Source organism: Dermacentor andersoni, chromosome 8 (genome assembly GCF_023375885.2).
Source record: "Dermacentor andersoni chromosome 8, qqDerAnde1_hic_scaffold, whole genome shotgun sequence".
NCBI lineage: Eukaryota > Metazoa > Arthropoda > Arachnida > Ixodida > Ixodidae > Dermacentor > Dermacentor andersoni.
In genome coordinates, this window is record NC_092821.1 from 39,819,320 (window position 1) to 40,396,035 (window position 576,716).

Here is a 576,716-nt window from a genome sequence, read left to right on the forward strand (position 1 = left end):
TCTTGAAACACTTAACAGAATTCGCGGAAGCAAACAATTTAATCTATTCAAACCAGCACGGTTTTCGAAACGGTTTATCAACAGTCACCCAACTCGAGGAAACCCTTCACGACTTAACTCAAAACATTAATGAGCAACTACAGGTAGGCATAATCTTTATGGATTTCTCTAAAGCGTTTGATCGTGTTACCCATGTTAAATTGCTTCACAAACTTAACCGCCTACTTGGTAACGGCCCTGTTGTTGGTTGGGTCAATGACTTTCTGTCAAACCGCTCCCAATACGTAGAATACAATGATCACCTTTCTGATGCTGTCCCAGTTTTGTCCGGCGTTCCCCAGGGCTCAGTTCTGGCCCCACTTCTGTTCTTATTATACATAGATGATATAACCAACCAAGTCGACGTCACCATTCGCCTCTTTGTAGACGACTGCATTCTTGATCATACTGTGCGTAACCACGAAGATCAAGCAAAACTGAACAATTCCCTAAATAAAGTAGTGCAGTGGTGTGCAGACTGGCAAATCGTGATAAATTCCGATAGAACTGTCTGCATGTCGGTCACAAACAAAAAAATCAAGTCTGCAGTTCCCGAACGGTTTCAATGGCACTATTCTACAAAGCGTCACCCAGTATAAATACTTAGGCGTAATCATATCATCCGACCTCAGCTGGAACTCGCACATACAGTACGTAGCTAAAAAAGCCTTGAACAAAACTGTTCTACTTCAAACGCACCTTATCCCATTCCACCAGCCAGACAAAGCTTGCTTACGTCAGCCTTATCAGACCGGCACTCGAATACGCCAACATAGTATGGTTTACACATTCCAAAAAACCACATTCATACGCTGGAACGCATACAAAGAAAAAGCTGCCCGATTTATCTATAACCGTTTTAAACGCACAGATTCACCAACCGAACTTCTTTCTCGCGCAGGCCTCGCTACCCTAGAAATTCGAGCCAAGGTTCAACGATTGAAGTTCCTATACTTGGTATTACACAGTGCGCTGAAATTGGATCCCGCCACTTTTCTAAAGTACAAGCTCACTAGACCGACTCGGCATAAACACGCTTTCACGCTGGAGCAATTTCTTTGTAACAACAATACTTACTTCATTTCATTTTTCCCGCGAGCTGTGCGAGAGTGGAACTGCTTAAACCCTGCTATTACTGCCCAGCCCACGCTAGAAACATTTACCAATCATCTGGAAGAAGCAATCACAACTTAGTCTTTTAGTTATTTTTTTTTTCTCTTCTGCAAGATCAATTGTGTGAAGACCAGTGCGTTACTCAATAAATGAAAGCGTCCATGTTTTTCTATGCTAACTCCTTGTTTGCTCAGTGTTTGCTATCATTGTACTTTCTTGATGACCATATGCCCACTCCTGTAATAATCCTAATCGGGATTGACAGTATTGTGAAATAAATAAATAAATAAATAAATAAACGAGTACTCATGTCAGTACTCCCCTCTTAAGAAGCATCGTCCCGATGCTACAAGAGCGAAAGCAAGAACAAAAGCATGCATAATAAAACAAAACAAAAAACAATAACAAAGAAACTAATCCCCTAAGTACGTCAGCGGGCGTAGAAAGGCTTAAGACACAACACGTGGATGACTCCACGTCGTGCGCAGAGCTGCTGTGATTGCGAAATGCCGTCTGGCACGACGTCATTGTACAGTGCGCCAGTACGTCGGATGATTTGTCGGTTTCGAAATAGCGTTTCTCGCTAAGTTCTCGCCAGCGTATCGAAGTCCATATCCCATTACCATCTCTGGGCCGGTACTCCATGTCACATTGTGGTGCACAGATGGGTGAGCTGTAGGTCTTCCTCGCGCTGGAGATAGGTGGCGACGCCGAGATTCTCTTCGTCGGTGAAGAGCGGCAGAATAGTGCCGATACTCGTTGTCGGGCTCTTGCCGTAAACCAGCTTGAACGACACGATCTGCGTTATTTTCTGCTTCGCCGTGTTGTAAGCGAAGGTCATGTACGGCCGGGCGGTATCCCACGTCTTGTCCTCGAGGTCGACGTACACTGCAAGCATGTACGCGAGGGTCGTGTCCAGCCGCTCCGTAAGACCGTTCCTCTTCGGGAGGCAGGCAGTTGTGCTCCTGTGGTTTGTCTGGCTGTACTGAAGTACGGCTTCAGTAAGCTGAGCTGTGAAAGTCGTTCCTCTCAGAGTAATTAGGACTTCTGACAGACAATGTCGTAGCAGAATGTTCTCGACAAAACATATGGCCACTTGCGCTGCACTACCTTCAGGCAAGGCTTTCGTTTCGGCTAAGCGAGTAAGGTAATTGGTGGCCATGCCGATTCACGTGTTTCTGAAAGTTGACGTCGGAAAGGGTCCAGCACATCCATGCCGATCTGCTGAAACGGTTAGGATGCGCGATCTGGTGAAAAGTGTTTCTCCAGGACTTACCCGCAGTTCCGTAAGAAAAACGAAGATAATCCGCCCCTCAGTGCCCTCGGGAGAACTCGTTTGAACTCAGTGCAGCTAAATAGGCATCCCCGTCTTTGTCATCTTGGGGAGGCGGGTCCACTTGAGCGCGAAAGAGGGACTCGGCATCAATATGACTTCATCCGGAGTTGTAGCTTATGATATAATACTCTTGTAGTGTGAGGCTCCACCACGCCACGCGTCCTGAAGCGTCCCTCAAGTTCGCTAGCCAGCACAACGCCTGATGCACGCTGATGACTTCGAATCACCTTCCATACAGATAAGGGCGCAATTTGAGACAGTGGTGTACAGCAAGCTATGGCACAGAAAATAACGAAGAAGCACAAGCCTTTTCTTTAATCTCCAAAGCGCGTTCTTTAACTTGCTAGAAACACTAATTTTGCGTTTGCCAACCTAACAAATACCCATACCACACGCGTGATGTTGATGTCACTAACAGCGTACGACCATAAGTTTCTCAATGCCATTGTATTTCTGTCGTTGCTGCTGGCGCGTACCTTATGACATTAAACGTCACAAAGGCGATAGCTGTTGTGACCCGGTTAACTTTTTGCCAATACCAATACAATAAAACAGTTAAATATGCAGCAAATGTTTAATAAATGGCGTGCGAAACATTATTAGACATATTTTACGTAGTTTACTTCAGCAATGTCATTGTTGCGCCCGGCCGTAAACTGTTTGTAGCTGAGGCTAGCTGAACCGCCAATTCATGGCGTTGGCAAAGCATTAAAATTGGATAAATGGCACTTTCAGATTCAAAGCTTTATTAAAATAAATTGTGGGGTTTTACGTGCCAAAGACACTTCCGTATTATAAGGCAAGCTGTAGTGGAGGACTCCGGAAATTTCTACCACCTGAAAATCTTTAACGTGTACCTAAATGTAAGTACACGGGTGTTTTTGAATTTCGCCTCCATCGAAATGCGGTGGCCATGCCCGGGATTCGATCCCACGACCTCGTGCTCGGCAGCCCAACACCACAGCCACTGAGCAGCCATGGCGGGTGCTTCAAAGCTTTATAGCAGCGATCATGAGGACTTTGACCGTGTGCCCCAGTTTTATCTCGCGTATGTGCTTCTTTAAGGTAAACATTGCCCAGAAATTCGAAGGCTTCGCTACGAGGCCAGTAAGGCACGGAGTCGCCGTTGTCCAATCGAACAGTATCTCCGGGCTAACTGGCTCACGATTTGTGCTGTAGCAGTGGGTTCATTTGACGCTGTGCCCAGGCAGCGGTGGCGGTTTCCGGGGAACTCGCGTTGGTTTGAGGACACATTTGCTTAGTGGGGTGAAGCCATCCTTAAAAGATCATTCCGCGCCTCCCAGGCCACGTACAGGTACATTATGGATGCCTGCCACACAGATTTGCCGAGACAAACTCAATTTCTGTCGGGAAAAGGGTCTGTATCGCGCTTTTCCAGCTTTCCTCGAAAGCAGAAGATCAGACAGTTGGTGAGATGTTTGGTGTGGGACGCTCCAAAGGAAACATCATGTATAAGGACTTTTATGCTGCTGCCCTTCGTAAGCTTGCATCGGTGTGGCTAAATATGTTGCTGCCCATCGAAATGGGTAAGCACATTCCCAAATTCTTCGCTGCGAGTGGATATCCGCAAGGATTTGGGGCTTTGGATAGCTGCTACTTCCCAGTGTGCCCTACGCAGGACCAAGCCAACGATTCTCAGGAGTACAAAGGCTGGGAGCTAAAAAAATGCTGTTTCCAGGCTGTCGCTTTCGCACATTACAATGCCTAGAATCCGACTTGTTCACTGGTCTATTTTTATAAGTATTTATAAGTGTTCGCCATTCCATATTTAAGCTCATGAGTACCTTGAACAGTAGTATAGTAGCCTGCATTATTGCAATTGTTGCGCATGACGCGCCAATAAGGGCAAGCAATTGCCAGCTATAATACAAGTGGGTGGGCTCTCAGAGTTTGACAATATTCTCGCTCAATACAGTCCATTTCTATGTCCTCTTGACAGCATTAAACTCTGCCGTGTTTCTCTTCCAGGTATACCATCATACTGCTTGCACTGGTTGACCACCACTATCGCATCCGCTATGTTAGCATTAAGTCACTAGGGCCGTGTATAACTCTTACCTCTACAACCGCTACAACTTGCACAAACTCATCGAAGGTGATCTTTTCAACGGCCGAAAGCTTTTATTAAGGGAGTGCAAGTGCCGCCTACCATTCTCTGCGACCAGGCCCAATGTCCAAACCTGCCCAGAGGGCCGGCAGGTTTCTGCTGGTTTCCCTCTGTGCAAACCTGCAGAAACCATACGCAAATGCTTCACCTGACACACCCGAAGGTGCGTTAAATTACAACATTCCTAAAACCAGAAGGATTGTTTAAACTCATTTGGCCGTTTGGGGGATGCGTTTCGCTTCGCCTTAAGGATCATAGAATGCACTATTCCTAACACGACAATGGTGATCAATGCACGCTGTGTGCTCCACAATGTTTGTGAAGGGTTAGGAGACCTGGTAGAATTGCAATGTGAACAAGAACGAGCTGCCGCATATGTGCAGTATGAGCAGCCACAGCACACCACATAAGCTCAAGCTAGCAATAGTCGTGCTGTTAAGGCTGCTCTGCGAAATATTTCTTCAAAGAAAGTGAGTAAACAATCGATAGTCCCACATTTTTAGAGGACGATTGTCAATCGTGAATTTTTGTTGTTTTGCCAGGCTAGAATAAATTTCTTCAAATGCCTTTCTTTGCCGTCTTGTGATCTGCAATAGACAATTTTCAAGCTTTATTTCTCGTGTCCACTGTTTTTATGCACTTATTGACCCACGAAAGACGAAGTGAAGGATGCATTACTCTGACCAGTTGAATAATGCTTGTTTTCGATGTGCAAATGAATTATGAAAGAAATCACTGACAAATGTCGCGTTTTAATAAAAGGTATAACCGATATTATTGCACACGTATTATATAAGACCACTTACAAATATCACACTTTCATAAAAATATCACAGATATTATCGCACGTGAACTATGAAAAATCATTTAATGATGTCACTTGAACAAAAAAATATCAAATATCGCTTTTATGAGCATGCTTACTTTTTAAACGAAAAAAGGTCCTCAAAATGTCACGGAGCTCCCGCTCCCTTTTCGCCCATTCTTCTTGAAAGGGAAGCTCCCCCTCCTGTCGTTCCTGATCATATTTAAGCACCTGCCCCCATACACATCTGAGGGACCGTTGCTCTGATATCAAATAACTTACGTCGCTGTTTTTTGCAGCACAGCATTTTCGCTTTTCTGCTCTTGGCTGCCGTCGTCGAAGTCCTGGCGTGGTGCGCCCTTCGCTGTTGTTCAGCCTTGCAATAGGAGGAGATAAGGGACTGCTTGCCAGTGGTTCCTCCGTCATGGTTGGTACATCTGGCTGTGGTACAGCCCAGTCAATCTCACACTGGCTGGTCAGACCGTCGACCGACACAGAGTCGCCTGTTTCCATGCTGTGAATTATCAACATAGTGTCGTGAAAGCAGAAATCACTGACATTAGAGCACACAGCTTTCTTAGCAAGAGATTAAAAATAACACGAAAGTTTTGCATAAACTGAAACTTTCGGGAAAAGTTTCGCTATGCATGTATGTAGAAAACTGCCATATTTCTCGATGCCCTCACTTGGCTAACTGTTGGTGCCTGGCAGTTGGTTTCAATCACGAGCTCCGAGTTGCTCGACGGAAGGTATCCCAGGAGACTATCGATTTTACTAGTAGTATGTTCCACAATAATGGATTTAGCGCAATTAACCGGATCACAGAAAGCGGCAAACGTAAACACAGGGTGAGCACTTTAGGGGGAATTGTCACGTGGTTGGTGGTGAGAGTACTGACAATTAGTGTTACCGTCTAAGCAGGGCGGTTGGGCATGAATGGTTAATGCATGCACTGCTACTTCTTTTCGTGATATGAATTCTCTAACAGACTTCAGCAGAACGATTTAATGTAAGAAAAACACTAGTTCGCACCTACAAAAAGCCGAATGTGCGTCGTACTGGAACTGACAGGCAGATTACAATGCGTGTTTACTGCAAAGACACGAAGCAAAGGTTTGCGAAGGAAACACTTACCTGTATTTCCGGCGAAGATTTTGAATTTTCGAACCCACTTGCATTTTTGTTTAAATTACGCCTTGTTCTGCCAGTGCTGCTCTTATGGCTACATGAACTTTGCCATTGCATCTGTGGTTTCGCGGCTAGCCTAGGTTCTGTTCCCATCAATTCATAACAGATTTCGCCTCGCCGTCGGTCCAGTTTGCGCGGTTCTTGTTCCCGTCCGTTTTCACAGACACACGCAAAAAAAACGCCTGCGAACAATTTTTTGCACGAAATGTGTTGCTGCCGGAGCACGTGTTGCAGAATGGCATATAAGTAAACGAAGCTCTTGCTTTGCTTTTTACTGGGGTTTACTTGACTATTTACTGGATCTAAAATGACATAAATAGCAACATTTCTCGTCGCGGCAAGATTGCCTGCTGATGTCTGCGATAATATTGAGCTCCTTAAGAAAGTGAAGAATATATTACGTGTTTTCATGTACAAGTTTGCTTAATATCCTCAGAATGTGATCACTACTACCAAGGCGCGCACATTGGAAACGAGAGTACGCATCTTATGGCCAAGTGAGTTGTAATAAGGGTAAGAACGCACTACGCCTCGGAAAAAGAGCTCTTTTTAAAAGAACGTGAGAAATATTTTAATTGTTCTTCCCTAGGAATTAATTTAAACTCGTCAGAATGCAGAGACATTGGGAACGAGAGAACGCATTCCATGGCCCATTGAGTTACGAGAACACACTACGTCGCTTGTGGCATTAAGCTTGAACGCCACAAAGCATGTCCGTGTGGCACCCTGCGTATGGCAATAAAGTTTAATGCATTGGCGAGCTCATTTCATTTTCTGTAACCGTGTAGCACAAGTATAACGGTTAACGTTGAATAATTGCCTTTGGACTAGCATACCAAATACTGCGACCTAGATTTGAGAATAGGCTAACAAATGCCACACTAGGTAAAAAAGAAGAGGCAGGTGGGCCAGTTGGCATGGCATTATTTGCACAGTAGCAAAGAAGCAAATGGACGACTTAAGGGACAGGCAGGACACAGCTCAGATACCTTGACAAGCACAAAAGCTTTCTTTGTAGGTGCTCTTGTAATCCTTTCGAGCGTTTTCTCGCGTTAGCTGATGCAAGTGTATAGGCAGAATACTTATTCTTGTCATTACATTGGCCTCCAAATTTCAGAATGAAATTACAAATTGATGCCCATTATAGTTGGCCGCTATAACCATGAGGAGGCGTTAGTGTGGCGAGCGGATCACAAATGAAAACGCAATTAATTTAATTCTTATATGTTCGAGCGAGTAGCATGACATGATTGTGAGGCACGCTGCAGGGGGGTGTTCTGGAATACTTTTAACAAGCTGCGGCTCTCTATACACGTAAATGTAACTACACAACAAATAACGGCGTGTTTCTGTGGAGGGAAAATGCTACGTCTTGCTCAGTTCACGCTCTATCACGACGGTGAATTGGGAAGACGCAAGCAAACGTCCACATCAGCAGACGCCTTGTTCAAAGCTTTGAAAACAGCCCAGAAATATGTATGGTTACATATAACACGCAAAATATCAATTACAATGCGTTTCCAGCCCATGAGGATTAAATATTGGAGTGGTTATTCTTGCATTCCTGATCAGGAAAACTTAGGCAAAACAAAAAAGACAACGCACGCAGGAAAGAGACAGAGAGAGAGAGAGTAAGAACTTTACTGAACATAAATAAAGTAAGGCACGGTGGTTGGAGCACCTATAACAGGGCCCCACTGGCTCGAGCGACTCGCTGGGCTTGGTCCAGAAGAACCAACTGGCTCGAAGAAGAGATAAAGACAGTCATAAAGGTTGGCACAGTAATTCCACTTCTATATACCTAGGTGGTTGTAGTGGAAATACGTGTGCAGAAGCGGAAACGCATTTGATTATATATGGGTGCACGCAGTGGCTCTGTCTCACGTAGACCTTCAGCCGTCATTTCTAAATTAGAAAGGAACGAAATTCATCTGCGCGAAATACTGTCTTCTTCACCTCTTCCTAGTCGCAGCATCATTAACACAGGTCTATAGAATAGAAGGAAACCAAAAATTTCATTCAGGATTATATATATTTCTCTAAAAACGCAATCTTATTAGGTATCTTTAGCCACCCTCTTGAAAGGAGAATGCGTGGTGCAGAATATAGTTGTTTCACAGCAGAAAAAAAAAAAAAAAAGAGGCACCCGGAAATGCGCCCCTGGTTTATGGAAACAGCCGTACGCTACATGATCTGCGTGATGCTGATGAATGCAGCCGTGTCCGCATAACGGCCAGTGAACATATCCACCCTTGCGGGTTACATTTCGAAACTAGCGAATTAGGCATCCGGGTGAACTCCCCAGGCGATACAACCCGAACACTACCCGCTAATGGGTTCGGGAGCGCCTGTACCCAAATTTTTTTTTTTTTTCGCTGGGTGCGAGCGGTGGGTTTCGAACTGTCCACCTACCACTGCCGTGGCAGCCGCCCTACACACTCGGCCACGACTGCGGTGAAGGCAAGCCTTCGAAATAGGCTATTTATTTTTGAACTCGTCTTGCATCACCATTCGTTTTTTTTTCTTGTTTTCTAAAGTGGAGCTGAAGCCTACTTTGTGCATTACAACCGCGTTCTGTAGCGAACTCGTTTTATAATGTTACAGTCAACACGACTATAGGAATCGGCAGTAGGAAATCAAAGCATGCGGCCGGGTGACCACCCACATAGAACGACGGGGCTGTTCCGTCGACTGTGCACGAACGTCGCGACTCGCTTCAGCCGATAAGCCTCGTGAGCGTGTATGGCGCAAGTTATCCTTCCTTAACGGCGTGCTTTAAGCATGGTTTCACGTAGCTGGCAAAGGCAGTGTTGAAAAGCGAAGCCGAACCGAAAGCAGCGAGCGTAATACTTGACCACGACGGCCGCTCCATCCACTGTCCCCTGGCGCCAGTCGCAACTGCTGCGAGCCTATGCGCGTGGTCCTACATCAGGTTTCACATTCTGACAACAAAACAATGGAGTGTTTACGTTTATTTGTTTCGTCTTCCTGGCTCCGCGCGCATTTCCGCATTATTATTAGGGCGTGTCGAGCTTTATTGGTTATCAAAATTTTCTGCTAGACTGAGCCTAAGTTTGACTCAGTCTAGTTCTCACCACTTAGGAAATTTAAATGAAAACTTTAAATCGAAGCGCTGAAACCAGCTATATGCTGGCTTTATTAGCATCCTTGGTGCACTAGATAATTCGCAGAATTTACATAAGGCTGCTGTGCGGTGATCGTGAGCTGCGAGAACGGCGTAGGAAATTTAGGTGTTAGATGAATAGTGTCGGCGTTATTTGTGCATTTCCTCATCCTTCTCCATGCATGCTTGTTATCCCCAATTGAGGCCTTCGTGGTGAGTGCCACACATACTGAAATAAAGGTGACCTGTCACCTGTCATGGGGAAAAGGTACGTAAGTAATATAAAATTACTAATTCTCTGCAGTCACAAATGGACAGGAAGCAAAAAGCAACCTTCTGTGTCTGTTTACAATTCTTCCTTTTGTGACAACCAGCGCAATTCACACGACGTTATCAAGCTTCTTATAATGCATGTTTGCTTGTTGGGGTCTTGCTCCTAAATTCAAACTTATAAGCTTGTCATTCTTCCTCCGCATGCATTCTGCTAGCGTGAGACAGATATTGTCGCCGCAGAAACGGGAGCCGCGCTGTATTTCAACCATAAAGTAATATAGTAAACATAAAGAGTGGACACTCCCATAGGCGCCTGCGGCCAACTTTAAACCACCTTACACTTCATAAAGTGCTGCCACGCGTAGAATAATGCGGCCTCCTCCTCGCGCGCTCTGGCCGAGGCGGAGGCCGCGTCGCTATTGGCCTAATAGCATCACGTGGGCCCTCGCGCCGTGCATCAGCGCCATTTTTGCTCGAGAAGCGTTTACGGAGTGGCCAGGAGGACATGTTAGCGCCGTTGCTACGCTCGAGCAGTGTAGGCGGCGCCACGGTCGAGGAGGGAGCGTGAAAGAGAGGAGAAACAAGGAGGAGTGAAGGCGGATGAGGAAAGTGTCGCTACTTTACGAAGTTTAAGGGGTTTTAGCCGACTTAGGCTCTCCGTGCACCTAGTGGAATCAGCTAAACGCAGCAGCCTCCAACATGCTCGCGCATGCCGCAGAATCTCGGAGGTCCTAATTTCAGTTTAATTTCTTTTATTTTTTATGTTACCCATAACGTTGCTTAACTCGAGTGAATTCATGCAGGCGCTTCTTCCGCTGTTTATATGTTGGGACAACGTGACGACGAGCGCTCAAAGGTGTTTCACTTCATGCTAGTTTCATTTAATTTCATATATCGTGTTTCAAGCAGTAACTTGGCGCAACAATCATGCCAACTGTTGAAGAAGTAGAACTTTAACGCTTATGATATTGCACGTTTAGTAACTCACGCCAAAAAGTGTATCGTAAATAAATGTGCCATTTTCCTAAATATAAATAAACTTCCTGCATAGTCAAGAACACGAATACTGTAGACACCAATTTATTGCAGCAAGAGTGCAAGAGACAGATACCTGAAAACAGGATGAGTCAGCGAAATCCAAACAATACGGGTGTCACACGGCGCACTTTTAAATGCGATCAAGCCCAATCCAATTTGAATTTCTCGGTCGCGATTAGTTCTTTTGGCAAGCTGGGTCACGGAGCCAATAGTAGTCGAGAATTTCGATCCCGATCGGACTTGATCGCGATCGAAAGTGGTCCTGCGACACCGATATAATGGAGAATATATAGTCAAACATTAATGACACGATGGCAATAACTTTGCACAAGTAAAACACACAGAAGACGTGTTGATACTATCGAGATAATGAAGAAAAACTGGATATACATGCCAGCAATATTTTTGTTCAAATAGGATTGTTTTAGAAGGGAAAAAAATCTGACGCTTGTACTTCTCCGAAGGAGGGTGAATTAAGGTAGCAAAATTATGTGGATGGTTGCGTGCCAAAATAAAATGGCTGCAAAAATAATTAAGCATGCACCAACATCCTCATCTCGAATGTGTAAGCCAGTGCGGCCGTCATTAAACAGCTGCAATTAAGAGCTTTGTGTTGGGGTTCTTCACCTGCTGTCTTCGAGGCCTCGCAATCTTCTGATACTTGGAATTTTGCCCGTGAGTATGCATGATGTCCTTTGGCTGTACAGTGTATCTTGAGGAAATAGTGGATATTACTGCAATACGTAGAACGACAGACAGAAGGTAAGCAATACTGGAGGCTTCAAAACTTTTGAATGTAGACGCTACGTTCATTCCTGTAAGCAATACAGGAGCCTACAAATCAATGGGAGTGCTGCGTTCCTTCATGTCATGCGTATTTTTTGGTGAACGAAGCACTGCTATAAATGCTGAAAACAAGGAATTTTCTACGGTAACAGCCTCATACACTATTAAAACATTAACACACGAATATTCAGTCTAATGCAGAACAGCCAACAATGCTCGAGCGAACATACCCTCCTACAGAGATTGAGGTTAGGTCCTCAATTCGATTTTGTGGTGATAGGGCTTGTGGAAAAAAAAAGCCTCTGCGCAGCAGGACTTCACTGAGAAACTCATGCACTACTCCTTCAAGGATTTGGTCCACGTAACGCTGTCCAGTCCGTGTGGGATCGAAGATGGGACCAGTTATAGCACCGGCGTAAATTCTGATCCACACATTGAACGACCAGTGCTACTGGTGCCGAGTGCGCTTTACCCAGTGTGGATTGCAGTAACTCCAGTAGTGTTCATTATGCAAATTTACTTATGCCATATATGCTAGAACATCTGCGCACAGGCTATGACCGAAAGGTGGTGTGCTCCGCTGCTGTTTCTAGAAGCTGTCGGTTTGTCTCAGCTTTTCGCAATTTCTGATGATATCGATGCGTTTGGTCTACCACCACACTTGCATGACTGATATACATTTGCGGCCTTCCTTTTGTTGCAATTTGCAGCTCCCAAAGCAAAGATCATGTTTTCCTTCTGGTCATTAGGGAAAGACACAGCGAGTTGGAGAAATAAAATTCACCTCTATGTCTTTGTACTAACGTTGTCAATTCGCTTTTATGGTGATAGGGTTTGTGGCAAAATAGAATCTGTCCACTTTGCCTACGCTAAGACAACAGCTACCACAGCTTGTTTTCAACTAACACCAAACGCCAGGTGTTACTTCAGCCGGGGCGCGGCCGATAAGGAACTAGCTCGATCAGGATGTTTTTCTTTATTTCCTCAATTCGTTCTGGCTAACTGAAAGGGAGCTTGTTCGAGGGTGTAACTTCATGATGCTGGTTGCAGAGCAGTTACGTAGTATTTTGCATATTTCTCGAGGTTTATTTATCAGTCGGAAAAAGCTAGTGCGCAATGAGTACGTCGCTGAAAATACCGCGAGTAGATGTCCCTTGGTTGTGCCTACAAATGCCTGTTTGGCACTTTCATATTTCGGATAGCACGTCACCAGTTAGATAATTGACTACAATTACCAAATTAAATATCAGTAATGAGAACACCACTGACCGCTACTCCCCTGTACCGGAAACAATATGCACAAGATGTTCTTCTAGCATTGCAATTTCTATTTTTTAATTCCCGCATGATAGTTAATTGGGACATCCGGTATATATCTATGACATCTGCGTGCAAGTGACGATGTTTTCATTCCTAATAAATGAGCTTCCTTGAAACGCTTCATTCAAACCCCTGTGTTGAGTGATAGCAGCAGGAAAATAAAGCATAACTGCGAGTCGGCCTAGTCGGAACAGATTCATCGGAAAACTTTTTGTGCCCTAAGGAACAGGGACGAAGAATAGATCCTATTCTTCATCCCTGTTTGTTTGCGCACGTTTGCGCAAGTTTTAAGAGGAAAATAAACAAGTCCGCAGTAGAGGTTAGTAAAACGCGATTGGAGGTTTGGTGGCCGAAAAGTAGGGAGACCACAAGCAACGGAGGCGTACAGTAGAGGTACCGCAAGTTTCATGCTGGGGATTCTTTGTGTGTCTGTGTGTGCGTGTGTGTGTGTGTGTTTGTGTGTGTGGGGGGGGGTGTCAAAATGATAGCTACATTAGGCAAAATAATAAAAGCTTCGTGGTACAACCGACCTCCCCGCTTGAAAGCGACGCTCATAGCATCCATCCATCAGGCCGCTCGTGTTCTCTGCAGAGCAGTGCATGGCGCAGTACACAAGATCGTTTCTACGAGACCGCCGGTGCACGCACACGCAGGCGGCAGATTTCCCTGGTGGCAATGGATGCTATATGAATCAGTAGCCAGACTAAAGCGCTATGGCCGCTTCCTTTTGGTGCTGCTCCGCTTTTCAAGAGTGCCTTTGTGAAATGTTTAATTTGATACGCCGTTTATAAATATACACGTACCTAAGGATTTACTCAAAGGGATTTGCCGAAAGCACGTGCACACAACTCATTTGGTCGAAACGGGTTCCCACGTTTTTGCATACCCGTCTTGTGAAATGCTTGGTCGCTTGGCTGAATCCTTTCATATCTTAGTGGGAATAGTCGTCATCGTACTTATCGCAACTCTTATCATCAACTTTGCCATGCCCTACATGCCCTACGGGAACCCAGTTTCGAACTGCAACCCCGATGGGTGGATATTCTCACTGACCGTAATGCGGACACGGCTGCGAGATGCAGCTTGTGTTGCGCACGTCTGTTCGTCGCTTCCGTTGACGTGGAGTTTGACGGTGTCTCTTTTTTATCTTAATTAGCGTCAAGCGACTATATTCGGTGTCAGTAATTTGCTTCTCGATTAATATATATATAAAGAGTCGCAATGAGAATACGCTAGTGCGATAGCATACGCTTTAGTCGTCTTCTGCTATTCTACGGACACACACCGCTTTACTCGTGTTTCGATTCTAGTGTACTTGGACGACTCAACTACATGTGAAGTAGTTCTTGCTATCGGTTTCACCCGCCGTCGTGGCGAGCAGCTTTGGCGTTGCGCTGATAAGCCCGAGTGCGCGGGACAAATCGCCGCAGCTGCGGCCGCATTTCGTATGGCGATAAATACGAAAACGACCGTATACCGTTTATTAAGGCGGAGGCTTTTAGTGGCTCATTGTCAAGGTCGTCTGTTGTTAACAGAAACTGTCACAGCTTTCCGACCTCCTGATTCGTCTCCTCTGTGTCGTGACGTCACTGTCGTCAAGTGCAGGTGTCGGGGTGGTCCGGCACCCCGCGGGATGACTCATCACATCGCCACGCGTGGCGGCCGTGTGTTCGATGGGGTGCCCTGACGTCCCTGTCGTCAGGCGCTTGAGGTGGCCTCCCGATTTGGTGCTGTGTGGCCTGACCACACTGTCGCTAGGCGCGCGTGGTGACCATCTGCTTGGCTGTGGTGTACACCTTGTAGTGTATATTGTGAACCGACTACCGGTGAAACGGTGATTACGTGCAGCTATACTTGGCGTCTCATCGTGGAGAACACAATTAGCCGCATAGCGAACTAGCCATGGATGTGGTTGATAATTGTGGAGGCTGTTCGACGCGGCGTCACTTTAATTCCGGCTGCAGAGTTCTACTTTAGTCTTTAGATTTGTCCTGTTGCAGTGTTCTACTTTAGTCTTTAGATTTGTCCTGTTGCTCTTCCTTTCCTCTTTCTTTTTTCCTCCCCTCCTTCCTATCTTCCATTTCTGTGTTGCTGTCACCTCCCTTCAGAAGAGTAGGCAGGCGTTGTGCCCCTTCCGGTGGCAGTTGCCAACCTGCTCCTCGCTTTCCCTTCCCTGTTAACTGTGTATATGTGTTCGAAACAAATAATAATAATAATAATAATGTGGTGTGGCGGCGGCGGTGGCGGCAGTTTACTTTGCAGTACCGTGTGGGAAGAATGCCTCGTCTCGCCAAACCAGTGTCTCCCAGCACGCGACGTGTGGCAGCCGCTGAACGCAAGCGGTGCTCAAGAGAGGCTGAGAGTATACGACGCATGCATCAGGGTGCGAGGCCCGTCCGACACCACAGAGTCAAGGGACGTGACGGGCCAACGCAAGAGAGGCAATGCGTTTGAAGCGACTCGCTGCATATCCGGGTACCAAGGCGAATGAAGCTCGGAAGCGCCGTGACTACCATCTAGCCGCGGCAAGACCAGAAATTAGGAGTCAATCGAGCGAAGTGGATGATGAGGATGGCCAACTATACCCCGACACCGCCATGGAAGACGCGTCTCCTCCTGGTCTACAAACGGCGCTGCAACAGTTCCAGGCGGCTACTTTAACAGACACTTCGTCCAGAACGACGTTGTAGGCATTTAATAAACAAACAAACATTCACATAACAGTGTAGGAGTTGTGTGCCTCCGTGATGTTTCCAACGCAAAAAATCGCCATTGGCAATGGTGTAAGGCTTCCTCCGTTTCACACTTTATTCCCGAAAATGTGTCTTCCGTTTTTTTTTTCTTCTACGTTGAAGAACCTCAGGTGGTGAGAGCTCATCCGGTGTCCTCCACTTTGGCGTGACTCGTAATCGTCTAAACCTTATGAAATGTAAAAATGCAGGCTCTTCTTTATTTGTTTCGAGAATTCGTCGTTTCCAAATGACGAATCTTCGTTTCTGTTCGAATCTATGGGACAACAGCACCTAGAAAAGTCCCGAGTATCTGACACTTATGCAAGTGAGTGCACTTCCGAATACTTTTGCTGCACAAGAGACGCGGCATTACGTAGTGACTCGAGTCCTTGATGGAACTTACGAGAGAGATGACTTTTACTAAATGTTCCCGTCTCATCTTTTAAAGATGTCTAGCTTTCAGTAGCCTTTCTTCCAGTTTTCGATTCAATTGAGGCGAGGTATTCTGCCAAAATTATTCATCTGTAAGCATTCATCCCCATCATTGCACAACAATGCCATGTCTTTGCAAACAATAGCTTGCTGAGACATTCGTCCTTGATCCACTCTAACAGTCATCCAAGTCTGCAGCTTCGATGCTTCGTTTAAGGACGAAGTGCATGGCATTGGAGAGAATGTGTCTTCCTGCCTGACCTCTTTCTTGATAGATTGTTTTCCTCCTGTGGAGAATCATGGTAGCTTGGATGTTTTTAAAAATATTTGCCAAATTATTCACGTATGCTTCCAGCAGTCTTTGTTAACACAATACCACCATGACTGCTGGAATCTGCACTGAAATAAATGCTTTTCATAGTCAAAGACAGACATATAGAGAGTGGATGCAGTCGAAATGTTTCGCAGTTAGCCGATTTACCACGTGAATATGATGCAGTATAGGACGCCCATACCTCAGACTAACCTGTTCTCTTGCTGTGTTGAAATTACGTGTTCAGCTGAATATATTGGATGCTATCTTGTAAGTTTACTACAATACTGCAAGGATGATTGTGGGCCCATAATTTTTGTCAAATCTTAAATGTCTCCGTTCATATGCAGCGGGAGAATATTGGCATATTTGAAAGCTCTGGTGTAGTCAAGTTGTGAGGCATCGCATATAAAGGGTTGCAAATTCTTTGAATCACAATATCCCCTGTATCAACAATGCAATTAATTGCAACAAAACAATCTAAAAAGAACGATTAGGCAACAGTGACTAGACCATCAAGGTTTAACAAAATTACGTAGTTCAATAATAATTCAGCTACATACACAATGGTGTTCAATGCTATTCACAGCTTACGCGGATTATTAAGCCGTAAAGCAATATTAGTGCGTCAGTATTAAAATTAAAATTACAGAAATAATATTATACGAGGGCGAATCACAAAGTTTCTGCCCCTAATTTTTATTAACCAATACGTGGTACACATACAGGTAATCATCAATATACGTACTATTCTACAAGCCTCACGCAATTTTTCCACATAGTGCCCGCACCGGTTCAGACATTTGCGCCATCGCAGCACCAAATTTTAGATGCCCCTGTGGTCAGTCAGCGACGTATGTGGCCTTCTCGAACGCTCATTGTCATGCGAGTGACCACGGTGAAGCAATGGACATTCGTCCATTGCTTCGTAGAAAACTTATGACACGTCGTTGCTCGTATCCCGTGGACTTGTGAAGCACAACCGCGATATATAAGCGTTGAACCATAAACGAAAGACGGCCGTCAACTAAACACTCAAAGTGTCCCAATGCTATGGTTGAAGCCGACAAGAAGCGAGAGCTGACGCGAGGCTAACTCTCAAACACAGTTCGCCGATGGTCGCGGGCCCCCAATGAAGTGCGTTTATAATAATTTGATTATACCTGCAATTCAGCGGTATAACAGTATGTGAACAATCTTTTCACACAGAGAAAGGGGGGGGGGGGGGTGACAGAATGCCACAGCACTTGCTTTGAACTAGGTGTTCTACGGTGCTCGCTGCACTTCGTGTTGCGGTTCACAGCAACACCCAGAACTTCATTGACAGCGTAGACAAGGTAACTGGAATCATCGTAAGGCTGCGCTTTTGTACAATTCCCGATAGGTCCTTGCAGAAGCGGACGCATCTTGGTGGTAGGGCGTCGTGTTTTGTGGCTTATTTTATGTTAGTTTTTAGCTTTCGCACAGGGTGCAGTTTGGCTTGATCGTTGGCTTCATAGGCGGCGCTTTGGATTAACATTGCGGTCTGCTTACAACTGGCACCTCGAAGCTGTTTCTTGCTTTGATGCTGCAAGTCTCGCTGAGGAACTTGTTCTCTCCCAAGATTCTCGCTGGGTTTAGGAATATAATGGATTCTCATCCGAGTGGATCCTTGCTGGAGTTGGGAGGCTTGGCTGATGATATACGTACATAGAGGCCAGCACCCCAATGGTAATGGCTTGCTTAGAGCCGGTGAATATGTCAATAGTGTCTGGCGACCAGTCTCTTCGGGTTCAGTGGCCTAATGCTTCCGCACTTGCGCACCGCTCGACCGCTGCGGTTAGCCAGCATGTTTTTGTAAGGTTGAATGACTGATTCTCCGATTCTAAAGTTCCCCTGTGATGGACCCTGGTTATCTCAGATGGTAGATCGGCTGCACCGGAAATGCCGTGGCCCCGGGTTCGTGTCCCGGACGCGCATTTACATTCGCTCGCCTGTGCAGCCGGTCGACTGCAGCGCCGCCCCCGCGGCGCCAACGGGAACTATATATCTAGGTAACTTTTCGCCCTAGGGGAGTCGCGGTCCCTAGTCGTCGTGTAAAAAACGCACCTAGCTCCTGAAATGCCCTAGTCGCCATGCGCGCGCGCGCGGGGCCCATAGAAATATGCGCTAGCGCAAGGTTTGTGCCAACTCGCCGGAGCAGACAAGCAACAGGGTGGGAGGTTCATTGCGCGTGCACGCAAGCAGCACGACCACGAACGAAGCGATACAAGGTGGAACAGCGGGTTTTACGGCAATCGAAGCTGTGTGTGTGTGTGTGTGTGTGTGTGTGTGTGTGTGACGCGCTTGGTGTGTGCAAAGAGCAATTAAATTGCGTGTGTGACGAATGTGCATGCGCACGATAGCACGTCCACGAACGAAGGTGGAACATCGCGTTTTGGCGTTTGGTGTGCGCAGAGTAATCGAGTTGCGTGTGTGACGCGTTTGTTCGCGCAAACAGCACGACCACGAAAGAAGCGATGCAAGGTGGAACAGCGCGCGTGTTGCACAATCGAGTTGTGTGTGTGCGTGTGTGTGACGGTGTTTGTGATGCGCAAACAGCACGACGACGATCGTCTTCTAAAACTGCGCCAGAGCAAACCGATTGTTGAGTACTACATACGTATTGCGCGGGCGTTAAAACTAGAGAAACACGGGATTGCGACGCGACCAGCCGCAGTGTATAGGACTGTACGTACGTACGTACGTTTTTGTAATGTGGTCAATCTTAAAAGGACGATGGCATTTCTGCCCCGGCGGAGAAGTGGGAAATCGTGATTAAATTTGGCTGATCATTGTCAAAAGCAAAGGCTTACCCTTAATTAGGGGTTATCCCCTACCTTCTACTGAAACTGCAGCCACTAGTAGTCTTCATGCACTATTGTAATCATGACACCATACGACGATACCCCCTGACGTGGGACCCAGACTACTGGAGAGCTGGTTGATCAAGCTTGCTCAATAAACTTGACCTTTTGTTCTTTGATTATGCTACAGTGCTAGAGCGTAGTTTCTTGCTATTAGTAAACAGGCAAGACAACAAAGCATTGCTACTCTACTCCTGTTGTGGCTCTTCAGTCAATGACACTAGAGGGGAAAGGAATCGAGATCCAAGCCAAGGGGCAAATTGTTTTTAGTCAGTCTTAAACACCCTTAACTGAATGCTTTAAATGCCTGTGTAGTTGATACCTTGTCTAGTGGAACTTCTTGCCATCCCCAAAATGTGCATAGCACCAGAGGTATAGTTTGACAGCTGTAAGCAGTGCACTTAAGGGAGTGCAGTACCTGTATTGAAGCTTGGGAGTATGTTCATATTTCTCATCTTTAGTGTGGCAAGAACTTGTAATCCGCCCTCAAGTTCTGCTGGAGCACAAGCTACTGTTGCTCTTTTGTGCAGCTAGTGTCAGCAGACAAGCTTGCAGTATTGCTAGGCAGAAAAGCACTTAGACTTCACGACCATCCGAGTCATAAATAAATAAGTGCATGGCTAGAAGTTGTAAATTGCAACAGTTCAAATGCCATTGAGCATAGTTGCGCTATTGCAATGTATCCTTCGGAGCATTGTACGAGCCATGGTAGTTCCCACATTGTGTTGAAGTGCCACACCAGTGACATATGATAATGATGCTAGTGTGATCCAGTGTGGCTGTACTTTGTTCTATAAAAACTTTTCATGTGTTTTAGATTATATTTAGCGCAGTATCTGAAAGGTTATGCGCAGAAGATGATAGTTGACCTTGCGAAGCCATTCTTTCTATACAGTCCTTCACTTTCCATCAAGTTCAGCAAATCATTGAAGCCCGAAAATAACACATTTAATATTGGTACTCAGATTGAACAGTTTCAGTTCTATGTGTATGTTTCAGAGAACTGGACCAAACATCAAGAATGAAAATTAAGCTACCTATTGATGCTGTAGCTTTAGGCTCTGCAGGAACCATTTATCTGCAGCACCCAACTTATCCCGTATTTGACAGATCATGATAGATGTGTGAAGAAGCACGAGTGTTATGCAGAACAGTTTTCAAGAGGTAATGAACCTCTACCATATAATTCATAAATAACTGGAAGGCTTCTACTAAGGAAATGTTCATGCTCTGCACTGTAACATTGACAAGTCCCTCCCTAAGATAAGGTGATAAAGAGAGCTGGTTTTATGAATCTGTTGTATTTCCACAATTTTAACATGGTATAAGTGAGGCCCAAGGCATAAATGGGACTGCGTGCTGTTCTGTATGCGTGCTGCGCTTATTGTACAGATCAATAGTAGCCAATCAATAGCCATTTTATTGAAGATGCAAACTGGATCATATCCTAGGGCCAACTCACTGTCAATGAAAACTGTTATACTGGCTTCCAGCACTGTTTATTGATCATGGACTTCTTTTTGAGGTGCGATTGAAGTCCCTCAATGTCTTAAACTATGAATTGCAACTCGGAGAACGTGTCCATTCATTAGGACCACACTTTTTGTATTTAGCTCATTATTGTAAACAGCTTCATAATGAGAGGAACCTCAGACGAAATGCTTATTTTTTCCTGGCATCCTTCTTCTGCCTTCTTTGTAAGCACTAACTATGGATATGTAAACAAGGTAATCTTGCATTTATCCTGCCTACAAGTGCCTCTTTTGACATTCATGCCTGTATTGCCTTTTCAGTGCCACTGAAAAGGCAATACTGGCCACTGAACAGTATTGAATGTGAACAGTAATGACGAAAGCATTGTGCCGAAATATGCAAGGTGATCAGGAAATGTAAAATGAGTCATACACCCTACTGTAGCAAACTGTTAGAGAAAACCCATGCAGGTTTCTCGGAAAGTCTTCACAAACCTACCACATGCTTCAGACTGCTCCTGTGATTCAGATGTCTGCGATAAGAGGTAAAAGTAGGTTCTCACGGGCCCATCTATTCTCTAGTTCATAAAGTCTTCATTCTAGAGAGAGCCTCACCATGCCGTAACACGAACCCCCGTATTCATAAATGCATCTTAACTTGAAGCCCATGCTTGTTGACTCGATTTAAATGACGCCTGTCGTGAACACACCAAAAGAAACGCAATGAGCATCTTGGGTGCGTTCACACCATGCGTCATTTATATCAACTCAAGCATGAGCTTCAAGATGTATTGCTGAATACGGCGGTAAGACTTGATAAAGGTTGCTATTAATTATTTGTCCAATATTTCAGTTTTCTCATCAAGAATATTTAGCTTTTTCTGAATGCTACCAATTTTTGCTTCATTCTCTTTTTCACCACATGTGCTTCATGGCAATCTCTTTCATCTTTCCGTCCCTTCTCCTTTCCCATGCTGTTGGCCAACGTGCAGGTGTCGTCTATGCGCTAGACAGTTACGATGTGGTCAGCAGGCTTTGGATTTCTCTGTCAACCAATTTCTCTCTTTGCTTTTGTGATCAAGTCCGCCTGACCCTTAGATTACTGTATACAATGAAAACAAAGCCTTTTTTTTCATGAAATGGGCAAGCACTTGCATCTCTTGCAAAGGATCTTCCAGATAAGGTTTCTCGTTCCTGCAATCACACTGAACATACACGTCCATCATAATTTTATGTATCTAAAACGCACCGCCAGAAAGAGTAACAAAAAGCAGCTATATTTTCAGATAACACTTGTGGCTAAGCAAGCAAACCAAGACCAATTATGGATGGTCTCCATTTTTTTTTCAACATGCAAGGAGCATTGTGCACACCTCTGAAGCATTAAGGCAGCACGTATGAGCCATGATGCTTCAATGGCTCCCATGTCTGATCACCCAAAAGAAGGCAGGCCAAACATAAAATTTGTTTTTTGGAAATTCCGTTTATTATAGCTAAAATTTTTTCTTGAAAACACAAAAAGTAGTCTTCATTTCAAGACTGTGCAGCGCCTGGCTGTATTTTGCAGAGCATGAAAACATGAAAATATACTAAATTGAAATGGCAACAACAAAGAAACACTGGCTTCCATATTCTGGAATGCAGAAGAGAGTGACACTGTACATGGTAATCCAAAGTATGGACCCAACTTGGTCGTAGCATACATGGTCTGTGCTGATGTAACTTTAATTAGAACTGAAGTGTGGCATCCACTACTCGCATGTGTCGTCAAAGGCCATTTCATGTCGCCACACTTTCTTTATCCGCTACCTGAAAAGATTACATTACACCATGAAGATGACAAAGCTCACATGCATTAAAGGAAAATTGGTTGGCTATCTTGTCTCCCATACAACTCCGCCAAATACCTGCAATTAGTGTAGTATTGCTAGTTCCTTGCACTGTTTCCCATAACATCTTTGTTGAAGGTACTGGGTAACAATATCTCAATCACTTTACAAACTGTGGAGATTATTGTTAATTTTTAAAGCGAACAGCTTTATTTGCCTCTCGACAGCACATGGCATAATTTGTTTAATGTAAAAGGTTGAAGCAATTCATCGGCATGTGCTTCACAATGTGCCTTGCAAAGATTCCTAATTAACAAATATACTGTTTCGAGAGTTTTCATTTCAGTTTGCTGACACAATGACAAGAGACAGGAGGGAAGCTATGAAGCTGCTTGTCTCTCCACATCAAAAGCCATCACCTATAGACTCTTCTAAAGATGTACGTCTCAAAATCTGGCTACTCCTTGACCAATCTGTGCAAAAATGTTAAATACGTGAGTCAGAAGTTATGTCAATCAGGCTGCTGCCACTCAAAGGGCAAAGCTCCTTGAAACAGCAAAGCTCAAAAAAGAAGGAAAGAAGAGCACGTGTGAATGTTTCATGCTTTATAATGTAGAATAAAGATTTCACCAACGCCAGGAATGACACGCATCAGTGCCAGTGGGAACATCGTCTTGAGAATGGCTCCTTGATTTGGATTACATATTTCAACCAACAATTCTGCTGTATTGATTTACAGGTTGTATTTATGAAATCAGCAGCAATTCTGCTCGTACAGTTTGAGAAATACGCCAAAATTGATGCATGGTTCTTTCACATAAGAATTTGAAGGATAAATTCTAGGAAGCGTTACAAAGGCAGAAAGAGTGTTCGAAGGTGTCAGAATGAGGGCCATGGAATGAGGTCCTTGACTAACCGAACAGTGCCGCTGCTGCAGACATTTTAAGCATGAAATGCTTTTAGCTCCTGTTGTCAGCCACCTTCAATGAACCAAAAGCCAGAGCCATTATCCTGGCACTCAAACTAGCTCATCCGGGCAAACAGTCAAGACTGCAATACATATGCTAGTTACTTCTCAAACATGTTACAAAACATATTGCTTCTGAGTTCTAAATATTTGCTCACAATATCACTCAAGCTGTAGCTTCTAGTACGCTGAAGTTTTATTTGTCACTTCTAATAGCGACGTTCAGCGGCAGATACAAGGCAATGTACACTTGATTGTCATTTTTTGGCACTGAGACACAGTTGCTTGTCCTCTTTTCAATGCCAGCAGTCCGCGAGGTCCATGGCACATATGGTGGACCGAGACGAGACTTGCAATGGGGTTCCGTCTTTGACAGGAAACTTGCTTCCATATGGACCAGTGTACAGTTGCGTGATGCAGTGGGGTGGGGTGTGCCGTTGTGAATGTGCGCTACACTCATTTTAAGATTGTGGCTAGTATCATCTACAATCAATCTGCTTTGTCGGCAGCCATTTCATGCTTACATCTAATCTCGATTACAGGAGAGCCAGTATTTTTTAGCGTCACCAGAACAGCCTGAAAATGCTCATACAAAATTCTCCAAAGAGTGCAAGCGCTTCCGAGCTTTTTTAGTCTGTACATTCCAGCTATCTGAAATGAATCCAAGAAAGTAGTGGATGTTAAGGATATGATCATAGAGCTATGGCATATTACTTCGAGGTAGATGAAGTGGTACACGAAGGTGTCCAGTGTATTCTATTTCAGTGATAACATCATAGTGAACTGTTGGATAGTGTTCAGGAGAGATGCCGCGCTAGTGCGGCCACCATCAAGTGCAATCAAAACGTGGCTTTGCTGTTGTTCAAAGCAGATATTGCATTCGCCCTACAGTAGAAAGGAAACGAAGCAACACCTTCAAGAAGGCAGTCCCCAAACAGCGAAAAAAAAAAAAAGGTTGGAGGACACTTAAGCTGCGCCTTTAAGAGTGGAACACGATAGCATTAAAAGAGCCCTGGCTGCTTCTCACGCTTCCGGGCAGCTGCAGCTTACGCTTCTGTAATGTTTCCCTGGAAATGCTGGTGGCAAACGCTATGCACGAAGGCGAGCTTTCTGGGGCGTGCCACTCCTAAGACAGACCTGAAATGGCAGCTGGAAAAGGGGTTTGTGTTTGAGTTTCCGCACAACAGAATTATGTTTTCTCGCATATTCAAATTACAATCCAACGCTATCATGTCTCAAAGTTGTGTGCAAGTCACACTTTACTAATTTTTGACACATCCTACTTTTAGAATTTTAATTAGTTCAGTAACGCCTATATGCCACGTGGAGGGCCTGCATGAATCGGGATGCATGGTTCGGGATTAATTTTCTCTTATAGAAAAAGTCGCCAAGTGCTGGATTTTCAGTGACACGGGGCCCTGAATGCTATGGCTGTTAATACTATTGTGAATGAGTTCCAGGCCAACAGCACATGTGCCATGCACAAAAAAAAAAGCAGATGCACGTGGGCACTTCCCAAACATTCTTTTACAATAAAAGCAGAGGAAAAACCTTCGCTGCTAAGGCATCAGATGAGTAATGTGTAAAACATGCAATATAAAGCTTAACTGTACACTCGACAACGACTACATTGTAACGTAGATTGGAGACAGAGTCTTGCAAAATATACGCTTCTCTTTAATGGCGGGCCAGAACAAGAGCGTGCAGCTTACGCACTTCATCGTCTTTAGTGGCACCGACCTTTGCGCGCGCCGTCCTGCGGTGCGGGAGCCCCACATCTTTGTGTCAATTGCCTCCCATGAGAAGAGCGACCGTCTCGGTTGCGTCAAAAAGTTCTTTCAGCTACATAAGAAATGGAGCTCCTCAGGTGCATCTCAGCATTCAGGTATGCGCATAGTATGGTTTCATGCGCACTACACGAACAACTTCAGCGGGAGGACGACGACGGAGTGAACTGGGGTCAGAACTGCAGGGGACCACTTCGTAGGTCACGTCACTGAGGCGGCGTGTAACCTTGTAGGGACCAAAATACCGGCGGATCAACTTTTCTGAGAGTCCACGGTGGCGGACGGGCGTCCAGACCCACACGCAGCCGCCGGTATTCTAATGGATGTCGCGTCGACCCTGGTTGTGTCGAAGGGTGGCGGTATGCTGTTGGCTCCGGATACGATGCCGAGCAAGCTGGCGTGCCTCTTCAGCTCTTTGTACGAACTCTTCTACGTGTTCGCTGGTCAGGCTATTATCAGCCATAGGTAGCATGGCGTCAAGTGTTGACCTGACGTGGCGCCCATATACAAGTTTAAACAGCGTAAACTGTGTAGTCTCCTGCACAGCAGCGTTATACGCGAAAGTCACATAGGGTAAGATCGCATCCCACGTCTTGTGCTCTACGTCGACATACGTGGAGAGCATATCAGCCAGTGTTCTCTTCAAACGTTCCATTAATCTATTGGTTTGAGGGTGATATGCATTGTTCGTGCGGTGAGAGCTATGCATCAGCTGGAGAACATCCTGCATAAGTTCTGCTGTAAATGCTGTACCGTGGTCAGTGATGAGAACAGACGGTGCACCATGTCGTAGGACGATGTGGCGTACAAAGAATTTGGCCACTTCATATAAATTTACTTGCGAAATAGCTTCGGTTTCGGTGTACCAGGTTAAGTAGTCGGTAGCGACGACTATTCATTTGTAGCGCGAAGAGGTCACTGGGAATGGCCCAAGTAGATCCCTTCCTATTTGTTGGAACGGTGCTTGAGGAAGGTCCACAGGATGGAGAAAGCCAGTCGGTTTAACTGGTGCTTTCTTGCGGCGCTGACAATCATGGCAGGTCTTCATGTACCGTTGCACAGAAGAATAAAGCCGGGGCCAGTAATACTTCTGTCGTATCCTTGCCTAAAGTCTTGGCGAATCCCAGGTGTCCCGCGCATGGCTCATGATGGCAGGCTCGCAATATGTCGTGGCGTAGCGCCGATGGCACGACAAGGAGGTACGTATTGGGGCCGCTTCCGCCATTTTTCCTGTAAAGGACGTTGTTGTGCAAGTAGTATGATGATAAGCCACGCATGAGCAAGCAGGGTAAAACACCTTCAACTCCTTGGAGGTGTTCGATCCGCGGCAGCAGCTCAGCGTCAGTATGCTGGTGCTCAGCCATCTTTATGGCGTCGATAACTAATGCGGCGACAAATGGCAAGTCATGGTCAGGGTCCAATGAGGTCGTAGGGAGTGGTGCACGTGACAAACAGTCAGCGTCACTGTGCTTCCTGCCAGATCAGTAGACAACTGTAATATCATACTCTTGCAAGCGAAGGCTCCAATGGGCTAGTTTGCCTGAAGGATCCTTGAGGTTGGCAAGCCAGCACAGGGCGTGGTTGATCGCTGACAGCGTTAAAGGGTCTACCGTACAAGTAGGGTCGGAATTTACCAATTGGCCACACAACCGCTAAGCATTCTTTTTCAGTAGTTGAGTAGTTTTTCTCAGCCTTGGTGAGACTGCGGCTTGCATAAACAACGGGGCGTTCCGCACCAGCTTGCCACTGCACAAGCGCCGAGACTCGCATTGCTGGCATCAGTATGGATTTCAGTGTCAGCGTCTTCGTTGAAATGACCAAGTATCGGGGCCTCTTGCAAACGCTTGCGCAATTCATTGAACGACTGCTGCTGCTCGTCCGCCCAAATGAAAGGCGCATCATCGCATGTAAGCCATGTCAGAGGCTCAGCAATTCTCGAGAAGCCCTTGACGAAGCGCCCATAATATGCGCACAAACTAAGGAAGCGTTGGACAGCCTTCTTGTCTGTGGGTGGTGAAAACTCAGCAACGGCAGCTAACTTGTCAGGGTCTGGTCGGACGCCCTGAGGACCAACGACATGGCCAAAAAATTTGAGCTCTTGGAACCCGAAGTAGCATTTTTCAGGCTTGATGGTGAGGCCGGCAGTATGGATCGTAGTGAGGACACCCTCGAGTCATGCGAAATGTTCGTCAAACGTGCTGAAGAACACAATGACATCGTCCAAGTATACGAGGTAGGTTTGCCATTTGAGTTCAGCAAGCACGGTATCCATCGTCCGCTGAAAGGTGGCAGGTGCGGAACAGAGACCGAAGGGGAGAACTTTGAACTCATAAAGCCCATCAGGTGTCACAAATGCTGTTTTTTCATGACCCTGTTCATCAACTTCGATTTGCCAATATCCTGATTTAAGATCCAACGAAGAAAAAAACTTGGCATGTTGTAGACGATCCAATGCGTCGTCGATGCGTGGCAATGAATAAACATCACACTTGGTGACGCGGTTAAACTTTCTGTAATCTCCACAGAAGCATAGTGTGTTGTCTTTCTTTCTAACACTACAGGGGAGGCGGACGGGCTGGTGGATGGCTGGATCATATCGTCTTGGAGCATCTCTTTCACCTGATGCTTGATCGCTTCCCTTTCCACTGGAGACCCTCTGTAAGGATGCTGACGGACAGGACGTGCAGACTCGTCCGTAATAATGCGGTGCTTTGTGATGGACTTGCGCCGCACTTTGGATGACGTTGAAAAACAGTCCACGAATTCATTCGCGAGACTCAGTAGACGGTCTTTCTGATGGTCTGGCTGAGCGGCGTTAACGTGAATCCGTTCTTTTAGGTTGGGGAACCCAGATTACTGACACTATGCGGTTTCCAATGTGGCAATGTCAGTAACGTTAGTGATTTCGTGAAGAAATGAGCTCAGTTCAGCCATGTCGCTCCTCGTGGTACATGCCGATACTCGTTGCTAAAGTTTGTTAGCAAAACAACTGAACATTTGTTTTGCACCTGAAGAAGCCCCTGGCTATACAAATGTGGTGCTCAAGAAGCAGAGGCATGTTTGCCTCAGCAATTCCTTCGGCAGCGTCCTCCATGTCGCATTGGACAAGGGTAAGCACGCTGCTCTTGGGTGGCAACATGATGTGATCGTCAGTTACGCGAAGCGCGATGTCACGGTCGTCATTACTGTTCACTATGACTCGCGTAGTAGTGAAGCTGACTCTAGACTCTTGCAGGTTGATAATGGCACCGTTCGCCTGAAGGAAATCCATGCCGAGTATAAGGTCCTTTGAACATTCAGGAAGATTGACGAAGTCGCCGATGTACGTGAAGCCCCGAATGTTGACTCGTGCCTTGCACCGGTCCATTGGAGTTATGAGATGCCCTCCTGCAGTACGAATCTGAGTTTCGGTCCATTGCGTTGAAACTTTGTTCAGTATCCGCGCGAGATTCTGGCTCATAACAGACGTGTCTGCACCCGTGTCGATTAACGCCATGACCTCGTGCTCATCTGTGGTAACTGGTACGTCGCAGGATACTGACACGGAACTACAGTGCTTTCTCTGTGTCTAAATTACGTCATATAGCGGTCGTTGCAGTGGAGGATCTTCAGAGTTCGCAACATCAGCGACATCACCTCCGCAGGTCGCTGGACTCAGTTTTCCCAGGAGGCTGGGCTGAGTGAGCGACGTCTCGTTGCTCTCAGCTTGGATAGGGGCTGGGAGACCTGTTTCGGGCAGGTGACGGTGACCGGGGTTCCCGGAATCGTGGGGCAAACGAGGTCCAGGCATCCGCGAGGTATGCTTCAATCTCCAGGGCGCATTTACCATTGCGCGGGCACGGCACATTCAGTGAAAATTCACGGAGCCCAGCTCGTTGGTAGAGACACGCCCTGTAGAGGTGATCGGCTTCACCGCAATGAAAACACAAGGGCCTCCGGTCTGCGGAGCGCCATACGTCGCTCTTGTGAGGTGGGTGTGTTTCATCCATGAATGGCGTGCAACGAGGCGAGTGGCTTGTTCAACGGCGCGCACACCAAGAAGGTCCAGGACGTCGCTCACATCGCGAAAAATCGGGGACAACGAACTTCGTGCAGCTTCCGTATACGAAATGCGAGGTTGTGGCTGCCGTACCTTGTGCTGTGGGGTCTCGCTTCGCTCTGGGACTTAGACAGCCTGCCTGATTTCCTCCCGGACGACCTCAGCCAGAGCAGGTCGCTGTACCGATGCTGGAGCCACCTGAAGCTTTTGAAGCTCTTCCCGAATGATAAGCCTAATGAGCTCCCACAAGGCATTGATATTGTCCAGGGATATAGCGAGAGAGTCACGCGATAGGGTCGACACGTCGCGGTTCTGCCTTGTTCGCTGCTGCAGTGCCTTTTCCATCGACACGGCTTCCGCGAGAAACTCTGCAACAATATTTCGTGGGTTGCGAATTAGGGCACCGAATAACTCTTGCTCGACACTGCGCATCAAATTCCTTAGCTTCTTTTCTTCCGGCATGGACGGATCCGCGTGTCGGAAAAGTCGGCAGATATCTTTGAGAAACATTGCGACGCTTTCACTCAGCCTCTGTACTCTCGCCTGAATTGCAGATTCAGCTCGCTCCTTGTGATCGAGGCTGGCGTATGTGCCGATTAGCTGCCGTCGGAATTCGTCCCATGTCGATAGGGCCCTGCCTCACGGTTCTCAAACCAGGTCCGTGCATAGTCCTTGAGGGCAAAGTAGGCGTTGCGTAGCTTGCGCTCTGTAGTCCAGCTGTTGAATTCTGCGACACGCTCAATGTGATCGAGCCAGTCCTCTACATCCTCAAAGGTGTCCCCATGGAAGGACGTGGGGATTCGCGGCTGGTTCAGGACGACCTCGGTCGGGGCGGTCGAGAAAGAAGGTGGAACCAATGTATTCATCCTTCTGACTTGATTGCGTAGAGGCTCGTGCTCAGGCGGCAGCCCTTGAAGTCGGCAGCTTTCTGTACCTGCACAGGAGTGAGCTCGACCAGTCTTCGTACTGGGCTTGTAGACGGTGTTCGATCTGGGAGTGGTAGCACGTACCCCACACCTCCACCAGAAAAAATGTAATGTAGATTGGAGACGGAGTTTTGCAAAATGTATGCTTCTCTTTAATGGCGGGGCAGAACAAGAGCGTGCAGCTTACGCACTTCATCGTCTTTCGTGGCGCCGACCTTTGCGCGCGCTGTTCTGCAGTGCAGGAGCCCCGCACCTTTGTGTCAATATGCACAAATTGCACGCAGAATTTTCGTCGACTTGGGGTGAAGGTCGCTTTCCGAGTTCTGCCTGGTGTTGTCTACAGGCGACAAACGCATTGGTGAAGAAGCTTACACAAACATTTTTCGTTGTCCTTCACTGTCTTTAGTCTCTGTGTATTTTCTACATATCCACCAAACCTAAATGTTTTCCTTAGGGTTTTTCATGTTTCATCCCTAACAGTTAGTGCCCATTACAGTGTTGAAGATGTTTGCATGCTTTTTTCTTCTACGCAAAGCACTTGAAGAAGAGCCATCCTGTCAGCCACCTAGGTCTACTCCTTTTGCTCAACTACATTTTTTAGCCCAATGATGAGAAAGACTTCTCTAGCATACCTGAAGGTCATGAAGAAGTAGAACAGGATTACCGGCTGCGTGAGATATTTGAAGACATACTAATGATTTTTTTTTCAGACAAGATTCGAAACATGAGTTCCAAATTTATTAGCTTTTTTTTACCATTTTTCATAAGGCTATTGAGTAAAACCATCTTCATCCTCAATTACTGACTGAATTCATCTTTGATAGCAGCAACATTCTTGTATCATATAGCGTGTGTTGATGTTGGGCAGTACTTCCACAATAACAGCCTTTAGGGAGTTTTTATCCATGTCTCCTTCCCAGTAACCCCCACCATACATAGTGGCATGCAGATTGAAGTATTTGGAATTAGGGATGCTACATCGAGGTTGATGTGGCTTCAGAAATTTACCACCGGACACTCGTGAGCCATGCAGATGTTGTGGAAGCAAATAAATTATATAGGGTGGTGCCTAATGACATTGTGCCCAAAAAGCTTTACTATGTCACCTGGGGCTGCTTGGCTAAGGCCATAATTGGCTTTTGAGGGTTCTCACTCGTATCACCCCCTACCTCCTGGAGGAACTCAACCACTTGAATGGCACCTTGCCACAGGCATCAGTTATTTGTTTTTGTCACAGATGATAATTAGACACGATTTCTTGTCTCACCCTGAAAACAATGTGGTTCGTGACATTTCGAGAAGGTGGTGACCTCCAAGTTACTGTGGTCAGTGTGTAAGGCGACTAGCACAACATAAAGTTCCATCTCGTGCATCAGGCAGAATGCTACTATTTCCAAATAAATTTGCTAAATAAGTCACAGTGGTGATTGTGAAGCTGAAGTAGAGTGCTTAGACAGGACAGATTGAGAATGTTAATGGTTGTGGAGATTCAAAGCCGCATCCTCAAATACTTTGCGCAGCTTGCATGACAATGTTGAAACTGGAGCCTGTGTCCTGTGCACTAATATTTCACTGTTTTGTATGGCTACCTTTATAGAAGACGAAAGCCAAACTTCTCCAGGTTTAAGACTGGTTTTACGACAGCTATGACAGAGCCAACTCCTTGGTGCACGCTTATGGTAGTGGTGACGAAGCCATCAGGAGCACTCCACACTTTTATGGATTACACAAAAACTGAACAAGCAAGCCCTATGAGCATCATATCCAATTCCTGCAGTAGAGCATACGCTTCAGATACTACTAGTCACAGCTTGGTGTATGAAAACTTGATGCCCAAATTCAGGGTTTTGGCAAATCCCTGAGAAATTACAGAAAGTTCTTGACCACCTTTACAGCACCGTTCCGTTGGTTTCGCTTTAACTGCTCATGCGATATGGTATCTGGTATGCCCCAGACCAAACACAATGGTATATGAATGATATTCATCCAGAACTTATATGTGTTACTTGTCATATGGTCGAGGTTATCAGATGGTGCTCAACTAAACAGCAACACAACAAACTCTGCAGTACATTTGAGGGCACCGACTGTGTAAGAGCTGCCATCCACAAAGAGAAATGTAAGTTTGACATCACAATAATATCCTACTTGGGGCACATGAACGAAAACAAGCTCAAATCTGTCACAGACATGCCAAGACCATCCTCCAGAACTACTGCTGCTAATGGGCATGACCACCTATCTAGGTTTATTCGCTCCTAACATGACAAACAATACACCCATTGTCCAGCATGCTGTTTTCAAAGCATGGTTTGTCTGGAACCCACACAGGTTCCAGAATTCTCAAAATGGAAAGAAATACTTTCTTCAGATCCAGTGCTTGGCTGGTGCTCCTCAAAATGAGAGACCAGCTGCTAATCACAGCTGATGCTTTGTGCTGTGGTCTAGTTGCAGTGCTCAGCCAAAAGCGAGACGATGGGCAACATGTTACTAGATACGCCTCAAGATATATTGCAGAGACAGAATGCCTGGCTATACCCAGATATAGAAAGAAGTGCTTTCTTTCTTGCAAGCTCGAGATAAATTCTATAAATGGGACAACAATCTGTTTCCCAATTTATAAAGTCTGCACATGATTGATGCATTACGAGGCATAATGTACACCTTAGGCAAAGACTTTCCCGCAGCTGATGCACTGTGAAGTTCTCATGTGAAGGAGAATAACAGGCACCACAAGGGCCTACCAAGATTGAAGGCTATGCATGATGCCTCTTCCCACCTTCTTTACAAGAACTGAAGAAAGAACAAGTGCTAGATTAATGCTGCTGCCAACTTTGCATTTTCACTCGAAAGAGCTGGACAAGGTGTTGCAAACTCTGAAAGAATTCTGGCTTTGCAAGGACAATGTAGTCCAAGACATGTTGATATTTTGGCAATAAAACCATCGCGCCCAAGAAGCTACAGGAGCTTACCCACCCAGCACTTCTGACTTGAAGGCCACTTTGGAATCAATAAATGCCTAGCAAGACGACAAAGTACTGCATCATAAATACATACAAACAGCAAATGTCTTCAAGTCATGTCGTACATGCTAGCACCACAGGGCTAAGAGAAGGGTGACACTCCTGCAATTGGGATTCTGAGAAAAGCTGTTACAGAAGTTCACTATGGACATATTTTCTATTGGAGGGGTGTGGTGGCTCATCGTCACAAAATACTAGTAAGGGTATCCTGAGCTAGTACTGGCTAGTTTGACAGGACCTGTGGTTGCGACTCAATGCCTCTTTGTTTTCACAAGGCGTGCAATAGTGTAGTGGTCGTGAACCGCAACAAACTGTAGCTTGCAAAAGGGCGCAGCTCACTGTTTGCAGAATTCATAAGAATTCCAACAAATGGCGTGCAGTCCACGCTACCAACAGCGCAATGATCTCACAGAAGCCACCGTAAACTTATCCAAGAACTCCCTTGAGACGTCAGGTGATGCCTACAAGACACACGATTATAGACTGAGCCTTCTGAAGAATAGCTCCTCGCTAGTGCGAATGCTTACGAGCCAAAGGCTTAGGACTACACTTCCAGCTACTGCAGACAGCTTCTTTCCACAACTCCCGGACCGGAGGAAAATGAAAGTGCATGAGCAAGAGTGCTGGCAGAAACAGAAAACTTACTCTGATGTTGGGCATGGCATACAAGATCTACCCAATTTGTATCCAGACATTAATGTCCGAGTAGTTGACCTGGAAAATGCAGGCACACTTCAGCAGCCAGGAGATAAGTCCAGGTGATAGTGGATAGACACGGAAAAGAAGACGATTCATCTCAAACAGGACACAACGAGTGCCACTGCCTCTGGCTGCATAATCAAGGATTCGATGAAAGTTCGGCTGGTCAGGCATGGAAACAAAAAAAAAACTTGATCTAATACATAATAGTCACACGACTATTATTTGCCGAGCATGCGCAGGAACATAGTCACAAGATTGACTGGGACAATGCCACTGTTGTTGCCAAAGAAAAGAACATGTCATCCCGGCGGCTGCTAGAATCGCTAATCGTTCAATTGACGCCAGCTACGATGAACCGGACACCAGGGACTATGCCTGCCATTTACGCATGTTCATTATGTCACGTGCTGGCTACATAAGTGACGATTTCCTGTCCAACTCAGTGAACGAGGAACCCGTGTGTAGTTCCAAAACGTCGGGTTATACATCAGACTTGGTCAGAAGAACACAAGCAGCCACACGACTGTACCAAAGAGGTTCCGTTTTGTAGAGATCCTGGGCATCGACACCATAGAAGTGGACAATGCATCACACCAGCTAAGCAGTAAGCAACATGACCCTTCTTATACAGGGAAGGATGTGCTACAAAGATGCTCGTACTACTGTAACGCTAATGTGCATGCTTGTAGAAAATGATCACAATAAAAAACTCACCTCTTGCCTTGTGCTTAATGTTGAGGCTACCATTCTGAATCACAATTACTTCATCCCACCTAGCTAACAGTTTGTCAAATCTCAACGAGGTTTTAATGAGAATCTTGCCTCGACTACCCGAAACGCCAGTCTGTGTAGTAGTGTTACACAGTGTTGGGTTTAAATCTGCCATAATCGCAAATCCGAATGAACTTGCCCACATTTCAGTTATTCTGCAAAAGTATTTGGGATCACTTCGTTGCTTCTATATGCACGAGGCAATCACAGCTGTGAAACACATTTAGGTCGTACTGAAGATGTCAAAGACCATGTAACATATGTGCTGAAAGGAGCAATGACAACATACGACAGATGCCATTCAGATGAGCATTGCTGTGCCAGTCGAAATTGCTGCTTTGACAATGGCTAAACTTGAGACAGAATACCATGAGGCAAAGTGAAAAGAGAACAAAGGTGCATTTTTCAGCTACATCACCTCATTGCTCCAATGCCCATGCATTTGATAATTCATTCATACAATGCGACGGCCTAGGCAAAGCCACGTTTGGATGAACCAGTGTCTGCTTTTAAACATCACAAAATTCCCCTTTTTCACGCACTAACGAACAACTGGCAGGTTTGAAGATTTACGAGTGTCAAGAAATATTGAATCTGTCATTCATGTGTTTACACTTTGTCTCATTATCTTCGTATGATCAAGTGTATGCTTGAAAGCGCAGACACTACTGCTGGCTTGCTAGCTAAACGCACTTTCAAGTGGCAGCTGGTGATAGAAATCTTCGAGCATTTGTCTATAAACACGATCGCGTAGATTTCGCGGTATGCTCATGCGCTTTCAGTGCAACGCACTGCGTGACACCTGCCTGTCAGGCCGAGCAGGAGAGCGCCAAGGGACGAAACACCAAATTGTTCATTTGGCACTGTAAATACGTATGTCTCTATTATAGTGTGCCTGTATATACACTTCGACGACGGTAATGATGCCACCGCTTGCAACAGACGGCCAATTTAAAGAATGTGTCACAGCGTTCGCTTTCCATGTGTACAATCTAACACGGCGAGTCTCTTTTTTTCATGCGGAAGCAGCCTTCTGGATCTAAAAACATTGATATCGCGAGCGCAACAGAACAAACGGGCGGTAGTGCGCATGAGGTGAAAATCGTAGTCCGCAAAATATGGGCTATAAATAACGGCTCAAACACGTTACAGATGGGTGTCAATTTAAGGCGTGCAGTGCATTTAAAGCGTACTTTCAGCGAGAACTTCAAGCGGCGTGAAAAATGCTGCCTAAGCATGCATAAATAACACACAAAAATTATGTACGTCCCAGATGAGTTGAAAGTGGTCGCGAACAGCTACCTTACCTGTCTATGTGAATGACAGGTGCAGCCTCTGAGCTTCTATACGATCCCTATTCGGTATTGTATTGGGTACAAGAAAGAGTGATTACGCGGAAATATAAGGAACAGCTGGGGATAACCAAAAAAGCTGAGATGTACCATTGAAGCTCCCATGCTACGCACACATCCAATTGACAGGAAGCCGCCATGGCACATTTTGACTACCGGAAATAGGTGGCGCTTAGAGCCTTAGAATTTGAGTTGCATGAAAGAATGTTGAAACAGTTTTTCGTTTGAAATATTCTACGTCTTGCTTATTTTAATTGCCAGTTTTTGTTTTCGTCCCTTGTCCAGAGAATCGCCAACAAAAAGCACAATTTACAAACTGTTTATTATCACGAATAGCAGCGAGAACCGAAACCGAAACCAGGGCGACGCGCTCGTTGCGGGTACAGTTTTATTAACCTTGATCAATGCCTCGATGATAGTGCGCCTAAGCCAGCACATGCGTACAAAGGCGATGGATGCTACATTCATGAGAACAATATCTCGACATCGGTCAATGCTGCGTAACATAAGCTTGCAGTTGTAGTTTTCACACATTTTTTACACATGGTACGCTTCGGTTCTTTTCGGATTTACTCTGCGACACATTTCAAACTGTGCCACTACGCACATGCCAACATTTCGTCACAATTTCTTTAAAGCGGCATTTCGTTCATCGAGTACACCGATAAAACATGCGTGGAAACGCTTTCGAGCACCTGTCTCAGCAATCCCAGCCGCCCTCCGCCCCCCCTCCCCTTTTTTTTCTATACCGCCGCTAATTAATGCACGTATGAGTTAACCTCCACATACAAATCACTCGTGGCGTGTCCCTTATTCACTCCGAATTAAAAGTCGGTGCTGTAAACTTACGTGCGTACAGTGCTATACATCGCGGCTAGTCGCGTCGCAATCCCGTGTTTCTCTAGGTTTAACGCCCGTTCAATACCTATGTAGAATCCAACAATCGGTTTGCTCTGGCGCAGTTAGAAGACGATCGTCGTCGTGCTCTTTGCACACCACAAACGCACCACGCACACACACACAACTAGATTGCGCAAAACGCGCTGTTCCACCTTGCATCGCTTCGTTCGTGGTCGTGCTGTTTGCGCGAACGAACGCGTCACACACGCAACTCGATTGCTGTTTGCGCACGCCAAAACGCGATGTTCCATCTTCGTTCGTGGTCGTGCTATTTGAGCACACACATTCGTCACACGCGCAACTAAACTGATCTTTGCACACACCAAGCGCGTCACACACACACAACTTCAATTGCCGTAAAACGCGCTGTTCCACCTTGTACCGCTTCGTTCGTGGTCGTGCTGCTTGCGTGCACGCACAATGAACCGCCTACCCTGCTACTCCGGCGAGTTGGCACAAACAATACTACCACATACTATCTGCGCTATGGTATATTTCTATGGGCCCCGCGTGCGCGCGCATGGGGACTAGGGCGTTTCAGGAGCTAGGTGCGTTTTTTACACGACACTTAGGGACCTACGCTCCCCTAGGGCGAAAAGTTACCTAGATATATAGTTCTCGTTGGTGCCGCGGGGGCGGCGCTGCAGTCGACCGGCTGCACAGGCGAGCGAATGTAAATGCGCGTCCCGGACCAGGACGCATTTTTTCTTCAACTGCAAGGCTTTTCTTTCGAGGAATCAATATGGGTTTCCACTGTAGCAATTAGCTACGTTTGGATGGATGTCTCATTTGCCGTTAACTACTTCTCTCCACCTAGCGGGATTCTGCAGAACTATTACGTAAAATAAAGTAGGAGTCACATAGGGAGCTGTTACCTGCGCAATACCGTTTAATGTAAGAATACGCCTACTTGCCTATATTTCAAGGAAGTACAATGCATCTCAGTGGGACTCCATAAAGTGACATTACGATTTGATCTAATGCATGATATATCTCTCTGCAACAGGTGCGGCTCACGACAAGGCTAGATGTTATTGCACATTTTCTTGACAAACCGCGCCTCCAGATTGCCTGCAAGGTACAGAAAGCAACAATTTGTGCAGCCAAATCCGAAGTTCCATTCCGAATACTATTATCCAGAGCAAAGAGCACATGAAAATTCCATGAATCTTGTACCAACAACGTGCGAAGTCTCACAGAATCAGTTTACAAAGCACTTCACGCACCCACGCAGATAACACCTGTGCTTCAAAGGCTGACAAGTAGTACCCGATGCTGATCAGATCAAATTAACAGGTTGTCAGAAGCACTAGTGCTTTCATCGTTCCTCTACGACCTACAGTGCTTGCCGAAAACGCCAAATGAGCTCAACAAAACTGACAATGTCAAGAAAACCTATATTCGCATCGCCACGAGACTGCCAAAGTCGGCCAACGTCAAAAATCTCTATGGTAGAAGTCTACTGCAGGTCTCCCATTAAGCGATTCAGCTGCACCTGCGCTACAAGTCAAAAATGAGTGCCTCAAACTGGCTCACGCGTAAAAGCCATCGGAAACGATATAGGTCCCTGTAATGACGGCGTTCCTCAAATCCTGCTCTCTAAAGCGTTATGGGAAGATCTGCAACATCTTGCTCAGTTCAAGCCCTATCTCTACGGTGAAATGCACAGACGAATGCAAGTGCCCACATAAGCAGACGCCTTGTTTACAGCTTCCAAACAAGCTCACAAATATATATATATATATACATATAACCCTCAGAATTTGAATTATTGCGTGGTTGCCAGGTGATGAGGACTAAATATTGGGCTCGTTCGTACTCCTGATGACATAACCTTAGGCATAAAAAATGGAAGCACGGATGGGGAAAACATGAAGACAAGTGAGGAAGGCTGGCGCAGAAATCATACTTCTACATGCCTACTTGATTGTCGTGGGAGCATGTGTGCCGTAAAAATAAACGCATTTCAGAATTCAACGGTGCCGGAACGCACGGTGTCGCACGTATACCTTCAGCCGTAATTTCTAAATCATAAAGGAATCGAGATGAGGAGCACGAAGTAGCTTTTTCTTCCCATCTTGCAAGCCGTAGCAATAGTGCTGGAGTGCTCCAAAACCTCCAGGAGGGGTGAAACCATTTGTTTGCGAGCTCTGCATTCTTCAGAAGGAGCCGGCGTCACCCACACTTGACTTACGCTCTCATCGAGCGAATCGCTTATCAAAGGTAAGCCAACGACATGACATCACCTGACAAAGCCCTATGGCGCTTACGCCTCGTGCGCATCCGGTAATACAGTCGGTAATACAGCCTACGTTTACTGAAACTCCGGACAAGCGAAATCTCTCGATTGTCGCAACCTTTTGTCGTACACTCCCAAATATAACTTCCCTTCACTTAGTCGACTATCATGCACACGGCGAACGTCGAACCTGTTCCACCTCGAAACGCCTCTACTGCCACTGTGTATATTGAGCACAATCTGTACATTGTTCATCGCTCTTGCACCTTGCTATGAAGATATCATATTTGAGCGGCTCTTTCTCTCTCGTAGGAATGCCGTTCTCGACTGCGATCAATCTGAACTTGGGCTCCGTCCGCTGCGGGATGAGCCCTTCAGCTACGCTCATCAGCCTCTAAGGAAACTGGTCAAGGCTTTTCTGGAACATCCTCAGTTAGCGCCCGTTTGTTTAAACGCAGTCTTTAGTGACCTTTCGACTCGACGACATTTCCACCGTCGGCGATTTCCATCTCGGAGAACCCGTATGCTAGCGCGCACCGCCCCACATTCCTAGTCTATCTTCAAGCGAAATAACACCCGAACTATTCTGAGTCCAACAGTGCGGTCGAACGCTAATCCTTGGTTAAATACACCATTAGGCCCCATAAGCCGCCTGCCATTAGCTCCGAGTGGACGAAGTATCGCTTGTGAGGAACGCCTCAAGCCTTACGTTGATGTCCTTGTGTATACCGCTTAGGCAATCTGGACAGCTGCCTATCTTTCGGCGGGAGCATGAGGAGGGTACGCAAACTCTGCTTCTGTTGTGCGCGCGAGATGACGTTATTTCAAACAGTCGGCTTGCGGGGAAGTAGCGCGTACCAAGCCATCATCCTACTAAGATCGGCCTCACACGCTTCCCTTTACACCCACATCATAAAGGGGCAAAGGCCTCTCACCCACCCTTAAATTGGAACTCACAGAGAGCAGCACGACAATAACGGCAAAGGTGGAGATTCATTTAGGTAATTATGTAATTACTAGTGCAATCAAGGCAGTTTTCGGGTGTATAATCATAACGCAAGCTACGAGGCAGAGCAACCATACATCACCCTAGGTTGAAAGTTGTAATCGCTGAAGGACAGCAGTAATCAGCTACCGTTCCACATAATGTTTTAAGGGACGCGAATAAGGAAAGATTGGCTAAATAACGAAACGCCTTACGCAAATAAAGAAAAAATAACTCGAATATTTATTTCTTAAAACTAGGAATTCAGAATAAATTAAAGGAAAATGTTCAATAGTGATTCCCCCTGCCTCGTGCGTTCTATCAGGGAATGGAGCACTATTTATCCACAACCGCTGTTCTTGTGCAGCTAATGCATTAGAGAGTGGCGTCCCTGGATATAAACGGAAACTTTCATATGTGTTGCTTTCCATTATTTTTGAACAAGAGCGCATATTGGACAAGTAAAATAGTGAATTCTCGAAAGTAACGTCAAAAAATATTTCAAAATTAGGTCTATAGAATTAAATCAAAACATTCATTCACCAGTAAATATTTCAGCAAAAGCATTTTTTTATTACCTAAATTTAGCTACAGCTTCGAAAGGAAAATTAGTGACGCAGACTATAACAGTTTGACAGCAGAAAAGAATAGGCCCCCGGAATTGTGCGGCTGGGAAACGCGAACAGCCGTGCGCTACACAGTCTGCGTGATGGTGATTAGTGCAGCCGTGTCCGCATTACGGCCAGGGAACGTATCCACCCTTCAGGGTTACATGTCGAAACTAGGGAAGTCAGCAGCCGGGTGCACTCCCCAGGCGATACACCCCAAACACTACCCGGCGCCGGGTTCGGGAGCGCCTGTACCCATATCTTTTTTTATCGGTGGGTGCCGGCGGTGGGTTTCGAACAGTCCACCTACCGCAGCCGTCGCGGACGCCTTGCTCACTCAGCCACGACTGCGGTGAAGGCCATCCCTCGAAAAAAGCTATTTATCTTTGAATCTGTCTCGCATCAGCATTCGCTTTTTCTTCTTTTTGAAAATACAAATGAAGCCTACATTTGGCGCAGTACAACCTCATTCTATAGCGAGCTCGTTTATAATCTTACAAACAACACGACTGTTAGAACTGGCAGCAAGAGATAAAAGCGTGTAGCCTGGTTACCACCCACATATAATGACGGTGCTGTTCCATTCATTGTGCTCAAATGTGATGACTCGATTACGCCGATAAGCAGCGCGAGCATGCGTTGCGCAAGTTCTGGTTCCTTAGCGGCGTGCTTTAAGCATGGTTTCGCGTAGCTGACAAAGCCAGCGTAGAAAAGCGAAGCAGAAACCGAAGGAAGCGACCGTAGTACATTAGCAAGACGGCCTATGTGTACGTTGACTCTGGCGGCAGACGCCACTGCTGCGTGCCTATACGCGTGCTCGAATATTCAGGTTTCGTATTATGACATCAAAACAATGGAGGCACTAAATGTATTTGGTTGGTCTTCCTAGATCGAGGTGAATTTCCATAGTAGTATTATTGCGTCTCGAGACCTATGCTTTATCAAAAATGTCTCCTATAGTGAAGCTCCATTTGCCTATAATTCTGGCAACTGTGTACATTCAAATAAAAGCTTAGATGCGGCTGGAAGCGCTGAAACAGGCTATATGGGTGTTTTATGGGCATCCTGAATAGACTACATAATTAGCAGAGGTTACATAAGGATGATGCTTATTTATTCACAATACTGTCTGTATTTTACGGCATCAAAGCAGGAGGGCATTAACACTACAATGCTATGACCACAACTTCACTTTACTTTTACAGGTGGCATATGAAAACAGTACTTATTTTTAAGCAAAGAATAACAAGGCTAGCTACACGAAAACAGGACAATAGACCAAACTATGCACCACAAAAAATACGCACACCTAGAAAGCAGCAAACTGGCTTTCTGCTTGAAAATACTGCTTTCAGTTTTCTTGGTGAAATCCACAAAAGATATTTTGTTAGTAACGGATGGGTCTAAGCGATTCCGTTCACTGACTGTCAGGGAAAGAAAATGATGTTTGAAGTAAACGTGGGCGCTGCCAGCGGTTACAACGGCCTCAAAGTAGAGGCTCGATGAAGAGCGGCACGTATGTACACATTGCCACGCACTCCGTGACACGAGTCTCTTCGATGGTTGTTTTTGAACCCTCTTCCACTAGCATAGCAGTCCAATGCGCTGCTCACTGAACCGCGGACTACTCAGGGATACGGTAGGCGGAAAATGGTTAGAGACGCACAAACATGTGCGGACACGTGCATACATGCAACATACATAGCCTCCGCAAAGGGCGTCAAGTACGCTAATTAGGATTGCTAACGGAATAAAATGGGCTGGTTTTCGGCGATACCGGGATTTATATCCAGTAACCCCCACATACAAAGCGGACGTTGTGCAACTAGGCGATCGTTGCGTTATAAAGGAATCTGGCGGTTTCATGCTGGAAACCTACCACCCGAAGACTGCTACTTAAGTCTACTAAAGCGCCATCGCAGTTTGTCCTTCTTACGTATTGCAGCCGCGACGTTTCTAGGGCTAATAGTATCTACATTTATAATGATAAGACCGAAGACAACACAGAAACTAATTGAAGAGTTTTATGGCACGGGGGCACGCAGAGTGAGCGGCAGCAGAGGCGCAGAAATAAATATATTCCTACCAGAGTATAGCAGAGGACGAAGGCGAGTCCCGCTCCCTAGATAATAGGAGCGCTGTTCCCAGCGCCTTCATCGTTCCCGCACGAGGCCAATCTATTTGAAACGCTTTTTGTCCCGAAGTGGTAACAGTTATTATTATTGTTTCTTAGCGTAGTTTCTGCGCTTATTCAGGGATGTTCTACAAATATTTGTTCGGGTTCAGTTTGGGTCTTGGATATCGTCATTCAGTTCGAGTTTGAATTCGCAACGTGGTTAAAAAAAAAAACGGTTTCCACGCAGATGGGCCCGTTTTCTAGTAAACTCGTGGCGCAGATGACTTCTGGTGAATACGTCGCTTTTCTTTACTTCAAATAGCATGCTGACAGAAAGAAAGAATGAATAACAGAGCAACCAATATCAATTAGTGATGTACCAACCGGCCGAAGTCAAAACTTTATTTTAGTCTGCACAAGCCGCGCAGCAGCATCTCGCTTTGGTCCATAATCAATGACAACACTACTTGCATCTGGCAACCTGCTGTTTGCTCAACCATTTATCTTTATTGAAATGGTATACCAAAAAAACTGAAAACTCAAATAGAGACACAGTGCTGTGCCTTCGTCAGCTTGATGGTCGTTGCGCGCGCTTTGGAGCTATATCTCCAGTTATGCAGTACAACCTAGCCCACCAGACCGTTGTTTTGAGAACTGTTATTTCGCATTAGAAAGCTTCCTAGCTTACCAGACGTCCAGTTGTGAACGGCATTACATGCGCCTTACTTTCCTTGTACGCGAAATTTACATTTCAAGTTTTTTGGAAATGGGAAAACTTATGCTATTCTACTCGATGGCAAAATGTAATTTTTCCCGAACATTCTTAGCTGTTTAGGCCTAGAAAGACGAATATTTCAATACAGCAATTGTGTTACAGTGGTGTTCTCTAATATCTACAACGGAGAATCAGAAAGTGTTTGCCCCCACTTATTTTAGCGAAATTACGATTGTAAATTCGAAATAACCACATACCACAAAAGGCACACAACTCCGACACTGTTATGTGAATGTTTGTTTATTAAATGCCTGCAACGTCGTTCTGGAGGAAGTGTCTGTTAAAGTAGTTTGTGGCCGCCTGGAACTGTTGCAGCGCCGTTTGTAGACCAGGAGGAGACGCGTCTTCCATGGCGGTGTCTGGGTGTAGTTGGCCATCCTCATCGTCCACTTCACTCTATTGACTCCTACTTGCTCGGCTTGCCGCGGCAAGATGGCGGTCACTGAGCTTCCGAGCTTCATTTGCCTTGGTACCTGGAGATGCAGCGAGTCGCCTCAAACGCATTGCTTCTCTTGCGTTGGCCCGTCGCGTCCCTTGACTCTGTGGTGTCGGACGCGCCTCGCCACCCTGATGCATGCGTTGTATACGCTCAGCCTCTTTTGAGCACCGCTTGCGCCTACCCGTCAATCCAGTGGATTGATTTTTTTTTTTATTGCGATAAAAACTTGCCCTTGAGGCATAATTCTTGGTGCGTATATGTGTATTATATGTATGCTGTGGGGCCTGTGTTGTGTATGAATTGAAGCAGTGTTTTTTGGAATCTGTTGTCGTGTATCCAGCGGTCATAGCTGGTTGTCACACTGTAGCGGAGGCCGGCTTGCAGTAGGAGACGCGAGAGTTCAGATTTTAAACCAGTAAATGTCCATATTAGGTGGTATGCATCTGCTTCCATCACAGGAACGGAACAGTATGGACGCGTAGCACCCAGTGATAAATGCGACCAGTCCCACCTTGAGATAACAGCCGGTGTAAGGGCCACCCTGGCCCGAAGCCTCCTAAGCACAACTTCCTCCGCCCTAGTAAGGTGAAAGGGGAGGGAGCAGACACACGGTGGGATAGGAGCGCGTGTGTCCTGCCGGAGAAAATTTTTACGGGCTTGGAGCGACTTAAGGGGTTAAGGTGCGAGGGGAATAGGCGGAAGATCAGGATTAGGAGGGCAGTGTGCCTGCTGGTCAGCAGCAATGTTGTGAGGGTTCACTGAATGGCCTTGAATCCAGTGCACATTGACGCAAGTAGCTGTTTACTAATCATAGTGTGTATTGTCTCGCAGATTTCCATCGCCTTATCAACCTTCTTGAGTTCCTGAATAGCCGCTAAAGAATCAGTGGAGATATCTAGTTGCTTGATGGTAGGCAGTTTAGATGTGGCATCTTGCACAGCGTCGTTGATGGTTTGAAGTTCCATTACTAGAGCGCTGGCTTCCGTAAATAAATAGCGCTGGTGACCGCTGATGAAATTATGCGTAGTACTCAGGAATTATGTCCTTCCGCCGGCTGGGAGAATGGCAGCATCCGTATAGACTTTGCAGGTGTTAGCGCATGATGCATCGACAATATTGTGTTCGTCAATAATACCTGTTGTGTTGCGGCGTCGTAACATTGTTGGCTTATTAGTTGTGATGCTGGTTAATTCCCAGGGAGGCATTGGATAGGGCTGATTGTCAATCCGAGAGCCGCGTTGAAAATGAGCATGCAACGCAGCAACAGCCAGAATAAGTTTCTTTTTTATTTCACGTGCTTTTTCACGTTGCAAAATTAGCTCTGCAATTGTGTTGAGCTGGGCATGTTCCTTTAAGGTTGGTATCGGAGTGATGCGGGGCAGTGCTGTGATTGTGCGCCTAGCATCGCGATTAATCGTCTCCAACTGTGCCAGCTGTGCCAATGTCAGCCGTTGAAATTGTGCCTGATATAAAATTCGTGGCTGCAAGACTGCACGCACCAACCGTCCAGCTACATCAGCACGAGCTCCAGTTGCTTTTGCTGCAATGCGACGAATAAGGTGAAGGGTTTTTGTCGAACTCTCTCTGGTTTTACGGAACCAGTGTGCACCGCTGCCGGAGTGGTGAATGTCGAGACCCAGTATGCGGACCTCAGAAGCCTCAGCGATTGTCACTGCGCCGAGTCTAAATGTAAAGGGCTGCTGCGTGATTCTAGTGCGGCCTTTCTTGTTGGTCACCACAACATAGCTTGATTTTTGGGCGGAAATGACCAACCCTGCTTTCTGAGCGTAGTTGTTCAGAACATCAAGGGCTTCTTGAAACTGTTGAGTTTGTCTGGATATATCTTCATGCACGGACCACAAAGTGACGTCATCCGCATAGATTAAGAACCTCACGTCTGGAATCCGATGCAGTTGCCAGGCTAGAGGTATTAGAGCAACGTTGAAGAGAAGAGGAGCCAAAACCGAACCTTGTGGGACTCCTCTGTTCGATGTGAAGTATCTTTCTTGCCTTCCATCTACTCTAATCGCAAATGTGCGATACTGAAGGAATGAGTAGATGAATCTTATCACCCGCGGTGGAAGTCCCAGGTCGATACGGTTGGCTATAATGATTTCATGGTCTATATTGTCATAATCTTTCGTTATGTCTGTTGCTACTACCGTGCGCACAGCGTGACTGTGTGGTGAAACCTGTAAAACATCGTCTGATAAGATAGAAAGTCCGTCTTCAGTTCCCAAGTAACAACGGAATCCAATTTGAGCAGGATGATATTTACTGTTGCGTTCAAGCCACCAGGAAACACGTGTGGCCAGCATCTTTTCAGCGAGCTTGCAGACAGTTGAGGTTAGTGAAATTGGGCGTAAAGACTGCAGGCTATTTGGAGACTTTCCCAGTTTCGGAATCGCGACAACAATTGAATGCTTCCAATCAGGTGGAACGTTTCCAGTCTCCCATACTTTAATAATAGCCTGAAGAAGTGCGTCGAGAGCTGCTCCTTCCATGTTCTTGAAAACCTCATAAGGAATACCATCGCGACCAGGCGTTGTTCGTTGCTTCGAAGTTTCAATCGCCGCTATCAGTTCGGCCATGCTGAAAGGGCTGGTTATTTCGGATTTCAAAGTTGTGTCAGACTCATCAATTTCGGGGCAGTTTATAGGTGACGCTTCATCGTATTCCGGGAAAAACACTCTAGCAGCGTGTTCTGCAAATTGATGTGGAGAACTCTGCATCACTAACCTAACGCTCGATGCAAGGTCAGGTTGCTTATGACCGCGTTCCATTGACCGGAACGTACGCCAAAGTGCTCTGTTTCCAATGCCCGATCCAAGATTCTCGCACCACTCATACCATCATCGTCGAGAAAGGTGCTTTTCGTGCCGACGCACCTTCGCCGCTATATGGTTAGCACGTGCACGGCTACCTGGTGCATCGGGATTCCTCGACGCATACACTTCTGCCTGACGTCGCTTTGCCCAAAGTTGCAAAAGGGCGAGGTCCGGTTGAGGTTGTTCCTCGTCAACTGTGGTTGCTGTGGTGTTCCTCCGTAGCAGTTCTTGCAAAGCGGGAATAATTTCTGAGGGCTCTGAGGGTACTCTATCAATCGATGATTCCTGAAACTTATCCCAATGCGTGACTGTTACTCGTCGTCGAATAGTCTTTATGCACATTCCGTGCAAACCAATCATTATTGGCATATGATCACTGCCCCATGTATCTGGTTCCACCCGCCACTGCGGCATTCCAGGACCCAACCACCACGTGAGGTATGGAGCGTTTGTTCTAGATAGTGCGGGTACAGCACAGGTAGCTACAGTGTGATGGTTCAACGGTGTAAAGGTGGCATCGCTCATGATATTTTTAACTTGATATCCTCTTCGGGAGTTGTACTTGTACCCCCATTCTGTGTGTGGGGCATTGAAGTCTCCACCCACGAGAATAGGAATTCCCGGGTACGTAGACCGTAGATGGGCTATCCACCCCAAGTTCAAACGTGTGCGCTGTGGTCTGGCGTAGAAAGACACTGGAATGACAGGAGTCTTGACTGGTCGTGTCAGGACCCCGACAACTTCTTGACTACCATTACACCATGGCTCCAGATCAATCACTGTGGGAGCAATATGCGATGGTATATAAACTGCAGCTTTTCCAGGAGCTGAAGCCATTCAGTGGATTGATTGCTTAAGGTGAAATGCCATGGCCGAGAAAATCCTGAGCTTCAACTCCGAAAATGTACTCATGGGGCTTTATAACCAGGCCGTGTCCACCCAGTCTATCAAATGACAGGCGAAGGTGCTTTTTCTGTTGTTTGTCTGCGTGAGTTGCAACGAGAACGTCCTCAAGGTAGGCGGAAATGAACGGGAGTACCCCCGTAATCTCGCCTATGAACTTTTGAAAAGTTCGGTTCCTATTCTTCAAACCGTAAGACACACGGACAAGGTTCAGTAGGCCAAACGAAGTAGTCACTTCTGTCTTCGGAGGGTCGCAGGGGTCTACAGGAATTTGGTAGTACGGACTTGTCAAATCGATCTTGCTGTATATTTTTGTGCTTGCACCAAAAGCGCCGAAATCATGTATGAGGGGAACGGGATATAGATACAGAGTAGTGATGGCATTCAAAGCGGTTAACTGTTTCCTCCAGGCGCGAGAGTAGGTCTCCTAGCTCTCAGTCTTCACCAGCGGTGATAGGTAGCTGTGCCGCAGACGAGCAGTCGTATATGCGGTCAGCGAGTGCAGGTCGCCGATCCGCACTTATCTCGTCCGAACTCGCCCGTACCATGCGCGCGGACTGTGAGAGGCGTTGCAAGAACAGCTCGCTCAAAATTGGAAGCTGGCTCTTATTTGTGTAGTGCTAGTGACACCTTAATGGTCGAGCACGCGTATAGGCACGCATCTGTTGCATCTGGGGCCAGGGCAAATATACAGATCGGCCGTCATGCTAATGTTCCTATGTCGCTTCCTTGCGTTTCTGCTTTGCTTTTCTACGCTACCTTTGTCAGCTACGCGAAACCATGCTTAAGGCACGCCGTTCAGGAACCAGAACCTGCGCAACGCACGCTCGTGCAGTTTATCGGCGGAAGCGAGTCGTCACATTTGAGCACAATCGATGGAACAGCCCCGTCATTATATATGGGTGGTCACCAGGCTACCTGCTGTTACCTCTTACTTCCAGTTCTTATAGTCGTGTTGTTTGTAAGGTTGTAAACGAGCTCGCTACTGAATGCGGTTGTACTGCACCAAATGTAGGCTTCATTTGTATTTTTAAAGAGAAGAAAAAGCGAACGGTGATGCGAGACAAATTCAAAGATAAAATGCTTTTTTCAAGGTACTGCCTTCACCGCAGTCGTGGCCTAGTGTACAGGGCGTCCGGCCCGGCTGCGGTAGGTGGACAGTTCGAAACGCACCGCCGTCACCCACCGATAAAAAGATGGGTACAGGCGCTCCCGAACCCGGCTTCCGGGTAGTGTTTGGGGTGCATCGCCTGGGGAGTGCACCCGGCTGCCGACTTTACTAGTTTCGACACGTAACCCTCAAGGGTGGATACGTTCTCTGGCCGTAATGCGGACACGGCTGCACTAATCACCATCACGCAGATTGTGTAGCGGCCGGCTGTTCGCGTGACCCAGGCGCACAATTCCGGGCACCTTTTTTTTTCTGCTGTCAAACTGTAATAGTCTGCGTCACTAATTCTATTTTTAAAACTGTAGCCAAAGATACGTAATAAAAATACGCTTTTGCAGAAATATTTGTTGCTGAATTAACGTTTTGGTTTCCTTCTATTATATAGACGTGAAATTTGAACTATTTCTTGATGTTACTTTCGCGAATTCCTTATGTTACCTGTATAATATGCGCTCCTGTTCGAATATAATGGAAAGCAACACATATGAAAGTCTCTGTTTATATCCAGGGAAGCCACTCTCTAATGCAGTAGGTGCACGAGAGCCGCGGTTGTGGTGAAGTGGCGCCATTTCCAGATAGAACAAACGAGGTAGGGGGAATTACTATTGAACATTTTCCTCTAATTTATTCTGGATTCCTAGTTTTAAGAAATGAATATTCGGGTTATTTTTTTTCTTTATTTGTGTAAGGCGTTTCGCTATTTAGCACATCTTTCCATATTCGCGCCCCTTAAAACATCATGTGGAACGGAAGCTCATTACCGCGGTCCTTCAGCGATTACAACCTACAACCTAATGTCATCTGTGGTAGCTCTGCCTCGTAGCTTGCGTTATAATTATGCACCCGAAAACTGCCTGGATTGCATTATTAATAACCTCAGCACCTAAATGAATCTCCACCTTTGCCGTTATTGGCGTCCTGCTCCCTATAAGCTCTAATTTTAGGGCGGGTGAGAGGCCTGTGCCCCGTATGATGTGGGTGTAAAGGGAAGCGTGTGAGGTCAGTCTTAGTAGGATGATGGCTTGGTACGCGCTACTTTCCTGCAAGCCGACTGTTTGAAATAACGTCATCTCGCGCGCACAACAAAAAGAGAGCTTGCGTACCCTCCTCATGCTCCCGCGGAAAGATAGGCAGCTGTCCTGATTACTTAAGCGATTAACACCAGGAGATCAACGTAAGGCTTGAGGCGCTCCTCACAAACGATACCTCGTCCACGGCGGAGCGTAGTGGCAGGCAGCTTATGTGGCTTAATGATGTATTTAACCAAGCCTTGGCGTTCGACCGCACCATTGGACTCATCATAGTTTGGGTGTTACTTTACTTGAAGATCGACTAGGAATGTGGGGCGGTGCGCGTTAGCATACGATTTCTCCGATATGGAAATCTCCGACGGTGGAAATGTCGTCGAGTCGAAAGACGATGAGCAAAACGTGAACAAGGTGAATGCAGGAGCCAACGTTTCGAGAAGTGGACTTGTCTTCTTCAAGGCGACTTATGCTTTCCTCGCCACAGTACATATAGGTGGGGTTCTTCTAAACGGGAGAGGGTGTTAGGCGGGAGGATGCGGAAACGAGCGAAAATGTGTTAGCGTGTCGAATTGAGAGTAAAGGAACGCTGTGTACAAGGTCAAAGCCAGGGCACCCCCCCCCCCCCCCCCCCAACACCGGTCTGTCAACGCACGCGCGTTAACCGGCGTGTCAAGGGCGTCTGACACGCCGGCTGACAAAAAAAAAGGGGGGGGGGATACGCCAAGAAATCAAATTAAGTGTTGTTGACTATAGCTTGAACTTCAGCATAGCGAATAGATTCTAGAGCTCCCTTTGAAACGTTTATGCATATTGGTTGCAATGTCTTGAACTTTTGGATATGATTCTTTGTATTTTCTTTCTCGTTCAGAACGGAAATTTGACTGTAAGATGTAGGGTTTAAGTTCATCAAAGTTATGACCTGGTTGGTTGAAATGCTCGGCGACGGCTTTGGGAAGCTTTCTAGCTGTGTCCACGCGATGTCCGTTTATTATGACGTTTATTGATTGTCCTGTTTGACCGATATATTGTTTCTTGCAGAAGGAACATTCAAGCATATAAATCACATCCAAACTTGTACAAGTGAAGCTAGATTTGACTTCATGTGTATAACTATTTGCGGTGCCTTTAATTTTGATATCACTTTGAAGGTGCCTGCAGGTTTTGCACCTAGGGCGACAACATGCTTTTATTACGGGGGAATGCTGTTGGCTGACTTTTGCGTGCACTAACATGTCGTTAAAGTTCTTTTTTCGGCGATAGGTAGCCCTGGGTACACCCCGGAACGCTTTTCGCAGACGCTCGTTGCTTGATAATATTGGGTGGTATTTTCTTAGGATGTTGTTTATGTTTGGGAGTGCATTAGAATATTTTGTTATAAAGGCCGGTGGTCTGTCAGATTCTAATGTGGGCTGTCTCTTAGCCAATTGCGACTGTCTCTCGAATCTTGACGGAGCATCATAAACTCTATCTAGAGCAACTTGGGGATAGTTCTTCTCTGCTAGCGTTGTTTTAAGGTCATTTAGGTGGTGGGTATAATCGTGGTCTTCGCTGCAGATTCTTCTTATCCGTTTCGGTTGTCCGACAAAAATTCCTTGCTTGCAATGTCTTGGGTGATGACTGTTGTAGTCTAAATATTGCTGGCTATCTGTAGGCTTCCGGTAAACTGTCGTTCTCAGTTTTTCGTTTTCTATGTAGACCGTCATGTCCAGGAAGTTGATCTGGCTAGGAGAGTGGTGAGCAGTAAATTTAATACTCGGGTGAAAGCGATTGAAATGGCTAATTACGTCGGTTAAGGTGCTTGTGCCGTGTTCCCATATTATAATTATGTCGTCAATGTAACGAAGATAGGTGTGGGGTTTTAAAGGGTAGGATTTCAACAGGTCTGCTTCAAGCTGTCCCATGAAAATGTACGCATACGTGGGAGCGAATGGCATACGCATGCTAGTGCCGAAACTTTGCAGGTAGTGAATAGAATCGAATTAGTTGAGCGTGAGAACTAATCTATGGAGCGATAAGTAAACTTCAGGGGATTGATTTCGAGGGATCTAGAAACGGCTTCAATTCCTTCACTCATCGGAATGTTGGTGTAAAGGGCAGAAACATCCAAAGTGACTAGAATAGCGCGGTCGGAAAGGTCGGATCGTGGCAAATCATGTCCATTGGTTGCTCAAAAAATCCTCTCTCGTCGCGGTACGCGGGGCAGTCTAGCAATATGTGCTCCATTGTCTCTAAGTTGCCACAGTTATCACAGTAGGGGTTAGTGGTAAGCCCTATGCGGTACAGATAATTGATTGTGTATGCCAGGTTCAGTCGAAAACGATGGTACAATGTCGCTAATTGTCGGGGAAGTGGTCGTGGAATTTTCGGTCTCATTTCTGGGTCAATATAACGCAGGAAGTTATCTTGGTGAAGCAGCAGATTCCAGATGCGGCCTTTTTCGTGATTGGCAAAATTTTGCCATGTTTTAAGCTGCGGCTTTTCTAAAAAACGTTGCTTTGAAATTGCGGTATTGGAGTCCCTTTCGGGCAGCTTCATCCGCTTTTTTCATTTTCCGAAATACCCGCATGGCCAGGTATCCACTGGAACTAGATGCAATGCCCAGCCATCTTAGCCTTGTGGTGAAGATAAGCAACGTCAAATGCTGCAGGTTGGTTATTACGAAGCTTGTGTCTGTTCCACATACCTTGTAGGGCTCCTTTTGAATCCGTAAAAATCACCCATGTCTTTGGCGGCTGCTGTCGAAATACATACCGCCACGTGTAGGTAGTGGGTCCAGGGCAAGAGTAGGCGAGCTCAAAAGAACAAAGACCGCACGCCTTCCCTGCTCGCGAGCCAACCACGGCGAACGCGCTTTCCAAGAGCGTGTCCATGATCTTATCACGTTGTCAGAAACGTGGTACCACCAAAACTCGGCTGTTTGGCAACCTCCGAACTACAGATGATTCACGCTGTCTAGGACGATTGCACGTGGGGGTGGAGTTAGTCTTCTGGTTCGAGATGGACTAGTAGTGCAGAGTATAGAAGATTTCTGTACTGTGACCGAAGATTATGAGGTACCTTAAGTTATATGCTTAAAGTTATTGGTTACTGTATGGTATAAGCCGCCTGATGGCGACATTGAGCGTTTTCTTTTTCTGTTCCTTGAAAACTTCTTTACTTATATCTCTAATAATCACTATGAAGGTATTTGGGATGGCGACTTTAATATTGACCTACTTGAATTAGCCCCCTTGTGTCGTCAGTTTAAGCTCTTACTACATTCCTACAGTTTTTCAAATGTTATCTCGGTGAGAACAAGAGTGACCGGCCACACAGCCACCTGTATTGCTATACATATATATATATATATATATATATATATATATATATATAGTTGCAAAGACGATCCAAGACCGGGCCAAAGCCACCGTGCAATCACCCCCAACGCAAATGCAAGGGTTGACGAGCTGATTAGACAAGAACGGATGATAAGCGTCGATGAACTGGCAGAGCGTGTGAACATATCCAGCTTTCCTGGACACGTACCAACTAGCGCCCCAAGCGGCCCCGGCACGAAGCTAGCGCGTTTTCAATGGAACGAGCGGGTTTTTCGCGAATAACAAAAGCTGCAGGTCGATTATCAAAAAACGCAGGTGACAGACGTGTTCTGGAAGACAATCCACACGAGCCAAATGCAGTGATCACTCTATGGCACGTAAGAATTTTGTTCCCACAGCGGTTAAAGATTTAGCAATGGAAGCCTATGGAAACGATGAAAATTTGTACTCCATTTTCGAGGCAAGAACCGTGGCTGTGATTACACTACGGCTTCTATCGTAATACGCAGTGCAGCGTATGTAGTCCGGAGACTCAGCTTTCGATTGATGCCTAGCTCGACTCTCCACACATGGCGTAACACTGTTCCCAAAAGCGTCTTTTGTAACACTGTCGTGAAAATTCATGTGGTATCTATAAAAAGATGTTCGTACCACTGCGCGAACCCTCGGAAGCCGTGGCCGAGCGGTAGAATTGCGCGCACCTTTAGTCACGCTTCGCGGTGGCCGCGGTTCGATTCTCGCTTCGGACTTTTTTTTTTAGCCGCATAGGACCTAGTTTTGTAGTCTCTCACTAGATGGCGGAAACACAAAACCCAGCATTTGCTTTCGGTTCTGGTTTTTCAGCGGCGCAGTTTTTTTTTTATAGCCGCATAGGACTTAGTTTTATAGTCTCCCACCAGATGGAAAAAACACAAAACTCATGATTTGCTTTCGGTTCTGGTTTTCCAGTCGTTCTCTTGAAATATTATGTTTTCTATTTTTCCTTCCTAAAACACAGCAATGTCGTGTTCATTTGTTAAGTCATCGCATTTATGAAGGTTTTATTCATTGGACATCATAACTAGAAGCTTGCGCAAAGATTTGTGCTATGCAAAAAAAAAAAAATATTTCGTGCTTTGTAGCGTGGAACCAGGGAGAACAAAATGGCCATTCTTATTGCGTCCTTCTTGAAGGTGCGTTTTCTTCGACTTTCCCCTGTCCTTAATGGCACATACTCCGAGCGAATGAGGTCCACCTGGGCCACAATGCCACCCGGTGGCCAGTGCCATTCCTATGCAACATTCATGCGGAACAAAGTGTCTGCTAAGCTGAGTCGCTGCCCGAACGTTAATTATTTCTAAAGATTCATCCAATTAAGAAATGCACCAAATAGGAGAAGATGTGCAGCGTGTGGATTAATAGCTACTGGTAATGTGTTCCCTACAGCCAAGTGGTATGAATCCGTAGGTGTGGCCGTAAAAAAATAATTTGAATAAATGTCCCGTGCTGTGTCTGCCCCGGTCGCTCTACAGAGAAGCTAGCTTGGCTAGCCGTCAGTATTTAGGATCAACATATGGCGTCGCTCGTTCGGTGCAGTTGCTTTTAATGCGAAGCATTCTTTGGTGAGTGCCCCAGTGATCTGGTAGCAAAATCGTGCGAAATCGTGTCTGTAACGCCAAAAAACTTGACGCATTTCCCATATAAATACATAGGTCGTTATAAAAAGGGGTGGGGTGGCCAACTTGAAATTGGAAGTGGCGTCAGCATAAATTTGGCCGTGATGCAGGGATTGGTCAAGTTGAATGTGGTAGTGATATGGGATTGGCCCAACATAAATTTGGGGTGAAATGGTAGTGAGCCAAGCTGAATTTGAGGCTGATATGGGGGTGGCTCAACCTAAATTTGAGGTGATATAGGGGTGGGTAAGCCTAAGTTTGGGGGAATATGGGGGGTGGGCCATCCTGGATTTGGGGAGGATACGGGGGTGGGAGGACCTAAATTTGGGAGGGATATGGGGGGGTGGGCCACCCTAACCATGGGGCTGATATGGGGCTGGGCGAAGCTGAATCGGGTGTGATACGGGGGTGGGCTAACCTAAATGTGGCAGTGATTTGCGGTGGGCCATCCTAAATTTGAGGTGATAGAGGGGTGGGCTAGGCTAAGTTTGGGGCTGATATGGGGGTGGGCGAACCTGGATTTGGGGATGATATGGGGGTGGGCCAACCTAAATTCTGGGCTGACATGGGGACAGGCTAACCTAACCATGGGGGTGATGCGCGGCTGGGCCAAGCTGAATTGGAGGGTGATATATGGGTGGACTAACCTTAGTTGGTGGGCGATTTGCGGTGGGCCATCCTAAATTTGAGGTGATCGAGGGGTGGGCCAGCGTTAGTTTGGGGCGGATATGGGGGTGGGCCAACCTCGAGTTGCAGGTGGTATTGGAGTGGGCCAACTTAAATTTGGTGGTGTTGTGGAGGCGGGCCAATCTGTATTTGGGGGTGATATGGGATTGGTCCTACCTAAATGTGGGAGCAATCTCGGGGTCGGCCAATATGAATTTGGGGGCGATATGGGGGTGGGCCAACCTAAATTTTGGGGTGCGTCGGCTCGAAATTTGGAGGACGATTTATGGAAATTCGTCCGTGGACCAACTTGAAAATTAGGGGTGGCCCAATTGAAATTCGGGGTTGAGCCAGCTTGAAGTTTAAGGCTGGGCAAAAAGAAAATCGGGCGTGGCCGACTTTAAACTTGAGGGTGGGCCAATTTAAATTTGAGGGTGTGCCAACTTGAAATTTGGGGATGGGCCTACTTAATGTTTGGGATGGGCCAATTGAAAGTTGGGGGCCTGTTTACGAATAGTTAGACAACACCAGTGGTGTTTCTGCATATTTTTCATCATCGCAAAGTACGTATATCAATAATTGTTACCTATATCCCTCAAGGTGAGCTACCACTCGAGCCTTCCCAGCCCACTGAGCTAATGATGTCACGGGAGTGCTCTCATCGTAACGACTGCGACGTTCAATGTGGAGATCCACAAAAACAAATCGCAGACCGAGCTAACCATTTTCACACCAATGACACCGCTAACACTACTCGCTCGTGCTAGACGCAACACAAGCTTACAACGATCATAATTCAACTTTCAATCGCACCTAGTCGACACGTTCTCAGTGCAGAATTTCGTCAATCATCTGAATAGAAACCATGCTGGATGTTTTACTGTTATGTTGGGCCGTTTTTTCGAAAGCCTTCTCCCACAAAGACAATACATCTTTGAGATTGACGAGGCAAGCTAGTACATAACTCATACGAAGCGAACGTATAAAGGGTTATAGTGATTTCTCAAAAAATATGTTAGGTAAATAAGATTTCAGATAGTATTATTTCGACCGGGCATGACAACGATTTCTTCCCGCCTGTCAAAGCGCTTTCACCGAAGACCTAATCATTTTGCTCAAACTCGTTGCCCCAATACTACATGTGCTGAATGTACAAAAGTGCGGTGCGTGGTCACAGCTTCAAAGCCAGTCTATTTTGTGTACTGTTGTTGTTATTGTAGTAATGTGGAGTTTTCCTCTTCATAAGAGCAGAAAAAGAAAAAAAAATAGTACATATAGGAGCTGAGCGCAAAGTACATCGGAAGATCTGAAACCAGCAATTATTTTTAATTTGCGGGTTGGTCTTCTCTGCTGGTAGATCGCTGTCCGATCACTTCAACAAATTTTGTTTGTGTGCAACAGCAGCAAAAACAAAGATACTACCATTTCATTGCTAGGAGCTTTATGCCATTCACACGCACAATAAGGACCCCAGATAATTGACACTATCAGTTCATAAACTGATATTGTTTTGCTAATTTCAGTGTAGCGTGGTGTCTGCGAACGGAGTATTTTCTTAGTATCAGTACAGTGTTAGCAGTGAGAAGCAGTTCGGTCTATCATCTCCGTGAGGCCATACTAGCCATTGTAGCGCTTTACTCTAGGCGAAGTGCTAAAAACTTGGTGTGCTTCGTCCTTTCCGCAAGTCGTCCATCCATTCTGTTATGGTGGCCATCAACGTTGCGTCCGTCAGGCCTCCTCCTCATTTTAGCTTCACCATCGCGAGAGTGGGCAGAGAAAGAAAGCTTTCTTCATAATCAGCCCCAGCGGGGTTCCAACACTCGTAACTGCTGCAATTTGCATTAAGTGGCTGGGCATGCTAACTACATCCTTAGTTTCACAATGGCTAGCGCGCGCAGAAAAAGTAGAGCTGTGGTCGCTATCACTACCACGAACCCATGTCAATGCAGATGTAAATACGTGGAGGGGCTGGGCATGCTAACTTCTGCGCTACGACCTGCCGCCGCCACCTCAGATTTTCTATGCATACCTGCTTCTGGTTTCTATCGCACACGCATGCAGGACAAACGCGGATAAGTAATTGGATTAGATTGGGAAAACGTTTATTGAGCCTGCAGTAAAGCGCGAAGGCGCGCTTCGGACGTGGCCTACGTCGTGTTGTAATCGTACCGCTGGCACGAGTTGTTGGGGTCTCGGTGCTGACGCCCGTTATTGCCAATGGGTCGCAAGCCCCAAGGGTAGCGTTGGCCTGGCGGCCTGGGGCACTGGAAGCATCCGAAGGTCCCGGCAAAGCATGAGAAGACTGGTAACAGAACAACTTGTTTATTCTAACATAGCAAAAGAGCGGCCGGTCAGTTCGACCGAAGTGGAGAGACGGGAGAGCACGTAACTCAACAGTACAAATCGGAGCCTCTCTCCTGGCGTCCGGGGGCAGCTGCTCTTATACCCTCGGCGTCGCGGTCCAAAAGAGAAGGTCACGGGATGAAGGTCACGGGATGAAGGTCACGGGACGGCGGAGCATGACCCCACGACGGCGCGAACTGTCGGGCCGAGAGACCTGCTGAACCGAGTGTAGTGACGCATCGCCAACCCTCACACACGACGGCGCGAACGGTTGAGCCGAGACACCTCCAGGCTCCTCATTCGGGGAACTCCGCTCCCCGGCTGCCGCGCTTTGACAAGTGAGGGCACACACACACACACGCACACACGAAGACACGTGGCACTGAAACACGCCTGGACACGCTTGGCGGGTAGGCGTTGCGGCGGCGTCGAACGGGCCAAAATGTCCGCCGTTTTGAACAAAGCCCCGGCGTCCGTTGCATCCGCGCCGGCATTACCGCGCGTTGTAGGCGAAACGTAACAGACCGCCCCGCCGGGGGAAGGAGATCCCGAAGGTCAGGGGACTGCATCCGCTGTCCGGAGGGATGTCGCTCGATGATGCTCATAACCGAAGTTGGGCGTCCTTGGCGTTTCTTGAGCGCAGCGCATAGAGAAGGCCTCGTTCTCACGTTCAGGTGCACACAGGACACTGCAAGGTGACTTCGGGAGAGTTGACATTTTTGTTCTCGTTTCCGGCAAGCGTTAGAACCACGCCAAAAGTCAACCGCTCAGTCAGCAAGCACGGCACAACCCTCACTAAGCCCTGCCAGGCTCTTTCCCCCTTTTTACTGCTGCCTAGTTCCTTACAGTAGTTTAGCAGCACTCAGAACGCGTCCACAAATCGGAAAATTGCACTAGAAAGCACATCATCACTTTGAAACACTACACAAAAGCAATAAGTTAAAAATCCTGCCTCAGGAAGAAAAACATCAGTAACAAGCAATTTTGAGGCTGATTCTCACGTTAGGGGCTTCGACTTAAGCCATCGGCGTTACCGTTGAGACTCCCCTTTTTGTAACGCACCTCAAAGGAATATTGTTGCAAAGCGAGGCTCCAGCGCAGGAGGCGGCCATTTTTGGGAGAGATGGTCTGCAGCCATTGGAGAGGGCAGTGATCCGTCTCAATGATAAACCTCGAGCCAGCTAGGTAACATGACAATTTCTGAACGGCCCACACGATACACGCACACTCTTTCTCGGTGGCGCTATACGCCTGCTCACGACTGGTCAGCTTACGACTAGCATACAGGACGGGGTGTTCTACTTCTCCATTTTCCCGTTGGCACAGTACAACGCCCATGCCTCGCTCACTAGCATCACACTGAACAACGAACCCTTTTGTGTAGTCGGGCGATCGTAGCACAGGCTGGCTTGTTAGGGCGCTTTTTAGGGCGCTAAAAGCTCTTTCCTTCGTCTCATCCCAGACGACTGTTTGCGGCTCTGTCTTTTTTAGAGCATCCGTCAAGGGAGCCGCGATATCAGAGTACCTGGGGATGTACCTCTGATAGTAGCCGGCGACACCTAAGAACGACCGAATATCGGTCTTCGTGCGCGGTTGCGGGAAGTCTCGCACAGCGGCCACCTTTATTTCAGAGGGGCGGCGACGACCTCGACCAATCACGTGTCCGAGGTAGACAACCTCGGCCTGTGCTAACTGGCACTTGGGAGCCTTGACTGTCAAGCCCGCATCGCGCAAGCGGGTTAGCACTGCCCGCAAGTGCGCCATATGCTCAGGCCAGGATGCGGAGAATATCGCTACGTCGTCTAGATACGGTAAAGCGAATTCTTGCTGTCCCCGCAACACTTTATCCATGAGGCTTGAAAAGCAGTATGGCGCGTTCTTCAAACCAAAACTCAAAACTTTAGGACGGAATGTCCCCATTGGTGAAATGAACGCCGCATACCTACTAGCCTCTTCTGTAAGTGGAACCTGCCAATAACCCCTGACAAGATCTAGGGTGGAAATAAACTGAGCGCTACTCACTCTCTCAAGGCGCTCCTCGATGTTAGGGATCGGATAAATTTGATCCTTAGTGATGGAATTAAGCCTGCGGTAGTCGACGCAAGGACGAGGTTCCTTGCCCGGTACCTCAACTAAAATCAAAGGGGAGGTATAATCACTCTCACCCGCTTCAATAACACCGAGCTGTAGCATTTTCTTTACCTCAGCCTCCATAATATCGCTCTGGCGGGGTGACACCCGGTACGCCTTGGATCGTACTGGCTCTGGGGAGGTAAGTTCTATGTCATGAGTAAGGACAGAAGTCCTACCAGGCCTCTCAGAGAACAGACCTTGAAACTCTTGTAAGAGCTGGTGTAGTTCTGTTTTCTGCTCAGGCGACAGCGATGCTTTACTTATTAAGTCACTAATGACTTGATCGGTGTCTTTCCTGTTCGTCACTGAGCCTAGTCCCGGAAGCTCGACCGGAAGCTCTTCTAAATTTCCCGCATCGGGAATTTCCTCTCCAGTATCTGGTGCCTTTAACGCTACAGGCTCAATTTTATCCCGTTCGGGCGTGCTCTGACTACCAGCTTGCTGCGCCTCTGACCCTTTCTCATCGTTCAACAACGTCGGCCCCGCAACTACCGCCTTTGCAGCGAGCTCCCGAACCTTCGATCTGGTTAAGGCCTGAACGCTAGCCTCACCAAACAAAAGCCCCTTCTCGCGCAGGAGGTGATCGGACCTGTTCGAAAATAGGTACGGGTACTGGGGGGGCAGCATAGATGACACTGCGGCCTCCGTCTCAAGTGCTCCGAAAGGTCCTTCAATAAGCACTTTTGCTACCGGCAGACACACGCTATGAGCTTCCACTGCTTGCTTGATCCATGCGCACTCGCCCGTGAACATATCGGGTTCTACGTAAGAGGGGTGAACGACATCCATCGTAGCTGCGGAATCGCGAAGCACTCAGCACTCTTTCCCGTTCACGAGGAGGTCTCGCATGTAAGGCTCGAGAAGCTTGATGTTCTCGTCAGTGCTGCCTAATGAAAAAAACACGACTTTTGGTTTTGTTTCTGGGCACTGCGCCGAAAAGTGACCCGGCTTCTGGCACGTATAACACAGGCGCGCTTGCCTCGCCTCGAACCGCTTTCTGCGTTCGGCTTCGGCTGCCGCCGTCTCCTTACGTTCGGTCGGACACTGCGCCGAAAAGTGACCCGGCTTCTGGCACGTATAACAAACGCGCGCTTGCCTCATCTCGAACCGCTTTCTGCGTTCGGCTTCGGTTGCCGCCGTCTCCGTACGTTCGGTCGGACTGCTTTCACTCGCATCCGCACTACGTGTATCCCCCTTTGCTCTCATGGGTGTGAACTTCGGCCTCTCAAACTTGGAGCCAAATTCACCCTTTTGACCGTCCTTAGCTCCACGAGCCCGACGCGTCACAAACTCCTCGGCTAACTCAGCGGCTCTAGCCACCGTACTAACGTCTGGCCTATCTAAGACCCAGTACCGCACGTTCTCAGGTAACCGACTATAAAACTGTTCTAGCCCGAAACACTGCAGAACTTTCTCGTGGTCACCAAACGCCTTCTCTTCTTTGAGCCACTCCTGCATGTTTGACATAAGCCTGTAGGCAAACTCTGTATACGACTCACTTTTGCCTTTCTCATTTTCCCGAAACTTCCGACGGAACGCCTCCGCTGACAGCCGGTACTTTTTTAGCAGACTCGATTTCACTTTGTCGAAATCCTCTGCCTCCTCTCTCTCCAAGCGAGCGACTACGTCGGCCGCCTCGCCGGGTAGCAAAGTGAGCAAGCGCTGTGGCCACGTTTCCCGAGAGAACCCCTGCTTCTCGCACGTTCGCTCAAAGTTAACCAGGAACAAACCAATGTCCTCTCCAAGCTTAAACGGACGCATCAGGTCAGTCATTTTGAACAATACTCGTTCTCCTGCACCGTGTGCCTGACTTCCATTACGAGCGCGTTCCATCTCTAACTCGAGACGCTTCATTTCCAAAGCGTGTTCGCGCTCTTCTTTTTCTTTCTGTTCTTTTCGTTCACGCTCCTGTCTCTCTTTCTGTTCTTTAAGTTCGCGCTCCTGTCTTTTTGCCGTCTCCCTCTCCTCAATGGTCTCAAGGCATTCCGACAGCTCGTCATCCTCAGCTTCTAACTCAAGAATAGCCCTTAGCAGTTCTGGTTTTCTGAGTTTGTCTGAGACATCCAGACCCAACTCTCTCGCAAGCTCCAGCAATTTCGGTTTGCGCAACGACTTCAAATCCATGGCTGCTCTGAATGCTGCTTTCTCTACTGCCTACTATTGTCTTGCCGCAAACTAACCCGGTAGCAACGACAACCACAATTACCAGCTCTGTTTCTAACACTAACAAAAGCCTGGCAAAACTCAGAAGAAGAAAGTCCCGCACTCACCAAACCTCGCAGCCAAGAATTCAGCGCAGTCGTTCCGCTGCAGGCAACCAGTCATCACACAGGGCTCGTTGCACTGCTCCCGGATGGTCGTTGTGCTGCTCAGCATACAGTCAACCGCATCTCTTCGCTGCTGGCCTCCGTTGTCGCGATCTCACCGCTGGCAACCAGATGTTGTAATCGTACCGCTGGCACGAGTTGTTGGGGTCTCGGTGCTGACGCCCGTTATTGCCAATGGGTCGCAAGCCCCAAGGGTAGCGTTGGCCTGGCGGCCTGGGGCACTGGAAGCATCCGAAGGTCCCGGCAAAGCATGAGAAGACTGGTAACAGAACAACTTGTTTATTCTAACATAGCAAAAGAGCGGCCGGTCAGTTCGACCGAAGTGGAGAGACGGGAGAGCACGTAACTCAACAGTACAAATCGGAGCCTCTCTCCTGGCGTCCGGGGGCAGCTGCTCTTATACCCTCGGCGTCGCGGTCCAAAAGAGAAGGTCACGGGATGAAGGTCACGGGATGAAGGTCACGGGACGGCGGAGCATGACCCCACGACGGCGCGAACTGTCGGGCCGAGAGACCTGCTGAACCGAGTGTAGTGACGCATCGCCAACCCTCACACACGACGGCGCGAACGGTTGAGCCGAGAGACCTCCAGGCTCCTCATTTGGGGAACTCCGCTCCCCGGCTGCCGCGCTTTGACAAGTGAGGGCACACACACACACACGCACACACGAAGACACGTGGCACTGAAACACGCCTGGACACGCTTGGCGGGTAGGCGTTGCGGCGGCGTCGAACGGGCCAAAATGTCCGCCGTTTTGAACAAAGCCCCGGCGTCCGTTGCATCCGCGCCGGCATTACCGCGCGTTGTAGGCGAAACGTAACAGTCGTCATCGTGGCGGTGTTCGGAATGGCCGTACGGGGTGGCAACGTGCCAGCTTTCAGCCCGCAGCACGTGTTCCAATCCCACCAGACGGGGCGCACTTCAGAGAACTGCGGATGACCGGCAGCCACGTGGCGCGCGGTCAACTAAGGAATGTGGTACTCGGCTGCGCCACCCGAGACAAAGCAGAGTTCTACGTAGCCCTCTGACGTCGGCTCCGGACCCTTTTCCCCTGTGCGTGTGTGCGGCACGTGTTTGTGAGCCCTCCGCCAGAAGGGCTGGTCCACGGGGACATCGAACGGTGACGTCGAATGATGACGTCGAACTATGACGTCGAGCGGAGAGCTTATAAGCAGCGTTTACCGGCTGCTAGAGCGTGCTCGCCGTCGGGAGGTGAGTGCTCGTTGTCATGCTAGAAATGTACTAGTGACCTGTGTGCTCGTAAGCTGTTTGCTGTATGATAGTCTTGCGGGCTCCATATGGGAGTAGCGCTAAACTGCCAATGTATCTTGCTTAAAATGGTAAATAAATCCTGCTTGCCTAGTCCTGTCGCCACAAGGTCCTCCCTACATCTACGACTGCCAACTCTTACAGAGGGTGCTCTGCGAGGATCCCCGCTCGCCGTTGCCGGCTCGCCAGGCTCCTGCCTAGCCATCGCCTCGATGACCTGCTGGACGGCATGTAGTTGTTTTTCTTGGTCTTCGCTCCACGTTGCTTCCTCAAGCTGCGGCGGTATATGTCCTGAGTTAGCTTGGCTTGGATGTTTGGAGCAATCCCATAGCATGCGCTCGAATGTGGCCTTCTCCCTGCAGCACGCTCTGCACTTGTCATGGGGGTGCGATTCTGGGTACATCCTATGCAATAGCACCGGGCTTGGAAGTGTTCTCGTTTGCAGTTACCTGAACAGCACGGCCTGCGAACTGCTCAGCCCTTTGCAGGGCGGCGGGAGAAGTCTACGGGCCAGCCGAAAGCCTTGGTCAGTTCGTTATAGGTGGTCATCCGGTCTTTGGCGCTGAAACACAGCGGGCAGCCATTGCCTTGGGTGCGGTCGGTTAATCCTCGCGCTCGGGCGTGTGTCGTTTCGTTGCGATTGGCATGCTTCTCCGACGCTTGTCCTGCGTGCTCCGGGAACCACTTGATTCGAGTCCTCTTGTCGCGGTATGCCTGTCGGCGCAGGACGCGTGCCGACATTGGGGCAATTCTTCCTTTGGCGTAGTTCTTCACCACCTGTCTGAAGTCGCTGAGGATCATGTGGCATTCTCGGGCTACGATGGCCAGGGCTATGGTTATTTCTTCTGCTTCCTCCACTTGCTTGCTCGATGTGCTGGCAGTCGACCGCACGGAGTCGACCACCGCGATCGCGAAGCAGTTGCGGCCGGCATATTCGGCTGCATCCACGTATCTGGCACCGGTGTCTTCCGCGTGCAGGTCCGTCAGTGCCTTGGCTATAGCGCGTCTTCTGCCTTCGTTGAATTCCGGGTGAATGTTCTTCGGCAAGGGGTCAACCCGCACGTTTCTTCGTACGTGGTCGGGGACGGGGCATTTTGGTCCCTGCTGTTCGTGATAACCGATGCCTAGACTGCACAGGATCTTTCTGCCGGCCTTTGTTGATGACAATTTTTCAAACTGAGCGGCTCTTTGCACTTCGACGATCTCGTCGAGCGTGTTGTGTATGCCCAGCTGGAGGAGACGTTTCGTGTTGGTAGTTTCAGGTAGACCAAGGGGTGTCTTGTAAGCCTTCCGGATTAGGATGTCTAGCTTGTTCTTTTCGCTTTTCACGCACTTGTGGAAGGCTGCCACGTACACTGGCAGACTACGAAGGAGTGTATAAGCCTGATGAAGTTTTCCTCCTTCATGACTCCCTTCTTGGTGGTAACGCGCTTGAGCAGTCTGCTGGCATTGGACGCCTCACCCATGATGCGGGTGATGGTGTCTCCGTTCCTGCCGAGCGCTTCGATCGTCATGCCCAGGACTCGGATCTTGCTGACCGTCGGTATTGTGTTACCATCCCTGGTGCGGATCTTCAGCTTTTCGGGTTTCCTTTGCTTCTTGATTCTGTGCGTTTTGATCGGTTGGTAAAGCAGGAGCTCCAACTTACTTGGGGAGCAACGCAGTCCCGTACCTTCCAAGCTTTCTTCGACCGTGTCGACTGCCGTCTGTGGCGTGAATTTTGTGCGGGCATCACTGCCCCCGTCCACCCACAGCGTAATGTCGTCCGCGTATATCGTGTGCTTCAGTCCTTCAAAGTGGCATAGTCTTTTGGCAACTTGAATCATAAGATTAAATAGCATGGGTGAGATGACGGAGCCTTGGGAAGTGCCCTGGCTCCCTAATGTCTTCTCGTCCGTCTTCAGGTCGCCGGGTCTGAGCTCCGCCATCTGCCGGTGAGGAAGCCTTTGAAATATTCGTACGACCTCTCGCCTAGGTTGAGATGCGATACCTTCGCGAGGATGGCAGAGTGCGTAACCTTGTCGAATGCGCTTTCTAGGTGGAGCCCGAGGACGGCTTTGGTGTCCCTGGTTTCGCCGTCGATGACCTGATGTTTGTTAAGTAAAACATCTCAGTGCCCTCCCACTCTGTGAAGAAAGATGACCAGCAAAGCTGTCTATGTGGGCCCCTTAATGGCGAACTGCACCTCCGCCGTATGTCGGCACCGCGTTGCACTGTCTTCGGGATCGGCCCACGTATGGGGAGTGCTTAATGCCTGCTTCACCTCCGCCGCTCGTCGGCCTGGCATGGCGTTACGTTCGGGATCAGCCCACGTATGGGGAGAGCTGAACGCTTGCTGCACCTCTGCTGCGGGTGAGGCCGGTATTACGCTATCTTCGGGATTTTGCTCTATACGCGGACGCGATAGTGGGGAAAGTAGCCCTTAAGAGGAACCTTTAGCTCTGGTGGTCCTATAGAAATACATGCGAAAGGAGAATTCGTTTTTCTCCACAACCACTGCATCAAATTTTACAAGGTTTGTTGCACTTAGAAGAAATACTTAAAATCTAGTGACTGTTGGTTTAGAATGTTTTATTTAGGTCATCATTTGTTTATTCAAAATTGGCAAAAATCACAAATTTTCAGAAAACGAAACCAACTTTACAACTCTGTCTTTCGGCAATCAAAACTGATATCACAATTCTGTACATTGCATCTAACAGCACATCTAAAGCGGACAAAATTGATATATTACGCATGAATCTAAAAAAAAATTAGCAATGTGGAAATACAGCTTTTCCACAACCCTTGTTCACAACGTAACGACTTCACGTAAGATATAAATCGGCATATTGGATTTGTCCGCTTTGAATTGTCTAAAGGATTCTGTTTACATAACCGCGATATCAGTTCTTGATGTGGAGTTATTAATTTGTAAACTTCGTGCTTCTGTATATTTCGCCCTTTCGAATTTTTGAAAATCTTTTACCAGAATTCAAGCCCTAAATAGAAATTCCGCTTCCAATAGTCACTAGAATTTACCTTTCTCTCCCGAATCCAGCAAAATTTATTAAAATCGGCCCAGGGGTTATCTCAGAAAATCGTTTCGGCGTTTTACATTTTGTGAATAGGCCACGTCGGAGTTGGGCCCTAGTGAAAGCATACTCTTAACGACTTCGTTGTAAAAAAAAAGCCGTCAATATCGCCGCCTCAGATTTTGTCATGATGGCACCGCCACCATCGGCACGGCTCCGTGAGCAGCTACCAAGCTGTTCACTTTCGTTATCTTCCTTCCCTCGGCGGCAGTGCACTGTCTTGATGCCGACGACACGCTAAATCTGCACCATCATTCCGCCATGCATCTCTTCTGCGAACAAGCAAGCTTTCGGCGGCACACGTTCACTGCCGTATTGACATTAAAACTTTAAAATGCTTGCCTTCGAGAAAGCAGCGTGAATAAAAATGGAACGCGACTATGTGACCATGGGGAACATGTTCACGGGGCCATACTATTGATGACAGCATCACAAAAGGCTAGATGTGGTCAGGTTGACTTTACAGGTTTGGAAGGAATGACTGACGGGCTAGTTGCTTCATTATCACATAAACAACAGCTCCTAATGTTAGCGCAGTTTGTGTGTGGTTCCCCCTGTGTGTGTCCCGTCGTGAAGTGCTGTTCTTTCTTTGACTTTACAGATGTTCTTTTTCTGCGTCAGTTACGTCTTCCAAGAGTGTTTACTTGGAAAATTTTTGTTCGCATTGCTCTTACAGAAGCATGTTTAGTCGAACTTCTTTCGCTTGGCTGCATAATCTCGAGGACGGGCTCCAAACTGCTCATTTTCTTTAGCCACGTAAAATCCATTACTGAAAATTTAATCAACGTAGCTTTGTTAATTACGCAAACAACTTCTCAACTTACTCCGCATCTAGAGGTTACCAATCTGAACACTTGAATGATAAAATGATGTTAACATTGTTTGCATCATTCGAATAGTTTTGTTTCGTGCAGTTAAAAGCAGCCGGCATATTGATGGTGCTGTATATAGGCTTCTTATAAAGTAAGTGTGGAAGTTTGGACAGCTTATCTTGGCACAAATCAACTTCATGAGCATAATTAAGCACATGACCCAACCTTGCACGTCTGTCTTTACAACCGATTCTCATACATTATACAAGAAGCACCTCAGCGCTACGGTACATCCCACAAGGTGTGCGAGAACACTGCGCGCTCCCGATTAGGTTTCTGAGCGTTGGTGGCATCAGACTCGGTTTCCTGGCATCATAAGGAATAAAAACAGCTTCCTGGAGGAAAGCATTGGGTACATTTTCAGCACTTTGTAACATATGGATCAGCACGGATATGTACGTTAGAACGAAAAGTACTGAAATATTAAGGTGAGGGTTTCGCTGCATGTATTTTGGCTGTCTAATGTTAAGATCTATAGAAAAAAATGCTTTAATTTTGTGACAATTAATGCTGACATGAAATATGAGCTCCGACACAGTACCCGTGGTGGAACTGGCCCCTGGAATACAGGGCTACATTAAACCACGATATGCTGGTTTGATAAATACCATTAATTGTAAAGTGGTTCACTCTTGACTTTCCTGTATGTCAATCGGCGCCGCTGTGCAGTGTTGGGGGCCCTTTTTATACCACCAGCACTATGTTTCAGCTAATATTGAAAGCAACTCTATTCTTTCTTCTAGGGGGGGGGGGGGGGGGGGGCTTTTTTAGCGTCTAACCACAGTTCCAAAGTTATCAGTTAGCTCAAGATGCGCCTGCATGTGTTTCTAATGTCCAATATGTTGGCACGAATTCAATAGCGAAAGAGCGCTATCTTATCAGATTGCGCGCGTGAAGCGAATACTGGCGTACATTCTCCATCACATTTGCCGACCCGAGATTGCGCTGCAATGTACGAGCATTCCAATCTGACGAACCGACGCCTTGATCCGTAGATCGGAATCAGAGGAAGCACTTTGCGCGTAGCCATCGGTATCTTTGAGTGTTATTTTCTTTTCCAGCGCAAGCTCATCTTATAATGAGTAACATTCGTGACTGACTATTTTGGAAGTGCTTTGTTCTTGACATTTCTACAACGTGAGAGTATAGAGGTGCTCCATCTTTATTGAGAGAATACTGGGAAATGAACTAGGCTTTTTCTTGCGTCTGCGTTTACACATTTACCGCACCAATTTATTTTCCATAACTTACGTTTTAATTTAGGGGGCTGTAAAGCACAGCAACCTTTTATAATAGGATGTTTTAATAACACAAAAAATTTAAATGCTTATTAGTCGGCTTTCACTTCATGGTAAGGAATTTCAATAAAGATCTACTTACGATAATTAAAAGCCTATCCGTTTGACAACGTTTCATCTCAGTTCCCCTTTGCAAGGTGATACAGACTTGCAGATTGTTCGTATTGGGCACCATCGACATATGTCCAACCGCCAAACAAAGGGTTATTCCGAATGTTTCATTTCAGGAAGGCGTGTTACCCTCCTGTCTTTCATTCCCGTTCGCAAACACGCATAAGACGAAAGTGCTGCGTGAAGACCGTCGTTAGTCCAAGCCAACTAGCTACCTTAACTCACCTCGCCTATATCGCTGTCATTTAGGCGTAGATAAGAAATATTATTATTTTAAACTGACGCATCACGAATCCAAAAAGAGCTGCGCGCGACCAGCCCAGCTAAGTTTCTTTCATTTCGTACATCGTCGTAGCGGCTAATAGTAGCTCACGAAGCAGAGCACTGAGTGTGGATACGGCAGAGAAGGTGTTCTATATAATGTCTCGTCAGCCACTGAGAATTGCCCGCCGTGCTACTGGCCATTCCTAGAAAATTGTATATGTGACGCCCAGCCATTTGGAACACGGCAACTTTGTTTTGCGATGGGAGAGTCCAGGTGAGAGAAAGTGTGGTTATGGAGATAAAGACAAGCTATTTTCTGCAGTAACTTAGGCATGCATGGATGAATGCCTTTATTTATTGAGAAAAAGGAGGAGCAAGCATCAGTGGAAGCACGTCTCAGCAGATTGGGAAAGAACAGGGGGACAAAGTGAAAAAGATGCATGGGGCCCGGGTGGCAGGCGAAGTCGCAGCTTAGAGGCGAGAGAATATAAGCAAGAGTTGGCGAAACCAGTTGAATTCCAGTGTAGATGTGTGATGTGCCGAGTAAATGATTGGAGTCACCGCCCAGCATCCGTCCTTTGCGGCAGTCTAGGCTCCCACCGTTCTTGGTAACAAACCTTTACTGAAAACCAATCTTCGCAATTACTTATTCATCAGCCATGCCTAGCCACGTATTCCTTAGTGGCAGGGTCTGTGGATTACAACTACGCTGTCCCGACAAGTTACGACCATAACGTGGCGCTTGCGGTTACGGATGCCATACTCGTGACTCTTACTGTACTACTACTATACTGCGCGAATACTATAAACATGGGTTTACTGCACAAGTTAGTGAACAGACATTTTAGAACCGCGTTTTTCGCCTTACATACGCCCAACGCAAGCACCATTGTAGCATGTCACGGTGTGAGTCCCTTCAAGACAGAGACGCGAACGCAAACATAAGAACGTGTTAGAAGACAGGGTCTTGGGCCTCGTGCCAAACAAATCCAAGCCAACAATATGATAACAATCATGCCGTCGTTTCTATGCAAAGAGGTTGTGTATTTAAACTTCTGGAGTGACAGTCCAATCCGCCACCTACAGGAGCGCGTGAAGCCGCCGGGGGCCACATTGTTAGAGGAAAAGGAGTGCGGCCACAGTACGTGGCTGCGGTATACGCGCGACGCAACCTGTGCTTGCGGTTCTGCGATGAAAAAATAAAATTAAACCCCTTTAGGAAGTATATCAGTCCGCCATTTTGTGTCGCAGTTGTCAAAAATAAAACGTCATGGTGGTGGGTGCCTTGTGTTCTGTGTACATTATTGTTACGAGGAGTTGCGAAGAAATGGTTTTATTTACAGGAGAATTGGACGATGATGGTAGCGTGATCGTAGCGAAGCCCGGCCTCTCTAACTCCCCGTTTTCTTCGTCCTCTCTTTCTTCTCTTCTTGTCCGTGCCTTTCGTATCTGTTACATTTTCCCGCAAGCAGACGAAGCCCGTGGGGCGAGTCAGGATGTACAAGCAGGGTAGAAAGGCTTCAGGCGAGCAATATGAGTCAGCTGAGTTCTGCTTGATGGCCGACCACTGCACAGGAGGCGAGCTATGACGTAAGTGAGTTCGCTCAGGCGGTCCACAACTAAAATGGGCCTGAATATTGTGACAAGAACTTTTGGCACAATCCACGCTTGCGTTGCGGTGTCCAAAGGAGGAATAAGTCACCTTTTTGCAGCGATACTTGTACGTGACGGTCGTCGTATCGCTCTTTCGAACGACTTTGCGAAGCCAGAGTACGAAGACGAGCTTATTCGACGCGCTTGTTCGGCGAGACACAAAGTCTTCGATACAGGATCATCACTGTGCAGAACGAAGGGTAAGAAAGTGTCCAGAGGGCTTCGCGGTAACCTTGCATACAGGAGATAAAATGGGCTATAGTTCGTGGTTTCGTGCTTCGCCGTGTTGTATGCATAAGTGATGAAGGGCAGCACGTCGTCCCAGTTCTTATGATTGGAGGAGACGTACATGGAAAGCATGTTAGTCAGCGTTATGTTTGTCCTTTCAACGCGGCCATTGGTCTGTGGATGATACGGCGTGGAATGACGGAACTGTGAAGTGCACAAACGAAGTAACTCTTCAATGGCATCAGCCGTGAACTGGCGACCACGGTCGCTGATGATGACACGTGGTGGGCCATGACGAAGGACCACGGAACGGAGCAGGAAGGCCGCCACGCAAGCAGCGGTGGAAGACGGTATGGCTGCAGTTCCTGCATACCGTGTAAGATGGTCTACGCAGACAATTATCCAGTGGTTCCTGTTGTTAGATAACGGGAATGGACCCAAAAGGTCAATGCCTACTTGCTCGAACGGCGTACTGGGCGGTGTCAATGGCCGAAGGGGACCCGGGGCTGCGGTGGTCGGTCGCTTGTGACGTTGGCACGTTTCACAACTAGCGACATAGCGCTTGGTTGTTTCGTACATAATTGGCCAGTAAAAGCGCTCCTGCGTGCGGTGCAGCGTTCGTACGAAGCCGAAATGGCCGGATGTCACATCGTCATGCATGGCGCGTAGAACGTCGGAGCGGAGACTCTCGGGGACAAGAAGCAGAAAACACGCTCCATGCCCGGAGTAATGAGTTTTGTACAGCAATTTATCACGGGCAGTAAAGCGACCGCTGCCTTTAGAAGTACGGGCGGCGACAAAAAGCGGATCAAGGGTAACATCTTCCCGTTGTTCTCGCTGAAAGTCTGCCGCGTCAGGGAACGTAGGAGTAACAGCAGCGAGACAGTCGTCAAAATTCTCAGCATCGCAGTCGGTAGTCGCAAGAGGAATCCGAGAGAGGCAGTCTGCGCCAGCGTGACGACGGCCACTCTTGTACGATACCACAAAGTCGTATTCCTGGAGGCGCAGCGCCCAACGTGCGAGGCGACCAGAGGGATCACGCAAACCGACCAGCCAGCATAAAGAATGATGGTCATCGATAATCTTGAATGGTCTACCGTAAAGATAACATCGAAACTTTTGTACGGCGAAAACGGCTGCCAGGCATTCCTGCTCCGTAACCGTATATTTGCGTCCAGATATGCTCAGACAACGGCTGGCATATGCGACAACATGTTCTGCGCCACTGTGACGTTGTACAAGCACCGCTCCTATCCCGATTCCACTCGCATCAGTGTGAACTTCAGTCGGGCAAGATGGATCGAAGTGACGCAAGAGGAGTGCTGACGTTAGTATAAACTTCAGTTGAGAGAATGATGCGTCACACTCTGGTGTCCAATTGAAGGATGCATTTTGTCGCAAAATACTTGTCAACGGGTAAACGATGTCGGCAAACCGGAGAAGAAAACGACGAAAATACGAACATAGGCCAATGAATGAGCGGAGTTCTCGTGCTGACTGCGGTGGCTTGAAGGAGCTCACTGCTTCAATCTTACGAGGATCGGGTCTGACGCCATCCTTGTCGACTAAGTGTCCCAGGACCAGTGTTTGACGTTCGCCGAACCGACACTTTTTTGAGTTTAGGACCAGTCCAGCTTTCTCAATGCAGTCGAGAACGAGGCTGAGGTGTTCGTTATGTTCTTCAAACGTGCGGCCAAAGATTACAACATCGCCGAGGTAACACATGCATATCTCCCACTTTAGACCACGTAGTACTGTGTTCATGAATCTTTCACAGGTGGCAGGAGCATTAAAAAGGCCAAAAGGCATAACATTAAATTCGAATAGGCCATCTGGAGTCACGAAAGCGATCTTTTCCTTGTTGGCAGGGTCCATAGGTATTTGCCACTACCCCGATCGCAAATCAAGTGTTGAGAAGTAAGAAGCAGCGTGTAAGCAATCAATGACGTCATCGATTCGCGGTAGTGGATAGACATCCTTCTTCGTCACTGCGTTTAGATGTCTGTAATCCACGCAGAATCTCCAGGAGCCATCTTTTTTTCGGACCAGGATTACTGGGGCTGCCCATGGACTAGATGACTCTTGAACGACACCTTTGTTCACCATCTCCTTGACTTGCTCGGCAATAACTTTGCGCTCGGACGATGGCACTCGGTAAGGCTTCTGGCGGATGGGGTGTGCTGAGCCGGTATCTATTCTGTGACGACCGCGGGACGACGGTAAATGAAGGGGTGCATCTCCATGCGTGAAGTCGAATGCGGCCTCATGCCTGGCAAGGACTTGTACCAGTGCTTGCCGTTCCGATGTACCGAGAGCCTTGCTGATCATGCCAAGCATTAGCTCTTCAGAATGGCGATTATCGCAAGGAAAGCAAGCTGTAGAGACGTCCGTAGTTAGTGCCGCTATTGAACTACATGCGGCTTCATCGAAAAGAGAGATTTTCATACCGCGAGGAAGGACAACCGGCGTGGCGGAACAGTTCAGCGCCCACAATGTGGCGACTCCTTTCGTCATTCACACGACAGAGCAGGGCACAAGTATATTTTTTTAGCACAGTTTATGCGGAGAGGCCTAACTACAATGTCAACACAATCAGCGTCAACAGTAGTTGTAGGAACACGAACGGGCGTCAGGCACCACGATGGTACAATCACTTCATCAAGAACACTGAGTGTGTCTGTGTCCCCGTCTTCACCACCCAAGCTTTGTTCGGAATGTGCTGATATAAATAACTTGTTCAATGAGATTGCGCCACAACCACAGTCCACGGAAGCGCCGCACTGTTCAAGAAAATCGATACCAAGAATAACGTCGTGCGAACAACGAGAAAGAACAAGGAATTCCGACACAAACACTTTCCCAGCCAACAAAACACTCACAGCACAAACACCAAGGGGATGAAGCCACTCGCCGCCTACTCCACGAAAGGTAATACCGTCGTTCCAAGAAAATATAACTTTGTGGCCTAGCCGGTTTTTGAAAGCGAGGCTCATCACAGACACAGTCGCCCCAGTATCAACTAACGCCATGGTCGGTATTCCGTTAATCGAGACATTCACTGTGTTTTTGAACATCACAACAGGCAGAGGTATTTCTTGCAAAGACTGTCCGGCGACCACACATCCACTGGCCGCGGATGCTAGTTTCCCGGGGGCGGTGAGGAAGAACGGCGCCGAGGGGACGGAGAGCGACGGGGACGGCTATTTGGTGGCGTCAAACTCCGCTCAGATGCTGGCGAATCACTGCGTCTGGTCTCGTGTGAGAAGTGATCCCTTGGAAGCAAATCGGTCATCCGCAGGTCATATGAAGTACGGGTTCTGAGTGGCGAGAACATCGATGGTGTCCTACGTGATTGACGGGCTTGGCGACAATACCGAGCTATATGGCCTGTGGAACCGCAGTTGCAGCACACGGGAGGGTCGCGGTTCACAGCGTCTTCCTCGAAACGAATGGTAGACGGCTGCGGGCGGCGAGAAAGTTCGTGGTCATGTGGATAACCTGTCTCTGCTGCTTGCTGAAATCCGTTATATCTTTCATAAGTCGCGTCGTGGTAGTAGGGTCGGTGCTGTTCTTGTCGTGGCCTGACAGAAGTCGCACGGCCTCGGGGGTAAAAACGCAGCTGCTCTCGTTGTGGCCGAGCGTCATAAGTAGGGCCTCTGTCGTAGAGACGCGACTGCTGTCGGGGCGTGAGTTCATAATCCTCAGTGCCCCTTGCCGCAGGATACGGGGAGAAGGATGCCACGTTTGGCTCAAAATCTAGGGGTAGGCGGAAGCTATGAGTGCCTGGATGTGTTACTTGCGCGTGCAGGCTGAGTTCTTCCCGAACTATTTGTCGGATGGTTGATTCAAGATCAAGGGGCTGGTTGCTGTCCACGCTTGCAACTGTCGTTACATTGGCTAGCCTGCCAAACTTCGGCGTTATGCGCCTCGACTTTAGTTGCTTGAAAGTGCAACAGTGCCGAATGATGTCAGCGACGGAAGCCAGGCTGTCTTTTGCGATGAGGAAATTGTAAACATCCTTGGCAATTCCTTTTAGGATGTGCCCGACTTTGTCTTCCTCGGACATTCCAGAGTCCACCATCCTACACAGTTTTATTACTGCCTCAATGTAGGTCGTGCAGGTTTTGCCTGGTACTTGCGCACGTTGCAGTAGCGTCTGTTCTGCCCTTTTCTGTTTGGTCGCGGAGTCGCCGAATCGCTCTTTGATTTCCGAAACAAATTTTCCCCATGTTGTGAATGTTTCCTCGTGGTTGTCGAACCACACCAACGCAGTATCCGTTAGAAAGAACACGACGTTCGAAAGCTGAGAAGCGCTGTTCCACCTGTTGGCGGCACTCACCCGGTGATAATGGATGAGCCATTCCTCGACGTCTTCGTCCGATCTTCAGGCGAAGGGACGCGCATCTCTCAGTTGCAGAACAGAACTTGTCGGGGCAGCAGTTGGAATGGGCCGTTGTTCTTCTGCGTCGTGGGACATGTTCAGCTCCGGTGAATTCGGTGGGAGTGCAGCAAGGCGACGGCTCCGTCGAAGAACTTGTGGTTCAGCCTCCGTCTACGGGTGTCGATTACGCAGCACCTTCCACCACAACTGTTACGAGGAGTTGCGAAGAAATGGTTCTATTTACAGGAGAATTGGACGATGATGGTAGCGTGATCGTAGCGCAGCCCGGCCTCTCTAACTCCTCGTTTTCTTCGTTCTCTCTTTCTTCTCTTCTTGTCCGTGCCTTTCGTATCTGTTACAATATGTTGCGAGAACTGAAAAAACAGTCGCTTCCTGTTTTCGTCATTGAGTAACCTGCCGCGTGCATCGGCACTGTGAAGCCCTTTCGTCGATACGTGGTGCCGGCCCGTATTGACACAATGACATGACCTCGAAATGTAGTATCCTTATGCCACTCCTTAAAAAGATCACCATTTGTGTAAATCAGCGTTTTTGGTTGAAACCAAGAAAACAAGAAAAAAATATTCAACGGTAGGTATCATTTTTTCCGGCATTTGAGTTCTAGCTGAAAAGAGTCGGTGAAAGCAAATTTACAATAAAGCTAAGGCGGCCCACAATCTGCACAGAGCCACAAGCCTACATGCGCTCCAATGAGAATAACTTGCCAAAGTTAAGGTCATGTGTCAGCTGGCCGCTCAAGCAATCTTTACTTTTCTTTCGTTTCTGCATCCATTCTGCCTGCGTCTGCGGCAAAAACGTGAAGTGGGATGGTGGTGGTGGTGGTGGTGGTGAATTGTAGCAGCAGGCAGCTTTAGCCTGGCGAACAAGTCCGGCAATTGCTCCAGGCAGATAGATAAACAGAAATTGGTGGAGGCAGGTGGTAGCGTAATGGTTAGCGAAATGCTCTATCTTGCATTTCCCAAATGCGAGATGGAGCATTTGGGAGATGGGCTCGAATCTCGGTGGTTTGTTTGTGAAGACAGCTTTCTGTGCTCTCTGGTGACTGCGAAGCTCAGAATGAGGGGGCATCCTGACGACAACGGTCGCCGTCAACGTAACAGAATAAGCGGGCGTGCAAGGTCACGCCTAAAGCCGAAAGCACATTCAGAGGAAATACACTATACTCTTGCCGACAAAAAAAAAAAAAAAAAAAAAACGTGATGAGTAACGAGCGGTGTTGAGAGAGGCTGTAGACGGATAATGTCACCATAGACAGGACAACGCTCCAATCCCGGTGCTCAGCGGAAATATACGTCGACAGTGTGTCAACTAGCGTGTAATTGATACTTCATTAAGGTAGTTGCGTGTTTGTGTTGTGCCTAGCAGGAGCGAGTAGCGTAAGAGATGACGCTGGAGAGAAGGCGGTGAGCGAAGTCCGCGAAAAGTAATTGAGGATAGCCATATTGAACGTCGACGCCATGTTGAATAAAGCCTGCGACTTCAGTTGCTCAGCCGCCAGAAAGGCTTGTGTCGTAGCATACCGCTGGGCGTATTTGGTAATCACAGCGATAAACACACATTTTGCGGAAGTAAACAGAGGTAAGGGACGTAGTGAGTTGGCCGCCCTTTTCGAGCTCTGGCATAGTTTGAAAAATGAATGTGGCGAAGTATGACGCACAAAATAGTATATGTCAACCCAAACGAATCAGCGTGGTTATACTTGCGCGACACGCCATTTTTTCATTCTACGGAGTAAAGAAGCTAGCCTAATCGTGAGAAGAACTTTGGGGCAGCCTTTCTTCAGTCGGCACACATTGTTAACGTCCGAACATCGCACAGCGTCTACTAGAGACGCCGTCGTGGACGGATTTTGATTTTCCACTATCGAATTCGTTAAGGTGCACACAATTATTTCACTAGCGACATTGCAATGCGCACTCATGGGCTACCGCCGCAGCTGCAAATCTAGATGTGCTTAAGCATTAAGACATATACATGGATAAGTTGGTTTTTCACCTTAACACAAAAGTCACGATACAAGAGTTGAGCAAACTGTTCCTGTGTCGTCGCAGGGTGTGAGACCGGGCTAGTTGGTATTCCATGCTAAAGTGACTAGCGCAAGAGTGGACACGGGACACTAGAGGCAACAAGGATAAGCGCAAACATCCAACTGGGCGCTTGTCCTTGTAGCGTCTTTAGTGTTCCCTGTCCACTCTTGCACTAGTCACTTCAGTTTGTGTCGTCGTCCGTTAGCATGCTATAGCCGAAGCTGTTCGCAATATTACGTCTCCATTTACTGGCCACCAGGCCAGGTACACCATTGGGTACGACACATACAGTACTTGCAGTTAGTTTCCAAAGTAGTCTCCTATGGCGGTTGTCCACGTGCGTGAAGCAAGAACGATATTTAAAATTATTGTGCAGTAATATATGCGGGATTTGTGTGTTCTCCACATTCTCTACCATGTTGCCGTTCCGCCTTTATTATATAGCCGCAATGTAGACTAGCAGCTATGGAACGCCATAAAGGCTATCCACATACTCAAAGACCTCGCGCACAACTCCTGTCGCTTAATTGTATTCAAGAGTTGTGCGACTGCCCAGGATATCCCCAACGAATGTTACATAACACATTATGAGGTTTTACTTGCCAAAACCACGATTTCATTATGAGGCACGCCGTAGTGGAGGATTCCAGAATAATTTAGACCACTTCGGATTTTTTAACGTGTGCCTAACCCTAAGTACGCGGGTTTTCGCATTTCACACCCATTGAAATACCGCTGCCATGGTTGGGATTCCACTCGAGACCTCGTAATTAGCAGCCGAACCCAATAAAAGCTAAGCAACTGTGGAGGGGAAGGAATGTTGGCAGTAGGAGGAAGGTGACAGCCGGAAGGTGAGACAATTTGTTCCAATCCTCATTGCGCGAAAATCGGTACCATCTGTCGAAGAATGACACCGTAGAATGAACTGTATTCAATGAGTGAAAAAATTATGCGAATGCTATGTATGTGCGAATCGATGTAAGCAAAGCTTTCTGCGTTTGTTGTCATTGTCATGCGTAATCTCCACAGAGTAGACAGACACTCTCTAATGAAATGCTGTCAATGTTTGCCTGATTACGCCTGTCATTGTGATGCAAATAAACGGGCGCCTTCAACTCTTTTTCTCAGAAATAAACGCTGAATGAAATGCTGACGTGATCCTAAACAAGATCAACAAGCGCCGTAGTGCTCGATCTTACGACGGCCATATTCGTAAGCTTATATTCTTGATTTTTTTTTTTTTTTTTGGGGGGGGGGGCGTTATGCTCTTGTACCCTAGAAATGTCCGTCGGACGTCTCTGATGTGCTCGTTTTTATTCTCAAGTACGCAATGAAAACTCTCATCGCTGCAAGTTCGTGATGTATTGGTGGCAGGCCACCATGGCGTGTCGCGCAAGTATAACCACGCTGATTCGTTTGGGTTGACATATACTATTTTGTGCGTCATACTTCGCCACATTCATTTTTCAAACTATGCCAGAGCTCGAAAAGGGCGGCCAACTCACTACGTCCCTTACCTCTGTTTACTTCCGCAAAATGTGTGTTTATCGCTGTGATTACCAAATACGCCCAGCGGTATGCTACGACACAAGCCTTTCTGGCGGCTGAGCAACTGAAGTCGCAGGCTTTATTCAACATGGCGTCGACGTTCAATATGGCTATCCTCAATTACTTTTCGCGGACTTCGCTCACCGCCTTCTCTCCAGCGTCATCTCTTACGCTACTCGCTCCTGCTAGACACAACACAAACACGCAACTACCTTAATGAAGTATCAATTACACGCTAGTTGACACACTGTCGACGTATATTTCCGCTGAGCACCGGGATTGGAGCGTTGTCCTGTCTATGGTGACATTATCCGTCTACAGCCTCTCTCAACACCGCTCGTTACTCATCACGTTTTTTTTTTTTTTTTTTTTTTTGTCGGCAAGAGTATAGTGTATTTCCTCTGAATGTGCTTTCGGCTTTAGGCGTGACCTTGCACGCCCGCTTATTCTGTTACGTTGACGGCGACCGTTGTCGTCAGGATGCCCCCTCATTCTGAGCTTCGCAGTCACCAGAGAGCACAGAAAGCTGTCTTCACAAACAAACCACCGAGATTCGAGCCCATCTCCCAAATGCTCCATCTCGCATTTGGGAAATGCAAGATAGAGCATTTCGCTAACCATTACGCTACCACCTGCCTCCACCAATTTCTGTTTATCTATCTGCCTGGAGCAATTGCCGGACTTGTTCGCCAGGCTAAAGCTGCCTGCTGCTACAATTCACCACCACCACCACCACCACCATCCCACTTCACGTTTTTGCCGCAGACGCAGGCAGAATGGATGCAGAAACGAAAGAAAAGTAAAGATTGCTTGAGCGGCCAGCTGACACATGACCTTAACTTTGGCAAGTTATTCTCATTGGAGCGCATGTAGGCTTGCGGCTCTGTGCAGATTGTGGGCCGCCTTAGCTTTATTGTAAATTTGCTTTCACCGACTCTTTTCAGCTAGAACTCAAATGCCGGAAAAAATGATACCTACCGTTGAATATTTTTTTCTTGTTTTCTTGGTTTCAACCAAAAACGCTGATTTACACAAATGGTGATCTTTTTAAGGAGTGGCATAAGGATACTACATTTCGAGGTCATGTCATTGTGTCAATACGGGCCGGCACCACGTATCGACGAAAGGGCTTCACAGTGCCGATGCACGCGGCAGGTTACTCAATGACGAAAACAGGAAGCGACTGTTTTTTCAGTTCTCGCAACATATTGTAACAGATACGAAAGGCACGGACAAGAAGAGAAGAAAGAGAGAACGAAGAAAACGAGGAGTTAGAGAGGCCGGGCTGCGCTACGATCACGCTACCATCATCGTCCAATTCTCCTGTAAATAGAACCATTTCTTCGCAACTCCTCGTAACAGTTGTGGTGGAAGGTGCTGCGTAATCGACACCCGTAGACGGAGGCTGAACCACAAGTTCTTCGACGGAGCCGTCGCCTTGCTGCACTCCCACCGAATTCACCGGAGCTGAACATGTCCCACGACGCAGAAGAACAACGGCCCATTCCAACTGCTGCCCCGACAAGTTCTGTTCTGCAACTGAGAGATGCGCGTCCCTTCGCCTGAAGATCGGACGAAGACGTCGAGGAATGGCTCATCCATTATCACCGGGTGAGTGCCGCCAACAGGTGGAACAGCGCTTCTCAGCTTTCGAACGTCGTGTTCTTTCTAACGGATACTGCGTTGGTGTGGTTCGACAACCACGAGGAAACATTCACAACATGGGGAAAATTTGTTTCGGAAATCAAAGAGCGATTCGGCGACTCCGCGACCAAACAGAAAAGGGCAGAACAGACGCTACTGCAACGTGCGCAAGTACCAGGCAAAACCTGCACGACCTACATTGAGGCAGTAATAAAACTGTGTAGGATGGTGGACTCTGGAATGTCCGAGGAAGACAAAGTCGGGCACATCCTAAAAGGAATTGCCAAGGATGTTTACAATTTCCTCATCGCAAAAGACAGCCTGGCTTCCGTCGCTGACATCATTCGGCACTGTTGCACTTTCAAGCAACTAAAGTCGAGGCGCATAACGCCGAAGTTTGGCAGGCTAGCCAATGTAACGACAGTTGCAAGCGTGGACAGCAACCAGCCCCTTGATCTTGAATCAACCATCCGACAAATAGTTCGGGAAGAACTCAGCCTGCACGCGCAAGTAACACATCCAGGCACTCATAGCTTCCGCCTACCCCTAGATTTTGAGCCAAACGTGGCATCCTTCTCCCCGTATCCTGCGGCAAGGGGCACTGAGGATTATGAACTCACGCCCCGACAGCAGTCGCGTCTCTACGACAGAGGCCCTACTTATGACGCTCGGCCACAACGAGAGCAGCTGCGTTTTTACCCCCGAGGCCGTGCGACTTCTGTCAGGCCACGACAAGAACAGCACCGACCCTACTACCACGACGCGACTTATGAAAGATATAACGGATTTCAGCAAGCAGCAGAGACAGGTTATCCACATGACCACGAACTTTCTCGCCGCCCGCAGCCGTCTACCATTCGTTTCGAGGAAGACGCTGTGAACCGCGACCCTCCCGTGTGCTGCAACTGCGGTTCCACAGGCCATATAGCTCGGTATTGTCGCCAAGCCCGTCAATCACGTAGGACACCATCGATGTTCTCGCCACTCAGAACCCGTACTTCATATGACCTGCGGATGACCGATTTGCTTCCAAGGGATCACTTCTCACACGAGACCAGACGCAGTGATTCGCCAGCATCTGAGCGGAGTTTGACGCCACCAAATAGCCGTCCCCGTCGCTCTCCGTCCCCTCGGCGCCGTTCTTCCTCACCGCCCCCGGGAAACTAGCATGCGCGGCCAGTGGATGTGTGGTCGCCGGACAGTCTTTGCAAGAAATACCTCTGCCTGTTGTGATGTTCAAAAACACAGTGAATGTCTCGATTAACGGAATACCGACCATGGCGTTAGTTGATACTGGGGCGACTGTGTCTGTGATGAGCCTCGCTTTCAAAAACCGGCTAGGCCACAAAGTTATATTTTCTTGGAACGACGGTATTACCTTTCGTGGAGTAGGCGGCGAGTGGCTTCATCCCCTTGGTGTTTCATCCCCTTCATCCCCTTCATCCCCTTCATCCCCTTGGCTGTGAGTGTTTTGTTGGCTGGGAAAGTGTTTGTGTCGGAATTCCTTGTTCTTTCTCGTTGTTCGCACGACGTTATTCTTGGTATCGATTTTCTTGAACAGTGCGGCGCTTCCGTGGACTGTGGTTGTGGCGCAATCTCATTGAACAAGTTATTTATATCAGCACATTCCGAACAAAGCTTGGGTGGTGAAGACGGGGACACAGACACACTCAGTGTTCTTGATGAAGTGATTGTACCATCGTGGTGCCTGACGCCCGTTCGTGTTCCTACAACTACTGTTGACGCTGATTGTGTTGACATTGTAGTTAGGCCTCTCCGCATAAACTGTGCTAAAAAAATATACTTGTGCCCTGCTCTGTCGTGTGAATGACGAAAGGAGTCGCCACATTGTGGGCGCTGAACTGTTCCGCCACGCCGGTTGTCCTTCCTCGCGGTATGAAAATCTCTCTTTTCGATGAAGCCGCATGTAGTTCAATAGCGGCACTAACTACGGACGTCTCTACAGCTTGCTTTCCTTGCGATAATCGCCATTCTGAAGAGCTAATGCTTGGCATGATCAGCAAGGCTCTCGGTACATCGGAACGACAAGCACTGGTACAAGTCCTTGCCAGGCATGAGGCCGCATTCGACTTCACGCATGGAGATGCACCCCTTCATTTACCGTCGTCCCGCGGTCGTCACAGAATAGATACCGGCTCAGCACACCCCATCCGCCAGAAGCCTTACCGAGTGCCATCGTCCGAGCGCAAAGTTATTGCCGAGCAAGTCAAGGAGATGGTGAACAAAGGTGTCGTTCAAGAGTCATCTAGTCCATGGGCAGCCCCAGTAATCCTGGTCCGAAAAAAAGATGGCTCCTGGAGATTCTGCGTGGATTACAGACATCTAAACGCAGTGACGAAGAAGGATGTCTATCCACTACCGCGAATCGATGACGTCATTGATTGCTTACACGCTGCTTCTTACTTCTCAACACTTGATTTGCGATCGGGGTAGTGGCAAATACCTATGGACCCTGCCAACAAGGAAAAGATCGCTTTCGTGACTCCAAATGGCCTATTCGAATTTAATGTTATGCCTTTTGGCCTTTTTAATGCTCCTGCCACCTGTGAAAGATTCATGAACACAGTACTACGTGGTCTAAAGTGGGAGATATGCATGTGTTACCTCGGCGATGTTGTAATCTTTGGCCGCACGTTTGAAGAACATAACGAACACCTCAGCCTCGTTCTCGACTGCATTGAGAAAGCTGGACTGGTCCTAAACTCAAAAAAGTGTCGGTTCGGCGAACGTCAAACACTGGTCCTGGGACACTTAGTCGACAAGGATGGCGTCAGACCCGATCCTCGTAAGATTGAAGCAGTGAGCTCCTTCAAGCCACCGCAGTCAGCACGAGAACTCCGCTCATTCATTGGCCTATGTTCGTATTTTCGTCGTTTTCTTCCCCGGTTTGCCGACATCGTTTACCCGTTGACAAGTATTTTGCGACAAAATGCATCCTTCAATTGGACACCAGAGTGTGACGCATCATTCTCTCAACTGAAGTTTATACTAACGTCAGCACTCCTCTTGCGTCACTTCGATCCATCTTGCCCGACTGAAGTTCACACTGATGCGAGTGGAATCGGGATAGGAGCGGTGCTTGTACAACGTCACAGTGGCGCAGAACATGTTGTCGCATATGCCAGCCGTTGTCTGAGCATATCTGGACGCAAATATACGGTTACGGAGCAGGAATGCCTGGCAGCCGTTTTCGCCGTACAAAAGTTTCGATGTTATCTTTACGGTAGACCATTCAAGATTATCGATGACCATCATTCTTTATGCTGGCTGGTCGGTTTGCGTGATCCCTCTGGTCGCCTCGCACGTTGGGCGCTGCGCCTCCAGGAATACGACTTTGTGGTATCGTACAAGAGTGGCCGTCGTCACGCTGGCGCAGACTGCCTCTCTCGGATTCCTCTTGCGACTACCGACTGCGATGCTGAGAATTTTGACGACTGTCTCGCTGCTGTTACTCCTACGTTCCCTGACGCGGCAGACTTTCAGTGAGAACAACGGGATGATGTTAACCTTGATCCGCTTTTTGTCGCCGCCCGTACTTCTAAAGGCAGCGGTCGCTTTACTGCCCGTGATAAATTGCTGTACAAAACTCATTACTCCGGGCATGGAGCGTGTTTTCTGAGAACGCATCAGGATATATTAAGAAAAACACAACGCCACCGCATTTATAAGCAAACATCAACATCGCCGGAAAGAAATATTGTAAAGTCCAAAGAAAAACCAATAATGTTAATACGAATTGGTGGCATTTCGTGAGCGAATTCGATATTAAATCTTAGTTATGTCGGGTTCTCTGCCAATGTCTGTTGATAAGGCGTTCCATTCAGTTATTATGCTAGGTGCGAACCAATATGCATAATGGGATGACCGACAGTTAATGTCTATGTCTTTATACGGATGGTGACGACACGGAAAAGTAACTGGTGGGGACTGAAGGAATTCATATTGAAGTGAAAGATGGTGATAAAACTAATGGAAAAGTGATAGGTGAGAAATTTTATGGTGAAGTTCTCAGTTTTCAAGCTCAGTTTCATTCTTTGAAAAAGTGACGCTGGTGTAACCTGAATTATATGAAAAAAAAATGAATCCGGCAGCACGGTTTTGCAAGGCTTTGAAGTTAATTACGATATCAGTTTGTCGGCATCCACAATGACAGGCGAGTATTCTAGTTTAGGACATTTAAATCTGGTGAAGCTAGCTTTTTTATATCCATTCTCGCTTCTTCAAAATTACGTTTCAGAAGTCCTAGTGTACTGTTAGCATAGGCAAGGTGAAGAATAATATGACTATTCCACAATAGGTTTGACTGAAAATTGATAGCAATGTACTTGTAAGTTGTGGTGGGTTCTAGAGCGCTATTATCAATGGTCGGAATTCGTGGCATATTGTTGGTAGACATACTTTAAGTTTTGGAAATAATAATTGTATTAACCAATTTGGACACGAATGCACATATCATCTCTAGGTTAAATGGTAGTAATTCGCTATCAGTTTTATATGGTACACGTCAATAAAGTACACAACCATCTGCGAGCAGTGTGATTTTTGACATCCCACAACTGTGCAAATCAATATTATAGATTATAAAAATAAATGTCTAAGTAAATTCCCTCGTGAAACTCCAGACGTAAAGTCAGCCTAAAATAAGCAACAATTACTAACTGACGTAAACTCAATTGCAGAGAGACAATCGGTGACTTATGCAATTAAATTACGATGAGTGTTAAGTTGCCAAACTTTAGGTAACAACCTATAGTGCGAAAGCCATTAAATTTACAGGAAAAATCTAAAAATAATAAATCAACTTGGAACCCAGGCTCTATCAGTGCGTGTAAACAGTTAATAAATTCGGAAATAGGGTGTCGCATGAGTAGCCTTTGCGAGAACCACGCTCATGCTTGAAACGTATGTTATAGTTATGAAGGTAGTTGGTGAATTGAGTGTGTGTGATGCGGTCGAATAATTTCCAAATGGTGTTGGTTCAGAACCAGGGACAATATTTAAGTGGAGAAGCGCGATCACCTGATTGGAAAATTTATATTGTTCTAGCTATGGCGCCAGTCATTAGAAATGCAGCCAGTTGATAGTGAATGGTAAAATAGAGCGATTAACATGGAACAAATACTACGCGATGTATTCAGTAAAATTTCACTACTAAAGCCTAGATCATCGGCAGCAGAAGACGTTTTAAGATTGGTAAGTAGAGATAAAACACCACGCTCGCTGATGGCTACCCCATGCATAGTTAGTCCCACTAATGCACTTAATGTAGGCAATGAGCTAACGTTTAAAATGAGCGAAAATTGCTAGAAATGTGTCATGAAGAAGTTGAGTGTAATTTGAATCAGGGATAGGAACACCACTAGAATCAGTAAGGCTGATGTCAGCACGAATTGCTGGGTTCACCACACGCCAAAAGCGATGAGTGTTATTTTTATCATGAATGGTAAGTCACGAGAAAAAAATGGTGGCGAGCAGGTTTTAGCAATGCCCTATAATCCTTCTCACACGCTTTGTATTTATCATGAGCACTCGAGAAACCGATCGGTTTTGCTATCCTGTACAGTCTTTTCGTTTTTCTATTAACCTGCCAAAGCTGGTTGGTGAAAAAGAACTGATTTTGCAGATAATGATTAACACAGGAATGAAGTTGTCGATCAGATGACTGAGACTAGCTATAAAGAGGACCCAGTTCTGTTCAATGGAGCGCAAATGAAAATGATGCAAAAGTTGATCTCAAAGTGCTGTCAATTCCGGGATAATTGCGTCAAAACTGCTTTTACCAAAGCATCATATGTTTCATTAGGTTCCAATCTACTGCAAATTCCACTTATGATACATAGAATCGGGCTTTCGCCTTCCACCTAACAATAGTCTCTATAAAAGAAGGGCCTTCTTTTTACTATTTACTATTTTGACCTACCTAGTCACACACTGAGAGCCAGCTGATTTTTACATGCTCAGTATTCTGTGATACGGCGCCTTCTGTACACAACCCGTATGTGGAGGAAGGGTAGTTACCACTTTCTTTTAAAGAGAACGTTCCAGACCGGAAACCAGTCAGTGATGTGCCATATTGTTGTGACGCAACCAAGAGTGGCGCCAATCAGAAGAAGAAGATTTGAGGTATAAAGATGGAATCGGTCTCGACAGCCATCTTGTTTATGCATCCTTGTCTCTCTAGTAAATACTGAAAATATGTATTTATATCTGTCTTATGCAACGTAAGAAATTTATGAGAGGTGCAGCATACCTACGAGAAACAACATCGGAGCTCCGCAGTGGTCGTCACTTCGGACTCAAGAACATGACGGGCGAAACAGGGCCCGACATGGCGCGGCCCACATCAACTCCTACAACCTCAACGGTTGTGCTGGCTCAGCCACGGAATCCACGAACATCCTGCGGCACAGATCACTTCGATGCGGAAGACTGGATCGCCAAGTATGAGCGTGTAAGTGCCCACAACAAATGGGATCCGACGACTTTGTTGGGTAACTTGGTCTTGTACCTACAAGGCGCTACGAAGGTGTGGTATGACAACCACGTGCGAGGAACACTTTAACGACTGGGACACATGCAAATAGAAGCTGAGGGACTTGTTCGGATGTCCAGCCGAGAGGAAGAGCATCGATCAGAAAGAACTAGCAACCCGTGCCCAGATGTTCGCAGAATCATACCTCTCTTACTTCCACAACGTGTGGCTCTGTGCCGTATGGCCGAAAGCGATATGGCTGAGTCAGACAAGGTCGGGCATTTACTGAAGAGGATCGCTGACGATGCTTACAATCTGCTCAAGTGCGAAAATTGTGAAACAGGGCAGAACATCATAAAAGAGTGCCAACGCCTTGAGCAGGCCAAGAGCCGCCGCTTGCAACGCCGTTCGCACGTCTGCCTTACACAGCTGCGGCATCCTCTTGTGACGACTGCCTAGGAGTGCAGCGACCATCATCATCAGATGACCTGACCTGAATAGTGCGGCGAGAACTTGAACCATGGCTCCAGAAGACTTTCGAACCCATTGCTCCTGCAAGCCTTTTTCCCCGCCCCAGTGAGCCGAACAACTTCCCTACAGCACCATTTGTGCAGGCAACGTCTGTGAAGAAATCACCAATAGTGTAGTTCATTCTGCATGTGCCGTTGCCGCTTCACAGCTGTCTCATGCTGCACGTCCATCGACTGGTCCGCGTTATCCTGCACGCTACCGAAATCCAGTCATGTGGCTAACCACAACGATAGGCCAATCTGTTCTGCCTGCCTGCGTATAGGTCACATTGCTCACCACTCTAACAACAGTACTGTCTCCCCCTCCCCCCCCCTCTGCGACCACCATTCACCATTTATTATTGTCCCAAAACCTACTAGATGAATCCTGCGAGATATTTATTGAGATGAATACGTCTTTTAGGAAGAACGTTTGGCATCTATTATATGTGTGCTCATATGGCGTCAGGCGTTCTAATATTTGTGCTCTCTGGTTTTGGACAGACTTGTGCACGTTAGAGAAAAAAGCGTTAACGATTTGGTGAACGTATAGGGGTTCCAGCAAGTACGGACGCGAGCACAAGTAAATTACTTTTGCTCGCGTCCGTACTTACTGGAACCCCTTATACGTTCACCATGCACCAACTGGCTCAGCTAGCCACACTGTTAAACTGTTAATGATTTCAATTACTTCATTCAAAACGCGTGCTTCATTACAGTTCTGAATTACTTTCCCACAAAAATAATTTAGTTAGGCAATTACTAAACAGGAATCGAGAACATTACCGTTAGTTCCCTCCCTAGTTTTATTAAAGAAGCACTGACACAAAACTTTCCCATCTTGTTTTTTGGTGCTGCAATAACTACCTAATGACCCAGTAATCACGCACGCAACATCATTTGCATCAGAGCTCGACAGGTAATGATTTGGAGTCTTGTTTGTGGTGACCAGTCGATGTTTCGGTTTCAGAGAGCAACGAGATGGTCCTAAGAAACAATGTAAACACAGTTGAGCACGTCGTCGCACTAAACTGTGACGGACGCACGCCAGCGCGCTCGCAGCCGCACGAGCTTCTTGTTGCTGTGTTCGTTTGCTGCGCCGGCACGTGCTTTGCGATGTCCTCGCCATCGTCGTCGACCTTGTTTTCGTCCTCCAGGGGCGTCTATTTCCTGTAGGCTGGAGTCACCGCTGTATTTGATGTCGTCGACTAGTTTTGATTGGATTCACTACAAAGCCGCGACTAGAAATGTGCGGCCAGCGACAGGCATCAATGCGCGTGCGCACCGCTACATGTAGTACGAGGCATTAGTCGAGGGCGCTTTGGGACTGAAACATATTTCGGAGCAGAACACATGGCGGGGTAAAAGTTGGCACAGCATCAGGCTTGTGGGTGCGTAGCCTTGGTTACGATCATCCGAATGCTCTAAGCTCGGCGGGTTTTGCTTATACTAGGCAGGCTCTGAATGAAAGGAGCCAATCTGGCTGTTCTTCGGCGGAGTCTATTCTCAGCGACCAGCTGCGCGCACGAACTCGGACCACTCCTGCCACTTATCGACACCGACAGTAGCGAACGAACAAGCCAGGCGAGCTGGCGATCACTAGGAAACGGTATAGGCTTAGCTGGCTGGCCTACGGATCCGAGGCCTACGGTCCATGCTACCAGTCCACAGCTCGTAATAAAGCACCTATATTCGTCAACACAAATACCGTTTTTGCACATTTATGTCGCTCATAGGTGACAATACATTAGTCTTCCTGACGCCGTTGGTAGCAATGAGAAAACACGCTAGCCGCGCGAGTCGCCCCGCAGAGACGATTGCAGCGGCGGCTGCGCTGACTCCTTGCGAGTCAAAATCACGCCAACAATTTACTCTTTGGCGCGACGTTTTATAACATTCACACTTTCTAGATCACTTTACTCTGAGGTATTTCGTGCCGGAAACAAATTTTACCTTATTTTTGGTGCTGCCGTCAGCAGCGAAAAAAAAAAAAAAAAAACGGGAGCGATCGGATGGTAGCGCAAAGTCGTGACGCAGCGTTTTCTAGCTTGTTTACAATCTTTGCTTGATGTCCATGTCACGAGAAGCTGCGTTTTGCGGTTGGCTGAAGGCACGTACTTTAATATCAATTTTCAATATGGTGTAAAGCTATATTCGCGGTTGATATTTTGCCAGCGGTGTGTGTGTGCGCACATAAATCAATATCATACGTTAACTCGACTTCGAAACTTTATGTCAGTGCTGCTTTAACATTGCACACACATAGTAAATAGAACCAGGTGACCTGGCTCTTTCAATGCGTCCTTGTCAGATCTTCACACGTTGTTTACCTTCAATAAAAATTGCTTTTTAAATTGATTCGGTAATTTTATTCTGTATTGCTTTGAACATATCCGTAGTGACATTGAAAGCACACTCGATGTTCGCGCCGGAGGAGAGGGATGTGTTGTAACGTACGAACACCTTGCTGGTAATATTGTGGTTACTCATTGCCGCGATACTCAAATGTGGGTCCTCTATGAAGCGCCGCTTTTCATTGTTGCTGGGGCTAGGGAATGCACTTCCGAGATGGCTAGTGAAAAATTGTCTATTGATGATTCCCTGCAACAATGTCCGATGTGGCCATCACTATCGAGTCACACAAGCGCCGTTTCAATTTTTTGGTAAGCATATGCTCAACCTCCTCCCGGCATACTTCACTCGGTAGCCATTCAGACACCAACGGCTGATTGAAACAGACTATAGCAAGGTATGCGACCAGGCTAATTGGTGTTGATCCACGATGTTTGACAGCGCGAACTTGGACAAAGAACGGTGAAAGAGGAGACAAACGGAGACCTGCTCTTGTTTCCGCTTCTCGCCTTTTTCGCCGGCCTTTGTGCAGGTGTGCGCTGCCAAACATCGTTGAAACAGACACCGCTAAACGTTCACATTCCTCCAAAGTGGCCATATGTAAATGTAAATTAAAATATGGCAGCTTATTATTCATCCTTAAAAATGCTTTTCGTTTGTTACAATTGCAAAAATATTTTTCCTTAAATCATGTAACTGCCGGAAACCTCTATATCAGGCTACACATGGACAGCTCTAAGCGAACAACTTAGTCACAGCTATTACCGCCTATGACGCCGGCCTGGAAGCCATTCCAGAGAGAGAGATGCATAAAGACATTATTATAGAAAGGTTATGAGGCCACGCTCCTAAAAGTTTTGTGCTTTATGCAGACCTGCCATGTTCAATTGACTGAGGAGTGGCTACAGGACGCTGATTGTGGAAAGCACGTGACCAATGTACATGCTGTCATGCCTTTGGACTATAGTTTCCTGCAAATTTAACTATTCAAAGCTGCATCAGCTTTTCTAGCGTGTTTCGTCAAATATGTAGCTGGTTAAATGTAATTGGTTACTGAAAAAATATGGAATTACAGTGAGCGTTACCGAGCAAAAAATGATCGTTAAATTATAAAATTAAGCAAAGTCGTAATTAAGGACATGTGATACATTACATATAAATGTGGTTGTGAACAACCACTCGGTGTTCCCAATAACAGGAGTAGAATCATCCTCGATGGACTGGCTATTCGTAGCACGCATCGTATATCCCGATATTTGCATTTTCAACTCATGAAATTAGCGTGAAAAGGATTCGACATGTTGCTGACTAAATGATACGCTCGTGATACGACAAACATTCTAGAAACTGCATGAAAACGAGATGTTTCAGATATCTATAGTGTTCCGATAATTAAACATGTCAATGCCTGCTCTCCGTGTGGGTCAGCCACGAACATACACTTGTGAAGTAAAACGTCAAACAAAACAGGTTATCTTGACATACAAGCTCAAACTGACGTACAATCATGCTTGTTTTTGTTGCCGAGGGACAGTTTGCTGCGGCCCCATTATGTTGGAGGACACGTACTCCACGTGTTGTGCTGTTGCCCTTCAATCTGACCTCGGCCCTTACCAAACAGAGAGGCCGGTTGCGAACACGTTCTGACACTTCCCCTAGCTATGCATACAAAACACAGATGCTGGGAACTGCTTTAGATAATGGTATAGTGGCGATTATTTTGGGCTACAGCTAGCTTTAAAAATCGGCAAAGCCTTTAGTGTTGCGCAATAGGACATGTTATATTTTGCCAGCAATAGCTTATAATTTCGCAGCTATCGATGAACACGCAAAGAAAGGCGCAGGAAGTACAACACGAGTGGTATTTATTGATGAATTTTTTTACCTTGTATCTGGTATTAAGATTACCTTCTGTGCAGTACTCGATAATCTTTTTGATGTCAATATGTCCTGCAACGCTCATGTAAAACATGCCGGCCCTGAAATTTGAAAAATTCGTTCTCTGTTGTACAGGATGAAGTAACTGTGACGGCTACAAATACCAAGGTAGATATCACACTATTTAGCATAGAACGTGCTGTGTTTTGAAATCTCTTATTTTTGCTTGTTTTCGATTACTTGACAAAATAAGGTTGAATCTGTTCTTAAAAGTACGTTAGAATCTGTTTTGTATAGCTCACGGAAGAACCGTCAGCAAACTTCACTTTTATATTTGAACGTGCAGTTGTGGAACAGTTGCACCAACTGCGCCACCCTGTGCCGAAACTCCATTTCAGCGGAATGTTGCGCCGAGCCTCTGCCAAAGCATGCACACGAGCAAAACCGTCCTTCTCTCACTGTTTCGCAGCTGGCAAAACTTAAATCAAAACAACAGCACGCTGTCATCATCACCATAGTAGAAACACGTTCAAATATATATATATCCAAAACAAAATCATGACACGGTCATCCCAAACCGTACTTTATTGATATTCATCGATAGAACTCCGCGGCTGCCGTTGTTTGATGCACTAGGTGGCTCCTGAAGCCTCAGATCATTGTTCACTCTTTTACACGATGGGGTTTTTCTGACAGGCAATCAGCACTTTGAGTTGAATCTTTGCGTTGCAGATCTGGCAAAATAGAAAAAGAAACAGAATGGACACGTTTAAACTCTTTGACAGTCAGTCTCCACTTCAATAATGTAGCCACGTTAGCAATGAAGATATTTTTTCATATGACTTCACAGAAGCAATGGCTAAATAAGATTATTGGTCCGTCGGGTGCCACACGTCTAGGTACGCCATCAGTCAACACCACCGTCATCCTTAAAGCTCAACTGGACATACAGATGCGCATTTACAAATGAAACTGGTAATCGCGCAAGCAAAAATAAGAAACAACAAATGTCAACAAAAGTGACACGTGCAAGGCACCAATGATTTAAATGGCAATGAAAGAAGTTGCAGCAGACTGCTGCCACCTTGCCGAACCACAACCCAATTGTAAGCGGAGCTCCTTTTTTCTCCCCCAATCTCTTGCAATTAGAGTACAATGGCTGTATTTAATCTCATACGTGAAAACGCTGCCCATACATGTCTGTTCTTATTAAAACTTTGCATGCGTCTAAAACTCTTCCGCGCTTCTTACCAATTCTTGCAAAGGTCGCAATTGCGAACTACTTCGTCTACTCCTTCTTCCCCCGTTTTCGCTATATGTAATCGCGGTGCCGTGACAGATTTTTCAGGGAAGCGGCATAAATTCTGCGTTGTTCGTAAAAGGCATTTCTCAAGCACCACATCCAAGTGCGTCCGTAACTTACTGCAAAGGCCGTAAGTAGCACACACACTTTGAACTCTGCCTACGCATTACACATGCACCCCTTATTTCCGCCATATATAGCCTACCTGCCTTGTTCACACCACCCATTACATCTGGAGAAAGCAACTACAAACGTCGTATGGTGCTTGAAAAATACCTGAAAAAATTTGCAGGTGTACTTACCTATCACCTGAGAGACGCGAAGGCCAAAGCCTTTTAAAGACTACTGGAATTCACCTTAATCCGCCTTCGTCTGCCTCAATCCACCCTAATCCCCCGTAATCCAATCTCTGATCAATGATTAACGTTGCTAATTATGGATCATCTCTATACACCGCTGGACCTGCTTTGGTTGGCTTCTGACTTTTCCTTGGTCATGCGATATTTTTCTTATCTCACCAATCTATCTAGAAACAGAGATGTCACGCTTTCGCCTTAAAACGAAGGTTACGTGTTCACTTGCAGCGCTTCCACTTACGCGACGAACGTGAAATTTTTTTCGCGAAGTTGCATTTGCCATAACCTTATTTCAGCGAAATAGAAAGTTCGTGTAACCTACACTTATGATGGGTAATTGGACGCATAGCTGATGCATCCCTATGGCACTTTCTAACACTTGATTAGGAATGTTTTTTACACAGAATTCATTATATCTACAATAACTTAAATTCTCAGCGACATCCGCCATAGAGATTCGCCAATGTTTGCCAAAATGAACCTTGGTGGTGTTTCTATTGCGACCACGGCAACATGCTAAATACTACGCCACCCGACAGACAGCCTCATAACGCTTCACAGCGCTTGCGTACGTAATATATTGCCAGGGCATCAATTAACTAACTTTTAAGCTTTGCCTGTAGTTCATCCAATACGTGTACTTTACTACTACGAAATATAAACAAACTTCGTCGTTTATTTCATCGACGACTCTAGGCGTAGTTCCCATCACGCTTTAAAAACAAACAAAAAGGAAATGCGGATTCCCAAATTATTTATGACGCTCCAATTTTATGCAATGAATGCGAAAATGATGGGCACATTCGAGTTAGCATGCACCGCATTTGTATAGAATGCACATTTTGTGAAAGGCGCAATTCTCGGGAGACAAACGAAGCCGAAAATGGCAGCATGGCACATTCAAGCATTAGCTTATAGCTTCTTTTTTTTTTTATTAAAAGCAGGGTTTGGTCAACCTGCACACAAATTCGTGTTAACGTTTTCTCTAAGGCCACTAAACTTGCTCTTGGTGGCATAGATAGATTGATAGCGCGAAGGCATCGTCTGTCGATGGCTGGATGCTGCATTAGGTGTACAAACAAGGGACACTGAGCAAGGGACTGTCGACGTAAGGTGACCTGCTCGCAATGTCAAGGAAGACACACTGGTTCGATGCGTGTAAAGAGGCGTGCGTCTTCTTACAGAAGGTACATTCAACGCAGGATTGTAACGCACCGATTTATAGCGCGAAGGCGTCGTCTGTCGATGGCTGGATGCTGCTTTAGGTGTACAAACAAGGGACACTGAGCAAGGGACTGTCGACGTAAGGTGACCTGCTCGCAATGTCAAGGAAGACACACTGGTTCGATGCGTGTAAAGAGGCGTGCGTCTTCTTACAGAAGGTACATTCAACGCAGGATTGTAACGCACCGATTTATAGCGCGAAGGCGTCGTCTGTCGTTGGCTGGATGCTGCTTTAGGTGTACAAACAAGGGACACTGAGCAAGGAACTGTCGATGTACGGCGACCTGCTCGCAATGTCAAGGAAGACACGCTGGTTCGATGTGTTCAAGAATGCGGGATAAACTTGCTCACGTAACGACGCCAGCAGAACACACAAGGAGCAGTACTCCCACGTATGCTATGTCAAAGGAAAATAAGCGAAATAACATGCACACAATACTGCAAACTTTCAGAGCTTGGATAAAAAGCGTCAAGAATTCATGCTAAATAAGAGATATTCCGGATAATGGTAGTCAGCGCACTTTCATTAGGATGTCTCAAGAAAAATTAGCGTCAAGGTGTTAGGAGACTTTACCGTCAAGGATTTTGAGAAGAAAGGTGGAGGTCGAACTACTCGTTGGAGACTAGTGCAAGTAACGTTACAGCTAATTCAACGGTTTTCATCAAGTGATCCAAGGAAGTGATACCACACACATCTGTGAAGTGCTTGTTGCAGTGCCAAAAGACCATGAGTTCATCAATGACCTACAATATCGCGGCCAACGGTAGGCTGATGCTTCTTGGTTCCCGCATGGATGGATGGAAAAACTTTATTTTCGTCAGAACGCATGTGCGGACGATTGCGTGCTAGATGGTCATCAACTCATGGCTGACGGCGACCTGGGTGGCCTACTCCACGGCCCTGGTCTAGAGGACCGGGTCTGAGCTGGCCAACACGGCCTCCCACTGGTTCCCGCATGTTCACCAAGAAGGTATTAGCCTACTGGGTGAGGACATTTCTAAAGGATATTCGGAAACGACGTCACTTGGGATGATAAACACACAGGTTTCCTTTCAATTGACACTGTACAAGGCTGGGCATTCCAAGTACACTTAAACAGCGATGTACACGTTCATCCGCCCATAAAAGCAAGTTTTTGTCTACTTAGGACGAATTTCTGCATGAACAACGACGGTGTATGCTAAGAACTACGAAAGCTTTTGCAGCTCAAAAAATTAGGAATCACGAATGGTATTGAACCATCCTCCTATGATGAGCAAGCTCTGAAAGTTTTCAACAAAACCACTGATATGCGCGCTGACAGATGTGAAGTTTGTCTGCCTTGGAAGGACTTCCAAATAGACATGCACGATAATTGCGGGGTAGATATCCAACGACTCCGCTGCTTCCTTCGCCGGCTGTCTGGGAACAAAGATGTTCCTGCCACAGGTTGCCGTTCGCAAACTGGTCACCGTCATCCAGGATGCGGCTGCGACGAAATACTATATACCCCATGGTGAAGTAATCAGGGAATCGACTACAACGACTAAGCTCAGAGTAGTCTTCGAGGCGTTGTCCCATTACACTTGAATGACTTCGCTGAACGACCACCTGTGAAAAGGCCCGAACCTCCGCAGCGATATGTTGAAGACGTTGCTGCACTTTCGCCAGCACCAGTTCGGAGTAGCGGCTGACGTCCAGAAAGCCTTCTTGCAGAATGGAATAAATTCGTACGTCAGGGACGCCCTGAGATTCGTTTGGTGTGAAAGAAAACACAAAGAGGAATATGTGACAGGCATCACTTTCGTGATTGCCACATTGCTCGCGTGTCTACCACTTGATACTATGGCAAGCCTCTTTCTTGCTGCGCGTGATATTGTAGTATCATTTCCAGAGCGTATCGGGGAAGCACCGTCGAGCAGCTGAGAAGTTGGTAAGCTGCTTTTGTGGATGACAAGGTCATCTGCGTTCCTACTGCCCAGGACGCCTGTGAACTATACGACTATGCTACAGAAATATTTGCAGAGGCAGGGATGAAGTGTCTAAGCACTTGGGTGCCATTTTAAGTATTGTACAAGACGACGAGTGAGCAGTAGACACCGTTACAGCCATGCGTAAGCTAAATTGTCACACCGTCTGCAACTTGTCAAGGCATAGTACCTGGTTGCGGGTGCTGAGGATCACAGCATGTATACTGAGGTTCCTCATAACCTAGCGCGGCCTGTAAACCGCTAAAAGAGAGCTAACGGTGCAGGAGCTTGCCGCTTCTGGAAGGTATTGGCTTTACATTAACCAAAAGCAGTGATTCGGCCTTGAATTATCAACCCCCCAAGCAGGATGAAACCTCCGCAAGGTGTCGCAAATCAGATTTGTACCCCTTTCCTGCGGAGGATGGTTTGTCGTGGATTCAAACGAGGCTCGGAAATATGTTGGTATGGATTTTACTGGACCAGTATACCTGAAAAGTGAGCGTACACAAAAATCTTACATCGTGTTGTTCATTTGCGCGGCAAGGCGTTCCATTCACGTACAGCTTGTCATGCGCTCAAGGGCCGGCAGTTTTTAGCCTTTCCGGCGTTTTGTTGCACATCTTAGATACCCTGCGTCGATTTACTCTGATAAGGCTCTTCGCTTTAAGCGTGCTTCTCGTGAACTTCGCCCTGTATATGATACGGTTCGAGGAAGTGGGGTTGGCCACAAACTGTCAGCTCATCGCATTACGTGGAAATTCTCGGCTGACTGTCCTCCTTGGTACAGTGGATTTTGGAAGCCTATGGTGTGATAAGCTAAATACAGTTTGAGAAAAGCTCTAGGAAGGTCACTTTTAGATTAGGATCACATGAGCACGGTCCTAACAGAAATTGAAACGATCAGAGCACGCAGACCTTTGGCGTATTCATATCCTGCCACAGAGGAACCAGAAGTCTTGACAGCTGTCTATTTCTTGCATGACAAGAGACTGATAGTACTCTATGGCTTACAGCTGTAGCTATAGTGGGTAGCTCCAATACTGAGCTGCCTAAAACATTCGGACAGCTTGAAGAGATGCAAAAAGACTTCTGGAAACGCTGGTGCAAGGAATATTTAATTCTCCTCTGAAGCGCTCATAGTAAGCCAGTGTGAGACGTCACTAGCATTGCTCAAAGCGATATTGTCACAGTGAGCGACAAATCCGTGCCCAGATTTCGGTGAAAACTCGCACCTGTCCTGGAGAGCATTACGGGCAATCACGGAATTGTACGCGCATGTAGCTTAAGCTTGGAAACGGCCAAGTAGTGACGCGGTCAATACAGCATTTGTGCTTTCTAGAAATGTATCCGTAGTACTTCATATGCCCGGAGTGTCAATAAAAGCAAAGAAATAGCTCACGCACAAGGAAACAAATGAAGTGCGGCTATTGCAGACGCGTGGCACGGCAGTCCTTCGTCTTCATGCTGAAGTAAACAGCGGCGTGAGATGCGCTTCCCTGCTTTCTTCAGGCGTATTACCCTTCACGGTACTTGAAGCCTGGTGTACCGAACAACGAGGCCTTCAGACTTTACAGCTTCTGTTGAAGCCTGAAGAATGAAAATGTCGCCACGCAGTACACTTCACATACGAATTATCTTTAGTGATTTTGAATTTGCTCGCTTGTGTAGTCATTATATGACGCCGACAACATCACGGATAAAAGCAGCATGATACTTCCGAACGCTTGAATAAGTAACTTCCTACAAAAACCATACGTAACCTCCAAAGATGAAACATTTGTCATTCTCCACTCACAAAATTCTTCCAACTTCAACGAAATACAAGCACTAAACCTTGCATAGTTAACCGAGGCCACTGGAGAAAATTATCTTTACGGCTTGTAAACGAATAAAATTTTTTTAGTGATTACAAAATTCCGTAATTATTTTGGAAACTAATTTTTAAGCTACACACTGCAAACTTTCAATGCCCATTACCCTTAAAGTTACCCCCATTTCTTTAATATTAGAGCTCTCTGAGAGCTTTGGTCTGTTTACAAAGGTGGAAAAACTTTTGAGCCTTTAACGCTTACAAACACGTCGAAACGAGGGCTTAGCCATTTTCAGTTGTCTCCTGACTGAAACACACACTTCAAAATTGGCCTGCATAATTACCCTTATGTATCAGAAAACATTAAATATTTACGTGTTATTTTCCAGCAATTTTACTGTCGCAATAAGTGGTTTACTGTCAAGTTCAATGAGAAAGTGTTTGCCGCCAAAACCACAGGGCTTCTTCACAAGACGTCACATACGGCGTATTCATTTCATATTCACAGATTCAAATGCGCTGCTGCAGAAAAGTGAACCCAGATAATGTGTGCCTTTTCACAGTACTATCTGCACAACAACACGGCTGTCTCGATTATACGTCCCTACATACCCTATCTAACGAGAACGCTTAGATATGCCGTCTTAGTATAATCATGATCCTTCAATACTTCTATCTTGGTCATGAAACTCCCCGCAAAGTTTGATCTAGGGACAAAAGGTGGCACGAGAGACCCTGGCGTAAGTAAAAGGGGAACAATCTGCCGTGGCAGGTGGACTGGCTGCCTGATCATGCAAACCTTTCTCTAGTGAATGTGCCTCTCCCCCACTTCTTTCAGCGTCTTTGCACAGCGAAGATACAACGGGAACTTCCGGCAAAGTAATTTATTGTGCGATGCGTTTGTGCTTAAATTAAACATCGCCCACCTCCACCAGATAGCCTTCCTTGTTCGAGATGTTTCGTTCGGCTGTCTCTATTTGCACGTTTTCGAGTTAGTTGGATAAGCCAGTTATGTATGGTTCGCAAGTTCAGTGCTAGTTATTAGTGAATTTTGTTATTTCAGTTGTATAACATAGCTGATCACTGGTTAGCCTTGTTAGTTTGATTAGTTAATTAGTTATTAGTTACCTTATCTATATAGTTATCTTAGTTGGTGTACTACTTAGTTATTATGATGTACTTCGCTTATTGGTTGAGCTGGTTTTTTTACTGTATTTTGTTATGTTACTTATTATTGAGTTTAGTTAGTTTCTTTAATTTGATTACCAAAACTTCTGCTACACCGTAAAGGCATTACGGCAAGGGGTGCACATAGAAAGTCGATATGGTTTAAACACATTGCTAAAAAAGAATTCGAAAACAAAATGCAGAAAATAATAGCATATCACTACGCATTTATTACATTATGGAAACGTAAGGCAAACGAAAAGTTATCCTACACATGTCACAAGTCAAAACGATGAAAAAAAAAACACTGCTATCGTTTATGTTTTCTATGTCTTCAGAGAGATGGTTTCATTCTCTAATTGTTTTCAAGAAGAAGTTAGCTAAACGAGTGGTTCTGAATCAGTATTCATGTAAATAATGTGCTGGCAATGCTTTGAACGACGTTAACGCAGTTGTTAGATTAGTTAATAAGTTAGGTTAATTACTTATTATTTCGACAATTAGTTCAGTAATGACCTATTTGGTTGGTTAGTTAACCATCTGGTGAGCCTTTTAGATTTGGTAATTAGTTGGTAAGGTATGGTTCTTATTAGCTGGAAATTAGTTGAGTTATAATTGGTAACAAATATGTAATTTAGTAATAAATTTAGTCATGAATTTGTTTGCATAGTTAAAAAATTACATATTTCCTTGGTTAGTTACTCAGCTGTTCAGCTTTGTTAGCTTTAAACGGAACTGTTTTACGTGTAGTTACATAAAAGTGCGACGTGAACTTCCTCTGTAGTTGGTTTCTCACGAAGATGTAGTCCAAGTGTACAATTGTAATAATGAACTAAGCCACTGTTGCGAACGCAGAGGAACCTGGAAATTTAACAAAGCGTTGTAGTTGTTTGGTAGCAGTTGCAGTAGTTTAAATTCATCAACACTGTACAAAGAGAGGTCGGCGGTTTGCACGTAGTGTCGACAATATTCGCATGCGGATACAAGCAGTCGATCCTCGCGCAAAAGCGACGGTACCCACAGAATGCCCGGGGCGTCCGTTCTGCGCCGGCTCCAGTCCACCTACTTGCGCCAACGCCGCGGGCGCTATGTGAAACTCTCCCATAGCGTTTTGCAGAAGCTAACCGGCTAATCGGTGGGCAATATTCTGTGATTCAAAGGCGGCCTTACAATGTCTTCTGTCATCTCTTCGTCGCGGGTCCTGTGAACAACTAGTGTCGGAGATACGAGAAATGCACCATGGTATCATAGCGAAAGGACACGACGTCGTGTTTCAGTGGCTGCCTGGCCATTGCGGTATCTCCGGCAACGACGTCGCTGACGAAGCTGCTAAGAAAGCACATGAAGGAGCAACCCTTGTTTCTATACCTTTATCGCGGACTGACGCAGCCCAACACTTAGGCAAGCTAGCGCACCGTATGACATTGGAGAAGTGGCACACACCTGATTTCACTCAACATCGATTGCATTCCCTCGATCCATCTATGCAACTGCGGCTGTTACCAGGGCTTCCGCGTAATGAGGAAACAATGCTGTGCCGCTTACGCTTGGGCGTCGCATTCACGAATGCATATACGTTTTTAATTGGAATGGCTGATAGCGCCGAGTGCAATGCCTGCGGTGTCGAAGAAACTATAGACCATCTACTGTGCTACTGCCCATCATTTGAAAATGAAAGACAAGGACTCTGCACAGCTCTCAACCAGTTAGATAGAAAACCGTTCACCTTGAACAAGATCTTGGGACCATGGCCTCGCATATCGCAGCTACAAAAGGCCACAAAAGCGCTGCTGCGATATTTGAAAGATACAGGGTTGAGTCAGCGTCTGTGATCCCGACTGAGTGACTGAACGATATCCCCGGTGGACTTTCTCTTCTTTCTTTAATCTTTCCGTCCCCGTTTCCCTTTCCCCAGTGTAGGGTAGCCAACCGGGCTCAGTCCTGGTTAACCTCCCTACCTTTCATTTATCATTTGCTCTCTCTCTCTCTTCATGACCAGACGAAAAGTATTGAAGGCCTCTGGTATAATACAAAAAAAAAAACGCATGGCCATCTAGACAATGTTGGTACTGAACATGAGAAGCTGGCGGCGAGTCTGAAGAAGTCATTTTACGTTGATGACTTGCTTACTGGAGCAGATACATGCAAAAAAGACCCTGATCTTTACGAAATGACAAAGAGAATCATGAATGGCGCCGGAATGATCCTCCGAATGGTAAGAACCAACAAGACACTGCAATAAGTTTTACTGACTAAGGAAAAGCAGATAGATAAAGGCGCTAGTGATGTTACGGTTGTATTAGGTATGCAGTGGGATAGAAATCATGATAATTTTGAGTTTACACTGAAGTGCGTAATCGAATGCTTAAAGCGAACGAAGACAAATAGAAAACGGTATTTAATAAAGACGGCATGCAGGATCCTTGCTCCTCTTGGAGTACTTTCACCCTTCACAGTGACTGTGTAACATCTATTTGAGCAACTGTGGCACGAAGAGTTACCCAACGAAATTAGTACACCTTGGAGTGAGTGCAGCGCGGACGTCCTACAGCCTGGTTCCATAACAATTCCGAGCTGCGTAAGAAGCAGTCTCCAAGGAATCACGGATACGATGGAGTTCCACATTTTTGTGGATGCTATAGTTTGAGAGCGTACAGTGCATGCGTATATCTGAAGGCAGCCAACCAGCAAGGCGAGTTCATTACTACGCTCGCAGCGGTAAAATGTCGAGTGGCATCGATGAAAACGATCGTGTGGCCGATGTTAGAGCTAATGGGTGCATTTTCCGAGCAAGGTCGTTGAAGTACATGCGATGTGCGTGCGATTTCCGCCCTTTTCCTTGTATTATGTGAACTGACTCTACTGTTGGTCTCAGCTAGATCCGAGGAAGCGGGGATAAAATGAGCCATTTCGCCAAAAACATAAGGAAACTTCAGATGTGGCAATCCCCGAAGAATGGCGTTACTGTCCAGGACAAGGGAATCCGGCAACCATGCTCATAGACGGCGTACCTGCAAGGACTCGTTTGGAAGGCGACATCTGGTCGAGTGGGCAAGAAAGCCTTTGGGTTATAGAAACTTATGTGTTATGCAGGCTGCGAAAGAGGCCAAAAAATAATCAACGCCCCTTTTTTATCTTTTTGCAAACGATGGAATGCAAAACCTACAGTTGTTAATTAGGCTCCTATACCCGTAGACAAGATGAGGATGTTTCGACGCTTCGAAGTTGTGGGAGTAGATTTTGCAGGCCCGCTTTACGTTAATCAAAGGGAGCTCGAGATTGACACCACTAAGTATTTCGTTTTACCTTTCACTTGTGCGAATACCAGAGCGGTGCACCTTGAACTGACTGGTGGTCGGTCCACAACGGTCTTCCTCCTTGCGTTTCACAGATTTCTGTCGCGCAGAGGAGTTCATCTAAGTTAATATTCTGATAACACCTGGCAATAAAAAGATCTTCACGGGGCTTGCAAGACTTCTGGGGCGGTATGAATGGATCAAATTTTTGCCCCTTTCCATGGTGGGGGGGTTGGCAGGAGAGATGTATACGGTGGATGAAGTCGGCGCACGCAAGACACTTGGAAAGCACATGCCCAAGAGCGAATAGCTAAAAACATTACCGGTGCAAGTGGAGGCCGCAATTACAACTAGATCGCTAACGTATACGTTCACGGAAACAGGAGAACTTGCTCCGATCTGTCGAGCCATTTTCCAGTAGAAAAATAGTTGTTGGCTGAACCGGAGTACGGCGGCGAGGAATACCAGAGGTGATTGTTGCAGACAAGCCATGAAGATCTCATTAAAAGACTACGATATCGCAAAAATTTTCTCAAACCCCTGCGGCTTTGCTTGAAGAAAAAGTATCTATTCGAACTTGGTTCGCTTCATCACTATCCAACAGCGACAAATAAAGGTTTAAAGAAGGACGACATAGTGGTCACCGAGGAACCCAAAGCCTCACGATGCGTTTGGCCACTCGGAAGAATAAGGGAGGTCAATCCACGACGTGATCGATTACTGCGAGCCTGCGAGTTCGAACTCAGGACTGGAGGTTAAGAAGGCCTGTGCAGAAACTGTACACACTATAGATGACATCTATTTCGCCGGGCAGGGAGAATGTAGAAAAATATGTGTTATAATCAAGAATGAGTGTTCATAGCGATAAGAGAACGTGGCTGAACTCCGAGCGGGCCCTCGGTGTTTGAGTCAGTCTCTGGCGTTTTACAGCGAAGTTGTATACCTCTACGCTCGAAGGAAATTTTCGTGTCGTAAGCGTGGGCTGATCCCGGAGATAGTTCAATATCGGGCCGAGCCGCAGCAGAAGTGCAGTTCGTCATTAAGGGGCCCACATACATAGCTTCGCTGGTCATCCTTCTTCACAGAGCGGAAAAACACTGAGTTTCTTTAATAACCAGAGCATGAATATGCTAGAATGACAGCGATAAAGTGACGTCGATTGATCGACGAAGGCAGAATGGCGAGAATGGCATGGTGTTCTTGAAGTGACAACGCTGCTAAACTATAGCTTGACAACTACGGCTTGACGACAATGACATGGTGACGGCAGCATGGAGAGGGTCAAATGTCGAACTTATAATAGCAACAATGAGTGCATGACAACACTGGCGGGACGACGAATGCATTTAGCGCGACTGCAATGGCGTCACGACCACAGCCTGGCGAGGCCAGAGTGACGACGACGGCGTGACAACGGATGCATGAGAGCCACTTTCTCATGACGATGACAAGGAAACGGCGGCATAATTATGATCGAATAAAGAGAGCAGATATGCGGTTTAATGACGGATAGAGATTGGCGTCTTTGGAAGTACAAAAGTGGTGGGACGATGACGACAAGACAATAGTGAGATGACGTTATTGAATTACTGATGCTGGTGATGACAACGGCACGACGATTCGGATGACGAAGTTACAATGATGACGACAGAACAAGCGCGACAGTATTAGCACGACAGCATGACAAATAATAAATAACGACTGTTGCATGACGACGATGGCATGCCAACGGTATGAGGATAATTGTAGTGATCACTAGCGTGTGAGAACAACGGCGCGGCGATGACTGTTTAACGAAGCCGTTACGACGGCGATGGCACGGCGAGAGTCGCATGGCGACGCTGGAGTGACGATGGTGGAGTGGTCATCATTATGCTGGTGTGACCACGAATGAATGCATGATGCTTGAATGCTGACGTTGGCGTCACGACAACGGTACCACACAGTCCGATGAAAAACATGCGATGACCTCGATGCAACAACGATAGCTCCGCGACCACGATCTTAGTGGCCCAAGCTGTTAGAAAAATTGGGCTGCTTAGTTGACGTATAAGGCTTGGCGATGATGGCATGACAAAGATCACACCAGTAAGCTCAAATGACGACGACCACGACGGCATCATAACCAGGCCAGCGGCCCGCGCCGTCGTGAATTAGCGGCTATGGTGTGGCGCTATTAAGCACGAGGTTATGAGCAAAACGTGAAGAAGGTGAATGCAGGAGCCAACCTTTCGACAAGTGGACTTGTCTTCAAGGCGACGTACGCTTTCTTCGCCACAGTATATATAGGTGGGGTTCTCCTAAAGGATGATGATGATGATGTGTGGAGTTTTATGGCGCAAGGGCCAGGTGTGGCCAGGCGGGAGGGTGCGGAAACGAGGGAAGGTGTGTTAGCGCGTCGAACTGAGAGTAAAGGAACGCTATGCACAAGGCCAAAGCCAGGGACACCCCCCCCCCACCCCCCCCCCCTGTCTCTCAACGCACGTGTGTTAGCCGGTGTGTCAAGGGCGTCTGACATGCCGGCTGAAAAGAAAAAGAGGTACGGAAAGGGGAAAAAATAAAAAAAGGGGGATAAGCCAAGAAATCAAACTAAGTGTGGTTGCCTGTAGCTTGAAGTTTAGCATAGCGAATAGATTCTAAAGCTCCCTTTGAAACGTTTATGCCTATTGGTTGCAATGACTTGAGCTTATGGATGAGGTATGATTCTCTGTATTTTCTTCCTCGTTCAGAACGGAAATTTGACTGTAAGATGTGGAGTTTGAGTTCATCAAAGTTATGACCTGGTTGGTTGAAATGCTCGGCGACGGCTTTGAGAAGCTTTTTAGCTGTGTCCGCGCGATGTCCGTTTAATCTGACGTTCATTGATTGTCCTGTTTAACCGATATATTGTTTCTTACAGAAGGAACATTCAAGCATATAAATCACATCCGAACTTGTACAAGTCAAGCTAGACTTGACTTCATGTGCATAACTATTTGCGGTGCTTTTTATTTTAATGTCACTTTGAAGGTGCCTGCAGGTTTTGCACCTAAGGCGACAACATGCTTTTATTACGGGGGAATGCTGTTGGCTGACTTTTACGTGCACCAGCATGTCTTTAAAGTTCCTGTTTCGGCGATAGGTAAACCTAAGTACATCTGGGAACACTTTTCGCAGACGCTCGTTACTTGATAATATTGGATGGTATTTTCCTAGGAGGTTGTTTATGTTTGGGAGTGCATTAGAATATTTTCTTATAAAGGCCGGCGGCCTGTCAGATTTTAGTGTGTGCTGTCTCTTCGGCAATTCCGACTGTCTCTCCAATCTTGACGCGGCATCATAAGCTCTATCGAAAGCAACTTGGGGGTAATTCCTTTCTCCTAGCATTGTTTTAAGCTCATTTAGGTGGTGGAGATAATCGTGGTCTTCGCTTCAGATTCTTCTTATAAGTTTCGCTTGTCCGACAAAAATTCCTTGCTTGCAATGTCGCGGGTGATGACTGTTGTAGTCTAAATATTTGTGGCTATCTGTAGGCTTCCGGAAAAGTTTCGTTCTCAGTTTTCCGTTTTCTATGTAGACCGTCGTGGCCAGGAAGTTGATCTGGCTAGGAGAGTGGTGAGCAGTAAATTTAATACTCGGGTGAAAGCGATTGAAATGGCTAATTAAGTCAGTTAAGGCGCTTGTGCCGTGTTCCCATATTATAAGTATATCGTCAATGTGACAAAGATAGGTGTGGGGGTTTAAAGGGTAGGATTTCAGCAGGTCTGCTTCAAGCTGTCCCATGATAATGTTCGCATACGTGGGAGCGAATGGCGTACCCATGCTAGTGCCGAAAATTTGCAGGTAGTGAATAGAATCGAATTAGCAATAGTTGAGCGTGAGAACTAATCTAAGGAGCGATAAGTAAACTTCAGGATCGTGCGCTTGGGGATTTATTGCGAGGGATCTAGAAATGACTTCAGTTCCTTCACTCATAGGAATGTTGATGTAAAGGGTAGAAACATCCAAAGTGACTAGAATAGCGCGGTCGGAAAGGATTTGGTTGGCGTTGATGCCGTCGATAATTCGAAGGAACTGCGGCGTGTCTTGAACAAAAGATGGGAGGGTGGTGGGTATGTTTGACAAGTGGTGATTTAAGAATTTAGATAGTGACTCAGTAGGTGTGTTGTTATTAGACACAATAGGCAGACCTGGGATTTCTGCTGTAAATATTTCTTCGACCGGAACTTTATGTATTTTAGGAAGAAGATAAAGCGTTCTGCTTTTTTGTTCTTGGGCATCATGAAGCGATATTCAGATTGCGTGATTAGTTCCCTGGACAGGAGCTCCGCTATTGTGTTTATCACAATATTGCTGTTATCTAAAGTAGGATTAGAGGCGAGTTTTCTGTAATGGTTGTGGTTGCTCAGTTGTTTAGAGGCCTCATTCTTGTACTTTTCTATAGACCAGATTACGATACTGCCGCCTTTGTCTGCTGGTTTTATTACAATATAATTCCTTTTCGCAAGTTCTTTAAGGATTTGGTGTTGAGCGGGGGTCAAATTTTTGCGTTTCCGGCAATGCCACGTTGACTCTAGAATTCCCTTTGATATCAGTTTTATGTATAAATCGAGCTCTGGGCACTGTTCGGTTTCCGGTGTCCACGTGCTAGGTGGTACCACCTAGCACACCTAGCAGGCTAGGTACACCTACCCCTCCCTACCTAGCAGACTAGGTAGCTATTCAGCTAGGTAGGCTCACAACAGCGGAAGAAGTCAAAGAATGCTAATCGCATTAAAACACAGTTGGGAATCGGCGCTTGTATTGTCTTCTTTCATACGTCTGCATTTTTTGGCGCTGTACCTTGTACACAGCTTGCGTCCTAACTCCCGCCACTTTCTCTATTAGTTCAGGCCCTCATTTATGCTCACAGACAGCAGTTCACGTGACTTTTAACCATTAGCTTGCCGGCCGCGCTTGCAGCATTGATAACCGGACATCACGACGCCGGCCACACTGGACAGTGCCTGAGCACGTTAAATTTTACCGCAACGAATTGCAAGCAACAGCTAACCGTGTATCCTGTCAAGCACTTGCCTTGTCCTGCTTCCACTGCGGACGATGTTTCAGGCGCTCGTAAATTGTCGCTGCAAGATTCGCTGATCTCTTTTAGCCTGCTGACAGTAAGCTTAAGGATCTCTTGCACAGAGAGTGTTATATTGTAGTCACGCTCCAGCATTTGTTTCACCTCGATGCTCAGCAAGGAGTCAATGCCCATCTCGCCGAGGCTGACGGTCGGTTTCATTGTCAATGGATCTTCGACGCCTGTACGAGAGATAACAAGGAAAGATTAGAAATATTCATAGAGCGCAGCTCCAGTGCTTTCATGAATCATTGTTCTGTGCTACACATTACCGGCTTCATAGCGAACGTTGTTGCTTATGTGTCGCGCAAACAGCCCTCTATACTCTTAATCAAAATTACACCCTTTCGGTCGTATCTTGCAACACAACGATACATTCTAAAAATAGTTGCACCCTCTGGAGTGCATATTTGCCACACAACAATAGTCGTCATCTGTCTTGTCCGCATTTACTTTCTTTAACGCTGCGAGCCCGGCACTTCTATGTCACGAACGGCATGCGCATTATCAGCATGACAGAGCATTCTTGACAGGAATGTAACGAGCGAAGCGTTTTTAAGAAAGGAAATGCGGGCAAGACAGATGATAATTATTGTTGTGTGGCAAATATACACCCCCAAGGGTATAAACTTTTCTTATAGTGTAGTCGTCATCTGTCTTGCCCGCATTTCCTTTCTTTAACGCCGCGAGCCTGGTACTTCCAAGTCACGAATGGCATGCGCGTTGTAACCACGACAGAGCATTCTCGACAGGAAAGTAACGAGCGCAGCGTTTTCAAGAAACGAAACGCACAGATGACGATTGTTGTTGTGTGGCAAATATACACCCCAAAGGGTGTACATTTGTTTCAGAGTGTAGTTGTTATAAGAGAACGTATTGCCATAATTGACAGTGTTTATCTGCAAATATTCTGAAGTTCAGCGTATTCTGTAATTTTGTTCGCTTAAAATTACTGAGCGTATTCATACGCTAGAGATGTCTGGTGACACGATACATTTCGTGTGGGATTTCATCGGCTAAGAGGCTCTTACGAACCGAGAAGTACATCGGTTGGTAACACAGAATGAGCGCCCACTTACAGTGGCATACAGAATTTTTTTTTCATCCAACGCATAAGGTAACCACATTATCGTTCATTGTAACAGTTGTTCATCTTGCATAAGACCAACATCTCGTGGCATTAGATATGAATTACTTGTGGGGTCTTCTTTTTTTGTCGGATGTGATACAATGTTTCGCTAAAAGTAATAGCAGGATTTATGTGAACCTACTGGAAATAAAAAAATGAAGAACTGCTATATGAGGCCACATGCATAAGTCAGAGCTTTTTTTGTTTCTATTGTCGCAGTTGCTTCATTTTTAAGAAGATAGGTGAAAAGCCGATGTTGGCGCGAGTAAATATGGAGACTTAGGTGGTGAACATCCAAGAAAGTTTTAGTAGAGCAGGCAGTACACAAACTACAATTGAAATGTCTATAGGTAGAAAGCCACAACAACCCACCAATTATGTGAGCCACGCTCTGAACAAGCTCTCGCCTTTCCCTTCTTTCCGTCGTTGGCGACTGGCTTCTCTTCACCAGGCTCGAGACGACGGGGTGGCTTTGGCTCAAGAAGTAGTCCATCACTGCCACGCATGAATTTATTGGCTGTGACAGAAATCCACAAGCTCTCACGTCATCACGTATGACATCGTGGAAAATGCCGGCGTCTCCGATAGGGCCCCATTGGATGGCTAATCCTAAATATACAAGAACAACCATTATTTTTTATTTGGTTACGATGGCAATTTTTATAATAATGTTCACTAGAATAACTATATCAAGCCGGTTGGTTCAGAGCGCAAGAAGGATGTGGGCTTAAGGTGGAAAACCAACAAAATATAAAGAAGAGACTGAAAGAACTACGAGGGAAATGTGTGGCGCACTTGCTGTCTCCACGTGTTTCTCCTGTTGGGTTGTAATCTTGTACACCTCAGGGCTCTCAGAACAATTCATAATGGTGTGTCACTGTGCTGTCATTAACTGCCACTCATATGATAGCACCTGCTTCGAATATTTCCACGTCTGGGCTTTCTCAAACAAGCCAAAGCGGTGGTTTCCCGGCTAACAATTTGTAAGGGTATTGTTGGTACATTGATAAAAAACGGGCGCATTTTTATGCGCAACACTTTAAAAAACTGACATATCTAAGCCCATACCGTTCTCCTTGATAGTGTACGTGACTAGCGGGATATTAGCAGGAAGTCCAATTCCAGCAATAACATTGCTAATGACGTAAAATATGCTAATTAGCTTTCTAGTTTCCAACTGGGAAGCACGTATAATTTTCATATTGAAACCGAGTATCGAAATCACGTCTCAACAGAAATCGTACGGCAACTTCAGTTCCCAAATATGCAACCTAGCAAATGTGAATAAATATAAAATGATATTCCCGTTGATAGCCTCCCTAAAGCTTGCCTCGAAAAGTTAGAGATAATCCTAGCTGGTACGAGGGGACATACTTAGCACCTAATGGGAAAATCGCATTTCTCAATGACAAACGATTTCATGGCAATTTATAAATACGGGACAAAATGTTTCGCGCTTTATACGAGAGTACGAATAAAGGCATACGGTTGCCGGCGCCATTTGCCACCTATTTCTGGTGAACGCGCTCTTATGAACATAAACATGAACATAAATATGACCTAGTTCAAGAGCATTGTTATGCCTCCCAGAAAGTGCAATTTCTACTAGCACATGATTTAGCGGTGTTTTGTGGGTGCCATGTGCGTGCAGGCAGCAGTTCATTTTTTTTTCATAACGGAGATAAAAAGAACTTCCGGCTCATGGGTTGGCCGCTAGCACAATATACTTGATGGCATCCGAGCTATGTAGTGCAGTATGCCTGAGCTATCGCAGGCAGTATTATTGACGTTTACTGTGCCGAAGAATTTACTGAAAGAACTTGCGAGCTATTTGCCTGACCAATCAGTGATGTAAATGCTTAGAGTGGTTGGAACGCTAAGGTGTGTGTATATTTATTTCTTCGTTAATTAAGGTGCTTCCATATGTACATTGGCTTCTTTGCGAGAGGTTGAATGAAATTGTTAAAGTAGCTACCCTACCGGTACTAGTATCATGATTCAGTCGAATACGCTTTAACTTTTGCATTGAAACAAATCAGCGTCCTTGATGTTTGTGAAGATTACAAACATTTCTTTTCATTTCGGACCATCGGTAAAAGGCAAGTAGTTATCCATGATTTTGGAGTTCCTTAAATGGTGTAAAGATGATAGTAGGGAAAACAGGCTTTATAAATAGCTGGGAACACAGCCAGATACTCGGTATGGGCGCTAAAACTGTGATGGCACGATAGGCGACACTCTAGCTCCCAGTGGTAATGAGAAATGTCGTATAGTGTAAAGTTGGCATACAATATGTAACTCAGCCATCGTGAAACATTTTTAGGTGGCATGTTTTTTGACAAGCAAGACTATTCACAGGTGGCTCCTGGGGTAAACAACGATACACCTCAACGGTGTGTTGGCTTCATTGGTGAAAATAAGGTACCAGTGATGACGTGGTAGGTGCAAGAACATCAGGCACTGAATAAGGTTTCGAAAGCAAGGGTAAAATTTTCTGTTCCATCGCGCATCTACCTATTAGGTATGAAAGTCGCTAGCTATCTACGATACATTATATGCATGCCAGAAGTGCAACTTTCCTTGCAGGGAAAGTTGCAGGGCATATCGCAGGGAATATGATAGACAATATCAAGCAGAGTCACTTAGCAGGCACAATTTCAACACCACCATTGATGACACTGCGACTACACAAGACATGAACAGCACACCTCTCCTTTATAAGCGTTATACCACACCTGGATTGTTTTTCACACTGGTTGAGAAAACACTAGCAGTTTACAGGTATAGAAAATACGTCCGTTTTAGTTGGGAAGCATGCTTCAGGTCAGTAAATAGAATTGAAATTATCACATAAACTGTGCAACAAGATCCTCAGTTGATCGTTTTTACCGAAATCACGTTTTCATGATAGATTTACAGCAATTTACGATCGGCTTTACGAAAATAGGTGCTTAAGTGTATTGTATGAAGAGGGGGTCTTTGTCCATTTAAGGCAACCTAGAATAATTTGTGCTTCAGTAAATACATCATCGACGGCGTTTTTAGAAGTAAATCTCAGGAACAAGTTCGTACTGCCTTGATCGTTTGTTTTTATGGCAAGAATATTGTTATTTATAGTCAACACGTGTAATGTATAAAGATGTTCACTATCCATACTAGAGCACTGCATGGGCGTGAGTTTCCGACCTGAATCCAATACGAGGCCGACGTTCGAAGCCCGAGACCGGCCCCATGGCTCCAAGCTTAGGCGCACCGAATACACTAGTGTGCCACGTGCCCAAAAACCACTATAGCTCAAGTGGTAAAGTAGAGTAACACTGCACTTGCAATAAAATATTCCAAAATATTCTCTTCCACAGAGCACGTGTACAGCTGACATGTAAAAGCCTAAAGAAAGGAAACGCTGTGTGGTAGTGGCATAAATGTCTTCATGCAAGAAAAAGAAAGAAAGAAACCAAAGTTGAGTGAAACGTTTATGGCAAGTAATTTCATTCATAGTTCTTGTGCACTTTTATTTTCGTCGGGCCGTGAGTAACATCCCACATGGTAGTTAAATGGGCTTTTATAATAACTTGTTCTTGCCGCAGTGAAAAGCTTCAAATTATCGTATAGTGTATGAAAAGGCTGTCACAGTTGACACGATTATTTTTCTTCGAAATTAAAGGCAATAAATTTAACTAACTTGATGCACATTGACACGCGCGTGAGCCGAGAATGAGCCGCCACACCGACTCTGCCGAAGTCACGATCAAGCACATTCGTTGTATATATAAAGACCCCCGAAAAACCTTGCAAATGCGGGTCATGTGTCAGTTAGAGATGTGCACTGAACTCATTTTTAGGTAATCTTAAATGTGGTGCAATAAATAGAAAACGGTTAAGTAATGCAAGTGCTAAAATAATCAATCATTCGAAACTGTAATATATACATGTACTGCAATCGAAAAATCTGCAAGCTCAAATCTTGTCAAAAGCGGGTCTTACCCTTTGTTTTACGTTCATGGGATCAATAATCGTTTTTAGAGAATCAAAAAAGAAAAGAAGCTTCAACTGTCTTTCGTTTTGTTTGACACAATATTCAAGAAGAATTTTTGTAATTTATGGCTTTACGTTCACACGGAAGACCTTGCTTCTATGCAGAATGCTATCAATTGCTCGAATGTCCGAGCAAGGCCCACCAGCGATTGAGCCGTGCCTAGACCAGGCCCTCGGCATGAAAACTGAGCCTAGTGTTGGCCCGAGACCTGCAGGCCCGCGCCTGACGTGGGCCTGGCAATAACGCTTTACGTGGCCCGGCTTTATCACCTACTACTGCACGCATTGGAATTGGCTTGTTCAAGCAGTAAGAAATGTCGGATTTTCGGGCGAAAGGCCAAGGGTCGATCGCGAAAGCAAATTGTATACAGCTACACGAAGTAATTGTTAAACTGTTCGGGGCCATAAAAACTTGTACATATTCGCTTGCTAAATAAATTAACAAGCATGTCATCAGGCGCCCACAAGGAAATATGAACACATGTCACTCGATGACCGCGGACACTTGCTGTCAAAAAGCTGGGGTGAGGAAAAGTGCCATCCCCAATGAGTGACTTGCCCTTCCTGCCGCTTCAGTTTCAGCGCGAACTATTCGGCGAGAACATAGCGCACACGAAGCTATCGGCCTCAGTCCGGATAGACTCCGTACCCATCGCAGATGACTTTCAATAAGGGCCCGTGCGGCCACCTTCAGCCCCGCCTTCAGGCCCACCCACATGCAGCGATTTCCCGGCGAATAAGCGGCGGCTGGCCGCTCCGTAGCGTCCACCCGGATGCCAGTGGTCAAAGTATAGCTGTTCACTGCAGATCAAGCCGGGATTGATATGAGAGAGCTTTAGCTGTGCTGGTAATCGGGTAAGTGCAGAAGGAATGGGGCGCTGGAGCGGAGTCGCGTAGGTGTATACGTGAGTGGCCTGCATGGTGAAGCCACGTGTTCGAGCAGGGTTCAGACAGAAAACAAACAGCTAATATTGCAGTAACCAAATATATTCTACTTCAATGACGGTGTAAAGTTTCGGCAGTGACGTAATCATGTTGCTGTCTAAAAAAAATATACGCCCGCAACAAAGTAAAATATACTTGGTTTCTGCAATGTTAGCTGTTTTTGCCTGTTTGAGCTCTACGCGACCAAGTGTCTGCACCATGCAGGCTGCTCACATTTACGCCTCCGCCCCTCCGCTCAGCCTGCCTGAGTATCCCCGAATACCGGACAAGCTAAAACTCTCTCTTGCCGCAAGCGCCGAACGCAGGTGGGCAGCGCGGGCCAATCAGTGCTCGACTGTATCCGACTTCTGGCCGTCTCATAAAAAGCCTTCTATTCCCGCGTATGTTACCCCCTCTGAATGCAGGGCAGTCAGTGCTACACAGAGGTGCCCACAGAAGAACAATCGGCAAATAATATGCTTCCATCGCAAACAATTACCTAAACAAAGCTATTTTCAGCGCAGGCCTAAAGAAATGAAGCTTCAATATTTCCGTATTTCCATTGTTTCGTTTATTCTTATCTTCAAATATATATCAGTGCATTGAATGATGTTTTCATTTAGTTGTGACACGCAATGTACACTTTCTGCAACATTGCATGTGGTTTGGTTAACGTAATTACAATGCAATTCCGTTATCGGAACATATAGCACTAGGCCATTGCAGCTGGGCAACCTTCCTGCCAGGAATTCTTGCGGAGTATGACCGCTCGCCTGAGCAGGTGACACGGTTATGTTGCCTTTCACATGCAAAATTGTGAAATTCACGTTGATATGAACGGGACGTCTGACGCAGGAACCACTGTACTTACCGGGGAGCCCTTCAGCTACACGATGCTCGCAAATACGCTCCGTGACGGAGTTTGCGAAGCCGTAGCTTGTATGGCCAACATTTCCACGACCACAAGAAACGGTGGAGAAGACGACAAAGTGGTCGAGTTCGGGACAATCAATTCTTGACACGTCGTCAAGGCACTGAGTGCCCAACACTTTGGGCTTGCACACATCTGCGTACATATCGGCCGACTGGTTCTCCATCAAGGCCTCGCGAAGCACCTGCGAATATAAAAAAGTAGAAAGCCTTCTTACAAACTCGAATGGATGCGCGCCGTTATTTATATAACACACATCCGCTTCTTATAAACTCGTTCATGTGATAGATTAGAATTTACCACAATGGCATTGCATGGCCAGAATCAAAGAATATAAAAGCTATCAAGTGCTCATTACGTGTTGTCACATGATAAAATGCAGAGAGAGTTCTGATACTCTGGTTGGTAGAGCTAAGATGTTGTTCCTTTGATAATAAAAAACATTGCTCTAAATGTGGTATAAGACAATCATACACCGCAGCTTCAAAACTTCTTGCACTTTATATGATGGAAAATATTGCAATTTCGGCCGAAAGGCAACGAATCGATTGCAAAACAAATTATTAGGCAGCTATACCGATTAAGGGTAGCAGTCTTATTGGTCGTGTAAATTTGTACACATTCGCTTTCTAAGTAAATTGATGAGCGTGGTGCCGTGAACGCTGGCAAACATGAACATGCCTCACTCGATGACGGCTGACACTTGATGTCAAAATTCTGACATGACGAAGAGTGGCACACACCGCGATGAATTGACCTTAATGCTGCCTCTTGCTTCAGCGCGAACTAATCCGCGAGAGCACAGTGCACACAAAGCCAACAGCCCTCGGCGCGCCTACATTCTTTAAACAACGCAGATCGCTTTCAAGGCAGTGCCCGCGTGGCCGCGCTCAGCCGCGCCGTACCTGCCCGTCGCCCAAGCAGAGCCCTCCTCACTGTGTTACTTTGCGACGAATGGGAGACGGCGCGCTTCCTGACCGCCTTCCTCGGTTGACTGCACAATATTGAGCCAGCATCCTTCTCATCGCACCCTCGCAAGCTTTCACTAACGCCCAAAGTAAACGGTGCGCGGCCGCGATGTCGTAGCACTTGGACTTCACACGGAACATCACAACGGCGGTGACGGTGACGACAAGGGAGAAAATTCATGCTGGAGTATCCACATATTTACTCTTGCAATAAAAGTTCACAAAGAAACTGCTCTGGGGGTTGTGCAAGTACGCGTGAGCATTGCGCCACTTGCTCCGCTTCACGCAGCCAGATCTCGTTATCAGTGTTACGAAACTTGATCGGACCAGTATAAACGATAGCCTTGCGGCGACAGGAACTGCTGCGGACGGCGGCGCAAGGTGAATTGATGACGCAAGCAAACTAGTGGGCCTGGCGACGCCAAGTGCGCTGATGACGGTCCGATCATGATAAGCTGTTATCGGTCATTAGCACCTTATCCATAGGTGCAGCGGTAGCGCAGAGATAGAACATCCGCCTCGCGTGTAAGAGGACCGTGGTTCGAATCGCGGTGCCGCACAATTTTCCAACGGATATAAGTGTTGATAAAATTGCACAAACAGGCCTGGAATATGGCCTGATCCCGGTTATCACAACCGGCAACGCACTCCCTCACCAGAGCAGGATTGGCCACCCAGGTGCAGTACTTGGCCACAACCTCCCATATGAACACAACAATCAAACCCCGGCCCTCAGTCCCCAGCAGCTGCGAAGCAACTGACCACGGCGGCGGTCAGACCTGCGACGCAGCAGAGGGTGCTAAGAATCCCTGGATCCGGATAGGCCGCCAGTGGAATCTGAACTTGGCAACGTTTAACGCTGGAACGTTATCTAGTGAGGCGAGTCTAACAGTGCTATTGACACTGTTAGGTTAGGTTGGTTAGGTTGCACAGGGCAGCAAATAGGATATAATAGGGCTCAGTGAAGTTAGGAGGACAAATGAAGCATATACAGTGCTGAAAAGCGGGCACGTCCTATGCTACCGCGGCTTAGCGGAGAGGCGAGAACTAGGAGTCGAATACCTGATTAATAAGAATATAGCTCGTAACGTACAGGAATTCTATAGCATTAACGAGAGGGTGGCAGGTCTTGTTCTGAAACTTAATAAGAGGTACAAATTGAAGGTAGTACAGGTCTACGCCCCTACATCCAGTCATCATGACCAGGAAGTCGAAAGCTTCTATGAGGATGTGGAATGGCCGATGGGTAAAGTCAAAACAAAATACACTATACTGATGGGCGACTTCAATGCCAGGGTAGGCAAGAAGCAGGCTGGAGACAAGTCAGTGGGGGAATAGGGCATAGGCTCTAGGAATAGCAGGGGAGAGTTATTACTAGAATTTGCAGAACAGAATAATATGCGGATAATGAATACCTTCTTCCGCAAGCGGGTTAGCCGAAAGTGGACATCGAGGAGCCCAAATCGCGAGACTAGAAATGAAATAGACCTCATACTCCGCGCTAACCCTGGCATCATATAAGATGTGGACGTGCCTGGCAAGGTGCGGTGCAGTGACCATAGGATGGTAAGAACTCGAATTAGCCTAGACTTGAGGAGGGAACGGAAGAAACTGGTACATAAGAAGGCGATCAATGAGTTAGGGGTAAGAGGGCAAACAGAGGAATTCCATATCAAGCTACAGAACAGGTATTTGGCCTTAACTCAGGAAGATGACCTTAGTGTTGAAGCAATGAGTGACAATCTTATGGGCATCATTAAGGAGTGTGCAATAGAAGTCAGTGGTAACTTGGTTAGACAGGATACCGGTAAGCTATCACAGTAGACAAAAGATCTGATTAAAAAATGCGAATGTATGAAAGCCTCTAACCCCACAGCTAGAATAGAACTGGTACAACTTTTCAAGTTAATCATCAAGCGTAAGACAGCTGATATAAGGAAGTACAATATGGACAGAATTAAGAATGCTCTCAGGAACAGGAAGCCTAAAAGCAGTGAAGAAGAAACTAGGAATAGGCAGGAATCAGATGTATGCGTTAAGAGACAAAGCCGGCAATATCATTACTAATATGAATGAGATAGTTCAAGTAGCTGAGGATTGCCATAGAGATTTATACAGTATTCGTGGCACACACGACGCTAATGGAAGATAGAATACTCTAGAGGAATTTGACATCCCACAAGTAACGCCGGAAGAAGTAAAGAAAGCCTTGGGAGCTATGCAAAGGGGTAAGGCAAGTGGGGAGGATCAGGTTACAGCAGATTTGTTGAAGGATGGTGGGCAGATTGTTCTAGAAAAACTGGCCACCCTGTATACGCAATGCCTCATGACCTCTAGCGTACCGGATCTTGGAAGAACGCCAACATATTCTTAATCCATAAGAAAAAGGACGCCAAATACTTGAAAAATTATAGACCGATCAGCTTACTGTCCGTTGCCTACAAAGTATTTACTAAGGTAATCGCAAATAGAATCAGGAACACCTTAGATTTCTGTCAACCAAAGGACCAGGCAGGATTCCGTAAAGGCTACTCAACAATTCACCATATTCACACTATCAATCAGGTGATAGAGAAATGTGCAGAATATAACCAACCCTCAAATATAGCTTTCATTGATATAATAATTTTACAAATGGCGTTTAATAACTCATCAACGTGGATAACATTGACATACTTGCCCTCCATGAAGTACCTTACTAAATTTTTATTGGGCTTTTTTCAGAACTCTTGTAAAAATTATAACCAATTCACATAACCTGCAACTCAATACACCAAATTTCACCACTTTAAATGCTATAACGGATGCAGATAAGAAAACTGCAATACTTTTTTTAGTTCTTGCGTGCAGAAATACGGATTTCTAAATTTTTGGTACAATGTTTTTCAAACTTCACAATACTTGGCAATTTTTAAAATAAATTCATGCACTGAACCAAATTCAGCTTCCTACAGTCACAAAAAGGTAGCTTTCTCGCGAAAATGCAACACATTTCCCTGAGGCTGGTCAAGGGTTATCTGAAAAATATTTCTGCGTTTTACATGTAACTGAAAAGGCGGCTCGGATTTGAGGCCGATATAAAGCTTCCTTTTAGCGATACCTGAAATGCGCCGCTCATTGCCTGGGAGCGCGTAGTTTGGCGCCGGAAGCTGTTTTACTTGAACCCAAATTGTCTTCTCACGAAATAGTTCATATCTGACTAATTTACCTTAACAAATGCAATTTATCACAACCACGTGATAAATTACCTACAAGAAGTGGTCAATGGTAGCGCCGGTTATAACATACCATAGCAAGTAAGTAAGTTATAACACCCCATAGCATGTACGCCATCGTTAAAGTAAATTACCATGGCCAAGTTGAAAATCCCTCCAACGGGTCCCATGGTTGCTGCAGTCGCGATAATCTTGCGAGCACCTTCCTCCGTCGAGACGTCGTCGTTGATGACGTGTACTGTGGCCCCGAGATGGCGCCACCGCTGGAGACAAAGCCTGTGGTACCCAGTGCGCACGCCGCTCCTTGACACCAGGACGAGCTTGCGGCAGCAACGTGACACCATCCACTCGGCGAGATCCATACCGAAGCAACCCAGGCCTCCAACAATGACATAAGACTTGTGTCGGTAGAAGTGCGGACGTGCGACTGCTTCTACGGTTAGCGGAGATGCGCGAGTCGTACGCTCGGTCTCTTCTTGGCGCATCTGTAAGCATTCAGTGTCATGAACGCCTGACGCAGGTGTTGCAGTCAAATGCGAATTTCGGCAATGAGTCGGACATTACGCAGTATTTCAGGCAGGAAAAACACGACGCCTTCTATTACCGACAAAATCATTTGACGAAATCTTGAGATATATTCGTTAATTAAGAACCACGCTGGAAGAAGCCCCGTCCGCAAGCAAGAAAGTACGCTTCCAAGTTGCCGCGTTTACGAACATGTCCAATATTCTAATCAACGTTCCATTAGCAATACTATGGTTCCAACAGCATGCAAAAACTAATGATCTCCCATCGTTGGCGAGTCGCCATCACAGGCGTTCATTGAATGTGGAGCTAGGAAACCAGGAGCAGTTATACAAGTGTGTTTATTCCACCATCAGTAAGGCGGCTACGCGTTCTTTTTATCACTGTATGAAAGATATACATACATTTCTGTCCGAATGACTTATTGGCTGATACGTTTTTCCTAGCATTTGCATCGCTACAAAACAGGGAATGTGTAGATGCACTGAAGCAGCGAGGCGTGCGCCTTGAATGACGTAACACCCGTGTCGGCGGGAAGGTACTTCCCCCACAAGACCGTTCGCTAACATTCCGACCCCGATGCTGTTGGAACATGGCGTACCTGGATCACGACCTTGCTCGTTTCTGTCCCAGAGGCAGCAAAGTGGAAGGCCTCTTCAGTCCGCTCTCGGGTGAAGCTTATGACATCCAGCGGCTGCACCACCCCAGATTTTATTCCTTGGCTGACAAGGTCTGCGACACGGCGCTTGTGAGCCAGAGCAGCCGTGCTATCGAGCAGCAAGCTGTCCAACATGACCCCATGGAAGTTTACGTTTTGGTGAAACACAGACATGCCTAAATAATTGTTCTCGAACAAGTCGAACTTGCCAATCTCCATGAAGCGGCCATGCGTTGCCAAGCAACGCACGCTAGCTTGCAGTTTCTCTTCGGACAACGAGTTGAGCACCACATCAACACCTGAAAGGGAGAGAGATGTGTAGAAATGCGTCGATAAGACATTCGCTGCGTCATTTTGGATGCGGGCAACGCAGTCGTGTCTAAATATATAGCACTACGTTGAAGCGATTATCTGGTGGCGCGAGTAGAATCTGAGCTTTGATATGCTTTGATATAATACAATGGAATTGCGGGAAACCACAGGACAACACGGATGAAATAGACGTAGTTTTGAGTGCTAACTAACAGTTTTATTGCATCGACCAGTCTATAAACATAAACACAGTATAAAACGTCGACTTATACGAAACCCATATTTCAAGAAAACCGTGAGAGTATACATAGCAAACGTACAAAACAACAAAGCTTAATATCCAGATAAACATACCACATAAACTGATTTGTACAACAGAAGTGCGATGTGTCATCTGAGCTTGATGTATCGTTTGCCTGAGAACACATTACCTAGCACAATTCGCACTGTACTTGTGAAGATAGAAGGAGGTAGCACCAATGCGTGCAAAAGTGAGGCGTAATCCATCTCACAATCAATGAAAACGTTAATAAGCCTAATAGTGAAGCAATATAACGACAGACCGTATTGCCACCACCAAAATGCGTAATGTATGTGGTGTCTCAGCAGGCGGGCCACTCTACCGCACTATGATGATGATAATTTATTTGCACAACCTTTGAAACGTATACTACCAGAAGAATTATTTCTTGGGGTAGTGCGTTTTGCATTACTTATGTATCATCTTCTCACGCATACGCACAATAAGACTATACAGAAACATCGATATATAACACATGTAGGTCAACGATGGTTGCGCAAGAATTCGAACACTAAGTGCTATTGGCGGCTCACTTACACAGTGATATTTCTTCTTTTTGATAAAAAATACAAGGTTTCCAATGCAAGCCTACAGGAAGCTCTACCGCTCCTGCCTGGAACGCTCATAAAGAACGAGCATCAGAGTCACATGTAGGAACGTGAGCGACCATAACTAGGCGCCTTTTCTCTTTTCTGGTTACTTTTTGCGCATGCTCCCTTAAGTGGTCCTTGACGCAACGTTCGGTTCAACCAACATACAACTCACTGCAAGACAACGCGAACACACCAGCCACACCTCTCGAGCACTTGACGAAGGGCTTCTCCTGCATTTTTCGGCAACCACACCTGCTTTCACCGCAAATTCGAGGGCCCAGCTTAGAATGGCTGTTGGTGGCAGAAAAAAAAAAAAAAACAACAGGCTCACCATGACGGATGGCAACATTTGTAGGAGTGTGTGACACTTTGTGCACATGCGGTAGAATTTCCGTCATCAACTTCAGACGTTCGCCCTCTGTTCTTGCCCTTTGTGATCAACTCTTTGCTTGTTTGCTGTAGTGTCTCGGCTAAAGCATTCACGACCAGCAACGGGAAGCCAGCTGCCGACCGTCGGCCTACTTGACTAGTAAAGCTAGGCCGCATTCCGTGTGAGCACGACTAGCGGAGAGCCGACTCCAAGCAAACCGTACCTACTGCTTGTTTCACCACCGTTAAGTGCGCGGAATCCCATGGTAATAGTTGCTTTAAAAGACGCAGCTGACAATCCGACCAGACATGCACTTCACCATACAAAATAATTAAATCTAAAGAGTACAGACCCGTTCCTCCCGGTAGCTCATGATCAAAAAAAGGCCTTGGCCGTAACGCTAAAAGTTTCTAAAATGATAGAATGCGATGTAACACCACACGCTTTGCTTAACAGCACTTAAATGACATCAACAAATAAAAAAAAAACTTTTCAATACTCCCTATAAGAACGCCAAAATGACGTAAGATAGAGAGGCAAAAAAAAAAGGTCACTAAATCTGAGCAACACATGAGCCAATACATACCCATATTACCCTCGACGCTGCAGAAAAGGCTGCTTCTTAACCTGAACGAAAGTGACGCTTAAATAAAACTCAAGCAAAGTTAAAACGTTGTCCACTGGAGGCCTCAAGAGTTCTGAAAGTCAGTCCTGTCATTGCTTTCAACACACTCTCTTAATGAAACCAAAACCCTATCCTGCCGGATTGAGTACAGACGATCGTTTCCATCAACAGAGAAGCCTTAATTATTGCCACCATTACATCCACAATTTTTGCAACATCAGATGAATTCTACACACGGAAGGGATCGTCCACCTCACGCCACTGGACCTTTTTCTGTAGGATACCACTGTAGGGCATTAGGACCCTACTTTCCAGGGTAGGAGCGGCAACGATTCTTCTAGACTTGCATTGGAAGCCTTTTTTTATTAAAAATAAGAAAAAGCGTTGTATAACTGAGCCGTAGGTCGGGCTTTTTAACTCAGAGTTCAACTTGCGCAACCGCCATCGACCTATACGTGTTCTGCCTCCGATGTTTCCGCATATTTTTATTGCGCGCATAACTGAAATGATTATAAATAGGTGAAAGCCATCCTGCCATTAAACAATGGTGAGTGTAGCACATTTCATTGTCGTTTATTCCCATGTGGGTTGTCTTTTCTTTTGCGCTAATTCTCCTCGTCCACCTAGCAGGCTTGATTTAATCATGTATGCTATAGATGCTTTTCATTTTTGAAATTTTTATACATCGCCTTAATCATTTTCTCTTCCAAAAATTTCCCTATCTACTCTGTTCCGTTACATACTTCCGTAACGGCTCCAGTCCTATCAATCTCTTCCCGGTTTTTTTTTCCCATAAATATTCTGAACGTTTCTAACTTATCTCGACTGCTGACCGTTGATGCTTCCATCCATTTGAAATCGGATTACTTCTTGAAGGTGTACATTACCCTCGGGTCTTAATGGGTGAATGTCTTCGCATGTCATTAGAACGTGCTGAGTGGTTTCGGGATTTTCACCACAGCAGGCGGATGGTTCATCTTGTTGCGAAGATTTGCTGTGGTACGTTCTTGCTTTTAGCCAACCGTACTTACTGTTTTGCCGTAGTTCTTCTCTCTATTTAACATAAAGCTGGAACAACATTCGGAACAGAGGGAATTCTTAATAATGCCCTGGTAATTTCTGCTATTTGATTGCATTTCCGTCTGTTCCAGGCAATGTCTACTCGGTTGTCCATGCATTTCGCTCTCCATAGCTTCACTAAATCGTCGTCTATGCCCTGGTATATCCCATCGCAATGCCTTGTATAAGCTCCTTTAATATATTACAATGCTGTATATTCATAGAGATCTATTCTGAGCAATTGTTACCACTATACACTAACGTAGTGCAACATATCCTGTAGGCGTATGCTGGTCGCAATTCATTCTATAGCTCCCCCACTTTATCATTTTTCGCCGGCCACTTCGACAGTTCCACTTTTATGGTTTCCGTTTTCATTCCATATAACACCGACGTACATGTAAGTGGCATGTACGAACTCGTACTAACATTATACCATTTGTCTCGGAAGATGAGTTCCATCTTGCTTTCCAGCTATCGTATTGCAATTTTCGTTGTTTTAATCACATGGTCTATGACATTAGTCAGCGGTGTCTTCCTCCTTGGACTCAGATGTTAACGCGCTAGCGTTAAGCGCCCAGCGTCGCACAAAGTCCGCTGGCGGCGTTGATTGCGTTGCCCGATAGAGAACAGTCATTCCGGACCATGCATCCCAAGTTACGCAGACCCTCCTCGTGGTGCATAGGCGTTACTTACCTAATTGGATTTCTCAATGTAAATATATCGTCGGAAAAATCCTAAAGTACGACTTACACACTACCTCCGCACATGATAGCGTCCGATTGCAATTTGAATATATGAGAAAACATAATTGTTTCGCGGAAGCTCAAATACAAACCCCTTTTCCAGCTAGTGTTTGAGGTCTGTCATTATGGGAGCGGCGCGCTCCATTCCGTTTCTTACAACACGTTCCGGTTGGCGGTCGCTTCCGCACATCCTCAGCGCTCCCGTCGTGGGGGGAAAGAAAGAAAAGACCCAGACAGCTAGCCTTCCTTCAGAGCGTTCCCCTCCAAGCGTTACACGGAAAAACATTACGCTCGGATTAGCTGCAGCTGCCGGGAAACGTGAGAAGCAGTCGGAGATCTTCGAATGCTATCGCGCGCCACTCTTAAAGGCAAAGCTTCGGCGTCCTCCAACTTTTCTGATGCGCAAGCATATCTGGCAAGCTAGCGCAATCTGCAAATGTGTGTTTGCAGCTGCGAAAGAAGCGGAGCAGGAAGGCGCCTGGAGGGGAACAGAATCGCACGCCAGGGAAAGTAGGAACGATTGCAGAGTGCCCGGCAAAGCAACGTCTAGGTGTTTGTTGGGCGAAGTGGATTAGGAGAAATGAGTCCAAGCGTCGCGAAGGAGGAAGGTAGGCGGTGGCGCGCTGGGTTGACCTCATTTGGCAGTTGCTACAGGTTTTGTTTGCGACGGGGACGTACCGGCTTCGTCTAGCGAAAATATCGTCCTCGTGCGCCGTACGCTGTGTGTGCGAGAGAAAGCGTGCGATGATGAGCCGACGATGGCGGCTTAATCTTGCATGCGCAAGGGCGAAAAAGGGGAGGGAAGGCGCCATCTTCCGTCGCGCCCATGGCACCGGGGGAGGGAAAGGGGGCGTTGTGCTTCATCCGAGCGCGGTCGCGTGGGCTTTATCTTGAAAGCGATCTCATTTGGAGGCAGTCTATGTGGGCCATGGTCGATAGCTTAGCCTGCGCTGTGTTCTCGCCGCTCAGTTTGCGTTGATGCGATAGACTGCACAAAGATCGCTTCGCTCGCTGTTGCTGCCGGGGTTTCTCACGCCAGCGTTTTAACAGCGAGCGTCCGTGGTAATCGAGTGTGATGTTCTCATGTTGTCTGTGCGTGCTGACAACATGCTTGTTAATCTGAATAGTAAGCGAATGTTTACAAAGGGGCGTTCTAGTCCCGCTGCTGCTGCGTATGGCGCGGCTACTCATGACCTGCTTGGATATGATCTGCGATGCGGGCAGTGTAGCCGTCTAGGTGCACCGAGGGCCGATAGCTTCGTCTGTACTACAGCACCCACAAAGTGAAAGGGCACGAACGTTTCGATTAGCTGTATTGGAATCTGAACGGGTGCTGCGGGCGTGTTGTTAGGCGCGTTTCGCTAACCTTTTTTTCCACTAGATGTTCTCTCTGGACAAGCTGTGACACCAAGCGGCGAGCCCACGACGTACAAATGGCCTCCGATGCGCCTGTGCATGTGAACGCTGAGAAATATTAGAGTAGGGCACGCCCTGTTTTACGGTAAACGCAAGTGGACTGGGCATTTTACCAGATGAGCAGACGTGCAAGCCCGAATGGTCTGCAAGGTGCAGCCGCCTGGTGACACCAAGCCAAACCAGAAAAAACTGGATGCGGCTTAGCTCAGGTAACCCTGTATATGCAAAGCGAAAGCTTGGCTTAGCCTGGTTAAGTCTTGGTTTCACTTGCCTAACCTTTGATTTAGCTATAATTATTATGCTTAGGCATGCAATCATTGTTAAGCCGGGTACGACGGCTTTGCCTAGGCTGGCGGCTAGACATGACTGTCATTAGGCTTGGGAAGACACGCATCGTTCGACGGTGCGATGCCTCCTGTGCCACAGGGAAAGCGCGAGTGCTAGAGATGCAAAGAGACGCTGCGAACATCGGCAGCATCGAAACGCAAACGGACAGCGTGCGAACACGGTTGCTACATTGATCTCGACGGTGCGTCAGCTGTTACATTCTAAACACTCTCCAGCTAAGCAGCTCGCCGGGTGATATCTGTGGCGTCGTCAGACGCCGCTCTACCACGACGGCTCAAAGCCTCCAGCTCGCGCGCAGCGCTCAGAGAAGACGGTAAGGCGCGCGGCGGGTGACGTGGTCAGGCGGCAACCCAGCTGTGGAAATCCATGCGCGAAGCCGGCGGCGGCGGCGGAGCTCGGCGCGGCGAGTCATGTGATGCGTTGGCAAGGCTACGGCGCCGCTGCCAAATGAAGTAGGAATCGCTGGCGACGGTGAAACACGGCTCCACGCGGTTAGTAAACCTTTCGCTTTAAAGCACAGATCTAGTAATGCAGCAACTAAGTGTATTCTACCTCGCTGCTGGTATAAATTTTGGACAGTGGCATAATCGTGTTGCTGCAGAAAATTTCCACGGGCAGCAAAGTAAAATACACTTGGTGGTTGCAACATTAGCTGTGTTTGTCGGGTGGAGCTTTAAGACACCAGGTGGTGCCCCGTGCAGCCGTGCACGTTTGCGCCTCCGCTGATCGACCAATATGTAGAGTGCGTTTGCATTTACGGGAATACCGGACACGCTAAAACGTTCCATTCTCTCTGCCCCCGGCGGTATTCATCGCATAGTGCAGTAAACTGTTGGGCTACTGTGCTTGAGGAACGCGCGTGACGTGGTTCAGTTCAGCCCAGCACCGGTCAAATTTTAGAGAATTTATCTTAAACTGAAGGTCATCGTGAAAGACTTTCTGCAAAAAGGTGAGAGTGCACATCTTTGGGCTGCACTGAAATTTTCACATTAGATTATCTTCAGGACCGACCCATATCTTTCTTTATAAATAGACAAACACGCTGTCAGGAAAGTGGAGAAAATAGCCTACGAGAGCTAAACCCATTAAAACATTCGGCAGGAGCCACTGAGGGTGCACCAAGTGCCGACCCATTGGGATTGCATAGAGTGGCTCGTTGGGAAGCACCAGTAAGACACCAGAATGCTCGCTCTTGTCGTTCGCCACGTCTAGTGTGAAGCTGGCAGCAGAATTGCCGTATTGAAATGTAGCATAGAATTTTCATCTGTGGGGTTCCTTCTAATCCATTATTTCTGTGAACATTCTCACGTTGCTCTGGCGTTTACGATTTGTCAATAATAATCCCGCAGCGTATGGTCCCTTCACAGTTCGAGTGATAGTACAAATCCCGCAAACGCAAACATTGGTCACTTCGTTCAAGTTTGTACAATCTATATGCAGTGTGTATATATATGTCGATAAAATCAGGATTTTCATTTTGTGCTGACTTGGGAACGTTAGCCACTTTATCATCGCATGAAAGTGAGATGCGTAGCCGGTGCTATGAAAATCGTTTAAGATGAATTATTTCGCAGGATGATCAGGCCGATGCCTTAGGTCAGTCTTCATATCTGAAAGCATAATACTGCATAGTAGTGAAAGTTTACAGACGCAATATTTTGAGCCCGAAAACTTAGCCGTAAGCAGCAATATAGGTTTCTGACAAGACAGTCGAGATATATACTCACCCCGCCCTTTAGTTTCGCACATGATGTGTTCTTCGAAGGACATATCTTGTGAGTTTGCAATCTTTCGGTCTTGTAACACTGGAAAGCGCCGCTTGAGGAATTCTCTGTTTTCCTCAGAGGCTAAAGAGGGAAAAAAGTTCAAATTACTGATGAAGCCACGATCACTGGCTTGCTTCGCAACATACAGCAGCGGTAATAATGAATTGTTTAGTGCAGTTTGATACAAACCACGTTATTTATCAGTTATATATTCAGTGCGTTCTGTTGTCTGTAGGCCCATTGATAATTGCTGTAGGGTGCAATGGTGCGTGAATATCTGTGGAAATAGCTACGAAGACTACTGCTACTTTCTTTCTCCACAAATAAAGTGGAAAATACTTAGTACGAATGTTGTCACGCAAGTAAACACAATTCCTTGCGATTCACTATATGCTTAGAAGTGTTCCAGGTATAGAGTGGAGGGGGGATTAAGAGTGAGAATCAATGACGAATTCATCAAGAACCTTGGGCTGACAGATAACATGGTCCTAAAAGCAACACTGAGGAGAAATTGCAACAAATGATTGATGAGCTTAACGTAAGAACATGGCTGAAGCTCCATAATTAGAATAAAAAAGTAAACTCCCACTGCAGTTCAACTGGCACAATCAACCTGCCTCCGGCGGTATCGTTGTCGTCGATAAATGCTCCTTTCACACGAAGATTTGGAGCTAGCTACGGGCAAGGCCCGACAACGCAGCGCCGTGGGACCAGATCTTATCAGCAGTCAGATCCTCACTATCCTACCGGTTGGCGGACGACGTGATTTGCTGGGCTTTTTAAATCAACTGTGGACCGGAGGAGATCTTCCACATTTATAGAAGGTAGCACGAGTGGTACCAGTTCTGAAGCCTGGAAAAGATCATGCAGGCCGGGACTCATCCATACAGGTGGGCCTAACCTCCTGTGCAGCGAAGCTACCGCCCAAGGTGACGTGCACAATGCTCATTTGGTACGTCAATCAGCGTCGGACGCTACCGTCGTTATTGGCTGGATTTCGTCAACGTGTAAGACCTCTCGTCAATGTGCTGGACTTGGTAAATCACATATAACATTACACTCCAGATGGCCTGTCAACACTTGCTGTTATTAGGGAGGTTTCCAAGTTTTAGTATTAAGTGTCTCAAACAGGCATCATCAGCCAGTTACAAGATATGTGCGTCACGGGAAAGCTCTTGCATTTGATACACATGTTTCTCAATGATAGCCGCCTCAGAGCGGATCTTGGCGACACTTTGAAGACAAGTATAGTTCGCGGCGTGCCACCGGGAAATATCTTCTCTCCCTCAATGTTTAACATTACCATGGCTAGTCGCCCAAGAACCCTAAACCATCTAACGCCAGTGGAGATGTCTATATATGCCGATTTTATGGGCATATGGATATGCGTCTGCCAACACCATCGCCTCACACGAATAGTCCAGGGAGCAGTGAATGTCATTTAGCGCAACTTTGCAACGCTTGGCCCATCACTGCCAGCAGATAAACCATTATTCATTCAATTTCCTGGAATTCACAAAAGATCTACACGTTTGAATGTGAATTTTGACGGACACCGGATACTACAAGTGACCAATGTCCAAATTCTTAGAATTACCTTGGACCACAATCAACTCTGGCGCCACGCTGTTGACCACGGTGAGTCGCCATCGCAACATATACTAGATGCGCACAAGCGAGTCTTTGCCTTGGCTGGGTATGGTTCATCTTACGGAACCAATGGCTGCATCGGAACGACTCTGTCGTAGTCGCGCAAATCACAAGCACTCATGCAAGAAGTAGGCAAGAAAGGCTTCAGAGTAAAGTTTCAGTAAATTTTCTCGAACGATTGGTATTGATGGCAATAAAAAAGCTGATGTTCTTGCCAAAGCAGCCCCCTATCCTCCTCCTAAAGTCAAGGCCCCAAAAAGTAAGCAAGAATAAAAGCGTGACATCCGTGATCGCTTTGGTTTTCACAACATATTCCTGCGCAACCAAGAAATTTGGTCGATAAAAAGCAACACTTCTACATCGAATAAGGACATGATCTGCTCGCACACGAGCATGAATATTTAGGACAGGACGTGTCCATTCTACGAACTGTACGGCATACGGCGAGACAACAGACCTTGAAGATTTGCTGTGGCCTTGCCAAAGACAAGCGCGGGAAAGAGATGCTCTTCTGGAAGACTTGTCATAGACGATTCTTATGCACGCTTCCCTGCAACACCTTGTATTCCCAGAAGAATCAGTTATAGCTCGCAAGGAAGCTTCCCTTCCTATTACATTCCTGAGAGACGGTTTCATGGACATGTGGTGAAATACCGCACTGATAGTGCGAGAGACGCTTGGGGGGAGCAATTAGCGGCGTGATAGCTTGGCGTTGCTACAACCCACCCCCACCGATGTTCAATAGTTAAGAAAGGCAACAAGAATCAACAATCATCAGCATTTAGACTAAAGAATATGTCGAAAAGTACATTTACCCAGGCCAATTAGTCAAAGGGGTTACTGATGAAAAAGAAGGGTTTGAACTTACTCGGCTGGCATTACATAATCATGGGGGCGAACTTACCGCTGTCATTGAAAGGAAACATGAACAATGATAACATTCTACCAGAGCTAACATATGGGGCAGAAACTTTGACGGTAACAAAGAAACTTCAGAAAGTGTTGAGGTAGGCAAGTCAAAAAACGTTCTTTTGTTTTTGAGAATATAAAGTGCAGCAAGAAATATGTTATGTTAACTTGAAGAGACAACAAAAGAGCGGTGTGCGTCAGAGAGCACACAAGGGTAGCCTATGTTGTAGCTGCTATTAATGCAAGAAAATGAAGCTCGGCAGCTTATGCAATAGGTAGGGCAGATAAGCAGTGGACTAAAAGCGTTAAAAATGGGTGTCAAGGAAGAAGTGCTCTCGAGGACGGCACAAAATTAGGCAGAGTGACGAAACTAGGAAATTTACCGGCGCAACTTGCAGTCAGCTAGCGCGAGACAGCGATAATTAAAGATCGTTTGCACGCGTTTTTTTCCCACAGTTGACATAAATATAGGCTTCTGTTACTGCCACTATTGCGGCTAATGATGATGAAGGAATACAGAGACCAAGGGGTGCCTAACATCTTTAGATGGCTATCGTGTCAAAAATCTCAAATTACACACATAACCCATATTTAGTAAATTTGTATCCTTATATCATAACATATATGTAATGTATGTGCTCTCACATGATCATAAGATCTCATTCGAAATGTGGTATAAATGTCATCTGAGATTTTTGATTGGACTGTTCTGAACAATGCAGAATGCAGCAGACGGCCTGATAGTGTGTACTCTATAAATAAATGAAGTCGCAGTTTCGCCCTGAAAGCGAAGCACCGGTTGCGATAGAAAATTAGTAGATAGCTATACGAACTAAGAATAGTAGTGTTATCGGTCGTACAAACTTAAAAGCATTCACTAACTAAATAAATCAACAAGCACGGTGACAGGCGCGCACAGGTAAACATGAACATATCTCGGTGGATCACCGCCGAAACTCTCTGCCAGAACGGTGGAGTGACAAATCGCCGCAGCAGCAGCGAGCGAATTGACCCGCGTGCATCTCTCGCTTGAACACGAATGAAACGTCCAAAGCACAATCCACACGAAGCGGCCCGCACTACGCGAATTCTGCAGACGTCGCCGATCGCTTTAAAGACAAGGCCCACGCGGGCGCGCAATTTGGCCACGTCGCAGGTCGCTTTCAATATACGGCGAACACACGGCCGCGCCGTAAGCAGCCGCCGCCGGAGAAGAACACCATTTACACCCAAAGCCTCAATTACGTGACTCGCGCCTTCCTCTATCGCGCACGCGAGATTGAGCCGGCGAATCGCGCACTTTCACTCGCAGATACGGCATACGGCGCGCGGCGGCGATTTTATCCCCCTTGGAATTTATACGGAACCTCACGGCTACACCGACGGCCGAAATGCGCCAGGAGTGTCCGTATAATTGGTATCGCAATAATAAGTTCAGTATTACCAGCAGGGTAGGCCAGAACTACGGGAAGAAAAAAGCATCCGGAAACTTAAAATACCTGCTTTCGTAATTGTCCAAAAACAAGAAAGGGGCTGACAGATGGAATAGCACACTGTGGTATAAAGTTCGTAAACAGGGATAAGGTGCCTCAGAAAGGCTGGCCAACGTTTCGATAGGAGGACCTATCTTCGTCAAAGGCGGCCTCGTCATCCTCGGCGTGGTAGTTTTAAAGGGTTAGTGTAGGGACGTCACGTGCGGGTGTTGTCGCTGGCGGCTGGTTTTAAAGAGAGAGACTACCAGAGCAAACAAGCGCTGTCGTCCGACGTCTGTGAGCTTCGTTCCCAAGACGAGGGGACAAGAGCGTGAAAGTGGGCACGCGGGGAGAAGAGAAAATAAGCAAAAGCAGAAAAAGAAAAGTAAAAAAGGAGGGAAGAAAAAAAGGGGGGGGGGAAGACAGGGCGGCACCAAGACAGAACCAAGACAGGGGGGGGAGAGAAAAAGAACAAGAATGAGAAAAACAAAATTTTGAGAAAGACAGGGGCTAGGGAGCGTGTTGGTGATGCGAGAGCTTAGGAAGCATTCAGGGGGAGTCGTTGGCGGCATGTTTTTGTGGCATTAGAAGGGCCGGTCAGGCGGTCAGTGCGCGTGTAAATCACAAAAGAAAGGAAAAAAAAAGCGCATGCATGCACAAAAAAAAAACATGAATTGAAAGAGTGACTTGAGGAGCATAGCAGCAATACGTCGAGTAATTTTGAAATAGTTAAGATGGCGACGAGGAGTCTGCGGTGAAATGTATGGGGTGACTGAACGGCAGCGGCATGGTCTTTCAAGGGGCATTGCCCCAGTCGCTCAACGTAGGTGTTGTTACGGCGGCATCCAGAAGTGGCGATACTCTGGGTTGAGACGCCGACAAGGGCCTATTGACTTCGGAATGTGTTGATGAGGGGGTTTCAAAAGATAGATTTAAAAAAAAAGGAAGGGAAAAGAGAAGGGGAGGGGGGACCGAAGACAGAATGACAAACAGGAGGGTGACGTGCGTAGAAGCGGGTGGGGGCAAGTGTACATGGCAGAAGGCGATCGTACAGTTGGTATAGACGTAAAAACCTGAAAGCGTACATTAAATTGAGTAGTAGGCAGGAAAATTTTATTTTATTTTTTTTTTCCGAAACGGAAGAGTAGGTGAGGTTAAGAATTAGGATTAGCTGGTGGCCTAATGTGTTTTGTCTTGGTTGATGATAAGAGAATTTCAGATTTAAGTTACCGCTTTTAAAGATTCTAAATTGCCGCGTGCCAAATTAATTCCTGTCGGGTGTAGGCAATTAAACTTGTGTATGAGGTATGATTCCGTATACTTCCTTTCGCGAGGGGAACGGAAATTTGTTTGTAGTATATAGAGCCTTGCTTTGTCAAATATATGACCATGTTCGTTAAAGTGGCTGGCTACTGCTTTGGGTAAATTGTGTTTTGTGTCGGCGCGGTGACCGTTGAGTCTTGTATTAATTTGTTGTCCAGTCTCACCTATGTATTGTTTGCTACAAGCGGCGCATTCTAGACAGTAGACTACGTTGCTTGATGTGCAGGTGAAAGCCGAAGTTACCTTGTGTGCGTAATTCGACGCTGTGCTTTTTACTGTAGTAGTAGATTGAATATGTTTGCATGTAGAGCACCTGGGGCGGCCACAGGGATTGCTTCCCAACTTCCTCTTTGTCTGTAGTTTGGCGTGCACAAGAACATCTTTAAGATTAGTGTTGCGTCTGTGAGCTACTCTGGGAGGGTCGGGAAAAATCTTCTTAAGTTTCTGGTTGCTGGTGAGAATTGGGTAGTATTTACTAAGGATGTTATTCACGTTTGGGAGTGCGTTTGAGAATTTAGTAGTAAGAAGAGGCGTTGTTGTTCTTGTGATCCTCGGGCGGGGCTGGAGGACCTCGGCTCGACCAAGTTTGATCGAGCCTTGATCCTCCTTGATCGAGCCTTGATCCTGAAACTTAACTTAACATCTTAACTATTTCAAAATTACTCGACGTATTGCTGCTATGCTACTCAAGTGACTCTTTCAATTCATGTTTTTTTTTTTTTTTTTTGTGCATGCATGCGCTTTTTTTCCCCTTTTTTTGTGTGTTACTCGCGCACTGACCGCCTGACCGGCCCTTCTAATGCCACAAAAACATGCCGCCAACGACTCCCCCTGAATGCTTCCTAAGCTCTCGCATCCCCAACACGCTCCCTAGCCCCTGTCTTTCTCACAATTTTGTTTTTCTCATTCTTGTTCTTTTTCTCTCCCCCCCTGTCTTGGTTCTGTCTTGGTGCCGCCCTGTCTTCCCCCCCCCCTTCTTTTTCTTCCGCCCTTTTTTACTTTTCTTTTTCTGCTTTTGCTTATTTTCTCTTCTCCCCGCGTGCCCACTTTCACGCTCTTGTCCCCTCGTCTTGGGAACGAAGCTCATAGAAGTCGGACGACAGCGCTTGTTTCCTCTGGTAGTCTCTCTCTTTAAAACCAGCCGCCAGCGACAACACCTGCACGTGACGTCACTGCACTAACCCTTTAAAACTAACACGCCGAGGATGACGAGGCCGCCTTTGACGAAGATAGGTCCTCCTATCGAAACGTTGGCCAGCCTTTCTGAGGCACCTTATCCCTGTTTACGAACTTTATACCACAGTCTGCTTTCGTAATTGAAAGTTAAACTACTTTCTTCTTCGTCAATACCCCGCACAGGGTAACAAATACATGAATGGTAATGTGTGAAATTTCATTATTATTGCTACTAATATTGTCACTATAGCGATTAGCATTATTTACCTACTTTATCTGTTTGAGGCCTAGCTATACATTTTTCATCTATCTATCTATCTATCTATCTATCTATCTATCTATCTATCTATCTATCTATCTATCTATCTATCTATCTATCTATCTATCTATCTATCTATCTATCTATCTATCTATCTATCTATCCAACCTCCTACGCCGGCTCAGTGCCCTTGTTTGTCTAGCCGTTTGAAGTACAAGGTATGTGCTCGAGGTCGTTTACCATTGTGTTCGTTCTATCATTGTCACTCCAGCTTCGTTATCTGGTTCTCGTCATGTTGCTATCGGGACGACTTCTACACTTACCCAGGGCATGAGGTTTCTAATACAGGGACCGCAAATCATGTCCTGATGGTTATTACGCGGTCCTGGTCGTTGCTTCGTCGTCATTCTAGATTTGCCATCCAGACCTTGCCAAGCCGTGGTCATCCAGCCATCGTCTTTATACAGTCGTCATGCATTCATTGTTGCATAATATGGCCCCATCACCGTCTTGAGGTCTTCGTGGTCGTTCTCATGCCAATACACTACCTTCGCCATCCGACCATCATTATGCCGTTGTCTTCACGCCATCGTCATCTTATTGGCTTCGTGATACAGTCGCTGCCACGCCATTGTGATCGTACAATCTTAGTCTCCCCACTGTTCTTCTGCCTGTCATGTCGTGTTCGTCATTGTGTCGTCACAGCACTGTTGTCATGCCGTCGTCATGTCGTCGTACCATAGTCATCACTTCACTAAATCAGTTCCATTGTCGTCGTCGTCATACCACCTTCTTTGTTCCATCGATGTCAATCGTTCGCCAATCGACAGTACAACTATACATGTATTCGTGCTGTCGTTATTCAACTGTGATTATGTCGTCGTTCTCACACCATCGTTGCCACGTCATCGTCGTCACGCAATCCCTATCACGCAACCCTTGTCATACAATCGTCACCCTGCTGTCGCGATTATTCCCCTGTCGTCACTGCTCCTTCGTCATCCGACTCACGTCATGCCATCGTTGTTTCACTATCCTCAATACACAGGCTTCGCCATACAATCGTCGTCATGCCAATGATGTCATACACTCGCTTTCATCCCACTGTTCTAATGTTGTTGTAATGCTAAGATCTTCAAGCATTCGTTGTGTTACATCCGTCGTGACAGCGTCACGGTCATTCCATCCTCGGCATTCTAAATTCCTCACTGACCCACTCCATGCCGTTATCGTCACACCATCGTCGTCATACAGTCGTCGTCACACCATTGTCATGCGGTCGTCGTCAGACTATCATTTTACCATAGTCATTACTTGAGTTACGTTGGTTCGTGCGTGCGTTCGTTTGGCCTATTAGCTTCGATCGAGCACCATCAGTAATTGTTTCGGCACCTTTCTTTCATGAATACTATATCATCTCTTAATTACCTCGACTGCTGACAAGTGAATGCTTCGATGTGCTATTGATGTCTGCGCTTCAGAAAAGTGCGCGTTCATTATGAATATGCCTCAGAATTTATTAACGATGTGCTGAGTCGTTTCCGAACATTTAAAGCAGCAGACAGATGTCTCAACCTGAGTGGAATATTTTTTTCTGGTATTTCCTTTCCTTGGGCAGCCCGCTTCGCCCTCAAATAGCAAAGAAATAACAGCGACACAAGCAAATGCTTGTGTGGCTGCTCACGCCTTCGTCGTCGCTTTCGACCACAGCGGGCTAATTGGCAGTGCTCAGCGTCAGAGCACGAACGCGCTCGTGCCACTGCTCGCGCGGTCACCGTCATCGTTTTCTTTCACCGCTGGCTCCGTTGCCGCTCATCATGTCAGCGTTCCAATCCTGTCATACCCTCTGCGCAGGCGCTGACAGCACTGGCCCACCGCCAGTCGGTGCGGTGATTTCGGTCTCATAATATTTGCCTACATATATCGTTAAGTGAAAGTACGAATGCATATAACTAATACATAAAACGAATAAAGACGAGTGTATCAAAATAAATGTGTGTGCGTAGTTTGGTCACGATGACCGCTGATCAAGGCAATAAATGTGTTCGCACCTTAGTTCAAAATGCTGTGTCACCTCTTTGTCGTGTGCTACACACCTTCACTCGTCATCTAACTTCACATGGTGGAATGGCTCATGAATTTATCATCATCATCATCATTATCATCATCATGAACCTGGCTACCCCCATTGCATGGCACAGGCCTCTCCCATACTTCTCCAACTACCCAGCCATGTACTAATGTAGCCATATTATCCCTGCAAACTTCTTAATCTCATCCACCCACCTAACTTTCTGCCGCCCCCTGCTACGCATCCTTACCCTTGGAATCCAATCCGTAACCCTTAATGACCATCGGTTATCTTCCCTCTTCATTACATGCCGTGCCCATGCCCAATTCTTTTTCTTGATTTCAACTAAGATGTCATTAACTCGCGTTTGTTCCCTCACCCAATCTGCTCTTTTCTTATCACTTAAAGTTACACCCACAATTCTTCTTCCGTAGCTCGTGGCATCGTCCTCAATTTAAGTATAACCTTTTTCGTAAGCCTCCAGGTTTCTGCCCCGTACGTGAGTACTCGTAAGACACAGCAGTTATACACTTTTCTCTTGAAGGATAATGGCAACCTGCTGTTCATGATCTGAGAATTCCTGCCAAACGGACCCCAGCCCATTCCTATTCTTCTGAGTATTTCAGTTTCATGATTCGGATCCGCCGTCACTACCTGCCCTAAGTAGATGTATTCCCTTACTACTTCCAGTGCCTTACTACCTATCGTAAACTGCTGTTCTCTTCCGAGACTGTTAAACATTACTTTAGTTTTCTGCGGATTAATGTTTAGACCCCCCTTTCCGCTTTGCCTCTGCAGGTCAGTAAGCATGCATTGCAATTGGTCCCCTGAGTTACTAAGCAAGGCAATATCAACAGCGAATCCCAAGTTACTAAAGTATTCTCCATTAACTTTTATCCCCTATCCTTCCCCAACCAGGTCTCTGAATACCTCCTGTAAATACGTTGTGAATAGCATTGTAGAGATCGTATCTCCCTGCCTGACGCCTTTTTTATTGGGATTTGTTGCTTTCTTTGTGGAGGACTACGGTGGCTGTGGAGCCGCTATAGATATCTTTCAGTATTTTTTCATAGGACTCGTCTACACCCTGATTCGATGACTGCTGAGGTTTCGACGGACTCAAACGCTTCCTGGTAATCAATGAAACCTATATATAAGGGTAGGTTATATTCCGCACATTTCTCTATAACCCGATTGATACTGTGAATATGGTCTATTCTTGAGTAGCCTTTACAGAATCCTGCCTGGTCCTTTGGTTGACAGAAGTCAAAGGTGTTCCTGATTATCTTTGCAATTACGTTAGTAAATACTTTGTAGGCAACGAACAGTAAGCTGATCGGTCTATAATTTTTCAAGTCTTTGCTGTCCCCTTTCTTATGGATCAGATTTATGTTAGCATTCTTCCAAGATTCCGGTACGCTTGAGGTCATGAGGTATTGCGTATACAGGGTGGCCAGTTTTCGTAGAACAATCTGCCACCATCCTTCAACAAATCTGCTGTTACCTGGTGCTCCCCAGCTGCCTTCCCCCTTTGCATAGCTCCCAAGGCTTTCTTTACTTCTTCCGGCGTTATTTGTAGGATTTCAAAGTTTTCTAGACTATTCTCTATTCCATTACCGTCGTGGGTGCCACTGGTACTGTATAAATATCTATAGAACTCCTCAGCCGCTTGAACTATCTCAACCGTATTAGTAATGATATTGCCGGCTTCGTCTCTTAACGCATACATCTGATTCTTGCCTATTCCTAGTTTCGTTCTCCCTACTTTAAGGCTTCCTCTGTTCCTGAACGCATGTTCAATCCTATCCATATTATACTTCCTTATGTGAGCTGTCTTACGCTTGTTGATTAACTTGGAAAGTTCTGTCAGTTCTATTGTAGCAGTAGGGTTAGATGCTTTCATATATTGGCGTTTCTTGCTCAGATCTTTCTTCTCCTGCGATAGCTTACTGGTAACCTGTCTAACGGAGTTAACACCGACTTCTATTGCACACTCCTTAATGATGCCCATGATATTGTCGGCGATTGCTTCAACACTAAGGCCCTCTTCCTGAGTTAAAGCCGAATACCTGCTCTGTAGCTTGATCCGGAATTCCTCTATTTTCCCTGTTACCGCTAACTCATTGATCGTCTTATTATCTACCAGTTTCTTCAGTTGCCTCCTCTAGTCTAAGCTAATTCGAGTTCTTACCTTCCTATGGTCACTGCAGCGCCCCTTGCCGAGCACGCCCACGTCTTGTATGATGCCAGGGTTAGCGCAGAGTATAAAGTCTGTTTGATTTCTAGGCTCACCAATCGGGCTCCGCCACGTCCACTTTCGGCTATCCCGCTTGCGGAAGAAGGTATTCATTATCTGCATATTATTCTGTTCTGCCAACTCTACTAATAACTCTCCCTCGCTATTCCTAGAGCCTATGTCATATTCCTCCAATGACTTGTCACCAGCCTGCTTCTTGACTACCCTGGCATTGAAGTCGCCCATCAGTATAGAGTATTTTGTTATGACTTTACCCATCGCCCAGTCCACATCCTCATAGAAGCTTTCGACTTCCTGGCCATCATGACTGGATGTAGAGGCGTAGAGCCGTACGACATTCATATTGTACCTCTCATTAAGTTTCACAACGAGACCTGCCACCTTCTCGTTAATGCTGTAGAATTGCTGTATGTTACCAGCTATATCCTTATTAATCAGGAATCCGACTCCTAGTTCTCGTGTCTCCGCTAAGCCCCGGTAGCATAGGACGTGCCCGCTTTTTAGCACTGTATATGCTTCTTTTGTCCTGTTAACCTCACTGAGCCCTATTATATCCCATTTACTGCCCTCCAATTCCTCCAATAGCACTGCTTGACTCGCCTCACTAGATAACGTTCTAGCGTTAAACGTTGCCAGGTTCAGATTCCAATGGCGGCCTGCTCATGCATTATTGCTTAACTAAGGGTATGGCTGCATGTTATATTGCTAGCACGTACTTGTTCGTCCCCTCATTAAAGATCGCGATTCCCGATTTCTATGGGCTAAAATTAAGACGCATATATGTGGCTGCTGTATTAAGGCGGAAGCCTTTAATGGCTCATTGTCAAGGTCATTTGCCATTAGCAGAAACTGTCACAGCTTTCCGGCCTCCTGATTGGTCTCCTCTGAGTGGTGACGTCACTGTCGCTAGGCACAGGTGTGCGCCACCTGATTTGCTCTAGTGCGTGACGTAACTGTCATCAAGTGCGGGTGTCGGGGTTGTTCGGCGCCACACAGGATGACTCATCACATCGGCACGCGTGGCGGCCATGTACTCGACGGTGCGCCCTGAGGTCACTGTCGTCAGGCGCTAGAGGTGGCCTCCCGATTGGGCGCTCGGTGGCCTGACGTCACAGTGGCGAGGCACGCGTGGCGACCGTCTCCTTGGGTGTGGTGGGACGGTGGCGGTGGCGGTAGTTTACTTTGCGGTATCGTGCGGAAAGAATACCTCGTCTCGCCCGCCAAACCAGTGTCTCCCAGCACGCGACGTGCGGCAGCCGCTGAACGCAAGCGGCGCTCAAGAGAGGCTGAGCGTATACGTCGCATGCATCAGGGCGGCGAGGCGCGTCCGACACCAGAGTCCAGGAACGCGACGGGCCAACGCAATAGAGGCAATGCGTTCGAAGCGACTCGCTGTATCTCCGGGTACCAAGGCAAATGAAGCTCGGAAGCGCCATCACCGCCATCTTGCCGCAGCAAGTGATGATCAGGATGGCCAACTACACCACGACACCGCCATGGAAGACGCGTCTCCTCCTGATTCACAAACGGCGCTGCAACAGTTCCAGCCGGTTACAAACTACTTTAACCGACACTTCGTCCAGAACGAGTTTGGCGCCACGTGCTCTGTGTGTGATCGGCTGTGGTTTGTCATGGACCTCCGTGTAGCACCATCATGCAGTCACGACTTATTGCGGCAGTACTTCCCCGGGCGGCACGTAGAAATATTTGTCGTGTGGCGAACGTGCGTGGAATCGCTTCGCGTCGGTAAGATCCCCAACTTCTCGACTACTAATGGCTACGTTTACCCACCCAAGCCGGCACACCTGCCACCCCTGAACGCAGTAAGCGAGAGACTGATCTTTGCCCCGCATCCCGTTTATGCGCCATTGACAATGGTGTCAGGCTTCCGCCGTTTCAACTTTAGTCTCGACAAAGTGTCTTCCTGTTTTTTTGCCACAAGTATTCAAAAGTATCTGTAAGTTCCTTGCACTGTGCACTATAATTCCTATATCATTCGTATACAAAACTCAGGGACGCTCTGTAGCGCCCTTTGTCCATTACAGATGTCACAGAAATCAAAATTCAAGTCACTTTTTTTCAGTCCCTTTTTATGTGTCCATAACAAGCGCTTGTCCGTGTTTCTTGTTCTGACCTGTCTTTTCGCGTTTTTAATCTTATAGGATTTGACATTAAGCGATAACAGCAATGGAAATAAGGAATTATTGTTTCAGTCATTGGTGCATTTGCACTAGCTGTTTGCATTTCCGTCCTTTCCATACAAATTGTACTGGGCTACGTATGTATGTCCCTCTCCATAGCTCCCTGAAATCGTCGTTCATGTCATAGAACATACCATAGCAATGCCCTGTATACGTTCCGTTATTATATAATATTGCATTGTTAATCATAAGGATATATTATGAGTTAGTGCAATGTTCAAGTATTGTGCGAGTATAAAGAAATTATTCTCTAAGCGTTCACCTGGTGGTTTCCACACTGTAGTTTCCTAAGTACAACATGATTCTCCATCCACTGCGACAGCTCTAATTTCATGGCTTACATTGACATGACGATTGCATAACTGGCCTGTAGGCCTCATATCCTCATCACCTCTGCTTTGAGGGATCAGGTTCTCTATGTTTTCCGGTTTTTCGGCCTACCAACCGAAATTTTCTTTGTTTGAATGACTTGCTCCATGGCACTAGTCCCCTCTACCTTCCTGTTGGGACACAGCTATTTGGTTGGCTGTGTTTAGACCTTATCGCTTCCTGCTGCCGTGTCGTCAGGCACAATGTCGTTTAACTTTCTTCTAGTAAGAGCCTTCTACATTCTACTTTCAGTTCACAGGCTTTTCTTTTGCTGTATCTGGTTCAGCATGGGCTATGCTTTCTTTCATGCCGAAATATTTACTAATAACGTCGCTCATGTGACCGCAGCGTACCATCGACCTCTGTCGTCTCAGCGATTTCTCTGTGTCACTAGGTCAATTTGTTGGGTAACAACTTGCCCCCGAAGATCCCGCTGCTTCCCAATTTGAACCACCCCCTTAGTAACGAATCAATTGATATAATTTCCACGCAATTTCGCTATATGCCACTTTCTTTGAAACAGCCTGTGCTGACTCAACATCAGAGATCCCATCGCCCAGGACAGGCGGCGCCACTGCAAAGTTACATTTGGAGCATTTTTCGCTTACAAAACACTCTTCTCGCTCCCCATGACGAATTCTTTGTTGCAGAGCCCTAATCTATCACCGTAGCCTGACCTGATATATTTCTTTAGTGTCTGCTTAATGATATCTGGGAGTTAGCTTGAAGAATGCGCATCCTTAAAAGAACCGTGACGAGCAGCTCGAATACACGGTGCTGCAATCCTTCATGACTACTGATAATACGCGATACATCATTAAGTGTAGTAAGAACGTGAACTAAGAACCTCGGGGCTGTTCAACCTTGGTGAAACTGCAAACTTCGTTCGAGAACACCTTTGAATCACATATAATTGATTGTTGCGAACTCATGCACACACTCGCTAAAAAGTAATGCATAATTGAGAGCATATTTTTCTGAAATAGCTGTCTCACACTGCACCCTATATTTGCAAGTTCGACAAGGTAGCGGAGTGCGTTCACTGCAAGTGAGCACAATGTTGTAAGCGCTCGCCTTTGGGGAAGACGAAAGCTCTCAAAGGACCTCAGGGAGAGGCATTGAATATACCTCATGTAAAAGAAGCGCTTATCAATTTTTCACAGCGGTGTCGTGCAAAGTCTAGACAGAATAACGATGAGCACTCTCAGCTACATCGTTTTGTGTTCGTCTAGTTACAGCAGTCGTATTGCATAGAGTATCGGTCCCTTTCTTTAGGCGTTCCCTAGACTTTACAAAAAACTGATGGCGGAGCTCCAGCTCATTACAGTACTTCACGCGACACCTACTTCTAGAATGATATGTATATGTCATAACTTATTCTGTTAGAAAGGCGGGAATTGGGGCGCTAAGTGACTCTAAAGCAACGCCGTAGGTGATATAAATCTTACATCCTCGTAGGAAACGTCACTAGTGATTTTCATCCTTGAATACACGTATGTATTGCGTACTTATACAGCGACTGTCTTAGCCATCTATACAGCCGCGTTACGTCTGCTCAACGTAATTGGTCATTGAGAACTCATCGAAATTCACCGGCATGACGCTCTTTGGCCTCATGTAGTCATTGCTCCATAAAACACTAGGACATCATCTTCAAGATGAGCAACCTCGCATATTTTAAAGCGACTCTTTCTTGGCTAATCCTCCCGGACTTTGCTCACCCTGGCTGCTCGGTGCTACTGCTCTCTTGCGACTACCTCAGATTTCAGAACAAAGAACATTCAATTATCTACCCTACGATGGGTTCGAACCTCGGTTCATCTGCGCAGCAGCCCGAGCCCCTAACCAATAGGCAGCAATCGCTTTTTTTTGTTGCTTACAGGTAACACCATAATACATAATGTTAGCTAAGTGGCAATCCAACGTGTACTTCTATGGCGCAAACGCCAACCAGCGCGTTGAGATGATCACCACGTGCATTACACTGCGTAGAACGGTTTCGCGAGAGCACATACGCGCGCACTCGAGAGGATGCGAAGGGCTACGTTTGCACAGTTTGTAACGTCAAGATGTGATTCTCACGAGGGACCTTCGGTATGGCCCTGCGCTGAAACTAACGCTTGTTTCAGTACCCCTCATTGCTTTAAACAAGTATTTACTGAATTTAGTTCTAACTAGATGCGTTGTCTGTGACTCAGTCTTTCTTTTTTCTGTTTGCGCATTCAACTCACCTACAGTGGTAAAGACCGCGCAGCCCATCGAAAGGGCAATTGCGATTGCAGCTTGTCCGACGCCTCCGCTGCCACTGTGTATTAGGAGCGACTCGCCAGGTTGCACTTCGCCGCGCACAACCAAGGCGTAGTAGGCCGTAGAGTATGCCACGGGCACCGTAGCAGCCTCTTCCATGGTCCAGGACTCGGGAATTTCCCACTTCATGATCGGGTCGGCAGCGAGCACGGTCGCTATGCCCTTGCCGCTGACCATTCCCATGACACGCCGTCCGTTCCAGTCGCGGCCTGAGTACTCCATTCCGAGGAAGGCCTCCTCTGCGACGTCGTCACCTGAACGATCAAGCCAGACATAAAAGTCTGCGGTTGGCTCTTCCGTTTGGAAGACGCATGCGGGAACATGACGCTCATGAGAAGAATGATCGAAGACCGAGAAAAACATACAGCGTAGCGATGTGACTCCTACGTTGCCGTACGTTTCCGTCAGCGTTCTGTTGTGCTCAATAATTATGAGCACGCTATCGTTTATCGACTTGAATGATGTTGCCTAAAACATCAATGTCTTTCGCCCCATATACTGAAGATGTACTTCTAGACAAAGTACTGAGGGAAGGATTTTTGTTAAATAAAGGTTTATTTATTATACGGTTCCGCTTCAGTTATTAAGGGCACGTTAATTGGTATGTTTTTTTTATTACTCAGGGAACAGGACTTCTAAGTTCTCTTTGGAATTAGTGTCCTCTTCTTCAAGTAATCGAGCTGTAGTGACGGAATTGCGAGACTTAACATGGAGTTTTTAGTACATTCGTTTTTATTAAAATAGATATGCCAGTATTGTGAAGATGTAATAGGTATACATGAATTGCAGTGAACGAGAACAAAACAAATTGAGCCGCCCAATTTTTCATTACAATCATACCAACCAAGAGACAATGATATCTATACGTACATATTTTGTCTTTTCTTTTCAATAAAATGAAAGAGTAAATAATTGTTTTAATTGAAATGTTGAAACAAAGTAAAGAGAAACAAAAGTGGACTAAAAAGAACAACTCGTTTAAAAAAAGAAAGCGACGGAACACCGTGAGTTGGAAAGCTAGGAACACTCCCAGGGCGACTTTTAGAACACGTAATGCAAAAAGGTTGATGTGTACCCCGTATCAATAGGTAACATCATCGCACGCGTAATTAAAAAAAAATGTTGGGTTTTACGTGCCATAACCCCGATTTGATTATGAGGCACGTCATAGTGGGGGGCGTCGGAAATTTGGACCACCTGGCGTTCAATAACGTGCACCTAAATTTAAGCACACTGGTGTTTTCGCATTTTGTCGCCATCGAAATACGGCCGCTGTGGCCGGGATTTGATCCCGCGACCTCGTGCTTAGCTGCTCAATACCATAGCCGCTAAGCAACCGCAGTGAGTCCACGTGCAATTCGAAGACTTGGATTCAGATACAACTGGCAGCAAATAGTTGTTTCGTGAATTACCATATGCATTTTCTTGGTTTCACTGTCGGTTAGCTTCATATGATTGCACATATTGAAGTGAAGCAGACCAGCACAGCTAGTAGAAGCGCTGTCTTCTGCTCCCAGAGGAAGGAGTGTACTACGCAGTTCAAGGCTTGCAGTGACATCGCTATATTCGTTTAACTTGTGAAATTTCCATTATTCACACTACTACAACATCCGTGATGAATGTGTATTTCTGCCACCTTACTCAGCATATTAGCCAACATGAACTATCATTCTATGTAGATTACCCTAAGTTCACTCAAGCTGCAGGCACTTATGGTTGGCGGCCGTAAGAAAAAGTTGGGTTGTCAGAGACTCAGAATCAGAGACCAAATGGTGATAAGCAACATTCTAGTTAGAAAAAACAATGGAGCTTTATTCGCAGGGCATATTACGGGTGCATATTTTACAGTTACAGAAAGGGTGCTCAGGGAAGGGAAGCGTAATCCAGGACGAAAGGAAATTAGGTTGGTGATTAAATTAGGGAATTAGTAGGCACAAGTTGGAATCATCTAGCGCACTACAAAAGTAATTGGAGATTGCTGCCAGATACCTCCTCCGTCCTGCAGTGTACTAAAATAAGATGATGATGAAGCAATTCACTGCCTTTATATAATCGTGTCCGTCCGCCTTGATGTGCGCGTCAGATGATGCTTCTCCAAAGCAAGACCATGATTCTCAATCCCTATTTGTTACCGCTTCTTTCGAAAGCTAAAAAGCTGAAAGAAACGCATTCTTGCGCTGCGCTCCACATGGGTATTAGCACGGCTACAAGAGTCACTCTTGAGGATAGTCACCAGCTACCAGCTTGCGTATCGTCTCTCTCTTGCCTCGACTAGTCGCATACACTTCTAGAGACAGTCATCATCGATGACACGCATTTCAATTTGGGTTATTCCTAACTAAGCATATTTCACGACATTGGGGGCAAAATTAAATCGGATACGTGCGTGCCCGTGATACACACAATGGAAGCATAACGGTACTAAAAGAAGCGCGAATACTTCTCGCAGAGTAGATTTTTTAAGGCGAATGCCTTATATGCACAATGAAGCGAAAAATCCGGGGTCCCTCCGCCGTTATCATCCGATGGCACAGAAACAAACGTGACCAATGAACACGTCACGGTTCCGGCGCGGGAACTGCGGCGGCTCCCACTGCGAAATCCCACGGTGAAGTAAAGTGAATGAAGGTAAATTAATTAGCGTCGATTAAAATGGATTAAGATTGTCATAAATTAGATCCAGGCGTATTAAGGTGGTGTAAAGTGGATTAAGATTGCATAACTTAGAGCAAGGTGGATAGAGGTGGAGTGCTACTTAAGGTGATAACTTAGACAAGTCCTAATGCTCTCACCTTCAAATCATGTAAGGATACTTAACTGATTGTAAGCGTTCTCTTAAAATAAAGTTCTGTCACACAGTTGTGTGCGTAATGGCATCTGTGCGAGCTTGGTGCCTGAAGTGGTGGGTTCTAAACCGCGGGATACCTCCTTAGGAGGTTAAAATAGTAAGGTATGCAAAGGAAACACTCACCGCGTGAAGTGTCCATGTTCACTTTTCCACTGGCGAGCATGGCGTCACGGAAATTGATAGAAGCGCAGTATACGTCGACGAAAAGTTCCTCTGAGTCGAGTTTATCACAAGGGGAGAGATATCCCAGCGAAGACTCGTACCATTGAAGACTCGCGAGGTCTCCAGGCGTCTGGACGTTGAGGTAAGCGAACTGCGTGGTCGTCTTCGCCCCTCCGGCTGTCAAGCCTTGGAGGAAGCAGGTTGGCAAAGATGGTTAGTTTGTCGACTTTGGACACCGCTCAACATTCCTACCGCTGCACAAAACCTTTTCAACCGAGCAAAACCTTTTCAGAGCCGAGGAGCAATGCAAGCTTTAATATTATTTCTTGTGCGTTCCCACTACTACTGCGTTGCTGTAAGAAACCGCGTGCGCGTACTGTAATAAAACGAAATTAAGCTTGCATGCTAAGGGTGAGAAGAAACCTATTTATTCGTGAAATTCCTGGTTGCGAACGTTTTCTCCCGATTGCGTAGCTATACAAATTTCGTGAGGGTTAAACTGGGCAGGATGGTTAGTTTCTCGAATTGACACTCTTCCGAACATCGCTACCGGTGTACAACGCCAGCAAAAAGTTTTCACAGCAGGGGAGCATCGCAAGCTTTATTTTTTATTTCCTGGTATGTTCACGAGAGTCCTGCGTTAATATTTGTAACCGCATGCGTGTACTGTAATAAAATGAAATTTAGGTTGCGTTCAATAGCCAGAAAAGAAACTATATTTTGTGTTTCAAGCTTTGCTCCCAATCGCTAGCCATATAAATTTCCTGCGAGTTCTACCGAGGGAGCGCGACCTCAATTGCAGCGTTGAGGATTGCTGCCTAATGCACTGTGATAACCCGCCATTCCTAACTTAACTACCAATGCATTTGCGCGCCAGCTTCCATGACTACCGTGGTGTCTTATTACTGGCGGCATATTTAGGCCAAGTGTCTCCGTCAGCCAGCAGGAAGGCAGTTGATCCAGCGAGTAAATCATGTGCTCTTCACGTATTCGCCCAAACTACATCCTTCTGGCTGCAAGCGCCTTTCTAACTCCCATATAAACTGCCATGATTGACGAGCTTACTGCTCGCCAGTCCGGCGTCATTGTTGTGTTTTCGACTACGATCTGAAGTTTTCACCTAAGATGCAAAATAAAGTTAAACCGGCAACAATATTATCACTAATTTGTTGTAAGTTACTGCATTTTGATGACATACTACGCAGGACCAAGTTTTGTGCTAGAGAAAATCAGTGCTTCTTCAGAATTGTCACCTCCGCTTAGTGGTCCGCAGAGAAAAATTCCGGCTGGAAATCAAGTTTTTATATTGTTCACAACCCGTGTACAGTCGAAGAAAAATTCTTTTACAGCTCTAAAGCCTCGGGTCCTTTATTAGACTGCATAGTATTCTTGCCGTGAATTTCAGCGACGTTTGGCACGTGGGCTCGCAAATCTCAGCACTGAAAAGCTGTAAGTATGTAGCAGCATTCGCTTACATGTCGTGAGCCGTCATTATCAACTAGAATCCGTGCGAAACGACGACCACAAAGCGCTGCTTTTGCTATGCAATTTAACACAGTAAAATATATCCAGATCCCCGGCGCGATGGCGAGCGGGATCTGTTTATGTTCATGCATTTTTTTCAGTTTCAAACAAATCCCTACCCTCTCGTATAGTCTGCGCCCAGAGCTACTGCCCACGAACCGAAATTTTGTTTTGTAAACAAGCTTTTTACGCAAACTATAATCCAGAAATTACGCCACGTTGCGGTGAAAGAAACAGAGTGAGGCTTTTTATTAGAAACACAGACACTATTGCCGGTGCGTATGCAACCATTTGCACATAACTCTGTAGAGATTGGGAATGGGAGTAAAAGATTGCAGAGAAGAGTTTAAAAAAAAGGTAGAGGACTCTAATGTTTGACTTAGGTGTCTCATTGCTGCCCTCGCACATCGGCGTTAGTTTTCTTTAGGTTAAGCGAGCGCACGTCTTTTCCCTGGCACAACATGCGGGCAAGAAGGGGGCAGGGCCAGGAGGAAGCACAGCGCGTGCCACCTAGCATGCGGCGCAAGAAGGGCACCTTACGCGCCCTCTCAGGTGGCGACGTCAGACCGCGCGAGCAGGCGAGCGCTGGTAGAAGGGAAGCGAGAGAGGAAGTGACGTCACATGCGCTCTGCCAGGCAGATATTCAGTCTATGCCAAGTAACTGTTTTCCATTAATTAGCTGGTTAAATATCATGGCACGCTGTGTGTCACGTCATTATAGACGTCGTTACTACCGGTTTCTACGTCCTGGTTTGCGGGTGCTCACGTGGCGGGTCTCTAAAGTCTATCATTCTGTGCTTTGGTGCGCGGTAATCAGTTATTTTTAATGAAGCCTGATTATTGCACATTTCAGTAACTTAACCTGTAACTAAACTCATGCGCTGATATCATAAGTATAAAGAAACCCATGAATTTTGTACTCTACTATTCTTTCTGATTTATTTTGGAATTTCATTTCCGGTCGTCTCCAGAGGAGAAACGGAAGTGCAGAGCAAGAAAGAAGGGTGTCACTCGATGCTCCTGCAACAGAAGAATGGAATGCCATAAATGGACCTGCTACTAGTATTTACAAGTGAAAATGCGAGTCAATTTAGGCTTCTCTATATGTAAGGGTGAATCTTTAAAGCTTTTATATTAGACAAATTTCTGACTATTATTTCAACAATAAACCCAAAGCCGTCAGCCGTTTTGAATGGCTGGGCATTGGACCTAAGATGCTGGGTAACGTTAACGAATTGTTGCAAAACATTTTCATTAGTAGCTCAAAAGTTCTCTTTCGTCACGGTACGCGGGGTATTTAAGTAATATGTGCTGCACTGTCTCTAAGCTGCCACGGTTATCACAGTAGGGATTAGTGGTACGCCTTATGTAGTGCAGATAATTGTTCGTGTATGCAACGTTCAGTGGAATACGATGGTCCAATGTCTCCAAGTGTCGAGGAAGTAGTCTTGGAATTTCTTATTATGCGAAGCATACTAGCCGCACAACCACGCTCTTCCTTGCTGCGCCGCGCGCGGCCGCGTAGCTACCATATGACGTCATAACAGCTGCAAAAGCGGAGGCTCAACTCGTGCGCTCGCTTGCGGCCGCGCAGCTACATAGCCGGGTCTCAGCTCGTGTGCTCGCCTGCATGAGTTGTTTCTTCGTCTAGCCGAACCAAATATAGCCAAGCAACAGCAGTTCACCAGGCTAAACAGTGGTTCAACAACTAAAATAAAGGCTAGTATGCTTCGCATCCTGGGCTTAACCTTAGCTAAGCCACAACCATTTTTTTCACTTCTGGCTCAATATAACGCAGAAACCTATCTCGGTGAAGCGGCGCATTCCAGAGACAGTCTTTTACGCGCAAGCGTAACGGCTCAGCTCCTCAAATCGGCGGGAGATGTGTGAGGCCAGGAAGCAAGCGAACGAGCAACGCGCCTAGAGGTCAAGAAAGTCGCGCGGCGGGGATGGTGCCAAGAAGGGTGCCCCGCGCGCGTCAAAGTACCGCCACCTAGAGGAAGGTGTCAGTAACGTTGAACGAAGTGGGGATGGAGAAACGAGGCTAAGCTCGCGGAAGAGGAAGGTAGGCGCTTGTGCGTTGGGTTGGCTAGGTTGACCTCGGCAGTTGCTAGTGGTTGTCTTTGCGATGCATACGTGGTGGATTCGTCTCGAGGTAACATCGTCCTCGCTCGCTGTACGCTGTGTGTGCGAGTGAAAGTGTGCCACGGTGAGCCGACGATGGGGGCTCAATCTCGCGAGCGCAAGGAGAGGACGCGACTAGACGGTCATTTGAGGGATCGCCCGACGTTTGTGCGCAGGCGCGAGTAAGAGCGGGCGCGAGAGAGAAAATGTGGGGCTTTTGCTTCCTGAATATATGATCTGTCAAGGCACTAAGGAGGAGGTTTCTTAGCGCGTTTTCTATGCGTTTCTCCCTAGGCGTGACGGCATGCGGAGTAGGGTCGAGCTTGTTTACGCTCGGACGCTGGCTGCACGCGCGGTGAAATAGGTGAAGCAGCGGGCCCTGACGCCCCTTTGGCGACCACTATGTCGGATAGACTGTCTCGCACCTGCGTTGCTCATGCTATGTCAGTCGAGCCAGAGCCTTCTAGCGCCTTACGGCGATGTACCTTGCAAATAACATTACAGATGTTTCCGTGGGAGCAGTAGAGACCGTTGCAGCTGCCGGGCCGCATATGTTGAAAATCTAGAACTCAGAGAGCCTTAGCAGCCGCGGTTAAACGCAAGTGACTGAAAGGCCGTCGGTGACGCTCGATGCCCCTGCAACCACTACGAGAATACGTCCCCCTATCCTAACACATCTTACGCTAGCCTAAACTAACCTTAAGCTAACCTAACGTCAACCTAAACAAACGTAGCCGAGACAAAAAAAAATAATCCTCACGGCATAGCAGCCGTGAGAATACGCCTCACCTCCCTCACACCTTTTAAGCTAACCTAACCTAACGTTCACCTAACCTAACGTGGCGGCAACGCAAAGACAAATATACGCACTGCGCAACCGCTCACAGAATACGCCTTGCCACCTTAACGCCTTTTATGCTAACTTAACCTAACCTAAGGTAACCTAAACCTAACATAAACCTAAGCTAATCTAACCTGACGTGGGCGAGTCGCAAAACCAATAATCCTCATGACGTGACATCAAGAAGTGGCGTTAAACTGCGGTTGCTAAGGCGCTGTGCGTTTAGTTCACTCAAAGGGGATCACTCAAAGGGGTCCACTCAAAAATGCTTCTGAAATTTGCGGACACCTCCATACGAGAAACTTGCCAAGAGCGAAGCTACTGCATCAGGAGGACAGGCCGGGCCTTCACAATGGCCCCTACCGCTCTCCTAGAAAAATCAGTTTTCTTTTTAAGGTAGAGCGCCCTAAGAGGCAAGAAAGGTTTAATCCGGCATGACTGACTCAGAACGAGCGCCATAGGCTCGAGAATGTCTGTCCGATGTACTTTCAGACACAGCGACCTCCAAATCGGGCGTCCGCGCCCATTGGCTCACCACACGAGCAGGCAGCGTCGGAGCGTAAACAAACTTGACCCCACTTTGCAATGCCGGAATGCCTAGGAGACAAACGCATACCACACACACAAAGAAACCTCCTCCGCAGTGCCTAGATAGGGTCATGTATTCAAGGAGCAAAAGCCCCGAGGTTTTCTCTCTCACTCCCGCTCTTTCTCGCGCCTACGCACAAACATCGGGCCATCCCTCAAATGACTGTCTCGTGAGGACGCGCACCGTATTCCGTTGCGCGCATTGCACCAGGGCCCCGAGGGAGGGCATGGAGTGGGGGCGTTGTAGTCCGGCGGTGCGCGGTCCGGCGCGCTTTATCTTGCAAGCGATCTGGTTTTGGAGCAGTCTAAGTGATCTGACGGTTCGTAGCTTTGCGTGCGCTGTATTCTCACATTGAGGTTTCGTTGAAACGATAGACAGCACGAAAGTCATTTCGCTCGCTGCTGCTGCCTCGATTCCTCACGCCAGCATTTGTGTCGCGAGTGTCCGCGGTCACCGATTGTAATGTGTTCATGTTTGCTTGTATACGTTTACACCATGCTAGGTAATTGAAATAGTGAATGAATCTTTACAACGGCGCGTTCAACTCTGGCGGCTGTTGCGTATGGTGGGACCGCGCGAGCCCCGTCTTGAATACCCTTTGTGATGCGCCAAGGCACACCGAGGGCCGATAGCGTCGGGTGCGTTATAAAACCCATACGCTTGCGCGTCGCCCGCGCTCACGAAATGAAACGTCACTAACTTTTTTCTTGATAGGCATATTTTTTTGCCATGTTCGAAGCGTCGGCTTTGGCAAAAAATATTGTCATGAGGATTCACGAGTACATAGGGAAACGACGAAATCGTATGTGACATTATCTACAGGTTGCTGCTACTGCAGAATGGCTGGCAGCATCTCACGTGGCATGTGCCGTCTTCTTCCTCTTCGCGGAGCGAAGCGTTCCTTTAACGGCATGTTCATACGAGATTCTCCGTAACCTCACTCCTGGCGGACTGATGGCCGCCCCAGCGCCTTCTAAAATGAGTCCGCACTGCTAGTGCAGTAGGCTTTTAGCCACGACACATGGACAACATGAGTAGTAGACCTAAATAAAGACGGATGATGTGGGAGCGGAGTGATGCAGTAGTCAACGTGGTTGAGCTTGCGGAGTACTTTGCAGGGTCCGCTGTAGTGAGTGAGGAGCTTCCCGCACAGGCCTTGTCGTTGAGATGGCGCGCGGTGTACTACCAGAGATTCAGGACGGTACTCGACTTCGCGGTGCAGATTATCATAGCGCTCTTTTTGGGAGGCCTGCGACGCACATAGCTCAGTGTGAGCAACTTGGCGAGCTACTGTCGTTCGAGAGTTGACGTCGTGAGCATATGCGGTGGGTACGGGGGCATCAGCAGGAAGGAGCGTCTCGAGTGGCTACGCAGGGTTGCGGCCGTACAGGAGAAAGAACGGCGAATAGCCGGCGGTGTCATGCCGGGACGTGTTGTAGGTCACATCAACGTAAGGTAGGGTGGCGTCCCAATCGTGGAGATTAGTAGAGACGTAAAGTACATAAACACCATATCCGCGAGAGTTCGGATGAAGTGCTCGATAAGACCGTCGGTTTGTCAATCGTAGGCCGCCGTGGCGATGCTCAGCAGAGGAGCTACGAAGAATTGCGTGAGTGACCTCTGCTAGGAAGCCGCGGCCACGATCCGTAAGAAGTTGGCGCCGGGCCCCGTGTCGAAAAATGACGTGATTGAGCAGAAAGACTGCAATGTCTTCAGCGCCGCTACTGGGCACGGCGCGCGTTATAGTATATCTGGTCGTATAGCCAGTTGCGACTGCAATCCATTTGTCGCAGGATACGGACTTAGAGAAATGTCCGAGCAAGTAAAGGCCGACGCAAAAGAAGGGATCCGATGGAATGTCGACAGGTTTAAACAGACCAACCTGTGGAAGAGGAGGTCGTTTGCGCCGACGACAGTGCTCACCGGTAGCAACGTATCGACTCACAGCCATACAAACCAGGCCAGAAGGACCGCTGTCGCACGCGGTCGTAGATGCGTGAGGCCTCGAGGTGTCCCGCAGTCGGAGGGCCGTGTAGATGTTGTAGAGTTGTGGTATGCAGGTGTCGAGTGATAACCAGCGAAAATTCCGGCCCATCAAGTTTCATGTTGCAGCGGTATGAAATTCATTGAGTAGGACATGCTGACGTAGAGAAGGGTCGGAACGTGAGGAAGAGAGTTTCTGATTGGTGAGCTTTAGAGATTCATCCCAACGCTGTTAGGTGCCGATGTCGCGTAAAGCAGATATAGCGAGCACACAAAAATCATTGTCACGGTCAGACAGGCTAGCAGGGTCCGCCCGATGGCGCGAAAGACTATTGGCATCATGATGAAGTGTCACAAATTTATAATTTACCTCAAATGCATATTCCTGTAGTCTGAGAGTCCTGTATATTCCTGTAAATGTATATTCCTATACTCCGAGTTAGGCTCTTGAGCGAGGACAGCCAAGAAAGAGCATGGTGGTCTGTAAAAAGCCAGAAGGCGCGGCCGTACAAATACGTCGAAATGTCGCGACAGCCCAAACCAACGAAAGGTACTCGCGTTCTGTGATAGAATAGTTCCGTTCAGACATGGAGAGAAGGCGACTGGCGAATGCAGTAAGATGTGTTTGGTCGTGCTGGTGCTGATCGAGGATGGCGCGACTTCCATGCCCACTAGCGTCTGTGCAAACTTCAGGAGTCGCGGAAGGGTAGAAGTGAGCCAATATAGGCGACGAAGTGAGCAAGTTGGTCAGCGCCGAGAATGCAGCCGCTTGGTCCCGGCTCCATGTGAATGGGACGTCCTTCTTTAGAAGGTTGGTTAGGGGTCGGGCTACGATGGAGAAATTGCGCACAAGTGGCTGAAGTGCGAACATAATCCCACAAAACTCTAAAATCTTTAGCAGACGAGGGCGCCAGGAAGTTCCTGACAGCGCTAATCTTGTCAGGGTCATGTTGTACACCTGTAGTACTTAGGACATGACCAAACACAGAATTCGAGTTTTTGGAGCTTAGCTGGAGTTCTGCCCGGCGAAAGACAGATAGAATGATCGCCAAACAGGTAAGGTGACTTTCAAACGTCGGCAAAAACACAATGACGTCGTCCAGCTAGCAGAGACAGATGGACCATTTGTGACCACGTAGGAGAGAGTCCATCATGCGTTCGAAAGTTTCGAGGGAGTTTCACAGTCCAAAGGGCATAACTTTGAACTGATAGAGGCCGTCCGGTATGCCTAAGGCAGTTTTTTTGCGGTTCAAGTTGTCAAGAGAAACCTGCTAGTAAACCGAGCGCACGTCTATGCCTTAGAAGTATCTCGCGCCGGGATGACAGTCAAGGGTGTCATCGATTCGTGGCAGCGGATATACGTCTTTGCTCGTAATTTTATTCAGAGCACGATAGTCGACGGAAAATCTCAGGCGCCATCCTTTTCTCCTTTTTGACCAAGATGACAAGTGTCTCCCACGTACAGAAAGAAGCCTCTATGGCGCCTTTGGAGGGCAACTTATCGACCTCGCATTGAATGACCTCGCGTTCGGAATGGGACACACAATATGGTCACCGTCTGACCGTAATAGCATCTCCAGTATGTATTCGATGACCTAGATGACTTACGAGAGACGTTTGACCCAAATGGCGGTCATCGAAGTCGAATGGCAGTCATCCCTGTACGTCGCTAGGAGGTCATGGAGTTCTGCGGCTTGACAGGTCGGAACGTCAGGGGCAATCATCTTGGTGATCTCGTCCGAGACTGGACTATCCGGGCCGGTTGCGAGAAAGGACGAACAAGTTTCAGCGCCCAACGCCACGACGTCGCATGCATCAAGCGCTGACACGCGGGCCTGCGGGAGAGCTTGAGTCGACTTGCTGAAGTTGAGGAGCGCGAGCTGGCCGTCGTTGTGGATAACAAACACGAGGGTGTGCGGCACAGCAATATTTCAGGTGAACAGCACGTCAACTATGTGAGATACTACGTAGTCGCCGTCGGGGACAGGTGATGCCGTGGTCAAGGCAACAGGCGTGGTGGCTTGCGGTGACCACTGAACGTAGTCAAGAAAGCATGAGTGGTATGACGGTGAAGGTGGAACATGAGTAAGTTGAGAAAGCTCAAGTTTAAGGATGCCGGTTGCACAGTCAGTAAGAGCGGTATGCGCCGACAAGAAATGTACTCCGACAACGACGTCGTTTGGACATTGCTCGATTACAGCAAACTAAACAAATATACAGTGGCTGGCAATAGTAATACGAGCTGTGCACACTCCGATGACCGCGGTACTTCGTGCATCAGCGACCCGAATAATACCAGTAGCGGCAGGGATAAGTATGCTCTGGAGGCGGTGACGAAGTTGATTACTGATCACGGAGGTTTATGCACCAGTATCGACGAGTGCGCGAGCATTTAAGCTGTCAAGGTCAACGTAGATCAAGTTTCCTCGTGTTGGCAATACCAGAAGACGATTTGAATCGGAAGTCGATGATGCAGCGTCCTCTATGAGAGCTGCATCCCTTAGTTTCCCCGTCTGAGGTTGAGCGGTGGTGTCGGGCGTCGTCGTAGAGGCGAAGCAGACGACGGACGACGCGCTAGCAGGGAACAAGACTGGTGACCTCAGGGCGACAGGGAGCGGCTGTGCGACTTAGGAGTGGCATGGACGTTGTACGGCTCAGAATGCTGGACACGGCAATAGCTGTCGCTGTTGTATGGCTGGTATGGCCGAAAACGGCGGTAGTTGTCGGTGCGGCTGGCAGCATCATCCCGGATGAACGGTGACACCGAACGGTTTTTGCAATGGCGCGCGATGTGACTGATACGGTGGCAGTTAAAACAAATCGGCCCACCATCTGCCGTCCGCCATTCAGCGGGATTCCGAGAGCGAGGACAGAACCATTCTTCCTGGGGTGGCGATCTTGGACGAGGCGGCGACCTGGGGTGAAAACCAGGCGTCCGAGAATGAGCAGCGGTGTAGACGGCAAAACCCAAGTTGCCGAGTCCTCCCGCGCACTGGCCGGGATCACGGAAATGGCCACCACCTGAAAATCGCCGTGACCGGTCTTGGGTATAGCAGGAGCAATTGCTTCGATTTCCCGACGGATGATTTTTGTAAGTTCCCATGGCGACCACGACTGCAGACGAGAGGCCTGTCCGTCTTCGCATGATGGCATCGGAGCGGTGTTCGGTAGGCGAGCGAATGTTCACGCAATAGAGCAGCTTTTGGCCTGTTCGAAACACGGGCATTCTTCAATAATTTCGTCGACGGTGGCACAATTTCGGCGCAGTAATAGGTCGAACGCATCCTGTGCGATTCCCTTGAGTACCCTGAGTACGTGACCAACCTTTTCCGATTCCGTCATGTCACTGTCAACTTTACGGCAAAGAACCAAGAAGTCATAATGTAGGATATGCACAGTTCAGTGGACGTCTGAGCGCGCATGAATAGCTCTTTCATTGCAGCTGCCTTTCTACCCATGAGCATCCAAACAACACGAAATTTTTTTTAAAGTGCACCAACTTCCAATCTCAACCTCGTACTGCTCGAACCATACCTTTGCCGTTCCTTTGTGATGAAACAGCACGATCGCCATCATCAGCATCGGGTGCAACAATTCATCTCACTGATGCAATAATAAACGGCAACTCAATCTTCTACGCCAACTTCATCCGCACCGCAGAATGTCCCTGGGTCATTAGGATGTGTAAGGACGATTGTTGACATTGCTGTGGCTGGTGCAGGCGTCGTACTGGCATGTGCAGGCGTGGTCGTGGTCTCGTCTATCATCATGGTGACTCCTACTCGACGACCACTGTGGAGCTCTATTGTACGCCGCTTCTGGTACCCGACAGCGCCACCAAATTGTCACGCGAATTCACGAGTACGCGGGGAAGGGACAAAATCGTATATTACAATATTTACAGGCTGCTGCTACCGCACCAATGGCTGAGAGCATCTCCCGCGGCATGTCCCGCATTCTTTCTCTTCGAGGAACGAAGCGGTCCATGAACATCATGCTCATACGTAATGCCATCGTAACAATATTTTTCTGAAATTTCAGTAGTGGAGTCCATTTCAGGCAGCTTCATCCGCTGTTTCGTTTCTCGAAATACCGGCGTGTCTATAGGTGCGCACTGGTGCGTGATGAAATGCTCAGCAATCTTAGCCTTGTGGTGAAAATAGGCAATGTCAAATCCTTCAGGTTGGTTTTTGCACCGCTTCTGTCTGTTCTACATATTTTCAGAGGTTTTTTCGAATCTGTGAATTTAACCCACGTCTTCGGCGGCTGCTATCGAAGTACATCCACAAAGGCCCCCTAATGCAATGTAGCTCAGCTAAAATAGATGATTTCGCTTACTCAAGACGAAATGTTAATCTTTGCCCTGCAGAGGACACAAAAAGTCCGTGCGATCAGTGGCGTTGAGTTGAAGAGCGATCTGTGAAAATGTGCGTCTAGGCGGCGTATTCTTTGTGACGCACGTATAAATGACTATTGAAGTTGAATGTTAGTCTAGTTCGTTGTTCGATATCGTATCCAGGGGACATTTCACGTTGGGATTTGTTTGCTGTCACGTTAGCAAGCGTAAAGACTTTTGTGTGTTTTCTATAAAATAAATCTGAAGTGCCCTCTATGCGAGGTTACCTGAGACTGTTGAAAGTGAAATGAACAGCAAAACTACTAGTAACTACGGCGGATAAACATGGCGTACTCTTTGATTCACTAAGCGATGAAATATAAGGTGCAAGCTTTCGTACTTGAGATAACATCACGTTTTCATTTTTTTCTATAGTCATAATTGCTTCGCTCATAAGTGCGAGTTTAGAATCTTTAGTAATAGAGAATGACTGGTAGGAAAAGGAGCCGGCAATGCCTTCCCCGTTCTCAGATTCAGAAAACATCTCAGGCTTAATACGGCGCATTCGAAGCTGCTAACTACGGAAGGTGTGCACAGCTGGACCAGAAATATTCAAATTTAGAGCGTTCTCCAGTTCTCGTACCGCCATTGGGTTGATGCATTCGTAGCAGGCACCTTAAGCTTCAGACATGTTTAACTAGAGTGAGCAATTTCAATACCGGCAAAATTATGAGTTGGCGATGAAGAGAACTCGAAATTTGATACTGTCGTGACCGCGCGTTCACGCAAGATTGAAGTTTAGAGCCAAGGCAGTGTGCAGGGCAATGCGAGTGTCATGCACCGCTATTTCCAGACCAACTAACGGCAAATGCTCTGCCGCTTCTAGCCCAGCTTTGCACCAGTCCTTGTTTGGGCATATATATATATATATATATATATATATATATATATATATATATATATATATATATATATATATATATATATATATATATATATATATATATATGTATGTATGTGTACATATATGCATGCACTGGAGCACAAGAGTAAGTAGCACGACCATGTGTTTAGTCCCACACTTTGAGAAACAGTATCTTGAAACTGTTGTCGTTGCAGAGATTCCTTCGAAGTGGATACATCTTGCATACTCACCGGCTACAATTCGTAATCTGCAATATGAGCCGTAAAGTAAAGAATTACCAGGTAATTTGTGGAATTTTAATTAGTAGAGTTTGTACTTCATTTGCTCCTCTTATTAATGTCCGTCTCTTCGGATAATCCAGCTCAAGGACAAGAAATATGCTATCTGCCAGAGGCGGTCTTTAAGAATTGATCAAAACTCAATAATCACCGCTTACGTCTATAACCAAAGCATGGATGGAAACCATACTTCGCGAAATATAGCAACAGCGCACAGCACATTTTCAGAACTCACACCACTCGACGGACCGGTGCCTGTAGGATCCCCATTGTCCGTCGCGGTAGACGTTCATCACCAGATCCTTCTCTATTATGTCTTTGTAGGCAGGGTTGGTAGGGCTGAAGTCGGCTACCCTGTTTGAATCTTCCACGTTGGCGTCAAATACACACCTGCGTGGAGCACAAGGAACCCGTCCATACACTCTAGGTATCTTTCAACATTTATGTTTGTTTATTTACGTTAACATCAGAGACGCTCATTTTTTATCGATTAACTTAGCCGGAAAGAAATTTCTGATCAAAGCGATAGCACCTCGGAGATCAGCAAAGCTGAAAACGATTTTTAAAACTTCTATTTAACCGTCTCCCTTCTTCGCCATCTAAGTGACGTGAAGTCGTACGCAGTAGACAGTGACTAATGTGCATGCGCGTTCACTGCTGATAACATGCCGAGCCTGATGATGAAGTGTGAAATTCTGAGTGTCTAATAAGATACAAGTTGCAAGAATATTTCTGGCTACACTTCGAGACTCTCTTGGTTTCACCAGCACAAGTACAGAGCCACTAAGCTTAGCAGTGTTTGTTAACTGAAGGTTCATTTATGAGTATCAAAGTGGAAAAAGGAAGAAACTCCTCGTTTGTTATGTAGGATTGCCTGTGATATAATTTTTTCATTGTGACATCATTTGATATAAAGGAGGGCAGCCAGACATCAGTGACAACTGATCTTTAAGCACTTTCCCCCACCCGACGAGAGGGGAAATGAGATTAGAGTTTGTGTCAGATTGATTTAAAAAATGACTTGAGTGCCAAACTCACGTTATGGTTATGAGGAACGCCATAGTGGGGAACTGCGTAATGATTTTGACAAGCTGGAGTTCTTTAACGTACACCCCATGCACGGTACGTAGGCCTTTTTGCACTGCGCCCGCATCGAAATGTGGCCGCAGCGACCGGAATATTACAAAGCACGCTTGGGCATAGCAGCTCAACGTGAAACCCACTAAAATACCACAGCGAGTACCAGATTTCCGGAAATGTGAGGAAGTGAGGAGAGACTGCATACACCGGTGGGATTGTATTCCGCACCTGCCAGCGCATTATGTTCAAGACGATCTGCAGCGTGTAGGTGTACCGACCGCGCCGACAGCTCATAGCTGTATGGGCGCTATGTTCCTACGAAAGATACATTTAAGTTCAAGGTACGGTACGGCACGCTTCAGCTATTTCTAGATATCAACAGCGTGCAACTTTGTCAAGCGGACAACCGGCGCGAGGACTGAAAGGTAAAATGCACATTAAAGCAGCGTAGCGTTAGGCGACGCTACGGAAGCGCCACAGTCGAATGAACGCTTCTGTGGCCGCCGCGGTAGCTTTGCAGTTATCGTATCGCTTGAGGTTGCGGGTTTGATAGCGTCTGCAATAGCAGCATTTCGACGGAGGTGAAAAAAAAAATGGCTGTGGCTTAGCTAAGGTTAAGCCCAGGATGCGAAGCATACTAGCCTTTATTTTAGTTGTTGAACCACTGTTTAGCCTGGTGAACTGCTGTTGCTTGGCTATACTTGGTTCGGCTAGACGAAGAAACAACTCATGCGTTACTCTGCTTCGCCTTCAAGAGTGGAACGCGACAGCGTTCCCGTCGACCCGCCAAGGGGTGTAAGACAATGGGCTACGGCGCAGCGACTACGCGCCCCGCATTGGACGCGGTGAGCGTCGAGCAACGCAGCGTTCGGCGCGGCAACGAAATGTGCGCCTGAGCAAGCGACGCACGCCTGAGCCTTAGAAACAGCTCGTTTCTAAGGCAACACCGCATTCACTAGAGGCGCTTTTGTACCGCTTCGAAGCATCGTACTCGTGGCTCAGTGGTAGCGTCTCCGTCTCACACTCCGGAGACCCTGGTTCGATTCCCACCCAGCCCATCTTGCAAGAGTTGAGCCAAAGCCACCTAGAAAAAGCGCAGCTGCTTATATACCGCCGCGACGCCGCGAGCGACGGCGCGAGTTGGAGCCCCGTTTCTCCTCTGTCGTAACGTCACGGTGTCACGTGGTATTGAAGGCGACACCGCCGCGCCTGAGGAGCAGGGTTGAGCTCTAGTAATATGTTCGCATAAAAAAAAAACGCTCGTGTACTTCGATTTAGATGCACAATAGAAAACCACAGGGAGCCGAAATTAATCCGGTGTCTGCCACTATGGTGTGCCTCATAATCCGATAATGCTTTAGGCAAGTACAGTTCCATTATTCAAATAAATTTTAACACTTCTCCACAACGCGGTGTGCCGTGTGAGGGAGTGACAATGGTAACCTTCTCGGACGTTATGAACAATGGTGTACGACGCAGACAAAGGGCCGCGGTGCACGCAAGGTAACGTTTAACATCAACTAAACACAATCGTATAATGCATTATAAGCTGAATAAATTAAACATTCCCTGTCAGCATCGCCGCTAATTATCGTCAAAGACAGAAAGCTTCGCTTACATCGATTCCCACAGTTCGTGAGATTCGCTATAGTTTTGTTTTCATTCACGTTCTCAGCGAACCACAATGAAGGAAAATTACGATACAAACAAAAACATCGAAGAGAAGCGGCTGGCATTGCTATAGGCTTTAATGCGATTCACCATATGGCTTGTGCCACAGGGGAACTGAAGAATAACAATTTCATTCTAAAATGAATAAAGCCAGCGCAAGCTCTAACTACTATATAAGCGACAACCAAACCATCGTGCACCATATAAGCATCATAAGTTCCTCTAGTGTGGGGGCCCAAACATTTGCTCGTCACTACTATGCATATAGTGTGAATAGGCTGTGATAAAACAGCATTCGTTGCCCTGACCCAGGACTTCCATTGTTAGAAGGCACTGATAGGTGCATGCCATACTACATGCGTAGTATGGCATGCTCGTAAAGTTCACCCCCTACTATACACCCCCTTCCCCCCATCACACGCGGGGTAGTTTTGATACTGAACGTTTGAATTCTGGTTGCGCGGAGTTCATGAGGTACGTTTCATCGTTGTTCAACGTGTGAAGCCAAAGTTAGTGAGTTACTACCTCTATATAGTTGTTTATTTTAGCTGATCTGATGCGGTTGCACTGGCCGACGCGCTTGGCGTGAGACGATGCGACAAGCATTCAACACCGAAAGCATTCTTTGGCATTCGAAGAAACGATGTTCTGTGTGGTTCTGTGCACGAGTGCGATATGGGCACCCGTACGTCTGACCAGGGGCGTAGCCGGGGGGGGGGGGGCTTATGGGGCTTCAGCCCCCCCCCCCTTCGAAATTTTTTCGTGCTGTCCATGCACCGCTGACCAAAGCAACCCCCGGCGCCAGAAATCATTCTGAATTTTGTCTATAATATGTTTTTCACGCTCGAAAACACATTTCACCGCGAACATTGCAAACTCGGGCTGGATCTGGCGGCAACGCCCATGCACCGGGAGTCACATAACGCCAAGCAGCCCCATCCGAGCAAAAAGTTTCAAGGGCGTTTTGATGGCGAACGGGCTCGCCGCGGCGTCTCGCGGAGGCCGCGGTATCTACGGAGCGCATGAATTTCCATTCCAAAACTTTATGGGTATAAAGTTCTCATAAGCTTTTCATGTCAAAGGTGCATTGAAAATGAAGTTGTGCTTTAGATTTTCAACTGCGGAACTTTGTGGGTTTAATGTTGCTATAAATATTTGACGCCAAAGGTGCATTGACTTTTCTAAAGTTTTACATCGGAACATACAACTGTGACGTCATCCCGATACGCCCGGTGTGTACCTGAGCCACAGACACGCGCTGAGATAAGCGCTATGCTTTCATTTCCTTTAACCTGTTCTCACACAAGTCATGTGACCATTCTGGCTGTATATATTTCACGACTGTACATTAAAAAGGATTGGTTCTTGGTCATGGGACGAAGAGCGTCTGTCTGACTGTCTGACAGACGCTCAAGACGAGACAAGACAAATTAACACACTATCAGACAAGTTGACATAGCACGCAGCGAGGTCCGATGAGACGAAGCGTTGTGGTGGTTTAGTTGTGCCGTCATGTCACATGAAAAAATATCAACATTTTTTTTCACCTACACCAAAGCATCCATGTCAAGACACTAAAGCCAGCCAAGGTAACTACGGTCTTATTTATTTTTTCTACTTTGACTTTTATTCGCGAAGAAAATTGAGCCTCTTAAATTTTTTTGTTCGCACTACCCTACCGGCGGGCTGCCAGAGCCAGCCAGAGCGCATGCGTTTTTCTCGTGTTGCCCAGACCACCACGCGGCGAACTTCGGTACGCGTTCGGTTTTCTCTGGCCGAGTGGATTTCCGCCTGGAAGAGTTTGGACGCTTTCTGGCTAGGAGACGAGAAAAAGAAACAATGGCCACTCGCCGCCATCACTGCGGGGACTCGACGGATTGCACCGCGTTCGATTGAGCACAACCTCTCCGGAAACCCTTGTCTCGCCAGTATAGGATACCGAGAAGTATGCGTATAGTTCTCGGTGGACCAAGTGTCTCACATTTTCTCCCATATTCCGTCGGTAGCCACACCAGATGCCGAAAGTAGGCATTCGATTGTGACCAACATAGTACTTTCCTTTGGGTTTTTTATTTCGGTGCACCGGCCACACAAAAAACAAACATTGTTGCGGCGCAGCGAATTCTCGTATGGTGAAAGTTCAATTTTGTTACTTCTTTTGCGGAAAGTAATGGGCCACGGGACGCTTCAGTTGCCGGATATCCTGATTATATTATTGCGATAGCAATTATATGGACACTTCAGGCGCACTCCTACCGTTGCTGTCGCCCTCATGTTTCGTATAATGTCCACGGGCGATAACATCGTGACCGCGCGCCGCATGCTGTATGTGTGAATGAAAGCGTAGGGAGGGCGGGGGGGAGGCTGGAATGGGTGAGCAGACGATGGTGGCTAAGTCTATTGTGCACAAAAGAGAAAAGCGGGGAGCAAGCGCGCCGCCTTCTGTCGCGCGCGATACATCAGGGGCAGTGGATGGAATGGGGATGGGATCTAGATTCTGTGAATCTGTGATTGCGCAGCATATTTGTTTGCCTTGTTTGATGCATTATATACAGTGACTTTTTTAGATACGTAGATTTATTGGAGAATTATACGTATATTTAAACATCTTGTTGCGAGGTCTTGTGTATACGTGCCGTGAACTTTTGTTTCCAGTGACACTTTTTTACCCCCTTTGAAGCTGTATCTTCGCGTTTGTGTAATTCATTGTATCTTCGCATTTTAATGTACGAGGGCGTTTCAAATGAATGTGAGCCACCCCCCACCCCCCTGCGCAATAATGGTTCGGTTCATTATCAGCGAGGCATGCGCGTAGCGCCGAGGCATCTCTCATTTACAAAAGTGACACGCAGGTGTGAGGATAAGTGTTTTTTGATGCTTTCATACACTGCGTTGAAAGTGGTTGTGTGTCGTTATGGGCGCTCCAGACGTTCAGCAGCATGGTGCCGTGAGGTTTTTAACAGCTGAAGGTTGTTCCCAAAAAGAAATTTGTCCCCATATGGCTACTGTGTACGTTGAACGTTGTATTTCATTGGCCAATGAGCAAACGGTTCAAAGAAGGATGTGAAAGTTGCAAAGACGATCCAAGCCCGGGCCAAAGTCATCGTGCAATCACCTCTATCAAAATTGAAAAGGTTGATGAGCTGATGAGACAAGAACGGAGGATAAGCATCGACGAACAGGCAGAGCGCGTGAACATCAGTCATGTTTCGGTTCACGCCATAATTCATGAGCATCTCGGTTATCGGCTCTTATGTGCGCAATGGATGCTAAAGATTTTGAACCACCGCCAGAAGACGGAGAAGTTCAGTGCTGCCTTGACTCATCTGCTCCGGTATCACAGTGAGGGCGACGACTTCTCGTCTGCAATTGCGATCTGGGACGAACCATGGTGCGACTACTACTAGCCCGAAACACGACGGCAAAGCTTACAGTCGAAACATTCCAATTCACCACCCCCAAAGAAAGGAAAGGCCATCATTTCCGCCAGAAAGATGTTGACTTTCTTTTTAGATCATCAAGGGTTATTACTGATAGAATTTTCTAAATCTTGAGAGACTATCAATTGTTTCCGATATTCTGAAATGCCGGATCGGCTGCGTGTCGCAATCAAGAACAAACGACGTGGAAAATTGACGAATGGGGTCATCTTGTTCTACAACAATTCCCGTCGCCACGTCGTTGATGTCGTTAACCCAAAATTGGCAATGTTCAAGTGGGAAACGCTGCCACAACCGCCATACAGCTCAGACCTGTCTCCTTGTGACATCCACATTTTGGGGCAACGGAAAAAAGCAGCTCAAGGGAACCAGATTAGTGTCGGACGATGACGTGAAAGAGTCAGTTGCAGACTTTTTGAGGCAGGAACCCAAGGAGTTTAATGAGACGGGAATCACTCGACTCGTTAGTCAATGGGACAAATGTCTAAATGCTCACGGAGACTATATTTAAATAAAGTGCCCTGTTTGTCATATATTCGCATTCGCTCACTTTCATTTGACTCCCCCTCGTAAATTTTTCCAGAGCTCGTGCTTTTTATACGTGCTCTTTGTTGCGACCATAATTTCGGTGCAATCACTGACGATACACGACCGGTGAAAGCTGCTCCTGCGTAATACATTGGAACAAATGACAGCGCCATTGAGCGTTTTCATTGGCCGTCGCATATGTAAAAGAATGTCAACAAGGTTCTTGAATGACAAAGTTTATTAACATATTTGTCCTCAACTTTTTCGTTTCATGGCCTTGATATTTTTCATATCAGTGGCATGCACTGCTTTGCTGGTTTTGAACTGATATAGCTATAGAGTTTGTGTGATATTTTCTTTACTTATAAATTGGCAAAATACATAGAAGCATTGATATCAATCATTTTGGGCACAATTTTCGGCACATACAAGTATATCTTTTTATGAAAAAATACATATTTTACTTGTTATGACAGTGCGCAGCGTTCAAGAATTTGTTTGCAGCATCTTTGGTAATGGCGATTCAGTTATTATTCATGTATTTGATCTCTAGACGAATTGTTTAAGAGGAAGCATTACCTCGGGCCCAAGTCCGACGCGGCCTATTCAAATACATGCAAAACTCAGAAACGCGTTTCTGGGATAGCCCCTTCATCAGTCTTAATGAAATTTGTTGCATTTGAGAGACAAAGTTGACTTGTAGTGTCTGTTGGAAGCGGAATATCGATTTAGGGCCTGAACGTTGTTTAGAATACTTTGAAAAATTCGAAAGTTCGAAATAACATAGAAGCACGACGCTTACAAGCTAATAGCTCTGCATCAAGAACATATATCGCGGTTCTGTAAACTGCATCTATTATAACAGTCAAAGCGGAGAAATTTGGTTTCTCAATTTGTACATTACGTGAATTGATTACGTTGGGTACAAGGGTTCTCCAAAGCCGTATTTCCATAATACTAAATTTTTTTGAAATTCATATGTAACATAGCAATTTTCTCCGCTGTAAATGTACTATTAGATGCAATTTACAGAATTGATACCAGTTTTACATTGTTTAGTTACAAAGTTTTAAACTTGATACTATCGTTTTGTGAAAATTTGCGATTTTGGTCAATTTTAATGAAGAATTCACAGCCTAAATGAAATCGAAACCAACAGTCGCTAGAATTTAAGTTTTTCTTTTAAATGCAACAACCCTAGTCAAATTTGGTGCAGTGGTTGCCGAGAAAAACGAATTCTCCTTCTACATGTATTTAGATAGGAGCACCCGAGCTAAAGCTTCCTTTTAAGCAGGAGGCCGAGCTGCAACGTGAGCGCCCCCCCGAACGAAATTTCTGGCTGCGCCACTGCGTCTGACGTTTTGCTACATTGCTTTCCGCGCTGAAAGTCGGAAACACTCATCGAGTCTAATTGCGGTGCATTTGATACTAAAGCTTTTATGGCAGGCCCAAAAAACGAATTTCGAGCTTTTGAAAATTACAATGGCGTCACTCCTGCTTTAACAGATATGGCGTCGGGTTAGCTTTTGCTCCGCCGGTAGAGTTGAGTCGTCACAAGGATGGCTCTAAGCCGTATGAACCACCAGTGACCTTACATCTTTGAATGTATCGGTTTCTACGAAGACTTCGCTATTTAGTATATTACCTTGCCCGCCCACCCTCTTTTAGAAGTAGCCTTCCACGTGCACAAAGGGTGGGCGTGATGAGATGACGTCGTATCATGTGCGCTGTCTTCCCGCGCGCTTTGTACTAGAGGTTGGGTAATCTCGATTTTCGGTGACCAGCTGACTCTAAAGGCATAAGAAGCATTCGCTATACGCGTCCAGCGCTTTTCCTGGTAGCGTCGTCCCGCTGTGGGCATCACTTTCAGCCGCCGAAAACGTGGCTGCCTTCACTTCTAGCCGCCGGTGTGAAGATATCGTCGACAGGGCGTGAAACCGCTGTGCTTGTAGCCGGCTCTAAATTTCAACAAAATGAAATTTCTCAACATTCACATTCGCTTTTCCCTGTAGTGCGTTAATTGAAAAAACTCTGCGGCCCATTCAGCATAAAAAAAATCAATTGACGACTAATTTGCATAAATGTAACAAAACTTCAATATAACGAATTTCATTAACGATGCTAACGACTCCGTTATATCGAAGATTAAGTGTATATCGTTATGTGTACGTACCGAATGTGATGCCCGCTGGTCTCCCTTCGCAGGCAATTGGTTAAACCCACGATGCCACTTTTACCGGTGTCTTCTGCGAGTAGCCAGATGTTTTCTCCAGTTGGCTTGCTGTCGTGTTCAACCGCTTTTTCCTTCAGCGGCTCGACCCAGCTGAAGTGCCCATTCTGCACCCTGACAACCACCTGCTTGCTGGCGTCGACGGCCACGGTAACTTTCCTGAAGAGCAGCAGCGTCGATATGTTATTCGACTTTTGTGCTACCAAACGAAGTCCACGAACTGTCAAAGCAGCAGTGGTTGTCTGCTCAGAATAAACTCGGAAGGAAACACCGCTTACTCTCGACAGCACTGCCTCTGCCGTGGTCAGTGCTGTGCGATGGCAGATAAGAACGAATCCACGTTCCTTGCACTGCGAAGACAGTTCTTCAGCCAAACTATCAAGGTCAGCAGAGGTACTCATGATTGCACAGAAAGCTATCACCAAGTCAGCCCCGGGCAATTTCCCCTCAGAGGCATAAGGCTCTCGTACAACCACTGCTGTGCCTTCGGGCGCATCTTCCAGTGCGAGGCTCTCTGGATTTGGGTGTGCAACAGTGTATTCAGTCTTTAGGGCCACATCGTTCATGGACAGCACAGCAGACACCCATGGAGCCACTGCTGTGACACTCCCTTTATCCATCAGTTCTAGGACACGGAGTTTCTTTGAGCTTGTATTTTCCACCACCACGTCAAAGATATATCTGAAAGGGTCCTCCTTTAGGAGACTGGTGCTCAGGAAGTCCTCCTCGAGAGCTTTCTTTGAAGAAAGTAGTGCACATTTCACGGTGGAAGTCAGTGATGCAGTTCCGCTGGCTTGCTTTTCGATGATAACGAGCAGCTGGAGTAACCCTTGATGTTGTGCTATGTTCTCGACGTACGAGTTCAGCAGCTCCTCTGGTACTTGAAGGCAGCTGTCCAAAGTTTTGTCGGAAGGTCTTTTCTGTTCTTGAAACTTCTCCAGGGCGCGCCGGCTGATGCAGCCACATACTTCAGCATACTCTAGCAAAAGGTTCTCGCGATTCCGACGGGCGATTTCATTGTCCAGGTAAGAGACGAAGCGGTACTGTTCTATGATTGGCGTCTGGAGCATTGGGTTCCGCTGCACGCTGGTAACATTGACACCTTGTACTTCAACGCCACCAGCACGGCGCATGTTATGATAGGAGTTACAGACGACGTCCACTCCTGCATGTAAGACAGTGAAAGAATTCGGTTGATAAAAAAGGCCTGAGTTTCCTCTTATTGCTTGATCGCGGTTAATATCTCAAAGCAGCACACGCACTACCAGAAGATGGGTACTGCGGCAATGGTGCGGCAAGTTTCACGAAATTATTCGTTCAAAAGTGTTGTTTGCTATTAGTCGACCGCGTTCGCTAACAATAATGATGATGTTGGCATTGTCTAGCGTCTACTTTCATGAACAATTTGAGGAGTAAGAATGCATATTTTTGCTACAGCTGCTCATATTGTCGAAGGTGCGCTCAAAGCCATGTACACGTTTGATTTGACGCCAAGAAGTGACAAAGAGAGTGACGCGTTGCTTCAGCTATAATCTAGTGGAGCGATCAAAGTTATTTGTCTCATAAAACAGGGAGCCGATGAATTGGGAAGCTAGCACGTATGAAGAAGTTTTGAATCAACTCTATCTCAGAGAAAATAAATTCTTGAAATCTGTGAGAATTCTAAAACATGTCCATACCTAGTTATCTTTTTTCGAAATTTTGTTCAATAACTGATGTGTTATCCAAAGCACCGAAAATCCCGCTAACGATTCCTTAAGATCTGTCAACAATGGCCACGTAACGTTCTAACTTTGACGACGTCAGTCAGATACAGGTGGTATGAGCTCGCATGATTAGGAGAGCAAGCTTTTCAAACTTGTTGAGAGCATCTTTCAGCACTGCTAATTAATGGGAGGCACAATAAGGACCTGGACAAAATGCAGTGTATTCAGCGGAAACATTCCCAGACAAAATTGCCACGCCTGAATTTGATGTACAGGGCAGTGGCGTCACTGTGCTCTCTGACCCGAATTCAAATTTTGGGCGAGAATCTTGATGGGAGCCAACCTTATGTGGCCAGCGACTTCTACGCATTACAATGCACAACATGCTTCGCGCCTCGTAGCTACGCTTGAACCTGTAAATTTTGAGACATACAATACATTGAGATTATTAAAGCGAAAACTTTACTGGCTTTCGCCGCGGCGGTGCTCCGAGGAGGCACACGACGCCAAAAAGCGCGCCTCGACGCGGATATTTCTGTCTCTGTCGCTCCCTAGTAACTACGGCGCATGCGCCACTAGTAGCACCGAGTCACAGGTGTTCCGCCGCTGCGCAGAGCCGCGCCTTTTGCCACCGCCGTTTGGTCTGACGTCACACCGCGTTCGTCGTCGTTGCACTCGCCTCCGCTCGCTTCGCCAGCTGCGTCGCATGCCTGAGGATTGAAAATCCTCAGGCATGCATGTGAGCTCTGCTTTTCAATCCTCCTGTCGGAGCATTTAAAAGCAGAGCTCACATGCGCCGCAACCACAGTCGAGGCCCAGTATGGACGGCGACAAATCTGATAAGCAGGAGGAGGCCTGGAATTGACATCGGAACGAGGTGACGAGGAAATGAATCGCCCAGGAAACAGACGAACAGCACGCCGAACGACTGGCTAAACGCCGCAACATAGCTAGACAACCAGACTAACCTGGACTTGCAATCAAGATTGACCAAGGCCTTAGGTTTCGCTACGTATATCCTGGCATAGCCGAGCTAAGCGACTGCCAATTATTTTTGAATGAATAAATTGAATTTTCAACCAAAGATAGACGTGATGGAATACTTAGACAATAAGACTAAAAAGCACACAATGTGACAAAATTTAAGATCGCCTCGCTTAATGCTTCAGTGTAGACCTATTATCATCTGAGATAAGGATGCACTACCGTTTCTACTTGATAAAAGTATCTTGTTGGGCTACTTGATACACTGCATTTATCAGGGGAATAAGAGTCGTGCGAAAATACATAAGAAAAAATAATAATGTAGGGAAAGAAGTCTTAAAGGAAGAAGTATGGTACTTCAAAGCGTGCGAAGAATCCCTGTCAAATATTAAGAGCAACGATGTTGATCAAAATGTGAATTGCAATTGCCAATAACGGGTAATATGCTAGAAGACGTTATAATATTTCTGTATATCTCGTGTTTTGAAGGTATTGAATGAAGTCAGAGCACCCACTTAACGCCAAGTGTGCTTTGACAGTTTTTTTTGTCTTCGTCGGCCACGCACTATGCGTCTACTGCTCCAGAAACTAGATTTTAAGGCCTCAACTTTAAACGGGCAGTTTGAACGGCACGGTTTTGGAAATGACGCGCTTCCTAAACGATTATTCTCCTGGAAAGAAGATTTAGCGATGCAATCAATAAATCCTGGTCTGCTCAAATCAGTCGTTCCATACTTGTTGGAAATGTTTGCTTGAAACATTGTATTTGTGGTTGTGTCCGAGGCATATCTGCTCGGATGACTTTCTTGTAATACTACTGCACACTGCGACTGCGATCATAGGACATGATGTAGACATCCCTTAAATGACTTCGCTCTCCGCAATAAAACATCGCTCCTACCACAAGTCGAGATGAGCACATCACCTCCTTCACAGATACTGCCCTTCACCGAGCTACATATTTACCCTAATCTTCAACCTTCCGTGATGGAGTAGGCGCTATGACACTTCTCTGTTAAGCGCGACGGCGCGGGATCAAATCCTGGCCGCCGCGGCCGCTTTTCAGTGGCAGCTAATGAAGAAACGGCCACGAACTTTGCATTCAGTGCACGCGAAAGAGCCTCAAGTAATTAAAAACGCAGTGCCCTTTCACTCTGCTTAGAAGCATGACCAGTGAAGCTGTGTATGTGGGCGCCTTAACGGCGAACTGCACCTTCAACGCGGGAGGCCCGGCATTTCACTATCTTCGGAATAGGCCCACGTAAGCGGAGTGCTTAACGCCTGCTTCACCTTCGCCGTGGGTCAGCCAGGCATTCCACTATCTTCGGCATAGGCCAAATAATGAGGAGTGCTTAACGTCTGCGTCACCTCCACGACGGGTCGCCCCGGCATTTCAGTATCTTCGGGATCATCCCACGTATGCGGGTCGGCCCGGCATTTTAGTATCTTCGGGATCGGCCCACGTATGCGGAGAGGTTATCGCCTATTTCAAATTCGCCGCAGGTCAGCCAGGTATTTCACTACCTTCGGGATCGGCCCAATAGTGCGGAGTGCTTAACGCCTTCTTCAGCTTCGCCGCGGGTAGGCCTGGCATTTTACTATCTTTGGGATCGGCCCACTATGCGTAGTGCTTAACGCCTGCTTCCACTTCGCCGTGGCTCAGCCTAGTATTTCACGATCATCGGGATCGCCTCACTTAGGGGAATGCTTAACGTCTGCTTCACCTTCGCCGTGAGTCGGCCCAGTCTTTCGCGATCATCGGGATCGGCCCACACGTGAGGAGTGGGCCGATCCCAAGCAGGAGTGCTTAACCCCTGCTTCACCTCCACCGTCGGTAGGCCCAATATTTCACTACCTTTGGGATCGGGTCACGTATGCGGAGTGCTTAACGCCTGATTCACCTCCGCAGCGGGTCGGCCCAGTATTTCGCTAACTTCGGGATCGGCCCAATAATGGGGAGTGCTTAATGCCTGCGTCATTTCCACCGCGGGTCCGCGCGGCATAGCACAAGCTTTTAAATCGGCTCACGTATGGGGAGTGCTTATCGCCTGCTTCACCTTCACTGCGCGTCGGCCAGGTGTTTCACTATCTCCTGGATCAGCCCAATAATGAGGAATGCTTAACGCCTGCGTCAACTCAACCGCAGGTCGTCCCTATCATTTCAGCATGTCACTATTATCGGGACTGGCCCGCGTATGTGGAGGGCTTAACGCCTGCTTCACCTCCGCCGCGAGTCGGCCCAGTTTTTCACGATCATCTGGATCGGCCCAATACTGGGGAGTGCTCAACGCCTGCGTCACCTCCACCGCCGGTGCGCGCGGCATAGCAGAAGCTTTTAAATCGGCTCACGTATGGGGAACGCGTGGGAACCTCCGCCGCGGGTCGGCCCGGCGTTTCAGTATCTTCGGGATCGGCCCACGTATGCGCAGTGCTTAACACCTGCGCAACCTCCGCCGTGGGTCTGCCCAGTATTTCGCTATCTTCGGGATCGGCCCAATAATAGGGAGTGCTTAACGCCGGCGTCACCTCCACCGCCAGTCCACCCGGCATAGCACAAGCTTTTAGATCGGCTCACGTATGGGGAGTGCTTAACGCCTGCGTAACCTTCGTCGCGGGCCGGCCCGGCATTTCACTATCCTCAGGATTGGCCCACGTATGGGGGGTGTTTAACGCCTGCTTTACGTCCGCTGTAGATCGGCCCAGTATTTCGCTATCTTCGGGTTCGGCCCACGTATGCGGAGTGCTTAACGCCTGCGTCACCACTGCCGCGACTCCACACACATAGCACTAGCTTTTAAATCGGCTCGCGTATGGGGAGTGTTGAATAACTGCTTCAGTTCTGCCGCGGGTCGTCCCCGTATTGTATTATCTTCGTAATCGGCCCACGTATGGGGAGTGCTTAACGCCTTCGTCACCTCCGCTGCGGGTCAGCCCAGCATTGCAGAATCTCTGGGATTTTTTTTTCTGCACGCGGACACGATAGTGGGGAAAGTAAACCTTAGCGACTTCGCTGTAAAATTGGGAGTCCCCCACTACAGCGCGCTTCATAATCATATCAAGGTTTGGGCTCGTAAAAGCCCAGTATTTTTTCTGTAATTATTTTTTACATAAAAAATGAACACTTGAGAGCTTTCACCAATTGATTTAAGGACCAACTTGCTCACCCATATCCCCGGCTATTTCGGTGATCTTTGCGTGAACATTGGGGTCGATGCGGACCGACTGTATCCTGACAGGCAGCTGCAATCTTCGTTGTGGCTTCCAGATGACGCTAATGTGCACCAGGGCGTCAAGGAAGGTCACCCAGTTGTCCTCCCACTTCAGTTTTCCGTATGGTTCTGCAGGATAGTTGCACAAATGAAAAACGCGCTGGTTTGAATGCTGTGAGGCGAATGACGCTGAAGCTGAAGTGTACGGATGTGTAATTAGTAATCCAATTCATGAACGCAATCGATCAAATAATCAGCTTAGGAAGCCATCGCAGTGATACAAGTCGACAACAGTGTCGAAATGCTACGATTAGCAGAAATACTTCAGAAAATTCGGGGATGAGAGTGACGTCACGCAAGGAAAGGGTTACGTGCTTTTTTCATAAGTAAAGAAATTTTAGGAATGCAGCCAAACACAATGTCTTGTGTGTGCCCCCAATGGGTGCTCGGGTTCGAACTAAAATATGCCAGAGGGGTACCGTTATTTTTTCACGAAACATATTTCAACCATTCAAACATCAGTCAAGTCGTCATTCTGTAACCTCAGGTGTAGATGCATTGATGCGCTATCATTTCTACTTGGCACTTACTCTGTGAGTTAGCCTTGAGGACACTCTGGAAGGCTCCGTTGTACTGGTATCCGCGGAGTCTCAGCTCCTTGTAAACGTCTGAACCGTCCATATCGTATGCAACAGTCTCTGGGGGCTGTCCAGGAGGGTCCTTGAGGAGCACTGTCTGACCTTCTTCGGCCATGCGGATCCGGCCTTTGCAAACCACCGCTCGACCCTCACACACTTCAAACTCGCCAGAGGTGGGCAGCATGCTGATCTTGAAGCGGACGCAATCTGGGCGCCGAATAGTATGTTATCAGTTTACTGCAATAAATTGTCATGGCTGAACTAATGCACAGCAATGCCATTGACATTATGCCCTATTTAAACTATGCCACTTTAGTTTTGTGAAGAGCTGAAATCCAACAAAAGTTATTTAGAATGTCAAGCACCATCGCAAGGCTGGTAGCAAAGCTCCATTATCCATTTTACTGAGGTCACAGCAAAATGAAGCTGCTATCTCAATGGAATAGCTCCTCGCATTGCAGTTGCTTTAATTATTGTTTTGTGGTGCCCCCTCACTGTTCGACGGTTCTATATCGAAGCATGGGGCTCCTGGCAATGCCGTCAACAATGCAGGAGTGTTTTTTTTTTCACCTCGTCATCGTTGTTTAAGTTAGTGCGCAAGCTGCGCAACACTTGTTCCCTAACGAAAAATTGCACGGGAACTCGCACGCCTGTTTATTTTTTTTATTTACTTCAAGATACCTTACAGGTTCAATGAGGAGCATTGAGTAAGGGGGCATAACTGCATGAAAGTTGTGCAGGCGAATACCGCCAAGATGACTGGAAATAATCGCCGCAAAACGGGGCTGCAAGTGCAGAGCTGCGGTAGCTTGACTATATCAGTGCATCAGTGCAATAATTTTGTTTTAGGCGTTTTATCGGATAAAAAAATAATTTTGTAAATTGTATGAGAAATAGCTGAGACGCATATTGCTGCACACATTCTGCTCAATGTGTTTTCCAAATGAAATAAAAAACGAAAACGCTTTGGCACGTTTGCATAAACGCTTAGGCTTGAGCATTCCTTTGTGTGAAAAGTACAGACGGCTCAGCATCGTCCATCAGAGCGGGTTTTCTCGTACAAAAAAAAAAAAGATCAATTAGCGGTTACGACGTCACTGCACATTGCTCTAGGCATAGTCCTAACACTTCACCTACAGCACAGGGACATACAAGTCCCGCACCCTCTAATCTGAAGCTTTCAGTTGACGTTAGGCTGTCTTATGTTAGGGTAGAGCTTACGCCTGTGCCGCTTCGGCAAGTGGCGCCCTGTTGAATGGAATGTGAATTTCCTTTCCGTACTTCAATTTGGCAGCCTTATAATGTGTTTCTTCGTTTTTTGGCTCTGGTGTAGAGACAGCGCGCTGTATAGTGCACCTAACCACGCATGTACAGGTTTGCTCATTTTAATTCTCCATGCTTGCATCCTCGGCGCACTTAAACAGCAAAGTCATCAGTGCATGAAAACGCCTGAAGCACAAAAGCGGTGCGAGAATTAAGCGGTGAACGGATCGCGAGTGAGATAGATCACGCATAACATAAACTTGATACATGCGGCGGCGAATGGCAGAAAACAGCGCACGATACAAATGAACTTCTGACCATCAACTTCTTTGGCGATCGCATTCGCCTTTCGTCTTCCCGAGACATGCATGTGGGACCTGACTCGCCCAATTTCACCTCACACGCTCGAATCGAGAATCCTGCTCAAACGGAGATTATTTAAATACTTCAAATCTAATAATGATTGGCATACGCATCGATGGGTTCATATCCATTAGGGCCGGCTTTTCGCGTGGGTGACCCCTGCAAAGGCTGGCATGAGCAAGAGCGATAGGACAGCGCGCTGTCGTTACAGTCCCTTGGTGCATCGTGCGAGAGCTTGCAGTCTTGTGAAGCCTGTTCTGTGCAGTCCATGTAGCGCTCACCGTTCACCAACAGTGAAGCATTGCCTACACGTTAAGTCGGGATGGTAAAATTTAGGCGCAGAAGTCAAGCCAATTAAAAACAGAATTTTTTCAGCTAACGGCAGCAGTGTTTCTTCATTAACTAATCTGCCGGTCCATCAAAAAATATGCAGTTTGAGCTTTGCTTTGGTTATCTGAGCATTTGTAAATAGGCACGAAAGAAACAGATTTGGAGTATTTTACTCGAGGGGGGAGGGGGGGGGGCTCAGGTTATGCTGCAAACCGTTATAAAATGATCCCCAGCCATATAATGTGTTACGTGTGCGTGGGTCAAATACTTGAACATTCAGAGTGCGCAAAATTGTGTAAAATGCATTAGAAGGCACTCGGCATGATACGATCAGCAAACTCTACATCTTTGAGAAGCAATTGGGCGTGTTATACGCAACAAAGCCGTTTCGTGAGTTCGAGATCGCCGGCTTGTGAAAATGGTTTGTGCAATAAAGCCGTATGAAATTACATTGAATAATGTATATATAGAGCTCAATTACGCAACTGATAAAATATATGAGGCTCAGAAGTTCATCTGAAAAAGAAAGCGCTAGTGTCATCGCAAAAGAGCCTATTTTTACAAGGTCTTTTGGTTGACTATGTACATCGCCGGGAACATGTTCGAGAAAGGGCTCGTCGTCAACGTGCCGATATTGCCGTGAGAGAGAGAGAAGCCGAATCATTACGACAACGAAGAGCCGCAGATCCGAAGTTTCGCTTGCACCCCTCTTCACAGTAGTGGAACAGCGGTTAATCCTTTTGTAGAACAACAGTTCCTTGTACTCAGAACGTAAGCTTCGGCAACTTTCCTTTATCTCCAAATTTTCTACGGACATCCGCTAAAGGTCTGGGATCGGAATTAAGGCAGCCGATGCACTGTCGGGGATCGGCACTATGCCTGCTGGCCCTGTGGATTTTGAACCTCTAGCTTTCGCCCAGTAAAACAATCCCGAGCTGCACCAATTGTGGGAAAACGGCTCGTTGCTCCAGCTTGCCGAGGTGCCGCTTCCCTACACAACCACATTTGTCCCGTGCGACACATCGCAGGCAGCTCCTCGCCCGTTCTTGGCCCATCAGTTCGATTCGATTCACTGCACGGGGTAAGCCATGCGGGGATCAGAGCGACACAAAGGATTATCAGAGACCGCTTCATCTTGCCAGGGATCAGCTAGGATGTTCGAAGCTGGGCAAGAAGCTGCCAATCCTGCCGAGCCGTGAAAGTGACCCGGCACACGCCTTGTTGGTGCAGCCATTTCGATCGCCAAAGAGCCGTTTGAATCACGCGAGCTTGGTGGGCCTCTCACGCGTGCCAAGGTTTCAGCTAACTATTCGCGCATTTCGACCCGTACTCAAGGTGGCCTGAGGCGACGCCTTTACAAGGCATCACAGCCGAAACAGTGGCGGAACCATTTGTTACTACGTGGGTGTCACGGTACGGTTGTCCGTAGCCGGCAGTTCCAAAGCTCGCTTTTTGTGCTCCGGCGACACTACTCGGCACAGGCCTTTATAACACCATGGCTTACCACCCATAGAGCAACGGCATGGTCGACCGTCTCTACCGACAACTGAAGGTGTCACTGACCGCCACGCTCGACAAACAGCACTGGCCGGAAAGGCGGAAAGACTGTTGTTCGCAGCCCCCCTTGTACTACGGGGGCTGCGAACAACAACCAACGATGACTTTGAAGTCAGTGTACACGAAATGCTCCATGGATCAGCAATCTGCGTTCCTGGCTAGTTTTTCGGCACCTAGCAAGACACTCTGTCAGCGGCCGCGCGGTTCTGTGAGAGGCTACATTCATTGTTCGACCAGCTTCGACCTACACCCTCAGGTATTGCCCACGGGCAGCCTGTGTTTAGTTTCCCGACAATGGACACAACCACGTACGTGTTTCTGCGACGCGACTCTATCAAGCCAACATTGCCTCCTTCCTATGACGGCCCTGTCGTGTGGTTTCTCGTTCAGAGACAACTTTGAAGACTGCCGTTCGCGGCAAAGAAGAGAGAGTGTCGTGCGACCACGTGAAACCAGGCTGTCTTGAACATTAACACTTAATTCCTTCCGCCATTCACACCTAAGTCTTCGGCATCCAACGGGGACAGGGGAAGCCCTTGCAGCGACCATGTTCTCCGTGTTCTCTACGTGTTCCCCACTCCGCGGAAAGGCAGTTTACTTCGCCGTGCATCGCTGTTTCTCGCCGTAGGGGCCGCTGCCCCCAGCGCTTTCATGAAATCTAAGTGGCTCACGGACTGGGACGCCACCACAACCACTCTGCAAACCTGCTTTTACCTTTGATTAAAGCCAGTCGACTCCCCATTCTCAAGCTGTCAAAGTCACCTTCGCTAAACGAAGCTCCCAACAAGCGCTTTCATTCCATGTAATAACAACACTCAGAAATGCAGCATAATCGACAGTCTCTTCTATTGTCGAGGAACTTAATTTCACTGTCATTCAAAGTGATAGAGGGTTGGCGAACAGGTGCCCCTTGCAGTCTAGATATGTGCCAAGCTTGTACAGTTTTGTTGTCTGATTAGGAGTGACATACACAATAGTGGTTTAGTCAAATAATGGCTTACATGGCCTCAATGAACGTTGCGGACAGTGCATTGCCAAATGCATGGAGGGCCTACCCTTCAAGCTGGCCAGCTGTTCCCATAACCTTACATTTATGCATCGGCTAGTCTTGCCGACATAGCACCACACACATTTGAGAGGAATTTTATACACTACATTTCTTTTGCATTCTAAAACTGGCGCCCATGACGCATCGTGCACTTTTTAGTAAGACGGTTAACCTTGTTATCATACATACTGTTTGCCGCAGGGCAAACGCCCCCCACTTATTCTCTTGCCGAAAAAGTGCATTCACGTCATATTTGGCGGAATCTTCGAGTTTTATACGATAAGACATGCACGTAAGGGATTACCGAAACTTTTTTTTTTAATTGGCTTCTTTTCATGCTTATGTCCTCCAATTTTATTCTCCTCACTATCTTTTCGCCTGCAGTTAGCAGCGTCGTAGTAGGGTATCGAGCCTCTTCGGGGCAAACCTACCGCTCAAGGAACGCTTCACTCAATTTACGAGGTCTGTTAGAAAAGCATCCGACCTTTGGCCGAAGAAAGAAAACTGACATAACTGCAGCGTTGGAAACCTAATCACCCTCAAAGTAGTCTCCTTGTGACCCCACATATTTCTCTCAGCGGTACTGCCATTGTTGGAAGCATTCCGCGAAGGCCTCTTTCGAAATAGAGTTTAGTCCAGCTGTCGTTGCAGCCATAATGTCCTTTCTTTTCTGAAATCGTGCTCCTTTCAATGGCCTCTTAATTTTGGAAAACAGCCAGAAGCCGCAGGGGGCCATATCAGGAGAGTAAGGAGCCTGTGGAAGTACAGGAGTCTGGATTTTTGTCAAAAAGTCTGAGTTAAGTGCGAGGAATATGTGGGAGCATCGTCGTGATGGATGCGCCAATTTCCTGTTGACCACTAGTCCTGTCTCTTTCGCCGCACAGCATCACGTAGGCGACGGAAGACATCCCTGTAGTACTCTTTGGGGATTGTTTGACCCTGTGGTGCGTACTCGTGGTTTTCCACACCGCGGGAGTCAAAGAAAACAGTCAGCATCAGTTTGACGTTGCTGCGCACTTGGTGGGACATCTTTGGTCTTGGTGACGTGGAATGCTTCTACTGTGACGACTGGGATTTGGTTTCCTGGTTGTACCAGTACACCCAAGACTCGTCACCAGTGATTATGGTGTTCATGAAGTCGGGGTAACTGTTTGTGGAATTCAGCATGTCCTGTGAGACTTCAACACGAAGTTGCTTTTGCTCCACCGTGAGCAGCTTCGGCACGAATTTTGCCACAACTCTCTTCATAGCCAAATAACCGGTCATAATGAAATGTGCAGAAAAAGTGCTGATGTCCATCTCTTCCGCAATTTCTCGAATAGGCACACGACGGTCACGTATCACCGCAGCGTTCACTTCGGCAGTGACCTGGTCATTTCAGCATGTTGATGGCCGACCAGAACGTGGCTCACTCTTCACCGTTCTGTGCGGCCGTCATTTAACCGGTTGTACCACTCCTTAATCAGTTTGCTGCTCATAGAATTGTCACCGAAAGTGATATGAATCTTCCGAACGGTTTCCACTTGGCTATCGCCAAATTTCAGGCAAAATTTGATGCAGCAGCGCTGCTCCAGCAGCTCCGCCATTTTCTTTGCATTAAAAAATAGACGAGACCACTGCGCGCTACCTTACTCAAACGTTGTGTCCCAGTGGCTGACGCTATCGGCCGGCGGGAAAAAATTCGTGCATGCGCACGAAGGTTCAATGTCGGCTGATGCAAGCGCGCTTGTTTCATATCCATCAGGTGTTCGCAAAAAAATAAGGTCGGATAATTTTCTAACAGACCTCGTATGTTTGGAAGTTCTTGTAAAAGCCGAATGAAAATATCCCCTGGCGATTCCATGTCTTACTATCCTTGAATGGGCGGAAGTGTGTTGTAGCAGAGATTTCTCAGTTCTCGAGGAATATTTCGAGCACAAGTGGTCATCTGCAAAAGTGAGCATCAAACTTAGGAACTGTAAGCAGCTATGTGCTGGCACTTCATATGTGAAAACTAGTCATTAGCCCCTTATCCTGAACGTACCCCACATACTGATGTGAACCCACCTAAATAATTGTTCACGCCCAAGATAAAATAATCGCCTACATATGGGAATATTTCAACACCTTGCCATCCAAATCGGAATTCACAAGGCCGTCAACACAACTAAACAAATGGCGTTATGCACTTAGAAGTTTGGGCAGTGCTATGCTAGTCCGACTGGGCGATGCGTAAATGTAAGGTTAAGAGAACGCCAGGCCCGCTTGAAGGGATGGCCCGATACGCATTTCGCAACTCACTGTGCGCAATGTTCACTGAGTCCGTGCAAGCCTTTATTTGACCAAACCGTTATATTGAATATATATATATATATATATATATATATATATATATATATATATATATATATATATATCTTAATCAGACAATGAGAGGCGTTGTAGAAGCTTGGCACAAGTCTAGACAGCGAGGAGCTTGTGTTGCCCATCAGGATATCGATTTGAATGATAGCGAAATTAACTTGCTGCACAATACAAGATATTGTCTCGATTGTGCTCCATTTCTGGGGGTTTTTACCTTGTCGAACGCATGCTGTGATGCCCATGCTCAGTGATTATCAGATGGTTCTGGAGGGTGTATATGTGATGTTTTGGGAATAAAGTACAGTTTCCAGTATGCGCATGTGTTCACTCCTAAAAAGTTCACACTCTTTGGGCTGTATTTTCTCCGAATACGATAATCCTCAGCTGTCTTGCCTGCATTTTCTTTATTTAACGCTGCGAGCTCGGTACTTCCAAGGGACGAACTGCTTGCGTGCTATCAGCTTGACACAGCATTCTCGACAGGAAAGTAGCGAGCGCCGAGTTTCAAAGAAAGAAAACGCAAGCAGGGCAGAACACGATTATTGTTGTGAGACAAGGTAAGCCCCAAAGGATGCAAGTTTTTTAAGAGTGTTTGCATCATTTTCTTGTTGTCGTCGTTTAGCGTGCGCCGAACTTTCAACATTAAAGTGAAACCAACGGCACTTAGCAGTGTACAACAAATGTACACTGCTAATGTACACAACAAATGTACATGCAAATGTACACAACAATGATCGTCATCTGTCTTGCTTGAGTTTCCTTTCTAGAAAACGCTGCGCTCACTACTTTCCTGTCGAGAATGTTCCTTCATGCTAATAACGCGCATGTCGTTTGAGACTTGGAAGTACCGTGCACGCAGCGTTAAAAAGAGGAAATGCGGACACGACTGATGACGATTATCGTTCTGTGGCAAGATATGACGTAAAGGGTGTAATTTTCCTTAAGAGTGTAGCCCGCCTTTCAGGCTCATTGAAGAAAGGGAGAAGTGAGTGCACGTGGGAGGATGCGCAGCGACGCTATAAGCGGCTTCTCCAACTGGTGCACTTCAAGCAATGTACTGACGCACAAATCGATTTTAATACCAGTGACGGATGTGGCCATGCTCCGAATATCTTTGACTCATAGAACGGTGTCGAGGCCAGTCAGTTTAAAGTTGTCCGGAGGGAGAGCTGTTGTACACTGCTAAGAGGACAGATACACAATAGTTTCTAGATGGTTTTCTCGCGCCTACAGGAGTCGCATATCGGGTCCTCGGCCATTTCCGTACGATAAGAGTAAGCGTTCGTGAACGCCACTGCCAGCAGGAAGCGGCATAACAAGGTAGCTTTCGCCGCAGGAAAGCCCAGATGGCTGTTGTCGCCACAGCAAGGTGTCCAGCTTATGCAAACAGCAACTGAAGGCACTTGAACTCCAGAAAACGTGTGACTTTCTGCGTGCAAGAAAACGAAGTTACCTGGTAGCATCCCATCTCGCGAAATTAATGCACGCGTGTGAGTGTCTTCCTGAGCAGACGGGGCAGCACTGTCGGCAAACTCGTTGCCGACAATTCCACACTGAGCAGGAATCCACTGAAAGTATGTGTCGTACCCTGTTTTCAGAGCGTGGTCGTCTATTTCCCTAATGGGGCATAAATGCTGCACAAATGTTCTGTGCTGTAAGGCCGACTCATTGCTGAGATGAGCTGCCCTAGAGTCATATACTATGACCCATATCTGTACCAGCTCCTCGGCGACGTAGTTGATAGCGGCATGCAGGGTTGAAAGTGTTGCCGCCGTAGATACAGTCGTGTACGACACTTTCAATTTAACTGTAATGTGCTTAGCTGAAACAACGAAAGCGACAGTTGGGCTGGCACGCGACGACGAGGCGTCGGTATACATCTGTATATGCGGTCATGCCCGTCTGGTGCAGTAATAGCAGCGTCAGCTGCTTCAGAGCCAACGACGTATGATTGGCATTCTTTGTAATGCCAGAATTAGCAAGGTTCACTTGAGGCTGTCGCACGCACCAAAGGGGAGATGAAGGTTTCAACGTATCTATCTATCTATCTATCTATCTATCTATCTATCTATCTATCTATCTATCTATCTATCTATCTATCTATCTATCTATCTATCTATCTATCTATCTATCTATCTATCTATCTATCTATCTATCTATCTATCTATCTATCTATCTATCTATCTATCTATCTATCTATCTATCTATCTATCTATCTATCTTTATGTCTGTCTGTCTGTCTGTCTGTCTGTTTGTCTGTCCGTCCGTCTGTCTCTCTGTCTGTCTGTCTGTTTGTCTGTCCGTCCGTCTGTCTCTCTGTCTGTCTGTCTGTGTCTGCTAAGCCGACAACAAGTCCATCAGTCTGTTTTGTTGTTTACCTGCTTGGACCACGAGTTATGTGCTACTGGCTTAATGTTGTCGTGGTCTTTCCACTGTCCTCACTCCAGCTTAGTAACATTACCTTTCTCATGCCGTTGTCGTCATGCCTTCTGCCCCGACTCACTGAACCAAGTTGTCTAATAGCTGGGGCCACAACGTATCGGCTCGTGGTTGTGATGCTGGCGTGGTCGTTGCATCGCTCTCATTCCAGCTTTGTCATCTGACACTCGTCATGACATTATCGTCAGGCCATCGTCGTCATACAGTCCTCATAAAATTGTCACGCCACCAACTTTGTCACTAAATCGTCGTCATTCCAGCTACATGATCTGACTGTCGTCATGCTGTCGTCGTCGTGCCAGCGGCTGCGAACGCTGTCCGACAAGATAGCTATTTAATAAATGGGTGCTGCACCAAATGGTTGCGATGACAAGGTTAGCCGTACCTATCCCTTCAAGTAGTGCCTGAGGAAGAACGGCGAAAGGAACTCATCCCCATACAACCACGCTCTATTATCTAATTGCTCTTATTAAAGAAAAAGCAAATAGTAATTCATAGTGGGGTCAACTCAAGAGTAGAAATCTCGATTAATATCATGGAATAATGGCGGCAGCGTACGCAATACTCTCTGCTAAAAGTGCAACACTGCTCAAGAAGCACTAGTCATGGTGGAGTAGTGGCTTTGGCGTTACGCTGCTAAACCCGATGCAACGGGATCAAACTGCCACCACGGCGGACGCATTTCGTTGTGGGTAAAATGCAAAAAGGCCTTAATGCCGTGCATTGCTGTAAGCTAAAGAATAAGAGGTGCTATAAGTTATTTCGGTGTCGCCCCCTCCCTACTAAGACATCCCTCAATATCATATCGGGGCTTTGACACTTAATACCCCAAGGTGAAATATTTAATTTTTGCTAAAGAAACGATCAAGTTAGAATGCCAGCTTTGAACTACACTGCCACAAAATAAATACGATACCAGCTTCCGTGAGCGCTCGCCACCCACTCATTCGCATGGCGTTCGGACGCGTGCTGATTAGGTCAATTTTGGTTGAACCCTTCCTACTGAAAAATCCATATGCCCCATAACTTCCATATAGAATAATCCGATATGAAACATATAGGATCCCATACAAAAACCCGTTTTTCGTATGTGTCATATGATGTCACTGGGTATTTTTTTTTTTTAGTAGGTCTGTTTTATATCATGAACGCTGATTTAGTTTCCTTCATATTGAACGGTGATACATAACTGAGTGCTGAGGCCCGTATTTGAATCCTAAGCAAAGATGCGTGCATCCCTACCACCTGTTTTTCAGCTAATGCAGATCTCCAAAACCCACGGCTCGCGACCGAGTTTAGAGTTCTGTGGTGTGCGGGTGCTGCAATCAGAGCATGCCATGCGATGTAAAAAAAAAAAGCAAATTAGTGTCTTGTTTTCGAACTTGCGCATTTCTTGCATGTTTCGATCGAATGACACCATACGCACTGTCTTTGCACAAGCATAGGAAGCAATATTCACGACTAAGCGCAACCCATGTGGCTCCTAGAGAAGTTACTTTGGTCCATCGTCGGTTTTGACTTTATACAAGACAAACCTGTCTTCTGACGAACACGCGGTGTACTTCACCGAAAACATTCATTTAAATTGAGCACTACTCATATCTGCAAGCAGGTCAGGTTTCAACGAAAAAAATACGAAAAGGAAACGAAGTGCAGTGCTTCTTTTTCTTTAGCCATATGGTCGAACCTCTATCCTTGTATATGTTCCTTAAGTCATGCAAATGAGGTTTTAGAAAGCTCTGTGAGATAAACGGAAGATCAACATCAATCGGTACAGTCCTAACAGACTAACTATAACGTCCAAAGAATAGGCCAAATTCAAACACTACTGCGACAAGCGAAATATACGCATCGTCTATAAAACGATTTTAGCGAAAACATTCAAATCATAGCCTTTTGAAATGAAATCATTATCAACCACTGCCACAGGATGACCTAGCATGCTAGTAAAGAGGACCTGCACATATTTAGTTGGCTACAATAACGTGTCGATCTCTGCACATTTCGAACATGCTGTAAACAATCGTGTGTATGACTTGTTACTGCTGATATAGAGTAAATATGACGCAGCTAAACTAACCGGATGCCGGTGTATATCATTCCACTTGGGGGCATCAGCAGGTTCTGGCATCAGCATAATTTTTGGGGAGGATGTTACAGTTTAGAAACCACTTGTCTCCTTGTGGGTTGATGTGATTGTGCAGTCCTAGAAAACTTCGGACGTCTTTGACAGACTGAGGTATGGAAAAGACGTGACAGCACGAATTTTCTCCAGATCTAGTTGAATACCAGCAACCTCGACAAGGTGGCCCAGCACTGTAATCTGCCGACGACTGAAGTGACACTTTCATGAATTTAGTTGCAGCCCAGCCTCACGGAAGACTTGAAGAACAGCTGATAAGCGCTCAAGGTGTGTCGCAAATGTAGGTGAAAATGCGAGAAAGTCGTCTAAGTAGCAGAGGCATGTTGACCATTTGAATCTTTGAAGAAAAGAGTCCATCATACGTTGGAACGTTGCTGGGGCGTTGCATAGACCGAATGGAATAAATTTGAATTGATATAGACCATCAGGGGTGACGAACGCGGTCTTCTCTTGGTGATTTTCATCCACAGAAATTGGGCAATGACCCGACCAAAGCTCTACTGATAAAAATATTTGTCACAGTGGAGACAATCGAGGCAGTCGTCCATGCGAGTCAAGGGGTAGACACTTTCTTGGGAATGCGGTTTAGATGACGATAATCTGCGCAGAAACGCCATGTGCCATCTTTATCTTTAAGAGGTACCAAGGGCGACGCCCAAGGGCTCAACGAAGGTTGAACAACACCTTTGGCAAGCACCTTGTTCGCTTCATCTTGAATAGCCTTACGCTCTGAAGCAGAAACATGATATGGCCGGCGATGAATAGAACTGGCATCACCAGTGCTTATGCGATACTTAACAATTGAAGTCTGGCCCTATTGGTCATTGTTCAGGTTGAATAAGTCGTGCTAGGAAACCAAAAGACGACACAGAGCGGCTGCTTGTTGAGGCAATAGGTCCGCAGCAACCATGGGACGAAATGTTGCGTCAGGGAAAATAGCATCCTGTGTACCTGGTGAAGAATCTGAGCAAACGTCTACTGATAACGTCATGACGTGGTCATCTCCTATAGCACGCAGCGTTCCAACCGATATTGGAGAAGAACTTTATTTGTCAGGCCAAAATTGACGACGGGGAGGAATGTCCGGTTATCCGCGACGGTGACGACGCAGTGGGGCACAGTGATATTGCGCACCAAAAGGATATCAGGAATAGGTGTGGCAACGTAATCAATATCTGGCACAGGAAAAGATGATCGAAAATTGACGAAAGTCGAGGCTTTAGGCGGCGGGCGGGCGAAGGTGGCCGTACTGAAGTTGTTCAGCAGTTCGGCATGAATATGCGCGAGTAGAGGACGTTCGAAGCAAGGGGTACCGACAGAAAAGGCGATCAAAGCTAAATGCGCCTTAACAAAGTCGAGTCCGAGAATTAGGTCATGGGGACAATTGGTGAGCACTGTAAAAAGAACAGGAACGTGGTGGTCGGCGATACTGATACAGGAAGTACACATTCTAGTGACGTCAACAGTGCTACCATTGGCCACGCGTACAGCTCGAGTAATAGGAGGCGTGAGAACCTTCCTCAGTCGACGACGGAGGTTAGAACTCATTATGGGCACCTGGGCTCCAGTATCTATTAACGCGGTGTAAGGGACACCGTCAACGTCAACATCAAGTAAGTTCTGGGTCGTTGGGAGTGCCAATGGAATATTTCGACAGGAGGAACATAATGCAGCAATATTATGCCACAAGCAAGGTCGTGGGTTCGACTCCCACCAAAGGTCGTGGTGTTGTGTGCCCTAATTATCTATTTCTTTATTAACTTGCGTTAACTAACTTCCTTTAGATTAGCACCGACGGTCGTGGGCTGGACTCTCCTAGTTAACTATATCTTAATTAACTGTGCCTTAACATTAGCACTAAAGGTCGGAGGTGCGATTCCCATATAAGGTCGTGGGTTCGAGTGTCTTAATTAATTCCATCTTAATGAACTATATCTTATGTAACTTCGCCTTAATTAATACTAAAGGTCGTAGGCTCGACTCCCACCAGAGGTCTTTGGTTCGAATCCATCCAAAGGTCGAGGGCTCGTATTCCTTTTGTGCCATCGTGTGGTCTCGCCGACAACGTCGGATTTCCAGCCTCATGAGCCATTTAATGCTTTCGCATTAAAATTATTGATGCCATCGTACAAGCGCTTCATACAAAGGGTGAATCAGTTACTCCACGGATGCGTCAATAGAAAGCTGTGCCCTTTCTCCAAACCAATAAAAGATCCTAGCCTTTGGGAAAGACCGCGTTGTCTTACATCAGCCTAATTACCGGGCAGATCTGGTACAGTCCATTCGACAGAAGACGATATCGTGTTATGTATCCAGCTTGTTGGTGTCAGTGTTGCTAGTTTTACGGCTCGTACCGAAATATAGTATCAGTAATGAGATATGAAGAAGGATGGCGCAGGTTACTTCAATGCACACAACTAATTCATTGGACTATGTGCTCTGAGTGAACCGATGCCGCAGTAGTTCACGCGTCTGTGCCATCCCCTGATGCCACCGGACATTCTGTGTTGACGAAACTAGCGACACTTAAAACTGAAGACGTTCTTCACATGTAAGCCTGACGTAACAAACTGGCAATGCTCCTTCGTATGGACAAGCTACAATGCGAGGCTATTTAAGCATGACCTTGAAGGGGTCAATTGGTAGTCTATGAATACGTGAAAGGAAGAACGAAGATATATAGTGAAAGAAAGATATAGTTCTTCCTTGCCACCTTTCCGACTAAATAAGTGGCGTGCCGTAATAAGAGACGATGACTTAGCGAGGCCTACTCTATAGAACGCGTTCACTGTAGTTACGTTACCTTTCGTTGCTAATGCAGCGTGATAGGACGGGAAACAAAGCGATAACCAGGACAGGAAAAGGCGCGTTTGCTGTTCTGGTCTTGCTAAAACGCGCTATCGCGTTGTAGCGTTTTCGGCGCTTTAAGTCTGAACCAGTTGCGAGCAACAAGCAGTTATACGCAATACTTCTCTTGATTGTATGTAATTCGACACTGACGGATGATTACCGAGACGTGCAGCACCACGCAATGCAATAAACACACCGTCCACCAAAAAGATTCATAATTGGTGCAATCTGGTAACCCAAACTTGTATCGCCAACGGGAACTTCCCAAGAAATTATTCGTACAAGGATATTTTTGCTCACCTCTTGAAGGCAGGATCGTTAAACCCTGAAATCTCACGTCCTCGATGATTACAGGCGTCTCGTTCATAGGCTTTGCACAGTGCCTGGCCAGAAGCTTCCAAGCAAATACCAAGTAGCCAGTACGAGGAAAGATGATAGATCCATCTAGCTGGTGACCCACCAGGTACTTATCGCTGTGGGCTTCAATGTCAACTTCCTCAATATCTTCAAACGCCTGCAACTGCACCACAATCATTGAGCTTCATGCATAACCGACACTATTTGATGACAGGGCAATTCAACGTGTCACCATAATATCTAGCACGTGGAATTTTCCTGCTTTCTGGGGCATCGGCAAACAACGCGATCACAAGTACGAAACAGAATTACTTAATAACAGAGCAAACGTTTCCTGAAGTCGTTTTGGGTACGTAAGAGCTCAGCAAGTTTTTGGATAGCACTCATACTGTGATTCAAACAGCCCACAAGCAATTTCTTGGTTGGAGGTTCCAAAGAACCAAGTTAACTGCCGCGGTATGAATTTACTATTTAGTATAAATATCACAACATCGACAGAGTAGCTGATGTTCTTTCTTCCACGGCGCTTTATCTGAAAGCCTTGTAGAACTCGAAACAGAGACGATATTGTTGAGAAATGCAGAGACGTAGGCCTGAGGTAATAGGATATTGCGTGTTCCTCTTCTCAGAGGGAAAGAAAGAAGAAAATTATAGGTATCACGAGTCATTATTAGTCTAGGCAGAAGGGTGCAATTTCAAGTTTCAACACGTTTGAGTTTAGAGGGTTCGTTCACAGCCTTGAATCTAGCTCTACGTTATTAAAACTCGAAGAAAGCCTTCATAGCTTGCTTTGTTGATAATGTGTGCAGCCGACGGTCCAGTAATACCTTTTCACATAATGGCCTAATGGCACGTAGAGCTCGAATCAACTGCTGTTGTTGACAGCGCATTGCTTTGAGTCATGACGAGTGTGCGCTAATGGCCAAAAAGGTTCCATTTACAGCAAGCACAACAGTGCGACGATTCTTTTGACAAGGTGTTCAGAAAGCTGGCTGAGTGCGGTTAAATAAGGGCAGCAAGTAATGCGAGGACAACTGGCTCGACTTCAAAGAAAAAGACCCTCGTGCGGCGCAGCTGTTACGAAGAATGACGACGCGGCTCAATATCCATTTGGCGTCGTAGGGCAGAAGTACCTACTCAAGCAGTGCGTGAAATAGTGGCACGATAGCGCAAAGCAGACCGTTCCTAAGGATAGAAAATGTACTGTAATACTTGTGGTACAGTGACATTGCCGGAAGGGAGAAGGATGCGTCGCGCGATGTGCGTTGATGGTTTATTTTTCGGAAGGCTAAATAAACCGCAAGATGGGTTGCGGTCAGGCACCATGCAGTCTATCGAAAGCGCGCTACCATGGAAGATTAGCTACTGTAACATAATCAGGTATTCCATTATTTCGCGCCAAAATCAGTCGTTGAGCTTTCGCTTTCTCTCCCATCGTCTTCTGGATATAAAAAAAATATTATTATATGTAGTAGTAGCAGTAGCAGTAGTAGTAGTAGGAAGAGGAGGAGGAGTAGGAGGAGGAGTAGTAGCAGTAGTAGTATATCCTGTTAGTTCAAACGAATCTAGCTATTGCTTTAGCATGTAGTCGGATGTAGTCAGATGCAAACCGTGTAGGTGTAGACATATTGAACGCGGTTTTCTCGCTGCCATTTTAGTAGCATCACAATACGATTTCGCCCATTCAGACACAAGACTTTTCGCTATATAAGTTCTGATAGAATGTGGTCTTTGAGCATGATTGCTTATAGCGTTAAAAACAGATGCGAAATAATGTAAGTCAGGAAACGCTGCTGAGAAATGAAAACACACCCACAGTGAGAAAGAACACTTACGCAACAAAATCATTAGCTCGAACACATTTATAAATTTAAATGAATCTCCTTAATTTCGCTGTTTTTCAGTGCTCAGAACATGTTTACTCATTTGTGCCCTGTGAAGAAGTAAAGGCAGAGTTCAGGAAGCCATATACAGTAAACAACAGCCAATGGTAAAAATTAACTAGACCCGCGAGCAATGCCTTCAAGGGACACATTTTGACATCAAAAACGTCTCATGACGGTTATGTATTATACGTATGTTTCTCACCACATTGTAAATTGGCGAACGATTCTTCGTGAGATAGTTTTGACCATAGCACAATGTATCAATAAAATTGCTTTGGGCAAAACGAACAATTTTCAACGTTCCCAAATTACCCTTTGTACCAGGACCACGTAGTGAAAGCGTATAGCATGGAAGAATTTGCATAGGAGGTTTTCAGAAGGCTAAACTGAGGGAAGCAACTTGAATTTACATAAACATACAACGTGTAAGCGCATAAACCCGTAATATAGGGTCCCAACAAGCGTAAACGTGACAGCACTAGTGATACTTCTTATCATTATGATTTTTGTTTGTTTGTGAGCCAGATTTATAAAGTAGTATTGACCGATTTGTAACGTCGTTGCATGATTTCTCGCGGATATCATTCTAAGGATTCTTCAGCAATTTATTTAGATTGTTTCTCGCTATTGAGCCTTCGAAACGTGTTGCGATCAGGACCATCCAAAAAACTCGTAATGGTCATCAATAGCAATGCTCGCTTACGCTAATGAACTACAATAATAGACATGCTATGTTCCGATTAAGTTTAAGGAGCACCTTTACGGATCAAGGTGAACGCCGTAGTCGAAGTCAGTAAGAATTTTGCGACGCCAAGTGACTCGTGTCTGTAAAAGGTGTGCACATAAATACCTCAATATGAATAAATTAGCTGTTTGCCCAAAAGGTACACCAAAACAAAAGAAAACTGTCCTATTCTTTTAGTTAGTTAGGTAAAGCGACAAGCACAGGACCTCTTTTTCAATAAATTTGGCACTTTGTGTCTCAATTTCTCCGAGACTACATTACCTGCTTCTGCGACGAGAAATCATTCCAATGAACGATATCCCAGGTTTCGGAATGGTCCCAGCTGACCAAGTGTGCGATGTTGGGTGTACCACGCGGCACAGGCCACGGCACTGGTGGGTAGAGCGTCGACAAGTCCAACTCGACCCCAAGATTGTGAAGTTTACCCAGAGAAGTCAGGAAATACTGTACGTTGTCGGCGTTCCGCTTCATGAGGCCCAGAGAGCTGGTGTCGGGGCCCAAAGCACGTCGCATGATCACCTGCAATAAGTTCAAGGGCACGTAAGCGAAATAAAATATTTCCTTACGATTTCCCTTCCGGCAGGCAGTAGTTGCGTTGTGAGCCCACATACTACGGTTCCCCTTTCTGTAACAATATCCAGAATCTTAACAGTGGTACCCACATTTTATTGTCTTTTCAGTTTACCAATTTCGCATCCTGTAAACTATTAGAAGAAATTGCTTCAGTCAAAATAGTCGTTCAGAAAGTGAAACCGAGAGTGCCACGCCACATACAACCCATAATCTGTTTTTCAGCGGCCTGAAAACTTGCAGAATTTAGGCATAAGTTTCATAATCGTCGACTTCACCAACGTAAATTGATAACGATGACGTATGCTTCATGCTATGCCCTGAAAAGCCTGCCGGGAGCATTGCCAGAAGGGTCGTACAGTGCACGCCAAAAGTAGGGCTGTTGAAGCAGTACATTTGCTAATAAAATGTAATACGAATAATAAAGGAATACGATGGTCGCAGATCGACTCGAATGCAAGATATTTCCATCTTTCTTAACGAAGTAAATACAAAGATTGGGCGTAAGTTGGCGTGGGAAAAATTGGGTTAACATTATTGTTTAGTACATTCACAGCTGGAGCCCTGGGCAATTGAGGGATTCATTATGTTAAACGACTGCGTTCGCTTGTTTCCTAAATTCAGAATAAGTAAATTTCGGGCTTTCACGCGCCGAAGTTCTAATCTCATTATGTGGCGTGCCGTAGGGGGGTGGGGGTGGGGGGGGGGGGTCGTCAGATTATTTTAAAGCAGCCGGGATCCTTTAGCCTTCGCATAATGCATGGCACACGAGCGTTTTTTTCATGGATATGCGGCTGCCACCTACTCCACCACCTCGCCCTCAGCAGCGAAGCGCCATAGCCACCGCGCTACCGTGGTGGGTAGTTCTTTTAAAGCTCGTTGACGATGATAGTAAAGAAACACGAAAATAATATGTCGGATCGTAGAGCGCTGAGCGTAGCATTCATGGAAGAGATGAGTATAACAATACAGCACCCCAGCACCGCACTATCTTAAAAAGATGTAAACAAGGTTCCACTGTAAATTAAATAACAAATAGGGTTCACTAAACTGTTAAAACAAAGTGATTTATTGCTTGCCTTCAAGTTAGGTATTGAATGCTGGATGCTCGGTAAATTATGGCGCAGAAGATATTTCACCTGTACATTTACATATCTGACCTGTACAGATATTTCACCACTAAATTAGCAGTGGTGGACACCACTAGTTGACAGAATTGCACAACTCATTGGTTAGCTACATGGCACCCCCTACCAAAGAAACAGGTCGCTCCTGCACAAGAATGGAAGGAAACAGCTACTATACTCGCGATCTTTCCACCCAATGAATGGAAAAAATGTTTCTAATCACTTATATTTGAAGCAAAACAAATATTAGACAATTCGGAACAGCGAATTCGCAAATTGATTATGAATAGAATAGGAAAGTCTGTTCGATTCGTATTCAGTTTGGATGAGAATTAGCGGAAGAGTAAAGTTAACTGAAAATTCAGGCTGCCATCTTGAAAGTATATGCCTTTCTGTGTGCACCGCAGCCTTACAGAAAATGACGTAAGCTATGCGCTTCAGCAGTTTTCCTTGAAGCTTGGGAATCGTTAGACTGACTGTACATTTTGTCGGCGTAGATAACTAGAGACACAGACAACTAGTTCTGCAGGAATTTAACGATTGAAGCCTCAGAATTGAACACATACTAGATGGCGGACTCCGATTTCACTTTCAGATCTTACACTTACCCTAAACTACTCCTTCCTGTTCTTATAGTACCCCCCATTGTGCTCCGTTTAATTGAAACAAATTAACGGGACATTATAAAACAGGCGACGATTTGTTGACACTTTGTTACGCATGGAATAAGATATGTTGATCTTACCCTGAACGACATATGCCTATGACTGTCTTATCTATTTGCTGCATTAAGAATGCCCGTGCCGCTGGAAATGCCCCTGTTTATTATTGCGGCAAAGAACATACATTGAAAGTCTCAAGTTTCGCAATGCTTCCACACAGGACTCACGGGGCCTAACTTGCAAAACTCGCAATAATACCATCAGCCTACTTGGGGGAGCGGCATTTTTGCTCGCATCGCAATCCTTGATGGCTAAGCAGGAAGCTATCGTTCATCAAGGGCCACAGTTCGTCAGGTGGCGTCAGCCTAGAAATTGTCGGAGCCGCTTGAGTTTCTGGATTTGCTGATTGTGTTTCTGTCCTACCATGATAATGGAAGCACGCGGTTGATAATGACTGCAGTCTTCGATTTACGACACATTAGCTGGCAATTTTTTACGCCTTGAAACGCGGAAACAGTTGATTGACACTGATGCAAATGAAATTTTCAAATGACTTCGAAAAATTATCCGAGAATTTCCTACTGTTACATATACGTGGAAGACATTATTCGATCTCGTAATATTGTCTCACCAAATAACTCAATACGTACTCAACACGGTAGAGGACATAAGAGACCACGAAATGCTTTTGAGCCGACAGGTTCAGAAATAGTCTTTTTCCAGTGAAACAAAAGGTTATTGAGTACGAAAATGGAAGCTATAACAAAAATTTAATGGAATACTGCTTGAATGATCTCGCGCAGGCCTCCCAGCGGAAAAAATGTGCATTTTTCAGCTGGGATTAGGTACGATTATATATGTAATTATCAAAAAAAAATGGTGCCAGTACTCACATGGAAAAAAAAACAAAATATTGCGCAAAAGAAAGCAAGCGTGATTGTAGTGACAGCCATAAAAATAAGACGAAAACAGGAATTCTTGATATGCAAAAAAAATTGCGATTATACACTCTATATACTTAAAAAAAAACTCAGTGCCTTTCCACTCTATCACGATGGATAGCCAGCGAAGCTGCGTCTGTGGGCCCGTTAATGCCGAACTTCACCGCCGCCGCGGGTCGGCCCGGCATTGCACAAGCTTCAGCACCGGCCGACGTGTGGGTAGTGCTTAACGTCTGATTCACTGTGACCGTGGGTCGGGTTGCTATTGCACTATCTTTAGGATCGGCCCACGTATGGAGAGTGTTTATAATCTGCTGCACTTCCGCCGCGGGTCGGCCCGGCATTGCACAAGCTTCAGCACCGGCCCACGTGTGGGTAGTGCTTAACGTCTGATTCACTGTGACCGTGGGTCGGGTTGCTATTGCACTATCTTTAGGATCGGCCCACGTATGGAGAGTGTTTATAATCTGCTTCACTTCCGCCGCGGGTCGGCCCGGCATTGCACAAGCTTCAGCACCGGCCCGCGTGTGGGTAGTGCTTAACGTCTGATTCACTGTGACCGTGGGTCGGGTTGCTATTGCACTATCTTTAGGATCGGCCCACGTATGGAGAGTGTTTATAATCTGCTTCACTTCCGCCGCGGGTCGGCCCGGTACTGCACTACATTCGCGATCAGCGGGCACATTCTTGTCGCCTATAGACCAGAACACGATAGCCTCGCACCCAGACTAACCGAACGCATGCTCTCGCACCCCGGTTGCCCGGTCGACCAGCGCCATTTTCTACTGGGCTGCCAAAGTGTGTTCGCTGGCGACCGGTAGACATGGCAAGCGCCAGCTCTAGGACTCCCAAGTGCTGAAATGTGCCCGTTCACGCGGATCCAAAGTACAAGTCATCTGGGCATCATTGCATCGTGTTTGGATGCCAAAACAACCAGCGCAAAAGGAGCAGGTTGCTTAGCGCTGTTTGCGATGAGCACAACACACGTAGGGAATCGTGCCGGTGCGGTGTTTTCAGCCTGCACCGATTTCCATCCGCAACGAAGAATGCCAAGCTGCGCCACCGGTGGATAGCTGCAGTGAATAGGAAAAACTACCAACCCAGTGAAAATGCACGAGTGAGTATTCGATCTGTGTATATTTTGGTGCCACGTACAAGTTTGCGCCCTAGGAACGTAATATGTGTAACACGCAGGCTTGCTCCGAGCACTTTCTGGACAACAAGCCTACAGAGCAGAATCCCGTGCCGGTGCTTCGCCTTGGCTATAACAAAATGGCAAGCCTCTTCGTGTTTTCATTCATGCAGAGCTCCCGACGGTTAAGCGGAACAGTTGAGTCTGCGCTTAGCGATACTCGCAGCTGGTGCATGGCATGACCATTAAGCGTGAACGACAAGTTGTAGGCAATAGAATGTTGCCCTGCTGGTGAGCGTTATTGCTAATGAAAGTAAACCGAAGTCTGTTTGCCACCTAGCACGCATCCGCATAAACGTAAACGACGACTGCTCGTCGCCGAAGGTGTTCTTGCAGCGCGCCTGTCTTTACGAGCTGGTGTTGCAGGTGTGATTCGTAACGAATTCATTTGAGCCTCCCGAGCTCTAAACTGCGTGCGGGCTGTTATGCGGGGCAAAGCGCAACATCTTTCCCTTCATATAGCGAGGAAAATATTGTGGTTGATTATTGTTGTATTTTGTAACAAAATTTTACTCGTTCTCACCAGTTATTTTTTTTGCTGTTTTTTTTTTCTAAGGGAGCGCCAACAATCCGATATGGCCTCGCACAAGCGAAACAGGTCTGATACCAGATAGCTGCAGTTGGTGGGGCTAATTCCTTGGAATGAAGGTGCGGTTGTTGTCTTGTACCCTGAGGATGCAGCTTTAAGTAGGCATGGTAATTTTATGTGCCCTGTCATGGTTTGTGCAACAACTGTATAACACCTGCATCTGTCATGCTCACGCTGTTATATGGGCTTTGACTGCACGTGTAGTTGAACATTATAACTACTGTAGTTCCTCATTTTCCGATGAGTGCAGGTTTAGCACCAGATGCTGCTTGTTCGAGTGCGGTAGCCTTGTGTTCTGAATGTTCTACTCTTAGGTGGTTGCACGATAGAATTGGCCTGGTGTATTTTGTATTTCATTTTGGGAGGACTTTATATCTTCGCAACAGTGATGGCATGGGAAAGCACTACAGTCCTTCTTACTATAACATATATATTGTTTTCAATGTGCAGGTGGTGAAGGGCAGGCGTCTGCTAATCAGGCAGGCTGTAAGCCCAGTCAAACGACCTCGTCAGTTGGTTGCCAAACGCGGCCAACCCAGTAGCGACCATGACAAACACGACCAAACTGAAAGTGCAGAGGACAATGTTCTGCGTGCTTTAATAACCTATGTCACCAACACAGTGCTGTATATTCCTTCACAGTTTACGTGCCAAAAATGCGGAGATATTATAGCTTACACGTGTTCTAGCACACAGCGCGCGGTTTCTACAAACGTAATAGTGTACTTACCCGATGTATTCGCTTCTACAGTCTGCACAGCACTCAGTGTAGCCATTGTGGACTTGCATGAGGTCTTGAAGTTTGATTGAATCGAGACAGCGAAAATAACAGGTTAGAAAAAACGCAAGACACGCCTTCCGCCCAGCTAAAAAGGCGAAGTTTCGCTTTTGCGCCGAGTCGCATCTGCCAGCGTGGCAGCCCAGGCCTGTTACTTTGCGGCGCTTGGGATAGATGGCGCGACCGGCGCTCATCAATATGGCGACGTGCTTTTAATTCACGGTGTTCTGGTGTATACGTACGTACGCTGGCCAGGATACCCCAATGGTAATGCATGGCCGGTATTGACTGCAATATCTCCGGCATCGGCGCACATATCCTGTCGCCTACACGGACGTAAGCCGTTAAGAGTTCCCCCCTCCCCCCTCCCCTGGGAACGCATGCCCGGCACTTAACGATCTCGGGCATCGGCGCACAAATTCATTTCGCCCATACGGGTGTAAGCCGGCCAGGGTATACCCTATCGGAAACGCATGCGGGGATGCATACAGGGGCTAGAGGTAAACAGCTTCGCTGTATATAGTTTACACTCTTTGGGTCATATTTTTTCTCACAACTATAACCATCGTGTATCTCACGCGCATTTGGTTTCTTTCACGCTGGGAGCCTGGTACATGCAAAGCACGAACGGCTTGCCCGTCATCAGTCTGAGGAACGTTCTCGACAGGAATATAGCTAGAATAGCAGCTTGGGCTTGTTGGTTTTCCATCCTGCTAGTAACAGCGCAAAATGTAGACAAGGGACGAGACAAGAAGACACCACAAGCGCTGACTTTCAACACCGTTTATTCCGAAAGAAACACGGCTTCTTATAAACATTGCCCTCACGTGTCGCATGTGAAACAAGCACTTTTTTTTTTCTTTTATACACTCAAGATAGCGGTTGCACGTGCAAAAGCTCAAGTTCTTTTTTTGTCAGTAACAAGGACGGCGTGCTAACGCATTGGTCACGAAGTCTAGTAATCTCGGCCGCCTCAATTATCTCCCGGACCAGCTGGTCATTGTGTTTCTTCAGCACTTTACAGCGTCTAAATTCTGCGGCGCAATCTTTTGAGGGGCAATCCCTGATATGTATGCCTAGATTCCTGTTAGCCTGCTCGACGCTAAGTTTGTGTTCCTTCAGTCTCTCATTTGTGCATCTAGAAGTTTGCCCTACATACCTTTTTCCACATTTCAGAGGAAGCCGTTGTGTATTCAATACCTCTGAAATGTGGAAAAAGGTATGTAGGGCAAACTTCTAGATGCACAAATGAGAGACTGAAGGAACACAAACTTAGCGTCGAGCAGGCTAACAGGAATCTAGGCATACATATCAGGGATTGCTCCTCAAAAGATTGCGCCGCAGAATTTAGACGCTGTAAAGTGCTGAAGAAACACAATGACCAGCTGGTCCGGGAGATAATTGAGGCGGCCGAGATTACCAGACTTCGTGACCAATGCGTTAGCACGCCGTCCTTGTTACTGACAAAAAAAGAACTTGAGCTTTTGCACGTGCAACCGCTATCTTGAGTGTATAAAAGAAAAAAAAAAGTGCTTGTTTCACATGATGTGCGATCACGTGACTGCGACACGTGAGGGCAATGTTTATAAGAAGCCGTGTTTCTTTCGGAATAAACGGTGTTGAAAGTCAGCGCTTGTGGTGTCTTCTTGTCTCGTCCCTTGTCTACATTTTGCGCTGTTACTAGCAGGAATGTAGCGAGCGCTGAGTTTTCAAGAAAGGAAACGCAAGCAAGGCAGATGACGATTATTGTTGTAGAACAAGATAAGCCCCATAGGGCGTAAACTTTTTTTTAAGAATGTAGCTACTTCAAGCATTTACTCTCCAAATTGTGCACGGCTGTACTCAAAAAATGAAACTAAACAACTTATTATGAAGCAATGTTCCTGACATGTGAAATATATTTAGTTTACAGCTTCAATCGCTTTCTTCCAGTTCTTTGATACAATAAACGGAGGCAATACAGTTTAGCAAAACTTAAACTGCGATTCATCATCAGCAATGGAACTGCTTAGTATGAGCTATGAGTGCATTTAAGATCTACTTGTTGAGTAGGACGCGGCGAGAACAAGCTGAGCGGATGAATTAACAATATAGCTGATGAAACCGTATGCAAAGTGGGTGTCCTTTTATTTATGGATAATTTTCGGGAAGTCCATTTGAACAGATTGACTTCCAGAATACTGGCGCAGTGAAGCAACATTCCTAGTTTCGAAAAGTGGCATTTCAATGCTTCTAAATGGTAACCGTCCACCATAAGTGATGCGCATATGTTGTAACTTTATAGAGCACACTAAACGAAAACACCTAATTAGTTTTCTTGAAACAAAGCAGTTACTCTACACAAACAGTCATGACTTGAGGAGTAGCCCTCTTTATGGCGATGCAATAGAAACACTTCATAATTATTGCTTCGACATGGACACGTACTTTCAAACAGAAGTGACAAGAATGTATTTTAGAAAGAATTTGACAAGTTTTCTTAAAGTAAATTGTTTTTTACGCTCCTTAGAATAGGTCTAAATGATTATTAAGTCGTGTAGCGGCCTCGTTATGTTTGGGTCAGCAAGTAGTAAAGCGTACATTTATAATTTCAGCTCACTGCACGAGCGATCGCGGGTTCGCCAAGGATCCCATTTAGGACTTATATTGTTTTCGCTGTATATTAAATAAATTTCTTTCCCCGTTAGGGCACTTGTGCAAATGACGCTTTCCTCAAAATGGTTCATTCCTCAAAAATGTTTAAACATGACCACCTCACTTTATCGTCTGTTCGACGCCATAGAGCTGGCGGCGAAGCCAGCGTAAGCTGAAGTTAATTGACAAGCGATTATATGTCGTATCTTCGCCTGTTCGACGACCCAGAGCTGACAAGCGAAATGCCTTCTGGGATCCCAAAGTGCAATGGGTCATCGGCCTTGTGCGTCTGCAAACGGCAACGTCGTTCTTTGTGGGCTTCCAGGGAAGCAGCAGCGCCTGACCCTCACGGACTACGACGGGGCCCGGCGCCGACTGTTCACCGGCAGACAGAACCTCCATCCAAGGTCGCCACAATAGCTGCATTTTTTGGAAGCGGTGGTGACAGTCAAGACGAAAATCGCTACAAGCGGTGCGTTGGGTTGAGCCTACTAATTGCTACAAACAAACTACATCGACGACTTCTCGGGAACATCGTCGACCTCGGTATCACATAAAAATGTGTCTTAAAGGCATCGAAGAGGTATAACACCAGAGGTGGAGCCCGGCAGGGTCGTGCGACCTCATGGGTGGGATATTGCAGGCTGTGCGACAGTTCCGACTGGCCGAGAACATTGAATTTCTTCGATGAGCAAACGAGCGATAATAAATGCCTAAAAGGTGTAGGTATAGTGTTGAAGAGTGTGCTCGGATATGTAAACGATTTGACATGTAGAGTGGTCCGAGAATCATGGAGCCGTTCTTGCTAACCATCACCATGTAAATTTCTGCGTAAAGCTTCTTTTTCTCATCGCCCGGACGACGCTCTCGACCTCTCTGTCTCCCGGCACCTGGCACGCACCAGCCAAGGAACTCTCCTGGCAGCTCAGACCCCCAACTTCACAACAATCGCTTACCGGCCTAATGTAGCGCGAAGGCACAATTACTAAGAATAGACACAGAACACTTTGTTCAAGATGCTAATGGCGCGTGTGGCGTATTCTGTCTCTTTGTAATTGTGCCTACGTGCTACATTACGCCGGTAGGTAAGCACCGACTAGCCCAACAACAAGTCCTTTTGCTGAAGTAGATCGCGTAGATAGTACGGTCGGAAACATATAAGGGACCAATAGTATAAAATGCTTTCTTACATGCTAATCTAGCGAGCGCCCGCTCTCACCAATGTTAATGACGTCTCACGTCGAAAAAGCTGCTCTAGGATTAACGGCAAATGAATTTACTAGCCAATAGAGGATTCGTACATGCAGTCTGGGGGCACGCCCGTGTGGTGCGAACATGTCGTGGCAATGTTTTGAAGGCAAAATTAGAAAAAAGTATATGCAAGGACTGGCGGTTCGTTTTATATGCTATAACTATTGACACACGGAACCTATTAGGGTTATGTCAAAATCATGTAGCCTACAGTCTCTAGACAGCACACTTAAGTACCAAGGTAAAGTTTATTTTAGAGGGCAGCTCTTAGGCGCTTGTTCCTGCGTTGAGCGTCGGCGCCGCTCCGGGGCGTAACTGAGCGAACGAGCACAGCAAAAGATGAAATCGAACGCGGAGCGTGGCGTGAAATGAAAGATGAGCATCCTAGGAGGAATGTGCGAGGAGGGCTAGAATGTGTCCCACTTACACCACTAAAGAGGTGGAGGGTAGAGTGAAAGCACATGGCGGAAAATGCTGGAGAAGCGTAGGGGAAGTGGTCTGCACATGCACGGAGTTGCCGGTGGCCACGGCATCCGCCGCCGCGTGGGCGGTCTCTTCTGCGCTTCCGAGGGGGAAGGGGGCGTGAGGTGAAGAGGGCTACGCTCATCCGCCGCGTCAGTGGCTGAGATCAGCCTGCGGTACCAACGCTTGTGACGGGCATCAATGCTCCTGCAAGGGGCGATGTCGAGTGGCTACGAGTGAGGCTCGATTGAGGCTCCCTTCGGTGCTCTCGCTAAAGACCTTCCAGCTTCGTAAAGTACGACACATTCGTCCTCCTTTCTCCTCTCTTTCGCGCTCCCTCCTGGACCATGACACCGCCTACAACACTTGAGCGTAGCAGGCGACTTTTCGCAGAGTGAATTCATGCATAGCAAGGCGGTGCACTTTAAGCATCCACGTTGGCTTTCTAGCTCCAATTAAATTTGTGAACAGCATAAAATTTCTATATGGAGGAATAAACCAATTTAGTGCCGGCAGCTTTTTAAAGCGATAGCGTTAAGGGTTCCGTGTCGGACAAATACAGGTATCGGCGGAGGCGTCTGCGGCCGAGAAAATCATCCCAAACCACGCACATTCTATACGGCACCAAAGTTGTTCTTCCATTACTAAAGTTGCTCATATCATGTCTTATGTTCTTTACAAGGTTATTCCTGGGAATTTGTCAATGGCAGCCCACAAACAAATGTCATGAAGCAATTGAAGCACCGACAGCGCATGCTTTTTATGTGAAATTGTAAAAATCTCGAAACATTAACAAAAGATCGGCCCATGCCCGATGCCGTGGTTCTACCAGAAAGCTCACCTTCGTGCATGGGTTTCACCGCCATGGTTGCCCGGTAAACAATACGGTTGCGTAAAAGCTGCACTTGCTCGGAAGCGTGATAACCATTGAGGGATATTTGAATGTTACCGCTGTCCACTTTTAAGGGCGAAGCTAAGGCGTCCTCTAAAGTCTTTTTTCCCAGTTTTGATAACTAATTAAAAAAATTGGCTGTGGCTTAGCTCAGCTAAACCTCGATATACAAAGCAAAGAGTTGGTTTCGCCTTGTTAGGTCTTTGTTTCTCTTCGTTAGCCCTTGATTTAACTGTATTTATTATACTTAGGTATACAATCATCGCTAAGCCAGGTGTGACGCCTGTCCCTATGTCGGCGGCTAGACTTCACTGTGATTAGGCTTGGCTATACACGCATCATTCGATGGTGCGACGCCTGTTCTGCCACAGGGAAAGCTCAAGTGCTAGACACGCAAAGAGACACGGCGAACATGCGCATCGCCGAAGCACAAACGGACAGGGCACAAACGCGGTTGCTACATTTATCTCGACGGTGCGCCACCTGTTGCATTCTGGACCCTCTGCAGTGAAGAAGCTCGCCGCGGGGTGGTCAGACACCGCTTGGCGACGACGGCTCAAAGCCTCCCGCTCCCGCGCAACGCTCAGAGAAGAGCGTCCCGCCTCGCTGTGATCCATGGGCATGCTCGCACTGAGTAGGCGAGCGCGGCGCTCCTTTTAGCCAGGCGCGCGGCGAATCACGGGGTAATGCGACGATCCAGCTGCGGAGAGCGCATGCGCCAAGCCGGCGGCGGCGGCGCAGCTCTGCGAAGCGACTCACGTGATGCGTCGCCAAGGCTACGGCGCTGCTGCGGTCAACTGAAAGTCGATTAGCTTGGCTACGGCGAAACTCGGTTTGGCGCGGTTATTAAAGCTTTTCGTTTGAAATTATCTAAACGAGCGCTAAAGCCGTACCATGACGGCTCCAAATGTATCGTGTGCGCTACAATAAGGTAGGTGCTGTCCTTACCGTGTGAATTCGCGGCGCTTGTCAGCTATGACGTATAAAGGCGAGCAGCGAGCACGATCGCGGTTCTGAAGGTTCGATAGAGTATTACAAGCTATAGTGCCGCAAATGTACGTGCTTGCCAGTCTTCTAAGCACGCGCAAAGGCTCAAATGCGGGTGCTGGTGCTATTACATTTCTCGTGCCTTAAAGTAAACAGAAATACGCGCCGCGGATGATAGAGTCGGCACCCTGCCTACATATCATTCCCGTTAACTCAAGGTGGAGAAAACAAAACGTCAACATATTGTCTAGGCACTCCAAAATAAAGACCGCGCAGATGAATGAATTTTCAAATATACTTAATTTTCCATTTTTCTATTCTACGTTCGCACAAATGCAGAATCGTCGCTGTAGAAGCTAGGCTGATTCAGTATCCGATACAAGAGACCAAAAGCGCTGTCAAATCATACTTTACTACTTGGGGCAGTAACAGGTGCGCAGAAGCTCCGACCCCTGTATCTTTCTATTCATTGTAATGGACTGGAAGTTGCGCACTACTATATTATTATTCAATAAGAGCAATAAGATTAGTGACAATAATGGTTGCCTTTCAAACGAGAAATCAATATTTTTAAGAAATAGTGCAGGTAGAACGATGTTATGATTACGTTTTCGCAAGGACGCGTATACCATACCTCGTAACCAATACAATTTCTGGGCTACGGCAAAAAAGAAATCGTAATATAAAATTTAAGCGGCCGATATGGAATGTAGAGGCTCATGCTGAACGGTAGCACAGGACCTTTTAGCTGATAATGTTCTCACCGATGGCGCGTTACAGGCGCTTTGAGCCTGGCGAACCGTGGTGAACGCAGAGGCTGAGCCGATCGCTCCAGCAATCTTCTCACCTGCAGGAGGCAGTGTGGTCCAATCTCCAACAAGATGGCATCCTTGGGCACATGCGCGAGGGCCTCCAGGAAGAGCACGGGGTTCAAAAAGTTGCTGGTGATGTAGTCAGCAGAGCAGAGCTGCGAACCAGGTTCGTGCCAACGGCTCTCTGGCACTGACGTGCTGATCCAGCGCTCGCTGCGCGGCCTTGGCGATGGTATGACCTGCTCGATTGCCAAATTTAGTAAACTATGAATTAAAGAACGACTGCGGCTTCCAAATGCTCAAAATTATCTGTTTTCAGATTTTTTGTGCAAATTATGATCACGTAAAAAGCAGTGAATGTAATTACACTAAATAAGCGCGTCAATTGGTCCCTGTCCAATGTATTTGAACTTATTCCCACAAAGTAAACATATTGAACGGTCTTTCGAAAAACAACGTCTTCGAAAGAAAGCAGGCTGCAAAAACTGCGGATAAATAAAAATACATGGTTTCGCAGCCCACACTAATAGGCCGCTCTTTCTCACATGTCCTAAATTTCTCCAGAAATTTCCTTCAGCAAGAGGTTCAAATTGACATTGCCGTGCACGTATTCCGGAAGTCCAACCTTCAGCTATATTATCCTTTTGTTCAATGTCGAGTAAAATATTTCAGCTTACTGTGAGTAAGAATGTGAAGGTCATGAATGAATAAGGAATGTGACGGAGGGCGAAGGTTGTGGGACGGTTCACCGCCTGCGGCAAGTTGCTTTTTCATTCACTTTCCTTTCCATTAATCTATCGTTTCTCTATTTTATTTATTAAGCACAAGTAATTTCCACCATGTGTCCTTCGTGTCAGTGTTTGTTGGCTTCTTATGATATGACTAATAAAAATCGGGCCCCTTGGTTAACCCCCTTTCTTCACGAATCTACAAAGTAATATAGGATTGCAGAAGACAGGTATTGACCATGTCTGTAAGCCTTACTTCTGCTTCCACTTTTGGTGCCTTGCAAACAAAAGAAATGTAGTTTTATGCGCCAAAACCACGATCTCCATATGAGGCACGGCGTAGTGAGGGACACCGGAATAATTTGAGTTCTTTTGACGTGCCCCTAAGTCTATGTACACGGGTGTTTTCGCATTTCTCCCCCGTCAAAATGCGGTCCCCGCGGCCGCGATTCGACCCCGGGCCTAGCAGCCCAACGCCATGGATACTAAGGAACTACTGCGGGTGCCTTACAAAGATGCAACATGTATAGCGTGCAAATTATTTATGAATTTCATATTTCGTACTCTGTATTTTCAATTACGTTCAGAACTTTTGTAAGAGTAACATTATGCTAGCACGAAAATAAGTGGTTCGTAATTAGGCCCCACGTAGGCACCCTTTTTTTATCATGTTCGTAGCGCCTCCAAGGTTGAAGTTCATTAACTCAGCCTTTCCTCACTTCCGAATAAATACAGGAACACCGACAACATTAAAAAAAATCTCACCAATTACGTCTTTTTGCGCTCAAATAACGAGCTTTTCTGTTTTCTTCCGGTCTAATTTTAATATCTTGGCTTTCCTATTCTAAGGCAATACCACGATTTCGCTTTGTTGGGAGGGGAGTACTATCATGGGCACGCTGTGAGCCGGTGCGCCCAGCCTGGTGGACATGGTGCCCCGCGGCTCCACGCAACAGGCTCTGTTACAACTGCCGGTGTTTCGAAGGTTTCCAGATAGCCACACTTTTTAGCTATGCACGGTCAGTGCACTGTGTGATCGGCATGGCTGGGTAGACCATATGCGATGGCTAGTTACAGTAAACCGACTTTGCGATGCCATGGAACCTCTATAGAGGACCGGTCCTGGGCAGAATGGAGTGCAGCTCTGGTAAGTGCTTTGGTTCCGCTCGACTATGCTGGCGCCTCACTATCGAGGCGAGTCTAGCAGTGTTATTGAAGGAATTAGAGCGTAGTAAATGGGATATAATAGGCCTCAGTGAGGTTAGGAGGACAAAAGAAGCATATACAGTGCTAAAAAGCGGGCACGTACTGTGCTACCGGGGCTTAGCGGAGAGAGGAGAACTAGGAGTCGGATTCCTGATTAATAAGGATATAGCTGGTAACATACAGGAATTCTATAGCATTAACGAGAGGGTGGCAGGTCCTGTTGTGAAACTTAATAAGAGGTACAAATTGAAGGTAGTACAGGTCTACGCCCCTACATCCAGTCATGATGACCAGGAAGTCGAAAGCTTTTATGAAGACGTGGAATCGGCGATGGGTAAAGTTAAAACAAAATACGCTATACTGATGGGCGACTTCAATGCCAGGGTAGGCAAGAAGCAGGCTGGAGACAAGTCAGTGGGGGAATATGGCATAGGCTCTAGGAATAGCCGGGGAGAGTTATTAGTAGAGTTTGCAGAACACAATAATATGCGGATAATGAATACCTTTTTCCGCAAGCGGGTTAGCCGAAAGTGTACGCGGAGGAGCCCGAATGGTGAGACTAGAAATGAAATCAACTTCATACTCTGCGCGAACACGGGCATCATACAAGATGTAGACGTGCTCGGCAAGGTGCGCTGCAGTGACCATAGAATGGTAAGAACTCGAATTAGTCTACACTTGAGGAGGGAACGGAAGAAACTGGTACATAAGAAGCCAATAAATGAGTTAGCGGTAAGAGGGAAACTAGAGGAATTCCGGATCAAGCTACAGAACAGGTATTCGGCTTTAACTCAGGAAGAGGACCTTAGTGTTGAAGCAATGAACGACAATCTTATCGGCATCATGAAGGAGTGCGCAATAGAAGTCGGTGGTAACTCCGTTAGACAGGAGACCAGTAAGCTGTCGCAGGAGACGAAAGATCTGATCAAGAAATGCCAATGTATGAAAGCCTCTAATCCTACAGCTAGAATAGAACTGGCAGAACTTTCGAAGTTAATCAACAAGCGTAAGACAGCTGACATAAGGAACTATATTACGGATAGAATTGAACATGCTCTCAGGAACGGAGGAAGCCTAAAAGCAGTGAAGAAGAAACTAGGAATAGGCAAGAATGAGATGTATGCGTTAAGAGACAAAGCCGGCAATATCGTTACTAATATGAATCAGATAGTTCAAGTGGCTGAGGAGTTCTATAGAGATTTATACAGTACCAGTAACACCCACGACGATAAGGAGAAAGAGAATAGTCTAGAGGAACTTGAAATCCCACAAGTAACGCTGGAAGAAGTAAAGAACGCCTTGGGAGCTGTGCAAAGGGGGAAGGCAGCTGGGGAGGATCAGGTAACAGCAGATTTCTTGAAGGATGGTGGGAACATTGTCCTAGAAAGACTGGTCACCCTATATACACAATGCCTCATGACCTCGAACGTACCGGAATCTTGGAAGAACGCTAACATAATCCTAATTCATAAGGAAGGGGACGCCAAAGACTTGAAAAATTATAGACAGATCAGCTTACTGTCCGTTGCCTACAAAGTATTTACTAAGGTAATCGCAAATAGAAACAGGAACACCTTAGAGTTCTGTCAACCACAGGACCAGGCAGGATTCCGTAAAGGCTACTCAACAATAGACCATATTCACACTATCAATCAGGTGATAGAGAAATGTGCAGAATATAACCAACCCTTATATATAGCCTTCATTGATTACGAAAAAGCGTTTGATTCAGTCGAAACCTCAGCAGTCATGGAGGCATTACGGAATCAGGGTGTAGATGAGCCATATGTAAAAATACTGGAAGATATCTATAGCGGCTCCACAGCCACCGTAGTCCTCCATAAAGAAAGCAACAAAATCCCAATAAAGAAAGGCGTCAGACAGGGAGATACGATCTCTCCAATGCTATTCACAGCATGTTTACAGGAGGTATTCAGAGACCTGGAGTGGGAAGAATTGGGGATAAATGTTGATGGAGAATGCCTTAGCAACTTGGGATTCGCTGTGATATTGCCTTGCTTAATAACTGAGGAGACCAATTGCAATGCATGCTCACTGACCTGGAGATGCAAAGCAGAAGGGTGGGTCTGAAAATTAATCTACAGAAAAATAAAATAATGTTTAACAGTCTCGGAAGAGAACAGCAGTTTACGATAGGTAGCGAGGCACTGGAAGTGGTAAGGGAATACATCTCCTTAGGGCAGGTAGTGACCACGGATCCGGGTCATGAGACTGAAATAACCAGAAGAATAAGAATGGGCTGGGGGGGGGGGGGGGGGGGGGCGTTTGGCAGGCATTCTCAAATCATGAACAGCAGGTTGCCACTATCCCTCAAGAGAGAAGTGTATAACAGCTGTGTCTTACGGGTACTCACCTACAGGGCAGAAACCTGGAGGCTTACGAAAAGGGTTCTAGATAAATTGAGGACGACGCAACGAGCTATGGAAAGAAGAATGATGGGTGTAACCTTAAGTGATAAGAAAAGAGCAGATTGGGTGAGGGAACAAACGCGGGTAAATGACATCTTACGTGAAATCAAGAGAAAGAAATGGGCATGGGCCGGACATGTAATGAGGAGGGAAGATGACCGGTGGTCATTAAGGGTTACGGACTGGATTCCAAGGAAAGGGAAGCGTAGCAGGGGGCGGTAGATGGATGAGATTAAGAAGTTTGCAGGGACAACATGGCCACAATTAGTACATGACCGGGGTAGTTGGAGAAGTATGGGAGAGGCCTTTGCCCTGCAGTGGGCGTAACCAGGCTGATGATGATTTTGAGGTTGGCGGCCACTCCGAATAGCGCAGCTCCGCGGATGGGTATCGTGAATTGCTCCGCCTCGAGGCGCCAGTGGTGCACAGTAGTGTTTCGAGAAAGAAAGAGAGAGAGAGAGAGGTCTGTAGGCTGCCACACCTTGGACGATGGCTCACCTGAGTCAGACCGTGGATCCGCAGCACAGGGCGGCCTCCACGTTGAACCTTTCCGAAATTTCTGTTCAACCAAGAACGACGGCCTCCAGAAGCCAAGTTGGAGAAAGTGTTTACCCACTATGTGCCTCATCGACGGCGATCTGACTTTCGTCGACTACTAGAATACGTTTACTATCCACAAATCTTTTACTGAAATCGTTACCAAATTGTTGCGTTTCAGGTTTCAAGCCGCGCCGAAAACTTGCAACGTGCCTGAGTGTAAAAGATGAAGCAAACAAGGCCACGCACGCGGATCGGTAACGCGGTAGCGTCCTATAGGTTGGACACCATTTGCAAATGTCGAAAAAACAGGCAAAAAAGGTTCCGGTTTATTAAATGCTATTGTACCCAAACGTTTGCTTACTAGAGGTGCTCAAGAACGTCAAGTGCGCTACGTACATCATTAATAAATACATTATTATTTGCCAGTCTCGATTCAAATTCGATGGCGAATATGTCACTCGTCCGCTCATATTACCTTGTTTAGGGCTTCTCGAAAGGCCGGACCGATGCTGTGCACGTGCTTGCTGTGGAAGGCCACACCCATGCTGTTCACTTTGCGGGCGAAGATGTTCTCAGCTTGAAGTTGCGCGACAATCTTTTCGATGGCTTCGGCGGGACCAGACAATGTCAAAGAATCCTCCGCATTGTGGCACGCAGGGTACACCTCGGGAGGGCAGCGTTTTCTCGCCTCTTCCCACGTGAGCTCTAAAAGAAAGATTTCCGTTAGGCATGAAGCGTATGTTCACTGAAATATTTTAAGTGCGAATTGTTCATCTACGCCAGCGCTTAACAGACCGCTCAGGTGCATGTTTTCGAAAGAACTACCTTAGGTTGAGTTTCTTCCACTGTTTCTCATCGTGCGTTTCTCATCATTCCTTGTGAAATCTGATGGTCACAAAACGGAAGGCGAAAACATTCATCAAGCAACTGATGGCGAGAAGCGGAAAAGAATGATCAAGGTCTAGAACACTTTTGAAGGACAATTAGCCGGAGTCTCATTAGGGAACACATAGGTGCTCCTAAACCAGGCAGGTTTATTTGGACATTTTCGATGGCAGCAGTTTCTTTTTTTCTTCGCACTGATCCGCCAAGTCGAATGAAAATAAACAGCGTTGAATTAAACAAGTGAACTTTTATCAAAAACGTCATCCTTGGAATTCACCGTGCGCAGCATGGAGAAATGGAAGAAGAATGGGAAGGCAAGCACGGTTTGGGGGGGGGGGGGGGGGGGAGGGTAGTTCGGTTTTGACGGTCACGCTCGCCAAGTTTAGGTAGTTTCGCGGTTGCCGTTAATACAGCTTGCAGAAGGACTTTCCCCACAAGCGCAGGTTCACCCGCTTGTGGAACGTACCGCTGAAAAAAAAATACTTTGGGAAGTTTCGTTGAACGTCATAATGTCCATTATTTTGCTAGATGACCTGCGACAACTCCTCATGCTCTCTAAGCGCGAATTCTTCCATACCTTTTTTCCAGAAAACGGATTCGGTTCTGCGAATTTGCCTTTCATCTACGAAAAGTGGCTTGAAGCAAGGTAATTTTTTTGTGAATTTCTCGCATATCGATTCTTTTCCCATGATAGGGGAACGTGACCGCGATATCGTCTTCAGTCGTCTTAATTTTGATGTTCAGCTGGCTAGCCAGGGCCATCAAAACATAAAAACGCCGGGCCACCGCATTCGCACAGGCAACCTGGCTGGCCCTGTAGTCTCACCATACCAGTCTCAGTCTCTGTAAATATATCTCGCGCCATGTACGTTCCTTCCGTCTTCCTTCCCAGCTCGTTTAGTGCTTGAAACATATTGGGACATGTTGCCGCACCTATCCCTTCGACCAAACATATCGGAAACTCTGCTGCTACATAAGAAAACATGATACGAGCCTATAGGCAGTCGGGACGTATCGTTGAAACACCAGACGGTGACCGAATGCGTGCTAAAAAAATGCAATGTTTTTCACTTTGTTCTCACTGTCATCCCTGTTTACATCATGAAAAACTTTATGACTTCCTCCGGCTCGGTTATTTTGCTAAACAATAACCTAAAATGTCACCACATGCTTTTCGTCTAGGGTTGCAAAAGGAAAGCACGCGTCTCTTAAAAGAAGCTGGGCTCTACTACAACTAGCTACGATGGCTGCTTGAATTCATACACAACCCGCACTCAACCCACACATATAATGCGCACCAAACTTCATGTCGTAAATGAGATATTTGTCATGCAAATAAAAAAGAAACGCCCAATTGTACAGCACCCGGTAGAAGACGCACCGACCGCGATCTGCGGTCTGCGGGGATTATGACTGACAATCATTTTAAAAATTCCCCTTGCCGTCGGGAACTGCTAGCTTGATGTTTGATCGATCAGTGAAATTAACACACCCCTAACTACACACGCTATTTAAGACACGCCTTTGCAGGGAGCTGCAGAATAATGCAAACAACCCGGAATTGTTCAACCTGCACCCATTGGTTGGTAGACGTGTGTTTTATTTTCACTCTGCCCTCATGGGAATGCTGCCGCCCTGTTCCTAAACTGAAGTAGCTACTAAGTGTTAATTCATATGACCTACTGTGGCAAGCAAGCCCTCACTCGTACTGTATAAGAAAGGAGGTAACCGCGAAGGCGAATTGACAACGTACTTGATTTTGAGTCAGGTATTACAAAATTAAAAAGGTGATCAGCTGTAAGCTTTCAAGATCAGATAATGCAAAAATTTGCTGACTGTGGTACAGCAGTAGAGTTTAGCGTGTTACTTACTGTGTTTTTTATACATCGCGATTCTGTGCTACACTGAACGGATCGGTGGTGAAGCTTTGTATTGTCATTACAGTCACAAACACATGCGTGCTATAATGCTTAGGACAGCATATGTATTTTGGAAGCAGTACATACGGAAAGCAGTTAGTGACAACGACCTCACCATGGTCAAATTCAATATTCCGAGTCCGGCAATATTTGGAGCCGAGTATACTAATTATTCAATGGTCTGTATGGATCAGCGCATAGTCTGCAATGGTAGCAGAGACTATGAATCTGCGCATATCTTTTTTTTTTTTAATAAGCAGTGGACGTTTATTGGGTGGCTTAGTACAACCCTGTTTGAGTAAGCACGACGTCGAGACGGTCGTACACGTACATCTGTCGTTTGTTTATTAGTGTGCTACAAACTCCACGTCAAAGGTGACAAGATAGTGCAATTCTGAAGGAACACTTCGTCTTAAGCCGAATGCACCGTCATGCTTACAGTCACGCTATGATTTGAGGTAGTGATATTAAACTGCAGGACTGGGAATTCCAAAAAAAAAGAACCCAAGTGCAATCAGTCGTGTCCTAGTCAGGGACTCATTATTATTTCTTTTATTGTGAGCCTAAAATATTACTACATAACTTCTTTATTTTTCGGGTGGTCGGATGGATGCAAGGATGAAAGAATGCTATGAGCGACCTCTTACAAATGGGGTAATGGATTGCGCCACGAAGCTTATGTGTTTATTTTACCTGTCATTCTAAGAAAAAGAAAGACACGCGCACAAAGAATCCCCATCATCAAACTTTCTGAATCACTACTGGGAACTTTCTTTTTTTATGCCTCCGTTGTTGGTCGTCTCCTTACTTTTCTCCCCAGCTCGAGATGATGCAGCTGCCGCGCTCGATAACCACACTAGTGACCTTGTGCTTGGCAGCAAAACGCCATATTGAGGAGCCATCGAAGCGAGGGGATAAAGCGCAGTACCTCAACAAGGTGGTGATGCGGCAAGAATTCGTCAAGGGAAATGTATTCAGAGCAACCGTGATGGCTCATTGCCTATAGCATTTTTCTGTCCGACAAGATGCAGAGGCCGCAAGGCATCTCCTCGGTTCCTCTAAGAACTAATACGGTATTAATTTGCAGGAACGCTCGTGGGTCGAGTTTATCGTGAACGTTCTATAACCTAGGTCGATGAATTTAACAAACATCGCTCCAGTACCACGTTTAGCCAAGTTGACACTTTGGGCATTAAGCGCCATGATGTCTGTGCATCTTTCATAGTGTATTTGCGGCCCAAGCCCTAGAGAGCATGCAATGTGGTTCAAACGTTAAATATTTCCAGCTTTTGTTAATGACAGCACCTCTCTCTCTCTCTCTGCCAATTAGATGTGTGCAGAAATGGGTGGCAGAATCTAACCACTTGGTTCAAATTATAACAGCTCGACTTCTTGAATGAGGACACACTCAAAGAGCAGACAAGGACAGTGCTTGTGCATGTTCGGTGGTTGCTTCCTCGTTCGAGAAGTCACGCCGGTATTCTTTCAATTATGCCGAAAATCCTAGGCCGCTCTTTGACGCTACTAAGAAATCACTTGGCACTCGCCTACTGCAGCCATGGCTCCATCGAACGCATAGTCCAGTTCAATGCAGCGGCCTCGCCAGTAGGCAGCAAGCAGAAACTGCTCAGCGGTCAAGCCTCCATCCGCATACGCACAGCCAACCTCGCCAGAAGAATGGCCCAGCATGCCGTCAGGCTTGATGCCCAAAGCCTGAAGCATATCCACTAGCGCGATCTGCGGATCAAAGACATGTCACTGTTGTTCGCAAAATATGCATAAGGCTGTAAAAAAGACATACATTTTCCTCTCCAACCGCGCTTGGCCTGGCGCTAATCTGTACGTTTAGTGTTGTGACAAATACCGCAAGCGTACCTGATCATCACAAGTGATAGGCCTTCTTGAAAGCTTTACAGTTTCAAACAAACTCAGGAGAGATAGCTGCAGCACTGGACTAATTTATACAAGATACAATTATAGCATTTATGAAAGGGGCTTAGGCAATACAAGAAACAGACCTTTTCTTAAAATACTAGAAACGAAGTAACGACAGTTTCAAATCTCTGCAACTACATCACGTAAGTAACGTAGATTTTCAGCTTAGGTTGTATGGTTGACAACACTCAATAAGCACAGACAATGAAGAATGAAACTATCAGTCTTATGCACGGTAGTGTATCCACGTTAAATACTTTTGGGTTTGGTAACAGATGAAAGTGTGCTGCTGCAGTAAGAATTGTCGACGGATGTGAACACCTTGTTGTCGCGCGGGTTGGCAGGGCAGCTGCGGCTCAAGTACGAAAAAAGTTAGTTTTAATTAGTTCGCAAGAATAGGTACTTTTTGACGTAAAGTTGTTTCTTCTAGTAATTGATTCGCGCGAAACCATTTTCGAGTAAACAAAGGCAAATCTCCTTAGTGTGCAAATACAAAAGGGGCGTTGTAGGCACTAGGTACTGAGATCTCTGCATTATCCAGTTGCCGTCGTGGTAAGCACGTCGGCGAGTTAATACGAGGGCACTGTTCTTGCAACGAAAAAAAATATGTTTGAAGAAATGTTCAGCTAACTGCGTGATAACTGACATCTGAAACAGTGAAGGACATCCTCACACGTCTGGTCGCAGCTGACGTATCGTCGAATTGCTTGCAGACTTAACGAGATATCTGATTGACTCCTACCATTTGTTCCTTCATATTCCATATTTACTATCCTGAAATCTTGGCCATCGATCAGTTTCACTGGATAACAGATGCCACCCTCTGCACCCTGAACCCGCCACACCGTTTTTAAAAATGTAAGGCCGCACAAACTATATCCTTTTCAAATACACTCACAAACACCATTACTCTTCGAGACATCGTCAAAAACGCCATGAAACTGTCAAGTGCACTTGTTGCGAGATAACTTGGAAGTTAAGCGGAAGTTTCATGTAGGCAACTTCCACGCGGAAGTTCGCGCGTTATATATATGATATAGTTTTGGTACACGAACTTCAGCGCTGGCTATCGTACGTACCTGAACTGCAGCGATTGAGGCTAAAGTTCCGACAATTGTCTCACAACGGGGCTCGTCGGAGGTCAACGAATCCATCAGGTCGAGTCCGAATTGCTCTTGAAGAAGTGCGTGCGACTCGCGGATGGAGGTGGCGAAGATGTCAAAGTGCATCATCTGGCGCGCCATGCCGTTCCACTGGCAGCCCGTGCCATTGAAGATAAACCAGAGGGGCCGTTTCTCGGATGGAGCCGGCTGCACTACTTTAACGACTTCCGTGTGCGTGTTGTTCACGGGCACGACTGCAAAGCCTCGATACGGGAACAGATGCACGCTTGGCTGCCCGACTCGATTCAGGAGCGCATACCCGGAGTCCGGGTACGGTCCTTCTGCCTCTAGTCGATCCAGTGTGCGCTGCGGAGAAGGTGACAAAGAGGGACAACATTACCGTTTTCGATGCCAGAACACGGAAAATTTACACACCAGGGCAGTAGGGGCGTTGATGCGCCAGCTCACTTTATTTGCACAGTAAGCCGTAGTACATAAAATAAAGGAAGTGACATTAGTCAGCGGAAAAGTTTCAGCTTCTTAAACATGGAACAGGTGAAGGTGTCCCGCTGTTGGAATCATCACTGTGAGTGCTGATTCCAACAGCCGGACGCTGGATGAGTTGCAATGGCGATAAATGGGAATGATATGTTAAAGACGATGTTTCGTTACACTAATGTGAGCGTTTATAAAAGGAGAGAACGCGTACACTTGGTGTAATCAAAGAGCGACATGTTTTAGTAGAATTTCGGATACTACATGACATGTTTATTTTAGTGATGCACTATGATCAGTAAACTGCAGGTAATTGTCAAATGCAATGTGCACTGATCTATGGATAAAATGGAGTGATACGCACGAAAAATTTGCATCATTATTGCGCATTCTTCAGTGTGAGCTAATAGTAATACATTTTGATGACATTTTGATGATTGATGTAACACATGAAAAATGAAACTGAACGCCACAAAGTGCAAACTAATGAAAATTTCTTGTAAACTGTTCACTAACGCTTGTGAGCTAACATAAATGGTTCCCCTCTCGAAGAAGTGACTGCTTACAAATACTTAGGAGTCCACATTAATGCTAACCGGTCTTGGCAACCACACATTAACTATATTGTAATTGGAATTGTATATTGTATACTTGTAATGAATGGAACCACTTGCCCACCTCGATTGTACCTATTACAGATCCCAGTCACATTAAAAATGCGCTTGAATATGTTACCTAATATTTTCTTTGGTTTTTTTATTTATTGTTATCACTATCTTCTCTAACGCCCTATGGGCCCTGAAGATATTCAAATAAATAAATAAATTAATAAATCATCAGCCTCTTCGCAAGCGTTATCCTACAATAGTAATGACCATAAGCTGATACTGTCTGAGACAGGGAAGTACGATGTCGGCATCCGGCTGCAAGACCAGTTGGTGTGAAGCTTCGCGGGCAAGGTGTCTGATCCGTGTGCTTTGCGTGCTTTTAGTATTATCTGTGCCATCGTGATTCTAAGCCACTACTGTAGTTACTCTTCTTGATGAAAAAAATTGTGGTCCGAGACCTAGACCTGAGCACCCTTGGTGAGCACAGGAAGAGCTGTGAGCGAGAATTTTCTAGGTCAGTTCATTATTGATGTGAATGCAAGACATTGAAATGCCAGTATTACCATGCAGCTAGCAGGCAAGCGTTGCCAAGAAAATAAACAGTCTCTGCCTTTGCCTTGGCTAGCATGCGCAAGCGTCACTCATTGCTTGCCTTCTGCCTTACCTTCTGGGAATAGGGATCACTTTAGAAAAAGTAGGACGAGCAGTCTCTGTAGGATGTAAGTGAACAAGAATACCGGCTAAGTTTAGCTTTGGAAATTTTAGAATACAAAAAATTATGCCGTCAAAGCTATTATATGCGGATTTAAATCAAAGAACACTTCGTTCAAACACCTACCAATCAACTGCACGCTGATATAAATAATAAACCGCGCGCAGAAAGTACTACAAAAAAGTGTTTAAAAATAGTTTTCTTTAGTGCAGATATCGCGGCAAAAATATAGGAAATGCTCTAAAAACTATAGATCTGTGGTACAGAAAAAAACTCACCATTAGCGACTTCTCGGTCCTTCCAGCCATAAGAACTAGCCTCGGAATATCTTGCTTCAGACGCGGAAGGCTGTCCACATGCGGACCTGAATTGGCCTCTAAGATCACATGCACATTTACACCACCAAGGCCTTGAGAGTTGATGCCTACAATGCCGCCATCGAATTGCGTCGGCCTGTCAACTACCTCAATGCGTCCATCGTGCAAAGAGGGTATATTCGGGTCCGGATCCTTAAAGTGTAGATTGGCCGCTATGGTGCCCGTCTCCATGGCAAGGATCACCTTGGCCACAGCGGAGACACCTGAAGAAAGTTGCGCCCAAAGTGCAAAAAAAAATTGTAAAACGTTATAAAGCAGAAATTTCTTTCCATTAGAATTTTTGTTCAGCACATGAACAAGACCCAAATGACCCCAATGATTGCCATTGCCCCTGCAGAGTTCTTTTCTGGAAGCATACGCTGTTTAGAGGAAAAGCACAAAGTCGTGCTCACAGATAATTGTAGTTAAAGATGAGTTTTGTTGTTCGGCTTCTTGGATGTTATACCTAGAACAGAATGGTTAGCGAACAGAAAAGGAGCACAAAGTAGAGTTGAAAAGGTGCATGTACGTCAGGTAACAGACAGGCAGAGGAGACATTTGCGCATGTCCATGTAAACTGTTTCATGATGTGAACTCTAAAGTTATTTTTGTGCCCATTCTTCCACGTTTTGTGTTATGCCGACAACGAAGTTGTCATGATTCCCAAGTGGTATTAATTATTGCACCTGAGAATAAAGACTGGTCACAGTGCAAACAACCGGAAGTGCAGATTGAGACCGGCGAAGTGCTCCCTCGTCAGGGTAACAGCGCGAAAAGACGGAAAACGAGGCGAACACATGCCGTTGTTGTTACCCTTCTTCTCCCTCATGTTTTCGCGCGGTTCCCCTGTAGAGTAGGTGCCGACTAGCCCACGCTTATACGGCGCTCTCTCGTCTTCGTCAGTCTCAGCGTGCACCTGCCGTGGTTTGCGCTGTTAGTTTTTTTTTTTTTCAGACATGCACCGACCAGTGCCATTTATCAGTTTATTTGCTAATAGGCGCTGTACAAGAATACGCCGCCTGAGTCAGCTACCTAAACCACAGGGCGCATGCGCCGTGTCAGGGGAAGGCCGGAGAGATAACCGAATTGGTCGCCGCTCGTTGAATCATGATACTACGAGCTAGCCTGCTTAAGCACGGGTGCTACTAATTCTGGTGTCATCTGCCACTCTTCACGGTGTTCAACTCCTGCTGTGTTCCACAATGTCATCAGCATAAATATCACGACGGGAATGGCGAAAAGGTACGTCCGCGTTTGCCCTTTCGTGTGCCGTGAACACTTGATGCATGTTTTCTGGTGTGGTGTTTTGCCGCGGATCACAGTTTGAATTCGCGTGATTTTTTTTTCTGATAGACTGTAAATTCAAGTTTCTGAAGTTATCTGTTCTGAAAAATAGACAAAGCGCAGTAATCGTAGGTCGACGAAATTATTCGTCTCTGTGCGTTTGGCGAGGCGCCAACAGCGGAGCGCTGAAGTACAAAATAATCCGGGTACACAGAAGCGTTATTTATTACGAAGGAACTATGGGGTGCTGCACGGGCAACTGTGCAGTTTAATGAAAGATAACTGGTTTTGTGAAAGATGCGCCGACAAGTTCCATTTGTTCGTTCGTGCGTGTGCACCCGAGTGAACATTTTTACTGGAGGCGATCGAATCCAAGCTGCGGGCATACACTTTACCGCAAGCTTGTGCACGTTGCATTTGTTAGCGGCACGGTTTGGTTAAAGGAGTTTAACGTCCCTAAGCGACTCTAAGTATTGGGGACGCCATAGTGGAGAGCAACTAATAATTTGGACCACTGGTGTTCTTTCACATGGTGACCTCGCACAGTACGCGGGCACATTTCGCATCCGTGAAGTGTGCGCTATATTAGGCTATCAGCTTGTATACTGCCCATGGAGTAGGGTCCGGGAGCTGCATTCGGACTACAAGAAACGTCTTAAGTTTCCGATACATGCTTACCGTAGCTGGGCATAACGTTTTTGCGTTGCCGTCACACAGCATGTCTATTTGCGTCACTCGCGTATATAAATTCGATCGCTGCAGGATATATCCTTTAGCCCACCTCGTGATCAGCAGCAGAACGCTTCGATCACAAGAACTCTGTGACATTGTTACTGCATGGCTTGCGCGCGCGATTACATCGACGTGCTTTGATGGCGTGCGTACGATATCGATTTCGCATTTCTCCCGCATGTCGTTGCACAAGAAATATTTTCTTTCTGCGATGGAAGCCAACGATCAGTGAAATCAAAGACTGCAGAAGAGAACTTGTTTTTATTTTTTTTGTGACGTCGATCAACGGGAAATTAGTACTTAACCATTTGTGACATACAAGATAATTGATTAGAAAAAAAAGCATTGTTACATCATTCTTAATGCCATGTACATCTTTTGCAGCTGTCTTATCGCCTCATAAAGTCATGAGGCGATTCGCCTCATGACTTTCAGCCATTTCCTATCGAATACAACGCCACTTTATTGCAGTTTAAACATTAATCCTCTTCATCAGCTCTTTCAATTAAAGTTAGCAATCGTGATCTGCAAGTTATTTCGTAATATTGCACACATAGATGGCTTTGTTATTGAAACTTTTGTAAATACGAACACTACTAGGTTCTCTGAACTCGATAATCGTCTTTTGCCTAAAGTGCGCACAAACTATGGTAAGTTCACTACCACATTTGCGGGAATAAAACTATGGAATTATATTCCACATACCATTAAATCATCCCCCACAGAGCATATATTCAAGAATCAAGTTAAGAAATACTTTATGCAACTCTCTTCATCCTAACCACTGCTTTTGTGATTGTAATCATAATTGACTTAGCTATTATACTACATGTTATATTACTCCTATTTCTATTGTATTGTACATTTGCATTGCTTGTTCACTACTGAAGTCTTCTTCGCATTTCTTTGTCTGACAAAACAGTTGTATATTCTTGTTTTTTCGCGCTGTTACTCATTTTTTCCAATTGTCTGTGAAGCCACCGTAACCAATGCTTGATTTGTATCGTTAATTTTTTTTTTTTCATTTTGTTCATGTATGGGAGTCCCCCTGACAGTTTGTAACTTTGGGACTCCCTGTGTAGTGTTATTTTGCATACAATTCCTGTAAAACTGACATCGTTGATGATGAATAAACTTGAAACTTGAAACAAGTTTCTCCGACAGAGTCTACTGCTGAAGAAGCCCATTGTTGCCACAAAGAGAGACCAAGGTCCCAATTTTATAGTTGAGCAATGAACTAAAGTATGCTAAAAATATTTCAAGCCAGATAATTTCATCAGCAATGTTGCAAGCGGACGACGTTTCATGAACGAAAATGTAATTCGATCCAAATTTTCATTTTCAAAAGCAGTGACCAAACAGTCGCCTCCAAAGCAGCGGCTACTGCACTGCATCAACAGTGCCCAAAAAACAAGCTCAACAGACTCCTAAGAAACATATATCCAAGAAAGCAATCAAGATGACGAGGCTTCTGCAAGCCATTGCTACTAGGAATGTATGGCGTCGGCAGACAAGCCAGTGCACTCGCTCCCGAGCCAACACCAGATCTGGAACTTCAAGTTTGCTCCGTGTGCCCCATCGTCAACGCGGAGCTTCAGAAAAAGAGTGAAGAACTTAAAGGCCTCTATGCTTACCTACTAAATATGAGGAGATATCTACAGAAGTTAAAAGATGAACTTTTCGATTCCAATTCGATTCGAATCCAATTCCATTCAATGCATTCAAGGCATCAGCAAATTCTTTGATGTCATTTTCTTGCTGCTCTAGTGGCTCACTTGTAGCCTGTCCGTTGTATACCCTTGAGGTGCGAGGAATAGCTTGCCCGCCTTCTGCAACTTTTCACCAGTAAATTTTTTGGACCCTAGTCCCTCGTAGTGGATTTGTTCTCGGCACTCGCCAGTGCTGAAGCAAATCAGTGAATGACATGTGAGCTGCTGCCTAAGGGAATCTTTTCTTCTGAAGCAGCACCACAATCCTTAGCACGGCTTGCAAATGGTTGCACACATATTTGCCAGCAACAAATTCGCATCGACCGCAAAATACACCTTGCAGTGACACGGCTGCCGAAACTGCATAAGGTGGCTTCGTCTTCTTCTGACTCCTGCGGCAGCTGGCACTCGCGAATACCATATTGATACTGAAATAAAGGCAAAAGTACTGGCATCAGCATTTCTTGCATGATTACTGCAGCAGGGTCTCAAAGAACCTTTAAGGGGAGAGAACAGCGCAACAAGATGAAAACGAAGAGACAGCACTGCACTTCGCAGCACTGTCCCTTCGTCGCAGTCACGTCGGGTTCTTTTATCCCCAGCAATGCGAAAGCTGCAAGCCTAAAATAGTAATGCCGTCTTACGTTATACGGAAGGACTGCCTGAGCGTTGTAGCACGCCTGACGCAGTGAAGCTCTCTCATTGGGAGGAACTAAAGGAACGCAGTTAAAGGAATGCCACGAAGCCACAATACGCCCGCACAATGACAGCAGGCTCCGTAGTTACAGTAATGCCATGAAACCACTGCGCGCGGAGAGGGCACAGCGAGTCCTACGTGAAACTTTGGAACAAGCTACACCATGTATCGTAACGTCAATGCAAGCCCAACACTGCGGCTGCCTGGTTACTCATCTTGCTGATAAGCGCAGCTTGGAAAACCTCGCCCTAAAAGGAGACAATACGCAAATGACGCGTGCACGACGCGTCAACACCCGAATTTTGCGTGTCTTCTTACTTGCGCGTGACTTGAAGTGGCTCTTTCGGAGTAGCGCGTGTCTATAAAAATCTAACCCGTTTATCAGACGTACCTACAAGGCAACTCGCGAGCGTAAAAGAAAGCGAACACAGCACAGCGGGCGCCGATGCAGAGTGTTTCAGCGTCGTTACGCCTGCGATTAATCTCTTCAATTTTAAAATCAGTTATCATGCCTAAACGAAGTCCAGTTACTTACGTTCTGCAGGAATAATTCGCTGACACAGATGGCGTGACGACGTAGCTTTCGGTGACGAGCTTGTATGCCTTTCGCTGACATTTTGTGGTCGCTGTCAACTGCGGCACACACGTATCGATGTGCGCCTTCCAATACGGCGCGAAGTTCGTCAAGTCGCTCTCCCACGAACCGACCGCATTTCGGCACAGTCCCATCCAAACAGTGCCTCTACACCAACAGTGGCTCAGCAATGTAACAGCGAGTAGGGGCTTAGCAAGCACTGTGTGCCCACACGCAGCGGAGAGGCAGTCAGGCGGCAAAGGCTGCTTCTCTTAAGACGGCGAATGTCTTCCCGGAGTACTTCTCGAATCGAAAGCTAAACCGCAACTCACCGGCAGGTGGCGTATTTTTGCAAGGGGACTATTGCATCGTGTTGTCTTCGTCAGGTTACCTACTCATTTCCAGTTTGTGCATTCGCCGAATGGAAAACAAAACACGGCGTTTAAAAACATGTGGCAGACGTGCCCTTTGTATTTGCTACCGAACGCCGTGGGTCATCACAGATCACTGGGTGTTCGGAAGTTGTTACAGGAATGCGTAGAAATATTCGAAGTGCCGGAAAACAGTGAGTATAATAAGTATGAATGCGATTGTTTCCTGTAGCATGTAAGCTGCAGTTTGTTCCTTTATTATTCTGTTGAACGGTTTCATAATTTCCCGCATACTGCGCAGAATTTGTAATTTGCAGTTGTTGTGCTACGCAGTCTTGCGTAGTGTGCACATATAAGAGCATAAAACGAGAAGCGCTAATTTTACAGACTGCAGCGACTTTGCAGAACTTAAGCCCACTCAGAAAGACGTGGTCGCGCTTTTGCCAGCATCGGGTTACGCAAACAAAAGTGACAAAGAAGAGCGCAATGAGCAAGTAAATGCCATGGCTTCTTGGCATATCTTATAACCTGAAAACCCATTGTGGCTTTTATAACGATAGCTTTTATAACGCTTCCTGCGCCCTGGGAAAATGCCCGAAGAAATGAAGTTTTTAAACCGCTGCAATGCTCCCACGCACATTTATTAGTATGACCATAAGAAAATTGGAATTTCAAAATTATTCGCCAGAAACCGCTTTCAAGAACGGGGCTAGCCGGGTTGACAGTTAGTATTACTTGAAAGCACAATTAAAGCAATATAGTTAAGTTCAGTCTGACGGATAATGTTTCGAATTCACAATATGCATTTATTTGGAAGTTAAGCAGGTTACTGCCGCAGTATTGAGCAAACAGTTCCTTTTAATATATTCTGTTCGAACTGCAGCTCCGATACACTAGTGTGACGACAAGGATGCCAAAGCTTTTCTTCAACTTTTGCTCCGTTTCGTTAACGCTCACTACGGAGACTCCCAGCATGCGGATGCAACATGTAATCCTTGTTCATTCATAAACCCGTCACGGGCAGACGCTGCAGAAATGGCAAGATGTCACGAGAAGATACCTGTGGAGCTTTAAATCTATTGTGTCCACGTAGTATGGGTGAGAGTAGATGTACATGCACATGCCGTTGATCGTCGCAGCGACATTCGCGACTTCTAATTTTCAGAGAAAAGTGGCGGCTACCAACGTTTTCGTTAGCTGCTACGGACCCACGCTTTAGTAGCCAGCGATTCTTACCGGATGCGCCCTCTGGGTGTCCCATATTACTCTTGACGGATCCGACCTTGAGTGGCTTCTGACACCCTGGTGGGCAAAAGAAGTTGCTGATGGCCTGCAACTCCTGCCTGCCGCCAGCCTTGGTTCCGGTTGCGTGTGCCTCGACATAAACTACTTCCCGCGGGTCCACGTCAGCCTCAGTGTATACATTACGGAGAAGGTTTTCGTACCCACTGACTGACGGAAATGGAATACCTGCGAGAAAAAGAACCCAATGAGACAACCAAATATAAAAAAAATACGTGAGACGTACGCGCAAATACTTCAAGTTATGAGAGATCTACAAGGATAAAGTGCCTCCCCCAAGCGGAATCCAGCAAAGCTTCGCAGTAGCTTCGCAGTAAGAAGCATAACGTTCAACATTCCCCTTTGTGAATTCAAGTTAAAATAGTATTTTTTTTATGTTCAATGATTGATGAACCTTTATTAAACAAGTGCCTTTTTTATGATTCTATAATTTGTTTTCACATTGCTATCTTTTGAATGCGCATGAAAATATTTTCACAATTACTATAACTGTATTTCTTTTTTCATTGCATTGTACAATATTTTCACTATTTCAAAACAACCAGTGATGTAAACGCTTTCAAATTTCTGCTTTATCAATGGGTCACTATGTCCTGCTGCCTGTATGGTCTCCAGGGCCACTGAAGCTGCTTATGACAACTTTTTGCCTGGATAACCCACAAATTTGCGTTGAAAATAAAGTGGTTTGATTTGGTTTGTTAAAGGAAACGAACTGAGTTGCTGGCCATCATACCCGCACACCTTGTCGCTGTCATATGTGGTAGACGAGATTATGTGCAATCGAGATCAGGATCTGCGTCTTAGGTCAGTTCCCTGACAATCAGTGGACGCGTGGCTGAAAGGTCACGATTCTAACAAAAACCACCTTTAGAAGTGAATTTAAGCGACAAATACGTCAAGTATAAAAGAGATAGATGCCGAATGAACTGGAGAAGTTTCTGCACAAGGTCCTGGGTTATTGTTGAGTAGTATAAAAGTATAAAAGAGATAGACGGTCAGGGTTGTTCGGTAGCCAAGGTTGGTGTTGAAAAGTATAAAAGAGAGAGATGCCGAACGTACATAACGTGGACGAGGATTGACCTTCTAAACGCTCAAATTAAGAAAATTTATGTGGCTGAGAGCAGAACAGATAGCCGATAGTGGTTGATAATACAACTGGAGAAGCTGCTGCACAAGGTCCAGGGTTGGGGTTGAAGAAGTTATAACTTCTTTTTTTATTGATTTGGGTATGTGTGTTTAGACAACCAGATGCACGGAAATGTCTCTGCTATTGCGATTCCATTCCAGTGAAGTTGTGCCGGAGATAAAGGAAAATATGCAGCGTTGGCGTTCTATTTTAAACTCTGATTGGCATGCTTTCGTGACGTGTTCGATGTAGATGTAGATCCATCTGATCTACTAGCACGTATACCCACTGTGTGGGATAGACCAAGAATTGGGTAGGTAAAACTGCAAAATATGTGAAACTTTTATGATACATAAGCTATAATCGAATGACAGAGACTGTAGAGCCTGCAGGATTTTATAAAACTGAAAATTATACCGTTACTTACACAGTAGTGCCGAGCCACATGGACGAAAGAAGAAGACGGGACACAGGGCTCCCAACTAGCCAAACAAACTGTCATGCCAACTAGCCCATCAGTCTCTCCTTCTGAATTCTACCATGACCGTAAAGTAAAAAAAATTAAGTTCAATTTTGGTGAAAGAAAAGAGCGCTAAAAAATTTCCTATTCACATTTTATATCTGCTTGATCCTAAAAGAAAATTACGGATGGCAGTGCTAACCTTCCCGCCACTATGCCCAAGTGTACAGACACCCAAAGAAAGCATATTTTGAACAGTTAAATCTACTCGAAGAAGGCGCATTGGTGTTGCTAGAGTTCGTTGTCTTAAGCTAATAAATCATCGAGAAGAAATTTTAAAAAAATGTTCTGTGGTTTCTCCTACCCTACACACACGACAAATCGGTGAGGGTGCCGCACCAGCCCTCTGTAAATAAAAATTTAAAGAAGGTATGCGACAGTGAAACCTACTAATAGTTACATCATCTTTTTCTAGTTTGGCGAACAGTTCGATGCCGCGTTACACCTTGCTATTTTACTTATTTCTTTGCGGCAGATTGTCTGACCTGGCAAATGACAGCGAGTAGTGTGCCTTCACTTCTGCTCAATAGCCACATGTACAGGACCATCGTGTGATACGCGTAACTTCATTAAGCTGTTTTTACACCACCTATCTTTCCCTGTGACTTTACATCTGCACTATAGCGCATGTCACAAGAGCTCAAAAATATGCTTAATCGCGTGACTCTACGGTCCTATGGACGTGGTTGTCCCGCAGCAGTGAGGACGCACTGCGTTATGCCATCTTGTCTTGTAAGATGTAAATGGCGAAAATGTTTTCGACACGTCATGGAAACTCTCGCAAAAAAAAGTGCCATGAAATTGAAACGAACTGGCATGGAATCCAATCACCAGGCATAGCAATCGCCGATTGTACCTCAACGCTAAGAAGGACCGACTTGCAATCAGTTCTGTACGTCTAATATTAATCACTGGCTGCAAAGTGTTTGATTTGAGCGTTTATAAAAGTCAATTATAGAGCAATTTACCCAGGAGTTAAGATAACCTCGTGTCTCTAACGTATTGACTGCCTACAACCAAAGTCCTCAACGGTGCTTTCATTACAAAACAAGCCATCAGACGCGTTGACACTTATTTCCAAGGAAGTGAGCTACTGCACGTACATTCTCGCTTACATTGCTGCAGAATAGCGACTATGCAGCGTACATTTTACAGAACAAGCAAAGTCCACGTATTGACGACAAGAATGCTTGTATTTCGTTGTTCAGCGTGCTTGTGCGCGATCTATCTTCACGTGAAACGTGCCTAAATTTTCTCGACACGCCGTGAGTGCTACCATAAAAAAAAGAACAGCTCCATCTGTTTTCGCCCGCCTGCGTCGTTGTCCAGGTAACGTCAATTTGTTCTTCTTTCTAAAAATCAAATGAAAAGAATGGAATGTAATCATCGTTTCATTACGAGTGACTCCGTACTGCTGACATAATTATAGTGAAGAATGCCTATGTCATCGCGCTACTACTTGAACGTTCCAGATGAATCAGAAACCGGGTCCTGAATTTACCTCGATTTCTCGATTAATAAAGCTTTGTTTGCTGCCATATTATTTCCTTATTTATTTATTTCAATACCTTCAAAGCCCCAGACGGACGTTACAGAACGCAGTGGGAGAAAAGCGTTTTCGTCATAACACAGCAAAAACAAAACAATATGAAAAACATAAAAAGGAAGCACAAGTTTACGCGGAACGTAAGAACACAACAGGTAATCAGGTAGATTATTCAAATACGTAGTTTTTCGCGGCAGTTTTAAACAAGCCAGTGTCAGAAATATCGGCATCAGAAGTGGGCAGGTGGTTCAAATCGCAGGCCGTCTTCGGTATAAATTAGTAGAAATACGCATTCGCCCGGCAACATGGAGTGAGTACGTTATGCTGATGATCTGTGCGAGGTGATATGAATGATGGCTCAGAAAGATCACCCTCTAGTTGTTGATTATCGTAATAAATCTTGTCAAAAAGTAGTGATCGGGAGAGTTTTCGACGAAGGGAAAGGCTAGGAATGTTCAAGGTACTTTTCATTGAAATTACGCTAGCGGTGCGAGTGAAGATAGAAAAATAAAACGGGCGCTGCGATTCTGTGCCGATTTTAATTTATTAGTAATTATTTCGAGGCCTGGGTCCCATACCGAGCTCGCGTATTCTAATTTATATTGTACTAATGTTTTGTAAAGTAGCCACTTTAACGAAGATGGAGCCATAGAAAAGTTAGGGCGCGAGTAACCAAGCGTGCGGTTAGCATTGTTAACAATATGATCAACGTTAAGTTGACATGAAAGATTATCAGGTGTATGAACCACTAAATATTTATACGTCGTTACTTGTTCAAGTATAGAGCGTGAAATATGGTACACACTAGGATTCACGTTAGCAGACCTGTGTGAAACGCACGTAAATTTACATTTGTTAGAATTCAGTTTCATCAGCCAAGTATAACACCAACTAGATACTTTATCTAAGTCACATTGTAGTATGGGCGGGACGTAAACGGAAGAAATCTCTCGGTAAATAATGCAGTCATCGGCAAAATATCTAATTCTTGAGTTAATAGAGTTTGGTGGATCACTACTATATAATAGGAACAATACCGTCCCCAGCACCGAACCTTGAGGCACGCCTGAGGTAACAGAACATGGTGAAGAATAAGCGTTATTAGCAATGACGAACTGAGTTCTGTTACGCAAAAAAACTCTCGATCCATGAAATAATGTTAGGGCCAATGTTCAGTTTGCTGAGCTTTAAACAAACTAGTTGGCGGTAAAAAAGATCAAATGCTTTGCGGAAATCTAAGAATATGCAATCAATGAATAATCCCTTGTCTAATACGTCCAAGAAGTCATGGATGGAGGAGGTGAGCTGCGTCTGACACGAAAATTATTTACTGAAACTATGCTGATGAGAAAAAAAATACGACTGATTTTCATGAAATTTAACCACATTACAACATATGATATGCCCAAACATTTTGCATGAGATATTTGTCAACAATACCGGTCTGTAGTTGGTGGCGCAATGGCTGTCACCAGACACCAATATTGGTACAACCTTGCCCACCTTCCAGTCCCTGGGCAACTGTCCCGAGTACAGTGACTGCCTCAACAATTCAAACAAGTAAATGGAAGAATAAACACTTGTATTTTTTTATTTAGAATTTATGTCTTCAATTCCTCAAGATGAGGAAACCTCTAGATTACTAATTAAACTTTGTGCACCAAGACTGCCAAATACAATTGGATCCATTAAAGGATTCTGCGCTAGGCGAAAACAGGGGATGGGAACAGTAGATTGCTGAACAAAAGCTTTGGAAATGGCATAAGTCAGCGCTTGAGGACATTGTGATGAAGGAATGGCCGCGCCGCTGCTGTCGTTAAGAGCAAATTTTTCATGCTTGGGACCAGCAGTGACGTTCCCATTTATTTAGTCATTAATGAACGAAGACGGAAGCGTGCTGTGGAAGAATACACGATTGGGCGTCTTTTAGTGCTTTCTTATATTCTGAAGCGATAGCTTCATATGCAGCCTAGTGATGAGGAAAACCGCTTGTTTTGGCTGTGTGAAAAATTCGTTTCTCTTTATTTAAAAGATGTTTTAATGCCGCAGTGAAACATGAAGAACGATGCTTGCCTTATATAACGAGTAAAGGTATGTATTTATGCGCAAGGTGGTGAAGTTCCTCTTTAGAAGTCCACCAATTCGTTTACATAGTACGGTTAGCAATGGTTGGCATGTTGTCAGCAAAAAAAGTCCCCAGTTATGCATTTATAGAAGAAAAATATGCTTTCGAGTAATGTCTGATATATTTGGGATCAGATCGCATTATTAGTACTTTGAAGCTCATATTGGATGAAGGAGTGGTCCCTGAGGCCCGGTAGAAATGTCAGTAAATTAACTAGATCGGGAGACATTGAACAACATCGAATATATCAGCGCAAGTAAGCGCCTAGGACGTCTTCACGCATCAATTAATCAATATAGCTTGACTTGGCATTTCCATTTATTCTCCCGGCATTATTTAATGCCGAAGCTTCGCTTTATTGGGCGTCATACCCCCTTACCCACATTTCTTTGCTTTTTCAATTTCCAAGCTGTATGTTACTAGTATCCACAGCAATTTCGCAAATGCTCCACGACTATTTCTTACCTAAAAATATTCCCTACTACTACGCGTTCTCAGAAACCCCCACTTGGCCTTCACAGTGGGCAGCGCCCTTTGAATTATAATGATACTCTGGCATCTCGCTTAGTACTTTACTGTTCAATATGCTGTCATATACTCTAAAATCTAGGGAGAGTATCGCAGGAGTGAAGGGGCCTCTTCAAAGCATCGTTTTACTCTCGAAAAGTATCGGGTGACGTGAAATGCAGTGTTCACTCCATCAGAAAGGAGACAGTGATATCTCCCTTTCACTCTGACCTTCTGAGAGCGAGTAGAGTGCCCATGCAACTCTTGTGTCAACAGAGAGCAAAGCGTAGAGTATGCTGCTGCTGCTGCAAGTGCAGGAGGCTGCTGCAGAACATGGCTATGCATCAGTCACGTACACTGAGCAAAGAGCGCAACGTTTTGCTTGGAAGGCACAGTGCAAACGGGAGTGGAGCTAGCGCTCTACCTTTTCACTCGTAGTTGCCCAACCACGCGCGCTCACAACATAGCGGAACAGCACACCACCGGAGAAAGACGATCCGTCCAGCGGGCAGAAACCAAGGCCAGTCAAGGAAGAGCTTGTGTCAGCCATCTTTCGCCTCCACGAAAACAGGACAGCAGTCATTCATCATTCGTTACTTGAACAACCAATCCTCTATGGTAAGTGACTTCCAACTTGCGTGCACATTCTGCGTATGCGACATGCTACCGCCAGGCAGTTATCACGACGTTTAACCGTCGCGATTGGCAACGGACTTGGCAAGTACGCGGCGTCTCTCGATGTCAGTCGAAAAAGCCAGTTGTCACGATGACTGCATGTGATTGTATCACTTGCCGCCATCCACAAGAGCTTTAAAAATCGCAAACGGTGCTGGAACCATGGTACCTTAATTTGGAATTGAGGTGCAGGGACGAATAAAAAGGTTCATTTACCTTGCTATGACTCCGAGCATAGCGAGCATTTTTGTGTATGAATTTATTCAGTTTGGCAGTCTACTGAGTACGGAACGCTGTTGAAGTAAGGAGTCACATAGCAGAAGGCGTCATTTTGCTGGCGGCATGCTTTCGTTATGACAAGGCACGAGCTTTACGGCGTCTTTCGCCCATGGGTAAACTTCGACCACTGAAGTTACGTGCAGCCCTAGTGCCAGTTAGAGACTTGCCCCAGGCATTCAGCTGCATGCTGAGTGAGGACAGTTTGGCGCGTAATCTTAAACATACTAAAAACGCATTAGGGATTCATCTTTTGAAGTGAATAAGACTGAACTCTTTCTGCTCATGTATTGAAATAGTGTGATTATATGTCTGATTTTATGTCTCGTGTCTCCCAATCTGGTTGCAGCCGCAACCAATTTGTTGTCCTTAGTTGAGAAAGGGAAAGGGCCAAGTGCGTCGATCCCCGTGCAATAGAAAGGCTCAGTGGGTATACGGATGGGCTGTAAAAGTCCAGATGGAGTCATGGTAGTGGGCTTCCGGCGTTGCCCCAGGTCTCAAGCAGTCACATATCGACGCATAGAATGGTAGAGGTCCGGTCAGAAGAAACGGCGCCGGACTCGGTCAGTGGTGCGAATAACAGCGAGATGCCCAGTTGTATACGCGTCGTGGAGTTGTTGAAGCACGGACTGTTGAAGGTGCCCGGTACGGCCAGCAGTAGGTCAGTATCATCATGGCACAAGTTGCGTTTGTGCAGGACCCCATCAGAAATTCAGAAGAGACGACGGGAAGGGTCAGGAGTTGGCGAGCTTAACCCATCCATGATGGTTCAAAGAACAGGATCACGGCGCTGTTCATCGCCAATGTTGAGGATACCTGAGATGGACATAGCACTGGTGTCGCATTTGAGGTCTGCTGCTTTCGGTGGGTCGACAGGGTTACGGGACAAGCAGTCGGCGTCCTGATGTAAACGGCCGAATTTGTACACTACAGAGGAAATGTACTCTTGCGATCGCCCAAACCAGCGCTAGGCACTTTCGCTGTGTGATAGAATATTTGCACTCTTCCATAGAGAGAATACGGCTTGCGTAAGCGATAATGCACTCTTGACGACGCTGAATCTGGGCAAGAACAGCACCAATGCCATGACCACAAGCATTTGTGCCGATTTCAGTGGATGCTGAAGGGTCAAAATGGGCTAAATTTGGAGAATTCGCATTTTCGCATTTTCGCATTCGCAATTCTGATTAGTGCTGTGAAGACTTCGGTCTGCCGTTGTCCCCACGCGAAAGCGACGTCGTTATTTAAAAGCTCGGTGAGAGGGCCAGCAACGTCACCAAAGTTTTGAACAAAGTTACGAAAGTACGATCATATGCCTATGAAGCCGCGAACGTCCTTAACTGAGCACGGCTCAGCAAATTCCTCGCATTTCTCGAACGTTGGCAAGGTCAGTTTGAATTCCAATGGCGTTTACAAGGTGCCGGAGAACGGTTATTTGACGACCACCGAAGTGACACTTCGAAGAGTAGAGTGAAGGTTGCTTTGAAGTTTCGCAACGGGAAACACAGCAAGGACCGTTGCGAGATGCTCAATGTGGGTTTCAAAGAATGGAGCAAAAATGATTACTTGGTCCAGATAACACAGACAGACAGACTACTTCAAGCCTCGGAGAAGCATGTCCAGCAATCGTTAAAACAGCGCTGGTACATTGCAAAGCCCGAATGGCGTGACTCTCAATTGCAAAATTCATCCGGCATAATACAGGCTATGTTCTCGCGATCCTTCTCATCAACAGTGATCTGCCCGTTGCCGTTGCCGTTGCCCCAGCGGAGGTCAATCAATGAAAAATATTTCGCCCCATGTAGACAGTAAAGTGCATCATTGATACGAGGCAATGAATGCGCGTCCTTTTTGGTGACCTTCTTCAGATGGCGATAATTAACACAATATCTGCAGGTGTCTTTTTTCTTGATCAGGACTACTGGTGAGGCCCACGGGCTAGCGGAAGGCTTGATGATGTTATTGAGCACCTTCGCGACTTCGCTTTGAATGAATCTGTGCTGTGCAGCAGACACGTGGTACGCGCGGCAATGGATGGGACCTGCATCACCACAGTGAATTCGACGAGCGACTATGGCTGTCTACCGAGCGAGTGGTCATTGAAATAAAAGATATCGCCGTAATTGAAAAGTATGTGCCTAAGCTCTTCAGTTTCGCCTGGACAGAAGTCGGTGACCATGATGCTATCGGAGTCGTGGTAGGGGGACGAAGCCGAACGGCAGTACGCGACGATAGGTCTGACAGTGGCTGAAATAGTTGGCGCAAGTGGAAATAGCTGGTACTTGTGCACTGGCCTCAGACGGGCCACTGTCATATCACCGGGAAGAACATGTGCAGCAGACGCGAAGTTGAGAACGAGAAGCCAAGTAGAACTATCGACAATGTTGACAACGGTACTTCGGAGCGCGACGCCATGCCGTAGAATAACGTCGACAAGTGGAGATGCGATGTAGTCGCCATCAGGAACATGTGGTCGAGCGTTAAAAAGTGCAGTAGTAGCGGCGTGGGGTGGCAACCGGGCGAATCTGGCAGAACATATAGACAGAACATGTGCATCAGAAACAAAGTAGCTGTCGGAAGGACGGTCCAACTGCACGACAACTGTAGCGAAGTCTATTAGGGCAGCAAAAGTAAAAAAAAAGTCCAACCCCAAAGTCAGGTAATGCGGGCAACGCTCTAACAGAATGAATAAGACGGTGGTTTGATGACTCGAAATCGGTACTCGTGCTGTACACATGCCGACAAACGGTGGCGTAGTGCCGTCGGCAGCGCATACTGTGGATGGTACGGCAGGCGTCAGGACCTTTCCGAGTCTTTGCGGAGGGCGGCACTCATTACGGACATATGCGCACAGTTGTCGACGAGGTACTTGACTGGAGTTCCATGCACCTCAACGTCTAATATACCTCCAAGGGTAGGCAATGTGATCAGAGGGTTTGTAGGCTGGGTCGTTATTGCAGCGTCACCTCCTGGAGTTGCACCGACTAGTTCTCCTGTCGCAAGAACGCGGAGGAAGAACAGCGGCGGGCCTGCGGCAAACGAGACCTACGACATAGAGGAAATGGTGACGGGCTGGTGTACAAGGTCATAGGTATTGTCGGTATTCCTAAATGAAGGGCGCACATAGAAACGGGGAACACCTTGATCTGGACGGTCGGACGGTAAGCTCGACCCAGGGAGCGATGATCAACGACTGCGGCAATGACGGACGACATGTGCAATACTCGAGGAATCGAAAGAAATTGGCCTATAGTCTGGTGTCCTCCAGTTGACCGGTCTACGACGGTAAGATGGAACCACTGACAGCAGGGAAGCAGTGGTTGGGCGGGACCGATCCTGACTCACAGCGGCATCACGAATGGGTCAGAGACTGGATGCTTAAATTTGGCATGTCTTGTTTGACAACCGCCTGTATAACATGCCTTTTCTGGCCAATGCTGACCAGGAACGGTTGGAGACATAGATTGGAGCTCACGGCGAATTAAGCGCGTCATGTCTACCTGGCTGTACCTCACACAAAGACGTCGAACCTGTATTATGTAGCTTGTGGAACTGCTACGTAAAGCGCCGACTCTTCATCAGTTGGATATTGTGGCGCACTTTGATGGTCGCGTCCACCAATTCATAGTTCTTGCAGATAAGCAGGTTTAATGCGTCGTCTGCTATGCCCTCCAGGATGTGGCCAGTCTTGTATCCTCGTTCATGTCTTTTTCCACTTTACGACAGAGCGCGAGGACATCTTAAATGTGCACCACGTAACATTCTGTCGACGTATGAGCACCGGTCAATAGCTCCATCTTCGCTGCCAGCTGACGGCCAAATGGCTTTCAAAAAGGTCTAGAAGCTTCTGCTTGGAAAGGTCCTCACTCGCTATGTCGTGTTCGTGGGTCTGGTACCATGCTAGCGCTGTGTCTCGGAGCTAGAATAGAAGATTTGATAGCATTAGCGTTGGGTCTCACCGATTATTTTCGCTTACACACTCATACCAGGAAATCCCGTCTTCAAAGTGCGTACCATCGATGCCACTGAAGGTCCCTCGGTCTTGCAGCTCTGACAACACGAAGAAAGTCAGAATCTGCGGCACGAGAGGTGGGCGGTCGGTCATTGTGGCGGTTTGGCTGTCGATTAACGTGTCAGGGCTCACGCAGCGACCGCTGTGGAGCTACATGTTCGTTCCCCGCACTTCCACCGAAATGTTGCGAGGCGGAGACAAGCACGAATGTTGCTTACGTAAGGGGAATGCTGGAGGCACCAGCTTACACTAGAGCATGGCGGCGGATACATATATACATATTTGGTTGGATCATGCAAATGTAGCTTAACAAGTCACAATTCACTCTCTTTCTCTCTCTCTCTCTCTATATATATATATATATATATATATTGTGACGTAGCAGTTGTCACTACGTTTATTCCGAGTCGAAGATGCGGCGAACCGATCACGCCCACAGCACGGATCACACTCGAGAGCCAGCCTCACAAGCGATGATGAAGAAGAACCCCATATGAACCCCACATGATGATGATCATGTACAGATGACAAAGAATAGCTTATAAATGGCCACACTAATGTCCCCTCGCGCGAGATCGGCCATCCTGGCCCCAATTCAAAGGGGCGGCGAACGCCGCGTGAAAGGCTTCATACGGGAGACGTGGACAACCTCAGCGGCGCGGCAGCGGCGGTAATTTGGAACAATAACTGGCATCACGCGATAGTTAACCGGAGACATCTGCTCCAAGACTTTGTAGGGGCCGATGAACCGAAGTTGAAACTTGTCACACAAGCCAGGAGTACGAACTGGTGTCCGGAGTAGCACTTCGTCGCCAGGGCGGAAGCACACGACGCAATGAGAGGCGTCGTAATGCTGCTTGCGGTCCTGTTGCCGTGCTTCGGTGTTGATGCGGGCGAGCTGGCGACAACGCAGAATGAGACGTCAAGACAGGAACTGGGCGAACGACCATAGACAAAGTAGAATGGCGAGTAACCGGTCGTGCGTTGAACGGCGCTATTATACGCAAAAGTCACGAATGGCGAAATTGCGTCCCAGTTTCTGTGATCCGGTTCGATGTACATGGCTAGCATGTCTGACAGCGTGCGATGAAATCGCTCTGTTAGCCCGTTAGTTTCCGCATGGTAACTGGAGGTAGTCTTCTGGGTGGTTCCGGAGGCTCTGAGTACTTCGTCTACTAGTTGCGAGAGGAATGCTTTTCGACGGTCGCTCAGAAGGACGCGAGGAGCACCGTGGCGCAGTATTAAGGATTGAAGTATGAATGCAGCAACTTCAGAGGCTGAGGCAGAACTCACACAAGTTGTTTCGGCGTAGCGTGTCAAGTGATCAACGGCTGTCACAATCCATCGTTTACCGGTGAGAGTCACAGGAAGAGGACCATACAGGTCAATGCCAACGATTTCAAATGGTTGCGACGGACAAGGTACCGGTTGCAGTTGTCCGCTTGGAGCTGATGTAGGGAGCTTTAGACGCTGACATAGGGCGCAGGAAGCGACATACCTCGCTACACTGGCGGACAATCCAGGCCAGTAGAAGCGACCTTTGATACGGTCATAGGTTTTCTGGAAACGAAGGTGACCAGCAGTCATGTCGTCGTGAGAAGCCTGCAGGACATGAGTACGTAGAGAGCGTGGCAGGACAGGAACCCAGCGTTGACCGTCAGGGTGATAGACATGACGGTACAGGACGCGGTTGTCAATCTTAAATTGCGTCAGCTGTCGACGAAGGCGGGCGTTAGGAGGGCGCGAAGCTCCTTGAAGGTGGTCTATGATGCGCCCACAGTAAGAGTCCGCAAATTGATAAGATTGGAAGAATCTGTTGTCGTGTTTAGGCATCTCGTCTACAGTGGCCAACAAGAAAGCATGTGAAGAGGGGTCATGCGAAAGCTTGTCACGGATGGTAGTTGGAGGTCCATTGCATGGTGTCGTAGGAAGCGGACAGCGAGAAAGCGCGTCTGCATCCTGGTGTTTTTTTCCGCACTTGTAGGTAATAGTAAAGTCGTATTGTAGACGAAGGATCCACCGACCAAGCCGTCCAGACAAGTTCTTCAGCGTCGAAAGCCAGCATAATGCATGATGGTCTGTAACGATGGTGAAATGGCGGCCGTGAAGATAAGGTCGAAACTTCTGTACAGACTAAACGATAGCTAGGTATTCCTGCTCCGTGATGGTGTAATTCTTTTCGGCGTTTGTCAGAACGCTACTTGCGTATGCGACGACCCTCTCCCCTAAAGTGTCGTCTCGCTGTAGGAGAATGCCACCAATGCCGTGACCACTAGCATACGTATGCAGGAGGGTAGGAGCAGCTTCATCAAAATGGCGTAGTACTGGTTCAGATCTGAGAGCGCGCTTCAGATGGGCGAACTCACATTCACATTCGGGAGACCACACAAAGGGAACATTAGAACCCAGTAATTTGTGCAGGGGTGACGCTATTGAGGCGAAGCCTCGTATGAATCGGCGAAAATAGGATGCGAGGCCTAGGAAACTGCGCAAATCTTTGGTCTTCTCGGGACGAGGGAAGTGCCGAACTGCCGAAACCTTATCAGGATTAGGACGAATGCCATCTTTGCTCGCAATGTGACCTAGTACCTTGATCGTCTTGCTGGCTAAATGGCATTTCTTGGTGTTTAGCTGAAGTCTAGCGTTGGCAAGGCATCTGAGAACTTCATCCAGACGTTGCAGGTGCTGAGAGAAGGTTGACGAGAAAACAACAATATCGTCCAGATAGCACAGGCAAGTCTTCCACTTCAGGCCACGAAGAACGGTGTCAATCGTGCGCTCGAACGTTGCGGGTGCATTGCAGAGGCCGAATGGCATGACATTAAACTCGTAGAGCCCATCTGGTGTTGAAAACGCTGTTTTCTCTTTATCGTCCTCATGCATAGGTATCTGCCAGTAGCCGGAACGCAGATCGATGCTGGAGAAGTACTCGGCACCCTGCAGGGAATCCAAGGCATCGTCTATTCGCGGCATAGGGTATATATCCTTGCGTGTGATCTTGTTAAGTGCTCGGTAGTCGACACGAAATCGAAGAGAGCCGTCTTTTTTCCGAACCAAAACAACTGGGGAAGACCAAGGGCTAGCAGAAGGGCGTATTATATTCCGTTGGAGCATGTCGATGACGTTCTCGTCAATGACTTTCCTCTGGGCTAGCGATACGCGATATGGTCTACGGCGCACGATGGATGTACCATCTGTCTCTATCCGATCGTCGTAATCGAAGTCTTTCCCAACGAAGCTGAATGCGCGTAAAACGAAGCTTCATGTTTTTGGAGCAAAGCAAGCAATTGTTGTGACTGCGAAGGTCTCAGGTGGCAGCTGACACCTTCGGCAACTGCACTGATGGCAGCTGATGGCACTGCAAGAGCTGAAGGAGATGCGGCCCGTCCGGCACAAGGAACTTCAGAGGAAGCTGGTTTAAAGGAAACAACAGATATAGACTCCGATTCGGTGGCGGAAGCCAATGTAGTGCCTTTAGGGGTGAGAATTTTTTCGGATGTAGAGAAGTGCAGAGCCATGATCAAACCTAACCAGCCCTGATGCAAAGGCAATCCCTCTTGCGAGACAGCGTGCAGATGGTAATACGAGCACGTCGCCGCAGTCAATAACATAAGACGTGATAGTCACAATGCTTTGATGGCGAGGAGGCAGCGCGGTATCTTCTGCAGCAAGAAAATGAAGTGGTGCGTCATCTGCATGAAGTGAATAGGTCGTGTGGGTCATGTGGAGAACGCGTTGCCCACAGCAGATGGAGGCGGAGGCCGTAGAAAGAAAACCCCATCCAAATATGAGCTGCTGGGCACACGAAATTAGCACTGCAAATTGTACGTAATGCAGAAGTCCATCGATGGAAATACGAGCTGTGCACATGGCGATAGGTCGAATGGCAGCCGCTTGAGCAGCGAGTAGCGTAGGTCCATCATTGGGGGTCGTAACTTTCCGAAGTCGCGAACACAATTCACAGTGAATGACTGAAACACTAGCACCACTGTCTATTAAAGCTTCTACTTGGACGCGATGGAGGAACTTCTGTCCTGTCGTTCGATGCAGCTTTTCCTCCAAAAGATGCATAATTTAGTTTTCCGGACGACGCTCGGCGAATTGAGAAGCAGGTCTCAGTGGGGACGTAGAGCGGCGAAGGGGTGACGGCGAGCGGCGTCTCGCAGGACGGTACGTCTGAGCCGTCTCGGATGCTACAGTAGGCGATGGAGAGCGTCCGCGCGCTGGACCATAAGGACGGCGTTCGTCATGGAAGCTCCCTAGGCGTTGGAAAGTAGCTCCGGGCGAAAAGTCATCCCGTTCGTATACGTCATATCCGCGACGCTCGTCTTGCTGGCGCTTGCGGCAAAAATGCGCTATGTGGCCACGATAGCCGCAGTAGTAGCAGATGAGACGAGGAGGACGCCACTGCGGATAGCTGGTTTCGGTAGGTGCGCTGGTAGTCATGGACGCGATGGGGGCCGGTGTTGGTTTTGGAGGCATCGATGGAACGATGACTGGAGTAGCTGCGGCTACTTGTGCGTACGTGGATGGGGCCCTAGGGGTTAGAGGGTCCGTGTACGCTGCACCAGCCATGGACGCCAATTCCTCCTTGATAACGTCTCGCAGATTGGTATCGGAGGCATGAGAAGACATAGGCCCTGCGGCTAAGCCAAGATACTGGAGCTCTTCTCAAATTATTGTGTGTATCATTGTTCGTAAAGTAGGGTCGTTTGCAGTAGTGTTCGCAGAGGTGTCTGGCTGCAACCGTACTGATTCGAGTTCGTCAAGGCGCTGGCAAGTAGCGACAATATCAGCGACGGTAGCGGGGTTCTGGGTGGCTAAAGCATTGAAAGCAATAGCTCCGATGCGTTTGAGGATGTGGCGAACCCTGTCTGATTCGGTCATAGCCATGTTCACGCGTCGACAAAGAGCAAGCACATCCTCGATGTACGACGTATAAGATTCACCGGTTTGTTGCTTGTGAGTGTCGAGCGTCTTTTTTGCGAGGGCGGCACGAACAGCCGGTGTGCGGAAGATTTGGCGGAGCTGCTGTTTGAAAGCGCCCCAGTTCGTGAAATCAACCTCATGGTTGAAAAACCGAGTCTTCGCTACACCGGTCAGATAAAAGGCAACGTGACGTAGCTTGGACGCATCGTCCCAATGGTTAGCCGAACTCACTCGGTCGTAGTCGTCCAGCCAATCCTCGACGTCTTCCCCGCGATGTCCAGCAAATAGATGGGGATCACGCTGGTGTGCACTGACAACCCAATACGGGGAGTCTGGGGTAGCCGGGGCCGAGATGGTGGAAGTAGAAGTGCCTGTTGGCTCGTCCTGCGACATGCTGGCGGACAGCTGGCACAATCGGCGACCCGATCGAAGCTCCAGGAGGTTGAGCGGGGAGTCAGAGGACGGAGGACCGAAAAGCACACTCCAACACTTGTGATGTAGCAGTTGTCACTACGTTTATTCCGAGTCGAAGATGTGGCGAACCGATCACGCCCACAGCACGGATCACACTCGATAGCCAGCCCCACAAGCGATGATGAAGAAGAACCCCATATGAACCCCACATGATGATGAGCATGTACAGGTGACAAAGAATAGCTTATAAATGGCCACAATATATATATATATATATATATATATATATATATATATATATAGAGAGAGAGAGAGAGAGAGAGAGAGAGAGAGAGAGAGAGAATTGTGACTTTTTAAGCTTCATTCGCATTATCCAACCAAATACCTCTTGCGCAGTTTAAACGTCTGAAATGACCACTGAAACAATTATTTCTGCCATCGCAGGGTATAAATCTACACACTGTACAATTCCTGTGTTCCTATGAAGCTGTGCAAACCTTACAACTTATGCTTTCTGAATTGCATGAAAGAAGGGTAAATGGGCTGAACGAGTAAACTGCAATTGATGCTTTATATGCTTCCTAAAGAAGGGTGTTGAATACGAAAGTGTAACGTCCTTGTTGTGAGTGACACCTGCCTCATTGTGATCTTGGTTATAGTCAAATTAGCCTCGAGAGAAACGTTATTGACTGATCTAAAATACCAGTAGGCATGGAACGAAGCTCCAGCTTCTCTGCACCGGAGGCATTACATTTGCTAGCGTGACTAGTAAAATTAGTTAAAATGCGCGCACAAGGCAGCATGGTTTCGAGGGGAAGAAAGCTGCCATTTTCATCACGCAAGTTCACTGTGATTATTGCGCTGCATTCATGTTATAAACCAACACCATGCACCACAAATATGCAAATCAATCTGCGCTGTGTTGTAGACACTTACACGGCGATGGGACCATGCTGCTAAAGCTGACTTCATTTAGCATTCAAGAAAATGCAAAGGTAATGAGAGAAAAGCATTCCGTGTGGCATGAGAAATGCAATTTGAGGATCAGATTTCTCGCTTGTCAATAAATTATTGCACAAATTAAGACCTAAGAACGTATTTGCCAGTAGACAGCAACGTTTTGACAAGCGTTATGTTGCAGCTTTGGGCACTGGAGTATTCCTAATCACAAGTATACTTGTTTTGAGAACAAGACAATATCCTGTGAAGCGCGATAATTTTTCTTGCTTTATTGTACGTTAACCACTTGAGTAGGAAAAAAAGCTTTGGTTTGATGTAGTTGGTTTACTTCGCAAGTATATGCTAGCCGTATGCAAAATCCCTTGGCATGAAAGAGATATGTAAAACAGGATGGGGCTTTCCCGATTTAGGATTTGCTGCTTTGTCTTTTTCGTGCACTGCCCTGCCTGCACTTATGCTTCAGTCGCCTTTGCCGCATTGTATTCTTCACATCTGAGTCTTGTTTCACCTCTGAAGCGACGCAAAACTTCAGTTAGATGGCATTTTCAAATAGTCACAATAAATGATAATCTAATTATGCAAGCTGCTCCTGAGAGTTATAGCGTTCATGCCGTAAAACGGAGAGGACAGTTACCAAATACGGCAAGAAATTTCATGCGCAAAATGTTAATGCCAGTGTTTCTTACTGTCTTATACTCATTTTGTCACAGACAGGATATGACGCCATCCGAATGGGATACATGAGACGCCTCTGTACTGGTTTGAGACCAGATGGAGATATTGCTGCACAACCACTGCAAGACACGCGCTTAGAAGCAAGGCGGTGTAGCCCATACATGAATAACTTTATGTGAAATATTTATAAGCAAAACTAGAACTGTGCCCTCACACGAGAATATACGATACATTTCTAAACGCACTGTTCTCTAAATCAGGAACATCCATACATTGTACACAACGTTATCAAGTGAGCTGCTGTCTTAGAAAATGGCACAAAAAGAAGTTTCATCCACAATTTGTCTACCTTAACAGCCTCATGCTTAGCAGCTGATCTGGTAGCCTCAGTTATATAAGTGTATGCATTTGTTCTAGAACTGCGTTGAGTGGCCAGTGTTGTGGTGCATTTTACATTCCACTTTCCGTGCCAATGATTTGTGAATTGGCGCGCGTTTGTTTTAGGTTTAACTTTCAACTGTATACATTATTTCTGAAAAGACGTAGCCAATTGAACTTGAAGGACATTTCTACACTTCAATAGCGATGAAAGTTGAGAGAACATACTTGTTTTATTAAAATACCTGTTGTAATGTTCATGGATATCTTTGTAATCTGATTTTATGTTTGTATCAGTGTATGTCTCGAAATATTTTTCAGTTTGTCTTATCATTTATGAATAAAAATGTTGACCTTTTAAGAGAAAGAAAATGTTTCGTATGAATAACTAGGGGCTCGAGAATAAATCCTATTCAGCTAGAAAAGATGCTGCTTATGAAGGATTCAGCTGCTTATGAAGGAAACAAATATTGCCGACATGTAAGTATTGCGAATACCATCTAATGTTACCATGGCTCAAAATCGTTAGTGCTTTAACACTATTGGGAAGAGTACTAGCACTCTGTTCTGAAGGAGTACAATCTCTCTGTTAGGAAGAGTACAAACACTCTGTTTGGAGGAGTATTATTTGGTTTGAAGTAGCAGAACCACTCGGCTTGAGGAGTCGAAGTACTCGGTTTAGAGGAGAAGTATCACTCAGTTTGAGGGAGTACAAGTATTGTTTGGGGAACTAATATTACTCTTGTGCTGAGATAGTATAGTTCCGTTACGAAAGAGTACTAGCAATAGCTTGCGGTGGTGTACTAAAATTGTGTCGGGCGGAGTTATTCTGTTCTCTCCCAAAAGGGAAGATATACGCTGGAAAACGAAGTTAATTATGGGGCAAGCAGATACTCTCTCAAAGAAAGTTCTCGGAACTCTGTTTTTAGAGTAGCTGGATTCTTCTGCAGGGACTTTCATGTAACTTGAACCAAATTTTAAAAATATGTAAATTCCACGTAGCTGCACCGAACCAAGGTAACGAGTGCCGTCGCTTGGAGATATTTAGATATTCTTTTCCATTCCGCCTAATAAAATAATGAGTCTTATTCATTACGCGACATCTCACTTTTTCTTATTTACATCACATTTTACAAGATACGAAAGCATTACTGGACCCTTAGCCATTGGCTAGTCCCGGGTGCATAGTCAACTTATGTTGTAAAACGCAGCACGCGAACAAACAAAAAGAGCACACATAAAACATAATAGTAATAATAAAATAGATAACTATGACAAGAATGTAAATATAAACTAGGTGTTCTTTTATCCTGCACACCCGCGAGCAACCAAAACAGTATATAATACATAACAATGAAACTGACATGCACAACTTGAGCGATTGACATGCGCAACATAGGCAGGAATGTAAATATAAAGAAGTGTACATTTATGGACAGTATTTTTCAAAAGAGTATTTTCTCACAGCAGTTCTAAAGTTACAGGCTTCTTTTATATGTATTGGCAGAGAATTCCAAATAAGTGCGCCGTTAAATTCTACGAGCCTTTTTCCGTACAGATTATGACTTGGAGGCAAACTAAAAGACTGATTAGTTGCAGCTCTTGTATTTCCGTAACGGGATTTTAAATAAAGTAATCGGAAGAGGATTATTGGTTTCAATATTACTATGAAGGACCTCAGCAATTTTCAATTCATACAATGCATGCACTGGCAACACATGCAATGAGCTATACAAGTACGTACTGGATTGTGTACACCTAGAAGAAGTGATAGTTCTTAATGCGCGCTTTTGCAGACGGAATACAGGCTCAAGGTAAGCTATAAAAGTGTTTCCCCATGAATCAATAGAATAAGATATGTGACTCTGAATGAAAGAAAAGTACAGACTGCGTAGAACAGGATATTGGAAACATTCACGAGCCTTAAGAAGAATATAATATTCGTAAGCAAGCTTGGAACACAGGTGTTTAATGTGTGTTTTTCAGTGCATGTCTGAACAAAAGAAAATGCCTAAATATTTGTAGGAGACAGCTTGTTGTAGCTTTGTGCCTCGTAGTGGTATGTCCAAAATTTCAGTATTGAGTTCTTTCTTCCTGGAATGGAAAACTGTATACTTAGTGTTATTAAGACTAAGGGCCAGTTCATTGGACGTGAACCACGTAGAAAACATTATCTAACTCTGCATTTATTTTATACTGTATATCAAGCAGACTGTCTCCAGTAAATATAAGAGTGGTGTCGTCAGCATACATTAAAGCCTGTGAATGCCTACAAGTTGCAGGAAAATTATTTATTTAAAGTGAAAAAAAGCATAGGCCCAAGAACGGAACCCTGTGGCACACCAGTTAGTACGGTTTGTGAAGTAGACGTGTAATTTTAAGTATTACTTGCTGCTTGCGGTTACTGAGGTAGCTTCGAAGCAAGTTCAGGATTTTGCCCCTAAACCCTAGATTGTTAATCTTGTTCAGTAATATGTGATGATCAACTCTATCGAAGGCCTCTTTTATGTCGAGATAGACAACGACCGCAATTTTACTCTGCTGGAGAGCCGTATTCAGCAGGTGCGTTCGGGTGAAAGCAGCGGAAGAAGTAGATTTCTGAGGTCTAAAACCATGTTGGTGGGGGCTCAGCATATTATAATTGTCTATAACTTTGTTTATGTGCACGGAGAGTATCTTTTCAAAAACTGTGTTGATAATGCTATGAATGTAAATCGGCCGATAACTTGATGGATTAGAACGATCTCCGTTCTTATAAATCGGAATTACTTTTACTATATTTAATTCTGAAGGATATATTTCGAAATCAAGGGAGTGCTTAAATACGTGAAGTAGGGGACCCGCGAATATGTCAATGTTGTCCTTAATTAGCTTAACAGGTATTTTGTCGAGCCCAGCTGCCTTAGTTCTTAGCCCATTAACAACTGCTATTATTTCATCCACTGTGATATCCTCAATTACCATAGTATTCACCACTGATTGGATAGACTGCGTACATTCGGTGACTTGAGGAAGTTGGTTTGCTAGCTGCTGTCCTATATTTACAATATACTGGTTATATTCTTCAACTGTTTTCTGGTCAAGTACATCTGGTAATATACGCTGCTCTGAACGAAGCCCTACTGCACCTGTTACAATATTCCAAATTTTACCTGTGTTGGCCTGAGCATTAATGACAAGAGAAGAGTAGTATTCTTGTTTTCTCTTACGCAGTAGAGAGACGGACAGGTTCCTGAAACGCTTAAACTGACTTAGATAATAATCATTGGTTTTAGTACATTTCCACTTTTCATGTCACTTTTCATGCCATTTTTCTTTCTCCTTCAGTATGCGTAGGATGTCGTGAGTCATCCATGGGCACATAGGTGCAACATATCGACCCGAGGACTTGTGTGTGGTGCTCTGCAAGACGGCACTCTAGACAACTGTAAGAAGTTTGTATATTCTTTGTCTATGTTGCTATCATAGGTATCAAAAAAGTTTATTTGCTGCAAGTCCTCGCGAACTAATCGATAGTCAAACTTAATCTGCGGTTCATGGCCAGATATATTCGCAGTTCTATTTCCTTGGATTTTAACAGCAACAAATATGGGTATGTGATCGACTATTGGATCTAGGTAAGTTCCGGCCCATCTGTTACATGGGATGTTCGTAAGCGCATGGTCTATTAAAGTGCTAAACTGCCTGCGATACGCGTTGGCTCCGTTATAAGACTGCATATGTTATATGACTGTAGAAGTAAGGTGTAATTGTTAGTTTCTACAGAAAGATCTATATTAAAGTATCCTACAATTACGACACGGTTACCTTGTATAGAGGCTAAGATTTCAATAATTCATCCAAGTTTCTCAATAAACATTGAAACGGCGGAACCGGGAGGCCGGTACACTACACCGACTGCTATGCCACACTCAATTTTTATAAATAGAGCCTCAATTGTAGGGTCACTGATATTAAGGGCAGCAAGAACTTCAAACGCGATACTTTCTTTTATATAGAAGGCAACACCACCTCCTCGTGCCCTTGAAACCCTTGGCAGAGAGTAAAGTTTGTAGCCTGGTATAAATGGCGATTCTTTATCCTTGAGCCAGGTTTCCGTAATAGCGAACAAGTCGAAAAGAAAAGTGTGCTGGGATAGAAAAGCACTCAGTAACTTAAGATTTTTTTCGATACTGCGCACATTGCAATGAAAAACTGAGAACACATCTTGGTGTTTTATTGATTGATTAACTTTATAATTATATTAAAGTGTCAAGGAGGAAATTGCACATCAGCATGAGAATCGCCCGCTTAAGCTTTCTGTTGCTCAATACGTGCTACATATCAGTGCTTTTCCGGGCGTGAAAAAAATCCGCGAATGCACACAAAATTGTCGCGCGACTGACCACTCGAGACACAAGGGAGGCGTTATGTAGCCAAAATTGGTCACTAATATTGGCCAATAAACTCTTGCCGCAATCTGGTGTCTCATATTCACCAAGAGAAGGCTGCTCTAAGATAGTAATCGGCTAGTTTCCGTGTGAGCTATGAGCGCGCGTTTCTGAGCAGCGGTTGTCTATGCAATCAACACCATACGGCCATAAACCTTCTGAACCCAGCTCACCTTCTTCCTTGAAACCATCTGTTTTCGCGCTGACGTTGATCACCTTGGCGTACACACGTCGGGCGTCACAAAACCGTTGGAGAAAGAATACTCCAACAGTTTCACTGCGAACGTAGCCATCAGCTGCATTGAAAAATACAACTGCACATGAGAAGCGCTATCCCAGTTTGCAAGGCAGAATTCTTCAAGCTATGCTTCCTTTGCCTAGCCCTCCATTGTTTCGTGCCCATCGACTGGCCCGCCATATCTCGCTGGATATAACCATAAATATATACAATTAAACGCCATTTGCAAACCAGGCACAGATTCCAGCAGACCGTTCTCCACAGGGTGCCCCAGCTAACGTTAGCTACGCTATTCACTGGAAAAGAAAGATTTAAAGGATAGGGCACCAGATACAATCAAAGACTTTAGGTGTTCGGTCATCAGACCCTTGAAGACAGAACACCACAGATGTTAAACTCGCGCCTTGCACCATGGGGCTTCAATCTCTTTTTTTCCTTGAAGAGCTTGGCGAAAGTTAAACGGCACACCCATATAAACATGCCACCTTGGCCTTCCAAAGAGTGCCCGCGATAGTACCTCTATTGTGTGCAAACAAGCAAGAAATCATGACATAAAAGAAGGAGCATATAATATCGCTTGAAAGGTATCTGTAATGTACACAGATCTCATAATGATATGCTGCATGATATTCAACAGAATTTTTCAAGTTTCTATTTGGCCTGTCTGCATTTATCCACAACATAGCAATGGTAATACTTACGTGTGTATTTCGGGCTACTTTATCAGTATGACTACGTGACACTGAGACACAAGTGGGCATAAAAGCTTTAGATGTGCTTTGTTTGTGAAGCTAGGCCATGCAGCATAGTTCTCTGAGCACTACAATTATGCCGGCACTCCGTGTGTAGAAATCACGATAGTGACTTTGCTAACTTATCTTTTTTGTGAACACAATTAGTTTATTATGGGGGCCGTTTTTTTTTTCTTTTACCATGTACCTCTACTGAGTAATCTTGCTCCAACAGGCATCTAACAACGCTCTCATCATCGCGACGTCTCTGCGTCGACGTATCAAAGGGGATATCCACTTCAGCGGGTGTTTACGCAAAAGCTTATGAATGATGTAGTAGTGCGTGAATAAAAGCATTGCATAACTTAAAAGTTAAGGCCTGTGAGATGAAAAATGGAATTGAATTACACGTTGAATGAAACGAAAGCAGACGCATGCACGCATCGCATTTATCTCTAATGCTTTTGTGAACCGCTTCATGACTGCATGGTTTCATATAAATTCTAACATACGCGTTGGGTTTCCACTAATAAAAAAGAACATCTTGTATCGTATTCCACTATACTATGTAAGTGGGTAAAGATGAAAGCTTCCTCTGGTTAAGCGCCATGATCGCTTAACGGTTTAGGCGTTGCACTGCTAAAAACGAGGCCACAGGATGACATCCCATCGGTGGCGGACGCATTTCGAAGGAGGTCGCGTAACGTGCACAAAAAAAAAAAAGAACGGCCGCGTACCGTACATTGAGTTCACGTTAACGATCCGTAGGTGGTCAAAATCTTTCCCCTGTCCCTCACGATGGCTACCCTCATAATTATATTGTTTTTTCTATATGCTAAACTACTGAGCCCATTTTAATTGATCTTCCCGTGGTTTAATAATTGACAAACATGTCTGTGATGCAGATAATATTGCAATCTTTCTAGCGTGCTTTATTTGTTGCCGCCATACTTTGTGAAAAAACAACGAATAGAGAAGTCCTGCCGAAGTTCGAAGCTACCACCATTGTTTCTTTTATCTCCATCTACAGATGCACCTTCCGAGCAGCTTACCACTGATGACACAACTCGCCTACGTATGTATCAGTACCAGCGCTTGACGCGAGACTGAAGGAATAAACACATACATAAGCGCGTCTAGTTCAGTGCTTTAGTGACTTCCGTTTGTCATCAGACTGCAGAACCGACTTGCCCGAAACTATCTCGCCGGTGATTTCTATGGCTCGGAGCACCGAATGCATACGGCTTTTTGATGTGATGGCATTAAATGACCCTTTGATCGAGAAAGGCGGCGTTCATATCACCAAAGTGTAGATAAATTCCCATTTGCTGCGACGCCACGTCATGAGCGCATCATGACGGAGTAGACACGGTGGCGCTATGCGGCGGAGCGAGACGTGTTGTCGGCGAGGCAGCCGCGCGACGCGCGTTTGCGGGCGCCGCTATCTCACGTCTGAAGCCAGCATGGGGCGCGTATCTCTCTCTCGGCCCTACTGGGCTTAGCTGTTGCGCGCGCCTGCCGGCCTTGGCGGCCCCATGCTGCTTTCCCAGTCTCTCGTCGCGCACGACTTCGTTGGCACGGGGCATGGACACCACAGGCTGCTGCTGCTGCTTGCTGGCTCGGGCAGCACCGTACCGCTACGGAACATTACTCGCAGCGCAAAACTCTCAGGACCGCTCAGCGGCGCACAATTGGACAATAATGCTCAACTCATAAGAATCGGTTACGTGCACGCGCATCATTTATAGGAAAAACCCAACTATCTCACATGGATTTTCCTCGTTGAGCGAGTTCGCTGGATGGACACCTTTGTTCTGAGCGTTTTTATTTCCGTGGACCTAAAATGCGGCCCTCCAGAGGGCTTGACAAACTTCGCCAAAGTCTCCGCAAGAAAAAAAAGTAATTGTGGGCGCTGCTCATAGCCATTGCCAAACCGTGTTTTCTAGTGCACTGTTTTGGAAGCTAGACGGGTTGAAAAAAAAAACTGTATATTCGCATCTTTTATACCCTTTGCGATCCACCCGGACAACACAGAAAGGTTGCTTGGGCTACGGCGCAAAGATCTATTATAGCGCCCAGATACGATAGCTTTAATACCCTTTACTGAATGTGATATTTTATATAATATTAGTAGGTATTATGTCCTTGTGTTTTTTGTTGCGCCGTTTCTTAGGATGCGCCGTTTCGTTGCTGTTTCTTTTTTCTTATTCGCCGTTCAGGTACGTTTAAAAACATACTTAATTATACATGGTCTTCTGCTCTCCAACAGATGACACTATTCACTTGGTCGCTCCAAACGAAGTCGAACAAATCTCATTCGTTGACCCCTTGGCTTTCGATAAATTCGTAATGAATCACGACTGGTATAACTTTTTGATTACTGTTTCTCCAGGTGACGTCTATGACAACTTTGCAACACTCTTCACCGATTTTCGGCTTGCAGCTACACGGGTCTGTAAAATCGAACAACGTAACTTGGACCAAAAATGGATGTCCACAGAAATACTCGCGGCAATAAAAGCAATATACTTGTTATGGGTTCAAACAAAGAGAAGTCCTAATTGTACTGCTTTGCGGCTTCGTTTCAAAGAGGTTCACAATGCTATGATACGTCTAGCAAAACGTAATATTGTACGAACAAAATTTACGGACGCTCGTTGTGATAGCATAAAAACATGGTCCCTAATTAACAATCTTAGAGGTGGTGATGTAAACGCTAATCGCCATGTTGATCTGATGTCTCGTTTTTCTTCAAATGGTACTGCCACCGCTAATAATTTTAAACCATTTTTTTAAAGTGTCTGGTGTAGCGAGACCTCAGCCAGATATTTGCACATTGCAAACTAGTATTTAACAATCCGCCTTTCTTCCCATGTTTTCGGAACATGATCTGAAATCAATACTTTTCAGTCTAAAACTAAATAAGACCCAGGAATTGATGTTATTTCAATATTAGAGCTTCGCAGAACTTTTGAAGCAATAAAATATGTGCTACCACTCATTTTAAACAATAATATTGCCACTGGTATCATTCTCAATAACCTGAAAAATGCGCTGATAATTCCTCTTTTTAAAAGTGACGCACGCAACAATATCGAAAACTACCGGCTTATTTCAATCCTTTCATGCGCTGGACATATATTGGAAAAACATCTGCTCAAGACAATGAGCAGCTTTTTAAAGAAGCATGGCGTGTTATCTCCTAGCCAGTATGGCTTTGGGCCGAATCGGGGCACGCAGTTGCTGCTTGAAGATTTTTCCGGTACACTAAACTTTGCGTTTGGACACAATCAGATTGCTTGTGCACTGTTTCTCGGCGTTCGCAAAGCGTTTGACAGCGTCTGTCATAGTATACTACTAACCGAACTTTGCTAGGCTGTCGGGGTGCGTTTTTGCGACTTCTAAAAAACTTCTTGTTCACAGGCACCAACTTGTGTCTATTGAAAAATTTCGTAGCAACCTGACCGAAATTAAAGCTGGCGTCCCCCAAGGTTCAATTTTGAGTCAGTTATTAGTTAATTTATATTTCAGCGATTTCAACGATGACACTGTCTTTGTTTCATACGCTCGAAGTTACACTGACGCCATCTCTTCTTTACAAGGGGCAGCAACAAAAGTAATGGACTGGTTTCGGAATAATGCAGTGGATATCAATGAGTCTAAAGCTCAACTAATCTGTTTCCACAGCCCTGTCAAGCAAGTTATCCTATTGTCCCCATTGTATTTGCACACATCACATTGCAATCCCTGTTCGTGTGACCCTGTGCAATACGCTTGTTCAATTAAATACCTTGGTGTTTTTTTTTTACAGTGATTTATCCTGAAACTCTCATCTCGCACATATTTGTCGAAAACTTCGCGTAGTGTTTTGTGTTTTGTATAATATTAAATTTTCGATGACATCGTCTGTCAGAAAGCTTGTAGTACATGCCCTATGCTGCAATGTAATCCGGTATTGGGTATCTAGGTATGGTCATGGCGCTCAACATTTGATAAAACGGGTCGATTCCGTTCTTTGTGGTATTCTGAAGCATGTTGCATATGATGTCTCCCCCAAATCTGATGTGTTCAAAACTTTCTCTTTACCTGATTTCAATTTTTTGCTCCTGGAAACTGTTGTCTAAAAGCATTTTTGAATCAGCCGGCATCAAGTTCCTTATGTGACTGTTCGTTGCCTGAGACCAAGGAATCCTTATTTTACACCGCGCTGTAAGGCGATATACGGTCAAAGACTCCGTAACTATTATGTCCCAGCAAAGTTTAATGTACTTTCCCAAAGCATGTAGGACGAAATATGGTTTGAGAAAGGCTCTTAGCCACAATAATGCGTGATCGGAAGCTTGTCCTGAGTGTTTTTTCACTGTTCCAACTAATAACGTGTAACTAATGGCTCTGTCACTGTCTGCCAGGCACTGCCGTTCAAGCCCACTGCAGCTTTGGCAGGCCCGATTCTTGCATTGTATGATACTCAAACCATCAATAAAGTATTATTATTATTATCGGTACCAATTTTTATATAACCTTGTGTGATCATCATTTGATCATTGAGCAAATGACTGCTTGTGTAGGAGTCGGCGACACAATAATTGCCAACATTCGGCAAATTTGCATGATCTCACCGTTTGAATCGAAGGGTCTGCTGATTCCTTCTGTTGACCGCACTCCCAAGTTAATGGAGTTAGCCATAACATTGGGACTGAGGGTGATACTCGATCCTCCAACTATGGCCGCCTCGCAGCGTCCCGAGCGAAGTGCCAACACGGCTTCGTTCAGGGCGGTCATCGTTGACGAGCAGGCTGTGTCAATAGTCATGCTCGGTCCTGTGGAATCGAGAAATAAGCAACAGAGGTGGGGGTTGGTATTGTCTTGAAACGATTTTAATGGCCTGGTTCACGCACTGAGCTGTCTTAGTTCACGCTGACTAATACAATTCCAGGTTCGTGATGTTGAAGTTCTGGCACTTTCTGGGTCTTCACCTTCCCTACAACCTTAACATTACACCTAAATTCAAACACTTTTCAAGATAACACAATCGAGATTGCTTTCCTTTGTAACTGTGCTGTTAGTCGCAGTGTATATGGGTGAGTGTTGGATTGTTACTGAAGCTTCTTAATTTGTGAGGTTACTAATTAGCCTACGTTTATTTACCTTGGTCATGAAAGAGCTCCCTGCCAGCTACAAAACATCCTTGCACGAGGTGAATTTTGAAGGGTGTTCAATGCCGCCTCATGAGGCAAACCATCGCGGGCGTAATTGTTTAAGCATAGGGCTTCTGTGCTACAGGCAGTTTGTGCAAATCGAGCCATGCGACAATTTTATTTCATTATATGATTGCCATGACCACATAAAGCCAACAAACAATGAAGTCAACGAAAGCACCGGGGAAATCGAGTGCGGTTGAAATTGGGATGAGGAAAATAACGAAGAAAATGGGAAATAAAGTGGACGAATACATAACTTGTCGCCGGTGGGAGCCGAACCCACAACTTCTGCATTACACGTGCGTTGCACTATTAGTTATGCTACGAGGAAGGCTATCAACTCGCCCACTATCTTTGGTATTCATGTTTACTAGATCTAGCCCTGGCCGTCAAAGCCAGCACCAATGAAAACCACGGTTAAAAAAATTAAATTATGGAGTTTTACGTGCCAAAACCACTTTCTGATTATGAGGCACGCCGTAGTGGAGGACTCCAGAAATTTCGACCACCTGGGGTTCTTTAACGTGCACCTAAATCTAAGTACACGGGTGTTTTCGCATTTCGCCCCCATCGAAATGCGGCCGCCGTGGCCGGGATTCGATCCCGCGACTTCGTGCTCAGCAGCCTAACTCCATAGCCACTGAGCAACCACGGCGGGTGAAAACCACGGTGGACGAAGGTAAAAGATCCTTTTTTTGCTCGATGGCGTCACGTAACACGTGATCTTAGGAGCGCTCGTAAGTGGCGAATAAACCCTCTCCTGCTACCTATTGACATCAAGGCTGTCCGATTCGATACCCTCGCAATGGAGCAGGTGTCGAATTTACTGCCGCTCAAGAGTGGCATAGAGCTAAGGGCCCATCCTTCGAGCAGCAACTTTGCACGAAAGAGGTCCATTAAAGACCAGCAAAGACCCATTCACACAAGCATAGTGCTTTAAGTCGGTGTCAAAGAATTTCATTGAAGAACGGTACCTACCCAGTCCCACATCTACAGCGATCGAGCCCCGCAGAGACGTGGTTGTTGATGGCCCGTTCGCGGATGCAACACACCTTTTGGCCTCTGCTTCACGTAAGCGGCACCACTGGCCTCACCCGCCCGACAAAAATCAGTAGTTGCCTTTTGCTGCACTGCGCTTCTATCTTCGCATTTGTCTCTCACTTTCAACGTTTCCAATGCACTCCATTGTTTCCTTTTACATTCAGTTTCCCGTGCAGCAAGCGCGAACCTTGTGGGGTAACCAACCTTGGGTATATCATTGTGGGAGGCATCGCGAAGAGGTAGCCGCCATAGCCACGGTTTATTTCGGCCGGCGAGCTATGGTTCCGCGGGATATCAGGAGCGGCCGATGCTGCGGACGCTCAGGTCTGGCTCGCCAGTGAGTTCTATTTTCGCGCTACATGCATGTGAGCCATGTTCTTCTTCACCGGCCCTGAAGGCGATAGTCGCGCCGCTACACCATATTTGCTTATAGTAGCGTCGTACATCTGGCGCATGCAGGACCTGTCCTTTGAAGGCCCTGCCGCGCACCCTCACTGCGCTCCGTCTTCTGTGAGTGGCGCTTCTGCCTTAAACCTGATATGTACCTATGATATGTTCTTTCCCCCCACTCCCTGATCAACCTAAGAAACGAAGGCGCTCCGAAAAAGTCCAAGTTTTTTGGCCGTCATACTGAGAATTTCCTACAATTTATGTGATACATTCTGAGAAAATAAAAAAGACAACAAGAATGATCTCTCATTTTCGGATTTCGAAATCACTGAAGGTTATGACCGAATTATTAGAGTGTGGCAAACTTTTCTTCTTCTAGCGCGTCGCTGGTTTTAGACATGGGCGAGTAGTGGGGTACGGTTTAATTAGATGAGAAAGAGGAACTAGAAAACGATAGCGAAGATCCAGTGAAGGGGCCTACAAATAGAGCCCAGTGCTCTTAACTGTGCCTGGTGGTTCGATAGATACTGGCGAACCGTACTACGAACGCCACCTTCAGTGGATCAAACTCAGACTCCAGACGACCTCAACTCCATTCATGTTACATCCGCAAACGTTCAGGTACCTTCTACGGGTGTTATAGGAGTCACAGCTGTGGCTCGCCGATCCCATGTTGTGGTTCATACAAGTTGAGAACAAGTTTCGCAGCCTTCGCGTCACGTCGGTGTTTCTCAAATATAAACTTCTGCTTGAAGCTTTGCCGCTTTAGGCCTTGGCTGAGATATGCGACATCCTCGTCCAGCTACATCAGGAAACGCCATATAAGACAATCAAAGAGGCTCTTCTTCGATGTCTCGTCCCACCTGCGCATCGGCGTATTCAGAGGCTCTTGATCAACGAAGTGCTCGGTGACTGACGTGCAGCTTAGTTTCTACGTTACCTACTACACTCTTTGTACACGGTCGTATTACGTTAGGGTTTTCTACAACGTCTTCCAGCCAACATACGCATGGCTCAGTGGCGTAGCCAGAAATTTCGTTCGTGGGGGGCTCACTTTGCAGCTCGGCCTCCTCCTTATAAAATTAGTCGAGGGATCTATATATATATATATATGTATATATATATATATATATATATATATATATATATATACATATCTGTCATTCAACAACCTTGTTTACATTTTCGTACATATGCAACGACCAGGGGAAAATCTCAATGACGCTGTCCTTTGTTAAAATGTATTGCGCAGGAGCAGCTGTCACCGCTCGTGTATTGCGAGCACATGTAAAAAAGCAGCAGTTCTGCAAAATATACGAGGGCGAGTCAAATGAAAGTGAGCCAATGCGAATAGATGATAAACGGGGTACTTTATTTAAAAGTAGTCACCATGAGTATTTAGACACTTGTCCTACTAACGTGTCGCGTAATTCCCGTCTCATAAAACTCCTTGGATTGCTGCCTCAAAAATCTGTAAGTGACTACACCTCATCTTCCGACACGAATCTGGTTCCCTTGAGCAGTTTTTTCAAATTTTACCAAATGTGGAAGACGCAAGGCAACAGGTCTGGGCTGCATGAGGAATGTTGCAACGTTTCCCACTCGAATTTTGCCAGTTTCGTATTAACCACATCAGCGACGTAGGAACGGGCAATGTTGTAAAGCAAGATGTTTCCAATGCTCAATTTTCCACGTCGTTTGTTCTTGATTGCGACACGCAGCCGATCCGACCTTTCACAATATCTGAAATGATTTAGAGTCTCTCCAGGTTTAGAAAATTCGATCAATAATGGCCCCTAACGATCTAAAAAGAAGTCAACACTTTTCCGGCAGAAATGACGGCCTTTGTTTTCCTTGGGAGGGGTGAATTCAAATGCTTCCACTGTAAGCTTTGCAGTAGTGTTTCAGGCTAGTAGTAGCGGCACCATGAGTCGTCCCCGGTCACAATTGCAGACAAAATGTCGTCACCCTCATCTGGGGTTCTTTGACGTGCACTTAACTCTAAGTACACGGGTGTTTTCGCATTTCGCCTCCACCGAAATGCAGCCGCCGTGACCGGGATACGATCCCGCGACCTCCGTGCTCAGCAGCCCAACACCATAGCCACTGAGCAACCACGGCCTTTTCAATTGTGTTGGGGATGATTGCACGGTGGCTTTGACCCGGCCATGGATAGTCTTTGTAACTTTCATGTCCTTCTTTGAACAGTTTGCTACAATGCTTCACAGTGGCCAATGAAACGCAATGTTCAACGCATACGGCAGCCATATGGCGAATAATTTCTTTTTGGGAAACATCTTCATTTGTCAAAAACCTCACGACACCAAGCTGTTCTACTTTTGGAGTGTCCATTATGTCACGTAACCTTGTTCAACCCAGTGTATGAGAACATTAAAGAACATTTAACCTCACCTCTGCATGTCACTTGTAAATGAGATGCGTATGTGCTACGCGCATGCCTCGAAAATAATGAACCGAACCATTATTGCGCGGGGCGGCTTGTCTCACTTTCATTTGACTCGCCTTCGTACATTATAAATTCGAAGATACAATGGAATATACAAATGTGAAGAGACAGCGTGATACAGGGCAAAAATTGGCAATGGAAACAAAGTTCACTGCGCATATACAGAAAACCTCGCAACAAGATGTTTAATTATGCGTATAAGTCTCCAATAAATCTACGTACCTAAGAAAAAGTCACTAAATATAATGCGTCAAACAAGGCAAATAAACAGGTTGCGCAACCACAGATTCACAGATCACAGCACCCCCTCCCCCTCCCTCCACTCCCAAAATGTATCGCGTGCGGCAGAAGGCGGCGCGCTTCCTCCACGCTTTTCTCCCTTGCGCACACAAGCGAACGCGTTGCAATCCGTCGAGTCCCCGCAGTGCTGGCCGCGAGCGACTATGCATTGTTTCTTTTTCTCGTCTGCTAGCCAGAAAGCGTCCAAAACTCTGCCAGGTGAAATTGCAGTCGGCCAGAGAAAAACGTACTTCATTAAAACTTCTTTCTGGGCGAGTTGGTGCATACTTGGCATAAAAATTGTAACAGCGCAAACACATGCAACCACTAAGTAGCAAAGACGAGACACAAGCGCTGTGACACAAGCGCTTGTGTCTCGTCTTTGCTACTTTGTGGTTGCATGTGTTTGCGCTGTTACAATTTTTATGTCAAGAGAAAAACGAACGCGCATCCAAGTGCGCCGCGCGGTTGTCGATGCAGCACGAGAAAAACGCATGCGCTCTGGCTGGATCGGCAGCCCGCGGGTTGCGAGAACAAAAAAAAAGATGAGAAAGAGGCCTAATGTATCCTCGCGAATAAAAGTTTAGGTAGAAAAATCAATAAGAACTTAGTTAGAATGGTGGCTTTAATGTCTTGACATGGATGCTTTGGCGCAGGTGAAAGAAAATTCATATTCTTTTCTGTGACCTGATGGCACAAATGAACCACCATAACGCTTTGTCTCATCGGACCTCGCTGCGTGCTTTGTCAACTTGTATCCCGATGTACGACTTTAGAAAGGTCGATGCACCTTTGGCGTCAAATGTTTACAACAGCATTGAACCCACAAAGTTCCGGAATCGAACATCTAAAGCACGACTTTGGAAACGTCAATGTACCTTTCGCATCAAAATGTTATTGGAACTTTATACCCACAAAGTTTCAGAATTGAAATCCAAGCGCTCCGTAGATTCCGCGGCCTCCACGAGATGCCGAGACGAGCCCGCTCGCCATCAAAACGCCCTTGAAATTTTGTGCTCGGTGGGGCTCCTTGCGTTACGATATGTGACTCCCCATGCATCGGCGTTTCCGCGAAATCCAGCCCGATTTCTCAATGTTCGCGCTAAAATGTCTTTTCGAGCGTGAATTCAGGACGTTCTAGACAAAATCGAGCATGATTTCCGGCGCCGAGAGTTGTTTTTGTCGGCGGCGCATGACAGCACGAAAAAATTTCGGGGGGGGCTCAAGCCCCATAAGCCCCCCCCCCCCCCCCTGGCTACGCCCCTGCCATGGCTCTCGTCACAGCTAAGGATAAGCCCTTGCCGAAACTCGCCGTACTGGCTGACGATATGATGGACATCGCTCCGGCAGTCATAAATGCAGTCCGCAGCTCAACTTTCAGGAATAGATTCCTTTCGGGAAACTGAAAAAGAGCTCGCATCTCAAGTGGCCGACTTGCATGAGGAATTGCGCAACACTCTCAATTCCACTGACCGACAGTATGTAACTCAGCAGCTTCTCCCGCGGCCTTCTGTGCAACGGCAATTTCAGCAACCTGAGCGCAGTTTTTCATCACAGGTTCTGTACTACTACCACCTAGGTTTTGTCGCCACGGGTCGTCTATGTCTCTCATCCAGTTCGTGGCACGCGGGAAACGCTATGGGTGGTCGTCAATAACAGCAACGGGCGATCATGGCCCTAGGTCAAGGCTGCGTCTCCGTAAAACCGACCGGACAACAGGGCTGCGTTTGTTGGTTGACACTGGTGCGAAGTTCAGCGTAATTCCTGGTTCCAAAGCTCGCCGGCATCTCCACGCGAAGTCAACCCGCCGACAAGCTACCAACTCTTCCGTCATTCCCATTTACGGACAGAAGTCTCTTACCCTCGACCTTTGTCTTAAGAGTACAGACGTCCGCTGTGCCATCTTAGAGGCTGATTTTTCAGCCTTTTCATTTGCCCATGGACATGAGCTGCTGTCGCCTGGTGGATAACATAACATGTCTCTCAGTCAACGGGTTTCTCTCACACGCTACTGCTATCAACCCTACTTTCATCAAACTACCTACCTCGGCGTGTGCAGCTCTACTGAACGAGTTTCCGGATATTACCATACATTCTTCCATGAATAAAGTCCATAAACACACTGTAAACTATTGTATTGTTACCAAAGGCCTGCCCCTTCACTGGCGCCTCCACCCAATTGGGGCGCTATAACGTAAAACTATTCCAAACTTTTCTATTCCAATTCTGCTATCAGCCCTCCACGATTGGTCAAAAGCTTTTTTCGACCACCCCCCCCTTCACCTGTCTGTCACGCGACGTCACGAAAACCGCGATACCTCCCCATCTGATATGATGTGTACACACTGATTATGCATGATTTGACAGAAAAAGGAGAAAAAGTTATTTCTGATTCGACCCCTTTTCGCCATTAGCCCTCGGCTATTGGTGAAACGTTCTCGGGCTGCACCCCCTTCACCTGCCTGTCACGCGACGTCACAAAACCGCAAGAACTCACCGCGTCAACGTGACGTGTACGCGATAAAGATGCATCAATATGCCGAACAAAAGTGAATTTTCTTCGGAATAGTCGCTGGCTGCCCCGTTCCGAAAGGAATAGAAGAGCGCTGCCGCCGATCGCTCAGACGCTGGCTGCTCGCACCTGCCGGAGAGCATGGGTGTATTTCCGTATAATAAAGCTTCTTGCGTGGCCGTGTAACGTTTTCGAGCCCTTTCGGCACGTTTACCCCCTCATTCTGCCAACTCTTCTTTGCTGAAGGTCCGTTTTAGCGTCATTCTTGAGCTTCCGTTGCATGCCGCCGCGATTTTCGACCAGCCACTTCAAGCTAAGTAAGGGAAAGCCGACCAATCGTAGACGGCGGCACCGCCCTTCATCCGGTTATCGACTTTCAATGCAGTGGCTCGGCCCCATCGAATCCCTCTCCACTAGAGCGTTCTCCTCGCCTCTTCTCAGCCAATTAGATACGACAAGCCGCTCAGTGTAGGCAATGTTATTCGTTTTTCAAGCAAACAAAAGTGACCTCCTATGAACGAGGAGAGCGTTTGATTGCTCTGTTCAGACACTGCAGGTGACCGCCCGGTGCTTGCGTTGGTGGTTACGCAAATTTGACGTCAGGATATTGGAATAGAAACATATAGGAATAGTTTCACGTTATAGGGCCTTTGGTCCTGATAAACTTAGTTACACGCAATGAATTCGAGCATATGTTGCCGCTAAAATCATTCGTCCCTCATCAAGCTCGTGCTCGTCAGCACTATACATGGTGCCTAAGAAGAAAAATGACTGGTGGCCCTGTCGTGATTATCGCGCACTGAGGCCGTATAACGTAAAACTATTCCAATATGTTTTTATTCCAATCTCCTGCCGTCAAATTTGTGTAGCCGCCGACGCAAGCATACGACGGTCACCCGCAGGGTTGTCTGAACAAACCAATCAACTGCTCCCCTCGTTCATAGGAGGTCACTTTTGTTTGCTTGAAAAACGAATATCATTGAATATCATTGAATATCGCTGAGCGGCTTGTCTTACCTAATTGGCTCACAAGAGGCGAAGAGTATGCTCAAGTGGAGAGGGATTGGATGGCGCTGAGCCACTGCACTGAATATCGATAACCGGATGAAGAGTGTGGTGCCAGCGTCTGCGATTGGTCCGCTTTCTCTTACTTAACTTGCGCTGGCTCGTCGAAAATCGCGGCGGTACGCAACGGAAGCTTAAGAATGACGCTAGAACGGATCCTCAGCTAAGAAGAGCTGGCAGAACGAGGTCGTAAACGTGCCAAAAGTTCTGGAAAACCTGACACGGCCACGCTAAAAGTTTTATTACACCGAAATAAACCCATGCTCTCCCGCAGGGACGAGTAGCCAGTACCGGAGCGATCGACGGAAGCCATCTTTTATTTCTTTCGGAACGGGGCAGCCTGCTGCTATTCCAAAGAAAATTCAGTTTTGTTCGGCATATTAATGCATCTTTAATGCGTACGCGTCACTTTGACGCAGTAAACTGTTGCGGTTTTGTGACGTTGCGTGAGAGGCAGGTGAAGTGGGTGCAGCCCGAAAACTTTTGACCAACAGCCGAGGGCTAATGGCAGAAAGGCATTCAATCAGAAATAACTATTTTTGTTTTGTTCGGTCAAATTATGCATAATAAGTGTGCACACGTCATATCAGATCGGGAGCTCTCGCGGTTTTCGTGACGTCTCGTGATAGACAGGTGAAGTGGGGGTGGTGCAAAAAAGTTTTTGACCGATCGCGGAGGGCTGAGTGCAGAATTGGAATAGAAAACTTTGGAATAGTTTTACGTTATAGCGCCCCTGAACGCGGTCACTGTTCTCGACCGATACCTGATTCCAAATATTCAGGATTTCACTGTCTTAGCCAGCAGCATGATATATTCGAAAATTGATCTTGCAAAAGCTTATCACCAGATCCCCGTTGAGCCAGCCGACATTGCAAAGACTGCTATAACTACCCAAATTGGCATTTTTCAGTTTTACGCATGCCTTTCGGCTTGCGCAACGCAGATCAAACCTTTCAGTGTTTCATAGACGAAATCGCCAGAGGCTTACTATTTTGTTTTGCGTACATAGATCATCTTCTATTCGCCAGCAGCGATTCTCAAACCCACAAAGCACATCTACGTCAACTTTTCACTCAACATCGTGATTACGATCTCGTAATTAATGTTGACAAGTGTCAGTTTGAGGTTATGGAGATCGATTTTCGCGGACATGAAATCACCAAGCGTGGCATCACCACTGCCTGACAATTGTTCAGGCCGCCATAGACTATTTGCCACACCAAAGTCCACGCGTAGCCTTGCGACGTTTTTTGAGACTCATCAATTTTTATCGCCGTTTCATCCCTGCATGCTCTAAGTTGGTGCAGCATCTTGAAGCACTGCTTTCCATTTCTAAAGCTCAGTCTACCGCACTTCCTTGGGACACAGTCGTTGATGAAACTTTTGCCGTTGTTAAGACCGCACTTATACAAGCCGCCCTCCGGTAACACCCTTCACAGGCTGCTCGCTCTAGCCTTATGGTGGACGCTTATTCGGAAGCCGTGGGAGCCGCTCTTCATCACTGGATTAATTGTGCATGGGCCCCCATCTCCTTCATTTCAGGCAAGTTATGCGGCACTGAACGCCGATACAGTACTTTCGGACGGGAGCTCCTCGCGGCATACCTCGCGGTGAAGCATTACAGGCACTTTCTGTAAGAGTGACAATTTATAATTCTTACCGACCACAAACCACTTCTTTTGCCTTACGTTCCTGCGGCGCCATCCACACTCCTAGAGAGCTCTGGAATCTTGCTTTTATTGCCGAATTCGCGAAACACATACGCCACGCCAAAGGCAGCCTTAAGAGTGCAACGGACGCTCTCAGTCGTATTGCCATCAACGCCACGACAAGTTCGGTCCACCTTTCTTTGCTTTCACTCGCGGGGGCTCAAGCATCTGACGCTGAACTTACACCAGTCCGTTCTTCCACATTCCTTTGTTTGGAGCAAGTGAACTTTCCCGACCACGATATCCCGCACTGGTGCGAGGTTTCACCTAACAGTACCAGAATTTATGTTCCTGTTCTTTTTCATCGTACTGTTTTTCATACACTGCACTCAATCTGTCATCCAGGCGTACGTGCCACGCAACATTAGCGAACGTTACGTTTGGCCGTGCATACGCGCTGATATACGCGACTGGGTCCCCACTCGTACAGCGTATCAACGTATCAAGGCGCAACGACGCACCAAGCATCTATTAGGCAAATTCCTTCGCCCCAATGCGCGTTTTGACACCATTCATTTGGGCGTCATTGTCCCTTTGCCACCATGTCGTGGTTATACGTATTTGCTCATGTGTGTCGACAGGTACACACTGGGCCTGAAGCAGCTCCAGTGCTTGACATGACGTAGGAGAGAGTTGCTCATACTTTTCTGTCTACCTGGAATACCGCTTTGGTTTGCTTTCAACGGTGACCAACGATCAGGGCAGACAGATCTGGCAGACGTCTGTAACATCCCTTATGGGTTGTGCATGCATTCGCACAACTTCGGACAAACCTGCATCTAACGGCATCGTTGAGAAGCTGCATCGACACTTGAACGCTGTACTCGCCACTCAGTCGCACGCGGAGGATTGTCCACCTCCCATCGCTTCTCCCAATCGTGCTGGTCGGCGTTCGGTGAACACTCCGACCAGAACTCGCCTGCTTTGCAGCTGAGATGGTTTACGACTGCACCCTCCGTTTGCCCGGTGACGTCGTCAACGCCGAATCTACGCCGAAAATTTCGGATCCATGTTCTTTCTTCCAATGCCTACGCATTTTCATGCACAAGTTGCGTCCATCGTCAACATCCGCTCACACGAACAAGCACGACATTTTCCTACCCTCAAACTTGCAAACAGCCTCACACGTTTTTGTCCCTGTTGACAAGCCTCGTCGTTATCTTCAGCCCGGCTACGACGGTCTTTTCCCCGTCATCAAACCGTCTGAACACTATTTCACAATCCTGCACAATGGGCGTGAAGGCAAACTTGCTATCTCAAGGATCAGACCGGCTCCCATTATCAACCCCTCCGTCTGACTACCTCTTCAAGTGACCACGGATGCTTGTCCGCAGGGGTGAGGGGGCGTCATCTGTGCTAAACGTTTCTTCTTATGGTGCGTCTCTGGTTTTAGACATGAGCTTGTAGTGGGCATGGCTTAAGAGATGACAAAGAGGAGTCAGAAACCTATGGAGTCTATCATGTGAAGTACAAATAAAACCCCTGTGCTCTTAACTCTGCCTGGTAGTTCCACAGAAGTTTCCAAGTTGAAAAGCGGAGATCTCCTTCGGCGCGATAAGAAGCAACGTGAAATCCTTTCTGATCTTGTGACTTTTGGCGAAATTCCAGTGAGTGTGCTCCGCATCGTACCAAGAACAAAACCCGCGGTATTTCATAAAGCGGTGATTTATGAGACGGAGGCTGAATTACTAGAGGGTGGGGGGGATCAGGATTGGATGAGTGCAAAATGTATAGAAGACAGGTGCGTTGGTAAAGAAATACAAACCAAGGATCTTATTCTGACATTTTCTTCAAATGTGATGTCAGAAAGAATCAAGGAAGGCTACGAGAAGATGAGAGTCAGCTCATAGATTCCAAATCCCCTCCGATGCTTTAAATGCGAAAGGTTCGGCCGCAGTTCCCGGAACTGCCGAGGCTGACTAACCTGTGGGAAATGTAGTGGCCATGAAACATCTCTCCGAATCATGCGAGAACATGCACACTGTGTGAATTGTGGTTGGGAGCACTCTGCGTACTAGTGATCCTGACCATCAGGGAAAAAAGAAAAAGAAACAGTGGCAATCATAGTCAGAGAGAATGTTGCGTTTAAAGAGGCACGAAGGTTGGTATCCTTTCTGCGCAAGAATAGCGATGCCGAAGTGGGGCGTCATGGGGCAGCGCCGCAACGGCTTCCAGCGGCTGTGCGGTCAACATGCAGTGAGCCGGTCGTCGATGGACTGCCTCAGTCTTACAAAATTGCTGGAGATTCAAACGCACATAGCACCCTGTGGGGAGACTCTCGTTGCGATGCGAGAAGCTGCATAATTGAAAACATTGTTTTTCTTTGGTCCACATATACTTGTTAAAAATATAGACAACGTACGCAACCCATACTCCTCCATAGTCTTAAGCATAGTGGCGAGTACACTGGTGTTGTACTTGGTGTTGACCGTTCTTAAGAACCCTTTTGGAACTGACCAGTTCCTAAGTTTGTTAAACCTAACAAAACAACACGGATGCTCGCCACATTTTCCTCGATGGAAAGCCGGCTGAGCCAACTGGAAACTGTTCCGAGAGCTCACACATCTAGGTCGAGATGATATTGCCGCTTTTATTACAGGCGACGCCGTGCCACATCTAACAGGTTTTATTTATGGCGTAGTTAAGAAATGCATTAAAGGAGCTAACGGGCCGATTAATACCAGTGGCACACGGGCAACTCGCATCTCCTTCAAACTTTCTTCCCTTAAAGGACCCCAAGGGAGTTTCACCTCAAAGGAATTAGCTCCGTGTCACACAGCCTATAAGCGAGCTTTTGAAAGCCGCCGCGGGGGGCTCATTAGGCGCTGCTCACCTCGTACGCACTCATGAAAGAAATACGTTATATATTGCTAAAAAGTTTTGGTTACTTCACCTTTCTTGCAAAATAAAATACAAATACAATTTAGCAACCGCAGCTACCATTCCGAGAACGCCCGGTTCGAGAGTCGAATGTAGCTGCTCAACTAAAATATCTTTGTCACTGCTCAAATACTAAATTATAAGCAATAAAAACAGTTATAATTGCTGGTAAAAGTGAAATTAATAAAAATGAGGGTGATGTCCTGACTCGAAATTCAAGCACGCTGGGAACAAGAGTACTCCCTTCAGTCTGCAAGGGAGATCTTCCATCTACTTTCGCTAGGAACTTCCTTAAACTTCCTTTGCTAAAGGACTGCCGTGTGACATGGCGCGCATCTCCCTCAAGATAAAGACGTCCTTGGTTGAAGGGAGTTAAAAGGACTTTAGCCGCGTCCGTGTGACAGGGGTATACTAGGCATCACGTGCCATGTGGAATCAAAAATGTTATAAAGCGCGCAAAAATCAGAACAAAGCTTGTGGATAGCTTCGCGATTCTCTAACCGCCGAATATCTCATTTTTTTAAACGGCTTCAGTCACAAGGCTTAACACCTCGACATTCAAAGCGACAAAGAGTCCGGAAAATTAAATATCAGGTACGAATTCTTCCGAGGCGAATCTATGGAATAGGTTGAATAAATAGAAAGGCCGGGTGTCGAACACCCTACACTCGGCACCAAGGTGATATTTTGGAAGGTAAGCAAGATTTTCTGTGTGAATGCATCGAATGTATCGCTAGCATTACATGCACACTTTCCTGCAATTTAAATAAACTCGCAGAGTGACAACGTCTTGAACGTAAATGTGCGTAAAATTAAGCATACAGTCGTCCATTTAATATGGATGAATTCCATTTATCTCTCAATTGTTGTACTGAGTCCACACCAAGTGGGAACCACATAACGTATGAAATGATCAAATACCTTCATTCAGAAACCCCGAAAGTACTCCTCTGTCTCTCCTGAATGCCATGTGGACGGCTGAATACACGCCATCTTCTTGGAAAGGAGCAATTATAATTTCAATACTCAAACAAGGCAGACCCGGCTTTAACTAGCAGTTACAAACCAAAAGCTTGGCAAGTTGTCTGTGCACGCTTTGGGATAAAATGGTGAACTAACGCCTAATTGATCTTTTCGAAAACATTGCAATACTATAACCTCCCCCATGCGGATACAGAGATGGGAGGTTGATGATTGACCACCTTATCCGCATTGAGGCATGTGATCCTGACTTACAGATGCGTTCGGGCACATACAGTTCTCTCTTTTATCATTTTATGATTTAGAAAAAAGCATCACGACATGGCACTTCGGAATCCTCAGAGATCTTCCTGCCATTGCTGTACGTGGCTATATGCTAAATTAAATAAAAGCTACCTTTCAAACCGCGCCTTCCGTGTATGGGTTGGCCAGGCCTTGTCTTTTAAAATGAACTGGTGTTCCGCAACGCTGCGTTCATAGCTGTACACTCTTCATTGTAAAAATGAAATCTATGCCCATGGCCATTCCACACAGCATGTTCTACTCCGTCTATGTCGATGACCGGGAGGGTGATTTCGAAACATGCAACCTTGCGATTCGCGAAGGACATGTGCAGCTTGGCCTAAATAACGTGACTAAATGGGAAAAAGAAAGTGGTTTTAGTCTGAAGCCTCAGAAAAGCGCATGCATACTTTTGACTACTAAAAGTGGTATTATTCCGGACGTAATATTGGGTTTTCTGGCAGTTGACTACCTGGCGTCATTTCAGACTCAAAACTAGCTTTCAAGTATTCACGTTTGAGTTTTGGCTAAGGGTATGGTGAGGAAATGCTGTGTTTTTGTCGATTGTTGCAGCGAGTCATTCTTCGATTGAGCTAATTTCTGCCTTTTTCTTGTAGGCGTAATATTTCAAAACAGAAGACATCGGTTCTCTTTGTTAGCAAGGCTGCGTTGACTGCTCCTGTCTTAGAAGCATCTCTTTTATTTGGCGAATATTTTTATTGATATGTAAGCGCTCATGCACGGGAACATGGCAAGAGCAATTTTGCCTGACAGACTTATTCGGATTAGGTAGCCTAGGAGACACCTTGGCATCGCTGCTCGCCTTATATAGTAAAACACAATTTCAATGCGATCGCGTATTGCCGCTGTTATTGTACAGTGACGTTTTGCAGGTATGCATCTTAGCACGAGTCCTATCAGTTCGCGATCAAAATACTTTAAAACGCTGAAATGACTGAAAATAAGTTTGTGATGTCAGTGTACTCACTCTGACGCCCTAAACAGCATATAACCAGCGACATCAATATTAGCTACGTCGCTTTTTAAGGGCTCCATATTCGTTACCATGGCTGTGTGATACATAATTTCTTCATGATTTCCTCCCACGCGGCGTCTTTGTCGATTATTTTTGCTCATATGAGAAGTTGAAAGTTAAGTGATGAGAGAATACGATGAGATGAAGCGTTGTGGTGGTTCATTTGTGCCGTCAGGGCGCATGAACAAATATCAACATTTTTTTTTTCACCCACGCCAAAGCATCCATGTCAAGACACTAAAGCCAGCCAGGGTAACTACGTTCTTATTTATTTTTTCTACTTTGACATTTATTTGTGAGGACACATTGAGCCTCTTAATTTTTTTTTATTCTCGCTACCCTGCCCGCGGGCTGCCAGAGCGCATGCGTTTTTCTTGTGTTGCCCCGAAACCACCACGCGGCGTACTTCGGTGCGCGTGTGGTTTTCTCTAGCCGAGTAAATTTTCGCGTGGCAGAGTTTTGGACGCCTTCTGGCTAGCAGAGGAGAAACAGAAGCAATGATCGCTCACCGGCATCACTGTGAAGACTTGACGGATTACACCGTGTTCGCTTGAGCGCAACTTCTCCGGTAAGTGTTGTCTCGCCAGTGTAAAATACCGAGCCCTATGCGTATGGTTCTCGGTGGACCAAGCGTCTCACGTTTTCTTCCCATATTCATTCGGTAGCCACATTAGGTGCCCAAAGTAGGCATTGGATTGTGGCCAACATACTCTCCTTTGCGTTCTGTTTTTCATTTCGGTGCCCCCGTCGCACAAAAGAAAAAGAAAAGATACATTGTTGCGGCACAGCGAATTGTCGCATGGTGACAGTTTGTTACTTCTTTTGCGGAATGTAATCGACCACGGCACGCTTCGGTTGCCGGATACTATTATTATATTATTGTGAGAGCAATTATATGAAGACTCCAGGCGTATTCCTGCTGTCGCCGTCACCCTCATGTTTCGTATGAAGTCTCAGGGCAATAATGTCGGGACCGCGCGCCGCATGCTGTATGTGCGAGTGAAATAATTACGGGGGGCGGGTGGAATGGGTGAGCCGACGATGGTGGCTCAGTCTTGCGTGCGCAAAGGAGAAAAGCGGGGAGCAAGCGAGCCGCCTTCCGTCGCACGCGATACATCGGATGGAGTGGATGGAATGGAGGCGGATCGAGGATTCTGTGAATCTGTGATTGCGCCACATGTTTCTTTGCCTTGTTTGACGCATTCTATACAGTCACTTTTCTTAGATACGTAGATTTATTGGAGACTTATACGTATATTTAAATATCTTGTTGCGAGGTTTTGTGTATACGTGCAGTGAACTTTCTATCCAGTGACACTTTTTTGCCCTTTATAAAGCATTTGTATGTTCCATTGTATCTTCACATTTCTAATGAACGAGGGCGAGTTAAATGAAAGTGAGCCTACCCACCCCGCGCAATAATGGTTCGGTTCATTATCTGCGAGGCATGCGCGTACACAGAGGCATCTTTCATTTACAAAAGTGACACGCAGATGTGAGGGTAAATGTTCTTTAATGGTCTCATACATTGGATAGAACATGGTTGCGTGACGTAATGGACACTTCAGAAGTTGAGCAGCGGGGTGCCGTGAATGTTTTGACAGCTGAAGGCGTTTCCCAAAACGAAATTATTCACCGTATGGCTGCCGTGTACGTTGAACATTGCATTTCATTGGCCACGGTGAAGCAGTGGAGCAAACGGTTGAAAAAGGGCATGAAAGTTGCAAAGACGATCCAAGACCGGACCAAAGCCATCGTGCAATCACCCCCAACACAAGTGCAAAAGTTGATGAGCTGATGATACAAGAACGGAGGATAAATATGGATGAACTGGCAGAGCGTCTGAACATCAGTCGCGGTTCGGTTCACACCATAATTCATGAACATCTCTGTCATCGGCTCTTGCGTGCGCAATGGTTGCCATAGATATTGAACCACCGCCAGAAGAAGGTTCTGCACTGCCTCGACTCATCTGATCCGGTATTACAATAAGGGTGACGACTTCTTGTCTGCAATTGTGATCGGGGACGAACCATGGTGCCACTACTACGAGCCTGAAGCACAACGGCAAAGCTTACACTGGAAACATTCGAATTCACCGCCCCCAAAGAAAGCAAAGGCCGTCATTTCCGCCGGAAAGGTGTTGTTTACTATTTTTTTTTCTAGCTGTATACCCGTGTCACACGGGCGTTTGGAAGGCCTTCCAACCGATATTCAGTTGACTCAAAGGTCAAGTTCGAGCTGCTACATGGGCGGTTTCGACGGCCGCCGAGTCAATAGTCCATCGAGACAACGGAGCACCTTGCAACTCTATCAAAATCTCGATGGCCTTGGAGCAACGAAAAAGGAAACAGCGTGAACATGCCCTCTCCTTCACAGTATGCTCTAACTCACGGTTGGAAAGAACAAATCAAACCAAAATCCTCTAAAGATACTATATATTAGTGTTATTAATTATTCAATATAGTATTTTTGCCACTTGATATGTGCGAACTGCACATACTCTGGACAACAGCCACGTGCAGCGACGCAAACGTTGCCGCAGTATCGCTACTCAACAACTTAAAAACAAAGACATATATGTATGGCAGTGAATAAACATTTCTTTAAATGTATAAACAAACATAAAAGAAATTATAGTGCTTTTAAGTGGTTTTAATGTTGCTTAACTTTTCGTGACATGAAAATGAAAATAAAGATACGCAACGCCACACAATTTGGCGAGAAACGCCGGTACCACTCAACGGCCTTTTAAAAGTGCCGTGTAGCAGCGCGACAACTCCTTTGAGTCGATAGAGTTGTGGAATTTCGATGGCCGTCGACTGGAAGGCCTTCCAAATGTGCCCGTGTGACACTGGTATTAGCTTGGGCCCAACTCCGACGCGGCCTATTCAAATAAATGTAAAACGCAGAAACGCTTTTTTGAGATAACCCCTGGGTCACTTTTATTGGAATTTGTTGAATTGGAGAAAGTTAACTTCTAGTATGTGTTGGAAACGGAAGTTCGATATAGGGCCTGAATTTTGTTGAAAATATTTTGAAAAATTTGGAAGTGTGAAAAAAAATAGAAGCACAACGTTTACAAACCAAAAGCTCTTCATCAAAAACAGATATCGCGGTTCTTCAAACGGCATCTATTATAAGAGTCAAAGCGGACAAATTCAGTATGTCAAATTGTATCTTACGTGAATTAGTTAAGTGGTGCACAAGGGCTCTGCAAAAGCCGTATTTCCATAATGCTAAATTGTTTGAGATTCATTTGTAACATATCTATTGTGTCCGCTGTAGATGTACTATTATATACGATTCACAGAAATGTAATATTATTTTTCATTCTTGAGTTACAGAGTTTTAAACGTGAACGTCTCGTTTTCTGAAAATTTGAGATTTGTGCCAAACTTTAATAAAAAATTGACAACCTAAATGAAAAATTCGAAACCAGAAGACAGTAGAATTTAAATGCTTCTTGTAAACGCAACAAACCTCATGAAATTTTGTGCAGTGGTTGCCGAGAAAAACTAATTCACCTTCCACGTGTATTTAGATAGGAGCATCCGAGATAAAGCTTCCTCTTAAGGAGGAGGCCAAGCTGCAACGTGAGCCCCCCCCCCCCCCCCCGAGCGAAATTTCTGGCTACGCCACTGCTCTTGCATAATGCCGACAACTACGTGGTGAAATGGAGTTCCCCGACCTATCGTGAAGGGTAGCCGTGCAGTTGGACTCAGGGCGCCCGAACGAAGTTTTTGGCTGTTGTGGCTCTTGAAGGTCTGCTGTGGTGAGGTACACATAAAGTGTTCGTTGCATAACATGCAACGAACACTTTTGTGCAAACGCAAGCTTTGTCCTAGGGTTCGTAGCATATAATTTGGCTCACTCCTGCGCACGCCCCACGAACGCGCTGTGAACCGCTTCAACGGAAAAATGGCGATGCGAAGAAACCTTGACTGCAGCAGCTACAAAATTTGTCCAGTATTCCGTCGCTACTGATTCCAATGAGCAAATTAGACGAAAATGAAGCCTACGTGCGACGACACCTAATGTGCTGGTGTCAAAACCCAACGCGGTCATCTAGCACCGCCGATGGGGCTCGCAAGTAATGAATTGATACAGTCGCAGCCACCACTGCCTCTAATATGATCAGTCACTCAAGAAATGTCGCTCTTTCACCTACGCATCCTTAGGCGACTGACGCGCAGCTCACGACAACGCTGAACTGTAGCTGTGCATAAAGTATACCTAACCATGTGCGCGCAGCACACAATTCTCTTAGGTGGACTTAAACTTGACATTTACTGTGAAGCACGAGCGAATGGTCGGCAGGGGCTATAGCTGAGCCCGCGAGGCCCAGAAGCTTGATACGGGCGTCCTGCGCTCGCCCGCACATCTAGCCATCACGATGGTAGCAGAAACCCAATGTGCGCACGAGATTGTCAGCAATATGCAATTTGTTAATACAAGAAAAGTTACACTTACTACAATGAGGCCTTTACCAAACGATAAAAGATGGAAAGACGAGAGACGAGAGGTGACACCGCCTTGAAATTCTCGCGCGAGTGTGTGGTGATATCATGAATGTTGAGGACGTCAGCTTGGAGGCCTATTTAAAACATTTTCACTACACTTGAACGCCATCGTATTTTGAAAGTGTCAAGGGCTAAACTTGAGAAGTTTGAAGAATTATTATTCAGCCACAATGGCCGAAACGCGAAGAAAATAGTTTGCAATACTTGACCTCACACTGACGTACTACCTCCGGACTGGCAGCGCGGAGCTGAACAATGAAGCTTGCACCTTCGTTTGCTCGCTTATTATATGACCTTTTACAGCGAAATCAAGAAGAGTTATTGAGGAATAACTCGCCTACAATAAACTGATTCACGTTTTTCTTTAGCGTTCCTTTAACGTCAAAATCCATCGTGAGATGGATCCCATGCGACTTTTATTTTTAAAGTGTGATACCACATATCTACTTACCTCGTAGGTCGAGCGAGTAGGAAATCCGATTGGAGAACATGGACCGATGGCTTCCTAATGTGGCGTAGCCTGACATCTTCGTCGGGTTCGCTCTGAATGCCTCGGCTGTCTCTGCGCTCGTGTTTCCAACGAAGACTCCGATATTGCGCTTCCGCAGCGTCTCCGGGTCGTAACCGGCGTCGATGACGGTCTCGTACGACGTCTCTAACAGCAGTCGCAACTGTGGGTCCATAACGTGAGCCATCTTCGGGTATTTGCTGAAGAACTGCGCGTCGAATCGAGACAGGTCTTTGATCTTCCCGTGTATTCTTGGCATACCGTTGTATCCTGCGTAATCGGGGCAACTTATGCACAATGCTTGCTGTGAAAACATTGTACAGGAGTTCATTCTACTAAATCAAACCTTCGTATAAAACCTAAGAATGTGTATGATTTATATTTGCCCTGTCGTCCTGTTTATGTTAAGACTAAGGAGTAGGACAGCCTGTCACTAAGGCCTAGGACAGCCTCAATCACAGCATCGTAATAGCGACGAATTAATCTAATACCTGATTACTCCAACGTACGCTGTAACGGCTGATTCGGGAGAACGAGTGTGCAACACGTGTGGCGCATCGCAGCTCACTGTAGCCGGCAGTCTAAAGACATCTAATTAAACTATAAGGGCATGCAAGTTAATAGATGATGGCTTTTCTATGAAGCACGTCATTTTATTACTCTGTTTGGCTCAATAGTCAACAGGACTTAATACAATTACAGTCTTCACTTTACTATGGAACTACTACTGTAAAAGCTGTAAAGCATTGTGACCTGTTCTGGTTAGGAGTTTTCCAGCTCAATTATCAATAATCAGTCAGACGTACATATTTATCTCTGATGTAAGACGGTAGGCGTAATTGATCACTGAGATGGAGGTCCCAAAGCCCAATGCACTAGGAGCTCCGCCTCTTTTTGATTGCAAGACAAACAATTATTTAACCGATCTGGTGTATGGTAAACGCTAACAGCTAAGCAAAATTTTTTATTCAGGGCCTAAGGCAGGCCTGAGCAATACAATAAAACAAATACATACAAAACCCTGTCTTCGCGCCACGCTTGAGGGAGTGTAATGAGTTTGCATGGCTTCCTGTGCAAGGTTTGATATACTTTTACACCCTTCCATGGGATAAGCTGCTGCAACTTGGCACCGGCATCGTGAAGTACCTTGACTTCCCTCACCCCCTGCAGGTAACCATGTTACTAGCGACTAAAGTGCCATGGATAGATGACATCTTATCATTTTATGATAATCCATGAAGGTAGCAGTATTGTAACCACCTTCATATATTGCAGTGGTGCAAAAGGGCGCCGAGTAGACGAGCACGCCTGCCACACTAACTCGACAAGTCGTCCTGACAGGTGCCTGTGTACGTCACATCACTCTGGTGTTCCTTCTTTCCTGCTGCATCGTCTTCCCCGTGATAGCGCCGAAAGCTGTTTTTATACATATAACGCTATCTCATCAATACTCTCGCAAGGAGAAATATTGTACATCAGTGTCATGATCGGCATGCATCCACGCTACCTGTGGCAGAAGACCTTCTCATGAAGCGATTTTGGACAATGATTTATACAGTGCTAACTCAGGATAGCGCACATGCAAAGAACAGGATTTGTTTGGAAACAAGTTCCTGATTTTACAGCGAAGCTGTCTACGGCTAGGATCCCGAGATTTCTTGTTGGCGTAACTTCGGCAGAGAACTATCGGCATCAATGGTTCGTACTCCCAAATGCAATGGCAGAGACGAAAAGCATTCAGCAAAGTCAAGACAAAATAACCAGCCTATCAACTGACTTCAATGTTGTTGCAGCACCACTATGGGCGCCGGCGCGCTATGAAATTTATGATTGCTCTTATTACTGCCAACACTATGAAATACCGTCACTTCCATCACTATCAAGTTATAAAGCATTGCATACCCATTCAGCAGTTGTAGTGACGGTTTTCAACAGCTTCGCTGGACATTCGCTTTTAAGGACCAGCTTGGCGATTTAGATATTTTTGGAAATCCATCCAGCTATGGCGGGTTTGGTTAGCTTGCATTGCGATTAAGAGAATGTTCGTTTGCGCAACAATTCATATACAACGTATGTGCAAATTCAACGCATGACCCCGCTAAATGCAACCTTATATTTATTAGGCGCAGCTCTTCTTCAACAAGAGAATACTGAAGGAGACTGTGGAGGGCGGGATACTCGCAGCAGTTTAGTTACCGGAAAGGACCGGTTTTTTCCCTTCGTCAGTTTTTCTCTACATCATTGAAGAAATAAGTTTCCTATAAGCTTAATATCCATCCTGCGTTAAGCGACAAATAAAAAAAGACCAGGGGATATGTTGTGGACAAATTGAGATGTGCGCTTCTGATATCTGGATTGAACTAAAACCCACGACGCGCAGATGAAGTTGACCAGGTTCTTTTCTGGCTACCAGAACGAAAATAAACGCATTTCAATACTCTTAGTACTGCTAAAGGAAGCGCGCAGTAAAACACACTATAGCCTAACAATTTATAAAGCTGGGGGAATGAACAGAGCCTGCGGTACCTAAGAGGCACTTGCGTTGAGCTGCTAAGCTCGAGGTCGCGCCTGCACTTCAAGAAGGCAAAATGCGAAAAGGCTTGTGCTCCCAAATTTAGGTGCAAGTTGCAGCCGCTAGTTGTCAAAATCATTCTGCAATTCCTTAGCACGGTGTGCCTCATCATCATAGTGTGATTTTGGCGCGTAGAGCCTAAGCGCCTTTTTTTAGGGGAAACTCATGGTAGATACAGATCAGTCTGGTAGCCACCACTATAGCCAATATATTGGCTCTAACAAGGAAGCCAGGGCACCTCGCATCGCAGAAGAGGCGCAGTGAGCTGCACGCCCTGTGAACGCTTTCGATGCTACGTTTGGCAGGGCGCCAAATGTTCGAACTGCAACTAACTGGTTCGGCAATATTTGCTTTTGAGGTCACCTACCAGCATAGACACGCTGTGAAACTGTAAATTTACTTAGGCGGTTTTACTTGCCATTGCCACGATATTATTATGAGACATGTCATAATGCGGTACTGCGGATTAATTTTGACCGCTTTGTGTTCTTTAAAGTGCACCAAATGCTCGTGACATGGGTGTTTTTGCACTTGGCAACTTAAATGCGGCCGCGGCGGCCGGGATTTGACTACGAGCCCAACGGCTTAGCAGCGCCAAGCGTAAACCCCTACTCCCCTATGGGGGATACATAGTGAAACTGTCTCCACTAAGGTTTACAATAAGTGGCACCACATTTTTTATATCAATATCAGCAGCGAGACCTAAAAAAAATGCAGCACATCCACCAAGCGGGAATCTATATTCGGCGAAGCTTCATCTGAGTGCATAAAGAATGGACACACGAGTTTATGCTTATTGAATGTCCCCGCAAACTGAGACGCAAGCCTTTATTCAGGCTAATGCAATACCTCCAGCGCTGCTGCAGATTCGCGAATGTGCGCTTTCTGGTTGTTTCTTTTTTATTGTCGCCGCACGGCCGTTGCCGCGGATGCCCGAAGGCGAGGGCCATCTGGTGGTGGTGCACAAAACTCAGCGGCGCGCTCGATGCGCGTAGTCCGCTGAGCGCGGTTGGCCTATTGGCTGGAGAACAGCTACGTCACAGCACCGACTGCCACGAAAACCTGGCGAGGTTCGGAAAAGGCCCCTTCGCTTTTAGAACTCCTACAGCATGTGAATGAATAAACAGCGGTTCATCCGTGGATTGGACCTTTGGTCACAGCTAGGCGAGATTACAATGAGAACCCTTCCTCTCTTCACAGTACATAGTCTCAAGCTAAAATGCACAGAACAAAAATAACACATGCGAATCGGGGTGCGCATCTATTTTTATCTTGCGGCAACGTAAAATGCTCAAGTACACACATCGTTAACACGTTGTGGCTCACTGAAATTATTCGCACTATAGAATTGCTTCAGACGGACGCACGATTCGTAGGAAATATGACTTGTGATACAAACTGAAAATGAGTATTCAGCGTCAGAATTGTGGTAATTAACTCATTAGGCGGTACTTGAATAAATTCTTGTATACGTTCTGTTTTTATAACACGCTCGTAAGGCTGCAGATAACTTCTGAAGTACTTGCGGCACCTGTTCGTGGAAGAATATAGTTCAAAGAATGAGGTTTATACAACACTGTGTGCCGTTACAGTTATTGGCGAAAAGACACAGCGTGTCTGTACTTTGTAGCGGGGTTACAGCTTCTCCTCTGACTTGTCAAGGGATTCTCAGTTTATTCAAAAAGCTGCCCTTACGCACCTGGAGGCCAGCGGGAGTCATCCTCAGTGGCCATGTAGACACCCCCGTACAGCTTCTCCTTGAACTCGACCAGGTGATCCGCTTGGGGGAAATAGGCCGAAAAGCCGGTGATAACGATGTCTCCGTCCTTCATGATGGCCTAGCAAAATAAAAAAAAAGAAGAGACAAGCAAGGGAGAAATAATGAGCTACACCCTATGTCCACGTAAGTGATTCGCTTTTACACCTTCTTGTGAGAGCCCACCCCTCCCCAGATATCATAACCCACTGGTGAATAAGTGCATGCTGAATCTAGTGCAAACAAGTCTTCCGAGTGAACTAGATGCGACCGAAATCAGTCGTTCCCTGGGGCAAGTATGGAAGTGTATGGATTGGTACCTTATTGGTCGCCAAAGCAATGAAATTTTCATTCTTTTTTTTTTTTTGTTCAATAAGTCATGAGCATGTGAAGCAATGTAAAGTTGAATGTTACAAACTGTTATAGGAAGATGAACAGACTAGCTTATAAATAAAATCACAAGTTTACTTTTTAAAGCAGGGATGTGGCTGGTTCCCCCATACTCGTTATTTTTACCTTTCTGCGGCCGTTGTGATCATTATTCAAGACCCGTTGTTGGCGTTCGCAAACCATAAAACCTTAGTAAATTCATTCTCATACAAAGCAGTGCAATTTACTTCTATGTTTTCCTCCCTTTTACACCACTGATACTCCAGCCGTCCTTTACAATTCTTCAGGGCAGATTGATTCATCTTCGTACCCTTAATACGTTTGACGCTTGAGGCACCAGGTGGCTTAACTATTTGTCCATATTCACGTTTGGTGACTAAAAAGGAGAGCTACAGCGGAAGTCACATAGGCTAGAATTGGCTTCAACGCTGGGAAATCTACCAGTATGTTCATTTGTCGTGCACGTCAGCAGCAGATCCACTGGTAAGATCTCCTGATGTGGATATCAGTAGCGACATCTCAGCACTAGGGCCATCCACTCTAGGCAATACGGGTATTCATCTGTTCCGGCAGTCGAAATGCATATTGATGGCCACTGAAATACAGACCACGCCATTCCAGTCCCTTCATATGTCTTAAAAAAAATTACGATTGGTGCAGAGATAACGTAAAAAAGGGAAATCCCGCATTGATGACTGGTGTGAGTCAAGGTGCTTTGAGACGCTGAAATGAATTAGGGCCTTTGTATTTTCCGCGTTCTTAATGCACGCGCCCCGTTCTTTTTTTTTTTTTTTTGTGGATGTCTCAGTAACCCGATAACTGTAAACTCAGTTCTTCTAAACAGTCATCTTTCATGCTACGCTCATCAGGTCTGATTGTTTTTTCTGTGCTCGGCTTCAGGTTATCGTAAGGAACGAAACTATAGGATCTGTTTTCAGGTGGTTCAAGAGGCTTGATTTCAATGGTTATAATGTGGTCTTGTTGGTGACATTGATCTTAGAGCAAGCGTAGTTTAAGACGAGGCCGCGGACACAACGAACAGGAGACACAAAGAACATGAATGCACCACGAAGTAACTTCTGCCAATACGAACGTGTCAAATTCACTTGTCATACAGTATCTGCAAAATTCATTTTTCCATATGATGAACAAAGTAGATCAACTGAAGAAGGTTATGACTTCTCTAGGAGAGAAGCTCTTCCAAATTCAGATGTTCCACGCACGCTCATCACTGGCTTATTTGATTTCTCGTTCAATTTTTTTTGTATCGCCAAAGGGCGCCGCTTAAAAAAAAGTGAGGGGCCGCACCAAGGACGACAAAGCAGGGTGATCGCGCAGACTTCGCTTGCTCTCTTGTAAATGGCTCATTCCCAATAACCTGTAAATATATTTCTTACACATGCAACATTTTGGCGGCGGATGCGGGATCTTTGAGACGCAAGGCGGATTTACGCAACGGGCGCTCCTTCATTCCATCTGAAATTCCAGGCTCAAGGCGAGAATGTTTCGCACTCGTCATCAACCATGCACATTGTCACCCTGGCCCAACCACCGTGCAACCGAGGCATCTTTGCCGGCTCCGACAAAACCGCTGTTGAATATTAGTTTCAACTACTGGAACAGGCGAGCGCCCACATTCACTGGGACTAGACTGGCATGCTGTCTAACCTGCTATTCTACCTCACTGGAATGGCACGGGTATGGATTGAGACCCACGAGGAGGAACTCATCAGCTTAAGTATGCAAGCAGAAGTTCAAGGATTTGTTCAGCAGGCGTGCCAGACAGAAACATATTCCATTCCGAGTGCGGACTTGTACTGATTTCTATGTGAGCTACACTCAAGACTTCCGTTCACTATCTCGCAAAGTTGACCCCAAAGAAAAAGGGTACGTGCACCAAAAGCTGCCCAACTCTTCAAGGGAATAGCTGACGCTACATTCCTCCGCCTCGTATTTAGACCTTTATCCATGGCGGAGCGCAAAATTTCCGAATGACGCCGCTTCCAAGGAGCAAAGAGTCGTCGAATACCATTTTTGGGTAAATAATCGTACAAGAACATGGAATTAATGCTTTTGGGGGCATAAGCAAACCATAATGTGACCCCGTCGTTGCCCTTAAACCTTCACCTCGTGTTTTGTAATGTGGGATGTTGACACTCTACTTGAGCGATCGTAAATTGTCTTTTTTTTCACGAATTTGCCGCAATAAAGACTTCACGTACAAAAAACATTGTAGGACCCTATAGTCATCTTGGCTAGTGCCGGTTACGTTTAATAATATGCATATTTTCAACTTCAGCAATATAACGTATGGCGCACACATATTTTATAAAAAAACAAGTACAGAATAATGTTATATTGAATATTTACTATTCACCCATTTCTAAAAATTCTTTAGGACTTGGAAAAAGTGATTGCTTATAATATTGTTTGCAATTCAATATCCAATTAGGGTTTCATTAAATTCTAGTAATTTCTTTCCATAAACACATGCACAAGCAGGCAGGGTGAAGTGATTATTACTGTAGGCTCGCGTATCCCACGTTCCAAATATAAACATGCCTAATGGAAATGGTTCGTTCTTAGTTAACACATGATCAATTACTTTGGTGACCTTTCATATGTGTACACTGCTGGTGGAAATATCCGAATTGATTTAAGAGACTTAAAGAACGTTATAAGTCGCGCTGCGCGCTTATGTATTTGACTAATGGTTTCGTAGAGCTGGGATATGTGGCTTCCAAAGATTCAGTACAATAGACTAGGTGTGTGTGAACAAATATTATCCTGGCAAGCATTAAAAGACCGGCGAAAAAATCTGAGGATGAAATTTTTGACGCTGTTTACTATTCAAAAACCGGGATTGAGAGAGAAAGATATATTAAGTCACCTACTTATACGTCGTTGAGACGCGACCATACGTTGAAAGTCCGCGAGTTTCCTTTCAGGGGTGATGTCTTTAGGTATTCTTTATTGTTCGGTCTATAAGAGGATGGAATTCTGTTTCGCCTGACATTGTTAATATTGAAAACAATGATGCGTTTTATCGCGCTTTATATATGTGATTACTTGTTCCTTCCGGTAAAATGTAATCCCCCTGCTGTAATGCCCGCATGGGCGATGCAGGTATCTAATAAATAAATAAATAAATAATTAAATATACAACAGGAAAATAAAGTGCGTGCTAAAGAACATAGGCAAGAATTCAAGAGTGCCTAACGATATATGGCTCCCGTATATCGCTTTATTGCAGTTCATGTTAGATTCAAAAGCACCCCGCAGATACACAATAAAATGTACTTGGCCCAAATAGGCTAAGCAAAAAAAAATGCCGTACTTACTCGGAAATTTTGCTATCCTGCTATTTTATTTTTCATAGAGTGAAAGGTGCGCAGGTTTTTCTTTTTTTAACAGTGACCTGATTACTGAAAAACCATCTATAACTCTTCATTTACAACAGCGTGTAATTCATGCAACGTGGAAACTGAAAATTAATGCTGTATCATTAGTGTGCGCCTGTTCGTCAGAATATCTAAACATACATGGTAAATCACTGACATATAAGCTGTACATAAGGGGTCCTAGAATAGGGCCCTGTCCTACTCCTGTTAGCATTATTTGTGTTGACAACGTTAAATCTTTTATTACAACAATTTTTCATCGGCAAGAGAGGTAACTTGTTAAAATCGATGAAGATTTGCCTCTGAAGCGGCACTTGTGAGGCTTATGCACAAGACTGTCTTGAGAGGCCGTCCCAAATGCGTTTAAGCCTGAAATGCTTCAAGCTCCCGATGTTGGCATTACATAAGCTCGTTACAGCCCAAGCAAGTTAAAAAAGATATTGCTTCCCAGATATTCCTGTTCCTTCGCGGCGCGTCTGGTGCCGCTCTCACTCCTCGTTCTTGGTTATTTCTACTTCTCTCTTCTCACTTTTCTTTCCGCCACTTTTACTGCACAATAAACCAGTCTCGAAGCGACTTCGAAAGCGCGAAGTTCTTTCGTTTGTGGTTCCTGCGCACGTGGCCTACGCCGTCCTACTCAGTTAACGCGCAGAGAGAAGTTAGCAATCGTCCAAGAGCGACAGTAATCAGAGTCAGCAGAACGGCGCGAGAATTCCGTCATGGACATCATCTATGCACGACATGAATGGCATTCTAATCTAGAAGGGACTTGATGACAGGTCGCCATTTTGTTCAAAATCGTTTCAAAATCCTCCTTTCCAACAACAGGAAGGCCCCTGATCTCAGCGTCCACGCCCATACTTTGCTATCTGAGTTCGATCTGGTCAGCCCTCTATGATTCGAGTTCTTTGCGAAGTTATTGGTTCTCATTTTGGTGTTGGGAACATTGTATCTCGCTTCAGAAGCCGTCGACTTCTTTTTATGAAGTGCTCAAAGCCCTTTTCATGGCCTGCTGAGGCAAGATGTGTGAGGCTGCTGCTTATTAAGGCCCGTAGAAAACTCAATATAAATCACAATCTCGAAGAACTCGTTTCAACACACAACCCACATGCAATTGTGATAACCGAATCCTGGCGCCTCAGTGCGAGCTACGTTACATACATAATTATACCGGCTTACAATATTTTTTGAACAGAGAAAGGCTGTAGTAATTAATTCCTAATTTAAACAGGGTAGCCAACCGCAGATAATCTCGGGTTAACCTCCCTGTCTTTCCTTTGCCTTTCTCTCTCTCTCTCTCTCGTAATTTAAGCCACTCCTGACCGTAAATAAGAGATAGCCAAAGTCTGCGCATCCAGCTCACTATACTTACAGATTCTTTGCGTCTTTATTCTATCTACAGAGCACCCAATTTGGCGCTTTCATCATCATCATCAGCCTGGTTAAGTGCACTGCAGGGCAAAGGCCTCTCCCATACTTCTCCAACTACCCCGGTCATGTACTTATTGTGGCCATGTTGTCCCTGCAAACGTCTTAATTTCATCCGCCCACCTAACTTTCTGCCGCCCCCTTCTACGCTTCCCTTCCCTTGGAATCCAGTCCGTAACCCTTAATGTCCATCGGTTATCTTCCCTCCTGATTACATGTCCGGCCCATGCCCATTTCTTTTTCTTGATTTCAACTAAGATGTCATTTACCCGCGTTTGTTCCCTCACCCAATCTACTCTTTTCTTATCCTTTAACGTTACACCTTTCATTCTTCTTTCCATAGCTCGTTGTGTCGTCCTCAATTTCAGCAGAACCCTTTTCGTAAGCCTCCAGGTTTCTGCCCCGTAGGTGAGTACTGGTAAGACACAGCTGTTATACACTTTCCTCTTGAGGGATAGAGGCAACCTGCTGTTTTATGATTTGAGAATGCCTGCCAAACGCATCCCAGCCCATTCTTATTGTTCTGGTTATTTCAGTCTCATGATCCGGATCCGTGGTCACTACTTGCCCTAAGTTTTGTTCAAATGTTTCGTTCAAATTTTTTGTTCAGTAGTTGGGAACAATCAGCCTCAGTTATCGCTGCGCTGTCGTTATCAGTAAGGACGGTGTTAGGATTATCTTTGGGAGTTATGACACGCCAAAGCGCCGAGGGTTAGTTAACATCGATGACGGGTCCCGTTTATTGCCTGCGCGTGGCTTTGAGTAAACATTGGTATTCGTTGTCACATGCCTTGTACCGTCGCCAGGATTCAGACGATTTATTTCTGTCAGCTTGCTTGAATAATCTTTTTTTCTGGTTGTTTAGGCGATGAAGGTTCTGAGAAAACCAAGGAGCAGTGTTATCAGATATTATGACAATGATTGGGATGTATTTAGTTATTAGATTAGTGAGTTCGTTTTTAAGTAGTAACCAGTTTTCTCCTACTGTCCGCGACAAGTTTTCTCTCAGAAAGTCGACAAAAAAGCGATATTTCATGGTTATTACGATCAAAGTTAGCTCTTTCGTAACACCTAATCTGCTAACTGATAATTTGCCTTTTGATAGGTAAAGGAGCGAAGCGACCAGTTAAAACATTATGAGCGGATAGGCCACTAATATGAGTTATTTCAGAATATATATATGGATTGTTAGGTTCAAATCAAGAATATTGGAATTGTGCGCAAAACATCCCGTCGGGCTTGAAGTAAATAACTCACCCTTATCACCATCAGTTGTTCATTCGAGTATAGTTCAAAGCACAAACTGGGCCCGTCCCGTCGGGCACATCCCGTCGGGCTTTACCAGACCTCGCGTTCGTTTCGAATGTAACCACAGCGCACTGGAAAAACACGCAAGAAGATTTAGGAAGTGACCACATGCTGATCGAGATGACAATAGGCACGGGCCCCAGCGGTCGTGGGACTAACCCTGTAAGCAAAGGCCTTAAACTCAAACTTGTGACGTGGGACATGTTCCGCAAGAAACGAGAAGAAGCGGGGCGAGGCGACGAGCCGATTACGGACATAGACGAATGGACCGAGACGCTCAGAAGGGATGTAGACGCGGCAACGAGCGAAGTTCCGCCCGAGGCGAACCTTGAAATAATTGACAGCAGGCTGCTACACATGTGGGAAGCAAAACGAGCACTTCGAAAGAGATGGAAATATCAAAGACATAATAAGGCTTCGCGCAAACGCATAGCACAATTAGACAAAGAGATCGAAGAACACGCACTCCAGGTATCCAGAGCACAGTGGGAAGACACGTGCAACGGCCTCGAGAGGCAGATGGCGGAGGCGAGCGCTTGGCGCCTCTTTCGACACCTATTAGATCCGGAGGAGACTAGGGCCGCTCAAGGCCGCAAGACTCGTAGACAAGTAAGAGATTACAGAGGTGATAACTTCTTCGACGCAATACGTGATCGTTACTTTAAGGAGGCCGAAAGCATCCAACATGCCGAATACGACGGTGTCGCAAACGAGAAATTGGACGCGGAATTTAGCGAAGCAGAAATTCGGATAGTCCTGTTCGAACTAAACACCCGATCGGCGCCCGGCCCGGACCGGGTTACCAACAATACTCTCCGTAACCTAGACGACGAGTCGATCTCCCGCCACGCGACTTACGTCAACGAGTGCTGGCGAGGGGGCTCCCTTCCCGAAGCGTGGAAACGGGCCCGCGTTATCATGATTCCAAAACCCGGCAAGCAAGTTATGCTCGATGATCTAAGACCGATTTCGCTTACGTCTTGCGTCGGCAAAGTCATGGAACACGCAGTTCTCACCCGCGCGACCGACTTTCTTGAAGATCGTGACGCGTTCCCGCACACCATGCTAGGATTCCGCCGCAACCTCTCCTCACAGGACGTATTGCTTCAGCTTAAACACCAGATCGTAGACGACACTACCAGCTCCACTAAGGCAATCCTCGGCCTAGATATTAAAAAGGCATTTGATAACGTTAAACACGAAGCAATCCTAAAAACAAGGACTTGGCCAAAGAACGTATAATTACGTTAGAGATTTCCTCGCGTGCAGGCGAGCATGCATCGTCGTTGGCGACGAGGAATCACCGGAACTTGAGACGGGTCCGTTCGGCACGCCGCAAGGATCCGTCATATCACCATTACTCTTTAATCTAGTCCTACTCGGTCTACCCGAGAAATTAACAGAAGTAGAAGGATTGCATCATAGTCTATAGGCGGATGACATCACCCTCTGGGTTCCCGGGGGAGGATGTGACGGTCACGTCGAGCGAACGCTACAGGCAGGAGTAGGTGCGGTCCAGAATTACTTGCGTGTAACGGGCCTCGAGTGCTCGGCTACCAAGTCCGAACTTTTAATCTACAAACCCACAAGGAGAGGTCGTAAAATCCTGCGCGACGAAGAACGGGAATACTCCAAAATACGTATTATATTGGCAGATGGTACTCCCGTACCGCACGTAGACAAAATTAGAATCCTGGGGTTACACCTGCAGGCAAATGGCCATAACGGAGAGACGGTGCGAAGACTTCGTCGTTCGGTCGATGACACGATCCGACTCTTGCGTCGCATCACGAATAGAAGCAATGGTATGGGTGAAGACTGTGCGATCCGTCTCGTGCAGGCGTACGCGATAAGCCGCATTACGTATGTTGCCCCCTACCTTAAGTGGATAAGGTGAGAAAAAAACAAGGTCGAATGCATGATACGAAAGGCTTTTAAGAGGGCGGTCGGCGTTCCACTCAACACGAGCACCGACAAGTTTCTGGAGCTCGGGCTTCACAACTCACTTGACGAGTTAATCGAGGCGCACGACATCGCGCAGTACGAACGATTATCTAATTCAAAGACAGGTCGATGCATCCTCGAGGCATTCGGCATCGCGTACCACACTCAGCATGGAGAAAAGATGGCGGTTCAGGCCTCGGTCCGCGACGGCCTGATCATCCCGCCGCTTCCCAAAAACGTGCACCCGACGCACCACGCCGCGAGACGCAACAAACGAGCAAGAGACCTTCAGAAGAAGTTTGGCAACAGCAGCGAGGCGGTGTACGTAGACGCTGCGCGATATGAGGGAGAGAAAATCGCACACGCGATTGCGGTTGTAGACCGCACGGGTAAGTGCCTCGCGAGTGCTACAGTGACCACGGGACACAAGGAGGCGGCAGAAGAAGCCGCAATGATCAGCGACTCGCAGACGGTGACTCGTCATCATCCTCCCAACCCCAAAATTCTACAGTCTTCCTCCTCTGGACCCCGGCACACACCGATGTCCCACTCGCGGGCAACGAGGCGGTCCACTCCACGGCTCGAGGTCTCACACGCCAAGCCGCCGCAGATTATGTGGCCGCCGCCCCCGCCCCCGAGAGCGGGGCATCGGATCTGCCTGATCGGGACACAACAACAGAAATGCGGCAACAAGAATCACAATGGGCGTGGGGCGATCGCCTGACCACGTTCAGAGGCCTCACCCAACACTACAGACTCCAAAGACGCACATTCCCGCCACCACACGACAAGTTAAACAGGAATGAGGCCGTAACTTTACGCTTGCTCCAGACACACAGCTACACTAGCCCCGCGGTCCTACATCACTTCTACCCAGGTTTATATACAATAGATGCCTGTAAAGCTTGCGGACAACGAGCAACTCTGCGACACATGCTCTGGGAATGTGCCGGCAACCACGGTAACGGGACCACATCCGTTCGCGACGCGTCCGTAATCGCGGCCGTTACCACAGTACGGGAAGCCTCGAGCTCGCTCCTCCCCGACGCCGCCCCAGCTGCGGGGGCCGCCGGGGACCTTCTCCATCGGCGTCGCCGCCGCTGGGAGGCGGCTCTGGGCCGTCCGGCAAGCCAAAGATGCCGCCCGAGTCGAAGGACTTCGAGCCGCCACCTGAGGCCACCACAACGAAACTGCCGGCCATTCACTAATAAAGTTTCTTCTCTCTCTCTCTCTCTCTCGGGCTTGAAACTAACTGGGTTACGCTGAAATCTAGTCAGCACTGGAGGAACGCATGGGACTCTGACTGTGTGCTATATGTTGATTGTGTGAACTATGCTATGTCATGAAATTAAAGTCACCAAATATGATTACATTAGGATGTGCAAACCGATCGCTAAGTTCGATAAAAATGCGATGAAATAATGTTGTGAACCCATGAGTGAGGTTCGATTGGCTACAAAAGACACCAACAATTATGTTATTTGGTCTAAATTTAAAACAAGCTTCTACGCATTCAAGGAAAGATATGATGACCACGGGCACTACAATATACTGTCTGTTTATTGCAATATCTAGAAAGGGTGGCCCAGTTTGTGCTTTGAACTATACTCGAATGAACAACTGATGGTGATAAGGGTGAGTTATTTACTTTAAAACGCGGCGGTGACAAACAATCACCAAGCCTGCTTAATTTATTCATGTATGCTCTACATGTTTTTTATTGTAGCATTTTTGAATGCGTTCCCTTCATAACTTTTTTCTTCCTCATACACCTCTAACTACCGTGTACCGCTGCCTATGCCTGTAGCGGATGCGGTCTTAGCAAACTCTTCCTTGCATTATTCCACAAATATTCTAAACGGATCTTGCTTATATCTACTGCGGGCGGGTTGATGCTTCCGTCAAGATTAAATCCAAGCGCTTCTAGTAGATGTACGTTACCTACGGGCCCCACTGGGTGAATTCCCTCGCTTTCCATAGGGATGTGTTCAGTGATCTGCGCATTTTTGGTGCAGCATACAAATGCCTCATATTCTTGCGAATCATCGATTCAGTGTGTCTTTTTCCTTAGGTAACCAGATCGAGCCTCAACTATCAAGGCAGTACATTCGTGTTATCATGTAGATTGTCCGTTCTAATCCTTTTCTTCGCATTCTTGTGATTCTCCGTGATCCTTGTTGAATCCATTCTTTGCATCCAATTTGCTTTCTCTGTTTCTCTCACCTTGTTTCCCATTAACACCTGGTTTTCTATTTATACTTTCAATTACTCTATACTTGGTTGCCAAACTTCTTGACTTCCTCCATTCTGTGTACGCACTTTTCAGGCACAGATACATGTGCACTTTCGCTGCCGAATTATTTTCATCAATCTCCATGAGTCTTCAAAACTAATATTGTTCTGCGTACATCTGTATTTAAAAGAGGTCCACCCATGTCATCCTGCACTGCTTCACGTGTGGTTTCACAGGTTTCACGGCTTCACAGCTGACGGGCCTACCGTTGCTTGGTTAACATCCAACCGCGAAAAGATATCCGATTTTAAGCACAGAATTGCATTTGCGATCGTTAGCGTTGGCACCATTACTCCTTTCCAGATACCACGCAACACCCCCTACTTATTGGGCCTAAAATACTCTATGTTTCATCATTGCTGCTTTCCGCTTTTTCTTTATTTCGAGATTGTCTTTGGGGGTGCTTCAGTAAGTCGTTCCTTATTTTATGTATACACCCACGTATTAATATTTCTTGACAATAGGTATTACTTGCTGCTCAATTGACACCCCGTTATCACCCGTCTTTTCATTAACGCTCATAATTCCCGATTTCTCTGTGCTAAACTTAAGGCCAAGATCTGGCGCTGCGTTGTCGCAGATATTCGCAGCAGTCTGTTAGCCTCTTGCTTTGTCCTCAAGTAGCACTATGTCGTCCCCACAGATCAGTCCAGTGACCTCCTATTACATCATTTGTCCATTACACATGTAAGATAACTGAAACGTCAACGGAATGTTTTTCAAACGTCTTCCTGTGCCCTTAAAGAAGCGTCAACAACAATGGAGACAGAGTGTATCCTTGCTTCCGTACTTGGTGAATTTGCAACACTTCATTACATTTTAGACTTCCTTGTCTCGAAACATCTCTCCAGACAGCCCCACAACTTCATGTATGCATTCGTTCTTAATATGCCATAACAATTCCCACTCTATGTTCTCATGGGCTCCTTCAATATCTATAAAAGCTATCCATAAAAGCACGTTCTCATCTAGTGAAATATCTATCCACTGAGCTAGTAAAAACATGTTATCCTCTAAACGTCTGCCATGTCTGAATCTATCCTGTAGTTACCCTAGTACGTCATTCTTTCCACCCACTTCGACAGCTTTAATTTTGTGGCTTTGATTATTTACTCATTTGATTATTTGCTTCGCTATCCCCATCCCCGTCCTTTCTGTATGTCGATCACCCCACCCATTACCACGACTAGGTGCCTTTCCTCCATTGTGTCCCACACGTGTTGCTTGGCTTTTGCTATCACTTCCCTAATCGGTTTCCCGGCAGCTCGCTAATCTGGAGCCCTTCGCCCGTACCTACGCTCTATGTTATTACCGGCTCTACGCATGCTTGAATTTCTAACAAGAATAACTCGACGCTTTTCCTCCTTATCGTCGCCGAAAGCTGTGCCTGCGGCCATCTTAGCGAAGCATAGAATAACCGGTTAGAAAGATAAGCATGACGCCAGGTGGCCAGAAAACGCTGTTATGGTACCGCTGCCATGGCGTGTCCACACAGTCGGTGCGCCGAGCGCATTTCTATTCGGGTACCCGCTTTAGAGCGCGGCTCTTAAGCGTCCGTTCCTGGGTTTAGCGTCGGCGTGCCTTGGAGTCGGCTTAACAGAGCGAACGAGAAGAGCGAAGGATAAAAGTGCAATCGCGGAGCGCAGCGGAGGATGAAAAGCGAAGAGAGCGTGAGGAACAAAACGGAGGAGGGTGCTACAATGAAAGCACAAGGAGGAAAGTCGAGGAGGAGGGTATGGCGAAAACGTGAGAAGAAACGCGTAGTGCCGTCTGCCGTGAAGATGGCTCCGAGATGGCGCCAGAGTAGCGCGCGTGGCCTTTTCACAGACGGCTTGCGGCAAACATAAAATAGAACAGTTCGATATCGAAAGATACCGCGGTGCTTTGGTGCGGGCAAGGGCTGAAAGGCTGATAATGGGAGAAGTACCGTCGAAAAGAGCGTTAGGCTCAGAAAAGTGGCATGCGCGCCGCAGTCAGATAGCGGAAATCGAATATTGCGGAAATGTTAGCGACGCAGCAGAAGATATCGAGCGTGCTTTTTTCGAGCACTACAGTGGTTTATTCACTTACTGCGCAGTCGACATTGATCGTTTTAAAAAGGACTTTTTGTCGCTGATGCCAAGGCAAGATGAAAGTACGAAAGAAATATTGGAGGAACGAATTTTGGAAGAGAAAGTGAAAAGTGCTATTGAAAGTATGCAACCGGGGAAGTCCCCTGGCCCTGATGGCCTAACCTCAGCCTTTTATAAATATTTCAAAGGTGCGATCTCACCAGCCTTAGCGGATGTATATAACGAAGCATTCCAGCTCAAAGTACTACCCCCGTTTTTCTCATCTTCCCACACTATTCTTATACCCAAGTCAGAAGATCCCGTTGCATTGCGAAGAGTAACTTCTTACCGCCCAATTTTTCTCACTAACGGAGACTATAAGATAATGATGAAAATCTTAGCAAAGAGGTTGCAGACTGTCATTGCGAAGCTTGTGGGGCCGCATCAAACGTGTGGCATTAAAGGCCGAACTATCTTCTCAAATATACACGTAGCACGCAGTATCCTCGAATGTTGCGATGCCATGGGTGCACGAGTGGCAATGCTCCAAATTGATCTCGAGAAAGCGTTTGACCGGGTGCCTCACGACATTCTTTTGTGCATTCTAGATTATGTGAATTTGGGTAGAATAATTAGAGAGGGGGTTGCCATGGCGTACCGGGACTGCTCGACGCGGCTTATTGTCAACAAGGTGGTGGGAGCGCGAATCCAAGTTAAGCGTTCGGTGCGTCAGGGCTGCCCTCTCTCGCCGCTGTTGTTTTGCTTGTATATTGAGTCTTTTTGTTTGAGTGTCATGGAGAATGACTGTGTCCGCGGGTTTAAACTGCACGAGGTTGAAGTCCGCCTGTTGGCTTATGCAGACGATATGGCTGTGTTTTGCACTGATTCGGACAGTATAACGCAGGCTGTCAAATGCGTTAAAAGTTTTTGTGCTGTAAGCGGCAGCGCGGTGAACTGGGGTAAGTGCCTGGGATTCTGGCACAGGGATTGGAGTGGGGCCCCAGACACGTTTGCCAACATGTGTTTAGTTACGACTCCGGTGAAATACTTGGGTGTTCCCCTTCAGTGCTACAAAGACAGTGAGTCGTACTGGAGGAGTGAAGTGGATAACCTTCGGGACAGGGTACACAAATGGAATGGCTGGAATTGGTCTATGTTTTCCAGAGCCACAATCTGCAACATATTTTTAGTGAGCAACCTTTGGTGCATCCTCCAAGTCTTGCATTGCTCAAGGGTAAACATCCCAAAAATTCACCGGGTGTTCGCAGTGTTTGTGTGGGCATCGTCTTGGGAGAGATCAAGTCGCACCAATTTGTTTCTTCGAGTTCGAAATGGAGGACTTGGATTGTCACATTTGTTTTTGAGACAGGTAGTCAATCGCATTTTTTTCTTCAGGGACGCAAAAAAAAAAAAACCGTTTTATACACTGTCTGCCAACTTCGCCTGGGCAAACACTTGCCCGAAATGGTTGTCTCAGCGGGCAGTTTGCCAGGGGGTGTTTATGGTTTTCTACGTGAAGTTGTGGTTTCATGCAGGTTTTTGTCAGCGCGTTTTTCACTTCAATATTTGAGTGACGTCAACCGGAAAAAACTGTACAAGGACCTGTGTGATGTTCTTCCCGTGCCTTTATATCGGTCTCTCTACAGAGCTAGCCATGGGCACAATGTTCCGAAGCGCGTTAAGGTGATGCTGGTACCTTCAGGCGCTAAGACGTTCTTTTTTAAATTGCACTCCGGAACGCTGACTGTCAAACCGTGGCTGGCTGAAAGAGGTTTCTTTGTTCCTTGGGGCACTCATTGTACAATTTGCAAGCAGGAGGAGACAATTGAACATGTTTTTCTGCATTGCTGGGATGCCGTTTTCCTCTGGGATGTGCTCCAGCGCACAATCAAGAAAGATTTCCCCCTAGAAGCGTATGGGATTCGCTACTTGCCAATAGAAAGTGATGATGGTACCCCATTCGATGTGATCATGCTTATTGCCCTGCATAGCATTTGGAAATGTAGAATGGCGGAAAGGCACACCGATCTCGATGCAAGAGCGGCTCGCCAGTATTTCAAAGAAAGCATACGGAACTTTGTAGAGGAACAAAAGTTGCTGGAGTGCATCCCAGAGTGGTTGCCACGTGTGGAATTATTATTGGCGATAAGGGAATTTTAGCACAAGCGCAGCCGCACAAGTTCTGCGGTCGTTTCAAACATATTGTGAGTGTGCCTTTTGGTTATTTGTGAATGTGTATTTTTTATCCGGGCCAATGACCGGCAATAAAGAAAAGAAAAAAAAAGAGGCAAGCGCGTTCAACGATACTGTATAGAAAAGGTCGGTTTACGGCGGCTGCTTTCAATGGCGCCGGCGCGCCGCCCAGGCGCTCTCTCGTGATCTCCCGATTAGCGAGGCAGTCGCTCCGTTTGCAACGTGCCGCACAAGACACATTGTCCGCGTCAGCCAATATATCGCGAAAAAAAAAAAACGTACAGTTCTGCGTTCCAAGTTTGCATTAAGGAATATCGTAATCCTGTGTGTGTGTTTTTTTTTCTTTGCCTGCCTGGTACACGCGGCGAAGCACGCGAATCGTGAGCTAGTTTTGAGAAACGCACAGCGACTACACACTGTTGCGATGACAATTGCACGCCATCAAAATACGAAGCTTTATGTGCACTGCCGCTTTGTTCCATTCCAGCTGCGCGTATGTGCGGAGACATGCCAGAGAGAATAACCTTTAAAGCAATGGAATGAGTAAAGAGTTTCTCGTGGGGTCACCGCCATGTAGGTTATGCCCTAGAATCTGCCTCATGCCGGTAAATCTACAGAATATTTATTTTGAATCAATATTTATGAATGTGAACACCTTATGACAAATTTTCGTGTACTACTGATAGATTGCTTGATTGGGCGATATACGCCTTGGTGTATACTAGCAACAGCTATGAATTTCCTGTCAGTGTGTTTTTTTATGTTTAAGAGCATGCGAGAACCCACTGTATCACACACACACACACACGCACACGCACACGCACGCACGCACGCACACACACACACACACACACACACACACACACACACACACACACACCCACACCCACACACACACACACGCACACACACGCACGCACACGCACACACACACACACACACACACACGCACACGCACACGCACACACACACACACGCGCACACACACACACACACACACGCACGCATGCACGCCCACACAAGGAAAAGTGTCCACTGCTTAGCCTACACGTTTCCAGGCGTAGGGTGAGCGCGCGCAAAGAGGGCAAGCCATTTCATGCGCGTCGAAATGCGATCTGTCAGCTCACCCACACAGACCAATCACAGCACGCAGTTCTTCGTGCGCATAGACAATGGAGAGCTTAACTACAGTGCTCGCCGTTGAATCCCCCATGCGGTGGCTGTGTCAAGCTGCGCAGAAAACTTCAATGTTCCCACAATGCTGTTTGCGCCACAGGCGGCGCTCATGTTTGTAAAGCCTGCGGTTCGTCTTCTGCCTTCATAATGTAAAATACTGGAGCGCATCATAGCGTCCACTATGACAAAGTTTCCTTGTTGATATGCAAGTCTTTCCGCCATGTCCACACGGTTTTCGTGAAGGGCTATCTGCGGTCAGACGTTATCTACAGTGGTCCATTTCTTATTTCTGCGCACTTGTTCTGGAGAAGGCTGGTCAATTTGAAGCATTAGTTTTGGATTTTACTATAGCATTCGACCTTGTAGGATATGATAACATGATTCACAAACTTGACTTTGTTGAACTACGACAATACCTGATATCTTTAATCAAGAAGGCGACCGACTGGTTGAGTAGCGCACTGTGGTATTAAAAATACAAACACGAATGAGGTGCCCCTGAAAGGTGGTCCTACGTTTCGATAGGACTGACTATCTTCGTAAAAGGTGGGTTTATTGCCCTCAGAGGGTTATTTTTAACATTTTAGTAGGGTGACGTCACGTGCGGTCGTTGTCGGCGGCAGCTGGCTTCAAAGTAAGCGAATGAAAAGAAAATGAGCGCCATGTCATTTGACGTCTCTGTTTGATATGACAATAGGGCTAGTACGATGGAGATGTGCGCGGAAGCGTGGAACAAACTATTGTCACGTGGTAGTGACGTTTAAGAAGGCAGGAAAACTGTGATTAACGAAACGAGCGTCTTATTGGGCGAACTTGTGCCCTCAAAAACAGGTTACACTCAAAGAACAACGGTAGCGGCGAACACACTCGGCGATCGTCGAAAATCTGATCAGCGGGTCAAGCGCGTCGGCTTTGATAGATCAGTCGTCGAATGTTCCAGAGTAACCGCTGGCACCCGCGTGTCTTCCACAAAGTTCTACACTATTCGCGTCGCACATACATGCAATCAGATTACACAAGTTGCGGTGAAAGACCGTGGACGGAACCATCGATAACATTCCAGAAACTTCTTTTACGTGCAGGCGCGTCCTGCGCTGTGCGATAACATTTGTTAGGCGGTGAGAAGTGGTCGCCCGATAAAGAAGTACACGTGTCACTATTAAATTTATTGCTAGGTTAGGGAAAGGGAAGAGCTGGACGTTAAGGAATAGTTGGGCTTCAGAATTGAGGTTAGCTATTGGTATGACGTAATTGTGTGCCTTTGGTAGTTATGAGAATTGCAAGCTTAAGTTACGGTTTTTTGCGATTCAAGGTTGCCACGTGCCAAATTGATCCCCGTTGGAACTACGTATTTCAACTTCCATATGACGTGTGATTCCGTTTTTTATTTAAATTAAATTATGGGGTTTTACGTGCCAAAACCACTTTCTGATTATGAGGCACGCCGTAGTGGAGGACTCCGGAAATTTCGACCACCTGGGGTTCTTTAACGTGCACCTAAATCTAAGTACACGGGTGTTTTTCGCATTTCGCCCCCATCGAAATGCGGCCGCCGTGGCCGGGATTCGATCCCGCGACCTCGTGCTCAGCAGCCTAACACCATAGCCACTGAGCAACCACGGCGGGTCGTTTTTTATTTATTTGTGGCATAGAGGTTAGTATAAGGAACGACGATAACACGCAAGCGAGAGCAGTACGTGGATGAAACTGGCAATACAGAAGACTGCACAATGATCGCAATGTCACAAACGCTGTCTCTCGTCCATAAATTCTTTTTTGAGGCACACTTCTGTTTCGTCCATTGTGTAAGCGCTGACTTTCGCATCAGACCTTACTCATTTCTGCTTAGCCATACGAATAACGATGAAACAAATGCCTGCTGTAAAGATATAGTCTGAAAAATCCGGATGAGCATAAATATGCTGGTAGTGAAACACCACGAATACTCACTGAAGAACATGTGTTTGCTGGTGGAAGTTGGGTTGCTTTGTAAACGCTGACGACAATTTTGGTTCTGGACAACTGCAAAGCACCGCGGGTGCAATGCGATAATATAGTGTCACCTTTAAGAGTAGTCCTAACAAAGGCATCCGTTATCCGGCGCCGTGTTATGCACTCTTAAGAACGGTTGATATGTGCCGGGAGTTAATTTCTATATCCGTGATATGACAAGCTCTAATGCTTCATATGGATACCTGGAAGAGGAGCTTGTTCAATATTCAGACTCACCAAGCGATAGAAAAAAAAAATGTTTCGAGGGGCAGACCTCTGCATTTCAATGGTGTTTGTAAGTGTGTAAATCTTAAAGCCTATAGCCATTTCCTGCCGGGTCTTCCCGTAGGTATACGCGACTTCTGGTTAAAGGCACGCGCTGCGAATCCCCTCCTTTTTTACATGTATCTTTCAACGTATCCCTTCAGCATTTCATTGAACTGATCTGGCAGTTTGCTTACTGAAGTACGTTTGATCGCTTTGGGGCGTTGATACATTACGGTTATACCCACTTTCAGAAGAAAAACGCAGTGCCTTTCATCCCTCTCGTTGCAGCGCAATGGTAACGTGGGCTTCTTCAATGGCAACAATTCTACAAATGGACCACTAGCGATGCACAACATTTCTTGGCGGAAATACGTCCGTGTTATATCTGTTGTCCGTGCATATCGGAATAGGAACGTGTCTCGTAAAAACAGTGATCAGCAAATTAACTGAAGCGTTCGCGAAGCCGAAGCGGCGAAGCGCCAAACGCCTTTCGGTTGTACTTCAATTTTCATTCAGTCCCGAGCGAACCTTGTAGCGATATCGTTTTTTTTTTTTTGCCATTCACAGGCTGTGTTTTATTGTGATATTTTTCGAGGCGAATGTGCTTTAATAATTAGGCCGTGCAGACCAGTAATAAAACACTTGGAAATTGGTAGCGCGCGTACACGTTGAGGCAAGAGAAGCCGCGCTTCTGCAAAGGTATGAAAGTATGCTCCACCATTTTCAGTGCTCACCTATACTATGGACGTTTCTTCCTTCAATGTAGTGAATGCTGTAAGTGTGCATCTGAGCAATACGTGAGTGAGCATCGACATGCAGTAGACCACTTCGGTCCATGCCGACGCGACAATTGCCGCTATGACAGGGGCGCACACTTCAATGAAAATGATGTATTGAAGCGGCTGTGCGCGTTAAATAGCTCTCAGCTAAATTGTTCGAGTAGAATCGACGTAAAGTTCAGATAAAATGATATTCCGAAGTGGAAAAATCTGGAAAAATAATCCAGCACAAGTTTTCGTTGTGGCGCCAGTGATTATCAATAGAAATCCAATTCTGAGCGTTGCGGAAGAGTTTCTGGTTGCTATGCCAGGGTACCCGGGATTGGACACTGTGTACTTCCACTATGTCATTGCCAGTTATTTTACTGACACGAACCTGTTTTACGCAAGGCATCACCGAAAATCTGTTTCATGTGCGTGCTAGATGCGGTATCATCAAGCAAATTCTCGAGATGCCGGTACATTGCTGTTTTGCTCAAACCTAATATTTAGGGAAGTAGGCATAAGAAAATTTTCTTTTTTTTGGAATCGTGCTGTTGATGAGGTGCATTTGTTGCAAGTTAAAGATTCAGGCATCATTTGTTTTATCATTAGTAAATGGTCAGCATGGACACCTACGTTGGCAGTGAAGACGGCAGTACTTGGAAGTGTCGACGTGCCTTTTCTAGGGCGGTCGTGACACTTTTTACAGCGTAGCTGTACACCTTTACCTTCCAAGGAACACCTCTACCGTCCAACCAAGGAAACTCCCCATATGTGGGCCGACAGACAGACAGACAGACAGACAGACAGACAGACAGACAGACAGACAGACAGACAGACAGACAGACAGACAGACAGACAGACAGACAGACACAGACAGACAGACAGACACAGACAGACAGACAGACAGACAGACAGACAGACAGACAGACAGACAGACAGACAGACAGACAGACACAGACAGACAGACACAGACAGACAGACAGACAGACAGACACAGACAGACAGACAGACAGACAGACAGACAGACAGACAGACAGACAGACAGACAGACAGACAGACAGACAGACAGATAGATAGATAGATAGATAGATAGATAGATAGATAGATAGATAGATAGATAGATAGATAGATAGATAGATAGATAGATAGATAGATAGATAGATAGATAGATAGATAGATAGATAGATAGATAGATAGATAGATAGATAGTGCAATGCCGGGCCGACCCGCGGTGGAAGTGAAGCAGGCGTTAAGCATGCATTCACCATACGTAGGCCGATCCAGAAGATGGTGAAATGCAGGGCCGACCCACGGCGGAGGTGCAGTTCGCCATTAGGAGCCCACATGCACATCTTCGCTTGTCATCCTTGTTAAAGAGTGGAAGGGCCCTGAGTTTTTACGTTGAAGCTGTATACCTCTACCGTCCAAGGAAATTTTCATGTCGTTGGTGTGGTAAGCAAAAGACTCCTCATACGTGGGCCAATCCCGGAGACAATACAATGCAGGTCGACCCGCGGCGGAAGTGAAGCAGGCGTTAAGCACTCCCCATACATGGACGGATCCCGAAGATAGTGCAATGCCGTGCCGACCCGCGGCGGAGATTAACCGGACGTTAAGCACTCGCCATGCGTGGCCCGATCCCGAAGATCGTGAAATAGCGGCCTGACCCGCAGCGGAGGTGAAGCAGGCGTTAGACAGTCGCCATACGTGGACCAATCCCGAAGATAGTGAAATAACGGCCTCACCTGCGGCTGAGGTGAAGCAGGCGTTAGACAGTCCCCATACGTGGGCCGATCCCAAAGATTATGCAATACAGGGCCGACCCGCGGTGGAGGTGCAGTTCGCCATTAAGGGGTCCACATACATAGCTTCGCTGGTCATCCTCCTTTACAGAGTGGAAGGGCACTGAGTTTTTTTCGAAGGTGATCCCCTGCAGCCATCACCACTAGATGGCAGCGATACCTTAACCACAGAGTGGTTAAGGTATGCGCCGGTATCCGACAGTGTCATCACACACGCCGTCCCCGTCGCGTCGGATATGCCTATGACAGCTGATTAGCCTCCAGGATGCTGGCCACGCTGCACCACAGCAAAAGCTTGGCGTGCTCGCTATCGCTGAGATTCCTTTGCCCTCCGAGCGAGACTCCTTGTTGATAAAATGCCGTGAATATTTATGCAGTTGCACTCGCAGATGTGCAACAAAGCTGCAAACTTTTCCTAGAAAATACACCTTTCACTATATTGTTCGCTGCAATTCGTCTAAAAGGAGGGTCAAAGACTACTTTCTCATGTTGCGCACGTTACTAAATACTTGATTTGGCTTACCTGTAATGGCGTAGGCGAATTTTCTAATGAGCAACGTCCGCGCCCGGGAGAGGGTCCCAGCAGATCAAATGCGCGATGCTAGGCGTGTCGCGGTGCCCAGGCCATGGAAAAGGACGGCAGAGCTCTGACTGCGCTACCTCGACGGCCAAAGTGCGCGGCTTACCCAGTGAGCTCGTCGCGCTTCCTGTACTTCCTGCACTACCATGTACTAGCAAAAAAAAAATTGAATGTTAATGTCCCCGCCTACAGCTGGCAGTGAAAACTGCGTTTCAAGCGTGTATACTGCGCTTATCCACTCACTAGCCGCATGAGCTAGCCCGCCGTCGGAACGCGCAGTAGTGTGTCCCTTAGAGCTCTTTTCATTTTTCAAATTTGCAACCTGGAGAGCTATTACTTAATGTTCTTGAATAAAAACATTCTACGAAGCGAAGGCGGACACTTGACTTTACAAATAGACATAAGGCTGCGGCTTACTCTACTTACTAAAATCATGCATTGTTTCAATCAACACTAACCTTATTATAGAAAATCGACTACGGTGCTCCCTGCTTTATGATGTGCCCTGGAAAGTCAGCACAGAGAACTCCAGCAAGTAGTGGCGCATAAAACGCGCCCAGATAGTGCTGTCCGGAGAAATATTTCCATATGAAATGGAATGCGAATATTCGAGGAAAGCAACTTTAATTTGTGAAATAGAAAGTAAAACGCTCTCTTATATGTAAATAAAGCGAAATATCAAGTTAGTGAAATACAATTTCTTTAGAGAGGGTTATTTATATTATTATCTGTCTATTACAATCAGAATCAGAACAAGACGTCTAGTGAATGAGACGTTCATAAATGCGAAACAAGCGCTGTGAAATGCTTTCTGGTAGACGGCAATGAGACACTGAAAGAGGAGAGCACGCCAAGAAGCAGTTGCAGCTAGCGAGTTGCACCTCATGAAGGAAGTTACCGTACGTCCTACAACATCGCGCATTGTATGAAAAGAATGCGAAGTTCGGGCTAGATAAAAAGAGCCAGCAGACGTCAGTGATTAATTCAGCTGAGAACTCATTAACTGCGATAGCAGCAATCTAACTTAGACAAGCAATCTTTTTCTTTGCACAGAATAAAAAACACGCTGCTTCGGCTTAAATGTTAAACAGACATGGACACGCACTAACGTCTGTTTCACTGTACTGTCCAAGGTGTTCGCTTTTGTTTATCTATGCAAGAATTAACCAGCTAGTTCTGTTTAGCGTCCTTCCTGTTCTTGTTCATAATGATTCTGTCGTATGCGCATAGCGGAGCGTTAGCCATAAATGAGGTGGTTCAGAGAAAAGTTCAAGGACAGGAGAAATAACAAACAAAGACTGATGATTACAGAAAAAAAGTGTAGTCCGTCCGGAAATATGAAAATTAAAAAAGTTCGGGAGCATGTTACCCTCGTGGAACACGTGAAGGCTGCGCACTTGGTAATGCATTAAGTAACACCATTGGAGGGGTCAGGCTTCTTGCAAGGCATAACGAGCCGCAATGCGAAGTGAAAGTGCGGCATGCCGTTGTCTGCGAGTTTCGGCCTCCTGTGTACGCTGCCGTGTCGCGTCGTCGCGTTGCTGCTTTCGCAGTTCTGCTTCTTCGGCTCGTTTTCAACCCTTACCTTGTGGCTTCATGCACTGGTACAGCGGGGTCAGACTGGCGTCAACAACGAACTAGTTTCTATTCAACTCTACGCTGCATTCTGTCAGCAATGGGAAAGCAGCAGTCGCAGTCGAGCGCCTTGCGCCCGACGCTTCACACGTCGCGCCACGCTTCTCGCATGGCGAGCATCCTCGGCACAAGCGTACTTCCGAGATGGGCATCCAATGCTTAGTTGGTGGTTCGGATGCTTGTTTTGAGCTTCTTCTTTAATAACACGTGTGCTGTTTCTTGGCATTGTCTTAGTGACTTCAATTAATGTGCTCATGGTTCGCTACACTTTGCTGAGCTATTGTTGCCTCTCCCTCAAAGGTGTCTGTGCCAAAGTATTTTTCTTGCTTACGGGGGTATGAGTCACTGTGAATGATGATAATTTTCTGTGCCACTCAACCAGACTCCGCGTTTTTAGCGCGATAGCTCTAACACTCTAGGTACAAACGCAGAGAACACCAAGTTCCATAATTGTAACCTTCAAGCTGAGCCAAGGTCTAACTAGGACTTAGCCTGCCACTACCGGCGGCTGCTGCGTACGGCGCATACGCACCTAAATCTTGAAAGCTACTTGCTATGTGGACAACTCACGTGGTCCCGTGGGCCTTGGAAGCGACCTGAAATGTGTACAAACTGCGCCGAATGCTGGTAGCTTCGTATGCGCTGTGGTTTCGACGATTAGTCCGCGTTGAAGCGAGACGCAGCATGAAGGTCAATTCCCAGCAGCGTCCGTGTGTTGTCTTGTGGTGCTATTGTATACGCGGTAGTTGCTGACGGCGCCGAACATCATCTGTGGCGTTTCCAAAGGCAAGCAAGACCGTGCTATCGCTCGACAAGCTTGCTTTAACGGCGTTGAACCACGGCAAATGTTTTTTTTTCAGGTATGTGCCATTGCAATGACCCACCTAAGGAATTTGCATTACCGTAACACGAAACACTAAATTTGAATGCCAGGCACTTAATGATATCTCCAAGTGGGCGCATCGTCATCATCATCATCATCATCATCATCATCATCATCACCAGCCTGGTTACGCCTACTGCAGGGCAAAGGCCTCTCCCATACTTAATCTCCAACTATCCCGGTTATGTACTAATTGTGGCCATGTTGTCTCTGCATGCTTCTTAATCTCAACCGCCCACCTAACTTTCTGCTGCCCCCTGCTACGCTTCTCTTCCCTTGGACTCCAGTCAGTAACCCTTAATGACCATCGGTTGTCTTCCCTCCTCATTACATGTCCTGCCCATGCCATTTCTTTTTATTGATTTCAACTAAGATGTCATCAACTCGCGTTTGTTCCCTCACCTAATCTGCTCTTTTCTTATCCCTTAACGTTGCACCCATCATTCTTCTTTCCATAGCTCGTTGCGTCGTCCTCAATTTAAGTAGAACCCTTTTTGTAAGCCTCCAGGTTTTTGCCCCATAAGTGAGTACTGGTAAGACGCAGCTGTGTGGGCGCATAGCACATAATAAAACCACCTTTCACAACAAGCGGTGTCCGACCCATGCAACAGGGGTCGCCACAGGCGCGCCGCCCATGAACGCTTATTGAATCGTGAGCAAGCAGGCATCAGACAAGGCCAGCCACTCTAGCAACGCTCCGCCGCGACGCCTCGCGTCGCACCATCATCAGCCTCTTTTATGTGCACTGCAGAATGAAGTCCTCTCCCTACGATCTCCAATTACTTCTGTCCTGCGCCAACCGATTCCAAGCAGCGCCTGCGAATGTCGTAATTTCCATAACCCACCTAGTCTTCTGCCGTCCTCGATTGCGCTTCCCCTTTCTTGGCACCTATTCTGTAACCCTAACGGTTCAACGGTTATCTAACCGACGCACTACATGACCTGCCCAGCCCCATTTTTTCCCCTGAATGTCAATCAGAATATCGGCTATCTCCGTTTGCTCTCTGATCCACACCGCCCTCTTCCTGTCTCTTAACGTTACGCCTAGCATTATTCGTTCCCTCGCTCTTTGCGCGGTCCTTAAATTGTCTTCGAGCTTCTTTGTTAGTCTCCAAGTTTCTGTCGAATAGTTTAGCACCGGTAGAAAGTATTGATTCTGCACCTTTCATTTCAGAGACAGTGGTAAGCTTCCAGTCAGGATCTGGCAATGGCTACTCTATGCACATGAAGCCATTTTTATTCTTCTATAAGTTTCCATTTCATGATCACGGTCCCCTATGTGTAATTGATCTAGGTAAACGTACTCCTCCCCACACTCTAGAGGCTGACTACCGATCCTGAACTCTTGTTCCCTTGCAGGGCTATTTATCATTATCTTTGTCTTCTGCATATTAATCTTCAACCCCACTCTTGAACTCTCTCCATTAAAGTCCACTATCACTTGTTCCAAAATCAAGAAAGGGGCTGACGGATGGAATAGCACACTGTAGTATAAAGGTTATAAACAGGGATAAGGTGCCTCAGAAAGGCTGGCCAACGTTTCGATAGGAGGACCTGTCTTCGTCAAAGGCGGCCTCGTCATCCTCGACATGTTAGTTTTAAAGGGCTAGTGCAGTGACCTCACCTACGGTTGTTGTAGCTGGCGGCTGGTTGTAAAGGGAGGGACTTCAGAGTTAATGAGCGCTGTCGCCCGACGTCTGCGAGAGTGGTTCCCAAGACGAGGGGACAAAAGCGGGAGAGTGGGAAGGCGGGGAGAAAAGGAATGAAAGAAAAGAAGACAAAAAGAAGGAGGGACACTGAAAAGATAAAAAAGAAAGGACAAGAAAAGGAAAAGAGCTGCATGAGGGGGGGGGGGGGGGTGAAGGAACGGTTAGGAAGCATTCAGGGGTGTCATTGGCGGCATGTTCTTGTGGCTTTAGAAGAGTCGGTCAGGCGGTCAGTGCGTGAGTAACAAAAAAGGCCCAAAATGACATCAGTTGAAAGAGTGACTTTAGTAGAGTAGCTGCAGTGCATCGAGCAATTTTGAAGGAGCTAAGATGACGACAAGAAGTCTGGGGTGCAATGCATGGGGTAAGTGGAAGGCAGCGGCATGGTCTTTCAAGGGACGTTAGCCCCAGTAGCTCAACGTAGGTGTCGTTACGGCGGTATACAGAAATGGCGATACCCTGTGTGGTTGAGGCGCCGAAAAAGTATACTCTCTTCTGGGACTTTGGAATGTGTTGGTGAGGCTGTTTCATTTAAAAGTGTATATATATATATATATATAGAAATTGACAAAACAGAAAAGGGGGGGGGACCGAAACCGGAATAACAAATAGATGGTCATGTGCGCAGAAGCGGACGGGGGCACGTGTACTTGGGAAAAGGGGGTGGTACAGTTGATATAAACGTAAAAACATGAAAGAGGATATGAAATTGTGTAGTAGGCAGGAAAAAATGTTTTGAAATGGAGGAATAGGTAAGGTTAAGAATTAAGGTTAGCTGTTAGCATAAAATGTTCTGTGCCTTGGTTGATGATATGAGAATTTCAGATTTAGGTTACCGCTTTTAAAGTGTCTAAGTTGCCACGTGCCAAAATAATTCTGGTCGGGTGTAGGCAATTAAACTTGTGTACGAGGTATGATTCCGTATATTTCCTTTCGAGAGGTAAACGGAAATGTGTTGGTAATATCGATTAACTCCCATCCAGTGTAGGCAATTAAACGTGTGTATGAGGTATGATTCCGTATACTTCCTTTCTGGAGGCGAACGGAAATTTGTTTGAAATATATTGAAAAAAATTTCTTCAGCATTTCGCCCACTAAATGCTGCTTTTCGTTCAACTTTGCGGTCCTCGTAACACGTTTTGCAGTTCCCCCATTTCGGCATCTACGGAAGATGGTCCGATGAGAAATCCAAGGAACGCACTTCCCAATTCGTATAGAGTCATTCCCCTCTTCCCGGACCGATTGCTCTTAGCATAGCTGGGTAACTACAATTTTATGCATCAAAGCATATCTATTTGCATTTTGCAGGTTCTCTTTGTCACCTCTGCAGAGAAGAGTAGAAAACAATCCCACGCCGTTGTAAACTGTCTTGCGTTGATACGTAGTGCTGGGCTGAGACTTGCTACGTTGGGCCTTCTTGGCATGAACGGGTTTATCTACTGCCGACGGCAGCACATTTTGACCAAGCAAAATATGCACCCCGAAGATAATCAGTAGAGCTCTCGGGTAGTGTAAAAAGATCAGCAGAGAAGTGCGCACCAGGAAAGAGTCCGCTCGAAGCCGTAAAGGAAATTCGCACGTGAACAACTGCGGATGTCTCATGCTGACTCAAAACATCTTCGCCGTCATAGCTTGAATCTGCTGTGCTGTCATCTTTGGAATCTCACGTGAGTCTTCATCCCGAAATTGAAGTGCGGGTGCAGGATAGTTTCGACTACGATGCTTTTCTCGCGACGCCAGAATGCGGGACGACGCCACGGGAGCGACTCTTGATGAATGCACAGTTACACCGGAAGCGCCCCATGGGCAGATTTTACGAGAGAAGCGAAACCAAAACTCTTGGAAACTGATTGAAAATGCCAGGTGCACATGTTGCACTTCCGGCGGACCTTCTGAAATACACTTTGGCGGAATAAAACGGCTCGCACTCCAAACCGAAGCTCACTAGTGAGCAGCTGGCGTCATTGTAGGTTAATTATATCCACTCTGCCCTGCCGGACGATAAAGCCGGTGATATAATTTAATTCTTGGCTTGCTGGGAGTCATTTGATTACAAAATTTTGCTGATATTAAAGAGTAATGATGAGCGGCATGCCTTATCTCGTGCGCGTCAGAAGGTGACAGCCACACCTATTTTAGCTACAGCATAAGCACATTAGTTCAAGAAAAGGTACGTGAAAAATCACAACATCGCGGGAGCGCAAAAATTTCACCTGATTTTGAAAATTCAGTGCCTGCACTAACTACCGAATGGTCTTAAGTGGATAAGAAACGTTTCCGACACGTCGAAACTGGCGATCTAAAACATCAATCACCGATGATCGATTTCAATAGGCGTAGTAACAAAAGTAGTATACCGCCTTTTTTTCATGGTATGACGGCGCATGCGCCCTGCCCAAGCGGATTAGGCGCGACACGTTTTGGAAGGGACGCGCGCGCGGCCGCGCAGCCAGATATCGGAGGAAAGTCCCCTGAAAAAAAAAGAAAAATGTGCCACTGTAAAACAGAAAGCCACGACTGCACCGTGAACCACGTAGTTTCCCTCTTGCATTCATAGCTGCCAAATTTATCGATAAACCCCTGCGTTACATTTGGGGCGACATTTTCATGACATCCCGTTGCTGACGAAGTCTATTTGAAGGCTCGGCCTTCTCTTGCTTATGGTGACAGTGCGTGTCTGACTTGACGTACTCGTTTATTGCCCGGTGGTAAGAATGGGTCGATACGAGAGCGACAAGACGCTGACGCCAACTATTCTGCATAGTGTGTCGCTGAGACAATTTTATTCAAATAAGCCGACAACAACAAAACCGACAGGCGGGAGTTGTCGTCGCGCGACGGGTTTTCTAGTCGACGGCACCGACAAAATCAACGTGCAGACCACGATCGCCCGACTGAACCCCACGTGATCGGCCGTCGAGCTGACCAAGCGATAACCGCAGCGCCTTGTGTGGAAACATGCCTTTGAAGTTGCAATGCCCAAGCTTCAGTCCTGTCAAGCCGTGCACATGAAGTTTCAGCCAATGTCGATCCTGTTTAGCCTGGCCCAGTCGAGTTCGTGCACCCGCTACAGGTGAACCTGAACTTAAATATGACCAGTTACGATGACGCAAACTGCTCCTAGAGTTCAGTTGCGGCAATATAATGATTAGATGTCAACTATGGCTCGCTTCGCATGGCGCGTCCATAATAAGCGGCAAGCGGCGACACAGCGCTGTGCCAATATGTGGATGTAGGTAACCGTTCCCGAAGGCTACCGGTCACATTCGCTATAGAGATGGGTGTGTGTCTACGTATTGTTAAGTCGACATATTTTTTTAAATTCCAGATAAGAACAAACAAGAAACAGGAGTCAATGCGTTCGGTACAGCTGCATAAACAACCTCCTTGCTCAGTTACCGGCGGTGTCAGCGATGGCATCCGCGTTTTCTCGAGAGAAATACACGGACTAAAAGTGAACGCTCATGGCGAGCGCAGTTTTCTCTAATGATACTTTATGGCACGCGCAAACTGTAAGTACGACGAACTTAAAGTAAGACTAGAATCAGTAATAACATCCCCTGATATATATATATATATATATATATATATATATATATATATATATATATATATATGTATCTGAATTCACAGTGTCCGTTGTTTAAAGGACTCGGCCGCTCACATTCACTGGCCCCAGGGTGGAACAACGCAGCTCATTTGCGCAGATACGCAGGTTTTGATTTGTTTTGACATTATTTCATACAAGTTAGGTTCCGTTTTTACATTAGCCGAAGCTAACAACCATCTGTGGCTGTTGCTGTCGATGTAAGCAAATGTACCGCTTTGGCATACGACGCAGAAAGCTGCATTCAAAGACTTCTTGAATATGCAAAATACCTAATGATCGCGTAAGAGGAATACAAAAAGCGAGGTGCAAGAGCAGATATCAGCGACGCGAAACTCCAAGGCAGCCGTGTTGGCAGACGGAACTCGGCGTGTCTTTATCAGCCGCGCTGTTTGGGGAACAGCGCCCTCAGGCATGGTCACACAGTAGTTAATGAGTGCTAAATAACTTCTAGGAGCGACATGCTGCCCTGGAGATGCCATTATTAATTAATCACGATCTAATAACGTACAACCAACGCACACTCAACATGGACGCAGGTGTACAAATAAACCGGCAAAAGCCCCGGCACCCTTCCAAAAGGTTTCAAGTGGCGTGCGCCAGAGGGCACTACAAGAACATGATAAAGTGGGGTTACCCCTTGCGGTCTTGTGTTTGGCAATGCCTTCTTGGAGAGCCTGTGGTACTATTAGTGGTTTCGTCAGGTTCTGCCATCGATGACCTCCTGCCCTTCGCCTTGTCTTCTCTTCTTCCTTGGTTTGTGTCAGCTTGGGGAATAAAAAGGGTAACGCTATATCGGAGATGAAGGCAATTATGTAGACATGGAGACGCTCGTTTGAACGCTTCTAGCACTTGACAGGTAGATGTCCAGGCACTCCGCAACAACCTTTTCTACGACGAGGCAAATCATCATGTCATGGGAACATGCGCCTGATTGTCTCTCACACTTGACAGGTCGATCATGACAAGCCGTCCGCCGCCACAGGAGGTCTCGAAGGGGTTGCAATATCCGAGCAACTAGAACCGACCTGTGGACCTCGTGCCTCTGCTTCCTTTCGCCGATTGTTCCCTGGCCTTCCAGGTGGCGCTTCTGGAAATAAACCACGCGAAACCCAAGACACAAAAACACAGATCACCCAACTTATAACGAGAACTGCGAAGATCACACGTGTTTCACATAAAACCCTATCACAATTGTACCTGCAGCCCTTTTCGAGATTTCTGAAAACTAACAACGGAGAAAAGCAGACTTCAGTGCGTATTTCAACCAGCCTATTGCCCAAGGTTTTAGTGTTTCCTTTTTCCGAGAAGGCCACGGTTGTCGAGAGGCTGCGAAGGTATTGAAACCCAGCAGTAATGGCGCTAATTATAAATTCAGAATTGATAAACAAAATGCTCTTGAAGAAGAGGAAATAACAAAAAAGGGGTCCTTTACAACAAACAAGAAAGAGAGGGCGTTATTTCGCGCCTCCTTGAACCTTTGGTGGATGTTTAAGCTGGTCTCGTCTCCGCAAAGAACGTCCTCCGGGAGTGTCCTTGTTTCTATTTTCTTGACGTAATTGCTCTATTCTTCCGTCGCGACTCCTTGTTTAACAACCTCCAGTAGGTCTAAACAGCTTTCCCAATGTCTAATTACCTAATGAATATTTAATTCCTCTGCTAGCCCTTGCTGGGCTATCCTTAGTGACCCGGATGTCCCCTCACTAGCGCCTTTTTCACCAATTTCACTAGCTATGTACTGTGCTTCTTGAACGTCTACAAGGCATACTTTTGGCTTCGTTGCCGTGATTTATCTCCCCCCCCCCCCCCCCCCCCCGGTGAGCTCTCGACCCTTGGAATACGTGAGAGCTTGAACCGTATGGTCGCGAAAATTCAGGCCCTTTCTTTTCAACATCATTTCCGAGTGATATTGCAATATGTAGGGATAGTGCTTCGACAAATCGACAAATTTGGCGATACTCTTATTCAGTCAGCAAGAGTCCAAGCGGTCTTTCAATCTTCACGCTGGCTTTGGGCAAGCAAACGCTATTCTTCTCGACTACATGCCGGATTCATGCATGTTCCCTGGTGAAATACTCAGGTTTCACAAAAGCAGGGTGAACAGTGTCCATTGTCGTAGCTGAGTCCCTAAATTTTACATCGCATTCCGTTCACTACTAGGTCGTGATGGTAGAACTAAAAGAGGGCCCAGTTGTCATCGCCGCGTTTGACGAAAGAAAAAAAAAAAACAATTCTAGGCTTCCGACTCCTGGCAACGTAAACAGACGACTGGTTTTCTAGCTTCACACACTTTTGCTGTTCTTTTTTCGTTTTTTACTGCGGTGTTATCTTCTCCTGAATTATCGGGCTGCACTTCTATTGTCCCACCTCCAGCTTTCTTCTTGTTAAAGGGCTGCCTGTGTTCCTCTTTACCGAGTTTAGTAAACGGCCTGACACGCGTTTTCTGAGATTTGCCACGTGCAGCGAATTCATCTGCTAGCACTGTAGCACATTCCAAGCATATCCCTTAGGGTCGACAGTGCAACGCGGACGAAGGACAAAAGGAAGCACACGATACGAGCGCTGGAGTACACGGTTGGGCTGCCCAACCCTAGGAATATGATAAGTCACGAATTCGCCCAATTGGATTTGTTAGGACGTTCCAAGCCGTTTTCGCGCGACCTATCTTGAATCCACAGCACGTCTCTCAAGGAGCTATAGAACTACCCCAAGCATATTAATTCAGCAACCTTGTCGTGACAACCGAACGTATCTTCCCCTTTAGCTACTCAATTAAATTGAATTTCAGCTGATAATTAAATACTGAAAAGACTCGCCCCATGTTCTAGCTGTCTCGCAAAAACGAAGACGAGAAGCCTCCGCTGAGAGCCGATATTTCCTTACCAACGCAGCTTTTACTTTCTGATAGTCATCTGAGTCGTCTCTCCTTAGCCTTGCAATAATTTCGGTTGCTTCGCCAGGAAGAACGGTCTGAATCTCTTGTGGTCAACTCTCTAGTGTCAACTCGTTTTTTCCCGAGATTCGTTCAAACGCAACGAGAAACAATGCAATGTGAACGTTTAGATTGTCAACGACATGCGTTCTCCTATTTTGACTCCTAGTTCACCTGAACGTCTTTCATTTATTTAGATGTTACTTGCTGATTCCATGGCCAGATTCCGCTGCACGTCTAGCTCGTTTAGCTTGATTTTGTGAGCTCTCGGTCTTTCTTCAGCAGCGATTTACTCAGCTTTCGGCCTTTCCTATGCAGCTCTTTGTTAAGCTTTCTCAGCTCTGCCTTTCTTCTGCAGCTTTTTGTTCAGCTTTCTCAGCTCGTTTCTCTATGTCTTCCCGTGCGTCTGAAATTTCGTCCTCAAGAGGCCCGCACTTCTCAATCGCCTCAATAAGCTGCGGTTTTTTCTGACTTCTGCTCACGTCCATTCCCAGCTCTTCACAAATTAATAAGAACTCCGGCATTCTTCATTTTCTTAATCCATGGTCAATGCCGAACGAGGACTTTCTTACTCTGCTGTGACGGAAGGAAGCTTTCAATAACATGCTGCACATAAAGAAACTAATTAGCGGTTTTAGAAAACACACAAGTTAAAACTTGGCAAATTCTCTAAGAAAGTCAAGCATTCACCATTCTGCTGAAGCCACGATGAAGGGTGGAGTTTCCCATTGCTGCCAACCAGTTGATATGATCTGGACTGGGAAAGGTGGGTCTTGAGCACAATAATCAGGAAACTATGAGAAAGTCGGGTATCGTGATGATAAAAAAGTAGAAAAGATTGTCGTTACTTCATTAGTACATGATCAGTACTCTCTTCTGAATCTCTTGCGGTGCTGATTAATACAGGGGCCAGGACGGCCTTAAATAACCCTTTGAGGTCTGGTGGTCGTCGCTGTCTTCTTGAGGAGACTGTGGAAGTATTAGTGCTTTCGTCAGGTTTCGTTGTCGACTACCTGCTACCCTTCGGTTTGTTTTCTCTTCGTCCTTTTCTTAGTGTTAGCACCGGGAAAGAAGCGGTGACGCTGTTTCAGAAAAGAGGGTAATTATGTCGACATGGAGACGCTCACTTGAACGCTTCTCACACTTGACAGGTCCATATCCAGGCTTACTGTAACAGCCTTTTCTGGGACGAGGCAAATCATCTTGCATTGGGAACGTAGGCATGAATGTCTCTCACACTTTAAAGGTCGATCGTAACAAGGTGGACACTTTCATTCTTTGCCGTTTCTTTATTTGGTCCTTCGTTACTTGGGGCAGCTTGCCTACAGGTTAACTTTCTTCTTTGCCTCCCAGTTCAACTGCTGCTTCTGAAGCCAACCTAGTTACGGTTCATTCATTACCTCTACGCCATCTTCATCACTCTGTTCTAAGGCTGCATATTCGTTTGCAAGTAAGCCTGAATGGGTCTTCGTTTACTCTTACTGCGTATATGTTGGCCTGTTTCTTGGACAATTTTGCTCGTTCTCTCTTCCAATTGAGGTGAATCCTAGCACTTACAAACCTACCATCACTGCAATTTACCCTAGTTAACACTTCTACATCAAGCACTATGCTGGGATTGGCAGAAAGTATGAAATCAATTTCATTTCTTGTTTCAACATTGGGGCTTTTCCAGGTACACTTTTTGCCCTTACACTACCGCTACCTTAGGCAGGCGTTCATTATTCGTAGCATATTCCTTTCCGCGAATTCTACCAACATATATACTCTGGTGTTCCTTGAATCGACGCCGTAGTTAACAAGTGCTTGTGCACCAGCTTGCTTTCCCCCCCATTTCGCATTGTAGTCACGCATGTTCCCCGCTATGTCCTTATGGATTAGGAATCCCACTCCGTACTGCTTATTATCTGGAAGTCCTCTACAGCACAGGACATGGCCATTTGTCAGCAGTGTCTATGCCTCACCAGTTCTAAGGCCAATGATATCCCAAACAGTGCCTGATAGTTGTTAAAGAGTCTCACTAAGGTAGCTTCACTCGAGAGAGTTTGGGTGTTACGCGTTGCCAGGGTGTTTGCATTGGTGATTTGTCCGAGTCCAGATATTCTGGCACCTTCTGCTGCGTTACAGGTCTCACGGCAGCCTTGCTCAGGTGCTCCGCAGCTGCTGAGGACTGAGGGCCACGAGTTAATCTAATGAGTCATTTGGGAGAGAGTGGCCGAGTGCTGCACCAGGGAGGCCAATTCCTGTTATGGTGAGGGGTACCATAATAAGGGGTCGCCTAATGCTATTTATATAAACTCCGGAAGAGCACAGCGATGACACGCACTGCCATGAACAGCAAAGAATGGGACAAGTTGTTTCCATTTTGGCTATATTTAGTGGAATTTGATTACTGAAAACAAAGCAAAAAATATGCGAGATCGCACGCACTGTGGGAATCGATGCAAATGAAGCTTTATCTGCTATTTGCATTCGTTGAGGTTATTGGGCAGTGATATTTGACGGCATACGAAAGTCGTGACGTGATGTGAAATGCTACCTGCCTGCTCCACTTCTCTTTGTTGTTGTTGCTCCGCTCGACCCTTTATGCGCGCCTTCGTTTCGTCGGCACTAAGTGCACGCTTCGGCGCTATTCTGTATTGCAGCGTTCTAACTCACAAAACTGTTCACTCTCCCTCTCTCGATTACCTATTTACCAATCTCCCCACCTTCTCCTTCTACTGCCATTGCTGTTGCGGTTGAGTATGGAGACAAGCGCGGCAGCCCCTGCACTGCTTTTGTGGAGAGGGTCATCGCTAAATACGGCGTCTTTCTTTTGTGCCACACTCCTGTCATGTGGTAACGTGATTGCGGTAAGGGTCCCACGTTGCAGAAACTTCGCTGTCGTTGGCGGGCGTCGCTTGGCGAATAATCATTCCGAACCACAACCACGCAGGCCCTCCACGTGGCTCACAGCTTGTGTTGAATTCTTTATAAAGTTATTGCTCGGAATTTTCAAAACGACAGGTTATAAACAAATGTCATGAAACAAAACAACGAGGGCGCATGCCTTTTATGTTTTTTTGTGACACGGCCCCATCTCAACCTCGTCCCGACGAGGCCGGTGTTGGTGGGGTGCGTCTCAGCCACGTCGTGGTCGGCGTCAGCGGCTTTAAGACCACAGCAGTAGCAGACCCGGAAAGTCGAAGGAAAAGGCAAAGAAAGTCGCTTTAAAAAAGTGGGCGTCATGGCGGTAAAGTTCGCTACGGGGCTCTATTCGGCCTCCTGAAAACGTGTTCTATTGCTCTTCTTGCACTGCTGCCAACCTTTTGACTGGCAGAGAGCCGCCGAACCCTATGATTCTTTTGTAGCACGGAACAGTTATGTTGTGTCTGTATTCATGACTGCTTACGCCCTTTTCCGAGAGTAGGACATTCGATCACAACGATAAGCCTGTGAACTAATGGCGGCGGGCTCCATGTGGCAAGCTTCGTTGGCGCATCCTTACATATTGCGCTGTCGTACGTAAGGAAGAAAAGATTTTCTTTCCTACCTGCACCGGTATCACCGAGATGAATACCTGTATATTGATTAATACTACATTAGCACGCTAAAGCACAATTTGATGCAGTAACACCTTTATTTCTTTGCAACGTTATGCACGAACCGGGCACAACCGGCCGTTTTCATCAGAAGAGGCACCCTAATAGCGCAGGCTACGGAATATGCTGCTCGTAGCAACGAAAATAAAATGAACGTTTGCGTGATTCTGGCGTTTCGCACTGTCACCTTTAGGCAGGCGATGACATTTTCACCGTGAAGCTGTATAGTTCTACCGTCCAAGAAAATTTTCATGCCGTTGGCGTAGTAAGCAAACAACACCTCATACGTGGTCCGATCCCGATGGTAGTGCAATATGGGCATGACCCACGGCGGAGGTGAAGCGGGCGTTAACGTGGGCCGCTACGTGGGCCAATCCCATACATAGTGAAATGCCGGGCCGACCCGCTGTCGCTAAGCACTCCCCATACGTGGGGAGTGCGTATTGCACTATACCGAAGATAGTGCAATACCGGCCCGACACGCGGCGCAGGTGAAGCAGGCGTTAAGCCCGGCCCGTACGGGAACCGATCCCGAAGATAGTGCAATACCTGTCCGACCCGTGGAGGAGGTTTAGTCCGCCATTAAGAGGCCCACATATGCAGATTCGCTGGTTATTCTTCTTCACAGAGTGGAAGGGCACTGAGGTTTTTTTTTACGTAACTGGCTCAATATTTTAACTTAATTTTCGATTGAAAGCCAACAGAGCTCACCGTGTTGGAGCGATGCAAACGTAATAGAGGGCTGCTTAATGGCTTCTTAGGGTGATTTCACAGTATCAAAATTTATTTTATCGTTTTCTATAGTGTGTGAATATCTTGCTAACGTGAAGTGGCTGTGACGTTTGCACCCGGATGACTGCTATTATGCCAGACAGAACCTTATATCGATAAAGAAATGCCGACAGAACCCATCTCACGGCTAACGCCAATTTGAATGCGATTTTCTTCTCCTAGAATTACCAGACTAACCAACGTGTTTGTGTAAAGCACGCAAAACTGTGGCAAGCACTTCGTCATATTGTGCTCATATTGCCTACGACGCAGGACAGCACCAACCAGGCCAGTGGCATTGCTACAGCTGATCGAGAATCCCTACAAACTCTCTCAGATGATCGGGATGTCCTTGTGGGGCTCTTTGTGACGTCAACAAGCGGAAACAAATGCATTGTCGTAGCCACCGACTACCTTACCCGATAATCCGAAACAAAAGCCGTGCCTAAAAGTAGCCGTGCCTAAGAGTAGCCAAATTCATGGTGGAAAACATCCTGCTGCAATATTGTGCGTGAGGAGACCTCATTGCCTGCAGAGGAACGGCTTTTACAGCTAAGCTTACTTAAGCTGTCCTGCAGCATAGCCAGAGATGTCCCCGGAGGACAACCGCTTATCTTCCGCAGATGTATGGTTTTACGGAACGGCTTAACAAAGACGTCGAAAACAAGGCGTGGCATGCTTTCCTTCCATACGTAACCTTCGGTTACATGACGACAGTGCAAGAAATAACGCAGATTACGCTGTTCACATTGATTTACGGAGGGCACCTCACGGTGACTCTCAACGTAATGCGACCATCAGGCCACCGACGAAGACAACCTCGACGTCACCGCCTTTCTACAGCGCACCGAAGAAGCACAGCTACTCGCGCGCCCGCGCATTGAAAACCAGCAAAGGGTGGACAGCCGACACTACAGTAGTTAACGAAAGCAAGTGAAATAGCGGCCTGCTGATAGCGTTTGGGCTTGGACCCTTATTGCTTCACGAGGATTTAGTGAGAAACTTAAGCGACACTATTTCGGACCGTACAAGATCATCCTACACATAGGCGCACTGAACAGCGAGAGCGTGGTAGACGGCATTGTGCAATCAACACGGCTCTGTTCATGACCTTTGATGGTCTATGTTGCGCTCCGCAAGCCTTTTAGAGCGAAGCTCTTAGGCGGCCGTTCCTGGGCGAACGTCGGCGTTCGCGTTGTCCCTCGGCGTAACCGAGCGAACAAGCAAAGGACAAAAGAGCGAACGTGGAGCAACGCGGGTGATTAAATACGCCAGAAGGAAAGCCGAGAGGCGGGTGCAGGGGAACCACGAGGCGGAAAGCGGAGGGTACGGCGATAGCCTGAGAAGAATTGCGTTGTGCGACGACGATGGCCATAGTAGCGCACGTCGTCGGGAATGCCTGTCAGCGGCGGCTGCTGTGAATCGCCCCTACGCGTCATCCATACGCTTGGACTCGGCATCTACAGATTAGCAAGGCAGTCGCGTCACACTCCGTTCGTTTACAACGTGCCGCACGAGATAGATTGTGCGCGTCAGCCAATATTTCGCGAAATGAAAACACGTAGAGAGTTGCGCTCCAATTTCGCATTAAGGAGTATCGTAATCGTCGATCTATTTTCTTTAGAGCGGAGCTCTAAGCCTCTGTTCCAAATGCAAACTTCTAATCGTGTCTCATAAGCAGGTTTCTGATAACAACCTGTCTGATATTATTGATGGACAATCATTAGAAAAGCTTACATCGTACATAGGTATCAACTTAATTTCTGACAAGCCTTGGGATACTAATATCAATTTTGTCGTGAAGAATACTAACAAAACTCTGGGTTACATAAAAGGGAACTTCTCGAGGGCACAATGGCTACTAAACCTGTTGCTACAAGAAACATTTAAGAGGCGTAAATTTGAATATGCATCCAGTGCACGTGCTGCAAGCCTCGAGGTTGGAATCAGTTCAAAATCTAAGCACTTTTTCACAAAATTACCATCATAATAATGAGCACCTAAGACGTAACCTCATTTCAGGACCATCTTTTTTATTTTGTTCAAGTTAGGTGCGTTTATTTAAATATAAATCAAAGAAAAGGGGAAGAGGGTTGCCGCGCCGAAACCGCGCCGGTCCAAAGGGCAGGACAGGATAGGATATCCTTCTACGATGGTGCGTACCCATTGCGGGAAATTGACCAAGATTTGGGTAGTATTAGGACAATGCTCTTATTACAAAAATTGGTACACAAACCAAGTGGAAATGGATACAAAGGATGTTTGAAGAACTTTAGAGAATCGCCTTGAAACAACTATGAACTCCTGCACGGCTGAGCAAACATTCCTATGGTAGTTTCGAAGAAAGGAACCTTCTAGAGAAAGAATGCATATAATGGAAAAATATTAACCAAGTTGCCTGAACGTTCATTCTAAAATGTTTTTCCTTGAAGAAGAAAGCGCCACAGTATAAGTAAAACGATCTATGGTGTACGCTTCTACACAGATTGGGCACACAAGTCAGGGCGCCAGAGCAGCCCTGTGACGATAAAGTTTATTGCTGATTTTCGACAGCGTAATCTTGTACAACATAAGTTTTTACCGTGTGAAAGGAATTTTGGTGCCAAGGGAATAGGAGGTGTTGATATTCTGAAAGATTTACTGTAGCTGGCTTCAAAATGTCTTGAGAAAGTTCATATCTTCTGAATGTAGCCGTAATTAAGAAAACTGATGAAGGAAGTAACGATAATACAGGACCATTGAGGGCCACTCTCGCGAGACTGTCAGCTATTTCGTTGATGTATTATTTCTTTTGACGAAGCAAGCAAAGTAATCTAATTAAGTTTTTACGGGCAGGAACTAGAAAATAAATTGGTCATGAAAGGTAAGTAGCACTATTTCTTTTTGAGCGAGCACATAAAGAGGCAGAATTCCGTATTATGACTATCGTCAAAATTGACGAATTTAGTTTACGCAAATCAAACACAACAGCTAGAAATTCAGCCAGAAATACGGATAAATATTCCCAAATCCTGATTGAGAATAACCAGTTTAGAGCAGGAGCGAAATTGCCGATTCCAGATTTTTCTGCAGACTGCGAGGCGTGTGTTGCAATGACTGTATTTATCTGTGCACTCAATATATGGTCTCATAATGGTCCATTCAATATTTTATCAGGCAGAAGCTTTCAATTGTTTGGGTAAATGTAATCACAGGTAATTTGGAGACTCTCTTCCACATCGCGAACAGGTGGCACATCCCAAATACGTAGATTTAGGGTATTAATCCATGTTTGTACAAAGACCACGTGTAGTGTATGAAACGGGTGCCAGTGTACTCCGAAAAATAATGTAGGCAGTAGGGGTTCATATTTAAGAACGTTTGCTCTGTAAGCATACGAAATTTCCTCGATATTTAGGGCAACCTGATTTCTTGATGTAATATGTTATCAGCAACAAACTGCGGTAATCTGGAGCACAGCCGCTGGGGGGGGGGGGGGGGGGGGGGAGTTTCCGATCAAGCAGAGCAAGGGGGTTCAATTTATACATTGGGGCATCAGAATATAGTACACATCCAAGTTCTATAATTGGCCGCACATACATTTGATGCATCATTAGTAGTGGGTCTTTCCACATCTCCGACCGACTGTTGCGTAGCTTATGTAACATGCCAACAGCTCTAACTCCTTTTTTAACTATATGGCCAATGTGGCCAAGAAAACTGAGCGCAATGTCATAGACTTCACGTAAATACTTGAACGACTGCACTTGAGGTATAGTTTCGATATGGTAAGATACGGATATGTGAACGGGGTTATTCAGAGGAAAAACAAATATCGATCCCTTTCTCACATTCAGTGAAAAGCGAATCTTGTTTAACCAGGTTTCTATAGTATATAGGTAGTTCTGTAGCGACGGAACAGCGCTCCCTTTAGTCACCCACCAGAGATATCTTGGGGTGATAATAGACCGCAGCCTTTCTTGGACCAAGCATGTTACTGCGCTTAGGGCTAAACTGACCAACTTCATACACGTTCTTCGTGTAATATCAGGACTGAGATGGGGCCCCTCTGAGCGAAGTTTGCTCCAAGTGTACCAGGCACTTTTTGTGGGCTACATACGCTACAGCATGCCTGTGTTATCTAACATGGGGTCATCTTGTATACGCACGCTGGAGAGCCTTCAGGCAAAAGCACTACGAATATGTCTAGGCTTGCCACGCTGCACGTCAACTAAGGGCACAATAGCGGAAGCACGGGCTTTTCCTATCGACATATACAGGTCTTGTGAACCTGTGCGAACCTATCTTCGCCTGCTAACCAGACACTCACACCATCCACTGTCAACACTTCCAAGCACCAACCTTGACTGTGCTTTTTCTAAAGCTATTGCATGTCACGCAAGCATTGTACCTGCAAGATTCCAGGCCACCGACATCCCCGTGACACCTCCATGGACATTGCCAAGACCACTAGTGAGGCTTCAGATACCCGGAATTCGGAAGAAATCTCACGTTTCCTCCACTGGCTTGAAGCAGCTCACCCTGTCCCATATATTTACATCACATAGTGGGACTGTACAAGTATATACCGATGGTTCGGTCACGCCATCTGCCATAACGGCCGCATTTGTCATCCCACAACTTGGAATTACTCAACGATTTCGATTAGACCATAAATCGACCTCTACGGCTGCAGAATTTGCGGGAATACGAGAGGCTGTCCGTTTTATGAGAACGCAGACACCCCATAAATGGACGATATTGTGCGATGCCAAATCAGCGCTACAGGCGCTAAAATACTTTTTAAAGAAAGGACCATACTATCTGCTCGTGCTGAAAATCGTCGAACTTTATCACAGTGCCGACTTAAGTGGCCACGTGATCACCTTTCAATGGATGCCTAGCCATTGTGGTGTCTTTGGTAATGAACTCGCTGACAGTGAGGCAAGATCGGTCTCCCCTTCTTCTAATGAAGTACGGATTGCCTACTCGCGACCTGACACCAACTCCATGATCAAGGCACTCATGCAGGACCTTACAAAGGCTTATAGAGCCCACTCTGATAATATTCACAGACGTCTACATACGATTGACCCAGACGGTAAATTCTGTTTGCCCCCGAAGCTTACACGGAGCAAAACATCATTGCTACACAGGATTCGGCTCGGCGTTGCTTTCACCCGTCGCTACGCACACCTCATCGGCCAATCGAACAACCCTGATTGTGTACACTGCCAGATGCCCGAAACACTGCAACACGTACTGTGCGACTGCCCAGCATATATGCTGGAGCGAAGGACATTAGACAGTTTCCTAGCCAGCGTTGGCAGACAACTACTGTCAGAGGAAGCTATCCTCGGCCCATGGCCTGACCCTGCAATTTCAGTGCGTGCAACAAAAGTTTTGTTGAAGTTCCTGCAGGACACCAAGCTCGACGAGCGGCTCTAGCGAGGCAACTGTCTCATGTACATAAGCACTCACCACTTCTCTTATCATCATCATCCATCCCAATACTTTCACTCCCCTTCCCTCTTCCCCAGTGCAGAGTAGCAGACTAGAGCGCACTAGCTCAGGTCGACCTCTCTGTCTTTCCTATCAATAAATTCTATTCTATTCTATATAGCTCCATCAGGCAATGAGAACAAAATTTGCTAAAAATAAAGAAAATTGTCAGGTGATGGTGAATTGACAAATTTCGAAGACATATTCAAGCGAACTTTGCACATTTCTAGCTCTGGAACAACCACAGCTATTGTAATATTGAATAACCCAGAAAATAGGCTGGTATAGCAATGAAGATAGCAGCTTTAAACTGCCCCATTATGTTGTAGCCCGAAACGTTCGTGCTTCTACGCCCGGGCCTTAAAGTTTTCATGCCTGATTTAGTATTATTAAAATCACGCGTACATCCACACCATTGAGCCTATACTTTCCCGGTGCCTAACTAAATCTCAAGCAGGCATGCAACGAAATCAGCCAGCCTGCGATCCCGTTTTCTCTTTCTTTGCCTTTGAAACTGTGGAATAACACTAGTTCAGTGAGAATATTGGTACATGCCGGAAAAGAATTGTTTGTGAACAATCAATCGCGAATACCATCGTCTAAATGAAAAAGAAGTACGTTCATGCTAATCGATACAATGGTCCGCTTTTTTAAATGGAATAAACTTTTTTTCTGTGCCGAGATTGCACACAGTCTCACTCAACGAAGTTCTTACATCACAAAAGGAAATGCACCAGAAAATCTCCTATTGATGCCAAAACTGCTGATCAGTGCGAACTTGCAGCTTTCTCCAAACGTCTTTGAGTGTCGTATTTTTCTCCTCCAAAGCTTCAAATAGAGAGTAGTAGTAGAAAAAGATACGCTGAGATATGTAAATTGTATCCCAAAAGGCAGCTCCGATTAGTGCGAGGAAATTTGTGCTCTACATGTACATTACTATTTTTTTTCTGTTTTATCACGATGATACTAGTGCCGGTGGTAGCGATTAACCTTTCCCCGAAGGCAAGTCATATTTTCGGCTTGGACAGAACGAGACCCGAGCATCTTCACTATTGCTGCCGGCGTCGCCATGAACCTATCGTACCCCGCAAAGCACGCTCTCATGTCAGCAGGTGCAGATTAACGTCAGCAGCCGCAAAGCGTAGGTGTACCCAACGTTCCCCGAGAGCCATGTGCTGAATGCATGCACGCAACGTACTACACGTGCCCAACGGGGCTCTTGCTGCAGCTGTGCGCTTGCAATTTCGCCTTCCCGCAGCAGAGCAATCCGTATGCATACCCGTCTTTATACTTAACATACAACATAGTAAACACTACGAATGAAGCACTGTCGTACAAGCCTCAGTCTACACGTTCCAGTGAACAGTTGTTTTTAGTCTGCCGCGCATTCTGAGAATAAAAACTTTATATCTTAGGACTACAACTTGTGTACTTAAGGTTGCGTCAGATTACGTATTGCGTGCGCACCCTCCGAGAGTGACAGCCATAGTGCAATAGTTGTGTGCCTCCGCTCATGACATGGCAAATGGGTCAGATATACGACGCCTGGCATATCATAATTACATCATATTTGGCAAAATAAGCGTAGGACGCTTAATGTTACATCGAAAACATGAGACACATTCTTATCTTTCCCTCATATATGATCGGCTATTCTTGGTCGCGAATGTGAGCAGTGAGAAAAGTCCGTATAGCCTTAGTAGTGTTTCCTTCTGCGTTTGGAACGCACTATAGTGGCAGAGTTCGCACATGTAAAAAGCAGTTGAAAAGATGCAACTTTAACGGGCCCTGAAAGAAGCCGCAACCGATCCTTACTCACGAAGCACAGCGTATTTTTCTTTCAAATGAAGAGCTACTTGATATACTCGAAAAAATTACGCAATTACAACCGCGAATAAAACCAGCGGAAAATTGGGGCTGGGTGTATACGACATAAGTTTTCACGTATTGATTTGTTATTCATGATACATGGGGTCTTACGCCGTGAGAGCCTATGACGGCCAAGGACTTCGTTGATATGGTAGAGTTACTGATGATGTGGTAGTTGCCAAATGGTATATATGTAACTGACATGATACAGATTTGAACCGGTATCGTGGCAGGCGAATTGCGGGGCATACCCAGCATCAATGACAAAGCTTACACAGCACGCAAGCACGTTAAAAGCCAGTACACTATCATGAAAATGTGTGATCCGCTAACTCTTTACAAACCACTTTGTAAAACCGAGATGACTTGCTAGCTGCAGCCAGTAGAGAAAAAATCTCCGCTGAATTTTATGGCAGTCTCAGGAAATCATGCATCAGAGGGAGCTAAAGTGTATAAGGCAATGTGCAGAACCTTCAGAAGAGCAATGGTTTGTTTTACAGCTGCTAGAAATCTGCTCAAGCCTCCCATGAACGGGAAACTTCCTGGCCGCTTTTCGATGTACAACCGAAAACAATGTGGTGTCCTATTTTGTTTCTATTTATACGCAGATGCGAACAAGTGGTTTGTTTTACAGCTGCTAGAAATCTGCTCAAGCCTCCCATGAACGGGAAACTTCCTGGCCGCTTTTCGATGTACAACCGAAAACAATGTGGTGTCCTATTTTGTTTCTATTTATACGCAGATGCGAACAAGTGGTTTGTTTTACAGCTGCTAGAAATCTGCTCAAGCCTCCCATGAACGGGAAACTTCCTGGCCGCTTTTCGATGTACAACCGAAAACAATGTGGTGTCCTATTTTGTTTCTATTTATACGCAGATGCGAACAAGTCAGTGTAGAACATTCCTTGAATAGTGCTCGTAGGACGGAAAAAAATCTCCGGGTCTTTTACGAAAATTGTTAAGCCGTCAGTGAAGGCTGTTATCTCGATTATTTCTAGCCCCAACATAGAAAAGCCTTTCATAATTCATCGCTCGTGTATCTTCGTGAGAATAAAGGACAACGGAGCATATATATGTGTGTAACGTGGTCGTCAAGGAAAAGGGGGCTCGTTGTGTCTTCATAAAGCAGTTTGATACATTTGACATAGTCCTCAGGCAACCCAGAGTAACGTACTGTTGCACATAGGTATATCAGCTCTACTTTCTTTAACCCCTTCGCTTGATTAAGGGATTAAGTCCACGTAAATACTTCAACGTCTGCATTTGAGGTTTAGTTTCGATATTGTAGGATACGGATATGTTAACGGGGTTATTCAGAGGAAAAACAAATATCGATCACTTTCTCACATTCAGTGAAAAGCGAATCTTGTTTAACCAGGTTTCTTTGGTATATAGGTAGTTCTGTAGTTGATAATATAGCGAGTTATTATCACTGTTAAAAAAATAAAATTATGGGGTTCTACGTGCCAAAACCCCTTTCTGATTATGAGGCACGCCGTAGTGGAGGACGCCGGAAATTTCGACCACCTGGGCTTCTTTAACTTGCACCTAAATATAAGTACACGGGTGTTTTCGCATTTCGCCCCCATCGAAATGCGGCCGCCGTGGCCGGGATTCGATCCCGCGACCTCGCGCCCAGCAGCCCAACACCATAGCCACTGAGCAACCACGGCGGGTAATATCACTCTCTGATGCAACGAAAGTAATTTAGTCAGCGCATACATATCTTTCTACATCTGTATGTCGAGGAGAGTAACTCATCAGAACGTTAAATAATAGTGACGAAGTGACAGCTCCTTGAGGAACACCCAGTCGTAGATGATTTCTGCTCGAAAAATGCCTCTGAGATAGCAGTAGAATTTCCTCCTATTTAAACATTCACATATCCAGTTTACAAGGTAATTTAGAAAGTCTAGATTTCCTACTATACCTAAAAAATTGCATATTCTACACTGTCGTAGGCGCTGCAGATGTCTAGTGGCACAACAGCATCTATCTGCCTTTGGCGCCGTGCAAATTTTATTCTACTTTCTAAGTCAACGTAAGCATGCGAAATTGAACATGATGGTCGGAATCCAATTTGGCGGGGATTGAGTGCCTTTGTTCTCTGAAAATTCAAGGATACCGGCATATACGATTCGTTCAATTTTTCACCAAATTTGAGGTTACCACGATTGGGTCTAATGTTATCTATTGTATATCGTTCCCCATGTTTTCAAGAAGACAAGCGCACTTCGTCTTCGTCTCTTTCCGTCCTTGCTGCCGCTTTTGCGTAACACTCCTTCCTTCACAGACGAAGCCCGCTGGCCAATAACTGTTACATGCATTCAAAGCGACGGGGATGGCTGCGCTTGATGCGAGCGACGTGAACTAGCTGTGCCTTCTTAGAACGGTAGCCATGAAAAGCGAGACGAACAATGGAATAGGTCACAACGCTTAGGCGAATGGTGAAAGGCCCAGTTAACGAGCCAGAAACTTCTGGCACATGCCGGGCTTGCCAAGTTGTATCCAAAACCATACTATGTCTCCTTTGTCGTAGACCACATTCTTGCGCTGTGAATAGGAGCAGATCGACGAGCGATCCTGGGACACCAGCGTACGGAGCTGTGCTATGCGACGTGCTTCCTCAGTGCGGCAAAGAGTCAGGTTGATAGAAGACCCCACATGAGGAGTAAAAGGCAGAATGATGTAAAGGAAGCTGCGGGTTGGTCTTACATCAAGAGATAGAAAGGGCTGTAGCAGGTGCTTTAATGCTTTGCAATATTGTAGGCATGTGTGATAATAGGCAACATGGCTGCCCAATTTTTATGCCTGGAATTGACATACAGCGAAAGCAGATTGGTCAAAGTTGTATTGGTGCTCTCGACGAGACGATTTGTCAGCGGCAGATACGGGGTCGCAAATAGAATCAGGAACACCTTAGGCTTCTTTCAACCAAAGGACCAGGCAGGATTCCGTAAAGGCAGCTCAACAATAGACCATATTCACACTATCAATCAGGTGATAGAGAAATGTGCGGAATATAACCGACCCGTATATATAGCATTTATTGATTACGAGAAAGCCTTTGATTCAGTCAAAACCTCAGCAGTCATGGAAGCATTACGAAATCAGGGTGCAGACGAGCCGTATGCAAAAATACTGAAAGGTATATATAGCGGCTCCACAGCCACCATAGTCCTCCAGAAATAAAGCAACAAAATCTCAATAAATAAAGGCGTCAGGCAGGGAGATACGATCTCTCCAATGTTATTCACAGCGTGTGTGTTTACAGGAGGCATTCAGAGACATGGATTGGGAAGAATTGTGGATAAGAGTTAATGGAGAATACCTAAGTAACCTGCGATTCGCTGATGATATTGCCTTGCTTAGTAACTCAGGGGACCAATTGCAATGCAAGCTCACTGACATGGAGAGGCAAAGCAGAAGGGTGGGTCTAAAAATTGATCTGGAGGAAACTAAAGTAATGTTTCACAGTCTCAGAAGGGAACAGTAGTTTACGATAGGTAGCGAGGCACTGGAACTGGTAAGGGAATACATCTACTTACGACAGGAAGTGACCGCGGATTCGGTTCATGATACTGAAATTATCAGAAGAATAAGAATGGGCCGGGGTGCGTTTGGAAGGCATTCTTGGATCATGAACAGCAGGTTGCCATTATCCCTTAAGAAAAAAGTGTATAACAGCTGTGTTCTACCAGTACTCACCTACGGGGCAGAAACCTGGAGGCTTACGAAAAGGGTTCTACATAAGTTGAGGACGACGCAACGAGCTATGGAAAGAAGAATGATGGGTGTAACGTTGAGGGATAAGAAAAGAGCAGATTGGGTGGGGGAACAAACTCGAGTTAATAATATCTTACTTAAAATCAAGAAAAATGGGCATGCGCAGGGCATGTAATGTGGGAGGGAAGATAATCGATGGTCATTAAGGATTACGCACTGAATTTCAAGAGAAGCGAAGCGTAGCAGGGGGTGGCACAAAGTTAGGTGGGCGGATGAGATTAAGAAGGTTGCAGGGACAACATGGCCACAATTAGTACATGACCGGGGTAGTTGGCGAAATAGGGGAGAACCCCTTCGCTGCATTGGACGTAACCAGGCTATTGATGATGATGATACGGGGTCACGTGGCGAAACTGACAAGCACAGAGACGCAACAGCTCTTCGACTACGTCGGCCACGAACTGACGGCTGCGATCCCTCACAATAATATGAGGGGCTGTATGAAGCAGTATAACGGAGGGCAGCAGGACGCTCGAAACTTCAATAGCCTTGGCCGTTGGCATCGCCGCTGTTTCGGCATAACGCTTCAGATGTCGACGCAGATGTCGAGCGCGGCAATGAGCCAAGAACATCTCCTCCAACAGTTTCGAAAGGAGATGATGGTGGTGCTACACGGGGAAGGAGCCCCACCGCTGCAGTATTAGGGCGCTTGGATTGATGGCAGCTGTCACAACCAAACGCATACTTTTCTATATTGCATCGCGTACTAGGCCAGTAGAATAGGCCATGAATGCGGTGATGCTTTGCTGAAATGTCTTGTTTGGGCTTTGTTTGGGCAGCACTGAGGTCAGAGACTAGGCAGTATCGGCAAAGTTGCATATGAAACATCGGAAGTTCGAGCAAAAACTGAAGAAACTTCTCAGCTCGCGTTGCGACTTTGGTTGTTTAATGTCACCAACAGCAGCGGCCTTTTGTGGGATGGGCGCACACCGTGCTTCTCCAGTAGATGTTCAAGTACTAGCGCCTCTCGTTCGCCAAAGGGGCATTTCCTTAAGTTGAAAGCAAGGACATGTTCAAGGCACGTCAATACAAAGTCAAGTTGACGATTGTCCTCTGCGAAAGTACGGCCAAAGAAGTGCGGCGCTCACGTAGAGAGTATCGCCATCAAGTTCACGTTACTTTTCCCAGAACAAACGTGTGCCTTCTTTCATTCATTCCGTTGACGAGCAAGAAATGGGATACCTCACCCACTTCCATTGTGAGTATTTCCAACCGATCTTTATTGGAAGGTGCACTGGGAAATAATATTCAATGATTGATTTCCTCTAGTATTGTATTGCCTTTTGCTGATGTGTTCTAGCTGTTGTTCTACCATATGCTATTTACTTGATAATGTTTATGCAGTGGTCATTTCTTTCTTTCAGAAATTTCTAATGTCATTATTTTGCTGCTAGAGCGTCTGTCAGCCGTACGTATTAACATGTCTTTATGAATTATGCCTACGTCATTCTGCAACGCCATATTGGGCTAAAAGGTATGGAATTAAATAAATAAATAAATAAATAGGCAGGTATTCAGCAATCTTTGTTTCGCAGCTTCAGTATCGAATACTTTTCAATACAGGTGCAGATTAACGTCAGCAGCCCCAAAGCGTAGGTGTACCGAACATTCGCCGAGAGCCATGTGCTGAATGCATGCGCGCAACATACTACACGTGCCCAACGGGGTTCTGGCTGCAGCTGTGCGCTTGCAATTTCGCCTTCCTGTAGCAGTACAATCCGCATGCATACCCGGCTTTATACTTAGCATACAAATTGTAAAAACTACGAATGAAGCACGCTCGTACAAGCCTCACTCTACCCTTTCCAGCGAACAGTTGTTTTTGGTCTGCCGTGCATTCTGAGAATAAAAACTTTATGTATTAGGACTACAACTTGTGGACTTAAGGTTGCGTCAGATTACGTATTGCGTGCGCACCCTTCGAGAGCGCCAGCCATAGTGCAATAGTTGTGTGCCTCCATTCATGACGTGGCAAATGGGTCAGATATGCGACGCCTGGCATATCATAATTACGTCATATTTGGCAAAATAAGCGTAGGACGCTTAATGTTACATCGAAAACATGAGACACATTCTTATCTTTCCCTCATATATGATCGGCTATTTTTGGTCGCGAATGTGAGCAGTGAGAAAAGTCTATAGCTTTAGTAGCGTTTCCTTCTGCGTTTGGAACGCACTATAGTGGCAGAGTTCGCACATGTAAAAAGCAGTTGAAAAAATGCAGCTTTAACGGGCCCTGAAAGAAGCCGCAACCGATCCTTACTCACGAAGCACAGCGTATTTTTCTTTCAAATGAAGAGCTACTTGATATACTCGAAAAAATTACGCAATTACAACCGCGAATAAAACGAACGAAAAATTGGGCCTGTGTGTATATGACACAGGTTTGAACGCATTGATTTGTTATTGATGATGAATGGGGTTTTACGGCGCGAGAGCCTATGATGGCCAAAGACCTCCGTGGTATGGTAGAGTTACTGATGATGCGGAGGTTGCCAAATGATATATATGTAACTGACATGATACAGATTTGAACCGGTATCGTGGCAGGCGAATTGCGCGGCATACCCAGCATCAATGACAAAGCTTACACAGCACGCAAGCACGTTAAAAGCCAGTACACTATCATGAAAATGTGTGATCCGCTAACTCTTTACGAACCACTTTGTAAAACCGAGATGACTTGCTAGCTGCAGCCAGTAGAGAAAAAATCTCCGCTGAATTTTATGGCAGTCTCAGGAAATCATGCATCAGAGGGAGCTAAACAGTATAAGGCAATGTGCAGAACCTTCAGAAGAGCAATGGTTTGTTTTACAGCTGCTAGAAATCTGCTCAAGCCTCCCATGAACGGGAAACTTCCTGGCCGCTTTTCGATGTACAACCGAAAACAATGTGGTGTCCTATTTTGTTTCTATTGATACGCAGATGCGAACAAGTCAGTGTAGAACATTCCTTGAATAGTGCTCGTAGGACGGAAAAAAATTTCCGGGTCTTCTACGAAAATTGTTAAGCCGTCAGTGAAGGCTGTTATCTCGATTATTTCTAGCCCCAACATAGAAAAGCCTTTCATAATTCATCGCTCGTGTATCTTCGTGAGAATAAAGTACAACAGAGCATATATATGTGTGTAACGTGGTCGTCAAGGTAAAGGGGGCTCGTTGTGTCTTCATAAAGGAGTTTGATACATTTGACATAGTCCTCAGGCAACCCAGAGTAACGTACTGTTGCACATAGGTATATCAGCTCTACTTTCTTTAACCCCTTCGCTTGATTAAGGGATTAAGTCCACGTAAATACTTCAACGTCTGCATTTGAGGTTTAGTTTCGATATTGTAGGATACGGATATGTTAACGGGGTTATTCAGAGGAAAAACAAATATCGATCACTTTCTCACATTCAGTGAAAAGCGAATCTTGTTTAACCAGGTTTCTTTGGTATATAGGTAGTTCTGTAGTTGATAATATAGCGAGTTATTATCACTGTTAAAAAAATAAAATTATGGGGTTCTACGTGCCAAAACCCCTTTCTGATTATGAGGCACGCCGTAGTGGAGGACGCCGGAAATTTCGACCACCTGGGCTTCTTTAACTTGCACCTAAATATAAGTACACGGGTGTTTTCGCATTTCGCCCCCATCGAAATGCGGCCGCCGTGGCCGGGATTCGATCCCGCGACCTCGTGCCCAGCAGCCCAACACCATAGCCACTGAGCGACCACGGCGGGTAATATCACTCTCTGATGCAACGAAAGTAATTTAGTCAGCGCATACATATCTTTCTACATCTGTATGTCGAGGAGAGTAACTCATCAGAACGTTAAATAATAGTGACGAAGTGACAGCTCCTTGAGGAACACCCGGTGGTAGATGATTTCTGCTCGAAAAATGCCTCTGAGATAGCAGTAGAATTTCCTCCTATTTAAACATTCACATATCCAGTTTACATGGTAATTTAGAAAGTCTAGATTTCTTACTATACCTAAAAAATTGCGTATTCTACACTGTCGTAGGCGCTGCAGATGTCTAGTGGCACAACAGCATCTATCTGCCTTTGGCGCCGTGCAAATTTTATTCTACTTTCTAAGTCAACGTAAGCATGCCAAATTAAACATGATGGTCGGAAACCAATTTGGCAGGGATTGAGTGCCTCTGTTCTCTGAAGATTCAAGGATACCGGCACATACGATTCGTTCAATTAATTTCACCAAATTTGAGGTTACCACGATTGGGTCTAATGTTATCTATTGTATATCGTTCCCCATGTTTTCAAGAAGACAAGCGCACTTCGTCTTCGTCTCTTTCCGTCCTTGCTGCCGCTTTTGCGTAACACTCCTTCCTTCACAGACGAAGCCCGCTGGCCAATAACTGTTACATGCATTCAAAGCGACGGGGATGGCTGCGCTTGATGCGAGCGACGTGAACTAGCTGTGCCTTCTTAGAACGGTAGCCATGAAAAGCGAGACGAACAATGGAATAGGTCACAACGCTTAGGCGAATGGTGAAAGGCCCAGTTAACGAGCCAGAAACTTCTGGCACATGCCGGGCTTGCCAAGTTGTATCCAAAACCATACTATGTCTCCTTTGTCGTAGACCACATTCTTGCGCTGTGAATAGTAGCAGATCGACGAGCGATCCTGGGACACCAGCGTACGGAGCTGTGCTATGCGACGTGCTTCCTCGGTGCGGCAAAGAGTCAGGTTGATAGAAGACCCCACATGAGGAGTAAAAGGCAGAATGATGTAAAGGAAGCTGCGGGTTGGTCTTACATCAAGAGATAGAAAGGGCTGTAGCAGGTGCTTTAATGCTTTGCAATATTGTAGGCATGTGTGACAATAGGCAACATGGCTGCCCAATTTTTATGCCTGGAATTGACATACATAGAAAGCAGATTGGTCAAAGTTGTATTGGTGCTCTCGACGAGACGATTTGTCAGCGGCAGATACGGGGTCGCAAATAGAATCAGGAACACCTTAGGCTTCTTTCAACCAAAGGACCAGGCAGGATTCCGTAAAGGTAGCTCAACAATAGACCATATTCACACTATCAATCAGGTGATAGAGAAATGTGCGGAAGATAACCAACCCGTATATATAGCATTTATTGATTACGAGAAAGCCTTTGATTCAGTCAAAACCTCAGCAGTCATGGAAGCATTACGAAATCAGGGTGCAGACGAGCCGTATGCAAAAATACTGAAAGGTATATATAGCGGCTCCACAGCCACCATAGTCCTCCAGAAATAAAGCAACAAAATCTCAATAAATAAAGGCGTCAGGCAGGGAGATACGATCTCTCCAATGTTATTCACAGCGTGTGTGTTTACAGGAGGCATTCAGAGACATGGATTGGGAAGAATTGTGGATAAGAGTTAATGGAGAATACCTAAGTAACTTGCGATTCGCTGATGATATTGCCTTGCTTAATAACTCAGGGGACCAATTGCAATGCAAGCTCACTGACATGGAGAGGCAAAGCAGAAGGGTGGGTCTAACAATTGATCTGGAGGAAACTAAAGTAATGTTTCACAGTCTCAGAAGGGAACAGTAGTTTACGATAGGTAGCGAGGCACTGGAACTGGTAAGGGAATACATCTACTTACGACAGGAAGTGACCGCGGATTCGGTTCATGATACTGAAATTATCAGAAGAATAAGAATGGGCCGGGGTGCGTTTGGCAGGCATTCTTGGATCATGAACAGCAGGTTGCCATTATCCCTTAAAAAAAAAGTGTATAACAGCTGTGTTCTACCAGTACTCACCTACGGGGCAGAAACCTGGAGGCTCACGAAAAGGGTTCTACATAAATTGAGGACGACGCAATGAGCTATGGAAAGAAGAATGATGGTTGTAACGTTTAGGGATAAGAAAAGAGCCGATTGGGTGAGGGAACAAACTCGAGTTAATGATATCTTACTTGAAATCAAGAAAAATGGGCATGGGCAGGGCATGTAATGAGGAGGGAAGATAATCGATGGTCATTAAGGATTACGCACTGAATTTCAAGAGAAGCGAAGCGTAGCAGGTGGTGGCAGAAAGTTAGGTGGGCGGATGAGATTAAGAAGGTTGCAGGGACAACATGGCCACAATTAGTACATGACCGGGGTAGTTGGCGAAATAGGGGAGAACCCCTTCGCTGCATTGGACGTAACCAGGCTATTGATGATGATGATACGGGGTCACGTGGCGAAACTGACAAGCACAGAGACGCAACAGCTCTTCGACTACGTCGGCCACGAACTGACGGCTGCGATCCCTCACAATAATATGAGGGGCTGTATGAAGCAGTATAACGGAGGGCAGCAGGACGCTCGAAACTTCAATAGCCTTGGCCGTTGGCATCGCCGCTGTTTAAGCATAACGCGTCAGATGTCGACGCAGATGTCGAGCGCGGCAATGAGCCAAGAACATCTCCTCCAACAGTTTCGAAAGGAGATGATGGTGGTGCTACACGGGGAAGGAGCCCCACCGCTGCAGTATTAGGGCGCTTGGATTGATGGCAGCTGTCACAACCAAACGCATACTTTTCTATATTCCGTCGCGTACTAGGCCACTAGAATAGGCCATGAATGCGGTGATGCTTTGCTGAAATGTTTTGTTTGGGCTTTGTTTGGGCAACAATGAGGTCAGAGGATAGGTAGCATCGGCAAAGTTGCATATGAAGCATCGGAAGTTCGAGCAAAAACTGAGGAAACTTCTCAGCTCGCGTTGCGACAGTGGTTGTTTAATGTCACCAACAGCAGCGGCCTTTTGTGGGATGGGCGCACACCGTGCTTCTCCAGTAGATGTTCAAGTACTAGCGCCTCTCGTTGGCCAAAGGGACATTTCCTTATATTGAAAGCAAGGACAGCATGTTCAAGGCACGTCAAAACAAGGTCAAGTTGACGATTCTGCTCTTAGAAAGTACGGCGAAAGAAGTGCGGCGCTTGCGTACAGATTATCGCCATAAACTTCTCGTTACTGTTTCCAGAACAAACGTGTGCCTTCTTTCATTCATTCCGTTCACAAGCAAGAAATTGGATACCTTACCCACTTCCATTGTGATTATTTCCAATCGATCTATATTGGAACGTGCACTGGGACATAATATTCAATGATTGATTTCCTCTAGTATTGTATAGCCTTTTGCTGATGTGTTCTAGCTGTTGTTCTACCATATGCTATTTACTTGATAATGTTTATGCAGTGGTCATTTCTTTCTTTCAGAAATTTCTAATGTCATTATTTTGCTGCTACAGCGTCTGTCGGCCGTACGTATTAACATGTCTTTATGAATTATGCCTACGTCATTCTGCAACGCCATATTGGGCTAAAAGGTATGGAAATAAATAAATAAATAGGCAGGTATTCAGCAATCTTTGTTTCGCAGCTTCAGTATCGAATACTTTTCAATACAGGTGCAGATTAACGTCAGCAGCCCCAAAGCGTAGGTGTACCGAACATTCGCCGAGAGCCATGTGCTGAATGCATGCGCGCAACATACTACACGTGCCCAACGGGGTTCTGGCTGCAGCTGTGCGCTTGCAATTTCGCCTTCCTGTAGCAGTACAATCCGCATGCATACCCGGCTTTATACTTAACATACAAATTGTAAAAACTACGAATGAAGCACGCTCGTACAAGCCTCACTCTACACGTTCCAGCGAACAGTTGTTTTTGGTCTGCCGTGCATTCTGAGAATAAAAACTTTATGTATTAGGACTACAACTTGTGGACTTAAGGTTGCGTCAGATTACGTATTGCGTGCGCACCCTTCGAGAGCGCCAGCCATAGTGCAATAGTTGTGTGCCTCCATTCATGACGTGGCAAATGGGTCAGATATGCGACGCCTGGCATATCATAATTACGTCATATTTGGCAAAATAAGCGTAGGACGCTTAATGTTACATCGAAAACATGAGACACATTCTTATCTTTCCCTTATATATGATCGGCTATTTTTGGTCGCGAATGCGAGCAGTGAGAAAAGTCCGTATAACCTTAGTAGCGTTTCCTTCTGCGTTTGGAACGCACTATAGTGGCAGAGTTCGCACATGTAAAAAGCAGTTGAAAAGATGCAACTTTAACGGGCCCTGAAAGAAGCCACAACAGATCCTCACTTACAAAGCACAGCGTATTTTTCTTTCAAATGAAGAGCTACTTGATATACTCGAAAAAATTACGCAACTAAAACCGCGAATAAAACGAGCGGAAAATTGGGGCTGGGTGTATACGACATAGGTTTTCACGTATTGATTTGTTATTCATGATACATGGGGTCTTACGCCGTGAGAGCCTATGATGGCCAAAGACTTCGTTGATATGGTAGAGTTACTGATGATGTGGTGGTTGCCAAATAGTATATATGTAACTGACATGATACAGATTTGAACCAGTGTCGTGGCAGGCGAATTGTGGGGCATACCCAGCATCAATGACAAAGCTTACACAGCACGCAAGCACGTTAAAAGCCAGTACACTATCATGAAAATGTGTGATCCGCTAACTCTTTACGAACCACTTTGTAAAACCGAGATGACTTGCTAGCTGCAGCCAGTAGAGAAAAAATCTCCGTTGAATTTTATGGCAGTCTCAGGAAATCATGCATCAGAGGGAGCTAAACTGTATAAGGCAACGTGCAGAACCTTCAGAAGAGCAATGGTTTGTTTTACAGCTGCTAGAAATCTGCTCAAGCCTCCCATGAACGGGAAACTTCCTGGCCGCTTTTCGATGTACAACCGAAAACACTGTGGTGTCCTATTTTGTTTCTATTTATACGCAGATGCGAACAAGTCAGTGTAGAACATTCCTTGAATAGTGCTCGTAAGACGGAAAAAAATCTCCGGGTCTTTGACGAAAATTGTTAAGCTGTCAGTGAAGGCTGTTATCTCGATTAATTCTAGCCCCAACATAGAAAAGCCTTTCATAATTGATCGCTCGTGTATCTTCGTGAGAATAAAGAACAACGGAGCATATATATGTGTGTAACGTGGTCGTCAAGGAAAAGGGGGCTCGTTGTGTCTTCATAAAGGAGTTTGATACATTTGACATAGTCCTCAGGCAACCCAGAGTAACGTACTGTTCACATAGGTATATCAGCTCTACTTTCTTTAACCCCTTCGCTTGATTAAGGGATATACAGACGTTCCTGTAACTCCTTTCTACTTGGCACAGAAGAAAGGTTCCCTGATCAGCCTGAACGCCGCAAAAGCAAAACGGCCTGGCACAGCACTCTAGTGCGGGGCACGTTCTCCTTAAGAAAACGGCAATCGTAGCAGTAAAAGCGTTGCCACAAATGTGTAATCATTGTCGAAGAGGGAGATTCCTATCTGCGATCAAGAGTCGGATCGACCCATTCATTCTTTCAACAGCTGGGTCACCCTGATTTCTTTAAACAAACGCGGTTTAACCATTTCTAGATGCAAACGTTAGCTAAGTACGCCCTAACTCCTTCAAGGAAACAAAGAAAACGCTGTTACAATGAGCCCGAAGCACCCAGTGCAACTAGGATAATCAAAAAACCATGCGTAATTGGAGAATGCAGGTTAGATCCCAAATTTCCAAGGGTGTCTCGGTGGTTCCTGGTCTTGTGCTAGAGCTTCCAACAAAAGTTCGCTTTGCCGGCATGCGGCTGAGGCTGGGCGCCGAACGAATTGGTCGGGCCCGACGGCGAGTCGAGTTCGGCTTACATCCGGAGGCGCCGCCGGAGCGGCGCCGATGGACCACTTCACCGAGATAGCCAGATGCAGGTGCCTCTCGTCCCTTCGTCGCAATCCGCACATCAACCCGCAGTGGGTCCTGATCGGAGGTTCGAGCCGATGGCAACTGCATCGACTCCTGTGGTTATAAAAGCCATAACCACGGGATGCAGACGACGACGACAGCAAGCAGAGGCGTGCTCCCGTTTCTCACCGCACGGTTTAGTGCGAGTCCATTATGCCCCGGCCTCTGCGCCGTTCATGTAACGCCCGTGTACATGCTGTATATAAATGCTTCGTTTAATCACCGTCGCCTTGGATCCTCCTTCGCAACAGTGGCGGCAGCGTTGAGAGGTCTCCGTCACAACAGTTGGTTGGCGGCTGCGGGATCGACCAGCGTCAACTACCACGGTGCGGTGAGCGCCTGATGTTTTCCCCTTAGTTCGCCAGACTTCTCTAGCACAGGTTATCGTAGTTTAGAGTAGGGCTGCGTGAAGTACTGTGAAGAGCTTTGAGTGTTTCAGACTTAGTGAGAGTTTTGAAACCAAAGCTAGTGCCGAGGGAGTAAACAAGACAGTGTAAAGAAGTGCTTGCGGGTGTCACGCCAGTAGCTCGATAGTAGTGAACGTCAAGGGAATTCTAACAAGGGCAAACTGCAAGAGGCCACTGTGACCAATGAAGAAATTTCGGGTAAAGGAACTCATCGAAATTTGTGAGGAGCTAGGCCTTACTGTAGGCCGTGCGAAACGAAAGTGAGCCATTCTTGATATCATGAAGAACGAGAACGTAACTGCTGAGGAGGCCATTAAGGCCTCGGCTGCGATCAAAGAGCGCCGTCAGCACGAGGTCGAGGAGGTCGAGAGGCATGAGCATATACGTAAAGAGGAAGCCGATAGAAAAGAGCGGCTCGCGACAAAGAGGTTGGAGTTGGAGCCTGAGCCGTCATCGCCGGCGGTAGCTTCTACGACGTTTCAGGCGAGCGGTCCAAGGATTCGGGACCAACTGCCGCCGTTCGTAATTGGCGAAGACATGGCAAAGTATCTCGTGAAGTTCGAGCACGTTTGTGAATGAAACGACATCGAGAGGTCTCTTTGGGCACAGAACCTGTTAGCTATGCTTCCTGGGTATGCATCTAACGTGATAACTTGCCTGTCAAAGGAGGCGTTTGGGAGGTACGATGATGTCAAAGAGGCTCTATTGAGGAAGTATATATTATCAACCGTGGCTTTCCGGCAAAGGTTTCGGTTCGCAAAAGAAGGCAGTGAGTCGCACATCGACTTCGCATTCCGCCTTAAGGCTGACTTGATTCAATGGCTTATGGGCGAAGAAGTTTATGACGATCGAGATAAAGTGGTAGAGTGCGTAGCATTGGAGCAATTCTACCGCTGCATCGAAGATGACGTCAGGCTCTGGCTGCAGGATAAGCTTCAAGAAGTAAAGCTGAACAAGGCAGCAGAGCTAGCTGAGCAGTACTACATCCGCAGAAGCTTGTATAATAGGGCCGTGCGAGTGGAAAAAGCTAAGAAGGATGCTTTTACAAAGCCCGATGAAAGGAAACCGTTCGCGCATCGCAGTTTTCGGAAAGACTCATCTCCTCCTAAAGAAAGTGGGCGGAAGGGGTTAAATGAATCGCAAAAATCAAACAATGATGCCAAGCAGCGCGCGGATGCCGCACGTGCATTTGAATCGCGGAAGCAGCTAATCTGTTACAACTGCAAAAGCGAAGGGCACATCGTGGCAAACTGTAAACAGAAGGTTGCTTTTGCAACGATTCGAGAAACAGAACAGAACATGCGGTTGTTGGAACCCTATATGCAGAAGATAAGCGTTAACAGGAAACAATTCCGAGCACTCCGGGACTCAGCAGCCACTATGGACGTGGTCCACTCTTCACTATTTTCTCCGAACGACTTCACAGGAGAATGCGCGTGGATAAGGCAAGTTGCTGAGGAGCAGTGTGATTGCTTACCAATCGCTACGGTGATCACTGAAGGCACTTTTGGTAAGCTTAATACCGAAGCAGCCGTCTCTGCAGCCCTCCCAGAGCATTTTCCTTAGCTCTTCTCTAACAGCTCGGAGCAGCTCCTAAGAGAACAAGGAAAATCGTTCTTTGCCAGCTTGGCGTCCATGGCCCTCACGCGATCGCAAGCACGGAAGCTCACGCAGAAACTTGATGCTGCCCCAGAGAGTGAGAGAAAAACAGCGGCCGAGCAGCGTAACCCGAACAGTCAGTCCACCGGGCTGGAGAACTCCCGCAGTAGTGCAGTCGGGCGGAAGAGGGTTGCATCATCCCCACCGGCGGAGAAACCGAACCGGCGCCGTTGGGCGAGGTGAGCTCGGCGTTGACCCCAGTCTCTGACAGCTGGCATGAGCTACTGAACGCTGACCGAGCGACGTTCATTCGAGAACAGCAAGGGGATATTTCGATAAAGGACTTGCTTGATAATGTGAAACTGGGAGCAGCGAGAAAGAATGTTTCATTCCATGAGAAATCTGGCTTGTGGAACCGCAGTTATACGGATGTACAGGATTGTAAGTATGAGCAGCGTTTAATCCCTTTAAAGTATCGCCGTCAACTACTGGACCTCGCGCACGAGAACGCGTGGGCAGGGCATCTCGGCTTGAAGAATACGAAAGCTCGACTAGCCCAAGAGTACTACTGGCCCTGTTGTTGGAAGGACATTGAAGAGTTTGTGCACTCTTGCGATACATGTCAAAGGGTCGGCAAGAGTACTGACAAATGGAATGCACCAATGAAGTTGGTACCAGTCATAACTGAGCCTTTCCGTCGGCTGGTAATCGACATAGCAGGGCCACTGCCCGAGTCCGAGAACGGATGTCGATACATTTTAACGGCCCTATGTGTCGCAACGAAGTTTCCGGAAGCGGTGCCACTCAGGCAGCTCAATTCTGCTCAGGTCGTTGATGCGCTCCTTTCTGTATTCGCTCGAGTCGGATTGCCTTCAAAAATTCATTTAATGTGATAATGGTAGCGTCTTCACTAGCTGCCTAACCTCTACTTTCCTGGAAAGGTGCGGAATCAAAGTGTTCCACAGTTCGATCAATCACCCGCAATCCAATCCAGTAGAGCGAATGCATTCAGTGTTGAAACGAATATTGAGAGCTCTTTGCTTTGCGCGGAAACGTGATTGGGAAGCATGCGTTCCAGCCGCACTGTTCGCTTGGAGATCTGCTCCCCACGAGAGCACGGGCTTCAGCCCAGCGGAGCTTGGATACGGTCGGAGTTTTATAACCCCGCTGCGCATGCTATGATAGGTGGGGGAAGGCTACGATAAGGACCCAAATGTAGTTGTGTACGTTCTTAACTTGCTTCAGAGGCTTGGAAGAACTAAAGACCTTGTCGAGAGCCACCTTAAGGCTGCACAGGCATTATCAGAGGTGTACTACGACCGGTCAGCAAGGAAGCATACCTTTGAAGTGGGTAGCCAAGTGATGTTACTGCAGCCTTATAAGAAAAATAAACTCGAGGTTCATTGGGAAGGGCCAGCGAAGGTTGTATCGAAGCTTTCTGATACAAACTATGAAGTGAAACTCGGCAAACGACCGAACAAAGTATACCACAGCAATTTGATGAAACCATACATTCAGGGTTACGCAGTGGTGAACGTAGTTTTGAGTGTTCAGGACGAGGAAGGTACGAAAATCCTGACCACTGCGGACATTAAGGAAGGAGGTCCAAATGTCCTTCTGGAACAAGTAAAGTTAGAACCTCGTATAAGCGTATCCCAAAAGGAGGACTTGAAAAGAATTGTTGCTGAGTTTGAAGAGGTCTTTTCCGATCGGCCCGGAAAGACGACGCTAATTGAGCACGACATTGAGCTAACGGGCGAAGAGCCGATACGTAGTAAGCCGTACCGTTGTTCTCCCGTACAGAAACGGCTTATAGCGGATGAGATTCAGCGTATGTGTGACCTAGGAGTCAATGTGCCGAGTGAGAGCGACTACACCTCGACTATAATACTAGTCCATGTACCGGGAAAGGATCCCAGGCCGTGCATCGATTATCGACGCCTCAATGCGATAAACCGAGATCAGACCTATCCGATACCGAACCTCGAGGAAAGGGTGGAGACGGTATCGAAGTCGAATTACATATCCACGCTAGACCTTGTGCGAAGCTATTGGCAAGTCCCCCTCACAGAGCGGGCCAGTCGCTACGCTGCGTTCGTTTCCCCGAGCGGAACGTTCCGCCCCGTCATGTAGAGTTTTGGGCTGAAAAACGCGCCGTATTGTTTCACCAGTCTAATGGATCAAGTGCTTCGTGGCCTGTCTGAGTACGCACTCCGTTACCTCGACGATGTCGCCATCTTTTCAAACACTTGGGTCGAGCATATGGAGCACTTACGAGTCGTGCTGAGCAGGCTGAAAGAAGCAGGTCTTACGGTAAAACCTGTGAAGTGTCACCTTGGTTGCGACGAACTGACTTATCTGGGGCATGTGGTGGGGCGCGGCCGACAAAGACCGTCTAAAATCAAAGTAGCCGCGGTCGGGAACTACCCCCGACCACCCACCAAGTCCGAGATAAGGGCCTTCTTAAGCTTGGCTGGATATTACCAGCATTACGTGAAAGGTTACGCTGCGCTTGCTTGTCCTCTAACTGACGCACTTAGAAAGTCTGAGCCAGTGAAGGTGCAATGGGACACGCAAAAAGAGAACGGGTTTCAAATGGTGAAACAAGCCTTGAGCGAAAAACCAGTTCTAAAGGCGCCAGACTTTTCAAAAGGTTTTTTGATCCAGTGAGATGTGAGAGACCGTGGTATGGGAGCGGTGCTATGCCAAGAGGATAACGGCCATGAACGGCCAGTTTTGTACTTGAGCCGTAAACTAACTTGAAGAGAAGAGGCTTATAGTACCTCTGAAAAGGAATGCGCCTGCGTCGTGTGGGCCGTGCAGAAATATGTTTGCTACGTTGCCGGTTCCAAGTTTATGGTGGAGACCGACCACTGCCCACTGACTTGGATAAATAATATGTCGTCTAAAAGCAGCCGCTTGTTAAAGTGGAGTATGACGCTCCAGCAGCATAATCTTCTCGTTCGCTATAAGAAAGGAAAGTTGAACGCGAACGCGAACGCATTGAGCCGTGCGTTCTAAACAGAGCTGCCTTCGAACACCTCATGACTTGCATTTCGTTATTTCAGGAAACGCTAATTGTGTTGTTATTAGCTGAGGGCACAATTTATACACCTAATTTGCAGCCTAAGCTTAGTGTTTTCTGACCAAGCGATTTCAAGCAAACCAAAATTTTGTTTTGTATCGTAATCATTACGTGTCATGTAGTGACACATTGTTTGTGCCGCGCTTGAGAGTTCTGTATGCGACATGTATCTCTTGTCGTAGAGGGAACTAAAGTGGGACAGAGACAAAGCTAGAAGAATTTCGATGCGTTTGAGTCTGGCATTCTGACGGGTGATAAAACGGCACTTGCTCGTGTTGGGGGTTGTCTGTTGTCGGTCGGTTCTCGGATGCTGCAGAACTAACCCTGACCGGTGCCGAGAAGAAAGCCTGTCGGAGCTGCCAAATAAAGCTGGTCGAGTCACCTGGGTGACAAGCCGGTGAACGAGTGACCCTGGCCTGGCGAGTGGGGCCTGTTCACGGGAAGGAGCGTGGAGCCACCTATTCCCCGAAACACGGAGGGGAACCTGGATGGCCCTCGCCAACAAGCGCGCCCGGCATCCGAGCCACGAGGCAGCAGCTCGTCTTCCTGGCGCATGGTTTGGCGGCGGGGGTGCCGTTGTGCTAGAGCTCCCAACAAAAGTTCGCTTTGCTGGCATGCGGCTGAATGGGCGCCGAACGAAGTGGCCGGGCCCGACGGCGAGTCGAGTTCGGGTTACATCCGGTGGCGCCGCCGGAGCGGCGCCGATGAACCACTTCACCGGGATCGCCTGATGCAGGTGCCTCTCGTCCATTCGTCTGAATTTGCACATCAACCCTCGGTGGGTCCTGATTGGAGGTTAGAGCCGATGGCGACTGCATCGACTCCTGTGGTTATAAAAGCCCGAACCACGGGATGCAGACGACGACAGCAAGCAGAGGCGTGCTCCCGTTTTTCACCGCACGCTTTAGTGCGAGTCCATTATGCCCCGGCCTCTGAACTGTTCATGTAACGCCCTTGTACATAGTGCATATAAATGTTTCGTTTAATCACCGTCGCCTTGGATCCTCCTTCGCAACCGTGGCGGCAGCGTTGAGACGTCTCCGTCACAACACTGGTCTGTCTGGCACCCTGCAGTGATTACGGGCCCTTATGTGTGTGTGCGAGACCGGGGGAGGGGCGCCTTCCGCGAACTGCGCGAGTCAAATTGACGCCCTCCTTCAATTCAACTAACCGGGACACATGGGCTGCCACCAGCAGAGGCAAGCACGTGCAACATCGCCGAGGAGAGAGGGAGCTGCCGGCAATCGCCTAGCGGATTTAGTACATGCAATGTGATGTTGGCATGAGCCAATTCCCGGATATGCTTTTACAAGACCTGTTTAGGCGACTCCCGCAATGTATCTTTTTGTATTCTCTACATTTCTTTTCGTTGTATACTGATGTCGCGTGTCACTCTGCATTTTCATGACAATCGCTTATCAGCCACGCAAGCAGCAGTCGGCCGATCACATGTTCATCACCCTATAAAAAGGGCACTGCATCAATAAACGTTGTCTGTTCCACCCTGGCGTCCGGCTGATACGCTACACTTTTCTATTTCATTACCATGGAATGAACAGTACGAGTATCGCTCTAGAAATCTTCTCACCCCTACCTAGTCGCGAGGGTCTCCCGGACGCCTGCGGCCTCCCAACCGCTCCATGTTAACCGGTAGTAACGCCGGTCAAGGTTCAAGTAACCGGCGTCGCAACAACGTATACAAGATCATGTCACTATGCCGATTGGCCCGGTGCTCAATACGTACCGATCGCTCTTGTTCTAGGTTGTCCCCACATGAAGTCCTTTATCATCATCATCATTTTATTCATCATCATCATCATCAGCAGCTTGGTTACGCCCACTACAGGGCCATACTTCTCCCACACTTGTCAAACTACCCCGGTCATGTACTAATTGTGGCCATGTTGTCCCTGCAAAGTCTTAATCTCATCCGCTCACCTAACTTTCTGCCGCCCCGTGCTACGCTTCCCTTCCAGTGGCGTAGTAACAGGGGGAGCCGTGGGCACCGGGTGCCATTTGGGGGGGGGGTGTCATGTATGTCTGAAGACCCCCCCCCCCTCCTTCCGCGTGCTTGACCGGGCGTAAATGGTAAAGAATGCTTCGTTATAAGCAGCAGCCCGAGCTGATGTACCCGATGTACCAGATGCGTATAGTGCCGCAGCATTGTAGGCTGAAGATTTATTAACACCCTACATAATAATTGCGCGAATGTGCGGGCTAAAAAAATTCGCTAAGTGGTCACTAAACTACTCGCCTTCGCGGAACATTTAATGTGCGGCGCGCTTGTGGTCGGAGCGGGCCTCGCTAAACATATACAGTCTAGTGATGTGGCTCTTGGGTCCCTCTTCCAGTCAGACCGCGCCATTTTAAAATAGGATATCTTAAATGACAGATTAAATAGCAATTATAAAGGAAACATTGCAATTACGGAATTGAGTACCCAAAGTCATATTAGTAACTCAACAAAAGCTTATTCTCTAAACAACATCGTCATGGCTGCTAAAGCCTGCAGTACTTCGGCACTGCGGGCGGCCCAGTATGCCATTACCGAAAGAAATATGAAATAGTGCGCCAGTGACGTCGATCTCCATATCCTCTCCCTTGCGATTGCAGACGAACAGTAGCGAAAGCTTTAGCTTGCATGGGCTTCACGGTGGCCTTTTCGTTTTTTGCATGGTGACGCCAGGAATCGACACGGAGCGTGCTCTATTCCGTTCGCAACATTGTGGCGGTAACGCAGATCGGATAATCAAGTTTGACAATAGCAACAAATAAAGAAAGGCTCTATGGATAAGAATGAAGAGAAATGGTAATTGTCAAAGCACTGACACCCGCACAACAGGGAAGCTGGTGGCGTTTTCTAATAGGGTTGTGAGATCAACGTCACTGAGACGCTACTCAATTTTAGTTTGGGTTTAGGACTGGCCACAGCCAAAACACTGCACGTGGTAGTACTTACAACGAATTCTGCGAGGGTGCTGCTGGCCAACACATGACTGTTGGGTATCAATATTGTAAATGCAATATTGCCTCTAAAATCGCGAATGAAAACTTCATTAAAATATTGTTGTTCCTTGTGAGCCATATTTTCCACAATGCCGCATCTGTATTCGCTGCGAAGCCTTGCAGTCAGACAGCAGATGTGCAAATGCGCGTATCACAAGTTATCATTACAGAACCCTGTGTTAATTGGTGCAGAAAATAAAAGCAACGTGTATACCTGCTACATTCGCTATCTCTGGGAGCGAAAGCGAAGGGGGGGGGGGGGGGTTAGGGAGACATGCGCGGTATCCAAGGCGGCTGTGCTGATGCTGAAACATCACCCCACCCCCTCCCCGAAAATTTTCGATATCTTCGCCTTCCTGACGACACCCATAGGGGGGGGGGGGGGTGGCAGAAGACTCATGGGACCCGGGTGCGAGACGACCTAGCTACGCCACTGTTCCCTTCCCTTGGAATCCAGTCCGTAACCCTTAATGGCCATCGTTTACCTTCCCTCCTCATTACATGTCCTGCCCATGCCCATTTCGTTTTCTTGACTTCAACTAAGATGTCATTAAGACGCGTTTGTTCCCTCACCCAATCTGCTCTTTACTTATCCCTTAACGTTACACCCATCATTCTTCTTTCCATAGCTAGTTGCGTCGTCCTCAATTTGAGTAGAACCCTTTTCGTAAGACCCCAGGTTTCTGCTCCTTAGGTGAGTACTGGTAAGACACAGCTATTATACATTTTTCTCTTGAGGTATAATGGCAACCTGCTGTTCACGATCTGAGAATGCCTGCCAAACGCACCCCAGCCCATTCTTACTCTTCTGATTATTTCAGTCTCATGATCCGGATCCGCGGTCACTACCTGCCCTAAGTAGAGGTATTCCCTTACCACCTCCAGTGCCTCGCTACCTATTGTAAACCGCTGTTCTTTTCCGAGACTGCTAAATATTACTTTAGTTTTCTGCAGATTAATTTTTAGACCCAGTCTTCTGCTTTGCCTCTCCAGGTCAGTGAGCATGCATTGCAGTTGGTCCCCTGAGTTACTAAGCAAGGCAATATCATCAGCGAATCGCAAGTTACTAAGGTATTCTCCATTACCTCTTATCCCCAATTCTACCCAAACAAGGTCTCTGAATACCTCCTGTAAACACGCTGTGAACAGCATTGGAGAGATCGTATCTCCCTGCCTAACGCCTTTCTTCATTGGGATTTTGTTGCTTTCTTTATGGAGGACTACGGTGGTTGATGGAGCCGCTATAGTATTTTTACATACGGCTCGTCTACACCCTGATTCCGTAATGCCTCCATGACTGCTGAGGTTTCGACAGAATCAAGCGCGTTCTCGTAATGAATGAAAGCTCTATACACGGGTTGGTTATACTCCGCACATTTCTCTATCACCTGATTGATAGTGTGAATATGGTCTATTGTTGAGTAGCCTTTACGGAATCCTACCTGGTCTTTCGTTGACGGAAGTCTAAGCTGTTCCTGATTCTATTTGCAATTACCTGAGTAAATACTTTGTAGGCAACGGACAGTAAGCCGATCGGTGTATAATTTTTCTAGTCTTTGGCGTACCCTTTCTTATGGATTAGGATTATTTTAGCGTTCTTTTACGATTCCGGTACACTCGAGGTCATGAGGCATTGCGCATACAGGGTGGCCAGTTTTTCTAGAACAATCTGCCCACCATCCTTCAGCAAATCTGCTGTTACCTGATCCTCCCCAACTGCCTTCCCCCATTGCATATCTCCCAAGGCTTTCTTTACTTCTTCCGGCGTTACTTGTGGTATTTCGAATTTCTCTACACTATTCTCTCTTCCATTATCGTCGTGGGTGCTACTGGTACTGTATAAATCTCTATAGAACTCCTCAGCCACTTGAACTATCTCATCCATATTAGTGATGATATTGCCGGCTTTGTATCTTAACGCATACATCTGATTCTTGCCAATTCCTAGTTTCTTCTTCACTGCTTCTAGGCTTCCTCCGTTCCTGAGAGCATGTTCAATTCTATCCATATTATACTTCGTTATGTCAGCTGTCTTACGCTTGTATATTAACTTGGAAAGTTCTGGCAGTTCTGTTCTAGCTGCAGGGTTAGAGGCTTTCATACATTGGCATTCCTTCATCAGATGTTTTGTCTCCTGCCATAGCTTACTGGTATCCAGTCTAACGGAGTTACCACCGACTTCTATTGCACACACTTTAATGATGGCTATAAGATTGTCGTTAATTGCTTCAACACTAAGGTCCTCTTCCTGAGGTAAAGCCGAATACCTTATCTGTAGCTTGATCCGGAATTCGTCTATTTTCCCTCTTACCGCTAACTCATTGATTGGCTTCTTATGTACCAGTTTCTTCCGTTCCCTCCTCAGGTCTAGGCCAATTCGAGTTCTTACCATCCTACGGTCACTGCAGCTCACCTTGCTGAGCACGTCCACATCTTGTATGATGCCATGGTTAGCGCAGAGTATGAAGTCTATTTCATTTCGAGTCTCGCCATTCGGGCTCCTCCACGTCCACTTTCGGCTATCCCGTTTGCGGAAGAAGGTATTCACTATCCGCATATTACTCTGTTCTGCAAACTCTACTAATAACTCGCCCCTGCTACTCCTAGAGCCTATGCCATATTCCCCCACTGACTTGTCTCCATCTTGTTTCTTGCCTACTCTGGCATTGAAGTCGACCATCAGTATAGTGCATTTTGTTTTGACTTTGCGCATCGCCGATTCCACGTCTTCATAGAATCTTTCGACTACTTGGTCATCATGGCTGGATGTAGTCCTTTATAGTGGTATGGAAACGATCGAATCAACCTAGTCTTGGCAGAATTATCTTAATTTCACCGTGCCTAAGTACCGACATGAGAGGCTGAGTTTTTAAAGTTGTATGATTCTGCCACCGACGCAACGTGCCATAGATACACCTTCACGAAAGAATTCAGTCTGGTAGTGCCCACATCAACCTTGAACTCGTGATGCTTAATAAAAAAGGGTCGTCGGAGTCGGGTGAGAACTAATATCCGTTGATTAGCTGACTTGGGGAAAAATGGCACAAACCGACTGCACCATAGCACACACGTCGAAAAGGGTTAGTGTGGCTAGTTGAGAAAATAGGTAGTCAGCAGGATCAGCGCATTTACATACATAATTTTCCCCTGTGACACCAAGCCTGCGTTTGCTCTGTGTGGATGCGGTGAAAGTTGTGGTGATGTTTATTGCAAGCCTTCATGAGCAGAGGACATGATTATTCAACAAAAATGTTTAGTTTAGCTTATATTCGTCTATTCTCAGGTAGGGCGCAACCTAATGGAAGGAAGGAACCACATGTTAGGAGCATGGTCATTGTGGAAGCCGTAGTTTTTTTATGCCGCCTTATCGTTCGTTCTTCACCGTAGAGCAACAGCAATTACCGAGCAGGAACATGCCAGGAATTTAAGGTATACCAGTCTACACCGGCCAACTGTTTGCATCGTGGGTCGGAAGTGAGAGAACTACGGTTTTAAGTCAGTGTTTTCCAAAATGTTCCGTATACCTTCTTTTCAATAGCGTGACGATTAATTTTAAAACGCTGCGTATTTTTTCAATGTGTAGGGACATCACACAGAAAAACAGAGACTATCCATTTGAAGTTCTAGACAGAAAAGTCACATCATCTCGTCGACCTCCTCCTATAAAGTCATTCCTAAATTTGCGCTTTGAAGAGATTTCTCGAAACTATTCTCCAATTCCTGAACGTTACGCAAATGCAACCGTTGCCTTGTCGGCTAGAAATCCGAGATGACCACCAAAAAGAACATTTTCTGCTGTTTCCACTTGAAGTTGTGGACATAGAAAAGTCACAGCATCTCGGCGACCTCCTCCTATACAGTCGTTGTTAGCTTTGCGCTAAGAGAAAATTTCCCAAAGTGTTCCCCACTTCACCAACGTTACGCAAGCGGAAGCGCTCCCTGGTCGGCTGGAATTACGAGATGGCCACCCAAAAAGAATCATTTTCTGCTGAAGAAGAAACGACTGAGTTTGTCAATTGAGCACATGACAGCATCCGATAATTAGAAAACTCACATCTGTTTTACGCCTCAAGGGGCACGTGTCCCCAAAGAGCGCCATCAGTATGGGAATCGGTTGTCAATGCTCACGAACTGTGAATGAGAAAGGGTAGATGAACACGACTGCATAGAGGCCTACAGTAATTCGCTGTAGTGAGCGTAAATTATACTTGTAGCAAAGGAGTAGTACACGAGAAGAAGGAGCAGTAAGCAGTGCTTCGAAGAAAGAAACGACGGCGACTTAGTGAAAGCTTTGTGCCTGCATTGCCTGAGCCTTGTGACCTCTCGCCAGGATTTTTTGCTATCCGAGGGCTTTTCTCTACGGAGGTGCTGGTACCTTAACAGACCTGGACCTCTGTAGATGCACGCTTCCTCCTGTTGAGGTCATGCCTTAGGACGCCGCGCAGCCAAACACTCCCGAGGGATCGCTTGTCGGCTTTAAGGGGTTCTATGCCAACAAGATTTTCGAGTATTCAGCAGCGCTGAAGACCATCACGTGGAGTATTGGCTCTCGTCATACGATTGAGTGAGCATAACTAATGTGACGACACACCTAAAGTCTTTAACGTCATCTATCTTTCTGGAATCGCTACTATTTGGTTCCGTAATCATCAATCCAACAATTATACCGGGCCGCGTTTACAACTAGTTTCAAGGAAGACCTCGATCGTCCTGCTACGGGCGCTTCAGGCGAAACAGTGGTTACGTAGTCGCACATAAAAATAAGGGTGAAAACTTCACCCGATGCCTTGAAGATGTAGGTAACCTTTTCCAGCGCATTAATCCTTTTATGGCTGCAACTGCAAAGATAAAAAAAAATACTACGAAATGCATACAGGATGACCCCTTAGAAATGCACTTGGCGGAAAAAACGCCCTCGAACGGTTAATGAGATCATTAAAATGCGCCTGGGCTACTATGAGCTAAGGAAGCAATACCTTACTACTCGCCGAGACGCCGGCCCGGACGACATGCTTTCGGTCTTAACCGACATTTCCAGTACTGCTCTTACTCACTGCTCGTTCCTCGACCAGACTTTGTCAAGAAAGTAAGACATGGTGTCAGCAACCTTAGTGATAGAATAATGTGGCAATATTAGCCTCATATACCGCATTTCGTACAGCAATGCGTGCCATATACAGATACCTTAATAAATACGGAAATTTTCTCTCACAGACAACTCCACCGACACTGACACCCGATTTTCAGCGACACGGGGCCCTTAACGCTCTCGCGTTAATATACGCCGGAGAGTATTGCACCTTGAGGAATACCCGTCCGTTTGTAAATTCGAGAAGAAACACTATTTTCATGGCAATAAAATGTACGTCCGCTTAAGAAATCATGAATCCATGCATTTGTATACTGCGGGAAGTACACAACTTCAGGTCTCTTAGTGAAGATAGCGTGGTCGACGCTCTCAAACGCTTTCACACTATCTGAGGTCACTAAGGCCGCGTAGTGGTCCTCCTGGCGAGCGAGGTGAATTTGACTCTTCAAGTCAAGACGAGCGTACCAAATTGACCACCCAGACCTGAATCTAATTTAAGAGTCACTCAATAGTTGGTTCGCGCCTATCCAACTTTTGTCAAGACAATACAAAAATCTCTCTATTTACGAGATTTAAACTTAGGGAAAGAGGTCTTATGCCATCTATTGTATACCCAGTGCCCCACTTTTAATGTAGCTTATTTACTTTGGCAACCATAAAATCGGGATGAATTCGTGCATTTTTCAATTGAAGAATGCATAACTGAAGCAAATCGTTGGGAGACGATTCGAACATTATTTTTATCATTGCTCCAGTTATTCCATCAGAACCTGGCACTATGTATATATATATATATATATATATATATATATATATATATTTATATTGTGCTGAAACAAGCATTATGGGACGTAGAAATCTAAATAGAGCTTTTTAAATGTGTAAGGATTTCTATGTCCACTCACTGAGGAAAACTGTCGCTGACAAATGACGCTCAGCAGCCGAATGTCTTACACCCGTGTACCACAGGCACCAGGGAACTCCTTTGGCGCGAGACTTTCTAATACAGTTCTACCTCAAGGAAGTTATGGTTGTGTCGGTCGTGTTCCACGGCCAATACGAACTTTTAAAAGAAATCGCTAGAGACGCATTATCCGGTTCTTGGTTTTTCTAGTTGAAGAATGTAACTTGTAATTACGGTCTTATCCATTGTAACTAAGCACCTTCCGCGAAGAAAGACACAGTTTTGGTCGAAAGGCGAAGCATCGATTGCGATAGCAAATAATTGGACAGCTATACGAAGTAAGGATAGCAGTGTTATCATGAGAGTGGCTTGTTGGGCTAGTTGGTACATGATTATGGTAGGAGAATGCCAGCAAACTTGAGAGTAGGAAGAAATCGAGAGGCAGACATAGACAAAGAGACAGGAAGGTGGCTGGACTAACAACTGAACTTTATTCATGAAAACGACGTCCCCCAGGTCCGTACTGAACATGCGCAGGCACAACCAAACAAAAACACGGTCAACACCATATCTATACACGTCTACAGTTATCAAGAAATAAAAGCTCTTTCTTGGTTAGGAACACAGATGGCGCGCTTACACACTTCTCGGGGCCAAGTTTATAGATGCGATAGGCTTCAATCAGTTCTCTTTCGTGCTGAGTCTTACCCTTCGCCAAGATTGAAACGTCATTGAAGATAGGATTACAACCGCACTGCTTACAATGTAGCGGAAGATTACCTCCTGTGCCTGTGGGTATTAGATTTGCATGCTCACGCATGCGATCATTGACACAGCGGCCGGTTTGTCCTATATAATCTCTACCACATGTCAAAGGAATACTGTACACTACACATGTGTCGCACGTGCGGTACTTCAGAACATGCTTGGTATTGCACGTACTCTTTCGCGAACTGTGCTGCGACACCCTACTGCAAAGTTTTGCCAGCTTACAAGGCGCAGAACAAACCAAACTGACGTCGTTTCTTGCCGCAACCTTTTTCGATCTATGAGAAATGCCACGTACATACGGCATGACCACCAAGTTCTTTTTTATTTTACGCCATTACCGATTACCGTGTTGCCCGGGTGTTCAGGTATGTCGACGATTTCCTGGTTCTCTTAAATATCAGACGAAGTGATTGTCTCCCTGATATCATTTGCAGTATTTTATCAGTTTTTCAGCATTGCTCTCGGCATCTTAGTTTCACCCACGAGGCACCACAAGAAAATTCCATCAAGTTTTTAGATTTGACTCTAACCTTTCACACTCAAGGTCACATTTGCTGGGCTTATAGCCCAAGAACTAAAAAGACGTTGCTAACGTACCAATCCGCTCACTCGAAACTGGTCAAGCGTGGCATAGCCTGTTTGTGCTTGTCGAATGCGGTGGAAAAGAGTTGTACGCATCTAATGCAACACAGTGCCGCCCAGCAAGAAAGGAGACTGTTAGCGGCAGGCTATCCAAAGACTGTGATCACTGCAGTGGCTGAATCTGTGTACAAGCGTTTGAAAAAGAAAAACAGGGAGGATGGCGGAGTGCGCGACAAAATAAAAAAGAACTTGGTGGTCATGCCGTATGTACATGGCATTTCTCATAGATCGAAAAAGGTTGCGGCAAGAAACGACGTCAGTTCGGTTTGTTCTGCGCCTTGTAAGCTGGCAAAACTTTGCAGTAGGGTGTCGCAGCACAGTTCGCGAAAGAGTACGTGCAATACCAAGCATGTTCTGAAGTACCGCACGTGCGACACATGTGTAGTGTACAGTATTCCTTTGACATGTGGTAGAGATTATATAGGACAAACCGGCCGCTGTGTCAATGATCGCATGCGTGAGCATGCAAATCTAATACCCACAGGCACAGGAGGTAATCTTCCGCTACATTGTAAGCAGTGCGGTTGTAATCCTATCTTCAATGACGTTTCAATCTTGGCGAAGGCTAAGACTCAGCAGGAAAGAGAACTGATTGAAGCCTATCGCATCTATAAACTTGGCCCCGAGAAGTGTGTAAGCGCGCCATCTGTGTTCCTAACCAAGAAAGAGCTTTTATTTCTTGATAACTGTAGACGTGTATAGATATGGTGTTGACCGTGTTTTTGTTTGGTTGTGCCTGCGCATGTTCAGTACGGACCTGGGGGACGTCGTTTTCATGAATAAAGTTCAGTTGTTAGTCCAGCCACCTTCCTGTCTCTTTGTCTATGTCTGCCTCTCGATTTTTTCCTACTCTCAAGTTTGCTGGCACTCTCCTAGCATAAGCAGTGTTATCGGCAAAACAAACTAGTAAGCGTAGGCATACTAACTAAATAACAAACATTGTGCCACGCGTGCACAGGCAAAGATGCCCACATCATCTCACTTGATGACCGCGGAAACTCGCTGTCAAAACGCTGGAGCAAGGAAGCGCGGCACTCGCAGATACCGAATTGACCTTCGTGCTCCCTCTCACATCAACGCGAACCAAACCGCGATAACCCAGCGCACGGGGGACTCTGTCCCCGTTGGAGATGGCTTTAACTATGCAACCACACGGGTGGGCGCGGAGGAGGACGACGCACTTCCTTCCGCCTTTCCTCCCTTGCGTCCGCGACATTCACCCGCGATTGACGGCTCATCCGCGCACGCTTTCATTCGCACGTATCGCTAACGGCGCGCGCAACGATGCTATCGTGCTTGGACTTCGTACAGAGCTTACCGAAGGCGACGCCGAAGACAGAAATCCGCGTGGATTGTAAATATGTATGCTATCGCAATTTAATAATGCTCAATGTATTTGACCCGAGAAACATATATACACCTCGCTAAAAACCAAAGAGCGCGCGCTAAAGGTAGCAGCCAGTACTGACAGCTTGCGACTCCTTGCTTATCTATGTTTTCCATTTCGGCGTGGCGAGTAGGCTTTGTGTTCCGCGACCCGAGTAAACTAAACTACACATGCAACATTTAGAGCATGGCAAACTCGTGAGCTTGCGTTTTAGTTTGTTTACTGTGCCAGCCTCAGCGTCGATTCATGGCGTCATCGTGAAAAAAAAAGAGTAAACCGCGGTGAAGTCCATGCCAGCGGAAAGTTGCGCTGCTGTTGGCATGCACTCGCAGTAGAGGAAGGAAGGAAGGAAGGAAATCAACTTTATTCGGGTCCTGCAGGCCACGAGAGCTTTGGGCTCTCATGGAGTGGGCGTCTCCCACGACGGAACCGGGAGGTTGAGTTTCCTGGCGGCGTCGTGGACCTGCTGGACGGCCCAGAGTTGGGGAGCGAGTTCTTCGCTCCGGATTGCTTCTTCAATCTTGCGCTTGTCCTGTTCGTTGTTTACGTGAGCTTGCGAGCACGGCCACAGTAAATGATAAACGTTAAGGGATGTATTGCAATTGGTGCAATAAGACTTGTCGTAGAGCTCAGGCATGTAATGGTGTAATCTGTTTTGAGTGGGGTATGTGTCTGTATCATTCTGAGTGTAACCGCTTGAGCTCGAGTGAGCGTGCGGTGTGGCGTGCTATATTGTCTGCGCTGTAGGTAGTAGTGTTTAGTGATTTCATTGTATGTAGTGGGTGCGTCCTTATTCTCCGAGTGGTCGGGTGAAGCCGCGCGGTCTGTAAGCGCGCGCGCAGCCTCGTGTGCCGCCTCGTTAAGGTTGGGGACGTCGCCGAGGTTGGTCCTAAGTGTGCCGGGAACCAGTATATGAAGTGGTTCTTAATCGCTTTCTTTGAAACAATTTTGAGAGCCTGTGCGCAGACCGTGCCCTTTTGGAAAGCTCTGATAGCGGCTATGGAGTCGCTGTAGATATGGGAAAGATTGTCGTCGGTGAGCGCCACAGCGATCGCAACCTGTTCGGCCTGTTCAGGCTTCCTTGCAATTACCGTGGCTGCATGTCTTGTGGATCCGCGGCCGTCCACAACCGCCACTGCGAACGCTTTGTTTCCGTGTATGCCGCCGCGTCCACAAAAGCTGAGCGTTCACGGTTCGCCAAGGCTTGGTTAAAAAGGAATTGTCCTCTCGCTTGTGGTCTGCCCCTGTTGTTTTCGGGGTGTACGTTTCTGGGTATAGGGCGGACCGTGATCCTGGCGCGTATGTCCCGTGGGAGGTCCGCAAAGTCTTTTTCTATGTGTCTTTGTGCAAAGCATAGCTTCTCTAGGATCGTGCGCCCCGGAGGCGTCGTCGAAAGCCTAGCAAGCTGGGCGCGCTGCTGGGCTTCGGCAATTTCTTCCAGGGTGTTGTGCATGCCCAGGTGCCCCAGCTTCTCGTTGCTGGTGCTGGTTGGAATGCCGAGGGCTTGCTTGGTGACCTTTCTGATATGAGCATACAGTCTGTCTCTTTCGGATCGTGTCCAATTGAGCATTGCCGCAACGTATGCGAAGTGACAGGTGACGAACGCGTGTATGAGTTTGATGAGATTATGTTCCTTGAGGCCCCTGTGTCTATTGGCAATTCTTCTGATGAGCCCAATAGCGTTGTTGGTTTTGGTGATGAGCTTCTGAACCGTAGAGGCATTGACGTCTTTCGTCTCTACGATCATACCCAGGACTCTGATTTTGTCGACGCACGGTATGGCGTGTCCCGAAGTGGTTCGTACGATAATTTCTTGATTATAGTCGAAGTCTGACGAGTATGGCCTGCGGCCTTTCTGCGTGGGTCTGCGTACGAGCAGCTCCGACTTGGTAGGCGAGCATCTGAGTCCTGTGGGAATTAGAAATTCTTCTATGGCGTTCACTGCTTCTTGCAAGATGTCCTGCACCATGCCCGGGGTTCCTTTGGACACCCACATGGTGATGCCATCTGCGTATATGGTATGCTCGAGCCCGTGGATCTGCCCTAGTTTCTCAGCAAGTCCCGCCATGGCAAGGTTGAAAAGCATAGGGGAGATGACCGAGCCTTGGGGGGTGCCCCTGCTCCCCAGCAGTAGAGAGTATGGAGAGATTGACGTCACTGGTGCGCTATTTTATATTTCTTTTGGCACTGCCACACCGGGCTCCCATAGTGCCAAAATACTGCAGGCTCTAGCACCCAAGAACACTTTTTGTTTTCTTTTGTTGAGCTAATAATATTGTTACGTAGGAAGACGCAGATGAAAAGCTATATACAAGTATATTTACAAGAAAATATGCTGCACTTGGCCAAGAGGCAACAACCCGCGCTAGCATCTAATCGTCGTCGTCGTCTTCACAGTGCCCGCCTCTTCGTGATCGCAAATACCGTTCCGTAGCAATATGAATTTCGCTCCCCGATTTCCGAGTTGCAAAGTTTCCTCTATAGTTGGTAATTAAGCAGTTATTTAGGCTATCCTCATTAGTTATCTGCCGCAATTTGCGCGATACCGAGTTCCGGGTGGCCACAAAGACACATAACGAGATAGAATATCGGTACGTCCCCTCACAAAATTCACCTTTCTATAAAATGTTGTTCAACTGAAACAACACGCTATTTGTGACAAGAAATCACACAACCAATTGGTAAAGAGACTGTTAGGTTGGTCTTGAAGACGGTGTTCTTATGCAACATCGCGAAACTGATAAACAGATAATAAGACCATAAAAACTGGTAAATGGAAGACTGTATACATACTGACGACATATAAACCATTTAGCGAATTAAATATTTTAGCACGCACATTCATGCTATTATTACGTAGGATGTTGATAATGCTGCATCCGGCAATTCTGCGGCACTACACACCTGGTACATCGGGTACATGAGCTCTAGCTGCTGGTTACCCGAGCATTCTTTAGCATTTACGCCCAGTCAAGCCGCGGGAAAGAGAGGGGTCTTCAGACATATGTGGCATCCCTCCCCCACCCCCCCCACCCTCCCCCCGAGGGCTGGCACCTGGGTTGTTGCCGGAAGGCGAAACCAGCGAACTGCGCGCTAACTACGTAGATCCATACAGTTCTCGCTGAGAACTGCAATCTCGGGAAATGTGACTCGCAGGTCGCACTCCGCCCGGCTTACGGGTGAGAGCATCGGTCACCTTCAGTCGCTTTCTGGTCGCCTCTCGCAAATGGTCGCGGCACCTCCTCAAGTCGCCGGTGTGATTGAGCCTTTACGCATAGGAAACTCCGGTGGAGTTTCTGCATAATTTTATTACTAGTCTCTTATAGATAACTCTAATGTTTGGCGTTATGATTTTATTTCGTTTTGTCAACTGTCTGCCTTAATGGTGCTGCAACGAAAACCCGGCTGCTTTTCTTCTATGTTCGCGTTCACAGTCAGGATTCTATAAGGGTGAATAAGTACCACCTTTAGTTGACTGCATACCAGATGTATTTTTTGATAACTGCCATTTATCAAACAACACAAATTAAATGCATTTGCTTGACCAGCTAGCCCTACCTGTTCATTGATACGAAAGGTTGAAATGGCCCGTTGAGCGAGATAACCGGGGTGTGTCGTCTGGAGCAGAGAAGCGGCGCCTACATTCCCATTGCCTGCGACGCCACGTCAAGAGCACACTTCGACGGAGCCGAGCGAGTGAAAGAGTAAACCTGCTGCCGCCATAGCTCACCATATGTTGCCTGAGGGGAAAGGGCATCGCCTTGACGCTCCGTCACCCTCGCTTTCGGAAGCTTGTGTTATCCGTCCATTCCTTGTTCGCTCAAACGCTCGCCTGCGTTCTAACTGCGCCTAGGTAAGGGCAAAACCATACGCTCCAAGCGTCTCAGCGCGCTCGCTTTGCCGCGAGGAGCTCGTAAGTTGAAGGACTGCTCAGTGGAGTTCAACTGGACACCAGTGCTTTCGGATTCGCAACTCGTACGTGCTTATCTATCCACGGAGATTTTTTTTTAACTGATCGTATAGAGTCTTGAAATTTCCCATAACTAACAAAAGTCCGGACATGCTCATCTACCAAATTGGTGGACGTGCTATTTCAAACATATTTAGGAGGCGGTTGCTGTTTGTGGCCGAGGTGATAGCAGACGACGACAAAATGACACAACCTGAACTGGAAAAAAGTTACGTCTAGCACCGTACGCAATTTGTGGGATGCATTGGTCCAAGTTCTCGTAATCACACAATTACCATTAATTGAGGAACCCCACTCTAACAATCGTTTACGACAAGAATCGGACCGACTGCCCCATGATAAGTAGCCGGCATTGAAATCACCTGCTACGATTATATGTATTATGCATGCTGCGACCGCGGCACCAACGGAACTGGTATTGGAAACTTCTGTAGGAAGATGATCATTGAGTAATAAAAATTGGCCACATCCACATCCAATTCTAGAATGTCACTTACTGTAGAGAATGAGCGGCGAGTAACCTAAGATCCATGACAAATTTTAGATCATAGAAAGAACACTAGACCACCTTTAGGAGAAGGACGATCCATACAAAGAAAGCGATAATTTTTCAGTGAGACCTCTTTCTTGTGGATAATCAAGTTCCTTGCAAGATAATCAAATCAAGGGAAAAACCTTCACAGATTTATAATCAATCAGTGACTGCAGCGAAATCTGAACGACAGTTCCACTGCTGCACTTTCCTTGTCCGTATGCTTTTGCTATACCGGCCGAATTAAGTTCCGTCTATTGTGTGCTATCTTTAGAAAAAGACATAATTCTATAGCTAGTCACTTTAACTTTTTGTGGCCCTTAATCAATAGAGGAGAACAGCTCGCGGGGAGTGTGGAGAAGCACGACATTTCCACGTTCGAGAGTCCAAATCCATGTTCCCAATGTTGTCGCAGACGGTCTCTGTACTGTTGCCAACATACCGTTCGGCATGAGAGGCGAAAGGTTCAGTGCCGTCAATAGCTCGAGGCAAGGCTGCTGCCAATAAGTTTTTGTCTATATTCTCATGAGTAACTGTAAACCCTGAAGGAACAATTGGCCGTGGTGCAACGAGCGAAATTTTCGACATCCGAACGGTAAACACTGTCAAGGAATTTCGCCACAACTTTCTGAATAGCACCAGCTAGGATATCACCAACAGATGCATCCATACATTTTTTATTTATAATCCCCAACTTCAGCGTACCCGAACGATTTCTCTAATAAAACAGTTCGATCTGCACAATGCGAACATCGCTTTCGTTCTGTAACGTGTAACATTTAAAAACTTTTAGCTTCGCAGGCCCTTTTGGACAGTCCGCATGGTGGGGACATTAACACAAACGTCATCGATCCCTCTAAAATTGACATCTATTTGCACATTCGCCTTCTCCACAAATGCGGCACCGCATGTCTGATCTACGCTGCTTAACACTATGGTCTCATCACCAACACTGAGCGCATTGCAGTGGGCGGTGAGAAAGTGCTTCAATCCTGTATATGAAGGACCACGCCTTCACCTGTGATGGCCTATTTGTGCCTACAGAATTGACGTTTACCGGCTCTGCTGGGTGTATGAGACTTTGTATTATGAGTCTTTGTCGTGCAAAACATGTGCAGGACTTCGGGAGCACGTAGATGCGCATGCACTGCGTGAACTCACCCCTTACCGCAAGCGAGATGTGCAGAAATCAAAGTGCTCAACGGGCGATTCGTCATCATTTCACGCTTTAGAAAGTATGCAACACGGATCTGGTCTGGCGAACCGCAATTAATGACCTCTCTGCATATCGTCAGACATCAATAAATCTCTGGACGTGCGGTGCTTTTGTCCGCAGCTCTTCTTGAAGTGCCGTTGAATTCTTCACGCGGATGAATCCTCTATTGGTCGGCCCTAGGCCCACTGGAATGCTGTCAATGTCATTACGCATGAAAGCCTCTACAGGAATATTATTATTATTTGGAAAGCAAGTCGTGCAGGGAAACGACCACTGCTCGCGACAAGAATGAGAAATTAGGAACTCCCGATGAGATCAGCCAGACAATAAGATGAAAATGGTAAACGAAACTAAGGAAAACTAAACCGCCCACTACTTGGTGCCACGCAACACGAGCCCTGGGTACAGCATCGGTAGAACACCTCACTAGCCGGACTCAGCTTGTATGCAGCACGGCACAGTCTGCTTCGTCGTCTTTCCCAGTGATAGCTCTTTTCTTTCACTTTCAGTAAACGCGCAGCAGTATCTACCTTGTTTGCCCTCTGAGCTTCGTGGAAATAAGCGGCCTCTACTGTTTCTTTCTGTTTATTCAAAATTGGCGAAAGATACGTCGTAAAGTATTTTTTTATTTCAAATGTGAAATATGTATCTTGCTCTCAAAGCTATTTGTATCTACTCAGAAGTGAGCTTGACTTCCTTTTTAATACCGGTTAACCAAACAGGTTGTTGTTTTCTTTGCAAGGACGGCAAGGACGTATTTTGACTCGCAGCCGAAAGCTTCCGATGCATCAAGCAGATGAAAGCATACATACATTGAGCTCAATTTCCATGAAATTTACCAAACCTTGATAAGGAAATTCGTGCTCGCAGAGGGTCCACTACTTTCCTTTTTCTGTAGCGCGTAATCCGTATCTCCTCCAAAGTGCGTATAAAAACGCAGAAGCATGGCGGATGTGACGTCGGCCGCCAAAAGTACTAGGCGGTATGTCTGGAACAGGCATTTTGCATTTTTCTTGCTGTTCCTCTACTGAGGGAAAAAGTAAGTCGGAAAGCCTGGCAGATGAATCAGTCGGATATTGAGGTTAGAAGATTACAGTAAAGGTTCTGATGATGTATCTGATAGCATCTGCTAACCAAGCCTTGCCCTGCCTCGAGTCAAACTGTGGCGGTGCCAGTCCTTAATGTGAGTTGTTTCAAAAGCATTCCGACAAGATTACCAGAGTAAACGTGGAACCTATCGAGAGTGATTGATGCAGGATTAAGAGTGCCCGTAGCTCTTCACTGTTACCTCTCTACAAATGAAAGAAAATATATTTGCACATAATAATATTCGGTGTTGAGAAAGTACTGTCGGAATAGCAACAAAAAACAAGAAAACAGAAGCGGTCGCGTAAAGAATTCTTTTCTGTATCATCGTTGCACGTAATTATTTGGTATTTGCTTGCATGCATTTTCATATCTTTTGCATATTGCATGGCTAGAGTCACAGCCACGACATCCTTGAGGTCTTGAAGTTGAGTATTAAGCATCCTCGATCCGTTGCTGTTCCTTCATATAAAGCGCTACATTGTAGCTTAGGTTTGAAGCCCATTCTATACTTATTTATTTATTTATTTATTTATTTATTTATTTATTTATTTATTTATTTAAGATACTTTCAGGGCCCGATGGCATTAGAGAAAGGAGTGGGTGAACATAATAAAACATTTGTGCAATGTACAAAGACATATTCAACGTGGCGTTTCATGAATGCTGGTTTGGAAGGTGTCGATATCCAGGATGGCTGCAACGGTGGCGGGAAGGTGGTTCCAGTCTTTGCTTGTGCTAGGGATGAATGCATTACTACAAAGTTTAGTACGTGAAGACGGCACACCAACTTTGAAACTGTGGTCAGAGCGAGATTATATGTATGACGGTGGGGTGATAACCTGTTCTTTCAACAAAGGGTTGTGGTGGTAGATTTTATGGAATAGCGAAAGGCGGAAACATCTACGACGGAAGGAAAGTTCTGGCAAGTTAAGTGTTGTCTTCATTGAGGTAACGCTAGCATGTCGGGAGTAGTTTGATAAGATGAAACGCGCTGCACGATTTTGAATGGCTTCTATGCTGTTGATGAGTGTATCAGCCACCATGACATTAGCTTGGCTGGCTAGTACTCGCAGCGCTACGTTACAAGTAATTTTACACACTTACCTGCAAAAACGCACTCAGAAAAAAAAAAACCGTAGGACGAATTACATTAGGGGAGGAGCACACGCGTTTTGTGGAGGCAGTAAGTTCAGCGCACACCGATAGCAAAATAATGCCACCTGCAGATGTGGGGACAGTGAAAAAGAAGAGACACGAAGGCCAAGAAGGAAGAAATGCGTGTGCTACCACCGCCTGCTTCATAGCCTTGTCTCGTCGTCGATGTTTTCAGCAGCTCGCTCGCCCCATTAAACATTGTCAGTCCATATTAGAGGCACGCGACAAACTGGTGGAGGTGTGGGGTATTTCTCAGTCATGCCGCAGACCCCTCTTGGAACTTCCGTCCATCGGGCCAAGCGCACGATCAGGAGACTGCCTCCAGAGGACCACAGCGATTCCAACCACCTCAAATGGTATGAATAGTGCGATGACGACCAAGTACACACTTCAGAGCCCACGAGTTCCAAAGTCGTTCCATGGTGACGAGTTTGAAGATGTCCGAGATTGGATGGCGGACTTTGAGCGCGTGGCCGAGCACAATGAATGGGATGACGCCACTCTACTTAGAAATGACTATTTTCGCCTGGACGACGGCGCGCGTAAGTGGTTACAAAACCGTGAGGAGTTACTGACGTTGTGGCCTGAGTTCCGCCGTCAGCTGCTAGACACCTACACCAGCGCTGATCGCCGCGAGTGAGCAGAACGAGCGATTCAGGCACGCGTACAGCTTCCCAATGAAAGTGTCACTACATTCGTCGAAGACATGACGCGCTTCTTCAGACGAGCAGACACTGGAATACCGCAGACAAGAAGTTGCGTAACCTGATGCGTAACCTGATTTTTACAGCGACCGGAAACAACAATGACAACCTCCGAGAACTCATCCGCATCGTTGTGCGGGAAGAAATGCAGAATATTTGCGGCGCGTCACAAGCTACGGTAAACTCCATTGCAAATGTGGTAAAAGATGAAGTACGCCAAGCGCTGCAGTTCAGCTTTCCTCTTGCTAACCTGCGCCTGCACCAGCTAAACACCGCAGTGGGACCCACACAGAAGCCTTGAGAGTCCCTGTTTCATCACTCCCGCTCTTTGTTCACACCGCTCATCCAGTTGCAATTTCACAAGCCCAACCGGTGCAATACATCGCAGAACGACGCACGCCTCCAGCATTTCCTCCTACCGCTCCTCATGTATCCATTCCGCAGGAGCAACCAATGCATTACGCCGACTATCGACGCATGACCCCTCGGAAGCCGGGTGCTTTTCGCGCGCCGGACCGCCACCCTCTGCGCTTCCACTGTGGTGAAGCAGATCACTTGTACCTCGTACGCCCATACCAACGTCTCGCGTTGCGGGACTTTTCCGCTTACCCGCCGCCACCCCGGCCTGACCAACAACCCCAGGATATTGAACATTATCTGGCTCAACAGCGCACGCCACCACCTACCGGAATATAGTCACGCTTACCGGCGCCAAGGCGATTTTTATCGCCACTCCAGCGATATTCGAGCGCACGATCGCGAAGTCCCCACCGGGAAAACTAACTACAGTGACCTCTGGGGGCGAGGCCGCTGGAAGTCGACGCACTGAAGACCCCCGATCGAGGCGAACAATGACGGGCGTCGATCCGACATCAACTGCAACTGAACCGAATGACCGGCTTTCACTCGACATACCCGTGGCGATCGACTCGTAAATTCGGATGGCTGGTAGTCGCACCGTAACTCCTCTGGGAACCTGCAGGCCAAGAGTTCGGATTAGAGGATCGACATTCGTGGCTAGCTTCCTTGTCCTACGCGAATTCTCCCGGGACGTCAGTCTCGTGGTTGACTTTCTGAAAGAATATGGCGCTGTTATTGACCTATGGAGAGGTGCAGTCACCTGCTCAGCCGACTGAACAAATGTTTACGACGACAACCGACGTGATGACGCCCTTCGTGTTTCCGCCGAAAGTGTTAGTCTTCCTCCACGAGTCAGTGCCCTCGTGGAAGTTATGTGCGGTGGAATGTGCGAAGGTGAAGTGATAGCAGAAAGCAACTTATCACATCTACTGACGCAAGGTGTATGTGCGGCTAGGAGTGTGCTCCAGCCTAATGATGGCGTTCTCAGTTGCTTGTCACCAACTTCAGTAACGAGATTCTACACCTTTCCGTGGTACTTTGATTGCATTTGCCGACGAAATAGAGAACGTGGATGAATAGTTTGCCTCTGAAGCAGTGGGGATGCTTGACAAGTCAGTGGGTAACATCGACGTTAATTCAGAGCTACAGCAAGATGACCAGGCAGCACTGCGCGAGTTCTTGTTGACTTCAGAGCATGTTTCGCAAGTTCGTCGAAGGTTCGCGAGACTTCAATAAAAAGACACAGGATCATCACACACGACGACGCACGCCCGATACGCCAGCAGCCTACCGTGTGTCGGCGAAAAAACGTTAAGCGATCCGTACGTAAGTAAAACATTTGCTTGAAGACGGCGTTATCGAACCCTCCCAGAGCTCATTGTCGTTACTGAAGTACTAAAGCGCCAAACAGACCACACAAGAGGAGACACGGACGAGCGTTTACTAACAACTGATGCTTTCAAGCGCTCGTCCGTGTCTCTTCTTGTGTCGTCTGTTTGGACAAACCAACATGCACCAACTAGCCCCACAAAAAATTCTGCTCATGGTCGTCTCCCGTCGTTCTTGTCAAAAAGGAAAATGGAACACTATGCTTCTGCGTCGACCACCGGAAGCTCAACAGCGTAACTGAAAAGGATGTGTACTCATTGCCACGTATCGACGACTCGTTAGATATACTGCGGCGCGCCCAGTATTTTTCGTCACTCTTTGAAAGCGGATACTGGCAGATCGAGGTAGACGAAGACCGCGAGACAACTGCCTTTTTGACTCCCGACGGCCTCTATGAATTTCAAGTGCTCCATTTCGGCTTGTGCTCAGCTCCAGCTACATTCTAACGAATGATAGACATGGTCCTCGCTGGTCTAAAGTGGCAGAATTTTGTCGTGTATCTCGGTGAACCTAGTAGTCTTTTCTAAAACATTTGAGCAACATCTTTATCACATGTGGAATGCGCTAGAAGCGATGCGATTATCTGACCTCACGCTTAAACCAGAAAATTACCACTTTGGTTACGAGAAGCTAAAGTTTCTCGGGCACGTTGTAAGTGTTAGAGGAGTCCGACCCGATGCAAACAAGCTTGCCGCGGTAAGCGCTTTTCCACCTTCGGCCGACAAGAAGGCCGTGCGGCATTTCGTAGGTTTGTGTGCGTATTGTTGCCGTTTCATCGAAAAATTTGCGCAGATAGTGGAACCCCTCACTCGCCTTACAAGGGATGACACACCATTTGCCTGGAAAACTGAGCAACAGGCGGCCTTCGCTGAACTACGACAACGCATGCACTCAGCACCCGTCCTGGCACATTTTGACGATGACACTGACGCCGAGGTACATGCTGACGCCAATAACATCGGCCTTGGGGCAGTGCTCGTCAAACGTCAAGACAGCAATGAAAGAGTAATAGCGTATTCTAGCCGCTCACTGTCTCGTGGCGAGGCGAAGAACTCTACTACAGAAAACGTCTCTGGTGGTTGTGTGGGCAATCACAAAGTTAAGCCCTTATCTCTACGGCCGTCATTTAGAAGTGGCGACTTACCACCATGCCCTATGTTGGCTGGCAAACATACGCAATCCTTCAGGACGACTGGCACGGCGGAGTTTGCCGCCACAGGAATTTGACGTCACTATCGTTTACATGTCCGAGCCTACCTCGCAAGCACGAAGACGCTGACACACTGCTGCGTGGGCCCATCAAATTTGTCAGTCGAGAGTCAGAAGACGATGACAGCTGCCTAGGCGCCAGTACTGCATCGGACTTAATAAGACGGTAGCGAGACAATGCTGAAATTTGACCTATCATCGACCACTTGAGGGCCGGCCAACAGCCATTCCGTGCCATCTGTGTCGAGTATTGACGTACTTCTGTCTGCTAAACAACGTGCTTTACAAGAAAAACGCCCGTTCAAATGTCCGAGCCTACCTCCAGGTGGATCCAAAAGTCTTTTGGGACGACATTCTCTTCGCTTGCCATGACGAGCCTCCATCTGGCCACTCAGGCTCCTCACGAACGCTTGCCAGAGTACGCGAGACGTTATTGGCCCGAGTTTTTGGAAAGCTAAAACAGGACGTTAGAGGCTGCCGCAGATGTCATCGGCGAAAGTCACCGCCCATGAAGTCCGCCGCGTTAATGAAACCCATCGAACCACCTTCGACCATAAGCCCTTCGACCAAGTCGGCTTGGGCATTCTTGGGCCTTTTCCTTTGTCAGCCGACGTCTACAAGTGGGTGATTGTCGTGACTGACTATGTAACCCTCTATGCCGAGAGAGAGGCGCTCCCACGAGCCACAGCTTGTGAGGTAGCGCAGCTCTTCATGTACTACATTGTCTTCCGTCGTGGTGCCCGTCTACTGTAATCACAGATCCAGTGACGGCGTTCACAGAACAGTTCTCGGACGAAATTTTTCACTTGAGCAACACTAGGCACTGAAATACTACTGTTTACGATCCGCAGTCCAACGGACTTACGGAGCGCTTAAATAAGAACATGACGGACATGACCTCTATTTACATCGACGTTCAGCACAAAACATGGTATCATATGTTGCCCTATGGGACCTTCGCGTATAATACCGCCTTAGAAGAAACGACGCGTTTTACACCGTTTCGTCTCCATTGCGGCCACGAAGTTCAGACGATGCTGGACGCTATGCTGCCGTGTCAAGGCCACGAGCGCCTAACTTCCGACGCCGAAGAATTGATCCGGCGCATTGAGGAAGCTCGCCAGCTTGCGCGGCGGCACATCGGTCAGCAGCAGCACGCAGATGCACGGTGGTATAACATTCGCCACGGACAAGTATGCTACAATCCCGGCAACCAAGTGTGTGTGTGAACTCCGGTTCGATGCCGTGGCCTTAGTGAAAAGATGCTCAGCCGCTATTTTGGCCCATACAAAGTACTGTGCCGGATTAGTGACGTTGACTACGATGTCGTTCCGGACAGCGCAGCTCACAAACGGCGTAGATAACCTAGTCCTGACTTCGTTCACGTCGTCGGCATGAATGCATATGTTACGCATTCATGATTATTTTCCCTTAATTTATTCATTTTTCATATTTGCGGTCATAATTGCAGCTAATGCTGTTACCTATGTTTCTTTAGACTCTGCACGTCACGCTTCACCTCTGTTAAACTTGTGTCTTTAGTGTGGCGGTAACTGTGTTCTCGGCGCCAGCATCTGCTTTGACCACGTTTTTGTTTCCTTTACATCGCTTCTTATCCATTGAGCCTATTCTCTTTTCGAGGAAGGGGGGAAATGCCACGTGCAGTAGTGGGGACGGAGAAAAAGAAGAGACAGGAAGGCCAAGAAGGAAGAAGTGCGCGGGCTAACGCCACCCGCTCGATAGCCCGGTCCTGTCGCCATTGTTTTTCAGAAGCCAGCTGTCCGCATTAAACTTCGTCAGTCTTTTTTGGAGGCCGGTGGCAATATATTCCATTTTGATGTTCATTTTGCACCATTAGCAATCTTCGCCTCTCGAAAATAATATATCATAAAGAGTTTGTTGCGAAATCTCTATTTATAGTCATACGCATTTTCCCTCGTACACAGATGTTCCGTAGTGCTTCGTTCTTCCGCTCTTTTTTGGCAAGTTTGATTTCCTTTGTATTTTAGTTATGTGAAGACAGCGGGATTGGGCTGTTCCGGTTGATGTGCTCAAGTTGTGCATATGTGCATTAGCTGCACATATGCCCATAAGGAAGTGGGATGGAAGAGAGCAGGAAGATGATGGCAAAATCAACAGCCGCAACGACAAACGTGGTGTCGCCTAGTACTCTAGCAGTGCCATCGCACAGAAATATTTATGCAGAGCTGGCTTCACATAGGAGGTAAGTATTTTTTTTTTTTAGTGCGGTGAACAAACGGCAAATTTGAACGCGTAAATACGGTGCGTCGTTAAGTGGTAAAGGTAGCGACGTTAATGAAACTATTGTTGCACTTTGTTACACTTGCAATGTCTTTGTCTTCGAGCGCAGCCAGTTTGGGGAATTTTTCTTCAGCGATACAAAGGGAACCATGTTACTAGAATAGCCTATTTGTAGTAACGTGGTGACCGAGATCATATTGGCAAACCGATGCGATTTTAGAGGCAACGCCACTATTGCAAAGTTCTGTAACACTGCACTACATAATATCCATTGTTTAAATGCTGACAATAATGCCTTTTCCACAGAATGTCAGGCGCGGCAAACATCATTTTGCTGGGGACATTGTTCGCTGTATAAATTATGGACATGCCCAGACAGGTGGTTCTGACAAAATTGAAGCTAAACGTATTTGGCTGTCATTTGAGTGACATACTAGTGCAAACATTCTCGCCTTATTATCGAGATGGCGGACGCTCTCACGATGCTTTCCAATCAGGGCACTGCTGTATAGGGCTTTCTCTACTGACAGTAAAATGTTGCGTAGATGATTGATGCTGCAAGACCGATTGTTACAAAATGTCGACTCTGACCAACATTCTCACAGGAGAGTAGACATTTGACACCGTATTTCTCGATTGTATAGCAGAGTGTTGTCATAGACGTTTTGTTCATTTTGAGCATCAGGCCGAAAAGCTTCATTCAATGAAAAGGCGGCATGAGTTCCTGCTTATTCTTTAAAAAACACGACACTGAGGCTTGGTTAGAACATAGGGTAACGTGAACAGCTTAGCATGCCAGCAACCTTTGTGCGTGGTAGTTCAGGAATGGCATTCGGTGATGGATATGTATCCTTTGTTCGGGCGAAGTGATCGAATGTATCATAGCATGCGCTCATACTATTGTCATTAACTGGACAGAGGACCTTTAGTGCTGATAACTTTTGGAAATCGTTATACCTACATTCATAAACGAACTGTGACTGTAAAGCATGGTTATAAAGATTCAGTAGACAAATGTCTTACGGTAGCGTTACGAAGCAAAACATTTCAATCGTATTCTTTCACTGAATGTTTCCGTCCCGAGATAAGCATATGGCTGTTCAAATTAAGGTGGCATGAAGTGTGTGCGAACTAAAACTTAGGGTGTGCGAATGGTGTCTTTTGAGACTGAATCGAAGATGAATCACAAAGTACCAAAAGCAAATCTAATCTAATCGAACATTGAATAATTTTCGTATGATGAATAGCCGTGTAACAATTAATCTTGTAGGTTCAGGGCCCTGGCATCATCGCCAGTATACAGCCAAGACTCTCAGAGACGACACAGGGTGAAAGAGCCATTCAAGATACAACCTTTACTGCCCGAAGCCCTAGACCAGCTAGGCTGCCTTGTGGTCGCCGCCCCTCACGCTACGGCACCAGGCTGGTTGCGCGTGGCACCGGCGCATGAGCCAGGCCTAGATGATGATGATGGTGGCACAGCGCCGCAGCCATGTAGGCGGCGTTCTCATACTGTCCCCTTCCCGTCGGATGATGAATCAATGTCGATGTCGAGTAGGTGCTCCATGGGCGCAAGCAGGCGCAGGTGGAGCACGGCGTCCGCACGCGGCTGATGCTGCTGGTGAGCTGCGAAGGCCCCTCTCGAAGTTCGTGCGGCTGCAAGGAACGGAGGAGAGCAACAGCCGCCTCCACGGTGTCTAGACCGGCGGCTGATTGGCAGGATTGTAAAGCGCAGCAGCAGCGAGCCTGGACCGGTGGAGAGGTCCCACTTGATGAGCGCGATTTTCTTAACGCCGTATAAGGGACAGAGTATACAGGCGTCCTCTGGCATGTTGAATAGAAGCTGCTCGGAGGGGCCCCTGAAAGGCTTGGGAACCAGCTCTCGCAATTCCCCAATGAGCGGCCATGGCTGCAGCTGGCAAGGCAGCCACGAGACCCAACCGACGGCGCTGTTCGTGTGATCAAAGCCGTACAGGTTCAGATGGTACGGTGCCCACCTGGCAGTGAACGGCGAGAAGGATCGGGTATCAGGGGGCGCACTAGTGATACTAGCATTGAGAGTAGGAGATCTGAGATATGCACAGTGCATTGCATGAAATTGCTTTAATGGCAATCCATTAGACAACTTCATATGTTGAGCTTGAAATCGTGCACCTTCAGTGTTGAATGAGCCAGCAAAGGGGTTCACGAGAATACCGTGAGGTTTAAAAGGGGAGCGAGACATAATGGCGCTTGAGCTCCGAGACATTTACTGGTCCAACTAAGGTGCCGGTTCTGGTGTCTTTCAAGCGGTAATAGAAATTACCGAGGTTGCGTGAAACACTGCGTTCGTCACACCAAATGGATTTACCAGTTCAAAGTTGTGCCTTTTGGATTGTGTAATGCGTCCGCAACCTTGGAGTGGATGATGGATTCTCTATTGAGGGGCTATAAGTGGTCCACTTATCTTTGCTATCCAGATGATGTGACTGTCTTTTCACCTACTTTTGAGAACCACCTGATCCGCCTGTTGGTCATTCTTGACGTGTTCCACTGTGCTGGCTTAACTCTATAACTCTTCTAAGCGTATTTTCGCTTGATATCACATCACACTTCTCGGCCACCTTGTTCGTGCTAGTACTGTCTAACCTCACCCCGACAAGGCGCGTGCCGTCCAAAACTTTCCTGTTGCTCGGTCAGTTATAGATATCGCGTGCTTTTTCGGTTTATGCTCCAACTTCTGTCGCTTTGAAAGGAACTTCGCCCACATTGTACTGCCGTTTACTGACTTACTCATGAAGGACGTCTCTCGGGGTCATGCGCAAGCTACAGAACTCATCACCGTGGTCAGTTTATTAAATCACTGCCCATTTTGGCGCAATTTCACCCTTCGGCCCCTAAAGAAGTTCGCACCCAGGCTAGTGGCCACGGCATAGGCGCAGGCCTCGCTCATCGTCAGAACGACAAGGAATGCGTCGTCGCAAATGCTAGCCGTCTTCTGTTGTCGTCAGAGCGGAAGTTTTCGATAAACAAGCGCGAATACCTCGCTTTAGTCTGGGATCTGGAAAAATTCTACCCCTACTTATATGGCCGCAGGACGTTTTCTGCCCGTACTGACCACCGCGCACTTTACAGGCTCTCGTCGCTCTTGTCACTGAAGGATCCTACACGAAGGCTTGGTCATTGGGCAGTATGGTTCCTGGAGCTCTCTTTGTATTTCACTACAAGTTTAGCCGAATGCACCAAGATGCTGACTGTTTATCCCGCTGCCCTGTCAACCGTCTCGACACCTCAGAGGTGGATAGCAGTGACTTCATCATGGCTAATTCGTATGTGGCCAATATCCGCGCTAAAGTGAACAGCGTCGACACACTTCGGTCTATTATCGGTCACCTTCATTCTCAACTCGACCCATCAAAACCATTTTCTGATTATGAGCCATGCCGCAGTGGAGGGCTCCGGAAAGTTCGACCACCTGGGGTTCTTTAACGTGCTCCTAAATCTAAGCACACGCGTGTTTTCGCATCTTACCCTCATCGAAATGCGGCCGCCGTGGCCGGGATTCGATCCCGCGACCTCGTCCTCAGTAGCCCAACAACATAGTCACTGAGCAATCACGGCGGGTCAAGCCGACCCATCATTCACTCTGAGCTTCACGGCCACATTCTTTGCCGTCGTGGCACCACTCGCGACTTCCCGAGGCTACTGTTTGCTCACCCCAAGCAAATCATGCGACTGTTCTCAAACAACGATGCCCGAACTGCTGGCCATCTTAGAGTATCCCGCGCCACTTTTCCTACCCTGGTCTGTCCCTATCTCTGACTCTACGTAGCTCTGTGTGACTTTTGTCAGCGACGTAAGCGGCCCTTAGCTTTACCTGCAATCCTTCTGCAACCAAGGGGCCTCTATACTGCATCACTCTTGAACTCCGTGGCCAATTCCTATGCCTACTGCCGGTAACAAGTGGGTCGCAGTTGCGACTATCTACTGTACCGGGCATGCCATCAAGCGAGCTTTGCAGATTGGTTGGACCAATGACGCCGCCGATTTTGTACTTTGTGACGTTATCCGTCGCCATGGTGCCCGTAGACAATTGCTCACAGATAGAGGCCGCTACTTCCTCTCCCAAGTCGTCGATGTCTTGGTTCCTCTTCTATGAAGCACACGCTCACTTCTGCATACCACCCGCATAAAAACGGGCTCACCGAGAGACTGAATTGTACCTTAACCAATATGCTCGCTATGTACACGTCTGACTACCATAGGGAATGGGACAACGCTTTGCCATACGTCACGTTCGCGTAAAACTCATCCCGTCACGCCACCTCCAATTTCTCGCGATATTACGCGTTATTTGGCCGTCACCTAGCATAGGCTTTCAATACGCTACTACCTGTTGTTTTCCAACGCTGCTCACAGCATGCCCCCGAGGCTGCTGTGCGAGGTCATCGGCATGTCGCTCATGAGCGACTATCAGACTGGCAATTATTTCAAAAAGACCAGCTAGACCGCAGCCACTGACACTAGCAGTTTTCTCCTGGACGTCTTGTACTTGTCTGGACTCAATCTTGTCGTGTATGTCTTTTCGAAACCTGTTGTCGCGTTACGCTGGACGTTACAAGATTTCACAGCAACTTGAAGACGTTAACTACACTCTAAAAACGAGGGAGTGTATTGCAGAAGTAAATTGGCTGATTTATTCGACAAAGCATTGTTTTACTCTCGCAAAATGTCGAGTGGAGTGAAATGCATTGCTGACTGCGTCAACGACGAGAGAGTAATATGTTCTTTTTACGCTGCCCGTCTGAGAGAGAGCAGAGTGCCCGTTTTACTCTTGCAGCAGTAGAGAAGATAACGTACCATAAGCTCCTGCTTCAACTGCAGGAGGTCGGTCCAGGACATTGCGACGTATCACTCACGGAAGCAGAGCAAAGAACATACTGTTTTGCTTGTAAGGAAACAGGCAGCCGCAGTACAAACGGAAGCTGAGCCAGCGCTCTACTTTTTCATTCGCAGTTGAGCGACCTCTTGCGCGCGCGAGAGTGCGGAATAGTACAGCACCGGAGAAAGACCACCCATCCAGTGATCAGGAAACAAAGCTATCCCAGGGAGAACTTGTGGCAGCCATCTTACGCCACCGTAAAAACAAGACATTCGTTCATGATTCGTTCGCTATAACAACAAATCCTCCTCAGTAAGTGAAGTCTCACTTTCCTGCACAATCTGTGCACGCGACATGCTATCGCCAGGCCGTCGTCACGACGTTTACTTACTGAAAACGCATTTGGAATTCATATTATGGGCTGAATAAGACTGAGCTGTTTTTTGCTCATGTATTTGAAATGGTGTGATCATATATCTGATTTTATGTTTGGCGTTGCCGTTTTAGATCACGGTGCCAATGTGAAAGGGTACTTATATTGTTGCGTGTGGAAAGACACAGACAGAAGAGGCTATTTACAGGCCATTTACACTGGAGCCAGGCAGCCAGGCCGACACTCGCTCTCGCCAAGCACACCGACCAACTTCATCGTCGGTCTCGCGGAGGCTCGTTTCTTGAGCATCGCTCGATGATATCGTAATACTACCCCCACCCCCCGGCGGCAAAAGCACCGTCACGGTGCTGTTAAATATCCAAGGCGTGTGGAGGGTTGTAGAGCTTGACTCGGGCGACGTGGACAATGTCACTGGTTGTCACAGCGGAGGACGTAGTGGGCGTGGCTAGAACGATTTCATAGGTGACATCGGTCACTTTGCGGAGCACGCGGTATGGACCTGTGTAACAAGAAAGGAGTTTTTCACATAGGCCAACATTACGCGAAGGTGACCAAAGCAACACGAGGCTGCCGGGCGCAAAATGGACACCACAGTGACGGAGGTCGTAGCGTTGCTTCTGTTTGTCTTGAGACACTTGTAGACGAGCGCTCGCAAGTTGGCGAGCGTAGTCAGCATGGGCGATTGCATCACGGGCATAATCGCTAGTTGAAGCTGTGGCGGACGGAAGCACAGTGTCCAGTGGTAGCGTTGGTTCGCGGCCATACAAGAGGTAAAACGAGGAAAAGCGAGCAGTATCAAGACGGGAAGAGTTGTATGCAAAGCTAGGTCCCAATCACGCTAGTCGTCGGAAAGGTATTTGGATAGCATGTCTGTAAGGGTGCGGTTCAAGCGCTCAGTGAGGCCGTTCGTTTGGGGATGGTAGGAGGTGGTAAATTTATGCCTTATTGAGCAGGCACGCATGATGTCGTCGATGACTTTGGCCAAAAGCGCACGGCCGTGGTCTGTTAGCAATTGACGCGGAGCACGATGCATCAAAATAATATCGTGTAGGAGGAAGTCCGCAACATCAGTTGCGCAACCGGTCGGAAGAGCACGCGATACGGCGTAGCGGATCGCGAAGTCCACCGCGACTGCAATCCACTTGTTCCCTGATGGAGATTCCGGAAATGGGCCGAGAAGGTCTAAGCCGACACGATGAAAGGGTTCGGCAGGAATGTCGAGCGGCTGCAGGTAACCAGCGGGGAGCTGGGAAGGCTTCTTGCGTCGTTGGCAAACTTCACAAGCGGCGAGGTAACGTCGTGCGGAGTGGGCAAGACCCGGCCAGGAAAAACGGCGACGTACACGGTAATAGATTCGAGATACGCCGAGATGTCCTGCCGTTGGTGCGTCGTGGAGCTCTTCTATAACGGTGGAACGGAGGTGTTTAGGTACTACAAACATGAACTCAGAGCCGTCCAGATGAAGGTTACGACGGTACAGAGTAGCGTCGCGGAGGACGAAGAGGCGTAGAGTAGCATCGGCCGGAGAGTGCTCAAAACGGTCGATGAGTGCTCTGATGTAGGCGTCACGGCGTTACTCATCGGCGAAATGAAGCAGCTGTGATAGAGAGAATACGCAAGAAGCACTGGCACTATTAGAGGAGTCACAGTCGTCAACAGGGTAACGCGACAAGCTGTCAGCGTCTTGGTGCAGGCGGCCAGACTTGTACACCACGGAATATGAAAATTCTTCTAGCCTCAAAGCCCATCGACCAAGCCGGCCGGAGGATCTTTTAGCGAAGAGAGCCAGCAGAGAGCATGATGGTCAGTGACAACGGAAAAAGGGCGACCGTAAAGGTAAGGACGGAACATCGCAACCGCCCAGAATACAGCAAGGTATTCTCATTCCGTAATGGAATAGTTGCACTCCGATGGTGTGAGGAGGCGGCTGGCATAAGCAATAACGCGATCCTGGCCACGCTGCCGCTGGGCTAGGACGGCACCTACGCCATGACCGTTGGCATCTGTACGCAATTCTGTAGGGGCATCAGGGTCGAAGTGGGCGAGAATGGGTGGTGAGGAGAGAATAGTAACGAGACGAGAGAACGCGGTGGCTTCTGCAGTACCCCCCCGAGAATAGTACGCCATTCTTCAAAAAATTAGTGAGGGGTCTAGCAATTGCCGCAAAATCTTGAATAAAACGACGAAAGTACGAGCATAGCCCTACAAAACTTCGAACGTCTGCGGCTGTCTTCGGAACCGGAAACTCTCTGATAGCACGACTTTTGTCGGGATCAGGCTGTACTGCGGAAACGTCAACGAGATGGCCCAGAAGAGTAATTTGCCGGTGGCCAAAACGACATTTGGACGAGTTAAGATGCAGCTTCACCTTTCGAAATACATCAAGTATAGTTGTGAGACGTTCAAGGTGAGTGTCGAACGTTGGCGAGAAGACGATGACGTCGTCGAGGTAGCAGAGGCATGTGGACCATTTGAAACCTTGGAGCAAGGAGCCCATCATACGTTCGAAGGTGGAAGGGGCGTTGCGTAAGCCAAACGGCATTACTTTAAATTGGTATAGGCCATCAGGTGGGATGAACGCGGTTTTTTCTCGGTCCATATCGTCAACAGGAATCTGCCAGTATTCCGAACGAAGATCAATAGACGAGAAATAGCTGGAACCGTGCAGGCAGTCAAGGGCGTCGTGTATACATGGGAGTGGGTAGACGTCCTTCTTAGGAATGTTGTTCAGATGACGGTAGTCTACACAGAAGCGCCACGTGCCGTCCTTCTTCTTAACCAACACCACAGGTGACGCCCAGGTACTCGAAGAAGGCGCGATGATGTTTTTATAGGGAATTTTGTTGACTTCGTTTTGAATTACTCGGCGTTCCGATGCAGAAACTCGATACGGTCGTCGGTAAATAGGCGAAGCATCACCAGTAAGAATCCGATGCTTGACCGCGAGCGTCTGGCCTAAAGGGTGATTGTCGATGTCGAAAATATCTCGGTAAATACTTGGCGAAGCTCCTCAGCCTGCGCCGAGGACAGGTCCGTCGCAACCATTTTCTTTATATTGGGATCGGCACCCGAGGCTGGCGCGAGGGGCCTGCTAAGCTCGCGAGAACCATCGGTCGATAACGCGGCCACGTATTGGTCGCTGAGACAATCAACGGTGGCAAGGCAAATACCTTGCGGTAGAATTTGTTTTGCCAATCCAAAGGTACCGACAGGCATGCGAGTGCGGTTCCCAGTAATATTAAGTATACTGTGAGGCACTGTAACGTCGTACCTTATTGGAATGTCGGGCAGGGGAGTGACGAGGTACTCGCCATCAGGAACTGGTGGGAAAGACAACAGTTCAATGTAGGCTATTCACTTTGGCTGCAGGCGAAGAAAGCCGGTGGGACGTAAGGAGCAGTGGGGTGCGTCAGAAGGTTCTGCGAGCATCGGCAACTCAAGGCGAAGGGTACTGGAAGAGCAGTGAATAAGAGCAGAATGTGCGGAGAGAAAATCGAGGCCGAGAATGAGGTCGTGGGGGCAATGAGCAATTACGGTAAAGAGGACAGGAGTGTGGCGGCCGGCGAAGCTGACGCGTGCCGTACGCATGCCTATGATAGGCACAGTACCGCCAGCCGCAACGCGGACGACGCGTGCCGACGCTGGGGTGACGAGCTTGTTCAGTCGTCTTCGGAAGGCAGCACTCATAATTGAAAGAAGCTCCTGTATCGATGAGTGCCATGACATGATAGCCGTCAACGTCACCGTCAAGAAGGTTTCGGTTCGTGGGTAACGTGAGCAGAGGATTTGAGGGCAGGGTCGACAACGCAGCTTCAACTCCAGAAGCTGCAGTGCCTAGTTTTCCGCCTGGATTCGGGAGGGGATAGGTGGCGAAGAGAAGCGATGGGGTTCGGGCGAACGAGACTGATGGCGTCGAGGTGAGGGCGAGCGGCTGTACCGAAGGTTCGGAGCAGGAGCATCAGCGGCAGTGGATTCATGGCGGGTGGTATAGGGAACGGAAGGTCCAAAGGTGCGGGAATAAGCGGCGGTGTATGTCCGAGGAGGTGGTGGCCATCGGTTGTGGCAGTGACGAGCGACGTGGCCGATGCGACAGCAGTGGAAGCAGATCGGCCGGTCATCAGGGGTACGCCAATCGGACGAGTTGCGGCGAGATATTGCGGAAAAGGACTGCCGAGGACGAGGAGGGCCGCTAGAGAACTGGGGAACGCTGGGTTGAGACGTGGAACACAAGGAGTTCGGACCCATGTTCTCAAGTTCCTGTCGGACGACGGCCTGGATCATCGCAATTGTGGTTGCTGGCGGATCGGGAGGCGTCGTGGAGAAAGCTGGCGAACAGGTGGCCTCGAATTCGCGGCGAACAATACGGGTGACGTCGTCACAGGTGGTGGTCTGACGTGGTCGACCCTCACATGTCGACGTAGCAGCAGTGTTGGATAGCCGCGTGACGTGGTGTGTGATAAGGCGGCTCTTAGCTTGTTCAAGGCGACGGCATTCTTTGATGATGGCGTCGATAGTCGAGACGTTGCCGAAAACAAGCTAATTGAAAGCGTCGTCGGCGATGCCTTTTAGAATATGTGACACTTTATCCGCTTCGGACATAGCATTGTCAGCTTTGCGGCCTGGAGCTAAGACGTCGAGGATGTAGGAAACGTACGGCTCCGTAGATGACTGGACACGAGACGCAAGAGCCTTTCTCGCGGCAGCCTTGCGCCAAATGGGGTCGCCGAACAGTTCCCGTAGCTTCTCTTTGAAATTATCCCAACTGGTTATCTCGTCGTCATGCGTTTGGTGCCACACGCATGGGGTGCCGCCGAGATAAAAGATGACATTGGCGAGCATAATCGTTGGGTCCCACCTGTTATTAGCACTGGCGTGTTCATAGAGTTTGATCCAGTCGTCAACATCCTGGCTCTCCAGGCCAGAGAACACACGTGGGTCGCGATGTGGGGCGACCGTGAGAATTGGAGCAATGGGACAAGCCGAAGCCGTTGGAGAGGTGGGCGCGTCACAGGGAGGCATGGTGACAAGCTCGGTGTGCCGACCACTTCTGAGTTCCGTGGTGAGGACGGGGATCGCTGACCTCCACCAGAATGTTGCGTGTGGAAAGACACAGACAGAAGAGGCTATTTACAGGCTATTTACACTGGAGCCAGGCAGCCAGGCCGACATTCACTCGCGCCAAGCGCACCGACGAACTTCATCGTCGTTCTCGCGGCGGCTCGTTTCTTGAGCATCGCTCGATGATATCGTAATAATATGTACAAACTCGCCCACTTGTCCAGTTGCGAGTGATGCATGGGAATCCAATATAACTGTTACTGCGTGGAATTACAGTTTCATTACTGTTTTCGACATGTATGTACATTTGCTAATATGAGATGTCGCTTCAGAGTCATGTCGTATGAACAGTTACATCATCCTTTCCCTGGCGTTTAAAAGCGAAATCAGCGCATTTCGCTATTTTTTGGAAGATCAAAATGTGTGTTACGCGTTATTAATTCGAGTGGAGAAATAAAGTGTCAAAATAAAACGTTTGACCAGTCATCTGTCAGACACAAAACAAAGAGTTGGTCTAATTAACTAATAACTGGAGCCCAACTGCCACTTTTACATGCCCTCCCGGATATATTGCATGCTAGATTTCAAACTGAAGCAACAGTCCAGCCTGTGAAAAACGAATTCCGTTGCGTACCTAACAAATGAAAATAAGTTGTAGGCTTTTAGCAAGCTTAGATGCAGGCCGCTGTGAACTGTTTCTTGTTAGTCTTAAAATGCGCTTAAGCTTGCCATAAGAAGCCTTCTTGCCCATACTTATATAGGCACACCAACTAATATTCATTCAAGTGGAGGACCGTATTGTCATCTCTACGGAGCTACATGTATGCAGATGTGATTCTCAATTGATGGCTTCACCAGTGGTTCAATGAGAGATGGTGTGCGGGGCACACTGGGCACATTGCATAGGATACATCATAAGCGGTCTTTCTGACACATGCGACTTATGACAGACGTATAATATCTGACATTGACCAATAATCTATTAGGAGTATTGCAACCGACGTATTGAACGGAGTGCGAACTCTCGCTTATTTTTTTTTTCATTAAATACAAAAATTGAAGTCAGTGATTTAGATGTTTCACATCCATATCAGTAGGAAGACTAAGAGCGGAAAGTTTTAGTGCAATTACCTTTTTTTTCTTTCCCGTCTTGATGTGGGTTTACACGATGTCCTCGTGTTAACTTCTGCGCATTATATTTTTTCAGGGACTCTCTTTATATAACGCAAGAAGGCAGCTGCAATGACAAAAGGCGCCAGGGTGCCAGCCCAGCTCGACTCTACGCGCGACAAGTTGCCAGCCCAGCGCGCTTCAAAGCATCAAAATACGTTGTCATGAATTTTGGACAAAAAAACTAAAATGAGGGTATATTGGGTGTACCATTTGACTAAATGACAGCAAAACTTTTAAGTGACACTGTGCGAAACTAAGGTGAAAATTCTGACGTGCCTTGGCAGTCATCTTGCGGTAATATTTTTGTAATGTCTCTGATGGGACAGTCAATATTAGGTATGCTCTCTGGAGACATACACATAGGAATGGGTTTAATGAGAGCCGCATTCCCGGCAAGTTGGTAATCCATTACTTAAATGATATTGCGCTTGGTGTGTCGTCTCTCACGTGCGTGTCGTTTTTTGTCGCGCAATATCATTTAAGGAATGGGTCTCATTGAAAAGCTACAAATTAGTTTTAAATAAAAGATTTTTAGTTTTATGACAAGTGACAACAGTTGGTCTTGCCTCTCAACAGATATCTTCATATCACAAAAAAGGGGTACAGTAAGATAGCAGATTTGCTTAGTGACACAATACTTACTTGCAATGAACATGGACCACGTGTTGATTACAAAAAGCAATAGTTTCATGCTCGGTTATCTGCTGACATAATTGAACAGTACGCAAATGCAATGGTGCAACTAGGAACTAGTCTGTTGTGTATTTTGAACACTGTCACGGAGAAGACACATTATCGTTTCTTCCCTTTTATCTCTTTTTTACACTTAAATTTATACGTATGGCTTCCTCCTATATGTTAGAAAGGGGAAGCATTGGGGCAGGGTACCGTAGCTTTAATAAGGCATTATCGTTTACGTACGTGCTTATGGAGCCAGTTCATTAGAACTGCTCGCGGCTCCACAAACGGAAGCACGGACCGAGGCCTTTAACAACAGTACACATCCTGGTGCGCACCGTATGTCTTAATTAGAAGCCACAGAGTCCCTTGCAATTTAAACTTTATTTTGGCGCATGCAAAATTGTAGCCGCTCCTGTGAAACAGACATATGTGTGCTTTTGCAAGGTATTTGGGATGTTGATTAGGGTGCCTCAAGCTACTTGCCAGCCAAGTGTGCTTTTGGGGGCAGGGATGTGTTCAGTGTAAAGAACTGAGAGAGCATCAGCGTAGAAGACGTCTAGAGCACTTGGTGGATCTGAACCTATTGTGTTAATCAATCGAAAAGAAATACCTCTTGGGTTTATTGAAGGCAAAGTAACCCTAAATCATTTGAATACATAGTAAATTTCTGGATTTAAGATAGCGAGACAGGGCCCACAGCGATGTGAGAAATAGGAGAACAGTTGGAGAGCATTGATGCCCATATGCTCATCGAATTTGTTATTAAGTCTTATGGACCCAAACTTGCATGTCTGCTAACGTCAGTCATAGACTTGTGACTTGTTAAACTTACATTTGCATGATCGAAACAAACGTACTTGTTGAGAATTTAGTCCTCTTAAACGGTCACTGGAAAAATTCTCCCATTGGAAGGCAGAGTTTTACACCCACTGAACACTTCCTGTTTTCCCATGAAGCTGTGCGATGCTCTCAACTTATGCTCTTAGTATCACAGGAAAGAAGGGCAAAGGAGCTGAAGGAATAAACTGGAATGCCTGCTTCATGCTCTTGGTAAAGAAAGGTGTTCAATAGGCAACTGTAATGTCCACGCTGTGTGTGACACCTTCCTCATTATGATCTTGGTCACAGTCAAAGTAGCCTCGAGATAAAGGTTACTGACAGGTTTAAAATCCCAGCAGCCATGGAACGACGCTCCAACTTCTCTGCAGCCGAATATTTGCATTTCCTAGTGTTACAAAGTAAAATTAGTTAAAGCGCACTCAAAAGGCAGCATGCTTTCAAGAGGATGAATGATGCCAGTTTCAGCACCATATTTATTGTGATTATCAAACAGCAGTGATGTCACAGACCAACACCACGCACCAGAAGTATGCAAGCCGGTCAGTGAAGTGCTGTGGACACTTAGACGATGATGTGGCCTTGCTGCCAAAACAAACTGAATTGAGCGGTGCAGATAATACAAAGGGAATGCGACAAAGGCATTTTGTGTTCTAGGCTGAATGCCAGTTGAGGATCACATTTTTCGCGTGTCAAAGAAAAGAACTTGCACAAAATATGACCTAAGAACTGATTTGCCACTGCACAGCCACATTTTGACAACTGTTATGTTGTAGCTTTCGCCACTGTGTAAGCCTTCAAAGTCACAAATATGCTTGTTTTGCGACGTAGACAAGCTTCTGGGAAGCGCGAAAACTTTTCTTCCTTTAGTGTACCTTAACCACTTCAGTAGAAAAGGAAAGCTTTGCTTTCAGGTAGTTCGTTCATTGTGCAAGTATATGCATAGCCGGATCCGCATTCACAGGCACAGAAGGGATATATAAAACAGCATGGTACCGATCCTGATTTATGATTTGCTTTTTTGTTTGTCTTTTCTTGCAATGCCTTGCCTATACTTATGTTTATGCCGCCTTTGACGCATTACATTCATCACATCTGTTTTTTCTTCACGTCTGAAGCCATGCTATACATAAGTTAGGTTGCATTTTCAGCTAGTCGCAATAAATGACCATGATGACATTTTCAGCACCAAATTTTTGGGGATTTTCATACAGCAGGGATGTTGTAAACCATCACCATGCACCCGAAATATGCAAATCGGTCAGCGATGCAAGCTGCAAGCTGTTCGTGAAAAGTATAGCGTTCATACTGTACTATAGGGTTAGAAGCTGCTTTATGTATCAAGAAATATTGTGCACAAAATTTTATTGTCTATGCTCCTTGGAGTTTTATACTCATTTTGCTATGCAGGAAATAGTACTGTAAACTTAATTTCAGTTATTTGCGTGAAAGTGAAATCGCACAATCCTGACAGCACCAGGAAGCTTCTTTTCTGAACATGCCAACCAAATAGGAGGCGCTATACACCTCTGCACGGCTTTAGGAGTGGGCGGGATATTGCTGCACAACCACCACGTGAGACGTACTTAGAAACAAGGGGGTGCAGCCCATACATGAATAACTTTATCTGAACTATATATAACCGAAACGAGACCTGCGGCCTCACCTAAAAATAAGACACATTTCTAAATGCACTGTACTTTCAGTCAGGAACATCCTGAAACTTTCAGAGGATGTGCTCAAATCGTGTGCTGTTTTAGACTATGGCACAAAAACAGTTTCTTGGACAATTCATCTACGTTACCAGCCTTATGCTTAGCAGCTCATCTGGTAACCTCTGCCTTATGAGTGTATGCATTTTGTATTAGAAGTGCGTTTGTTGGCCATTATAATGGTGCACATTCCTCTTCGATTATAGTGCGAATACTTTGTTAGCTTGTGCACGTTTGTTCTGCTTAAGTTTCCATTGTATAAATTATTTTTGAAAAGATGGAGCCAATTGGCATAAGATATATTTCTACACTGCATTTGTGATGAAACTTTACACATTATATGTGTTTTATAGCAAAATGTGCTCAAAAGTTCAAAGGCTTCGCTGTAATGTGATTTTATGTCTGTATCATTATGTTTCTTGAACTAATATTCAATTTCCCTTACGACTGAGCAATAAAGACTGACCTATTAGGAAGAAGAAGAAAATAAACTTTATTAAAAAGAATGGTCCGGCAGTTTCGACTGTAGTAGCCGCAGGCGACGGCTCGAAGACCTTGGACTTGGGCCGGAAATTGTGTGTAAGCGCGACTGAACAAGGACATAGAAGCAGACACACAAAGACAGCGCTGTCTCTGTGTGTCTGTTTATTTCTACGTCCTTTTTCAGTCACGCTTAGATATTCTATCATTAATTAAGGGGAAAATGAGACGTCCACCCAATCGTAGCAATTGCTACAAAGGAAACCCATATGGGTTCCTCGAAAGAAAGGCCTCGCAATTGAAGAAAAATTCGTCCTGGTCCGGGAGTCGAACCCGGGACCACCGCCTTTCCGGGAGAGCCGCGCTACCATGTGAGCTAACCAGGCGGTTAGCAGATTTCAGGGCGAAGTCAAATTTGTCGACTCGAAGCAAAAGCAAAGGTTTGACTTGCATTGTAGCATTTGCTGCGATTGGCGGGATGTCTCAATTTCCCTTAATTGTTTCTCTCCACCTCGCGGGTTTCCGCAGGACTATTACGTCACATTCTATCATTGTTAGTTATTAAGGGAATGTTTTCAAGCTTATACGGCAAAATAAAGCTACTATCCTTACTTTGCACAGCTATGTACTAATTCGCTATCGCAATCTAGGTTTCGCCTTTCTGGCGGAACTGTGCCTATTTATGCTTTTTGTGTGCTTCTTCTATAAAGCAGTGTCGATTTATATTAGCTGCGCCTTGGCATATCTCCCTCTCTAACTTTTCGGCATTGTATTCCATACGGTACTAAGAAACGCGGCCGAAAATATTTTCTATCATTCGCGAAATTGAACGCTGCTTTTAGTTGCATTTTCGTGACTTTTTAAGCAAAAAAACATCTGACTTGTTCCGTGACAATAGGAATTTCGATTGAACCACTTCAATACACGCTGAGCGGAATACTGAGTGTGGACACACATAGTTGTTAAAAAAAAACTTGTTCGCAACTCTGAATGCGTATGTTGCAAGCTTCAAAGTTCGTATTCAAGAGCTAGCTTTCATGCCTTGACCAATACTTTTCGACATTTGGTACTCTTATAAGCAATTGAAAAGGTGAATCACATTCGGAGGTTTACAGTGTAACTGTGTTTCTCTCTTAGGTTTTCTTCCAAGGCTATCATGGCGGGCGGTGACATCGTTATCACCGGCTACTCGGCCTACTTTCCCCAAGCGGATCACCTCGTCGAGTTCAACAAGAAGCTGTACGCAGGCGTTTGTATAGTCACCGAGAATGACTCGCGCTGGCCTCCGGGTGCGTGTGAGAAGTTCTTTTATAATGAATGAGCATACCGCGACAACATAAGCCCATAGAGCACCACGACCACTTCAACTAAAGCTTTCTTTTTTGACAATAACTGTTATAACACACAATGTTGTCTAACTTTCATTTATCGTATAAATTTCCAGAAGTACATATTGCAAGTACTTAAGTGTCTTCCCCCATACTTACTAGCTCTTCAAGTCAATCAAAACATTGAATGACAGAATTCATTCCAGACGGGATGCGTAACGCATAAACGTGCACTATTACGACACTAAACATTCACTTTTCAGCTTTCCTCTGCAGCTTAATTTTCAACTATGTTGCCACCGGAACAGATTCCAGTGTTATCGATTTGAATTAGCTGCAATAGTTTAATGGCGGGTGATGTTGCATAATATACGTCTACGCAAGATGTGCAATTTCGAATGCACTGTGGGAAGGGCGCGGTCCCCCAGTCCGCGCCAGTAGGTGCCAGTCCTGGCCGGCCGCGTTCCAAGAGTGCGCCATCCGAGCCTCGAACCCATGCTCGCGCTGCGAGTCACTTCTTCCTCTACTTTCTCGACTGCTGGCTCCGTTGCCGGAGTTTCGATGATGCCGAAGGCTCCGATAATGATGATGGCGCATTTCACACACTGCCCCTCCCTCTGTGAAGGCGATAATAGCACTGACCTACGGCGGCTTGCAGCGACGGCACCGCATCCCCGGCGATCGGCAAACCTTGCAAACTGGTGCACAGAACGAAGATCGGTGGAGCAGGCAACGTTCTAGTCACCAAGGTCTTTCAGGACCCCGAAGGCCCTATACCTGGCTGCCTTCCCGGAGGTACCCTTCGCGAAGATGCGGTGGACGAGGTGGTGTCGCCACCGAATTGTCGAGGTCATGCACGAATCAGAAGGCCCTAAACCATTCCCGGACGAACACCTGGTCCGGTTCTTCCTCCTCGACCACGTTATGACGAGCGCACGCAGCAGGTCGCCGGAAGTATCAGCCGCCCGCTCGCTGCCATTCCACCACACAGACACTACACGGCACCGCACCACGCAGTTAGCGGGAGGGGGAGATCGCAGATGCTGATGGGTCGCTCGAACGGTGCCCCTTCCACTACCGTTGGCAACTGACCTCAAGCGCCCATGAGGTCCTCGTTGTAACCGTCGTTGCACTCCTCTTCTTTGGAATCGTCGTCATCGTCGTCTTCGCTGCCGATGGCGCCGGCGGGCGACAAGGAACCGCCAAGGAGTCCGAGACTACGCCCTCCTCGGGCTCGGCTGAGGACCGACGAACGGTTTAACCAAGCAATTTTCTTCGATAACTTGCCTTTGCCTGCCTTGGCTCCCTTATCGTCCACGATCCAGTCGTCGTCACTCTCCGACGTCTCCGAGTCGCTGGGCGCGGCCGCGCCGCCGGGTTTGGAGCCACACGTGGTATACGAGCTTCGACAACTTGTAGCGTTGATGAAGTACTGCCCCGCGTTGATGCAGTAACGGCGCCGGCAGGTCCCTTTTCCAGCGGTGGCGCTAGGAGTTTCAGCAGCTCGTGGAAGAACGCTCCGCCCCCGTGTCCCATACCCGGTGATGTCAACAGAGGAGGAGCCGGACGAGACGCTCCTCTGCGAACACCAGAGCTGCAGCTTGCACCGCGAAGCTGGTCACGCACGCGGCCAGGAAGGCGTCGCTACTGGCCGTGGCACGGGCGCCGCCCGAATTCCACACGATCATGGTTGGTCCGCGAACTCAGCCGGAGCCCCCGTTACGGGCGCCAATGTGGAAACGGCGCGGACCTTCAGTGCACGCCAGTAGGCACCAGTCCTGGCCGGCCGCGTTCCAAGAGCGACCCAGCTGCGCCTCGAATCTTGTCTTGTCTTGTCTTGTGTCCCAGACAGTGGCGCGTACCCACTATGGGGGATTGGCCAAGAAGCAGGCGGTTTTCCGTAAGGTTAGAAGTATAGAGAAACTAGATTTGAATAGTGGAGCGTGGGACGATAGAACTGTAATTTAGACTTGCAATGAAAGTATTGGTAAGAATTTTGATAAAATAATTTAACGTAAAGGAATTAAGTAATAGAAACTATGGATAATTGTAGAAAATCAGCAAGGTACTCTTTTTGTCTCTCTAATAAAATTGTAAACAGCAAGAAAAGCATCCCTGTGGCTGGTTCCCAGTGAAGTTGCCCCAAAAGAAAGAATGTTTGTCGAGGTTAGTGATAGGCCAAGTTTGGTAAATGAGTATTCTAATATTCTTCTTTGTCTTAGAAAGCGGCGGCATGAGAGAAAATAATGTTCGATAGTTTCAGGTGCACTGCAATAAGAACATAGAGGGGACGTCGCGAGACCAGACCTGTGTAAGTAAAAATTTAGAGGAGGTATACGGCATCACAATTTTGTAAAATATACTTCCAATTGCCTTGAAGGACACCAATTAATATTCCATGGGAAGCCAAGATGGTGGAATTCAGAACACGGTGTTAGCATGGATATTGCAGAATTTTGAGATATAGCGAAATTTCTGTACCTTGCCGCGGCGACATAAGCTGATGTCGGCAAAACAGGTATGATAGGGCCGTTAAGGGATGCTCGTGCGAGTGAATCTGCCATTTCATTCAAGTGCAACCCACGATGTCCCGGTACTGTTACGTTTCGCCTACAACGCGCGGTAATGCCGGCGCGGATGCAACGGACGCCGGGGCTTTGTTCAAAGCGGCGGACATTTTGGCCCGTCCGACTCCGCCGCGACGCCTACCCGCCAAGCGTGTCCAGGCGTGTTTCAGTGCCACGTGTCTTCGTGTGTGCGTGTGTGTGTGTGTGCCCTCGCTTGTCAAAGCGCGGCAGCCGGGGAGCGGAGTTCCCCGAAGGAGGGGCCTGGAGGTCTCTCGGCTCAACCGCTCGCGCCGTCGTGGGCCCCTGCTGCGCCGTCCCGTGACCTTCATCCCGTGACCTTCCCTCCTTCCCTTTTGGACCGCGACGCCGAGGGTATAAGAGCAGCTGCCCCCGGACGCCAGAACAGAGGCTCCGATTTGTACTGTTGAGTTACGTGCTCTCCCGTCTCTCCACTTCGGTCGAACTGACCGGCCGCTCTTTTGCTATGTTAGAATAAACAAGTTGTTCTGTTACCAGTCTTCTCATGCTTTGCCGGGACCTTCGGATGCTTCCAGTGCCCCAGGCCGCCAGGCCAACGCTACCCTTGGGGCTTGCGACCCATTGGCAATAACGGGCGTCAGCACCGAGACCCCATCAACTCGTGCCAGCGGTGCGATTACAACATCTGGTTGCCAGCGGTGAGATCGCGACAACGGAGGCCAGCAGCGAAGAGATGCGGTTGACTGTATGCTGAGCAGCACAACGACCATCCGGGAGCAGTGCAACGAGCCCTGTGTGATGACTGGTTGCCTGCAGCGGAACGACTGCGCTGAAGTCTTGGCTGCGAGGTTTGGTGAGTGCGGGACTTTCTTCTTCTGAGTTTTGCCAGGCTTTTGTTAGTGTTAGAAACAGAGCTGGTAATTGTGGTTGTCGTTGCTACCGGGTTAGTTTGCGGCAAGACAATAGTAGGCAGTAGAGAAAGCAGCATTCAGAGCAGCCATGGATTTGAAGTCGTTGCGCAAACCGAAATTGCTGGAGCTTGCAAGAGAGTTGGGTCTGGATGTCTCAGACAAACTCAGAAAACCAGAACTGCTAAGGGCTATTCTTGAGTTAGAAGCTGAGGATGACGAGCTGTCGGAATGCCTTGAGACCATTGAGGAGAGGGAGCGTGAACTTAAAGAGCAAAAAGAGAAACAGGAGCGCGAACTAAAAGAGCAACAAGAGAAAGAAAGAGAGCGCGACCGTCAACACGCTTTGGAAATGAAGCGTCTCGAGTTAGAGATGGAACGCGCTCGTAATGGAAGTCAGGCACACGGTGCAGGAGAACGAGTATTGTTCAAAATGACTGACCTGATGCGGCCGTTTAAGCTTGGAGAGGACATTGGTTTGTTCCTGGTTAACTTTGAGCGAACGTGCGAGAAGCAGGGGTTCTCTCGGGAAACGTGGCCACAGCGCTTGCTCACTTTGCTACCCGGCGAGGCGGCCGACGTAGTCGCTCGCTTGGAGAGAGAGGAGGCAGAGGATTTCGACAAAGTGAAATCGAGTCTGCTAAAAAAGTACCGGCTGTCAGCGGAGGCGTTCCGTCGGAAGTTTCGGGAAAATGAGAAAGGCAAAAGTGAGTCATATACAGAGTTTGCGTACAGGCTTATGTCAAACATGCAGGAGTGGCTCAAAGAAGAGAAAGCGTTTGGTGACCATGAGAAAGTTCTGCAGTGTTTCGGGCTAGAACAGTTTTATAGTCGGTTACCTGAGAACGTGCGGTACTGGGTCTTGGATAGGCCAGACGTTAGTACGGTGGCTCGAGCCGCTGAGCTAGCCGAGGAGTTTGTGACGCGTCGGGCTCGCGGAGCTAAGGACGGTCAAAAGGGTGAATTTGGCTCCAAGTTTGAGAGGCCAAAGTTCACGCCCATGAGAGCAAAGGGGGACACACGTAGTGCGGATGCGAGTGAAAGCAGTCCGACCGAACGTAAGGAGACGGCGGCAACCGAAGCCGAACGCAGAAAGCGGTTCGAGACGAGGCAAGCGCGCGTTTGTTATACGTGCCAGAAGCCGGGTCACTTTTCAGCGCAGTGTCCAGAAACAAAACCAAAAGTCGTGTTTTTTTCATTAGGCAGCACTGACGAGAACATCAAGCTTCTCGAGCCTTACATGCGAGACCTCCTCGTGAACGGGAAAGAGTGCCGAGTGCTTCGCGATTCCGCAGCTACGATGGATGTCGTTCACCCCTCTTACGTAGAACCCGATATGTTCACGGGCGAGTGCGCATGGATCAAGCAAGCAGTGGAAGCTCATAGCGTGTGTCTGCCGGTAGCAAAAGTGCTTATTGAAGGACCTTTCGGAGCACTTGAGACGAAGGCCGCAGTGTCATCTATGCTGCCCCCCCAGTACCCGTACCTATTTTCGAACAGGTCCGATCACCTCCTGCGCGAGAAGGGGCTTTTGTTTGGTGAGGCTAGCGTTCAGGCCTTAACCAGATCGAAGGTTCGGGAGCTCGCTACAAAGGCGGTAGATGCGGGACCGACGTTGTTGAACGATGAGAAAGGGTCAGAGGCGCAGCAAGCTGGTATTCAGAGCACGCCCGAACGGGATAAAATTGAGCCTGTAGCGTTAAAGGCACCAGATACTGGAGAGGAAATTCCCGATGCGGGAAATTTAGAAGAGCTTCCGGTCGAGCTTCCGGGACTAGGCTCAGTGACGAACAGGAAAGACACCGATCAAGTCATTAGTGACTTAATAAGTAAAGCATCGCTGTCGCCTGAGCAGAAAACCGAACTACACCAGCTCTTACAAGAGTTTCAAGGTCTGTTCTCTGAGAGGCCTGGTAGGACTTCTGTCCTTACTCATGACATAGAACTTACCTCCCCAGAGCCAGTACGATCCAAGGCGTACCGGGTGTCACCCCGCCAGAGCGATATTATGGAGGCTGAGGTAAAGAAAATGCTACAGCTCGGTGTTATTGAAGCGGGTGAGAGTGATTATACCTCCCCTTTGATTTTAGTTGAGGTACCGGGCAAGGAACCTCGTCCTTGCGTCGACTACCGCAGGCTTAATTCCATCACTAAGGATCAAATTTATCCGATCCCTAACATCGAGGAGCGCCTTGAGAGAGTGAGTAGCGCTCAGTTTATTTCCACCCTAGATCTTGTCAGGGGTTATTGGCAGGTTCCACTTACAGAAGAGGCTAGTAGGTATGCGGCGTTCATTTCACCAATGGGGACATTCCGTCCTAAAGTTTTGAGTTTTGGTTTGAAGAACGCACCATACTGCTTTTCAAGCCTCATGGATAAAGTGTTGCGGGGACAGCAAGAATTCGCTTTACCGTATCTAGACGACGTAGCGATATTCTCCGCATCCTGGCCGGAACATATGGCGCACTTGCGGGCAGTGCTAACCCGCCTGCGCGATGCGGGCTTGACAGTCAAGGCTCCCAAGTGCCAGTTAGCACAGGCCGAGGTTGTCTACCTCGGACACGTGATTGGTCGGGGTCGACGCCGCCCCTCTGAAATAAAGGTGGCCGCTGTGCGAGACTTCCCGCAACCGCGCACGAAGACCGATATTCGGTCGTTCTTAGGTGTCGCCGGCTACTATCAGAGGTACATCCCCAGGTACTCTGATATCGCGGCTCCCTTGACGGATGCTCTAAGAAAGACAGAGCCGCAAACAGTCGTCTGGGATGAGACGAAGGAAAGAGCTTTTAGCGCCCTAAAGAGCGCCCTAACAAGCCAGCCTGTGCTACGATCGCCCGACTACTCAAAAGGGTTCGTTGTTCAGTGTGATGCTAGTGAGCGAGGCATGGGCGTTGTACTGTGCCAACGGGAAAATGGAGAAGTAGAACACCCCGTCCTGTATGCTAGTCGTAAGCTGACGAGTCGTGAGCAGGCGTATAGCGCCACCGAGAAAGAGTGTGCGTGTATCGTGTGGGCCGTTCAGAAATTGTCATGTTACCTAGCTGGCTCGAGGTTTATCATTGAAACGGATCACTGCCCTCTCCAATGGCTGCAGACCATCTCTCCCAAAAATGGCCGCCTCCTGCGCTGGAGCCTCGCTTTGCAACAATATTCCTTTGAGGTGCGTTACAAAAAGGGGAGTCTCAACGGTAACGCCGATGGCTTAAGTCGAAGCCCCTAACGTGGGAATCAGCCTCAAAATTGCTTGTTACTGATGTTTTTCTTCCTGAGGCAGGATTTTTAACCTATTGCTTTTGTGTAGTGTTTCAAAGTGATGATGTGCTTTTTAGTGCAATTTTTCCGATTTATGGACGCGTTCTGAGTGCTGCTAAACTACTGTAAGGAACTAGGCAGCAGTATAAAAGGGGAAAGAGCCTGGCAGGGCTTAGTGAGGGTTGTGCCGTGCTTGCTGACTGAGCGGTTGACTTTCAGGCGTGGTTCTAACGCTTGCCGGAAACGAGAACAAAAATGTCACCTCTCCCGAAGTCACTTTGCAGTGTCCTGTGTGCACCTGAACGTGAGAACGAGGCCTTCTCTGTGCGCTGCGCTCAAGAAACGCCCAAGGACGCCCAACTTCGGTTATGAGCATCATCGAGCGACATCCCTCCGGACAGCGGATGCAGTCCCCTGACCTTCGGGATCTCCTTCCCCCGGCGGGGCGGTCTGTTACGTTTCGCCTACAACGCGCGGTAATGCCGGCGCGGATGCAACGGACGCCGGGGCTTTGTTCAAAGCGGCGGACATTTTGGCCCGTCCGACTCCGCCGCGACGCCTACCCGCCAAGCGTGTCCAGGCGTGTTTCAGTGCCACGTGTCTTCGTGTGTGCGTGTGTGTGTGTGTGCCCTCGCTTGTCAAAGCGCGGCAGCCGGGGAGCGGAGTTCCCCGAAGGAGGGGCCTGGAGGTCTCTCGGCTCAACCGCTCGCGCCGTCGTGGGCCCCTGCTGCGCCGTCCCGTGACCTTCATCCCGTGACCTTCCCTCCTTCCCTTTTGGACCGCGACGCCGAGGGTATAAGAGCAGCTGCCCCCGGACGCCAGAACAGAGGCTCCGATTTGTACTGTTGAGTTACGTGCTCTCCCGTCTCTCCACTTCGGTCGAACTGACCGGCCGCTCTTTTGCTATGTTAGAATAAACAAGTTGTTCTGTTACCAGTCTTCTCATGCTTTGCCGGGACCTTCGGATGCTTCCAGTGCCCCAGGCCGCCAGGCCAACGCTACCCTTGGGGCTTGCGACCCATTGGCAATAACGGGCGTCAGCACCGAGACCCCATCAACTCGTGCCAGCGGTGCGATTACAACAGTACCCAAAGCAAACATACTTTTCGTAAGTACGGAGGTATCATGGAACGAAATGTTCTTTGAATTGCTGAATTTAATGATGCAGTTAGTGCGGTGCATACAGATAGCGAGTCGGTCATGATAACAGCTAATGGGTCTTTTTGGGGGAGTTTTCGTAATGCTAATATAATCGCTAATAGTTCTGCCTGAAATATAGGTGTGAAGTCGGGAAGGCGAAGGGAGTAGGACCATTGAAGAGATTCAGAGAAGATCCCCACTCCTGCCTTCTCATTGCAAACAGAAGCGTCAGTAGCTACTACGTTGTCAGTGGTTAGCTGGTGCAGGTGGCCGTGTAAGATATTAATTAAACATTGCCTTGGTAATAGTTTTGCCTGATTAGGAAATATGTCCTCGAACTCAATTTTGAGGTCTGTAAAGGCATCATTTGAATGGTAAACTTGGCGTATGGATACATCCAGTTTTTGTAACTGTGCTTGTACGAATACTATCTGAGGGCTGTGCAATCTCGACCACGATACTTGGAAAAACTCAGCAGGTTCAGTGATAAAGGCATATTGCGTACGACTTTTTGAAAACTCATAAATTTTTAAAAATGTCTGAACCGTAAGCATGCGGAATCTGCAATCTAGGGTGGGTATATGAGCTTCCTGATATAAAACAGCATTGGCAACAAATCTAGGAAGCCCGAGGCATGACCATAGTGCTTCTCTTTCCAAAAGTATGAGAGGTTTAATTTCGTAGGCGGGGCCACCGGAAAGTATCACGCAGCCGAATTCTAATATGGGCCGAACATACATTTTATAGATCATCAGTAAGGTATCCCTGCGTAGTCCAGAGCGACGGTGGCTGAGCCGGCGGAGCATAGCTACGGCTCGTTCTGCCTTTGTTTTAATATGTTCAATGTGACTGCGCCAGGTGAGTTTGCCATCGTAAATGACACCAAGGTACTTGACTTCGTCAACTTGAGGAATGATTTCCTGTCGGTATTGTAAAGTAATTTGCACCTGTGCAGTTAATGGGAATACCAATACTGCACTTTTGCTAATATTTAACGACATGCATAACCCCTCTAGCCATGTCTCGAGCATTCCTAAGTAATTCTGCAACGACTGTTGTAGTGAATGTATATTATTTGCGGACGTAAAAAATGCGATATCGTCCGCGTAAACATAAACATGTACTTCCGGACACAAAGGAATTGTGCTTAGCAAAATATTAAATAATATAGGGGAAAGAACTGAACCCTGTGGTACACCTCTTGTCTGCTTGTGTTTGGACGTCGAAATACCGCGTTGGTAACAATAAAACTCTCTATCTCTTATAAATTCATAGATCCAAGCGGTTATATATTTTGGGATATTCGTAGACTGAAGTTTATCGAATAGAATACAATGTTCTACAGAGTCGTATGCTTTTGCTACATCTAGCGTCACCAAAGCTGCGTACTCTCGTTTGCGGCGAGCCAGTTTAACGCGGCTCTCTAAGTCTACATGGGCGCACCATATGGAGTGGCCGGGACGAAATCCGATTTGGCAAGGACTGAGAAGGGTGTCATTCTCCATAAAATTTGTTATACGGCCGTGAAGAACTCTTTCTATTAATCTGACGACATTGGAAGTAAGAGAAATTGGTCGTATGTTGTCTAAGTCAAGTCCAGCTGATTTTTTCTTTAATAGTGGAATAACTTTAGCTACTCTCCACTCTCTTGGAACCCATGCATTCTTGAGAGAGAAATTTATTATGTTTAGGAGGTCCTGAGGTGCATTATCAAATAAGACTTTTAGCATTCCTGTTGTAATTCCACCTGGACCGGGGGATGACGCTGGCAGCGAACTAATAATGCGTTCTATCTCTGTCGCTGTTATTATCTCAAAGTCGTCTGCCAAGGGAGGTTTCTTTAGGTTTAAGGGCAATTTATGTTTGAAACGTTGCGCAAGTCCTTGAGCAATTTGTTCAAGTGATTCCGATACTTCTTTTGTAGTTAAAACGACAGAATCGACATTGACGGGCGCCGGTATAACTTTACGAGATCTAAGAAATTTAAACAGGGCCTTTTTATTGCAAGACTTTGAAAGGTATGTGTAGTGCTTGGAATCATAATCCTCCTTAGCTTTTGAGACTGTTCGTTTAAATGTAGTAGCTATATATGTATAATCAGCCCAATTAACAGGACTTTGGTTGAATAAAAGTTTCTTCCACGCTGCTTTTCAACGTCTAAAATCTCGTTCGCAGTCAGAATTCCACCAGGGACAATATGATCCACCCTTAGTGGATTGCACAACAAACTGAGCTTTTTTTGATGACTGTTTTAGAATGGAACATAGGCTCATTGCTTTGATATCCCTCTCCATGCCCTCTTGAGCGTGTAAAGCTGATTTTAGTGCATTTTTAAATTTTTCGTAATTAACAAAAGTGCGCACATTACTATCTAGACTAGTTAACGGGGTAAGCAGTTCAAAAATTATAGGGAGGTGATCACTGTTAGTTCCGGAGTCTACAGTCTTCCAGGAGGTGACAGACATGCTCGAGGTAGCAAACGTAAGATCTAGGGCAGATCGCGACTGACCCCGTACGAAAGTATGTGCTCTCGAATTTAAACAAGAGAATTGATTCGTTAAGACCCAATCCCGCAAGCGTTTGCCACAAGTGTCCGTTCGGAAACCCCACGATACATGATGAGAATTGAAATCTCCCACCAGTAGGATGTTTTTCTGACTACGTGCAATACAGGTATCCAGATAGCGGGTATCTTGCACTCCAGCGGGGAAGTACGTGTTAATTATAGAAAAAGGTGTGCAACCAGGGAGTATTATATCCAGTGCTATGATTTCACAGTCTGGGGACATTATCTGGTATATTATAGTAGCTCTATGACAGATTTTTGATGAGATAAACAAAACTAAACCACCGCCTCGGGATAGGCGATCCAATCGAAAACATCGGAAATTTTTTAGATGAAAAGCCTGACCTGCAACAAGCCAATTTTCCTGCAAAATAATAATATCTGGAGAATATTTAGAAATAAGATATAACAAATCTGTTGCAGCGGAAAGTATGGAACGACAGTTCCACTGAATTACTGTTAAAGTTCCTATGGTGAATAAATCCGAGCAGTAGAAACTGCTTGGTCTAAAACGCTCTCTTTTAAAAAGTCCTTATTCGTAGGAATCTCTCTATCGTACTTCTTTGCCTTGGACTTGGTGGGAGAGCTAGGTTTTTTCTGTGTCGGTGACCTTGTTCGTTTAAGAGATCGGGGGTCCATATCTACATCTTGATTTTCCATCCCGTCTGTGTCAGAAAGACAGATCTGATCGATTTTCTTAGAAGTTGATGGCTTAGATGGCTCGTTTATTGTGGATGTCTGCGCGGTCGATATTCCAATTGGTGGACTCCGCGGTAGATCTGACACCGGATCCTCACTATTGGCTTTATTAGTTAGTTGAAGCCACTGAGTTAGTTGGGAGGACAGCACCTGAACAAGGGAGTCGGTGAGATTTGTCATGATACGCTCCATTGCTTTCTCCAATGCCTTTTCTACGGAAGCAGCCACAGCCTCAGAGATTGAGTTTTCCATAGACAATGTTTGGCGGGCCGTTATACCAGCATACCCTTGAGATCTGCTCTGAATTTCTCCAATGGCCTCACGACGAGAGCATCGACGTCTGTCAATTATTTCGAGGATTTGCATTTCTTTTGCCCTTGCAGGGCAATTAGGTTCATTTGCGGGGTGGGGACCACTGCAAAGGCAGCAGGACTCATTTCGGGAAGAACAATCATTTGAGTGATGGCCTTCTCCACAAATTCGGCATCGTGTGTTGGATCTGCAGCCTTTTATCGAGTGCCCGAACCGCCAGCACTTTAGACACTGAAGGACGCGAGGTGATAGAGGCTCAACTCGGTATATCAGTGGCCATGCCTTGATTTCCGAAGGGCGGTTCATTCCAGCGAAAGTAGCAATTATTGTTTCAGTGGGCATGCGCTTATTGTCAACGACACGGCTGCAACGATACACAGAAATCACGCCTGCTGCTGAAAAGATTTCCAAAATTTCTGCCGGACATAGACTTATGTCGACACCGCGGACTAGGCCTTTGGTACATGCAAGGTGATGAGGAATAAAACTGCTCACCGGATGTGTCGCGAAAACATCGCACTTCAGTAAATCTTGGACACAAGCCTGGTCTGACGAGCAGCAAAGAATCCCCCCTCGGCCGAACTGTCGAACCTCGGTGATTTGTTGAAAATTGGCCGAGGCCATCCGGAGTTCGCTTTGAATCGCTTTGGGATTCTTCATGCGAATCGCACCGCCATCACTCGGAACCAAAGCCACAGGTACGCTGCTCGTCCCACTGCGTAAGAAGAGCTCCACCGGCAAATCAGAGTTAGGAACAGAAGCCGACCAGGAGGAAGCCTCCTGGCCTGGCAATGAGAGTGACATTGCAAAAAAAAAAAAACAGGAAATTACTCTGTAAGGTTAGCAGATATTGAAAGAAAAGGTAAAAACAAATGCGTAAAATACACAGATCAACAGAAAACCGCCAGCTACTTGACCAGAACCAGTGTTCGGGAGCTCAGGAACCAGGCCACGTCAGCGCGTCAACGCGTCTACGCGTGCGCAACGAGTCACTTCGTCCTTTACTTCCTGGACTACTGGCTTCGATGCCGGTGGTTCGGATGATGATGATGGCTCAGTTTTCATAGGACTTATGATCTTTTTGTGCTGTTCATTTGACTTACTAAACCATGCACTTAGAGAGAGAAATGATTCTCATTCTGATCTCACCTAGCTAGGGGCATATGGAAACTCCCCAGATTCATAATTTATTTGTCCATCTGCGTGCTGTAAGTGTTGGAGTTTTCATTGGTCAGTTTGATAATAAAAAACTACGGAAGAAATCGTCTCACGATGACTGTCGATAGTAATGTGATTAGAAATCGAACAATATGCTGCGACACCACTTATTTTTGAAGTCCCGTTTATTTAGCATCTGCAGTAGTCTTTCGACTTTCACGTTGTTTCCTCTTGTGTGGCATACTCCGATATCGTTAAACTTTGCTTTCGCACACGCTTGCCAAATTGCCTATGGGCATCGCGTCATGACAAGGACTGCATGAAGCCGACGCAGCGACGGCTAAGAGAAGACGATGAGGGAACGGCGTCGATGGAGCAACAACGGCGGTATGACCAGGACGGCATGACGACCACGAGATGACGATTCTAAAGTGATGACGATGGTATACCGATGATAGATTGGCGACGGCGACTTGAGGACACTGGAATGACGACAAGTGACTGAGGATGGTGGCGTGACTGCGAAGGCGTGATGAGGTCGGATGTCGAAAATGGAACGACGACAATGGCACAGCCACGATGTCATCACGTTCAAGGTTTGTCAACTGTGTGACGAGGAGGCAATGAGGACAATGGCATGACAATTGTGGCATAATTACGAATGGATGGCAGTAGCATGGTTATCATAGAATTGGGAAATAGGAATGCTACCATAGAATTAGGATATAGGAATGTTGAAATAGGAATGTTAGAAATAGGAATAGGAACCTCCCTCTTCAAGACGGCCCTGACGTCATCGATGCCAACATTGTCAACGCCAATAATCCACTCACCTTAGAAGCGAAGAGAATTTCTCAAACCGCCACGGTCATCGTCGGGTTCGACGGGCATCGTGCACCGAACTTTGTCAGGTATGGACCGTTACTCATGCAGTGCTCACTCTACCGCAAGCAAATCGACGTGTGCTATACGTTCGGCCGCCTCGGTCATCGCGCCGACGTGTGTCCCAATCCAGGTGACGCTATTTGCCGTGGCTGTGGTGCCCCTAGTCCTGATGAGCAGCATCAGTGTACCCCCAAGTGTAAACTCTGTGGTGGCTAGCATCTCACGGCTAATAAGGACTGTGCTCAAAGGTTCAACATCTTATACATCGTGCGTCGTCATCGCAGTGAGCGCGCCAAGATGGCCGGTGCCGCGTCACCGTCCCCTCAGCGGCGCTCGGACACTGTGGAACTCGTCCAGGCTTCGTCCACTCCGGGTGCTCAGCGCAGAGGACGCTCCCGTTCCAGGGGCCGCTCGAGAGTCCGTTCCGTATCCAGGGGCCACTCCGCCTCCAGGGCACGTTCCGGCTCCCGCCGTGGGTCCAGAGGACGGGCCTGTTCCCGGGGACGCTTCGGTTCTCCGCCTCGCTCCAGCTCCAGGCCGGGGCGCGACACGTCGAGGGGGACCAGGTCCTGATCCCGCGCGCCCACCGCCCTTAGAAGCAAGTCCACGCTCTCCTGGGCCGACAAGGTTCGAGGGGGACGTGCGCGTCCAAGAGGTGACGACCCGCCTCGCAATTCGCACCACGCACACGAGCTCGAGGAGTTGCGATGAGTTAACGAGCAGTTTAGGAAAGAAAACGTGCAAGTTAAACAAGAAATGTGCAGGCTAGCTGCGGAGATGGCGGAGATTAGGAAGCTCGCACTTTCACCCTCGTCGCCACAACCCGCTTTGGCCCCGGTCGCCATGGATATGTCCGAGACATGCCACGCGGTTCGCGTGCCCAAGCGTCGAGCGGTAGAAAACAGACAGGAAGACAAGACTATAAAATTGCTCTCAGAACTCAAGAATGCCTTCGCCATCATTTAGGCTAGCTAAGCAAAGGTCCAAGAAGCTATAGCGCACCCAGAAATGGGCTTAGGTGCACTCAGTGAACGGATAAGCAAATTAGAGGAGGCCGATGCCAGGAGAGAACCCGGCCCCGCTCCTTCGCAGGTCGCAGCACGACGTAATGTACTAGCTCCACCGACGGAGGGCGCGATTCTCAGGGCCGTTCAAGCCCCCTCTCAGCCTACCCATGGATAGTGCGGACGAGAACTTCAGTATCTCGCAATATAACTGCGGAGGGTTTCCCAACAAGAAGCCGCTTCTGCAGCAATATTTAAGAACTCTCAGGTTAAGCGCCAAATCATCGCTATTCAGGAAGTTGCAACTACTACTCCTATCAAACTCGCAGGTTATCTGGTAGTATCCTCACATTCAGGAGGTAGGGGAGTTGCTACCCTTGTTACCAAAAAATACAATTGCCTCTCTCGCGACCTCGGCGCAGCTGGTGATGGCATCGAGTACGTCATGACTGAAATCCTCATGAACCCACCCAGAAAGGGCCTCAGAAGAAACAGCCTCTTTATCCTCAACGTATACTGCAGCTCCAGCTACCGCAGGGCGAGGGAGAACTCTCTCCTCAAGAGGGCCTTCAGCCTGGCCGATAGGCACCCCCTTGTCGTGTCGGGGATTTCAACGCCCCACATGGGGTGTGGGGGTACGCCCATGACACGCCCACCGGACGCGAGCTGTGGCAGACTGCGATGGAACTGGACTTGACCCTTATCACCGATAAGGATTTCCCCACTAGGAGAGGCAAGTCCGCATGCCGGGACACTACCCCAGACCTCTCTTTTGTCAAGAACGTAGGGGAGGTGAAGTGGGTCAACGCGGCTCTAGACTGGAAGTGACCACTACGTCATCGAAGTCTCCCTCCCGATTGCCCGCTATAAGACGAGGAAATTCAAGATGATCGACTGGGACGTTTTCCGCAAGATCAGAGCCAAGCGCACAGATAGCCGAGACAGATCTTGAAGGTTGGTTCAAAGGGATCAGGGATGACGCCGCGGCGGCAACGAAGGAGGTCGTCAATGAGCTCGACGTTGACAAGATGAATAGCAGGTTGGCGCACCTGCTGGAAGCCAAGCAAGCCCTCCTCACGAGATGGAAGGGGCAGAAGCATAACAGAGGCTCCGCAAGAAGGTTTCGGAGGTTAACAGGGAGATCGAACAGCACTGTAAGAACCTGTGTAAGCAACAATGGGATGAGCTCTGCGAATACGTCGAGGGTCAGCTCAGATCAGGCAAGAGCTGGGGTCTGCTCAGGTACCTTCTCGATGAGGGCAGCACCAGATCCAGCCAGAGACGATCCCTCGCGCGAGCCATCCACCTCGCTACGGACTCTACCCCGGACGAGCTGATTGTCGACAGGCTCATAGACAAGTACCTGCCAGTCGCGGATAGCTCTGCCCCTACCCAGTTCCCGGACTACGCGGGGTGTGCGGTGCCAGAGTTGGACCAGGACTTTACCGCGGCCGAGATCCGAGATGTCCTCTTCTCACTCAACGTCAAATCTGCCCCTGGCTCAGATGGCGTCATAACAGGATGCTGAGGAATCTCGATGATGAATCGATCGACTTCCTCACTGAAATGATTAATGAAGTCTGGCGCAGTGGACAGGTCCCCACACAGTGGAAGGCGGCCTGCACGGTACTCATCCCCAAACCCGGTAAAGCACCAGGAATAGAGAATCTAAGACCAATTTCCCTGACGTCCTGTGTCGGTAAGGTTGCAGAGCATGCCTTGCTCAACCGGCTCAAGGCGCACATCGAGGCCAATGACATGTACACCCACAATATGATTCATTTCAGAGCCGGCCTCTCAACACAGGACGTAATGAAGCTCATAAAGCATCAGATCATCGACCGGAGCACGGGAAATACCAGAGCCATCCCTTGGATTAGACCTGCAGAAGGCGTTCGACAATATCTCACACGACTTCACTCTCCAGTCTATTGCCGGCCTCGGGCTCGGGAGGAGGGCCTACGACTTCGTCCGATCCTTCCTTAGCCAGAGAACTGCCAAGCTCAAGATCGAAGGATACCGTTCGCAAGAGATCACCCTCGGTTCACGCGGCACTCCTCAGGGCTCAGTCATCTCGCCAACATTGTTTAACATATCTATGATCGGGCTTTCTAAGGAGCTCGCGCAGATTCAAGGAATCCATCATACCATCTACGCAGAGGACATCACCATCTGGTGCCTCGGCGGGAGCGACGCCCAAGTTGAAGGCGCCATGCACAGCGCCATCGATCCGACCGAGTGCTTCCTACGCCCCACTGGGCTCAGATGTTTTGAATCGAAATCTGTGTTACTTCTCCACAAGAAAAGACCCAGAGGCGGCGACCATCGTGATTGGAAACCGGCGTCCGAAAGCGAAATAAGGCTTTTCACTGGTGACGGATCTCCGGTGCCCAGAGTGGACTCGCTCCGACTATTGGGGATGTATATCGAGTCTAACGGTGCTAATGGAAGCGCACTCAGCAAGAAAACCGCCAAGACGGAGAGTGCTCTCGGCCTCATTCGGAGGATCGCCAACAGGCACCGGGGAATCAAGGAAGACAATCTCAACCGCATTATACATGCTTTTATTCTGTGCCACCTTTCGTACTCGGCGGCCATGCATAATTGGCATGTTGCAGAGAGGAACAAGCTCAATTCACTCAGCAGAAAGGTCTTTAAGCTTGCCCTCGGCTTACCTGTAAGCACCTACATCGAAAACGTGTTGAAGCTCGGAGTGCACAACACGCTCGAAGAAATTATCGAGGCACAAGAGCACTCACAGCTGCTCAGGATATCCGGCACCCCGACAGGCCGCAAGATACTCGACGAGATGGGCCTCAATCCTGTCGACCAGTGCTCCGACGCCGTGCGGATTCCCAGCGACATCAGGTCTCAACTGCACATCGCGCCCCTTCCCCGCAATATGCACCCCGCAAACAACGTCGGCAGACGTCGGGCCAGGGTTAGAGCTCTACTCGAACATGTCCGCAATAACCACATTGAGGCAAGCTTCGTGAATGCCGCGGCATATGTCCAAGAAGAGGCATTCGCCGTCTCCATCGTAGACTCCAATTCAAGGCTCACTTGCTGAGCTACGGTACGCACTTCGAGGCCCGTGGTAGCCGAACAGGTTGCAATCGCGCTGGCTGTGCTCGATAGTCGCAGAGAGGCAATATATAGTGATTCCAAGGCAGCCATTAAGTCTTACCAAACAGGTATGTTCTCCCCCCAGGCCCTCCGCATTCTCCAAAGAGCCAAAAGTATCTCCCCGCAATCTTTCATTTGGTTTCGCGCTCACTTGGGTTCGATTGAGGGTTCTCCCTCTAACCCTAACGAGGGCGCACACGAGGCCGCGCGAGGACTCACTGACCGCGCCGCCTCAGCAGTCCCCCTGCCCCGCGGGGAACCCTTGCTCAGCTTTAATGATATCACCACACACTACTATCTGTCAAGACGGGTATTTCCACTCCCGCACCCCGCCTATGCAGGGCGCGGGCGGTTACCCTTCAACGTTTACAAGCCCGTGCGTACCCTAACCTCGCGGTTCGTTATGCCATATACCCTGAAAAATATCCCAGCGCGGACTGCCCTGTCTGTGGACTAAGGACAACATTCGACCATGTGTTGTGGGAGTGTGAAGCCATCGGCTCCTCTTTCAGCGAGGATAGGTGGGCTGCGCTCTTGCGCAGCCCCGAACTCAACGACCAAACCCTGGCCGTCCAGAGTGCCCACGATCGGGCCGTCAAGTTCGGCTTGGCGGTCCCTACGTGGGACTAGCCGGGTGGCGTGGGGTCTCCCCTGCGCCTTCTCTGGACCGAAATAAAGTTACTTCACTCGCTCACTCATAGGAATGTTGTCGTCAGATCGGAGGAAGGCGTTGGGACGACGACAGCATGATGGCAGTCGGATGACGTTGCTGAAGTGATGATGATGGTATGTGGACGGCGTGTGTGAGCACGGCATGAAGACAATGGTGAATGATGAGTGTGGGACAACAAGAGCGACACGGCAAAGACATGACAGGTGTCGGATGTTGAAGACAGAGCAATGACGATTTGAACAAGAAGCTGCAGTGACAAAAATGCTATTGTCCGATGGTACTGTGACGATCATGGCAGTATAATAAATGGGGCATGTTAGTGATTCTGTGAACATGACGCAATTGCGACGATGGCATGACACGATCACGATTCCATTGTGACAGCATATTACAATAGAGTAACAAAGGATTCAAGTGGGTGGAAAGATGTAGGCGGAGTGACGACGACATCAGGACGACAATGGAATGACGGTACTTAAGTGACGACGTTGGTTAAAAGACAGCTTGACGACGAGGGCATGACGACAATGGCGTTATGAGAGTCGAATAATGAAGTAAAAATGACGACGATATGGAATGACGACGACAGTACATATATATTTTTCCATACCTTCAATCACCGAGGCATTGCTGAGGGGAGTGGATGAGAATACATAAAGAAGGAAAAGATTAGAGTGAGACGTGCAGCATTATACAATAATAGCGACAAATTTATAAATGTCAAATGAAATATAACAGAATGATACAAAAGAAAAATAACTGAACTGCACAGGAATAGACATAGCAGGTTACACAATATTAGCGGCAAAATATCAACGTAAAAGAAATATTAAAATGGAGAAAAAGCAGAGAAAGAGGCTGCAAGCATCGCCATAAATGTAAATAAGAAAAGGAAAGGGATCGGGAAGAGAAATATATAAGATGATTAAGCAGGGTCGCCGCAATGTAGGGGCGGAAATAGACAATGAAAAGAAAAGAGAATGATGAGAAATGAAATGATATCGTCAGGCAGGTAGTTCCAATCTTTGTACGTATGCGGTATGAAGGAAAAATAAAATATGAAAGCTTTAAAAAAAATTCGTCAACTTTGTGTTTATCGTGAATCCGTGATGAGAGATCAGTTGGTGTTACGATGAGCTCGGTTTGTAAAAAAAACAATTTATGGGGTTTTACCTACCAAAACCACCATCTGATTATGACGTTCACCGTAGTGGTAAACTCAGGAAGTTTGGACCAGCTGGGCTTCTTTAACGTGCGCGTAAATGTAAGTACACGGGTATTTTCGCTCCCCTCAAAATGCGGCCGCCGTGGCCAGGATTCGATCCCGCGACCTCGTGCTCAGCAGCCCAACACCATAGGCACTGAGCAACCACGGTCCTTTAGTAAGGCTTCTAGTGATGATTTATCGAAGGCCTTATATAAGAAGCCATGGTGGAAATACGACACAGTCCTGGACATGACATTGATAGAGCCTGCGTCATTGCGGTTATAATTCATGTATGACGGTAATTAGAAAGAAGGAAACGTGCATCCTTAATTCGCATGAATTCTACAGACAAAATTAAATTTGCGTGATGAGGGTTTCACGTTGCAGCGATGTTTTCTAACTTCGAGCACACAATGGTTTTGTATCGAAGCATTTTCACGAATCCTGGACGACGGTGAAACCTCCGCGATGGAATTTTAGGACAATGGTACGGCGAGTAAGAAAATGGCGAGGCGGCGACTGTGTCACCAAAACCTGTATGATGACGACAGCGAGAAATCGCATGGTGTAGCTGGAATCAGGACAATGCAACGACCATGACCGAGCCACGAGGACGAGCACGTGCCTAGTCGCCCAAACTATTGGCAACTTGCACCACTAGTTCGGTGTAAGGATAGATAGATAGATAGATAGATAGATAGATAGATAGATAGATAGATAGATAGATAGATAGATAGATAGATAGATAGATAGATAGATAGATAGATAGATAGATAGATAGATAGATAGATAGATAGATAGATAGATAGATAGATAGATAGATAGATAGGCTGAAGTTTACCGGATTGGGGTAAGAATGCTAATGGCAATAAATACAGCAGATAAACACGTACAAACATATGAAATATTAAAAGAATCCAGGAAAAGCATATCTCACGATTACAATCACAATACATTGCCCCATGGAGCGAGAAAGCGTTCTAGCTTTTGCTGGTGACCATAAAAATGTAGACCAGACGCAGGTCTCACACGTAGTGATGGTGCTGTATCAGAACAAAGGAACGCTTTGAAAACAAAATATATTGGCTAATGCCCTAAGCAGTATGCAAATTTTTGTTGTCGTTGAGGATATGGTTTTCGGGTGTTTCGTTCTTCATAGCCATAATTTTTGCGCACAGCAGAAACAGCAATAAAAGAGGAGGTGTGCAGCCGACTCTTAGAACCAGAAATCCTCAAATTCGCGACACCGACATGACAATAAGAAATGCCTAGGCCTTGTGGGTGTTCCTCTGAAGTTTAAAAGAAACACTCGAGAACGAGAAGGCTCTGCACATATTGGTTCTGAATTATTATTTCCAACGTGTGAAGCGAGCAGGGAGAACAAATAGAAATCTTTGTCTTGTGCTTCTCCCTTTCTACTCACCACGCTGGTTGTGTTATGCCGCCTGGAAGACGGACCGGTCTATGATGACCTATACGACAAAGACGGGGGCTTCATGTATCGGCAGAATTTCTGTTTGTTGCTGTTTCGGAGAGTATTGGGACAACAGAGGGATATGCTAGGGTGCTTAATTGTTTTCAATATTACCGGGGAATTAAAGACACCTTGTCGATTAGTAAACAGCAGGTATATTTTTAATGATCAGAGATCTTATCAGAGAACAAAATATTTTTTAATTGTGCAGGTCCAACGCGCACGTTCTTGAATATATTTGAAGCAACGCTATCATAGTGTTTTTAAACGGCATACAACTAAATGCGATGCGTACCATTGCCTATTTTATTTTGTGCAAGGTGTTTCCTCATGATGTAAAGCATCGCACAAACCTAAATGCCTTGCAATATTAACGTTCAATGGACTGCACTGTATGTAAGTTAAGCGGAGATGCAAACAGCAGTTCAGGTCGATGGCCAATGTTATGCGGCAACACAGCGATGTCAAGAAAACCAACGCGTCGTTAGATTCCTGTTGCAGGGAGAATAGTCAGGATAGGTACAGGCAGAGAAAACAACCACACATTTGGAATGGATCATACCAGTTGTTTTGTTTCGGCAAAGGTAATTTCCCTAAATCACCACTGCAACTTCTACACGACGGGGCCCTGCATGCTTTATTTATAGAGGTTGTCCCACATAACTTAAGGCAGGGTTTTAAAATCGAAAGGCACTCCGAACGCTAGTTGAACCGAATGGATAATGTTGGCACTGCCCTAGAGTTACTCAGGCTATATTTTTTATTCTCCCCAATCAACTTTTTAAGTAATATCTGCAGACCCCAATTGTGATACGCAAAGTTGTAGAGCACCTTAGAAACCTCTCGATCAATTCTTGCCAACACAATATATCTCACGTGCTCCTTTTTTTACGTCCCAAAGAAAGCCCGCGAAATATGAAATGTTACAACGGGACGGGGCACTTCCGCATCGTTATTGGGCTGCTCTCAAGCGTGTGATGGATGAACAAGGTCGGCTGTAGCGAGACTGGCCCGCGATAGGGCCTTATGCCTGGTGTAGGTATCTCGGCATGCGGCTATGATAGAATGACGGTGCAAATGCATGCTGCTAGCCGAGTATTACCGAAGCGATAAAGCGTCTAAAGCAACGAAAACAAAGACGAAAGCAGCGTTGTGCTTCTGGTTGAAGAAAGAAAACGGCGAAGCGCGTGGGAACGACGGAAGGCGATGACGGCTTCTACAATTTTGCCTTTGTACATAAATTACCTTGTAGTAGTTTCCGAATTGAGCGATGATGCTACAACTTTAAACCTCAGAGCTCGAATACCAGCGGATAAGTCACATGAGGACAAAACTAATGGTAAAAATAACCTTGGCTATATTCAAGGAAGATTACGCATGTCTTCTTTAGACGTTGACTTCTTTCGCACTGGCGCAGTTTTATTTCTTTCTAACACTTATGGTCTACCAGACCTTCTGTTTTGATCTCGCACCCTGTACGTGCGCGTCGCTTCGTGGTCGCAGTATCGGCTGGCCGCACCTGGCTGCACATTTGTGCACCGTGACCGGTGCGTCAGTCCCTGAGAGAGTGCGCCTGCAGCCTGTTCCAGTTTATCGGATGTAGATTATACCTTATGTACCAGGTTTGATCCAATCCCAGCGAACTTAAATATATACAGTGCTCCTCGGGCACCCGTGTCCCTGCGTGTTCTCCACAGGAACGATATTTGGTTGTGAACAACATTGAGCAGCAGATATAGCTTACTCCAAGAAGAAACAGCGGATATGGTTTTGGCTCTAGGTGCGTCAAGTGGACATAGAAAGTGCGCAGTTGAGCTATTTGAACGCTGGCATCCAGCTACGCGTCCGAGGTCAATGACGATTGTGCATGCATATGAAACGCTGAGACACACTGGGACTTTTACGAACAAACGAAGCCAATCTTCAATCCTGGGTGAGAACGTGGAGACAGATATTGTCAAGGTTTTCTCCTGAACCACATGCAAGTGTTCGTAGTGTGGGTGCTGAAGCCTGAGTGTCAAAGTCTTCAGTGCAGAGAGTACTTAAAAAGAGGCAACATCTTCTGTACCACGTGCAGCTGCACCAGATGTTGTAGCCCGGCCATTTGCAAAATGTAAAGGACCTTGCAGACTGGATTATAATCAAGACGGAAGAGGACCCAGGTTTTGTCAACAACATACTGTGGACCGCTGAAGCTGCGTTATCACGCAATGCCCAAGTGAACATCCACAACGCTCACTATTGTAGAAAAAACAATCCTCACTCCATTTTGAAGACACATCAGCAATATCAGGTTTCGGTTAATGTGCGGGGTACAATTTACAGTGGCACTATCATTGGTCGCGTGTTTTTTGCTGGCGGACTTACAGGCGAAAGATATATCAACGACATTCTTGATAGGCCGCTTGAGGATATTCTTTGAGAAGTTCCATTGGCAAAGATCAAGGAAATTTGGCATCAGGATGACGGCAGCAGCAAACCTTGCAAATGGCTGCAGTGGATTGGACGGCATGTGCCCATTGGTTGGCGGGCACTGTCGCAAGATTTAACTTCCCTGGATTTCTTTCTCTGAGGCTACGTCAAGGATCAAGTATACCGGACACCAACCGCAGCATCAGAGAACCTAAATGAAAACAGTCTGCAGCTCCGTCCCTGATACCATGATCAAGAACGCCTCACAAAATGTGTCTATGAGGTGCAAAATATGCATTGCAGCAGATAGTGACCTCTTCGAACGCGCATTATAATCAAAGTGCGCTTTTTGGATTGAAGGTTACTGGAAAATCATTCCGGCCATAACGCCTTCTCCGAATCCAACCTCATTACACTCCGTCGACAGGCTGCCAGCTCTTGCCTACTTCAAGCATCAAAAAATAAAGCTATGTCCTGATTCTCTCTCGTCTCAGACACTTTATCGCTCCGGCACTGCTCGGCCAGCAGCACGTATTTGCGCCGTGATGCGATAAAAGCCGCGTGCCTCGATACCTACGCCAGAAATGACGCCCTGTCGCGGACCAGTATCAGGAAGAAGCTCGAGGCGTGCAGACGTGCTTTGCATCGGCTCCATGATTTCAAATTTTCCAAGCGCCCAAAATTTCCTGGTACCACTGGTATCAGCGGAATATTTGTAAACATAAAGGGGATTCAACGGAGCCGAACTTCGGTGAGCCGCAGTTTTAAGACCAACAAGAGCCCTGTTCGTTCAGCCACGCCGACGGTAGGGTTAGCCCTAACGCTTAACGCTTGTGCGCGGGAGCTCGGAGACTCGCCAGCAGCCACCGTGTCTACGGTGAGCTGTGGGGGCGACCCAGCTCGGAACGCTACGATCGCGGGAAACCCAGGCACCGTTGCCCACCAACCCACCGACACCGAGACCATGAAAGTTGTATCCGAGAGTCACCCGAGGCCCCTGCCTGACGTGGCCTTGCCCGGGCCGTCTCCCGTCCTCTCGGAGCCGCTCCACAATCAAGAATCCCAGTGGCAAACGGTCATTTCCCTCCATCTGAAACGCCGTCTGCAAAAACAACAATCCACTGGTGAGCAAGACCCAGTCGGGCAAACCCCGCCATCGAAAACCACACCCTTAGGGCTAGCTCTAACCCAGGCGCCAGCCGCCGCCGCGAAAGCCACGTCGCAAGCTACCTGTGAAAAGCGCGGAGCCGGAACACCTATTTCTGAAGACGCGGCTGCAAAGAGCAGGCCTCGCCGACGCGCGCCTCCACTACCGCGCACTGACATGAAAATCATAATCCGCCCGACCCCGGGCCTCATCGTTCGAAAACTACAGACCCGCCAAGTGGCCAAGGCGATCGTCCAAGCAAGGGGGATGACTTCATCGTCCGCCTGCGACACGGCTCGAACATCATCATCGTGAGCACCGCTCACGAGGCCACGGCGGCCACCCTCATGAAAATTATAAGCCTCACCTTTCACGGGCGATCACATCCTCTGAAGGTGTACCTATCAACACCCGAGGGTCTGCTTAAAGGTGTCGTACAAGGCATCGACGCAGGCACCGGCGAAGAAGACCTTATGGCGAATCTTCGGGTCCGCACACATGGAGTCCCCATCGTGCGGGCCCGTATGCTCGGACAATCCCAGACAGCCCTACTCCTCTTCGAGGGACCCCAGGTGCCTAGATCTGTGTACTATTATGGAGGGGAGATGCCTTGCCGAGGCTACCAGCCGACAAGGCAGTTCTGCTCCATCTGTAGAATCACCGGACACCGACCAGACGTCTGCCCCAACCCAATGGTTCGTGCGTGCAACGTTTGCAACAACATTAACCCAGACGCCGGATACATTGTGTTCCGAAGTGCGCCCTGTGCGGAGGGGCCCATCTCACGGCCGCAACAGGATGCAACAACAAGCTCAAGCGCATTCCACACAGATGGAAGCCTGCCTCCACCACCACACCCAAAACCCAACGACAGCCCCGCCCGGTCACTCAGTCGACCAAGGCGGCTGACCTTCGCCCGCGATGGTTCAGCTCCGAGCGGGAAGACTCCGATTTCGACTACTCGGAGTCTCCGAGCATCTACGGATCCCGGTCCGGTTACAACCCGAGGTCCAGGTTCCGCTCCTGCTCTTGCCCCCGGTCTCACTTTCGGTCGCCCAGACGGAGATCTCGGTAGACGCCCAAACAAGGACAGCAGGCAACACCAGCCACCGCGGCACTCCAAGACAAGGGGCCCCAGCAACACCGCCGAAAGACCAAGGAGGCTTCACCCAAGAGGACTACCTCCAAAGCACACGAGGTAAGCTGGGCGAAGGGCTTCGTATAAAAAACTACAGACGCCATCATCTGTAAAGTTGGAACAGGAACTCGCGGCCATGCGCGCACTGATACAAACACTCACAAGAAAACAGACAACTCAAACAACAAGTGTTACAGCTCACACAAATACCACAAGAGATGGCTCCACGCAAGGACATCATTGACCTACAAACCCATGTCGATGCCATCCGCACCCAGATGCAAGCCTTCATGGATGCTACACGCGCCCAATTGGAACAAATCCCACAGACTGCAATACAACGCACAGATGCAGTAATCAAACACATGGAAGCCACTGTAGACAGCAAGCTTAAGAACCAGCTTCACTCCATAAAACTACGTAAGACGCTACGACAGAACCTTTACAAGGCCACACCTGTAGCAGCACCGAACCAAATCGTAACATCACCGACCACAACGTCCAACAATCCCTAGACCATACAGGCAAGTCAAAGAAAACTTAGAAATTTGGCAATGGAACTGCCGCGGGTACCGGAGGAAGAAAGGGCTGCTGACACAATTTATCGCTCATTCCTCAAAGCCACCTGGGGTCATAGCCCTACAAGAGTCCGGTACCCGACCAACACTACATGGCTACGAAGAATACCACACAAGTCAAGACGACATGTGGAAGGTAGCCACGCTAGTAGACAGAAACATCACAACCATACATGGCGTAAGACGTGACCGTCGCAAGCAACACACGAGCTGTCTTCAAGTGTCAGACGACGGAGTGACGCATTACGCAACGACAACAGTCATGGTCACCGCAACGATGACGCACACCGGCGAGTCGTGATGCATGGGTGCTAGGCACATCCTTTCATAGAAGGGCAAACGACTTCCGAATTCTAGTCCGCGTGTATGTAAATCGTCTGTATTGTGTTAGCGTGTGTGTATAAAGTCTGTGTTGCACGTAAAAAGCTTCCGTATGCCGTGTTGTTATTAAAATGAGCCTGGGCCTAACGGAAACAGCAATTTTGTTTCCATCACAGACAGCTTTATTTTTTTTCAACAGCACGCACGAACCGGGCACAACCAGCCGTTTTCATCGTAAGAGGTGCCCTAATAGCGCCGCCTACGGAATATGATGCAGCTAGCAACGAAAATAAATCGACCATTTGCCTAATTGTGGCGCTTTGCACTTGGCGTTGACGCAGGCGATGGCCCTTTTTATCCAAGTGCCTGAAAATTTCACGTAGTTGTTGTTCCGTAGCCAACACAAGTCGTCCGTTATAGAGCTATGTAAGCGCTAGCGCTACAGGAGACAGCTTACTCGCTTTTTAGGGTGATTTCACAGTATCAAAAGTTATTACATCGTTTTCCTAAATAGTGAAAGCCTCCTAACTTGAAGTGGCTGTAAGGTTTGCACCCGGATCACTGCTATTATCCCAGACTGAAACTTATTCACATAGAAAAAAATACCGACAGAACGCATCTCACGGTTAGCGCTAATTTTAATGCGATTAGGCTTCGCCGAGCGTTACCACATTGAACAACATGTTTGTGTAAAGCGAGAAAAACTGTGGAAAGCATTACGTCAAGATGTGCAGGATTGTCGGCGACAGAAGACACCACCAATGAGGCCGGTGACGTTGCTACAGCCGATCGAGCCTCCTTGCTAACTGCTTCAGTTGATCGGGATGGCCTCGTGGGGCTGTTTCTGACGTCAACAAGCGGAAACAAGTGTATCGTCATGGCTACCGACTGCCTTACCTGATAAGCCGAAAGAAAAGCCATGCCAAAAGGTAGTGCAGCGAAAGTAGCCAAATTGGTTGTGGAAAACATCCTGCTGCAATATTGTCCGCAAGAAGTCCTCATTGCCGGCAGAGGAATGGCGTTTACAGCTAAGCTTAGTGAAGCCGTCCTGCAGTATACCCAGAGAAGTCCCCGGAGGATAACCGCCTATCATCCACAGGTGACTGGTTTTACGGAATGCCTGAGCAAAGGCGTGGAGCAGAAGACTTGGGATGCTTTTCTTCCGTACGTAACCTTCGGTTACATGACGGCAGTGAAATAAACTACGCAGATTTCGCTGTTCACATTGGTTTACGGAGGCAACCTGACGGCGACTCTGAACGTCATGCTGCCCCAGGTCACCAGCGAAGATTACATCGACGTCGCCGCCTATCTACAGCGCACCAAAGAAGCACAGCTACTCGCCCGCCTGCACATCAAAAACCAGCAACGGACGGAAAGCCGACACTGCAGTATTTAACGAAAGTACATGGAATACCAGCCCGCTCATAGTGTTTGGACCCCGATTCGTTCGCGAGGATTTAGTGAGGAACTTTAACGACGCTATTTTGGACCCTACAAGATTATCCAACATAGTGGGGCACTGGACCACGAGGGCGTTGTAAACGGCATTGCCCAATCACAGCGGCGCTGCTAGCGATCTCTAGCGGTCCACATTGTGCGACTCAAGCGTTTCAGAGCGCCGCTCTTAGGCGCCCGATCCAGCGGCGAGCATCGGCGTCAGCGTTGTCCACGACATAACAGAGCGAACAAGCAAAGGACGAAAGAGCGAGCGGTGGGCAACTTGGGTGAATAAATACGCGAGGGGGAAAGCCGGGAGGAGGGTGCAAGGGGACCACGAGGCGGAAAGCGGTGGGTATGGCGATAGTGTAAGAAGAATAGCGCAGTGCGACGACGATCGCCATAGCAGCGCGCGTCGTCTGGGTGGTCTGCCTACGGCTGCTGCTGCTAATCGTATCCACGCCTCCACCATGCGCTGAGTGTCGGGATCTCCATATTAGGGAATCAGTCGCGTCAGACTTCGTTCGTTTGCAACGGGCCGCACCAGACAGATTGTTCGCGTCACTCAATATACCGCGAAATGCAAACACCTATCGAGCTGCGCTCAAATTTCGCGTTATGGAGTATCGTAAACGTCGATCATTTTTCTTAGATCGCAGCTCTAGGCGCCCGCTTGAAATGAAAACTTCTAATCGTGTCTCCTAATCAGGTTTCTCATAACACCACGTCTTATAATATTGTTACGCGCGAACCATTTACCTAAATGCAAGGCAGGTCAAGGGAAACGGTTGGCGTTGTTCCGGGGACGGCCCAGCTTAGCCTGCCGAACGTCGTCGTCCTCTTTCTCCACCCTCCATTCTTTGTAATTCGTGCTCCTTCTGCCCTTTCTTACGAGAGCTCGTGACATATCCCTGTTGCCAGATTAAGCCCGCCGAGCAAGTCAGTGAGTCGCTCTTCGATTGTAAGGCTTCAGGCGGGCAACGTGCGTGACTTCGGTTTTTGCCGATTGCCGTACACTCTTTTTGAGGCGTGCAATGTGATAGTTGACCTCGCTGAGGCATTCGAGTATAACGTAAGGTCCAACATATTGGGCCAAGAACTTCTAGCAGAAGCGACTCTTCCGCAATGGTGGCCAGAGCCAGACAAGGTCACCAGGATCGAAATATACATCTAGGCGACGGCCGTCGTAGCGGATCTTTTATAGGTCCTGCGAAGCCAGGGTGCCTAACCGAGGAAGGTGTAGCGCTTCTTCTGCTTGACAGAGGATCTTGGTAATAGTCATTGGCATGAGAGAAGCTAGGAAACATGGTGTTGAGCGTGTAGCGAAGCAGACGAGCATAAATAAGAAAGAACGGTGAAAAACCGGTGGTCTCGTGTCATGCGGTGTTTAATGCATAGATGACAAAAAGCAAGACACTGTCCTAGGCAAGACGTCCTAGTTCCTAGTTCCTAGAACTGTCCTAGTTCTTAGGTGCGGAATCGACATACATTAATAGCAGGTAGGCAAGTGTTCTGTTTGCATGTTCCACCAGACCATTAGTTTGTGAATGGTATTTCGTCGAATGCCGGAAGCTAGCTTAACATAGACAAAGGATCTCTTCAAGCACGTCGGCGGTAAATTGTCTCCCACGAAAGCTGATTATAGTGCAAGGAGGCCCACGTCGGAGAATGATGGAGTAGGAAAAGGGAGACTTCTGCTGATGTTATCGATGGCAGTGCTGCCGTCTCACAATGACGGGTCAGGTGGTCTACACACACAATAATCCAACAATTGCCGTTGGAGGATCGCGGGAAGGGGCCCAGGAGAGCAATACCAACTTGTTCCAAAGGGGCGTTGGAAGGCGGAACTGGCTAAAGTCAATCATGCGGTGTGTTTGGAGGTCAATTGTAACGCTGGCATTCGGCGCAGCGGGCGACGTACTGCTCGGTATCGTGGCAAATCTTGGGCCAGTACAAGTGCTCTTGAGCACGGTGAAGCGTTCTTGTCGAGCTGAGATGACCAGATGCTAGATCGTCGTGCATGGCGTATAGTGCTTGACTACGGAGGCTCTTCGGAACAACTAAAAGGTAACTACTATACAGGACGCCGTCACATAGGTGAAAGCACCTATTTCCTTAGGGCTCGTGTGCGGTTGCGAAGAGTGGTTGCAAACTGTCGTCCTTCTGCTGTTCGGATATGAAGGCACACGTACCAGGAAATTCCGCAGATACAAAGGCGATGCATTGATCGAAGTTGTCAGCTTCGCATTCAGTCGTTGGAAGAGGCGTCCGAGAGCGGCAGTCAGCCCCAGCGTGTCGTACACCGCTCTTGTACGAAACAACAAAAGCTTACTCTTTTAGACGTAGAGCCCAAAGCGCGTCAACCAGAAGGGTCTCGAAGCCAGCACAGTGAACGATTATCCGTGACTGCCGTGAAGGAGCGCTCCTAGAGGTAAGAACGGAACTGTCGCACCGCGAAGATGACCGCCATGTGCTCTTGTTTGGTCACTGTATAATTGCGCTCGGAGCGACTTAAGGAGCGGCTAGCGTACAAGATGACGTGCTCACTACCGCCTACGTGCTGACCAAGCACAGCGCCGATGCCAACGCCACTCGCTTCGGTGTGGCCCCCTGTTGGTGCTGAGGGATCGAAGTGGCGAAGAATAGGCTGCGACGTCAAGAGTAACTTTCATTTACAAAACCAAGAGTCACACTTTGTGGTCCACTCAAACGGAACACCTTTCTGGAGAAGGCGCGTAAAACGATGGGCCACGTTGGCAAATCTAGGAATGAATCGGCGAAAGTAGGGGCATAATCCTAAAAAGCTGCGTAGCTGCTTGACGCCATGATGTTCCTTAAGTGCCTCTACAGCGGCAGTCTTTTGCGGATCTGGTCGTATGCCGTCTTTATCGACCTGATGTGCCAGCATAAAAGCTGGTCATTCTGCAAAATGGCACTTCTAATTAAGAGCAACGCCAGCTTCCTCCAAGCAGTTCCGCACCAACTACAGACGCTTGTTATACTGACTAAATGTTCGCCGGAAGATCACAACGTTGCCCAAGTAGCACATGCAAACTTCCCATTTCAAGCTGCGCAGTATAGTGTAAGTAAGAGGTCGCCAAAAGGCAATCGATCGCGTCGTCAATTCGGGGAAGCGGGTACACGTCTTTTTTAGTAATGGAGTTTAGGCGTCAGTAATCAACGCAGAATCGCCATGTACCGTCTTTCGTTTTCACCAATATCACTGGTGCTGCCCAAGGGCTAGATGATTCTGGGATGAGTGCTTTGCTTAGCTTTTCTTCGACTTTAGCGCTGAATATTTTGCGTTCTGCGAGCAATACACGACAGGCCTTTCGTGGAATCGGTTGGCCAGACCTTGTGTTGATGCGGTGAGGAGTTCCTGACGCAGGGATCGATGGCGCGCTGTAATTCTGTGCGAAGTCGAATACTGAGGAGGGTTTTGTAAGGAGGGCTACCAACACCTCACGCTCACTGTCACTGAGTGATTTAGCGACCACCGTGCAAATGATCTTTGAGTCCAAAGAGCGCATGTTACCGACTTCTCCTGTGTCCGCAAGTTCTGTAAGTACTGATATGGGTATTGGTGAGTCTTGAAATGTGGCAAGATTTAGGCCTTGATGCAGTACCGTGGCTTCAGTAGAACAATTTATCCCCCACAGCTCCGTGCATTCATTCAGCACCCATAGCATGCAATGCGAACCAACACACCTTTCTGTGGGCAGTTCACATGTACAGCATCCACTGCAGCATCAAACGGCTTGCAAGTTGAGCAAATAACAGAAACACGGATCGCAGATAAGGCTAGCACAACTGCTTCCTCGGAAACACAAAAAACACTTTCTTGGCCGGGCGAGTGTTCAAAGATCACGGTTGTAACACTCCCGCGCGCACTGAATGCGCCAGTTCGGCAGTCAAAATTGGCACCACACGATTTCAAAAAGTCGATACCTAAAAGGAGATCGTGAGTGGTACGAGGAAGAGCAGTAAACTCAGTGTTAAAAACTCGGCCGCTCAAGGACACATCCACATTGCAAACGCCAACCGGGTATAACGAATCACCACTCACTCCATGAAAACTAGTGCTCTGGTCCCAGCGAAACAACATTGCGTCCCAGAAAGCTGTTAAACAGCAGACTCATGACGGGCACAGTTGCGCCAGTGTCGACTAAACCCGTGGTGGAGACACCGTCAATGAGTACACTAACTCTATGCTTCAGCATAAAAATTGTTTGAGGCATATAAGTAGGCAGCAAAGGTTGGGAGGTTTGCAGCGATAATGACGTGATGCGCCGCCGGAGAGATGGTGATTGGTACGCTCGGAATACTAGTGGTGTAGAGAGAGTGCGATCAGAAGTAGGCGAACGGCACTGGTTCTTTCTTCTCCCAAGTAGCTTCCTAGGGTGGAATTACGTGGCCTGTCTTCTCCAAATTGGCCTCCTAGAGCGGAGTTCCCTGGCCGCTCTTTGCCCAAGCTGCGACCACTGTACCACATAGACGGCATCGATTACCCATAGCCCCATGGTCGGCGTTGGTTACCGTATCTGGCTATGTGACCTGGTTTGCCACAGCTGTAGCACACTGGCATACGACGAACTTCGGAATGCTGATGACAATGTTCTGCAGCAGTCGCGCGTGGAGAGTATCGAATATTCTCGCCTTGCGAATCACAGGCAGGAGCTGGTCATCGAAAACGAACGTAGCTTGGGCACGGATCAAGGCTTCTGTCGAAAGAATTGTTATAAGATGGTTCGCTCCGGTCACAATGCGGGCCGTCTCTATAGCTGCCGAAATCCGCAGTGTTTATTGAGTGCTGCCAAGGAGTCGAGGGGGTTGCACAAACAGCGTCTAGGAAAGCTCAGGAGCTGTAATATGGCGCCACGCAACCTGCTAGTTCCTCGTGTCGAAGGAGCTCCTCACGGGCAATCTGACGAATGCTGGCCGATAGGTCTGCGGAGAACTCGTGTCCACACTGGCCACAGTCGTCACGTTAGCTAGCCGTCCAAATTTCGGTGTAATTCGACGAGTGTTCACTGTTTAGAAGGCACGGCAGTGCCGTATCATGTCTGATACGGTTTCCAACATGTATATTCAAATGAGAAACTTACATACTTCTTCCACGATTCCCTTTAAAAGGTGTCCGACCTCATATTCTCCTGACATTCGACGGTTTACGGTCTTGCACAGTTTCAGAACTTGCTCGATGAATGTGGTGCATGTCCCTCCGAGGACCTGAGCCCTCTGTACTAATGATAATTCCGCTCGTTTGTTCTTAGCATGCGACTAGCCAAAACGCTTCTCGATCTCCTCAACGAAACAGTCCCAGGTAGATAGTGAGTCCGCATGGTTCTCATACCAAACCATCGCCGTGTGAGTCAAAAAGAAAACAACGTTGCTCAGTTTGGAAGCAGCGTCCCAGTGACTGTACTAGTTTACCGGCTAATAATGGGTGGCCCACACGTCTACATCTTTCCCTGCCTTCGCAGGGAGCGTACGTGGCTCTCTGTAGTGCCTATTCAGGGCTGGTCCTGCCGATGCAGTGCTGGCAGCATCTTCGTCTCGAGGCATGATGGTAGCCGAGGGCAAATGTCCGGCAATGTGGCGGCTTCCAACGAAGTCTTGTACTGTTGGCTCGGTTTTTGGTAGTGCGAGTTACCCAGCTCAGCTCCACCAAATTTATGCTCGAATCGTTTACTTAAAGATGCAGGGCAGGTCAACGGAAAGGGTTGGCATTTTCCCGGAGCGATACAAAGGTAGCCCGCCGAACGCCGTCGTTCTCTTTCTCCACCCTCCATCCCTGTTTGTCATTCGTGCTCCTTCAGCCCTTTATTTCGAGAGCTCGTGAGAATATTGATGGATAATCATTAAGACGGGTTAACTCGTACTTAGGTATCCACTTGACTTCTGACTTGTCCTGGGATACTTATATCAATTATATCTTAAAGAATACTAAGAAAATTCTGGGTTACATGAAAGGGAACTTCTCTAGGGAACCGTGACCACTAAAACTGCTGCTATAAGAAACGTTTAAGTGGCGCAAATTTGAATATGGGTCCAGTGTATGTATTGCAATCCTCGAATATCTTGTTAACAGGTTAGATTAAGTATAAAATAATAGCTTACGGTTTCTTCTAAGGAATTGTCTTCGTACCTCCAGTTTGTGACACATGAAGGTAAACCTAGGTCTCCCATAGCCATGAACTAGGCGAAAGGTGGCGCGACTGTGTCTTTTTCATAAATTTACCATCCCAATGAGCATCTCAGACGTAACCTTTTCTCAGGACCATCTTTCATTTTGTTCTAATGAGGTGCGTTTATTTAAGGATGAATTGATGAAAAGGGGAGATGGGTTGCCGTGGCGACACCGAATCGCTCCAAAGGGTAGGACAGGATACGATATCCTTTTACGATGTCGCGTACCTAGTGCGGGAGATTGGCGAAGATTTGGATGGTATTAGTACAACGCTGTTATTATAAAAATTCGTAAACCTTCCACGTGGAAATGGATAAAAAGAATGTTTGATGAATTTAGGAGCATTGCCTTGAAAGAACTCTTAAATCTTCCACGGCTGAGCAAACATACATATGGTAGTTTCCAAGACGCAAAGCTCCTAGAGAAAGAATAAGTTTAATGGAAAAATTTAAACCAAGTTGCTGCATGTTAGTTTTATAATATTCTTCCTTAATAAGAAAAACGCTGACAAATTAAGAAAAAAAAATCATCTGTGGCCTCGTCTTCTCCACAGATTGGTCACATAGGGGAGGGTGCCAGAGCAGCCTTGTGACGATGAAGTTTAATATTGGTGTTCGATAGCGTAATCGGGTAAAAATTCAGTTTTTCTTGTGTGAAATAAGTTCTTGTGCCAAGAGAACAGGAGCTGTCGACATTCTGAAAAAGTTGCTATAGCTGGGTTCAAAAAGACTCCTGAATCTAGCTGTAGTTAGATAAGCTAATGTAGGAAGTAGTGATAGTACATGGCCATTGAGGGCCGCTGTCGCAAGACTAATCTATTTCGTTTATATAGAATCTCCCATTACCAGGCGCCCAAAGTAATTTATTTAAATTTACATAGGCAGGCACTAGAAAATGAAATGTATGTAAAACGTTAGTTCCTCTATTTGTCTCTAGCGATTATCTAAACATAAAGAATCCATCATTATGACTACCGTCGATATTGATGAATTAAGTTTACGCAAGGCTTATTTAACAGCTATACTCGCAGACGACTTTCTTTGGCAATAAGGAATAGCTACGGGTGCGCAGCTGCTCCAAGTGTAAGTCCGGGTGCGCGGCTGCTCCAAGTAGTTCGCCAGCGTTTAAAAGCGCTTTTAGTTGCTCGGAACATACGCTGAATCGACGCAGCTTCACCTGCGAGGGTTTCGCGTATGTCCACACGCGGAAGGGAAAACCCGCAAAATAAGCAAACGTTTACATTCAGTGGTGTCTTCTATCTTAATTAGCTGTCGCTAATAAGATGCTTATGTTTTCTTTTCCCCAGCTTAAACTGGCATGGGTGAAAACACGGGACTCTTTTCAGAAGCTCTCTCAGTTGTGCGCACTTTGCCTCCGTAGCTTTCCCTTCATTGCCACAGAAAGTTGTCAGCGAGTACAGAAATTCAGCCAGAAATATGCATACGTAGTCTGGAATCCTCATTGAGATTGAGCAGTGTAGACCAGGAGCGAAAATACCGATTTCAGATTTTTCTGCAGAGTGTGAGACGTCTGTTACAACGACCGTATTCAACCTCGTGGGCTCGGCTGCTGTAGCACAATGCAGACAGCTAATCCGTTGCTCCTCGCTACCCAAGTGCTCCTAGCTATCGTCACCAACGAGCAGCTGTCATCACGGATAACTCCGGTTTCAAGACGCCAGTGGAATGTGCGCTGCTTCCCCTCATCAATGAAACCAGCACGTCGTCACTTTGTATGTCATCTGGCGCCTACGCCTATGGAATCGACTGCGCAACCTCATCTGTGTCAACGCCACCACGCGACATCTGGATGCTGGATTCCCTTTGGAAGGCCCCATCGGCACTGACACTTGGGCTCCCGCCAAGTATAAAGCAGCCGCGATTGTCGACACCGCTCTGTGGGCTCGCCTGCTGTACCACAATGCAGACAGCTAACCCGTTGCTCTTCGCTACGCAGGTTGGTAACAAGTATCCTCTTTTTGCAAAGAAGTCTAGCAATTATCTCCTGGTGCAGCTGCCGAGCCCCTGGTGCTGTGTCGCTATTGCTGTTGAGAGTGTTTGTGCCATTCGGTCCTTGCTTCTCTTGTTAAGAGACATCGAGTCTAACCCGGATCCCGATAGTGCTGACCTTGTACTAAAAGAGCTGCCAAAACTATCAGCCGGCAAAAAAAGAAATAATCACAGACATGAAAGACATTAAGAACCAACTACGAAAAAGGTGGAGTCCGATTTGACTTCCCGAGTGACATTAGTCGAAAAAGTTTGCCAAAGTACCATCCCGTTGCGAAATGAAATTGAAGCCGTAAAAGCAGAAACTGCTAAAATTACTGACCTAGCCACTTGCTTGGAACGGCGTATGGATGACGCTGAAAACCGATCACGTAGAAATAACCTAATCTTTTATGGTGTTCCAGATACTAATCCCTCGGAAACATTCGCCGAGTCTCAAGAAGCCGTAACCAAGCTGTGCTCTCAGCACCTTAACATTAAAATAGATAAACAAGAAATGGAACGAGCACATCGTCTCGGGAGGCATACCGCTTGGCGCCGTCGCCCTATAATTGTTAAATTTACGTACTTTAAGAAAAAAGAGACTGTCTTATCAAATGGTCGTAAGTTCAATAGCACTGAAGACAGCGTCGGAGAAGATTTTTCTAAGGCTGTGCAGAACGCCCGCTGGCACCTTGTTGTTTTTGCGAAAGCAAAATATGCTCGCTTTTCATTGCGTTACAAAACATTTCACACAGGTACTAAACGCTACATATTTGACGAGACATCACAGACCGTCAAAGAAACAGCATAGCAATCGCATTATCCCACGAATATAAGAACTCGCCCTCCCATCCTACGTAATAATCTGTCTTTTTCAGTAATTTTCACGAACATACGCAGCTTTCTGCCGAAGCGTGAACACGTACCAAATCTTATGCCATCATCCTCCAGTAACTTACTGATACCAATAGAAACGTTGCTTAGAAAAGAAATCAGCGACGCAGAAGTCCTGGCCAATCTTCCCAACTTCGACGTTTATCGATGCGATCGGAGAGACGCACCGTGGTGGAGGTGTTCTGATTGCTGTGAACGAACAATTGCCGTGCACACGAGTTAACATTGACAGCCACTTGGAAACACTGTGGTTAAAATGTCAATGTTCTCCACAAACAGTACTGCTAGGTGTTTGTTATCGACTCCCTCACCATCAACCGGACATTTCTAATCTCCACGACGGGGCCGTGGTTGAACTCTCTCCTTCGGATGACATGGTGGCCAGGTTACGTCCGCTGCGGAGCTCCGTCTTGCGCTAGTGATTACCCCGCACGTCCACCAATGATGCTACGGGATCGAAGAAGCGCGCGTCTATTTACAGATGGTTTTTAATGGCTGGGCCAACAAGCGTAGATCAGCGATAAAAAAAAAACTACCCTCTTCCTCATCGTCTCTCAGGCCACCATCATAGTCCTCTTCCTCACACATTACCGACTGTGACAATATTAAACGAAATTACTTCAAACCATCCGAATGCTATTATTCTCCTTAGTGGAGACTAATTTTCCCGACATTAACTGGCACAATGGCACTGCTTTACTAACAAATGAAACTGAAGCGAGCGACTTTATAGAAATATGTTTAAATCACAATTTAACACAGGTAGTACTGGAGCTAACCCGTGTGTCGGGGACATCTGCCAATATTTTAGATCTAATACTAACCAGTCACCCTGAAAGCTTAACATTCCTTACATACCTTTGTGAGATTAGTGATCACAAAGTTATTCAAGTTGCCTTCACTTTCGCTCCCCCACCCCGCGACATGCACGAGAAGACAATTTGTTTATTTGGCAAAGGTAACTATGAGGCCATAAATACTGAATTAAACGCATTATTTTCTACCTTTGCAGATGAATTTAACAACCATGCGATTTATGATGCCTGGCTGTTGTTTAAAAACAAACTATGTGAACTAAAGAACCAATTCATTCCCAGGATAATCATTCGATCCAATCGAGAAAAACCATGGTTTACGAGATCCTTAAAACGACAAGAAGAATTTAAAAAAGCGCTTTATCGCCACGCTAATGTTCCCTGGGAGAAATATCACGCTGCTGAAGCTGCGTACATAATCGGAATTCGCGATGCCAAGCGAGCCTTTTTTCACTATGACCTGCCAAACATTTTACTTACTAATCCAAGAATATTCTGACAGATCATAAACCCCAACGAAGCGCGTATTAATAATCTTACTAACGAGCTGGGTGAATCAGTGACAGATTTAACCTGCGCTAATGTGTTCAACAACGCGTTTTCTTCAGTCTTCACTAATGAAAAGGACACACTTCCTCCCCCGCCAACCACAAATATACAATGCAACATGTCATCCATCATATTCACAGTACGCGTGCTCTTATCTGTGATAGAAAATATTAACTTGTCTTCATCATCTGGCATCGATGACATTAACTCTGAGCTACTAAAAACACGAAAGACATTTCTGCAGAATTTCTCTATTTCTTATTTTCACAGACGCTTTCCACAGGCACCATGCCAGACGAGTGGAAGATGGGGAAGGTTACTCCAGTCTGCAAATCGGGCAAGAAAAATTATCCCCTAAATTACCGCCCCATATTCTTGACAAGTGTTCCCTGCAAGATCATGGAGCATGTAATCTAGGGCGCTATAACGTAAAACAATTCCAAACTTTTTTATTGCTATTCTGCTATCAGCCCTCTACGATTGGTCAAAAACTTTTTCGACCACCCCCACTTCACCTGTCTGTCACGCGACGTCACGAAAACCGCGATAGCTCCTCATCTCATATGATGTGTACACACTGATTATGCATGATTTGACAGAAAAAATAAAACCAATTATTTGTGATTCGACCCCTTTTCGCCATTAGCCCTCGGCTACTGGTAAAAAGTTTTCGGACTGCACCCACTTCACCTGCCTGTCACGCGACATCACAAAACTGCACAAGCTCACCGCGTCAAAGTGATGTGCACGCGATAAAGATGCATCACAATGCCGAAAAACACTGAATTTTCTTCGGAATAGCCGCAGGCTGCCCCGTTCCGAAAGGAATAAAAGATGGCTGCCGCCGATCGCTGAGACGCTGGCTACTCGCACCCGCCGGAGAGCATGGGTGTATTTGCGTATAATAAAGCTTCTTGCGTGGCCGTGTAACGTTTTCGAGCACTTTTGGCACGTTTACCACCTCATTCTGCCAACTCTTTTTTGCTGAGGGTCAGTTTTACCGTCATTCTTAAGGTTCCGTTGCATGCTGCCGCGATTTTCGACCAGCCACCACAAGCTAAGTAAGGGAAAGCCGACCAATCGCAGACGCCGGCACCACCCTCTTCATCTGGTTATCGATTTTCAGTGCACTGGCTCTTCCCCAGCGGATCCCTCTCCACTTGAGCGTTCTCCTCGCTTCTTGTCAGCCAATTAGACACGACAAGCCGCTCAGTGTAGGCAATGTTATTCGTTTTTCAAGCAAACAAAAGTGACCTCCTATGGACGAGGAGAGTGTTTGATTGGTCTGTACAGACAACCCTGTGGGTGACCACCCGGTGCTTGCGTCGGTGGCTACGCAATTTTGACGTCAGGAGATTGGAATAGAAACATTTTGGAATAGTTTTACGTTATAGGGCCCCTATTCTCATATTATGAACTTTCTAGACGCTAACAACTTCTTTCATCCTTCACAGCACGCGTTCGGCAGGGGCCGTTCTTGCGAGACCCAGCTTGCACTATTTCTTCATGACGTTCATGCGAATCTTGACCGTAACATACAAACAGACGCCATATTTTTGGATTACGCGAAAGCGTTTGTCAAAATAGCTCATCAACGCATATTACTAAAACTTTATCATTTGCATTTGCATCCTGATATCCTAAAATGGCTTGAGCAATTTTTAACTAACCACTCACAGTATGTCTCATTTAATAACCACGCTCCCAACATTACACTCGTCACATCAGGCGTACCACAGGCGTCCGTCCTTGGCCCCCTTCTTTTCTTAATATACATTAACTACTTACCCTTGCATGTGTCCTGCCATATCCGTATGTTTGCCGATGACTGCGTTATTTACCGCGCAGTCAATACCATCACTGACTAAATAACTCTTCAATCCGACCTTAACATGGTAGAAGAATGGTGTGATGTTTGGCTGATGACACTCAACTCTAATAAATGCAAACTTGTCTCATTTACCCGTCGTCATCACCCTCTTCATTTTTCTTATCGGGTTGGTGACGTCACCGTGGAATCACTGGAATCCTACAAATACCTAGGTATCACCTTGACTAATGATCTAACCTGGAATTCGCATGTTACTAATGTTATTTCATCGGCTAACAAAACATTGGGATTTCTAAGACGTCGGCTTCACCTCGCTCCATTGCATGTAAAACTGTTACCCTATAGATAATTGGTAAGAACGAAACTCGACTATGCATCTGCCAACTGGAATCCGCATCAAGCATATCTCGCCAATGCCCTCGAGGCAGTTCAAAATTGCGCCACCAGGTATATTCATTCCACATACTCTTACAAAGTCAGCATATCATCTTTAAAAAAAGAATCTTCCTTATTGCTTCAACCCCTTCGTCGCCGCATTGCCACCCTATCCCTCTTCCACAGGTTCTACTCTTCGATGCTCAATCGATCACCGTACATTGTTCTTCCAACGCGCCGGTGACGACGCATTGGCCATCCCCAGCAGGTAGCACAACCACATGTACGCACAAATACATTTTCAGCCTCATTTTTCAACCGAGCATATGAAGACTGTAATGGCCTTCCTCATCAAATCGCTGCCATCACCTGCTCTTCACAATTTCTTCAAGATGTAACAACTTTTTATCTACAGAATTAAATGCATTATAACACTTCTTTGTATATGTTGCACTGCCACCCCTTATGTAATACCCCTACTACGGGGTCTTTATGGAAGTAAAATGAAATGAAATGAAATGAAGAAAATATGGTCTTGTAGTGTTATATTTAATATATTATGAGACAGAAGTTTTCAATTATTTGGGTAGATGTCATCAGAGATTATTTGTAGACTCTCTTGCAGATCAAAAACAGGTAGCACGTCGCGAATAAGTACATTAATAGTTTAATCAATATTTGTACAAAGACCACCTGTGGTGTATGAAACCGGGGCTAGTCTACTGCGAAGAATAATGCGGGCTGCGAATTGAAGATGTTTTCCAATCTCCAAATAGCGGTTTTGTACATATTGTCGCGAGAGGAAAAGGCAAGCAGTCAGTTCCAAGCGAACGGCCGTTTACTGATCGTTGCTGCAGCAGCTACCATGCACACCTCTTCATCCTCGGCTTCTAGCATAACTAGCGCGTGCCATTACCCCTCCCTCCAAAAAAGAACAACAGAAGAGAGACTATTTCTCCATGCGAGTAGACGAAAGTTAGCCCCTGCCCCCCAAAAAGAAAAGAGTTGGGGAGATGTGAAATGCCACAAGCAGAAAATAAAAGAAATGAGAAAGACAACGGACGTGACGACAGGGGCCGCACCTCAAAGTTTGTAGATGGGAGTGAGCGCGAGTGGTAGGACTTCATCCTGGTAACGGGAACAATGTCAGAAGAATGTGGTCTTTGGGAGTGGTGCGAAGTTTCGGCTGAAATAACTTTGTAGTTGACAAGACTTAGACGATGCAAAACTATGCAGGGTCCAAAGTATCGACGCAATAATTTTTCTGAGCGGCCTCGTTCACGTATAGGGGTCAAAACCCATACGAGACCTCCCGGGTTGTATGTGCCGTCTTCATGGCGTATGCTGTATCGACGAGCATCTTGACTTTATCTGGATTGAATTCGCTGCCGTGCAAGGTGCCACGCTGCTTCGGCACGCTGAACAAAGGCGTCTTTATCTGGTGTGGTTGAGACGAAGTTGGTAGCAGCATCCCGTCGCGCATAGTGGTGATTTCGCGTCCGCAGACCAGGCGAAAAGGAGGAAACCCGGTGGTTTCTTGAAGCGCAGTGTTATACGCGAATCTCACATACGGGAGCCGTTCGCCCCAATTTTTATTATCCGTGGCGACCTACATAGAAAGCATATCCGCAATAGTTTTGTTGAGACGCTCAGTTAACCCGTTAGTCTGCGGGTGATACGCAGTCGCCGTACGGTGCATTATTCCACTTAGCTGCAGAACATCGTGGACGAACTGGACGGTAAAAGACGTACCACGGTCTGCGATGACGACGACTGCGGGAGCACCATGTCGAAGGACGATATTTTTGACAAAGATGTTGGCTATATCTGAAGCAGTAGCTCGCTGTAACGGCTTGTGTTTCGCAGTATCGAGTGAGGTAATTAGTGGCGACAACGATCCCGTGGTTATCAACCAAAGACTTGGGAAATGGGCCGAGTAAATCCATCCCGACTTGTTCAAAAGGTGCACAAGGAGGTCGTACAGGTTGAAGCAGACCGTTTGGTTTCTGTGTTGGAACTTTGCGACGCTGGCAATCGCGACAAATTCTGACGTACTGCTTCATGGTTTTTGTGAGTTTTCGCCAGTAGTAATTCTGCTTGATCCTTGCCAGAGTACGCGTAAGACCAAGATGCCCGGACGTACGGTTCGCTGTGGCATGCACGTAGGACGTCGTTGCGGAGAGGAGCAGGAACAACAAGCAGGAAAACGGTTGCCGTAGGGTGAAAGTTCTGCTGGCATAGGACGTCGCTGCGTAGGCAGAAAGAGGACGCGTGACGCGTGAACTGCCGCGGGGGTTGTGGGCGGCGTCCTTCAAGGTATTCAATCAAACTTCTAGAACTCGTAATCTTGGCGTTGCTGTTGAGCTAGGTTTAACGACGGATGAATACAAAGAAACCGGAAGTCGTCGTCATTACCTAGGGGCGCGAATTCGACGGGGGCTCGGGAAAGACAGTCGGCATCCGTGTGTTTGTGGCCAGACTTATGGCCGATTGTCACATCAAATTCCTGCAACCGAAGGCTCCATCTTGCGAGACGGCCTGAAGGATCCTTGCGATTCGCAAGCCAGCAGAGAGAGTTGTGGTCGCTGACGACGCGGAAGGGGCGTCCGTATAAGTATGGCCGCAACTTTTCGAGAGCGCATACGACTGCCAGATATTACTTTTCAGTTGCTGAGTAGTTTGTTTTCAGCAGCAGACAACGTTCGGCTAGCATGCACAATAACGCGTCCAATACTAGCTTAAAACGGTACGAGTGTCGCTTCGAGACCAACGTTACTAGCATCAGTATAGACTTCTGTGTCGACCTTGGTGTCGAAGTGACCAAGGATCGGTGGTGTCTGTAGGCGTCACTGAAGGTCGTGGAAGACGTCGGATTGTGCCGCGCCCCAAACGAGGATGACGTCGTTATTCATGAGTCGTTGCAAAAGTTCAGCAATCTCACAATAACTGAGCACAAAACGGCGGTAATACGCACAAAGCCCTAAAGATCGGCGGACTTCGTGCTTTGTCTTCGGTATCGGGAACAGAGTAACTGCCATGGCTTTGTAAGGGTCAGGGCGCACACCAGTGCTGCTGACAATATGACTATAGAAATTTAAACTCCTCGTAGCCAAAGTGACATTTTACGGCTTCAGAGACAGGCCGGCGGTGCGGACGGATTGAAGTACCACCTCAAGCGCTAGATGTGTTGCTCAAGCGTGGTGTAAAAACAACTACATTGTCCAAGTAAACTAAACATGAGTGCCACTTGAGGTCGCATAAAACTGGGTCCATCCTGCTCTGAAATATGGCCAGAGCGGAACACAATCCAAAAGGGAGGACCGTGAATTGATAGAGAACATCGGCTGTTAAAAACGCTGTTTTTTTCCTGGTCCCGTTCGCAAACTTCAATCTGTCGGTACCTATTACGCAGATCCACTGAAGAAAAGTAACGGGTATGTCGTAGGCGATCCAAAGAGTCGTCAATCCAAGGAAGGGGGTAAATGTCTTTTTTTCGTGATCTTGTTCAGTTTGCGATAATCGACACAGAATCGTAGTGAACCGTCTTTCTTCTTAACTAATTCAACACGTGAAGCCCAAGGACTTGTCGATAGTTGAATGACATCATCGTCTAGCATTTGTTTAACTTGATGACGAATAGCATCCCGTTCTCTCTGCGACACGCGATAAGCGTGATGGCGAACAGGTTGGACGGTTGGTTTAGTGATGAATCTGTGTTTGGTTAAAGGAGTCTGCTTGACCTTCGAGGTGGTGGCGAAGCAGTCGCTAAATGACGAGAGCAGAGTGAGGAGCTTCTCCTTTTCGGGTTGGTCTAGCTGTGGGTTGACGTTGATGGGACTGATCAAGTCCACATCGTTTGGTTCCGGAATCAAGATTGTATGCCATGGTGGTATGCCTCAAGTGCTTGTATACGCCACTGAATTTGGTAACTAGGATCGAGGTTTGCCTATTTTGGAGCTCTACGAGACCTCGTGCTACGCCGACTTCTCGATCCAGCAATATGGTGAAGTTAACTTCGGCGATACCTATTCCTAGTAGGTCTTGTGGGCATTCAACGAGGACGAAGATGCTATTTTGAGACGGTATATCGTCACGTAGTCATCGATCATGCGTGAAGCCGCACGGTGGTGTTCATCGTCCACACTCGAATCCGCAGAAACATAGTTACAAAAAGTCAAGAACAAGCCACGCAGGTTAATGATCGCCCCATATTCCTGGAGAAAATCCATGCCCAGTATAACCAGGTGAGAACACTTGGGCAGCACAAGGAAAGACACTACGAAAGTCGAAGTACAAATTGCAAGTCTGGCGGTGCATTGTCCAATGGGTGACACGAAGTTTCCTCCAGCCGTAATCAGATGTGGGCTGTCCCACGCTGTCAGAACACTCAACCAAGTAATCAGCTCTCATATCGAGAAGTGCAGTTACCGGATAACAGTCGACGGAAACAGTAATAGCAGCGGAAGTTCTTTTGGTAGGTTCGAATGAAGGCGTCAGCGGTACGTCGCGAGAGGGTGGCGTCGGCGGAGGATATTTGACGGCTCGCATGACAGCGGCCTCACCCTCGCAGGTCGGCGTTTTCAGTTTCCCTGGCGCGGGCTTCCACAGTTGACTCTAGCGGAATCAAAGGTGGGTCGAACGCGGTTTCGTGACGCGTACTGACGAGGTGATGGCGACCGTGACTGTCTTCGCGGCGGGGCAGGAAAATGCCGGGGACTTTCCAAGTATTCCTCGATTTCATGCCTGCGTTCGCCATACCGCGGGCAACGGCCGTCCAGGTGGTATCCCCGCAGACCAGTCCGTCGGTACTGACAGTCGCGATACAAGCGACCAGCCTCCCCACAGTGGTAGCACAACAGACTGTTGTCCGGAGCATGCCATACTGTAGACTTGCGCGAACTAGCATGAAAGGCTGCTTGCAGATTCGTGCGGTGGATTGAATTTGGGAATCGTCAACGAATCCCAGCCGGTGGCTGCGAGAAACGGCCCGTCGACGGCGCGCCAACCCGAAGAGCATCCGCGTACAAGAACGTCGGGGGTTTAGTACTTGTTGGTGGCGAGGGGTGAACCACTTTGCAGATTTTCTCGCGAATGACGTCCGTAAGAGCCGCGGCACTCTGAGGTGCCGGAGCCAATGCATAAGACTTCTGCAGATCTCGAACAATCTGCTGTATTACTTCGGTAAGGAACTGCCTGTCATCATTCGCAGGTACAAGAGAGCTTGCAGCAGTCATGGTGGTCTGGCGTTCATACTGCGAGAGCCGCTGCCGAAGTATACGTTCCATGAATGTTGCCTCACGAACGAACTGAGACACTGTTGTAGGAGGATTGCGCACGAGGCCCGCGAAAAACTGTTCTTTTACGCCTCATATTAACAGAGGCACCTTCTTGTCGTCTGGAATTAGTGGGTCGGCCTGTCGGAACAATCGCGTCATGTCTTCGACGAACATGGCAAAGGTTTCGTTCGGCATATGGAACCTCGAAGATAGTGCCTGTTCGGCTTTTTCTTTCCTTTCGGGGGTGCTGAAGGCGTCGCGAGGGAGTCAGTAAAACTACTGCTAGCTGGTAAATGACACTTCGTGGTTGTCGTACCGTACTCTTGCCGCGTCTAAACGGGAAAAGTAGACGTTCTTCAACTTAGGGCGATCGTCCCAGTCGTTAAAGGCAGCGACCCGGTCGAAATGGTCAAACCAGTCTTCAACGTCTTCCTCAAAGGTGTCGCCGTGGAACGGGTTAGCCGTGCGAGGCGCGTTGGCAATGCATGCTGTATTGCGGCAGAAGACCTTGGAGGCGACGGCTGCTTCGCTGGATGTCTGCCGTTCCCGAGGTACTGACGTCGGTAGCTTCTGTTTCAGGACGAGTAGGCATAGGGTGGATGCGCAACCGGCGTCGCCACCAGTGTGTCGCGAGAAGAAGAGGCAAACAGACAGTTCCAAGCGAACGGCCGTTTACTGGTCGTTCCTGCAGCAGCTACCACGCACACTTCTTCATCCTCGGCTTCTACCGTAACTAGTGCGTGCAAATATTTAGGAACGTTTGTACAGTCTGCATGCGAAATTCGGACCTGGCTTTTTGATATCACACGTAATTAGCAACAAATTGCGGTACCCCATAGCACAATCGCTGGGATTCCCTCTTAAGCAGAAGGGGGTGCAATTTATAAGCTGGGCCATCAGAAAATAACACACATCCAAATTATAAAATGGGCCACGCATACATTTTATAGATCATTAGTAGTGGCTCTCTCCGCATCTCCGACCGACTGTTGCATAGCTTACGCAGCATGCCAACATCTCTCACTCCTTTGTAACTATATGGCCAATATGGCCAAGAAAACTGAGGTAACCGCCATAGACTACACCGAAGTAATTCATCGACTGAACTTGAGGTATGGTCTCGAGACGCTATGATAGCGATACATTTGAGGGATCATTAAGACGAGAAAAAAATAACAATATTGAGCACTTTCTCACGTTCAGTGAAAGGCAAATCTTTCTTAACCAGGTTTTTATGGTGTAGAGGTACTTTTGTAGTCGATAATATAGGGGGTGAATGTCAGTCTCTGATGCACAGAAAGCAATACAGTCTGCATATAGATAGGTTTGTACATCTGGACGCCGAAGAATGGAACTCATCAGAGAGTTAAATAATAATGGCGACAGCTCCTTTTGCCACACCTCGTGAATAATGATGCACGATCGAAAAAAAGCCTCTTAGCTAGCAGTAGAATTCCCTCGCAGTTAAAAATTCACATATACAGTTTGCGAGATGATTCGGAAACTCTATATTTCCTAATATATATATTAGTATTGCGTAAGCTACACTATCATAGGCGTTGGAGATGCCTAGTGTCACACCAGCACCTATCTACCTTTGGCACCGGGCAAACTTTATTCTACTTTCTAAGTCCATGTTAGCATGCCAGATTAAACATGATGGTCGGAATCCAATTTGGCAGGGATTGAGCTTCTTTGTTCTTTGCAAATTTAAGCATACAAGCATATAGGACTCGTTCAATTAATTTCACCAAACGTGAGCTCAGCGCGATTGGTCTAATGTTATCTATTGTATATCCTTCCCCATGATTTTAAGAAGACAAGCGTACTTCGTTTTCGTCTTTTTCCGTGCTTGCTGCCGCTTTAGCGTAATACTCCTCATTCACAGACAAAGCCCGCTGGCTAATAACTGTTACGTGCACTCTGAGTGACGGGGAAGACTGCGCTTCAGGCGGGTGACGTGAACACGCTGTGTCCTTTTAGAACGGTAGCCATGAGAAGGGATATGAAGAATTGAATAGGTCTCATAACTTAGGCGATAGGTGATGGCGAAAGGCCCGGTGTAACGAGCCAGAAAGTTCTGGCACAGGCCGGGCATGCGAAGTTGTGACCAAAGTCATACCGTGTCTCCCTTTGTCGTACCCCACATTCTTACGCCGTGAATAGTAGCTGATCGAGGAGCGGTCCTGGGACACCAGCGTACGGAGTGTGCTATGTGACGTGCTTCCTCAACGTGGCAGGTCGTCTGGGCGATAGAAGAGTCCGCATGAGGTGTAAAAGGCAGAATGGTGTAAAGGAAGCTGTTGGGTGGTCTTACATAAAGGATGATAGAAAGGGCTGTAGTCGGAGTTTTTATGCTTTGCAGCATTGTAGGCGTGTGTCATAAAAAGCAACATAACATTCCAATTGTTGAGTATGGAATTGACAAACACCAAACGCAGGTTGGTGCGCTAGACGATGCGATTTTCAGCGGGTGATACGGGGCCACGTGGCGAAACCGGCAAGGACGGAGCCGCAACAGCTGTTCGACTACATCGGCCACGAATTGACGCCCACGATCTCTCACAATAATATGAGGGGTTCCATGACGCAGTATAACGGAGGACAGGAGGGCGCTCGAAATATATATATATACATATATAGCCGTTGGCATCGCTGCGGTTTCAGCATAATGCGTCAGATGGTCGACGCAGACTATAATTGAACGGTCGTCGTTTGTCGAACGCGGGAATGGGCCAAGACGATCTACTCTTACTCGAAAGGAGATGATGGTGGTGCTACAGGGTAAACGAGTCCTACCGCAGCAGTATTAGGGCGCTTGAATTGTTGGCACTTGTCACAACTGACCATATACTTCCCTATATTCCGTGCAGCGACTTTCAACTGTCAAATTTGGTTTTTGCTAAGACTGTTCGTGTTTCTGAGCACGGGCGTTAAAATATTCAGGCATATTTTGGTAATTTTGAAATCACGCGCGCATCAACACCATTGAGCCTACACATTCGCGGTGCATAAATAAATCTCACAGACGCATGCAACGAACTCAGCCAACCTTCAATCCTTTTAACTATTTCCGTGCTTGTAAACTGTGGAATAACACTTGTTCAGTAAGAATACTGGTACATACCGAAAAAGAATAGTTTGTGAGCAATCGCAAAAAGAACACTTTAAGTTAAAGAGAAGTACGTTCATGCTAACCGACTGAATGGCTCGCTTTTGTACAAGGAATAAACTTGTCTTCCATCTCGAGTTCGCGTACAGTCTCACTGGACGAGGTTGCTTCGAAACAGTGGGGTGGCGGCCTTACAAGACGCAATGCGCCAGTCAATCGCTCAATGATGCTGAGGCAGAATTCTGATCAGCGCAACCTTGCAGCTTTCTCCAAACCTTTATGAGTGGGGTATTTTCCTCCTACAAAGCTTGGTTTAGCGAAGAGTATTTGACAAAGATACGGTGAGATATCTGAATTGTATCCCAGAAGACAGCTCCGACTTGTTCAAGGAAATTTCGTCTGTACATGTACATTCCTATTTTCGCTCATTTATCACATGCACGAGTACCGGTGGTTGCGTTTAACCTTTACCCGAAGGGCAGTCATATTTTCGTTCTGGCGAGAACAAGCGCCGAGCATCCTCACTATTTCTGCCGGCGTCGACCATGAACACATCGTGACCCGCGAAGGTGACTTCCATGTCAACAAGTGCAGACTAACGTCAGCAGCCGCAAAGCGGTGTACCCAACATTCCCCGCCAGCCACGTGCATAATGCATGCGCCGAATGCGCTGCACGTGGCCATACGGGTTCTTGCTGCAGCTGTGCGCTAGGAATTTCACCTTCTCGCAGCAGTACATTCCGTATACTCCGCTTTATACTTTACATGCAACTCTGTAAACGCTACCAAAGAAGCACAGTCGTACAAGCCTCACTCTGCATGTACCGCAATACAGTTGTTTTTGAACTGCGATGCTTTCAGGGAATAAAAAAAGTTAATATTGTAGGACTACAACATGTGGAAGTAAGGTTACGTCAGATTACGCATTGCTTGCGCACCCTCGTCCTTTGAATAGGCAAGCGAGTATATATTGGTCACGAGCGCTTGCGATAGTCGCATAATTGTGCGCCTCCGCTCATTAGGTGCTAAATACGCTCATATGTGTGACACCTACCATAGTGTCACCAAGTACACTGTAAGGAAAATCCCGGGGTAAACGTGATTAACTGGGCAGTTAGTCCTAGAAAGGGCGCTTTCGTCCCTCAAGGGACTAGCTGCATGAATGGGCTTGCCGTGTGCAAATTTGGTAGAGTAAATGTTTAGTCCCTGGTCGGAAAGAGAGCAACGGGAGGACGAACGACAACAGTTACTCCTCATGCGCTCCGCTGTTTTCGTCCGTGTCCGGAGTGATGCGGCAAAAACGGTATTGTAAATAAATCGTGAATAGTTCGATGTTCGTGCACTGTCTATTGAACTACATGCAAAGCAGCACTCTGCCTCTTAGTGAGAAAATTGCGTGAAATTTAAAAGCTGCAATGTGAAGAGCCATGCCCTTCGCGCGCACACCATAAGTGAGCGATACGCACTAAACGCGCAAGTAATTGATACACTGCCAGATTTTGCTGGTCAATAGTGCCTAAGTCCCTGCCGTTCCAAGAAGATAACGAACTTAACTCGTTCCAAGAAGATTACGAACTTAACTGAAGCGATGTGTTTCTCAAACGGGACACGCTAACCGACAGAGAAATTGCCCCTCTCTGTCGTGTTGGGTGCCCCGTTTCAGCTCGCTACACGTATACATAGGGTATTGCCTCAGTTTAAATCACCCTAAGAATACTCGGGCAAATTTCATTTCGCACTCTCTTATGGTTGCGACTACACTCAACGCTGCACTCTCCCCGCACAGCATACACAAAATGCCAAGTCGCTTTCATATTGCCGCACCTGCGTTCCGATGCTTAACCTGTCTCAATATCCTGTCCCGTCCACTGAACTGCCGTGGTGCAGCGGGGGGGGGGGGGGGGGGGGGGCGCAGAAGTCCGGAAACTCCAAAAACACTTTCTTGTCAGATATTATGGTATCCGGCTCCTTCCTTTCAAAAAGACAGCTAGTAATACACCATATGATTTGTTTATGTTATTAGGACTTTATTCGTTATGGAGAAATCGAATGATCGACACACATGCCGAGCCACCTCACTCGTCAAGGTCTCTCTTCCGAGAAGAGACTGCGCAAGTGCGTAGTGTGGTTGCTACCTTTGATCCCGTACCTGAATGGATTTCGCGTCTGGACGCTTGTGATTGTTTGGCAGAATTTTCAACTTTTATTGGACTGCATACCACGTCAGCATTTGTTTCTCAAGTATGTTGAAATGTAATGTAACAATATTGGTTTGACATTTTCTTATTGTATGGAATTTTCAGTAAAGAATCTGCCGTAGTGCAGTGGTTAGACTACCTGACTTGTGAGCGCGGGGACGTGTGTTCAAATCCTACTTACGGACACCTTTTTTTTCTATTTTTTACCTCAGTTATTTTGTTATCAGGGTATAAATGCCTAATTTTGTGAATTCCGCCCTTGCGGAGCATCGGAAAAGACCAACTTTGGAGGAGTAACGGCATGGGGAGTTACAGTTCATCCCCTCGCACTTGCCCCCTAAAGGGAGCAATGCTTGTGGCAGATCAGTTCCTCCCCTAAAGGAGTACCCTAAATACCCCATTTCATCCTTTTCATCTTAGAGTGTAGTGACGGTGAATAATACCGCTGCAGATCTGTCAATGACAAAACTGACTTTTTGTTGGGCAAACTTTCGCTCTCAAAAGCAAGTTACACGATAGTGGCAAACACGGTCGGCGATGATCGAAATTTCATCTGCCGGTCAAGCGCGTCGGCTTTTATATATGAGTAATTGAAAAGTCCCGAGTAATCGCTGAGGCCAGCGTGTCATCCAGAATGTTCTACAAAATTCGCGCTGGGCATGCAATCAGGTTACACAAAGTTGAGGGACATTCGACAGCAGAGGGAACCATCGGCAACATTCGATAAACTTCCTATACATGCGGGTGCGTCCCACGCTGAGTGATAACATTCGTTAGACGGTGAAAAGTGGCCACCCGGAAAAGATAAACAAGTACACGTGTCAATGGCCCCCTCTAGAAAAGTATCGTCTCGTTTCTACCAGCATAACAGGAGCACGAAAAAGGAAAGGACACCTAATAAGCAGAAGTATTAAAACAACAAGAAACGAAGTCCACAGTGCCACAGTACTAAAACAAAAGAAAGCCCAAAGTTCAGTTATGCAAAGTCGCAGAGTTCGTTACCGCTGCTAAAACGGCTTAAGTCGCACATGGACTATTTCAGGTCGTGAGCGGCGCTGCGGTGATAGCGAAATACCGTCTGAATGGACCTCACACTCGAGTCCTGCAATGCGTCCGATGATCTTGTAGAGTCAGAAATCGCGGCGTAAAAGGTTCTAAGTCGCCGTCGGCGTATCGGGGTTCCAACCGAAACATGATCTCCAGGCTCGAATTCCACGTATCGTCGTGGAAGATTTTAGTGCCATCTAAAGGTTCTCTGCCGATTCCTAATGCGCAGGCGCGCGAGCTGCCGGCGTTCTTCGGAGTGCTACAGATATGCTTCAACGTCGACATTCTCTTCGTCAGTGGCGTGCGGCAGCATGGCGTCGAGAGTCGTCGTCGGGTGCTTGGGTAAACCAACCTTAACGGCGTCATTTGAGTTGTTTCTTGTACTGCCGCGTTATAAGAGAAGGTTGTGCACGGCGGCACCGCATCCCGCGCCTTGTGCTCGACGTCGACGTACATCAATAGCATGTTACGAGGGTCTCGTTAAGGCGCTCCGTAAGGCCATTGGCCTGCGTTTGGTAGGCAATTGCCCTCCTGTGGCTTGGCTGGCTGTACCGGGTACTGAATATTTGGCTGCGTGTGTTCAAAAAATGATTTTGCGCTCACCGCGGCACTGTTCTTCCTCAAGTTTTGCAGAACAATCGTATTTTGTAGTCTGCTTCGTTTAGCATGACATTTTGCACGGCTTGCCGCCTTTTCTTTAAGACAAAAATGAGAAACTACTGTTGCGTGTGGAAAGACACAGACAGAAGAGGCTATTTACAAGCTATTTACACTGGAGCCAGGCAGCCAGGCCGACACTCGCTCGCGCTAAGCGCACCGACCAACTTCATCGTCGTTCTCGCGGCGGCTCGTCTCTTGAGCATCGCTCGATGATATCGTAATACTACCGCCCCGGCGGTAAAAGCACCGTCTCGGTGCTGTTAAATATCCAAGGCGCGTGGAGAGTTGTAGGGCTTGAGTAGGGCGACGTGGACGATGTCACTGGTTGTCACAGCGGAGGACGTAGTGGGCGTGGCTAGAACGATTTCATAGGTGACATCGGTCACTTTGCGGAGCACGCGATATAGGCCTGTGTAACAAGAAAGCAGTTTTTCACAAAGGCCAACTTTACGCGAAGGTGACCAAAGCAACATGAGGCTGCCTGGCACAAAATCGAAATCACGGGAATGGAGGTCATAGCGTTGCTTCTGCTTGTCTTGAGACACTTGTAGACGAGCACGCGCCAGTTGGCGAGCGTGGTCAGCATGGGCGATGGCATCACGGGCATAATCGCTAGTTGAAGCTGTGGCGGACTGAAGCACAGCGTCCAGTGGTAGCGTTGGGTCGTGGCCATACAAGAGATAAAACGGGGAAAAGCAAGCAGTTTCGAGACTGGAAGAGTTGTACGCAAAGGTAATGTAAGGTAGAGCCTGGTCCCAGTCACGGTGGTCGTCGGAAACGTATTTGGATAGCATGTCTGTAAGGGTGCGGTTCAAGCGCTCGGTAGGCCGTTTGTTTGGGGGTGGTAAGAGGTGGTAAATTTATGCGGTATTGAGCAGGCACGCATGATGTCATCGATGACTTTGGCCAAAAACGTACGGCCACGGTCTGTTAGCAATTGACGCGGAGCACCATGCACCAAAATTATATCATGTAGTAGGAAGTCCACAACATCAGTTGCGCAACTGGTCGGAGGAGCACGGGTTACGGCGTTGCGGGTCGCGTAGTCCACCGCGACTGCAACCCACTTGTTTTCTGATGTAGATTCCAGTCTAAGCCGACACGATGAACGGGCTCGACAGGGATGTCGAGCGGCTGCAGGTAACCAGCGGGGAGCTGGGAAGGCTTCTTGCGTCGTTGGCAAAGTTCACAAGCGGCGACGTAACATACGGAATGGGCAAGGCCCGGCCAGAAGAAACGGCGACGTACATGGTCATAGGTTCGAGATACGCCAAGATCTCCTGCCGTTGGTGCGTCGTGGAACTCTTCTAGAACGGTGGAGCGAAGGTGTTTAGGTATTACAAGTAGAAACTCAGAGCCGTCCGAATGAAGGTTACGATGGTACAGAGTACCGTCACGGAGGACGAAGAGGCGTAGAGTAGCATCGGCCGGCGAGTGCTCAAAACGGTCGATGAGTGCTCTGATGTAGGCGTCACGGCGTGGCTCGTCGGCGAAATGAAGCAGCTGTGATACAGAGAATACGCAAGATGCACTGGCAATATTGGAGCAGTCAGAGTCGTCAACAGGGTAACGCGACAAACTGTCAGCGTCTTGGTGCAGGCGGCCAGACTTGTACACCACGGAATATGAAAAGTTTTGTAGCTTCAAAGCCCATCGACCAAGCCGGCCTGTAGAATCTTTTAGCGATGAGAGCCAGCAGAGAGCATGATGGTCAGGGACTACGGAAAAAGGGCGACCGTAAAGGCAAGGACGGAACTTCGCAACCGCCCAGACAACAGCAAGGTATTCTCGTTCCGTAATGGAATAGTTGCGCTCCGATGGTGCTAGGAGGCGGCTTGCATAAGCAATAACGCGATCCTGGCCACGCTGACGCTGGGCTAAGACGGCACCTACGCCATGACCGCTGGCATCTGTACGCAATTCTGTAGGGGCATCAGGGTCGAAGTGGACGAGAAGGGGTGGTGAGGTTAGAAGAGTGTCGAGACGAGAGAAGGCGGCGGCCTCTGCAGTGCCCCACTAGAATTGTACGCGTCTCTTCAAAAGATTAGTTATCGGTCTAGCAATTGTCACAAAATCTGCAACAAAACCTGTCCATAAGAATGGGAGGAAAGACTGCATAAAGAACTATCGTACGATTTCTTTAACCTGTAGTGCATGTAAACTTCTAGAACATATTATACATAACCACATAACGCAGTTTCTTGACAAACGTCATATTTTAACAAACAATCAACATGGATTTCGACAAGGTTATTATACGTGTACCCAGATAGCAGAAACTTTACACGACTTTGCACTTTCAATTAATAACGGAAAACAAACCGATGTAATTTTTATGGACTTTAAAAAAGCTTTTGATAAAGTCTCTCATAAGAACTTATTGCATAAATTAGGGACAATATTAAATAACGAGCAACTTTTAAACTGGATTGCCGCATACATTAACAATCGAAAACAGTTTGTTGTCTTTAATGGAGAAACTTCGAAAATTCTTGGTGTGGACTCAGGCGTTCCCCAGGGGTCTGTGCTTGGGCCCCTTCTTTTTCTTTTGTTTATTAATGATATTGTCTGCAACATTCCTGTCAAAATACGATTGTATGCCGATGACTGCGTGATTTACACTGAAGTGAACAGTACAGCTGACCAAATTCTTTTAAATGATACACTCAACAATATTGTTCCGTGGTGTGATATGTGGCAAATGTGTATAAACTATGAAAAAACAGTGTTCATGAGAGTTACTCACAAAAGAAGACCATTAACCTTTGTCTATTCTATCAACAGCAGCGTTCTTCACGAAGTACCTTATTACAAATACCTGGGCCTCTGGATAACAAGTAACTTAGACTGGACTAAACACATTGATTATGTCGTAAGAAATGCAAACACTGTAAGCAAAAGTTAGCCGACATTGGGGTTTTTGCGGCTCATGAGCTTTGAAGACTACCTTGCACCAGAAGATTACTCTGGCATGAGGCAGTAAAATGCGTTACATTACATCGTTTTACTACCATCTCTGAGAAACGTAGTAAAAGGATGTCATGAGCCGGCTTTACGACGTAGAGTTTTAGATCCCGTGACCAAAAACCATCTATTGAGAGTTTAAAACCACGTGATCTGGAACCAACCTGAAGGTCACTTGATTAAATACTACCACTTTACTCCCCAAGGTCTCGATCATTGCAAGCTCCGCCCAATCCAGTTAAGCCTATGCTCGGCGACAGGCACGGCCGCGGCAGGAATGGCAAAGATCGATGCCGTGGCGGTGCATCCACCAGCGGAACGGCGGAACGTTGGAAACTTGCAAGGTATGTACTACATACGTCGCGTAAGAGGTGTCTCAAGTGGACGCGGCTTCCTGCCGGCGCGCCGCCCGTTGCACGACCGACGAGCCAATCGACTGCATTGCGTCAGTGCGAACTCATCGAAAAATAATGTTCCGATTCCGCTCTGCACGGCGAACCGGCGTGGCCATGCTCGCATTCAGCGACAAAAATCGCCTCAAGAATCGTTCCTGGACCGATCCTCTCTACGGCAGGTAAATATCTTGCCGTTCGCGAGGGATACCGCCATCGGCCGGCAGCCTACAAACGGCGAGTTGTCGCGTCTGCTGCTCCAGCCGGAAGCAAGCGTGTCGGTCAAAGTTCATTGCCAAGCACAAGCCCACTTTTTCATGGTTTTACGAGCGAGAAAACGACTGTCTCTTGTCCACTTTGAAGCTGTGAACGGAATCGCCACGACCCACTGTAGCACAAAATAAACAAAACGTTGGTTAGTTGTAGTGATAGTCAATGGAAAGCCTCACGCACTAGAAATAGAGGCGATCATGTCGAGCGGTCTCACCAATTCAAGATGAGGGCACATAATCTCGTAAACATGACAGCTAGCGCTGTAGGAAGCGTGTATACGAGCGGTGATCATGAATTTGTGCTCAGTAGGCGTCAAAGAAGCCCGTAGGCCATCCACCATTGCAAGCAGACGGAGCTGCACGGACGGCGCGCTGATGGGCTCATGTTCGCCAACTAAAGCGGGAGACACACGGTCCGATTCGGTGTCCGATCCGGCGTCCGACGCGCCTGAACGGCAGCCGGAATCGAGGTGTTTTGCCGTGCCGAAGCGCCGGATCGGACGTCCGGCGTGCGACAAACCGGGCAAATTTTCATCGTCCGATGTGTCCGACAACCGCACGGAGGCGGCGCTGGCAGGCCGGTTTCTCGCCGTCATTTTTTTTTTCCCCTTGCCTGCTGCAGTTTGTTGCCGACACGAAATATTTACCAGTTCAATAAAGTTATCTCGAACATGTGCTTATTATGCAAAACAGCGCCTAGTACAGTAGCACTAAGCTACCGTCGAAATCGGGAGCCGCGACGCGAGGGCCTTTCCGCGGGCAAACAGCACACACCGATCGTCTGAGCGAGGCTGCTCGCTTCACTTGCACGTTTGGCCTTCGCAACGACTGCGTCGAGTAAACCAATTGTATTTAATTACGGGCTACCTAAGTGCACAGCGTTAATTGTTTTGGCAAAAATAAGCCCTCTTCATCGAGCTCGGGCTGAATCAAGCGCCGTCGGCCGCAGCGTCCGCCTAGCTATGCCTGCCGGCCGTATCGCTGGCTGTTACCGGAGCCGTCAGTGGACAACGCGCCGTCGTGAAGTGTTTTTTCACTTGCAGGGGCATAATTTTATTGACGGTGTTCACGTAAAGCGAAGCAGTGTTGTGCAGAGTTGTTTATATTGCGTTTCTCGACGTGAATCTGAACTCAAGCTGGGGGGGGGGGGGGGAGGGATGTATCTAGGCGGAGCTTACGCGCCGCTCGACCGTTCGGATACACGCACGTTGGATCGGACGCCGAATCGCACCGTTTGTCCCCTGCTTAAAGCTCGCTCATGGTTCGGCGTAAGTCCCTGTATATACTTTATAAATAAGGAAGCCTACCTAGGCACTGTAAACCGAACAATTGGGGCCTAAATGCCTGCCCTCCTCCCAGCTACAGCTTCGTTTGAGCGACAAAGTCCGATTTCGAAGGCCGTGCTTTTGCAAACTGCATGCGACTGAAGCGGTTGCGAATCTTGAAGGCGACATCCGCTACATTTTCTTAAACTTCGTATAAAAAAGTGCATATGTATACAAAGTTAACACTTTTAGACCCCAAAAATTTTTTGAAGTGTCCCTACCAATTGTTGTTAGGAAAAAACACGTAAATTTCTCATTTACGACACATTTTTATAAAAACCGCAGAGTGGCGCCACTGCAGTATTTGTTTGGTCGACATACCACGTTGCTTGTAGTGAATGCACATTGCAGTAAGGCGGTATTTGAGTTATAGTTTAGAAGTGCCTAGACAAAATATGCTCCTTGTCGTGTGCGGTAACCATCGCAAACCCTCCGGACTTGTGTAACGCCGTTAGTTCGCCGTGTGTTTCGTGCGATCTACCAGTGTCGACAGTGAGTGTCTTACTACAGCGCCCGTCCGAGCTGCCTTTGTTCTGCCGAGCTGCCTGCCGGCGCTCTCGTGAAAAGTCTGGTACTGGAGCTTCGAATCGTAGGCTATGGAAGACTGTTGAAGGTTGTGCTTTTGTGGAGCTGGAGTTCATCGGAAGCTGTACAGTGCTTGCGCTAGAAAAACGTCGGTGCCTCGCTACCTTTGAGACGAAGGAGCGTTGGCCATGTCTTTTTGAAAGGTAAGCAAGTTTGGCCCTTGCGCGCATTCTTGAACTTATGATTTACATAATGAACGTTGTGTAACTAGCTAGAGCAAAGCGCTTTCTGATCGTAGGTTGGCCGTCTTGCTGTGCACATTTAGCAAGCAATTTCACGAAGGCTTCCTCTGATGTTACAGCGTACTTGCATTCTGCTGTAAAATATATGCTACCTGCCTTGATTGCTATGCCTGAATGGGCACACAATTATGAAAACACTGAAAGTTGCTGTTCGTTCGGTAGTTTTCTGGCAAGCAGTTATTCGTTATATATGCATTCCCGCAAGTACAGTACATGTGTAATGTATCCGTTGATGTATCATGGGCTTCGCGCGTTGGCACACGATTCCAATGTTTGACGCTTAAGCAGATAGAAGCATGTATGAACATTTTTGTATGTATACAGTTTGGTTTGGAGGACCACGTCGCGAGAACCTGTTTATTGTTTATGTTCTTGAGTGTCTTCGCGTATTTGCCTTCTATGTTGCAGACCCGACATAGGCCGATATTACAGTAACGAAGTTTATTTTTAATCGAGACAATTCAGACACCGGCCTTTAAGAAAGACATAGACCAGCCAATTCTTACGAACGGGATGCCAGCTCTTGCAATTGTAGGTTATACGGCAGTGCGTAATAAAGTAAGGACTGCGATTTTGTAGCGATACTTACCCCTCGATTCTATACCACTCTTGTCGCCCACCGCAAACGGCCGGCTGTTCCAGTACGTAGCACGGGCCGGGGCGGCGGTCAGACCACTAACGAATAACGAAAAGGAATAGCATCGCTACAAAATCGCGATCTAGCTTTCAGAATGCTTTTTATGTGCTCAATATTTTTGTTGAATCCAATGCGCCACGTTTTACTGCATATTTGAGTTTTGTTTTTGATTGCCCTGGTAGCCTGTTGTTGCTGATTTCGTTCCTTCCTGAAACTTCACTTGTTACAAAATATCAGTGTAACCTCCTTAGATATAACAAAGAGACATTTGTGCAACCAGACGCAAATTCATGCAGCTGGCTGTGTGAGGCTCTCTTTGCAATTCCACATGACACTGGTAAATCACAAATTCCCAGGTTCACAGCACAATAAATTAAACATTTCTTACTTTTGAAGGCTATGCGGATTCTGGAGGCATCCCTACATCGAGCAGGAACCTGCTGCACTGCTGGAAGCTGGACAGCACGACAATAAAGCACGTGATCTGTGTGCTTTCTCAAAGGTGCGTACAAAACTGGCGCTGCCTTTCGAGTTGTAGGATACATTTGTGTAATATGCAATCATTTTACTGTATTGCCATTTTCAGCATTTCTAGTGGCTGATCATGAATTTTATGTTTTGGTGGAGTGCCCTCAGTTTAATGAATTTACCTAAAGTAGCCTCCTCTGAGTTAAATATAATTGGGCACTTGAGTAATTATGCCTTATATATTCCATATAGACTATATTAATCTAGTCAAAATGCTTTTTTAAGCACCATGAATTGAGGTTTCGTGCCTTGAATAATGTGCTCTAGAGTGTCTCGAAAAATGCGTTGTACCACTAAAGACATGGTTTAGGCAAAAGTGCCTTAAGCAATGCTTTCGCACAAAAGTTGTATCATCAAGAGTTTCATAGAAGCCTGTGTGGTCGGTATGAAACATGACAAAGGAAGACATAGACCAACCAAATACAACATTAAAAGCAATACATTTTGGCTTCCATATGGAAGCCTTGTTCACAATAAGGCTAAAAAAAGTGGAAGTGCATATTTAATTAAGTAAGTTTTAGCATAAGATGGGCGTGGGCTCCTTGGTTTCAGGTAAACGTGTGTCCTGTTGATTGCATCTCCAGGGAATCCGGGTACAGGCATGGCTTCCAATTTCTTTCCTGGCCGATTATGCTAGACACTATCCAGTCACTATTGTGTTTAGTCATTGCTGCATGCTCTGCCAAAGCATTTGATGCCACTCTTTTCTCATCCACATCGTTCTGATGTTGGCGTAGCCATTGCTTAAAGTTGCCCATTGCCCTAATGTAGATAGTATTCATATACACATGTTATGTTTCAAACGTCAGAATTCATGTCAGTAAAAGTTTTGATACGGTTTGTTACTGGGATGGCTACCTCGTTGGTTTAGCATGGCCTGTCACTGGGATTGCTCTCTTGTTTGTTTAGCTTGTCGGGTTTTTATGGATTTGATTTTTTGCACAATGACATGTTACACACACACACCTTGCATATACATGAAAAAAAGGTTTACAACAGAGATAACATATATGCATGGGCATATATATGTGTCAATAAAATACTCGAGCCTCATTTCTGCCTACAGAAAAAGAAGTTATTTCTCCTCGAGGGCATGACTGCTTGCAATAATGAACCTCCAAGGGAAGGTTTTCTCTAATCCCTATTTTTGATATCTAAATGCTTATGCGGCATGTACAAACTGCTTGCATCAATTTCTCATTGGGATGAGTGGTCTAAATTTTAAATTTGAGTAATAATTGCAATAAATAACTCATTTCACCTGTCTTCTAATGACTCAAAAATTCTATGCTTCTACCTTGCCAAACCTTTCATGAAATTAGTTTGATGGGGCCCAATATACAGGGCTTTCTAAATTGAAGGTATCAGTACCTATTAAAGACTGTGCTAACTATGAAAATGCTGCTTGTGTACGTGGTTTATTCATTTCTCAGACAAAAGCTTTACACCCAAGTGCAGTCAGTAAACCGAAAACAATTGCATCTTGTTCAATAGTTCTCGAGCACTTGTGCTTCACTATAGTCGGATACAACTTTAGAAAAAAGTGGAGGCCCCGCCCAGATGAATGAAGCGCGACGTCCGATTGCCTCTGCGACTAAAATAATCCCGCTAAAAAATCGTGCTTAGGATACGCACAATTCTCGGTATAAATAAAGACTTTGATGACTGGTTTAGTAGAGCTCTCATGTGCTACAGCACATGCCAGATCGCGACAGAAAAATAACCCCGTGCCTTCCACAACGGTGCCCGTCGTCTGCTCTTTAGCTTCATTGCAAGTGGCAAAAGTAGAAAGAACAACTCTGCATGGCATTTGTGCTTGCTTACATGTACACGGCACATTTACTACTCCTGTTCCGAGCTTCAAATGAATTGGTTGCTACTGAACAAGTACTTATATAAAACAATGCATTTATCGCAACCATTACAAAACCAAGATGCTCAGTGTCAGCGAAAGCACCGTGTTAAAGGTGAGGAGGGAGGTCAAAGCTTCGCATATTTCGGGTGGCAAACTGTCGACGCCCTCGCGAAAATGCCCACGAAATGTGGAGAAACGAAGAAGCAGCACGAAGTAGGACACCTGTGCGCTGAGGTCGTGTGCACGATTTCTTTCACCACAATGAGATACCGACAATCGAGAAGATCACTAACGAGTTCTCGAAGCGTATATTGTGTTATGTTTGTGCCCTGGGATTTGCCTGACGGAAGGCCAGTGCTATGGTTTGTCGACCGTGGAGGCAGCATTCATCCCCGTATGGTGCCTGCCTGCTTCGGACACGACTACGTGCACGACTCGGGTTTCCTCGCGGCTGCACAGCGTCCACGACGGAAGCAGCCACCGGATCACGGACTGCTATTCGGCCCCTCCCTGTCCCGGCAGCAATGCAAACCCCCCCTCCCCCTCGTTTGTCCGGCGGCGCCCGCACCACAAACGACTCCCGCTGTGTTTGGGACAGTTTCCAAAGGAGGGCTGTGTTTCGACCCGGTGCCTTGCAGTTGGTTCCCTTTGTCCTATGCGGGCCATAAAACTTGCCCGGCGCACCATTCTGACCGACCGCCAAATCGTCCTGACGCCGCAGCGCGGTTCAAGGAAGCTCTGGCCACCGAGAGCAACATTAGGACCCCGGAGGCTGCCCGGACCCTCTCTCTGTCGACCTTGTTTCGTCCTTGGGGACTGTCTGGGGGATCTTTGGACTGAGGGGTGTTATTTAAGCAGCTTGCAGCTGCTCTGTTGGTCTCTGTCCTGATGACGACAGCATGTAAACATTGTATAAAGAATTATTCGCCGAGAAAGCTCTCCTCGTCTCTGACTCTGCGTGAAGCGAGGTCCAGACCTCTTGCCAGCCACACATACCTCGGCACACGCAACAATGGATCTCCCATCACTGAAGCGGTGTACTGTGTGTCAAGCATAGCAGCCAAGCATTCTCCCGTGACCTCGCAAATAAATAGGCGGTTCATTTGATGACATATTCCTTCTAATGGAAGCCCAATTCTGAAAAAGCAACGTCCTGCACAGATCATGCTCAGTATAAGCGTTGGCATGGAAACGTGCTGAAATGCCGAAAAATCTGAATGCAAATGCAGTTATTAACTCTAAATAACTATGTGGGGCCCGAAATGCTCATTCGGGCAGCCACTGTCCAGCTTCACACGAAAAAGCAGTAGTCAACGTGAATGAAATTGACAGCCACTCTTAGCAGCCTGCACGCCAAAGCACATTGTGCTTTGCGTGCAGTTGTGCTGCCCCTACGTTTTTTTCCAGCCCGTTGAGATGAATAATGCCAGTGTCAGAAGGCCCAAAATACTCTATTGGGCAGCCACCTATGAGCATGACGGGCCCTGTGATGAAATAAAAGTCATCAGGGCACGCTTCAAAGGCACCTTTAGCAGTCTGCACGTCAAAGCCCAGTCAAGCCGTCACCACTGTTGGTGAAACGGTAGCAATCAATGCGAGAATGACAGCCACTGTTGGCAGCTTGCATGCAAACACACATTCATGTGGTGGCATTGTTTATTTTGGTTACCTGGCCCAGGCAAGTAATGCGAATAAGAGAACAATTATCAAACATCATTAGCTTAGTTAGGCCCAATATACCCAGTCGGGTAGCTATTAATAGCAGTAGTCGAGGGCACGCTTGAAAGGCATCATTAGCAGTCTGCACGTCAAAGCACAGTCAAGCCGCTGCCGCTGTTGGCGAAACGGCAGCAATCAATGCGAGAATGACGGCCACTGTTGGCAGCGTGCATGCAAACACACATTCATGTGGTGGCAATGTTTATTTTGGTTACCTGGCCCAGGCAAGTAATGCGAATAAGAGAACAATTATCAAACATCATTAGCTTAGTTAGGCCCAATATACCCAGTCGGGTAGCTATTAATAGCAGTAGTCGAGGGCACGCTTGAAAGGCATCATTAGCAGTCTGCACGTCAAAGCACAGTCAAGCCGCTGCCGCTGTTGGCGAAACGGCAGCAATCAATGCGAGAATGACGGCCACTGTTGGCAGCGTGCATGCAAACACACATTCATGTGGTGGCAATGTTTATTTTGGTTACCTGGCCCAGGCAAGTAATGCGAATAAGAGAACAATTATCAAACATCATTAGCTTCAAAGCTATACCCAGGCGGGTAGCTATTAATAGCAGTAGTCAAGGGCACGCTTGAAAGGCACCATTAGCAGTCTGCACGTCAAATCACTGTCATACCGCAGCCATTGTTGTATTTATTTATCAGACCGGGCAAGTAACACCAATGTAAGCACAATTCTTCACCCTGAATAGCTCTGCTAGCATTGTGCTAAAAAAGGCTGAGTGAAGTTGAATGTGTTTTATTGAGGCAATTATTTAATTTACAAGCCATCGGCATGTCGATCAACGGCCAGGTTCAGACATTGTCATTTGTGAAGTAATAAATGGTGAAAGTTGCAAAAGCTCTCAGTGCACTGCTTTCCTGGGCTCCATTCACTGAAGAATGTCTTTGCAACGGCGAAAGTGTCAGACAGAAATCACACCCCACTGCACATTGTGATTCGTGCTGAAAATTTTCGCTATCATATGTGATAGGCAGCGAAACCGTTTGTTTACTAAGACTGTATGCATGAAAAATGCAACAGCGTAGCAAGGTGTTTCACAATATGCAGCCTTTCATGTGCACTTCTGGCTAGCTGCCACATGCACTGACGCATAAACATGAACAGAGGTAAGAGGCAAAGTTACTGTGCAACCCACATGACGCTTTTAAGAAAATGTATCTCTAAACCTTTCTGTTTTGATAGGCGATCAAAATTTGTTTTGAGCAAGTTGGTTAATCACATTGCAGCAACAACACAAGAAACAAGGACAGAAAATGCAGCGAGTAGGCAGATTGATAAGACGAGGTAGACCAGTGAGAAAGGTTTTAATGAGATGGAAGAGGCCAGTCCTGCAGTGTACAGGAGTTAGTGCTTTGAATGAGATTGGCTAATGAAAATGTGTAAGGACTTTGCTGATACATAAACAAATGCTAATATAAAATAAAAGGACAAATATGAGTAAGTGCAAACACGCATGGAAGCAGGAACGCTGGCAACACAACTTATGCGTGACTGTGCCACAGCACGCATTCTACAGCTTGCGTGCGCGGTAAGCACTGGTGGAAAGAAATCAATCGACGGTGCTATACACAACGCTCGAACACCGCCGTTAGACGCTCGGCTATCTCACTGTTGACAACGATCACTCACGCTAAGTTGACGGCGACAAATCTTTGCACTGGAGGCTTCTTTGTCAAATATTTTCTGTTGAGACACTCGTAGGTTTGTTTCACGCACGCACGCTTTTCTAATTTCTCCTCAGAATGGTTTTGCTCCATCACTTTACCCCGTCCGACGAAAAATGCAGCGACACTGTACACGAACTCACCCGCCGCTGACAGCAGGCACCAGACTTTGGCAAACTTTTCTTGTCCTAACTTCACTCGGGAGTGAAATAAAAAAGACACGAAACAAACAGGCAGGATGTGTGTTTGCAGCAGTCACCGAGGCATCCTGTTTTCAGGCAAAGCGTAGCGCAGCATCAGCGATGCTCGCTGCAATGTTTCTTCGCCGGATCACGGCTTAGAATAAACGCACGCGGCACAGATGCCGCATTGTAAGCTCGCAGTAATATTTCCGGCATGATAGACACTGACAAACAGTTTGGGAATCCACTGTGACGAGGCATTGACACGCACAGCTGACGCGACTTAGCCCAGTTCGAAGCCCGGGCGGCCATCTTCTCCGACGGCGGGCCACCGGCCGTCCGGCGCATGACATCAGCCCAGAGTGCGCACCCATTAGTGGATGCTCGTGTGCATCCGCCTCGGAGGAGTAAACGCCCCTGTTTTTCTAAAGTTGTATCCGACTATAATCGAGCACAGCTTGACCCCTTGGCCTAATACTAAATCAGGCTTGAAGCTTTCAATGTCTGCTAATCGCTAGAACAGCACCAGATTTCATTCTGTGCCAAGGGTTGGAACGCATTTGCTTAGAGCTAGGCAGATGAATGTCTTTCTTTCGCATTGAAGTTTCCAATACTTTCTAAAGTCTTAGGTGAAAGTACACAGCTCAGCACAACGCATGTATGGTATACGTAAGGGTACTTTGTTCTTTAAACCGTATCAACAAGAAGCAGCTACTTACGTTTTTGCAAACCTTACCTTATTTCCTAACCTTTCCTTGATCAAAAGTGTAGAAAATTAATCTGTGCTTGTTCTATTGTTTCACAGGTAGACATCGGCGACGGTGTATATGTTGAAAAGGGCCTGCTGAAGAGGCTGCGCCTGGATGCTAACAACTCAGGCTTTCAGTTCGCGGGGGTCCTCCTTAAGGCTCCTTTTACAAAAGAAGAGGTTGAAGGGAGGCGCTACACATGGATGCGCAGCGATTGTTTGTGACATCGTCACTGCTGGCAGGCCTGGCCTGCCTTTTCGCTTCGTTCTGGGTCTTCCACGTTATCTACTCGAAAAAGGCCCACAGGATTTTGACATTTATTGAGCACTGCTTTCTGGATTTGAGCTACACAAAGCCGCAGGTGAAAGCATTGGATTTAGTCAATTTTTACAAGAACTATTGCTATGCAAAAAGATTTTCAGATGCATATCCTCAAGAAAGTTTCTGTAAAAATTATTTAGCCTAACAAAAGCACTTGTGGGTTCTGTGGCTGGCAGATTGCCCAAGCCATGTAGCACAGTGCTTGCTTTAAAGGGACACGAAAGAGAAAATTTATTTGAGCTTTATTAAATCATTCTTCTACAACACCGAAAAAACAACTCCCACCATGAGAATTGGCTTGATAAGCCAGATAACTTGCAAAAACGAAAACTGGTGTCGCCACCACCACCTTATAGTTCCTGCACCAGCTCGCTGTGATATGGAATTTGACGGTGTCTGTTCGGGTCTAGATAATGTTCTACTGGCCAATATTGATGAATTCTGTTGTAAAGGTGTCAAAGAATATACTTAGTTGAAGTACGACTCCACACTGATGTGCGGGCACCGCATAAAACTGGAAAAATGAAAGTTAAATCTTCATTTTCTCATCTATTAATCCGCTTATTGCCACAATGTTCATGAATACAGTTCTGAAAGATTGTTTTATCAGTCTAAAATGATTTACTGTTTCTCTTTAGTATCTCTGTAATGGACCTTTAGCAACAAAATGTGTGTTAGTATGCCACAGGTATTCGCAGCAAGGGCAAGAGCACCAGCAGCATGCTCAATTATTCTGTACCAACTGATAATTTGAAGGATGTCCTGTGCCACTAGGGTTAGGCCAACGTGGCTCTGTGTTAATCACCACAAGTGTATTATGCAAAACTTAATGGCCCAGAAATTGGTAATTCAGGGGGGAGTTGAATTAGCTATTTTTATTTTTTCTTTATCATGGACTTCTCACATTACACTTTGTCACAACGCATTCACTTTAACGTAACTGTGGAGAATAAGGTGGTTTGGTATTCAGACATGCCTTCTGTGTGTAAACAGTGTTAGATGAGCAATACAAGGATACACCATAGATGCTGACTGGCAACATGAAGGGGTTTGAGGGCAGCTACAAATATACATCCTTGTAGTCGTACCTATAGCACTATGTTCAATTTGTCACACAAGCATATGGCATCCATCACAACTGCATGTCTAGAAACAGACAAGGGCAACGCACTCAATTACCTTTTAGTCTATCTAAGAAGCGCTACAATATTTAGGAAACGAAATTGAAATCTTGCTTGTACCCATAAGTACTGCAATACAGTTGTGCAACATGTTCCTCTTGTGTGGAAAAAGGGCTGCATACGTTTTCTTTGAGCACAAGGGGGAGTGGTATCAGTTAAAGCCCCTCCATCCACGCACCACTACCGCTTTCTTAAGTAGCGACAACCTTTGTTGTGCGCCGCCTTTTCTCCTCACACCAAATCCGGTTCCAGCATTTCCGGTTTCAAAGTTTCCGGTTCCGGCGTTACCGCTTCCTGGAGTTGTGCTGCGGGCATTTCCGCTTTGGCTGCCGATGGTGAGACGCCCACGCGTGCTTAGCAGAGCTGTGGGAGTGACCATGAGAAAAATGCAAAGGCGACAAGCTGTTGTATTCCGCTGAAGTAGTAATTCGCGGTCCTTGTTTTCTAAATGCACGAAAAACGGCAGTGGTCTCCAAGCGCCCAGGCACTACGTTCCACTGTTTGTTGTCTCTCGTGGCACAACCCGTCGCAGGTTGACACGAAACAGCGAACACGATCACATCGCTGATTACAATAGGCGGTGGTACTTGGATGGAATCGCATTCACAGTTTAAACCGCAGCTGGTGCAATTAAAGCCTCTCCATCGACGCGAAAGTAAACAACGGTAAGAAAAACATAGCGTTACTTCCACTCGGAACAGGAAGCTGCAGCTACGGAAGTTCTGCTTGACGCCGGAAGCTAAGGGGGTGAGTGGCAGAGGAGCGTGGAGGAAGAGGGTAGGTTGGCGGTACTTTCCCTGGTCGGCAGAAACGTGTATGGAGGGGCTTTAGTATCAGTTAATGGCTGTTTTCACATATATGTTTTGTCGTGTGTATTAGCAATCACCACTTTCCTTATCTGAGTGAGGTCATTTTTTAGAAAGTTTGAAAGTTTATAGAACATGTTGCTCATGGTTGTTGCAGTTTTCTTCCTAACTATCCATTCATTGCACTGTGCACCCATGTCTTGGGCAACTAGCTGTTTGAAGGTCAGTATGCTATCGATGGGTCTAATGATAATCTCTAGTGCCCTCTCATTTGCTTGTTGGAATACTGAAGAGTTAGATTTTGTATATTGTGTCACTTGTTTATTTTCACTGTACTTTAGTTTCACTACATCTTGAATGTGTTGTGATAGTTTTTCTTTTGCAATGAAAGATATGGTGGGCAGTTGCCGACACTAATGTGATAGTATGAATGCTTGCTGTATTTATCACGATTGTTTCATTTCGCTGGGGCAGTAATGGTCATTAGCAGCAGATGCTAGCTGCCCTTAAGTGCAATGTTTTTTTGTTGCGTAGTATTGTTCATGATCCATTGAATGCACTGCACGCACATGTTGTGGACAACTGCCTGCTTGAAGAAATTATCTGTATATTCAGTGGGTCTAATGTGAACATCTCTACTACTGACTTAGCTTCACTACATCTTGAATGTGTTGTGATAGTTTTTATTTCGCCGTGACAGATGTGGTGGGCAGGTGCCGGCACTAATGTGATAGTACGAATGCTTGCTGTATTTACCTCATGGTTGTTTCATTTCGTCTGAGGCAGTAGTGGCCGTTAGCAGCAGATGTAATTTGGCCTTGAGTGCAATATTTTTATGTTGCATAGTTTTGTCCATAATCATCATTGAATGCACTGCAGACCCATGTTCTGGACAACTGACTGTTTGGAGGAATGATCTGCATATTCAGTGTGTCTAATGTGAACATCTCTAGTACTGACTGCGTATTTGTGAGTTAGATATTGTATTGTGTGTCATTTTGTTTTCACTGTGCTTTAGTTTCACTACATCGTGAATGCATTGATAGTTTTCCTTTTGCAGTGAGAGATATGGTGGGCAGTGGCCGGCACTAATGTGATAGTACGAATGCTTGCTGTATTTACCACATGGTTGTTTCATTTTGTCTGGCGCAGTAATGGCCGTTAGCAGCAGATGCCATTTGGCCTTAAGTGCAATATTTTTATGTTGCATAGTTATGTTCATACTAATCCATTGAATGCACTGCACACCCATGTTCTGGACAACTGCCTGTTTGAAGGAATGACCTGCATATTCAGTGGGTTTAATGTCAACGTCTCTAGTACTGACTGTATATTTATCAGTTACATTTTATATTGTATGTTGCTTGTTTTCACTGTACTTTAGTGGGATTGCACATTGAATGTGTTGTGATGTATTTTATTTTGCTATGAGAGATCTAATGGGCAGTTACCAGCCCCCAGTCTGTGTATTAGTACAAATATTTATTATGCTTATCACAGCATTTTATAAGGCTATAGTTTTGTGATGATTAACACATGCCTGACTTTTTTATGAGAACATGTCAGAACTAATAAACAATCACTCATGCTTGGGATCCATGAAATCATCTTTGTAATCTTTCAATTGTCTTCGAAATGCTTCCACATCAGGCCCAAGAAACTCCAGAACGGGCTTGAAAAATTACTCTCGGAAAGAACCGAGAAAACCTGATGAACGAGGTAAAAAAATACTCCGAGATCAGCTCCAACAAACCACAGAATGGGCTTGAAAAATTACTCTCAGGTAGAGCTACGAAACCTTGATAACGAGGTAAGAAAATACCCCGACATCAGTACCAACAAACTCGAGAATAGGCCTAAAAATAACTCCCAGGAATAGCCTAGAAAACTGGATGAATGATGTAAAAAAGTAATTCCACATCACCTCCAACAAACTCCAGAATGGGCTTGAAAAATTACTATCAGATAAAGCTGAGAAAAGTTAATGAAAGAGGTAAAAAAATACTCTCACATCAGACCCAAGAAACTCGGGAATGGGCTTGAAAACTCTCAGGAATAGCCGCTAGAACCTTGTGATGGGAGTAAAAATATAGTCCCACTATCGTCCCTAAAAACCTTCCCACAGATTAAAAAATTACTCTCGTTTCTACATACAAAAAACTTGGTCAGCATGGTAGTAAATTTTTACCTCGACTGGTACGTAGTAAAAAAAAAACCCAGAAATGGGAATGCAATACAGGACGAGCGGTTTACTCCCGTTTCGCGTTATTTTTGTTTAGTGTGAACTGTAAGTTGTTCTTTTTACGAAGAGCTTTAAAATTTACTACTCCTGATGTCCGCATGACCGAATATAAAGCGCTTATACTCCCATCATTAGATTATGCAGCAATAATCTGGGACCCCTTCACTAGGACCAATATTAACAAGATTGAAAGCGTACAGAAAAAGGGTGTGCGATTCATATATAACAGCTTCGGACGTTGTTCTGTTCCTGCCCTTTAAACCAGAGCAAACTTGCCACAAATAACGCAAAGAAACCGGTCATCTAGGCTAAAATTTATGTATCAGATTGTAAAGGGGCACTATAAATTAGACACTTCAGACATAATAACCTTTTCATCCGGGTAGGCCACTAGACAAAGACACCAATTAACAATTGCTCCGTTTCGCACACGTAACAACTCCTTTAAATACTCTTTCTTTCCGCGGACAATAACTGAATGGAACCAGCTCACTAACACTCAAGTTCAACAGCCTTCACTTACCTTGTTTACATCGTGTCTAACTTAGTACTTACCGTATGCCTTCTATTTTAGTTTATATTAGTTTATTTACTCTTATGCATCCATGTATTTGTCGGTTGCCTTTCTTGTGATCTTTTCAACATTTGTACCCTCCTGCCAAAATCCCCAAAGTGGGATTGCAGTATCAATAAATAAATAAATAAATAAAAACGACGAAAGTACGAGCATAGCCCTACAAAACTTCGAACGTCTGCGGCTGTCTTCGGAACTGGAAACTCTCCGACAGCGCGAGTTTTGTCGGGATCAGGCTGTATTCCGGAACCGTCAACGAGATGGCCCAGAAGAGTAATTTGCCGGTGGCCAAACGACATTTCGACGAGTTAAGTAGCAGCTTCGACTTTCGAAATAGATCAAGTATAGTTGTGAGACGTTCAAGGTGAGTGTCGAACGTTGGCGAGAAGACGATGACGTTGTTGAGGTAGCAGAGGCATGTGGACCATTTGCAACCTTGGAGCAAGGAGTCCATCATATGATCAAAGGTGGCAAGGGCGTTGCATAAAAAAAATTAAATTATGAGGTTTTACGTGCCAAAACCACTTTCTGATTATGAGGCACGCCGTAGTGGGGGACTCCGGAAATTTCGACCACCTGGGGTTCTTTAACGTGCACCTAAATCTAAGTACACGGTTGTTTTCGCATTTCGCCCCCATCGAAATGCGGCCGCCGTGGCCGGGATTCGATCCCGCGACCCCGTGCTCAGCAGCCTAACACCATAGCCACTGAGCAACCACGGCGGGTTGGCGTTGCATAATCCAAACGGCATTACATTAAATTGGTATAGGCCATCAGGTGTGATGAATGCGTTTTTCTCTTTCCATATGGTCAACAGCAATCTGCCAGTATCACGAACGAAGATCAGTAGACGAGAAATAGCTGGAACCGTGCAGGCAGTCAAGGGCGTCGTCTATACGTGGGAGCGGGTAGACGTCCTTCTTAGTAATGTTGTTAAGATGTGGCGAGATGCGGCAAGGTGTGGCGGAAAAGGACTGCCGAGGACGAGGAGGGCCGCTAGAGAACTGGGGAACGCTGGATTGAGACGTGGAACACACGGAGTTCAGACCCATGTTCTCAAATTCTTGTCGGACGACAGCCTGAATCATCGCAACGGTGGTTGCTGGCGGATCGGGAGGCGTCGTGGAGAAAGCTGGCGAACAGGCGGCCTCGAGTTCGCGGCGAACAATACGGGTGACGTCGTCACAGGTGGTGGTCTGACGTGATCGACCCTCACATGTCGACGTAGCAGCAATGTTGGGTAGCCGCGTGGTGTGGTGTGTGATACGGCGGCTCTTAGCTTCGTCGAGGCGACGGCATTCTTTGAAGATGGCGTCGATAGTCGAGACGGTGCCGAAAACAAGCAAATTGAAAGCGTCGTTGGCGATGCCTTCTAGAACATGTGACACTTTATCTGATTCGGACATAGCATCGTCAGCTTTGCGGCATAGAGCCAAGACGTCGAGGATGTAGAAAACGTACGGCTCCGTAGATGACTGAACACGAGACGCAAGAGCCTTTCTCGCTGCCGCCTTGCGCCCAATGCGGTAGCCGAACAGTTCCCGCAGCTTCTCTTTGAAACTGTCCCAACTGGTTATCTCGTCGCAATGCGTTTCGTGCCACACGCGTGGGGTGTCGCCGAGATAAAAGATGACATTGGCGAGCATAATCGTTGGGTCCCACCTGTTATTAGCACTGGCGTGTTCATAGCGCTTGATCCAGTCGTCAACATCTTGTCCCTCCAGGCCAGAGAACACGCGTGGGTTGCCATGCGGGGCGACCATTCCGATTGGAGCAGTGGGACAAGCCGAAGCCGTTGCAGAGGTGGGCGCGTCACCGGGAGGCATGGTGACAAGCTCGGTGTGCCCACCACTTCGGAGTTCAGTAGTGAGGACGGGGATCGCTGACCTCCACAAGAATGTTGCGTGTGGAAAGACACAGACAGAACAGGCTTTTTACAAGCTATTTACACTGGAGCCAGGCAGCCAGGCCGACACTCGCTCGCGCTACGCGCACCAACCAACTTCATCGTCGTTCTCGCGGCGGCTCGTCTCTTGAGCATCGCTCGATGATATTGCAATACTATTTTCGCCAATGGGGAAAATGGCGTCTGAAAACCCGGCCCTGGCAGAGACTTGTGTCGCCGCCTGGCGGCGGCAGCAGCAGGAAGGAGCTGCTGTCCCGTAAACGCTCGATTTCAAGATGCCGTTCCGTCTGCGAAGCAGCTCTTTCCTGCTGCTGCCGGCAGGCGGCGACACAAGTCTCTGCCCGGGCCGGCTTTTCAGACGCCAATTTTCCCATTGGCGAAAACCGTTTAACTGTTTTGTCATAAAAAATAGGCGGCTAATCGTGCCATATTTTTTACCAAACGAAGCAGACAACGAAATGTGATTGTTCTGCAAAATTTGAGCAAGAACAGGGCAGCGCTGAGCGCGGAATCTTTTTTTGAACACACGCAGCGAAATATTCAGGGTCCTGCATTGCAGGATAGCTTGGGTGAGCTCTGCTGCAAAGGCGGTTCTTCTGTTGGTGATAAGGACTTCTAGGACAGCATGTCCAAGCAGGATATACTCTAAAAGCTATTTCGCCACTTCGGCTGCGCTAACTTTCGGCAGAACTTTGGTTTCAGCGAAGTGGGTTGGGGAGTCCGTGGCCACGATGTTCCACTCATTTCCAGATGTTTAAGTAGGAAATGGTCCCAACGAATCCATCCCGACCTGCTGAAATAGTCGGCAATGAGATTTCATCGGCTGTAATAATCCTGCTTGCCCTGTTGGTGCTGTCTTGCGTCGCTGACAGTCTCGGCATGTCTTGACGTAACGAGGGACGTCGGCGGTCGGGCGCAGCCAGTAATATCTTCCTGTATTCTCGATAGCGTTCGGAAGAATACGAGGTATCCAGGGGTCGAATTCTGATGTATGGCGTGCAGTATCTCTGGACGCAGTGCTGAGCGAGCAACAAGGAGGACGTTGGAGCGGACTTCTGAGTTCTTTACGAGTAGGTTGCTTCGAATCGAAAAGCAAGACAATCGTCGCTTAAATGCCCTAGGGACCACGCCAGTGTTCCCTTCGAAATACTCGATGAGGCCTTTCAGCACCGGCTCTGCTCGTTGCTGTTCAGAGAGGTCTTCTGCGCATATTTTTCCGAGGAAAACGTCGTGATCTTCGTCGTCTTGCGGCGGCAGGTCAATGGGGGTGCGTTATCGGCAGTCGGCATTGGAGTGTTTTCGTCAGGACAGTGATGTCAGTGATGATTACAGTGATGTCATATTCTTGCAGTATGAAGCTCCAGCGGGCCAGACGTCCTGAATGGTCCTTCAAATTCGCTAGTCAACACAGTGGCTGATGGTAGCTGACGACTTTGAAAAGCCTACCATTTAGGTAAGTGAGGAATTTTTCTGTAGCCCAAATGATTGCGTGGGATTGCTTTTCGGTCGTAGAATAACTGCCTTCCGCATTTTACAGCAAGCGGCTAGCGAAAGCAGTCATCCGTTCAAGTCCGTCTTTCCTCTGGACAAGGGCGGCATTGAGGCCTAGGCTATTGGCTTACGCGCGGTTTCTTTCTATCGGCGTCCTCTTTTAAGTGCGCAAGTACCAGTGGAGACTGCATGCCGGGTTTGAGTTTTCAAATGCGTCGGCCTGCAACGTTTTCCACTTAAACTGGACATCATATTTAGTTGGATGTGTCAGCGGTTCAGCGGTGTTGGAAAATTCCTTGACAAAGCGCCTGTAGTAGGCACACATGCCTAGAAATCTACGCACTGCCTTCTAGTCCATGGGTAGCTGCTACATTACCATGGCAGCTGTCTTCTGTGGGTCGCGGCGCACTCCAGATTCGCCGATCACGTGGCCAAAAAAACAGAAGCTCATCGTAAGCGAAGCGCCCAATTTCCGGCTTCAGAGTGTGCTCTGGTGTCTTGTTGGCCTCTAGTACTGTCGCCTAAGGTGATCGTCGAAATGTCCCTCGAGGACGACGACGTTATCCTAGTAAACAAGACAGTTCTGCCGCTACAATACCAGTTCCAGCGTGTCTATCACGTGCTGGAACCTTGCAGGCACCGAGCACAGTCCCAATGTCATGACTTTGAACTTATAGAGGCCGTCTTGCGTGATGAAGGCCGTCTTTTTAAAAATCTTTCGTCGACTTTTATTTGCCAGTAGCCAGGCTTAAGATACATCAACGAGAAATGTTTAGCGTTGCAGAGCTGATCCAATGCGTCGTCTATCCGTGGGATGGGTATACGTCCTTCTTCGTGATCTTGTTCCGTCGACAATAATCTATGCAGAAACGTGGGGTTCGCTTTTTTTCTTCACCAAGACAACAGGAGATACCCACGGACTTTTCGACGGCTGAATGATGTCGTTCAGCCTTTCATCGACTTGTTGCCTTATAGATTCGAGTTCTCGCGTTGATACTTGGTAAGGGCTCTGGCAGAGGAGTCGAGCGCACTCTGCGGTTATTATGGGATGCTTCGCAACGGCTGTTTGTCGAATTCTTGATGGCGTCGAATAGCAGTCTTTGTATCACCGGTGAACAGTACTGAGCTCTTGATGCTACTTATATTTATGTCGAAGTCTGGTTCGGGAACTATGGTCGTGGGGTATATGCGGTATAATCCGAGAAGACAAATGCACCCCTGGTTTCTTCAATTTCTTGGATGCATGCCTTCGTCCTACCCTTGCTGACCTGCTTTACCTCCTGGCGAAAGTTGGTCACCATTACTTTCGCTTTTCCTCTATGCACCCGAGCGATCTCTCTTGCGACGCAAACTTTACAATCGAGCAGTAGACGTTGATCACCCTCGATGACCCCTTCCACGTCTGCGGGTGTATCAGTGCTGTCGGAAATAAAAATACTGGAGCAAGGCGGGAGGCTCTCTTTGTCTTCGAGCACACTGAATGCGTGGTGACCAAGAGAGCACTCCGGTGGTACCGCTTAAGTTCTGACAGCGTTATCGACTTGGAATTCATGTGAATGACGTCTCGTGAACACTGCTGGAGGATAACAAATGTGGCAAGGTAAGTCCGGTCATGAACGGTTATTCTTGCCGTGCACATTCTAGTCGGCCTTATTAGGTACCCTGCAGCGGTCGGCATTTTAGTGCCTTCTAATGCAAGCTTGACTTTCTTGAACGGGGCGCCGATGGGTCCACTCATGACGGAGTAGTTGGCTCCTGTGTCCAGTAAGGCAGTGACTGCGTGGCAGTCGAGAAGCATGTCGAGATCCATCGTTCTTTGTCTCGCGTTGCAGTTAGGTCTGCTCTTGGCGACGGATCACGACCGCCTCGTGTTGACGTGAAGCTGCAACTTCGCGTTGTCACGTCGTCTTTCGTCGGAGTATTTTGACTTTCAGGTTTCGTCGGCATGACGTCGTCTCGTTTATACTTCGTCGTGCTAGAAGTTCAAGTATTGTCGTGGTCGGCGCAGAATCTTCGGCATTTTGGCTTACAGTCAAAAGTTGGTTGCTGCTTCTAGTTTTGCGGATATGGACTTCCGGACCCGCTTCGGGCTCGGCCAGTGTACGGTCGGTGCTGCGTTGACAAGTAGCGTTCTAGTGACAGCGAACGGGACGGTCCTCGAGAACTCAGATGAGTGGCAGCGAGGTCGTCGGCGATGTCACGAAGGCGCTCTCCAAGCTGCAAGCGTGGCGCGTTGATGGTGAAGCCTCGCAGTCCCAAGTCGCTGTATGGGAATCTTCGGTACACATTGCCGGCTTCTCTGCAATGGTAGCAGAGCGGACCGCGGTTGGGGCCACACCAAATGTCTGTCTTCCTCGGGCAGTTTCGCTGGCCGACAGGTGGGCAGGTTGGCGACGGCGGCGGCGTCTGGCGAAGAAATCGCGGCGTCTCGGGGCCTGGCGCGGGCGCGGAGCGTGAATCTGGCTGCAGGCGACGGCAGCGTATATCATCGTTTCCGGCTGGGGCTGTGGCAATGGCAGTTGCACTTCAGTAACCACAAGTGATTACTGAACGTCTTCTTTAACCATTCGACGATTGAGACCACTAGACGCCACGACCTTGAAAAGATCTGTAGTTCCTCGCGAGCGATCGCTGATATGGTGTTTCGCATGTCGTCGCTGTCGAGTATTTGAGCATCAGTGTAGTTTCGATGGTTGCATTGTTTTGTCCACACATCGATCGCCTTCTCAATGGTTGTGGCCTCGGAGACAAATTCAGCAACAACCTTCGCCGGCTTTCGTAAGAATGCGCCGAAGAGGTTTTGCATGACACCCCCATCATTTTTCTCTTCTGACATTTCTGGGTCGTCGCGCCGGATGAGACGGGTCATCTCCTCCGTGAAGATCGCGATCGTCTCACTGGGTAGCTACACTCTGGTTTCCAGTTGAGCTTGGGCTCGCTCTTTGCGTACGACGCTTCTGAATGTTTGCAGGAATTCGCTCCGGAACAGGTACCGCATCGTTAAGGTGGCTTCTCGATTCTTGTACCATATATTTTCGGCGAAAAAGACGAGTCGCAGCTTGTCGTCGTTGTTCCAGCTGTTAAAGGTATTGACCCTCTCATAGGTATTCGACCAGCTTACCGGTTATTCGAATGTTGAACGACGGAACGTCGGTGGCTCCCTGGGCTGCTCGAGCACGATCGGTGTAGGCGACACTGGCGCGGTCATTGTAGCTGCTGTCCAGGCCGGGCACTTCCTGGTCTTCTCAGGCAAAAGTCTTGGCTGCAATGGCAGTCCTTGCGGTCTCCGGCTACCTCGCTGGTCCTTGGCGACGCTGGTGCCTCGTGCCTCGCGCTTGGCTCACTGCATTGGGAGGGCGTTCGGTACATGAGCGCACCAGCACATCCGCTAGATCTCACGTAGTGGTGACAGTTATTAGTACAGCGGAAAATCTGTGAATGACGAAACTGACTTTTAATGGGCGATCTTGTGGCCCCAAAAGCAACTTACACTCAACGCACAGTGATAGCGGCGAAGCCGGTCTGCGAACGTTGAAATCATATGTGCCGGTCAAGCGCGTCGCCTTTTATACATGAGCCATCGAAAGTTCCAGAATAATCTGTTATGCCCGCATGTTTTCTAGAAAGTTCTACAGAAGTCGCGATGCACATGCAATCAGATGAATCATGCTTCGGTGACAACCGACAGCAGATTGAACCAGTGGTAACATTTGAGAAACTTCCGATACATGCGAGCGCGTCCCGTGCTGACCGATAACATTTGTTAGACGGTGGAAAGCGGTCACCGGAAAAAGATAAACAATTCCATGTTCAATGTTATAATTATGTCATATTTAGCAAAATAAGCTTATGACGCCTAATGTTACATCGTTCACATGACACATACGTGTATAATTCCCTCATATATGACCAAATATTTTGGTCGCGAAGGGGAGCAGTGAGAGAAGGCTATAGAGCCTTCTTACCGTTGCCTGCTAGGTAAGGAACGTCTGTAGTAGCAGTGTTATCACATGTCAAACGCAATTGAAGAGGTAAAACAATAGCTTACGCTGAACATCATACCTTGCTGGTGAAGATCCGCACTGACACGGACACAGTGAAGACACACAAAAAAAGATGACACTCCCTGCACTCGCAACTATTTTATTTAAGAACACATACTTCATATTTATATACCTGCGCACCTTCAGCGTCAAAGAGAATCAAGGCAAGATTAAAGGCATTTTTTTAAAACTCATTTGCCCGCGCCTACTAGGGCGTCAAGATGTGACACCTATCTATCATGGTGTGCAATCCTATCGTATTTGTTGCACCCCTAACAACCATTTCAATTACACAATTTTTAAAAAAATTTTTCCTTTAGTGTACTTCCAAAAAGGCAACCTCACCATGGCTTAGATTTACGGATGGCTGACTGATACAGCCCTCTCCCCTCTTGTGAATATGAAAGGCTTCGATTATTTCCCTGGTTAGCTGATCCTTATGCTGCGATAGAACTGTGGTATCATTGTAGGGAAATAATAAAACACACGCCTCCCCCCCCACACACATTTACTCGGGTGCAGTCAGGCAGGCGACGATATCGAAAATTTCGGGCGAGGAGGGGGAGGTTTTTGAGGTTTAAACACCAGCAAAGCCACTTTGTATACCGCACATGTCCCCCGGGGCCCCCCTTTCGCTTTCTTTCACAATTAATTTAGTTATTCATTTATTTATACTGTCGATCCCATCAGGGATCGCAATAGGAAGGGAATTTACATAGTTATTTTAGAATGTAACAATAATAACTAGAACAATATTAAGATTACACACAATAGATAGGCAAGTAGGAAAGGCAAACACTACAGTATACAGAAAAGTAACGTAAAACAACGTAATAATACTACGAAAAAGCAAGAGGTAATTCAAAGGGTAGACAGTTTATAAATGTGAACCAAATTGTAGGCATTAATTACACAATAATACATGGAAGTAAATTTAAGAGTAACAATGGGTAATGAGATAGTCTGTAAAAAAGCAATGGTGGTACGTAAAAATTACAACAGGAACAGAGGTAAAAAAATTTCATAAATAAACAAAAGTACTCATTAATGGCAAGTAATACAAGTTATAAAATTTAGGTATACACAAGAGGTATTAATCCATAAAATCCGTATCAGGTGTCGTTAGGTAAATTGGGATTATGTACACAATATAATGAAATAACATAAAATGGCACAGAAATAAATGGTGACACAGGTGCGTTATAATTGTGAACCATGCATCATTTTCCGCTAATGTTAAAAAAGTAGATAAGATTGGAGTGTTTGTAATACTAGAGTCCAGCTTATTCCATTCGTGCGTTATTAGAGAGAAAAACGAATGCTTATGACTTTCCGTATAAAATGTGTGTTCGTTTAATGATTGGATGAATCGTGAGTCGTGTTTATGCTATAGATGAGTATTTGTAACTGTCTATTGTTAGTTCTTTAAGAATAAGTTGATACATAATTTTTAATCGTGCAAGCTTGGCTCGGTTTTGTAAGGTCAGTATACAGGCCTGTTTCAGCAATTCTGTGGGTGAGTCTGTTAACCTATATTTATTGTGATTATATCGTAGTGCCTTCCTTTGAATTGCTTCTAGTTTCAAAATAAGTTCTTTTGTGAAAGGAAACCAAACAGCGCTAGCATATTCTAATACAGATCTGACAAATGTTCTTTATGCTGTTAGTTTTGTGTTTGGGGGTGTAGTCTGAGACGTCTGTTTAGGAAAAACAACTTTTTTTTTGTGCGGTCGAAATAACGTTGTCAACGTGGCGCTCCCATCTAAAGTTTTGTGTTAATGTTAAGCCAAGGTTTTTGTACTCTTTCACTTTGTTAAGTGTGGCGTTATTTATAGTTTAGATAAATTCTGATCTGAGCTTTTTTCTCGTAATTGATAATGTAGCTGATTTCTTATTGTTTAAATTCTTGTGCAATTCGTTACACCATTTTTACAATTTACAAAGCATCGTTAAAGGCCACATGGTCATTATAACAATTGATTACGTGATACAGAACACAATCATCAGCAATAAGTCTAAGATTGACTGGAATATTAGAAGGCAGGTCGTTAATGTATATGAGAAATAACACTGGAGCCACAATACGTCCTTGTGGAACTCCGTATCTTATGCTAGATTTAAACGAAATAAGCAGGTGAACTTCTAAATAGTGAGTGCGGTTAGTAAGGTAGTCTTTGATCCACTTGAGAATAGGGCCTATTCCTCAGGTAAGCTCGAGTTTATAAATTAATTTCTTATGCGTTACGCGATCGAGAGCTTTTGAAAAATCTAGAAAGATTAGTTTGATTTGTTTGCGTAGATGAATACTTAACCATACATCGTGAAAAATATCAATTAGTTGTGTGACCGTGAAAACTCCTTTGCGAGAGCCATGCTAACAATCTGTTAATATTTCTTCCGGTTCAAGGTGTTTGGTTATGCGCTTAAAATAATGTGTTCGACAAGTTTCCAGACTGTGCATGTTAGTTAGGTTGACCTGTAGTTGGCTGGTTCTATATTACTTCCCGATTTATGAATTGGTTTCATTTTAGCTATTTTCCTATCCTTAGGGAGGATGCCTGTGGACATTGATTTGTTAAAAATTTATTAAGACGTATTTGGTCATCCACTCAGTGTAGCTGCAAAGGAATGAATTTGGTAGACTATGAGGTCCTGATAATTTCTTTAGGTCTAAGTTAAGTAGTAAGTTAAGTATGCCTTTTTTCGGTTAATGCAAGTCGCTCTAGCGGCTTATTTCTAGACAAACCTGCTTGTGGTGGTGTGCCGTTGTCCTCAGTGAAAATGGAGCAGAAGTAGTCGTTAACACGTTAGCAGAGTTTCTATTAACTTCCTTTCAGGCTCCGTTATTGTTACGATTGTTTTGGTTAATGTAGCTGAACAACTTCGTGGCAGCACTTTTCAAAAACTTCGTCAGTGTATTAGAAAAGTAGAGCTGTTTAGCTGTCCTAATTTTGATTTCAGGCATTGGATAGCTGCGCTGAGACTGTCATGCGTAAATTTTAATGGATAGTTTTCAGCAATTTTTTTATTCGGTTTACTTTACGTTTTGCATGTATAACATCACGTGTTATCCATGGATTACACCTGCTAAGCTAGTTTTTTCTAGGTGGCATGTAAATGGTTATACAATGACATATAGTGACGTTAAACGCGAACCACAAAGCATTGATGTCCGTATTTCTGTTATGTGAAAGTTGGAAAATCAAGTCGTATTCATTAATCAGGTAATACAGTATACTAGTGTGGTTAGCTTTACTATAGTCGGGGTAAGCGGTGATTTGCTGATGAGTAACGATGTCATGAAGTGGTAAAGTGTAATAGGCAATTTTGTGATCATAAATACCATCTAGTAAGATTAATCTAGTTTCATCATTTATGAAGTGATTGCTGAGGAATATTAGATCTAGTATGGAACAGCCGGATCCCTTACAAGTGTAGGTTCAGTTACAATTTGACTAAGGTTTAATGAGAACATAACATCATGTAACACATCCGCACAGGGTTAATGTTGCTGCATTTTCTGCTATTTCACTTCACGAACGTTAAAATCACCTGCGATTATTAATCTGGACCCTGCTCCATATTGCTCAGTGTGTTCATGCAACCGGCGCATATTGTCGAGGCCCGGAGAAGGACTGTGATAGACGCAGCCTACGACTATAATGTGGAAGGCGAAACGCAGTTTGCAAAAGATAGCCTCGATTCCCGAAACATCCGGTAACACTAACTGGATTTCTTTATTCACTAGAATGACCACGCTGGTGCCTTGTGCTGTCCGGTCTTTCCGGATGATACACACTAAGAAAAAAAAGAGTACCTCTTACTCTTTTCGAAGAGTCTGGACTCGCCACGTATACGACACACTTTGTGGGAGACACCCGAACTCTCTTTCGGCAGAGAGTCCCGAGACTATCTGTGCTCGATACAAGGTGGTTACGTGACTCCACACACAATAGTCATGCAACTCTCTTGTAGTAGTCTGCTAACCCTCTCAAAAGAGTTACACGACTAGTGCTGACGGAGTCCGTTAACTATTCTGCATGAGTCAGACGACTCAAGATAAAGGGTCACATGGCCACTGCGGAAGGATTCGGGTAACTATTCTTGATGAGTCTGATGACTCCAGCAGTGTGTGTCAAGTTGCCCTTAGTGCGTGGTGCAGGACTCTTGTAAATAGAGTAAAATAACTAATCCATGTTAGTCGTTTGACTCTCGGATGGCAGTGTCGAGCCGATTTTCAAAATGTGTCACCAACTTTTGCTGTAAGTACGCACGACTACGGCTAGTTCTCAAGATGACTACTGTGAAAAGACAACATATACGAAAGAACCCATAGCAAGCTTGCCAAAAACGACATGGCAGGTTAGCAACAAAAAGTTAACATTTCATCACCCTTTGTTGTCTTCTGGAAAATTCAAATGTATTAGTCAGCACAGAATTCAAATGTATTAGTCAGCACAGAATCACCATTAAAGCAAGACAGTTCTCATTACTATTAAACTGGAATCAATAGCCAACCAAGCAAAACAGTCTTAAATATATGTAGCCTGCAGGTGCATATGCATGACACTGCAATGCAACTCGGAACCATAACGAGACCCCAAAATATTATGTAACTCATGTAGAAGTTCAATTCTGCGCTGCACAAGTCTCTAATGTCAAAACATTTCTAAGTTAAACCTACTTCACTGTTCTTCGAGACATGTTTTTATTTAGAACTTAAGATTTAGCATTTTAAGCAAGTAAGCTACACATAACAAATAAAAAAGGCTGCACTTATGTACAGAGGAGACCCAGATAATCAAGTGCAATAAAAACAATATTCCAACTTATATTACATAATATATGCGTTATACTATGCTTGCTAAAAACAACTGGTTGGCAATTGATAATCCAATCTAACAGTAAAAACAGCTGTCTTACCTTATGGTACTCTTGTTGGCACTTTGCCCCCACAACTTGTGCATGTTAGCGTCAGTTGAAAATTGATCTGAAAAATACCACATTAAAAAGTTGTGCATCAATTTTATTCTGTCAAACAACATGCAACAGTGTATAAAAGCTTCACAACAGATAATATTACAAAAATAAATACAGCAACATTTATACTAATTGTTTATTTATGTTGACAAATGTACTTTTCCAAGACAAAGTATAGTAGCTGACACAGACAATTTCACAGATTGCAATAACCACTAATACAAAACTTGCCGTAACGCAAACACGCTGACAAAATATGCAGCACAGGTAGCTGTATTTTGTTACAGCAAAGATAGCACATGAATAATGAGGACAAGGGAGGGAGCAGAACACATAAACTATACCCAGCTGTATGCATGCAGCTGTAACAATATACATGGTGCACCAACATCCAAAATAAACAAAGAGGAAGATGTGAGGAAAGTTTCTTTTACTCATCACAAGTTATCCTGCAAGAGCAGATTATGCACTGGCTGTAATCTACCCTCAGCGCATACGTAAATAATTTACATTAGGTGCCACATTTACAAATCACTCATACAATGTTCTTGTGATTGTCCTTATTCCGATTTTTAACTTGGAAAGCATGATTGATTTACGTAAAGCCTTCCTACGGCTTGGCACATATGTATACAGAAAGAAGTGTTTCTCTAAACACTGGATGTCATGGAAGGATGACTAACACATACCTCTTTTAATTCTTTTGTCTTTGTCTTCATGATTATCTACCACAGCCATCTTTTGTAGAGTGAAACACATCCAGATAATACACTGTGGGCAACAAAGTGTGAATACCTGTTCTTGATTTCTACCTTTCTCTGGTGTCCCGCTAAGGTAAGATTGGTGCAAAAAATTGTCTTCCCAATGTATGCGTTCCCACAAAACAGGAGCAGATGATATGCCACATTAATGGTGCATGAAATAAAACATCTGTTCTTAACTTACCACTGCCATTCCAATCTGGTGCGATTTTCTGCTTTGTTGTGTACTCTAGCACAGGTGCTACGCAGTTCACTTTGTGCCCAAAGCAACTCTGACACCATAGCAGGATGTCAATTTTGTTTTTCAAATTCTAAGCGATACTCTGGTTATGGGGGACAATTGCAAACTTATAGTTTTGCTTTGTATCTTCATTATGTTGTAGAGCAGGGTAGAAAGCAAGAACAGATATTTATAATTTGGGTTCCCACTGTGCATTGCGTTGATACATCTCAATGAACGATACAACTGCTTGGTAGATAAACACATGAAAGATAAGAGAATTAAGGTCGAAGCCTACCATATCAGTTACTGGGAATTTTATGTGTAAATGAACTTTCGTGATTCCCAGTGATGAAACAGTTTTGACAATATGTGCAAAGGCAATCAAGTCACTCATGCTCTCAAAGAAAACAAAATAAAAACAAGCAAAATTACAAGAAGTTCGAATTTGCAACCTGAAGCGAGACACCTCACATGACTGATTTATTATTTACCGAGTATAAATTACATCTGGCGCATAATCTGCTTTTACAAGATGACAAACAATAAGTTACTCTTGCTTTCTCTCTGGGGCATTTGGCTATTCTGAACACATGCACATTGTGTGGCACAGCTGCGTGGATGTAGCTGGGCACAGCTGTTATTCAGCATCAATCTGTTTTTATGGTCCTGTACTATTATCGTTGTAATTTATAATTAGCAAATAGCCTAACTATTGGGTTGATCAGCTCCATTTTAAACAAAGCATACTGACAGATTTCCCTGTTTATCGCTAACAAAGAGATGGGTACATCATTTCAGATTTCAAGAAAGAGCGGTGGAACAGAACAAATGCTCAAGACACAAAATCTACAATGACCAGTACCTTTTTTTTATTAAATGCCATGTACTAGCTCTTTCTGCAATGAATACCATTATTACCAAAAACTGTAGCCTGAAAAAATAATTGGGAAATATTTACAAAAGTGACAGAGATTAGAACTGCATGTTAATTTCAAATGTCTTCTTAAACAAGATCACGATAATTGAAGTTTCATTAATTTCAGCAAAATGCTGACATCCCATTATTGAAGCTAGTCAGTGCTGAAGGTATTGTTAGTTTGTAGGAGTCCTCAGACTGACAGCTCTGAAATATTTGTCACCATGCTTGGTGGAACATGCTTTGCTCTTTCAGATATTACTTCGCCAAAAAGCCTCCTGTAAGCCTTGTGGGACAATTCTGTGTGGAAGAGAAATCTATTTGATCATTACTTTTTGGGTATCTGTATCTCAGAACTGGTGCTAGTCTGAGTTCTTACAAAGTAGACATTATTGAGTACTGTAATTCTAATGCCTGCCACTGCTATAAATTTCTGTTAGTGAAAATTGTCGCACTGTCATGAAGCAGTTATGTTCAATAATTAGTGGCAGTCACCGCTGAAACACTCAGTACAAAACGCAAAATAAATATATGGAGTCAAAATTTAAATGTCCAACAAAGTTATAATCAAGTCTACATTTCACAGAACTGTCTTTTTTTTCTGTTAGCGTGCCAATACCATAGCACATTCACAAACATTTTAGTATTGCACTTCTGGCAAATGCAGGAAAATTCACCGTCTTTAACAGAAGCTCTTGGGAAGACAGCCCAGATTCGCTTCGACAAAAGGACTTGCCTTAAACTTTCCGTCGCTATGTTGTAGGTCACTGTAGCAAGGGGAACATTTTGCTGATTGAATATTACTCGAAATATTTTTATTATTTGTACTAGAGGTTTGAAAAGAGAGCCAATTGTAGAGTTCTTCATGCAGATCTCATATATTCCATTAATTTTTGTTTAGCTGCTCCTTGAGTTATGCTCTACACAACGGCAAAATACATAGTGATGTTTGCGGGTATTTTCTTGTGTATTAAATTTTCACAAAAAGTAGTGTGCTGCAGCTAACTCAGCTCCCTGTATACTGCAAGGTGCCGATATCTATTCAAACAGCATGTAAAGTTACTAGAAGTATGCAACATAGTAGGTAGGCAGTACACAACGGCAAAATACATAGTGATATTTGCGGGCATTTTCTTGTGTATTAAATTTTCACAAAAAGCAGTGTGCTGCAGCTAACTCAGCTCCCTGTAGACTGCAAGGTGCCGATATCTATTCAAACAGCATGTAAAGTTACTAGAAGTATGCAAGATAGTAGGCAGGCAGGAAGGCCTGCCTACTAATCTTGCATACCTCTCATACTCTGTGAAAAAAAATTATTGAGAATACTTCAATAATTTTTTTCTCATAATAGCATGAGAATGACCTTGTGCACTTATAATTGTTCGATAGAAATGAAATTTGGCATACATACTCTTCAAAATATGCAGAATACCGATATCTAATTGAAATTGCAATCTGTAAAAATTATTTAAAGTGGCCTAATATATTTTTGCATAGTTCCAGTAATTGTACAAGCTGTTTGGATAGGTATCGCCACTTTGCAGTATACAACTAGCTAAATAAGATACAGCATGAAACTATTTGCGAAACTTTTTACACACGAAAGTGCCCATAAAAATATATTGCCACTATGTAGGACATAACTAAAGAACACCAGCTACACAAAAACCAATGGCAATTCAAATCCACATAAAACTCCCTATTAATGGCGGCACATTCAAATCTCTAGTACAAATAATTAAAGAAAGTTGTTTCGAGGAGCATTTCCCTTTAATAAGTGGGCGTCAGTGTTTCTACTAAAGGGTTAAAAATGCCTTGAGGCATACCATAGGGAGTTTTATAAATAGCACATGCACGCATCTGCCTAAAAAGCCCTATGCCCTGCTTGCATTCCTTAGACATTTTTTGCATTCTGTTCTATGTCACCGTTTGCATCCCTTAACACTGACGGCGCAAAACCAAAAAACAGCCTATTAATACACTGAATTTTTAGCCTGTAAAGGGGTTGTATGCGAATAGGGGCAGCCAACTCTAGCATGAGAATAAACAAATATTTGTTCTCGCATTAATGAAACCAGTCAAAATATAATCTCGCAAATCTGAAAATTAATGCACAAAGAACCTTGCTGATTGTTACATTAGTGTCCCGAACAAGACCTTTGATGTTTATAATTCCTAGTTTAATTCACTTTCCTCCAGTAACTAGGCTCTGACCTAGAATACTCAGTGTAGGAGACTAACCCAGGCCTGGAAGCCAATATTTAAATCTGAAGTAGACATTCATCCCCCAACCACATGGCACTGCTACGTCATCAGAAGAAGCATGCATCCATGGACATATAGTCTGTAAAATTATTTTTACATGATCTGTAGCGTTACTCTTGCACTACAAATACATCTGCTAATTAAAGCACTGCTGCAAACCTGAGTGTTTGAGAAATGCAATACTCAAAAGGTGTAATACAACCAATGTGTGCATGAAACCTATGCTGCCTTTGACATTTGTCAGTGTGGCAAATAAGCACTGAGAAATGCCAAGGGTATCATAGCTTCTATGTCTAAAACCTTGTATGCGAGTACCAGTATCTTTGCAGTGAAAGGGTCACATTATTACCAGACTTATGAGGGGAAGCCACGTTTCTCTAGTTCAATATTTTCTTTCTTGTGCTCCTATATCCTTGAGTTTTTCAAAAATAACGGGTGCTTGAAATAAGTACTCTATATTGCCCTTAAATTTATCCTGCACCAGAGCCCATGTTATGCTACATTTCTTGAACACATTGCAGTGTTGTAGATTATCAAAGGAAGAAAAAATGCCGTAAGTTGGCATTTTGGCCTTCTGTATAACAAGAATTAAGAACCTATCAATTACATCCACAAGTACAAAAGAACTACGAGAAACAGGGCTTAAAGGCAGGTATACATAATAATAGCAGGAGTAGATGGTGAGAATTCTGAGAGAAAGGAACTATTAAAAACTAGGTACTAAAGACACATATGAATTATAATAGCAGAAATATTTGCAAAGAATTTGAAGAGAAAAATAGAATGTTTAAATCACTCCACCCCAACAATCATCCATGGTTCGATAAGTAATCACAGATGGTGATGCTGTTTGGATAGATGGTAGGTGAGGCACAGCTGTGAAATAGGTAGAACGTTAGAGGGGTCACCAAAGGTTGCACGCTGGTTGCACAGCAGGTTGTCTTGATCTCCGGACTCACTCGACACTCATGCGTTGAGCCTGGTTATACGTCGTTCGCAAGAGGCTTGGCCCAAGTGTGCGGCATGGCTTGGATAAAATTTCGAGGCAACCTGAAAAACACAGATCCATATATTTAAGCACCAAAATATTCTGTACCATAGGGCAAATCTGAAGTTTACCATCTGCACATAGCAGATGATGAAAACAGACACAAGTCACCAGACTCAAGGTATATAAATGTGCAAAAGTGTAAATGAATGTGAAGAGCTGCTTATAGGATGGAATCCTTCATTTTGTCTTTTGTGGATCAATAATAGTATCTTAACATAAGGTCAAGTGTACATGACCCTCCCTATTTGTGTAAGTAGGCTATTCCCTGCCAGCTGTTCCAACCTGGCACACGACCACTTGGAATTTCTGTTTGAAAACTGAGGGCTCTTCAATATAGAACAAATCTCAATTTCACGCAATACTTAAAGCAAAAAAAAATTTTCACTGGCATAAACATTATGTCAAATTTTGTGTAACGCACCAAAGTATGCATCATAAAATGGCATAGCCAACAATTTGGTTCCTTCATTAAGAGGGCCAAATTTTTAACAACAATGAAGAGAGGCCTTATACCAAAAACTTAACTGCTTATTAGCCACTGCTCAGTTTATTATGGCTGATTAAAAATGGACGAAATTTTCACAGAAGTGACCTACAGCAAAAGCTGCAAATTTATGCAATCCATGTGTTTAGGACTTGTGCTGCGTGCAAGAATGGTATCAGAAAGATGCATTATGCAGCAGTGCAGAGAGAGGAGCATGAACTTCGAAAAGAAGTCAGTTTTGGTGTACGTTTATCGGCCTACTTACCATTGAGGCAGCCCTAGTAAATTTATGCCAAATACCATGTATGAGAGTACATTGTATTGTTTTTAAATTGGTAAAGCTGTATCAAAGTAGTTTTTGTGTTAAACAAGAAAAAAATTGTACAAGTGGTTTCTTGTAGATTCAAAATTTGCATCGCATTTCGCCTAATACACATAGCCTCTTGGCGGCTAAGATAAAATGCATGGACTTAAGCATCCCAGCACAGATAGCAGGGAGTCTGAACTACTGTGAAGTTACTTCTTTCATTGCTGAGTGACTACAAGCCATTTCACTCAAAAAGACGCCGCTTAATTACAGGTATTTACCTGAATCTTTCTGTCGGCTGTCAGCCTGCTGGCATCATCACTAAGCCTGCCATCTCCCTAGTGGACGTAATTGGGACATGGTGGCGGCAGGATGCAGTGGCAGAAGCCGCAAAAGGCTCCCAACTCCCTAGTGGACGTAGTCAGGACAGGGTGGTGGTAGGACGCAGGAGTAGGAGCTGCCAGAGTGTACCTGCAACAAATTTGCACAATTGTTCTTAGTCCTACCATGTCACGATTTACAATAAAAATTGAGCTGTCTGTGTAACACGGCTACCAATACAAATAAAGGTAAACAGTGAGGTCCTACGACACAACTAGAAGCCCGACAACAAAGAAACAGTACTTATGTTTATGAAAATCTAAACAATGAAAGAAAAATGTGCAACTGATTTGTGCGTGGAAGCTCGGTTGAAACCTGAGCTCATACCATCAAGTGATCTGCTAGTCAACTGCAAGCCTGCCACCTTAAAATGTCATTGCAAATTTTTTTACATGCATTATTTTAAGCTGCATTAATACAAGTTCAATATCTCTTAATATAAGTAAATCACCAAGCTAAGCTAATTCAATTAACGAATTCCAGTGGTCGTTAATGCAACAAAGTGCAAGGTAGGAATGAAGCTGGCCAAACTGGCCAGTGAAAAATAAAAATGTGGTTCTCTACATCTTGTTTTCCTGGCTTTCGCTCTAGCACTGGAATATACAAGAATTTTGACATTCCTGATATTTTACCCTGCTAATTTTTATGCCATAATGCATAATACTTCAGCAAGAGCAATAATGCTTTCTTTTAATCATAAATAGTTATAGAACAAGAAAATTCATTGGAGCCAATGTTTTGAGAAGAAAAATCTCCTTCTCTTTGTCGAAATATTGACTCCAGCGATCCTTGTTCTATGGCTCTTCATCAGTTCAAGTCTGTCTTCCTGTGTGTCTCTGTACTTTCAATGTTATGTCAATGAAATTGTAATAACGGATCATTAGTAAATGTAGCTGATGAGGAATTTGGGCTTGTTGGTAGATAATGACAGAGTAACTGCGCAACATAGAGATACGGACAAGGGAGGCTTGTGTGTGTTGTCTCCTCCAGCCATGTCTCCCCTTTGGGCGATTACTCTGTCTCAATGTAAAACTGTTACCCTTTGCACAATAATAGTAAAATGCATAAAGACAGGAAAGTGGACACAAAAATTACAACAAATAGCATCATATGCTAATGAGATATGCGAAAGTGCCTGCTACGATTTGTCTCACCCATAACGTGCTGGATAAGATGGCGACTTCTGGCTGCTGCCATTTCTTGAATACCTAAAATAAAATACATTTCAAAATTTAAAAATACACAGGACAACAGCAGTAGCCGAAGACATAACGCATTGTTTAGTACAAGAAGGTAAACTAATCTCTGATACACGGCAAACGAAATTTCCTTTATTAAATTAGTAGAAAAATACACACTTCATTTCATTCAATACTGTCAGCGTTTCTTGGTACAAGAAAAAAGGTATTTCTGCATGGAAGCAGCAAAATAATAAATGGCCTTCTACTTTCACAAAATATGCTGCAGCGACTAAGCCAACTACAGCTGTATATACTTAAAATTGTTGTATGCACATTACAATAGCCAAGACAGGATAAACTTCGGTTCATATGCAGCTCACTGGAAGGTAAAACCTTGCAATGAACTATTTCTGCTTGGCAACTATACGCACTAACATAAAACTACAAATAAAAGTACGCTTTTTTTCATAAAACACCGGACTCAATATAAAAAATCCAGTGGCAATATTACAATTTCACCACATAACACAGCCACGTTATGTAAGCCTAGTAGGATTTACTATATAAATGTTGCAGCATATTCATGCTTTTAAATATATACAACCGTGAAAATAAAGATTACGTAAAAATAATACATTATATATAGGCTTTGATTGTCAGCTAATGCGTTTTGTGTTTTCTACTTACAGCCAAATGCACATAAAATTTGTTCTGTTTCAGCGTTTTTAAAGCGCTGTGTCTGTTCGCTTGTGCATGCAGCCGCTTTACCGCTCTTCAAATATATGTGCTGCCACATCGCCTGACACTGCTATACAGCGTTGTAGCGCTTTTATTATTCGCGGTAATATACCTAAAGCGCTAGTAAATCTTCAGAATACACAAGCTGTCTTTTCGACTACCTGTCTTCGCCAGCACAAGTCACACTGGTGCTAGTATTGTATCTACAGTTCAAGTTACGCAGTACTTGATATTCTACGTATTTTTCGATGCGACAGGCCACTCGTCACTAGAGTCGTTAAGAACGGTGTTTCTCCTATCAGTACAACTTTGCAATAATTTCAGATGCTCTCCTGAGGCTTCCGTCTGCCAGTAGTATTTTCGCATACATACGCGCACGCATGCCTAAGAAACGTCAGTGAACTGCCACGAGAAACGTGGCGCAATATGTAGCTATACCGGAAGGGCCGAGTACGCGCCGTTTGTAAACTCGGAACAAAAGCTGACATGCTTACCTGAGACGTTAAGAGAAATATGGCACAAGTCACAGGTCCCCGCTGGTAGTGGTTCGTATGCATCTGGTCGTCTCTGTCCGTTGCGATCTCCCATATCACAATGAAAGATGCAGTGCAAACCGCAGCACTTCGGGCGCTTGTGGCGGTCCGGCGAGCTGCACTTGCTCGATGTCGGCAAAGACGAAATCGGCGATACGCTGCTGCTGGCGGCGGTCCCCACGTCGCAATCACACAGCACGGACAGAAGATCCCACCGTAACTTGCCGCAACGCTTGGTTGCAGTCGCCCCTAACGCAGCGATTCCAGAACCACTCAACGACAACGTACTCGCGCGTGATGCAGCGCAACTCCAAAATGGCGTCATGCTATTGACGGCTTCGGCTTTGGATCGTTTTGTATCTGCACAAGTGAGCAAAACAGTTGCGCTAGTTTCGGTTTTGTTTCCTCGCGTTGAAATAAAAACTGTTTTGCTCACTGATAATTTTACGTCACTTAAGTAATGTTCACGGATGAAACAGCCATGAATTTAACACGCGTGTTGAAATACCCGCTACGTTCACTTGGCAGAAGTGTTATAGCGCCATTTCAAGTTTCGGAGACGCTTTGAAGGACGAGGCAGCAGAAGCGTTCTGTCCGCTCTGTTCGCGCCCTTCATCACGCCGACGCTGTGACAGCGAGTTTCCCCGGTCATTAAGTGAGATCTGTTCATGTTTGCACGTGCGGGCGCGACCCCGTGCTTGCTAATTTACGGAGTAAGCGATTGTTTACTACAGTTTATTCAGGCGATGAAACTACGAACCTTGGTTCGTGCAGTTGTTGGTGCAGTGGCTCATGCAGCATTGGGGGGAAACTGCTACATTTTCGTTTTTACATTTCTAGGGGGTTCAAAAGCAGTGCTGCGTACGCTAATATTTGTTTCTGGTCGCGGAACGCAACGCACTGCGGTAGCCCAGCGGCTTTGGTGTTGCGCTGCTGAGCTCGAGGGCACGGGTCCAATCACAACCGCAGCAGTCGCATTCTAATGGGGGCAGAATGCGAAAACGCGCGTATACTGTGCATTCCATGCACGTTAAATAACTCGAGCTGCTGAAAATAAATCTGCAGTTTTCCATTACCGTGCGCCTCATAACAACATCTTGATTTTGGAACCTAAATCCTCAACATTTAATTTTACGTAGCGCAATTACATTTACAATCGACACTGTTGAGTCTCTTTAGTAGCCAATGCTTTCTTTAAGATTTACTTATGGACGGAATCCAGTGTGACAAATCCGGTTCTTCCTCAGCATAGGAAGCCAGCTATCGCTTAAGCGTGTGAGATATTAACAAACGTGTTCAAGGAAAATTGATATTTAGAGTTCGATGTAATTGCAGAACATGACAAGGACGAAAGAATGATACACCGCATTACAACCAGGACAGGAACCCGAGGGACTGCCTAAAACAGAAGACGTTATCTGGTATTTCTTCTCCAGCATTTTAATCTTTCTCTAACCAGACTCATCTCGAATATCAGAGGAGTCGCGATCTTCCACGATGACTCTTCGCGTGCTATTAAGAGTCAAACGACCCATACACAAATGTTGACTCTTGTTTTGTGACTCTACCCGCGCGAAAATGGGTCTTCGTAAGAAAAAAGAGAGTCAAGTTGCCATGACTCACTTTTTACTCTCTTTTTTCTTAGAGTGTAGAGTAGTTGGCAGGGGCTATCTCAACATCTTTAATATCAGCTGTTAGCCAAGTTTCTGTTAGTGTTAGAAAGTCAGGTTCATATGCAAGAATCAAGGCTGAAATGTAGCAGGTACACGCGCTGTTTTCTTTTCTGCGCGAAATAACATATGGTGCTGCAGTGACAACTTCTAATAAGCGCATTTGAACATCTGCTGTCAGACTGTAAGGCTTCGCAGCCAATACAGATGCGGCATCGTGAAAAATATGGCTCACAAGTAATGAAAATATCTCAATAAAGTTTCAATTACCGATTTTAGAGGCACTATTGCATTTCCGAAATTGAAACCCCACAGCCTTGTGTCGCCCAATAACTTCACAAAAATCGTCGTGGGTACTACGGCGTGCGGTATTTTGGCTGTGGTAAGCCCTGCACCCAAACTAAAAAAATAGCGTGTCAGTGAGGCTGATCTCCCCTCCCTATTAGAAAACGCCACCTGCTTCCCTGCTGCATTGGCGCCAACGCTACGACAATTACGAGTTCATTTCATTCTGGTCCATAAACGTTTCTTTTTTATTTGCTGCTATTGACAAACGTGATCATCAGAGCGGCGGTACTGCCAAAAGATTGGGAACGGAATAGAGGCCGCTTCGTGTGGATTACTGGCGCCACCGTGCGAAAAGAAAAAAAAAAACGAGGACACCGTGATAAAGTCCGTGCCAGCGGATATTTGCGCTGCGGTTGGTATGCACTCGCAATATAGAGCATGGAGATATCGACGTCACTGGTGCGCTATGTCATATTTCTTTGGTACTGTCATACTGGACCGCCCGCAGTGCCAAAATACTGCAAGCTCCAGCACCCAAGAAAATATTGTAAAGAGAAAAAGCTTTTGTTTGAGCTCATAATATGAACTTGGGCCAATTACTAGCTTGCTAAGTTTCCTCTGTAGTTCATAATTAAGCAGTTATATGATGTATTCGTATGACTTATCTGTCATATTTTGCACGATATCGAGTTTCAGGTGGTTACAAAGACACATAACCTGATAGAATGTCGCAGAATGACCTCACAAAATTAACTATTTTATAAAATTCTGTGCAGCCGAAACAACACACCGTATTTGCGACATGAAGTCGTACAGCAACAAAATGGTAAAGAGACCGCTAGCTATTACTAGGATACAGTGTTCGTATTCAACACCTCGAAAGTGTTAAAAAAGTAATGCAAACGACACAAAACTGATAAATGGAAAACTGTACATATACTGATGACACAAAAGCATTTCGCGAATAAAATTTTTTAGCCCATACTTTCACGCAATTATTACGTAGGGTGTTGATAAAGCTACATCCGACAATTCTGCGGCACTATTCATCAGGTGCATGAGCTCGGGATGCTGGTTACCGGAGCATTCTTTACTACTTCAAGGCGGCGGAACGAGGGGCGTCTTCAGACATATATGACATCCCCCCCCCCTCCGAAATGGCACCTGGGGCCCACGTACCCCCGCCAACACCCACCCCCGTTACTACGCCACTGCATATACACTGCAGTCGAAGTAGATCACTGATCTCCCTTGACCAAATGGTAGATTAAACTCCCTAAGCGGAAGGGTGACCCTGTGACGCCGAGTGCCACTCCCTCGAGATAGAGCACGGAGTTAAAGTTAGTTTGCTGGCACCCGTCTTACTGTGTGTGTGTGTGGGGGGGGAGTATTAGGCACCTCGCTAATCAGCCAGGCTTGCAGAAGGCAAAAATATCTCAACTATATGAATGTGTTGTACCGCGTTGTCTGTATTGTCGCGCAGCACCGACGGAGAAGCAGCCAGTGAGTTGAAGTGCATGATAAGGAGTCTTTAGGTGTTATATGGTTTCGATGGCGGATAATAATAATTCGACGCAGATGAATAAAGCGTTAAAGAGATATAAGAGCGCAAAATGGCGGAAGCAATTTTCATAGGGATGATAAGGATCGGATCAATTTCCGTTATGCTTGTAGGAAGAATCATTCAGGGTCCTATCATATTCGAGAAAATTGATAAAGACAGGTGAGGGTTTATAAGTGTCGGGTCAATTCCGAGAAGGTTGATAACGACCAATAAGGGTGGATAAAGGTCGGACCCAATTAAATCAGGATGCTAAGAACAAATAAGCTATGATAAGAGTTTATACTGTTCGGATCAAGAGCGAAAAGAAATTACAAGGCAAACGAAGGATACATTAAACTAACCATCTGCTGCTTCGACAATCACGGAAACCAACATACTTCGCGTCGCACGCGCGCAGATGAGCAATTGGCACATCGCTTGAGGCTCATTCTCACCGGCGACTGACAGCGGTCGCGCGACCAATTTGGGGCCAGTGCTCGCTGCTAGATTTTGAGTCGTGCAAACGTGGTGGCAAACCTACTAAACCGAAAGCTATATTAGCAGGTGTTTTCATCGGGCGTCCTCCTGCGTCATACAAAATACAAATCCCGCCCCACCATGGCAGACTACAGGAATTTAAATGGTGTCTTGCCTCCGGATGTTGGGGTACAGCAGTTGCAGCAACGCGTCGAATGTACGTGGTGGCATTGGCAGAAAGCTAAACAGCAGTAAAGATGCACCAAAATAACGCACCGATTCCCATGCACCGCGAACTAGAAATTGCGACCTACTCTCCATAACACTCCTCGTCATGGGCGCGGAGTGCGGGCAGGAGGTGGCTTGCACGGTACATAAGCACCGTCCCGACGCCTCCCTCTTCGTTCGAATCAAAATTCATGGCTGTTGCCGGAACCCGAAAGAAGCGAACTGCGAGCTGACTGCGTAGATCCTTAGAGTTCTCGCAGAGAACGATAATCTCGGGGAATGCGACCTGGAGGTCGCGCTCAGCCCGGCTTGTCGGTGAGAGCTTCGGTAGGCTTCAGTCGCTTTCCCGGTAGCAACTTGCAAATGGTCGCGGGACCTCCTCAAGTTATCGGTGTGATTGAGCCTTTACGCATACTTAGAAAACTCCGGTGGAATTTCTGCCCAATCTTATTACTAGAGTGTGACAGATAACTGTAATGTTTGGTGCTGTAATTTTCTTTCTCTTTGTCAACTGTCTGTCTGAATCTAGCTGCAACATATCCAGGCTGCTTCTATAGATATGTTCGCGTTCACAGTCAGCATTCCGCGAGGGTGAATAAGTACCACCTTTAGCTGACTGCATGCTGGATCTATTTTTTTCATAATTGCCACTTATCAAATGACACAAATTAAGTGAATTTGCTTGATAAACTAGCCCTACCTGTTCATTAATGCGAAGGCGTCAAATGGCGCATTGAGCGGGGAAGCCGGGGTGTGTCATCTGGAGCAAAGAAGCGGCACCTAAATTCCCATTGCCTGCAATACCACGTCACGAGCTATTACTCAAGGACGCAGAGGAAAGAGCATACCGTTTCGCTTGTAAGCGAACGGCCAGCTACTTTAGAAGCGGAAGCGTTGCTAGTGCTCTAATTTTTCACTCAGTAGTGCTCTACTTTTTCACTCACTTTTTCGCTATGTTGGGCGCGCGTGCGCGCCCAAAATAGCGGGACAGCACAGCACCGGAGAAAGAGGATCCGTCCGGTGTTCAGGAAACACGGCCATCTAAGGGACAGCATGTGTCAGCCATCTCGCGCCGCCACGAAAACAAGACAGTCGTTCATGATTCCTTGGGTATAACAAAAATCCTCCACGGTAAGTGAAATCTAACTTACGTGCATATTGTGCGTATATGACATGCTATCACCAGGCCGTCGTCGTGACGTTTAGCTCCCGCGATGGACAACGTCTCTCGACGTCAATCGAAAAAGGCAGTCGTCGCCTTTCCTGCGGGTGATAGTACCACTTGCCACTATCCGCAAGAGCTTTGAAAATCTCAAACACTGCCAGAACCTTGATATGTTGAATAAGACCAGAGACGCGAGGGCGCGTCACAATGTTTGTTAACCACTGTCTGATGCTGAGCCTATGCCGGTTGCGCTGAGCATGCGTTTTGTGTTTGAATTTATTGGGTTTCGCAGTCTACTGTGCACGGAACGTTGTTGAAAGACGGAGTCAGATAACATAAGGCGTCATTTTGCTCGCGGCACACCTTCATTATAATAAGGCGTGCACTTGATGGTGTTTTTCGCGGTAATCTGCGACCACTGAAGTTACGTGCAGCGCCAGTGGCAGTTAGAAACTTGTCGCAGGCATTCAGCTGCATGCTGTGTAAGGTCAGTTTGGCGCGTAATATTAAACTTACTGAAAACGTATTAAGAATTCATATTTTGCGTTGAACATGATCTAGCTGCTCTTGCTGATGTATTTCGAATGGTGGGATTATATGTCAGATGTTATGTCTGTTGCGCTTTTCGAGAACGGTGCGAACGTGAAAGGGCGCTCATGTGTACAAACTCGTTGACTTGTCAAGAGGCGAGCTCTGCGATTCAATTGAACGGCTACTTTTTAGGGATTATAGAAGCAGTAGCGTTTTGCATACGTTTACTGTTTTGGACATGCCTGCGGATTTTCTCATTTACGTTGTCACTTCAGAGTCAAGTCGTACGAGCAGTTATATCACCGTTCCTCTGCGGCTCACAAGCGTAATCTGCGCATTTTGCTATTGCGTGGCAGATAAACATGTGTTTAACGTTCGAATATATTCAGTGGAGAAATAAAGTGTCAAAATAAAACGTTGGCTTCTGTGTTACCAGTCGTCTGTCATGCCGAAAACAATGGCCTAACTGCAATTTTTACATGGCTTCAAGAATATAAAGTGATAGATTTCAAATTGGAGCGTGAGTCTTGTCTGGCAAAAATGAACTCCATTGCGTACCTCATCAGTGAATAAATGTCCATGTCTTTTACTAAGCATTGATACAGGCTGCACTGAACTGTTTCTTGTCTCTCTTGAGAAGTGCGTAAGCTTGCCATACCAAGCCTTGTTGACAATACTTATATGCACACACAGTAATATTAATTGAAATGGAGGACTGTATTTGAATCTCTCTTGAGCATCATGTTTGCAGATATGATCCTCAACTTATTTGCTTACGCAATGATGTGACCAGTGATGGTGTGGCGGGCACACTGGCCACGTGCGTAGGATACGTCACAAGCGGTGCTCGTCATATCATAAGAAGCCAATAAACAGTGACACCAAGGGCAACACAAGGGAAATTACTTGTGCTTAATAAACGGAATAAATAAAACGATGAACTTGTCTTTAATAAACGATAAATAATTGGAAATGAAAGTGGATGCAAAAACAACTTGCGGCAGATGGGTAACCATCCCACAACCTTCGCATTTCGCGTGGGATGCTCTACCAGTTGAGCTACCGCGGCGCCGTTTCCCCATCCACTTTCTTGTGTATTTTTGTTTCCTCGTAGAACCCTGGGAGTGTTATACAGCGCCACAACTCACAGACGTTGGCGGCGGATGTAGAACGTGATCTTTTTGGGTGAAGACAACTGGTCAACAAACCCACACATGCTACCAGAAGGCATCATCGTTGCCGGATTCGAGACCCTCGTTTAACAAACAAGAAGAAAGGGGGTTAACTGAGAGGCTCGATATTTATGAGTCATACCATAAGAAGCCAGTAAACACTGACACCAAGGACAACGTAGGGGAAATTACTTGTGTTTAATAAACGAAATAAGGAAACGATAAATTAGTGCACATGAAAGTGGATGAAAAAAACTACTTGCCGCCGGTGGGGAAGGAAACCAGAATCTTCCCATGCCAAGGTTGTGGCATCATTCACCACCTGCGGCATATGCCTTTGTACGCCTTTGTACCGCTTTAAGACTTGGCAGGATATTGCTGCACAACCACGACATGACCGGCGCTTAGAAACAAGACGTTTCAGGCCATGGATGAATTACTTTATGTGCAATATTATAACCAAAACTAGAACTGCGGTCTCAATTGAGAATGGACGCATTTTTAAATGCGCTATACTATCAGTCACGAACATGAGTACCTTGCACAGAGCGTCATAAAATGAGATGCTGTTTTAGAAGATGACACGAAAAAAAGATTTCTTGGACAATTTATCCCCGTTACCAGCCTCATGCATAGCAGCTCACGTCGTAACCTCTGCCATATAAGCTTATGCGTTTTGTGTTATAAATACGTTTGCTGACAAGTAATGTGGTGCACGCTTCTCTTCGATCGTATTGTTATTACCTTGTGAGTTTGCGAATGGTTAGTTCTGTGTAAGTTACCACTGTATACTTTATATTTGAAGAGATAGAGCCAATGGAAAATATGAGATATTTATACAGTGCATTAGTGATGGAACTTAAGAGAATATAGGTATGTTTTATTGCAAGATATGTTGTAATGTCCATGGGAATCATTGTAATATGATTTTGGGTGTGTGTCACTGTTTCTTGAAAAATGATTAAGTTTCTCTTGTTACTGATCAATAAAGATTTTGACCTTTTAAAAAATCAAATATTTCATTTGAGTTACTCCGCGACTACAGAATAAATCCAATTCGCCAAATATAAGTGCAGGAGCTGCTTATTAAGGAATCAAATATTCCCTCATGTAACTATTGCGAATATCTTCTGACGGGACCGTGGCTCTACATCATGAGTGCTTCCACACTATTCTGAAGAGTACTAGCACTGTGTTCTGAAGGGGTAGAATCTCTCTATTAAAAGGACTACCAGCGCTCTGCAAGGGGGGGGGGGGGGGGGGAGTAGTCACACTCGATTTGCAGGAGCGCAAGCACGTGGTATGGGGGAGTACGAATACTCTTCAGGGGAGTACAATTGTTCTTGTGGGGAGAGAGTATTGGCACACTGCGGAAGACTACTAGCACTCATTAGCGGTGGAGTACTCAAATTCTGTGGGTGGAGTAACTCTGCTATCTCTCATAAGGGATCGACCTACTCTGTAAAAGGGAGTTAAATATGGGACAAGCCTACACTCCCTCAAAGAGAGTTCCCCGAACTCTCTGTTTTTAGAGTGAATGACATCGCGCCCCTGGACGGTTCTTCATCATCTGGCCCTTTATTTCGTGACCCACTTCGAACCGTACTTTTCAGCCACCTTCTTGCGTAATTAGTCGGCGCCGAGACCGTGCTCCGCCAGCTGCGGAGGTTGGATGTTACGAGACACCTCCTTGGACTGACTAAGACGACGACGATCGCCGGCACGTTGAGCGTGTTCAGCAATCTTGGCCATTTTCGTTAGTCTATACTTATCAAACGTGGTTCGCTTTCGTCAATTTTACGCCCCATAACAATGTAAATATTAAAGACATTTGAAAGCGGGCAACAAAACAACTTACCGTGAGACTGCGACTTTTTTCTTTGGTATTTGTGCAAGTCTACATGATTAGGTCTAATAATAGTAGCTAATACCAGTTGCTAATATGCAACATACTTTCCACCGAAATCGTTTTGTTCTACGTGTACGTAGGTGCAGCAGACCGAGGAAAACACTAATAATAACTGTAATATCTCGTGGTATCTCTTACATGAGCAAAAATAAGAAAATGTGACGGGACATTCTGGCATTCTTAGGACATTTCACACATTCTGATCTCTATATGTCTTTTTTGCCTGTCTGTTTAACTGTTCTGCGGTTAGACAGCGGTTTTGGTCTATTTAGGAGATCATTAGTTTGCTGATCTGTGGGATACCGGTTCGACACCAATCGTCCGACCAAGTTGGGTCACTGGTTATGTGACACTGGGTAGGGCGCGCTCTTCAGAACCTCTTTGACGTGAACTTGTGTTACTAGGTGGAACGAGAGAGAGCGATAACTTGTTCGAAGACAGGCAAAGAAGTTGTCCTGAATTAGTGTGCTTTGGGCTGATAATCTGCACAGGGAAAAAGGAAAGGAGAGAAAATGAATTGTGGCAGAACCCATCTCACGACAACTGTCGATGGCATTGGGTTCAGAATTAAAACAATATAGCACCGCAGCGTATTGTCACCGTCGAAACGAGTAAGGTATGGGCTTGTGCCGCAGCGGGATTCCTGATTTGCACTTCCCTAAGAAAATTTCTTGCATTCTAGCGGCACTGCCGCGAAGCCTGCACATGACGTCTAAAATGTAAGACGCGCCATTGCGCGAGAACGCTGAGAAACACGTCATTCGGCCTTCGGACTTCCTTCTTGCGCTTCTTTCTGCACACTGCGTCATCTAGTGGCACGGCACAGAAGACCGCGCCTGTCCTCCGAGGCGAGAAGCGTGGTGCGCCGTGGGATATGTTTCGTCGCTTGCCGCACACTCAGCGGCACAAACTCAGCTGGCCACGTTGGCGCGAGGTTCACTGAAGGTATGGCTCATACCTAATCGATTCAAGGCGCAGCTCGTTGAAGCGTGGGCATGAAAGGCGTCCATTAAAAAGCAGCAGATACCCAGTGCACTGGTGGCGCAGGCTGTTACCACTACGACAAGACGTTAACAGGACAACGACGGGATGACGTATACGGCATGATTACGATTGAATGACGACGGTGAAGCATGGAGATTGCATTACGAGCCGGCGTGACCCTAACGGAACAGTGGTTGGGTCAAGACGATTAATTCACGACGACGCAAAGATAGTCGAAGGACTGACGATGAGAAAGTTGCAGCAATGGAGTGATGAAGAAAGCACCGCAATGACGAGAGTAGAATTGAGGCAGCCAAATGAGGATCGTGTTGCGACGACATCAGAATGTAGGAAAAGAACTGACGAAAATGGAGTATATCAGGTTGGGTAGACACCAGCGCTTAGTTTCATCAGCAGCCGCCCGAGAAGCGCCTCAGTTTGCATTATGTCATCTACAGGTTTGCACAATTTCCGAGACTTACCCACAGTGCAAGAGATTCAACGAAAGGTTGGAGAAGCAAATCAAGCGTTCCTTTGGTGATATTTGCGATCTGTAACTGAAGTTTGTGTACTCCACTACTTTCTCAAGAGTAAACTAACGGATCGCAAGCAGTACCACTTCATAGACGTGTTAATTATAAAATAGTCCATGTCACGAAGGCTGGTAAGCTAATCGTCGCATATAACGGTTGACGGACGGGGACTACGAACGAAAAAACACAGTACGTGGAATGCGGGTCCGCGCGGCAACCCTGCAAAGGTGCGCTTTCGTGCGCCAAGGTCACAGCGCTCCTTTTTTAGAGCTCAGGTAGTTTAGTGTGCTTCCATCAATTCATCTAGTACAATGCTCTTGCCATGCTAGACTCACCCCCCCTTTTATCAAGATCTATAATGGCGCACTTACTACGAGCGCTTATTGAAACCACAAGGAAAGATGCGTGTTCGCCTTTCGTTGTCGGGCGCAACAAACTCAAGCTCGATTTTAGCGGCTAGAGGGTGCATAGTGATAATAATTGGGCCCAAGCAGGCAGGTAATTCTGACAATGTTTTTATCAAGCTGTATGGCTGCATGGGCATAGAATTATACAGTCACATTTTGTTCTTGTTTTTGAACCTGCAGACACATCAGAGTCTTGCAATTACGGCGATGTTTTTGCGCAATCGGTGTAAGGTTGTGTGACTGACTGTTGCCGTACCACTGCGTGGTGAAATTTCTCTCCGATTACTTCGGGTTTCTATTTTTTTTTTTTTTACCTACAGTGTTATGAAAAAATTGACTTTTGGATTGATGATGATGTGTTGTGTTTTGTGGCGCAAGGGCCAGGTTTGGCCAAAGAGCGCCAAGACTTTTGGATTAGTGCACTTCCATGTAAGGCAGTATTGTCGTAGCGTACATTTTTCTCGCAAAGGAAACAAAATGTTTCACTCAATAAAAACGCGACGTGAGTTATGGCCTACTCCCAAACGAATAGTCGGTACGGATTGACGTGAGCATACGATGACATGATTGACTTGCTGTGCGGCAATGTTGTGTTAAGGGTGCTCACACTTGAACAGTATTCGTGATATCTTAGTCTTGAAGTTAGGATTTTGTCAAATGTATGACAAATATATATTTGTAAACTTTCGAAGAGCTCTTACTTACACCTTTAATTTCAACATCGCATTGACAACAGCATTTGTATTGAAGCTATTCAGGATGCACAAGGGTTTGCTGTTTAAAAATGTAATCTCATAAACTCCACCCGAAAATTGATCGTAACGCAAACTGCCTGAAGTTGTCACTTCTTCTTCTTGCTTAGGAAATAATTGATAGACTCTTACACTACACAAGCACAAGAGGCGAAACAAGTAAGGTAAGCAAGATAGCACGTTGGGCAAGTTAGTTAGGATTCATCGTACATTTGCTAACAGCGCAGAGGGACAGCGACGAAAGCAAGAAGCACGACAACGCGGAGGCTGACTCACAACTTATATATAATTTATGAGGCAGTTCATACACATATATCAGAACCTTAGTCCAAAAACACCGGTACAAGTACGGTAGATGTACTGTTTTGGGCAAAAAAGGAAGGTAGGATACATCTGTTTTAGAGTTCACAAAACGCTACCAAATAATCAGGCTAAGAGCAGATGTACAGTGAATCATGCTAAAAAATAGATTCCATGGACAAAAGGACGTGTGTATGTCGTCCCACTGAAATGTGGTAAGGAATACGTTGGACAAACGAAGCGCTGCGGTACTGGTCCTCCTAGGCTGCATGAATTACCATTGCAAAAACTGCACTGCTACATCTTGCTCTGCATTGCGAATCATGTGGTTGTGTCCCTATCTCTAAAGAAACTTCAGTTATATTCAAACACACAAGGCTTATGGCAAATGAAAAGCAGAAGCATACAACATAAAGATTACGGAAAGGGTGGATGAGCATGCATAAGTGAACCGTCGGTCATTATTCAAGAGAAATAATTCCGTTAATTATATCAATAATAATAATTACATGGAAGCGTGTCAATGTCCTGTGAATGTAAAGGTTTTTGTACTTCGGTTCCTATATATGTGTGTGAACTTCCTGAATAAAATATCATTTATAAGTAAGCGCCCGTGTTTTCATGTTAGCAGCGTTACATTTTGTGACAATGGGAGTGAAGGCCTCAGTTGTTTCTGGGACACGTATAATTGGCGAACGTTTTTGTGAGAAACTGTCGCAGCTAGTCCTATTCGAATGCACTGATTCACGAGAGAGCTTCTACGTGACCAGGTATCCACTTAAGTTGCTTAAAAATTTCTACACGCCAACCACGCCCATTGGCTATGGCGCAGCACTGCTGAGCTCGAAGTCACGTGTTCCATCTCGTATGCGTTGGAAGCATTTCTATGCGGACGAAATGCCAAAATGCTGCTGTGCTCAGCTTTCGCTGCAGATATGGTGCAGGCTGATGTGCTTAGCTTTTGGGAAGGCAAGTGGTCAAAATTATTCCGGAGTCCACCACGACCGCACGCCTAAGAATAGAGCCTTTGCTTTGGCGAATAATGTTTCAGATCTTTTTTGTTGTTGATGATGAAATTTGTTAGAGTGCGAAAGACTGACGTCATGTCGTCATGCCTTAGTTGCGGGGCAAAATGCAGATACGCAGAATTATTCTGAAATAAAAGGCTCACGGCATTCAGTAGTAAACGGGCGTCAGGTAAAATTTAGGATATTTAATTACGAGTTCACACAGGGTCCTTTCTCTTCTGTGCTTTTCAGAAAAACAAGCAACAAACAACATTTTGAAAGTTTTGTTAGCAGAACATGGCACGAAAATTGTGGACTGGGTTATGACATAGCTGTGTTTGTCATTTGTCTGTTTAAAGTAAGTCGTAAAATATCTCCTTATTTCCGATAACACTAAACGAACATTCTACGGCGGAATATTCTTTTTGCATCATAAATCCCAGAAATCCATCTTTTGTTTCCTCTCATTACATCAGATGCCTCGGGTAGATTGGGTGAGGCAACAAACGCGGGTAAACGACATCTTAGTTGAAATCAAGAAAAAGAAATGGGCATGGGCCGGACATGTAATGAGGAGGGAAGATAACCGATGGTCACTAAGAGCTACGGACTGGATTCCAAGAGAAGGGAAGCGTAGCAGGGGGCGGCAGAAAGTTAGGTGGGCAGATGACATTAAGACGTTTGCAGGGACAACATGGCCACAATTAGTACATGACCGGGGTAGTTGGAGAAGTATGGGAGAGGCCTTTGCCCTGCAGTGGGCGTAACTAGGCTGATGATGATGATGATGACCTTAGTAACTTGCGATTCGCTGATGATATTGCCTTGCTTAGTAACTCAGGGGACAAATTGCAATTCATGCTAACTGACCCGGAGAGGCCAAGCATAAGGGTGGGTCTAAATATTATTCTGCAGAAAACTAAAGTAATGTCTAACAGTCTCGGAAAAGAACAGCGGTTTACAATAGGTAGCGAGGCACTGGAAGTGGTAAGGGAATACATCTACTTAGGGCAGGTAATGAGCTCTGATCCGGATCATGAGATTGAAATAATAAGAAGAATAAGCATGGGCTGGCGTTCGTTCGGCAGGCATTCTCAGATCATGAACAGCAGGTTGCCATTCTCCCTCCAGAGAAAAGTGTATAACAGCTGTATCTTGCCAGTACTCACGTACGGGGCAGAAACCTGGAGGCTTACGAAAAGGGTTCTACTAAAATTGAGGACGACGCAACGAGCAATGGAAAGAAGAATGATGGGCATTCGGTGCACACGCTCGGTTGGGTTCACGCAATAATTCATGAACATATCGGTTATGGGCTCTTGTGTGCGCAATGTGAGCCCAAGATTCTGAACCACCGCCAGAATACGAAGAGGTTTGGCACAACCTTGACTCATCTGATCCAGTATCACATTGAGGGGGATGACTTCTGTCTGCAATTGTGACCTGGGACGAATCCTGGTGCCACTACTACGAGCCTGAAACACGACGGAAAAGCTTACAGAGGAAACACTTGAATTCACTTCCCAAAGAGAGCAAAGACCATCATTTCCGCCAGAAAGGTGTTGACTTCTTTTTCGATCATCAGGGACCATTACTTACCGAATTTGCTAAAACTGGATAGTATATAAATTGTTTCGAGTATTGTGGAACGCCAGATCGGCTGCGTGTCGCAGTCAAGAACAAATGACGTGGAAAATTGAGGAATGGGGTGATCTTGCTCCAGAACAATGCCCGTCCCCACGTCGCTGATGTCGTTAACACAAAACTGGTAAAGTTGGCGTGCGAAACGCTGCAGCATCCGCCATACAGCCCAGACCTGTCGCCTTGCAACTTTCACATTTTCGGGCATTTGAAGAAACAGCTCAAGGGAACCAGATTTGTGTCGGACGATGACATGAAAAAGTCACTGACTTTTTGAACCAGCAACCCAAGGAGTTTTATGAGACGGGAATCACGTGACTCGTTAGTTAGTGGGACAAATGTCTAAATGCTCATGGAGACTACTTTTAAATAAAAGATCCCGTTTGTCATACATTCGCATTGGCTCACTTTAATTTCACTCGTCCTCATATATTTTGCAGAACTCCTTCTTTTTATATGTACTCTCTCTTGCAACTATAGTTTCGGTGCAATTACTCACAATACATGACCAGTGACAGCTGCTCCTGCGCAATGCATTAGAACAAACGATATCGTCATTGAGGTTTTGCCTTGGCCGTTGCACGCATAACTTAATTCTAACAACCACCCATGATTTTCTCTCTGATGTTACTTGCTATCCTGGAATTAGTGACCACTTACTGCTTAACTTTCACATCGAAAGAATCGTGCCAAAGCCGTCAAAGCAATGCAAAACTATTATTGACTACAAAGAGCTAATTTTGACGCAATCAATACTGAACTTCATCCGTTCATAGACGACGTCTTGCATTACTTCGACAATAACTCAGTACAATCTAATTGGGACACATTAGAAACTAAAGCGCACGAACTAATCAAAAAATACATTCCAAAGCGAGTCATCACCACCTATTCTCAGGCACTATGGTATAACATCCATTTAAAACGACTATCCAACAAGAAAAAACGTTTTTATCGCGCATCGAGGCTTTCACCTTCCAGATTTATGTTCGCATGCGTACAAGACTGCATCTGACGCTTATCTTGAAGCCATCAGAAACGCCAGAAAAAACTTTTTATCTACTGTGCTTCCGTCAATGCTTGCCTCTAACGTAAAGAAATTTCGTCGCACCATTAACCCTCCGCCTCACGACACTATCACCCGCCGTGGTTGCTCAGTGGATATGGTGTTGGGCTGCTGAGCACGAGGTCGCGGGATCGAATCCCGGCCACGGCGGCCGCATCTCGATGGGGGCAAAATGCGAAAACACCCGTGTACTTAGATTTAGGTGCACGTTAAAGAACCCCAGGTGGTCGAAATTTCCGGAGTCCTCCACTATGGCGTGCCTCATAATCAGAAAGTGGTTTTGGCACGTAAAACCCAATGATTTAATTTTTTTTTTCACGACACTATCACCTTACATGATTCTTCTGACGAACCCGTACTCAACAATCTTTGTGCGACCCTTCTTAATCAAACATTTGTAAAAAATTTTTCCTCTGCTTCATCAAATGAATTGCCCCCGACACAAGCGTTCAGTTACGTAGCTATGCCGTCAGTACAAATGGACGCATCTGGTGCCGCTAAGCTTATCGACGGGTTAAATGACTCATCTCCTGGGTTCGAAGGTATTAACACCAAATTTTTGAAAAACACTGGGGCCTGCTGCTCTAGTATATTAACAAAAATATTCCAACAATATTTGGACACGGGTACGCTCCCCCAAAAAATGGAAAATAGGCAAGTTGATTTCAATCTTTAAATGAGGCAATAAAAGCTTTCCTTCTAATTATCGCCATATTTCTCTCACCAGTAACTGTTGCAAAATACTAGAACCTGTAACCTACAGTAACTTTGTTACATTTCTGGAATCAAACTCATTTATTGGTGCGGCTTAACACAGCTTTCGCAAAACATATTCATGTGAAACGCCACTTATATGTTTTACTCACACATTGAACCAAATCTTAGATCCATCACCTCATGTCGATTGCATATTCTTAGATTTTACAAAAGCGTTTGACGAGGTGTCACATAGAGTACTGCTTCATAATCTGAATCAAGTACATTTGGACACTAGTTTGTTAAAATGGATTGAATTTTTTCTTACATATCGTTCGTAGTTAGTTGTCGCGAATCAGTGCTGCTCTGCTTTTAGCCACGTATCTTGAGGCGTTCCGCAGGAATCGGTTCTTGGACCGTTTTTGTTTCTTATCTATATAAATGACTTGGCGTCTCTCTTAAAATCTAACGTTCTCTTATTTGCTGACGACTGTGTTATTTTTTGCGAAATAAGAACTGCTAAAGACACTACACTCTTACAGTCCAGTCTTGATGCTGTTGCTACCTGCTGCAAAGCATGGTTAATGGAACGTAACACTAGGAAATGTAAAACAATGCATATTTCTAGCACTAAGACCTCCACATCTCCTTTTTACCTTAGCAATGTTTAATTAGAATCAGTCACCTCGTACAAATACCTTGGTATTCACAGTACCACTAACTTCGCAAACCGCATGTTAGGTTACTTACGTCGTCACTTCCTTAGAGCGCGATCGTCACCTAAACTGTTGTCGAACGAAACATTAGCACGTTCCTAGCTAGAGTACGCAGGCTCGATATGGTATCCAAGTCAGGATAAACTTGTAACAGCACTAGAACTGGCTCAAAGTAACTCCGTTAGGCTTATTCTGTGTAACTACAATCGAAACGGTAGTGTTACTACCATGAAGTCTAATCTTTCCCTCCCATCCCAGTCTGCGCGCAGCCAAATTTCCCGACTAACACGTTTTCATAAGTTGTATTATCATCCTTTTCTGCGCTACCAATTTATCTCTAGGCCACATTACCGATCCCATCGCACCGACCACAGCCACAAAGCTGGAATTGACATTTGCAACACTGAGCATTTTTTTCGCTCTTTTTTTTTTCCCAGAACTAGTCGCGATTGGAATCACCTTCCTTCTGATGCTCTACCTATCAGTCATAACCAACACTTCCGAAATTTTCTAGCTAGCAATGTATAAACAGGGTCTTTGTAATGTTGGTATTTCATGTTATTGTGCTAATATTTTATGTATTTTTGGCAATGATATAACTAACATTGTATTATGAGCGAATGTTATATTTTTCTTTTACGATTTGCCTGTATATTAACGCCACTCCTTTCTGTAATACCTTTGGCTCCGAGGGTATCACAAATAAATAAGTTAACACTGCGTAGCATGAGGCAACGAATTACAGCCCTTTCTATTTGCTTTGTGCTCGATCGCCGCGGAGCTTCCTCGACACGATTCTGCCGCTTTCTATGGACGCTGAAGATTCTGTCGCCAAGACACTTTGCATTGCCGAGAAAGCCCGCCGAATAGCACGCGTCCGCACAATGGCATCACAAAACCGCTCGAAGGATCGGTACGATAGTTCCCATCAAGCTATTTATTTTGAAAAATTTGACCTAGTGCTGCTATGGACTCCACAGTGCAAGCGTAGCTTCTGCAGCACGCTCCTGTCACATTATGTGGCCCGTTCGTTGTTTTAGATCACCTGAGCCACCTAACTTACATGATTGCACGGGTTTTGTCTACAAGTAGGCGTTCCAAGAACGCTTTGTATGCAGATGGCATCACCCTGTCGGCCGACAAGGGCAGTGAGGGTCAGATAGGATCCACCTTACAAGCAGCGGTCTCTGCAGTCGAAACCTACCTCCAAGACACAGGTATCCGACTATCTCCACTCAGATCGGAGCTGCTCCTCTACCGTCCGCGCCGCCGGCCCAAGTCTTAATGCGAGTCGCGCCAATGTGACGAAATAATCCTCTATACGCAAGACGGCTCCTGTATTCCCCGAGTCCCGAAGATACGCATCCTCGACATGCATGTAGTAGCCAACGGGTCAAACATAGAAGCTGTCGGCAACATCGAAGGCAAGGTTATAGCGGCTACCCACCTGATCAAACGCATTACACACAAGAGCACGGGCATGAAGGGGTACAGCGTCATGCGCCTCATACACTCTTTCGCAATCAGTCACATTACTTGTGTGGCTGCTTTCCACAACTGGAATGTCACCGAAAGGGAGAAAATCAACACTCTTATACGCAAGACTTACAATATCGCACTTGGCCTACCGGAGGCCACAAGCAGTGCTCGTCTGCTACAGCTGGGGGTATACAACATGGTTGAGGAAATCGTGGATTCGCAAAGAGCCTTGCAACTCGAACGCATGTCCCTGACAGCCACGGGCCGGTACATCCTGCAGAAACTCGGCTTCAATTATCACATCCAACACGATCAGAAACAGGTGATTCCATCCGACCTCAGCGACACGCTGATCGTCGCCCCTATCCCTCGAAACCGACGCCAGGGCCGTGCCAAGGCACTGCAGCGCTCCTTGGGCGGGAAGGGGACTACTCGCTTCGTAGACGCGGCAGAATACACACGAGAACACCGCTTCACGGTGCTAGTCGTACATGTTAACTCCAGGCTTACGCACACGCGCTTTTCCTCCGAGACTCTCTAGATCCTAAGTAAAGCTGGTCGACAGCACTTCGATAGTACCGCGATAATGTAGTTCCCAGCGCACGTCACCACCCCCACCGACGAGGGCCCCCTTAACTTGAACGAGGTAGCCCACCGCTCTGCGCGAGAACTGACCCACCATGCACAATCGGAGTCCGCCTCTTCGAGTTCGGAACTCCTGGTTCAAAACACGCGAGAGCGTTTGGTCAGATACAATGACATCCCCAAGCACTACCAGCTAGGCAGGCGGTTCTCGCTCCCCACCCTTCACCCCAAACTGAAATGTCGCCAGGCAGTCGTCTGGCGGCATCTGCAAACACAAACCTTCCCCAGTCCGGTGCGATTGCGGCACATTTTCCCCACGCAATAGCCGAGTGCTCTTGGCAAATTATGTCTGGAAACTAGAGCGACGCTCTCACACATGCTGTGGGAGTGTCGTATTATATCAACTACAATGGCATTAGCTCCGGAGGCTCTTGCGACGAAGTGGACCGCAGCTCTGCGCAGCTCCAACCTCAAGAAGCAAGAGTGGGCTGTCCAGCAGGCCCGAGAGGCGGCGACGAGGCAAGGCCTCCAAGTCCCCTCATGGGAGACCTGAGCCCGGGTCGTTAAACTTTGCCGGATTTAAAATAAAGTTGTTTCCATCCATCCATTCCGAGAACACCCAGCTTGCTCATGTTGCACGCCTTAAGCGCTGCTACCCCGCCACAGAACAGTGACTCTCCCAGTGAGCTTCGTCTGCGAAAGGGGGATTGTCGCGTGGCGAAGAGGAGTAGAGAGAAGAAAAGGAGGACAACGAGTTCAGTTCCAGACAAGGCAACATTTTGGTAGCGACGTCATGTCGACCTCTCATCCGTGCCGGTCTTCATCTGTAAATAAACATCGAGCATCCGTAACAACATTATCCGGTGTATGCTTCTGTAGCTTGCTTTTACATTATAATGGCACGTATGCAGTATACCACTGAATTGCTGCTGGTTGACTTGAGCATACGCTCGTGCAAGATTGAAAGTATTTTTTTTATATTGCAAAAACAAACATTCCGACTGGCACCAATAACATCTTAATTTTGCCCAACCTTCCTCCGTCCCTTGGCGGCACACCATATTTTACACGTTAGTCCTCGCTGAAAATAGCATACCGGGAACGCAATGCAACACAATAATCAACATAGTTCTAATCCCTACAATAGGTCCCCTGAGTCACAAATTACAACTTTCTTTGGAGAAGTTACAATCTAAAGTGTACGAGACATTTGGCGTTGTAGTAACCTTTAAAATAGCTACTTCGAGACATGTAACATCTAGCCGCGACGGGGAGTAAAAAAACACAAATATCAAGTTTGTTTAGTAACCTAGTACCCTTTATGTTATAGGTCACTTGCCACTAAAGGTAAACTTAAACGTTACCGCGCTATGAGTGTATAAGCAAAGTATTCGTTATTATGCACTGAAATTATTCACCCAATCAGTGGGTCACGGTAACATTTGCGGGCTAGTTGCACAATTAGTTTATACTAATTTGCGATTTCGTTTTCAATCGTTCAAAAACTGCCATCGAATGAAGAGGCTTTTTAAAGTGAGTCATTACAGGTACGACTAAAACAAGAGGGAAATGATAAATGTTGTTGATTAGGATTTAACGCAGTCGAGTGGTGAGAACCTACGTGACAAGCACAAAACAATTTAAAGTATCAAAGGTAAACATAACAAGAAAAGGAAGTAGCATATTACCGCATGTTATATTTTGTATATACCTTTACAAGTGCGTTAGCGGTTGATCAGTTTCTTTATTCAAGTTCAATACAACAGCATGTAAGGCAACAGAAGCAAGTATTACAATAAACGATTGGTGACATGCACAGGTCGTTGTAAAGAAACCCAGGACTAAAGTCAAGATTAACAGAAATCATAGATTTATTCACTAACATAGTGTAGTATGAACATTATAGTAAGAACTTGAAAAATTCGTCAGTTTTCCATGGGCGGAAAATTCCTCTTCATTACAGCATTCATTTAAACCATCCAGCAATGGCATAAGCGGCACGAGGTTTAGTAATTTTTTTCGTGTTTGTCAGTCCATGCTGCTACTAAAAGAAATGGATCCTGCAATGTAAATACAAGAATTAACAATCTCATTTAGCGTCCGAGGGCATTCACATGCGCGTCCCTAAGCAAATTATTGTAGTCATGGTACTGTAAATGACCACTGTACAATAAATCAGCAGCGTTTTTTTTAATCCTAAAGAAGTCGCAGTTTCGCCCGATAGGCGAAGCATCGGTTAAGAAAGCAAATTGTTAGACAGCTATACGAAGGAAGGATAAGAGGTTTATCGGCTGTATAAACTTCTATACACTCTCTTACTAACTAAAATAACAGGCATGATGCAGTGTGCGCACAGGCGAAAATGAACACGTTCACTCCATGATCGCGAGCACTCGCTGTCGAAACGCTGGCTTAAGGAAGAATGGCAGCAGGAGTGAGCGAATCGACCGTTGTCACTCCCTTCGGTAGAGCACGTGGTCCTTCGGTAGACTACGTACTCATCGCGATCGCCTTCAAGATAATGCCTCCGCGGCTGCGCTCAGTCGCGCCCAGCCGTGCCCAGACGCGCCATACGCAGCCGCCACCTAAGCAGCACGCCCACCCTCGCTCCCCCGATGCCTTGCGCGCAATTGAAGACGGTGCGCTTCCTCCCCGTCCTCCTCCCTTGCGCGCGCTAGATCGAGCTACCATCCTCGGCTTACCATCCCACTCTTTCACTCGCACTCACAGCATACGGCGCGGTCACGATGTTATCATATTTTGACTTTATACGGAGCATCACGTGATGACTACGGCGGAAATGCACCTGGAGTGTCCATATTATTGCTACCTCAATAAGTATACCAACTCTTGCAATGCAGGCGATCTTTAGATTCGACGGGTTGAGAAACGTTAGATGTGACAGCTGTCGTGCTTGAACGCGTTTTGAACCTGGCGCTTTATGACGGAATAGTTACGAAAAGGGTTCAGATCACAGAGATAATAAATAACCTTGCACAAAGACTGCAGTAGAAATAAACACTGAAATTCAAGGCAGATATCTATACTTCAGATATTCAAAAGCTTCTGAGCAATTGATGCATATTTGCATGTTGCCCTCCCTTGAAAAGCACCAAATGCTTATAAATGTTCAATTTATATTCCATAAAGACTTTTCGACTGAGCACGTTCTCATAGCCCAAAAAAGAGACGATTTTACATTTCTTTGAGAAATGCCCCAGCTCAGGAGCGGGCGATTTCAATTGCGCTGAAGGACTAAGGACCCTTCAGAGGCGATTGCCTCTTAAGCTAAGCCTTCTTTTGACACGAAACAAGAGCTGCGAGGTTTGTATAAAGGTATTCTTATAGTCCAGATTGACTTAATACTTGGCTGTAGTGGTCCTTTAAGGTACCGAAAAGTACGGTGTGTTTGGTGGTATTACTGCGCGGTACTACAGTATAGTTCTTATATACTACGCTGCGTTTGTTGCCTGGCAACACCACGTATTCCATTCGACGTTTGTTGCCTGCTGAATATAAAGGACGCAGTCATGAATAAGCCTATAAGCGGCTCTTTTGTAGGCTCAGCACAAACGTGCAGTATATGAAGCCCAAATAAGGTTCATTTTCATGTCCAAGCTAGTCTTGATGGATTGAAGTAGGTGACTCTATCTGCGCATAATCATCTGCATTCTTTTGCGAGTGAGTCATGCTTAGGTTTCTTGTATAAAATATCGAAGTCTCTAAAGCTACGTTGGACGCACGCATGAACAATTCAGATAGTCGCCTACAATACAGCGGGTCCTTAAAGAGAAAGCGTTTTGCTCAATAGCATTCTACAGAGCTTCGTGCTACCTCCAGACTACCATGGTTGGTATATGTACAAAGGTGCTTATTATATATGCATGCCTTCCCGTCATGTAGAATCTTGCGCAAACAAACAGGGGAATCTACAAGCTGTAGTATAGATCGATGGCAATCTGCACTAGCGCGGTCGAGGGCTCGCTATGTGACTCTAGTCGAGGGCTCGCTAAGTGACTCTAGGCGCTAAATACGGTATACGACTGTGGAACAACCGAGCACAATTAGGATCACAGCAGTTTCATTTGTAGGTCCCTTCACTTGATCTACTCCATCGTTTCTCTCCTCCTCTTCATCTCCTAAGCCGCACCCCACTACTCGCTCATGTCTAAAACCAGCGACGCGCCAAAAGAAGAGTGACTAAAGACTTTATTGGAAAACAAGAGAAGCGCTAGCGCTTGTCTTGTCTCGTCTTTGTCGATCATCCTTCCCCCGCTATGCTTCCAGTGCAACTATGTATTACCAACTAGCCGAAGCCTATACTCTTGTGGTTAGGCAACCACGAGCTCCGGGGCCCGGGCGGCTTCTTCAGTTCTCTTGATGAACTTGGCCGGCAGGTAAGGGTTGGAGCTCAGCAACACGGCCTCCCACTGCTCAGTATTACTCATTTCGTGATTTGTGTGATTTTCCGCTGGGCATGACCACAAAATGTGGAACAGATCCGCTTTTTTCTTGCAATGGTCACACGTATTAGGGTATTAGTCCGGGTAGTAGTAGTGATAGGCTACGGGGTTGGGGTAGGTGTTCGTCTGAAGTCGCCTCCAAGGTACTTCTTATCGCTCGTTAAGCGATTTGTGTGCTGGTGGATACACTGCCCTGGCTAACCTGTAGTGCTGCGTAATTTCCTGCTAAATGACCATGCGATTCCTCTCTGATCCTAGCCTGAGCCGTACGGGTGCTCGGTTGGCGAATCCTCGAGCGGTGGTGTGGGCGGCATCGTTGCCGGGTAGGGAGGGGTGTGCTGGTGCCCAAATGATCTGGATTGGTCATGGGTGTTGGTTGGTGCCTACTATGTGTTTTACGCGAGCCGAACCCTGACCCTTCGCAAAATTGCGTACCGCTGCTCTCGAATCGCTAATAATGTAAGACAATGTGTGGAGGCTATTGCCAGAGTGAGAGCCGCCTCTTCCGCTGTTTCAGTGCTCTGGTTCAGATTGAACCACCAGTGCGCATTTGGCCTGAGGAGTCCACCACTGCGAGGCACATACAGTTGCGTTCTATGTATTCTGTTGCGTCGACATAGACTACGTCTTTGAAGGCGTGGAATTTCTAATGTGAGGCTTTGGAACGTTCGGCCCTCCTTTCCATGTGGAATTCGGGCTGCGTGTTTTTAAGGACATGACATGACACGAACTTTATGGGTCCTAGGAAACTGAGATATAGGAGAGCCTCAGTTTCGGTCTTAGTAGGTGGCTCCGCCTACGATAGGAACGAATTCCCGCCGCAATGTTGTGGGCCTTCTGGACAGCCTGCAGTTGAATATGGAGATTGCTGCTCTTGGGAGTTTCCTCCCATTGCTCTTTCGTCGTGGTTGGAGAGGTGTTAAGGGTTGGGCACAGCCAGAGCATGCGATAAAAAGAGCATGAGTCAGGATCACATTTGAGGCACGACTGTGAGTGGTGCAGGTCTATCCTGTTAAGGGACCGAGGAGTGGGATACGAACGGGTTTGCGGAAGTCCTAGTGTGCTAGCCTGAAGTTTGTTAAATTGGGGGGGGTAGGAATGTCCTCCTACCCAGTCGATAACGGGAAACAATTTCGTGGAAAGTACATAATGGATCTTTGTGGATGTTGACTTCATTCTAAGCCTGGCTACCCCCGACAGCGCGGTACCTGAAATAACGTGCTCTCCGGTGGGCCTGCTCCTTGAGATTACACTGAATTAATTTTTAGATGGTGCCTGTGATCGTGATGAATGTCTACTTGACTGCTTTGCATCGACTCGTAGTTGATGCCGAGATTCTGGAAGATGTTTCGCCAGGCGGCCCTCTGAGCTAGCTTTTCGTATTGAGATATAAGGAGCGCTTCCACAAGTTCTTCGAGGGTGTTGTGTAAACCTAGGGCTAGCACTTTAGCCTTGGCCGTTCTTATAGGTAGCCGAAGAGCCTGTATATAAGCCTCCTGATAACTTCCTTTATTTTCTCTTTCTCAGCCGCTTTGAGGCCGAGGTATGGAGTGGTGTAGGAGATGCCGCTGAGCACGAAGGCTTCTACCAACCGTATGAGGTTGGCTTCTTTCATGGGCGAGTGTCGGTTGGCAATTCTTGAGATGAGTCGCATCGTCTATCGGATGCAGGCTTCTAGTATATGAATGATTCTGCAGTCGCGCTCGTGGCCTTGCATGAAAAAGCCGAGTACATGGATGGTGTTCCCCACCGGGATCTCGCCTCCTCCGGTTTGCGCAGCGACCTCTGGGGGTGGTCCAATGTCGAAATTGTGGTTTGTAGGGGCTCTGAGTAAGAAGAGTTCTGATTTTTGCGGGGAGCAGGCGAGGCCCTTGTCGGTCACATACTTTTCAACCGTGTCTACAGCTTGTTTTAGCGTAGTTGTATCTCCATCGCTACCTTTTTTCACCCGCAGGGGGATGTCGTCGGTATACAGACTGTGGTGTAGATCTGGAATCTGATTAAGTTGTTCCGGTAATCAGATCATTGCTAAATTGAAGAGGAAGGGGGACATGACTGATCCTTGCGGCATGCCACCACTTCCGAGAGAAATATTGTGCGATTGTAGTTCCCCTATTCTTAGTTCCACTATGCGGTGGTTCAGAAAATCCTTGGTGTAATTGTACGTCGTCTGTCCTACACTGCAGATTCTCCAGTGTAGCATGATGCGCTACGTTGTCAAAGGCGTTTGTAAGATGAAGACCCAGGACAGCCCGGGTACCATATTTAGATATGTGATCTAGAACTTGATGTTTAATCTGAAGCATGAGGTCTTGCGTCGACAGATTAAGACGAACGCTAATTATGGTGTTCGGGAATAGGTTGTTGTCATCTTCAAAATTGTGGAGGCGGTTCAGAATGACGTGCTCCATGAGTTTTCCTACGCACGAAGTCAGAGAGATTGGGCGCAAGTTCTCGAGCTGTAGTCGCTTACCATGTTTAGGTATGAATATTATTTGTGCGTGCTTTCATTGCGAGGGGATTTTTCAATTCAATTCAATTTTTATTTTTCCCGAAATAATAGGTCCTGGAAAGGGTCAAGAGCTAAAAGCTGTCTCGACAGCTTGACTAGGCCCAACAGCGGTTGCAGTACTCTTTAGGGCAGTGATAGATGCATCGTGTAGATTTCGGAGGGTCTTATTGGTTATGCCATCGGGGGCTGGCACAGATTTAGTGCGCAGTTTTAGCATGAAGGCTCGTACTTCAGCCTCTAGGATGGGTCCATCTAGGTTAAGATTCTCCGGATCAGCGTATGGCTTCTGGGCGATTTGTGCACTTGTGCCTATGTACCGGGTTCTTAGCTCTGTTAGGAGCTTGTCGTCCAATACCAGTACCAGGCAGAAGAACAAAAGTTTGCAAGCGAACAAGTGGCCGTGGTCACTTGAAGAGGTGGTCAGACGGAGGTGTTGATAATGGAAGTCGGTTTGATCCTTGTGATTGCAACGGTGTCTTCACGCCAACTGCGCAGGATTGTGAAATGGCGTTTAAAGTGATTGATGGCGGGGAAAGGACCGTTCTAGCGAGGCTGAAGAGAACGACGGGGCGTGTGAACGCGTACAAAAAACGTGTGAGGATGCTTGCAGGTTTGAGGGCAGGAAAATGTCGTGCTTATTCGTGTGAGCAGGGGTTAGCGATTGACGCAAGCTCTGCATGAAAATTCGGAGATGCTGTACGAAAGAAGATGGATCAGAAACATTCAGCGTAGATACGGAGTTGACGAGGTCACCGGGCAACTAGAAGATGCAGCAGCAAAACATCTCAGCTACAGAGCAGGTGAGTTCTGGTCGCAGTGTTGACTGAAGGCGAGCAGCACGATGGGAAGGGGCGATACCCAATCCTCCGCGTGAGGCTGGGTGGCAAGTGTAGATTTCCAGTGTCGATGTAGCCCGTCGACGATGCCACACCTCACTGGACAAAAGGTTAGAGCAGGATGTACTTAAATTGCACATGAATGTGAATTGCAAACTCAGACATCAACAAAAAAATTGCGGCAAAGGCGCGAACAGTTTTAAAGCAGTGACAACTTCAAAAATTATTGGGCAAGGTCCAGAATTGTTTTGGGAACTTGACGGTTTGGTGCCTGTGATGGCCTCTGTGAAAGAGTTTTCCATTAGTACAGTCCAAGCAAATGACGTATTCATTTCATTGAGCACTAGTAAGCTTTTGCACGCGTATACAGATTGTTGCGAAGAAGGTAGTAAAAAAAGCAAACCTGGTGCTGGCGTAGCTGCAGCATCTCGTGCCACGTGCCCCGTTTCGTTCTTCGTTGAATGACCTTTCTTGTCATTTTTTATGGAAGTTTATCTGACATGGTGAGTACTTTCTGGCCACATCAATCTGATAATAGCAAAGACAAGAAGCAGCGAGTCCTACTGCAGCCCGACATGCCGATCTATGGCACCGTGGGGTCATGCCTATAAATGCGTTCATTGCGCCCGTTTCTACAGTATTTTATTCCCACGTTTTCACATATACTCTTTAGCGAATGCAAGAAATGCCCAATAATGTTACTTGAATGCGTGACCCGACGGTCTGATGCGTGGGTCTGTCCGACAGCAGTGAGGCTGCCCTAGGCCCTGTCATCTTGCCTTGTCAGATGTGCGTAAGTAGCGAAAAATGTTTTAGCCTTGACGGGCAAACCGCCACAGATAAGTGAAAAGGTATGACAAAAAAAGACATAGGGAATTGATATGCAACCGAGCTACGAGCGTAGCGAACGGATATTTTACAACAGCGCTAACAAAACGGCCGAGTTGGAATGGTTTTGTTTTAAATATAAACCGCTGACTGCCAACTTTCTAGGTTTGGGCTGGATGACTTCATTGAGATAGGACGAAAAATACCACAGAACCTATCTCACGATGACGGTCGGCGATAATGAGTTAGCATTCAGTCTATATATACACAAAACATATTGCCACCATCGAAAATAGGTATGTATGACGGCATACTGCAGCGGGACTCCTCCTTCGCGCTTTTCTTAAAACACCCGACTCCATCTAGCACCGCGTGAAGGCGTGAAGCTGATCGCGTGCTGGTGGGGAAGAGGCAGTTTGGCGCGCGTTTCCACTGCCACAGGGGTGGCTGCGAATGGTGCGGCTGAGTACGACCGCGCGCGCCCTAATGTTCTGTGGGTACAAAAAGCTGCGCTTGCCTAGAGCTTCGTGTTTTCTCCCGCGCCTACTTCGAGTTATGGCGAGAGGCAACCCGATGGGCAATTCGCTCGCCGCTACTGCCGCTCATCATCGCGCCAGTGTTGTGATAGCATGTGTTCGCTGCCATCGAGTGAGATCTGCTCTTGTTTGCCCGCGTAAGCGTGACAGCATGAAGTAGTAAAGGCAAGGCGCAGAAGACCAGGACTGAAGAAGAAGAACACAAATGACAGGACCGGCACCGGTCCTGTCGTTTGTGTTCTTCTTCTTCAGTCCTGGTCTTCTGCGCATTGCCTTTACTACTTCAAGCATGAACCAACTAGCCCAAGCAAGAGTTTTACGTGACAGCATGTTTGGCAAAGTAATTCGTGAGTCAATATTCACTACAATGTATACTACCAATGAAACTCCGAGCCCCATTTCGTGTTCTCCAATAATTTGCTATCGCAATCACGGTATTGCTTTTCGGGAGAAACAGCGACTTCCTTGAACTGCCACCAAACAATTAGAGTAGATATGCTTATGCCGTTGGGCTTTGTTTATCATCTTTCTAGGTGAATGCAGTGGGATGCTTTATTACAGTAATTTTACGCACACTATTTTATTCAAATAATCGACATTCGAAAGGCCTCAGTTCGCTAACAAAACAAAGCAAAACGCTGACACGCAAAACCTGACTCTCTGGAGAAACACCATGAGCATAAATCATGTTTCCATTCAAGTAGCGTAGTTTGACGTTGGTGTGGATGATTATATTTTTATCTTGTTCACGTAAATTACAATCGCCTAGGACGGAGCTATTGCGCACGCCAGACGTCACGTTAACTAGTGATAAGCGAACACTGCCGCAAAAAGATCGTACTATGGATAGCTGACTGTACTTGGATACAGACAATCACGGTAAGTTTTCAGGACTTCCAGACCCCCTGTTGATGCCCATAATCTGCGATGAAACCACATAATATTTTCATTTATCGACCTTAAGCGTAGCTGCATTATGTGTTCCTTACACTTTTGCTCCGTCTGCTTGCTGACTGGGAAACCACTTTCTCTACCACGGCCGCGTCGTATCGCGATTAAGCCACTTGAGCCCTGCTCACTCACTGCTGGCCGATGCACGATAGGTCGCAAGCACCTTACAAACTTCTGAGCTCTATTATGACTTCTGAGATGCTTATTTTCGTTTTGTGAAGCACCCAGACACGTGAGAGATGACCGTGCTTACTACCCCTTGCGCGCATGCGTCAGTTTCGAGAGAAAAATCTAGATACTGCGGCTTGGTACTGCAGAAGAGAACCCGCCGTTCTCCGTTTGTCGCTAGGTGAGCTGCAGTACGCGACCGCGAATAAATACTCTGGGATAACCACTCCGCTTATTCTTCGGGCTTCGCTTGCCTCCCGCGAAAGAAAAGAAAGAAAGCTACTCTACTTGTAGACTTACTGTTCCCTGTTCCTCTTTATCGTGCACCTTACTTATAGTCCAATTACATAGATATACTTCAGTGTCCGGTGAGTTATTATACTTCACGTGTCAAGTCATTTTCTTTAAATTACCTTCGGCAATACTGTACGTGAAATTTCGTTGAAGAGGGAGGCTGTTTCATGCTGCGATCAACCAACTGTCGTTTATGTCCGCGTGCTCGCGCATGCCCCAAGCGTCGATTGAAAGCAGCCCAGCTCTCGCGTATCCCCTTCCGAAACACCACCGGTGCGCACCGGTGCTAACTTCGCAAGAGAATTGGGTCCTATTTTCTGCAGTAGATCTTCAGACAGGTGGCAGGTTCTCAACACTGCTTAGGGGTGTTATACCAATGAGAGGCAGCATCGGCAGCATGTTGCACACCGAACTCTAAAGCACAAAGTCGGTAACCCGGTTTCCCCTTATCTAACACACGCACGCTAACGGGACATTCTAATGCTGCCTGACATAACTAACGCTTATTGATCGATGTCTCCTGCAGTAAGTTGTTTTGTCGGAAACGTCTTCATATAAATGCACATCATAAGAAGCCAACAAACACTGACACCAAGGAAAACATAGGGGAAATGACTTGCGCTTAATAAGTGAAATAAGGAAACGATAAGTTAATGGAAATTGGAAACCGAACCCACAAACTTCGCATTTCGCGTGCGATGCTCTACCAATTGAGCTACCGCGGCGCCGTTTTCCCATCAAGTTTCTTGGGTATTTATGTGTCCTAGTAGAATCCTAGGAGTGTTAGGAGTGTTAGTGATGTGGATCAGTGAATGGCGTCAGGCTGCGCTATGAACGAGGTCTTGATGGAGCGGTGTAAACATTCAACATGATCATTGCCGATGAGGTGATATGCCGTGGTGCGTATGCGATAAGTGCCTAGGAGGGTCAGCAGGTTTTCGAATAGTGCCAATTCAAACTGGCATCCTCTATATCGGTTGTAATAGCCGATGGTACGCCGTATCGCGAAACCGAGCCCTCGACGAACGCGTTTGCGATGATTTCAGTATGGATGTCGCAGAAAGGGCAAGCTTCTGGCCATCGGTTAAAGGCGATCTATGCAGGTTAGGAGGTAGGCCTTCCCATTTTATGGCGACCATGGTCCAGAAATTTCAATGTGTACCTTTTCGAATCATTCAGGTGGTGGAGTAAACGAGCCGAAAGGTACCCTTGTGCGTCAGAGAACCTTCGATTGCTAGCGTACCAGACAACCCCACGCCAAGGCAGGTACGTCCTTGTTGATGCACGGCCAGACGAAACGCTGTGTCACCAGATGTTGCGTGACCCGGATTCCAGGTTGGGATAGGTTATGAAGGGCATTGAAAACGGTGCGCCAGAAATCGAGTAAGACGACTGGACATGGGGTGCACGTGGAGACATGACAAAGAATAGGGCCGGCACAAGATGTAAAATGGATATCATGCAGATGTAAAGCACCTGGTTTCCACTAAGCACAATTACCACTGTGTCGTCTTGTAGCAGCGCAGCAAGTGCCATATATCCGTCGTGAATTCCGCAATGAAAGCGATATGGCGTGTTTCCCGTGGTGAAAATTTGGTAGAATCTGACCAGACGCTAAACGTCAAAGGTTTGTGTTCTGTCTTAACGTGGAACTCTTGAAACTCCAGAAAATGTCTGAAGTGGCGTACAGTCATGTACCTTGCGAGGAGTTCCTTTCCGAATGTGTTGTAGCGAGTCTCCATGGGTGAGAGCATCCGAGAAAAAATGCAAGCGCCTGCCAGATATTATCCGCGAACTGTTGAAGCACCGCTCCCGCTGCAGCATTGGACACACCGGTCATAAGGCAAACTGGGGCTCCTGCTCTCGGATGGACGAGAAGGGTTGCCGGAGAGAGCTTGGCCATGATGGCATCAAAAGCAGTTAGTGATTCTGCAGACCAGGTGAAATCAGTTGTTTTGGATTTCTTGCCCTGGATCATGTCCATCAGGGGCCGGAGAAAATGGCGCAGCAAAAGATGAAGCGGTTGTATAGTATCACGAGGCCAAGAAACTCGCATTTTTCAGATGGAAGATGGCTAAGGAAAACCTTCTATCGCCTCGACTTTTACGACAAGGGATCTTGTCGTTGCTGACACAGTGGCCGTGTCGCATTTTCAATTCGCCCTATTGATGATAAGGCCGTATTCGGCGAGCCGTTGAATGAGTTGGTGCACATGTTGGATGTGCTGTTCTGCGTCGCGATTCATCATCATCATTATCATCATCATCATCATCATCATCATCAGCCTAGTTATGACCACTGCAGGGCAAAGGCCTCTCCCACACTTCTCCAACTACCCCGGTCATGTACTAATTGTGGTCATGTTATCCCTGCAAACTTCTTTATCTCATCCGCCCACCTAACTTTCTGCCGTCCCCTGCTACGCTTCCCTTACCTTGGAATCCAGTCTGTAACCTTTATTGACCATCGGTTATCTTCCCTCCTCATTACATATCCTGCCCATGCGCATTTATTTTTCTTCCTTTCAACTAAGATGTCATTACCTCGCGTTTGTTCCCTCAGCCAATCTGCTCTTTTCTTATCCCTTAACGTTACACCTATCATTCTCCTTTCCATAGCTCGTTGCATCATCCTCAATTTAAGTAGAACCCTTTTCGTAAGCCTCCAGGTTTCTGCCCCGTACGTGAGTAGTGGTAAGACAGCTGTTATACATTTTCTCTTGAGGGATAATGGCAACCTGCAGTTCATGATCTGAGAATGCCTGCGAAACGCACCCCGGCCCATTCTTATTCTTCTGATTATTTCAGTCTCATGATCCGGATCTGCGGTAACTACCTATCCTAAGTAAATGCATTCCCTTACCACGTCCAGTGCCTCGCTAGCTATCGTAAACTGCTGTTCTCTTTCAAGACAGTTAAACATTACTTTGGTTTTCTGCAGAATAATATTTAGACCTACCCTTCTGCTTTGCCTCTCCAGGTAAGTGAGCATGCATTGCAATTGGTCCCCTGAGTTACTAAGCAAGGCAATATCATCAGCGAATCGCAAGTTACTAAGGTATTCTCCATTAACTCTCATCCCCAATTCTTCTCAATCCAGGTCTCTGAATACCTCCTCTATACACGCTGTGGATAGGATTGGAGAGATCGTATCTCCCTCCCTCACACCTTTCTTTATTGGGATTTTGTTGCTTTCTTTATGGAGGACTACGGTGGCTGTGGAGACGCTATAGATATCTTTCAGTATATTTATATACGGCTCGTCTACACCCTGATTCCGTAATGCCTCCATGACTGCTGAGGTTTCGACTGAATCAAACGATTTCTCGTAATCAATGAAAGCTATATATAAGGTTTGGTTATACTCTGCACATTTCTCTATCACGGGGTTGATAGTGTGAATATGGCCTATTGTTGAGTAGCCTTTGTAGAATCCTGCCTGGTCCTTTGGTTGACAGAAGTCTAAGGTGTTCCTGATTCTATTTGCGATTACCTTAGTAAATACTTTGTAGACAACGTACAGTAAGCTGATCGGTCTATCATTTTTCACGTCTTTGGCGTCCCCTTTCGTATAGATTATGATTATGTTGGCGTTCTTCCAAGATTCCGGTACGCTCGAAGTCATGAGGCATTGCGTATACAGGGTGGCCAGTTTTTCTAGAACAATCTGCCCACGATCCTTCAACAAATCTGCTGTTACCTAATCCTCCCCCGCTGCTTTCCCCTTTGCATAGCTCCCAAGGCTTTCCCTACTTCTTCCGGCGTTACTTGCGGGATTTCAATTTCCTCTAGACTATTCTCTCTTCCATTATCGTCGTGGGTGCCACTGGTACTGTACAAATCTGTATAGAACAGCTGAGCACTTGAACTATCTCATTCATATTAGTAATGATATTGTCGGATTTGTCTCTTAACGCATGCATCTGATTCTTACCTATTCCTAATTTCTTCTTCACTGCTTTTAGGCTTCCTCCGTTCCTGAGAGCATGTTCATTTCTATCCCCATTATACTTCCTTCTCAGCTGTCTAACGCTTGTTGATTCACTTCGAAAGTTATGCCACTTCTATTCTAGCTGTAGAGTTAGAGGCTTTCATACATTGGCGTTTCTTGATCAGATCTTTCGTCTCCTGCGATAGCTTACTGGAATCCTGTCTAACGGAGTTACCACCGACTTCTATTGCACACTCCTTAATGATGTCCATAAGATTGTCGTTCATTGTTTTAACACTAAGGTCCTCTTCCTGAGTTAAAGCCGAATACCTGTTCTGTACCATGATCAGGAATTCCTCTATTTTCCCTCTTACCGCTAACTCATTGATCGGCTTTTTATGTACCAATTTCTTCCGCTCCCTCCTCAAGTCTAGGCTAATTCGAGTTCTTACCATCCTATGGTCACTGCAGCGCGCCTTGCCGAGCGCGTACACATCTTGTATGGTGCCAGGGTTAGCACAGATTATAAAGTCCATTTCATTACTAGTCTTGTCATTCGGGCTCCTCCACATCCACTTTGTGGAGGAGCCCGAATGACGTCTTTTTGTTGTCTTTTTGTTGTTTTAAAAGGTATATCTTCAATTTTAGATGGAAAACGCAAATTATGTCCCGGTACAATTCTGCATAATAACGAAGATGCAAAATGTAACGTCCGGTGTAACAACGGAATAAGTTAGCCAAAAAATTATTACCTTCTTGTGTGTATAGGGTAACCAGCTTCCTAATTTGGGGAAACATAGGTCTCTAACTTAAGGAACAGTGCATAAGTGCTGCGAAGCAAATATTGCGATTGCTTTCGTCGGCCTGCTAATCGCATATTGCGGCACCTTAAACATAGTAACTGTTAAAAAATCACTCATGGTGCTACTGCACGTGCCGGGATTATTTCACACTTTTACCAAGATATATTTGGTTCGTCATATTGACACAAAACTGGCTGTACAACACGCTCAGGTCTTTTTATGGCGCTGTGGCGCTTTTAAACATAGGTTCTCAGCAAATTTGCAGCAGCGCAATGCGTGTTTATGCAAACAATGTAATTGTAATAACATTGAATAAAAGGTTGATCACTAGTCTACTTAATATGGGGAAGAAATGTTCACTCACAGCAGGCACACATGCAAGTCTTCTTATCTATACTGCATTGCGGCCACTTCAAAAAACCGCACTTTCCGCTCCAGGGAAATGAACAGCCATCTACAAATGGAGCTGGAACGATAAAACATTCGTGCAAGGACATCCTGGACACACAATCCTATACATCTCCCATACTCTTATCGGGAAGAAAACTATATAGTGTCACTTAGTAGTGTGACGGTGAAGAAGGCAGTAGAACTGTGATTGACGAAACTAGCCTTTCAATGGGCGAACTTGTTCCCTGAAAAGCAGGCTACACTCAAGGAACAACGATAGCGGCGAACACAGTCGGCGATCTTCGAAAATCTTATCTGCGGTTCAAGTGCGTCGGCTTTTCTGCACGAGCCATCGAACGTTCCAGAGAAATCGCTGGTGCCCACGTGTCCTTCTGAAAGCTTACATCATTCGCGTCACACATAAATGCCATTAGATTAAACAAGGTTTGGTTACAACAGACGGCGGATAGAACCATCGATAACATTCCAGAAACTTCCGATACATGCCGGCGCGTCCCGGGCTGAGCGATAACATTTGTTCGACGGTGAAAAGCGCTCACCCGAAAAAGATAAAACAGTCCACGTGTCAATATGCAGGTACATTTCTAAAAATCTACTACTGTTAGTCTAAGCGCCATTAGTTGCACTGCTTACTTTCTTCCTTTCTTTCTATCTTTATTTCTTTTTTTCTTTCACACAATCTTTTGCATAAAAGACACGTCATAATACTACAAAAATATGCTAGAAATATCATACTTTAACATCATATCAATTACAGAATTTCGTCGAAGCCGGTTGCAGATTAAAATAAAGAAGGGCAGTAGACTTGTACGAACTTGTGGGAGCACACGCTAATTTCCAGTGACACTCTTGGTGCTCCTAACTTCAAGCAAACATCTTTTCTTTCTCCTTTTTGAAATTGGCGCTTGAAAATATAGGATGGTAATATGTGCCCCTCACTTTCTATTGCGAAGAATTCTTTGCCACATTCTTCGCACTTTGGGGTGGATAGCTAGGTTGCTGTCTCGTCTCGCTTTAATAAAGATGGGACGACACCTAAGCACTTCTTGTGAGTGGTGAATGCGAAAGCATTATTATCCAATTGAACGCCGATGAGTGGTCCTTCACGTTTTGAACTCCTCGCGGGAAGCGAACGCGTCAAGACACTTGGCGCGTTTGATTTGACCTTACCATAGAATAAAGAACAACTTTAGAGGAGGGAAACTTTACCTTCCGCAGTGGTTCGAAAATAAGCAGCGGCGGCGCATGGAACTTACCTAGGCGGACGCCAGATGGCGCTGCTAAAATAGGAAGCGGGAATGCGCATTTTTTTTTTTTAGAGCATTATCCAATATGGCTGCTTTTCGCCGGTCGTGTACGCTTGCATCCGCTCGTACGCGTCGTACTCGTCCCGCCGGCTATGCCGCATGCCTCGGCTGCCGCGTAGCCGGTGCGTTCTAATTGCCAGGAGACCAAAGAGCCTCTACTGACGGACATACAGAGAAGCCACAAGTGAGTGAACGGAACGTGCGACTTTACTGGCAGAAGACAAGCAGTGTACATTCTCGTTCAATAGCAGAAATAGAATTTCTATGTCGAGATACGCTGGAATCATTGACGCGAGCTCGTAAACGGCTCACCGTCGTCGTCCCACATGGCGGTCTGGTAACGAGCGACAACCAGCGGCGCAGGCAGATTGGACAGAGTGTCCCACCTGTTTGCAGCGGCAGTCGCCTTTAAAGATGAGCAACTGAATTGCATTGCGATGCTATCGGGTGACGCAGGCATCTGCTGCCGCAGCCAACACAGCGACATGGACTACCCGGCATTTTAGCGTTGACGCCTTTCCAACCTACACGTTTCTTCTTTTTTTTCGGGGGCCGCTAATGTGTGGCTCACACGTGGTGTCCCACATTGTCTCAATATGGACAAGTCGCTTTCGTGGGCATCACCTTCATCAGCCACTTTTGCGGGCGTTTCCACCCATGTGGCTATCAACTTAATACACGTCGGACCATGTAAGCACGTATGCTGGTCTCCGCTCGTGCTGAGACCAGCATATATGCTTACATGGTTTGATGTGTATGAATTTGATAGCCGTATGGGTGGAAAGGCCCGCAAAAATGGCTGCCGAAGGTGATGCCCACGAAAGCGACTTGTCCATATTGAGACAAAGTGGGGCAACAAGTGTGAGCCACACATTAGCGGCCCTGGAAATAAAATAAACGTGCAGGTTGGAAAGGAGTTAATGCTAAAATGCTGGGTAGTCTATATCGCTGTGTTGGTTGCGGCAGCAGATGCCTGCATCACCTGATTGCTTCGCAATGGAAGTTGCTCATCTTTAACGGCGACTGTCGCTGCAAACAGGTGGGACACACTGTCCAATCTGTTTGTGCTGCTGGTTGTCGCTCGTTACCATACCACCATATGGGACGAAGGCAAGCACTACGCCTGTAGGTAGGCGGCTGAATGTACCGTAAGAGACCCATGTACGTGAACGCTCACTGTTGCCATGTGGTTCGTAGCCAATGTGTACAGTTTTGAGCAAATCATGGCCGAGGTAGGCCACAAGCACAATTTGCCCATCGTTGCAGCAAATAAGAATGAACGGGGAGCACCAGTCATGGTGTGTGTATACTGGGAGTCTATGTCGCTGTGTGGACTGCAGGAGCAAATGCTTACCAAAGCAATTGACCAGGCCCCCACATCCGAGAAACGTAACACGGCTACGACAACCAAGTGAGGCAGCAAAGCCCGATTCTGTAATCAATCACTTCAATGTAGCTTGCGCAAGGACCCAGGCTATCGAGGAAAAAGAGTAATCATTGAGACTAGGAATATGGAAAATGATAAAGCTTGCATTCAAGAGAGAAGCCACTCTGCTCTGCAAGCATCGAAGGCTTTAAACGTCAAGAAAAGTTAAATGGTACATAGCACCCGGTGTGTAGTTTAATGCAAGACCCATGCCGATGCTGCATCAGCTATTTCAGAAGAGGAATTGTGCATGACAACATAGACTAGAAGATACTGCTACAGATATGTTAGGCTACTAGACAATGATTGGTATTAGGTGTCAGCAAAGAATCAGTTGACCTTTACGTTTGGATGAGGATGAATGATCTCTAACGAGATTGGGCAATGAAAAAGCTTGCATTTATAACTGACGAAACCCTTTGGCCAGCGCCGTCCATGCTTGGTCAGAAGTTGCAGGTGCATCTGAAGACGAAGAATTTCTAGAAAGCCCTTTTTGAGTTACCTGGAAGACTCAGCCAAATATCCGTGCTGGTGGAATGGTGGCTGAAGCTCTTTTCAGTTTTGGCACAGTCCTCTGCACACTTGATATCTCATCCAAATTCTTCTGCGTGCGCTCCTTTGTTCCTGGTGTAAAAGTCTTGCAAATTCAGCTCCAGCCCCTTCCTGTTGGTGTAAATAGGAGCTCCTGTGATGACCAAGATGTGCTTAGCATAGACTCTGTTGGGGCAGAACGGTGACACGAGATACAGCACAGATTAGCGAAACTCATGTGCGTTTTCTTTTATGTTCGAACCAATTATACTGAGCCATTAATATGAACAAACATCCATATCTGCTGCAAATAGCAAGTCAATACTGCATATATCAAGCATATTTATTTCTGAACCATGTGTTGTTTACCTTGTAATAGCAGCCAACGTCCACAAGATGGCCTTGTTGTAGGAGGCAGCAGCTTCTGTTTGTTATCCAGCCTTGTTATCAAGCCCCGCCCTACCGATTCAGCTCGCACTGACGGACAGGGGCCAGGAGCTGCTGGAAACATATGGGTCCCGTAACTAGGGGTCCCGCACCACCCCGTCTGGTGCCTGCGTGCACCACCGATTTATTTCGGGCCCAGCAAATGTTGCTTCATCATCATCATCTGTTTAATGCGTGGAGCATATTGCTTTACACTGGTGCCGTCCTCATTACTGCATGTCTGGAACAGAAATTTTGACTGAATCAGAAATTGTAAAAGCACAATTTTGCAATATGAAATGCTAAAAGATGTGAAATATATACTTGATGGTTTGCGACTACAGAACACATGCGGATGTACACTGTCTGTCTAGGGTGCTTAAGCAGCATGTCAAATAAATATTGCTATTGTCCATAAAATTGATGTCGGCCTAACAGCAATGCATGTCAACAGTTTAAGTGTCATTAAGATCACAAATGAGAACATTTGTGCGTTCATTTATACACTAGAAGAGATCACAATGCTGGTTCAACAAGAAAATTCATGAAAGTCATGAAGCTATTAGAATTGATGCATTATTTTTCTGCACGAACGTGATGCACCGCTTCACTACTGCAAAAATAAATGCCCTACGGTAAACCAAACTGAACTGCAAGAAAATTTGGAACGAACAAGTACGAAATATGGGTGAATTATCATGCTTGCAACTGTTTAATACATTAAATTCTGTACTTTCACTTCATTTTACCAAAGGATTATTCGGCTTTGTGGACGAAAGAAGTTGCCGGCGGACTCGAAAAAAGTTTTATGTGTATATTCATAAGGCTACTCAGTCACCTATGACCACGGCTACAATAAGATGAAAAATGAGACGCGCGTTCTGATATCGCTCTTTCTTTCCTGATTGTGTGTGTATAACGACAGCCTCGCAAGTAAAGGTTTATTTAGAAAACTGCAACTGAGATCCTGACTGACCATATGTAATGCAGGATCTAGTTAGTTAACTTGTCCCCGCGTGTAAGTTAATGAGACGGATATTATATAACGATTCAAGCAGCGGTGTTAAACGACTCACCGTTATTCCATTGTCAGCCGCAGCAACATCCAGCTCCCGTTGCGATGCAGACATGTTCCGAATGGCTCACGACCGAAACCCAACTTTCGGGCTTACATGTCCGCTTGCAAGCACGTCACTTCAACCCAAGTTAAATAACGCGAGACATCGAAGCAAAATGAACTTGTTTTAGCAACAAAGAAGCAACCAGTCTAGGTGTACGAACGAATGAATCCGCGCTGTCGTGCACCCGAAAATACCGGTGAAAATTTTAAATCCAGACCAGAGGTCACGTGAAATATCGGTGATGCTGAACGCTACTTGCGCCTATAGTGACAAAGGAAGAATAAACTTACTAATAAAAAGTACAATATCTAATTAGCAATGATCATTTTGCCCGCTTTTTTTATGAAAAAAAAATGTTTCGATAAGTGTAGGAGAAAGTTCGCAAAATAAAATGGCGCGTATTACGGCGCCTCTAGCGGGAACTATTGGAACTAACGTAAGCATGCCGAAGTGATTCTACTATGCTGGTTTTGTTAGCAGCGGCGCGCGGTCGATCTTTTCGCCCTCTGTGGCCATTTATTGAACTTGAGAGTATGCGGGGCCTGGCCTTACCGAGGCGCACTTACAACGCAGGCGAGAGCTTGCGCGGACAACGAAGCGCGAATAACACAGGCTTCCGAGAGAGAGTGTTACGTGGCGTCACCGCTATGCTCTCAGCCCTCAGGCAATACCTGGCGACACCTGGCGCGCAATAGCGGCAACAGGTGCACCTTTTCACCTCCTCTGCTCCGTTGAGGTGCGCTCGCGACGTGGCGTCGCAGCAAGTGGGAATTTTCCTGCCATTTCGCTGCTACAGATGATAAACACGCCCTTTGCGCTCAATGAGCCAGATAACGCTTTCGCATCAAAAAGAAGATTATGTGCTACCAATGGCCAAATTCAATCGCTCCTGTCGAGTGCAGAAGCCCGGTACTTTAACCACTAGGCCACGATCGCTTTCTGTCACGTCATTGCCTTGCTTAGTACATTATAACAGGCAAAACTGAATTACACGCGTGCTTTTCTGTTTCCACCGCAGCCATCATTTTTTAAATACCCGGCGCGTACGTGACGTGCTATTTTCTCGTCGTCTTTCCTCGTGACAGCTCGCGCTTGAAGGAGCCGTGTTGGATTGCACAGTCTCAGGACAAACTCACTTTTCTCAGTACTTACCTCGTAGCAGTTTACGTTACATAGAAGCTTTGCGACGTTGTACCAACTTCATGAACGACCTAGTTAACCATTTCTAACATGTCTTCGCCCGAGCTTAAATGCCATGGTCGTTTCAAGACAAAGCATATCCCTTAACCTTAAGTGTCTGTGATTGTATAAAAAGTAGTTGCTGACGACGTCTCAATCCACATTTGACTAGCTTTCGCTCGCCCAGCACTTATGTAGAATACAACTATCGCATGTAAGCTCACTTCGAACTGCCAGCGTAGAAATCATGCCATGGTCGCCATACGATCATCTTCAAAGTGATAATTGTCGTGCTTCTATCGTAATACACACGTACACTCGGCACCCACAAACGCAGGTACACAATTTGCAAAAAGACGTTGGTCTACCTGGCAAAGCACTAAAGAACACCAGAAAAGCCAGATAGCCGAGAAGCTACAAACTTTTTCACATGACAAGGATTCCCAAAGTTCGTCGGATCTGCACAATTTTTTTTTTTTTTGCCTGGAACTGTGGTTCTCACTTTTTACATCACTTCGTCTGCGGATATTTTGCCCGTCGGCTACAAGTAGCCGCGTGAGTTGGTTTCACACCAGTCCCTTGTAGCAGTGCTTCTCCTTCTCAATAGGACGCGCACATTAATGCAGCACTTTTTGACGTAGTAGGGAAACGATGCTGATCTGTAAACTGTGCTCCTATGGGCCAAATAAGATTGCACTGATTGCAGCTGGTAGTTTACAATCTCCTATCAAAAAATTCACTGACGATTACGACACCCCCTAATGCAAAATTTGAGCGGTTGGCCCAACCGAGCAAATCTGCTCGGTTGGCCCTCTTCTTCTTCTCAGAATTCAGAGAATTCTGAGAATTTCGTCCCTGGGGTTTCATGCCAAATAATTCTATTTTGCTATGGCACTCGTCTGCTAAGGTCACCCGTGATCGTGAAGGCACGACGACGACTGTGCGAAGCCGGCCCTGTGATGATGGAATGGCGAAGACGAAATGATATCAACAGAACAACAAAGGTCTAGAGCGACGACCGATGACGTGACGTCAATGACATGTCGATTCCTAATTGTGGAAATGGTGTAAATGATGACAACGTAACCACGACTGATATAAAGTGCTGTGATAACACGTGTCAAACATGATTCGTTCTTTTATGTTACATCATAGGCAAGTAGCCTATATATATAGTTTGCTGTCACTGAAATCAACGTTGTTCTGCGTTGCTCTTGGGTCGTCTCCGTCATTCTGTCGCCCGCTACAATAGTGGGGACGAGGGTGACCACCCCGCAGAGCCCCCGCCACGAACAGTGGCGTCTCGGTAGCGCTGGGAGTCCGGCTGTGTACTGAAAGTAATCGAGTCTACGGAGCATCGGCGGTCATGGCCCTGGCTACAAACCTCGGTACCCCAAGTTTCGACAAAAATCTAGATAAGTGGGATATTTACTTGACTCGAATGGAGGAATTTTTTGAAGCAAATGATATTAAGACAGATGATAAGAAAAGGGCGCTCTTGGTTTCGACACTGTCATTGAAGATGGTAGGCATTCTTGCTGGACACTGCGCCCCCCAGAAAGTAAATTACCTGACTTACAAGGAAGCACTTACCTTCCTAAATAACCACTATGCGTCGAAGACTAATGAGGTTGCCGCAAATTACAAGTTGTTTACGGGGCTCCGGGCTCGTCGTAGGCGCGATGGCGTCGCTAACGCAGTTCATTATTAGAGCACTGTATCCAAAACGGAGGAAGGCGATATTTCAAGTCTTTACATTACAGGAATCACGGGAAAAGAAATTTTTGCTCCAAGCGTTCCGCAGAGTTATCCGCTGGTGTGGCGTGCCCTTGAACATGATTATTGACGCGGGATCACCGTTTTCTATGCTTCCGCAGGAGGTGTATATAAAGCACCGTCTGAGTTGAAATGCAAACACACGCTCAGCTGTTACTTGGGCAAGCTACCCATTGTCGGTGAACTGCACCTTCAAGCCCATTTTGCGGGGAAGACTGTACCTGCCACACTGATAGTTATAGACTGTTCGGGTCCCAGGCTTTCTGGAAAGGACTTAATCCAAGCGTTCTCGCTTTTGCCGTCCGGTTTTCTCGCTACGGTTCAATCGACGTCAGCAGATCTCGACAGCTTCAGGATGGAGTTTTCTGCCCTTATTGAGCCAGGGCTTCGAAACATTCAGGGGCCACTTGTGAAATACCACATTCGAGAAGCCGCCCAACCGAAGTTCCACAAGGCGCGGTCAATCCCTTATGCTCTTCGTGAAAAAGTGGAAACTGAGCTGGACCGTTTTGTTGAGCAAGGCATATTATCGCCCACAGCACATTCTGAGTGGGCGGCGCCAATCGTACCAGTACTGAACAAAGACGGGTCCCTTCGCACCTGCGGCGATTTCAAAACCACAATCAATGCTACCTGCATAACTGAGCAGTACCCCTTATCAAACATTGAAGACATTTTCGCGTCGCTACGTGGGGCATCATTTTTCACAACACTAGACCTTAAGGATGCATATAACCAACTCCGTTTAGATGTGGAGGCGAGGAAGTTGGCTGTGATAAACACTCGCAAGGGGTTGTTCTGCTATAACCGTCTTCCGTTTGGAGTTGTCTCGGCTCCCGCGATTTTTCAGCGGCTCATGGAAACTGTCCTGGCCGGTCTTCCAGCCGTGCAGATGCATTTGGACGATGTGTTGAAAGTGGAACGTCAAGATGGTAATGGCTTAGCGCTCCGGGACGTTTTGCGCAGGCTTCAAGACAATGGTATCAAGCTGAAGGCCGAAAAATGCCATCTTCGCAAAGACTAAATCGTCTACCTGGGCCATCGCATTGACAAAGATGGCTTGCATCCGCTTGAGAATAACCTAGCAGCAATACGCGACTCGCCACGGCCTACGAATGTGGGCGAACTGCGCTCGTTTTTTGGGTCTGTTGACTTATTATCACCGGTTCTTGCGACACATGTCAACGATGTTGGCCCCGTTGTATCTTCTGCTTGAAAAAGAGCATAAATGGCACTGGGGAAGGGTGCAGGAAAATTCATATCTCAAGGCTAAACAAACACTTCTGAGTTCGTCTGTTCTGACGTATTTCGATCCCAACCAACCAGTGCGCTTGGAATGCGATGCGTCACCTTCGGGTTTAGGTGCCGTAATCTCGCACCGAATTGGGAAATTGGATAAGTCAATTGCCTTCCGTTCACGCACGTTAACACACGCCGAAAAAAATTCTTCTCAGCTCGAGAAGGAAGCGCTCGCACTGGTGTTCGGAGTAACAAAGTTTTGAGACTACCTGCTGGGCCGCGAGTTTGTATTGGTCACGGACAACCAACCCCTGGTGGGACTTCTACGAGAAGATCGACCTGTGCCCCCAATGGCGTCGGCACGTATTCAGAGATGGGCTCTGTTTCTAAGCCAATATCGGTACCGCATCGAGTACAAGGCCGGCAAGAAAAACGCCAACGCGGACGCACTCAGCCGCTTGCCCGTGCCGATAACAAATGCTTGTCGATCGGGCACCTTACCAGAATACGTGCTGTCTTCAGCGGATGCAATACGGGCGCTGACGAACGGAGATGAAAACCTCAGCGTTGTGCAGCACGTTGTACTGAATGGATGGCCTAAACGCTTGTCACCGTGTCACAATCACCTTCAACCTTATTTTAGCAGAAGACTGGAGCTGTCAAGCGTAGAAGGCCTGCTCTACTGGGGTCATCGCATCGTCGTACCCCGCAAAGCGCGAGCCTCCATGCTCGCTGAGCGACATCGGTCACACCAGGGTGCATCTGCGATGAAAAGACTGGCTGGGACGCTGTTCTGGTGGACTGGGTTGGATGGTGAGATCTAAAGCCTTGCACGTACGTGCATCTCATGTGTACAAGTTCAGTCAATGCCTCATCGACAGGTTCCTATCTGTTGGCCAGAAACGGTGACCAAATGGTCAAGGCTTCACATTGATTATGCCGGACCAGTAGAGGGACGCATGCTGTTGATATTCGTTGACTCGCATACTAAATGGATCGAGGCACTTCCCGTCAGATCGGCGACCACAGAAGTCACAATCGCGCGGCTTGGCGAATTGTTTGCTCGTTTTGGCTTGCCGCAAACAGTTGTATCAGATAACGGGCCTCAGTTTGCAAGTCAGCAGTTTTCCCAGTTCATGACTGTCAACAACATAACTCATCTACGTAGTGCGCCGTACCGCCCCCAATCTAATGGTCTGGCAGAGTGCGCGGTTCGCACAATAAAGGATGGCCTTCTTAAGCACTAGATGGTGAACGAACTCGAAACAAAACTAGCACGAGTGCTGCTAGGCTATCGACGTACCCCACTGCCGTGCGGCAAGTCTCTTTCAGAGAGGCTGCAACACTACCAAATTCGTTCGCGTTTGGATACTTGCGTCCCTTCTCTACATCGAAGTTACTCGCAGCCTCCCAGATTCCAGTCCGGCGACCAGGTGTGGGTGCGCAACTCTGGCCAAGGCAGGCGTTGACGTCCAGGCATCGTCAAAAGCCCAGAGGGTTCACGGCTGGTAACGGTCGACACTCCAGATGGCCTAGCCAGGCGTCACTTCGACCAAATTTTCCGTCGCGTGCCTGTGTCACCCGTGACCCCAAAAGCGGATGCTCGCGACTCGCTTCAAGCCAGCCCGGACAGCAAGAATCGGCCGACGTCAATGCCAGAAGGCCGGTGCAGCCTGGCCGCTCCAGAACCAACTGGCGCCATGCCTGTTCCTTCGACACCTCCAACACCCCTTCCAGCCGAACAGGCTCTCTGTCCCCCAAGTGCGCCGGTCTTACGGATGTCTACCCGACAACGAAGACCCGTGCAAAGACTGCAGTTTCAAATGAAAGGGAGAAGTGATATGAAGTGCTGGTGATAACACGTGTCAAACATGATTCGTTCTTTTATGTTACGTCATAGGCAAATAGCCTATATATCTAGTTTGCTGCCACTGAAATAAACGTTGTTATGCGTTGCTCTTGGGTCGTCTCCGTGCCTCTGTCCCCCGCTACAACAAGGATGAAACAGGTATAAGATGACGAGGACAGAAAGAGGATAGCCAGATAAAGAAAGTGGAAATGATGACGATGGCACGACCAAGACGGCATGAAGACGACGGTATGACAAGAATGCATGATGGCGTGTGTGTGACGACGACGCAATGACGACGATGATATGACAACGGCAGCGTAACTACGATTTCGTGACAACAGCATGATTATGTTAGAAGAACGAACGAGAACTGACGTTGATGGCTTGACGAAAGGGGTATGACGACGACATCACGACGACAATGGGATGACGATACTGAAGTAGTGATGATGATTATGAAACCACAGCGTGACGAAGGTGGCATGGCGACAGCGATATGACGACGATGGCATGACGAGGGTCGGATGTCGAAGAGGCAATAATGACGATGGAAGGACCGCGGCGACGTCCCGACGACGGTACGACAACTCATGCATGACGACCACTGTACGACGACGATGGCATGATAACGGCATGGATACACTGGGATGACGACGGATGTATGATGACAATGGCATCACGATGACTGTGCCACCAAAGCTGCATGGCAACAATGGCGTGACCAAGACGGCAGGATGAGAGTCGTATGAGGATACTGGAGTGACGATAATGGCGCGGTCACAACGGCATTACTGACGTCTTGACAATGGAGGCAGGATAGCGGCGGTCTAATGATGAAGGCATGGCACCGGTGACGTAATCACAATATGAGTACGACAGTATGATTACAACTTCAAGGGGGCACTTAGTTATGCCTACGTCGATGAATGCGAAAGCATTGCAACCACCCTGCGGTGCTTAGACATTATGCGACAACTCAATGCCGTGGGCTCGTTTCCCACCAAAGGTGGTGAGTTAGAGTGCCTGAATTATTAACTCTCCCTTAATTCGCTGCGCCTTAATTCCGTCTTATTTAACCGCAAAGGCCGTGAGTTCGACACCCACCAAAGGTCGTGCGTTCGAGTGTGTTAATGAACTTCATGTTAACTGGTAACTGTTAATGAACTGTCTTAATGAACAACTTTACAAATGTGCGTCCAATACTTGAATGCGCTTGTGCGGCGTGCGACCCTCAAACATCGTACATTGTTGACAACCTCGAACGAATTCAAAACCGTGCTGCCAGGGGCGCTATAATGTAAAGCTGTTCGAAACTTTTATATTCCAATTCTGCAATCAGCCCTCCGCGATTGGTCAAAAACATTTTTGGACCACCCCCACTTCACCTGTCTGTCACGCGACGTCACGAAAACCGCGATATCTCCCCATCTGTTATGACGTGTACACGCTGATTATGCATGATTTGACCGAAAAAATTAAAATAGTTATTTCTGATTCAACCCTTTCCGCCATTGGCCCCCCGGCTATTGGTCAAAAGTTTTCGGGCTGCACCCACGTCACCTGCCTGTCACGCGACGTCACAAAACCGCAAGAACTCGCCGCGTCAAAGTGGCGTGTACGCATTAAAGATGCAGTAATATGCCGAACAAAACTGAATTTTCTTCTGAATAGCCGCAGGCTGCCCCGTTCCGAAAGGAATAAAAAATGACTGCCGCCGATCGCTCAGGCGCTGGTTACTCGCACCTGCCGGAGAGCATTGGTTTATTTGCGTATAATAAAACTTCTTGCGTGGAAGTGTAACGTTTTCAATAACTTTTGGCACGTTTACGACCTTATTCTGCTAACTCTTCCCTGCTGAGGATCCGTTTTAGCGTCATACTTAAGTTTGCGTTGCATGCCGCCGTGATTTTCGACCAGCCACCGCAAACTAAGTAAGGGAAAGCGGGCCAATCACAGACGCCGGCACCACCTTCTTCATCCATTTATCGACTTTCAGTGCAGTGGCTCGGCCCTTTGCAATCCCTCTCCACTTCAGCGTGCTCCTCGCCTCTTGTCAGTCGATTAGATAAGACAAACCGCTCAGTGTAGGCAATGTTATTCGTTTTTCAAGCAAAGAAAAGCGACCTCCAATGAACGAGGAGAGCGTTTGATTGGTCTGTTCAGACAACCCTGCGGGTGACCACCCGATGCTTGCGTCAGCGGTTACGCAAATTTCACGTCAGGAGGTTGGAATAAAAACATATTGGAATAGTTTTACGTTATAGGGCCCCAGGTTTGTAGGGCCCCACCTCGTAGCCCAAGCAATTAGAAAACTGAGAGCGCTGTGTCTGACTAGAAGGTGGTAATAATTCACGAGTGCCAGAAAGCAGTGTAAATGACCTAGCAATTCTAGTCATGGTAATTGAATGATGGCTCTGATCTTAGAGAAAAGGCGGCGATGCCGCTGGCGAAGAGCAAGTCATCCAAACACTCCAAGGATGGAACGCATAATTCGCATTTGACCTCGTTGATGGTCCGGCCATGCTCGGGAAGATGCTGGAAGAGGAGGAACAAGGGACGAAGGTGTTCGGAAGGCGAGACACTGGCGACAAGGATTTGATATACGTAGGCGAATACGAACGGCCAAATGATGACGTCAGGGAAGCGTTGAAAATCTTGCACGTTATTTCTAATGCCGAAGGGCATGCAGGTGAATTCGAACATCGCGAATGTGGTAACAATGGTGTTCTGAGGAGCGCCTTCTGGAACAACGGAGAATTTGGGGGTAGGCTTTCTAGAGATCGAGATTACAGTATATTGCGCATCCGCGCAAATCAATGGTGGTATTACATGGGGGTAGGGGGAGCGGTCTGGAACAGTTGCCAAGTTTCGGGAGCGGAAATCCCCACAGGGTGGCCAGTCACCCCCACCTTTTTTCGTAACCACGCGCAAATGCGCCCACAAGCTTCTTCACGACGGGTGTGCCATTCCGATCTCAGCCATGTGCTCGAACTCCTGACGTGCAATGCGGTTCATTTCAGGAGCGAGACGGCGTGGCGTGGCATGGGTCAGCTGGCCCTTGATGATGATACGACGAACGAAGTCATGCTTGATAGGCATAGTCTAGTCTGGTTTTGCGCTGATTGAGGGAAACTCTCGGACCAAATATTCATTTGGTGTTGAAAATTGTACACGAAGAGCAACAGCGAATGGGTAGAGGCGAGAAGTACCCGAGACAGGGAGACGTGTGCTGGCGTTGAGGTTTTTCGAATCCTTTTAACAGGAGAGAGAAGCGAAAATAGAAAATCTTCTCCAAGTATAACATGGCAAACAATGGCGACGAGTAAAATCCAGCGGAATGATCGACGCAGGTTTAGGCTTACTAGCAGCGATCTGCGTCGATACAGAGAAATGTTCATAACATTCACCACTTGAACATGGCAGATGAGGGAAAGGGTGCGGTCGATAGAATTTCCGGTCAGTGCACTGACCTCGGCTCATGTGTCAACAAAGAACTTGACTCTCCTGACGGTGCCACTGACGTAAAATAGGCCACATAGAGTAATGCCAGTCGTCGTGTTCGGGCCAGGCACATCGCCTGTGGCACCGCCGAAAGGCTGATGATAACCGCAAAAGCGAGTGCCGCGTTGCGAGCTCAATGAACGGTTTGGAAGAAGGGTTCGAGTGCAACAGTTGGTGCGGCGAGTATAGAATCGCCTGCAGAATCCAGAGCTCAAAGTGCAGTCGACATTTGGATGTGTTTGCGGAACCATCGAAGCAACAAACTCCCGGCGGCAATTGATGTCCTGGCGCAGTACCATGATCTCGTTACCTGAGTAGGTGGAATGAAATAGGCCGTGCGGCGAAACTATATAAACCTCAGAATTGTGCACCGATGCAACAGATGGTTCGACTGGAGATTGTCTGGCAACTTCCATGATTTCGTCAGCGTGGACAAAGTCGACAGGCAGAGGTCTGACGCCATGGCTACGATCATCTGCATGGATGCTGGCAGACGTTGCAAGAAATGTCCCAACAAGAGCTGCTCACCCAAAGTTGCTGCTCAATCTCCTAACAGCGCTTGCGACTGATGGAGACGCTGTTGGTCGGTGGTCACTGAGGTCCTCTTGGGAAATAAGCTGTTGCAGACGCTTATGTTCTGACAGCTTGGTACGCTCAGTGACGCTTGCCTTGAGAGCATCCTACTCGTTTGTCGCGGGTGGACTGACGCCGTGCAGTAGTTCCAGTGTGACGTCACTAGAGAGGGAGTACTGTATGTGAGCAAAGCGAGCAAGTTGAGAGGTTATGCGGTTCAGGCGGAACAGTCCTTCCGCTTGTACGAACGAGACGTACAACTGCAGAGACTATATAGGCTCATAGAACACGGACCCTTGTCAAGATAGCCTGTTTTATTGCTTCTGCTGCTGATGCTGACGATGTCCCTAATGTGACTTGTGCCCACCTTCGAGGATACAGGCCAAGTGACACTTACCCAGTACTGCAAGTTGGCGTCAAAGAATTGCATCGGGCAGCGGCAACTACCCAATTCCCCCATCAACAGTGTGTGTATGTACACATTGCCGCATATTAAACGAGGTGATGGGTTTTCTAAATCCAACACGCCAACGACAAAGTGAGGTGGGTGGTAAGGATGGCCTTCAGGAGCAAATGAAGTCCTTCGATGAAAGGTACAACAGGCTCTAGTTATGAAGGACAACCGAGACAAACGGACACAGGAGCAATGTGGGCAGCATAGGAAAGTGCAGCTCCCTAGCGTAGAACAATAGGATGCGAGGCAGAGTTGAACATGATCATTTGCGAAGAAACGGGCGGAAAACACACGAGGGCGAACGCAACTGAAATCCCTCTCAAAAAGAAGCGGCCATCACTGGCAATCAAACCGTCAGCGTCCACAACTCTGTCCGAGGTGATATTGAGAATATTTTCGGTACCTAGATTTAGAACGTAATTGGCATTGGGGACGAGACCTATGCAGGAGAGTAATTGCAACAGTTCTATCGTATAAATGGGATGTTACTACGAAGACATGAAAGTGGTTGGAGATACTAATAGGTGTTGGCGTAAATGATGTGGACACCGACGGAGCACAGAAAATAGTATGTCGTATTGTATTCCACCAATAAAAACGCGTAAAATGCACTGAGCGAGGAAATAAACTGCCTTCTTATTGAAAACGCGAAAAGGAGGACCACAGTAATGAAACTTTTCAAAAGCAGATACAGAGGTCGCCATAAATAGATCAAAGGGTGGCGCTAGTGTCTAGTAGGACTGTGGTCCCCATTCCTACAATTATTCCCAAAAGGTTGAAAGGGCAACCTGGGCAATGGAGCTTTCTTGGAAAATTGCAGCGCTGAGTTTTCCGAGCGGGATCCGGGCTGTTGGTATCATGGTCTAAGCGGAGAAACAGCGATGCAATGGCGCAGGAGAGCGTCGGCTAATGCAACGATGTAGTCTCGCGAAATTAGCAGTGTCACGACGATATTCAAGCGATGCACAGAAGCGCATAGCGTTCTTTGATTTCCCGTGGGTTTAAGAAGCACAGTCATGTTCCTGAGGAGCGTACTCGCATCGTTCGTCTTGCTCGCGTCGTCTGCAGTAATATGAAAATTGTTATCGGGAGCCAAAATAATAAGAAATGGGACGGCTGGTGACAATAGTTTTTTACACACAGCCCGTGAATGGAATACCCTTCCTTGTGGCATCGCCCTCATCGATGACATTTCTCGTTTCAAAGCTGCCATCGAGGATCATCTTTCAAGTCGCACTACCTAACCTGACTAGCCGTTTTCTTTTTTTTTTAAGATGTGCCCACTCTCATGTAGTGTTCCGTTTAGGGCGAAAGCGTAGCAGTTTGGGCGAGTTGGTCGCACTCTGCGCTATAATAAATAAAAAATAAATAAATAAATAGGAAGTAGTAAATTGGCTTGGGACTGGCGAAATAGTCGCTGTGGGAGAGCGCTCAGGTGGAGACTAAATGGCTTGACTAAGAACAGGCGGTATCTCGGCAGCATAGGCGTGTGAAGGCAGAAGTGGCGGGTCATAGCAGAAGTGAATGACCTTAATACATATTTGATGAGCTCCTAGAGGGAGGGCACAGGTGCAGGGTTTGTAGCAGGTAAACTGCAGGCAGAGCAATTACTTTGCATTTTCGTCAAGTAACTTCTCTAAAATTTCTCTAAAATGTCGTCAAGTAATTACATATGTAATTACGAATTTTTTTTACTGACGATGGCGCGTAAGAGATCTGCAAGTCTCATCCAGCAGATTGACGGAAGTCACGTGCATTGACAGGTAGAGGAGCCGACCACAATTCCAGACTTTGGCCATGTAGCGATGACATCAAGTACAGTACTCAGTGATTGAAACACGATACTCGGACAGCATGGCGGCCGGTACTTTCTTGCGCTACCGGTGGACGCTGGTGAAACTGCGATAACGCATCTTTGTGTTACGTGAAAGCAAGAATCTTTTTTGGTGCATCGTCAGTGCATTTCGCATCCTGAGTGATCTGATCACCCAACAATCACCGGTGGAGCAAAAAGCGCTGGCTAACATGCTGTTTGAGCATCGCGTTTTAATCGCTGAGCACTGTACGGTACCTGGCTTATAAGCAACTAGGGCTTCAAGGAAGAACAATTGTTTTTGAGGATGTGGTTAATGCGGTCGCTTTCGGCCATGATGGCGTTGACGCCCGATCAAGACCGAAGCTCACCCTGCATGTACAAACTGTAGGGTACGTCATGTTAATAAATGCAGTCATTCTTAATGCATTAGTCAACGTTTCGACAAGTGGACTTGCCTTCTTCAAGGCCTTGAAGAAGACAAGTCCACTTCTCAAAACGTTGGTTTTTCCTTTCACCTCGTTTTCGTTTTGCTTATCGTCTTCAATTTCTATCTCCCGAATTCCCCCTGTTTCCCCTTAATTAATGCATTAATATTCTTAGGGAACTTCACCCACATTCCGGTGGCTATCCATCTATGTTTGTATGTATGTTAGATCTCTGCTTCTTTGTATATACGTATGTAACCGCTTTGCCGCAAACCTGAGTCCTTGGGCAGCAATATTTTTCAACAGGAATTTTTTTTCCTTCCTCCACTCGTGTGGCTGCGGCAATGAAAAATCTGCTAAATTTTAAGAACGTCCCAGTTGAGAAAGTGACGGTAATGATTTAGGAGCCATGTATGAGCGACGTCTGATATGTACAAGGAGTCACACAGAAATTATTGCTAAATGTATCACCCGTGCAAGGCGCTGTCGTTATCATAGTTTTTGAGCCAGTCTTTGAATCGTTATTCGGGAACCCCGAGGAAACGTGTGGGTCTTGCTCGCGGCTGCTCATGACATATGCGGATGTAACCGGTTAGCAGTAGACGTGGGTGTCGCATGATGCGACTCGTTCAGCTTTAGGCGTTACTATGGACGACGCAGGCAAACCGTAACCCAAGCCCAGCTCCAGTGGTTAAGGGCGAGAGGTCATGGAATAGCTTTTGTAGCAGTCTGTTAGCTTTTGGTAGCAGTCTGTTATTGTAGAGCCTTTCAGAGTGAGGAAGATTCCGCGCCTAGTGATCATATTAGGTTGGATAATATATGAACAAGCTTTCCATATTACAGTTTTGTTTCTAAGAAATAAACGAACTATACACAATCTCTTGCTTTAGAAATGCAGTTTTGCCAGTGATTTGGTAGCTCTAAGATACCCTCAGCATAAGTTTTGGCAGAACCGATCTGAGGATGACTATCGGCGTTAATCGATTAGCATTCAAGTGACGTACGGCATTGTACAAGAGACCTTTATTTTCAATTTGTACCCGTAATTTTGATATGTCTCTTTCCTTTTGTTCGCTAACAATTGCATGGATCACACGCTTATATGAGAATCGCTGTGAAGAGAACCTTCCTTTGCTATCTGCGCAAATCTTAAATGTAAATCTTATGCTGAACAAAATGGGAATGACGGAAATGGTTCTACAAGATAACGCTCGTAGAACGACCATTGCGCACTTAGCTGCAGCAAACTTCACTCTTTTGCACTTCAATGCTCTTTGCTTAGTGTAGGCTAAAGCACGACAACAGCCAAGACTATACCATCTCGCTCAGTAGTCACTGAAGTCCCAGTTTGTTCGCTTGGATTGTTTCTCCAGACTCGACTGTTCGACTGAAGTCGTTGCCTATTTTATCGCTTCTTTGCTCTGGTCCTACTGTCAATTCGCGTACATACACATCATGTTGCATTAGCCAAACCTGGTCTCATACCCCGTGACACATATTTAGTGGCCTAAGTTGTCTGTTTGCACACGTGATCGCTAGCACATGCTTACTGCCACTAGCCAAGGCAGGTACGCAGCCGATGACCTATACTCGGTGACCTCAATTGTCAATAGGGCACTTATTCAGTAGCACAAACTCAGGGACCAAACTTGACTATTCAGGCACTTAGCCAAGGCCACACACACACTTGCCCATTGGCCCACGTTTAATATTCGTATATATATCCACAAATTGTCAGATAGAAAAGAGCGCGTCCTCAACTTTATCAGCAAATGCTTGCCATGCGACGCGACTCACGTACAAAGCGCCTCAAAGTTCCGGCTTTCGTGATTGAAGCTTGTAAGGATGTTATGTAGAATTACTAGGCCTCTACGCATGGTCTAATGGGCAGACCATTAGGCTGATGCACTCATGCTCGCCCGCTGCATCGTCCTTGTCTAATGCTTGTCAAAGGTTTTTTAGTGACCCAGAGACATGAAAGTCACAGAACAATAAACCAGGCTAACAGAAACAGTATGCTAGTGGCACCCAGTCTATCTTCTTTATTTCTGCACATGATACTGCTGCAGTTTGTCGTGCGGCGTTGTCATAGAGAAGACCGTCCTTTTCGCCGATAAGCAAAGGTAACCTCACTCAAAAGCTCCCTGTTACATGCAGCACCAATAGTACGGCGATTATTCAGGAAACCAATGTGCAAAATGCCGCTGGTGCCAAAAAAAAAATCACCTTGCATATTGTGATCTCTACTACTCCTCCGTGTGCTACGATCATGATTCTTGTTTTCAACCTCTTCACGGCCTTCAATTAATTACTTATGTCGGGAACGGATACGTGGCATTGGCAGTATTTCTTCCCTGAACTGCGCCGTAATCTATGTAGAATTTTGGAGGAGTTTACATCCTCACGAGCAAGAAACTATAACATTACGTTGCGCCATTGACAGGTGTTGCCCGCCATGGCGTCTTAGCTGCTATGGCATTGCACTGCTAAGCACGAGGCTGCGGGATCAAATCCAGCCTGTGGCGGCCATATTGAAGTGCAGACTAAGTATAAAAACGCTCATGCGCCAAGCGTTGGTGGCAGGTTAAAGAAATCCAGGTGGACGAAATAATGCCGAAGTCCTCCACTACCGCGGGCCTCGTCATCAGATTGTGGTTTTAGCAGTTCGAACCCCAGAATATTTTTTCTCATTGGTGGCTGTACCTTTTCTCAGACAGCTTCTTGGCGAATACCGAAGAAATGTAACCACAACCGACCAGCTGCTTACGTCACTCCATACTCACCTAGCTAACACTCAATCAAACGGTAGCGCTAGTCGAACAGGAAAACGTGCTCAACAGCAATGGTCTCGCGTATATTTGATCCACCTATGCCAGGTGAGCAAAATTATAAAAGACGTGCACAATAGATCTATCTATATATATATATATATATATATATATATCAAATATACGCGAGACCATTGCTGTAGGGCTAGTTATATAGTTATGGCAGCGGAAATCACGCTGGCCCCGGTAGTAAAATGAAGAAGAGTAGGACGTACGTTCAATCAGCACAGTATATTTGACTGACGTTTCGGCTCTAATGTAGAAGCTGGCTTCTATCAGTAGGTTCGCGTAAAAGTTTTGTCAATAATTCACCTTCGATAACGTAACTGTGACGTCCAGAAAGTTGACCAAAGTTGACGAGTAATTGTGCGAAAATTTGATTGAAGGGTGAAAGTGATTGAACCCTCCTATGAACTTAAACAGGCTAGCCTCTCCGCCAGCCGAAGTTAAGAAGATATCGTCAATAACGTCAATGGATATATCGTCAATAACGTCAATATGAAATATCGTCATACTTACGTGGTGCGGTGCATCGGCTCCGTCAATTATTGACGAGAGCCACGGTCCATTTCGTGGAACCCCACCCATTTTGTTTCTATCGGACTCCTAAAGCTTCTCGGCTCCAGAGGACACCAATCTCGTGCAGGTGGGCCCATTTTTAGCAAACTTAGAGCGATTTTCCGTTCCGGCCTCGCGGCGCCGACGCTAAGCTTATGGATACGCCGGCGCGTGGGTGGCAGCGGACCGCTTAGATTGCAAGATGGTGGGTCTCTCTGCTCAGCGCGGTTACGATCCCGACGCCATGGCGTGGGTGATGATCGCGGTCCCAGAGCGATAGCAATCTGCGGCTGCAGACTCCAACCGCAATGAAGAACTCTTTCGCTTGGTTGAGCGCCGCTTCCAGCGCAAAGCTACCACGGCGGCTCCATCGGCCCCGCCCACCGATAAGGCACCTTCAACCCAAACAGGATCCGCCATACGTGCGGCACAAGGATCTGGCGCGAAGCGCAGCAAGCTTACAACAACGTGGAAGATCAAGCATCTGCCTTAACTACACCTAGCTGATTTCGTCGTCATCATGAAGCCTCATGAGCCAGTAGCGCTCCGAGACATCTTTCAAGGTGGCGCGCTCGGCGCAGCCTTCGTCACTCTCCTCGGAGTTCAAAAGGAGACGACGCTCATCATATACTTATCTCGTGGGAGCAGAACCTCATCGTCGCCAGCACGCGGGAAGCCCAGACGGCATACCAGCTGCTTGGCGACTTCGAGCTACAAATCGACAAAGGCAAGATGGCCGCCCACGGCCACCTGAAGCAACACGGCGAGGACATCTGCTACGGCGTGGGCCCTGTCGCCAACAACGAAACGACCGACACCTTGCTATGCAGTGGCGCGCTGGCGAGCTTTTGGATATCCGCAAATTCGGCACGTCGAGAAAGGCTCGACTGACCTTTACCGCCACAGTCCAAGCCTCACTACATTTATTACAACTGAGAAATCACCTTCGTTAAACCCGAAGCGGGCTTTTGATCTCGCGGTCAGCACTTCTAAGCAGCGCCTTCTGGGCCTGGCGATGGTGAATACGTATCAGGAGCTCAAGGAAGCTTATCTTAGCGACCAAATCACACGTCTTTCTGAGACACTGTCGGGTCGCCGCCTCCTTTCCCGGCTACCCCTCTAACCTCTCAGACAGATAGGAGAGCGCCTACGTACGCCACAAGAATAGTACTATGCCCAGCACATACGCCCTCTTCCCCAGATTATGACCCGCACACACCATCATGACAGACCCTTGGTTCGGCCGGAGGCCCTGGGGTGCCATTGTGACTCCAAACCCGGCGTTTTCTACATAGACGCCACCGGCCCAAACCATGGGGGATGGTTTACGGCCGTGGTGGTCCATTAAGGCAAAACAGTTAGCGGCCCTAGCTTTCGTGCTAGGGACATAACATCTCCTCTCTCAAACTATCATTACCGACTCGCGAGGGGCCTGTCGGAACTATGAATAGGGTCCCATTCCATTCCTGGCCTATCGTATCCTTCAATCTAGCTGCGGAACCGGGGACCCCGACACCCGATACGTCGTTTGGGCTCTTGCTCACATGGGATTAGAGGGAAATGAGGCAACGGACACTGCCACCCGGGCGCTTTCTCGCCGGGCTCCTTTCTTCTCTGACCCCGCCGATCAGGACTCAACCCCCAACCCAATCTACTCGTTCACGGAAAAACAGCCTATTATCAGTCCGGCCGCTAACTTTACCCCCGCCCGTGCGGAGACCTCAAAAAGGAGGAGGAGCGCCTCCTGCTTCGCCTCTTTACAATACTGTGCTGGGTGCTTACTGAAAGGGTTCTACTTAAATTGAGGACGACGCAACGAGCTATCCAAAGAAGAATGTTTGGTGTAACGTTAAAGCACAAGAAAAGAGCACATTGGGTGAGGGAACAAACGCGAGTTAATGACATCTTAGTTGAAATCAAGAAAAAGAAATGGACATGCGCAGGACATGTAATGAGGAGGGAAGATAACCGATTATCATTAAGGGTTACGGACTGGATTCCAAGGGAAGGGAAGCTTAGCAGGGGGCGGCAGAAAGTTAGGTGGGCGAATGAGATTAAGAAGTTTGCAGGGACAACATGGCCACAATTAGTACATGACCGGGGTAGTTGGCGAAGTATGGGAGAGGCCTTTGCCCTGCAGTGGGCGTAACCAGCCTGATATATATATATATATATATATATATATATATATATATATATATATATATATATATATAGAGAGAGAGAGAGAGAGAGAGAGAGAGAGGGAGCAGATCGTGTGCGGTTTGCCGCCCTCCCCCCTGCTCGAGAAATAGTTGGTACGCGACTGTCCAGAAGTTGGAATTTATTTGTTTCACGGGGCTGCGCAATCTGTATTTGCCTGCTCCAAACTGCTATAAAAATTGCTACATATCTCAATTTCTCATTCGCACCACTGTGAACCCTTTTGATGCCAACTATTGTAGCTAGGTATGAACCGCGGGAAATGTGCCACTCTACCGTGCTGCTCCTCCATCTTTCTTGATGGGAAATAAACATTAATATTATTATTATTATTATTATTATTATTATTATTATTATTATTATTATTATTATTACCATGACGAGAAAGATCCCTTATGTTTCTCCGACGCTGAGCGGAATCGAACTGACGTCACACGTGTTCCTCAAGGAAAGCAATCCCACAATTTAGTAGGCTACCCTCAATGCACTAGGCATGCGCCCCTCTTAAATTAACTTCTCACCAACTTTGGTCACTGGGTATGTGCCACTACCCTCTAAAAAAAGTGCACACCCTTTGGATCTTATCTTTTCCCCAAACAATGATCGTCATCTGTCTTGCCAAGATTTCCTTTCTTGAACACTTCGAACCCGGTACTTGCTAGTCACGAAGGGCTTGCGCGTTATCAGGTTGACACAGCATTCTCGACAGGAAAGTAACCAGCACCGAGTTTCCAGAGAGGATACGCAAGCAAGACCGTTGACGATTTTTGTTTGGGAACAAGATAAGCCCCACAGGGTGCAAATTTTTTTTAGAGTGTAGGTGTACGGCAAGTGAGGGAAGAAATCTCAGTGGGGGGGGGGGGGGGGGGGAGGTGAAAGTTCGCAAGCACCGACGCGCTATGCTTCTCGTCTCGAATGCCACGCGCGGACATTTCGGTAACGCCACTAGTTGGCGCAACTTATCATGAATGAAGCGCAACAAAGGATCCCGGTGGCCGCATGACACCTACTCAAAGTGCGCACGCTCCGTTGTACCATGCCTTTTGGAATCCACGCGCAGGCTTCGCGGCGGCGGCGCTAGATGGCACAGAGTGTTGTTAGGGAAGCGCGAAAGAGGAATTCGGCTGCAGTGCGCTCCTGATACAGAAATGGCTTCGACAGTGGCAATACGTTGTGTTATTAGATTGATTTAATGCGGATTGACTCAATGGTAACTGTATTATCGTCGGCAGTCATGCTGAAATGGAGTCTGCAGAATTTTTTAGCCCTACCGTGCCACGATTTACAACAAAGGTGAAGTATAGTTGCCTGACTAACACGGCTAATTCGGATAGAGGTAAAGTGAACAGTTAATACAGCAGAATCTGAACCACGACAAAAGAAAATCGCTTTTGCCTTTAACAAAGTGCAACAGAATGTAAAGAAATATAGGCAAACAAGCTATCGGGCTCTGTAAAAAACTTCACTGACGATTACGATACTGCCTAACGAGAAATTCGAGCGAAACTTTATACGTGTGTACATTTCGCGAAATATTGCCTGGTGCGGACAGTCTTTCTCGTGCAAGCGGCGAAATGTGTGGCGCGGCTGTCTCGCTAACTTGGATATCGCGAGAGCCAGCGCACGGGTGACGCGTGGGCGCGGTTCACTACAGCCGCCTCCGACAGAGCTCCCAGGCGAGGCGCGCTAGCTCTGGCGCCATCACGTAGCCATCGTCGCCCATACTACGTTTTTCTTCTCACCATTTCGCCATACCTTCCTCCTCCACTATACGCCTGATGGTTCCGCTGCACCCACCTCCTCCGCTTTCCTCCTTACGTCTTTCATCGACCGCTGCACTCCGCATTGGCTTTCATCGTTCGCTGTGCTCGTCTGCTCGGTCACGCCGACGCCCACACTCGCCGCAAGAACGAGCGCCTAAGAGCTGCCCTCTAAAATAAATCTTGTCTATTTATTGTTCTACAGTAGAAAAACAAAGAGAAAATCAGGCCATTTGGTCATCCCAGCCGGGGCCAGTCCGGATCCGGGACGTTTACTCGAAAGTCCGGACTGTGTCGCTGAATTCGGGACGGTTGGCAACCCTAGTCACAATGTTGGTGATACTGCGTGATTAATATGCCTGATAATTCTATGGTGCTGTGAATAAAATAAGACAATTAGTCCAGGATTGTAAAGATAGTGCCACCTTATCAGATGGTATAACAACATTGGTGCTGATCATTTAATGACAACAATCTAAAGGGACAAAGTCATGACACTGCCAGTGCAATACACGCATTATAATGCGGTGTTACGACGATAAGGAAGAGGATATACTTGCTTGCATTCTGGGTAGCCAGTAGCAACAGAAGGCCCAGAGTTATGTAGATCCCCGTCTTCAGAGGCCCCGGAACCACGCACTCTGTTGTTTCAGCGCGTGCTGCATAATTAATGAGCCGCTTACGCATTGGTACAAACAATTTGGAGTAAATTATAAAGCATTCGCAGGCTAATTATGAAATGCTCAGGAGCTTCTATATTTCAGTTTGTAATTTTCTGTAATACTTTTTCTGAATAGCCCCTGAGTCATATCGGCAGGTATGCGTAGAGAATGCTTGTTCTCGCGGCTCGGTGTCTCTAGAAAAATGACCTCTGCGCAACTGTGGCCAAGGGAGAACAATTTTAACTTTCTTTGAAGCATCGACTCACATTTTAGTCGGTCTGTTTCTGTCTATTTATGATCTACTTAACGGCACTAGCTGCAGTGGCGTAGCCAGAAATTTCGTTCGGGCGGTGCTCACCTTGGAGCTCGGCCTCCTCACAGAATTTGCCGAGGGATGAAATACGTGAATAATAACTGCATTAACACTGCCAAAGATGATGCAAACGAATTCTTGGACGCTACGCACTCTCAAGACAAAATGCGTATTTTTGCATAAAAGAATACATTATGTTCCAAAAGTTGTGCCAGAAATAACGGATATCAATGCTTCCATGTTTTTGTCTGTTTAATAAGAAAGAAAGTATCACACCAACCTTAGAACCATATCAGTGCGAAACCAGCAAAACAGTGCATACCGCTGATATGATAAATGTAGTGGCAGTGAAAAGAACAAGTTCAGGAAAAATATTTTAAACAAAGTTTGTCATTGATGAAACTTGTTCACATTTTTTACATATGCAGCGGCCAGGGAAAGACCTCAGTGACGTTGTCCTTCGTTCCAAAGTACTGCGCAGGAGCCACTGTCACCGGTCGTGTATTGTAACTGCACCGAAACTGTAGGCGCAACAGAGATCACATATAAAAAGCAACAGTTCTGCAATATATACAATAGAAATGCCAAGTACAGTGGAATGCACAAATGCGAAGATAAAGCTTGATAAAAAGCAAAAAAGTGTTTCTACAAACAAAGTTCACAGCATGTGTCCAGAAAACCTCGCAACCATATATTTAAGTATACGTATAAGTATCCCATAAATCTACGTATCTAAGCAAAAGTCACTGTATACAGGAGGCTTCAGCTAACTTTAGCCAGAGATAAAAAGAGTACCGATGCACTCTAAGACGACGCATGTTGCTTGTTGTTGCACTGCATGTTGCTCACTTTTGTATGTAGTGTGTCACGCTATGCTTCGTATTTTGCTTAACTAGATTTTTAGTCAAGATTAATAAACCAATTTCTGGAGTAACGAAGCTAGGAAAGAAATTCTAATTAGAAAATTGCAGCGGGGTTTGCAAAACTTCCGAATAAACAGTTTTTGTCTTTCTATATATCTCTTAAGTATTAGTGTATTTCAACACACTGATGATGCCGGCGAAATGCAAAACACCAAGTGACATGCCCGCTTGCGCGTCGTGATTGAACTGCTTCCCAACGTTCCGCGCACGGACAGCTATAGGCGCCCTGCCGCTTAAAAGGTGCAGGGCGCAATTGCAGATTCACAAATGACAGAACATCCGGCGTGGTTGCTCCGTGGCTATGGTGTTGGGCTGCTGAGCACGACGTCGCGGGATCAAATCCCGGCCACGGCGGCCGCATTTCAACGGGGGCGAAATGCGAAAACACCAGCGTACTTAGATTTAGGTGCATGATAAAGAACCCCGGGTGGTCGAAATTTCTGGAGTCCTCCACTACGGCGTACCTCATAATCAGAATGTGGTTTTGGCCCGTAAAACCCCATAATTTTAGATCACAATATCCTAAGGTCCGCCCACCCTCCCTCCACTCTTTTGATGCATCGCGCGCGACGGAAGGCGGCGCGCTTCCTCCCAGCTTTTCTCCGTTGCGCACACGAGACTGACCGACCATCGTCGGCTCACCCCCTGCGCTTTCACTCGCACATACAGCACGCGGCGCACGCTGACGATGTTATCGCCCTTGGACTTCATACGGAACATGACGGCGACGACAGGTATGCGCCTTAAGTGTCCATATAATTGAATAATTTGATAAGAGTATCCGGCAACTGAAGAGCTCCGTGGCCCATTACTTTTCGCAAAAGTAGTAAGAAAATCGAACTTCCACCATGCGACAATACGCCGCAACAATGTCTTTTTCGGTGTGTGTGTGTGATTGTGTGATTGTGTGTGTGTGTGCGTGTGTGCGTGTGTGTGCGTGTGTGTGTGTGTGTGTGTGTGTGTGTGTGCGTGCGTGTGTGTGTGTGTGTGCGTGTGTGTGTGTGTGTGTGTGTGTGTGCATCGAAATGAAGAAACGCAAAGGAAAGCATGTTGGCCACAACTGAATGCCTACTTGGGGCACCTAATGTAGCTACCCAAGGAATATCGAAGAAAACGTGAGACACCTGGTCCACATAGAACCATACGCATGTTGCTCGTTATTCTACACTGGCGAGATAAAAGGCTATCCGTAGAAGTTGCGATAACATCGAAATGATGGTGATGCCCTCTAGCGAACACGTTGTAGGGCTACCCCACAATGGTGGCGGCGGGCGACCATTGCTTCTTTTTGTCGTCTGCTATCCAGAAAGCGTACAAAACTCTCTGAGGCCGAAATTGACTCTGCTAGAGAAAAATGAACGCACACCAAAGTGCGCCGCGTGGTTGTCAGGGCAACACGGGAAAAATACATGACCTCTGGCTGGCTTTGTCAGCCGGCTGGTAGCGAGAACATGAAAATTGAAGAGGCTCAATGTGTCCTTGCGAATAAAAGTCGAAGTAGAAGAAATAAATAAGAACGCAGATAACTTTGCTAGCTTTAGCGCCCTGACATGGATGCTTTGGCATAGGCGAAAGAAATGTTGATATTCTTTTCTGGGACAAGATGGCACAAATGAATTATCACATCGCTTCACCTCATCGGACCTCGCTGCGTGCTTTCTCAACTTATCTGATAGAGTGTTGATTTGGCTGTTCTCGTTGTATGGTGCGATGTACGACTTTAGAAAAGTCAACGCAGCTTTGGCGTCAAATGTTTATAAGAACATTAAACTCACAAAGATCCGGAATTGAAAATGTACAGCAGGACTTTGGAAACGTCAATGCACCTTTCACATCAAAGGTTTATGTGATCTTTATACCCATAAAGTTTTGCAAATAAAATTCATGCGGTCCGTAGATACCGCGGCCTCTGCGAGCTCCCGCGACGAGCCCGCTCGCCAACAAAGCGCCCTTGAAACTTTGTGCTCGGATGGGGATCATTGCGTTATGTGACTCCAGGTGCATGGGCATCGCCACGAAATCCAGCCCGAGTTCACAATCTTCGCGCCGGAATGTCTTTTCGAGCGTGAAAAATACATTCTAAACAAAATCTAGAATGATTTCCGGCGCTGAGGGTTGTTTGATGGGCGGTGTTTCAGATCACGAAAAAATTTCGGGGGGGCTGAAGCCCCATAAGCCCGCCCCTGGCTACGCCCCTGACTAGCTGTAACTAGTTCTTCAAAAAAATTAATGAAATAATAAATGTCCGAAGGTCGGTATCGAACTCTCGCATCCCAGCACAGAAGCTCGATCCTTTATTATTTTTTCCCTCTTAGCTCTGATTATAAGACCTTCACAGACTCAGGCCTGAAAATGCGCAATAAGCTCGTGCAAGCCCCTGCTTGAGACGCGTGTTGCGCCAAGCGCCTGGCATAGCAACTATTCCCGGCCGCGGTGGGTTAGCGGCGATGATGTTGTGCTACTACACACGAAGTCGTGGTATCAAATCCCGGGCGCGGAGGCCGCATTACGATAGGGCCGACATGCAAAAAAAAAAAAAATGCGCGTTTACCGCGCATTGGGGGCACGTTAAATATTCCCTGGTAGTCAAAATTAATCTAGAGTGTCCCACTACGGCGTGCCTAATAATCAAATCGCGTTTTTTTTTCACGCAAGACGCCGTAATTCAGTTCATAGCAACTATTTACCCCCCAAAAGCTGAGCGTGCGCTTCATCTAGACGAAATGAAAAAATAAAGGAGAGGAAGTTACGGACGCTTTCGTCCCCGAAATTATGCTCTGATCATTTAAGGCTCATTTCGGTTATAATCTTACTAAGATCATTTGTGAAAACCGCCTGCTACTTGGCCAATCTCCCGTAGCGGGTATGAGACATTCTTTGGCATTGCCGAGACATTTGCTGCGCGTCTCATTGTGCTGTTTCGTTGTCGCGTGTCTCTGCAAGGTCAAGCGTGTCGTGTCATGCAATATACCACGTTTTAATGCGAACTAAAGGTACCGCCCTCTCTGCAAGGTCCATCATGGCGGCTGAGGGCCACATTCGTCACTGAAGTTTAAATGATTTGTATTGTGCATGCCATCGCTTTGTAAAGACATTACCCCAACGTCGATATTGGATTTTTTTTTTGTACCTGCGGTACCACCCTTGTTCTAATGGGAGTGTTACGCTGCCAAGGAGTAGTTGTAACGAGGACAGTGTGCTTTAAAGACTTGACACATTCCCTGAATTTCTCTAGAGACTTTCTCTGTAACTGTAAATAAAGCTTTTTGAACATTTAAAAGGACGACAGTGCACTTGGCTTACCCATTATATTCACCTAGGCTACAGGAAAGGGATGCAAGGTGCAGTTCCACGTCAACTTAAGAGAGCGCGGCGAGAACCTCGTTGGCGCTTACCGTCCTCTCTGTTGCGTCTCGGTGAATGCAACGCCAGCTGCGTATGCTAATGCAACTGCCGGCAGCCTTGCTGGAAGAATGCGGAGGAAACCCTTCGCAGACTGCGCACAAAAGCAAGAAACAGGCTTTCCCGGGACTGAGCTATTAACGCATGTGTTGTGCGTGCGAAAGCAAGCCTAGGTGAATGCGTAGTCAAATGGGAAATGAAAGAGCTATGGGGAATTGAATTCTGGGTTTTTGCATGCCAAATCCGCAATTTGAGTATGAGGCGCGTCCTTGGGGAGGGAATCCCGATTAATTCTGGCCTGCAGGGCGATCTTTAACATGCCCCAAAGCACGGGACACGGGCCCCAATCTCGATGCGGCCGCCGCGGGCGGGAATTGACCCCGCGACCTCATTCTTCGCAGCGCAACACCATTGCCGCTAAGCCGCCGCGACGGGTAGCGCTATGGGGGAGAAAGCGAAGGTGCAGCTAACTAGGTGCAAGGGTTTTTTTGGGAATATATAATTTCCTAAACAGACGCAACGCGCAAAGGAAAAGAAAACATTGAATCCAGTTAGGAGAGGCTACGAAAAGATGACATTTGAGACAAAGTGTTGACTAAAGAAGAAAAAGGTCGGCAGTATCGAGGCGTATAGTGCGTTCAACTGTTGTTTGTTTCAGCACTCACTGGCCTAAAACAGAGTTCACTGGAAAAAAGAAAGCATGCACACGCTTTTAGGAATGATAAAACACTACTTTCAGCCATCTCGCCGTGAACGTAATGCTAGAAACCTGAAAAATAAGCAAGCGACAACTTCAGGACTCTAGTAAAGGATCGTTACCCATCGGGGATTGTCGACATTTGATGCATTTTTCTACGTTTATTGCACGTCTCGTAGTCGCAGCGAATGATTTACTGTCACTCGTGTCTTTTACACATCTAAGTGAATGTTTGTATTTTTTGCTAGTAGGAAGGCTCTTTACGGCGACTGCTACCGTCAGAAAAATTCATCGGCCCATATTAGGTATTTTAGAATAGCTAATACTCCTATTTTTAACTTGTTAGAAACGTTTTGCTCACTTTAAATTGTTACTCAACAGCCTTCCAACGTGCTCGCTTTGCCGCAGTTTTCTACCCGTTATATTTATTAAACGGGTTATAATACTTTCACTTTTCATATATATATATATATATATATATATATATATATATATATATATATATATATATATGTATGTATATACCATCCATGAGAAATTAGAAGCAGAATGCTTGCTACAAGGAGTTGAATCTGAGTGAATTTCTTAATGTCGTTAAAATGTGCATTTACAATGGTTTTACTTACAATGGCATTCCCTAACCTAACCTAGCCCAGCCTACCCTAACGGAACGCACGAACTGAACTCGCAGGCAACTGTTTTTCATTAATTAGCTGATTAAACAGCATGCCACCTTTTTGTGCGTGACGTCATTAGTGACATCATTACGTCCACTTTTTACTAACACGTTTCGAAGAATTTCGCCAAAGTCGCGCTGACGTGGCGGGTCTCTAACATACAATTATGTGCTTTGATGAGCGGTAACCAGTGATTTCTAATTAATTTTAATTATTCCAGATACTTCACTAACTCATCTTTTAGCTAACCTTGTGCTCTGACATCATATCTATAATGAAACTCATGAATTTTGTACCGTACTATTATTTTCCTTTCTTTATTTATTTTGAATTTCCTCCGCGGTCATCTCGGGAAGCGAACCGGAAGTGCCGCGCAAGAAAGAGCGTCATTCGATGCTCGTGCCAATAGTAAATAAATAAACTATACTACATCGTTCTTGTCAATAGCGACACGTTAGGAGTTTTAAATTTTTTCAACTTTCGTGCATGAACAGGCTGGAGGCTCCTGGCACTGGCAGGTTCCGTCGTCGCCAGCAGCCCGTCTCCCTCTCTTCAACCCGCCCCCTCTCCTCTCCAAGTCCTGACTTATCCACTCGAGCCGGGAACTCTAGTCACAGCCGACAGCAACTGACGTTCAACGGGCGTCAACAACTTGCATTAGGAACGCCCATCTCACCTCCGTTTCGCTCCGTATAAATCACGGTCATTTAGCGCAGATTTCATCTGACGAGCGAAATTCACTGGGCGCACATACTTGCGCTCTGCTTTATCTACTCTTACATAACAGTATAGTTTACGCATAAGTAATGACTATGTTCTCGGGAAACTGAAGGGAAATCATCACCGGCCAGATACCGTGAAGAATGTGGTAAAATTAAAAATTAAATTATGGGGTTTTACGTGCCAAAACCACTTTCTGATTATGAGGCAGGCCGTAGTGGAGGACTCCGGAAATTTCGACCACCTGGGGTTCTTTAACGTGCACCTAAATCTAAGTACACGGGTGTTTCACATTTCGCCCCCATCGAAATGCGGCCGCCGTGGCCGGGATTCGATCCCGCGACCTCGTGCTCAGCAGCCTAACACCATAGCCACTGAGCAACCACGGCGGGTAAGAATGCGGTAGTTGCTGCCAGCTACAGGGGCATAAGATCACTAAAACATAGTTAGTCTTGGAGGGTATAGACGGTGACAAAAGCAGGCAAAAGCAGACACTTTGTTCAGTTATAATATCCGTCCCAAAACCACAAAACAATCACTCACTGTACCTACCTGCAGCTGCTTCTGTGGGAAGATGGAGGTCGCCATAGGACAGCACCAGCCACTACACGTGCCACGATAGCTTATGGGCAATGGCGTCGCGCGGCCGAGTCGCGCAATCGAGCTCTGCCGCGAAAGCCGCGTTGCGATGGGGCCGAAATGCAATAACGCTGTTGTACCGGGATTTAGGTGTGCATTAAACCAGCCCAGGAGGTTAAAATTACACCGCATTCCTTCGCCGCCACATGTCTGGTAATCAGATCGTGGTTCCTGCACGTAAAAGCGCGCAATTTCGTTTTTATTCCTAGCGGATGCTTTTGCGGGAAAGGGAAAGTCCTCACATGACACAGGACGCATTCGTAAAGCACCGTCAAACTGAATACACGAAGTGAACGCTAATACGTTGCACAAAATGTCTTAATTTTCGTTCCACAATCTCTATACTCACAAAGTGTGCAAGTGAGTCGAACAATTCAGCGTGCGCGCAAGACATCGTAAAAGGGGTTTGAAAGAACGTTCCTTTTATAGCCAGTTTAAAATAGCTTTCCTTAAGCTGTATACTGATTGAATAATACACTAAACGTAAAGCTGCGTATGGACCTAAAATAAGTGCAACCTAATAATAGCAATTACTGTTATAATAACTATAGAATAAAGACGTTTCGATGGTTTCAACAGGACTGGGTTACACTTTCTGAAATATTCTCCAAATAACTTTAAAAAGGAAGATTTACTTTCGGATAGGTAAAGTATTATAATTGTACCAATGCATAACTGCAAAAGCGATGTCATGACACATGATATTGCTCCACGCCCTACATTTTGTTTGTCTGCGTGCTAACGGCCGTTGGCTTCCAGATATGGTTTGACAACAATAGGGGTATATTTTTGCGAATCTGCGCGAAGAACAATTCAATTGTGTAAACTCCAAGAATAGGAATCACTCTAAGTACCAAGAGCTCATGTAGGATGCAAGCAAGTATTTGGTTTTGTTATTGTTTCTTTCTTTGTTTTTTTTTTTTTGTTTTAATTTCAGCCCATCGTCGGCCGATTGTCACTATTTACTCTGCCTCCATCCATATTAAATAAAGTGAAAGAAAGGAAAGATATCATGATGCATGCAACGCAAACAAGTCCAACTAAGAAGGCTCATTGTTAACCAGGTTAGGTTTTATTGGTGATTCCGTTATAAAAATGTGCCTTTTCAGTCCGTAAAGATGTTCCTTGCCGAAAACAACCTTATGATGATGTTAAATGTGAGGTTGTGTTGAGCTCTTGATCGTTCACCCTGATTTCAAGCCCAAAACAATCACACGAAAGGTGAATGTGATTATATCTCTGTTACAATGTTGTAATGCGCAAGTCTAACTGCGCAACTCAACGATAGCACAAGCATAGGCCTACATCGTTTCGTCATCGTCGATAGCAGATCCCCATGCCATGGACAGCACTTTCCGATCGCCTCAAGCACGTGATGGCGCTACTGTGACGCAGCTGTGAGTGTGACCCAACCTTCGATCGCAACCGGCGTGGCTTCGCGCATGCGCAGCCGAATACTTGTATTTAAACCACGGTTGCATACGAGGGGAGACTGTGGCTCGCCACTGCCACGAGCGTGCGTGCGCGACACTTGTGCCGCGCCGAGGTACACGATAACCACCTACACTCTTACACTCTAAAAACACTTGCACTATTTGGGGTGTATATTTGCCACAGAACTATAATCGTCATCTGTCTTGCCAGCGTTTCCTTTCCTTAACGCTGCGAGCCCGGTACTTCCCAGTAACGAACGGCATGCGCGATATCAGGGTGACAGAGCTTTCTCGACAGGAAATTACCGAGCGCAGCGTTTTCAAGAAAGGAAACGCAAGCAAGACTGATGACCATTACACTCTGAAAAAAGTATGCACCCCTTTGGGGTGTATACCTGCCACACAATGATAATCGTCATCTGCCTTGCTTGCGTTTCCTTTCTTGAAAACGATGCGCTCGCCACTTTCCTGCCGACAATGCTCTGTCATGCTGATAACGCGCATGCCGTTCGTCTGCCGCATGCCGCATGCCGCATGCCTTGTCTCCAGCCTACTTCTTGCCTACCTTGGCATTGAAGTCGCCCATCAGTGTAGTGTATTTTGTTTTGACTTTACCCATCGCCGATTCCACGTCTTCATAGAAGCTCTCGACTTCCTGGTCATCATGACTGGATGTAAGGGCGTAGACCTGTACAACCTTCATTTTGTACCTCTTATTAAGTTTCACAACAAGACCTGCCCCCCTCTCGTTAATGGTACAGAATTTCTGTATGTTACCAGCTATGTTCTTATTAATGAGGAATCCAACTCCTAGTTCTCGTCGCTACGCTAAGCCCCGGTAGCACAGAACGTGTCCGCTTTTTAGAACTGTATATGCTTCTTTTGACCTCCTAACTTCACTGAGCCCTGTTATATACCATTTACTGCCCTCTAATTCCTCCAATAGCACTGCTAGACTCGCCTCACTAATAATGTTCTAGCGTTAAACGTTGCCAGGTTCATATTCCAATGGCGGCCTGTCCGGAGCCAGGCCTGTCCGGCCTGTTCCGGCCTGTCCGGAACCTCTTGCACGCGAGACGGGTGTTCTACCTCTACGCCACCGCTGCAACCTGTATTGTTCAATAGCGCTGCACAAATAAGCATGATCAGGACTAATAACTACTATACAACGTAGCTGGTTGTACAGATGTATACGTGTGAAAAGACATGAATGCACATACATCATGCACACAGCCGAAAGAAAACCTTTTTCAGGAGTTGTTTGTCCCTTCTGGCAGATAAGGGTTGGCGGTAAGCAGCAGAAACTTGATTAGAGGACATTGTGTAATACCGCTTATGAAAGAATGAAGACTGTCTATCAGCAATACATCGTAGAGATAGCCTTTTTGACAGCAGATACTGCCTTGCCCGACGCAAAATTAAAGATCAAAATGGTAGCCGTCGCGGACGCTTAGTGCTTATGACGTTGTGCTGCTAAGCACGAAGTCGCGTGATGTAACCCCGTTCGCCGCGCCTATACTTTACTGGGTGCAAATTGCAAAAGCACCCGTGTATTGTGCATTGAGTGCACATTGAAGTACCCCAGGTTGTAAAATTTAATCCAGAGTCCCTAATATGGCGTGCCTCATAAACAGATCATGGTTCTGGCACGTAAATCCCCGGAATTTAAATTAATTTTCATTTAAGAACACCCGCAAGGGCGTCTGCGTGAGCAGGCGTTTGGTGTGTTGCGACACCACGTACCCGAGCACACAAGGGATGGACCCTCCCGCGTGTAACCGTGAGTGGCTTAGCTGTGTCTGGGGAAAGGGGGATCCTGGGGGTTGAGCCGATGCTGGGTGTTTGGACCTTTAAGGCCCCCCGGCGGAGGCAACACACCCCTTTGACCTCTGCTTCACATAGACGGCAGCTCCAGAATGACCCACCTGGGGGAAATCGGCAGTCGCCTTTACTTTCTCTCTCTCCTCAAATCTTCGTCTTTATCTCTCACTTTTTGAGCTTTCCTGTCTTCTTCTCTCTTCCATTTACTTGCTTTCTCCACGGCGGCAAGTGTTAACCTTGTGTGGCTATCCTACCTTGGGTACACAATATTTGGTTATAGTGACGGCGTACGGCTGGCGTCGTGCAGGCTTGTACACGCTCTGCCGCGTCCCCTCGTTGGGCTCCGTGGTGGCCGGTCGGCGCTGTTGCCAAACATGCACATTTTTTTATGGCACCGCAAACCTTTGTCGTCTACGATCGGCGTCTGAAAAGATGCCGCACCGAAGCACCATTTCAATTCTCATTTCGGAGCAACGCTCCATCTTTCTCCAAGTACTATGCAGTCCACAGCGAAAGAAACATGCCAGTAAGAAAGCTCTCTCCATTCCTTGCAGCCAAATACCTGAAAGAAAAAATCGGACCCTCATACAAAGCGTCCAAAATGTCCAGTGGGGACCTCCTCCTAGAACTGAATGACAAAGGTCAAGCAGAGAAGCTGGCGACCCTCGACCAGGCCCGGCGAGCCGCGATCACCAGTTGAGCCCTGTCAGAGGGAACCACCCGGGAATAAACCGCGCAACGACTTCTGCAATAATAAAGTTCCTCCTCCTCTCTGACCTTACCAGTATTGGCGACGCAACAGTGACAGTGTCAGCCCACAGAACACTTAATACAAGCAGGGGAGTGATATCTGAAAAAGACTTTATTGGCTTCAGCGATGAGGAACTCCTTGAGGGTTTCCAAGAAGAAAATGTGACAAAAGCACAAAGAATTGTCATCCGCAAAAATGACCAAGAAATCCCCACCGAACATGTTATACTCACCTTCGGAACAAGCGTAATGCCTACTTCGCTCGATGCAGGTTACGTTAAAATCAATGTGAGACCATATATCCGGAACCCCAGACGGTGTTTCAAGTGCCAAAGGTTCGGACATGCTTCACATGCATACCAAAGCCAAACAACCTGTGCTAAATGCAGCTCCAATGATCACCAGTCTGTCAACTGCACCTCTTCGCCATATTGTGTTAACTGCAAAGGAGATCATCCAGCTTACTCGCGGTCATGCCCTTGCTGGAAAAAAGAAAAAGAAGTAATTGCACTAACTGTTAAGAAAAAGACTCGTTCTATGAGGCCAAAAAGCGGCTATCGTACCTTACGCGAATAAGTTCTGATGTGACGCAAATGGGGGCAGCGTCACGGAGGCCTCAGGAGTCCTCCGAGCCCACGCGCAGCGGTCCCGCAGCAACCCCTCCCGCCCCCGTGGTGGAAGCAAGCAGCCGACGTTGCTCCATTCTCTTCAAAGGCCCTGCAGACACCAGTCCCGCAGGGCCCTAAGATCAAGCGAACGCCAAGACCCGAGACACGTGTCTCGGTGCCGAACTCTCGGTCCTCCAGCGCATCAGAGAGAGCGATGGAGGTCGAGGCAAAAACCCCGGTGTCATCGACACCGAAGGACAAGCGCTCTCTCAAGTGCGAAAAGAGGGACAAAGTCCCAATAACCACTCTAAATAAGAAAGCGATAACCTAAAGGTTATCGCTCTTTTGTATTAGCCTTTTTAAATCCATGTTTCATAACATCTCACCTCTTTTTCTTTCCGTAGTGGCATTTCCTACCTTTCAATTTCAAGATGGCTTTTATTATCCATTGGAATTGTGGAGGTCTCATACACAATCTAGGTGATATCAAAGACATCATCAAGAGCTTTTCACCAGTTGGAGTGTGTCTCCAGGAAAAAAATCTCGGTTCAAAATATAGTCATATTCTCAACGGTTTCACCGTTGTCCGAAGGGACCGCGAATGTTACAGCCGTTTGTCAGGTGGAGTGGCTATAGTCTGGCAGGGCGGCACTCCGACCCAAAATATCCAATTGAATACATCTTTAGAAGCTGTAGCTGTAACCATTCTATCTTACAAAACCATCACCATTTGCTCACTGTATGTCCCACCCCACATCCATTTCACTACTAAACAGTTAAAAATTTAACAGATCAATTATCGGAACCATTTGTTTTAGTAGGAGATTTTAATGCTCATTGTACTCTTTGGGGCAGTGTCAAAACTGACCAAAGAGGACAGCTGGTTGAACATTTTATTTTTTCAATGATATCTGCCTTTTAAATGCAGGTGCTCTGGTGTACTCTTCACCAACTTCCCGCAATTTATGTTGTTTAGATTTAGGTGTTTCCTCCCCATCTCTTTTTATTGATCTTAAATGGGAGGCCCTTGACACGTCATATGGTAGTGACCACTTACCCGCAGTCATAAAACTATTATCATCGCCACCAACCTTAAGTACTAAGCCACGCCGATGGAAATTACAGCACGCTAAATGGCCGGTTTTTACGGAGAACTCGAAACTGGAAGATGTCTTTTTGCCAGACCTAAGCGTTCATGAACTTAAAAAAAAATTCACTGATGTAATAATCTCAGCGGCAGAAAAGGCGATACCCCAGTCATAGGGTATTGTGTGGAAAAAGCTAAACCCCTGGCGGACGAAGGAGTGTACCGACGCTAAAAAAGAACAAAATAAGGCCTGGGGAATCCCACGGGGGTGAGTGAGTGAGTGAGTGAATAAACTTTATTGTAGGTCCGGCGAGGACGCGAACTCGTCGCGCACCCGGCTAGTCCCACGTCGGGACCGGCAGGTCTAGCCCACCGGCCCGGTCGCGGGCACGCCGGACGGCCAGGATTTGCTTTTCTAGAGCGGGGCTACGCAAAAGCGAGTCCCACTCCTCCTTGATGAACTTGGGGTATGTCGACCCGCACTCCCAGAGCATGTGAGGTAGAGTGGAGGTCTGGCCGCAGGACGGGCAGGCGTCGTCGCGATACACGTCGGGGTAAGCCTCGTGGAGAGCGGACAGATACGGATATGTGCTGGTCTGTAGGAGCCTAAGTGAAACGGCTTGCGCCCTATTCAACTTGGGGTGAGGGGGTGGAAAGACCCTTCTGGACATGTAGAAATATTTAATAATCTCATTGTGAGTAGCGGGAGCGTCCCTGTGACCGTAGAGAGGAGGGGAGTCAGTGCTCCTTATAGAGGAAGCGCGGTCGGTGAGGTCACGCGCAGCCTCGTGGGCAGACTCATTGAGGTTCGGGGGAGCACCCTCGACCGATCCTACGTGAGCGGGAAACCAGTGAATTGAATGGTTTGTGAGAGCATGTGGACTCGAGCCGCTAAGAAGACGAACAGCTTCCTTGGCGATGCAACCCTTTTGAAAAGCCCTAACTGCCGTTTTGGAATCACTATAAATTTCGGACCCACGACCGTCTAGCAGGGCGAGGGCGATGGCGACTTGCTCGGCGACTCCGGGGTCTGAAGTGCGAATTGAGGCGCTATTGGAAATGTTGCCGCCCGAGTCGACCACAACGACGGCAAAGGTCTTCCCGTCACTGTACTCCGCAGCGTCGACGAAGCTTGCGCTAATGTCGTGTCGCTTGATCTGTTTGAGGATGGCGGCTGCTCTGGCCTTGCGTCTGCCCTCGTTGTGGACGGGATGGACGTTTCGGGGCACAGGGGCGACTTCGAACTTGTCTCGAATGCACCTAGGGATCGGGGTACTGACCATCGGGAATCCCACAGGGTGGTAGCCCAGCTCTTCGAGGATGCGTTTACCTGCTGCTGTGGTGCCCAGGCGAGTGAGTTGCGCGCGTTCTTGGGCTTCGGCAATCTCCTCGGCGGTGTTATGTACCCCCAGCTTCAAGAGATCCTCGGTATGGGTCCTGATGGGTAGCCCGAGAGCCCTCTTGACTATTTTGCGGATAAGAACATTGAGCTTGTCTCGCTCCGCTCTGAGCCAGTTGTGCATAGAAATCGTGTACGTGAGGTGGCAGAGTACGAAGGCATTGATCAGCCTGAGAAGATTGCTTTCCTTCATGCCTCGATGCCGGTTTGCGATTCTGCGAACGAGGCGGAAAGCGTTGTCCGTCTTCGCGATAATCTTGCGGAGAGCAGTTCCGTTTCCGCCGTTGTATTCGACAAACATGCCCAGGACCCGAATAACGTCGACCCTGGGTATCACCCCCCCGTCACAAGTGCGAAGTCTGATGCTGCTTTCAGAGACTGGCTTCCAATCTTTGGGTCTGCCTCCCTTCTCTTTTCTGTAAAGTAGCAGCTCCGACTTGGCGGGGGAGCATCGAAGTCCGGTGGGGCGGAGATACTCCTCGATCACGTCAATCGCCTCCTGCATGGCTTCTTCGACTCTGCCCTCGCAGCCGCGGGAGCACCATATGGTGATGTCATCGGCGTAAATGGTGTGCTTGACGTTCTCGACGCGCGCCAACCTCTCGGAAAGACCAATCATACAGATGTTAAACAATGTTGGGGAGATGACGGCGCCCTGAGGAGTGCCCCGCCCTCCGAGGGGCACATCTTCGGAGCGGAAGTCTCCAATGCGAAGCTTGGCCTTCCTGTCAGTCAGAAAAGAGCTGACGTAGTTGTGGAATCTGGAACCCAGACCCAGGTCTGAAATGGTCTTGACGATGAAGGTGTGGAGCACGTTGTCGAAAGCCTTCTCGAGGTCCAGACCCAGCAGAGCCTTGACGTCTCTGGAACGGCCATCCACAATCTGATGCTTGATTAGTTTCATGGCATCCTGCGTTGAGAGTCCGGCGCGGAAGCCGATCATGTTGTACGTGTAAACCTCGTTGTCTTCGAGGTACCCGTTAAGCCTGTTGAGGACGACGCGCTCCATGACCTTGCCTACGCAGGAGGTTAGAGAAATCGGCCGGAGGTTCTCGATGTTCGGGGCCTTGCCGGGCTTGGGAATGAGCACCGTGCAGGCCATCTTCCATTCTGCAGGAACAACGCCGCTATTCCAGGACTCGTTGATTTTGTCGGTCAGGAAGACGATCGACGTGTCCTCGAGGTTTCTCAACATTCTGTTGGTGACTCCGTCTGGACCCGGCGCAGACTTGCGGTTGAGCGCGAAGATGGCCTGTCTAACCTCGGCAATGGAGAAGTCTTCGTCGAGCTCGGGGCGTGGAGGGCCTCGGTAGTCTGGGAGTTGGGTCACTGGATCTCCGTCGCGACGGACGGGCAAGTACCTCTGTACCAGTTTTGCGACGAGCTCATCGACCGTGTGAGACCTGGTGGCCTCGTGAAGGGCCCTGGCCAACGTATGCCTCTGATTTGACTTTGAGCCGCTTTCGTCGAGAAGGTGCTTCAGCATACCCCAGGATTTGCCGTTGCGCATCTGGCCGTCGATGGATTCGCAGAGCTCGTCCCACTGCTGCTGGCATAGCGCCTTGCAGTGGTCATCGATGACCTTGTTGAGCTCCGAGATCTTTTTTCGGAGTCTGCGATTGAGCCTTTGACCCTTCCATCGGCGGAGCAGGGCGTTCTTGGCCTCGATCAGGTGGGCAAGTCTGCTGTCCATCCGCTCGACGTCGAGATCGGTTTCCACTTTCTTGGTAGCCGCGGAAGCGTCGTTCCGGACGCCTTCACACCATTCTTCGAGGGTGGCGGGTGCCCTGGCTCTGCTGGGTTCTTCGCGAATCTTGCGAAAGTGGTCCCAATCGATGAACGTGAATTCCTTGATCCTACTCCGAGACACCTTGAAGTTGGTCTCGAGAATGTAGTGGTCGCTGCCGAACTCCATGGCGGTGTTCTCCCAGCCCACGTCCTCAACGTTCCTGACGAACGCTAGGTCAGGTGTCGAGTCCCGGGTGACGGAGTTGCCGATGCGAGTAGGAAAATTCTTGTCAGTGACCAGAGTGAGGTCCATCTCGTTGGCGTCTTGCCACAGGTTGCGCCCCTTGGTAGTGTCGTATACGTAACCCCAGATGCCGTACGGTGCGTTGAAGTCACCGACGACGACCAAGGGTCGAGGGCCGGCCAAGTCGGTCGCTTTCTTGAGGATGGTCTTGAACTGCTGGCGCGAGTCCCTGGGGTTGCTGTAGATATTGAGGACGAACACGCTGTTTCTGCGCTGATTCTGGTGTGGTACGTCGAGCAGGATCTCAACCATGACATATTCAATTCTACCACACCCCAGCTTGAGGTCGTGGGTGAGATGAGTCAGCCTTTTATCAATCAAGGTGCAAATCCCTCGCCCCCCGGGCAGGCCCGACACGGCCCTGTAGCCCTGGAGCGAGGCGGCGGAGACTAATGTTTCCTGGAGAGCAATGACTTGAGGTTTGACAGCGAAGGACCTGAAGAACTGCTGCAGAGGGGCTTTTTTGTTAGAATATCCCCTGCAGTTCCATTAGCAACCTCTTAAACTTCAAGCAAGCCAAAGCACGATTCATTCGAAGACAGGATGAAAAATCATCATGGCAAAAATATATATCTTCAGTTAATAAGTACGGTCGCATCGAAACGAATGTGGGACCAGGTGAGGAAATTTAGAGGAGAGTACTTATCTTACACAATTCCACTACTTACATGTCCAGGCACAGAAACAACACTACAGGACCAGGCCAATTCATTAGGTGAACACTTTTACATCTCCAGCTCAGCGGACTATTCAAATTCATTCTTAATATATACAGAATCGGCGGAGAAACAGAGACTTGCCACCATAGGGGCTACAGCTGAAATCTATAATAACCCCCTCACAATACATTAATTGAACAGAGTTCTCTCTGCCAGTAACAAAGCGGCAAAAATCTTGACCGTGTCCACTACACAATGCTGGCACACCTATCTCAAGCATCGGTAGGGGCACTTAAATTTTTCAGTAAGATATTGGAGTCTGACCGGTGAAACCGATAGCAATAACTACTTCCCATGTAGTTGAGTCGTCCAAGTACACTAGAATGGAGACTCGAGTAACCCAGTGTGTATCTGTAGAATAGGAGGCAACGAATAAAGCCTATGTTCTCGCACTAACGTATACTTATTACGACCTTTTAAATATGTCGCTCGAAAAACAAATTACTGCCACCGAATATAATCGTTTGACACCAACTAAAAAAGAAAAGAGGTACCGTGAAACTCGAGGCAATCGGAGGCGACGAACAGCCGTGCGCAACACAAGCTGCATCTTGCAGCCGTGCCAGCATTACGGCCTGACGGGATATCCACCCTTCGGGGTTGCAGTTCGAAATTTGTTTGCCCGTAAGGCATGACGATGTCGGGTGCTCTCGGCAGGCGTTATACCACAGACACCACCGGGCGCCGGGCTGCGGACTGCCTGTACGCTTTCCTTTTTCTAACGTGGTGTGCCAGCGGTGGGTTTCGAACTGCCCACCTACCGCAGCCGTGGCGGATGCCCTACTCACTACACCACGACTGCGGTGGACTCATGCTCTTGAAAAAATGTATTTATCTTTCAATTCTTCTGGCATCAAAATACCCGGTATTTCTGTCTTGTTTTTTCAGTGATCAAAGCATCTTTCAGGGAAAAAAACGCATATCAAATAAGATTTAGTGTAGCACCACCGCATTCAGTGGCAACGTTGATGATAAAAGTAGCGACAAATACGATGACGAATAATCGCAGTAAGATATGAAAACATCCAGCCAAGCGACCAGCCAAGCGACCAAACACTTCACAAGACAGGGCCTGTGGTAAAACGTGGCAACCCGTTTCCACCAAATTAGTTGTGTGCACGTGCTTTCGGCAAGTCCCTTTGAGTAAATCCTTAGGTTTATGTAACTTTATAAACGGCGCATGAAATTAAACATTTCAGAAAGGCACTCTTGAAAAGCGGAGCAGCACGAAAAGGAAGCAGCCATAGCGCATTAGTCTGGCTACTGATTCATATAGCGTCCGTTGGCACCAGGAAAATCTGCCACCGGTGGGTGCAGGTACAAGCAGTCTGGTAGAAACCATCTTGTGTACCGTGCCACCTACTGCTGTGCACAGAATACGAGTGGCCTGATGGATGGATGCTATGAGCGTCGCCTTTCAAACGGGCCGCTGGGTTGCGCCACAAAGCTTTTTTTCTTATTTTGCCTAATGTCCCAGCTATCCATTTGAAATACACACACACACACACACACACACACACACACACACACACACACACACACACACACACACACACACACACACACACACACACACACACACACACACACACACACACACACACACACACACACACACACACACACACACACACACACACACACACACACACACACACACACACACACACACACACACACACACACACACACACACACACACACACACACACACACACACACACACACACACACACACACACACACACACACACACACACACACACACACACACACACACACACACACACACACACACACACACACACACACACACACACACACACACACACACACACACACACACACACACACACACACACACACACACACACACACACACACACACACACACACACACACACACACACACACACACACACACACACACACACACACACACACACACACACACACACACACACACACACACACACACACACACACACACACACACACACACACACACACACACACACACACACACACACACACACACACACACACACACACACACACACACACACACACACACACACACACACACACACACACACACACACACACACACACACACACACACACACACACACACACACACACACACACACACACACACACACACACACACACACACACACACACACACACACACACACACACACACACACACACACACACACACACACACACACACACACACACACACACACACACACACACACACACACACACACCCCTCGAACAAGCTCCCTCTGAGTTAGCGAGAACTGAATCGAGGAAGTAAAGAAAAACATCCTGATAGAGCTAGTTCCTTATCGGCCGCGCCCCGGCTGAAATAACACCTGGCGTTTGGTATTAGTTGGAAACAAGCGGTGGTAGCCATTGTGTTAGCGTAGACAAAGTGGACAGATTTTTTTTGTCACAAACCCTATCACCATAAAAGCGAATTAACAACGTTAGTGCAAACGCATAGAGGTGCATTTTGTTTCGTCCCACTCGCTGTGTCTTTCTCTAATGACAGAAGGAAAACATGACCCTTGCCTTAAAAAAAAAATTAGATTGTGCGGATTTACGTGCCAAAACCACTTTCTGATTATGAGGCACGCTGTAGTGGGGAACTCCGGAAATTTCGACCACCTGGGTTTGTTTAACGTACACCTAACTCTAAGTACACGGGTGTTTTCGCATTTCGCCCCCATCGAAATGCGGCCGCCGTGGCCGGGATTCGATCCCGCGACCTCGTGCTCAGCAGCCCAACACCATAGCCACAGAGCAAACACGGCGGGTCAATCCTTGCTTAGGGAGCTGCAAATTGCAGCACGAGGGAGGCGGCAAATATATATCAGTCATGCAAGTGTGGTGGTAGACCAAACGCATCGAATATCATCACAAATTACGAAAAGTTGAGACAATCCGACAGCTTCTGGAAACAGCAGCGGAGGACTCCACCTTTCCGTCAAAGCCTATGCGCGGATGTGCGAGCATATATTGCATCAAACCCTCATGCTAGCGTTCGGAACGTGGCCGCCAAGCATCAATTTCCAAGTAATCACTTTGGAGAATTCTACATGACTTGGCGTTTCACCCGTACTACCGTAATCTGCACAATTACTTGGAAGACAGGGACCTGCAGAATCGGCTGTATTTCTCGAATTGGATCACCACAAAAGCCGATGAGTCGCAAGAATATTTGAGCGACATCACGTGCATAGATGAGGCCAATTTTTGCAGAAACGACCAAGTAAATTTGCATAATGAACACCACTGGAGTTAGTCCAATCCACACTGGGTCAGGCGCACTCGGCACCAGTAGCCTTGGTCGTTCAATGTGTGGATCATAATTTACGCCGGTGCTATAACTGGTCCCATCTTCGATCCCACACGGACTGGGCAGCGTTACGTGGACCAAATCTTGTAAGGAGTAGTGCATGAGTATCTCAGTGACGTCCCGCTGTGCACATGTTTTTTTTTTTTTTTTTGCCAAAAGCCCTATCACCGCAAATTCGAATTGACAACGTAACCTCAATCTCTGTAGCAGGCTATGTGCGCTCGAGCATTGTTTGCTGTTTTGCATTAGGCTGAATATACGTGTTTTAAAGTTTTAGTTGTGTACGGGGCCGTTACCGTAGAAACTTCCTTGTTTCTTAGCATTTATAGCAGTGCTTCGTTGACCAAAAAATACGCATTACATGAAGGAACGGAGCACCTCCATTCTAAAGCTTTCCAGGTTCCAGTATTGCTTATAGGAATGAACGTAGCCTCTACATTCAAAAGCTTTCAAGCCTCCAGTATTGCTTACCTTCTGTCTGTCATTCTACGTATTGCAGGAATCTCCACTATTTCCTCAAAATACACTGTACAGCCAAAGGACATCATGCATACTGAAGGGCAAAATTCCAAGTATCAGAAGATTGGAAAGCTTCGAAGACAGCAGGTGAAGACCCCCAACACAAAGATCTTAATTGCGACTGGTTAATGACGCGCGCACTGGCTTACACATTCGAGTTGAGGATGTTGGGGTGTGCTCAAATATTTTTGCAGCCATTTTATTTTGGCACGCAACCATTCCCATAATTTTGCTACCCTAATTCACCCTGCTTCCCAGAAGTCAGTTTTTTTTTCCATCTAAAACAATCGTATTTTTAACCAAATAATTTCTGGCGTGTATATGCAGTTTCTTTTTCATTATCTCGATAGTTGCAACACGTCTTCTATGTGTTTTGCTTGCGCAACGTTATTGCCATTACGCCATTAATTTCGGACTATTCTCCAATATACCAGTGTCACACGACCACTTTCGATCGCGATCAAGTCGGATCCGGATCGAAATTCTCGACTGCTATTGGTTCCATCACGCAGAATGCGCAAAAGAACCAATCGTGACCGAAAAATTCAAATCGGATTGGGCTTGATCGCACTTAAAAGTGCGCCGTGGGACAGCCGTATTGTTTGCATTTTACTGGCTCTTCCTGTTTTCATGTATCTGTCTCTTACAATCTTGCTGCAAGAAATTGCTCTATGCTGTTTTCGTGTTTATATATTTATATTTAGGAACATAGCCCATTTATTTACGACACGCCTTTCGGCGTGAGTTACTAAACGTACAATATCATAAGCGCTAAAGTTGTGCTTCCTCAACAGTTGGCATGATTGTTGCGCTAATGTACAGCTTGAAAGAGCAAATATGAAATTAATGAAACTAACAAGAAGTGAATGACATTTGTGCGCTCGTCGTCACGTCGCCACAACATATAAAAACGGGCACAAGCGCCTGAAATAAATCACTCGTTTTAGGCAACGTTATGGGTAAAAAAAAATAATAAAAGAAACGAAACTGAAATTAGGACCTCTGAGATTCGGCGGCATGCGCGAGCATCTTGGAGGCTGGTGCGTTTCGCCGATTCCGCTAGGTGCACCGAGAGCCAAAGTCTGCTAAAACCCCTTAAACTTCGGAAAGTAGCGACACTCTCCTCCTCCGCCTTCACTCCTCCTTGTTTCTATTCTCTTTCACGCTCCCTCCTCGAGCGTGGCGCCGCCTAGACTGCTCGCGCGTAGCTACGGCGCTAACATGTGCTCCTCGCCACTCCGTAGACGCTTCTCGAGCAAAAATGGCGCTGATGCACGAAGCGAGGGCCCACGTAATGCTATTAGGCCAATAGCGACGCGGCGTCTGCCTCGGCCAGAGCGCGCAAAGAGGAGGCGGCATTCTTCAAAGCGTGGAAATACTTTACGAAGTTTAAGGCGCTTGAAAGTCGGCCGCAAGCGCCTATGGGAGTGTCCACTCTTCACGTTTGCTATATTACTCTATGGTTGAAATATAGCTCGGCTCCCGTTCCTGCGGCGATAATTGAACTCTAACGCTAGCAGAATGCACGCGGAGAAAAAATGACAAGCTCATGAGTTCGAATTTGGGAGCAAGACCCCAACAATCAAACACGCATTATAACAAGCTGGATAACGTCGTGTGACTTACGCTGGTTGTCACAAAAGGAAGAATTGTAAACTGACACTGAAGGTTGCTTTTGAGCTTCCTGTCCATTTCTGTAGGCGGAGAATTTGTAATTTCGTATTACTTACGTGCCTTTTCCCTGTCGTACAAAAGTTTCACACAGATGGCTCTTTTCATGGATAACTTCTGTATAGATTTATTCGCTGTGATGTCTACCTAAAGAATGTGTTCAAACTAGTCGCCCTCTACCATAACGCGGTACTGGCACCTTTTCAGCATGTCCGATGTAGCATTTTTGATGACAGAAGACGGTATCTCGCTGCAGGCCTCAGCAATCTCTGCTTTTAGCGCTTTTTCACTTCTATTCTTCTTCAGCGGCGGGTTAGTGGATTTAAATCCCAGTATCACCGAAAACCAGCTTGTTTTGTTCCGTTATCAATCCTAATAAGCCTACTTGACGCCCTTTGCGAAGGCTATGTATGTTGTATGTATGCACGTGTCCACATATGTTTGAATCTCTAACCATTTTCCTGAATCCTTGGGTAGTCTACGGTTCAATTGGTAGCGTATGGGGCTGCTGTGCTGAGGAAAGAGGGTTCAAGAACAACCATCGAACAAACTCTGGACACGGCGTATGTGAGAATGTGTACGTACGTCCCGCTCTTCATCGAACCTCTCTCACGCTGACATAGGTCAGTGTGCATGCGGGATTGGGTAGGTGCTGCGGTTCAATGAAACTCTTTGTTGCCGACTTCCAGCACTGAACAACTTCCGCTGGCTCTGTGCCCGTCTTCAGTATACCTCTTTGATGGTAACTTGAATCGCCAGTGACGGTTCAGTAGTTGTGTGCCGCTCTTCAATCAACGCCTCCAACGCTAACTTCGGTCACTAGGTATGTGCCACTGGAAGTGTGCTTCTCTAGCGCCGTCTGTGTCCATTGGTGTGTTGTTTTGTCCTGTCTTTTAATCGCGCCACCGTTGGCCTAATAAAAAAATACTCGACATGTTCACACGTTCCTGTAACCAAGCTTGAAGCATAGCTGCGTCCGGAAAGAATTCGTGCAAAGTGGCAGGAATGCTGGAAGCTCTGTATTGATGCGCACGGCACTATCTCAATGATGATAATGTTCGAATCCACAGAAATGTATCTACTTCCTAAAGCCGTTCTCCGTAAAGCGTTTGCCATGCATGCAATTTCTCTACCTCTGGTTGTGATATGTACTCAAAATTCTCCTAAGAGCTCCACTACTTTTCGTTATGCATGCGCAAAACCACTAACAGGGCCATGCGAAAAGAAGACAACACAACCAAACCAGAGCAGACGAAAGCCATCATCGCCTGAGAAGTGGCTGCACTTTATTGTCCTAAACCCATCACTAACATCAGTGTCAGGCAAAATGATGCCACTCAAATGTTTTGGTAGATCGGAGAAAAGTTTTTTTATTATTCTGTTCCTCTTTTCTTTTAAAAACATGCGATGCAACATACCATTTTAAGAACTATGTGCATTGAGTAGTCACACCTCTCACGTCCGAACACCATGGGTGTTATAATTGTATCTTGCGCGGTGTATTTTGATTTCTTTATTGTACAGCTCGGCTAACGACTTTGTTTAGCACTGCCTACACCCCCCTTTGGTCAGATTTCGCACGCTGAAACACAGCGGAGGAAAACGTAGATTACGCATTTCATAAGCGCGTCTTCCCGTGATGCGAGCGATGTGCTGTCAGCTACGGTGCAAAATAACTGAGAATCGAAGTACAAACGAGGGAAGAGATCCTCATGCCGCAGTCGGCAGGATAGTTGTAGACAAGCGCGCCAGCGTCCCCGCTAAGAGCTCCTGGTCTGAGCGGAGTAAACCGTAAATATTCAACTACAACACTATATTGCCAGTTGCAGCAGCCCGTTCGTACCTAAGAAAACTAGCACGCACGTACCTCCGTTTCCACCTTCCTCTTAAGCGTTTCATCATAAACGAAAGACGGCCGTCAACTAAACACTCCAAGTGTCCCAATGAGATGGTTGAAGCCCACAAGCACCGAGAAATGAGAGGCTGAGAAGCAAAGTTCGCCGATGGTCGCGGGCTCCCAATGAAGTGCATTTATAATAATTTGATTATACTTGCAATTCACCAGTATAACAATATGTGGACAATCGTTTCACACAAAGAAAGTGGGCATAAGAGAATGCCACAGCACTTGGTTTGAACTTGCTGTTCTACGGTGCTCGCTTAGTTCGAGTTGCAGTGCACAGCAACACCAAGAAATTCATTGACAGAGTAGACGTGGTAACTGGAATCATCCTAAGGCTGCGCTTTTGTACACTTTTTAATATGTCCTTGGAGAAGCGGAAGCATCTTGGTGGCAGGGCGTCGTATTTTGTGGCTTCTTTTGTATTAGTTTTTAGCTTTCGCACGGGCTGCAGTTTGGCTTGATCGTTGGCTTCATAGGCGGTGCTTTGTATTAACACTGCGGTGTGCTTCCAACTGACACACCGAAGCTGTTTCTTGCTTTGATGCTGAAAGGCTTGCTGAAGAACTAGTTCTCTCCCAAGATTGTCGGTGGGTTTAGGAAAATAATGGATTTTCACCCGCGTGGATCGTTGGCGGAGTTTGGAGGCTTGGCTGAGGATACACGTACATAGATGCCAGCAGCCTAATGTGAATTTGCAGCATTCAATGGCTTGCTTAGAGCCTGTGAATATGTGAATAGTGCCTGGCGATCAGTGGATTTCTTCCACTGTGCCTCCATCGGCTGTTCCCTCCAGGTGCAAGAGTAGGCCTCCTGGCTCTCAGAGTTCCCCAGCAGTGACAAGTAGCTGTGCCGCCGACGAGCAGTCCAATATGCTGTCAGCGAGTGCAAAACTCGCCACTACCATGCGAGCGGACTGTGAGAGGCGTTGCAAGAACAGCTCGATCAAAATTGGAAGCTGGCTCTCATTTGCGTAGTGCTTACCCAGTAACTGACGCCACAAGTGCAGCCGTTGTGACGGGCTTTGGTCACCGAGTTCCTCGGAGAGAAGCGGTTTGCTCCGCTCCATTGCGATCGCCCGAGGCACCGTAGTGTGCTAACACTGTATGGTTTATACATACTGTCACCATCTGAACCAAAATTGAACGGCTACAAAGGAAGGCCATTAAGATTATTCATAACAAATACTAGCGAACTCACTCCCCCAATAACCTTTCAGCATCTTCCGGAATACCTACGGTCGATACACGTGCAAAACTGGCACTTCTGAATTGCCAGCACCAACTCCTACATACAGACATATCGACGCGTCCAAATACATTTTTCTTCCAAAATATCGAACACTAAGAAACAAACATCCATACACTCTAAGAGAATATGCTTATAACGACGATTACTTGAGACAGACAGACAAATAAGTTTATTTGATCCTGAGAAGGAAATGTCAGGGCCCCTACTGTGAGGCCGTTGTAACCGCTGGCAGCGCCCACGTTTACTTCAAACATCATTTTTTTCCCTGACAGTCAGTGAACGGAATCGCTTAGACCCATCCGTTACTAAACCAAAGATATTTTGTGGATTTCACCAAGAGAAATGAAAGCAGTATTTTCTAGCACAAAGCAAGTTTGCTGCTTTCTAGGTGTGCGTGTTTTTTGTGGTGCATAGATTGGTCCGCTGTCCTGTTCTTGTGTAGCTAGCCTTGTTATTTTTTGCTTAAAAATAAGTACTGTTTTCATATGCCACCTGTAAAAGTATAGTGAAGTTGTGGTCAAAGCATTGTAGTGTTAATGCCCTCCGGCTTTCATACCGTAAGAAGCACACACTATTGTAAATTAATAAGCATCATCCTTATGTAAACTCTGCTAATTATCTAGTCTATTCAGGATGCCCATAAAACACCCTTATAGCCTGTTTCAACGCTTCCAGTCGCATTTAAGCTTTTATTTAAATGTACACAGTGGCCAGAATTATAGGCAAACGGAGCTTCAATATGGGAGACATTTTCGATAAAGAATAAGCCTCGAGGCGCAATAAAACTAATATGGAAATTCACCTCGATCTAGGAAGACCAACAAAATACATTTAGTTCCTCCATTGTTTTGATGTCATAATAAGAAACCTGAATATTAGAGCACGCGCATAGGCTAACAACAGTTGCGTCTGGCACCAGGGCCAATGTACAGGGCCGTCTTGGTAATGTACTATGGTCGCTTCCTTGCGTTTCTGGTTCGCTTTTCCACGCTGCCTTTGTCAGCTACGCGAAACCATGCTTAAAGCACGCCGTTCAGGAAACAGAACTTGCGCCATGCACGCTCGCGCAGCTTATCGGCGGAAGCGAGTCGTCACATTTGTGCACAATCGATGGAACAGCCCCGTCATTATATGTGCGGGGTCGCTAGGCTGCACGCTTTTATTTCTTACTGGCAGTTCTTATAGTCGTGTTGTTTGTAAGATTATAAACGAGCTCGCTATAGAATGCGGTTGTACTTCAGCAAATGTAGGCTTCATTTGTATTTTCAAATTTTCAAAAGGAGATAAAGCGAATGGTGATGCGAGACAGATTCAAAGATAAATAGCTTTTTTCGAGGAATTGCATTCACCGCAGTCGTGGCCTAGTGTACAGGTCGTCCGGCCCGGCTGCGGTAGGTGGACAGTTCGAAACCCACCGCCGGCACCCCCCGATAAAAAGATGGGTACAGGCGCTCCAGAACCCGGTGCCCGGGTAGTGTTTGGGATGTACCGCCTGGGGAGTGCACCCGGCTACCGATTTCCCTAGTTTCGACATGCAACCCTGAAGGGTGGATACGTTCTCTGGCCGTAATGCGGACACGGCTGCACTAATCACCATCACGCAGATTGTGTAGCGCACGGCTGTTCGCGTGTCGCAGGCGTACAGTTCCGGGGGCCTATTCTTTTCTGCTGTCAAACTGTTATAGTCTGCGTCACTAATTCTCCTTTCGAAATTCTAGCCAAAAATACGTAATAAAAACGTGCTTTTGCAGAAATATTTATTGCTGAATGAATGTTTTCATTTCCTTCTATTCTATAGACGGTGATTTTGAAATATTTCCTGATGTTACTTTCGAGAATTGATTATTTCACCTGTCCAATATGCGCTCTTGTTCGAATATAATGGAAAGCCACACATATGAAAGTCTCTGTTTATATCCAGGGACGCCACACTCTAATGCATTAGCTGCACAAGAACAGCAGTTGCGGTTAAATGGCGCTCCACTCCCTGATAGAGCGAACGAGGCAGGGGAATTACTACTGAACATTTTCCCCTAATTTATTCCGAATTCCTAGTTTTAAGAAATAAATCTTCGAGTTATTTTTTCTTTATTTGTGTAAGACGTTTCGTTATTTAGCCAATCTTTCCTTATTCGCGTCCCTTAAAACATCATGTGGAACGGAAGCTCATTACGGCGGTCCTTCAGCGATTACAACCTTCACCTTAGGGTGATCTATGGTTGCTCTGCCTCGTAGCTTGCGTTATAATTATGCGCCCGAAAACTGCCTTGATTGCATTAGTAGTTACATAAGTACCTAAAAAAATCTCCACCTCTGCCGTTATTGGCGTGATGCTCCCTATAAATTCCAAATTAAGGGTGGGTGAGAGGCCTGTGCCCCGTAGGATGCGGTGTAAAGGGAAGCCTGTGAGGTCGATCTTAGTAGGATGATGGCTTGGTACACGCTACTTCCCTGCAAGCCGATTGTTTGAAATAATGTCATCTCGCGCGCACAACAGAAGCAGAGTTTGCGTACCCTCCTCATGCTCCCGCGGAAAGATAGGCAGCTGTCCAGATTACTTAAGCGGTATGCACAAGGAGATCAACGTAACGCTTGAGGCGCTCCTCACAAACGATACTTCTTCCACGCGGAGCTTAGTGGCAGGTGGCTTATGGGGCTTAGTGATGTATTTAACCAAGGATTGCCGTTCGACCGCACCGTTGGACTCATCATAGTTTGGGTGTTACCTTGCATGAAGATAGACTAGGAATGCAGGGCGGTGCGCGCTAGTATACGGGTTCTCCGAGATGGAAGTCGCCGACGGTCGAAATATCGTCGAGTTGAAAGGTCACTAAAGAATGCATTAAAACCAACGGGCACTTAGTAAAGGATGTTCCTGAACAGCCTTGACGAGTTTTCTTGGAGGCTGATGAGCGCAGTTGAAGGGCTTAACCCTCTGCGATGAGATCCCAAGTCCGGATTGATCGTAGTCGAGAACGGCATTTCAACAAGAAAGACAGAGCCACACAAGTGTGATATCGTCATAGCAAGGTGCAAGAGCGATGAACAATGTACAGATTGTGCTCAATATACACACTGGCAGTAGAGGCGTTTCGACGTGCAACAGGTTCGACATTTGCTGTGTGCATGACAGCTCACTAAGTGAAGGGAAGTTCTTTTTAGGAGCGTACGACGAAAGGTTGCAACAATCGGGAGATTTCGCTTGTCCAGAGTTTCAGTAAACGTAGGCTGTATTACCGACTGTATTACCGGATGTGCACGAGGCGTAAACGCCATAGTGCCTTGTCAGGTGACGTCACCTCGTTGACTCACGTTTGATTAGCGATTCGCGCGATGAGAGCGTAAGTCAAGTGTGGGTGACGCCGGCTCCTTCTGAAGAATGCAGTGCTCGCAAACCAATGGTTTTCACCCCTCTAGTAGGTTTTCGGGCATTCCAGTACTATTGCTACGGCTTGCAAGAGGGGAAGAAAAACCTATTTTGCGCTGCTCAGATTGATTGCTTTATGATTTAGAAATTACGGGTGAAAGTCTACGTGCGACACAGTGCATTCCGGCACCGATATATTCTCAAATGCGTTTATTTTTACGGCGCACATGCTCCCCCTACAATCAAGTAGGCACGTAGAAGCATAATTTGTGTGCCAACCTTCCTCACTTGCCTTCATGTTTTCTTCATCCGTGTTTTCGTTTTTTATGCCTAAGGTTATCTCATCAGGAATACAAGACCAACAAGGCCAATATGTATTCCTCATCACCTGTCAACCACACCATAATTCAAATTTTGCGGGTTATATGTAACTATATATATTTGTGAGCTTGTTTGGAAGCTGTGAACAAGGCGTTCTTACGTGGGCGCTTGCTTTCGTCTGGGCATTTCAGCGTGGGGATAGGGCGTGAACTCAGCAAGATGTTGCAGATCTTCCCATAACGCGTTAGAGACGAGGATTTGAGGAACGCCGTCATTACAGGAACCTATATCGTCTTCGATGGCTTTTCCGCGTGAGCCAGCTTGAGGCACTCATTTTCTACTTGCAGGGCCGGTGCAGCTTAATCGCTTAATGGAAGACATGCCGTAAACTTCTACCGTAGATATTTTCGACCTTGGCTGACCTTGGATGTCTTGTGGCGATGCGAGTGCAGGTTTTCTTGGCACTTTCACTTTTGTTGTTCTGGGTTGGCGTTGTCGGCAAGTATTGTAGGTCGTAGAGGAACGTTGAAAGCACTAGTGCTTCTGACAGCCTGTTAATTTGATCTGATGAGCGTCGGGCACTACTTGTCAGCTTTAGCAGCACCGGTGTTGTCAGCGTGGTTCAGTGAAGTGTTTTATGAACGCATTCTGTTTAACTTTGCGCTTTGTTGCTATAATATTCATTTAATCGTCACGTGCTCTTTGATCTGGATGATAGTATTCGGAACGGAACTTCGAATTTGACTGCGAAAAATTGTTCCTTTCTGTAATTTGTAGGCTTGAAAATCGCTACAAACTCAAACTTTCTGGCTAAATCAGGAGGCACTGTTTGTCAAGAAAATGTGCGATAACATCTAACCTTGGCGTGAGCTGCAACTCCTGCAGAGAGATATATTGTGCATTACATCAAATTGTAATGTCGTCTTTCTGGATTCCCACTGAGATGCATTGTATTTCCTTTAAATATAGGCAAGTAGGCGTATTCTTACATTAAACGGTATTGTGCAAATAACAGCCTTCTATGTGACTCCTACATTTATTTTACGTAATAGTTCTGCAGAAACCCGCTAGGTGGAGAGAAGTAGTTAATAAAGGCAAATGAGACATCCTTTCAAACGTACCTAATTGCTACAATGGAAACTCATATGGGTTCCTCGAAAGAAAAGCCTCGCAGTTCAAGAAAAATGCGGCCTGGTCTAGGACTCGATCCGGGGCCATGGCCTTACCCGGGCAGCCGATCTGCCATCTGAGATAACCACGGTCAATCCCGTGGGAACACCAGAACAGGGGAATCAGTCATTAAAGATTACATGCGAACATGCTGGCTACCCGGAGCGGCCGAGGGCCGCGCAAGTGCGGAAGCATTAGGCCACTACAGCCAAAGAGGCTGATCGCCAGACAGTATTCCCATATTCGCAGGCTCTAAGGAAATCACTGAAATGCTCGAAATTAACATTAGGCTGCTGGCATCTATGTACGTGTATCCTCAGCCTAGCCTCCCAACTCCACCAACGATCCACTCGGATGAGAATCCATTATATTCCTAAACCCACCGACACTCTTGGGAGAGAACTGGTTCCTCAGCGAGACTTTTAGCATCAAAGCAAGAAAAAGCTTCGAGGTGCCAGTTGGAAGCAGACCACAATGGTAATCCAAAGCGCCGCCTATGAAGCCAACGATCATGCCAAACTGCAGCCCGTGCGAAAGCTGAACACTAACATAATAGAAGCCACAAAACACTGCGCCCTACCACCAAGATGCTTCCGCTTCTCCAAGGACATATCAAGAAGTGTACAAAAGTGCAGCCCTTCCGGTGATTCCAGTTACCACGTCTACGCTGTCAATGAAGTTCTGGGTGTTGCTGTGCACTGCAACTCGAAGTACAGCGAGCACCATGGGAAACCGAGTTCGAGGGAAGTGCTGTGGCGTTCTCTCACGCCCACTTTCTCGGTGTGAAACGATTGTCCGCATAATGTTATGCCGGTGAATTGCAAGTATAATGAAATTATAAAAACTCACTTCATTGGGGGCGCGCGACCCTCTGTGATTAACTTTGCTTCGCAGTTGGCCTCGCATCAACTCTCACTTCTTGTCGGCTTCAAGCATCTCATTGGTACACTTTGAGTGTTTAGTTGATGGCCGTCTTTCGTTTATGGGTAAACGCTCATGAGGAAGTTGGCCGCCGAGGTACGTGCGTGCAAGTTTTCTTAAATATGAGCGGGCCGCTGCAACTGGCAATATAGGGTTGTAGTTGACCGTTTACGGCTTGCTCCGCTCAGACCAGGATTTTTTAACGGGAACGCGGGTGCGCTTGCCTACACTATCATGCGACAGCGGCATGATGACTGCTTACCCTGTGTCTACTTGGCTTCTCAGTTATTTTGCATCGTAGCTAACAGCACATCGCTCACATCACGGGATGCCACGCTTATGAAATGCGAAATCTACGTAGTTCTCCGCAGTGTTTCAGCGTGTGAAATCTGAACAAAGGGGGGTGTAGGCAGTGCTAAACAAAGTCGTTAGCCGCGCTGTACAATAAATAAATCAAAATACGCCGTACAAGATACAATTATAAGACCTACAGTGTTCGGACGTGAAAGGTGTGGCTACTCAATGCCCATAGTTCTTAAAATCGTATGCTGCATCGCGTATTTTTAAAAGAAAAGAGGAACAGATTAAGGAACTTTTCTCCAATCTACCGAAACACTTGAGTGGCGTCATTTTGCCTGCGACCTATGTTAGTGAGGGGTTTGGGATAAAAAAATGCAGCCACTTATCAGACGATGATTGTTGTTCTTTGCCCTCGTTTTGTGGTGTTGTCTCCTTTTCCCGTGGCCCTGTTAGTGGTTTTGCTCATGCATAACGAAAAGTAATGGAGCTCTTAGGAGAGTTTTGAGTACATATCGCAACCAGAGGTAGAGAAATTGCATGCATGGCGAACTTTTTATCGAGAACGGCTTTAGCAAGTAAATTTATTTGTGTGGATTCAAACATTGTCATCATTGAAATAGTGTCGTGCGCATCAATACAGCGCTTTCAGCCTTCCTGCCACTATGCTCGTCTTCTTTCCGGAAGGAGCCATGCTTAAAGCTTCGTTAAGCGAAACGTGTGAAAATGTCGAGTATTTTTTTAAGTAGGCCAACGGTAGCGCGAAAAAGACAGGACAAAACAAGACACACATGGACACACGGGTTGCTAGAGGCACATTTCCAGCGGCACATAGTAACCCAAGTTGGCGTCAGAGACGTTCATTGAAGAGCGACATACAACTACAGAACCGTCACTGGCGACTCAAGTTGCCATCAAAGAGGTAGATTGAAGACGGGCACAGACCGAGTGGAACATGTTCACTGCTCGAAGAGTTTCTTCGAATCGCATCACGTACCCAATCCCGCATCCACACTGACCCATGTCAGCGTGAAAGTGTGCCCATGTTGACCCATGTCAGCGTGGCACGTATGTACACATTGCTATGCACTCAGTGACCCGAGTCTGTTCGATGGTTCTTTTGGATCCTCTTCCACTAGCACAGCAGCCCGATGCGCTGATCACTGAACCGCGGACTACTCAGGGATTATGGTATGCGGAAAATGGATAGAGACGTACAATGTGGACACGTGCATACGTACGAAATACATAGCCTCCGCAAAGGGCGTCAAGTATGCTAATTAGGATTGCTACCGAAATAAAATGGGCTGGTTTTCGGCGATACCGGGATTTATATCCAGTAACCCCCACATACAAAGCGGACGTTGTGCAACTAGGCAATCGTTGCGGTATAAAGGAATCTGGCGGTTTCATGCTGGCAACGTACCACCCGAAGACTGCTACTTAAGACTGCTAAACCGCCATCGCAGAATGTCCTTCTTACGTATTGCAGCCACGACGTTTCTACGGCTAATAGTATCTACATTTATAAAGATACGACCGAAAACAACACAGAAACCAAATGAAGAGTTTTATGGCACCGGGACACGCAATTTGAGCGGCAGCGCAGGCGCAGAAATAAATCTATTCCTGCCAGAGTATAGCAGAGGACGAAGGCGAGTCTCCCTCCTTGGATAATAGGAGCGCTGTTCGCAGCGCCTTCATCGTTCCCGCATGAGGCCAATCTATTCGAAACGCTTCTTGTCCCGAAGCGGTAACAGTTATTATTGTTTCTTTGCGTAGTTTCGCCCCTCATTCAGGGATGTTCTACAAATATTTTTTCGGGTTCAGTTTGGGTATTGGATTTCTCAGTTCAGTTCGAGTTGGAATTCGCAACGCGGTAAAAAAAATACGGCTTCCCCGCAGATGTGCCCCTTTTCCAGTAAACGCGTCACGCATATGACTTCTGGTCAATACTTCGCTTTTCTTGAAATTGCATGCTGACAAAATAAGAAAAAATGAATAACAGCGAAATCAATTTTGATTAGTTATGTACCAACCGGCCGAAGTTAACACTTTATTTTAGTCTGCACAAGCCGCGCAACAGTATCTCACTTTGGTTCATAATCAATGACAACACTACTTGCATTGGCCACCTGCTGTTTGCTCACCCATTCATCTTTATTGAAATGGTATCCCAAAACAACTGAAAACTCAAATAAAGACGCAGTGCTGTGCCTTCGTCAGCTTGACGGTCCTTGCGCGCGCTTTCGCACTATATCTGAAGCTATGCATTACAACCTAGCTCACCAGACCGTGGTTTTGAGAACTGCTATTTCGCATTCGAAAGCTTGCTAGCTTACCATACGTCCACTTGTGAACTGCATTACATGCGTCTTACTTTCCTTGTACGCGAAATTTACATTTCATCATCTTTGGAAATAGGAAAATTTATGCTATTCTACTCGATGGGAAAAGGTAATTTTTCCCGAATATTCTTATTTCTTTAGACCTAGAAAGACGAATATTCCAATACAGCAATATTGCTACATCGGTGTTCTCCAATATCTACAACGGAGAATCAGAAATTTTTTCCCCTATTTATTTTAGCCAAATTACGGCTGAACATGCGAACTGAACGCATTTATTCACAACGATGGACCTTTCTTGGAGCGTTCCGGCCTCATCTGTTGGTTGCTCCGCGACAAGGCGCTGCTGTCAGTTATCGAAGATGGCGGTTGTGCTTCCCAAGTCCACGGCGTACGAGCAACGAAGTGTGATTCGTTTTCTACGAAGCAAGGGATGAACGTCCATAGAAATCCGCAGGAAAATGCAGCCCACGTATGGTGAAAGGTGTCTCGCTTTGAAAAGTGTGACTTGCGGTGTTGGCTGTTCGCAAAAGGCCGTGAAGACTCGCATGACAATGAGCGTTCGGGGAGGCCACATGTGTAGCTGACTGACCGCAGGGGCATATCAAATTTGTTGCTGCGCTGGGACGACTGTCTGAACCTGTGGGGAACTGTGTGGAAGAATTGTGTAAGGTTTGTAAAATTGTACGTATATTTGCAATTGCCTGTATTTACCATACTTTGGCTAATAAAAAATAGGGGCAAAAACTTTCTGATTCGCAGTCCTATATTATTATTTCTGTATTTTGTTATTTTAATACCCATGCAATAATATTGCTTTACGGCTTAATATTTCGCGTAGTAAGCTGTGCATAGTATTGAACAACATTCTGTATATGGCTGAGTTATTATTGAACTACATAATTTTCTTAAACTTTGATGGTCTAATCACTGTTACGTAATCGTTCACATTAAATTGTTTTTTGCAAAGTATTACATTGTTGATACCGGGGGTGTTCTGCTTGAAAAAAAATTGCAACCCTTTATGTGCAATGCCTCACAACTTGACTACACCAGAGCTTCAAGTATGCCAATATTCTACGGCTGCATATGAACGGGGACATTTAAGATTTGAAAAAAAAAGAATTATAGGCCCAAAATCTTCTTTGCAGTATTGTATGAAATTTACAAGATAGCATCCCATATATTCAGCTGTCACGACTCAGCGTCGATGCGTTAGCTCCTCCTGAGTAGTGGCATAACGGGGTGGAGTCTGGTGCCTGGCTTTCGCCAATTACCGTCGTGAACGAGACAAAGGCCTGACGAAATCCAGCAAAAGGCAGTGTTTAATGGGATTGCTCAGCAACAAAAGAAACTGGCGTTATTAAGTATAGTGGATATGAATATGTTAGACGGAAACAGTAAAGTTACAATTCCAAAGAACAGGTGTAACCAAGTTAAACAATTACTATGTGCAATTGCAACATGAACAATGAACATCAGTTCCAACTAGATTCCCAAACAGTAATCGAGAAGGCAAATATTTAGAGTCCACAGTCCACAGAATCAAAAGCGACATACAGTCAACCGGGCGCGCCGGCAGTCCGTCCCAACCGATGCGGCCCGTAAGTGACCCTCGAAGTCGGCGCCTCGACGTCGGTGGCTGGCTTCCACGGCGGCTGGCGGTTTTCGGTGTCGGGGCGTGATGTCGGCAGCTTATTTGCCCGGAGTTGCTCGGCGTTCGTTTATCACCCCCGGAGCAGACTGGTGAAGTGTAGGATCGGCGCGTTTTTATAAACTTCTCGAGGCGCCAGCGTTCACCTCTTGTCGTCTAGACATGGATCACACACGCGCACACTGGTCCTCGCCGTAGTTCGGGCTCCACTGGCGGTCACCTTCACCGGCAGTCAATTTAATAACACACAAAACAACAGCCACGGATGCACCCGGCCTCGCGTAGCCCGGGTGTGTAGCCACCAAGGTTTCAACCCTACCAGCGGTCACCTTCTCCGACGAACAAATTAATCATACACATTACAGCAGTCACGAACACGCGTAGCTCAACGTGCTCTGGATGTACTCAAGATCACGTTCTCCACCGTTTGCGAAACTGTGCGGCACGTAGGCTTGCGGCCCATTCTTTAAGAAGCGATGCTTAATAGGCGTGTATACATAGGATGCGGGGGCGGAGAATTGAAGAAATAACGCGACTTTTGTGACAGTGCCCCCCACTTCTAGAATATTATTTTATAATATTCATCATACCACAAAAGTCGCTTGGTATCAACACAGAACTCACATCTATTGATGGTTACACATTCAAGTCTATGGTTGCCGAATATCTGTTTCACAATCTGCTCAGATAATCCGCTCCCACATTTTCTTTTCCCTTTATGTGTTTTATGGTGAACTGGTACTCTTGGAGTAACAAACTCACTCGAAGGACTCTACTGTTCAGTTGCCGTGCCTGTCTCAAGTAGCTTAGAGGTTGATGGTCCATCTGGACGACAAAGGGGGCCCCATAGAGATACACCGAGAATTTCTGTATTCCCCACACGAGCGCTAGACATTCTCTTTCAATCGTGCTATAGGCTTTCTCCCTAGGCACCAGTTTTCTGCTAGCATAGGCTATGGGGTGAAGTGTTCCGTCGTGGTCTTGCATTAAGACTGCTCCGAGACTCGTGTCGGAGGCGTCTGGGCGTAGCGCGAACGGCCTACTGAAATCTGGAAGCCGCAAAATGGGAGCGCTGGAGATTTTGTTCTTCAGTTCTTAGAATGCTTTCGCGTGTATCTGCGTCCAATTTACTATGTTTCTCTCGCCCTTTTTGGTTAGCTCCGTAAGCGGTGCGCTGATCTCGGCATAACCCGGGATAAAATCTCTGTAGTAGCCAGTCAGTCCAAGGAAGGCGCGCACTTGTCACTTCGTCTTCGGCCGTGAAGCTGCTTCTATCTTGTTTAAAGTCTTTCCCAATGGTTCTAGCTTTCCTCCTCCGACTCGATGTCCAAGGGAATCAATTGCCTCCAAGCCCAATTCGCATTTACTCGGGCGCATAGTCACACCGGCGGCCTGGATCCGCTCGAAAAGTTGACTCAACGAGGCAAGGTGGTCTTCCCACGTTGCGCTGGCGACGAGCACGTCGTCGTAGTAATGCTCCACGTCTGGTATCCCTTTCACGACTCGACGCATCAATCTGGCGAAAACAGCGGGTGCGCTCTTTATACCGAAGGACATGAAACTAAATTGATAAAGCCCCGCTGTGGTGGAAAATGCTGTCTTGGGCTTCCAGTCCTCCGACAGAGGTATTTGCCAGTATCCTTTCGTAAAATCCACCTTCGAGAAAAATTTCTTGTCTCCGACTGTGGCGAAAACAGCGTCAGCCCTAGGCATGGGCTCTGCATCTGCCACTAATACATCATTCAAGCGGCGGAAGTCTATGCACAGCCGGTTTGTCTGGTCCGGCTCCCTCACCAGCAACACTGGCGAATTGTAAGGCGATTCTGATTTTTCGATTATTCCGAGTCTTTCCATTTCCTTTACCTCTTTTTCTATATCTTCTCGACCAGCAAACGGGAGCGGATATTGCTTGGCATTTACTGGGGCCTCGGTTGTGGTTTCTAAGTGGCATACGGCCCAGTCTGTCTTCCCTGGGACATTGGAGAAAATGGGTGCTCTCCTTTTCATTTCGTCTAGAAGTTCTTGTCGCTGTGTCGCAGTCAGGCGGGGCGCGAGCTTCACGTCCTTGAAGGTCTCGTTTTCCACGAATTCTGGCACTGGAATGCTTTTCCCTTGTTCTTCTGTGACGCTAACTATTGTGTTACTCTGTTTTGACGTTTGTGTGCCGTCTCTGTCCTCGTATTTTTTTAACAGGTTGGCATGAAAAACTTTGGGCCCTCCTGCAGTCTCGATGGTATAGTCGACAACACCGGTCTTTGCTTTTACTTCGGAAGGTCCCTTCCACTGCAGAAGCAGCTTGTTTTGTTCCGTCGGTAGCAGGACTAGGACTTTGTCTCACCTGTTTCCTGTTGCCAATTTTCGCCGAGTGTCCCCACTTGTTCAATTTCTCTCTCTGTGCTTCGCCCACACTTCTTTTTGGGACGTTGCCTTCCAACGCACAGCGGGACGAGGCTTGTCAGAAAGGCCATGCGCGATTTTTAAGATCTACCTACAATTACGTGCCATTTTCAAGATTCTAAAATGACAGGTGCGTTTGAAAATGCCAAGGTCTGCAAATGCGCCATTCAGACAACTGCCCCCGAGGCATTAATATATAATGTTATTTATTGAATTTTTGTTAACTAGTCATGTGAAGCATACTTAATTACCGGCGATCTTAATTACACGCCTCATCTTGGAACTCATCTGCAAGAACTCTGTGTTCTGCTCTCATTATTATTTATAAAAATATAGTTTGAAAAAATATCACCCTGTATTCATATTATGCAAGGCATTTCACGTAAATTGAACGAAGGATATTAAAAAGTTGTTCACCGCAACTGAAGGAAACCAACGACATATGGTTGGCCATCAAGTGGCACTCATGAGGATATTTTTTGTATTGTGTTTGATTAGTTAACTACGGTGAATTAAGGAATATTTTTAACATTCCCTTTATGGCCGAATGCGTTTCATTATGTTGTAGAGGGCATTCGAAAACGACCGTTCTAATTTTTTGAGGCAATGTACATGCTGCAAGCCGTCTTTTTTCCAGCGTTTAAAGAAATTCCGCAAAATAAGAAACAAAACCACACGATTGCGCTCGTGCGCTATCGCACTGCAGTGCGCTCAACCGTGCACTGAGCCTATCGCTTACCGAGGACGACGATGCTACTTTTCCCACTGATAGCTGCACGGATGTTGACGCATTGTGAGGCCGATGCCTAGAGACGCGGCCTCTCACTTCGGCACGGTCCGGGAGCACGGTTCTTTCAAATGAATTGAGTTCAAGGTCATGCCATTCGGACTGTGCTCGGCGCCTGCAACGTTCTAGCGCGTGATGGACACGGTGTTAGCAGGATTGAAGTGGCACACTTGTCTTGTTTACGTGGATGACGTCGTCGTCATCGCCGCAAACTTGAACGATCGCCTTAGCCGGCTTGGGAAAGTACTACAAGCTATTAACGCTATTAATTCATCAGGACTCATCGCAAGCCGGAGAATTGCCCTTTCGCGTACGACGAGCTTCTAGTTTTGGGCCGCATCAGCAGCAAATATGCAGTCTACCCTGGTCCACAGAGGGTATCTGCCATTAACTTCCCACAACCGACCAATAAGACAGGAGTGCGCAGTTTCCTTGACTTGTCTGCTATTACAGACGCTTCTATAAGAACTTTTTGCATGTCGCCAACCCAAAAACTTCTCTCACGAAATCAGGCGTCGATTTCAATTGGCAAGCGCAGCAAGCCGAAGCCTTCCAAGAGCCTGATCAGCGCCTGCAGTGAACACCACTGCTAGCCCACTTCAGGAAGGCGCCGACCCCAAAATGCACAGTGACGCAAGTAGCGTAGGCCTCGACGCCATGCTAGTGGAAAGGAAAGACGGATTTGAAAGGGTCATTTCTTACGCTAGTCGCTCGCTGTCAGAAGCGGAAGTACATTACGCCGAAAAAAGAATGCCTTCTCATCATTTGCGCTACCACGAAATGCTGCCATTACCTTTATGGCAGGCCTTTTAAAATCGTAACTGACCACCACGCCTTGCGTTGGCTCGCAAACTTAAAGGATACCTCAACACGCCTCACACGATGAAGTCTGAGGTTCTAGGGATTTGACATACCCATCTTCTGCAAATCCGGACGGAAGCACTCTGATGCCTACCGCCGCCACAAGACAATAATGATGACGACGGCTTCTTAGGAACAATGAGCACGGAAGACTTCGTTGAACAGAAACGCGGAGATCCGGAACTAAAAAGCCTCGTCGAGTGTTTGGAAGACAACACCGACGCTGTCTCTAGGGAATTTAGGCGAGGATTGTCTTCATTTTCCCTGCAGAACGAAGTGAAACACTTCTCACCAGTCCGCGCAAACTATCTTGTTGTTCCTTCAGCACTGCGCCTAGAATTGCTGTACGCACTACATGACGATCCGACCGCTGAGAACATCGGATTTTCACGGACGCTATTGATAACAGAGGAGAGGCATTACTGGCCGTGCTTGACCGCCGACGTCGCCCGGTTCCTCAAGAAATACCGAGACTCTCATCGACTCGAGACACCGCCGACAAGGCCAGAGGGATTACTACAGCCGATTGAGCATCCTTACTGACCGTTTCAACAGATCAGGATGGATTTATTGGGGCAACTTCCGACGTCAATATCAAGAAATGAG

General features: G+C 46.6%; 2 protein-coding genes and 2 long non-coding RNA genes across 4 annotated transcripts; all 4 read right to left on the bottom strand.

Annotated features, from left to right (window-relative positions):
* Window positions 1-92,766: 92,766 nt before the first annotated feature.
* LOC126519861 (fatty acid synthase-like) lies at window positions 92,767-190,350 on the bottom strand. The gene is made up of 14 exons (XM_072284055.1): window positions 190,290-190,350; window positions 175,606-175,860; window positions 174,971-175,144; window positions 169,060-170,281; window positions 160,403-160,557; window positions 147,529-147,753; window positions 144,482-144,811; window positions 128,525-128,644; window positions 120,971-121,326; window positions 119,979-120,329; window positions 115,602-115,845; window positions 110,144-110,380; window positions 108,597-108,824; window positions 92,767-93,169 (listed from the first exon to the last, which is right to left on the bottom strand). Exons 2-14 carry the CDS (start codon window positions 175,835-175,837, stop codon window positions 93,099-93,101), a joined length of 3,945 nt encoding a protein of 1,314 aa, XP_072140156.1. The 5' UTR covers window positions 175,838-175,860; window positions 190,290-190,350; the 3' UTR covers window positions 92,767-93,098.
* On the bottom strand, window positions 179,165-371,010 carry LOC126519862 (fatty acid synthase-like). Its single transcript, XM_072284056.1, has 15 exons — window positions 370,973-371,010; window positions 368,090-368,573; window positions 278,147-278,285; window positions 273,819-274,145; window positions 253,621-253,821; window positions 248,206-248,328; window positions 225,394-225,627; window positions 218,713-219,014; window positions 216,596-216,985; window positions 215,129-215,318; window positions 211,253-211,482; window positions 205,910-206,113; window positions 193,305-193,496; window positions 190,290-190,509; window positions 179,165-179,247 (listed from the first exon to the last, which is right to left on the bottom strand). The coding sequence occupies exons 1-15, from the start codon at window positions 371,008-371,010 to the stop codon at window positions 179,165-179,167; spliced, it is 3,357 nt and encodes a 1,118-aa protein (XP_072140157.1).
* Window positions 371,011-473,007: 101,997 nt separating this feature from the next.
* On the bottom strand, window positions 473,008-475,796 carry LOC129383502 (uncharacterized). The gene is made up of 3 exons (XR_008611396.1): window positions 475,501-475,796; window positions 474,242-474,295; window positions 473,008-473,177 (listed from the first exon to the last, which is right to left on the bottom strand). It is a non-coding gene; the product is annotated as an uncharacterized lncRNA (long non-coding RNA).
* Window positions 475,797-496,535: 20,739 nt separating this feature from the next.
* On the bottom strand, window positions 496,536-511,576 carry LOC129383501 (uncharacterized). Its single transcript, XR_008611395.1, has 2 exons — window positions 510,374-511,576; window positions 496,536-496,748 (listed from the first exon to the last, which is right to left on the bottom strand). It is a non-coding gene; the product is annotated as an uncharacterized lncRNA (long non-coding RNA).
* Window positions 511,577-576,716: the final 65,140 nt, after the last annotated feature.

Excerpts from the sequence above, each read along its gene's own strand:
- LOC126519861 (XM_072284055.1), bottom strand. The coding sequence starts at position 175,837 with ATGCTGCCCACCTCTGGCGAGTTTGAAGTGTGTGAGGGTCGAGCGGTG. Across the intron at positions 144,812-147,528 it reads GAACATGGACACTTCACGCG|GTGACGACGTCGCAGAGGAG; the intron begins GTGAGTGTTTCC and ends TTGATCGTTCAG. Across the intron at positions 108,825-110,143 it reads GAGCGTGGCTCACATAATTG|GCGTCGAAGATCCATTGACA; the intron begins GTGGGTTGTTGT and ends TCTCTCGTACAG.
- LOC126519862 (XM_072284056.1), bottom strand. The coding sequence starts at position 371,010 with ATGCCGATGACCTCGCACAGCAGCCTCGGGGGCATGCT. Across the intron at positions 225,628-248,205 it reads AGATGGTTTCAAGGAAGAAG|GTATTCCATTTCCGTCAGTC; the intron begins GTGAGCTGGGTT and ends TTTTTCTCGCAG. Across the intron at positions 216,986-218,712 it reads GGACCGAGAAGTCGCTAATG|CGCACACTGGATCGACTAGA; the intron begins GTGAGTTTTTTT and ends CCTTCTCCGCAG.